The sequence below is a fragment of the Tachyglossus aculeatus genome, chromosome 10 (genome assembly GCF_015852505.1).
Source record: "Tachyglossus aculeatus isolate mTacAcu1 chromosome 10, mTacAcu1.pri, whole genome shotgun sequence".
Lineage (NCBI taxonomy): Eukaryota > Metazoa > Chordata > Mammalia > Monotremata > Tachyglossidae > Tachyglossus > Tachyglossus aculeatus.
Genome location: NC_052075.1, coordinates 37,767,616 through 38,344,331, shown reverse-complemented (window position 1 = coordinate 38,344,331; position 576,716 = coordinate 37,767,616). Strand labels below are relative to the sequence as shown.

General features: G+C 42.2%; 2 protein-coding genes and 2 non-coding genes across 4 annotated transcripts; 3 read left to right on the top strand and 1 right to left on the bottom strand.

Moving 5' to 3' along the window:
- Positions 1–32,484: 32,484 nt before the first annotated feature.
- Positions 32,485–89,502, top strand: TSPAN12 (tetraspanin 12). Its single transcript, XM_038751940.1, has 7 exons — positions 32,485–32,738; positions 43,676–43,758; positions 50,030–50,165; positions 62,195–62,269; positions 68,059–68,166; positions 72,753–72,896; positions 87,824–89,502. Exons 1-7 carry the CDS (start codon positions 32,673–32,675, stop codon positions 88,127–88,129), a joined length of 918 nt encoding a protein of 305 aa, XP_038607868.1. The 5' UTR covers positions 32,485–32,672; the 3' UTR covers positions 88,130–89,502.
- Positions 89,503–100,753: 11,251 nt separating this feature from the next.
- On the bottom strand, positions 100,754–498,147 carry KCND2 (potassium voltage-gated channel subfamily D member 2). The gene is made up of 6 exons (XM_038751939.1): positions 497,000–498,147; positions 120,109–120,271; positions 111,388–111,483; positions 110,624–110,719; positions 105,128–105,375; positions 100,754–103,743 (listed from the first exon to the last, which is right to left on the bottom strand). The coding sequence occupies exons 1-6, from the start codon at positions 498,112–498,114 to the stop codon at positions 103,566–103,568; spliced, it is 1,896 nt and encodes a 631-aa protein (XP_038607867.1). The 5' UTR covers positions 498,115–498,147; the 3' UTR covers positions 100,754–103,565.
- Positions 249,319–249,456, top strand: LOC119933777. The gene has a single exon (XR_005452649.1). It is a non-coding gene; the product is annotated as a small nucleolar RNA SNORA7 (small nucleolar RNA).
- Positions 498,148–573,148: 75,001 nt separating the features above from the next.
- LOC119933829 lies at positions 573,149–573,286 on the top strand. The gene has a single exon (XR_005452699.1). It is a non-coding gene; the product is annotated as a small nucleolar RNA SNORA7 (small nucleolar RNA).
- The last annotated feature ends 3,430 nt before the right edge of the window (positions 573,287–576,716 follow it).

The window sequence follows — 576,716 nt, the reverse complement described above, 5'->3', positions numbered from 1 at the left end:
AAAACAGAAAATGAGAGGAAATCCAATTCAATTAGACGACGAGGATTTTTCGAAGGTTATAAGGTAAAGACTACAAATAAATCTTTGCATTCCAACCGCTTCCAATAAGGCAAATTAGGAAGGTCAAAGAGCAATCAAAATAGGCAGGCCTGTTTTTTCTCTTTTTGCTGTTATTCCTGTTTGTCTGCCACCCCCTATCACTCCACTTTCAGCTGGCCACTTACCCCAAGAGACCCCACTTTGGCATCTGGAAAGACAGCAACCACGATGGGCCTGATGGATTAATCAATTACTCAATCAATGGCGTTTACTAAGCGCTTAATGTGTGCAGAGCATTATACTAAGCACTTGGGAGAGGCCATTACATCATAGCTGGTAATAATACTTAGTCTATTTGTTAAGTGCTTACTGTGTGCTGGGCACTGTTCTAAGGTACAAGATAGCCGGGTTGGACACAGTCCCTATCTCACATAGGGCTCACAGTCTTAATCCCCATTTTACAGATGGGGGAACTGAGGCCCAGAGAAGATTAGTGACTTGCCCAAGGTCACACAGCAGAGCCGGGATTAGAACCCATGACCTTCTGATTTCCCGGGGTGCTGCTCTATCCACTAGACCATCTTGCTTCTCCCCGGAGTTTACAATCCAGGGTGATGCAGGAGATGTGTGAGTAGCTGGCTGGGTTCGGGCAGCAGAAAGGAAATAAAACTATGATTTCAGTCGGTCGTTTCCCCAACCCCACATCCCGGGAATTGATTTAGAAAGAATGTGGCGATGCTGTCATGTGAGACACAAACCACAACTCCTCAGGGTATGTTGTGTCTAAGGGCACATGCTCACCTCATTTATTTCATTTGGCCAAAATGAGGCACTGGAGAAGTTTCTGCTCTGATGTCCTTTGTATCGACTTCCCTCTTCTGGAATCCCTCTGCTCTTCCATCTCTTCTCCCTCGTGTTAATGGACACTGAAGATATTCCTCAATCTTTAGGGCTCTAACGGGGTGTCACCAGCCAATGGGGATGAGGAGCAGAGACTCCCTGATCCTGATTTTAAGCTCCTTGAGGGGAGGGATCATTTCTGCCAACTCTACTGTATTGTACTGTCCCAAGCACTTAGTACAGTGCTCTTGAACCCAGGGAGTTCTCATTAAATATGGACCAATTGATCTTCACTTGACAGTGGGATTGTTGGGAATATTTGTCTACAAGACAGGGTGTCGAACACAAAGGGTCTCTGGGGCATTTGCTATAATAATAATAATAATTGTGATATATGTTAAGCGCTTGTTATAGGCCAAGCACTGTACTAAGCGCTGGGGTGGATATAAGGAAATTGGGTTTGACACAGTCCCTGTCCTATGTGGGGCTCTCAGTCTAAATCCCCATTTTACAGATGAGGTATCTGAGACAGAGAGAAATGAAGTGACTTGCCCATGGTCACACAGCAGACAAGTGGCAAAGTTAGGGTTAGAGCCCATGCCTTTCTCACTCCCAGGCCCATGCTCTATCCACTAGGGCATGCTGCAATGTCCCTAATTGAGATAATATTCACCGTGTGACAGTTAAACAATTAGTATTAATTGTTTGATTAGTAGCGATCATTGTCTGCTCCATCCCAGCGGGCGCAAAATAGTAACAGAGGCCGGAACTTCCGTATCGGCTAACACAAACACACATATTCCAACTTCCTATCTGTTCCTTCCTGTTCTTGCTCCCTATCTCTTCACACATAATTTTCTGTCTTTCCTGAAATATGATTGCCTTAAAGCAAGGAGATAAATGAAATGCATTTTTTAAAAACCCCATACAATGTCCATTAGCATTTTGAAAAACTGTGGTTTTAGAGGTAAAGAAAAGTTCATTCATTTGCCAGATTCTGAAGGAGAATCAGAATCTGATCTGAATCGCTTCCTCTAGATCTGATGTGCTGTTGGGGTTCTCATGGAAACCATCCTTTCTTTTTGAGTGGAAACATGAATTTCAAGGCAGTTTGAAGTTCATCCTTTTTCACGGATCATATTTTGTATTTTTCTTTGTTTAATTAAATACAAAATCAAATATAAATAAAGAAATGTTTCTGTAATTTCAACTGGTCACTTAGGTGTGCCATTCGGCTCCTATTGCATGCATGTTCTCAGTTTCAAACATAAACTGAGAGAAAGAATCTCGGTGTTTGGCTTTAAAAACAATTCACTTAGTAGGCTGTGAAAGAATCCCTTTGCACTAGGGATATCACATTTGTGAATTTCTGGAGAGGAAGAAAAAGAGAAACTTAGATGTTGTCTGCCCTGGGCTTTTATAGACTGAAAAACTGGCAAAGGCTAATGTGGACAGTTGTGGAAAGTGTGAAAGGGGTCAAAAATTCCAGAAATCTGATGTATGTCTGTTCTACATGGCCCGATTCCATATTATCTCCTCTTTCTGAAATGGTGCCTCATTTCTTAAGAGCAGATTTGGAAAGCAAGTGTTCCTTATTAGTTACATCTCATATTAACTCTCCCTCTCCACAGACTAGCAACCGCTTATTGAAGATGTCATATTTTATTTCATTCCAGTAAGGGTTTTCATACCTGGCTCCTTTAGTTTTGCCAATTTCTTTCTTAATTTAAAAATCATTTCTATTTTGGCTCAATCATTCATTTCAGGGCTTTTAATAAAGAAGGTCGATATTTTAAAATTAACTGAAAACGTCTCACTATTTTTGGTTCAGGAACCGGTTCGTTTCACATGGGTCACGAGCAAACTGAACAAATGCAAACAGCTGCCAAGATATTTGTCCAACTTTCTGTTGACTCTTACAAAGCAGGAATTTTCAAGACACAGACATATGGCCATTACATCCTATGTGCATGTGAACCCAGATGAATTAAATCAGAAAAAATGTGCTGATTAAATACCACATTTACAGCTTTATGCTCTGAAGAAAGCCAGGAAATTAAAAAAAAAAACCTAGGACTCCACGTATCAGTGCACAGTTTCCCATTAGACATGCATCAATTTGTGTTTATACAACATTTCTCTCTCCAAAGCAATTGTAGGTACATTCTAGATGTTTCTAGAAGCCTGCCGATGATTTGGGAAGAAAAGAGCTATTATCTCCTTTTTACCGTGAAGAGAATCTGTGACTTGTTCAATCCTCAAATAGAAACATACTCCTTTAATACAAAAGTCAGCCCCTCCCTACAGAGCACTCATTCGCTCATTCAATCGTATTTATTGAGCACTTACTGTGTGCAGAGCGCTGTACTCCACTTCTCAGTAGTATATTTTTTAAAAAGTGGTGGCATTTGTTCAGTTTTCAAGACCTGAAATACTGAGAATTTTTGAGTTATTTGAAATATATTTCTCATGCTTCATTTCCTATAAAAAGCAATCCCAAGACTCTTGATTTTGGGGTTAGAGATTGTCTGAAGGTCACAGGGCATGGTTCCTCAATGATGCTGAGCTCAAGAATCTGGAGTTGGTGGGTTCTGAGCAGTAATTCTGTGGCGGTTCAAATAAGGCAGCACTCATCATCATCATCATCATCAATCGTATTTATTGAGCGCTTACTATGTGCAGAGCACTGTACTAAGCGCTTGGGAAGTACAAATTGGCAACATATAGAGACAGTCCCTACCCAACACTGGGCTCACAGTCTAAAAGGGGGAGACAGAGAACAAAACCAAACGTACTAACAAAATAAAATAAATAGGATAGATATGTACAAGTAAAATAAATAAATCAATCAATAAATAGAGTAATAAATATGTACAAACATATATACATATATACAGGTGCTGTGGGGAAGGGATAGATTAGATTATGTGAGGATTAGAATAATATCACAATTATTGCCTAAAGTGGAATATACTAGAAACATACGGGGGAATATGTTCCCCTGAAAGCGATTTTATTTGCTGATTTCCTGCACGGAGGGACCAGTCAAGGAGTGTGAATGGTTCGGTGCAAACCGTCATCACCCCTGCCACATCTCGAGCTCAGAGATCTCTGTGCCTCGGATACCTCATCTGTAAAATGGGGGATTAAGAGTGGGAGCCCCATGGGGGACAAGGACTGGGTCCAGTTTAATCAACTTGTAAGAGCTTAGAACCGTGTTTGGCACATAGAAAGCGCTTATCAGGCACTATTATTATTATTGTCACAAGACAACAGTATGGCAGGCAAATTCCTCATGCAGAAGTTCTCCTGGCCCTCAGGCGAGCAGGGGAAGTAGTGTCTCTGAGAGGGCCTTCAGGACCTCCAGCTCCTCAATACAGCCGTGAGCCACAAAGTGTTGCACAAGGCCCTCCGCTTGGGCTAGGAGGAGGAACACATTGTCCCTCCCCAGGGCGGCCACGACGTCGGGCCTGATGGCCATGTGCCCGAAGCCTTCTGAAGGAGTGGAGTGACGCAGGAGTTCTCCCAGGCCTCGGATCTGGCCAAGGAGGTGTTCCACTTTCACCCTGTTGTTTCACTCAACAATCTTTCTTGACCTAAGGGCATGCCTTCCAGTGTCTCTCCTTTTATTGCTAGCCGTTTCACTGAGAATAGAACGGGTGGATAATAATGATTGTGACATTTCTTCTGCACTTACTACTTTGCTAAGCGCTGGAGCTGGTACGAGACAATCGGGTTGGAGGCAATCTCTGTTCCACACACGGCTCACAGTCTAACTGGGAGCAGGAACAGATATTCAATCCCTAAGGTACAGATAAAGAAACCGAGGCACAGAATAGTTAAGCGACTTGTCCAAGGTCACCAAGCAGGCAATGGGTTAGAACCCAGGTCCTCCGACTCTTGGGTCTGTGCTCTTTCCCCTGGACTACGGCTGGATCTCTAGGGTACACGGACAATGCTAGTTTGAAAATAAAAAAAGACTTCACCTGTCAAGTACCTTAAGAGCCTAAGTGCTTCCAGTATTATTTTCAGTAAGAAGAAAGGACAGTACATAATCTGTACTTTTCATATACACTGTACTTTCCTGCTACACTGCGGTAGGGGCAATTTATGAAAACCATCATGTTAACAAAAAATTGGGCTGTGTCAGCCATTGTTTTGCTAAACAAGGGATCCGGAGGAAAATGGTTCCAAAAAATTGAAGTGGCACACTGAGGAGTTAGCAATGGCTAGTTTCATGTCTCTAAAGCTTAAGTAGACTGCATTGTACTTTCACTTCAGAAACACTCCGTCAGTTCAGTGGCTTTGTGTCGAAAACTCATTTTCATCGCTTTAATTCTCTGTTTCCAGTATACTTAAGGAAGCATTATATGCTAAATCTTTCCAATTAGTTCCCTGCACAATGCTAACAAACTGCTGCAGTGTTTGTGACCCAGAAAAAAATTGCAGCGCTGCTTGAAGACACTGACGCATAGCATTATGTCCAGTTCATGGTCACATTATGGCAGTAACGTCTTCTGACCCGTTCGATCCAAATTACCCACTAAAAAGTTGCATTTAGGCAGGCTGAAATCCTTCTGTTTAAGCTCATGCAAACTGGAAATTTGGGACTGAGGAACGGTGGCTCTTGTGTGTGCCTACCGATGGGTTCATAAGTCTGCCTCAGTGACAACTGAATGCGTCTGTTTATTGTTATATTGTGCTCTCTCAACCGCTTAGTTCAGTGTTTTGCACACAGTAAGCGCTCAATAAATATGATTGAATGAACAAATGAATGAACTGCTGTCTGGGGATGATGGGAGGGAGCACTGCAGCATTCAAGTCTCCTTGGCACCAACGCTCTAGGATTGTAGGAATGGATGTGAGGCTTCCTAGAATGGTAGCAGGATCTCAGGGAGATGGAAATGGGGCTGGAAAAACCTGAATCCATAACCGAGGATCAAGGGAACACGTCGGCATCGTATCTCCAGGGTATCTCTGCCTCTCCAGAGAAGCAGCGTGACTGAGTGGAGAGAGCATGGGCCCGGGAGACAAAAGGACCCAGGTTCTAGTCCTGGCTCTGCCATTTGTCTGCTCTTTGACCCTGGGCAAGTCGCTTCGCTTCTCTCTGCTTCAGTCTCCTCATCTGTAAAATGGGGATTAAGACTATGAGCCCCATGTGGCCAACCCAATATGCATATATCCACCCCAGTGCTTAATATGGTGCTAGACACCCCGTAAGCCCTTAACAAATGCCACAAATATTAGTTTTATTATGACTATTGTCTTCAAGGGTGGGATCTGGGGCCTGGCTAAAACATGGGGTTATCCAAGTTTGCAATATGCATATATCCCCCCCAGTGCTTAATACGCTGCTAGACACCCCGTAAGCCCTTAACAAATGCCACAAATATTAGTTTTATTATGACTATTGTCTTCAAGGGTGGGATCTGGGGCATGACTAAAACATGGGGTTATCCAAGTTTGCAATATGCATATATCCCCCCCAGTGCTTAATACGCTGCTAGACACCCCGTAAGCCCTTAACAAATGCCACAAATATTAGTTTTATTATGACTATTGTCTTCAAGGGTGGGATCTGGGGCATGACTAAACCATGGGGTTATCCAAGTTTGCAATATGCATATATCCCCCCCAGTGCTTGTTACGGTGCTAGACACCCCGTAAGCCCTTAACAAATGCCACAAATATTAGTTTTATTATGACTATTGTCTTCAAGGGTGGGATCCGGGGCATGGCTAAAACATGGGGTTATCCAAGTTTGCGATATGTATATATCCCCCCCAGTGCTTAATACTGTGCTAGACACCCCGTAAGCCCTTAACAAATGCCACAAATATTAGTTTTATTATGACTATTGTCTTCAATGGTGGGATCTGGGGCATGGCTAAAACATGGGGTTATCCAAGTTTGCAATATGCATGTATCCCCCCCAGTGCTTAATACGCTGCTAGACACCCTGTAAGCCCTTAACAAATGTCACAAATATTAGTTTTATTATGACTTTTGTCTTCAAGGGTGGGATCTGGGGCATGGCTAAAACATGAGGTTATCCAAGTTTGCAATATGCATATATCCACCCCAGTGCTTAATATGCTGCTAGACACCCCATAAGCCCTTAACAAATGCCACAAATATTAGTTTTATTATGACTATTGTCTTCAAGGGTGGGATCTGGGGCATGGCTAAAACATGGGGTTATCCAAGTTTAGAGTAGTGGATAGAACATGGTCCTGAGAGTCAGAAAGACCTGGGTTCTAATCCTGGCTCTGCCATTTATCTGCTGTGTGACCTTGGGCAAGTCACTTCTCTTCTCTCTGCCTCAGTTACCTCATCCGTAAGATGGGGGTTAAGATTGTGAGCCCCATGTGGGTCAGGGACTGCGTCCAACCTGATTTGCTTGTGACCATCCCAGCGCTTAGTACAGTGTCAGGCACCTAGTAAGCCCTTAACACATACCACAGATAGTGGTATTTTTATGATTATTGTCTCCAACGGTGGGATCTAGGATATGACTAAAATATGGGGTTAACCAAGCAGTGCTCCTGTGACCATTTACCCTGTTTTATAGCAGTTTGGTATTCCGCTGTCTGTCCTCTGTCTAGTACGATTCCGCACTAGATGTCTTTTTATGTTCAGAATTTTTATTTTAAGGACCAGCCTCCTTGTGGGCAGGGAATGTGTCTGTTTATTGTTGCATTGCACTCCTCCAAGTGCTTAGCACAGTGCTCTGCACACAGTAAGCTCTCAGGAAATATAATTGCATAAATGAATCAATGGGTTACACAGCTCAGGAGTGTCTGTGTTCACATGAACCTGGGAAGGGAATGCCATTGCAATGCAATGACTCTAGAAAGATCTCTTTGGAGAAATGCAGTAGGTTTGGATGTCAATGATAATTTTGATATTTGTTAAGTGCTTGCGATGAGCCAAACACAGGACTAAATTCCGGAACACTTACCGCACAGTGAAATCGGACATAGTTGCTGTCCCACGTGGGGCTCACAACTTAAGAGGGAGGGATAACAGGTATTTAATTTCCATTTTACAGATGAAGGAACTGAGGTCCAAGGTCCCCCAGCAAGGCACTGGTGAAGCTGAGACTAGAACCCAGGACTCCTGACTCCCCGTTCCGCAGTCTTGTCTGTACTAGGCCCCGATAAGGACTGGGATGGACATTTGCAGAGTGGATTTCATGGCGTTTTCATGTTATCCATCCACTAGTGGTATTTACTGAGCGCCTACTGTTTTCAGAGCACTGTACCAAGTGCTTGGGAGAGTACAATACAACAATAAACAGTAACATTCCCTGCCCATAACAAGCTTACAGGTTAGACTGTGAGCCCACTGTTGGGTAGGGACTGTCTCTATATGTTGCCAACTTGTACTTCCCAAGCGCTTAGTACAGTGCTCTGTACACAGTAAGCGCTCAATAAATACGATTGATTGATTGATTGATTGATTAGAGGACCACACTGACTTCTCCTACCCTGGACTTAATACCTTAATGCCATACTGTCCTTTATTCTTCAATGATCTTCCATTTCATTTCTCCTTTCTGGCTTCAGAGCTCAACTCCGGCTCACATTCTTTTCAAAACCTCTTAAATCAAATGACATGAGCTGTTGTATCCCCCTTGGCCATCACACACCTGTATGAAAAATAATTAGGTTTAAGCGATACTTGCCTACCTCTTTACAATATTCTGGTATACATAATGATATTCAATAGCTTTTTCTTAAAGTACTTTTTAAGCGCTTACTATGTGCCAGTCACTGTTCTAACCTCTGGGGTAGCTACAGGGTAATCAGGTCAGACACAGTTCGTGTCCCACATGAGTCTCACAGTCTTAATCCCCATTTTACAGATAAAGTAACTGAGGCACAAAGAAATTAAATGGCTTGCCCAAGGCCACACAGAAGATAGGCTTTGATCCCAGGGCTTTCTGTCTTCCAGGCTCGTGTCTATTCCTAGGCCACTTTACTTCTTATTGCTGGATCCTGAAAGATGAGGGCAGGGACTGTATTTTCGTACATAATTTACTCTCCCAAGCATTTAGTTCAGTACTCTGCTCTCAACAGCCATTCAATAAATACTACTGATTGACCGATCGATTGATTAAAAATACAGATGTCTATTTTAGTCACAGTTCTCTTTCATAACACTTTCTGTTTTTCAATGCCATTGACTTCAGTACTGGTAAGTCTCCCATGCCAAGGTGGGCTTTTTCAGGACTGGAAAGTTTTTAATATCAATCAATCAATCAATCAATCGTATTTATTGAGCACTTACTATGTGCAGAGCACTGTACTAAGCACTTGGAAAGTACAAATTGGCATCACATAGAGACAGTCCCTACCCAACAGTGGGCTCACAGTCTAAAAGGATATCATCATCAGTGGTATTTATTGAGCGTTTGCTATGTGCAGAGCACTGTACAAAGCACTTGGGAGAGCACAATACACCCGAGTTGGCAAACACATTCCCTGCCTACAACAAGCTTACAGTCCAAGCGACCCGTGATGGATGAATTATAACTAAGAAACCCTGTGCGACCTAGTTTTACAATTACTCAAACCTGAAAATGTGATTTTTTTTAAGGTCAAATTTGATCATCTAGTTTCCTGATTTAGGGTTTTGTTTCACTGTAGGTTGTAGCTGGGAACTGTTTTTGTCCTGAAGGGACCCCAATTACATAGCCCGGGGCATAACTTCACTATGGCCTACAGTTCAAAGGAAGTGAATCGAGAAGACTAAAAACATTTTCCAGATTCAGTGGATCCTTCTCTACATTAAGGGCATGATCCATGGATCAGTGCAGATAGGAGTTCAAAGGCTCTTGCCTTTCAAGGGAACAAGTACCTTGGTTACCCATTAAATTTGTCTTTGTAAATAAAAGTATCTCTTTGATCTTATGAAGATAGAGGCCAGCATGCTAATCATAGTAGAGCAATGAAAGAAGAAGAGGCTCGTTGAATGAGGTATGACATAGTTTATATACAGCATTTAAACAACATTGAACTGAGGCAGAAGTCTTCTTAGAAAAAAAATCGAGGACTTCGTAACTTCATCTTGGGCATTTGGGGTTAAAAATGTAGTCTGTGAAGTGACTAAAAGTACAGTAGTCAAAATTAAGGGAAAAGAATAGAAAAGTGGGTTGGTAAAGTGTAAAGTGTAGTCTATGCTTATGATTAATTTATAGTTATATTATTCTCTCATTCAATCATATTTATTGAGCGCTTACTGTGAGCAAAGCACTCTACTAAGTGCTAGACAGAGTACAATGCAAGAACGGACACACTCCCTTCCCACAAGGAGCATTATAATCGTTGTTATTAAATTATAATTATAAGGATTATAAAATATTATCAATCATAAAATTGTTGTATTTGTTAAATACTATACTGAGCAGTGGGGTAGATACAAGATAATCAGGTACCACATAAGACTTACAGTCTAAGTAGGAGGGAGAATAGATATTGAATCCACATTTTCCAGATGAGGGAACTGAGAGGTTAAGTGACTTGCCCGAGGTCACACGGCCAACGAGTGGCGGAGCCGGGATCAGAACCCAGGCCTTTCCATTAGGCCGCACTGCTGCTGCTTTCACTGTTGAACATTTTTGCCGTCCTAGGTAATCCTCGCAAAACAACTCTTCCCTTGGAGGCTTTGCCGTTTAAGTTGTTGTGGTTGTGATTGTGGACACAGTTTAGGAGGGAGAACAGGTAATTTATCCCCATTTTACAGTTGAGGAAACTGAGGCGGAGAACAGGTAATTTATCCCCATTTTACAGTTGAGGAAACTGAGGCATAGGGCTGTTAAGTGACTTGGCCAAGGTCACACAGCAAGCGACTGGCAGCACTGGGATTAGAACCCAGGTCCTTTCGACCCTCAGGCCCGCACCCTCTCCACTAGGTCATGCTTTCTTCAGGAGTTGAGTTTTAGTGGATTCACGGTTGTGATCTGAAAGAGCTAAGAAGCCCCCTACCTAACACGTCTGGAGAGAATTTATCTTCGTGATTTAACTGGAGAAAGGGGATGAGGGATGAGCTCATCCCACGACGAAGATTCGCCGTTACAAGGGAAGCCTGAGAGATTAGAGAAGCAGCGTGGCTCAGTGGAAAGAGCCCGGGCTTTGGAGTCAGAGGTCATGGGTTCAAATCCCGGCTCTGCCACGTGTCAGCTGTGTGACTTCGGGCAAGTCACTTCACTTCTCTGTGCCTCAGTTACCTCATCTGTAAAATGGGGATGAAGACTGTGAGCCCCCCGTGGGACAACCTGATCACCTTGTAACCTCCCCGGTGCTTAGAACAGTGCTTTGCACATAGTAAGCGCTTAATAAATGCCATCATTATTATTATTATGGGGAAAGATGCCACCCTGGGCTGCCTCTAGACTGCAAGCTCATTGCGGGCAGGGAATGTGTCTGCTTATTGTTGTAGTGCCCTCTCCCAAGTGCTTAGTACAGTGCTCCTCACAAAGTAAGCGCTCAATAAATCCGATTGGCTGAACGATTGCTGCTGCTGTCCTAGTCCCTTGCCGACTAGATCTTGATCTGAGCTAAATTCACTCGCATCCACGCTAATACTAATAATACTAATATGTGTCAAGCACTAATAATGATAATAATAATAGCATTTTTTAAGAATTTACTATCAAGTTATAATAGTAATAATATATTAAGCGCTTACTATGTGCCAAGCACTATTCTAAGCACTGGGGAAGATATAAGATAATCAGGTCAGAGGTCAGACACTGTCCCTACCCCACAAAGGGCTCACAGTCTAACTAGGAGGGAGAAAGGGTGTTGAATCCCCATTTTACAAATGAGATAACTGGGGCACAGAGAATTTAAGCGACTTGCCCCAGGGTACCCAGCAATGAAATTTTAGCTCTTCGGTATCTCAGTTCAGTAAGATAAGGCCTCAAAAGTGGAGGTTTGGGGCACCCTTCTTTTATTCTCACTTCAAGAGATTTAAAGTTTACCCAAAGTATAAATGCATAAGCGCTGTCTACTTTCTGTTTGCTAATTCGCCTGCTTTCCTAGTTTTTCATTAATTTTTCATTTTTGCCGTTTGTGGGGAGTGAAGGGGAAAGAAAGGGAGGAGAATGGTGGAGGCCTTGAAGTGCTTAGATTGTCACACTTGAGATTGCTCCAGATGGCCAGAGGCCAAACTCAGTGACTCTCTCTCTCTTGGAGGGGGTGTGTTTCCTGTCAGTCTGTGCAGAGCACTGTATTAAAGGATTGGGAGAGTAATAATAATAATAATAATGGTATTTGTTAAGCACTTACTATGTGCAAAGCACTGTTCTAAGCGCTGGGAAGGTTACAAGGTGATCAGGTTGTCCCATGGGGGGCTCACAGTTATAATCCCCATTTTACAGATGAGGTAGCTGAGGCACAGGGAAGTTAAGTGATTCTTGCCCAAAGTCACACAGTAGACTGCTGGTGGAGCTGGGATTTGAACCCATGACCTCTGACTCCAAAGCCCGGGCTCTTTCCATGGAGCCACACTACTTCTTCATATATATAGAGTACTATATAACCAACGGTATATACTGATTTGGAGAGTACAATATGTACTGTTCTATTTATTTTGTTAACGATGTGCATAGAGCTATAATTCTGTTTGTTCTGATGATTTTGACACCTGTCTACATGTTGTCTGTCTCCCCCTTCTAGACTGTGAGCCTGTTGTTGTGTAGGGACCATCTCTATATGTTGCCGACTTGGACTTCCCAAGCACTTAGTACAGTGCTCTGCACACAGTAAGCGCTCAATAAATACGATTGAATGAATGAATGAATGAAGGGACAGAGCAAGGATTAGAAGCCAGTTCTTCCAGCGCTTAGAACAGTGCTCTTCACATAGTAAGCACTTAATAAATGCCATTATTATTATTCTAAAGCACAGATCTGGAAGTCAAAGGACCTGGGTTCTAGTCCCTGCTCCGCCACTTGTCTGCTGTATGACCTTGGGCGAGTCACTTCATTTCTCTGGGCCTCAGTTTTCTCATCTGCAAAATGAGGATTCAATACCCGTTCGCCCTCCTATTCAGGACCGCGATGCCTCGATGGGACAGGGACTGTGCCCAACCTGATTAAGTCGCATCCACTTAGAGCAGTGCTTGACACATAGTGAGCGCTTAACAAATGCCATCCCGGGCCTGTTCTCTTTCTACTCAGTCACACTGCTTTCCACCAGGCCAGGAAGGGATGAGGCCTCGTGAATTGTGATAGCTGTTTGAGATGTCTGAGGTGCTTTGCAGATGAATCTCCCTGTCAGCAGGGTCAACAGAGACTTCTGTTGATGAGGGAGGGTGTCTATCTGAGGGAAGAGACCATAACATCCACCCCCACAAACCAAAACTATCCATACGCTATTCATTTTATTTTATTAATATGTTTGGTTTTGTTCTCTGTCTCCCCCTTCTAGACTGTGAGCCCACTGTTGGGTAAGGACTGTCTCTATATGTTGCCAGCTTGTACTTCCCAAGCGCTTAGTACGGTGCTCTGCACACAGTAAGCACTCAATAAATACGATTGACTGATTGATTGATTGCTGTGTGACCTTAGATTAAAACATTGCTCTCCATCAGATTTCCTCTTCTCCTTTTCCAAAGTGGGTTTTTCCTCTTTCCTTTAGAAAGCTCCCATTAGAAAGGAAAGGGGAAAAACCCACTTTTAAATGTTTAGAGTTCTTCCAAGATGCAAGGCATTGAAAAACCAGTTAGGACCCTGCCCTAGTCAGCTAACTGTCGGATAATGAAGACAGACCAGATAGGGGTAAAGTGTAAGGGCGCACGCATGCTTCAGTAGTCAGTCTATATTTGGAAAAGGGGAAGAGGAAATCTGACGGAGAGCAATGTTTTAATCTAAGGTCACACAGCAATCAATGAATCAATCAATCAATCGTATTTATTGAGTGCTTACTGTGTGCAGAGCACCGTACTAAGTGCTTGGGAAGTACAAGCTGGCAACATATAGAGACAGTCCTTACCCAACAGTGGGCTCACAGTCTAGAAGGGGGAGACAGAGAACAAAACCAAACATATTAACAAAATAAAATAAATAAAATAGATAGGTACAAGTAAAATAAATAAATCGAGTAATAAATACGTACAAACATATATACATATATACAGGTGCTGTGGGGAAGGGAAGGGGGTAAGATGGGGGGGATGGAGAGGGGGACGAGGGGGAGAGGAAGGAGGATATAAAGCGGGAAGAGGAGAGAGGTCACAGCTGGAGAGGGAGATCTGTGAATCATCCAGGGGAGTGAGTGAGTTCTCCAAGGGCGTGGGTGTAGACGGAAAATAGAAGGTGAACCTGAACTGAACCTTGAGGGACTCCCACAGTTCGAGAAAAAACACGGCCTAGTAGATGGAGGCCAGTTCTAGGAGCCAGAAGGACCTGGGTTCTTATCCCAGCTCCGCCACTTGTCCGCTCTGTGGCTTGGACACGTCACTTCACAGCAAGCATTTGGCAGAGCACTTAATATGTGCCGAGCACTGTCCTAAGTATCGGGAGAGGCACAATATAATCAGGTTGGACACGGTCCCTGTCCCCCATTGGGCTCACAGCATAAGGAGCAGGGAGAGCAGGTACTGAATCCCTATTCAACAGGTGAGGAAGCTGAGGGCCAGAGAAGTGCAGTGACTTGCCCAAGGTCACCCAGCAGATAAGGGGCAAATAATAATAATAATAATGGCATTTATTAAGCACTTACTATGTGCAAAGCACTGTTCTAAGCGCTGGGGAGGTTACAAGGTGATCTTGTTGTCCCACAGGGGAGCTCACAGTCTTCATCCCCATTTTACAGATGAGGCAACTGGGGCCCGGAGAAGTTAAGTGTCTTGCCCAAAGTCACACAGCTGACAAGTGGCGAAGCTGGGATTTGAACTCCAGACCTCTGACTCCAAAGCCCGGGCTCTTTCCACTGAGCCAAGCTGCTTCTCAAAGCCAGTAGACCCCAGGTCTACCAGTCCTGGGCCATGTCCTGAGTGGATCCAGCATGGGCTTGGGAGTCCGAAGGTCATGGGTTCTAATCCCATCTCTGCCACTTGTCTGCTGTGTGACCCTAGGCAAGTCACTGCAATTCTCTGTGTCTCAGTTACCTCATCTGCAAAATGGGGAATAAGGCTGTGAGCCCTATGTGGGACAGGGACTGTGTCCGTATTCACCCCAAGTGCTTAGTACAGTGCCTGGCACGTAGTAAGCACTTAACAGATGCCGTAATTATCATTCTTATTATTATCATCGTCATTCTCCAAGTGAGGACTGTTCAGCAGAGACAGACACCCAGGCTGTCACGGGCCTCGTTGCTGGGATGAACGGCGTAACTAACCCGGGCTGAGGAGAGAGATGATCAAACAGCGGCGGGCCAAGGGGATTAATGAAAATTCCCAACAGGAGCAGCTGCTTCCCAGTCTGTTCTGTCTCCTGCCCCAGTTCAAGCTGGGAGAAGGGGCTCTCTTCCAACAAAGGGGCTGAGGTCTTCTCTCGGTGTGTGCGTGCAGGGGTGGGGGTAAGGGGAAACGGAGATGGCAAGGGGAACCCACTGAGAAACCTGAACAAGAAGCAGCTGCCGATTCCTCCGACTGAACCTCCTAGAGTCAATGAAATGCTTCTATTTGGTGGGTGAAAACTGTGCTAAGCGTCCTTGGGCTTAATTACTTGAATCGTTTATTTTAATCGATAGTACGTTCGACTGTTGCAGGAATACATTTTACAGCTTGACTACTCCATCTTGATTCGGGCAGGAGATAGGATGTTGTGGAGAAAATTTATCCATAGAGTTGCTATGAATCGCAAACGCCTGGATGGCATTTGATAATACCCTATCTCGTGCGGTTAAATCATTCCGAATAAATCTGAAACCTCAGTTTATAGCATGTAGCGGCTAACTTACAGTCACCGCTCAGGAATTCAAGTGCATTGTTGATTTGGAAAGGATGGCTGAAAGGTTTTCTATAAGTTATTGCCTTTTTGTTTTTCGTTATTCATTAGTTACTGTCTTAGTTATTTCTCACAGTCACCAACAAATATTGATATTCCTAGGCTCTCCTGCAATCGGAAAATACACTAAAAAAACCCACCTAATTTCGTTGTTGGTGGTGCTTCCAGAAAGTTCATTTCCTAGGGAACCAAGGATAATCAAGCTAACCAGAGAACAATAGGTGTCCCCATAAAATTCTCTAGGTAAATAAGTTTCTGTTTCTCTTATAGTCTGAACAAGGGTTTTTTTCTCCTCTGTGACTCAAAGAGATGAAAATCTCAAACATCCCCACGAGGATGGCGTTGTTAAAGTGGTCAGTTAGAAAACAAGTTCAGCCAGTTTCGAAGAAAGGCCCTGATCCTTTAATGGAAAGTCAATAGTTTCATTAGTGCCTAGTGGAAAAAGAAAGTTGCACGTGACACATCAATATTCTGAAACTCTCATTCTCACGTGAAACTTTTTAAAACTGAGAGAGGGAAAGAGATTTAAAGAAATTGGAAGAGCAATCATTTTTTTCTGTATTAGCTGTTTTTAGTTAGGTCTAATACATACATTGCTCCAGGAACATGGGTGAGAAAAAAAAATCCTAGTGTATAAAGAATCCCCAGAGTTTATAACACATAATGTCAATCCCTAAGGTCAATAAAGTCAGAGGATCAATCTTGTTGCTGCTGAATTGGGCCCTTTGGGTCACAGGATAAAACACCGATATAAAAAACAAAGACATTCATGTTGGCATGTGAAGGAACAAAAATAATTCATTCAGAGTTTACTTTTGACATTCACTGGCAAATTTTGTTTTCAAAATAAAAACTAACACGGAGGCAGTCAATGGTCTGTAACGTATCTTTTATGTATTAGTTGGCTGAATGCACCTGAATACACTTCCTTGATCGTTCATCCAGGATGCATTTGACTAATGATTAATTTTTAGGGTAATAAAAGTCTAGACCGCTTCACTGAAGACTTGAGTGCTTCACGTCAGGTGAACTGTATGATAAACCTGGAACTACTGTGGAAAGAACTGAAGAAATCACAAGGGAAAGTTTGGGAAAAAAGCTGTTCGCTGTGCCTGCCAAGTGCAATTCAAGCATGTAAATAACACTTTGCAATGTGGTGTAGCCACCGTTTAAACATTTCAGATGCTGCGGTATAAAGAAGTAGTAGAAATGCCTGGTCTGCATTTTAGGCAATCATACCACTGTGCTCCTGGATTTGCCCTTGCCTCTTCTCCGGATTCTCCTCCTCCTCCTCCTCATCCAGATACTCTTTCCAAGATTCAGTTTAGCTGCTCTACTCATTCCATTTGCAAGCTCTCAGACTCTCGTCCCTCCTTACCTTCTGGTTTCTTTCTCTTCCTCCCACTGTTCTTCCTCCTTTTCCTCTTCTTCCGTGTTTCTCCTTTGCCCCTTCCTATCTCATTCCCCGCCCCGATCTGCAACTGCCACCGCAACATGGAGCCAATTACGTGACACTGTGTAGACTAATGAGAAAGGGCCCTGACCGATATCATCATCAATCGTATTTATTGAGCGCTTACTATGTGCAGAGCGCTGTACTAAGCACTTGGGAAGTACAAATTGGCAACATAGAGAGACAGTCCCTACCCAACAGTGGGCTCGCAGTCTAAAAGGGGGAGACGGAGAACAAAACCAAACATACTAACAAAATAAAATAGAATAGATATGTACAATGTCAACCGCTTAAACGGATGGATCATTTGCGGTGAGTTTCGGTTCACAAAATAGGTTATACCCTTTTTTAATACCACAAGCACTTGTCTCGTCCATTCATATTTGAAAAAGGATGTGCGTGCTGTTTTAAACTTAAGTCCGCCTTTGACATCACTGAAAGACTCCATAGGACACAGCTTCCTGGAGGTGCGTGGGTAGTTTCTGCATATGAACAATTTTTTTTTAAATGGTGAACATTAGGCCTGTGCAGTCAAAACTCAGTAATATTAAACACGAAAAATAGCATGACCTAGGGGATAAAGCACAGGTTTCTGCTGGCATAATTGCATCCTGTATCATACTGTGAGCCCGCTGTTAGGTAGGGACCATCTCTATATGTTGCCAACTTGTACTTCCCAAGCGCTTAGTACAGTGCTCTGCACACAGTAAGCGCTCAATAAATACGACTGAATGAATGAATGCCTCAGTGACAGCGTTGGAAATCACACTGAAAGCTTGAACTAGAAATAGGCCTGGTCTCGAAAACGATTCCTCTGTGCGCGGTGAAGCGGCTATTAGTTTCAGAGAAACCTCCACTTCACCAGGAAGAGATGCCAGCCGGGAGAGTCACAGTAAGTATTTCTTAAGTAAATGAATTTTAACTTCATTTGGATCCCGCTGAGCTGGAGTTTGAGGAAACTCAGGCTGTGGTATGATAATAATAATAATGATGATAATAGTAATGATAATGATGGTATTTGTTAAGCGCTTACTAGGTGCCAAGCACTGTTCTAAGCGCTGAGATAGATACAAGGTAATTCGGTTGTCCCACGTGGGGCTCATAGTCTTAATCCCCATTTTACAGGTGAGGTTACTGAGGCACAGTGAATAATAATAATAATAATAATGTTGGTATTTGTTAAGCGCTTACTACGTGCAAAGCGCCGTTCTAAGCGCTGAGATAGATACAAGGTAATTCGGTTGTCCCACTTGGGGCTCATAGTCTTAATCCCCATTTTACAGGTGAGGTTACTGAGGCACAGTGAATAATAATAATAATAATAATGTTGGTATTTGTTAAGCGCTTACTATGTGCCAAGCACCGTTCTAAGCGCTGAGATAGATACAAGGTAATTCGGTTGTCCCACGTGGGGCTCATAGTCTTAATCCCCATTTTACAGGTGAGGTTACTGAGGCACAGAGAATAATAATAATAATAATAATGTTGGTATTTGTTAAGCGCTTACTATGTGCAAAGCTCTGTTCTAAGCACTGAGGGGGGATACAAGGTAATTCGGTTGTCCCACGTGGGGCTCATAGTCTTAATCCCCATTTTACAGGTGAGGTTACTGAGGCACAGTGAATAATAATAATAATAATAATGTTGGTATTTGTTAAGCGCTTACTACGTGCAAAGCGCTGTTCTAAGCGCTGAGATAGATACAAGGTAATTTGGTTGTCCCACTTGGGGCTCATAGTCTCAATCCCCATTTTACAGGTGAGGTTACTGAGGCACAGAGAATTATAATAATAATAATAATGTTGGTATTTGTTAAGCGCTTACTATGTGCAAAGCACTGTTCTAAGCACTGAGGGGGGATACAAGGTGAACAGGTTGTCCCACGTGGGGCTCACAGGCTTCATCCCCATTTTACAGATGTGGTAACTGAGGCACAGAGAAGTGAAGTGACCGGCCCAAGGTCACACAGCAGAGAAGTGGCGGAGCCGGGATTAGAATCCATGACCTCTGACTCCCAAGCCTGGGCTTTTTCCCCTAAGCCACGTGATGGTCATGGGTTCTAATCCCGGCTCCGCCACTTGTCAGCTGTGTGACTTTGGGCAAGTCACTTCACTTCTCTGTGCCTCAGTTCCCTCATCTGTAAAATGGGGATGAAGACTGTGAGCCCCACGTGGGACAACCTGATTACTTTGCATCTCCCCCAGCGCTTAGAACAGTGTATATATGTATATATGGTTGTACATATTTATTACTCTATTTATTTATTTATTTATTTATTTTACTTGTACATGTCTATCCTACTTATTTTATTTTGTTGGTATGTTTGGTTCTGTTCTCTGTCTCCCCCTTTTAGACTGTGAGCCCACTGTTGGGTAGGGACTGTCTCTATGTGATGCCAATTTGTACTTCCCAAGCGCTTAGTACAGTGCTCTGCACATAGTAAGCGCTCAATAAATATGATTGATTGATTGATTGATTGATTGCTTGGCACATAGTAAGCACTTAACAAATACCATCATCATCATCATCATCATGATCCATTAAGACCCGCTTTTCAAGTCTTCTAAAAATGTGCTTCACGTTAGCTCAATTTGAATTGCACTGAAGTAATTTTTACATTGCGCAGCTTTACTTTTTCACCGATGATGATATTAATTATAATGGCACCTGATAAGCCTCTTTTATGTATTTGTTACACGCTTACTATGCGCCAAGCACTGTTTTAAGCCTTTATTATGCACGAAGCACCGTCCCTCTCTCATCGGGGCCTGCTGCCTAAGTAGGAGGGAAAACAGATATTGAATCCCCATTTTACCGATGAGGAAACTGAAGGAAGGAAAAGCTCAGTGACTTGCCCAAGGTCACACAGCTGGCTAAGCGCTTAGTACGGTGCTCTACACACAGTAAGCACTCAATAAATATGATTGAATGAAGTGGCAGGGGCAGGATTAGAACCCAGGTCCTCGGCCTGGGCTCTTGCCACTAGGCTATGTCGCTTTTCTAACTTTGGGGTGTAATTTCAAGAACCTCAATTAGTACAGTCTCATTCATCCTGAAGTTAATATCCTCACATTACAGCCGGGTCCTAATTGGGCATAATGGCTGAAATATATTGAACAACTTTTTAAAAAAAGTGTGGTATTTGTTAAGCTCTTACTTCGTTCTGGTCACTGTACTAAGTGTTGGGGTAGACCCAAGAAGCAGCGTGGCTCAGTGGAAAGAGCCCGGGCTTTGGAGTCAGAGGTCATGGGTTCAAATCCCGGCTCAGCTGTGTGACTTTGGGCAAGTCACTTCACTTCTCGGGGCCTCAGTTACCTCATCTGGAAAATGGGGGTGAAGACTGTGAGCCCCCAGGGGGACAACCTGATCACTTTGTAACCTCCCCGGGGCTTAGAACAGTGCTTTGCGCGTAGTTAGCGCTTAACAAATACCATCATCATCCAAGATAATCAGGTTGGGACACAGTTCCTGTCCTACGTGAGGCTCACAGTCCCTAATTCCTTTTTAACAGATGAGGAAGCTGAGGCCCAGAGAAGTGAAGGGACTTTCCCAAGGTCACACAGCAGGCAGTGGTGGAGGTGGGATTCGAACCCAGGGCCTTTTGACCTCCAGGCCTGGGCTCTATCCACTAGGCCATGCTAATTCTCAATAAAGCAGGTATGCTTGGGCCCCTGAAAGGAGCCCTCCCTCCCAAACCCTTGAACAAGTTTCGGGTGTGCGCCACATTGGCACAAGCGCAACGTACCACACTACACACAGACCGCTAAAAAGATGAGGACGCGGCCTTGTGCTTAAACCGCGGCAGCATTATCCCTCAAAGAACACCAGGCTATCAAAAGTTTGGGTTATCATCATCAATCGTATTTATTGAGCGCTTACTATGTGCAGAGCACTGTACTAAGCGCTTGGGAAGTACAAATTCATTCATTTATTTATTTATTTATTTTATCTGCACATATCTATTCTATTTATTTGATTTTGTTAGTATGTTTGGTTTTGTTCTCTGTCTCCCCCCTTTTAGACTGTGAGCCCACTGTTGGGTAGGGACTGTCTCTAGATGTTGCCAATTTGCACTTCCCAAGCGCTTAGTCCAGCGCTCTGCACATAGTAAGCGCTCAATAAATACGATTGATGATGATGATGATGCAAATTGGCAACATATAGAGACGGTCCCTACCTAACAGTGGGCTCACATCTAAATCAATCAATCAATCAATCAATTTATTGAGCGTTTACTATGTGCAGAGCACTGTACTAAGCACTTGGGAAGTACAAGTTGGCAACATATAGAGACGGTCCCTACCCAACAGTGGGCTCACAGTCTAAATCCATCAAGCAATCAATCAATCATATTTATCGAGCGCTTACTATGTGCAGAGCCCTGTACTAAGCGCTTGGGAAGTACAGATTGGCAACATAGAGAGACGGTCCCTACCCAACAGTGGGCTCACAGTCTAAATCAATCAATCAATCAATCATATTTATCGAGCGCTTACTATGTGCAGAGCCCTGTACTAAGCGCTTGGGTAGTACAGATTGGCAACATAGAGAGACGGTCCCTACCCTACAGTGGGCTCACAGTCTAAATCAATCAATCAATCAATCAATCAATCAATCAATCATATTTATTGAGCGCTTACTATGTGCAGAGCACTGTACTAAGCGCTTGGGAACTACAAGTTGGCAACATATAGAGACGGTCCCTACCCAACAGTGGGCTCACAGTCTAAAAGGGGGAGACAGAGAACAAAACCAAACATACTAACAAAAGAAAATAAATAGAATAGATATGTACAAATAGAGTAATAAATATGTACAAACATATATATATATATATATATATATATATATATATATAATCAATCTTGCAGAATTCTAGTTGCCTCAAAACGGAAAGATTTCTGAATAGATCAAAGAGGAACTCAAAGTCCTCCCCCCTCATTACTTGCAAATTGTACCCCGGCTGTTTGCCAACACATACAAAAAGCCTTGGGTTTAATAAACTGTAGAAGCACCAGGCTGAAAAAGACCTTAACTGGTCATCTTCATCATCAATCGTATTTATTGAGCGCTTACTATGTGCAGAGCACTGTACTAAGCGCTTGGGAAGTACAAATTGGCAACATAGAGAGACGGTCCCTACCCAACAGTGGGATCACAGTCTAAAAGGGGGAGATAGAGAACAAAACCAAACTTACTAACAAAAGAAAATAAATAGAATAGATATGTACAAATAAATAAATAGAGTAATAAATATGTACAAACATATATACATATAATCAATCTTGCAGAATTCCAGTTGCCTCGAAACGGAAAGATTTCTGAAACGATCAAAGAGGAACTCAAAGGTCTCCCCCCTCATTACTTGCAAATTGTACCCCGGCTGTTTGCCAACACATACAAAAAGTCTCGTGTTTAATAAACCGTAGAAGCGCCAGGCTGAAGAAGACCTTAACTGGTCATCGTCATCATCAATCGTATTTATTGAGTGCTTACTATGTGCAGAGCACTGTACTAAGCGCTTGGGAAGCACAAATTGGCAAAATATAGAGACGGTCCCTACCCAACAGTGGGCTCACAGTCTAAAAGGGGGAGACAGAGAACAAAACCAAACATACTGACAAAAGAAAATAAATAGAATAGATATGTACAAATAAATAGAGTAATAAATATGTACAAACATATATACATATAATCAATCTTGCAGAATTCCAGTTGCCTCAAAACGGAAAGATTTCTGAAACGATCAAAGAGGAACTCAAAGGTCTCCCCCCCCATTACTTGCAAATTGTACCCCGGCTGTTTGCCAACACATACAAAAAGTCTCGTGTTTAATAAACCGTAGAAGCGCCAGGCTGAAAAAGACCTTAACCGGTCATCGTCATCATCAATCGTATTTATTGAGCGCTTACTATGTGCAGAGCACTGTACTAAGCGCTTGGGAAGCACAAATTGGCAACATATAGAGCCAGTCCCTACCCAACAGTGGGCTCACAGTCTAAAAGGGGGAGACAGAGAACAAAACCAAACATACTAACAAAAGAAAATAAATAGAATAGATATGTACAGAGTAATAAATATGTACAAACATATATACATATAATCAATCTTGCAGAATTCCAGTTGCCTCAAAACGGAAAGATTTCTGAAACGATCAAAGAGGAACTCAAAGTCCTCCCCCCTCATTACTTGCAAATTGTACCCCGGCTGTTTGCCAACACATACAAAAAGTCTCGTGTTTAATAAACCGTAGAAGCGCCAGGCTGAAAAAGACCTTAACCGGTCATCGTCATCATCAATCGTATTTATTGAGCGCTTACTATGTGCAGAGCACTGTACTAAGCGCTTGGAAAGCACAAATTGGCAAAATATAGAGACGGTCCCTACCCAACAGTGGGCTCACAGTGTAAAAGGGGGAGACAGAGAACAAAACCAAACATACTAACAAAAGAAAATAAATAGAATAGATATGTACAAATAAAATAAATAAATAAATAGAGTAATAAATATGTACAAACATATAGGGGGAGAGGAAGGAAGGGGCTCAGTCTATGCAAAGAGACAGGAATCCGGCCCCTTTCCCCAACTTTCCCGAGCCCGGTCAGTGAGGAAGCCCTCGCGATTACATCACCGGATTAATATAAACTTTAAACTTGTTTTATTTCCAAGTAAAGTCATCATGCGGGCCTTGGGAGGGGCGAAGGAGAATGTTTTCTTGAAGTCTGGAAGATTTGTCTGCTAAGGGACTTCCTTCAGTTTTATTTTATTTTTTTATGGCATTTGTTCAGCACTTGCTAAGTGCCAAGCACTGCACTAAGTAAGCACTGGGGTAGATAATAATAATAATAATAATAATAATAATAATAATAATGGCGTTTATTAAGCGCTTACTATGTGCAAAGCACTGTTCTAAGCACTGGGGAGGTTACAAGGTGATCAGGTTGTCCCCCGTGGGGCTCACAGTCTTCATCCCCATTTTACAGATCAGGTAACTGAGGCCCAGAGAAGTGAAGTGACTTGCCCAAAGTCACCCAGCTGACAAGTGGCGGAGCCGGGATTTGAACCCCTGACCTCTGACTCCAAAGCCCGGGCTCTTTCCACTGAGCCACGCTGATATTCATTCATTCACTCAATCAGTCGTATTTATTGAGCGCTTACTGTGTGCAGAGCGCTGTACTAAGCGCTTGGAAAGTACAATTCATTCAATCGTACTTATTGAGCGCTTACCGTGTGCAGAGCGCTGTACTACGCGCTTGGAAAGTACAATTCATTCAATCGTACTTATTGAGCGCTTACTGTGTGCAGAGCGCTGTACTACGCGCTTGGAAAGTACAATTCATTCAATCGTACTTATTGAGCGCTTACCGTGTGCAGAGCGCTGTACTAAGCGCTTGGAAAGTACAATTCATTCAATCGTACTTATTGAGCGCTTACCGTGTGCAGAGCGCTGTACTACGCGCTTGGAAAGTACAATTCATTCAATCGTACTTATTGAGCGCTTACCGTGTGGCAGAGTGCTGTACTAAGCGCTTGGAAAGTACAATTCATTCAATCGTACTTATTGAGCGCTTACCGTGTGCAGAGCGCTGTACTACGCGCTTGGAAAGTACAATTCATTCAATCGTACTTATTGAGCGCTTACCGTGTGCAGAGCGCTGTACTAAGCGCTTGGAAAGTACAATTCACTCAATCTCCTACCTCCGCTCCCTTCTGTCCTTCTCCAGCCCACCCCGCACCCTCCGCTTCTCTGCCGCCAACCTCCTCACCGGGCCTCCTTCTCAGCTGTCCCACCGTCGACCCCTGGCCCACGTCCTCCCCCATGATGGCATTTGTTAAGCGCTTACTATGTGCAAAGCACTGTTTTAAGCGCTGGGGGGGGGGGGGGATGCAAGGTGATCAGATTGTCCCGCATGGGCCTCACAGTTATCACCCCCATTTTACAGCTGAGGTAACTGAGGCTCCGAGAAGTTAAGTGACTTACCCAAGACACGTGGTGGAGCCGGGGTTCGAAACCATGACCTCTGGCTCCGAAGCCCGTGCTCTTTCCACTGAACCACACTGTTTCTCCGCACATGCGCCCAGCTAGCTCTCTTCCTCCCTTCAAGGCCCTACTGAGAGCCCACCTCCTCCAGGAGGCCTTCCCAGACCGAGCCCCCCTTTTCCTCTTGGGCCTCACAGTTATCATCCCCATTTTACAGCTGAGGTAACTGAGGCTCCGAGAAGTTAAGCGACTTACCCAAGGTCACGCGACAGACACGTGGTGGAGCCGGGGTTCGAAACCATGACCTCTGGCTCCGAAGCCCGTGCTCTTTCCACTGAACCACACTGTTTCTCCGCACATGCACCCAGCTAGCTCTCTTCCTCCCTTCAAGGCCCTGCTGAGAGCTCACCTCCTCCAGGAGGCCTTCCCAGACTGAGCCCCCTCCTTCCTCTCCCCCTCGTCCCCCTCTCCATCCCCTCATCTTACCTCCTTCCCTTCCCCACAGCACCTGCATATATGTATATATGGTTGTACATATTTATTACTCTATTTATTTATTTATTTTACTTGTACATTTCTATCCTATTTATTTTATTTTGTTGGTATGTTTGGTTCTGTTCTCTGCCTCCCCCTTTTAGACTGTGAGCCCACTGTTGGGTAGGGACTGTCTCTATGTGATGCCAATTTGTACTTCCCAAGCGCTTAGTGCAGTGCTCTGCACATAGTAAGCGCTCAATAAATACGATTGATTGATTGATTGATCCAGGAGGCCTTCCCAGACCGAGCCCGCTTTTTCCTCTCCCCCTCCCCTCCACCCTACCTCCTTCCCCTCCCCACAGCACCTGTATATATGTATATATGTGTGTACATATTTATTACTCTATTTATACATATTTATTCTATTTATTTTATTTTGTTAATATGTTTGGTTTTGTTGCCTGTCTCCCCCTTCTAGACTGCGAGCCCGCTGTTGGGTAGGGACCGTCTCTAGATGTTGCCAACCTGTCCTTCCCAAGCGCTCAGTACAGTGCTCTGCACGCAGTAAGCGCTCAATAAATACCATTGAATGAAAGTAACATCGGAGGGGCGGGGCCTCCATAGGCCACGCCCACTCAGCCGCCGGTCGGGGAGCGGCTCGCTATTGGAGGGGAGGAGTCTCCGTAGGCCACGCCCACTCATCCGCGGTCCGAGGGGCGGCTCCCTATTGGAGGAGAGGCGTCTAGGCCACGCCCACCCAGCCGCCGGTCGGGGCGCGGCTCCCTATTGGAGGGGAGGAGTTTAGGCCACGCCCACCCAGCCGCCGGTCGGGGCGAGGCTCCCTATTGGAGGGGAGGACTCCGTCTAGGCCACGCCCACTCAGCCGCAGGCCGGATTGCGGCTCCCTATTGGAGGAGAGGAGCCTGTGTAGGCCACGCCCACTAAACCGCCAGTCGGGGCGCGGCTCCCTATTGGAGGGGAGGGGGCTCGGTAGGCCACGCCCACTCAGCCGCAGGCCGGATTGCGGCTCGCTATTGGAGGGGAGGGGGCCTGTCTAGGCCACGCCCACTCACCCGCGGGGCGGGTCGCGGCTCCCTATTGGAGGGAGGAGTCTCCGTAGGCCACGCCCACCCAATCGCCGGTTGGGGTGCGGCTTGCTATTGGAGGGGAGGAGTCTGCCTAGGCCACGCCCACTCAGCCGCAGGCCGGATTGCGGCTCCCTATTGGAGGAGAGGAGCCGGTGTAGGCCACGCCCACCCAGCCGCCGGCCGGATTGCGGCTCGCTATTGGAGGGGAGGAGCCTGCCTAGGCCACGCCCACCTCGGACTGGGGCGCGGCTCGCTATTGGAAGGGAGGAGTCTCCGTAGGCCACGCCCACCCATCCGTCGGTCGGGCGGTGGCTTCCTATTGGAGGGGAGGGGTCTCCGTTGGCCACGCCCACCCAATCGCCGGTCGGGGCGCGGCTTCGTATTGGAGGGGAGGAGTCTGTCCAGGCCACGCCCACTCACCCGCGGGCCGGGGCGCGGCTCCCTATCGGAGGGGAGGAGCCTGTGCAGGCCACGCCCATTCACCCGCGGGCCGGGGCGCGGCTCCCTATCGGAGGGGCGGAGTCTGAGTAGGCCACGCCCATTCCCCCGCGGGCCGGGGCGCGGCTCCCTATTGGAGGGAGGAGTCTCCGTAGGCCACGCCCACCCATCCGCCGGTTGGGGCGCGGCTCCCTATTGGAGGGGAGGACTCTGCCTAGGCCACGCCCACTCACCCGCGGGCCCAGGCTTGGCTCCCTATCTGAGGGGCGGAGTCTGAGTAGGCCACGCCCATTCACCCGCGGGCCGGGCGCGCGGCTCCCTATTGGAGGGAGGAGTCTCCGTAGACCACGCCCACCCATCCGCCGGTCGGGGCGCAGCTCCCTATTGGAGGGGAGGAGTCTAGGCCACGCCCACTCAGCCGCAGGCCGGCTTGCGGTTCGCTATTGGAGGGGAGGAGTCAGTCCAGGCCACGCCCACTCACCCGCCGCCGGGTCGCGGCTCCCTATTGGAGGGGAGGAGCCTGTGCAGGCCACGCCCACTCAGCCGCGGGCCGGGCCGCGGCTCCCTATTGGAGGGGAGGAGTCTCCGTAGGCCACGCCCACTCAGCCGCAGGCCGGATTGCGGCTCGCTATTGGAGGGGAGGGGGGTCTGCCTAGGCCACGCCCACCGCGGGCCGGGGCGCGGCTCGCTATTGGAGGGGAGGAGTCTCCGTAGGCCACGCCCCCATCCGCCGGTCGGGGCGCGGCTTCCTATTGGAGGGGCGGAGTCCGCGCCGGCCCCGCCCAGCCAATCACCGGGGCGAGCGGCGGTGGGCGGGGCCGTCGGGGGGGGGGGGGTCCCCCGGCGGAGCATGCGCCGTGCGGTCGGCGTTGGGCTGTCGCTGTCCGGAGCGGAGCGGTTGGGACCCGCACCTGCAGCCCCCAGACCTGCGGTAACCGGGGCCCGCACACTAAGGGACCGGGGGGGGGGAGGGGAGGGGGGGGCGTTGCCCCGGCAACGGCTGCAGCAGCTGCATCCGGGCCGGGGAGAATCATCATCACAATAATAATAATAATAATGGCATCTATTAAGCGCTTACTCCGTGCAAAGCACCGTTCTAAGCGCTGCGATGATGATGACGGCATCTGTTAAGCGCCTACTACGTGCCGAGCACTGTGCTAAGCGCCCACTGTGAGCCCACTCTTGGGTAGGGACTGTCTCTATGTGTTGCCAATTTGTACTTCCCAGGCGCTTAGTACAGTGCTCTGCACGTAGTAAGCGCTCAATCAATACGATTGATTGATTGATTGATTGATTCCAGGGTGATCAGGTGGTCCCCCGGGGGGCTCCCACCCTGCAGTTGTAATCATCATCAGCAATCGTGTTTATGAGCGCTTACTAAGTGCAGAGCACTGTACTAAGCGCTTGGGAAGTACAAATCGGCAACATATGGAGACTCCGAGGAGTTCATTCATTCAGCCGTACTTACGGAGCGCCTACTGTGTGCAGAGCGCCGTAGTAAGCGCCTGGGATGCGCAAGTTGGCCTGTTTGTTTTATTTGGTTTTGTCCCCTTTTAGACTGTGAGCCCACTGTCGGGTAGGGACTGTTTTATATGTTGCCAAATTGTACTTCCCCAGCGCTTAGTACAGTGCTCTGCACACAGGAAGCGCTCAATAAATGCGGTTGATGATGATTGATGATGATGGTTGGTATGTTTGGTTTTGTTCTCCGTCCCCCCCTTTTAGACTGTGAGCCCACTGTTGGGTAGGGACTGTATATGTTGCCGACTTGGACTTCCCAAGCGCTTAGTACAGTGCTCTGCACACAGTAAGCGCTCAGTAAATACGATTGATTGATTGATTGATTGATTGCAGAGCACTGTAGTAAGCGCTTGGGAAGTACAAGTTGGCATATTTGTTTTATTTTGTTAGTATGTTTGATTTTGTTCTCTGTCTCCCCCTTTTAGACTGTGAGCCTGCTGTTGGGTAGGGACTGTCTCTATATGTTGCCAATATTTGTACTTCCCAAGCGCTTAGTACAGTGCTCTGCACACAGTAAGCCCTCAATAAATATGATTGATTGATTGCAGAGCACTGTAGTAAGCGCTTGGGAAGTACAAGTTGGCATATTTGTTTTATTTTGTTAGTATGTTTGATTTTGTTCTCTCTCTCCCCCTTTTAGACTGTGAGCCCGCTGTTGGGTAGGGACTGTCTCTAGATGTTGCCGACTTGTACTTCCCAAGCGCTTAGTACAGTGCTCTGCACACAGTAAGCGCTCAGTAAATACGATTGATTGATTGATTGATTGATTTTAGACTGTGAGCCCACTGTTGAGTAGGGACTGTCTCTATATGTTGCCGACTTGTACTCCCCAAGCGCTTAGTACAGTGCTCTGCACACAGTAAGCGCTCAATAAATAAGATTGATTGATTGATTGATTGATTTTAGACTGTGAGCCCACTGTTGAGTAGGGACTGTCTCTATATGTTGCCGACTTGTACTCCCCAAGTGCTTAATACAGTGCTCTGCACACAGTAAGCGCTCAATAAATACGATTGATTGATTGATTGATTGATTGCAGAGCACTGTAGTAAGCGCTTGGGAAGTGCCAGTTGGCATATTTGTTTTATTTGGTTAGTATGTTTGGTTTTGTTCTCCGGCCCCCCCTTTTAGACTGTGAGCCCGCTGTTGGGTAGGGACTGTCTCTCTATGTTGCCAATTTGTACTTCCCAAGCACTTAGTACAGTGCTCTGCACACAGTAAGCGCTCAATAAATAAGATTGATTGATTGATTGATTTTAGACTGTGAGCCCACTGTTGAGTAGGGACTGTCTCTATATGTTGCCAATTTGTACTTCCCAAGCGCTTAGTACAGTGCTCTGCACACAGTAAGCACTCAGTAAATACAATTGATTGATTGATGATTGCAGAGCACTGTAGTAAGCGCTTGGGAAGTGCAAGTTGGCATATTTGTTTTATTTGGTTAGTATGTTTGGTTTTGTTCTCCGGCCCCCCCTTTTAGACTGTGAGCCCGCTGTTGGGTAGGGACTGTCTCTAGATGTTGCCGACTTGGACTTCCCAAGCGCTTAGTCCAGTGCTCTGCACACAGTAAGCGCTCAATAAATACGATTGATTGATTGCAGAGCACTGTAGTAAGCACTTGGGAAGTATAAGTTGGCAAGATGGCATATTTGTTTTCTTTTGTTAGTATGTTCGGTTTTGTTCTCTGTCTCCCCCTTTTAGACTGTGAGCCCACTGTTGAGTAGGGACTGTATATGTTGCCAACTTGTACTTCCCAAGCGCTTAGTCCAGTGCTCTGCACACAGTAAGCGCTCAGTAAATACGATTGATTGATTGCAGAGCACTGTAGAAAGCGCTTGGGAAGTACAAGTTGGCGTATTTGTTTTATTTGGTTAGTATGTCTGGTTTTGTTCTCTGTCTCCCCCTTTTAGACTGGGAGCCCACTGTAGGGTAGGGACCGTCTCTAGATGTTGCCAACTTGGACTCCCCAAGCGCTTAGTACAGTGCTCTGCACACAGTAAGCGCTCGATAAATACGATTGATTGATTGATTGATTGATTTTAGACTGTGAGCCCACTGTTGAGTACGGACTGTCTCTATATGTTGCCGACTTGTACTCCCCAAGCGCTTAGTACAGTGCTCTGCACACAGCGCTCAATAAATATGATTGATTGATTGATTGATTGCAGAGCACTGTAGTAAGCGCTTGGGAAGTACAAGTTGGTAAGTTGGCCTATTTGTTTTATTTTGTTAGTATGTCTGGTTTTGTTCTCTGTCTCCCCCTTTTAGACGGTGAGCCCACTGTCGGGTAGGGACCGTCTCTCTATGTTGCCGACTTGGACTTCCCAAGCGCTTAGTACAGTGCTCTGCACACAGTAAGCGTTCAATAAATACGATTGATTGATTGATTGAAGTGACTTGCCCAAGGTCACACAGCAGACATGTGGCCGATCCTTCCTCTCCCCCTCCTCCATCCCCCCCGTCTTACCTCCTTCCCTTCCCACAGCACCTGTATATATGTATATATTTGTACGTATTTAATACTCTGTTTATCTTACTTGTACATATCCTATTTGTTTCATTTTGTTAATATGTTTTGTAAGAGAAGCAGCGTGGCCCAGTGGAAAGAGCCCAGGCTTTGGAGTCAGAGGTCATGGGTTCGAATCCCGACTCCGCCACATGTCTGCTGTGTGATCTTGGGCAAGTCACTTCACTTCTCTGGGCCTCCGTTCCCTCATCTGTAAAATGGGGATTAAGGCTGTGAGCCCCACGTGGGCCAACCTGATCACTCTGCATCCTCCCCAGCGCTTAGAACAGTGCTTTGCACATAGTAAGCGCTTAACAAATGCCAATTATTATTATTATTATTATTATTTTGTTCTCCGTCTCCCCCTTCTAAGATGTGAGCCCACTGTTGGGTAGAGAGCGGCTCTATATGTTGCCAACTTGTACTTCCCAAGCGCTTAGTACAGTGCTCTGCGCACAGTAAGCGCTCAATAAATACGATTGAATGAATGAATATATGTTGCCAACTTGTACTTTCCAGGCGCTTAGTACAGTGCTCTGCGCACAGTAAGCGCTCGATAAATACGATTGAATGAATGAATATATGTTGCCAACTTGTACTTCCCAAGCGCTTAGTACAGTGCTGTGCGCACAGTAAGCGCTCGATAAATACGATTGAATGAATGGATATATGTTGCCAACTTGTACTTCCCAAGCGCTTAGTACAGTGCTGTGCGCACAGTAAGCGCTCGATAAATACGATTGAATGAATGAATATATGTTGCCAACTTGTACTTCCCAAGCGCTTAGTACAGTGCTGTGCGCACAGTAAGCGCTCGATAAATACGATTGAATGAATGAATTTATGTTGCCAACTTGTACTTCTCAGGCGCTTAGTACAGTGCTCTGCGCACAGTAAGCGCTCGATAAATACGATTGAATGAATGAATATATGTTGCCAACTTGTACTTCCCAAGCGCTTAGTACAGTGCTGTGCGCACAGTAAGCGCTCGATAAATACGATTGAATGAATGGATATATGTTGCCAACTTGTACTTCCCAAGCGCTTAGTACAGTGCTCTGCACCTAGTAAGCGCTCGATAAATACGATTGATGATGATGATGATGATGAATGAATGAAAGTCAAGCCACAGTGTGGCTTTAATTTCTTTTCACCCAAGGGTATCTTCTTTCTTTAACCGGCAGCAGGTGACTTCTGGCTATCTCCGGACACCGCCAGCTCCGTGTCCTCCGGCCCGCACTCGGGGCCGAAGTTCCCTCCGGGCGGTCGGCGGCTTGGGAAGGATAATTGGGCTTTTCCCGTCCCCTCCGTCGGCCCGGAGCGGTTAGGATGTGGTGAGAGGATGGAGGTTTTCCAGCGCGAGAGGCAAAATGGCCAGGGAGGATTCCGTCAAGTGCCTGCGCTGCCTGCTGTACGCCCTCAACATGCTCTTTTGGGTGAGTCTCCCTTCGCCGAACGGGAGGCCGGGCCTCCTCCGGGGAGGCCTCAGCCACAAACTGGCTTCCAGCCCCTGTTGCTTTGCCAAATCCATCGCATTTATTGAGCGCTTACTGTGCGCAGAGCACTGGACTAAGCGCTTGGGAAGTACGGGTCGGCGGCACGTAGAGCCGGTCCCTCCCCAACAGCGGGCTCACGGTCTAGAAGGGGGAGGCAAAGAACAGAATCAAACATACTAACCAAATAAAACAAATATGCCGACTTGTACTTCCCAAGCGCTTACTACAGTGCTCTGCAATCAATCAATCGTATTTATGGAGCGCTTACTGTGCGCAGAGCACTGTAGTAAGCGCTTGGGGAGTACAAGGCGGCAACATATAGAGACAGTCCCTACTCAACAGTGGGCTCACAGTCTAAAATCAATCAATCAATCATATTTATTGAGCGCTTACTGTGCGCAGAGCACTGTATTAAGCGCTTGGGGAGTACAAGGCGGCAACATATAGAGACAGTCCCTACTCAACAGTGGGCTCAGTCTAAAATCAATCAATCAATCGATCGTATTTATTGAGCACTTACTGTGCGCAGAGCACTGTATTAAGCGCTTGGGGAGTACAAGTCGGCAACATATAGAGACAGTCCCTACTCAACAGTGGGCTCACAGTCTAAAATCAATCAATCAATCAATCAATCGTATTGAGCGCTTACTGTGTGCAGAGCACTGTATTAAGCGCTTGGGGAGTACAAGTCGGCAACTTATAGAGACAGTCCCTACTCAACAGTGGGCTCACAGTCTAAAATCAATCAATCAATCAGTCGTATTTATTGAGCGCTTACTGTGTGCAGAGCACTGTATTAAGCGCTTGGGGAGTACAAGTTGGCAACATATAGAGACAGTCCCTGCTCAACAGTGGGCTCACAGTCTAAAATCAATCAATCAATCAATCAATCGTATTGAGCGCTTACTGTGTGCAGAGCACTGTATTAAGCGCTTGGGGAGTACAAGTCGGCAACATATAGAGACAGTCCCTACTCAACAGTGGGCTCACAGTCTAAAATCAATCAATCAATCAATCAATTGTATTTATTGAGCGCTTACTGTGCGCAGAGCACTGGACTAAGCGCTTGGGAAGTACAAGTCGGCAACATATAGAGACAGTCCCTACCCAACAGCGGGCTTACAGTCTAAAAGGGGGAGACAAACCACAAAACCAAACATACTAACAAAATCAAATAAATAGATATGTACAAGTAAGATAAATAAATAGAGTAATAAATATGTACAAACATATATACAGGTGCTGTGGGGAAGGGAAGGAGGTAAGATGGGGGGGATGGAGAGGGGGATGAGGGGGAGAGGAAGGAAGGGGCTCAGTCCGGGAAGGCCTCTGAATGATGATGATGATGATGATGATGATGATGATGATTATTCCCTCATCTCTCCCTCAGGGCTCAGAATAGTGCTTGGCACCTAGTCAGGGCTGAACCGCTGCCATCTTTAAGACAGCCAGGGCCCTTTGCTTCATGCCCAGTTCTACTCCATGTGCTGACCAGCCTTTGGCTGGCCAAAGAGAAATGAAAAGAGGAGTGCCGAAGAATTGGTTTCAGTGTAATTAGTCTTGTGGGGCTATAATAATAATAACGACGGTATCTGTTAGGCACTTACCGCGTGTCAAGCGCCATCCGAAGCGCTGGCATAATTATGGTATTTGTTAAGCGCTGTTCTAAGCACGGGGTGGATACCAAGATAGGTTGTCCCACGTGGGGCTCACACTTTTAATCATCATCATCATCAATCGTATTTATTGAGCGCTTACTATGTGCAGAGCACTGTGCTAAGCGCTTGGGAAGTACAAATTGGCAGCTTATAGAGACAGTCCCTACCCAACAGTGGGCTCACAGTCTAAAAGGGGGAGACAGAGAACAAAACCAAACATACTTACAAAATAAAATAAATAGAATAGATGTGTACAAGTAAAATCAATCAATAAATAGAGTAATAAATATGTACAAACATATATACATATGTACAGGTGCTGTGGGGAAGGGAAGGAGGTAAGATGGGGGGGATGGAGAGGGGGACGAGGGGGAGAGGAAGGAAGGGGCTCAGCCTGGGAAGGCCTCCTGGAGGAGGGGAGCTCTCAGTAGGGCCTTGATTTTGCAGATGAGGTAACTGAGGCATAGAGAAGTTAAGAAGTCCTTCCTCTCCCCCTCGCCCCCCTCTCCATCCCCCCGTCTTACCTCCTTCCCTTCCCCACAGCACCTGTATCTATGTATATATGTTTGTACATATTTATCACTCTATTTTACTTGTACATATCTATTCTATTTATTTTATTTTGGTAGTATGTTTGGTTTTGTTCCCTGTCTCCCCCTTTTAGACTGTGAGCCCGCTGTTGGGTAGGGACTGGCTCTATATGTTGCCAACTTGTCCTTCCCAAGCGCTTAGTACAGTGCTCTGCATACAGTAAGCGCTCAATAAATACGATTGATTGATTGATTGTCTCTATATGTTGCCAACTTGTACTTCCCAAGCGCTTAGTACAGTGCTCTGCACACAGTAAGCGCTCAATAAATACGATTGATTGATTGACTGTCTCTATATGTTGCCAACTTGTACTTCCCAAGTGCTTAGTACAGTGCTCTGCACACAGTAAGCACTCAATAAATACGATTGATTGATTGATTGATTGATTAAGCGACTTGCCCAGGTTCAAACAGCAGACAAGTGGCGGAGCCGGGATAGAACCCACGTCCTCCGACTCCCAAGGCCCGGCTCTTCATCAATCGTATTTATTGAGCGCTTACTATGTGCAGAGCACTGTACTAAGCGCTTGGGAAGTCCAAGTTGGCAACATATAGAGACAGTCCAGGCTCTTTCCACTAAGCCACGCTGCTTCATAAATAAAGGCAGAAAAGTTGGCGGGTAGATAAGGGAATTGTTCAGTGGCAAGGGGAACTACTGTTTGTTTCCTGGGATTTCAGAAACACACTCCCTAGAACTGTGATTAGGTCATCCTAAACATGCAAAATCTGGTTGTTGCAAACCGTCCTACCGTTTATTGTAGTTCTTCTTGGCAAGGATAGTTGGCTTCACTTACCAAAAGATTAGTTGGATATATTTGTGGGGAGCTTTTTAGCGGGAGCTTTCTCACATTCCCTTTGCAAAGTCAGAGAGAGACGATGTAAGGCATTTTCTCTTGGCCAGCTGAAGGCTCGTTTCAAATGCCATGAATCGTTTAAGAAAATAAAATAGCACCAATTTCATCAGCCGATGGAAGGCTATTTTCCCTCGAGCCAGCAGCTTCTCTGAACTCAGGGCTTCAATAGGGACACGGATGTGGCTTTCAACGAGATCCTATAGGTTATCCGGGATTGACTTTAGAATTTTATATTAAAAAAAATCCAGGATCAGTAATTTAATCTGGGCAATAAAAGTTATCTGAGTTAATGGATCAAAAATTCTAACACCCTCCTAAAAACTTTTGCGCTGAAGGAATTAAACGAGAAAGCAGTTAAATTCGTTAAACAGTACTTAGAGGGAAAACACGGAAGAAAAGAAGTCTCTCCATAATAACTCGGGGACCAATTTGAAAACACTCCTAATTTTCTTTTTTGTCTTAAGGTTCTAATGGGTCTGAGAATTTATGAAATATGAAGGTTTAACTCTAATGGTGAATTTATTTTGCACTGATTGCTTATTTGTGTCAACCCTAAAGTAATTTCAGGTATCTCTGGGGCATATTAAGACGGGCGTTTTATAAAGTTTAGTCAGGAAAAGGGATTTGGGTCGTAAGAGCCACTGACTGCCCGATGAAAGTTCCGTGTTCCTTACATAAGGCCTTAAAAAATTTTGAAAGGAAACGATTTATAAGAGATACAAGGTCACCAACATACTTCTTACCATTCAACTTCTTACCATTCAGCTCTTTTCAGTCACACTTGCATGGATAAAATCTTCTTGTCGGTAGAGTCACCTTCAAAAATGAAAGACAACTAGATATAGTAAAAAGCTGAATAGAGTAAAACAGGGTGTGTACATGTGTGCGTATATAAACACATTTATTCTATTCAGTTATTTACTTTTCTCTCTGTTCATTGTGTTTTCCCGTGGCCCCCAGGAAAATGTTCCCGGCATGTGCGACCTGCAGTTGGCAAACAAAAAATTGGTCTCGGGATCCAAGTCTGCGTTATAGGCTGGGGGTCATGAGGGGTCATGAGGAGTAAAGAGAAAAACGTTCGGGTCTAACCCTGTCCTTACATCCTCTCAATTCTTCTCGTTTCTTGAAAATGCCGGAGATTTAGCCTGATTTTCCTCGTATTTTGTGTATCTTGTTTTTTTAAGCCAAAAGTGTAGTAATTTTTCTGCAGTATCTAAAGCGGGCATCTCTTACCTGACCCAGAAAGGGCCGTGATTTCCCATTTTTTAAGGAAGCAGCAGTAGTAGCAAGGAAGGCAAACTGTCCTCATTGATTAAACATCACAGCTTAAGTTACGGCAAATGCCTGGAAAATACACCGGGAATCCAATACTCTCTGTCTCTGGGAGAGAAGCGCAGATTTGTAAAAGACTCAGAATCTCTACACCCTCTGGCCCTCTACACCCTATTTCGGTTCTCTGACGGGAGCGCACTCTAGAAAGTCAATTCTCGGTTTTCTTAATGACCGTCAAAATCCCCGCGTACCGTGTATTTATTCCAAGAGAAACTGCACTTCATCAACTTGAAGTGTATAATCGAGATCAGTTCGTATAAACGGGTGAAGGGCTGTCGTTATTTGACCCCGGAATTTAAATCGCCAGGGAAGAGCCCTTGAACAAATGTTTGGCCACTGATATTGTAAAATTAACCGGGGCATTATGGATTTGTGTTGTCCTCTTTGTTGCCGCTATCGAGAGCCCAACTGCCACAGATGATTTCCCCCTCGTTTTCCGTGACTTAAGCCATCTCCCTGATTTAGCATTCCCAGGAACTGGGGCGGAAGGGAAAGAGGGGTCTGCTGAGCCCCGGGTAGTTTTTTAGGGTAGTGATTGCAATGGGAAGCTTTTTATGAAAAGATTGGAATCTCTTTAATACGTTCACTTTCCTAAAAAATGAGACGTCGGTAACACTTTCAGCCTTACGGGAGGATAATTGTGATGCAGGAAGGAGGTGGATGAAAAATTCTCCATTAAGCACTCGTTTGGGAATTTGCATCTGGGGATATGTGATCATTTATGGAGCACCCTCAAAATAAACAGCACTGTGCTAGATATTTGTTCCTGTCATTTTGTTAGTGGATTTGAGGAATACTCATTAGTGTCTGTTACAGGATAGGTGAACATTGATTCAAGGGTTATTTTATCTCAGAACATGCCAGTTCATCACCACAGAATCACAGCTTCACTAGCGTTGCGCTGTTCCAGAATGATATTTATTAAACGCTTCCTGTGTGACAGGCACTAGACTAAGTGCTGGGTGGATACAAGCTAATCAGCTTGGATACTGGCCACGTCCCACATGGGGCTCACAGTTTTACAGGTGAGGTAACTGAGGCACAGAAAAGTTAAGTGACGTGCCCAAGGTCACCCAGCAGATAAGTGGAAGAGCTGGGATTAGGACCCAGGTCCTCCAGGCCTCTGCTCTTTCCCTCAGGCTACACTGCTTCTCTTCTTTTCCCTTATTCTATAAAATGCCAAGTTAGACCGCTCTCAACTGTGGGTGATTCATTCATTCATTCAGTCGTATTTATTGAGCGCTTACTGTGTGCAGAGCACTGTACTAAGCACTCGAATAATAATAATAATAATAACGGTATTTGTTAAGTGCTTACTTTGTGCAAAGCATTGTTCTAAGTGTTGGGGAGGATACAAGGTGATCAGGTTGTCCCACGTGGGGCTCACAGTCTTCATCCCCATTTGACAGATGAGGGAACTGAGGCACAGAGAAGTTGCCCAAAGTCACACAGCTGGCAATTGGCGGAGCGGGGATTTGAACCCATGACCTCTGACTCCCAAGCCCGTGCTCTTTCCATTGAACCATGTTACTTCTCTCAAAACTAATAATAATGGCATTTATTAAGCACTTACTACATGCAAATCACTGTTCTAAGCACTGGGGATGTTACAAGGTGAGCAGGTTGTCCCATGGGGGGCTCCCAGTCTTAATCCCCATTTTACAGATGAGGGAACTGAGGCACAGAGAAGTTAAGTGACTTGCCCGAAGTCACACAGCTGACAATTGGCGGAGCTGGAATTCGAACCCATGACCTCCGACGCCAAAGCCCGGGCTCTTTCCACTGAGCCACGCTGCCTTCCTGAGAGGGGCAAAAGATTTCATTTTTGCAGCAATGGGGGAGTCGAGAGAATTACCTGCCAGGTATAGAAAATCGCCACAGAGACCCTAATTTCCTTAGACACAGTTACGATTGAACAGTTATCTTCAAATATGAGGTTGGAAAGCGTGATTGAAGTTATTCCCGTGTAATAATGCTGGACAATTCCATTTCGGGTACGTTTCTATCTTGCACTCTCCCTTTGGCCTGTGGTCCTGGGCCCAGGTAAACTGCAGTCTTGTTCCCTTTCCTAATAAAAAAAAGGAGTAAACTGCCCCGAGGGATTAACCCACTCCTATCGGGAGGCCAGTGATCCCTTTCGGGTCATTAAATGCTGCCTTGGAGCCCTGTAATCGCTTGTGGACTTCGGGGTGAGTAGTTTGAGAGTTGTTCATTCACCAGAGGATCAAATACAGCGTTTAAAATATTTATAGAGTGTCCAGAATGCACTGCACAGAACAGAGGATTAGACAAAAATCTGCCCGGTGGGCATAGAGCCTTTAATCATTCGTGGACATTTTAATGCTTACATTTCTCCAGGAATGTGTTAGAAAGTTACGTGATGGCCCATTCTATTTGGCATCAGAATTCAAATCGTGTTCTCCTGGGGTAGGTCGTGTTGTGAAAATTTGCACTTCAAGAGATGGAAAAGAAATAGGGTCTGAGGAATCGTCTAGGAAGAGAAAGCCAAGTTAAAAATGACCACCATTCTGAGTTTCAGAGTGGAGCGTGACGATGCGAGGGAAAGTCTAGTGTGAAGGAGGAGGTGGGACTGATCATCTGGTACATTTTTCTGATAACCCTTGGCCTTTGCTGAGTGTGGGGAGATGTCTGTGAATGGCTGAGGTGAGAGGAAGCCTGAAGCAGTGAAGCCTAGGGCCTGGGCTTACTACCGGCTATATTCTAGTCCCACAAGCAGCAAGTCAGAGCTGACCCGTGACTCGATTCCCTTGGAGAAACAACCTCAGTGCTTACTTTGTGCTAAGGGAGGATGAATGTCAGCAGTTTGCTTATTGGCGTTTGCTGTCTGATGGCTTTCTTTAATGCTCATTTCGCTGCGTCGCAAGAAGTGTTTTAATTCTGATGGGTTTCTTTAATGCTAAAGTTTGCTATGTTCCGGGAAATTTTGTTTCAGCTCTCCTTCCTGGGAGTCTCCGACACACCACCGTCTGAATGGTTCTCTAAAGGTTTAAAACACAGGTTGAGAAAATCTTTTCTTAGATGCAGAATTCATTCTGCAGTGGCATCCGCATTTTAAGTCACCGAGGCGTAAACCTACAAAGTGGCCTGAATGTCTTGGATTTTCCCATCCCCAAATTCTTTTTTGCCCAAGTGCCTGGAGAGTTGAGGCCCAATTATTTTTGGACATGAATTATCTACTTAATTTGCATGTCAAGGGACTATCATCATCAATCGTATTTATTGAGCGCTTACTATGTGCAGAGCACTGTACTAAGCGCTTGGGAAGTACAAATTGGCAACATATAGAGACAGTCCCTACCCAACAGTGGGCTCACAGTCTAAAAGAGTCTAAAGTCTAAAGAGTCACATAGTCTAAAGGGACTATGTGATTCAAAAGTTCAGTCCTAGCTCTCTCTACAAGATTACTGATTCATTCAACATCTCTGGGGTTTGGCATTCCCATCTTAGAAATGGGCAAAGCAATACTTGTATCATTCATCTCCAAGGGACTGATATTTGTAAATGAAAATCGCTGGATAAACAAAGTATTATTAGAACCAGTAACTAGCATCTTTGGGAGTAAAGATGTATGGAGGGGGTTGTGGGGGGACAGAAGCGTAGTGGTGCTCTGTCACTTTTCTCTAGTACTTAACAAATTTTTGCACTTGGATTGTTTTAAGATGTATATAGATATTCTGGATGTCAGAAGGAGTGATATAAAATGCTGGTAATTGAAGATTGATTTAATTATAAGCCTGGTGGTCAAGCCAGCAAGTGATTGTGAAGCCTTTTGCAAGTAATGTTCTCTATAAATGTTAATGTGGTAATATCATCTTCAGGTCCTGGAAAGATGGCCACTCGAACCTTAAGAGACAGGAATCCTAGGGACTGTCTCTATATGTTGCCAATTTGTACTTCCCAAGCGCTTAGTACAGTGCTCTGCACATAGTAAGCGCTCAATAAATACGATTGATGATTAAAATAAAGTAAAAATGGCACCACAGGGGAATCAAAAGCAGACTTTTGTTCAGTTCTCCAAGTCGTGGGAAATAGTTTTAGAAATTAAATTATATACTGTGTTGTTGGTTCCAGATGTGATTTAAACTCTTTGTTCCCATCGCCTTCTTAGGTGCCCCTCCAGACTATAAGCCCCTCTAGACTGTAAGCTCATCATGGGCAGGGAACATGTCTACCAATTCCGTCTTATTGTACATTCCCACGCGCTTAGTTCAGAACTTTGCATACTGTAAGCACTCAATAAATATGGTCGGCGGCACTACTCCTGCTGTTAGTCCAGTGAAAAAGCGTGGCTCTGGAAATCAGGAGAATGAGGTTCTTCTCCAGGCTTTTGCAAGGCAAGGGGATTATGCCGTCACTGCTGGGGGTTTCTGACTGAAGGTTCACCTAGAGCATCTGGAAAAAAATAGCTAGTTAATCTAGGCAGCGAAGACCACAGTGGCTACCAAAGTAACCGTCAGATTATGGTTCTTTGGCTCAGCACCAACGCTGTGTTGTAGTCATTTTGGCCTCACTGTCCTGCGCATAATATCAGAAATACGATTGATTGATTGAAAAGGCAGTGACAAGGAATTGTTGCAGTTCACACCTTGCCGCATCCCCGTCACCTACTTGCTTTTTGCTCTCTGTGTCCTGGGAGCCAACTTGAACCAGGACAAGACAGCGTGAGAGGTACGGCACAAACCACTAGCATTGTAAATCAATTCCTTTGGTAGGTTCCCTGTCCTGAGATCTCAAGTTCAAGACTCGTCTCTTCTTAACCAGACCGTGCGAGAAGCCGAATGGCCTAGTGGATAGAGCGCGGGCGTGGAAGTCAGAAGGATCTGGGTTCTAATCCCGGATTCGCCACTTGTCTGCTGTGTGAACCTGGGCTAGTCACTTAATTTCTCTGTGCCTCAGTTACCTCATTGTAAAATGAGGATTTAGACTTTGAGTCCCATGTGGGACATGGACTGTGTCCAACTGGGGTAACTTGTATGTACCCCAGTGCTCAGTACGGTGCTTGGCACGTAGTAAGTTCTTAACAAAAACCATAAAAAATAAGAAAAAATCCAGAGGGCATTAAACAAAGCAGCAGTAGGGCTCGGCGAGGTTGTGCGGGTGGTGAATCTGAATTTGCTCCATATTTCTTCCTTCCTTTCCATATATTTCTCTTCAAGGAAAGCAGCTGTGATCTTAAAGATATTTTATACCCCAGTGACAAGAATCGTTGAAGGTGTATTTCATCTGTTTGCTCAGGCGTCTCACTAAATCTGTGGGAATCAAGAAATACATTCTAACGCGCTTCTATCTGATGCTTCTATTATTAGTTCCTTCTGTTACCTGCTCAGTCGACGATATTTATTGAGTGCCTACTAAGTGCAAAGTACCAAGGATCTGGGGAGAATACAACAGAAGCAAGACACACATTCCTGCCCTCAGAGGAGTTTATAATGTAACGGGAGCGATAGAAGTTATTTACAAATAGTAGGGGCGGGAAGAAGAGAATGGTTATAACAGACAGTAGTGCACGTGTCAGTATGGAATAAGAAAAGCAGGATGGCCTCGTGGAAAGAGCAGGCTAGGGAGTCAGAGAACCTGGGTTCTAATCCTGGCCTTGCCACTCGTCTGCTGTGTGTGACTTTGGACAAATCACTTAACTTCTCGGTCCCTCAGTTTCCTCCTCTGTAAAATGGAGCTTCAATATCTGTTCTTCCTCCACCTTAGGCTGTAAATCCCACGTGGGACAGGGATTGTGTCGGATCTGGCTATTTTATATCTTCCCCAGCAGCAAGCACAGTGATTGGTACTTAGTAATAATAATAATAATGATGGCGTTTGTTAAGCGCTTACTGTATGCCAAGCACTGTTCTAAGCGCTGGGGTAATTACAAGGTTATCGGGGTGTCCCACGTGGGGCACACAGTCTTAATTCCCATTTTACAGATGAGGGAACTGAGGCACGGAGATGTTAAGTGACTGGTCCAAGGGCTTAAATAAGGCTTAACAAATACTACAATTATTAGTATTGTGAAATTACAATAAATAATGGACTATACAATAACCGACTGTTGTGACCTTGGGCAAGTTACTTAACTTCTCTGAGCCCCTCAGTTACCTCATCTGTAAAGTGGGGATTAAGACTGTGAGCCCCACATGGGACAACCTGATCACTTTGTATCCCCCCCCCCAGCGCTTAGAACAGTGCTTTGCACATAGTAAGCGCTTAACAAAGGCCATCATTATTATTATTATTATTAAGAGGCAGGAGTGATAAACTTGAATGGATGAAAGGGGTCGAATGAAACGGCAGTTTTGACCTATAATCAGAACATGAGCCAAACGAGACACAGGTCCACCGGGTCATTTTGGACTCTCTATCGTGACTCAATGTTGTCAGATTCAATCCTCGGTGACAGATGGTTTTTATTTTCCTCTCCCCACCAGGTGATGTCCATCAGCGTTTTGGCAGTGTCCGCTTGGATGAGAGATTACCTGAATAATGTTCTGACCTTAACTGCTGAAACGAGGTGGGATTGCTAGTGAATCAGGCCATTTACTGGAACCCCGATACCAGACTGTAAGCTCCTGGTGGGCAGGGTTCGCGTCTGTCATTTGTGTTGTACTCTCCCAAGCGCCTGGTACAGTGCTCTGCATATAGTAAGTGCTCCTATAAATGCAGTTGATTGTTACCGCAGGCTCGTTTTCAAATCAGCTGGGTTTCTGTTATATTCCCCCCCATTTCCCACCAAGTTGACACAGCATCAAACCCGTGTAGGATCTTTTGCCATTTGCTGCCACTCGATTCAACTTGAGTATTTAAGTAGAGTTTCTTGGTTATCTTTACCAGAAATTTTCACCATTTTTTACATGGTATTTGTTAAGCTCTCACTCCGTGCCAGGCACTGCACTAAGCGCTGGGGTAGATACAAGATAATCATCATCCTCAATCGTATTTATTGAGCGCTTACTATGTGCAGAGCACTGTACTAAGCGCTTGGGAAGTACAAATTGGATAGTCTTGAGGGAAGCAGCATGGCCTAGTGGATAGACCATGGGCGTGGGAGTCAGTTGGACCTGGGTTCTAATCTTGGCTCTGCCAGTTACCTGCTCTGTGACTTTGGGCAAGACACTTAACTTCTCTGTGCCTCAGGTATGTCATCTTGTTTTTGTTTTATGATACTTATTAAGTGTTTACTTACAGCGCTTAGAACAGTGCTTTGCACATAGTAAGCGCTTAATAAATGCCATCATTATTATTATTATTATTTACTGTAAGGCAAACACGGTTCTACACGCTGAGGTAGGTAGAATTTAATTAGGTCTGATATAGTCTCTGTCCTGCTTGGACCTCACAATCTAAATAGGAGGGAGGACGAGTATTTAATCTGTAGTTTACATAGCTGAGTTGAGTTTGTATCTACCCCAGTGCTTACTGCAGTGCCTGGCACATAGTAAGCACTTAACAAATACTATATAAAAAAAAAAAAGATAATTGAGTTGGACACAGTCTCTGTCCCACATAGGGTTTACAGTCTTCATCCCCATTTTACAGATGAGGGAATGGAGTCCCGGAGAAGTGAAGTGACTTACCCAGGGTCATGCAGCAGACAAGTGGCGGAACTTGGATTAGAACCCAGGTCTTTGTGAGTTCCAGACCCATGGGCTATGTTGTTTCTCATTATTTTTCAGCACTTTTGATGCATATGTTTTGTCCTCCCTGCATGCCTCCTCAGCTGGTACCTCTAGGACCAGGCCCGTCCGCTACATCCCCGTAGCTCCTAGCACTCGAAGTATTTACTCTTACCCTGGTAGCTCCTCCTCATCCTTACCTCCCAGCTTCTCTTGCTTTCCCTCCATCCAGAAGGTGTCTTGTGGCACCACAGGGGAGCTATAGTAGTAATAGTAATTATTAAATGTTTACTATGTGCAGAACACTGTGCTAAGCTCTGGGAAAGAATACTCGGGTGGGAATTAGACAAAGTGGGAAGAGAAACAGTATGGGTAGAGAATAGACTTCAGAGTCAGAGGACCTGGCTTCTAAGCCCGGCTCTGCCAACTGTTTGCCAGGTGACCTTGGGCAAGTCAGTTTACTTCTTTGTGCCTCAGTTTCCTCAACTGTAAAATGGGGGTTCCATGCCTATTCCCCTTCCTTCTTAGATTGTGAGCCCCATGCGGGGCAGGGATTGTGTCCATGCTGACCAACTTGTATCTACCCCAGCGCCTAGAACAGGGCCTGACATATAGGGAATGTGTCTGTTTATTGTTATATTGTAGTCTCCCAAGTGCTTAGTCTAGTGCTTTGCGCACACAGGAAGCACTCAATAAATAGATATATGTGGCTGACTGACGTAGCGCTTAAAAATATAGTAGTAATAATAATGTTAATAAGAAGACAAAGTCCCTGTAGCAGAACCTATTGGGGAAGCAGTGAGTTTCCCAGGGTTTCCAGAGCATGCTTGAGCATGTGCGGGTAGTTCCAACGTGCTTGTTTCTAAGCCGCTCAAAGGAATGAGGGCAGACCCACCCATTCCCCTGACAGGCCCTGGGAATTCAGGTGGGGAGAGCTATTCAGACCGTCCCTCATGTTTTTTGGAATGAAAAAAGATGTTGTTAGCCTGCAGTGTAACAAATAAGATATACAGGAGTTGCTTGGTGCAAACAGTAAAATAAAGTCCGGTGGAGTTTGTTTTTTTATGGTATTTCTTAAGCATTTACTCTGTACCAGGCGCAGTACTAAGTGCTGGGGTGGATACTAGCTAATCAGGTTGGACACAGTCCATATCCCACATGGGGCTCACAATCTTAATCCCCATTTTACAAATGAAGTAACTGAGGCCCAGAGAAGTGAAGTGACTTACCGAGATCAACCGCAGCAGGCAAGTGACAGAGCTGAGGTCCTACTGACTCCCAGCCCCTGCTCTACGCATTCGGCCATGCTGCTTCTCAACAGTAAAAGTTGAGTGTGTCACGCTAGCACTCACTAGACTATACTATAAGCCTCTTTGGCTGCCAACTCCTTTCCCATATTCTCTCTCTGCCCTGGACCTTCTCCCCTCTTTCATAGCCAATTGACCACCACTCTTCCCATCTTCAAAGCCTTATTCAAATCCTGTCTTCTCCAAGCAGCCTTCCCTTACTAACCTCTCATTTTCCCCACTGTATTCACCCTCCACTGTGGGTCGCCTATGCGAGCCTATATACCCCTTAAGCACCGTGATACTCATCTCCCCCGAGCACTATATCCTGATATTCTGATGCTTCCCCTATCTGTATCTCCCCCCTCTAGACTGTAAGCTCATTGTGGTAAGGAATGTGGATATTATATTGTTCTATTGTGCTCTCGCAAACATTTAGTATAATGCTGTGCACACAGTAAGCGTTCAATAAATACGATTGACTGACTGTAATTTATTTTAATGTCTGTCTCCCCCCCAGACTGTAAGCTTCTTGTGGGCAGGGATCGTATCTAGCAACTCTGTTGCATTGTACCCTCCCAAGTCGTAATATAGTACTCTGCCCAAAGTAAGTGCTCAATTGATTCATTTGAAATCACTATTTTGTGTAATCCTCTCCCCATTTGGCTTCAGATAAGGTGGTTTTCAAGATCTGTGGCCAAGAGCCGCTCTTTCAGATTCATCATTAGCAACACCTGTAATAATTGAGCACATCTGTGAGCAGAGCAGTGAATTAAACCGTCATCATCAATGGTATTTACTGAGTGCTTACTATGTGCAGAGCACGGTACCAAGTCCTCGGGAGAATACAATTCAACAGAGTTGGCAGACATGTTCCCTGCCCATAGTGGGCTTCCAGTCTAGAGGAAGGAGACAGACATTAGTATAAATAAATAATTTAAAATGCATAATTTAAAGATATGTACATAAGTGCTACGGGGTTGAGGGTGGGGCGAATATCAAATGCATGGATGGAGAGGAAGGTGGATTTTTAGCAATGTTGTGAAGACAAAACTGACAGGTTGAATGTGTGGGTTGAGTTAGATGAGTTGAGAACATTGCCTAGGTTTTGGGCTTGTGAGGTAGGAGGGACAGTGATATTGTCTACAGTGATGGGAAAGAACAGGATTTGGGTGGGGAGATAGGGAGTTCCCCTTTGGACATGTTAAATTGGAGGTGTGGGTGGAAAATTCAGATAAAGGATGTCCCGAAGGTGGGCATGCAGAGAAATGTAATGCAGTACATAGAGGGGCTTGCAGTCTAATGGGGAGAGACAGGAAAAGTACAAATCCACATGTCTACAAATGGATATAAAATATTAAGAAAATTGGGCACAATTTCCCCTAATTTCTTTGCTATACGTAGTGCTGTGGGGAGCTGGAGTGATCGATTGAAGAGGCCAGTTGGAATTAATCTGGGAAGACTTCCCAAAGGAGGTGGTTTCGGGTAGCATTTTTCAGGAAGGGAAGGGGCGTGTTTGGGAGGGTGAGGAGAGGTGAGGGACCGACATGCTCAGAGGTGGGGGAATCTCGAGGAATCTGGTAAGCAGTTTTGCTTCTCTTGAGCTTTAATGTTGCCAACTTGAAGCGGGAATTGAAAGCGTGAGCCTCTCACACTGACTGCAGTTTTCCCTCCCTTCTGTAACAGGATGCAGTCAACAATAGTTTCAAGGCCCTCACTTACTGGGTCCAAGATGAAAAACTGATAATCCAGGGGAAAGGAAGAGGAGGATTCTTCAAGAAAATTGGAGTCCTGAAATCTAATCGTACTGTTAGACTTGCTGGTTTAAAGAAAGAGCTTTTGTTTGAAAGGAAAAGCAAAACACAGTCTTACACTCAAAGCTGGAGTAGAGAAGTGCTGCCTCTTGCGAGGGGAAATAAATCAGCTCTTTCTTTCATTCTCAGTACATTCTCTTTTATCCTTTATGGTGGGATCTCAGAATACTAGGTTCCTTTGTCTAAATTGTTTAATTTGAAAAGAAATCTCGGACTTCAACTATTATAACCTGACCTACGGGGAACATCCCTTAAACCATGCGGGCCCATTTTTGTGGTCAGCCGTGCCCTCTGGGGCTAGCTCTGACCCATCATGACTTCTCTCATTTCCTCTTCCTCTCTCTGGGCTTGACAATGCTCAGTGTGTCTTTCTGTCTTTGGTGTGAATGAATCCGGGGATCGGTTTGAGCACTTCCGACAACCCCATGGCCTCATTGTAAGTCAATTAATCAATCAGTTTAGGGGCAGGCAATGTATCTAACAACTCCTCTGCACTGTACACTCTCAAGTGCTTCCAAATAGTGCTGTGCACACGGTAAGCGCTTGGTTATATATCATCGATTGATCAGTAGGTATTTGATGAGCATTTACCTTGAGCAGATACTTTCTTGAGTGCTTGGGAGAGTACAATAATCAGTCAACCAGTGGTATTTATTGAGCACTTACTATTAGAAGAGTACTGTACTAAGTGCTTGGGAGAGTATGGTACAATAATATTGGTAGATACGATCCCTGCTCTGCCCTTTAGACTGAAAGTTCGTCCTCTAGACTGTAAGCTTCTGGGCAGGGAGCGTGCCTACCAATTCTGTTATGTTGTGCTCTCCCAAGCACTTAGGAGAGTGCTCTGCACACAGTAAGTACTCAATAAATGTGATCGATCGATTGATTGAAAGGAGCTTCGAGTCTAGTAGAATGGACTGAGGCTTTATGCCCGTACCCATTTATCTGCAGCGAAGTAGTGTGGCCTGGTGGATCCGTCTCTATACGTTGTCAACTTGTACTTCCCAAGCGCTTAGTACAGTGCTCTGCACACAGTAAGCGCTCAATAAATACGATTGATTGAATGAATGAATGAATGAACATTGTTTAGGGACAGCTGTGTGTACGGCCCAAGGTCCGGGTGATGCTTGAGGAGGTCTGGGCCTGGGGTTGCTGAAGGAGAAGCAGCATGGCCTTGTGTAAAGAGCATGGGATTCAATGAACCTGGGTTCTAATCCTTGTCTGCTGTGTGATCTTGGGCAAGTCACTTCACCTTTCTGGACCTCAGTTTTCTCAACTGTGAAGTAGGGATTAAATACCTGTGCTCCCTTCTGCTTAGGTTGTGAGCCCCATGTGGGACAGGGACTGTGTCCAACCTGTTTAACTTGTATCTACCCCGGTGCATAGAACATTGCTTTTGACACATAGTAAGTGATTTGTTATTATTATCGCTATTGTTACTCTCATCATCATTATCATTATTATTATTGGTCTGGGAGTTAGGAGAACCAGGCTTTAGTTTCATTTCCACTGCGTATCTGCTGGGTGATGAAGGGATAGTAACCTAACCTTTCTGTGCCCCATTGTAAAAAGGGATGGCATAACATCATCTGTCTTTCTCTGCCCCACAGGGATGTTGTGAGGATGAACAACATTTGCAGACGCTTTGGAAAACTCAAAACACTCTACTAATCTGAAAAGATTACTATTTAAAATCTCGCTTTCCAGGATCTTGCCCATTATAATTTGAATGATTTTTATCCTTCATCGCATATCCAATCTCACTGTGTCAATTTTGTATTTAGGATTACCCGTGTGGTACATAACTCCCTTTCAGTGTTGAATCATTCTCCATGTAATGCTTTCGTAATGTTTTTCTATTTATGAAAAAACATTAAGACACAAAACATCTGTCTTACGGGAAAAAAATAGCCACTTTGAAAACAACTTCTTAATTTACTCACGAGCCAAGATGATTTAAAGAAGTTTTAAAGAGAAAGAATGGTGTCCTGAGCTACAATAGATATATTTTCTGAGAATCTGGATGCTTTTATTTTCTTTGTTATTGATGATTATTTATTTCTTTCCAGGGTGGAAGAAGCTGTCATTGTGACTTACTTTCCTGTGATCCATCCAGTCATGATTGCTGTCTGCTGTCTCCTGATCATTGTGGGGATGTTAGGATATTGCGGAGCGGTGAAAAGAAATTTGTTGCTTCTCGCATGGGTACGTTTCTTATATCTTACGGACATTTTTTTCCTTAAAAAGTCCATACGGTAATACTCGTTTTTGTTTTTTTCTTTCCCATCTGTGTCACAAGATAAATGCTTACTGATCTGTGATAGCAGAAGAGTGGCCTGTGATGATTGTAAAGTGTGCTGTGGCAGAGAACTTGTCGTTCGGTTCTAGGAGATGTGATTGAAATGTGAATAACTTGTGGGCTGGGAACGTGTCATCCAGCTCTGTTGTCTTGTGCCGTCCCAGTACTTAGCACAGTGTGCCGCACATAGTAAGCTCCCAATATATTCCATTGATTGATTGATTTAGCCTGAGACATCTCCCAAACTGCCGGGTGTTGGGCTGTGGATTATATTCCTTGTGACGATCGTTTTCTGCTTTGCTGCCTGGGAAATGGAAAATGCCGTTTTTATGGTGGTATTTGTTCATTCATTGTCACATTTATTGAATGCTTACTGTGTGCAAAGCACTGTACTAAGCACTTGGAAGAGTGCAGCGTAACAACAAACAGACACATTCGCTGCCCACAACAAGCTAGGTACTGTAAGTGCTGGAGTAGATTACAAGCTAATCAGGTTGGACACAATCCATATCCCACAGGGACCTCACAGTCTTAATCCCCATTTAACAGATGAAGTCACTGAGATAGAAGTCAAGCAATTTACCCAGGGTCACACAGCAGACAAATGTTGGAACTGGAATTAGAACCCAGGTCCTTCTGACTGCCCAGGCCCATGCTCTATCCATTAGGCCATGCTGCCTCTCTTCCTTGAATCTTGGGGCTTTGTGTCAGAGTTTTGACTGCCGGTCTGCTTGCTTTGGGCACATAATAATAGTAATAATAATAGTAATAATAATTAATACTACTACAGGTGTAGATAATGATGGCATTTATTAAGCGCTTACTATGTCCTGGAGGCAGCCAGAAAAGTGTAATGCAGCATACCTGCCCTAAAGTCGTATTTTTAAACTACTGTGCAATTTTGGCTGAACTGTACCCATTATAAAAACAGTAGTCTAAATGCTATCAATTTTAAGTATAAACTGGTCTTAATACTTGTCAACATTTTTTAATATGACAGATCTGCGACTTCAAAAGCTTAATCTCTTAATTCCCCTGACTTTTCCAGTGATTTCTTTACCTTGGTTTTACCGGAACAGTTTTTTCCAAGATACAGTCATCAGGTGGCTTAGTGGAAAGAGCCCGGGCTTGGGAGTCAGAGGTCATGGGTTCTAATCCCAGCTCCGCCACTTGTCAGCTGTGTGACTTTGGGCAAGTCACTTCGCTTCTCTGTGCCTCAGTTACCTCATCTGGAAAATGGGGATTAAGACTGTGAGCCCCACGTGGGGCAACCTGATTACCTTATATCTACCCCAGTGCTTAGAACAATGCTTAGCCCATAGCTCTTAACGGATGCCATTATTATTATTATTATATCGTGGAATCCCAGATTTTGTGAAAGACCTGTACCTGGGAAACCCAGGCGATTTCCTAAATTGATGATGATAGTATTTGTAAAGTGCTTACTATGTGCCAGGCACTGTACTAAGCGCTGGGCTGGATACAAGCAAATTGGGTTGGACACAGTCCCTGTCCCACGTGGGGCTCCAGTGTCAATCCCCATTTTACAGATGAGGTAACTGAGGCCTAGAGAAGTGAAGTGACCTGCCCAAAGTCACACAGTAGGCATGTGGCAGAGCCGCGATTAGAGCCCGTGAGTATCGAGGACACTCTGTTTCTGCTCAAGTGCCTAGTATGTGCAGAATATAGTGCAGCATGTGGTAGGTGCTCAGTATAGTACTCTGCACAGTAGGTACTCAGTAGAAGTGCTCTGCATAGTAGTTGCTTAGTATAGTGCTTTGCATAGTATATATATGTATATACCTGTATATATGTATATTTATTTGTACATATTTATTACTCTATTTATTTATTTATTTATTTTACTTGTACATATCTATCCTATTTATTTTATTTTGTTAGTATGTTTGGTTTTGTTCTCTGTCTCCCCCTTTTAGACTGTGAGCCCACTGTTGGGTAGGGACTGTCTCTATATGTTGCCAATTTGTACTTCCCAAGCGCTTAGTACAGTGCTCTGCACATAGTAAGCGCTCAATAAATGCGATTGATGATGATGATGATAGTAGAAGCTCAGTATGTGGTCAGTTTATATTCTGCACAGTAAGTGCTCATCTCAGCAGGTGATCAGCATAGTGTCCCGTACATAGTAGGTGCTCTGTGTATGTTCTCTACACATAGTAGATGCTCAGTATAAATGCTGTGCACAAAGAAGGTGCTCAGTATAAGTGCTCTGCAGAATAAGTGCTCAGTCGAGATTATAGGCAGTGTTACCTATCCTCTTAAATAATAATAATAATGATGATGGTATTTGTTAAGCACTTACTATGTGCAAAGCACTGTACTAAGCGCTGGGGACGTTACAAGGTGATCAGGTTGTCCCATGGGGGGGGCTGACAGTTTTAATCCCCATTTTCCAGATGAGGTAACTGAGGCACAGAGAAGTTAAGTGACTTGCCCAAAGTCACACAGCTGACAGTTGCTAAGCGCTTAGTACAGTGCTCTGCACATAGTAAGCGCTCAATAAATACGATTGATTGATTGATTGACAGTTGGTGGATCCAAGATTTGAATCCCTGACCTCTGACTCCAAAGCCCGGGCTCTTCCCACTGAGCCACGCTGCTCCTCCACTGTACTGCTTCACTCTGAAGCCCAGCAACTGAACGTGCCAGCGGAACTAATGAAAACAAAGCTTCAGAAAGTCATTAACCTCCAATTTCGGCCGCATTCCTTGACTAATTGCTAAAGTAGACGTTGAGACAGCTACGGCAGCTGAGCTGCTGAGGTAGTTAAGTGGATGTCAATATGTCATTCATCAAACTAGCGCAAAAAAAGTGACAGGGCAACGGAACAGACGTTTGCAAAGCCAGATGATTTCCTAGATAAATTACAAACCTGTTGTTCAATAACTGACAAGCTTCAGCCGTGGATTTAGGCTTTCTCTGGAGACAAGGGCCCAAGTAGCTCAAACACCTTAATCGCACTTCTGTTGAACTATTTTGGACGTCCAACTACAGAAGCTTTAGAAGTGATAGTATGCGTGTTACTTTTTAATGTGCCTATCTAGGAAAGACTTAGGCAAAGATACCTCCATTCCAATTTCCATACCAGTCAATCAGTCAATCAATCAATCGTATTTATTGAGCGCTTACTGTGTGCAGAGCCCTGTACTAAGCGCTTGGGAAGTACGAGTTGGCAACATATAGAGACGGTCCCTACCCAACAGTCTAAAAGGGGGAGACAGAGAACAAAACCAAACATACTAACAAAATAAAATAAATAGAATAGATATGTACAAGTAAAATAGAGTAATAAATATGTACAAACATATATACAGGTGCTGTGGGGAAGGGAAGGAGGTAAGAAGGGGGGGATGGTTTAAGCCTTCTTGGAAAAATAACTAGGAAGCAGCGTGGCTTAGTGGATAGAGCATGGGCCCGAGAGTCAGAAGGACCTGGGTTCAAATCCCGGCTCCTCCACTTGTCTGCTGTGACCTTGGGCAAGTCACTTCTCTCGGCCTCAGTTTCTTCATCTAGAGAATGAGGGTCAAGACGGTGAGCCCCATGTGGGACAGAGACTCTGTCCAACTTGATTAGCTTTTATCTAGTACAGTGCCTGGTACATAGTAAGCTCTTAACACATGCTATAAAAAAAAAAGCATCATCCCTTGTGGAGGAATCTGGCTTGAAGAATGTTTTCTTCACACTGCCGCGTGGTTCATTGTTCATCAAAAATGTTCAGTCCATTTCTTCCCCCCTCCTCAAGAATCTCCAATGGTTGCCTTCCACCTCTGTATCAAATAGAAACTCCTTACCAGCAGCTTTAAAGGACTCAAGTAGCTCGCTCCATCCTGGGGCACTGGACTCCCAGTTGTTCGGGCCCATTTTACCCCAGGCCCAAAGGGTAATATAATGAGAGCGCTTACACAGCGAGCGCTCAATAAATACAACTGAATGAACGAACCTCCATACACATTTCCCTGGCAGATTACGCACTTTTGTTGAGTGAGGGGGTGTCAACCCGTTTGTTTTAATGCAGAAAGGACACTCACAGTTCAACCTCCATATACATTTCCCTGGCAGCTTTTGCATGTTTGTTGTGTGAGGGTAGGTACCTTGAACTCTGGGAGAGAAGCCAAATGTAGAGTTTTTACTTCACAGTTGGCCCTGTTCCAGGAGTGCACAGAGCCATCCCCGCGCAAACACACCATTACCGTGCTACTGTTATTCCGTTTCAATTATCACTCGATTTTCTGCGGCACTCAGCACAAGCCACGTCCTGAATATCGTCGAGAGTTAATGGGAAGAAGTCAAAAAGCCAGAGCGGAAGCGAAAGGGAATTAAGTAGTTCAGGCCCCAAGGAAAGCGGCTTTTCGGATACATTTGAAGAGAAATGGAGCTTAGTAATATTTGCATTTTCTGGGGATTTAGAAGTAGATGGTGAAACTGTTAGTTCCGAATTAAGTTGCTTAATTCCCTGCACCCCAAGTGGCGAACATCCTTTAGCCATCTTTTTTAGCATTTAGGTACTTATGTGAATCCATACTCAGCACTTCTGCGTATATATGTATCTACATTTATTTAATTACCACTTATTCTAGTGCTCAGTTTCTTGAGGGCAGGGAACGTGTCACTTCTTGGCTGTCTACTGCCTGAGTGCTTAATACAGTGCACTGCACTCAGTGGGATTAGTCGTAATAATATTTATTTAAATGCCTACTGTTTGCAGGGTACCATACTAAATTCTGGGAAAATGTTCACGGGTGAGAATTCGACATGGTCTCTGGCCCTTAGGGGCTCACCACTGAAGAATAACGGGGAAAGAGAAGATGGGTGGTGAACATATAAGGAGCAATGAAACGGAAAAAAAAAACACCCCACAAAACAATCTTAAAAACAGGGACAATAATAAATCAATCCACGTGATTTTTCCAGGATTATTTCAGAGGTAAAGCTCTGCACAAAATAAATGCTCAATAAGCACAATTGATTGATAAGACTTTCTTTCCTCACTTCATCTTACTGACCTGGTGAGTGAGGCTATTTAATAATAATAATGGTAATAATTACAGTACTTTCTAAGTGCTTACTATGTGCCAACCACCGTTCTAAACTCTGGGGTAGGTACAAGTTAATCAAGTTGGACACAGCCCCTGACCCACATGGGGCTTACATTCTTAATCTCCAGGATTATTTCAGAGGTAAAGCTCTGCACAAAATAAATGCTCAATAAGCACAATTGATTGATAAGACTCTCTTTCCTCACTTCTGTGTCCATCTTACTGACCTGGTGAGTGAGACTATGTAATAATAATAATGATAATAATTGCAATACTTGCTAAGTGCTTACCATGTGCCAACCACTGTTCTAAGCTCTGGGGTAGATACCAGTTAATCAAGTTGGACACAGCCCCTGACCCACATGGGGCTTACATTCTTAATCTGACCCACATTATTCGCCTCTACCACCCCCTCCAGATTCTTGTAGCCGTCATCTACCGCCCTCCGGCCCCCACTTCCAACTTCTTTAACGACTTTGACCCCTTCCTCACATTCCTTCTCTCCTTCTCCATGCCCACTCTGATCCTCGGAGACTTCAATATCCACATGGATATCCCTAACGACTCCTCTGCCGCCCGCCTTCTATCTCTCCTTGACGCTGCCAACCTCTTCCTCCACCCCACCTCACCCACTCACCAACTTGGTCATACCCTCGACCTCATCATCTCCTACCGCTGCACTGTGTCCACCCTCACCAACTCTGTGATCCCTCTCTCTGATCATAATCTTCTCACCTGCCTCCTCACTCACACTCCTTTCCCCTGTAAATCCGTATTACTCCCTCACAGAGATCTCCGCTCTCTGGACCCCACCCATCTTTCGGAGCGCCTCACACCCCACCTCGCCGTCCACTCCTCTCTACCCAGTCTTGATGATCAGATTACTGCTCTCAACTCTACCCTTTCTACTCAGCTAGACTCGCTCGCTCCCCTTTCCCTTCGCCGCTCTCGCACCACTAACCCACAGCCCTGGATCACTGCCACTGTCCGCCTCCTTCGCTCTTATGCTCGCGCTGCTGAACGCTGCTGGCGAAAGTCTAAACACCATGCCAACCTCGTTCACTTCAAGTTTATCCTTTCCTGCCTTAACTCAGCCCTCTCTTCTGCCAGACAAAACTATTTCTCCTCCCTTATTGACACCCATGCCCATCACCCCCGCCAGCTCTTCCGTACATTCAACTCCCTTCTCAGGCCCCCGGTTCCTCCCCCTCCTCCTTCCCTCACCCCCAACGATCTGGCCTCCTACTTCATTAACAAAATTAAATCCATCAGGTCCGACCTCCCCAAAGTCTCTTCCCCCCTTTCTCCAACCCCCCGGCTCTCAACACTCTCTGCTACTCTCCCATCCTTCCCAGCGGTATCCTCAGAGGAACTCTCCTCCCTCCTCTCAAGTGCTACTCCGGCCACCTGTGCTTCTGACCCCATTCCCTCTCATCTTATGAAATCTCTCGCTCCATCCCTTCTCCCCTCCTTAACTTCCATCTTCAACCGCTCACTCTCCACTGGTTCCTTCCCCTCTGCCTTCAAACATGCCCGTGTCTCTCCCATCCTAAAAAAACCCTCTCTTGACCCCACCTCACCTTCTAGTTATCGTCCCATTTCCCTCCTACCATTCCTTTCCAAACTCCTTGAACGAGTTGTCTACACGCGCTGCCTAGAATTCCTCAACAACGACTCTCTCCTCGACCCCCTCCAGTCTGGCTTCCGTCCCCTTCATTCCACGGAAACTGCGCTCTCAAAGGTCACCAATGACCTCCTGCTTGCCAAATCCAACGGCTCATACTCTGTCCTAATCCTCCTCGACCTCTCAGCTGCCTTCGACACTGTGGACCACCCCCTTCTCCTCAACACGTTATCTGACCTTGGCTTCACAGACTCCGTCCTCTCCTGGTTCTCCTCTTATCTCTCCGGTCGTTCTTTCTCAGTCTCTTTTGCAGGCTCCTCCTCCCCCTCCCATCCTCTTACTGTGGGGGTTCCCCAAGGTTCAGTGCTTGGTCCCCTTCTGTTCTCAATCTACACTCACTCCCTTGGTGACCTCATTCGCTCCCACGGCTTCAACTATCATCTCTACGCTGATGACACCCAGATCTCCATCTCTGCCCCTGCTCTCTCCCCCTCCCTCCAGGCTCGCATCTCCTCCTGCCTTCAGGACATCTCCATCTGGATGTCCGCCCGCCACCTAAAGCTCAACATGTCGAAGACTGAGCTCCTTGTCTTCCCTCCCAAACCTTGTCCTCTCCCTGACTTTCCCATCTCTGTTGACGGCACTACCATCCTTCCCGTCTCACAAGCCCGCAACCTTGGTGTCATCCTCGACTCCGCTCTCTCATTCACCCCTCACATCCAAGCCGTCACCAAAACCTGCCGGTCTCAGCTCCGCAACATTGCCAAGATCCGCCCTTTCCTCTCCATCCAAACCGCTACCCTGCTAATTCAAGCTCTCATCCTATCCCGTCTGGACTACTGCACTAGCCTTCTCTCTGATCTCCCATCCTCGTGTCTCTCTCCACTTCAATCCATACTTCATGCTGCTGCCCGGATTATCTTTGTCCAGAAACGCTCTGGACATATTACTCCCCTCCTCAAAAACCTCCAATGGCTACCGATCAATCTGCGCATCAAGCAGAAACTCCTCACCCTGGGCTTCAAGGCTGTCCATCACCTCGCCCCCTCCTACCTCACCTCCCTTCTCTCCTTCTACTGCCCAGCCCGCACCCTCCGCTCCTCCACCACTAATCTCCTCACTGTACCTCGCTCTCGCCTGTCCCGCCATCGACCCCCGGCCCACGTCATCCCCCGGGCCTGGAATGCCCTCCCTCTGCCCATCCGCCAAGCTAGCTCTCTTCCTCCCTTCAAGGCCCTGCTGAGAGCTCACCTCCTCCAGGAGGCCTTCCCAGACTGAGCCCCTTCTTTCCTCTCCCCCTCGTCCCCCTCTCCATCCCCCCGTCTTACCTCCTTCCCTTCCCCACAGCACCTGTGTATATGTATATATGGTTGTACATATTTATTACTCTATTTATTTATTTATTTATTTATTTTACTTGTACATTTCTATCCTACTTATTTTATTTTGTTGGTATGTTTGGTTCTGTTCTCTGTCTCCCCCTTTTAGACTGTGAGCCCACTGTTGGGTAGGGACTGTCTCTATGTGATGCCAATTTGTACTTCCCAAGCGCTTAGTACAGTGCTCTGCACATAGTAAGCGCTCAATAAATACGATTGATTGATTGATTGATTGATTAATCTCCATTTTACAGGTGAGGTAACTGAGGCACAGAGAAGTTAAGTGACTTGCCCAAGGTCACATAGCAGACAGGGGAAGCAGCATGGCTTAGTGAAAAGACCTTGGGCCTGGGAGTCGGAGGACATGGGTTCAAATCCTGGCTCCGCCACTTGTCTGCTATGGGGCCTTGGGCAAGCTACATCTCTGTGCCTCAGTTACCTCATCTGTGAAATGGGGATTAAGACTGTGAGCCCCGCGTGGGACAACCTGATTGCCTTGTATCTACCCCAGCAGTTAGAACAGTGCTTGGCACATAGTAAGCATGTAACAAATGCTATCATCATCATTATTATTATTTGGCAGAGCTGGATTAGAACCCAGGTCCTTCTAAGTCCCAGGCCCATGCTCTATCCACTATGCCATGCTGCATCTCTGCATGGGGCTACAGTGCATCGTAAAGGAGCATTTATATATGTATATATATTTGTACATATTTATTACTCTATTTATTCTACTTGTACATATCTATTCTATTTATTTTATTTTGTTAGTATGTTTGGTTTTGTTCTCTGTCTCCCCCTTTTAGACTGTGAGCCCACTGTTGGGTAGGGACTGTCTCTATATGTTGCCAACTTGTACTTCCCAAGCGCTTAGTACAGTGCTCTGCACATAGTAAGCGCTCAATAAATACGATTGATGATGATGATGATGATTTACCCTATAGAAGGAGTGAGGGGAGGCAGTGAATGAGGTCCTCTGTGTCTCTTCCAAAAGATTGAGATCGGATCAATGCAGATTAGCACGCTCCTTTCGGGGCAAGATAAATCATGGGTAGAGTACGGTGTTAATTTAGGAAACCGTTGGGACTAAAATGCTAACAAAATGACAGCCGTTCCATTATCTTGTACAAATATTTGGCACTAGAATTTTCTTATTTACTAACTGTGAGGTTCGCAGTATTTTTAAATACCCAGTCTCTGGTTGAAGGAAAAATAAACAACGCGACATGAAGATACTCAGCGCTAGGTCTGCTGAGTTTAGCAATAGACAGGGTAGAGACTGGGGTTGATCATTTATCATTTCCAGACTCTGAGCCTTTAATCAGCTTTTAGTTTATTAGAAGTGCCAGTCTGTGGTTTGAGGCCGGGGAAGCAAAGAACACGCAGTTTATTTAGTGTCAGAAGCACCCTAAGTAATGTTTTTGAGTTTGGGAACTTTCCTTTGGTGGTGATGGTTGTTGGATTTCAGTCCGACCGGGGCAGTGGCCATCACATTTTTTTCTTAATGGCATTTGCTATGTGCTTACTATATGCCAGGCGCTGTACTAAGCGCTGGGGTAGAAAGAAGTTAATCGGGTTGGATACAGTCCATATCCCACATGGGGTTCACAGTCTTAATCCCCGTTTTACAGATGAGGAAACTGAGGCCCAGAGAAGTGAAGTTCCTTGCCCAAAGCCTTCCCAGACCGAGCCCCTTCCTTCCTCTCCCCCTCACCCCCCTCTCCATCCCCCCCATCTTACCTCCTTCCCTTCCCCACAGCACCTGTATATATGTATATATGTTTGTACATATTTATTACTCTATCTTGTACATATCTATTCTATTTATTTTATTTTGTCAGTATGTTTGGTTTTGTTCTCTGTCTCCCCCTTCTAGACTGTGAGCCCGCTGTTGGGTAGGGACTGTCTCTATGTGTTGCCGACTTGTACTTCCCAAGCGCTCAGTACAGTGCTCTGCACACAGTAAGTGCTCAATAAATATGATTTATTGATTGATTGATTGGCAGAGAAGCAGCAGAATCGGAATTAGGACCCAGGTCCTCTGACTCCTGGATCGGAGCTCTTTCCATCGTCTTAGGGATGGGCCTGGGTTCCTCCATTGGGGAATCCTCACCTGCCCTGTTATTTCCCCCCTGCCCGCCCTGGCTGGAGAGTGACCCTGATTTGCAGGTATGGGGGAAAGTTGCTTCACTTCCCTGTGCCTCAGTTACCTCATCTGGAAAATGGGGGTTGAGACTGTGAGCCTCACGTGGGACAGAGACTGTATCCACCCCAGCATTTAGTGACCCTGATTTGCAGGTATGGGGGTGGGCAGAAGCTGGCTTGGACCCCCTTCCTAACCACCGGGAGAACATGGCATAGTGGATAGAGCAGGAACCTGGGAATCAGATGGTCATGGGTTCTAATTCCGGCTCCCTCACTCGTCTGCTGTGTGACCTGGGGAAAGTTGCTTCACTTCCCTGTGCCTCAGTTACCTCATCTGGAAAATGGGGGTTGAGACTGTGAGCCTCACGTGGGACAGAGACTGTGTCCAACCCGATTAGGCTGTATCCACCCCAGCATTTAGTACAGTTCTTGGCACAGAGTAAGTGCGTAGCAAATGCCACAATTATTATTATTATTAATAACGATCAGGTGGCTGTGAATATGGGCCGTGGCACAGTTCCGTTGGGCCGTGAGAAGCCAGAGAACCCATGGCGTAGTGGAAAGAGCACGGGCTTGGGAGTCAAAGGACACGGGTTCTAATCCTGGCTCTGCCACTTGTCTGCGGTGTGACCTTGGGCAAGCCACTTAACTTCTCTGTGCCTCAGTTAACCTCATCTATAAAATGGGAATTAAGATTGTGAACCCCACTTGGGACGACCTGATTACCCTGTGTCCACCCCAATGTTTAGAACAGTGCCTAGCACGTATTAAGTGCTTAACAAATACCTTAATTATTATTAATCAGCGTGGCTCAGTCTAAAGAGCGCGGGCTTGGGAGTCAGAAGTCATGGGTTTGAATCCCGGCCCCGCCACTTGTCAGCTGTGTGACCTTGGGCAAGCCACTTTACTTCTCTGGGCATCAGTTCCCTCATCTGTAAAATGGGGATCAAGACTGTGAGCCCCACGTGGGACAACCTGATCACCTTGTATCCCCCCGAGCGCTTTGAACAGGGCTTCGTACATAGTAAGCACTTAACAAATACCACCATTATTATTATTATTAACCTGTTGCCACCTTCATTTTTCTGATTATTGTTGTTGTTGTTGTTAATGGACAGGCTTCGTTTATCTTTTTATAGCATTTCCTGACCAGTCTGTCAGCCGTGCCTTTCTCCAGCCCCACCTCCCCCTTGATATTGTGAGCCCATTAGTGGCTAGACACCAGGTCTGAATTAAAAATAGTACAAGAGTGACCCTGTATTTTCATTCCATCCTCGATTTCCTGGAATTCTGGAGTTCTGAATCAGAAACATGCTCCCCCTTTTTAGGATTAAAAATGTTTGTGAAAGAGTCATAACAAAACTCAGTTAATTGACCTACAGTCCCGTCACTTGGTTTTCTTAAGCCTTGGAGTCAATTTGGATAAAGACAATAAAGCACATGGTAATGCATTATGGTGCTGCAGGGGTAACTAGAGTATCGGAAATTAAACTTCACAAGTCGTTCTGTTAACTCTCCATGATATTTGCTCCAAGAGATGATTAATGAAACGTAGCCCAATGAAAATGTGTGAGGAACTCACCGATCTAATTCTGGGAGGAGCGCTGATGAGGATTTCCATCTGTTTTCTTTTTCTTTCAATGAACAAACAGTATTTAGCCTCGTTTCGATGCCAAGACTTTAGTGTAATTGCACTCCAGTAATACCGTTTATTTTATACTCCCCTCCAGTACTTTGGAAGTCTGCTCGTGATTTTCTGTGTTGAACTTGCCTGTGGAGTTTGGACCTATGAGCAGGAAATCATGGTGAGTAAGAAGAAAGTTACAAAATAATGTTTGGAAAGCTAGTTTGTGTCTACTGGGTGAAGAAATAATGCCCTCGTGGGCCGCTGCCAGACCATCGTGATTCTAACACGTTTTGCCTGACCCAAACTATTATAAAGCTCTCAGTCAGTGGTATTTACTGAGAGCTTACTGTATGAAGAGCACTGTACTAAGCACATGGGAGAGTACAGTACAACAGAGTTGGTAGATAGTTGGTAGAGCTTACAGTCTTGTGGGTGATAGTGGTCTTGTCCTTTTCCTCCTGTTCTCTTACCATTCCTTTTCCTTTCCACTCTACTTTCATGCTCTCCCTGGCTATTTTTTTGGTCTCCTCTCGCCTCTTTTCCACTCCCCTTATCTAGTGAGGTTTTTCTCTTCTCCTCTTCCCTCTCTCTGTTTACCTAACCCCAACCCAATCTTTAAATGTATCTAATATAAATAATACTTCGCATTTGTGTCCCGTTTTGATTTATCCAAAGCACTTTTACTTAAGTGATGGTGGGGAGAAGCAGCCACGGCCTGCTGCTGTTTCCACAAAACCTCGGGGAGGTTGTGGTGGCGGCTGCTGAAGCATTTGCTGTGGCTGCAGTGGTGACTGAGCTGTGAGGGGCCTGAAATTCTTCTCCGTGGCCTGCTACCGATCTCACATTGTCTTAGTGTTTTGTTGCATCTCCTTATTTATCTGTTGCCAGTTCCCCCTCTCTATTTTTATTTTAGGATTGTGAGCCCCCCTGAGGGACAGGGACTGTGTCTAATTCCTGACTGTGTATTCTTTAATAATGGTATTTGGTAAGCTCCTACTAGGTTCCAGGCACTGTACTGAGCGCTGATTGATGCAAGCAGATGGGGTTGGACTTTGTCCCTGTCCCATATGAGACTCTCAGTCTCACAGTCATAATCTCCATTTGACAGATGACGTAACTGAGGCACAGAGAAATGCAGTGACTTGTCCAAGGTCACAGAGTAGGCAAGTGGTGGAATGGGGATTAGAGCCCAGGTCCTTTTGACTCTCAGGCTTGTGCTCTATCCACTAGGCCATGCTGCTTCTCTGCATCAGTGCTCAGTATACAGTAAGTGCCTAATAAATACCATTACTCCTCCTCCTCCTACTACTATTTAAATTCTACTGCTACTTTTCTCATTTAGTCCCCACAACATACCCATTTGGTAGGGGAGAGAGAAATCCCTCCTCAATTCATCCTCAATTTTGAGATGAGGTATCTGAGACTAAGTGACTTAGCCAGGGTCACACAGCAGGCCAGTGGCCAAACTGAGACTAGAACCAGTATGGAGTACTTTGTCTTGCCTTATTCCTGCTAGCCTTTTCCTCCTTCTGGGTCCTTCATCTCGTCCAACCTCATAATAACAATGCCAAAACCACATAACCTAGCAAACTTTAAACCATGCCCTTTGCCATCCCTTTACATATGGGCCCCTGACAAATAATGTTTTGACTATTTGTTCACGTTAAGCTGGTGTAGTGTCCCGTTGGAAGATGTTGGGTTATTCAACCCTTTGAATATTGCCTTAGGCTTAAACAGTGCACATTAATTTTCAAATTTTCCTAATTATGGCAAATCACAAAGCACTGAACAGCAAACACGTCCCGACCAACTGCCTTGCGTTTTCCGTAGAAGAGACTCATATGTCTTCCTCTGGAGCAGCTGAAAAGGGTCTCACCAACTGGTCTTTTCAGCACGAGGCAACATGTAGCAATTTTGTTGCAGCAAGAGAAGAGGGCATTCCTTTGGCATTTTCAGGTCCAAGGCGACGGAATTAATGACAGTGTGTACTCTGAAATAGAAAAAAACAAAAGCGTTGTATTTTTCATATTCTATGACTCCGCACATTCCAGGATGAACCTGCTACTTTAAGGAGGTTTGTAAAGCCTCGGTTTGAAGACTGAATCCAACTGATACTTGGGACGGCCACTCTTAAATGTGAAGTTGATTTTGGCGCCTGCCCAAATCTGAAACCTCTGAGCCCTCCCCAACAAAGTTTTGCTCCCAGTTTGACAACTTCCAAGCCTGAAGCGAGACTGGGTGGTTAATTCCGTCCGAGAGTAGGACCAAAAAGCCAGCCATGCTTCTCCACTTGCTTAATGTGAAGTTACGACCTGGTTTTTCTACCCAAAATTCACTGGAATTCTATTTGCGGTGCAGATAAGAGAGGAAAATGGTGGATTTTCATCGTTGGCCTCAGAGTCAGGCTTTCCCCCTTCTACCCTGAAGTAGCTCCAGAAACAAGGCCAGATAACTGATTCCAGGAACAGATGGAGGTGCTACTGTTTATGTAATTGGCAAAGTCTATTCCCTCCTGCCTTCTCTTCCTCCCGCTTAAAATAAATCTGTCACCCTGACTTTCCAGAGATCAGGAGCATAAATCTCGATAGGACTTTCATTCCATTATCCCGGCCGTTGCTTATGAATGGATCTTTTTTACGGGGACTTGTTTTTAAAGTCTGTCTCTCCTTTGGAAAGTCATTTGTCTCTCTGTCTGTTGTTTAAAAACAAGTCTGACCCCTGCAATATATGTGTATTCACGCATCAGGTTCACTTAGTACTGGGAGAAATCTAGCAGGCGCAATACAAAGTTGAAAAATCAAAAACATTCCCAAAGCCAGTGTGTTAGGAAACACATGTGGACCACAGAAGGGAATGTTAAAATGCCCAGTTCCCTACCCTGGAAAGAGTCCAGGATCCATTGCTCATCATATTTTCCAATAGTAATAGTGGTATTTGCTAATTATTCTTAGAGGTGCTGAACTCATGAACTCATATGGGTGTGGAGATATTCATTTTGTTGTATAAATTTCTCCCATTTACTGACCAGAAAAATGAACTATCCACTCATTTATTCAGTCATTTATTGAGCACTTATTGTGTGCAAAGCACTGTACTAAGCACTCGAGAGAGTACAGTATAGCAATAAACAGATGCATTCCCTGCCCAGCATTAGCTGGGGAAAACACCTCTCTTCTCATGATAACTAACCTGTCTTTATTTTTAAGGTTTGCATTTTAAAAAATGCATTCTGTCCTCTTTAAACTGGGGGCAAAACCTTTGAGGGAAAGCGACCCAAATCCAGTCATCCTCAAGGCCAAATTGTTGATGTTTCGGAAAAAATGCGACACAGCCTGTTGACAACACGAATTGTCAACACATGTCCTTTGGTGAAAGGTTAGGGTTTAGTCTTACTGCTAGAGCTAGGGTAAGGGTTAAGTTAGTGTGAAAGGTGGCGTTGATTGGCTTGTAGAAGAATGGCCTGTCACCAGCTGAATATTTGGTGATTGAGTGGACTGCAGTTGACCTTCTAATGGATAGTTTAGGGTGATTTGTTATCCAACCATTTAAATGGATGAGGTCCTGAAAGCATTTTCCATGCCAAACTTGCTAGATAAGTGCTCTGTTCAGAGTGAGATTAATACAGACTTGTCCACGTTGTGGACAAGTCCCATTATTTGGGACAGGATCTTCAATGCTGTACCACCCTTTTTCTTTGCCGTAAATGGTCTGTCGTAGATGGTGGCAGGACAGACTATATTCAAGCAATCAATGGTATTTATTGGGCACTTCCTATATGCAGATTTCATCTTTTTTTTTTAACCACCTCAGCCTTACCATCCTTGTGTTTTATTCTAAGATTGTGGGCCAGGGATCATGTCTAACTCTCACTTGTGTATTTTTCCCCCAGTGCTTAGTTCAGAGCTCTACACACAGTAGTTGTTTAATAAATACTATTGCTATTTACTACTACTATTAATCCTCCTACTACTGTGTTGCCGACTTGTACTTCCCAAGCACTTTGTACAGCGCTCTGCATGCAGTAAGTGCTCAATAAATATGATTGAATGAATGAATGAATGAATGCAGAGCACTGTAATGATGATAGCATTTATTAAGCGCTTACTATGTGTAAAGCACTGTCCTAAGTACTGTACCTGGGCGAGAACAATACAACAGAATCAATCAATCAATCAATCGTATTTATTGAGTGCTTACTGTGTGCAGAGCACTGTACTAAACGCTTGGGAAGTACAAGTTGGCAACATATAGAGACAGTCCCTACCCAACAGTGGGCTCACAGTCTAAAAGCAGCAGACACAGAAGTAGCAGACACATTCCCTGCCCATAAGGTGCTTACTGTCTGCACTTTGCTGCAGTGATAATAATAATAATAATATATGGCATTTGTTAAGTGCTTACTATGTGCCAGACACTGTTCTAAATGCTGGGGTAGATACAAGGTAATCCAGTTGGACACAGTCCCTGGCCCTCGCAGGGCTCACAGTCCTCATTTTACAGATAAGGTAACTGAGACTCAGGGAAGTGAAGAGACTTGTTCAAGGTCACTCAGCTGACCGGTGGCAGAGACGGGATTAGAACCCAGGTCCTTCTGACTCCCAAGCCTGTGTTCTATCCACTAGGCCACGCTACTTCCCAATGCAGAATTCCAGCCACCGACACCTGTTTTAGGAAGAGCTGGAAGTCCTGGAGGAGGAGGAGAGCGGGCTCCCTCAAACCAGCTTTGGTGCCTCCCCTTTTCTGCAAGTTATCATCATCATCATCATCATCAATCGTATTTATTGAGTGCTTAGTGTTTGCAGAGCACTGTACTGAGCGCTTGGGAAGTACAAGTTGGCAACATATAGAGACAGTCCCTACCCAACAGTGGGCTCACAGTCTAAAAGGGGGAGACAGAGAACAAAACCAAACATACTAACAAAATAAAATAAATAGAATAGATATGTACAAGTAAAATAGAGTAATATGTACAAACATATATACATATATACAGGTGCAGTGGGGAAGGGAAGGAGGTAAAATGGGGGGGATGGAGAGGGGGACGAGGGGGAGAGGAAGGAAGGGGCTCAGTCTGGGAAGGCCTCCTGGAGTAGGTGAGCTCTCAGTAGGGCCAAGGCGGCACACCCTGGGGGGCTGTCCATCCAAATCACAACTATTTCTGTCTAAAGCTTAAAGCAGCCATAGTGCCGGGCATTGCCAAAGGGCCATGTGTGCCAGGAGAACTGCAGGGATTTTCCTCATGGATTCTTAAACAGAACCACTTGGAATTAAGAGCAAGATGGGACTGGCTTACAAGATCTTCATGGGAAATAAATTTCCAGGAAGGAGGGTGAACAGGGGAGGGAGTGGGAGACGAGACCTTTGAGGGTCAGCTGATCAATCAATCAGTCGTATTTATTGAGCGCTTACTGTGTGCAGAGCACTGTACTAAGCGCTTGGGAAGTACAAGTGACCCACATTAAGCTACAAGGACAGGAGGAGTCCACCGGGGTATGTCCAGCCTCTTAGTGGGTCAGTCCACCCCAGCCCAAGAGAGCCACCCTTAGCAGAGCTGTCAGTGAAAATGGGAGCCCAAAGATGTGATCATGTGATGGAATTGACCCCCTTCCTCTGTTCTTAAAGCTTCAACGCTCCCGCTGTGGGACAGGAATGTCCAATGTGACTGTTTTGTATCTGCTCCAACACTTTGTACTGTGCTTGGGCCCATAGTAAGCACTTAACAAATACCAGAATTCTTCTTCTTATTATTATTACTTTTATTCACCAGAGTGCCTGCTTCTGGGCCTGCCCAACAGTGGCCACCCAGTGACTACTATGAATGAACTAATAGTCTCTGCTAACATTTTACGGCTAATTCCGGCCCAAAAAGGCTTCCTAGATTTTTAAAGTAAATATTTGGTCAAGTTTATATTAAAGCCTTGTGTGTTCAGAATTTGGAAGCCTAACGTTTTTTTTTTTTCTTCTCAGGCCCCCGTCCAGTGGTCAGATATGGTCTCCTTAAAAGCCAGGATGACAAACTACGGTTTGCCTAGATACCGGTGGTTGACTCATGCTTGGAATTTCTTTCAGAGAGAGGTAAGTACTCTGTGTATCAGGCAGGGAGGGCTGAGGAAAGGGTTTGGCTGTTCTTTTTTTCATTTGACAAAAAATAAACAGGTAGGTATTAGTGGGAGCTTTGGATGGAAAATTGAATCGGTCACTCACCCCTGGAGAAACTGGAGGTGGGGGTGGCTTTAAGGCAATCAGTTTTCTTCCCCCCAACTTATCTTCACTCCCTCTACACTCCAACTCATACATTTTGCTCCTCCCAAACCAACCTTCTCACTGGGCTCTCGCTGCTGCCCTTTTGCTCTCATCCTCCTTTCTGCCTGGAATTCACTTCCCCTTCACATCTGGCAGATCACTGCTCGCCCCATCTTCGAAGTCCTTCTGAAATCACATCTCCTCCGGGAGGCCTTCCCTGATTCCCGGGTCCTCTGACTCTCAGGCCCACACTTTTTCCACTAGGCCACACTGCTTCACAATTATTACCACAGTCATTATTTATAGGAAACACCCAGTTTAATTTTTGATCAACTTGAAAGCAAAGCTGGTGAATAACATTTGAGAAATGAGTTCCCTTCGGTTAGGGAACCCTCAGTCTTCAGATGTATCTGGGTTAACTGTGCCCCGTTCTATGCCATCTTCCTCTGGGTAAGATCGCCTTCCTCCGAAATGGACAAAAGGTAGAAAATGCCAGCGTGCACTGCTGTTGGCAGGAAGTTCTACTGTTAAGAAGCTGGAAATTGTGGCCATTGAAAATAACAGCTTAGCATCCAGAACAAAGCTATTACTGGGTCAGGCCAATAATCAGTCAATCAAACATCTTTATTGAGTGCTTACTGTGTGCAGACTACTGTACTAATCACTTGGGAGAGTAAAAGAGAATTAGTAGACACACCTTTGTCCCCTCAAGGAGCTGGTAATTTAGCAGGGGTGATAAAATACTAAAATCAATTATAGATAGGGGAAGGGAGAGAATATAAATATAGGTATATGAGTGCTATGAGGACAGTCGTGGCTCAGTGAAAAGAGCACGGGCTTTGGAGTCAGAGGTCATGGGTTTAAATCCCGGCTCCATCAATTGTCAGCTGTGTGACTTTGGGCAAGTCACTTAACTTCTCTGTACCTCAGTTACCTCATCTGTAAAATGGGGATTAAGACTGTGAGCCCCCCTTGGGACAACCTGATCACCTTGTAATCTCCTCAGCACTTAGAACAGTGCTTTGTACATAGTAAGCGCTTAATAAATGCCATTATTATTATGATGAGTGAGGGACCAAGTGCCTAGATGGTGAAGAAGAACTGACATGATGTTGTAGGGGGATAAAAAGTGGGGAGATAAGAAAGTAATCAGGGAAGAACTCCTGGAGGAGATGTGATTTCAGATGTGAGTCGGATGCAAAGAGGGAGGGATTTCCAGGCAGGTGAGCAAGACATCAGTGCCTGAAGAGACAAGAGCAGGACACAGTGAGTAGGTTTGCCACAGAATAATCCATCCAAATTTATCTTCTGTCCCTGACAGTGGCAACAAGACACTTGGAGGAACAGTGAAAGGATGGTATTTAATTTATGACATCATTAAGACACACAGCTTATTTGTAATTTACACCCTGTTTCAGTTTTACACCACTTTGGTTTCTAACTTTCCAACTGTAGCATCTTGTTCTCTTTTTCTGGGGTGGCTGGAGGTTGTGGCACATGGGAACTGTGGGAAAACGGGAAAGCAATTTCAAAAGTTGTGGTGCAGTGGCAAAAGGAAGAAAAATTTAGAGGCTGGGGAGGTGGAGCAAAGGAGTCTTGGGGGTGGGGGGAAAGACAGTTGAGGGCTGAACTGATCACTGGGTGGAATCACTTAGGGAGTCAACACATTTATTTCTAATAAAGGAAAAGTTGACTATCCTATTGTGAAAGCTCACTGATTCAATATAAAAACTTGTGTAGCTATAGCATTCTCCTATAATTGACTGAGCACACAACCCTGGCTTATTTAGGTAACAGGATATCCGACTTAGCTCAGGTATGACTCCCCATCAATCAGTCATATATATTGGGCACTTACTGTGTGCAGGGCACTGTACTAAGCATGTAGGAGAGTACAGTATAACAGAGTTGGTAGGGTAGCCACATTCCCTGCCTACAACAAGATATATAAAGGATTGTTTCTTTGAGAAAATTGGTTTGACTTCAGAGGCAGTTTTCTGGAACTATTTGTGTTGTAAGGCTGATTAGAACTTCCTTGTATGTCCGGTTAGGGATAGACCATCCAAACACCCCTAAGTTACCCTCCAGTCACCCCTTATGGAAGTGTGTCCGTGAATCTGTACAAAATCACCGTGAACCCATTGGTTTTTTTTTTTCTGTCCATATAACATACGTAATGCAGGGTTCTATAGGTGTTCCTCTTTGGCCTGCAGCTGGATGCAGTGCTATTTCCTAAGAAAAAAGCATAATCATAGGACACTGTCTCACCAGAGAAATGTTCAAGGACCCAGGCAGATGCTTTTCAGTCTAAGGAAAGTCAAATAAGGAAAAAGAACCACTTGTAATGTTATTGGGCTGCATTTTTGAAACCCTGAAATTATCACTGTGGTACAGATTTCCTATTTACTTAAATGTTTCCTGGCTTTATTTGGTTAGCCTTTATTTGTTCTAAAAAGAACATGAAAGAAAATAAAGTGTTTGAGAAGCTGAAGAGTAAGCTATTTTTTCTGTGAATGTTAAGCAGCTTAGGCCTGCGTAGCCAAAATGAGGTCAAGGGGTAACCATTATCTAGTGATTTTGAGCTGAAGAGAAAGATAAACAGGTAGATCGGGGTAAAAAAATCCATTTGGATTTTTAGCTTTGAATAATTTAGATTGCCTACAAGAACGTGAACTGAAACAGCTCTTTAATAATTGGGTAGATTTTGGCAATGAAGAATCTTACTGCAAAAGTCATTCCAAATTCACCTCAGTGCTTAATATGTTATATGCATAATGATCTGCTATGCAATGCTTTGTTATAGTCACTCCTGCTGATATTATGACAAGGTGCCTGGTCTTTTGAACAAATTGGGCAGGGACTGTGAAACAAAAAATTCATAGCAGGATCTCAGAATGGTCATTTCACGTAATTAATATCCATTCTCTTTCACGTAATGCATAGTAATTCTCAATGCCTGAAAAATTAACTGAGGCCCCGGAAAACTCCAGCCACTTGCTGCTGTGAATCAAAAATTCAGGAAAATAAAAAATATGAATTCAAAGAACGTGTCTACAAGGATCTCCCTTTTCTCTCTAAACCAAAAAAAAATCATTGAATATTCCCGCTCAGTGATGGTGAATAGCAAATTTGTTTCAAAGCCAGAATTAAAAATGAATTCAGCTGTCGCAAATCACGTTTTGCTGCTGCTGCTTTTAGACAGACTTCTTCTGTAAGGCCACAGAGCAAGCAGGGACAACATAGGCATTGTTGTCCAGGCCGATCGGCCCTGCCTTGCCTTAAAATCACCCAGGGCAGTGTCCTCTAGGGAGAGTGAAAATAGCCCATGTTGTAGCTGATAGTCTCAGCCACTGAGTTAGAAAATGAGACTCCAAACAATTGTGGGAAGGTTTCGTGATGTGAACTCGAATGTACAAAAATGGTCAGCTGTGATCAACATATATTTACCGCCTAGAGCCCTGGATAGAAGTCGAATTTGAGTTATGAATTGAGAGCTTTGATCAGCCAGGGAACGCGGTTTCTCGACCACCAGTGGTGGAGAGAGGGTGGCCTAATGGGTAGACCAAGGGCCTGGATGTCAGAGCTCCTGAATTCTAATCTTTACTACTTGCCTGCTGGGTGACCTGGGGTAAGTTTTTTTTTTAACATAATTATTGTATTCGTGAAGTGCTTACTATGTGCCAGGCACTGTATTAAGTACTGGGGTGGCTATAAATTGATCAGATCGGACACGGCCCGAGTCCCACTTAGAGCTCACAGTCTAAATCCCCATTTTACAGATGAGGTAATTCTCTTAGTCACTTCTCACTGCCTCTGTTTCCTCATCAGTATGAAGGGGATTCAATGCCCATTCTCCCTACTCCCTGGACTGTGCTCCAGCGTGGGACAGGGATTGTGTCTGCCTTGATTATCTTGTATTCATTCAGTTGTATTTATTGAGCGCTTACTGTGTGCAAAGCACCGTATTAAGCACTTGGGAAAGTACAGTATAACAATAAAACAGACACATTCCCTGCCCACACCGTATCCCAGTGCTTAGGACAGTGCACGGCACATGTTAAGCACTTAACAAATACCATAATTATTCATACGTGCGTCTTGTAGTGTTTTAATACATGTATATTTGAGGCAAACATTTGTGCAGTTCAGGGCTACAGTGGAAAACCTAGCACTCACCGACGTGTGCCTGTGTGTTTGAACCGCTGTTTAGAGCAGCTCAGCTTACCGGGCAGGATCAACTCTAAACCTGCAAAAGCAGCTGAAGTCAAGAGCTGCCATCGCCTGAAGAGAGTAGAAGCAGGAATTTCCCCTGGTGAAAGTGTTTTGAAAACCTGACCGACTCTGGTTGACCACAGCAATAAACAAACACAAAATGAGGGCGGCTGCGGTCAGTAATCGTGTGGTCCTTGCCCCTGCAGTTCAAGTGCTGTGGAGTGGTGTATTTCACCGACTGGCTGGAGATGACTGAGCTGGACTGGCCCCCAGATTCCTGCTGCGTGAGGGAGTTCCCAGGATGTTCCAGGCAGGCACACGATGAAGACCTCAGCGACCTTTATCAAGAGGTAAGGACGAAAGCCAAATCTCACAGCCGCCACCCATTCCTCAGTTAGCGTTTTCTTTCCAGAGTATATGGGCCTGTTGCTGCCGCTAGAGAAGTGGGGAGGGGAAAAAGATGATAATAATAATGATACTTGTTAAGCACTTACTGTGTGCCAAGCACTGTTCTCAGTGCTGCGGTAGATGCAAGTTAATCAGGTTGGACCCAGACCCTGTCCCACGTAGGACTCACCTCCTTATCCCCATACAAATGAGGTAACCGAGACCCAGAAAAGTTAAGTTGGTTGCCCGCAGTCACGCAGCGGACATGTGGCAGACTTGGGATTAGAACCGAAGTCCTCCTGAGTCCCGGACCTGTGCTCTATCTACTAAACCACACTGCTTCGAGAAGGGAATGATAGGTAGAAAAACCTGGACCGTCACACGGAAGGATGACTTGCCAACTGGAGAGAATGGGTTGAAGGGTGGGGGACAAAGCGGAGAATTAAGGACTTGGATGTTGAGGGGGAGTGGAGGAATGAGGCGGGAAAGAGGGATGATGAAGCCGGTCGGTGGGGTGTGGATAGAAAGGAAAACCTGGAATGAATTTGTGAAATGTGGTCAAGGAAGAAAACCTGTTTCTTGGGGATCAGTTTGATGATCGCTTTGTAGCTGGGGGAATACATGCTCTGGGCTACTTTCTAGTGCCCCCTGCCAGATCGTTGTCATTGATTTGGTCGTAGCTTGTGTCAGCAGGAGAGAAAGTTTTCCCACATTCATTCAATCGTTTTTATTGAGCGCTTACTGTGTGCAGAGCACTGTACTAAGCACTTGGGAAGTACACGTTACCCCCACAGCAGGAAGGGTCTTCCCAGAGCTTGAAGAGTCTTGAGAGGCTGGAGAAGGATGGCATCATTCAATAAAGACAGCATTTGTTCTCCCCTTGGAGATTCACCATCCTTCCTTAGGAACCCTTTTCAGTATTTATCACCCTGAGAGTCAGGAAATTCTTGGCTGAAGTTTTCATGCTTTAATTTAAGTTCATTTTCTCTTGTTTAACTGTCAGTGGACATAGACAAGAAGCAGGAGGCTCTCCCTCCTCCCCCAAACGAAACTCGATCAATCCTTTCATGCCTTGATAGTTCACTGCTATGTACCTATCTCTTTAAATAATAGTGGTGTTTGTTAAGCGCTTACTATGTCCCGGGTACTGCTGAGATAGATGCAAGATAATCAAGCGCTTAGTACAGTGGTCTGCACACAGTAAGTGCTCAGTAAATGTGATTGAATGGATGAATGAATGAATCAAAGTCCCACAGGGAGAGTTGTAGTCTAAGTAGGAAGGAGAATAGGAATTGAATCCCTGTTTGGCAGGTGAGGGAACATAGGCATAGAGAAGCTAAGTGACTTGCCCAAGGTCACACAGCAGGTACAGCAGGTACATGGAGGAGCCAAGATTAGAACCCAGGTGATCTGGGTTAGAACCCAGGTGATCTGAATCCCAGACCTGGGCTCTTTCCACTGCGCCACGCTCCTTCTCTTTGTTTCGTTTTGATTTACTTATCCACTTGTGTTTATTATTTTTGTCTTCTCTCAAACTCTTTTTAATGATATCCATTAAGCGTTTATTACGTGCCAAGCATCCAAGCACTTTGTTAAGCCCTGGATAGATACAAGCTAATCAAGTCGGACAGAGTCCACGTCCCACATGGGGCTCACAGTCATAATCTCCATTTTACAGATGAGGTAAGTGAGGCAGGGAGAAAGAACTTAAGTGACTTGCCCAAAGTCCCATACTAGACAAGTGGTAGGGCCAGGACCAAGGCCTTCGGATTCCCAGGCCCATGCTCTATCCACTTGGCCACTTTGCTCTTTTATCTTGTATATCCATTAGTTTCCATCTGCTTGGTTTCCATGTTAGATTGTAAGTGCCTTAAGGATAGGCTTCATGTCTTATCCTTCTTCTGATTATCCCCTAACTAGTTATTTCACTACTCAGACAGGCAGACGGTACATAATCAGTTAAATACTCTGCAGGACAGAGGGCTCTTAGTACAGTGCCCTGTTCTAATCGGCACTCAGCCCAGTGTTCTGCGCACAGTAGGTTCCCAATCACTGTAATTAATACTGCTAACTTATTTAATCAGCTTTGAAAAGCAGCATGGTCTAGTGGACAGAGCATGAGCCTGGGAGTTAGAAGGCCTTGGGTTCTAGTCTCGGCTCCTCCACCTGTCTCTTGTGTGACCTTGGGCACTTCTCTATGCCTCGGTTACCTCATCTGGAAAATAGGGATTAAGACTGTGAGCCCCATATGGGATTGTATCCAACCTGAATTCACAGCGTTCAGAACATTGCCTGGCACATAGTAAGCATCTAACAAATACCATTGAAAATTATAATAATGTCTTTCTTAATGACTGTAAACTTCTGGTGGGAAGGGAGCATGTCTACCAACTCTGCTGTAGTGTACTCTCCCAAATGCTTAGTATAGTGCACAAAGTAAGTATTTTTCCTTTATTCATATCCTAGTCTCCTCTGAATAAAATTCCTCTTAGTTTCAAAATCTAGAACTGTGAAAATAGTCCCGTCAGCTCACACTTTAAAGAACTAACTTAATTTTTTTGAATCAGCGCAGAGTTGTCTAATTCCAGAATGTGTGAGCTGTGGTTAATAGTAATAATTTTGGTATTTGTTAAGCGTTATTTGCTATGTGCCAAGCACTGTTCTAAGCGCTGGAAGAGATACAAGGTAATCAGGTTGTCCCACATGGGGCTCACAGTCTTAATCCCCATTTTACAGATGAGGTAACTGAGGCACAGAGAAGTTAAGTAATTTGCCCAAAGTCACACAGCTGACAAGTGGCGGAGCCGGAATTAGAACCCATGACCTCTGAAACTTAATGTTAAATAATCTACTGAAAAGCATTGCATGAATACTCTGTTGTATTAGGTTGTATCTCTCCTGGATCTGTTGTTTAGAGGGATTGAACACACGATCTAGAGAGACGGACTGTCCTCAGACCTCCCGGTCTGTTGTCAGATTTTCTAACAAGAAGAAAAATGGACTGATTTGAAATTCACTGACTTTTCAGTGAATAAGGTTTCCAATAGATTTCACTTTTACCATAATTATTTTTATTGTTAGTATTCTATGACTGCTGTCGCTTTTTCTTGAGTCGGAATCTTCAAATGTGCTATTTTGCAGACAGTCGCATTTCCTGCCAGGAAGCTTTTTTAGGTTTTCAACAGATCAATCTATGATTGATGCTTTGGAGATGGTGGTGACTTATAAAATTGAGGTGTCAGGAAATTGAGTTTTTTCAATCGCAAAATGTGTTTGGGAAAGAAAAATGCTTCGGGTATTTCCTGATTCAATTAAACTGTGCATCAGGATTGCGGGAAATAGGTGAGGGCTGTAGTTTAGGTTTTTATTGTTTGAAGGTACAGTTGCTTGTACTACTGAAAATGGTCCCACATAAATGAGCCCTGTCCAATATTAAATGTTCCTTCCATTAGGAATTCTGGCAGAGTCAGGTTTATTTTGTGGCCTCTAATATTAGCAATTGTGTAGTATTATGGAGCTAGATAATGGGTGTATTAGATTTATAAAATGACATCCTAAACTTGGAATAGCTTCAGGGTGAAAGTACAAATAGTATTCCTAATTAAATTATTATGCACCAAAGAGTAACAGCTAGGAGCATTAGTGATTAAATACACAAGTATAAAACAATATAAAATCAGCAGTCAATTCTCAGTCCGGCATTAGAAGGGCAGACATCCCTACCAAAAGAAAAATCGGCAAATAAATTCCTAAGTAAATACTCCTTCCAAAGAGCCTTTATCGTTTTTGTGAATAGAAAATAGGACAATAATGGACAGAATATTGTGTATGTAACAGTACAAGTGGCTAAATGTTCTTTGAGTGATGTATGAAATCAGCTCCTTACTAATTTCCGGCAGTGACTGGTCAGGATTCAATGACTATCTAAAAAAACAACAAACAAAACCAAAAGACTATTTCAAAGTGAAAAATGAAGTGGTTCCCTCGTACCATTCATTAGCATTTGTGAAGTATTAGGCTGTGTAATGGGTGAAGAGGCATAGTTTTCTTCAGAAACTTCATAAACTTCAGCCGTGACTAATTTCTGATTATTGTAGATCCAACGATAACTCAGATTGTCTTTTAAATGGTTTTTTAGGCAATTTAGAGTTAAATGTCAGACTAGAACCAGGGAGAATATTACTCTAAATGTTACCTGTAGTTTTTTTTCCAAGACTAACCCCATGGCACCTTCCTCATCATGCATGCCATCTCACTAGCAACCTCAGTACTCATGAATCTAACTGTTCATATGTGTCTATTGATTATCCCATCACGTCTATAAATTAGGTCTATTTTCTTATAACTCGCTCTGTCAAACGAAATTATAATAAAATATATTAAAATGGGAATATCTCCCCTCTGTCATATAGGCATACTGCCAGGCAAAATGAAATGCACCTTGAATCTGAGGCATTATCTTTATAACTGTGGTTATTCACATTTGTGTCATCTATGTTTTGGTACATATTTCTGTAGCTTATGTCATAACTCCCATTCGTAAGAAGGGGAGGGAGGTGAGAGAAGATGAAGAAAAAGAGGGGAGGAGGAAGAGAAGAGCAGAGGAGGAGGAGAAGGGCAGAGGATGAACTTCTCACTTCACAACTAATTCCCTCCACACCTGGCTCAGAGAACTGTGCACAATAAACTCTCAACTCATGTCAGAGTGTGGATGAGTTCCCCAGGTTGACGCAGTCAGTACATAGGGCAGGATCTGGTTCCCCTGCCACCCCCATCCCTGCTTCTTCAGCCCCTGGGCCAGATGATCCCCCTGTGCCCCCTTGCCGAAGGCAGATGGATTATTCGGCAGGGCAGCCGGCCCCAGCTGAAGTGCCGGCTACTTGAAGTCATAATCCCTGAAAACCTCCAAAGTCATGAACCCATACCCCATGGCCAGCCCGTCTTGGGAATTTGTCTCTGGGTAATCTAAGGATCCAGTTGAAGAGGGACCTCTCTCCCTCAGCTTCCTTAGGTTGCAGTGGCAGAGTCTTTTGTTCACATCATGGATTGCTGGATGGGATGGTCATGGTTCATTGATGAGCCACTTACGGGATCTTTTCTGGATCAGTGTGGAGGAGCCAATTTCTCTCAAAGATCAGAGCCCATCTTGCCCCTTTGTTTGGCTTGCAGTGCACATGTGCCCGCCTGAAGTCTGTGGCTTGCTTCAAGCCATACTCCTTATCAGGAGGTGAGCGAAGACCAGTGGCACTTTCTTCCCCAATGTCCCTCTTCTGCCAAACTCAGTCCCTGTCAGGAAGTGAGCAAAGACCAGTGGCACTCTCTTCTGCCACCTCTTTTCTCCCCAACAGTGCTTTCTTAGCACTTCACATCAGGAGTGGGCTGCGGGTCAGGGAAATATGTTCTTGGCATCTCCCAGTCGAGTCCATGAAGGCTCTTCAGTGTGTCTGTGCTTCCCTGATGAAGGGAGAGGCATTAGGCCCCGCAGTTTCGGAGAAAGACTCTAACCCTCCCTTAGGCCTTTCCATTCATCTGAACTCTTCGATTATTCAATCTTGAAGATCAGGAGTGGCTGTTTGGGGAGGATGCCATTTTCTTTTATACTCCTACCACTGTGACTATTTGCTTAGATTCAGGCAGCAGGGCCTGCTCAATCTAAGAGACAAGTTTGGGATTCTAGTTGGAGCTCAACTTTTGTTCAGCTGAGGGGGAACTTGGAAAGTCACTTAATGACTTGAGGCCTTGGTTTCCTCAGCTATGATACAGAGCTCGTAATACTTGTTAATTTTTACTTCCCAGAAATGGGATGGAAATAGAGTGAAATCATTTTGGAAAATAAAACATATTACACAAATCCAATATGCTATTAATTATTATTATTATTATTCATAGTTATTTTTAATGGCATTTGTTAAGTGCTTACTATGTGCCAGGTACTGTACCAAGCACAAGGGTAGATACAAGCTATTCAGTTTGGACACAATCCATGACCCACATGGGACTCACAGTCTTAATCTCTTAATATTAATCTTAAACTCACCTCCTCCAGGAGGCCTTCCCAGACTGAGGCCCCTCCTTCCTCTCCTCATCCCCCACTCTATCCCCCCCATCTTACCTCCTTCCCTTCCCCACAGCACCTCTATATATGTATATATGTTTGTACATATTTATTACTCTATTTTACTTGTACATATCTATTCTATTTATTTTATTTTGTTAATATGTTTGGTTTTGTTCTCTGTCTCCCCCTTCTAGACTGTGAGCCCACTGTTGGGTAGGGACTGTCTCTATATGTTGCCAACTTGTACTTCCCAAGCGCTTAGTACAGTGCTCTGTACACAGTAAGCGCTCAATAAATACGATTGATTGATTGATTGATTAATCCCCATTTTCCAGGTGAGGTAACTGAGGTACAAATTAGTGAAGTGACTTGTCCAAGGTCACACAGGAGACAAGTGGCCGAATCAGGATTAGAACTCCTTGTCCCGTGCTCTTTCTACGGGGCCGTGCTGCTTCTCTTCATGAAAATCATTTTCGGTTGTGTGGGAATCTGTGTAGACCTGCTTTGGCAGAGTGGATAGATTACAGGCCTAGGAGTCGGAAGGACCTGGGTTCTAATCCCAGCTCCACCACTTGTCTGCTGTGTGACCTTGAGCAACTCACTTCACTTCACTGGGCCTCAGTTACCTCATCTGTAAAATGAGAATTGAGACTGTGAGCCCCACATGGGATAGGGACTGTGTCCAACCTGAGCTGCTTTTATCCACCCCAGTGCTTAGTACAGTGCCTGGCACGTAGTAAGCGCTTTACAAATGCCCTTATTATTATTATTATTTTTATTAAAGAAGCCTCACTGGGAATGTCATTCATTCAGTCGTATTTATTGAGCACTTACTGTGTGCAGAGCACTGTACTAAGCGTTTGGGAAGTACAAATCGGCAACATATTGAGATGGTCCCTACCCAGCAACGGGCTCACAGTCTAGAATGTCCTTAAAAGGACTTTTTCAATGATGTTTTTCTCCCTCCTACTTAGACTATGAAGTCCACGTGGGACAGGGACTGTTTCCAACTAAATTAGCTTGGATCTATCCCAGCACTTAAACAGTGCTTAACACACATAGTAAGTGCTTAACCAATACCATAAAAAGATGTTTTTGTTCTTCAGTGTCTGATGCCCTCATTTTCTGATTTAATGCCAAATGGGAGAACTGTAGACTATAATTTTCCATGGAATGCCATTAACTGTTATGAAGCCATTGCTTGTTAAAATTTTACAGAGAGACAGGTAGGACTGAAGACTGACTATAAAACCTGAAGCAATATCGGAGTAATCTTAATCTTGATGCGAATCAGCTGTTATATTTGAAGCTTTTTCTGTTATCCTGGTGAGAATGTTAATTTTCAGATTGCCAACCAGAACGCCCTTGAGACTTTGAATAAGCAAAATAAAAGTGAAGAATATAAAGGTGTCAAGCCTGTCAGGATCAGAGGGATATCTCTCTATTTCCAGCTTCCGAAACTTCCTTTGAATATCTAACAGAGAAGAATTTCAGGACCTTCAGTTAAGCATAAAAAGGCAACCCAACTTAGCTAACGAAATCTGTTGCCATTTCAAGGAGAATGGATTCCAAGAGATTTAGGAATTGATGCTTTTACTCTTTGAGAGGGTTCATCTTCCTTACCGGCAGCTGATGAGCAGAATTGGAAAACTGCTACCGATGAGCATTTGGGGCAAGCTAACCCATCTTTCTTTGTTCCTCCCAGTTATCCAAAAGCAATTTACGGAGCTGGTTTTATATGAATACAGAGTACTGGAAAGCGTAATTGCCTCAGAATATTTTTACCTGGAGAACAGAAAATCAATGTAATTTACTTCTGTTATCATCTGCTTTAATATCTTCTTTGTGGCTGCGTGGGCACTTCCGAGACGGTGATGTTTTTAGGGTTCTTTTCCTACTTAAGTGCTTAAGTTCTTCAGGTAAATTCTTTCACAACCTGAAAATATTGTAGGTAATCATCGTGACATGCTTGAATTCCAGAGGGTTTTAATTTCTTCCTTTGAGTGGAAGAAAATTAGGCATTAACACTGTGGATTTAGTAGCGAGAGTCCATTGATCCTTGGGTAAGCTGTTTTTCCTGCTCTTCCCCGGATCTTGTCTTTTCAGCTGCTCAATCTGACTCCCACTTCCTGCTCCACCTCACCTTGTTTCTCCCTTGTCAATTGCTTTTTCCTTTAGGGGAATTCTGGTACATGGGCGAGAGAGAGCAAGTTCACAACAAGACTCTGGGGTAAAGTCAGTCAGTCAATCATATTTACTGAGCGCATACTGTGGGTTGAGATCTAGACTGTAATCTCGTTGTGGGTAGGGAATGTGCACAACAATAAACAGACACATTCCCTACCCACAACGAGATTACAGTCTAGATCTCAACCCTGGGACCCCAGGGGAACTCTTCTTCCAGTTATCACTGTCCGCTACTTTCAGTGTCTGTGTGTTTGTGTTTGTACTGCAGTTTCATGGCTTTGTTCCTGAGTGTGGACTGGCCAGGTGTGGATCAGGCAGGGAATGGTCCAAGCCCTCTGAAGCTGCCCCTGGAGAATCCATTGCCATGTAACCTCTGCTGCTCCCCCGTTCCTGTAATGTATTTCCCTGTCTGTGTCCACGACTCTGTACCCCACACCTTTCTAGCCCTCCAGCATCTTGGAAAGACATTGCTCCTGGGGGAGTGAGTGAAATTTGAACAGCCAGGTTCCATTCCCCATCTTCAAAGCCCTACTTGAATCCCACTGCCTCCAGGAAGCCTTCCTTGATTGCTCTCCCATCTTCCCACCGCTAGACTGTAAGCTCATCTTTAGACTGTAAGCAGGGGATGTATCTGCTAAATCTACTGTATTCTCCCAAGCCCCGAGTACAGTGCTCTGCATATAGTAAGCGCTCAATAAGAACCATGGATTGATTTCCACCCTACTTTCCCCTCAACTGTATCACCCTTACACCTGAGTCCTTACGCATTAGACACTTAGAGTTTCACCCTATCTCCTACCCCTTAGCTCTTATGTACTTTATATTTCCTGTAATTTATTGTCAGGTGTGTTTTGAGTGCTTATTTGTGCAGTGCATTGTACTAAGTGCTTGGGAGAGTACAATACAACAAGGTCACAGATCCAAGTGCATAGATGACACGGAAGGGAGATGGAGTTGGGGAAGAGGGTTTAATCGGGGAAGGCCTCTTGGAGGAAATGTGATCTTAATAATGTTTTGCAGATGGGGAGAATGGTGAATATGGAGGGGAGGGAGTTTCAGGCCAGAGGGAAGACGTAGGAAAAGGGTCGGCAGTAAGATAGACGAGATTGGAGCAAAGTGAGAAAGCTGGCACTAGAGGAGCAAAGTGTGAGGGCTGGGCTATATTTAAACTATATTACATTTACTTAAATGATAATAATAGTAATAATGGCATTTATTAAGCGCTTACTATGTGCCAAGTGCCGTTCTAAGTGCCGAGGAGGTTACAAGGTTATCAGGTTGTCCCACGGGGGGCTCATAGTCTTAATCCCCATTTTCCAGATGAGGTAACTGAGGCACAGAGAAGTTAAGTGACTTGCCCAAAGTCACACAGCTGACAATTGGCGGAGCGGGGATTTGAACCCATGACCTCTGACTCCAAAGCCCGTGCTCTTTCCGCTGAGCCACGCTGCTTCTCAAACGTGTGGCTCCCCTACTAGATTCACAGAGTTCGCGTGTGAGAAATGTAGCGCTTCACTGAAAAACAACCCAAAAGCTGAAGTCAAAAATGATTTGCTCTATGCGTTGCTCTTGGGGTTCCTTAGAATTAATTCTGATGCTTGGTGACTTCCGTTCCAGGAGTAAAACTGGGCCAAATGCTCATCACTGCTTCCTTACAGGAAGGGTTGGTTACTGACTTTTTCAAAAACAGTTTTAATTCCCTTTTAACCTCAATTTTTTTTCATTTTTCTCTCTCTTTTCCTCCCCCTTGCTCTCTGCCTTTCTCTGTCTCTGCCTCTCTCCCTCTCTCTTTGCCTATTTGCCTCTCTGTCTCTCTCTGCTTCTCTTTCTAGAGGCATATCACTAACACTTGGAGTGAAAGTGTTTCCCTCTGACAGATGCCTAGGTCTAGAGAACAGGTGTCCACCACACAGAAACAGCATGACAGCTGAACACCTTGACAGATCCAGTGAATAGCCTGAGAGAGAATAGGAATCAGTCAGTATTTTATTTTGTTAATATGTTTTGTTTTGTTGTCTGTCTCCCCCTTCTAGACTGTGAGCCCGCTGTTGGGTAGGGACCATCTCTCTATGTTGCCAATTTGTACTTCCCAAGTGCTTAGTACAGTGCTCCGCATGCAGTAAGTGCTCAATAAATACGATTGAATGAATGAATGAATCAAAGGTCCAATAGGAGGTGGTGGCAAGGGGAGGGTAGAAGAGGGGGAAGTCTTGCCCAAAGTAGCTAGGGAGAGCTTGTCCAAGGAGTATGTGGGGAGGACAGTTGGGTGACTCTTTCCCCCCCTTCCCATATTTATTTTAGTTTTTCCTTACTGATTCTGCCAGTGGTCATTGATTGGGCAGAAATTCCCAACCCATTTGGAGAAGATTTTAGGAACTATTCTTTCCAGTTATACAATTTTCACCAATCTTAGCTTGGGGTAATAATAATAATGATAACAGTGCTCTGCACAGAGTAAGCGCTTAGCAAATGCCATTGTTATTATTATTATTATTCTCTGGGCCTCAGTTCCCTCATCTATAAAATGGGGATTAAGACTGTGAGCCCCCTCAGTTCCCTCATCTGTAAAATGGGGATTAAGACTGTGAGCCCCACATGGGACAACTTGATCGCCATGTATCCCCCCAGCGCTTAGAACAGTGCTCTGCACATAGTAAGCGCTTAACATATGCCATCATCATCATTATTATTATTATTCTCTAGGCCTCAGTTCCCTCATCTGTAAAATGGGGATTAAGACTGTGAGCCCCACGTGGGACAACTTGACCACCCTGTATCCCCCCAGCGCTTAGAACAGTGCTCTGCACATAGTAAGAGCTTAACAAATGCCATTATTATTATTATTATTATTATAACTGTGGTATTTGTTAAGTGCAGTGCCAAGCACTGTACTAAGTGCTGGGGTAGATACAAGATAATCAGGTCTGTCACAGTCCCTGCCCCATATGGGGTTCACAGTCTGAGGGAAAATAAGTACTGAATGCATTTCTTCATTCAGTCATATTTATTGAATGCTTACTGGGTGCAGAGCATGTACGAAGCACTTGGGAGAATACCGATAAGGAACCTCAGGTACAGAGAAATTAAACATCTTACCTAAAGTCACACAGTGGGCAAGTGCAGAGCCAGGATGAAAATCCAGGTTCTGTGTCTCCCAGGCCCTTGGTTGCTCCACTTGGCCATGTCCAGTTCTGCTAAATTCTGCTGCCCAGCTCTGCTAAATTCTGCCAGAAGACATGTTTAGACTTTGTGTTTTGGGTAGAACATAATGGAACAGTTTTCTGACAGTGCACATCTGTCTGACTGTAGTGTCACTTGGTGTGGGAATCAGTGGCAGTTTGCATGAGTGTGGTGTCAGACTCATGGTGGGTTTTTTTACAACTTGAATTTGAATTTTCCTTAATGTGGGATTTCGGCAAGAATGCAAACCCCCTGCGTTAACAGAGAACTTGATTATTCACACAATATTATTTATTCTTCTTGGCCTCTACAGTACACAGACTTGAGTAATGGATTTTCTGTGGTTGTTCCTCAGTCCACCACCTCCCGTTTCAAGTCTTCTCCTTCCTTAAACTGCGAGCCTTGGGTGGGACAGGGACCATCTGATATGATTATATTGTATCTACCCCACATAGTAAGTGCTGAACAAATACCGTAATTATTATTCCACATGTCTGTGTTGCATTTTGGGCCTGGCTGTTAAAATCCAGTCACAGTGCTCTCTGTATTCTTCTCCCTATTTCACTGCCATTTGTCATGGCCTCAGAGAGAGACCAAAGGTGGGTTGGTGAAGGGGGCATAGGATAGGATGCCTTTGGCAGAGGAAGTGGAATTGTCGGACCGTCTAGCACGTGGAGGGAGTGTGGTGCCGCTGGGGCGGCATCTTTGTGTGAGTGCATCCAGTCAGAAAAGTGAGAATGCCCAGTCCGACTAGCTGGGCGCTCTCCAATCCTATTTTTTCCATGAGCCTTTGGTTTTTAGCAACCGCAGCTTCACCGTTGGAGTGGACTTAAAACTTAACCTCTGCTTTGCTGTGGGAAAATTATAGAGTAGATTGAACATTGAGCTATTCTTCCAGGGGCGGGGAGGGTCTCACTGAACCAGTGACAAGGCTCCCTGTGGGGGTCCTTTCCTTGTGGGGAGAACGGTTCGCCTGTAGTTCAAGCTACATTGAGGTGGGTGGTGATGCCCAGCTGATGCTGGCCCTGATGTTTGCCCTATTCAAGAACCCTGAACTAGGTCCAGGGCTGAGAGTATAAAGGATAAGCACTTAGTACAGTGCTCTGCACACAATAAGCACTCAATAAATACCACCGGTTGTTTGACATGAGAAGGTCACTCAGCTTGGAAAGAATTCAGAAAGTTGAGGCCAGAGCTACATTAACTGTGAAAGGTAGCAGGACGGTTCCAGAACAAAGGAAGATTTACAACCTATCATTTTATGGTGAAAATTAAAAGAGGGGAAACATCAAACAAATTCATGACCAGCGGCTTTGGGAACTACCCAAGAAAGAATGCAACGGGAATAAAGTACTCCAATATTAAGGGGCAAGAGGGGTCACTTTAAATTTCTGGAGTGTCTGTCACTTGAATTCATCTTTCCTGGCACTCGACAGTTCCAGAGGAACTTAGCTGCAGAATGCCACTCTAGCTTCAAACCCCAGGAGAGGGAGAGAGATTCAGATTCCATTTCTGTTGAAGTTCATACTATTAATATTTCCTTTCAAGTGCCAGTTTTTACTGCCCTCTTTACTGTCACCAGTCAAAACCATTCCATTAAGATGCTGCCTCTGTGAAAGAAGGGATTAGAGCTGGGCTTGTTAGATTGGAGAGTGTATAATAATAATTGTGATATTTGTGAAATGCTTACTATGTGCCAAGCGCTGTACTAAGCACTGGGTTAGATAACTGAACACGGTGATGGGAGACTAGAGTCTAGTTCAAGAGACATTGAAAAGAATCTCCTTTTCCAGTCGGTCACTGGGGCAAATGGGCTCCATTCCATTAAGGTGCAGCCGTGAACAAAACAACTCCTTGACTCTACTTGGAGGAGCAGGAGCGCGACCTCACACCATCAATCCTGAGCACCACCTTCTGTGAGCTTCTGTGCCTTTCAAGTGTTCAGTCAGGGATGAGATCTGGAGACGTGATTTTTTAGGATAGAGATCCAAGAAGATGTCCCTGACTAAGCCCTCATTTCCCCTATCCAGCCTCCCCCTCTGCATCCTTGCTTGTGTGCCCCTAAAGCACTTTGATACTCTGGCCCCACATCACTTATGTAATTAGCAATCAATCAATCAGTCATATTTATTGAACGCTGTGTGCAGAGTACATGGGAGAGTGCACTACCAAACGGTAGACATGTCCCCTGCCAACCCTTTATTCTACCATTTCCCCTATCTGTTATTTTAATGTGCATCTGCCCCTGTAAACTGTATGCTCCTTGTGCGCAGGATGGCATCCACCAACACTATTTGTACTGTATTTTCCAAATCCCGTAGTACAGTGCTTTGCACACAGTAAGCACTCAATAAATACCACTGATCGATTGATCAAGACAGACTAAACACGGGACTAAATAGACAAAATAATCTTACTTTACAATAATTTTCTGTATAAATACATACATAAATTTCTTACTAAATTAACCTGGCCAGTATGTCATGTAGCCCAACTGTTCCATGTAATAATCTTTTAATCCATTAAATCCAGGAATTTTTCATTAATTCAGTCAACTGTTAACTATTGTGTGCAAAACATGAACTAAGTGCTTGACAGTCTATAATTCTCAAGGAGTTTACAATGTACTGGGGGGAGACATTCTGTAAAATAGTATCTGGACACGAGGAAGGACTTAACTGATGAAGGATCTGACTTAATTCCTGTCCTGACTTTGTGCCGCATGCCACAGAGAGCAGATTCAGAAATGGAGCAGTACCAGTGATGAAGTTTTAAATTTTTCTTTCAGGATATGAGGTTCGGGCCAAAGTCCCTAGGTTGCCCTATCCCTGTGCATGTCTAATATCTGATCATGTCCCCAGAAGGAGGGGAAAGGAAATGGTGGAAAAAATTCATCCATTTATCACCCCTCTTCCTTTCATACTGCTCAAGCCAGCCAAAATGTGGTTATTGAATCTGTGGTTACTGCTTGGTACTTTGAAAGCACTTAGCAAATATCATTATGATGATGATGTTGAAAGGATGTGTGGCACTGTAAACGGGGAGGAAAGGAATTTTATAAATTCAAGGTATTACCATTGTGGTTCTCTAAAACTGAACCCTGCCTCTTTATCTTGGATACGCAACTTCGAGATTTAACATTCTGAGACTGGAGAATGGACTGTTTTTCTAGGAATATTCTTCTTTGGTGGCAGCTTTTGGAGTCCGGGATGAAGCTCTGCAGCTTGGTGTTCATGAACTATTCCCAGTCCGTGTGAGAAGGAATTAACGAAGCCACGTCTGGGCATCCCAAAGGAGGGGGGATTGATTTTTCTGGCATTTTGTTGGGAAAGCTTTTTTAAGAACCATGGAGGTGCGACCGTCTTATTGGCCACAGTGGAGTTTGTCTACTTGTATTTTTAGGCGACCCCAGGAGAAAGTCCCGAAGCGGTAATGACCCCTCGTGCGTGTGTGTTTGTGTTTCAGGGCTGTGGGAAGAAGATGTACACATTCCTGAGGGGCACAAAGCAGCTGCAAGTGCTGCGATTCTTGGGAATCTCCATTGGTGTGACCCAAATCCTGGCTATGATCCTTACCATTACCCTGCTCTGGGCACTGTACTATGACAGAAGGGACCGTGGGGCCGAGCAGATGACACCCCTGAAGGAAGAAGTTTCCCAGCACCTGTCCTGTCATTCAGTAGAGCTGCTGAAACCGAACCTAACCAGGATCATTGAACACGCATCCGTGGCCCACAGCCTGAATACGCACTTTGAAATGGAGGAGCTGTAGATAACGCTAAAGAACAAAGCCGCCGAAATGGGCAGATCCGACTTCGGCTTTGGTTCATCCTGCTTTCTGTGTCATGGACTTTTATCCATCTGGGTGCGATCCATGGATGCATAGGAACGAGTCAGATTCGAGTACTCGTTTAAAGCTCTACTTTTCTTAAATGTCCAAAAAACCTTCATGTTTAACATTATCGGAGGGAGACGGTCAAATCTGCCCAACATCCATTAGGTATTTAGTTTGTCAAGCACTGATTCAATCACATTCAGTAATTGCTAGGAGAGAGTAATTGAAGCCACCCATTCTGTGATTTTTCTCGGGAGCGTGATACTAAACTTACACAAAAGATGGGTCAGTGAAAAAAATGGAACATTTACTGATGTTGGGGAAATGGGCTTCACTGTTTTTTTGCTAAACCAAGTGCCTGCAGCTAATCAGGGATCTATGTGTATATAAGCATGCGTGTCAGTCTGTATATTTTGGTAGAATTCAGGCCCAGTAAAATGTTCTGATTGACAACTGTTGTGAAAAGGGCAAAATCGTCTTTGGTACAGCACTTTCAGTTCAGCCTTTTCTTTGAAAGATCTTTAAAATGCTGTTCTTTCTATTATAGTAACTGATCACTGTTCAATTAAATGTTTATTGACAGGTGTCAAGTCCCACAGGTAATCAGTTATCATCATTAATCTGAATGGGGCGCTTTCCTTTCCAAACCTTTAATAAGGTTGTGAATGTTCCTAAGGTTGAAGCTTAAGGGGCTGATTCCTTTCCAGAATAGGAATCAATGAGAGACTGAAACACTAAAAAGCATAGCAATGCCTTGCTCAAATCAAACCAACTATAGAGGTTGATACAGCAAGCAGTTTACGGAGGTAAGTTCTATAGGTTAAGTTCACTTTGAGTAGGGAGAAAAACATTTTAGATTTAATTTCCTCAATAAATGCTCCCAGGGGGTTTATTCGAGTTATGAAGTTTCTAAAAAAGTTAAATATATTTATTTTCAATGGGAAAAGTGCATTTTACTGTATTTTGTATACTATGTTTATTTCATAGGATATTTGAAAGAAAATTAAACCGATGTGAATAACTTTTCTAGAGCAGTCATTTGTTTGCAAGCTTTTCAATCATACCAACTGCTTTGACATTTTTCCGTTTGAGGAGAGAAAATGAAGATGTGAAATAGCTTTTGTGACTTCTTGAACAGCCTTACTGATGTATACTTTATTTTTCATGAAACTCCAAGGTACCTGTCCTTTCTTTTGAAATTTGATTCCATGGGTGAAGCGTCCCTAAATGCTTTAGAGCCGAGCCTAAAAGAACGGAAACATGATTTCAAGGACTCTGGCTCAGTTTTCTCATTAAAAGCGCTTTTTGGATTTTTCTCTCATTCGTGATTTTGTTTCAAAGTAAAATCTAAGGCATGTGACCTATGAAGTCAAGTGGCCAGCCCTCTGGCTCCTCTGCGCCTCTCCAGGATCTAATTCCGATGGAGAAACATTTTAAGTGCGTCCACGTCCTAGAGGGGAAATAGTAAACACAATTCTCTGGGTTTAGCCCTAGAGGTCCAGCTGCTGTCTTCCATCTCCTCTCTGATCCAGCTCGTGAAGCAGGCCCGAGGCTGATCCGTGCCGGTCTCAAGGGCAGGATCACAGGGTGATGGGAGCATTCTGGAAGATACAATCTTCTTAGCCAAGGTTCCTCAAGGGTAGTTGCCTGACCCCCAAGTCCCCTGGGGCCTGAGGAACTTCCCACCCCTATATATCTAACAGCGTAGTTGAGATTCGGGCCGCACAGGTGACAGAATTGCCTCCCGCCACCCTGTCCCCCACATAGGCCTATGTGCCATGGGGGGTGATCTAGGGTAAGGTGGGGGTTTGGATGGTCCACCTTTCCCAGGGTCCAGTCGAGCAGGAGAGAGGAGGAAAGGCAAGACCATACCGGTCATCTCTCTTTGAGGTGTTGGTCCAAGCGGTTTTTGACTGTCCCAGTTTTTCTCTGGAGAAGTATAGCAGCCACTTTATCATTCAGTCTCCCAGGGATGAGCTCTGCTACTGAGGAAAAACAGCTGCCACCAAAGAAATCCCTGAAAGGAAAAGCCACTGGATGACAGCAGCACCTTTGCTCTTGCCCTTTCTCCTACCTGCGACTCCGTCTGGCTTCACAACTGACAGGCCACTGCTTTTCAGAACAGGTATTTACTCCCTGTTTTACAAATGAGGAAACAGGCACAGAGAAGTCAAGTTATGATAATAATGATAATAATTATGGTACTTGTTAGGTGCTTCCTATGTGCCAAACCGTTCTGAGTACTAGGGTAGATACAAGTTAATCAGTGACTTGTCCAAGGTCACACAACAGGCAAGTGGCACAGCTCGGATTGAAACCCAGGTCTCCTGACTGCCAAATCAGTCTTATTTCGACTAATCCACCTTGCTTCTCTTTAAGAAATGACTAGTGAATTTTCCGCTACTGTGATTTTTGCTAAATGCCAAGAATCCTTCGTGTCTGTAGATGTATGTTTCGTGTGGTGGGGGAGTGCAGATGTGCTCTTACAGGAAAGAGGAAGGAAGCTTGTCTTTTGATAAAGCTAAGTGGATGTCCGGGGGCATGTGCCAGACTAAGCCAGGAACCTGAAGTCTTTGACCCATTGAGTAGCACAAAACCCGGCCAGTGGCTGCTATTCTTAAAATGCCCATCCCTTAACTTTAATTTTGTCCTGGAGGAACTTCAGGATGGGGTGAAAGTCATATAGTAAGTGTTCAAAAAATTCTTTTGATTAATTGTTTATCCTGGGGCCCTATTTTTTTGTTATCCAAAGGGTTTACTGCTGTCCTAGGAGACTGTCAGATGAAGCTGGATTTCAGGTCTGTTCAATTCTTGTTTCTTCTTCAATCTCAGCAGATCTGCCCAATTCTTCCAGTCCCTATTTTGCATCAGGCCTTTCTGGATACTGCTGTTTCCTAAACTATTTGACCTTGTTATGCTTCACAGCCTTCCTTGGCTAAGTGTGTGTGCCACATATTGCAGTTCTGGGCCAGAGGTTCTGATTGCTGCTTTGAGTTTTGGCTTAAGTCAGTGGGCAGTGCAGCAACGTGATTACGGTGACTGGAAGTGACACCCAGAAAGCCAATATGGCTGCATGGAAAGCTGAGCTATTTGTGGCATTTCAGACCCTCCTGAAAGGGAAGTTATGTTTCGTGCCCTTTGATCATCTGCCTTCCCATCCCCTTTATCTCTTCCTGTTGAGCCCTTTCCAAAGTTCCCTATGTTTCCAAGTCAGTTGCCACATTCTTGGCATTCTTATTTGACATCCCAAACTACCCAAGCTTTCTTGGAAGCTGGTTTTCTCTTCTTGGCTTGCCCTTTCCCATCTTTCTGATGAACCCCCAAGCTTTGGCATGAGCTGTAAAGTAGACATTCTTTCTCTCTGCCTTTGCAGATGCTCACGGTCCTCACTGGCACTGTACAGGCATTCTTTACTTCTGCTGACCTTCTCTTTCGCCTCCTGGAGAGTAAGGCAGCGTCAGCTGGCACACATCATCATGATTGTGGTATTTGTTTGCTTATTATGTGCCAAGCACAGTACCAAGAGCTAGGGTAGTTATAAGATAATCAGGTTGGGCACAGTCCTTGTCTTATATAGACCTCACAGTCTAAGTATGAGGGAGAAGAGGTCTTGCATCCCCATTATACATATGAGGAAACTGAGGCCCAGAGAGGTTAAGTGACTTGCCCGAGGTCACAGTTAGCAAATGGCAAACCTGGATTAAAGCCCACGTCCTCTGACTCCAGGCCCGTACTCTTTCCGCTAGGCCATGCTGCTTCACACACCACACTACTTGGTATCTTTTCCTTTTCCTCTTCCTAAAGCTTCATTTTTCTTTCTTCTCCTTGTACTATCTTCACCAACCTGGTACTTCCTTGCCTTCTTTCTCTCTTTTTCACCCATTACACAACAGAACTGTGGGTAACTTGAACCCTGGTTGTCTTCAAGGGCAAATGGCTTTGGGCTCTTCCCTCTCTGATTGCTGTTCTGTCCCTTTCTCTCCTCCCTCACCCTTTCTTTTTTCATTCCTCCCTTATCTTACCTCTCCACTGTTCTGAGCTGTTTCCACTCTGATCCTTGTTTTGCCCTTCTCCCCCTCATTTTCCTTCTGCGCCCCCACCCCCCCGGTTGCCATTTCCTCCTCTTCTGACTTATCTTCTCTCTTTCTTCTTCCCCTTTGCTTCCCCTTTCCCATCCCCATTCCTCTTCCCTTCTTCTGCTTTCTTTCTTCCTTCCTCACTTTCTTCCCATACTCTCATTCTCCTCGTCCCTTCCTGCCGAAGCTCCCTCAGCCTCATGGATGAGGTCTGAAAGCTCCTTGTGGGCAGGAAATGTGTCTATTGTTATATTGTACTCTCCCAAGCACTTAGTTCAGTGCTTTGCACACAATAAGTGCTCGATAAGTATGAATGAATGAATGAGGATCCATTTCTAAGCTCTCCAGCGAGAAAGACATTACATGGCCAAGCCCGGCCTTCTCAGACCCCCATGCTAGTAATGAAGTATTTTGGGAATAGGATGAAAATGCTGTTCCCTAACCCTTTCCTCAGTTAACCCTTAGAACTAGGTGGTTGTTGTGAAAACGATTTCAGAGTCGCCGTGTTTCAACTGATCCAGGAAAAGGAACAAGAAGAATCATCAGGGCAGGTTTGGCCAACCTGGAGAAGAAAGCATTCTCTCCTTTTGGTGGTTCTTTCTTTGAGTCCATATGTCATGCAAAAGGAATTACTGACCATTTAAAAGGCACAAGGGACTTGTGGGATCAGTGCTATAAAAACCAATAGATAGTGTTTTAATGTTCATGAAGTGAATCTTCCAGTTGTGAGGTTGCTTAAGAATTGCCACCCTGCTCTCTCCCACCTTAAGTTGGCAAAAATTGTTTTCCCTCTGGACAGCTGTTGGTCTGGCAATAGTTGGGAAAATAATAACCACAGAGAATCTCCAGCACAGAATGCTATTGTTCAACACAATGCTTCACTTTAATCAGCCTGACCCTCATGTGGCTCTTTTGGGCGGCTTCATCGCCATCTCATCTTTCCTGGTTTTGTTTTGAAACAGTCTTTTTTTCTTCCACACTTGTGGAATGGCAGCTTGAGATAAGGTGTCTTCTCTGTCTCTTCAGCCAAACTGCCCAGTGTTTCCTTCAGGCTTCTGGTTGCTCTTATTTGGACATAAATCCTGGGGAAAATCATCTTCAGAAACATCCTCAATTTCTCTTTAAGTCTTGTTTGAAAAGTCATAATTTACCATCCAAAATCATCTTAGAACCAGCATTGTATAGAGCATTGATCTAAAAATCAGGGTTGGGTTCTACCACCTGCCTGCTGTGTAACCTTGGATAAGTCCCCTCACTTTTTTGTGCCTCAGTTTCCTCAACTATAAATTGAAGATGAAATACCTTTTCTCCCTCCTTCTTGGGCCACAGGACAGGGACTGTGTCTGACTAGATTATTTTATATCTACCCCAGAGCTTGGCACAGAATAACTGCTTAACAAACGCCACAAGTATTATAGTTTTGAGTTCCTCTCACTCAACATTTTTTTCATATAATGACCCAGAACAATATTGGAACCTGCATTGTTAAGACAAGGAATAACTTTGAACACAGTTATAGTGCATCATCCAACTACCTTTTGAGGGGGTATGAACATATGGGAGGAAAAGGAAACGTTATTAATAGTTCTGCATTATTTGGGAGCATAAAACAAGTAAAAGGTGAAAACTAAAGAGGAAGTTTTATGCCAAGTCGTTACAACCCAACTGACACTGATATTATAAAAGGTACATTAAAGGTACAGTCCTCTGAAAATCAAATGTTTGGACCTTTGTTGAATATTTCTATTTCATGAACAATAACATAGGTTATTTTTTAAAAACTTCCCGTGGAAAACTCTTTCAATATAGTCTTGAACTCCTCTTGATATTCTTTAGAATGAAGTAAAAATTTACTTCATCGCCTGTCTGAAATTATTTCAGGATTTTTAAGGATTGCTCCATGATTGTGCCAAGTATTCTTCTGTTTTATTGTTCTCTTAGGAAAACAAACCCTCATTTTTCTAATGAACTTTAGTCATAGAATGTGTTGTTAATTGCAGGGATAATATTCCACAAGAAGCTTTGTAATTCATTTCCACTTTCTTTTAAAATCCCACTTTCCTTAGAAAGAGAAACAGCTATATATAGAACTCAGATCCTTAAATGCATGAATTAGGTTCAAAAGTCAGTTACCTTCACTGTTAAATTGGAGAACCTGGCTTCCATCCTTCAACTTCGGCAGTCATGAAGGATGCGTTTATTTGTTAATCATTATTTATTCCTATGTGCCTATTGTCTCTCTGTTAATTACAGTGTATTCAAGTGATGTTCACTGTATCCTCCTGTTGATTTTAGGATTCCCAAGGGAAGTGAGTATGCTGTCTTTGGTATGGCAGCTCACTGTGGGTAGAGAACATGTCTATCAACTCTATTGTATTGTACTCTCCTAAGTGCTTAATAATGAGCTGCCCACAATCAGTGCTCAATAAATACCATTGATGATCATCGTGCTATGTACCTATGTTATTGATACTGATACTAATAACAATACTTTTTATAATATTTGTGCCATGCTCTATTCTAAGCTCTGTGCTCGATACAAAATAATCGAATTGTACAGTCCCTGTCCCACACAGGGCTCAAAGACTAAGTCTAAGTCAGAGGCAACAGTCTTTCATATATTTAAAAGACATCACTACACCATCAAAAAAGAAATCTACTAATAGAAAGAGAACAGCAAATGGAGGTATAACTCTCGGAAGTTATTTAATCTCTTTGTATCTTCAGTTTTATTTCAAGGAAGAATAATGACCACTCAAGAGCTGAGAAAGGGATTGGAAAAGTACATTGACAAAATTTATGTTAACTTAGGTAATACTTTGGCGAAAACGAGGAATTACACATTGAGAAATGGAAGCATGAAAAAATTCATTAGAAGCCAAAATTCCTATATGTTGATAAATTTTACAAAGATTCTTCAAATTTCCAGAAAAAGCTCATTGTGGCAATACCAAATCTGATAGGCTGATTACTAAGGAAGATTTCAATACATGGATAAGGAAAGATAATGAAACGTGGTACAGTGCTCTGCACAGTAAGCGCTCAATAAATACGATTGAACGAATGAAAAAGTCATTCCTCCCCCTGACTTTCCCATTACTGTAGACAGCACCACTATTCTCCCTGTGTCACAATCCCATTCTCTTGGCATTATCCTTGACTCGTCCCTTTTATTCAACCTACATATAATAATAATAACGATGGCATTTGTTAAGCACTTACTATGTGCTAAGCACTCCTCTAAATGCTGGGGGGGACACAAGGTAAGCCTGTTGTCCCACTTGGGGCTCACAGTCTTAGCCTCCATTTTACAGATGAGGTAACAGGCACAGAGAAGTTAAGTGACTTACCGAAAGTCACACAGCTGACAAGTGGCGGAGCTGGAATTAGAACCCATGACCTCTGACTCCCAAGCCCTCCTCTGAGCCACACTGCTCAATCTGTCACCAAATCCTGTCAGTTTTACCTTTACAAAACTGCAAAAATCTGCCCATTCCTCTCCATCCAAACAGCTGCTACACTGATCCAAGCACTTAACCTATCCCACTTTGGCTACTGCCTCAGCCTCCTTGCTTGACCTCCCTGCTTCCTGTTTCTTCTCTTTCTAGACCATACGTCACTATGCTGCCCAAATCATTTTTCTAAGGAAACATTCAGTCCATGTTTCCCAACTCCTCAAGAACCTTCAATGGTTGCTCATCTACGTTCATATCAAACAGAAACTCCTTACTGTTGACTTTAAAGCACTCAATTCCTTGCCCCTTCCTATCTACCTCCCTGATTTCCTATTACAACCCAGCCTTCATACTTTGCCCCTCTAATACCAATGTACTCACTGTAACTTAGTTTCAGCTATCCTGCTGCCAAACCCTTCACCCATGTCCTTCCTCTGGCCGGAGATTCCCTCCCCCTTCCTATCTGACAGACCATCACTTCTGCACCTTCAAAGTCTTCTTAAAATCACCTATCCTCCAAGAGGCCTCCCCTAAGTCCTCATTTCCCCTACTCCTTCTCCCTTCTGAGCTACTCTTGCATTTGGATTTGCAATCTTTATTCACCACACCCTCAGCCCCACAGCACTTTAGTACGTGCCCGTAATTTATTAATTGATATTAATGTCTGTCTACCTCTCTAGACTGTAAGCTCCTTTTGGGCAGGAACAATATCTCCCATTTCTGTTGCATTGTACTCTCCCAAGTGCTCAATACAGTGCTCTGCATACAACAGGCATTCAATAAATACGATTGATGGGATTAGAAAGTTGAAAAGCAATGGCCTACTGCTAAGCATTATCTTATAAACTGTAGCACGTTCTTCTACTTACTAAAAATTAGAATGACCAAGGGGATCTAAGCTTAACCCAAAGAATGGCACCTCGTTGACTACAAAATGGCCTACTGGAAATAGCATGGCCCTGGGGCTCAGAGAACCTGGGTTCAAATACCTGTTGTGGGATCTTGGGCAAGTCACTTAACTTTTCAGTACCTCAGTTCCCTCATCTGCACAATGAAGATTCAAAACCTGTGCTCTTTCCTACTGAGATGGTGAGTCCCATGTGGGACCTGACTATTCTATAGCTATCGATCACTGAGTACAATGCTTGACACATTATTATTATTATTATGGTATTTGTTAAGTGCTTACTATGTGCCAAGCACTGGGGTACATACAAGGTAATCATGTTGTCCCACGTGGGGCTCACAGTCTTAATCCCCATTTTACAGGAGAGGTAACTGAGGCACAGAGAAGTGATATATATATATATATATATATATATATAATTGGCATTTGTTAAGCGCTTACTATGTGCAAAGCACTGTTCTAAGCGCTGGGGAGGATACAGGGTGATCAGGTTGTCCCACGTGGGGCTCACAGTCTTAATCCCCATTTTACAGATGAGGTCACTGAGGCACAGAGAAGTGAAGTGACTTGCCCAAGGTCACACAGCTGACAAGTGGCGGAGCTGGGATTAGAACCCACAACCCCTGACTCCCAAACCTGAGCTCTTTCCACTAAGCCATGCTGCTTCTCCATCGTAAGTGCTTAATAAATATCATCATAAATATTATTATTAGACCTTTGTACCCAAAGAATTTTTCTTTTACTATGGTTAATTTAGAATTGAGGGCTGGACTAATCCTTTTAATTCAAATCAAACTTATGCTAATGATATCACCAATTTCAGTGGTGAATGGAGGTCTGTAGAAGATATTATCCATGAGGTATTTATTATAGCCAGGAACATTGATAGCCTGGGCCTCAGTTCCCTCATCTGTAAAATGGGGATGATGACTGTGAGCCCCACGTGGGACAACCTGATCACCTGGTATCCCCCCAGCGCTTAGAACAGTGCTTTGCACATAGTAAGCACTTAACAAATACCATCATTACTATTATTATTATTATTATGAGGACTGATTTGATGACTCTGACATCAAATTGCTACTTCCTCATTAAACTAGCAATTTGCCATTGACATTTTGCAGCAACTCGTGATTCTGATGGAAGAAAGAGCTTTAGACAAAACAGTATTGCCCAGTAGAAAGAGTACAGGTCTGAGAGTCAAAGGACCTGGGTTCTAATCCTGATTCTTCCCTTTGCCTTGGCTGCATGACCTTGGGCAAAGCACTTAACTTCTCTGTCCCTCAGATTCCTCTTCTATAAAATGGGGATTGATTCTCGTTCTCCCGTCTAGATTGTAAGCCCCATGTAGGGCAAAGATTGAGACTGAATTTATTATTTTGGACTTACCCCAGTATTTAATACAGTGCTTGGCACATAGTGAGCACTTGTCACAAGCTTTCGGACACCGAGGCACTATAATACTGAAGAGATGGCCATTCAACCTAGGGCTTCTAGATTGTAAGCTCATTCATTCATTCAATCGTATTTATTGAGCACTTACTGTGTGCAGAGCACTGTACTAAGTGCTTGGGAAGTACAAGTTGGCAACATATAGAAACAGTCCCTACCCAACAGCGGGCTCACAGTCTAGAAGGGAGAGACAGATAACAAAACAAAACATATACATCAAAATAAATAGAATAAATATGTACAAGTAAAATAAATAAATAAATAGAGTTAAAAAATATGTACAAACATATGTACATATATACAGGTGCTGTGGGGAGGGGAAGGAGGTAAGTCGGGGGGATGGGGAGAAGGAGTAGGGTGAGAGGATGGAGGGGGCTCAGTCTGGGATTTTCCAGCTTGTTGCCAACTTATACTTCCCAAGTGCTTAGTACAGTGCTCTGCACACAGTAAGCACTCAATCATCATCATCATCATCATCAATCGTATTTATTGAGCGCTTACTATGTGCAGAGCACTGCACTAAGCGCTTGGGAAGTACAAGTTGGCAACATATAGAGACAGTCCCTACCCAACAGTGGGCTCACAGTCTAAAAGGGGGAAACAGAGAACAAAATCAAACATACTAACAAAATAAAATAAATAGAATAGATATGTACAAATAAAATAAATAAATAAATAGAGTAAAAAATATGTACAAACATATATACATATATACAGGTGCTGTGGGGAAGGGAAGGAGGTAAGATGGGGGGATGGAGAGGGGGACGAGGGGGAGAGGAAGCTCATTGTCAGCGGAGAAATTGTCTTTTCATTGTTATATTGTACTCGCCAAAGAGCTGGAGAGTTTTCAATACTCTACCAGTCTCGGTTACAGGAGGGAGAGCCAAGCAGAGGCATACTCATTACATTCCTTGCTTGGCCAGTGGCTAGCAAGTGGAAGGCAATCTGCTACAAGGCAAAACTCACCCATGCTGGGCAGCAGAGGCATGGGAGGGAGTCGAGGGCGGTGACTCGAGCTTACTGCGTGGAAGGAAGCAATGGTAAACTATTCCATATTTTTACCAAGAAAACTCTGGATACACTACCAGAACAATTGCAGATGGAAAGAGGTGTCTGTGGTGTCGCTATGGGTCGGAAACAACTCGACAGCATAAGACAAGACTCTCCCAAGTGCTCAGTACAGTGCTCTGCACACAGTAACTGCTCAATAAATCATCATCATCATCAATCGTATTTATTGAGCGCTTACTGTGTGCAGAGCACTGTACTAAGCGCTTGGGAAGTACAAATTGGCAACATATAGAGACAGTCCCTACCCAACAGTGGGCTCACAGTCTAAAAGGGGGAGACAGAGAATAAAACCAAACATACTAACAAAATAAAATAAATAGAATAGATATGTACAAATAAAATAAATAGAGTAAAAAAATATGTACAAACATATATACATATATGACTGAATGAACCTCTGAAGAGGCTACGTGGCATCGTAGCCACTAAAAAAGAACGGCCGAGAAGTGTACCTGATTCCAGCTTCATCACAGGCAAAGAGGAACCCGGACGGATGGCCACATCACTTCATCCATCTGTTCCACATTCCATGCACCTTTAGGGATGAGTACCTGTATAAAAGCAAGATCTTGGCCAATACATGAAGCAATCTTTGATAGCATCACCATTGCAGGTTAGATGTTGAAGAACGGTTAAGGGTGCATGCGCACGCACATACAAACACGATGGCATTTATGCTAATACCTAGAAGCGGGAAGGAGACGTTCTGTTCAGATGTCGGTCCAAAACATTTTTCAATATATGGAACAATCACCTCCTTCAAGAGACAAAATCACAAGGTTTACTGTGGAATATATCAAGACATTTAATTTCTCCCCTTGGCTGGCCATATTTTAGGCCATATTCTTCTGGGCTGGCTAGCAGTTTTCGTGATACAAACTTGAAACAGTAGAATGGAAAAAAAAAAGTCAGAAACAAGAAAAATGTATACCTGAAATGCATTTGAGGGTGGGAAAGTGGATTCTTTTAAAAAAATCCAATTACCTTGATAGTTACTTCAATTCTTCATTTCACTTCATTTTGCTAATGCAGTTTTGGATAAATTATCTGTCTGATATTAAGGAAAAAAGCCATTTTCCCCAATCTGCACACTAGACAGCTACACCCATTTCTCAATCAACTCGATAAGTAAGTGCTGTGGGAGGGTAGAAACATCGATCAAGTGGTTAAAGTTCCACTGTGGGTCCAAAAATGGTATTTGAAAGTGGAGCGTAGTAGACACCTCCTTAAAGATATGAGGAGGGATTTTGGAAATTATTCTTTTGATGAATCAAATTTTAATGCTCACAGCAAGCAGTCTCATGTGATACACCTGCAGTTACTAAGATTTGGGGGGGGGTAAATTAACATTTTTAAAAGATAGCATTCTCCCTTCTGTGATAATTCCACAAATCCTTCCATTAAGGATTGGCAAACGGATCCTGTCTTTAATGGGTAAGGCTCATTAGAGAGCTGTCACATATGCAGAGTAATTGGCTTTATTGTAATTCGTCAGGGCCAGCTGAGTGTTCATGGAATAAGCAGTCACTTTTCCTGGGATCGGAAAGAGAGACATGGGCAGTAGTGAACAAGTTAGTTACTGCAAAACCAGATTGTCCTGTTCAAGCATGCAGATGTTTTATTTAAATATTCCTCCAATGTCTATTCTTTCAGGATAACGCATGGGTTATGCTATCCTCTGAAATTAGATATATGAATTTCAAACAAAATAGTCAAAAACAGCAACCTCGGTTGTTGCATGTAATACACAGAAATAATTACATTTCATTTACAATACAGGTGCACTTTACACAGTCATCAACAGTCATTCACTACCAACACAGCATTTTAAAATCACCTAAAACACCAAAAAAGCTATTTCTTTTTAAGTTTTAGAAGAAATTAATAGGTTTGCATAAGTGTGGTTTATATCTAGGGGAAAGATCGCCAACTTGAAAATCTTCCCATATTACCCCTTATGCTGTTAAATTATTGAAAACAAAACTTGTAAGCAGAAAATCAGGAATATCCCGGGATTACCATGCTGCAGTTTTGTTTCATTTTGAGTTTAGTGGAAAAATTAAGGTTTTCAATAAGTGCCATCATCTAAGTCTATTATTTAGTTGCTCCGAGAGCATCAGATTAGAGGAGGCGGCGTTATGAAATGAATGGTTAATGGTTTAGGCTATTTCAAATTAGTTATTCTTTTCACCAGGATTAGATCTAAAGTCAGGTTTTCCAAGAAAAAAAATTTGAGTTAGTCGTATCTGAAGCAACAGAAAGCAAAGACAACCTCTGGTCTCATACAGTCCATTTAAACAAGAATTTCACAATTCATTTTTGTTATACTTGGGATGGTTATTTTCCCCTTTCGTAGCACATCTTTTAAAAGGGAAGCAGTGTGACCCAGTGGAAAGATCATGGGCCTGGGGATCAGAGAACCTGGGTTCTAATCCCAGCTATCTGCTGTGTGACCTTGGGCAAATCACATCGCTGTGCCTCAGTTTTCTCAACTGTAGAATGGGGATTCAGTAGCTGTTCACCCTCCTACTTAAAATGTGAGCTCCATGTGGGAAAGGGACTGTTTCTGACCCGATTACCTTCGTATCTATCCCAGTGCTTAAACAGTGCTTCACACATAGTAAGCGCTTAACAACTACCATAATAAATAATAAATAAAGGGGGGGAGATTACTGGTAGTTTTAGTAATGCTTAAGAGCTCTACTGTAGTTGTTGTAGTGGTGTCTTAGTGTGGACAGACCTCTTCAACTGACATAAAACTGTTTACATTGGAACATGCAGACATGTCTGCTAGATACAATATTTCCTTAGAGTTGAAACACATTGCATTTAATGTACACAGATATCACCCTTGCCTCACAGACCCTTCCAGAGCATTTTGTCTTCCTTCAGTGATGAGAATTTCTGTTTGTTCACAGGAATCTTGTGGTAAGAAAATACCGTGACTGCCTTCCAGGAATGGGGAAGAGAGGGACATACTGAAACACCGGTATATAGCGCATCCTTAGATGTTTTGTACGTCTGATGCACTTCTGTTATTCTCCGAATACGCTTGAGAAAATAGGTTCTCACCAGATCTACAGCAAAACTCTAAGATAGGAAGCAGTGAGACAATTGTGGTTTGTGAGACTAATCTCAGTCAACTGTTTCACACAAAACATCTAGGGGTTTAATGATGGATGTCACGTATCCAACACCCTGGCTACTCCAAAATGCCCAAGAAGTTTCAAATGAAGCGCTAGTTAATCAAACATCTTCTTGAAAAGTTTGCCAGGGGAATTGAAAACAATATTCCACTCAGGAGATATTTTTTTTTTTGCCGGGAAATACAAAAATAGGAAAGACATTTTGTAGAAAAAAGTTTCCTCCTGCTTGGCTGATGAACTGAAAGAGGATCTGCAGTCAGAATATAAATTGAAACAATGAACTGTCACAGAAATCCAGACAAGAGAAGGGCCATTACTGAAAAAACACAACTATGGCTTGGCCATTTCGATTAAACACTTAATTAAAACCTGGCCACACCAAACAGGGCTTCTATGAATGTGGCTTTTACAGTGTATACGAAAGTCTGGAAAGTCCTACAAAAGAAAGATCCTGATTCCTGATACAACAGGTGTACAATGAATTATTGCAGTTGTAACAGTATCTAGGAAGCAAGGGGAGCGGGTAATAAATATTGAACTGGCTGACACGTCAGCTTCACTAATGTGTGTTCCAGTAAGAAATACTGCATTTCTAAAGGGAATTTATTTGTACAGCTATCTACAGTTATATTTTATCATGCCTAATCGGAAAACAACATAAGTAAACTGAGACCACAACTCCCAAGAATTTCAGCATGCAACGAGGTGGAATCTCTTTCAGTCATTACAAACATGTTATGTGAGCTGTTGTTATTTTTTTTGAACAGGTGATATTCTTCGTCATTGTCACGCTCATAGATTATTAACAGGAAAAAATGTTATCAAAATGTTTTCCATTTTGTTTTGCATCCAACTGGAACATAATGTCCCATAGGTTTTTAATATTTTTATTTTATTAAAAAAAAGTTCTTGTCATAAAGAAGCATCAATGGGAGACATTTCATTGTGCTCATTGATAAAGTCAGAGGGTCCCAGGGTATTCCGCTGTATAACAGGTCAAATCGGGAGGGTAGAAAAGTCATGATTGTTTTGTGGGGTTTTTTTTTCATTTTTTTTCCCACCTCCTTTAGTTTGGAAACCCAGTGCTTTCTTTCTCTGCCACCCCTCCATATTGCCATGATGAAATCTGGGGGTCTTCAACACATCCCATATCATGGATTCCATACCATTCTGTTTGAAAAGGATTTCTTGTTTCTTCTCTCTTCCTCTCTCGAGCCCGGCCAGAGCCCGGTCCCAGCTGGCAATGAGGTCCAGGTTTGAATTGTTTTACAAAGCCGATACTCTGACTATGTTCCCTCCTGAGTACTCTGGAGAGTCTGGCCTGTCGTCCCCTTCAGGGGTAGTGACCGGTGGTGTTGGGATGCTGATTATTGCTGTGGTCACATAAGGCTGCTCACAGTTTAGTTTGACACACTCCTCCACCTTGGCATTTAAACTGGATCGGCTGATGAGAAGAAACGCATGGGAAAAGGGGAAAAGGTTGGCATTTTGAGGTTGTTGCCGTTACCCAGACAGTAACTGAGGTGAAAACATACAAATGGACACCACTGTTGAAAAGGATCGATAGCATTTATAAGTGAATGCTGATTCTAAACAATATTGTAAAATTCCTGGAGTTACCCTAATGTCTATATGGAATAAAGTTGAAAGACGTTGCAATGGGTGGCCCCAAACCATTTGGTTAGATTATTCTGTTTTCTCCCAAGTTATCATCTCATAACCATCAATCAATTGCATTTATTGAGCGCTTACATTCATTCAATCGTATTTATTGAGCGCTTACTGTGTGCAGAGCACTGTATCAATCAATCAATCAATCGTATTTCTTGAGCGCTTACTGTGTGCAGAGCACTGTACTAAGCACTTGGGAAGTACAAGTTGGCAACATATAGAGACGGTCCCTACCCAACAGTGGGCTCACAGTCAAGAAGGGGGAGACAGAGAACAAAATCAAACATGTTAATAAAATAAATAGAATAGATATGTACAAGTAAAATAAATAAATAAATAGAGTAAGAAATATGTACAAACATATATACATATATACAGGTGCTGTGGGGAAGGGAAAGAGGTAAGGCGGGGGGGAGGGGGAAAGGAAGGAGGGGGAGAGGAAGTCTGGGAAGGCCTCCGGGAGCGCTTAGTACTGTACAGAGCACTGTATGGAGCACTTGGGAGAGTAGCATGGATGGTAGGGAAATTGTGCAGGGTGAATGCACCCTCACCACCCTCCAGGGCATTGGTTTTAAATGCTCAACCCTCCCCTCCCTGCTCCCTAGCCCCCGCAGGGCCCGAGAGTCACATTTAGTTCCAAGAAGAGGCAGATTTGGCTCCCAAGCCGTAAATCCTGTTTGAAAGTGTTCCTGAAAGATTGGGCTCTGCACATGAAAACCTTTGCTTGCACTTTGCAATGTGCTTGCCAGCCTAATCACCTGTGGCACCCTGCACCTCAGCAAGAACACAACCGGCAGAGCTGAAAGAGTACATATGGCATGCAGCAGGCCACCGAGAATAATAATAATTACGGTACTTGTTCAGCTCTTACTTAAGTGCCAAGCCCGGTTCTAAGCACTGGAGTAGATACAAGTCAATCAGGTCGGACACAGTTCCTGTCCCACATGGAGCTCAGGCTCTTAATCTCCATTTTACAGATGAGGTAACTGAGCCCAGAGAAGTGAAGTGACTTGCTCAAGGTCATGCAGCAGACAAGTGGTGGAGCTGGGATTAGAACCCAGGTCCTTCTGACTCTCAGTCCCATGCTCCATCCACTAGGCCCCACTTCCTCGTCCACCATTCCCAAAGGGATACTCTACCATTAACCTTCAAAGTACCTGTTAGAGAGAGGCGTCCTTTCCACACACCGGATCTGGATGGTGCTCAGTTCTTGAACGCTGCCGGGGTGGCTCCCCGCGACGTTCGCATTCGGGATCCGGAATGTCTTTTTGTGTCGTCGTGAGCAGCAGGAGCTGGTGATGCCTTGCTGCGAAGTGAGCGAGGGGCTGTGGTTTGAAGGATGGTGGACGGTAGAAACTTCCATGCAGCTCTCCTCAAAGACTTGTTCATCCACAAACTCGTGATTCTGCTCCGGGTAACAGGACGGGGGTGGTGAGAACCGACACGCGGAAAGAAGCATTCGTTAAAAATTGGCAAGGCTACATTGGCGGAGGTTGCCAAACCTCGGGGAAATATCACTGGAAGCTTAAACTCCACCCGTTGCGTAATTCGGGCACAGTAGGCACATTCCATTTTTATTTTTTCTCACGTTTCCGAACGGAAACAGCACACGTTTGCCGCCAATTCTCAAAGCTGTTTCAATTTGGCATTGAGATTTGTGTGGAAAACTTCAAGTTGAAGGGTTTTTTTTTTCCCTGAATCAAAATGTTGGTTCTTGTTGATTAAACAATTCTTTGGAAGCCCGCCTCTTTATGAAACTGTTTTATCATAAATCTTTTTTGCACCCAAAAACCTGAATTATAAAATTTGCAGGGGGCAATAATTAGATGCCCAAGTAGATACCAACAATTCAAAGTTTGGATCTGGCCCTGCAGATTGTTCCATAAACCAGCACAGGCGAGGAGATTACTCAGATCCCTTGATCCAGATAAGGCCGTTACATATTGACAAAAGCAAAGTTGCATATTAATCAATTGATTCAGATCAATATTTCCCATATCTGCCCTCCCCTCTGCATCAACTATGCACTTGGCTGGGTATCATGTAAGCACTCTGATGCTCAACAGAACCCCACAACATTTGTGTAAATATCTTTATTCTATACTACTTTCCCCTGTCTCTAATTTATTTTAATGTCTGTCTCCCCCTGTATACTGTAAGCTCTCTGTGGGCTGGTATGGCTTCTATATGGCTTCTACCAATTATATTACATTGTATTTTCCCATACTAAGCACTCTGTCAACATCATCATCATCAATGGTATTTATTGAGTGCTTACTGTGTGCAGAGCACTGTACTAGGTGCTTGGAAGAGTACAATACAACAGAGTTGGTAGGCGTGTTCCCTGCCCATAACGAACTTACAGTCTAGAGGGGGAGACAGACATTACTATAAATAGATAATGTACAGTATAGCACAAGTGTTGAAGGTGGAGCCAAGCATTTAAAAGTACCACAATTTATTGTGTGACTATGATTATGATTATTATTACCTCAGAGGCCAACAGATCGGTTTTCTATTCTGCAAGTTCCCTCCCTCTGCCCCGTGTATCTGCTTTGAAACAGTTTTGTTAGTTCCTGCCCTCTAAGCAACTAGCTACAAAATCTGGGTTGTGCCGAGCTGCTAAGTCCTGGAATGGGATGAAAAGTCACTAGACTGTAAGCTTCTCGTGGCCGGTATTGTGTCTACCAACAGTACTGTATCCTCCCGAGGGCTTACTACAGTGCTCTGCACACAGTAAGTGCCTGATAAATGCCACTGGTTGACTGATTGATTAAAGGAAAGGGAAAAGAGGTGAACAGTGATCTGGGTTGGAATCTCCATCACTTCTCAAAGGGTACCTTCTCCAGGATGGTTGCTTAGTAGTGTGGATGGCAGGATTCTGGCATCCAGTCTATAATCAATTACGGCTTCTGTTCCCCAGCTCTAGGAGACCCCCTCAAAGACTATTTCTGGGCTCACAGGAAGCTTCATCTTAACCGTAACTCTAACCCAAGTCCACCCCGGTTTGGGGTTGAAGGGTCCCTCGACTGACTAGAATGCACACAAACGATTCCTTTTAGGAGAACAGTTCTGTTTGTTTAGCTCTCTATTTTGCAATGTGTGTATAAAACACTCTAAAATGAATCAACAAAATGTAAAAAAACCCCACACAAACACTCTTAACAGTGCTTGACAGAGATTACAACTAGTTGTCATGACAAAGAACTATGAAGTTATTCATGATAAATGATCTGCCCTTCATAATTTTGATTTTTAGAGAGGAAATTGTGTTTCAGACTCGAATAGGAATTCTAGAGAAGAAATCTTCATATACTTCTTCTGGAGACAACCCAATCCTTTCCTATACTTCTGAGAAACTGGTGTTTGAAATAATGATCTTTTAGGCTGTGAGCCCACTGTTGGGTAGGGACTGTCTCTATATGTTGCCAACTTGTACTTCCCAAGCGCTTAGTACAGTGCTCTTCACACAGTAAGCGCTCAATGAATATGATTGATGATTATGATGATGTCTGAAGGCCACACTGAAAACTGAGTAATATAGCAAGAAACTTAAGAGGAGAACTCTGCTAGAAAATTTGAATTTTACTATTTTTCATTCTATTGTAGGGATGAAACAAGGGCCCTTAAAATTCAGTGGAAAGCCTGTTGAATGGCTAGTTCTTGAGTGTTGGGAAATTTAAAATTCATTCTCTGACCTTGCTTTTCCACCATTATGCTGAGCACTTAGAACTAGGCAAATGAGATTTACCATGCCTTAATGTTAAATTTCATAGAACAACTGAATCAGAGCAGGTGAAATTAAACTCTGGAGGTTAAATTTCAGGAAAGGCTAAAAATGATCGTCTCCAAAGATACACACAAATTAAATCAGATTTCTTTTGTACAACACACACACACACGCATACACTCATTTACAGTTCGCAGATTTTGAGTGTGTGGCTTGTTTCTAGTGGTTGAGATGGTACCTTACTGTGAGTTGAACAGCTTATTGATAAAATGGGGTGATCCACAATATAAGATTAAACCCTACATGGTAAAATGGTGATAGAAAAGAAAAAGAACAAATGCATATTAACAATGAGCTATTTGATCTCCACATGCTCTATGTAAATAAGTGTCATCCTTATTTTTCTTGGCAATGCAACATTAATTGAAGAAATCAGTCAATGTTACTTTATAGATCACACACCTATGAACAAAGAAATGGTATTTCTGCCGTAGGTGTCGGAGGTGGGAAAGAGACATACCTAGTGGCACAGGAGTTTATTCCTTAAGGTATTAGTAGCCACAGCTTGACCTCCCAGCTTTTTGGGCCAGATCTAGGAAAGCCCAGTTAGCCTGTCCCTGCATCTTGGAGCCAGAAAGAGATCGCAAAGTAGAAGCAGAGATTTTGGTTCTGCCTCATAGTAATAATTATTGGGGTATTTGTTAAGCATTTACTGTGTGCCAGGCATTGTTTTAAGCACAGGGGTAGATACAAGTTGTCTGGTTGGACACATTCCCTGTCCCACAGAGGTCTCAGAGTCTTAATCCCCATTTTCCATATGAGGGAACCGAGGCCCAGAGAAGTGAAGTCACTTGCCCAGGGTCACAGCAGACAAGTGGCAGAGCTGGGATTAGAACCCAGGTCTTTCTGACTCCCAGGCCTGGATTCTAGCCACTAGGCCATGCTGCGTGACTCATGCTGGCATAATAATAATAATGGCATTTATTAAGTGCTTACTATGTGCAAAGCACTGGTCTAAGCACTGGGGAGGTTACAAGGCGCTCAGGTTGTCCCACAGGGGGCTCACAGTCTTCATCCCCATTTTACAGATGAGGGAACTGGCACAGAGAAGTTAAGTGACTTGCCCAAAGTCACACAGCTGACAATTGGCAGAGCTGGGATTTGAACCCATGACTTCTGACTCCAAAGCCCATGCTCTTCCCACTGAGCCACGCTGCCACTACCCCTATCACCCCCCCCCCCACACACCTTTCTTTTCCTCACTGGCTTCAGGAGGTAGAGCTCTCGGTCTTTCTGCCGCCTTCACGCTGCCCCTCAGCCCCACTCCACTCAGTGGAGTAGTAAGTGCCAGGCACTGTACTAAGCTCTGGGTGGTTGCAAGCAAATCAGTTTGGACACAGTACATAGTCCATGTACGTGGGGCTCGTAGTCTCAATTTCCATTTGACAGATGAGGTAACTGAGGCACAGAGAAGCGAAGTGACTTGCCCAAGGTCACATAGCAGACAAGTGGCAGCGTGGGTGGCAGGGTGGGATTAGAAACCCATGACCTTCTGACTCTCAGGTCTGTGCTCTATCCACTATGCCATTCTGCTTCTCTGCCAGGTGAAGTCGTGGCTGTGGTCTCAGGCCTGCTGTCTTCATGTGCATTCCCTACCTCATCTCCAGTGGATTTCCCAAGTTATCTCCTTCTCCTCCTTGCCCCCTTCTCCTCTTCCCTTTCCCCCTTCCCCCTCTCTTTTTTTCTTTTTCTAATGTGCTAAGTGGGAACTCACAGTCTTATTCCCCATTTTATAGATTAGGTAAGTGGGGTATAGAGAAGTTAAGGGACTTGCCCAAAGTTACACAGCAGAAAAGTCACGGAGCTGGGACTAGACTAGCTGGGTCCATGCTCTATCCACTGATCCACACTGATTTTCTTCCTTCCCCCTTCTCCCTTCCCCTTCCCCCCCCCACCCTTTCCCCCCTCCCTCTCTTCCACCTCCTTCTCCCTCTCCTCTTTCACTTGCTCCTTCACCCTCTTCTCCTTTGCCTGCTTTTCTCCCTCTTCTCCTTCCCCCGTCTCCCTTATCTCTTCCCCTGTTCCATCCCTCTCTTCCCCATTCCTCCACTTCTCCACCCTTTTCCCTCTCCTCCTTTCCCCCATCCCTTTGATGCTCTGTCCCCCTGAAAGCGAGCCCCAAGATCACCAATGCACTTGAAACAAAAAGTTGGCACCTCTACCCTGGAGTCAATTTCTTTTTTCTCTCTTCGTCATTTGGACCTTCACTTTAATGGGGACTGTCCCAGGAGCCGAGACCATATTCAGGTACCAGGAACATTTCTGAGATATTCTTTCAGAACGGCCATAAATCGGAGCAACCAAATGTGTGGTGTAGAAGAATGTTCTATTTCAGTACGTCGGATGGCTAAGTCAACTCTACATCTACATCTACAACTGAAGGTTTCCACCCAAAGAAAGCATGGACCCCCAAAATAAGCTGAACCTGCACTACAGTGGCAGCATGGCTTAGTGGTTAGAACATGGGCTAGGGAGCCAGAAGGGCCTGCTTTCTAATCCCAGCTCCACCACGTGTCTCCTGTGTGACCTTGGGCAAGTCACTTCACTTCTCTAGTCCTCAGTTACCTCTTCTTCTCAGTGACCTCCTCTGGGATTAAGGCTGTGAGCCCTATGTGGGACAGGGACTGTGTCCAACCAAATTTCCTTGTAACTATCCTAGTGCTTAGTACAATGCCTGGCACAAAGTAAGTTTTTAACAAATGCTATTGTTATTATTATTAGTATCTAGGAAGATGACTTATTGAAAAGCTACCACAGTCTCTTAGAACAAATCGAGACCAGGGCTCTAGCCGATCAAATGCAGTCTGGATAACCAGAATTAGGAGCAACAAACTGTTCATGGGATGAGACTGCGTCCCCTTACCGTCGTTCTTTCCAGACAGTGAAGCAGGTGGTGGTGCTGGGTTTCAAAGCAAGACCCAGATTTGCTCACAAAAGCCTGCTCTTCTTCACCAGGAGGCTGCAAATACATAGACCATGGCATGGTTCACAATAATCTATGCAAACAAGGATAACTCTAGCCAAATGTTTCATCAACTCACATCTCGCCTAAACTTGGGAACCCATCTGTACAGTTAGGGCAGTGAGAAATGGAAGGATTAGCACTTAATTCTTAGTTACAAGGCTGCGTACTGGCAAGCCTTCTTTATGTGGCAACTCAAATCCTTTTGTCTTTCCTCTAACTACATTTGGTTTTCGTGTCCTCACACCATTTAGGTGGGGGTTAATCCAAGTGGGGGGATATGTTTGAATTTCACTGTGGCTTTTTCTAACTCCCAAATGAATTGTTCTAACTAAATTGCTTTGGTCATGGGAGTTTTCGTGTTGGGTTTAAGACTTCCTGACATTATCCCAGCTAAGAAATCTATACCTTTGCTTCTAACATTCCAAGGTTAAAGAAGAAAAAAAAGGGAGTAAAGGCTCAGAATGATTGGTTAAGATCAATAATAACTAGCCTTAATCCGAGTTTTCAAGACAAAGAGGCTATTTAAAGAGGGTTATTGTTTCAGTCATTATTTTCATAACTAGCCTTAAGCTCTCTATAGTCTCCAAATGAACGGAGTCTGCCTTAACACCTCGGCTTCACTGGGGCTTTTAAATAAGGGCCTGTTTTTTTCAGGATATTACCTGCAGCTGGTTGCTGAGTAGACCATTTCGTTTGCTCTGCATGTAGGCATTCGCACTTCCACTCTTTGCTGCACGGATTCTTGCAAGCCTGGCTTTCTGCAGAAGAAAGAAAAGTACCCATTACACATTTGGATCCCCTCAGCCTTATGAGGATCACAAAGAAGAAGTATAGAGAAAAATCCCTGCCCACAAAGAGAGCCACAGTATCATAGAGAATCACATAGAAGGAGCATAGGTAAAATCTCTGTCCATAGTGGTCGTTTTAGTACTGGTATTTATTGAGTGCCATTGGGTGAAATTCACTGTACTAGATGCTTGGGAAGCAGTGTAGGCTAGTGGAAAGAGTATGGACCCGGGAGACAGAGGACCAGGTTCTAATCCCAGCTCTGTCACTTGCCTGCTGTGGGACCTTGGGCAAATCACTTCTCTGTAACTCAGTTTCCTCAACTGTAAAATGAGGATGCAATACCTGCTCTTCTCCCTTCTACTTGGCCTCTGAGCCCCATGTGGGACAGGGACTGTGTCCAACCTGATTAGCTTTTATCTACCCTAGCGCTTAGAAGAGTGCTTGACACGTAGCCAGTGTTTAACAAATATAATAATAATATTAATAATAATAAGGTACAACAGAACATTCCCTGCCCACAGGGAGCTTACTGTACAATGAAAAGGAACATCAAGGATCTGGCAGAATCATTTTCCAAGGCAGACAAGTTTGAAAGATATTCAAGGGCTTAGTCTTTAGCTGGGGCTAAATGAGGGTAAATGGCTGATTGAATTTGTGAGTGATCAACTGCGGCTGGAGTTACTAAGATGCACACATACTTGCTGGTAGGAAAGAAGTTAATGCTGGAAATTTAGCTATAGAATCTGTTTGCCTGCTTTCTGTTTTCTGCAATGAGTATGCATAATTGCATTGCCTCTGTGGTGGTTCCTGGGTAGACTGCTTTGTATGTTCTCTCTTTAAGCATCTGGCAGCTGCCCTGGGAAATTCCTTCCCGTCATTACTGAGACATACACCTTAACCCAAAACACCACCCAGTCTAGGGAAATTAAATGTATTTATCACAGAGTAAAGCCGACTTGTGGGAAATGGACCACTATAGAGAATATGAGAATAAATGGGATTGAATCAATTATTTTGGAGGCAGAAAAGGGATTTTACTTGCCATGAGCAATGGTCTTTACTAACAAAAAAAACCCCCACCACCAATTCCTCTCAACCAATTTAATTCAATTTCCCATTAGGCAATTATCCTGGTACTGTTCCCATCCAGATGGCCACTGCAGACAAAACTTCCACATCCTCAGTCACTTCCTGTACTTCAGGCTTGAAGAGCTATCTTTTCTTTTTTAAATAAAATCCCCACCCTTCCTCCTGTTGGCTACCCAATGAGATGGAAGCCTAGGGGCTTGAATAAAGAACTGACTCACAAAGAGAAGTGCATTTTTTCCACAAAAACCCAAGAGAATCTAATGCTTCTGAACAGTCAGAGGTTGTTATTTTCCAAATGATGGAAGTTCTGTAAAGGTTTTGGAAAATAAAGAAGTATGCCAGTGTTGAAATGACTGAATTCTCTCAATAATTTTAATGAATAATGCACCTCAATTTACCAATATATACCATGTACAATATGTACCATGGCTCACTAAGCTTCCAAAGAAGCTTTTTTCAGTTCCTCAGATTCATCACTGCTATCATTAACACCAGTAGCATTTGGTGAACACCTATCATAATAACTGTGGTATTTGTTGGGTGCTTACTATGTGCCAAGTACTGTACTAAGTGCTGGGGTGGGTACAAGATAATCATGTCCCTCATGGGGCTCACAGTCTAAGTAGGAGGGACAACAGGTATTGAATCCCCACTTTGCAGATGAGGGGACTGAGGCACAGAGAAATTAAACGACTTGCCCAAGGTCACACAGCAGGTACATGAGAGAGCCGTGATTAGAACCCAGGTCCTCTGATTCCAAGGCCCATGCTCTTTCCACTAGGCCACACTACTTCCCTATCATGTGCAAAGCACTGAATTGCATACCTATTGTGTGTGGAGCACTCTACTAGGTACTTGGAAACATATATAATGGAAATAAAATGCTCTCAAGAACTTAGTACTATGCACTGCACACGATAAGCAGTCAATAAAATACCATTGATTGATTGACTGATTGGTCAATCAGAGATGTGGATGTTCTAATAGGAAGAGACATGTGGACCTATATTGTAAATACACATTAGGTAAAGGAGTCTGAACAGTGATTCAGATGCTAAAAACCAAAATAGGCAGGAGACGCAAGAGAGGTCTGGCAGCCCATGAGAGGCAATTATATGGGAAGACTTCAGAAATTAAGCTCCTTACTTTTCCAGTTCAATTCTCTGAAGCAGTCCTCCTCTTCAAAATTGCCATTTAGGGCTTGTCTTGTATTAGGATTTGGCCAATCAATCAATCACTGTATTTACTGAGTGCTTACTGTGCGCAGAGCACTATACTATGCCCTTGGGAGAGTACAACTAAACAGAATTAGTAGACACGTTCCCTGCCGACGAACAACTTTCAGTTTAGGGGGGAAACAGACATTAAAATGGGTTATGGATATGTGCATAATGCTGTGGGGCTGAGGGGGTGTGAATAAAGGGTACAAATCCAAGTGCAGGGATTGATGCAGAAAGGAGAGGGTGTAGGGGAAATGAGGGTTTAACCGGAGAAGATCTCTTCGAGGAGGTGTGATTTTTAATAAGGCTTTGAAGGTGGGGAGAATGGTCAGTCACTCATTCAATTGTATTTATTGAGTACTTATTGTGTGCGGAGTTCACTGCACTAGGTTTTGGAAGACTACAATATAACAGGCTTGGTAGACATGTGCACTGTCCACTACTAGCTTACAGTCTAGAGGAGAGAAGGTCAGAAGAAGAGAGCAGCCCCCTGGGTTAAAGTAATCATCCCCCCGTCTTACCTCCTTCCCTTCCCCACAGCACCTGTATATATGTATATATGGTTGTACATATTTATTACTCTATTTATTTATTTATTTATTTATTTTACTTGTACATTTCTGTCCTATTTATTTTATTTTGTTGGTATGTTTGGTTCTGTTCTCTGTCTCCCCCTTTTAGACTGTGAGCCCACTGTTGGGTAGGGACTGTCTCTATGTGTTGCCAATTTGTACTTCCCAAGCGCTTAGTACAGTGCTCTGCACATAGTAAGCGCTCAATAAATACGATTGATTGATTGATTGATAATAATTGTGTTTATTAAGCACTTACAATGTGCCAAGCATTGTACTAAGCACTGGGGTGGATATAAGCAAATTGGATTGGACAGAGTCTCTGTCCCACGGGGGCTCACAGTCTCAATCCCCATTTTACAGATGAGGTAACTGAGGCCCAGGTAAGTGAAGTGACTTGCCCGAGGTCACTCAGCAGACAAGTGGCAGAGCTGGGATTAGAACCCATGACCTTTTCACTCCCAGGCCTAAGTTCTAACCACTACGCCATGCTGCTTCATGGGTAATTACTGAGGAGCAACATGGCTTAGTGGAAAGAGCCCGGGCTTAGGAGTCGGAGGTCATGGGTTCTAATCCCACCCCTGCCACTTGTCAGCTGTGGGACTTTGGGCAAGTCACTTCACTTCTCTGTGCCTCAGTTCCCTCATCTGTAAAATGGGGATGAAGACTGGGAGCCACATGTGGGACAACCTGATTACCTTGTATCTACCCCAGTGCTTAGAACAGTGCTTGGCACATAGTAAGCGCTTAACAAAAACCATTATTTTTAATTACTGGCTCTGAGGGTGTGTGTTAAGAACTGTCTCTCAGAGAAGGGAAACCTCACTGAAAACCTTTTAAAACAGACCCCAGACCTTTCTCATTCCCCGGTTTATAAAGAACCTCAGCCCCACCAGGATGAAGCCTGTCCTCTTTGATTGAGAAATATCCGCAGGACAGGATGTCTTGAGGCTAAAAAGATTAGTCCCTGAGATCAGAGAGTGAACGGTCAGTTTCCTGATAACTCTACTGAAACAGTAGGAAGAGCTGCAACCAGCCTCTCCTTCTCGTCTTTCGGAGATTATGAGAAGTTCCCAGAATTATTTGGCTTTCACGATGCTCGACATACTCGTGTCTCGTGGGAAAATATGGGGGGAAGCTTTCGTGTGTCGAGGCCTTGATTTCGGCTATTCTAACTGTGGTACACTGTGAGTCTTTCTGAACTTTAGCAGAAAACCTCCATCCAAATAGAAAAGTTCTTTAAATAGATGACACAAACTTTTACCAGCATCTTCCCAACTGAACAGTCACAGTTCTGGATCATCCAGAACTTGTGGCCTAGTGGAAAGGTATAGGACTAGAAGTCAGGAGACCTGACTCTGCCACTCAATCAATCAATCGCATTTATTGAGCGCTTACTGTGTGCAGAGCACTGTACTAAGCGCTTGGGAAGTACAAGCTGGCAACATCTAGAGACAGTCCCTACCCAACAGTGGGCTCACAGTCTTGAAGGGGGAGACAGAGAACAAAACCAAACATACTAACAAAATAAAATAAACAGAATAGATTGCAGTGTGACCTTGGGCAAATCACTGAACTTCTTTGGGCCTCAGTTTCCTCATCTATAAAATGGGGATTAAATACCTATTCTCCCTCCCCTTTAGGCTGTGAACCCCATGTGGAACAGGGGCTGTATCTGACTCGATTCACCTTGTATCTACTGCAGAGTTGGGTACATAGTAAGTGCTTAAAACCCCCCCACTGTTTTATGATTTCCACTTGTTTCCAGATTTGCTGCTTGAGTTATTCTTTTCTTTGGTAGGGGTGAATGCTCCTCCTACCCAAGTATGATAACAATAATAATATTTATTAAGCGGTTACCATGTGCCAAGCACATAGCGAGGAAGAAGCGTGGCTCAGTGGAAAGAGCCCGGGCTTTGGAGTGAGAGGTCATGGGTTCAAATCCCGGCTCCACCACTTGTCAGCTGTGTGACTTTGGGGAAGTCATTTCACTTCTCTGGGCCTCAGTGACCTCATCTGTAAAATGGGGATGAAGACTGTGAGCCCCTTGTGACCTCCCCAGTGCTTTGCACATCGTAAGCGCTTTATAAATGCCATTATTATAATGAGGAGCAGCGTGGCTCAGTGGAGAAGAGCCCGGGCTTTGGAGTCAGAGGTCATGGGTTCGAATCCCTGCTCTGCCACATTTGTACTTCCCAAGCGCTTAGTACAGTGCTCTGCACATAGTAAGTGCTTAATAAATACGATTGATGATGATGATGATGATGATGTCTGCTGTGTGACCTTGGGCAAGTCACTTAACTTCTCTGAGCCTCAGTTCCCTCATCTGTAAAATGGGGATTAAGACTGTCAGCCCCACGTGGGACAACCTGATCTCCTTGTAACCTCCCCAGCGCTTAGAACAGTGCTTTGCACACAGTAAGCACTTAATAAATGCTATTATTATTATTATTATTATTATTATTATTATTGTTATTATTATTATTATGGGTCAGGGCAGGTACAAGATAATCAGGACGGACACAGTCCCTCTCCCATGTGGGGCTCAGTCTTGGTCTATGCCACAATTCCTGCGAAGAGAGTCCTGTTAGAAGGTCCTCATTTGGGGGGCTAAGCAAGTGGCCACTAGCAGCGGGACTTGAGGGATGAGTCCAGTGAGGCCCCTACTGCCCCAAACCATCCAGGTTCAGTATGGTCTAGAGGAAAGAGCAAGGTCCTGGGAGTCAGAAGATGCGGGCTCTAATCCCAGCTCTGCCTTGGGCAAGTCACTTAAATTCTCTGTGCATCAGTTACCTCATCTGTAAGATGGGGTTCAAGACTGTGAACCCCATGTGGGATAGGGACTGTGTCCAATCTGATTACCTTGTATCTACCCCAGTGCTCAGAACAGTGTTTGGCACACAGCAAGTGCTTAACAAATACCACAATTATTATTATTATTTTCTGCAGTGACAGCCGGCTCTTGCAGGCCCCGGGGCTCGCTCGGAAGGTGCCACCGAACCAACCTCAGATCTCATCACTTTCCCTTCTTGTCCAATTGGCTCGTGCTTGCCGGGCAGCAGCATGGGGTGGGGGAAGCTCTGCACTCATGGACAGACCGTGCAGCTGGCCTCGACGAGTCAAGGTTGAGCAGTCCCAATTGAATAACCAGATGCTCCTCCTCCGTCTAGAGGAAATCACTTCCTCTCTAAATGACTGAAGCTTGGTGCTCTGCTTTTGCAATTCACCTGGCCCCAGTCCACCTCTGTTCCTGGGACTGTCACAGGCCTCCTAGTGTTCCTCCTTTTATTCTGAACTCGCCCCCTGGCTCCCTGATACCCAAATCCCTCCTCTATTTTAGATCTATTCTTTCAGCTTTTCATTGTTTTCTATAACTCTAACACTGCTGGGTCTCATCTGGGACCTCCCTGCTGCTGCTGCTGCTTCTGTCACTTGGAGGCCAGCATGCTGAGATTCACACTCCTGGCCCTGCTTAGCCAGTGATCAGATTGGGGCTGTTCATGTTTCCTAGGACTTTCTTTAGTTTAGGGTGGCTGGGAGGAAAAGATGTAGAGCACAGGCCTTGGGGGCAGAAGGACCTGGGCTCAAACCCGGCTCTGCCACTCATCTGCTCTGTAACCTGGGGCAAGTCACTTAATTTTTCTGTGTCTCAGTTCCCTCATCTATAAAATGGGGATTAAGACTGTGAGCACTCTGTGGGACAGGGACTATGTCCAACCCGAATACTTTGCATCTATCCCAGATCTTAGAACAGAGCCTGGCATATAGTAAGTGCTTAACAAATATCACAATTATTAATCATTTGGTATCTGTCCACCCCAAAAACATGCTCTTCAATTGTTTTTGCAGTAGTGGGGATGATTAGCACAGAGCCATCCACACTCACCTGTTCTCCCCATGTCCCACAGCACATACTGTGACCACTGGTGGGGAAAAAGGGCAGCATGGGATCACAGGGCAGAATATCTCTGAGAATTCAACAACAGCAGACACCATTGCGCCTTCACCCATTTCCAAGGCCAACTCTGATTATTATACCCAGAGTGGCATAGTAGGGGTCTGGAGTCTTTTCTACTTTATCATAAAAAACAGGGGAAATTTGAAAACAAATGTGAAAAATAAAACAAAGGACAATAAAACCACACGCTACGTAAACTGGAGCTGGAAAACTGCAGTGGTATCAGGGCAGGGCGTAGGCAAAGTGCCATTGGAGTGGGGTAGCCATGTTGCCTGTCTTCCTACCTGAAGCCTCACTCCCAAACAATCCAAAAAATACAATATCTGATTTCTCTCCTACTTAGACTGTGAGTTCCTTGTGGCATATGGACTGTATCTGACCTATCTTGTATCTCCCCAGCCAAAATACCACAATTATAATTACTTATAATCAATAATAAAATTACAGTAATTATTGTAAAACATGTTAATATTATTATATTATAATGTAACAACAATAATTATAATAATATTGCCCCCCCCCTTCCCACCAGGAGTGATGTGGGGTCTATCCCTCAACCTGCAATTGATACGGGGAATAGGGGAAGAAATGCTTTCAAGTGGTCTTATCAAGGGGATTATTCCATTAGGTTTATTTGTCTTGGCTTAAATGATTACATTTAGGTTTCATTTATAAGATTTTACCCAAAATCATAATATGCCAAATTCACTACCTTAATGATCTTGTTTGGAGAGACACAGAATTCAGGAGGCAATTTAAATGTCCCAATCTATTCTTCTAGAAGGAGAGAGCAAATATTTTCTACACTGAACCTAAGTCTGTACTATTGCATTTTTTTTCCATTTTTCATATTTTGCATTTTTAAATAGACATCTAAAGTCGCCTTGTGTACTGGAGAATGAAGGAGGTATTGATTTCCATTTTATTTTAGAGAACAAAGTGGGAGAAGTGGAGATTATTCCAAGGAGAGACTCAATGGACAAACTGATCTGTAACTTAATAGGAATCAGAAAGATTCTTGGTATTTTCTTTCTGAATGAATTTAAGTAGGAACTTAATCTTTTGGGAAGGAAATATCGCTAAACTTTTCTCCAGCTACACCCCAGTTCAGAACCTTCAATCTGTCTGGGTTAAAAGCAAGGCGTAACTGCAAACCTATATGATTTCACACTCCCCAATCAACCCATTCGACTGGAAACCCCTTTATCAAAGGCAGGGAGCATTTGCTTTGTTTCTGTTGTTCTCTCTCGAGCTCTTTAGGACCTTGTTGTTGGCGATCTTTTTTTATAGTATATGTTGGGCACTTACTATGTACTAGGTACTCTTCTAAGAGTTGGGATGGGCTAGAAACAAGCTAAGCAGGTTGGACACAGTACCTGTCCCACACAGAGCTCCTAATCTGCTCTTTTGTCACTCATTGCCATCTGAAGGAGGTAGGATGGCAAGGAATCAATCAATGAATGGTATTTATTGAGCACTTATCATGGTCAGAGCATTGTACTAAGTGCTTCAGAGAGTACAATACAATAAAATTGGTAGACACAATCCCTGCCCTCAAGGAGCTTGCAGTCTAAGTTGCATTGTCCTTCATTGGAAAACCCAGTCTTGCCTTCTCAGGGACAGGGAGGGGGCATGGAGGGAAGAATCAACCTTCCCAAATCCAGGCTGGGCTCCAGATCGATTAGCACAAAGTGGAAAAAGCCAGGCGAAGAGGCAGAGATGCCAAGTCAGAAGAGGAAAGAGACCAAATCATACCTTTTGTGCTCTGCGCTTGTCTGCACGTTGGTTCTGGTGGTAGATCCGGCTGAAGTTTGAAACAATCACCGGGACGGGCAGAGCGATGACCAAGACACCACTTAGAGAACAGATGGACCCAAAAATCTTCCCGGCTATGGTCTTGGGTACCATGTCTCCATACCTGACAGAGAGAGGAGAAATGCACTTAGAAGGAAATCCGGGCTAGAAGGTGACACTGGTTAGAATGTGCTTTTTGTAATCGGCCAACCATTTTCTTCTTTCTTGTTCACTGCTGCTTTCCTCTCACTTTATTTTACCTATTACCGTGGAACTGAGCTTCCCCAAACAGGAGCATTTTTTCTAGCAAAAAACCAATTCTACAGCTACAGATCTTTTTAGTAAGGGAAAAAAAATGCATCCAAGGCAGAATGCAGGCAGACCTTTCCAATTAGTACCTTATCTAGATGCCTTTGCGCTTGCCTTTCAGGCTGATACTGGATACTGTCTTTCTATACAGGCTGATTCAGTTCAGATAAAACTAAAAAATTCTCTTTGTCATTCTTTTCTGTTGGAAATGTTATGAAATTGAAATTGAGTTGATGCACAAAAGGAAATAATAGTGATCCTCTTATCTTGAGAGCTCAATGGAAGACTTTTCAAATCTATCATATTACAAGACATTTTCAAATAGTGAAATGAAGGACCAACTTATTTCAAAAGATACACTGTACGGAGGACATTTTTTCCCTTTGCTTAGCACTGCCAGGAGATCCAATGCTGGCCAAGCCTGAAATGCTCCCTTCATATTTACTGAGCACCCACTGTGTGCAGAGCACTGTACTAAGTACTTGGGAGAGCACGGTAGAGATAGAAGATATGTTCTCTGCTCTCAAGGAACTTACCATCTAGAAGTGAAGAGAGATGAGCAAGCAATCAATGGTATTTACTGAGTGCTTACTATGTGCAGAGCACTGTACTAAGCATTTGGGAGAGCATGATAGAATTAGCAGACATGTTCCCTGCCCAAAACGAGCTTTCATGCTAGAGGGAGAGAGTAAGTGCCTAAAGTGTAGATTATGTAAATTGATCTGTACAGGAGTGTGTGTATGTGTGTGTGTGTATGTGTGTGTGTGCGTGTGCGTACTGCAATAGATATAGGGTATAGACACACACACACACATACACACACATGTGTGAAGGTGGAGAACAAGGCCTGAAGTGTCAGGAAGAAATGTCCCGGGGAGAAGAAAAAAGAAATAGAGGGAGTCTGCTGGAGGAGGTGGAATTCTAGAAGCACTTTGAAGATGGAAAGAGCTGGGTTCTGATGAATTCAAGTAAGATGAAATTCCAGGCAGGAGAAAGGGTCGTTAGCAAGGAATAGGAGGTGAGAGAGAAGGAGGCCCTCCTTATTACTTAGAAAAGATGTTGGTATTTTTTTAAGTACTTATCATGTGCCAAAGCAACGTGGTAAGTGCTGGGATAATCAAGCAATAGTACCTCTATTAGTTTCCAGACATATGAGCAAAATTGTTCTTTGCTGGAACAGATCTAATAGTATCTATTCTCTTTAGGATCTAGTGGCTTCAGGACAACCAAAACTAAGGTGGGCTCTTCCCATTAATCAGTAAACTCTTTAATTTTATTAATTCCTAATTAGACTGTAAGCCCCAGGTGGGACAGGGACTGTGTCCAACCTGATTATCTTGTACCTATCCCACAGCTTAGTACAGGGCTTGGCACAGAGTGAACACTTAAACATTACTATTATTATTATTGTTTTCATGATCTGATCCCATTTTAAATCAGTAGTTTTGCCCTGTGTCTCCTCTACCTGCAGCAAGAGATACTGGAGGATATTGGTCATCTTATAATCATTGATCTCTATTGAGCAATTACTGTGTACAGAGCACTGTACTAAATGCTAGGGAGAGTACATGTTCCCTGCCCACAAGGAGCTTACAGACTAGAGGATTAATAGCATGTAATATAGTATTTATTTACTTTACCTATAACTATTATCTATTAACTTTACCTTTACTCAGGTGAAGCAGTGTGGCCTAGTGGATAGAGCACTGGAAGTCAGAAGGACCTGGATTCTAATCCCAGCTCTGCTTCTTGTCAGCTGTGTGGTCTTGGGTCAGTCACTTAGCTTCTCTGTGCCTCAGTTTCCTCATCAGCAAAATGGGAATAAAATCGCTGTTCTCCCTCCCTCTTAGGCTGTAAACCCCGTGTTGGACAGGGACTGTCTCATCTGAGTATCTTGTCTCTACCCTACTGCTTAACATAGTGCTTGGCATGTTGTAAGTGCTTAATGAATACCATTATTACCATAGGAAATTATAGCGAGAGCAATCTATTGCAATAGATATAGGGACTATTCTAGACTGTAAACTCCTTGTGGGCAGGGAATGAGTCTATCAACTCTGTTACACTGTACTCTCCCTAGCACTAAGTACAGTGCTCTGCACATGATAAGTACTCAATAAATATCATTGATTGATGGTTGCCTGGAACCTCTATTTCTTCTAATATAATACCTGGGACAATATAATGGATACAATGTTGTAATTGCTACAATACCAGATGCTATATAATAAATTCCAAGATACTAGATACAATATCTGTCACTATAGCTTCCTTTTCTAATTGCTTCTCTATCATAATCCACTCATCATATATGTATTACACGAAGGGATTGGGCTTACTCTGTACAAATTAATTTCCTCAGGTAAGGGATCTCGGGGGAGATCAATGAATGTGTTTCTTTAAAAAGGGGCTCAGATATTCAAAAAACAGCCAGTACCTAATGACCCACAGGTACAGCCACAAAATAATCTGCACTCGATTTCAACTGTGATAATGGACTCTAAACACCAGCTAACAGGGTGGCTGGTAAGACTCATTGAGTTCCAAACTAAAAGTGTCTGTTTTAAAGTTAGATGAAGGATGCTGGAATTTGTATTCCATCGCAGGGAAAGTCATTAACTGGTTGTGCTTTATCCTATATCGTTTCTGCATTTGAATGTCCTCCTGCCCCTGGTCACTAGACATTGTCTTTTTCCCCCGAGATGAGGGAAACCTGAAAAAAAAAATATTCTGCTTGATAAACTGGACTGTTTCAACAGATGGTAATTCCATTGCAACAATGAGCAATCAATAAATCCAGAGTATTGATTAGTCACCTGCTGTTTGTAGAACATTGGGCTAAGCGCTTGGGAGAATACAATAGATTCCAGAGACTTGATCCCTGCCCTCAAAGGTTTTACGAGATCTATCAGGATTATAATTGTGGGAGTAATGGGAGATGTGTCCACAAAGAACTTTTTGCCCACTTCGTTGATGTTCTAGGAGAGACATCCAATCTCATAAGTAAATATGGCCTCTTGTAAAGAAAATGCACTGACCCCTGAATTTAAAGTGGTGAGATTAAATTAAAGGGTGAAATTAAAGTTGTGAGAGTTTATTCTGGGGAAGGGGGAGGTAAAACAGGGTGATTTTAAAAGTGGAACTATTGCAAGGGCAGTTAGTTCTGTTCTTCAAAACGCCAACTCTGTCACTTGGACTATTAATTATTTGTCCCTCTGTCGATAATTTTTTCCTACCTCAGGGACACAGGGAAGGAAGCAGCATGGCCTAGTGGTAAGAGCCTGGACCCGGGAATTGGAGGACCTGGGTTCTAATCTCTGCTCCACCACTTGTCTACTGTGTGACTTTGGGCTAGTCACTTAACTTCTCTGTGCCTCAGTTACCTCATCTGGAAAATGGGGATTAAGACTGTGAGCCCCACGTGGGACAACCTGATTACTTTGTATCCACCCCACTGCTTAGAACAGTGCTTGGCACAAAGTAAGTGCTTAATACCATTATTATTACTATTATTTTAGACTGTGAGCCCACTGTTGGGTAGGGACTGTCTCTATATGTTGCCAACTTGTACTTCCCAAGCGCTTAGTACAGTGCTCTGCACACAGTAAGCGCTCAATAAATACAATTGATTGATTGATTGATTATTATTATTATCCTCTCCTCACTGTCCAAATCCCTGGAGCTACCATCAGACTTTCTGGGCATTAGAGCATGCTGGGAAATGATAAAGATCAGCCTTACTTCATACCCTATATTGCTTTCATTTTACAAAAAATCTCTATCATGGGCAGAGTCCAGCAGTAAAAATATACAGTATCGCTGTTGTAATGACTGAGTCAGTTTCTGCCTGTGTCCGAGAGCTACCAACACCCTTTGAATGAGGGATAAGCAAGTGCATACAGAAGCAGATTTTTGCCTCAGTTCAGGGGAGCAGATTATAAACTATACATTCTAGTTATATTTAACAGGTAAGTGCAAATTAAGGCAAAACAGAGAAAGGCAGCTATTAGGAATATCAATATTCAGAATATCAATATTCAATAGTCAGAAAGAGAAACAAGGGCCAAAATCCACTAGGGGGCATAAAAGCCTAAAGCACCATTTGGAAACAGCAAACTGAATTTCGTTAAATTGCTTTTACAGATTCCTTATCTTCACCAGAAACTATACACAATTTAAGGGCTTTCGGGTAGATGGTGTCTTTTTTTGAAAGAAATATTTAAAAACTACTTAGGAATGGAGGTAGAGCAAAGCAATCTGCAGAACTTGTGAAAGCGACAGCAATTTTAAGCGATAGGAGGGGTACTCATCCCTTGTAATAGGAATACACCAGGAGGAGAAAAGAGAGGTAAGAGAAGGGGGGAAGAGAGAAGGAGGAAAAGAATGTGAGAGAGAATGTGTGTGAATCAATGTCATCTATTGGGTGGTTATTGTGTGCAAAACATTAAGTGCTTGGAAGAGTACAATGCAATAAGAGACTACCTATGCCCACAAGGAGTTACAGAATAGAGGGGGAGACAGGAATTAAAATAAATTAAAGCCAGTTATGTACATAAATGTTGTGGGAGAGGGGTGAAAAACGAAGTACTTAACGGTCACAGACCTAAATGCATAGGCAATTGAGAAGGGAGGGCAAATAGGGGAAGGGATAGCTTAGTCAGAGAAGGCCTCCTGGAGGATTTAGTATGAGAGTTAGGGCAAAACAGGCTTTAAAATAAGATGCCTTTTACTATTCAAATAAACTTTACAGAACTAGGTTTCAAAATTGAGTTTCTGCCCTGGTTTCACACTTCCTTTCTTGCCAAGCTTTTTTCCTCTGTTACAGTCTTTTCTCATGCTATTGACCATAATATAAGCCTGAGGCCTGCGAGTGGAAACAGAAGATCCTCTCAAAGGTCATACCTGTCATATCGGCTTCCCCCTGGAGCCAAAACAGTCTGCGTAAGTATTCATCCAATGGCATAATCACTGAGAGCTTTCATTCTGTTCTTTCCTACCATATTTTTTTTTTTTTCAAAGACTGTATCTGGGCTAGGAATTCTTTCAGGTGTTTTTTTTTTTCAAGTAGGATTCAGAAACTAATACCTCACATTTAGTTCTTTGGAGTGATGAGTCCTTTATTTGGCTGTAGAACTAATTGTCCACCTGGAAATTACCTAGGCATCTAGCCACTGGTCTCTACCCGATCCACTTTTTTTCTTCTCCTTATTCCTTTTCTTTCCCATCCTCTCCACTTTTTCTCTCTTCTCCATATTCCTCTTCTTCCCCTACCCTCTCCACTTTCTCTCTCTTTTCCTTATTCCTCTTCTTCCCCTATCAAGCACCTTTCCTCCTCACCCTCTCCCTTTCTCCCTTTCTCCTTCTTCTCTCTTTCTCCTCAAACTCTTCATTCTCTTGACCCTACTCCTCATCCTCCTCTTGATCCTCCTTCTCCTTCCTTCTCAGGCCCACGCTCCCTAATTGCCACCAGTGGCATGACTCACTGTTCAGCTAGGATAAAGCTGAATGACTGCAATTTTTCTTGTGTAGAGTTTTGCTTTCAGATTTCTTTTTTCCTTACTCGTCAGGAAAATTTCCAGATTCTTAAATCCCTAGAGCACAAGGTTATGGGGACCTCCATTTTTAAAGTGTGGAAATCAAAGACCCTCTGACAGGTGCAAAAGGCAGTCTATTTTCAATAGAAAATGTGGATTCCCAAATTCTACTTCTGGGAAGGGATCACTGGCAAAGCATGCACTAACCCAGACAGATTTCCATGGCATTAAAAAAAATCCTCTTTTGATAAGAGATCAAAGACTCCATTTGCTTTAAGGATCTATCCAGAACCCAGCCCCCTTCTGTGAAAGAATCAAGATCAAAGCTGCCCAACACCCACGTTAGCAAAATTTATTATATTCTCCATCTCTGCTTTCCTACCTTCATCTTGTCGTTTTAGGAGGGAATGGCATTAATGGCAGGAATAGGGTGTTTGTTAATGGCATTTGTTAAGTGCTTACTATGTGCCAGGCAGTAGACTAAGTGCTAGGGTAGATACAAGCTAATCAGTTTGGACACAGTTCCTGTCCCACATAAAGCTTGCTTCCAGTTTTAATCCACATTTTACAGATAAGGGGACTGAGGCATCTGAGAAGTGACATGGCCAAGGTCACACAAAAGACAGGTGCTGGAGCCAAGTTTAGAACCCAGGCCCTCTGACTCCTCAGGCCCATGCTCTTTCCACTAAGCCATGCTGTTTCATCATTATTATTATTATTATTACCCCTTGGGTGGGGTAATCATGAATGTTGGATTCTATATTTTGGATAATAGAGATAGTAGTGAGCAGTGCTGTCTAGAGGATAGCGCAGAATATTTGAAAGGAGGAGACCTGAGTTCTATACCGGCTCCATCCTCTGCCAGTTATGAAACTTTGGGCAAGTCATTTGGTTTCTCTATGCCTCAGTTTCCTAATCTGTAAAATGAAGATTAAATACCCATTCTCACTCTCTCTTAGATCACGAGCTAAGTTGTACAGACCCTGTGTCTCAACTGATTGTTCTTTATCTGACCCAGTGCTTAGTAGAGTGCCTGGCACAAAGGATGTGCTTAAAAATACCTCAATTACAAACCACTAGCAGGCAGCAGCAGTATCTGTTGAATATACACCCAAGGACACCGCTACTCTATATAGGTGGGCATTTAATACATACTTTAAGACAGTGATGACATTAATAACTTCTCCCCCGACTTCCTTCATTATATAAATCAAATTCCAACCCCGCACCCACTCCCAAATTCTACATTCTTCTCTATTGCTAATAAAGATCTATTTGGAGTGCCAGGAAATATTTTGTCCAGTGTCCCTCAGCTTGTAAAACGTTGCTTTTTGTATTGGTTCCTCAATTACAATTCAGACCGAGCTGGCTCCCGCACAGATTTTAGATGGAAACAGAAGCAGAGCTGACCCTGTAGCTGTTTGGTTATGCCTACTTCCCCGCAAGCCACAAAGCTCTTCTCTAAAAACAAATTAAAAACATGAACGGTTATGCTGACAGGCCTGGCTGAAGCAGCAGCATCACACCATTCCTGCTCAGTTAAACGTATCTGAGAGCTGTCTAATTAGTTTAGGAAATGAGGAAACTTTCAAAGTCCTCGCAAGTGGCAGCCAAGACAACTTCAGAGGAGGATTTCCATCTTGATACCACCCTCTTTGATCATAAGCTAAGGACAGACAGGGTAAGAAAAAACACCAAACATGAAACAATGTTATAAAGATGTTAAATAACACCTGACAATTGCAAAATGTTTTACTTGCATGCACCAGGTACGGTAAGTTGTTATAAAAGCTGTTCCCTAGAGCTTCCTAGCTGGAGATGACTAAATGCTGGCAAGTGGACACTAATCAGAGTAATTTATCTCTGGGTTGCCACATTCAGGAGATAATCTAAACTAGCACTGGTAGTATGCTAAAGAAACAGTGTAGAGGTGAGAAGTCTCATGGGTCCCTCTTTTGGAATGAACGATGGGCATGAGGAATTGGGTGTTCTGTCCATTGGAACAATTGGTGCTCCAAAAGGCAAAATTTTAAAAAAAATTGCAGATGCATATTTCCAGGCTTAGCTGCGTCATACTGCTTCAAATGAAAACAATTATTAAGGCATCCTAGGTGGCCACGGATAAAGATATTGGCAAGAAAATGGAAATACGATACAACCAGTGCATCTGGTTACTCCATACTTTCATCTGAAAAAAGAATACCAAAAGTTACGTCGCGTTTTCATTAAGAGGAGCAGGGTTGGACTTGCTTGTCAATTTAAAACTCTATATGTAATAGCACGGTATACTCAAGCAGGGAATGGTGTTTGAAATTGCTTATTTTTCTCAGCTGAAACACCATAAAAGTTCCCCACGACATCTATTGCCTCTAATCCTGATTAGAAAAGGCCCTATGGGGGCTTGCTGGTTTACAAGAACAAACAAATTAAAAGAACAACAAAAAAATTCCACTAAAATGTCTATAATTGAGATTGGGTGGAGATAGGGTAGGGAAGGGGCCGGTCACTTAACCAGAGCTCTGACTTTTAAAGGTATTGAATTATAAGAGGTGGCTGAGGCATGGGGAAGCATTGAAAACATGCTTCTGGAAAGCCAGTGATCTCCAAGGAATGGGCAGATATGGTTGGAGACTCTGGACCATTTCCACTGATAGTTCCCAGGACTTTGAAATGCGCTTTGGAAGAAGTTCAAGGCTCATTTTCACATAGAACATTAACAAGGAAAACTAGCCAAGTTAAAGAAATTATTTGCTTAGTGGGAGAATGTTTTTCCAGCCCATCCTTTCATAGAAATTCTGCTAGTTTACCACAGCCCTCTCTGCCTTTGCCTCTGTGGGTACAGTGGGCCTCCTGAGAACCTCATTATGTGTAGAGAAACCATGGATTTGTCATCTCAATCTCTGGACCCCACCCTGATTTATGGGAGCAGGGAGATGGGTTTGCTTGGGTTGGAGCTGAATTCTTCATGCTGCCATGGGGGAGGGTCTTTTGGTCAGTGCTCTGGCCCAGTCAAAGGGGCATTTGGGTCTGAGTGTCTTGGGGGGAAATGGCCATTTTAAGGGTGCTCCCTTAGGGTCAGGATCTAGTCTCCTAATCCCAACAATCAAGTTTGATTCCAAGTCCTTTGGAATCACAGAACAACTCCAGAGCTTCCCCCGAGGGTCAGGAAGAACAAAATTGGGCCAGACATCTTGATTTCAAAATTGTAGCGCATGGTGGAGAGATCAATAACGTCTATATCTGTTTTGGCAATTTGCATTGAAGGTGATGTCAGTCAATAATGGCTGAATCCAAGGGTTGTATATATTGTTGGGTGGTTGTAACCTGGGGTAAGTCTATAGCTTGATGTCCCTTGAGTTGTAAGATGACACTACTGGAAGCAGTGTAGCCTAGTGGAAAGGGCAAAAGTCTGGGAGTCAGAGGGACCTGGGTTCTAATCCCAGCTCCACCACTTACCTGCTGTGTGACTTTGGGCAAATCACTTAAGTTCTCTGTGCCTCAGTTACCTCATCTGTAAAATGAGGACTGAGACTGTGAGCCCTATGTGGAGCATATACTGTGCCCGACTGATTAGCTTGTAACTACCCCAGCACTTAGTACAGTGTCTGGCACATAGTAAGCGGCTAACGTATAACAAAAAAAACCCTACTGAAGGTGAAATGTTATCAATAAGCATGGGTGTGGCTGAATGATTTGATACATGAATGATGCATGCAGAAGTGGCTCATTGCTGTCACATTAGATCCCTTTAATATCTCCCTCTTGATGTTGCAATTTTCTCCAAAGTCCCTGTTCAAAGATGGTCTAATTGGTGGCAAGAAGGAGCATGGCCGAAGGGGAAAAGAATGGGTCTGGGAATCAGAAAAATCCATGTTCTAATCCTGGCTCTAACACTCACCTAAGGGTGATCTTGTGGAAGTCACTTTACTTCTCTGTGCTTCAATTTTCTCATCTGTAAAATGCAGGAGACTACATCTGTCCTCCCTGTCTCGGAGACTGTCAACACCTGTGGGATAGGGTCTACATCTGAACTGATTATCTCCTTCCTGTCCCAGGATTTAGTACAATGCTTGGCTCTTAGTAAGCCCTAATATCGCCATTGTTATTGTTATTAGATGGCCTAGGCTGATATGCTTACTGCTACCCCACTACGCACCAGTGTACGCCATTATTTAAGGTTTTATATACTTGGGTCTTGATAATATTTCTTCTGACCTGGCAGGGAATGTGACTACTAACTCTGTTATATTGCACCCACCCAAGCTGTTAGTACAATGTTCTGCATACAGTCAACGCTCAATAAATATCACTGAATGACTGATTGATTCATTGTCCTCCTTATTCCAGATACTAGTTTACCTTGGGGAAGTAGTTTGGACATCCTGCTGCCCTAAATTCTCTTCCCAATGAAGGTATGATACAATGTTATAATGCAGATCCATTACCTAACAAAAACTTCAGAATACCTCTTACAGAAATGTTCTAAGAGAAGCAACATGGTTTATGTACATTTCTGCTTGCTGTTTCTCAGGGTTCATTATAAATGGAATGGGTTTCGTTTTGGCTCCTGATCTCCTGAAAATGAAAGTCTTGTTTCTCTTCTTCATTATGAGATTTCATAACTATGTGCTATCCTCCTAAAGTGCTTAATAAACTCTTGTTCATCTTCTCCTTCTCAGGACAATGTCCCACTCTTGTCCTGATAATTCTCCTCTACTTAGTAACTTAATTTGCCTTACAAGAGGTTAACTAAGCCAGAGGTTAGAGGTCATATTTCGTACATACAAAATGGAAATAATTCAACTTAAGTTTGTAAGCTACATGAACTTCTAACACAACGAATTACTATAGAGGAAGTTATAGTTTAAACCGGCCTGAGAAGATCTAATGACCAATTGTGGATCAAGATTTGTCATTTCTTAGCTTCCCCAGACAGAAAGCAAAGTAATAGTTTCCTGGGAACTCGGTAACATTCCTTGTTTTGCATTCTCTAAAAGAGGGGTTATGAATGTAGTGTGTGTTTGTGTGTGTGTGTGTGCGTGCGTGCGTGTGTGTGTGTGTGTGTGTGTGTGTGTGTGTGAGATAGATCACAGGTCTGGGTCTGACAAAGGACCTGTATTCTAATCCTGGCTTTGTGACTTGTCCTTTGTGTGACCTTGGGAAAGTCACTTAACTTCTCTGTCCCTAGTTACCTCAAGTGTAAAATGGAGATTGAGACTGAGTCCCATGTGGGACATGGACTGTGTCCAACCGGATTAGCTTGTATCCACCCTCGTGCTTAGTACAGTGCCTGGCACATAGTAAGTGCTTAACAAGTACCATAAAAAAGAGAGATGTTTAGAGCGCACTAGCCTTCCTTTTTGAAGATATTGTTGTTTCACTGTAAGATCCTATGCATATAGGAAAACTTTGCCAATCAATGCATGATTGCATCCAATCAATCAATTCATACAATTGAATGAATGACCAAAATACCCTAACACATTGTTTCCACTTAAGTATAGATCTTTGCAGAATGAATTGGTTTATCCAAACAGTACCTGCCTTTATATTTGGGTAGTGAGGCATGGCAAGCTGATCCTCTCACTATAAACTGAAGCTTAGTCTCAAAATAAATAGATCCTTAGAATTACTACTTGATGACTTCAAACTCCTAGAAACGTGGTAGACATTACTCATGCTTATAAAATATACTCTAATTTACCTATTTGATTAGCGCATTTACTCCATACTTGCCTTCAAGTCTGTGTGCACATGCACACATGCATGTACACACATGCGCACACACACACACTTATTATGAGAACTTATTATGTGGAGAGCACTGTAATAAGCTCTTAGGAGAGTACAACATACAGAGTTGGTAGACGCATTCCTTGCCCACAATGAGATTATGTGCAAGATAAAGGCACATGCTCACAAACTGCCCCTCTCCCCATCCTAAAATCAAGTCCACAGAAATCAGGATAACTGAGGCTTCTTCACCATGTTCTCATCTTGCACTCAGTCTTTCTCAATATATACTCTACAGAAAGAAGAGATAGGAGAGGTATAAGATTGGTTTTGCCTTTTGGCATTCAAGCAGTTTTTCCAATTAGGTGCAGATTAGTACATAAGGTCAAGAAAATGAAGTGGAGATTCTCATATTCTCCAGATTGTTGAAGCCAAAATTACCTGAACATTTCAAGTTGACAGTAACTGTGGTAAACCCCCACTTCATTTTGCTAGTGTCAAGCTTTTGCAGACTCTGTTAATCTCTTCACTGTCCGCCCCTCAGTCACCTGGACTCTCTGCTGCACTTATCTGTTTATTTGTAACTGGTTTATTAACCCACTTATTATTTCTATCTCCTCTGACTCTCTTTAAACTACTGTATAGTCAGGACTGTATGTCTTCTGCTTCCCCTATTAATTTGTAAGTTCCTTGAGGACAGAGATCCTATCTTCAACTTCTTCTGCATTGCTCTCATATCTGCTACTTCTTCTGTATATCCCTCAAGGACTTAGAACACAATTCTGCACACAGTAGGTGCCTAGTGAATACCATTAATAATGAGGGTGACAGTGAGTTATGGAGTCGTAATGTACGTTGGTTATTCTCCAAATGAATTAGATGAAAGTCAAGGACAAAGTGATGAAGCATCCTCTATCTCTCTATCAATACCTCAAGGAGTCTAATCTCCTGTTTCAGGGGAGTTCAAGCTCACTTAATTTTTACTGATTTTTTCATTTAAATTTTACTTAGTTATACTGGCCTCCTTGTTTTCTCATCTCCTTATTCATAAAGGATCACATCTGTATTCTCCCTCAATTACTTCTTGTATTCTCTCCTGCTTTTCTAGTAAATCATGATAATGATAATTATTATAATAATTGTCAAATTTGTTAAGTGCTTCCTAAGTGCCAAGCACTGTCCTAAACACTGGGGCAGATACAAGATAATCAAGTTAGACACAATCCCCAACCCACAAGGGGTTTTTGACCAGTTTTTCCACTACACTGACATTCTACTAGGAATTTTTTACAAAACCACTTTTCCTAAAATGAGAAACCTTGAAGCGGCTCTGAACTCTCTATTTACTTTTCCAATTATTCAGCCCATGGGCATACCAGCAAAGCCTCCCGTATCCACCTTCAAGTGCTTAGAACAGTGCTGTGCACATAGTAAGCACTCAATAAATACCATTGATTGATTGATTGGCCACAGCAGGATAGCCAAACCACCACTGAAATTGGACAACTGTGGGCAGAAAGAACATTTCAAAAACACAATCAAGAAGAGCAGCATCTCTTGGTGCTACTGTGTGTAGAGCACTGTGCTAAGCACTTGGGAGAGTACAATTTAACAGCATTGTTAGATACATTCCCTGCTTACAACAGCCATACAGTCTAGAGGGAGCTTACAGTTTTGAGGGCTGGTTGACATTTTGTTCTGGTTTTCAAATCATTCCAGTTACAAAACATTATTGTTAGTATGTTTGTTTATCGGTTGTGATTAAAGCAGGCTGGGAGGAAGGCAGGAGTGACTGTGCATTGAAATGGCCATATATTTGCAAAGATCCATATCTAGTCCGTGAGCTGTATTTTGGCAACATTTGTACAAGGTTCTCCTTGGAGGTCCCCTCAGAGTGCAGTCAGGTTAGTGACAGGTGGGAATTGGGGTGGGAAGTGACGGTGATAAGGTTTTGGGTGTGGGAGAAGGGAATGTATAGGAATGGAGATAATAATAATGACAATAACTACGGTATTTGTTAAGCTCTTACTGTGTGCCAGGCACTTTCTAAGTGCTGAGGTAGTTACAAGCTAATCAGGTTGGACACAGTCCATGTCTCATATAGGGCTGACAGTCTTAATCTCCTTTTTAAAGATGAGGTAACTGAGGCACAGAGAAGTTAAGTGACTTGCTCAATGTCACACAGCAGACAGCTGGCAGAGCCAGGATTAGAACCCAGGTCCTTGTGACTCCTAGGACTGTGCTCTATCCACCAGGCCCGATCCTTGGTATTTATTGAGTGCTTGCTGTATATAGAGTACTGCAATAAGAGCTTGAGAGAATACAAGAGCATTTCTAGGCACGATACCTGCTCTCAAGGAGCTTACAGTCTAATGGAAGAGCTTACATTGGGTTGGGAGTAGAGTGAAAGTGAGGGCGGGATGGAAGTGAGGACAGTTGGGACTGGGTTTTTTTTTAATGGTACTTGTTAAGTGCTTACTGTACGCCATGCACTGCACTAAGCGCTGGGGTAGACCCAAGTTACTCAGGTTGGACATAGTCCATGTCTCACATGGGGCTCACAGTCTTCATCCCCAATTTAAAGATGAGGTGACTGAGGCACAGAGAAGTTGTAGGTCAATCAATCGTATTTATTGAGTGCTTACTGTGTGCAGTCACTGTACTAAGCACTTGGGAGAGTACAATATAACAATATAACAGACACATTACCCACCCACAATGACCTTACACTGACCCAAGGTCACACAACAGATAAGTGGCAGAACCGGGATTAGAACCCAGGTCCTTCTGACTCTCAGGCCTGTGCGCTACACATCAGACTTGGCTGCTTCTGAGCCTTGCTCTCGGCAGTTCAGATTAGAGAAACCAGGAATTGTGGAACCCAGTTTGCTTGTATTGCTCCCCAGTGCTTAGTACAGTGCCTGGCACATAGGAAGCACTAACACATACCATTACTATTAGTATTATGAATTATTATTATTGTGGAAGGCCAGGTTGGGCCGCTGGAGTTATTGTTCATATTTTCTCCTGGCACAAAAAAATAGGCTTACAGTGAGTAGTCTGCTTAAGAAACAAGACTTTAGTAAGAACAGAAGACCATAAACAGTGGTACACTGGGTCAAACCAATATTCTTTCCCTTTCTCCCAGTGGCCCCACTGGTTGGAGGACCTCTTTATGTCCACCTTCATGGTTAGGAATGGACCTCTATTATCTCTAAATGCTCTCTTCATCACTAAAATGTCCTCTTTAAGAAAGTTGAAAACTAGACTCTTAAGTCCCGGTGATAAGAAACATGTGGATTCTGCAGTTTTTGACGGACACTTGGTTTTCTCTGAATAGACACTGCCTATGGGTGAGCAAGACCAGTTTTCTGTTTATCATTTCTTTTTTATCAAGTTCAGCCTCAGACCAAATATTCAATGGGAAAGATGATGTTACTGACCCAATTCTACTTGCCACCTTCTTGGGATTTCATTCAATCGTATATATTGAGCAATTACTGTGGGCAGAGCACTATACTAATGTGGATTTGACTGTAGTAGGAACCAAACAGTTACCCTTGTGTAGAAATAAAATTATTCTCCGCTTCTTACTCTTTCAGGGGTGCTTCAGAAATTTGAAAAAAGTGTATTATTTGCTTGTCACTCTTTAATGCCTTTAATGTATGCATGCATTGGGTCTCTATTGTCATCCATGTTTTTTTTTTTTCCTTTCATGAGCATCTTTCCCCAACTTGACTTTTTATTTGACAGTACTTTCCTGAACTCCCCTGCATACTATGTACAAGTTGCTACTTAAATATTTTTGTTCCCATGAACAGTATCAATTTCCATGAGAGACCCCAAAAACACACACAAAAAACACAATTCTTCCCTTTTCTCATATTTGCCTTGTTATTGTTATTTTAGCTGCTGCATGCCTCCCCTGGAACCAAATATCCCATCAGTGAAAGAAAGGCCATTCAGAACTTCGCTGTTTTTAATTTGCTTTTACTCTCCATTGATTTTCCACAACTGTGAAGAAACTTGAAAATGAAATGTTTTTTCTTCCTCTCACATTGTCGATGTTCTCATTCTCTGTTAGCTGAACATTGATTTTATGTTTCCTTCTGGCTCTCTCCCCTTGGGATCTTTCTGCACCGCTGCCCCCAACTTTATGCTAGTTGTCATGGTAGTCAAAAAGTGTGGAATTCTGAGGTGGGGCTAGCAAATCGATTAACCAATCAATCATATTTATTGAGTGCTTACTATGTGCAGAACACTGTACTAAGCTCTTGGGATAGTATAATATGACAGAATTAACAGACATGTTCCCTGCCCATAATGAGTTTATTATAGTCTAGAGCAAAGAGAGATAACTGAAATGTAGGATACAGCAAAACTTTGAAAATTACTGTGTAAATGTCATGAAAACAGAAGGATTTTTCCTTATTTTCTAGTGGCAAAATGGACTCACTATACAATGCAGCAGACTTCTTCCCATAAAGGCAAATTCTTGATAAACAAACCTTGGGAGATTAGGCACATATTTTAAGAAAGCGCTCTATGGTACATTTGTTTTATAAAAAAATAAAACAGTTCAATGGTAAGCCTTCTGTTTCCCTCAGGGATCTCTGGTATTCCCTGCCTTAAAATCTAAGACTTTTACATGCAACCTCTCACATCTTGACTTTTCCTCTCTTTTTCACTAAAAAAAGTCCAGAGAATCCAATGGCTTTTATACACTCTTTTTCAATTAATCAATCATATTTATTGAGTGCTTACTGGGTACAGAACACTGAACTAAACACTTGGGAGAGTACAATAAAACAGAGATGGCAGACATGTACTCTGTTCAACCAATAATCCGAGTATCATCCTAGCCAAAATAGCCTTGGATGACAGGAAATTAAAGACCACTTCATGCTACTAGATTCTACTCCCATGCCAAGGTTCTTCTTATGCACTTGTCTTGCTGGTCGGGATGATATAAGAACTCATGTTTTCAAATTTTAAAGGGAAATCAAAATAGGGAGGGATTGCATTAAGGGCAGCCATTCATTCTGAGGCGCCACTGGGGCATTTTTTCTGAATATGGAGCTTTAAAATTAACAGCATTTGGGCATTTTGAAAGCCCTTATCTGGGCATCATTGACCTGAATGCAGAAGATCAGTGTGGACTACTGGAAAGAGCACAGGTCCGGGAATCAGAGGACCTGACACTCTAATCCCAGCTCTGACACTTGTCTGCTGTGTGATCTTGGGTAAGTCACTTAACCTCTCTGTGCCTCAGTTACCACATCTGTAAAATGGGGAATAAAACTGTGAGCCCCATGAGGGACGTGGACTTGGTTTAATCTGATTAGTTTTTGTCTACCCCAGTGTTCAGTACTAAGTCTAGCACACAGTAAGTGTTTAAAAAATTCCATTAAAATAAATAAAAAGAAGTGTCCCAATCATAATGGTGCGAATTGGTATTAGACAACCCTAAATTAACCCAGATTCCCTCTGTCTCTCTTTTGGACCCCTGTAGAAATTTCCTGGTGTTTCTAAAATGTGTTTCAAGTAATGAATGTGGTTGAGTGAAACAAGTCCCCTCTCTAGTGGAAGCCATATTTGCACACCTTCACCTTGATGATGATGTTGAGGATGATCATAATGATAATTATAATAATGATAATAATCATAATGGTATTTGTTAATGATGATGATAATGATGATGGAGTCTCCCATCAGAAAGCTTTGATTTTGAGACATCAGAACCGAGTACCCGGATAGTGGAATTGATGGTAGTGATGGAGGGTGATGCAAGGAGTGTCTTTACTTTAAAAACAGGTAATTAGACAGACATCTGGAGGCCACGGGTAACCATCGTGTAAAAAGTTAGTTGCTGTCTCATTCGCTATGATTAAAGATCCTCTCACCTTCTATTTCATTCGTAACTACTTAAAGCATTCAAAGGTATGAGACCCTAATTGAGAAGTGGCTAATAATTTGGAAAGAAGTATGACTTCTTTAAATTATACATGATAAGCTGATTAAAGCAAGAGCTACAGTCTTGATTTCTTATGGTTGCTTTGCTTCCACTTATAAAATGGTCACATTCGTGTGAAAAATATCTCAGAGGGTCAATATCTTTTGATTTGCCTTTAGAGAGAAATTGTGGAACATAAACACTGAATGGATTGTCGCTATGATTTTTCTCACTGCACTGTAGATGACTCACTAAATACAAGAAGTTCTGAAAAGTAACTGAGAAACAATATAGATACTCACAACAGTATGACTGTCAAAGTGATTGATGCATTTTAACTTGTAGTTCAAGGATTTAGAGGATTTCCTTAATCCCCTGGGGGAAAAGAAGTTTACCTAACCACATTATGAATCTCCTGAAAATAAATCTCAATTTAATGTTAAATATCTGACATCAAAAATGCTTCCTTCTACAGATTACTTTTAGAATGTTTGTATTTATTCAACTTCTAGTCACCTAAGCATGTAAAGGTCAGGGAAGGTCAGGCCAGGAATCTAGACGCTTCCAAATTATTGAAATTTTAGGAAGACCAGTAAGCAGAGGGTTAAAATCGGTTCAAAGACAAAACCCATGGAGAAGATTAAAGAAATATCAGTCGAGTTAGAGTAGAATCACTGCACCCCAAATCCCACAGCATCAGGACAAGGACCCATTGAAACTGGATGGTGGCAGATCTAAGGCAAACAAAAGTTAGTGATCAAGGGAACATTGTGATATTAGATAATGGAGTATCTGTTTGACTCACAGCTGATGCCCAAGAGTTCCATACCTTCTGATAACTGACGCCTGGGCAGGCCAGAGTCTCTGAACTGGTCCCCTCCCCACACCAACAGCCTTCTGGACACTACAGGGCTGGGCATGACTGGTGTAAGTTCACTGTGGGCCGGGATTGTGTCTGTTTATTGTTGTATTGTTCTCTCCCAAGCGCTTAGTACAGTGCTCCATACACAGTAAGTGCTCAATAAATACAACTGAATGAATGAATGAACGAGTGAGGCTGGACATGAGTTTTCCAGTCACCAAATGAGTAAAGAGGTAGGACGGAGGTGGAAAAATCTCAAGCGGAGACTCAGCATGGAGTCGTGGAATGAGTATGAGACTGGGAGTCAGGAGACATGGTCTTGAGTCACAGCCCCACCACTGGCCTATCAACATATCAATTAATCAATCATATTTATTGATCATTTACTGTACAAATTGCATGGGAGAGTACAACAGATTTGGTGGACATCTTCCTGCTTGGGAGAGTACAATATAACAGAGTTGGTAGACATATTCCCTGTCCAGAAAGGGCTTGCACTCTAGAGGGGCCTAACTGTGTGACCTTGGATGAGTCACTTAACCTCTTTGGGCTTCAGCCCAGCTCCACCACTGACCTACTGTGTGACCTTAGACAAGTCACTTAACCTCTTGGGCTTCAGTTTCCTCATCTGCAAAATGGGGATAAGATTCATTCATTCATTCAATTGTATTTATTGAGCACTTAGTGTGCAGAGCACCGTACTAAGCGCTTGGGAAGTACAAGTTGGCAACATATAGAGACGGTCCCTACCCAACAACAGGCTCCCAGTCTAGAAGGTGGATTGTGATCCCAGTATGGGACAGGAACTGTGCTCCAGCTCATAACCCTGCCTCACCTGAGCACTTGGGTACTTATCCCCTTTCTCCCTCCAACCCCCATAGTTCTTCTGTATATATCTTTAAACTCTGTTGCTTCTCCCTACTGGTGGTGTATTTTATTATCTGTCTCCTACTCTAGATTGTAAACTTCTTGAGGGCAGGGATTGTGTCTATTAACCTTATTTTACTGTCCTAAGTGCTTAGTATGATGTTCTGCACAGAACTTTCACTCATTGAATATTATCGATTCATTGACAACTTATAGCTATCCGAAATTTTACATGATTTGTAATCATTTCAAACATCATAATTTTTAGGTAGGGGATAAGTACAGCATATCCATCATTTATTAACAAGCCCTGTAACTGTATGGTGATTTCTAATTCCACAATATTTCCCCGTAATAGTAATTTCTGTTTTTATCATTACTTCAGTAGGAGTAACTTAAAATTCACTTTTAATATCTTTTGCTGTGAGTCTATTAGGATACACTTGCTTTCCCCTGGGTCACAATTGTCATGCTCAAACATTTTTATGGTGCCACTCTGAAGGATAATCTACACATCAACTGAGACACGACTTCGATATGGGAAGTAGAGGTGCCAAAAATTTATGCTGCACAGAAACTTTTGAGACCCATTCAATATAGTCAACTAGGTGCCTCCGATTATCAAGTTCCTTAGTGCTCATTTTGAAGATTCCCAACCTCCACTTATTTCTAAAACAAATAGAATAGAACCTCACATATTGCAGATGTTTGAGGGAGGAAATTGCTTACTGAGGCAGAAAAATATCAACTTTCAAAAAGTTGGTACTAAAGAAATCAACACCAGAGAGACATATTTAGTGATGTGCCTATAGGTTGAAGGGAGAGCTTTATCCTATGATATCGCTCTACCTCTGACTAATCACTTTAGAAAGCAGAAAACACATAAAACATATTTGTAATTAGAATGCTGGTTGACTCATTTATCAGTGTTCAGTGAAGATTGATTCTCTCATCATACATTCTTCCTAGGTGAAAAATGGTGAATCTTTTCCCAATTCAGCATTTATAAAGCAGTGAAAATTTACAACGAAGTTCTTGACTTTTTTGAACTTCAAGCACTCATTCTTTGAAAATAAACTCCACCCCTAGGTTTTACTATTACGGCGATGGAATTTCATATGCCTGTCTCCTTGATGTACAATTATTGCCCCCAAATTGCAAACCCATTTGGGTTAAATTCAACCTTAATGTTGTACAATGCAGCCTGCAGATCTCTCTATGATCAATCTGCCTTCTGAATCAGGGAATACTCAAATTGAAGAAAAGGGACCATACATTCTGCCTTAGCTGGGACAGCCCTGGATTGCTTTGGGCTATTTTGAGCAGTTGTAGAAAGAGAGACAAATTTTCCAGATTGTGACTCTCCTAGCGAGACAAACTCACCGACCTTCCACTGACACCTAGTTTCTCCTACTCTATTAAAATGTCTGGGAGCATCCAGTTTGGAATACGCTTAGTATACGCAAGGTTTTGGTTCTACAACATTCTGAGATTGTAAACTATGTGTCTCCTCATTCATTCTTTCATTCATTCAATTGCATTTATTGTGCACTTACTGTGTGCAGAGCACTGTACTATGCCCTTGGGAAGTACAAATAGGCAAACATCTTTTTTCCCTCACTATCAAGGTCATTGAGAGGAAAGGTAAAGAGCTCCAGTTTGGAGTGGTAATTCGATATCCAGTTTTCAACAAAAATAATCTGGTCAGATTTTAACAAGAGGACCTTATTTTGGGACTGCTATTTATAGCATGTTCTCCTGCATTAGCATGAGATAATTTGGTAAGCACAATTGCTGGAATCAATTCATTCACTCATTTAATCATATTTATTGAGCGCTTACTGTGTGCAGAGCACTGTACTAAGCACTTGGGAAGTACAAGTTGGCAAGTTGCCTAAAAGGGTCAATCAATCAGTGGTATTTATTGAGCTCTTACTGTAGGTAGGGCACTGTACAAATTGCTTGGGAGTCTAAAATGCAACAGAGTTGGTAGACTCTTCCCTGTTACAAGGAGGCTTAAAGTCTAGAGGGGGAGACGCACAATACAATAAATTACAGATCGGTTCATAAATGCCGGGGAGGGGCTGAAGGTTGGGTGACTATCAAGTGCTTAAATGGTATAGATCCAAATGCATAGGCAATGCAGCAGGGAGAAGTAGTCGGGGAAAAGGAGGCTTAATTGAGGAAGACCTCTTGGAGAAGATGGGGAGAGCGGTGGCATATTTGAAGGTGGAGGGAGTTCCAGGCCAGAGGGAGGATGTAGACAAAGCTTTGGCAGTAAGACATATAAAATTGAGATACAGTGAATAGGTTGGTGTTAGAGCTGAAAAGTGTGAGGGCTGGATTGTATTAGAAAAACAGAGAGCTAAGCTAGGAGGGGGAGAGCTGGTTAAGTGGGACAATGACTGTGTCCAACCTGATAAACTCCTAACTACCCCTGCACCTAGTACAGTGCCTGGCACATAGTAAGAGCTTAACAAATACCATAGTTATTACTATTAAGTGCTTTAAAGCCTATGGTAAGGAGTTTCTACTGGATGCAGAGGTGGATGGGCAACCATTGGAGGTTTTTGAGGAGATGGGAGATGTGGACTGAACATTATTTTAGAAAAATGATTTGGGCAGCGGAGTGTATGATCGCTATTGTTATCACTATTATTATTATTGTTGTTATTATGTTTATTATGTTTGTAATTTATGTACATTAATGTCTGTCTCCCCCTCTAGACTGTGAGCTCATTGTGGGCAGGGACTGTGTCTATATGTTATTTTATTGTGCTCTCCCAAGCACTTAGTACAGTGCTTTTGCACACAGTAAGCGCTCGATAAATTCATACAACCATATTTCACTCAATCGCATTTATCGTAAAAATCTCCATTTTACACTGGGGCAAGCGATGTAAGTTGCCCCAGATCACGCAGTGGGTAACTGACTGAACTAGAATTAGAACTCAGGCCCTCTGGCTTCCAGGCCATACTCTTTCTACTGCTGCTCTTCACTTCACATCTGTTTCCACTGCCTGTCTCTCCCCACTCTAGTAGGGAATCCAGAGGCAGTGAGGTCAGTGAGAAGGCTGATGCAGTAGCTAAGGTGGGATCTGATAAATGCTTGGAATGACCAGGATTCTGGCCTAGTCCTGGGACTAAACAGGACACCACTTTGGACTTTGTACTTTCCCAAACACTTAGTACAGTACTGCGTAGAGTTAAGTGTTCAATATGTTCCATTGATTAATTGATAGAACTCTACATAGAGACTATGGCTCGCTTTTATGACCACTTTCTCATCAGCCAAGAAATGGCCACAGTGTAGACCCCCTCCAATCCATGGAGCAAGCCTTTGCCATCCTTATAAACATTAGTTCCCAAGAAGCAGTGTGACCTAGTGGCTAGAGCACAGGCCTGGGAATCAGGAGGACCTATGTTTCAATTCTAGCTCTGTCACTTATGTGCTGTGTGATCTTGGGCAATCACTTCACTTCTCTGCGCCTCGAGTGCCTCTTCTGTAAAGTGGGGATTCAAACTGTGAGCCCCACTGGGGGCATGGACTACGTCCAACCTGATTGCCTTGTATCTACTATAGTGCTTAGAACGGTGCCTGGCACATAGTAAGCACTTATCAGATACCATTTTTATTAATAATAATAATAAATTATGGTATTTGTTAAGCGCTTAACTATGTGCCAGGCACTGTTTAAATGAACATGAATGCTAAGTCTTTTCCATGTGGCTGTGCTGGCGAGTTAGTCCTTAGCAGGTCTTCCCTCAGCCTCTGAGGAGTTATTTTATGTTGGGAAGCAGTAAACTATAAGCTGTACTGTAAACTGCAGTATTCATTGATGGCGGACGTTTCTGGATTGTGACCTTGTTTGCTTCCCTGTTCCCAGCAGCTTTTGCAATGAGATTCTGAAATAAGCAGGATGATGTGACCTGCCATTCAAATCTGAAGTGTCTCTTGATAAAAGGATGAGTTGACTCATTGATTTACTCTCTTATTTGATTGTAAACTTCCCCTTTGAAGTACCACAGGCCCCGGTAGGCTCATCTATTTCCTCTATATAACCGCAGTCCTCAAACATTTGAGGTGTTCCACACAAGTATGCCGATGACTCATTTTCCTAGCATTTTCCCTTACAAGAGCTTTTAGAAAGTTCACTTAGAAAATACACACAACAACATCTGGATTATGAGGAATGGAAAAACATAGGGGAAAATGCCTGGGAAAATGGAACTCATCTCCCTCATCAAATATATTTACTAAGGTGACCTCCCTTTGCCCGACAAACCGGGGGGAAATCTTGTCTCCTGCAGAAGAGGAGGAGAGATAGAAAATTATTCCCTTATGGCCCCCAGAACCAACAAAAGGCCAGAAACTCTGGGGTCCATGAAGACTTCTTGTTGGTTTGTGTAATCTCTCTCCTCCTGTCAGGCACCCTTGGAAGTGAAGCCTATGGAAAGATTTAGAATGATGGATGGGTTGAGAAAGTTTGGAACTCAGGACTTTGACCCAAGGACTTAACAGTTATATATTTAGCCCTTTGTGTTCAAAGAAGAGGACACTGCTGGTGAAATTCACCTTTGGGTGTGTTTTTGGCTGAAAAAGTCCAAGAAGGAATGGCGGTCCTGGAATTCCTTCCAAATACTATTTAGCTACGTATTTTAATGCTTCTACTTTGTGTTGTTTGACCTTTAAATTGATTGTTGATTTCAAATTGATTGCTTGTAGTTAATTTGGTCTATTCTATGTGTCTGTCTTTCCACATGTAGATTGTGAGGCCCTTGAGGAGCTGAGACTATGTTTGGATTGGTTCCCTTGGACCTATCTCAGTGCTTACTAGAGAACTTGGCATCTATAAAAGCATAAGAATAATAACAATTATAGTAATAATTAATAATACATCCCCTACTTTTCTGCCTCCAAGGGCTTGTGAATGGCTAATGGTGCACTTATTTAACTTCCATTTGACTGTCTGAAACAAAATGAGCTGGTACCATATTGCAGAAATCGAGATCAAACATAAAGAAGCAAAACAACAACAGAAAAAACTGAGTTTAACTTCCCCAAAACTGGAATCCTTGAAAATTCCAGGAAATGAAATCACCTTAACCAAAACTGCAGTTGATACTGGAAAGTCAGAGAGAAAGTGGTGGATACTTTTTTGGGTTTTTTTTTGTAGTTTGCTTTAAGGAATCTTGGATGATTATATGATAAGATTCATTAGATCATTCAATTTTAATTGCTTCATTGTGATGGTTTGTCATGGGACTTATAACAATGACTGAAAGCTTAGACCATTTTGCCTTGAAAAACAGCCTGTTCAGACAGTGCTGCAGTGCTACTTTGCAAAATCTGCCATAAATTTCAGGTTTGGAACTCCATAAGGTACAAATCTGCCTGTTTCCTAGATAGGGATTTTACTATGATATGGTCACTGGTGCGGTTAACTGCTTTGCTCCAAGAGACTAAAAGAAAGAGCAAGTAAAGAGCTAGGAGGTGGAGAAATCTCTGCGTGGGGTGGGGTAATAATAATTATTATTATGGTATTTTTTAAGTGCCTACTATGTGCCACGCACTGTACGAAGCACTGGGATAGATATAAGCAAATCAGGTTGGACACAGTCCCTGTCCCACATGGGGCTCACCGTCTAAATCCCCATTTTACAAATGAGGCAACTGAGGCCCAGAGAAGTGAAGTGACTTGCCCAAGGCCACACAACAGACAAGTGGCAGAGCTGGGATTAGAACCCATGACCTTCTGACTCCCAGGCCTCTGCTCTATCCACTATTCCATGGTAAATTGTGGCAGGGGGGAAAGGGATTGCAACTGAAAATGAGCAGAGCACAGAGATAGGAAGCTGAAATGGCAAAAACATCACTGAAAAGGAATCAGACCATTTCTGGTTATTCTGACTCATTTTGGATTCCCTCTTTTTACTGAGCCTATGGAAACATCTTTGGGTTTTTTTTTTCCACTCACATTACTGACATTGATTAAGCACTTAGAGTGTTCAAGGTACAATTCGAATCACTTAAACATAAATAGATCATATTTAGACTCAGTCCCTAGTTCACAAGAGACCCACAAACTGAGTGAGAAAAGACAACATACAGAACTTGAAAGGGTCAGAAACACAACTAAAGCAAGTTAATATAACACAAGAAAAATACTGATGGTATGAGAAGCAGCCTGGCCTAGTGGAAAGGGCACAGGACTGTCAATCAGGAAAACTAGCTTCTGACATTTGTCTGTCACTTAACTTCTTTGTGGCTCAGTTTCCCCAATTGTAAAACAGGGAAAAGAAATATGGTCTTCCTCTACCTTAGACTGGGAGCTCTGAGGGGCAAGGAATGTGTCTGATCAATCAATGGTATTTATTATTATTATTAGTAGTAGTAGTAGTAGTAATAGTAGTAATAATAATTGTGAGTAATTTATTTATTTTATAAGCCTCCTTGCTGACCTCCCTGCCTCCTGTCTCTACCCACTCCAGTCCTTACTTCACTCTTCTGACCAGGTCATTTTTCTACAAAAATGTTCAGTCCATATTTCCCCACTCCTCAAAAAATACCAGTGGTTGCCTATCTGCCTCCACATCAAACAGAAACTTCTCACCAAGGGCTTTAAAGCAGCAAGGAGGTTGAAGGGGGCAAGGTGACTGAGTGCTTTAAAGCCATTCAATCACCTTGCCCCCTCCTACCTCACCATGCTGCTTTCCTATTAAAACCCAGCCTGCAAACTTTGTTCCTCTAACGCCAGCCTACTCACTATATCTTCATCTCGTCTATCTCTCCTACGACCTGCCTCTGGCCTGGAATGTCCTCCCTCTTCATATGTGACAGACAATTACTCTCCCCACCTTCAAAGCTTTATTGAAGGCACATCTCCTCCAAGAGGACTTCCCTGTCTATATACTCATTTCCTCTTTTCCCACTCATCCTGATTTGCTCCCTTTCTTCACCCCTCCCTCAGCCCCACAGAACTTACATATATGTCCATAATTTATTGATTGATATTAATGTCTGTCTCTTCCTCTAGACTGTGGGCTTACTGTGTGCAGGGAATGTGTCTACCAACTCTGTGTGCTGTACTCTCCCAGGTGCTTAGTACAGTGCTCTGCACACAGTAAGTGCTCAATAAATATGATTGATTGATTGATTGATTACTTACTGTTTACAGAACATTGTATTAAGCACTTGGGAGAGTACAACAGAGCTGGTAGATATGTTCCTTGCTCACAATGAGCTTACAGTCTAGAGGGAGAGATAGACATAAATATCAATGAATAAATTTAATGGGCACTTTATATGTGCAGAGCACTGTTCCAAGCACTTAGGAGAGTACAATACAGCAGTGTTGGTAGACACGTTCCCTGACCCCAAGGACCTTACAGTCTGATATGCTTTATATTCTATTTTCCCCATTGCTTAGCACTGATAGTATTTATTTTACTTGTACATATCTATTCTATTTATTTTATTTTGTTAGTATGTTTGGTTTTGTTCTGTCTCCCCCTTTTAGACTGTGAGCCCACTGTTGGGTAGGGACTGTCTCTATATGTTGCCAACTTGTACTTCCCAAGCGCTTAGTACAGTGCTCTGCATACAGTAAGCACTCAATAAATACGATTGATTGATTGATTGATTGATTGATAGCATGTGCTTAATAAATCCCACAGTTAGTATGATGTCATTATGGTAATCAATATATAAATTAAATAGATCCTTAAAATACCATAATCTTGATAACAAGGAATTTTCCTGCTACCTAGGTAGAGTCCCTCTGGCTATTTTCAGAATTACCATGACCTAAATTAAAGCATGCTACTTTTCCACCTGATAATTGAGCTGAGGCCAGATCACCTGAGCACTAAAATCCACGTTATGTGGATTTGCTCCTTTGTCTCCATTTGATTAGATCCAGTCCACAGAGACAATCTAAATGAACAGAACAATAAAAAAATGCAACACCAAGGAAATATTCAATATGCTTGGATATTTCCTCAATCCCAAGGAGACCAGGGTGGAGTAGTGTTGGTGGTATTTGTTAAGTGCTTATTATGTGCCAAACACTGTTCTAAGGACTGGGGTGAATACAACACCATCAGATCGGACACAGTCCCTGTCCCACAGGTGTCCCTCAGCTCACAAAAGCTAAGAGGGAGGGAGGACAGGTATTAAATCCCTATTTAACAGATGAGAAAACTGAGGCACAGAGTTCAGTGACTTGCCCGAGGTCTCACGGCAAACAAGTGGCAGAGGCAGGATTAGAACTCAGGTCCTTCTGACTTGAGAAGCAGCGTGGCTCAGTGGAAAGAGCACGGGCTTTGGAGTCAGAGGTCATGGGTTCAAATCCCGGCTCCACCACGTCTGCTGTGTGACCTTGGGCAAGTCACTTAACTTCTCAGAGCCTCAGTTACCTCATCTGTAAAATGGGGATGATTACTGTGAGCCCCACGCAGGACAACCTGATCACCTTGTATTCCCCAGAGCTTAGAACAGTGGTTTGCACATAGTAAGTGCTTAACAAATGCCATTATTATTATTATTATTATTCCAGGCCTGGGCTGTTTCCACGGGACTATGCTGTACCCCGAGCCAGAATCGCTTCCATGAAGGTCTGCCATCCTTTATCACTGTTGATGCTTTGGAGTGAATCAGACTTGGAAAAAAAAAACCACATTTTTTTCCAATTCTTGGTTTCATTTATTTTCTAAGTCCCAGCTGAGATCACCCATCCAGATCCCGAAAAACTTTTGCAGTGAAATTTGCTTAGACCTGTCTCAAGCTGACAAGCATCATTAATGATTCTGGGAGACATAATGCATCTCAAATCTAAGGAAGATGAGACAATAAAGAATTTTTGCTTCCAATCCTTCCCAGCCCTCTGACTTATTTAGAACCCAAGAGCTGTATCTGTATGAACAATATTTGGGTTTTTTTTTCCTACTTTTTCCTATTCTCCTTTTAGTAGCCTGCTTGTCGGTCCATCAAAAGAGGTTTCTGATAAGTTCCGATTCTTGATTGGCAAAGCCTGTGCTACAGCCTGTACTCTGTACACAGTAAGCACTCAATAAATACAATTCAATGAAAGAAAGCACAAAACTGGGAGTTGGTAGATTTGGGTTCTAATCCTGATTCCACAAGTTGCCTGCTGTGTGATCTTGGGTAAATCACTAACTTCTCTATGCCCCAGTTTCCTCATCTGTAACATGGAGATTAAATATCAGTCCTCCCTCCCCACATAGATGGTCAACTCCATGTATTAAGAAAATTGTCCTATCTGATTATCCCGTATCCCACCCAGTGTTTAACCTAGTGCTTGGCAGATAGTAAATAATAAATACCACAGTTATGACTATGATTATCATTATTATGAGAGAGATACTTTCAGAAACTCCTGTCACTCAGGGGTTGTTTTCAGCTGTTTAACCCACTTAAACAAGGTGAAGATTTTGTCACTTGGGGGAATTAGTTCAAGAAGTCCTCTCTCCAACTCTTTGAGACAAGCATCAAAGCTGATGGACAAAATAAGGCCTTCCCCCCAAACATCCCACTCTCCAATGGATATTTTGTTCCCTCTTCCATTTATGCACTATTAAATGCCATTAATTGATTGTCTGATTGATTTATGGATTTCACATGCCTGTACAAGGGCTCATTGACATACCAAGGAGGGGACGAGGCCATAGAAGTTCTGGTTAACAGCTATAGCATTCTGAGGTCAGTAGTAATAATAATAATATGGTATTTGTTAAGGGCTTACTGTGTGCCAAGCACTGTTCTAAGTGCTGGGGTAGATACAAGGTAATGAGGTTGTACCACGTGGGGCTCACAGTCTTCAACCCCATTTTACAGGTGAGGGAACTGAGGCACAGAGAAGTGAAGTGTCTTGCCCAAAATCACACAGCTGACAAATGGCAGACTAGGATTGGAACCCACAACCTCTGACGCCCAAGCCTGTGCTCTTTCCACTGAGCCACGGTGAATACCCCATTGATTTTACATTGAGTGGGAGTACTTCTCTCAAGAACAGAAGTGTGTACTGCTAAGGAAGAAGGCCAAGGAAACTCTTCCAACCCCTCCAAGACTCAGACTAAACCAGCTACCATAGCTTTAGCTACTTTCCCTTCCTGAATTGTTCCTCAAGACTTTGAGCTCCTTGTGGGCAGAGACTATGTCTGTTTAATGTTGTATTGTACTCTCCCAAGCACTCAGTACAGTGCTACTGCACACAGTAAGTGCTCAATAGGCATGATTGAATGAATGGGGTCAAGATGATCCTCAGATAATCTGGTGGAAGAGTATTAATGGATCAGTGCCATAAGGTATCACTACTGGACAATTAAGAATATGAGTTTGGGATGTTGAGTTTAACTCTTTTCATCATTCAATCTCTCTCGGGATTTTCAGCAAGGTGAAATTTACCTGACTCTGCTATTCCTTTTCTCTAAGCCAAGGATCCCCACCAATCAATAACAGTGCTTTTCTGAATGTTGAGCAATCCATATACAATCTCGTTGTTCATGCATAGAATCTGCCAATCTGATTATGCAAAATCTGATTCTATGTATTTTCTGAAATATCAATTACATATTCATTGTATTTGAAGCAGCATGGCTCAATGGAACGACCACGGGCTTGGGAGCCAGAGGTCATGGGTTCTAATCCCGGCTCTGCCACTTGTCAACTGTGTGACTTTGGGCAAGTCACTTAACTCCTCTGTGCCTCAGATACCTCACCTGTAAAATGGGGATTAAGACTGTGAGCCCCATGTGGGACAACCTGATTGCCTTGTATCCCCCCAGCACTTAGAACAGTTCTTGGCACATAGTAAGTGCTTAACAAGTACTATTATTACTATTTTAAATTGAATTATCAATAAGGATTATGGATTCATCACAGCCATAATTGTTTCACTGTGCATGAAAGCAAGACTCAAAGATTTGCAAGGCTGCTTAGGATCTGTTCACGCCTGGACAGACGACAACATTTAAGGTTCTTACTTACACATCTTGTTCCCAATGAGCAAAATTCCTTTTGTGGTAATGCTTCAGTTGGAAGTGATGCCTCTCAGTATAGCCTCTCAAGAAGTTTCTGTTTCTTCATATCGTATATTTATGTGCTCCTCTAGCTTAACTGAGCTACAGGAGTTGGCAATTCAATAATACTTCTGAGTAACTCCTTCCCCATTACATGTAATTGCCTTACAAGAGGAAGAACAGCAACTAATAAGATGCTTAGTCAATCAGTCAATTAATCAATCAATCAATCATACTTGTTGGGCATTACTCTGAACTGTTCTGTAGGACACTGAACTAAGGGCTTGGAAGGCTACAATAGCATTAATAGATATGATCTCTTCCTCTCTCCTCCCTGTTCTCATTGTTCTCCCACTTCAACTCACTATGCTTTTCACTATACACTCTACAATATGCACTATGCTCCTTAGCAACAGCCTACTTCCTGTGCCTTTGTCTTCTCTCTCTTCGCTCCATCTCTTTCTCTGTGAGCCCTTGCTATTGCTTTCCTTCCTGCCTAGAACTCCTCCCTTCCGCCCTTCTTATCCATCATTCTCCCCTTTTTCAAAGCCCTATAAATATCATATTTCCTCCAAAAAGCCTTTCCTGTCTTATCCTTCATCTCCCTTTCCTATTCTTCCTCCCTTCTGTGTCACCTACATATTTGGATTCATACCCTCTAAGCACTTTGATGCTATTAAATGAATTAACTCCATCCTCACAGTACATATATACATATATATGTAGATATATCTATATCTATATATATCTTTATACTTTAGTGTTTCCCCTATCTGTAATTTGTTTTAATGCCTACCTCCCCCACTAGATTGTAAACTCTTTGAGAGAGAGATCTTGCTTACCAACTCTAATGTACTCTCCCAGGCATTTATTACAGTGCTCTGCTTATAAATTCAATTGATTGATTGATTCAAAGGATGCACAATTTAGCTTGGGAGGCAGATAATAAAAGAAATTACAGATAGAGGGAAGGCATGTAGTTTGAAGTTATGTACTTAAGTGTAATGGGGCTGAGGGGGAAGTACCTAGGTTTGTAGGTGATGTGCAAGTGCTGAAGCGGCAGTAATAGGGAAAATAGGGTGGGGAGATGAGAGATTAATCAGGGAAGGCCTGCTGGAGGAGGTGTTATTTCAGGAGGACTTTGAGGATGGGGAGAGCAGTGATCGGCCCGATGTGGAGTGAGCAACAAGTTGATGATGAGAGAGACAAGATCCAGGCACAGTGCTTAGGTTAGGTTGACAGGAGTGAAACATATGAGCTGGGTTGTAGTGGAAATGGAGTGAGGGAAGCTAAGGGCCTTGAAGTCTAAGGTCAGAAGTTAAATTTCACTCAGCCAAGTTCTTCATTTGTGTGTGTGTGTGTGTGGGGGGGGGGTGTCAAAAGGCCTTAAAAACTTTCTCAATTGAATTAGTCAAAGTCAGTTGCATTTCAATAATGAAAATAATAATAATAATAATAATGGTATTTGTTAAGCACTCACTAAGTTCCAAGCACTGTCCTAAGCACTGGGGTTGTTACACATTAATCAGGTTGGACACAGTCCCTTTTGCACAAGAGGCTCACAGTCTTAATCCCCATTTTGCAAATGAGGTAACTGAGGCCCAGAGAAATTAAGTAACTTGTCCAAAGTCACACAGCAGACATATGGAAGAGCTGGGATTTGAACCCAGGTCCTCTGACTCCCAGGGTCATACTCTATCCAGTAAGCCATGTTGCTTCTCAATAGCACCTCCTGTGTGCAAAGCATTGTACTAAGCGCTTGGGAGAGTACAATGTAACAACACAGCAGACGCATTCCCTGACCACAACGAATTTACAGTGCCCATACTCTATCCAGTAAGCCATGTTGCTTCTCAATAACACCTCCTGTGTGGAGAGCACTGTACTAAGCGCTTGGGAGAGTACAATGTAACAACATAGAAGATGCATTCCCTGCCCACAATGAACTTACCGTCTAGAGGGGGAGGCAGACATTACTACAAATAAATAAATAACAAATAATGTAACTACGTGCTGTGGGCCTGCAGCTGGGGTGGGAGGTTGAACAAAGGAAGCAAGTTAGGGGTTTGCAGAAGGGAGTGGAGGAAAGGAAAGGCGTGCTTAGTCAGGGAATGCCTCTTAGGGGAACTTCATTCATTCATTCAATCATATATATTGAGTGCTTAATGTGTGCAGAGCACTGTACTAAGTGCTTGGGAAGTACAAGTCATCAACATATAGAGACAGTCCCTACCCAACAATGGGCTCACAGTCTAGAAGGGGGAGACAGGCAACAAAATATATAGACAAGTGTCAAAATCATCAGAACAAATAGAATTAAAGCTATATGCACATCATTAACAAAATAAATAGAATAGTAAATATGTACAAGGAAATATGTAAATAAGTAAAAAGAAATGTATCTTCAATAAGGCTTTGAAGAGTCAGGAGAATAATAGAGTTCAAAGTCCTGCTATAATACCAAACAAAAAGAGCAGTGTTGATCCCTAGCATCTTTGGATATAGATGGGCATTTCCTTCTAACATATAGAAAGAAAACTTGGCTGAATGTTCACCAACTGAGGAAGATTGACCTTTGATGGGTAAGGCCATGAGCAAAACCACCATTCTCCTGGGTTAGTCACTAGCCCATTTAGCCCAGGTTTCTGAATTCAACTGCGACACAGGAATGCCTGGACAATGAATGCCCTTGTTAAGGATTCACCAAACAGCATCCCTAACTTTCCACCATCCAGAATTGATCCAAACTCTTCTCAAAGCTCTTGCACAACCTCCGTATTCCAATTTCACTTTCTTAATACCACTGAGTGAAAAGCCTTTCTTCTTTAGGTAGCCTGTTCCCGGTGCTAACTGAGAGTGAGAAGAATGCAGCTCACAAGTCTAGTATGGAATTTGGTAGCTCGTAAAAAATGCTTTATGTCATATTTTTCCTCTGTTACGCAACCATAGGCAGTTAGGACTTTCTTTCAAATGAAGCACGAGAAGTGAACCACAACGCATGTGGGCTGTAACATCCCTTCAAAGTTGACCACCATTTCTTTGTCTCCTTCATCCAGGTTGTCAGAAAATTCCCATAACTTTCTAGATGCTTTTGGCCGCTCAGTGAATTATACAAACTGCTCTGATATTCACCTAATCTCCAGTCTTAAAACTATGCCATAACTACACAATTCAGCAATAAGACGCTCCTGAGGCTTGAGTTATGGGAGACTTGTTTTTAGTAAACTGCCAGAATACATCATACACCATTCTAGACTTGCCAATAGGTTCATTGCTATGCTTCTACTTTAAATATTATTTTTTTATTTTTTGCATTTCTTAGGGAATGATTTGAAGATAGTCTCACTTGTGTCCCTATATCCTGAATAAGAAAATTAGGAAGGATACAGTATTGAGGAAATTGGCTGTCTCAGTTTACAGTAGCTTATTTTTAATGACATTAGATATTGTTCTTCAAATTGAGACATTAAGCCTCTATTAAGACTAATTTAGATTTATTACAAAGATGTGGTTGTCTCATTTGTTTTTAACATAATCTTTTTATTGTTCTGCTATTTAAATTATAACTGTCTCCTTTTGGGAATTTCATTTAATTTCCCCCATAACAGAATTGGTCATTTGCCCAAACCAGTGGTTTTTCGACAAACAAGTGTTTCAGGCAGATCATCAGGTTCAATTTCATTTAACACGTGGTCTAGACTCTCAGGAGACTATCAGAAGAGGCCTAGTCTAAGACTGACTACTCTGCGGAATGAGATCTTTCTTGAAAGAAAAGTCAACTTTTTTGTTTAAAAAACAAAAACCAAAAAAACCTTTCAATGACCAAGATAGCTTTTCAGAGAGATCTTAGACAAGGGCAACTTTTGATGAATTTACTTTTAATGCCCATATTCTTGATAAGTTCATATGCCTTTGTCTGGGCTGGTTTCAGGCATATGGTCAGTCAAGGCAGGAGAAATTAAATTTCCCTGTCCATATCCTATGATGTTATCATGTCACCCTGTGTGCGAATGCAGCATTCTGTATGACATCACTGCATGCATGCATGGTGCTATACAAGCCATCTGGAACCCCAAAACTAGAGCATTTCTCTGACAGGCCCTGATCCTTCTGACACCTGCTAGAGCCATTGAACTCTCATCCCAAGTCCTCTCTACAAACACTGGACACACTTTTATTGTTATTATTATTATTAATGATAATGATGGCATTTGTTAAGCGCTTACTATGTGCCAAGCACTGTTCTAACTGCAAGGTAATGAGGTTGTCCCACATGGGGCTCCCAGTCTTAATCCCCATTATCCAGATGATGGAACTGAGGCACAGAGAAGTTAATTGACTTCCCCGAAGTCACACAGCAGACAAGTGGCGGAGTCGGGATTAGAACCCATGACCTCTGATTCCCAGGCCCGTGCTCTTTCCTCTGAGCTACGTTGCTTAGCACTTACTATGTGCCTGGCACTGTACGAAGCACTGGAGTGGTTGCAAACAAATCGGGTTGGACATAATCACTGTCCCAAGTGGGGCTCACAGCCTCAAACTCTATTTATAGATGAGGTAACTGAGGCACAGAGAAGTGAAGTCACTTGCGCAAGGTCCCACAACAGGTGGATGGAATTGCTTGAGCGTTTACTGAATGCAGAGCATTGTATTAAGGGCATGGGGAAGTATAATATAATACAGTCGGTAGACACAATCCCTGCTCAAAATGTTTTTAACCTCCTCTGTACTGCGAATGCGCTGGAACTGTCCCAAAAGACCCTGCGTACTTCCTGACAGGTCACCCTAAGGTGATCCCTTGCTATGAGTACTGAGTAAATTCCTGGCTTTTGCCACTTAGAATAAGATTGTACTGAGAGTAGGGAACTATCCAGCTTTAATCGAGATCACAGATCCTGCCAGGCATTAGCCTTTCCACATTGCCTCCCTTGCAGGGAAATGGGTGTCCACTTTTAAAACAACTGTCAAGGCCTGACTTTGGTAAGGGATATTAGCAAACGAGGATGACAGCTTTGGGAAGAAAACCATCGAAAATATAATTGAAACCTGAAAGACCATTTTATCTGCTACCATAAAAAATCATTTTGATGGTGAGAATAATACCTAATAAAGGGCATTTTTATGAATCTCTTTTGAAAAAGACTAAAAGTTTCAAAAGGCACAAAGGATGATAAAACAGATCTTCCAGGTGAGTTGACAGTAGCAAGAAAAGAAGGAAGTTGTTAAATTTCAGTATATACGTAAGCCTGAAGACTGCACCGATCATGCCTTCCTATATGTTTTATTCAGTTCTTAGCAAATGACTGGGACTTAAATACTAAATTAGAAATGAACAGTAGCAATAGTGACAGAGGTAATCCTGGAAGACGTCAAAATTCTAATCTTGGGTAGGCTTCAAATCTTTTCAGGTTGGGCATGTCAAATGAATGAAACAATCTGGTCTTTCCTCTCTACCGTCTGGTGTTGTGGAGAAAAAAAAAGTATATTTACAGGTTTAAAATTCATAAATGGTAAAAAATGTATAAGGGTGAAAACCCCTGACGTGTTTATCTTCCCAAATATGATGGCTACAACTCCGGGAAATACACAGACTGAGCACTGCATTTCTTTCAGTGCTGGTGTAAATGTCAGTCCTGTTCTGGTTAGAGTCACAGATCCCCGGAACAGTCTTGCAGTTAATAAGCAGGAATGGTAATGATGTTTAAATATAGCCGGTTCTGACGGAGAGCATGTGTGCTCTTCCGATAACGCTCTCTTTCCATAAATGGAGGCGAGGATTCATCTCAGCCTCAATTCACTAAAACCATCTATTGCCCTGACAGGCTTACAGAAATGGCTTACAAATGACCGATTATGCCCTCGGTACAGGATAGAGATGGAATACTGATTAAACCATATGGACTGATGATTAGTTTCATGTATTCTAAAATGATAGTCCCTATAAATATCCTTCTGGGCTGAGAAAAGCTGAACGGATCCACGTTTAACATACAAGACCACTTGGTGATGCAGGAGTTTCAGTTTCTTCTCTAGAAGGTCTATGTCAGCCAATCAATCATATTTATTGAACATTTACTGTGTGCAGTGCACTGGGCTAAGCGCTTGGGAGAGAAGCAGCATGGTAGAGTGGATAGAGCATGGGCCTGGAAATCAGAAGATTATGGGCTCCAATCCCAGCTCCACTGCTTGTCGGCTGTGTGACCTTGGCTATGTCACGTAACTTCTCTGGGCCTCAGTTACCTCATCTATAAAATGGGGATTGACATGGACAGGGACTGTGTTCAACCCGATTTGCTTGTATCCACCCCAGTGCTTAGTACAGTGCCTGGCACATAGGAATTGCTTAACAAGTGCTTAACAAATACCACAATTATTATTAATTGCATTGGAAGACAGGTTCCCTACCCACGAGGAGCTTACAATCTATATTTGTTCTCTCTAATATATAATAGTAGTAGTAGTAATTAGCATTTATTAAGCACTTAATAGGTGCAGAGCCCTGTACTAAGCAAGGAAAAGGATACATGTTGGGAATTAGACACAGTACCTGTCCCTTAGGGGGCTCACAGTCTGGCAATATAAAAGGGAAAGAGGGGATGGGAGGCACATTGGGAATGATAAGGCAATAATCCATTAAAACATAAAAGACAAGGACAGATACAAAAATCAAAACAAAAATCAACAGGGGTCTTTGGCTAGAGGAGCAGAATTTCAGGCTCCAGAATTTCAGGCTCCTTATGGCTCACAGTCAGAAACACAACCACAACCACAGAGACTGCTCAGCAGCCACGAACCTTCTTGAGGCTTTGTTGAGACCTTGTCTCATGAAGGCTGGTGGCTAGTGGTCATGATAGCCATTCCATTTATTTTTAAAAAATGGCATTAGCATTTTCTATATGCCAGGCACTGCCTGACCTAAGCATTCATTCATTCAATCATATTTATTGAGCGCTTACTGCATGCAGAGCACTGTTCTAAGCACTTGGGAAGTACAAGTTGGCAACATATAAGCACTGGGGTAGATATTAGGTAAGCAGGGTGGACACAGATCTTGTCTCACATTGGGCCCACAGTCTTAATCCCCATTTTACAGATGAGGTAACTGAGGCATAGGGAATTTAAGTGAGCTGCTCAAGGTCACACAGCAGACAGGTGGCAAAGCCGGGATTAGGACCCAGGTCCTTCAGACTCCCAGGGCTGCACTCTGTCGATTAGGCCACTTTGTATTTGTGGCACACTTAATCTTAGGTTGGTCATGCAGCTCAGTTTGGCCTGAGCATTCCCAGATTTATTTAGGCTGACCCAGGGGAATCTATGAAAAACTTATAAACATCCGGGAATCCAAATCATTATGGTTAACTAGTCAACTTTATTTGGCTAGCTCCCATCAAACCACTGAGGTAAGGAGACGTGTGGGTGATTTCCAGGTACCCTTCTCAGATGAGACGTATAGCAGGGTGCTCTCCACCTTCCTAAAAACTAGACAGACACTCGGGAAAGGATCTGAGAATCATAGTAAGTGCCCAATAAATAAGAATGATTGATTGATCATGACTTTAGGCAAGGGGAGAAACAGTTCACCTCTCTCTCTCCACCCCCATCCTGGAATTGCACTTGATAGGGACAAGAAGGTCAATTTTTCTGACCCCCCCAATTTCCCTCATAGTATTGACCCTTTGGTCATACCTGTCTCTCTTCCCTGCTTAGCTTCACTAAACTCAATTCCTCCCTGCCTTCACAGCTCTCCCAACCGTTACATCCTTCAGAAGCATTTTCTTATTAATACCTATTTCCTCCTCTCATGTGATGCAGCTCAGCACTTCAGCCCCCCGAGTTTTCTGGTTTTATATTTATAATTGGTTTATACGTTCTTAACTATCACATATTCATCAATTGTTGTATATCATCTAGCCCATTAGTTTGCACGGCCTTTGAAAGCAAGAGCCTCAATGTTAACTTTTTGTGTATATCCTCCAAGTACCTAAGTGTCTTGCAACTCAAAGGCAAGGGTAATGTCTATTTTATTGTATTTTCCCAAGTACTTAGTACAGTGCTCTACCCAGATTGAGTGATCAATGAATACCGTTGATTGATGGATTAATTAAATAGGGGATCAAAAAACATTATGGATACTGAAATTCTCTGCGAGACTGCTTGAGTGGAAGAAATCATGTCTCCTAATTCTTTTATATTTTCCTAAGTGCTTTGTACCCAGTGGGTGCTCAACAACTGCTTGTCTTGCCATCTTTTGCTGTTGCGTGGTCTCCAAGCCATAGCAACTACTGAGCCACATCTCTCCCAGAATGCCTCATCTACATCTGCCATCGTTCTGGTAGTGTATCCATGGAGTTTTCTTGGTAAGAATACAGAATTGCTTTAGCATCGCCTTCTTCCAAGCAGTAAACTTGAGTCTCCACCCTCAACTCTCTCCTGTGCCACTGCTGCCCAACACAGGTGAGTGTTGACTTGTAGCGGATGCCTTGCCCTTACTAGCCACTACCCCAACTAGGAATGGAACGGGTAGGCCTCTGCTTGACTCTCCCTCCCATATCTGAGACTGGTAGAGTAGTGGAAACTCTTCAGGTGCCATTCAAGTGCTACCACTTGATTAATTAAGTTAGAGATAAGGACAGAAAGAAGGAAAAGTGCATATACCTAAGAATAATGCTCTTCCATTCCAGTTTTCAAATACTGTCAGCCCTAACAACATTGGATCGGGTTACATGCATCTAATGGACTCTTATGATTTCCCTTTGAGGCAAGGGTGGCATTAACAGCATCCATGTTTAGAATGAGAACTCTGGGAAAGCCACTTAACTTATCTATGCTTAAGTTACCTCATATGTAAAATGGGGATTAAGACTGTGAGCCCCATGTGGGACAACCTGATCACCTTGTATCCTCCCCAGCGCTTAGAACAGTGCTTTGCACGTAGTAAGCACTTAACAAATGCCATCATTAGTATTATTATTATTAATTACATTCTATGCTTATGCCAACCTGACTACCCTATATCCAAGGGACAGGAGACATAAACAGGTTACAGGTTCCTGGATCTATCCTTTCATTGTCAACAGCCAAGCCATGGAATGATGATTAGTGAGAGAATAACATCAATAGTCATGGTTTTCTCCCAAGGGTAGGTTTCTGTCCCTTTAACTTTCTCAATTAATTGACTCAAGATAAACTGTTTTTCAAGAGATCTCTCTATTCTCAGACAGGGCTGGATCCCTAAATATTTCAACATTTTGCTTTTTCCCCTTCCCCTTGTACTACATTCTCTCCCCATTTCCCAATTTTATCAGCATCAGTGCATTTTCAAAGTCTCTGAGTTCCTTGAAGAACTCAGAATGTTGGGAGAGTGAACATTGTTGAATGATAATTAAATGCAGGCCTAGTTGCCATGGTAAACACATTCTGGCACTCCCAGCAGAAACAGAAGCCCTTGATTGGGAATTCTGCTGCGTTTTTTACTCCCAAACTCATTTTTGACATTTTGGAGTACATCTGTCTTCAAATAACGTAGAAGTCTTATACATAAACACTGAAGGGATTGGTATGGAAAATCTGTGTTTACAGCTGAAGCCATTTCTAGGAGGAGCTGATAGAAACCTTAGCAGCAGACCCAGAGGAAATTCAGGCCCCTCACCATGCGGGAAAGGATACACATCCTTCCAGTTCAGAGAAATCTTCCAAGTACAATCACTTCAGTTTAAACTTGGTGACGTAGAGCAGAGCACGATGGGGCTAACTGAAGAAGGAAAACAACTGCAATTAGGCTCAGTGGTATAGTTTGAAGCCCTTCAAACAATGATAAAAAAGAACCTAGCCAGTTGTGAAACACGGAAAAGGGAAGGGGGGACGTGCTAAACCAGGGCTAAACAGTGTCTCAAAATGTGTGAGACTGAAACCCAGACCAACGACAAAAGGCATGAATAATAACGATGGTATTTGTTAAGCGCTTACTATGTGTGAAGCACTGTTCTAAGTGCTGCGGAGGGGCATACAAGGTGATCAGGTTTTCCCACGTGGAGCTCACAGTCTTAATCCCCATTTTCCAGATGAGGGAACTGAGGCACAGAAAAGTTAAGTGACTTGCCCAAAGTCACACATCTGACAAGTGGCGGAGCCAGGATTAGGACCCATGACCTCTCCAAGTGGTCCAGGGGGATTTGGGCTCAAGTGAATAGGTGATGCAGTAGGGATGGAAATAGGATGAGAGGATGAAAGATTAGTCATGGAAGGCTTCCTGAAGGAGCTGTGATTTTAGTTAGGGTTTGAAAGTCGGTAAAGAAGTGGTCTGTAGAACCATCGTAGTAATAATAATAATAATAATTCCCCCTTCGGTCTCATCCCTGAATACCCTGATATTAGCATAGCCACCTGACAGAGGGTCCTGCAGGATCCAACAGCAGTGTGGCCTAGTAGAAAGAGCCCATACCCAGGAGCCAGAAGACCTGGATTCTAATTCTGACTGCCACTTGTCTGCTGTATGACTTTGGTCAAGTCACTTAACGTCTCAATGTTTCAGTTACTTCATCTGTAAAAATGGGGATTAATTCTTCCTCCCTCTGACATAGACTGTGAGCCCTATGTAGGCAGAGGCTATGTTAAATCTGATTATCTTGAATCTACCCCAATACCTAGAGCAGTACTTGACACATAGTAAGTGCTAAACAAATGCCATGAATTAAAGAAAATCTGTCTCTCCATCACCTGCATGAGAACTCTGGCTCTCTGAGAGACATCAGAGCAGTTCTGGAGACCTGGCAGAAGGGCTGAAGGGTGCTCTGCACAAAGTAAGTGCTCAATAAATATGATTGAAAGAATGAAATGGCATAAAAGAGCCACTAGAACACTGGGCAGCAGCTGCTCATTGGATGGATTCCTAGGCCAAACAGGATGCATAAGGTCACAATCCCACTATAGAAAAAAGGCCAAAACCTTACTGCCCCAACTCAATCTGGTGACCAGTTCAGTAGTGAACTGAGGTTGTACGGAGTGTTAAAAAGGGACTAGAGAAAGAAGTTGGCAAATTTTAAAAACAAAGCAAACCAAAACAAAAACATACTTCATATGCCCCAAAGAGAGAACCAGCACACAACTGGAGATGCATTAGACTGTAAACTCCCTGAAGTCAGGGATCATGTCTACCAAATCTACTGTATGAGACTCTCCCAAACAGTAAAGTGTCCTGCACATAGTAAATTATCAATAAATACAAATGATTGGCTGATGAATTAATATAGAGGCTCTTGTAGAAGTTTTGTGATGAACTCCACTGAGTTGTGAAGCAGAAAGCCAAATGGAAGTTGTAAATAACGGGAATAATGATCCTCATTTCAATATTCTTGCATTACTTTATACTTTAACCACAGAGGAGAAATTAATTAAAACTAATAGTCATCATGGAAAGAGATTTATTAAAATTAAGTCTGTCAGAATAAAAACTCATTATCTTGGTTTGGATATAATTATCCGAATTGTCAGATTAGAGGGAAAACAGATGGGAAATGCTCAGACTTTTGTTTTATGTCTGATAAGAGTTCTGGGACCGGTGACATCTTGCTCTGAAAAATGTTTATTGAGCTGTGCAAGATGAATACATGTGCAGCATATGGAACCAAATGTCAAAAGGCACTGGACCTTGACAAAGACCAAGCGTGTCTTGTTTCAACTTCCTTTATTGACACGAGTGAACTTTTTAATCAGTGGACCTGGAAGGAGGTGTGGGAATGCAGCACGGGAAATGCTGTATGGGAATACTATGAGAAGCAGCATAGTCTAATGGAGAGAGCACAGGTCCAGGAATCATAGAATCTGGGTTCTAATTCCGGCTCCACCACTTGAATGCTGTGTGACCTCGGACAAGTCACAAATTCTCTGTGCCTCAGTTCCCTCATCTTCAAAATGGGGATTCAATATTTGTTCTCCCTCCTACTTAGATTGTGAGTCCCACGTGGGACACGATCATCTCGTATCTACCCGAGTGCTTAGTTCAGTACTTGGTGCATGGTAAGCCCTTAACAAATACCACAATTATTATTATTAATGTTAATTTTTTGTGAGTCCTGCCAACATCCAGTAGCTGGAGATCTTATAGAGCCTCCTTTAGAGCCAACAATTGGTAAAGAGCAAAACTAATTTCTTTTCTTCCTTGAAACCAGCTCACGTTTTCCAGATTTCCTTTTAATCCTAGTGATCTTGCTCGAGGAAGATGGTCTGAGAGTTTCCTGTGCTTTTGTGCATGTAAGATGTCCTTACATCTTGCTTTAGAAGGACCAAATCCTGCAGAATTCCTTTTGGAAATAAAACTATATATCATCATGGGCTGCCTAACCTGGAGAAGAGTATAAAGTCTCACAGCTATCCTTAAAAGCTCCTGATATGTCTTTATTCCTCTAGGAGAGAGTCACATTTCTTACTGAAACCCGGAGGTCCTCCTGGAAAATTCTTTCTCCATTTTATGAATTTTGTCTTCGAGAAATGTTCCTGATTGATTGCTATGGAGAATGGATGACTCCCAGGGAGCTATGTGGAGTTTAAAATTTTATGGGGTTTCCTCAGCTTTTTAGCTCCATCTCACACTTTACAATTCATTGATTGCGGTATTCACATTTTTGAAAGATGGTCTCAAGTACAATCCCTTTCCCTTAAGCATCTCCCAACCCTGTACCCCCCTAATAGAGAGAATCATGATTGGGAAGTCATTAAGCAGATTTTTTTCCACCTAATTTTTAGTGAAACCCAATTGAAGAAACCCTCTTGTAATGCAGTCAAATTGTCATCAGTTTATAATTAGACTCTTCTTCAAAGTTATCTCTTCCTCTCGTGTCCAGAAGACATCTCATAAGAGATAACTACACATTTCCACTCTATTAGGGATTTTTTTCATTCTAATTCTGGCCTTTTGTCAAATTTTCACTGAAAAAAATAGCTTAGCAGAATGAAACAGAACTCAGATCCCTTCTTTAGAAGTGGGATCCATTTAAAGATTTTAACCCACGCTTTTTGTGCATGTGTTAGGATTCAGACTGTTTCATCAAACAAAATGAAAGGGACTGAAGACAAAAAGAGCTATTGGGCTGTCTCCAGGCATGCTGTGAATGTGCCACCAAAAAAGAAACATTCTAAATTCTAGTGTCTTCTCTTTTTTCTCTAATTGTGAATTACTTAAACAGCAAAAATAACCCAGATGCTTTCATGTTTGCAAACAACTGGCACTGGGAGAGATGTTCCCTGCACCACACAGGTCCTGCAGGTGAAATGTTAACCCAGACTGGATCATCCAAGTTAAAACACTTGTCTCTGTACTGATGAGTCAATCAATCAATGGAATATATTGAGCACTTTCTCTGTGAGAGCATCGCATTAAGTGCTTGGGAAAGTATCTTCAGTGGTTGCCCATCAACCTTCGCAGGAAGCAAAAAATCCTCACTATTGGCTTTAAAGCTCTCCACCATCCCTGCCTCACCTCCTTTCTTTCCTTCTCCACCCCAGCCCGCACACTCCGCTCCTCTGCCACTAACCTCCTCACTGTGCCTCGTTCTCGCCTGTCCGGCAGTCGACCCCTGGCCCGGAATGCCCTCCCTCCTCACATCCACCAAACTAGCTCTCTTCCCCTCTTCAAAGCCCTACTGAGAGCTCACCTCCTCCAGGAGGCCTTCCCAGACTGAGCCCCCCATTTTCCTCTGCTCCCCCCCTACCATTGTGTATATTTTTTCATATTTATTACTCCATTTACTTTATTAATGATGTGTATATATCTATAATTCTATTTATCTATTTTGATGGTATTGATGCCTGCCTACTTGTTTTGTTGTCTGTCTACCCCTTCTAGACTGTGAGCCCATTGCTGGGTAGGAATTGCCTCTGTCAGTTGCCAAATTGTACTTTCCAAGTGCTTAATACAGTGCTCTGCACACAGTAAGCACTCAATAAATACGATTGAATGAATGAATGAATGAACTTAGCAGACCTGATCCCTCTCCTTGAGGAGTTTGCAATCTACCTGGGGAGGCAGGCACTAAAATAAATTACAGAGAGTGGAAAGCAAAAGAGTTTAAAGAGATGTACATACATGCTATGAGCTGATTATGGAGTGAATGCTTGAGCTTAGGGGATGAAGACTCATGGATTCCATAGTAGGGAGATATAAGACAAAAGTAAAGGAAGGCCTCCTGAGGGAGATGTGATTTTAGATGAACTTGGAAGAAAAAGAGTTAGCTTGCCATATATGAAATGAGAGGGAGTTCCAGGCAGGAAGGAGAGTGTTAGTAAAAGGTGGATGGTGAGAGAGTTGCAAGTGTGGCAGAGACAGTAAGTTGTTACTAGAAGAGTGAAGTGTGCAACCTGGGTTGTGGTGCAAGAGGAGTGAGGGTAAGTAGTGGGGAGAAAGCTAATTGAGTGCCTTAAAGATGATGTTTTTTAGTTGCATTTGGTTCCGCCTCTTGGTTAGGTGATTTATTCCAGGATAGATGTTCTTTGGAATGAACTGTCAGTTGGTAGGAAATGGTGACTGAGAACTGAGGGAATGGAATCACCTTTTTGTGTCTTATTGCTACGGGCCAGAAGCTCAGCTCATGGGTTCGAGACCTTCTCAGCTCAAGTCCTCTGAGGGCAGACAAGGGTTCAATCAATCAATGAGTCGTATTTATTGAGCGCTTACTGTGTGCAGAGCACTGTACTAAGCACTTGGGAAGTACAAGTTGGAAACATATAGAGACAGTCCCTACCCAACAGTGGGCTCACAGTCTAGAAGGGGGAGACAGAGAACAAAACCAAACATATTAACAAAATAAAACAAATAGAATAGACATGTACAAGCAAAATAAATAGAGTAATAAATATGTACAAGCATATATACATATGTACAGGTGCTGTGGGGGAAGGGAAGGAGGTAAGACTGGGGGCGGGATGGAGAGGGGGACGAGGGGGAGAGGATTATCTGCAGAGGTGGAGCATGAGGGATGAAAATTTGCACCTGAAATAGTGTTTACTGGGAGAAATTTAGAAGTGTATTTTCACTCCCTTAAAAATGCTAAAATCTAGAACTACATCCTCTGGTTTTACTTGTATCAAAGCGTGAGAAGACTGCCTTACTTTGTTCCCTGGAAGGAAGTTGACTGAATTTGGTTATTCAGTTCTTGTGACCTAATTATCATTAATTGGCCTCTTGTTGAAGCTTTCAATGTTTCTTGCTGATTACGCAATCCCCATAAGGATAGGGTCTGCTGATCCATCTGGACCTTCTATTACAAAGAGTGGCCTATTAAAGCCGAAGGTCTTTCCAAGGAACAGCTGTTTTGAAATGCAGTACACTGGAAAGAATCAATCTAGCTTTGTTACTAAACTTGAGAAGCAAAGAGTCATTCTGCTGTGGAAGATAAAAATAAGATGATCTGGTACCGAGATCACCATAAATATCGAAAGGTGCCATAACTTCAATGGTGCTGGAATTAGCACTAGAATTTTATTGATTTTCTGTACCTACTCAGCTTCTAATGGGTTGCAGAAAATATCTTTCACAAAGTACATTATCTGTCTTACTAGCTTTTGATGGAGTCTCCTGCTCTCAAATTCTGTGGCATACCTGCCATTCAAGAATGAAGTCATGCAGTTAAATCTATTTATTTTAAAATCTTTGCAGGACAAATCAATGAAATACAATAACTTCCTTGATTTATTGCTCTTTAATTCATATCCCCCGAAAGCAAGCAATAATTCATTCAATTCACTCACTAGTGTATATTGAGCACTGACTATGTGTAGGGCACTGTACTAAAAGCAATAATTATTTTTAAAATTCCAAATGACCCACAGATGGTCAAGCAGTGTAAACGTTTTACTATTGTGCTTTGCAAGGATGGATTTTATTTGGGACGCCAGACTTTCCAACAACTTTCACTCACCCCAAAGAGCTCCTTTGAGCATAAAACCTATGAGAAATATGTTTTAAATTTGTTTAATTTGCTGCTGCTTAAGATAGAAGAATTTCATCATTATATCATGAGACAAAGGCATGATATGCTCTGCACATACTAAGCACTCAAATACAATTGAATGAATATGGGGGACAATTATGGAAAGCGTTGCTGCCATTGATGTGTGAAATCTTTTAAATTAGAAAATGCATGCTTTTAGGTATTTCAGGCAACTCCAATTAAATGGATAACCTTAGCGAGGGCACCAATATTTATTCAAAACATGTTGATTTCTCTAGCAAGCCATCATTTCAGAGTGCCTTCTAGAGTTATAATGTATTTTTTGGTTTACCACACAAAGATGTGTTTTAATGAACACATTTCTCATAAGGGTCGATCTATTATCGTAATTAACTTCTGCTCTTCTGGAGTCTTTAACCAACATGCCATTCTTCTGCCTTTGGGTGGGGTTGTTATTGTTGAAAGAGTATATTTTGACAATAATATGAGGTCATGATATGTGTGCATGGTTGCATATGTATGTATTATGCTTGCATGTGTTTTAGAGAATGGAAGGAGAGATCTAGAAGGATTATAATAATCACCATACTATTTATTAAGTACCTATATCCTAAGCATTGGGTAGATGCAAGATAATCAAGTCATACAAAGACCCTAACCCTCATGGGGCTCAGCAATCTAGAAAGTTTCTCAACCCCATTTTACAGATTTAATAAAAGGTTAGATAACTTGCCCAAGGCCAATAGGATAAGTTGAGAAAAGAAACTGGGTGTCCTGACTTTTGGTCCCTTGTCCTTCCAACAGAACATCCTGCATTAGTACATCAGTACACTGGCTCAGTACCTATAATGTTCAGCTCCATTAGGAGCTGAAATGAGACAGGGGCTGGGGTGTATTGATTTGATGGACTATCCCAGTGGGGATGGGGAAAGAACCAAGCTCTCCATCCTCATTTTCAGAAAATGGCTCACTAGTTACAATTTTGCAAACTCTGTCCAAAAGATGGTATCCTACAGCTAAGAGTCACTGATTTTATGACTGGCCCAGCAATTTTCATCCTCACACAGAGAAGCTTGGAAGAAAATCCATTGAAATGCTTTGAAACTTCAGTTCCTAGTGTCTTTTCAGTGCTGAGATACCCTCCTCCTTCACCATGGTCATTTTCTGAATGATTCTAGTGATCAGGGCTGAGTGGGGAATAATTGAGGGCCTTGAAAGGTCAACTCCAGTGGTGCAACAGCACCTGGACTTTTACGTTTGACTGGGGATGTGGGTGAAGTGGATGCACGAGTGTGATGAATTTTTTAAAAATCTCTTTTATAATTGAATGTGGATAAAACAATCTAGCCAACTGACCAATCATGCCTTGGACTGGATATTGAGACATGCTTGAAGGAAAGAAGATGAATGGTGTAGTAACACTAGTTACTGAAGATCAAAAGAATGGAAAGGAAATTGATATTATTGTTTTAGTAGGAACAGCTCAGGGGAACTTTCACTTTCCATTTTTTCTTCCATAGCTAATTTTCTGTCAGCTTTATTGCCAACAATTTCACAAGTGCAGGCAACACCTTTTCTTCCTCCCCTAAAGGAATGAAAACTGTTAAAAACATTAGGAAGAAACAAATGACTTAAATCTGTTGTTGTGCTAAACTGGTAAAACACTGAGTAAAATAAAACTAGTTAATGAGCAATTAACTCAGATTTAAGATTAAGAAAACTCCACTGACATATCAAGGAAAGCAGATTGTGTGAAACAATTTGAGCCAGGAGATTGGCCTGGGATACGCCACAAGTGCCTGGGGATTTGTGGAGGTTTTCAACCACACAGATACAGAAAAAAGCCAAGGGCTCTTCTCTTACTCACATTTACATTGGCCAACTCAATCAGTTTACAGGGGAACTTGTCAATGCATATGGATTGCTCCACCTTCACAACAGAGACATTTTCCCAAATTGTTGTTGCTTTGCATTTCTTAACAGCCTCTCTAGGCGAAAGAAGTAAAATTTAGTAAGTGGAAGGTCTCTGATTATAATAATAATAATAATAATAATAATAATTATGGTTCTTGTAAAGCATTTACTACGTGCCAGGCACTGGGGTAGATACAAATTAATCAGGTTGAACCCAGTCTCTATCCCACATGAGGCTCACACTCTAAATTCCCATTTTACAGATGAGGTCACTGAGGCCCATAGAAGTTAAGTGACTTGCCCAAGGTCACAAAGGAGACATATGGCAGAGGGGGGATTAGAACCTAGGTCCTCTATCCTCTAAGCCACACTGTTTCTCTGCCCTATACTGGTCTCCAAGATGACCTTGTTCAGTAGCAACACTCTCTATAGTATTGACTGAGCAACAATCATATGCAGAACTAGGGAAAAGGAAAGCCGTCAAGAAACACAGAAGGAGTAAAGACATAATCTCTTCCCTCAAGAAGTTTCCAGCAAAATGGAAACAAGAAGACTTAAACTGAAGATGGTACAATGGTTAAGAGTAATTAGTTGGTTTATGGAATTCATTAAGTACCTTACTATGTGCAGGGACTGGGCTAAGAGCTAAGTTGGATATAAGATAATCAGATCATACTGAATTAGAATTCCTGCTGTCACAGTGCTCACAGTTTAAGAGATAAAGGGGAAAGGGTCTCTTATCACTGTTTTGCAGATAAGAAACTTAAGGCTTAGTGGGATTAAATGACTTGCACAGGTTCACACAGCAGAAATAAGATTAAAAACTGAGAATCTTTCCCCTGGAACAAACTACCTGGTGGAAGAAGAGAATAAATATCAACAATAGGCAAAAATGGATAAATAAAGGGCAAATAAACAGATACAAATGAGCTGTCTGTCATGGTGATTAGTTTGGGTTTAATACCTTATTTCTGAATCAACTGGCCTCAGCAGTTCCATTATGAAATTTTTTTTGCTTCTGTCTGCTGTGCAAGGGGATGAAACACTGGTCAATGTTACACTGAAATGTTCTGCATTTCTAGGTTCAGAGGCCTTGATAAATTCTGTTTTGAAGCAATATTTGAAGTCTTTGTTAGAACACATCATGAATGGAACTTTCCTTATACAGTGTGTGTGTGTGTGTGTATAAATGCAGTCAGTACTCCAATAATCAATCCGTGGTATTTATTAAGGTTTACTGTAAACGGAGTAAAAAAGTGTACTAAGAGCTTGGGAGGGCACAACATAAACAGAGTTGGCAGACATGTTCCCTGCCAATAAAGAGCCGTGATATAAGGTCCCATGAAGAACTCTGTGGAGCAGTGAGCTGAAAACTGAGACACAAACTCCAGCAGCGTGGGGGTGGGAAGGTCTCGTAGGTTCAGAGGTCTCATAGCAGAGTGACAAGGTGACATTTCAATCCCAGGCCTAGTACAAAGTTCCCGCTAGCTCTGTGTAGAATTGATCCAACCCACAGCGGGGTGGTCTCAGAAGTTTCTTTCCACCTAGATGTGCTTCTCCATTGACTGGAGCAGGAAGTGGTTGGAGAGAGTTGGTGGATACAAACCCGTGGCAAGCTCAGTTTTAGAGGAGAAAATGCCACATAATCAATTAGCAGCATTTATTAAGCACCTACTGTGGACAGAGCACTTTACTAAGCATTTGGGAGATCCTTGAGGGCAGGGACCATGTCTATCAACTCTATAGTATTGTACTCTATAATAATAATTTTGCTATTTGTTAAGCACTTACTCTGTGCCAAGCACTGTTCTAAGTGCTGGGGGAGATACAGGGTAATCAGGTTGTCCCTCATGGGGCTCACAGTCTTAATCCCCATTTTACAGATGAGGTGACTGAGGCCCAGAGAAGTTAAGCTACTTGCCCAAAGTCACACAGCTAACACGAGGCGGAGCCGGAATTAGAACCCATGACCTCTGACTCCCAAGCCTGCGCTCTTTCCCCTGAGCAAAGCTGCTTCTCTAGGGTTTAATACAGGGCTCTGCACACAAGCACTTAATACCATTGATTGACTGCTTGAGGGATTGATTGATAGAAGACCCTGTCCCTGCCCTCATTTGAAGAGATTATAGTCTAATGGAAAGAAATGGAAGAGAAATGATTTAAAAATGACTCCAACTGTTGAATCCTAAATCACTAACCTTTCTCACCCCAATAATGATATGAAATCTGTTGATCTCACACAGGCTCCTTTCTGAATAAGACTCAATTACACTGGATCAATCAATCTACCTTCCATTGATGGTTTTCCTTCAGAGAGAGTCATTCCCTCCCTGTGGATCCATGCAGGAGAAAGAATAAATACCCAAGACAGGCAATTGCTCTGAGTACAGGTGGAATGGCAGAAGTAGAATTACCTGGGGCACAATTCTGTCCTGAATAAATTAACTGGATAAATAAAATAAATTATTTTTGTGGTTTTGGAGAGACAAAGCAATGAGTGATGATATACAGTACATTCCTTGATTGAGAAAAATGTTCCTGTCTGTAATGAAATTAGTGTGAAAATGAATCTTCATATAAGAATGGATTATTTCATTATAAATACAATGTGGTCTTCTAATCCTTTGCAGTAACTTAGATGTAGATTGAAATAACTTTTGAGTTAAGGTTGTTTAGTCTTATTTTTTGTAGTTAATTTGCTATGGAAACCCAAACAGAGTCATTACTATTGATTATGTTAGATCTGCCAACTAGGCCATGAAAAACTATTTCATATGAACATAGAAATATGGAAAACTATAAATGTGAAGGGAATTTCAGCAGCACCCCAAAGCAATAATGGGATCAATGGAGGATAATTAAATCTTGGCTAAAAAGAATGCACTTGGGTTGTTTAAAGTTCTCAGAGTACATAGTGTATAATGGGGGCATGACCAGGGGCTTCTATGGGCCTGTTCTAACTGCTCCTCAGACAACATGTTACATGATTCCCATTCTTGCTCCTTGATAGATGGCTAGTTTGCAAAACTAACATATTTGTGAAAATAAATATGACTACTGTGTCTACGGCTGCCAGGACTAACTACTTCTGTTTTATTTTGAGTAGAACATTTTGAGATGTATCCAACTATCTTGATATCCAGACATCTATTTTTTTCTACATAAGGAGGCGAACAAGGCCAAATTAAAATGAAAAAGGCTGCCCTCTTCGATATTAACTGTGGGGAGGGTGAGAATAATAATTGTAGCATTTCTAAAGCACTTAATATGTGACAAGCACTGTACTAAACCCAGTATTAAGTAGTGGGGAAGATAGAAGGTCATCAGACCTAACATTGGGTTCACATTGTCAGTAGGAGGGGGAATAGGTATTGATTCCCCTTTTTCTATGGACGAGGAGGCTGAAACCCAGAGAAGATAAATGACTTGTCCAGGGTCACACAGGAGGCAAGTCACACCTATCTGCAATATCACCATATACAGGGATCTTTTCCTGGCCCCTGGGCCTTCCACTTCCCTAGAGTCCCTCTAGACTGTAAGCTTGTTGTGGCAGGGACCACGTCCACCAACTCTTGTTTTGTACTCTCCCAAATGCTTAGTACAGTGTTCTGCACACAGTAAGCACTGAATAAATACCACTGATGACGGTGATGGTATGATAATGATATTGATTATGATGATGACACTCCCGTTGGCACACAGTACCCCCTGGGGGAGGGGTCAAGGGCCAGGAAGCTAGTATGCTAATAGTGCTTGTATAGCCCACACTGGCTAAACCTTGAAGACTATGGCTTCCAAACTCCCCAGGACTTCGGGGTCCAGCTGAGTTAGGGTCATTCCAGTCGGTGCCCCCTTAGGAACATTGGTGGTGGCATTTGATATACCATGCACTGTATTTGGCGCTGGTGTAGATCAAGATAATCATGTGGGTTCCTTGTCCCACATGAGGCTCACAGACTAAAGGAGAGGGGAATAAGTATTTAATCCCCATTTTACAGATGAGGAAACTACGGCACAAAGAAGTTCAGTGTCATGCCTGAGATTGCACAGCAGGTAAGTGGAATAGCCAGGGATAGAACCCAAGTCCTCCCACATTCAGGTCTCTTGCTCTGTCCCCTAGATAATACTGCTTTGCTATAAGAGAACACCCTCAGCCCTCACCCTCACCCCTACAGCACTTATGTTCATTTCCTATTTATTTTAATTTTCATTTTCCAGTCTCCTCCTCTAGGCTGCAAACTCCTTGTGGGCAAGGAACAGGTCTACTATCGCCGTTGTATTGTACTCTCCCAAGATCTTAATACAGTGCTCTACACACAGTAAAACTCAATAAATACAATCAACTGACTGAAGAATGCTATCCCTTTCCTTGAGGGGCTGGATGGTTTGTGGCTTGGCATATTGGGGACAGTCACCAGGACCCAATTGGTGCTGCTGACTTCTTCTGGGAAAATTTCCTTCCCAGGATAAGGCTACATTAAAAGAACCTGTGTATGAGCTCAGATCAGCTGGGATACTAGGTACAAGGAGGGCATTTCCCGTTCCACAGATTTGCAAGTCCATATGTCCCATGCACAGCCTGACTTTCACTACGCCCTTCCCATACCACTTATCATTTCAATACGCAGAATGCTTCAAACAGCATAACCTAGGGTAAAGAGTACAGGTTGGAGAGTCAGAGGACCTGGATTCTAATCCCCGGTCTGGGGGTCAGAGGATCTGGATTTTAATCCTGATTCTGCCAACGCTTGCTGTGTGACCTTAGGCAAGTCATTTCACTTCTAGGTGCCTCAGTTTTGTTCTCTCTCTTACTTAGGCTATTAGCCCCATGTGGAACAGGGACTACAGCAAACTTAATCACTTGTATCTATCCCAGCGGTATCTGACACATAGTAAGTGCTTAACAACTACTGTAACAGAAAAAAACCCCACCAAACTGGCTACCAATCCACCATCTTTCGTATTTTCTGAATTTCACTTTGGCCGACTGCATAACTGCACTGTACTAAGTGCTTGGAAAGTACAATTTGGCAACAGTCCCTACCCAACAACGGGCTCACAGTCTGGCTGTTTCAAAAAGAGTACCACAGAGAAGCAGCGTGGCTCAGTGGAAAGAGCCTGGGCTTGGGAGTCAGAGGTCATGGGTTCGAATCCTGGCTCTGCCACATGTCTGCTGTGTGATTTTGGGCAAGTCGCTTCACTTCTCTGAGCCTCAGTTACCTCATCTGCAAAATGGGGATTAAGACTGTGAGCCCCATGTGGGACAACCTGATCACCTATATCCCCCTCAGTGTTTAGAACAGTGCTTTGCACATAGTAAGCACTGAATAAATGCCATTATTATTATTATAACAAGTTTCCTTTGGATGTGAACTCTCTACTCTGGCTTGTGGAGCACAGTTATTCCATCCCAGCTCGGCTGGCGAGGCCCCAATGGCAGGAAATAGCTAACCCCAAGTTTTCTGCTGAAGCTCAGAAGGCTGTTCCTCTTAATAAGCCTTGTGTTCCTTTTGCCTTGGGGGTTCCCTGGGGTGAGTAAAAGAGATTAATGGGGTGTTGATTAATGGGGTTAATTCAGCCCGAGGTGGAAAATAAAATGAAAGTGAAGGATCTTCCTGGGCATCTCACCACTAGGTAAATCCTGTTACTTAGTCTGATTAACAGTGCTCTGCACATAGTAAGCGCTTAACAAATGCCATCATCATCATCATTAAGATTCTTCTCTTTAATTTGCTGAGGGAATCCAGAGCCACCAGAGATGTCCTCCTACATAAGTAACTCTTGAGTGCTGTTGCTCATCGCTTATCATATTATATAAAATCTATCAGTTCTTATTTCAGAACATTTCCGAGATCCATCTCTTCCTCTCCACACTGGTTCAGGCACTGGTCTGCGACTGATCTATACTTTCTTGACTACAGCATTGCAACTCTTCAATGATCTCCCCAATATTAAGTTTCAATGATTTATTAACCCACTTCAAGGCCAACTGTGAGCATTACAAACTCACTTTTGCTGCTCCTTAAGAAAATGTGCCTCCCTGTAACTCATTTTTATCTTCCAAAAGTTTCAAAATGTATACAATTTTAGCAACTTAACAACATTGTATTTCTTTTAAAAAGGCCTGTGTCAGCATTGCTTCTACCATATGATGAAAGGGGTAATCACTTCAGCATAATAATTATCTTTTCTGAAGGAGTAATTAAGACTGCAACCCTGAAAAAGTAATGGGGTGTAAATTACTACTATCCCAAGGATCCAGTAGTTTACCCATCCTCCTTCAAAAAATTTTTTTTCTTTGATTATTATGCCTCATTTCAGCTATCAGATATGAGAATCATCCCTTTTTAAAGCTGACTCTGCCTCTTTTGGAATAAAATAATTGGAATTCAGTTACATGAAGGAAAAACCAGAATTTAATGATTTTTAAAAACATTCTGCTTCTTAAAAGAAGAAACAATTTTGACATTCTGCACATAAATATGAAAATGGTGTGTATGCTCTTTGCAGTAGTGAACTTTAGGAATATGTAGAAAAGAAATCAATGTCTTCAGAGCCATTAAGAAAGGATTAATTAATCAATCAGTCACTGGTATTTATTGAGTGCCCACTGTGCGCACAGTACTATTTCAAATGCCTGGAAGAGTATCAGAAATATACATGGAGAATACAATATAATGGGGATCACAAACAAAATGATTTTGAATAATGGGAAGCAGGAGGAAAAACAAGAATGAAATAGGTAGCATCAATATGTTAAGGATAAAATAAACAGTTTGATATACAATTGAAGATACATATGACTGGAGGGTTGTTGTTGGATTGATGAGACTGAATGTGTTTGGTATAACCAATCAGGCAAGTGTTAGAGAGGTGTTTGCTGTGAATTAAGGGAACTAGATTTTATTTTATACTATAAATTGTAATCGCTTTGAGTGCAGGAAGTGTATCTTCTATCTCTATTGTGCTCTCCTAAGTGCTTAAAGTAGTGTTTTGCATCTAGGAAGCACTCAATAAACACCACTGATTGGTTTTGCAGTCACAAGAAAACTGCTTCATTAGTGGCATTATGGTCTAGTGGAAAGAGCACGTGGCTCGGACTGAAAATCAGGAGATCTGCTGGGGGGTTTTCCCAGTTCTGATATTGGCATGCTGTGGGAGCTTGGGCGAGTCACCTAACTTCTCTGAGCCCCCATTGCCTCATCTGTAAAAGGAGATGATAGACTGAGAGCACCAGTGTGGGACAGAGAATTGTCTGATATGATAACCTTGTAAATACCCCAGCAATTAGCACATAGTAATTAAGTAATAGTAAGTAATGTAATAATAATAATATTCATTAAAGACATGTGCCAAGCATTGTATTATGCACTGTGGTAAATACAAGATGATCAAGTTAGAAATTTCTTCATTTAGGGTTAAGAAAACAACTGATAATAAAATAGGTAAAATATATATTAGTAGCTTAATTAAGACTATAAATTAAGGAGTTTCTGTCCTGGTCCTGGGACAAATGAGGGAGAATAAGTTTTTAATCTCTATTCTATTACACTCTTCACATCAGTATGGAGCATCACATGCTGTATGGAGGAGCTGATTCTTTCCACCATTATTCTCTATATTTGGTGCCATGTATTGGGGGTTGCTTCTAAACAAACCAAAGTACTAGACATGAATTTAGATATTGAGAACTCAGTCCAAGAAACTGAGATATCTTTAAGATGCCCACTTGCCACCTCTGCTTTGCTTTGGGTAGGAAATAAAATTCAAAGAGGGAAAACATCATGATTGTTTCACAACCATTATCATAACCAATAATATGATTGAAGACCAATAATATGCTTAGCAATATCATAAGCCTAAGAATTGCCAATGGTTCCTGCTTTCTGAATGTACAATTTAAAATAAGATAGATAGTGGGAGAAGATTTCATCAGATGGGTAGTGGGAGATGTTCATAGTGAAAGAAAGTTAAGTATCGACAGACGAGAAGGTATTCAGCACAGTGTTAAAGTTAGAAACTTCAGAAACTCTGATTTTCCTTAGAGGCTAATGAGTTCCCTTCAGGACAGCATCCAAATGAAGTCTCATAATTTTATGTGGTGATGATGATGATGGCATTTGTTAAGCGCTTACTATGTGCAAAGCACTGTTCTAAGTGCTGGTGTGGGATACAAGGTGATCACATTGCCCTATGTGGTGTAATGGAAAGGGTGGCTTCATGTATAGTATTATAAAAAGATAGAAAGTTTAACATAAACATGGGCAAACTTGAACTTCAAGTTAGTTTTAAGACACCCTACATTTATAACAATTCCTTTAGTTCCAAAGACAAGACAGGCAGGGGCTGCACCATTAGAAGATACTTTGATAGGATTATCTAAAATATTGAAAGATGCGATTTAAGGCAAAGAGCTGAGAATTTCCTTTAATCTTGTTTGAAATGTGAGCTCCAAATAGAAAACTTACTCAGGGACTTGTTCAGATCTGCATTTTTTTCCTAACTGATTTTTATGAACTCATAAAATGAGACTTTCTTCACATCAGTCAAATATTGATGAATCGTTGCCTTTATTCTTGAATGAAAGATTCTCACCCTTGGAGGCAAAAAGATGTTTTATTTCTTCTCTATTCTCTTTCACATGACAAGTACTTCATTTAAAACAGGCAGAGGATTATCCCTAGAACATTATTGAATTACTTATCTTTAGGAGATTTTTCTCAGTGCAATGAATTCCTATTTTGAGTACTTCCATATTCCCTTTAACTTCATTGAATAAAAAATGACATTAGCACTAATGTACAAGTAATGATGCCCTCCTAGTATAAAAACATAAAGTAAGATGAAAACAGACATCAGGCGACATATCTTCATCATAACTAAGAAAGGAACTTTGTTTATGTTTACCTCTCTGTCAAACTCAAAAGGGTTTGACCCAAAATGCCAATCTTAGGTGGCATTAATGCGATGAGATGTGGTCTTAATTTTACTAACCTCTTAGTGCAGTTCATGATAAAATATATTCTGCAATGATTCCATAATATCTTAAAATATTAGAGGAGATAGCAGTCATATTAGGAAGGAGTTGGGGGTTCAGGGAATGCAGTTGAGGTAGAATAAATTTTTTAAATTAGGATTTCTATTACTGCAGATTTATATTGACTTTTGTGGTCAAGGGTAAATTTAATCAATATGAGTCAATATGTGTCTGCATTTCATTGGGCAAGGAATCTGTCTCTTTCCCAAGTCAAAATAAAGCAGATGTTACTATTAACTACAGCCTCTGTTCACAGTGTGGTTGATAGTATTATCACTCTCTTCCTTGCTAGATTTCCTATTCCTCCAATTTTAGAATAATGCTCTCCCAAATCCCTGCTACCTTTCCATGTCTTCCTTTCCTCTCTTTTCCTTTGCTCTGTCTCTCTTTTTAAACTTCCTTTCTCAACATCTCCAGCTTCCCATGATGATCTTTTCTCTATTCCTTTTCCATCTTATTTTCCCTTGGTTATTTACTCTCTTCTCCTTTCTACTGTCTCCCTTCTCTGCCATTCTTCTCTTCTCCCTAATTCAGTTTCCTTACTTACCCTTCTTCTCAATCCTAAGTGACACCATCCTGATGTCTATCTCCCTCTCTAGACTGTAAGCTCCTTGTGGGCAGGAAATTGTCTATAAACTCTATTTCATTGTACTTTCCCAAGTGCTTAGTACAATGCTCTGCACACAGTAGACACTCAATAAATACCACTGATGAACTGATTGATTGATTGAGCCTGATACACTGTGACCAGAGCTTATATCAGGGTGGAAGCATTTTGGTTGGAGAGGAAAGGGTAGATTCAGAAGATGTTTGTAGGATTTGGGAGGAAAGGTCTGGCACTTAATTGAATATGAGAATTGAAGTAAAGATGAGTTATTCCAAAAAGTTAGGGAGAGGAGGGAGTTTAAGGGAATAGTGAGTCATTCTGTTTTAGACATTGAGTTTGGGATTCCAGCGGGCCATCTTAATAGAAATGTCCAAGAGACGAGGAGATAAAGGAAGGCAGGTTAGATGAGAGTTTAGGGTTAGAGAGGTAGGAATGGGAGTCATCTACGTAGTGGTGGTAGCTGAAACCATCTGACTGGAGAAGTTCCCTTAACAAACACGTGTCAAATGAGAAAAGCGGAACAGAGCTTTGTGAAATGCCCATGGTAAGAGGATGAGAGGCAGAGGAGAAGTCAAAGAGCAAAACTGTGAAGTAGTTTCCAGAGAGGAAGGAGGAGAACCAGGTTAGTAGTGTGTGACTCAGTTGAATACCTTGGTTACCAAACATCCTGTTCTCTTCTTAATGCTACCTATGGAAGCTGCCAAGGATCTGTCTTCCCTCCCAGTCCTAGTGCTTTTTACTGCTACCTTGCCCCTCCAATAGCAATAGGGAACTGTGGCTAGAGGAGCAGAATTTCAGGCTCCTCGTGTTTCAGAGTCTACAGTCACAACAGCTCCCTCCCTCAGCAGCTCCTTCCCACAGGTCTCCCCTTTTGCACCTTCCCCCTGCCCCACCCAGCACCCTCCTTTTATAAATCTCCCCCATTACAGCTCTCTCCCATATCTTCTTCACAGCATACCCTCCCAGATCTTTACTCTACATCACCACACCTCTCCCCTCCTCCCTGCCCGTCAACCACATTCATAGCCATTCCCTCATAACCAGGACATTCTCACTCAATATCCTGTTCTTGGTTGTTTTTTGGGGGGTATTCATTAAGCGCTTTCTCTTTGCTAGGCTCTGTACTAAATGCTGGGATAATTGGGTTGGACATGGTCCCTGTCCCAAGTGATGCAAACAGTCTTAATCCCCATTCTACAGATGAGGTAACAAGCACAGAGAAGTTAAGGTCTCCCAGCAGACAAGTGGCAGAGCCGGGATTAGAACCCAGGTCCTCTGACATCCAGGCTTGGGCTTTTTCCACTAGGTCACACTGTTTCTCTGTAATGTGTTCAACCAGCTGACTGGACCAGAGAAGTTCAGTTAGCAGGAATATAATTTTCAGGCTAATTCTTTTTTCTCTTGAAGATAGACATGACCCTTATTTGGTATTCATGCACCTTGTTCTGCTCATTATGAATAATCAAAAATGATAATCAGTGATTTCAGTCAATTTTTCAGGAATCCTTTATAATGGCAATCTAGAATGGCGCCTGTATACCATCTCCACTAATTTTTACAGTTTATATTTTGGAATGAAATACAATACTGAAAAGAGTTGAGGGCACTGACATAAAACCAGGCACTGATATAAAACCAGCCTTTACCTCAAGATATGGCTTTGGTTAGAGATGCAAAAAATGTTATTCACTATTTCTGCTTCCTCTCTGAAAACAGGCAACACTGTTTCTACACTAGCTAAGGTTTAAAACATTTTTCATTCTTCTGGAAGAAGGTTTTGTGCCACTCATCCATCTGCTGTGATGCCATGTGGGGAGAAGGAATATTGAAAACAATTTTTTGAAAGAAAAAAAAGTGTCAATCCCTAATTTTCCCATTGTCCAAAAACGATTACACTTTAAAGACTTTGGCTTTCCTATACGTTCAAATGCTTTCCCGAAAGACTGAAATAGTAGTGGGTTTATTTATTTTCCTAAAATCCACCAGAGCAATTTAAAATGAAGCATTATGTATTCTGAAAGTTAGAGAATTCGTTACTTGAACTAAATCACACCCACCTAATGCAAATGGCCTAGCTTGTGGAACTTGGTACTCCTCATTTCAATGAGGTTGAATGACAAGGGACTATTTTAAAACTGCAGTAAAGGTAAGTTTATGGGTTTGCTGGCTTTCATGGCTATTTCCATGCCATGCCTAAATTCAGAGTTCTATATAGTTTTGTGATTGAAAACTGGAAGTCTATAACTCTTTCAGTCCTGGCACCCAGTTGTCCAAAAAAGTGGGGATAGGGCCAATCCCATCCTAAGGAAACCTTATGTTGTAGTAGTAGTAGCATCAGACATCAGTTGCAAACAGGTGAACTCTAAATTGTACTGGAAACATTTATTGAATGCCCCAAAATTCCTATCTGCATCTGGGAAGTACAGAATAACCGCGAGACACATTGGCTGCCCACGAGGAGCTTACATTCTCAGGCAGTATAATAGGTTAGTGTGAATTGTGCAGTCAAAGTAACATTCCCTAACTTCCATCGTTCTAGCCGAAACCCAGAGTAAATTATGGCAGAGCTGAATGTATGAATCATTTGAGGACAAGTTAGGAATTTGGAATTTATTTTTGCCTTGACTATTGTTACAGGATTGTTCACCTGTGTATAGGAGAGATGGAGTACCCTTAGAGCCAAAACAGGTCTAATGATAATCGCTTGAATTTCTCAAGCACCTTTTTCTCCAAAGTCTTCCTGGCCCACTGAAATATTATTATCTCATAATACCAAATCACCTCTCAGACTGCACATTTCAAGGAGACAAGTTTGGTGAATGCTTGAGAGTGCCACTCCGAGCTGCAGAGCCCCAGGGTCGGTCCAAGGGTCAGGGAAGAAGATGAAGAGAATTGGCCCTGGCTGTTAACTCCAGTCAGTCAATCATATTTACTGAGCACTTACTGTGTGCCGAGCACTTTACTAAGCAATTGGGAGAGTACCGTATAATAAAATAACAGACATATTCCCTGCCCTTAACAAACTCAAAACTGCAGCATCATGATCAGGCATTCCCTCCTCCTCCTCCTTTCCCTGGAAGTCAGGTCCCAACTCTGTAACATTTTTCACGTGCATTTTGGCTTAACTGCAAATGAAGAGTCTTACAAGGAAGCTATTTTCCATGAGAAGCAGTTTGGCTTAGTGGAGAGACCATGGGCGTGGGAGTCAGAAGGACCTGGGTTCTGATCCTGGCTCCACCATATGTTTACTGTGTGACCTTGGGCAAGTCACTTTACTGGGCCTCAGTTACCTCATTTGTAAAATGGGGATTAAGATTGTGAGCCCCATGTGGGACAGGGACTGTGTCCAACCTGATTAACTTGTATCTACTCCAGTGCTTAAGACAGTGCTTGGCACATAAGAAGTGCTTAACAGGTACCATAATTATTATTATTATTATGTCTTCCTAGCTTTGGATTGCAGCAGGAATAGGTTGCTGGTGAGCATGCAGTTATGTTTTAAACCAGTGGTTGGAAAATGGACCAGACTAAATGTTTTCCAATTTCCTGGCATATTGGAATGATCCATCTGGGTGGTGGAGATATCTCTTCCTCAGCCGCCCATTTCCTTCTGAGAGCTCAATTTGTATATTGGGAATATGGAAATTGGTTGAGAATTAACTGCGGAGCCATGAACAGAAAGAACTACTATTCATAACTTGTAGTGCTACACATCAGATTTCACTCAATTCTTCTGCATGGTGTTTATAGTTAGTCCTTTTAAATGAAATTTAGGAAGAACTTACAGCCTACAGTGAGCTAGTATTTTAGTTTATTGCTGGAAGAAATGCACATGCTTGTACAAATATAGATCATTTGGTCGATATAGAACTACATATTGTTGACATATGGGATTTATGATGTTTCTCATGTTGAGTTGGCTTTTTTGATACATACAGTCATTTAATGAAAGTGTTCAATGAACTCTATTGATATTTACTTTCTTTTCCCATATATTTATTAAGCTGAATATCTCATTCAACATTAAGTCAAACACACATAAAATATGAACCTGAAAGGCATGAAGACATATTTTCGTCCTTGCACGGTGTTAGCATCATTAAGATATTTATATGCGTCACCTAAAAAGGACAATAAATTTCAGGGAAGGCTCAATAGATTATAAGACATTTCATCAACCATCTCCACGGGCTAGGCTGAAACCACCAAAAGGGGAGGGAGAAATACTGTGAGCATTCAATCACTGAAAGCATTTGGGGTTATTAAAAAACGACATTGAAAATATCCATGTCTGAAAAATGATTTTATGAGAAGTGATAGGATGCTTACGTGGAGCCCTATGAATGTATTTCTACACATTATTTCCCTTTCATTTTTCATTAGGAAGATAATCTGATCCCGGAACATGACAATCAAAGAGATATTAGTACTGGTAATGTTAAGGTTGGATTACAGATACCCGCAGACCACCAAAATAAATGAACAAATCCCTCAGGGTGAAGAATGGCTTGTTTCCTGCAACTGCACTTGTTAAATAAATCCTTACACAGCCTTAGGTCAAAGCAAGCCAAGACAGGCAAATGTATTGGGGTTGAAATGGGTAAATTGAATTAGGTACATTCGGTATAAACTCACATCAGCAGTAACAGATTGGGCCAAAGCCAAATGGATTTTCTAGTTTATATCAGAGAATTTGAACAGCTTTTCCTGTGCCTTGATCCTTTTGGGCCACAGACACTTCTCATCATATCCTATTCTGGTCAAATCTCAGACAATCCAGAAATTGGTTGTTTCTTTTGAGATCCCAAGACCTGATGGTTTCCAATGTATTCAATGGATTCTTGTATCAGAAAAATGGTCAAAGATTACTGAGGACACTTTGAGGGGCTCACATTGGATAGCAACAGAGCTAATTTAAGGGTTTCAAGGGGCCGGCAGGCAGCTAAATTAGAAAAGGTCAACAATTTAAAAATGAGGGGTGAGAAGATTTGTTCATTCATTCATTCAATCGTATTTATTGAGTCCTTACTGTGTGCAGAGCACTGTACTAAGCGCTTGGGAAGTACAAGTTGGCAACATATAGAGACAGTCCCTACCCAACAGCAGGCTCACAGTCTAGAAGGGGGAGACAGACAACAAAATAAAACATATTAACAAAATAAAATAAATAGAATAAATATGTACAAATAAAATAGAGTAATAAATACGTACAAACATATATACATATATACAGGTGCCGTGGGGAGGGGAAGGAGGTAAGGCGGGGGATGGGGATGGGGAGGAGGAGGAGAGGAAGGAGGGGGCTCAGTTTGGGAAGGCCTCCTGGAGGAAGTGAGCTCTCAGTAGGCTTTGAAGGGAGGAAGAGAGCTAGCTTGGCGGATGTGCGGAGGAAGGGCATTCCAGGCCAGGGGGATGATGTGGGCCGGGGGTCGACAGCGGGACAGGCGAGAACGAGGCATGGTGAGGAGATTAGCGGCAGAGGAGCTGAGGGTGCGGGCTGGGCTGGAGAAGGAGAGAAGGGAGGTGAGGTAGGAGGGGGTGAGGTGATGGACAGCCTTGAAGCTGAGAGTGAGGAGTTTTTGCCTGATGCATAGGTTGATTGGTAGCCACTGGAGATTTTTGAGGAGAGGAGTAACATGACCAGCGTTTCTGCACAAAGACGATCCGGGCAGCGGCATGAAGTATGGATTGAAGTGGGGAGAGACAGGAGGATGGGAGATCAGAGAGGAGGCTGATGCAGTAATTTTATTATTAATAATGATAATAAAATACAATGGTCTGCATATTTAAAGCTTTCAAAAGATAGTATTGATTTATTTTTTGCCAAACACTGTAAGACTCTTTCTAATATTATGTTTTTGGGTCTATCCTTATTAAGTACCTTACATTTGATCAGGTGCGTGTGTGTGTGTTTGTGCATTCCCTTTTTCATGCCAAACACCTAGCACTTCCCAATACAGTACCGACAAAACGTTCTTCATGTTTATAATACCCAAATTGCTCTGTTGTTTTCTATTTTAAACTCTCCATTACAATTCTGCAATAATTCTTCTCTTAGAACCTGGGAACTTTCTGCTCTCCATTGATGTAGAATGGAACATTGACCCATTAAAATTACCTTAAGAAATCGGAGGAATCATTGCCCAAATCTGATTCAGCAAACCCTTTTCTAGAAATGGTCTTCAACTCTGTGCTGATGAAATCAGGTTCACCTACTTGTTCCCTTCCAAAGATCGTCCTTGGCAGTGAAGAAAAAGAAAACCTGGGAAAGAATGACAGCTAAATTCCTTTTGGGTCTTTTGGTGGTTAGTGAAGAAATTATTGAATTTGAATTGCTTTTCACCCCTTCAAGGAATGAAGGTCTTGAAAGTTTTGGTATCATTCAAGGCTCTACTAGGGAAATAGATACTAATAAGATTTATTTCCTTTCCCATTTCCTTCAAGTCTTATGAAAGATGATCGAATCTCTGAGCCAAGTTCCAGATGGAGATCCGGTAGGAACCCTCTCTGCCCTCCCCCACTGAATTCCAAGCTACTTGAGGGCAGGGAACATGTGTCTTGCTACTGGTTGTACTCCCCAAAGCACTCAGTATAGTGCCTAATAATGGATAAACATTAATACAAAGCATTGGGTGATTATCTGATCAATTATCTGATTGTCTAACTAGATAACTCCTCCAAAGGTATGTCTCAAGTACAATTTTCTCAACAGTATGCTTGGAATAAAAAAAAAAGACCAGCTTCTATTGTACTGGTTCATCTAATTCTATTTATTTATATTGATGCTATTGATGTCTGCTTACTTGTTTTGATGTTTGTCTCCCCCCTTCTAGACTGTTGGCAGGGATTGTCTCTGTTGCTGAATTGTACTTTCCAAGAACTTAGTACAGTGCTCTGCACACAGTAAGTGCTCAATAAATATGATTGAATGAATGAATAAATGCCTCTTCAGATCCAGGCAAACATGGTCCATGTATCAAGTGGTCTCATATTGCCACTAGTTTCCTTGACAATTCTTAATAACAGAATTTGGGATTCGACTTTATGACTGATAGTAATATTCAAAATGTCCCTGTTTCTTCCTATGATGCTATTTGTAGACAGGGAAGACTACTAACTCTCTGTAGTTGTGATTGCTCTAAGTCAATCCATCAAACAATTGTTCAATCAAATTTATTGAGCACCTCCTGCTTGCAGAACACTGATGTAAGGGCTTTGGCGAATCCGTTACAAGAAAATATTCCTGCTCACATGTAGTTTATAATCTAGCAAATGGGAGGGGTCTAAAATAATTTATAACCAGGAGGAACAAGTGTTCAAATAAAGAAACAGCATGGCCTAGTAGAAAGAGCACTGACTTAGGTGTCTACTCCTGGCTCCACCACTTGTCTGCTGTGTGACCTTAGGCAAGTCACTAAACTTCTCTGTGCTTCAGTTAGCTCATCTGTAAAACGGGGATTAGGAATGTGAGCCCCATGTGGGACATGGACTGTGTCCAATCTGATTATCTTGTATTTACACCTGTGTTTAGTACAGTACCTGGCACATAGTTAACACTTAAATACAATTAAGCAATAGAGCTTAAAAACGTATATGCAAAGGCGTAGTGAGAAGTAGTGGGTACAAAAGTGCTAGGGTGGTAATAGGGTGGAGTTAACCTGGAGAGAAGAAAGATGAACTGGGGAAAGCCCTCTGAAGAGATGGCTTTTTCAGAAGGACTATGAAAAATGGGGAGAGCAGTGGTGTGGTGAAAGGGGAGGGAGTTCCACACAGAAGGAAGGAAGTGCGACAGGGACTGGAGGCTGGAGAGTCATGAATGGTGCACTGTGAGAGAGTACACTTGAGAGGGAAGCAGTGTGGTTTAGTGTAAAGAGTCCAGGCCTGAGATTCAGAGGTCCTGGGTTCTAATCCCAGCTCCTCCATTTGCCTGCTTTGTGACCTCGGGGAAGTCACAACTTATCTGCGTCTTAGTTTTTGTTCATTTGTAAAATGGGGATTGAATACCCTTTCTCCCATCTACCTAGATTGGGAGTCCCATGTGGGAAAGGGACTGTGTCTGGCCTGATTAACTCGTACCTGCCTCAGGATTTAATGCAGTATCTAGGACAGAATAAGTAACTAAAAACCACCACAGTTGTTATTATTAGGAGGAGAGAATGAAAGGTAAGGAGAGCATCATGATCAACAAGCATATTTACCGAGGAATTGGTTAATTCAATCAATCAATCATTGCTATTTCCTGAGTCCTTACTGTATGCAGAGCTCTGGATAAGCAGTTAGGAGACTACAGCACAACAGAGTAGGTGGACACGTTCTCTGACACAACAAGCTTATAATAATAATGATGATGGCATTTATTAAGCGCTTACTATGTGCAAAGCACTGTTCTAAGCACTGGGGAGGTTACAAGGTGCTCAGGTTGTCCCATAGGGGGCTCACAGTCTCAATCTCCATTTTCCAGATGCAGTAACTGAGGCACAGAGAAGTTAAGTGACTTGCCCAAAGTCACACAGCAGAAAATTGGTGGAGCCGGGATTTGAACCCATGACCTCTGACTCCAATGCCTGTGCTCTTTCCACTGAGCCATGAGGAACCTGAAATTACAAAAGGAGACCAAGCTATGGCCTTGATTCTATGCAGAATGTAGAATGAATACTAGAAATTACACTGAATGATTGTGGCCTTCATTTGCCACAGTGTCTCCCGTCTGTACCCCTACACTATGTGGAGGATTGGGTATATATGGATAGCCATCTCCTTCTCCTCCAGCCAACTTAATAATAATAATGATGATAATAATGGTATTTGTTAAGTGCTTACCATGTGCCAGGCACTGTACTAAGCACCGGGTGGATCCATGCAAATTAGGTTGGACACAGTCCCTGTCCCACATGGGGCTCACATTCTCAATGTACTTGAGAATTGAGAAGGTACTTCATTTTACAAATGAAGTAACAGAAGCCCAGAGGAGTGAAGTGACTTGCCCAGGGTCACACAGCAGACAAGTGATGGAGCTGGGATTGGAACCCAGGTACTTACTGTGGACCACCCCCTTCTCCTCAACATGCTATCCAACCTTGGCTTCACAGACTCCATCCTCTCCTGGTTCTCCTCTTATCTCTCCAGCCATTAATTCTCAGTCTCCTTTGCGGGCTCCTCCTCCCACTCCCAGTCCCTTACTGTAGGCGTTCCTCAAGGGTCAGTTCTTGGTCCCCTTCTGTTCTCTATCTACACTCACTCCCTTGGTGAACTCATTCGCTCCCATGGCTTCAACTATCATCTCTATGCTGATGATACCCAAATCTACATCTCTGCCCCTGCTCTCTCTCCCTCGCTCCAGGCTCGTCTCTCCTCCTGCCTTCAGGACATGTCCATCTGGACATCTGCCCGCCATTTAAAACTCAATATGTCCAAGACTGAACTCCTTATCTTCCCTCCCAAAACCTGCCCTCTCCCTGACTTTTCCATCACTGTAGACGGCACTACCATCCTTCCCATCTCACAAGCCCACAACCTTGGTGTCATCCTCGACTCCACTCTCTCATTCACCCCTCACATCCAATCGGTCACCAAAACCTGCCGGTCTCACCTCTGCAGCATCGCCAAGATCTGCCCTTTCTTCTCCATCCAAACCGCTACCCTGCTGGTTCAATCTCTCATCTTACCCCGATTGGATTACTGCATCAGCCTCCTCTCTGATCTCCCATCCTCCTGTCTCTCCCTACTTCAGTCTATACTTCACACTGCTGCCCGGATCATCTCTGTACAGAAACGCTCTGGGCATGTTACTCCCCTCCTCAAAACTCTCCAGTGGCTACCAGTCAACCTACACATCAGGCAAAAACTCCTCACTTTCGGCTTCATGCTTCTCCATCACCTCGCCCCCTCCGGTCACCAAAACCTGCCGGTCTCACCTCTGCAGCATCGCCAAGATCTGCCCTTTCTTCTCCATCCAAATTGCTACCCTGCTGGTTCAATCTCTCATCTTACCCCGATTGGATTACTGCATCAGCCTCCTCTCTGATCTCCCATCCTCCTGTCTCTCCCTACTTCAGTCTATACTTCACACTGCTGCCCGGATCATCTCTGTACAGAAACGCTCTGGGCATGTTACTCCCCTCCTCAAAAATCTCCAGTGGTTACCAGTCAACCTACACATCAGGCAAAAACTCCTCACTTTCGGCTACAAGTTTCTCCACCACCTCGCCCCCTCCTACTTCACCTCCCTTCTTTCCTTCTACAGCCCAACCTGCACCCTCCACTCCTCTGCTGCTAACCTCCTCACTGTGCCTCATTCTCGCCTGTCCCGCCGTCGACCCCCGGCCCATGTCCTCCCCCTGGCCTGGAATGCCCTCCCTCTGCACATCCACCAAGCTAGCTCTCTTTCTCCCTTCAAAGCCCTACTGAGAGCTCACCTCCTCCAGGAGGCCTTCCCAGACTGAGCCCCCTATTTCCTCTCCCCCTCCCCATCCCCCCCACCCTACCTCCTTCCCCTCCCCATAGCACCTGTATATATGTTTGTACAAATTTATTACTCTATTTTACCTGTACATGTTTACTATTCTATTTATTTTGTTAATGATGTGCATCTAGCTTTACTTCTATTTATTCTGATGACTTGACACCTGTCCACATGTTTTGCTTTGTTGGGTGAGCCCGTTGTTGGGTAGGGACCGTCTCTATATGTTGCCAACTAGTACTTCCCAAGAGCTTAGTACGGTGCTCTGCACACAGTAAGCACTCAATAAATACAATTGAATGAATGAATGAATTCCCAGGCCCATGCTCTATCCACTACATCAGGCTGCTTCCCTAACTTGTCTAGCTATAGAATACCATGGCTTAGGAATATCATGTTCCTTCCACAATCATTCTGAACAATGTTCTATACACACACATGCACACTCAAACAAGGGAGGTCAGCAGCTTCAGTTGTTATAGGTGGATCTCTCAAAATAAGGCAGGCCCTGAGCCCTTATTGATGTTAGCTGAGTGGAGTGAAGCTCTGCACAGTTATTTGGTGAGTTTGTAGGCAGTCTAACTAGATATTTCATTCCCCATAAATGACTTCTCCCCGAGGCTTAGTTTTTTCGTCTGAACTCTGTAGGCTAATGTTAAATTCTTCACACCACCTGAAAATACTGCATTGCCTCTGTAGATAGCTGCTGTGTACACCACCTGGTTAATTCTTCATTTGCTCTAAAGTAAAAGAGAAATCCTTATTGCTGCCTCTGCCTCCTGATTTTCAGGTGCCCCATCTCTTCCAAGCAATTTTGAAGAACTTGTTTTAAGGAGAAAGTCAAACAATTCTATTTTTAATCCATTTTTAATGATAAGAAAAGAAGCATCATGACCTAGAGACTCAGTGTGGGCTAATGGATGGAGCACAGGCCTGGGGGTCAGAAGGACTTGAGTTTTAATCCTAGCTCTGCCATTTGTCTGCTATGTGACCTTGGGCAAGTCACTTCACTTCTCTGGGCTTCGGTCCCCATATTTGTAAAATGATCTTAAGGGTTTCTTTACCCTTTTTTCCAAGCCCAGTGCAGTGGTGGATACCTAGCACTTAGTACAGTACCTGGCACATAGTAAGTGCTTGACAAATACCATAATTATCATTATTATTATGCCCAACATGGGTCCATTTTAGGTTCAGAACTCTCCAAATTGTGTGCTTACTGTGTGCAGAGCAGTCAGTTATCAGGCAGTCGTATTTGTTGATCACGTACTGTGTGCAGGGTACTACACTAAATGCTTGGGAGAGTATAACAATAAACAGACACTTTCTCTGCCCATAATGAGCACTGTACTAAACACGTGGGAGACTACCACATAGCAGAGTTGGTAGACATTCCCTGCTCACAATGAGCTCACATTCTAGAGGGGGAGACAAACATTGTAACGGACAGATTGGCTACTCGGTGTAGGGATAGCCAGGGAAGAGCAGTTCTATATTGTAATTACAATTGTGCTTCTGGCTGTGCCTCCCAACACTTGCGATTTCCTCATAAATATATTATTATTATTATTATATTTTTAAGCACTTAGTATATGTCCAGCATTATCATAAGCACTGGGAAGATACAAGTTCTAATCAGGTCTGATACAGTACCTGTTCCACATAAAGCTCACAACCTAAGAATGAGGGAGAACAGGTATCAAGTCCCTAGTTTACATATGGGGTAACTGAAATGCCTGAGAAGTGAAGTGACTTGTCCCAAGTCACACAGCAGATAAGCCACGGAGCCAGGATTAGAACCCAGGTTCTCTGATTCCCCAGCTCCTTTCCACTAGGCCATGGTATTTCCCCACCAATCAATTAATCGTATTTATTGAGTGCTTACTGTGTGCAGAGCACTGTACTAAGCACTTGGGAAGTACAAGTTGGCCCACCAATGACTCTTTTCTTACAATAGCAGCAAAACCCAGACTTGGTATACGATTCTAAAGTTCAAAGCAATTTTAAGGTGTATATAAAAGCATAGAGTAATCATGTTTTTTGCAATTATGAGCTCCCATTTCTTTTCCACCCTCAGGACGTATATAGTCCTTAATCAGCATTGTAATGCTACCACATAGCAAACTGTGGAATTGTGAGATGTCCTGTACTGTCTTTGTGCAGAGAAGAAAACTATCTATTTTCATAGCAGGACTGCAGTATGCCTACCATTCGCTTGAACTGCTGCTTCCTAATCGTGTCAAAACCATGCTCTGTCCTTGGGAAGATTATAAACATTTGCAGAAACCCATTTACCTTCTGAGGAAATTGAGGTCAGAGTTAAAGAGGCAACTTAACCTAAAATTGAATAGGAATCTCTGACTCCCCATTAGAGCATTGAGCCCAGGCTTTAATGATTCCATTTTGCAGATCACAGTACCCAGAATAAATGAATAAAATGAGGAGACGAGACTTCAAAGGGAAGTCAGAATTTGGCATGCGGTCTGTTATTTCATAGGCAAAAGCCTTCCAGGATAAAGTTTGCACCTCTAGGAGATCAAAATTCTATTATTTGCACTTACAGACTAAATTCAGAGTGGGGAGAAATTTGCTTTTGATGCCAGGTTGTAGAAACTGTTAAGCAGAATTTATGCAGAGAAAAATATTCTTCATTTTCTTTTGATCAGTTTAGGTACTGAACAATTCAGTAGACATATGTGTCATTCAGTGATCTTCTAGGATTCATAATACTATAAAGTGGTCTAATTTCATGTTTTCAACAGCATCACATTTGATAGAAAATGCTCCTGATTCCATGCACGGAGTAAATTCAGATGTCATTTTCACTACACAGCTTCTTCAAAAGTGGAGTACTTATATAAGGGTGTGCTCATTTTCAATAAACTCTTACATGCCAATATTATTTCAGTCCCTAAAAGACCATTTCCAATCTCTCCTCTGATATTTTCCATGGAAAAACTCACTCCATTTCAAACTGAACGGTGATCTATCAGAACATTGTCTTGCAATAGATTCAGAAACAGAAGTTGCCTACCTTTGCTGGAGAAAAAAAATTGCTGGTATCAGCTAATATCATTGCCCAGCATATAGATAAAGATCATAAAACTATTATTTAAACATTCATAGCTAGTATTTTATGATGCCTTATATTTTATTTTCTACCATCTAAATGAAAAAGTATCCAATAATATTTTGCTCACATTTTGAGACATTTCTCAAGATAATAGTTACTCATTTCCTTTCTGTCAACAGCTTTGGAAACAGTTGTTAGCAATACATCTAATCTCCTTTAAACTGCAGCTCCTTAAGGCTGATGTGATCACTACACCACAGATTTTCCAATTTACAGATTTAGTTAGCAGATGTAGTTAGCACCATTCCCATAACACTAACAGTCATATACACCTAATTTCGATTTATGCCATCTGAAATCGTACGCGCTCTGCTTCTGGCAAAAATAATTTGCATATTAACATACTAACAAAATTTGACTTTGATATCTTCCAAAGTTTTTGGATTTATCCTCATAAGTTTTATTCAATGTATGAAATATGAAGTGGTTGGGTGTACACCCAATTCTTCTGTAGGGTGGGATTGCATTCTTGCGGAATCCCATGGAAAGGGAAACAACCTTCTACAGCATGGTGTAGTGGATAGAGCATGGGCCTGGGGTCAGAAGGTCATGGATTCTAATCCGTCTCCACCACTTGTCTGCTGTGTGACCTCGGGCAAGTCACTTCACTTTGTGCCTCAGTTACCTCATCTGTAAAATGGGGATTGAGTGTGAACTGCACTTGGGACAGGGACTGTGTCCATCCTGATTTGCTTGTATCCACCCCAGTGCTCAGTAGAGTGCCTGGCACATAGTAAGCACCTAGCAAATACTATTCGGTGCTTAGAACAGTGCTTGGCACATAGTAAGCACTTAACAAATACCATCATCATTATTATTACTCACTCCATGTACAACATCTGTTACATGCACAATTCTTCCAGCGCAGTATACAACTGTATCCAGACAGTTCACAATGTCAGGTTAGTGTTCACTCTCTTACCATGCTGTTCAATCCAAAACACACTGAAAACATATGTCTGACAGAACTGAGTTGGAAGCAGCACTATCATTATTCTTCTTCTTATTATTACTATTATCATTAATCCTTCTTTCAAGCTCATCCCAAAATACCCTGATAATAGCATAGACACCTGATTGAGAGAGGTCACCGCAGAGTCCGACAACACCATGGCCTACTGGAAAGCACCCAAGTACTGGAGTCAGGTGACCTGGGTTCTTATCCCAGCTCTGTCAGTTGTCAGCTGTGTGACCTTGGGCAGGTCACTTAGCTTCTCTGTGCTTGAGTTTCCTCATCTGTAAGATGGTAATAAGATCCTTGTTCTCCTTCTTACTTACACTGTAAATCTTGGGTGGGTCAGGGACTATGTCGGAACTAATTTAAAAAAATTATGGGATTTGTTTAGCACTTTGTAGTAGGCACTGTTCAAAGTGCTGGGGTAGATGAAAGATAATTGGGTGGGACACAGTGCACAGCCTTATTCCCCATATTACAGAAGAGGTAACTGAGGTACAGAGAAGTGACTTGCTTGTATTTACCCCAGTGTGTAGAGAAGTACTTTACACATAATTAACACTTTAAAAATAGCATAAAAAACAACCAACAAACAATATAAGTGTACTTATGATGGAACTTCCTATTGTGAATAACAGAAGGGCCTCAGTCCTGCAATTTCAGTGTACACACAAAGAGTGTACACTGGAGGAACAGAGAAGCAGTGTTGCCTAATGGATAGGGCACGGGCCTGGGAATCAGAAGGATCTGGGTTCTAATCCCAGTTCTGCCACTTGTCTGCCATGTGACTTTGGCAAGTCAGTTAACTTCTCTGCACCTGAGTTGCCTCATCTGTAGAATGGGGATTAAGACTGTGAGCCCCATGAGGGACAGGGGCTGTGACCAACCTGACATGCTTGTATCCACCCCAGTACTTAGTACAATGCTTGGCACATAGAAAGCACTTAGCAAATGCCAGAAAAAAGAGCACTGTACTGAGTACTTAATATGGATAGAATACTACATGCTCAGGGGACATACAGAAGTAAACACAACCTTTAAAGAGCTTAAAATCTGATGGGGGAATATACAGTGGTTAAATCAATGTGAAAGAAAATATAATGATACACCTGAGTAGGTACACGAATTAGTAACAAATATGTATGCAAGTGTCTTTGTAGATTTACTTTCTCTCTGAGGAATAGGAGAGATTTTGGCCAACCGTTAGCCCATAGTTTCCTCTGGGTCTTCTGCCTCTGCCTTGGTATTACAATGGTTTATATTGAAGAAGACATCTTAGGAAATGCCTCTACCAGGATGAGAGGGTGAAAATGTGTCTGAGTGAAAAACAGATCACTAAAAAAAGAAAAGGCACTCCAGCCCAGCAAATCCTTCTGGCTTCAAATTGTGTGCTCTTTCTTCTTCTCTCTTTCTCTCTCATCCCTCTGTCTCTCTCTCTCATTGTCTTGGTCCCTCCTCCAGCCAGAACCCCCGAGGTTCTGTCCCAGTTGGAATATGAATGTATGGGACAGACGTGTGGGAATGTTTATAGCTGTAACCCAGAGAAAGAGGTCTTATCCTGTTACGCCACCCCAAAGTAAATAGAAGACAAGAAAACAGGAGGAAGAGAGGAAGGTCTGTTGTGGAAGAGGAGAGCTAAAGAGGGGGACAAACTGAAAAATCCTGTGAGTTGGTTTTAGCTAGCAGCTAATTTCAATAAATTCACTGTGGGTATCAATGAGGGCTTGAGAAAAGGGTTATGAAAGAGTTCTGCTCTTTGGAGGGACAGTCAAATGAAGTAATGAAGCTGCTGCTTAAAGCTTTGAAAGCATCTTTCTCATTTAACGTTACCAGTTGTTTCAATACATTTCCCTAAAACACGTATAGAGCAGTTTTGAGACTGTCTTAAATCTCCAAGGCCTTACTTAATAGGCTCTATTGACTTTATCCCACACCTCAGGAAACTGTTTTCCTGGGATGGGTTTGGTAATGAGCTGAGACCTTTCATATCCTCTACTCAGTTCTCTTTTGAGGTAAAACCTGCTTACCTAGAAATCCCTCTCCAAGTCCAGAGCTAGAAGGCCACACATGGCTTAAGAGAGATTTGTGTGTGCAGATTTCGGGTTGGACTTTATCAATCAGTGGCATTCAATCAAACTGTCACATTTATTGAGCACTTATTGTGTGAAATGCACTGTACTGAGCACTTGGGAGAGTACGAACAACAATAAAACAGACACATTCCCTGCTCATGATAAGCTTACAGTCTGGAGGATGAACTTGAGTATTTACTGTATGTAGAGCACTGTACTGAATGCTTGGGAGAATACATAACAATAGAGTTGTTAAACACGAATCCTGCCCACTAAGAGCTTAAAATTTAGTTGGGGAGAGATATTAAAATATATTACAGATGGACTATAAACTCATCCTTTAGATTGTAAATGTGTTGTCGGCAGGGAATGTGTCTTGTTCTTTCCCAAGTGCTTAGTATAGTGCTCTGCACAAAGTAAGAGTGCTCAATAAATATGATTGACTGGCTGGGAAGCAACAGAGTATACGGGTATGCTCTGGGGGCTTAGGGCTGAGGTAAATATCAAATGGCTATCAGGTGCATTGGCGACTCACAATGAAGACTTGGGATGAGGCTAGTCAGGGAAAGATTACTGGAGGAGATCATCATCAATCATATTTATTGAGTGCTTACTGTGTGCAGAGCACTATACTAAGCACTTGGGAAGTACAAGTTGGCAACATATAGAGACAGTCCCTACCCAGCAGTGGGCGAGAGATACTGATTTTGTAGGGTTTACAATGGCAAAACAGGTGGTCTGTCAGATATGAAGGGGCAATTCCCTTGAACCTGTAGAGATCTTTTATTTTTCCAAAGCATTTTCACATTACAGTACTTATGTTGTCCTCAGACCATTTCTATAAGGCCAAGAAAGGAAGAGACAATTACCCCCGGTTTTACACAACAGGGCTGTGGATGAGCAGTAATTCCTAATCCCTAGACCTGAGCTTTCTACTAGACTATCCTGTCTATGCTGAGGGCTCAAAAGATTAGTGCTGTCTTATGACAAGAGTTGCAAGCTCATTATGGGCAGGGAATGTGACTGCTAATTCTGTAGTACAGTGTTCTGCACATCGTAGGCTCTTAATAAATACAATTGATTGACTGATTGATAAACAGCATGAGAAGCAGCATGGCCTAGTGGAAGGAGCATGGGTCTCAGAGTCAGAGGACCTGAGTTCTAATTCCACTCCTCTACTGATTCCGGCTCCTCCTCTTATCTGCTGTGTAACCTTGGGCAAGTTATTTAACTTCTTTGTGCCTCAGTTACCTCATCTGTAAAACAGGGATTAAGAGTGGGAGCCCCATGTGGGACAGGGACTCAGTCCACTCTGATTTTCATATATCTATCCCAGCACTTAATACAGTGCATGGCACATAGTAAGTGCTTAATAAATACCATTTTAAAAAAAGGCAGAAAGAGAGCCTTGTTGTTCTGTGTCTGGCTTTTCATCTACTTTTCATTTTAGAACATTGGTATCTTGGGATTCCTTCATTGCCACCTTCAAGTTGTGTTTTAGTTCCTAGAGCCTCTTAAAGCTTGAGTGCATTTGTATTCAAGCAATGGTGTCCTCCCCTCCCAGCATGTCCTGGGAACAATTGCACACATTCTTCAGTTCCTTTAGTTCCTGGGGGTGCTTTCCTGGCTTGCAAAAGCTCTTCTCAGGACTTTCCAACATCAGTCTTTGTTAATCAATTGGAGTCTAGTTCCATTGATTCTCCTGGGCTTCTTGAGCAGAGGCCAAGACCCTTTAGAGTAAAAAGGTTCATCAGTTGGTAAAAATACTTAACATGTTCATGGTCAGATTGTGATTATCAATTTATGGATGACTCTAATCTTAGTACAGTGTTCTGCACACAGTAAGCGCTCAATAAATATGATTGAATGAATAAATCCCTTAGTGCTTTTGAGCATTTTGAAATCCTTAAAGATTTCAGCAGCGGCTTTGGTGCATAGTCAAATTCCCTCAGGGAACTGAGCAGCACAAAGAATTATGGCTCACCAAATTGACAGAATGGACTGACTTTCACTGGACTGTAATGACTTCCCAAACAAGGTGAATTAATCTAAGTGACTCCAATTTAGAAAATGAGGTGCAATGAGCACAGCTGGCCATTTTCTGTAGTTTAACCTAGTTTTGTATCCAGCAATTATGGATGAGATGGACCAATGGATCGTAAATCTATTGTTAAACAAATGGGGCATTAAAAATGTATTCCCAGGTTGGATGATCTGAATTCCTGAAAAATATAATATTGAATTGTTGAGAAGGATTAAATAGACACATTATCAAGAGATCCATGATGAGTTCTTAGAGGGAAAAATTAGGAATATTAAATGAACCATGCATAATCATTTGTACAGCAAAGAGGACAACCATCTCACTTTTTATTTAATCAATCAATCATTGGTATTTATTGAGCACTTACTATGTGCAGAGCACTATACTAAATGCTTGGGAAAGTACAATATGACAGAATTAGCAGATACGTTCCCTGCCCATAATGAGCTTACAGTCTAGAGGGGGACTTAGGTAGCCTCTTACCACTATTGGAGAGAGAGGATACTGTGAAAGGAGTACCATTTTCTTTTTTTGCCTTGCTTTAAAACTACCCCACCCCCAGGGCAGAAACACCAGCCTGAGCCCTTCATTTTGGAAAACTTCACAAGTCCTTGTGTGTTTGAGGAACATTTCTGCAGCAAGTTTTCAGAATAACAATGTTTTTCAGCCAATTCTTAATGCATTTCCATGTTACTTCATACATCATTATTTTGTTCATTACCACTGACAGCTACCTAGGTGAGCATTTATGTCACCAGGACAGATGGTCAATATTTGAGTTCCTGGGCATATTTTCCCCAGACCGGTCATAACTTGTATTTATGGAGTTCACTTTACTATTATTTTGTAGTGAGATACTCTGAAAAGATCAACCTCAAATCTTTCTTCGGCTGCCCTATTTGCCATCCCCAGCCAAATGGAAATGTCCATTCATCACAGTTTCCTCAGGTTGGCTGCATCTTGCAAAGAAAAATTCACCACTTTGGCTCAAGCACATTTTTTCCTTCTGCACTATCAAGGGGAGATTGGTTATTTTGTTTCTCCTAGTTCACTCTCTCCAGAGAATAAACTAGCTTCTCTGTTCTGCAGGCCTGGAAATAAATGGTGTGATCCAAGAAGTTGAATGGCTCAACAAGAGGACAAAGAGTTTAGTCCTATGCTGGACAACTGTAAAGAGTCTTGTTGCTCTGAGACCTGGGAATTGGTCTTTTTCTAAAGAAACTGCTTTATTATTTATCAGCAGTTCAATTCCCACTTCACTAAACTTCCTTTTGTGAGAACAACACTAATGTGGGGAAATAAGACAATGACTGCTTTCTTAATTAGGAACCAGAATTCCCCAGTGAGCTCAGTCTCTTTCATACCATTACTATTGGACTATCTCCACTGTGGATTTGACACTCTGGAATTATTACGATATATAATTAGGAAGTTTCATGGATACGGAGATGCTGTGTGTTGCTCTTCATTTATGGAGTCAGTTTGCTTCTGAAACACAATGGGTGCTTCATTCATTCAATCGTATTTATTGAGTGTTACTGTGTGCAAAGCACTATACTAAGTGCTTCAGGCAGGCAGAGTGAGAGTTTTGGGACATGTTAGTACAGTGCTCTGCACACAGTAAGCGCTCAATAAATACGATTGATGATGATGACATGTTCACCTAGAGAGGGATACATGAACATAGAGGCAGAGATCTCCAGATAAACCAAATGTGGTATATAATTGCCAAGTGATCCTGCCAGGATCACACCGATGTTGCTATTCCATGATCACAATTTTCTTTACTCCAGGAGTTTGCACTTTAGAAGGCACAGTCCCTGCCCTCTAGCAGCTTTCAGCTTACTGGAGTTCTCAAAACACTCATTCATTAATTCACTCATTCAATTGTATTTACTGAGTGCTTCCTGTGTGCACAGCACTGTATTAAGTGCTTGGGAAGTACAAGTTGGCAACATATAGAGACGGTCCCTACCCAACAGCGGGCTCACAGTCTAGAAGGGGGAGACAGACAACAAAACAAAACATGTGGACAGGTGTCAAGTCGTCAGAACAAATAGAATTAAAGCTAGATGCACATCATTAACAAAATAAATAAAATAGTAAATATGTACAAGTAAAATAAATAGGGTAATAAATCTGTACAAACATATATACAGGTGCTGTGGGGAGAGGAAGGAGGTAGGGCAGGGGGATAGGGAGGAGGAGAGGAAAAAGGGGGCTCAGTCTGGGAAGACCTCTTGGAGGAGGTGAGTTCTCAGTAGGGCTTTGAAGGAAGGAAAAGAGCTAGCTTGGCGGATGTGTGGAGGGAGGGCATTTCAGGCCAGGGGTAGGATGTGGGCCTGGGGTCGACAGTGGGACAGGCGAGAACGAGGTACAGTGAGGAGGTTAGCGACAGAGGAGCAGAGGGTGCGGGCTGGGCTGTAGAAGGAGAGAAGGGAGGTGAGGTAGGAGGGGGTGAGGTGACGGAGAGCCTTGAAGCCTCCTGAGGGACCCTCTGTGTCTTTATAAGACTCTGGGATGACCTCTCCTAGTTCCCTAAATGAAGTTACCCCCACCACCTCCAAACTGGCATGCCCCTGTGAAATGCTTTTATGGCAAAATATTCATCTCTCCAAGGGTAAACTGAAGCACAAAGAAGCTCACTGGATGAAGGGAGAATCCGGCATTCTGAGAGTTGAGCTGGAAGAACGCTAAAGGATTTCAAACCCCAGAACTGGTGATCTGTCAAGCACTACATACAGGCCCTCTTGTTTGTGTACTCACAAGACCTCACTTGTAAATGCTATTCTGGAATTTCATCCAGGAAAACCCTGTGTAATATATTCCAGGTACAGTTCCCGCTGTCCAGAGAACAGAAATGACCACCCCCTCTCCTTCATTCTGCATGCATGAAGAGCAGCAGTTCTGAACGTCTGTGTTTTAGAGCGACAAACAAACATTTCCCATTGGTAACACCCATTATTTTCAAGTCCGGAAAAGACATAGATGAGACATTTTGTGATTGGCTGCATTTTCATGCATAGTCAGATGTGAGGACAATATTTCCAAACTCTCTACTGAAAGGACGGGTTGTTGTGATTTTCAATTTTGAGGTTGTTTCTCCCAAGCAATGGTAAAAGTGTGGATGGAAAAGTTAGAAATTCTGCCCATTTTTCCTTCTTGGTGTCTCTTTTCCAGCATAAAGTAACAGTGGTCCTAACTGAAAATCAGTGAATACTAGAATTGGCTGGAAGTATTGAGTTTCAACAAATAAATGAATAAAATAATAATAATAATTATGATGATGGCATTTATTAAGCACTTACTATGTGCAAAGCACTGTTCCAAGGGCTGGGGTGGTTATAAGGTGATCAGGTTGTCCCTCGGGGGGCTCACAGTCTTAATCCCCATTTTATAGATGAGGTAACTGAGGCACAGGGAAGTTAAGTGACTTGCCCAAAGTCACACAGCTGACAATTGGCAGAGCTGGGATTTGAACCCATGACCTCTGACTCCAAAGCTTGTGCTCTTTCCACTTAGCCACACTGCTTCTCTAAAAGGCTAATTGGAGAAAAAAAAACTATTAAAAAGTAATGAAACAAATTAGGTTATTTTCTAAAAGAGGTTCATATGGTTTGAGAAAATATGACTGTCTAAAAGAAAGCCATTTTAGCTCTTTGTATGGCTTCAGTGATCCTAAGGAAGTGGAAGGATATTTGCAATGAGGGAAGACAGAGTAAATTTTCTAATTCAGTTTGGCATTCTGAAAGGAAGTGGCAGATTTGAATGGATTATCATTCAGGAAGATTACAGGAGAGTATAAATTAATAGAAGGCTAGACACCCTAGATGATGTTCTGTTCTTTGATGGAGGGTCTGGGGGTTTTGTGAGCATAATATGATTATTTCTTAACCGAGTCACATGGATGTGGCAAAAGTAAGACTCAGATACAAATATGATGCAATAGGGATTGACTGAATTTGAACATATCTTTTTTCCTAGAATCCTCTGTCTCATTATGAGAGGTTTTATTCATTTATCAATCATACTTATTGAGCGCTTACTGTGTGCAGAACACTATACATAGAGTAGAGGCAAGACATTTTTATAGTAGTAGTAGTAATGGTATTTCTCAAACTCCTACTTGATAAAACATTTACAAAAACATTCACAAATACTAGAATCAGAATGAATAAATGCACGTTAAATTGAGTATAAACGTTTATATTCCCAAGTGCTGAGGATGGGTAAAAATGAATTCCTAACTGCCAGAAGTAGCTGTATGTTTCATTACAGACTATATAAAAAAAGCTTAGTCATATACATCTATGGCTTTAAACATGTGTGAGTGTGTGTACAGGCACAGAGGCAGCATGGCTTAGTGGAAAGAGCATGGGCTTGAAAGTCAGAGATTGTGGGTTATAATCTCTGCTCTGCCACGTCAGCTGTGTGACTATGGGCAAATTGCTTAACTTCTCTGTGCCTCAGTGACCTCATCTGTAAAATGGGGATTAAGATTGTGAGCCCCACTTGGGACAAACTGATAACCTTGTATCTATCCCAGCACTTAGAACAGTGCTTGGCACATAGTAAGCACTTGACACATATTATTATTATTATTATTACATATATGCACGCATGTATATGCTCACATATTCGCATGTACATGCTCATACCAGCTTCTAGAAATGAAAAAAATCCTACTTCTGAAGGTTATGCACACTGTACCCGGAATCTCATGGAATAATGAGACATGGGGACTAGTGTGGGTAAGACCGAGATGCATCCTTGACCGCTGGGTAAACACTTTTCCAACTACCAGTCGACACGCATTCTGAACTTCTGAAAAATGAGGCACTCCACCTGCACAATAAATGCGGGTGTCCCTCCAAAGCTGCAACTTGGGTGGTGCCTGACCAGAATTCTGATGAGACAAATAACTTACCAGGTAAAATTAATTCAGCTAAGGTCAATTTCTCCACACCTGGGGCAAGTAAGTAGAATTAAACTGCAGGTAATAGCTGCTGAAGAATAGGAAAGGAGCACACCAAAGCAAACTGATCCCCCAGACTGGGGGAGTTGCAGCAAAACAGAAAAAATAGTATGGATTCAGAGCACTTTAGCCTCTAATACTGAATCATGTGCTATGCCTATGACCTGGTCCACTTAGACCTTCCGTTTCAGCACTATCAACGGCTAACACGCCATGGACAGTCTTCTGTTAATTGCATTTTTAGCTTTAAAAGAGACAAAGTGGCAAGAATCAAGTAGTTAAGAAGAAACAGGTTGAGTCCATAGAATTTAATACACACGTAATTGCCCCATCTCATCGAGGGAGAGAGTATTAGAGTCGCACTGGTTTGACAACTAGTTTTTTACTTGGAAATCAAGAAACTCCTGGCCATTGGCTTTAAGAAACCCTAATTGCCCTATACCTTCAACGTTTCCACTTTTCTCCAACTACACCTCAGCTCACCCTCCTAGATTCTCTCAAACTAACCTATTTACCTTTGTCTATTCTGGTCACTCCCTCCTCCAATTTCTTGCATAAACCATTTTCCAGGCCTGGGACTCCCTCTATCTTGAAATCTACTAAACCATGACTCTCTTCATCTTCAAAGCCCTACTGAAATTTCATCTCCTCCAAGAGGCCTTCCATGATTATTGTGTCTTTTCCCTTGTTTATATCTTCCTTACTGTCACCTCAGTACTTCCACGATCTGGAATTTTTGTGCCTATATTATTAAATACCCCACTACGTAATAAATCATTCAACTAAATATCTATATTTCCTTCTTCTTCGTATCTGTAAATTCTATTTTTGGCTGTCACCCCTGCTAGACTGTAAATTCTTTGAGTATAGAGATTGGAAAGAGCCCGGGCTTGGGAGTCAAAGGTTGTGGGTTTTAATCCCACTCTGCCACTAATCAGCTGTCTAACTTTGGGCAAGTCACTTAACTTCCCTGTGCCTTAGTTACCTCATCTGTAAAATGGGAATTAAGACTGTGAGCCCCACAGGGACAACCTGATTACCTTGTATCTACCCCAGAGCTTAGAACACTGCTTGGCACATAGCACTTAGCAAATACCATCATTATTATCATTATTATTATTATTACTATTATTATTACTAACTTTCCCGTGCATTTCACACAATATGCTACACTCAGTGGGGGCTCATGAATTACTTTTGATAGATTGAATTATTGATGGTTTGAAGTGGTTCAACTAAAGGATACTATCTAAAGTAATGGTGAGATAGGAAAACATTTTTTCTCAATGTGGAGAATAAACATTTGAAATTTGAGCCATGGGGGATGTGTGGGTCATAATTATCAGGAGATTCAAGGGAGCTCAAGAAATATTAATGGGCATGAGGCTTCTAGTAGTTTTTAGAAGGGAAATGAGTGATCTGGAAGGCAAAATTGGGAATGCTAGATGGTTCACTGGCAAATATTAAGGAAGGATATCCAGAAAAGTGACCATTAGATGGTATCAGAGTAGTGTTGCCAGTACTGAGTATGGAATGCTGGACTAGACTTGCCAATGGTCCAAATCTGAATGGCATTTCTTAAATACTTATGGAAGGATGCTTGAATTACCAAAGTCTTTCAAATCACTGTTTAGCACCTCAGACAAGGCAGATTGTTCATTGTTCCTTGTGGCGTGCCACATTCACTTTGCTAAATTCACCAAAAGACCAAAATAAATCTCAGCCTTTGAGATTATGCAAAGTTGAGAACTGAATTCTGACAAAAACAAATCCAAACTCAACCTGAGGACTACCGAGTAAAGCCAATTACATTGATTTGATTTTCTAGATAGCCTCAACTCCACTCTGACTGCATAGGCATCCTGGATGAATAAAAATCTTCCACCATTTCCAGGAAATCCCATATCTCATCTCACGACTGTTTTTAAATGTCCTGGGAACTATAGCAGTTGCTTTAGAAGGCTGTGTGAAAGTCTCTCGCTCATTTGGCATTTCCTTGGCTGGTGAAAGCTCTGTGGCATGTTAATGAACTGGGGCACCCTGCCAATCAGGGAAGCACCAAAAGCTAATTCTGGTTTACCCCATTATGAATGACCGTAAGAGGGAAATTAATGGAGAAAAGTAGACTCTCCAAAACATACCCCAACCCATTTCTTCAGCTGGTCCATTTAGCAAATTACCTGGCCAGTGTGCTAAATGGTGCCCTAGTGACTTGAAATTAACCAAGTGATACTTTCATTTTTGTAGATGTGGTGGATGAATAAAATGAAGGCAGATTGAAACAGTCACATAATGAGATAATATGGAGAAAGAGGTTTCCTACACACTTACATCAAGTCTAACCATCACCCAAACTCTAGCAAAGAGCTCACTCAGACTATCAGTCATTGATTAAAAATTGAAAAAAGAGAGGTTCATTCAAACTAATATCCTCAGTATGTGACTGACAGAAGAATGATTTTCTCTAACCCCTGATGAGTTCTGCTACCAAACTGGTCAGGCTGGAATTGATGGATAAGCCATCTCGTGGAAATCTTTAGGGACACTTCTTTAGTCCACCATGAGCTTTATCAAGGGTTCATGTAAAGCTCCATTCCCTAACCAACCCTCAAATCATGTGGGTCTTTGACGTACTCAGTTATTGAACCCCAAGCACTTGGGATTTGGGTGAAGCCCAATTCCATTGCTAATCCCCAAGTTACTCAAATATGTGTACAAACTTCATTGTTTCCACTTGGGGCCCACCCAAAGACTGGCATTAACTGCAGTACCTACTAAAACACCCTCTTTTTATAACCAGTAAATGATATTTTTGTCGGCTAACTCTGTGTTAATCCTAAGGGCAGGGAGTGGAATGGGTACTACGTGGGTAGAGACTTAAATGCATAAGCAATGTAAAAGCATGGAAGGATAGAGTGGGGGCCATGGGAGGTTAATCAAGGAAGGTTTCCAGGAGGAGATGCCATCTTAATGGGTATTTGAAGATAGAGTATTGGTCTGTCAGGTATTTAAGTGGAGGAAGTTCCAGGCAGGGGGGAGGACATGAACTTGGTATCACTGGTGGAAATATGAGTTGGAGTCACAGTAAATTGGATGGTCTTAGAGGAGTGAAGTACCTGGGCTGGGTTGTGGTGAGAGAGGTAGGTAGGTAGGAAGGGCAGAGCTTATTAAGTGTTTTAAAGGTACTCAGTACAGGCATTTGGACTTCATCTCTCTTATTTCCAAACCTAGCTGATCTTACACAACATTTGAGTGGGAAGAGCACAGACTTGGGAGTCAGAGGTCATGGGTTCTAATCCCAACTCTGCCACTTGTATGCTATGTGACTTTCGGCAATTTACTTAACTTCTCTGTGACTCATTTCCCTTAACTGTAAAATGGAGATCAAGACTGTGAGCCCCACAGGGGACAACCTAATTACCTTGTATCTACCCCAGAGCTTAGAACAGTGCTTGTCACATAGTAAGTGCTTACAAAAACACCATCATTATTATTATTATTACTATTATTCTCCCAAATTCCCTCATCTTCACCATCCTTCTGGGACCCCCACCCAATTACAACTGAGGTACAGAATTCATATCTACTACATATGTGAAGTGCATTCCACAACACCAAGTGTAGATATTGTGGCTCCATTATATCCCCTTATCACTTCCTCACTCTCTAATCTTTCCTTCTGTATCAGCAAGATCAACACAAGAAGCAGTATGGAGTAGTGTATAGGGCATGGACCTTGGAGTTAGAAGGACATGACTTCTAATCCTGGATCCACCACTTGTCTGCTGTGTGACCTTGGGAAGTCACTTCACTTCTCTGTGCCTCAATTACCTCATCTGTAAAATGTGGATTGAAACTGCGAGCCCCACGTGGAACAGGAACTGTGCCCAACCTGATTTGCTGTATCCACACCTGTGCTCAGTACAGTGTCTGGCACATAGTAAGTGCTTAACAAATACCACAATTATTATTATCAACTGCAAAAACTGTTCTGTTCCTGAGCAGCAATGTCATCTTGGACTTCTTCCTCCATTACATGCTCAATTTTCAAAACTACTAAATGATGAACCTGAGTTTGAATTCTCCTTTGTTTGTGTAAAGGGTTTGTGAAGTCTTGTTGTTTCCTATGGGAAGAATTAAAATTATTTTTCACAGTATCCAAATCCTGGCATCTCAATCTAGTTTCTTAAAATATGAATCATCATCATCAATCGTATTTATTGAGCGCTTACTGTGTGCAAAGCTCTGTACTAAGCACTTGGGAAGTACAAGTTGGCAACAATATGAATCAGATCAATCCATCAGTGGTATTTATTGAGTGCTCACTATGTGCAGAGCACTATACTAAGCATTTGAGGGAGTACAATACAACAGAATTAGCAGATACATTCCCCACCCATAATGAGCTTGCAGTCTATAGGATGACCAACTGTCATTCCAGCATAAATATTACATTATTTCTTTAGGTGTAGTAGTTGCAGTAGTAGCAGTAGAAGTAGTAGTAATATTTATTAAATGTTTACTCTGTGCGGACCACTGTAATAAATGCTGGAAAAAACTAAACGTGGGAAAAAGACACAGAAACTAGATCTCAAGGGATTCAGCAACCTCAGAATATATGAGGGGAGAGGGGCTGTTGGCAGCCACACAAGAAGAGTTGAAAGAATAAAACATTAAAGTAACACGAAATACCAGGACAAATGTACCAAATAAAAAAGTAAAAGCAAATTGGTTTGGGGAACGGCACAATGCTCTACATTCTGAGAAACTTAAATGAGTAATTATCAGGGTCAAAGATCACCTGGCTTTTTAAGAACTCCACTCCATCCAAGAAGAGGAAGCACACTGCTTAGGGTTATGCTTTGCCATTAAATTTTGGAGGATGTTTTTTGTGTGTGTGCTTGTGCAGAAAATTGGATTTGTTGAATCATGTAAAAAGTGCAAAACAATTGAATGGAAGTACTGTGGAGGGATTAAAGAAAATACACATGTATCTTGGAGAGTTGTGTTAAAGAGAAATGAATATTTTCTTTTCCATCATATTATCCTTTAATTTATTTAGTAATTTAGTGACCTACCTTAAAGGATATTTCTTTTTCTGAAGCTGCTTAATTGCTTTATTTAATGGTAAGTACTGCTTTACATTATTTGAACTATTTTGAAGAGACCTTGCGAAGAAACCCAAGAGTCTGTGGTTTTCAAGTGGGAAAAAGTATGAGAGAAAGAACTGAGAGGATTGAAAGGCTGCAAAATGGGTTATGGTGAATTTGTGGTATTTGTTAATTGCTTACTATGTGGCACTCACTGTATTAAGTGCTGGAGTATATATAAGATAATCAGGATAATAATAATAATAATGGCATTTATTAAGCGCTTACTATGTGCAAGGCACTGTTCTAAGCACTGGGGAGGTTACAAGGTGATCAAGTGGTCCCAAGGGGGCTCACAGTCTTAATCCCCATTTTACAGATGAGGGAACTGAGGCCCAGAGAAGTGAAGTGACTTGCCCAAAGTCACACAGCTGACAAGTGGCGGGGTCAGGGTTTGAACCCATGACCTCTGACTCCAAAGTCCTTGCTCTTTCCATTGAGCCACGCTGCTTCCTTGTACACAGGGTGGACACTGACCCTGTCTCATGTGGGATTCACAACCTAATGGGGCAGGAGAACAGTTTCCTCAACCCCAATATACAGAGGAGGAAACTGAGGCACAGATAAATTAAGTGACTTGCCGAAGAACACACAGTAGGCAAGTAGCAGAGCTGGGGTTAAAACCCAGGTCCTCTGATTAATGGGTATGAGTTTTTTCCAGAGTTTTTTTCCAGAGTTTTTCAGACCTAGTTGCTGGTCCCATTAACTGGATCCCTTTTCTTCTCTACCATGCATTCCAATGACTAGTCACAGTAATCTACTGTGCCCCCTGGGATAGTCTCTGTTTATCTGAATGATTTCAACATTTTTCCATCCTTTTTCATTCTCCTGGTCCGGGTTTCTGGTCCACTCCACCTAACTCACGCAACACCAACCTCTGGACAGGCTGCTTTTCATCATCACCAGTCATTGCACCATTTCTACCCTCACAAACTCTGAATCAGCCTTCTCTGACCAGAATGCCCTCACCTGTAATTATATTCACATGCTGCCACCGTGCAAAACTGTTCTCTTGCAACCCAGAGCCCTCTTATTTCTTCCCCATTTGTCCGGGCCACCAGATCCCACTTGGACTCCTTTGTACACTTCCCCTCTCTGATGCATAAATCCACGGCCTCAACCTTGATCTCTCAACCAATTCCATTTCCTCCCCCTCCAATCCCTGAGTCAGTCTTAAACTACCAACACCCATCCCTAATTCATTCATTCAGTCATATTTATTGAGCACCTTTTATGTATAGAGCTCTGCACTAAAAGCTTGGGAGAGTACAATATAACAATAAACAGACACATTCCCTGCCCACAATGAGCTTACAGCCTAGAGGGGGGAAAGACATTAATAGAAAAAAAATTACAGATATGTGCATAAATCCAGGGTTTGAAACAGCTCTGTATTGTTTCTAAGAATGCAGGAAATACCAGGTGCTTCCTAGAGCACTCTGAGTCCAAGTGGGATGCAGAGAATAGGTAGAAGGGTAAATGAACAATCACAAAAGGTTGAGAATTAAGATGAAAGAGGAAATGCTTGAGGAATTTGGAATAGTTTGGGACTGGGACTAGAAAGAAGATTGTGGGCAGGCTTTCCTACAGAAGGAAAGGCACTCATCAAGAGGTGGTGATCTGCCATTTCCAGATCAATCTGGGGCAGGAAAAAAACGGGGCATTTTAAGTTACATTAAAGGGACAAGTACCTGTCACTGTCTTACTAATTGTTATATTGATTCAGTGGCTAATCTTCTGAGGTGAAATTCTCCTTAATCTGAGAGGGTTTATTTGAGTAAATGGGAAGATAATTGGTTGCTTCTCAAAATCCTTTCCAACCCAGTGATTTTACGATTCTGGGGTTTCAGTGATGAGCATCCTCTAACTCTCAAACTGTAACAACGTAGACTATCTGTGTTTGAGTCTTAGATCATTTTTTCATTGGGAGAGATGATGTCTAGTAATTTGAACCATTTTTAATGGTGTCATTTTAATGGTGTCTTTATCCCCATTTTACAGATGAGGTAATTGAGGCATAGAGAAGTGAAGTGACTTGCTCAAGGTCAAACATCAGACAAGTGGCCAAACCGGGATTAGAACCGATGCTCTATCCACTAGGCAACACTGCTTTTGAGGGGTAAAATCATATTGACTCTGGGTTAGCCCATCTCTCCAAGAACAATCCTATCACCTTAAATCTCACCTTCAGTTCCTGTAGGACTGCAGCCCTTACTAATTCCAGGGCACAGAATCCATTCTTCAAGGTCAGGACAGACCAGTTTCCACAGCTGGGTTGTTGAAGCTATGGAGTCCCTCATCTTGACTCCACTTTCTGATAAGTGAAGTGCCCTTTTCTAGGAGGAAACAAAGAAACCACCCAGGGCAATCTGAGCACTCTGTGTGTTTGATGTGTATTCTCACCAGGAGTTCTTTGAGGTTTAGCTTTGCCTCATGGGTTCAGAATGGTTGCTTTTCCCTAATAAGAGGTTGTGTGAACTTTTCCTTGAAATGTGCTAGCCAGATGGTTTGGGACTCAGATGGCGATGGGACAATTCAAAATGAGAAGAGGAATTTCATGAGGTAAGCTCATTATAGGTAGGGAATTTATATGGTAATTCTGTTATACTGCTGAAAAGCATTCATTCAATCTTATTTATTATGCACTTACTTTGTGCAGGGCACTGTATTAAGCAGCATGGCATAGTAGATACAGCATGGGCTTGGGAGTTCTAATTGGGTTCTTGGGAGGTCATTGGTTCTAATTCTGGCTCTCTCACTTGTCTGCTGTGTGACCTTGGACAAGTCACTTCACTTCTCTGTGACTCAGTTACCTCCTCTGTAAAATGGGGAATGAGGCTATGAGCCCCTGTGTGGGACAGGGACTATGTGCAACCTGACTAGCTTGTATCCACCCCAGTGCTTAGAACAGTACTTTTCACATAGTAAGTACTTAACCAATGCCATCATCACTATTATATTGTAGTCTACCAAGAGCTAATACAGTGCTCTGCACATGGTAAGCACTCAATAAATACCATTGATTGATTGATTGATGAGGTGATGCCATTGTGAGTAGCATGCGTGTGTGCGCGTGCACGCACACACACACACACACACACAGTCAAACATTTGCCCTGGGCTTTGGCCAACTAATGAATCAGCACTGAGCAACTTGCCTCTTTCTCAGGAAAGCACAAATGTCTTACCCACCAAGTATTTGGGACCAGCTTTCTCTCTTCACGTAATACCCGGCACGTATAGGTGTTCACTGATGATGTGAGACCACTCCTAATGGAAACCTAACTTCTGGTATTTGGGTGAGATGATCGTTTCACCAACACTACCTAAACACTTTACACTCCTATTATTTTTTACCAGTTCTCTGCTGGTTGCCTTGTGAAGCATGATGCGGATAGAGGGGCACGAGGAAGGAGAATGTGGATAGTTCAGCACAAACCATCACCGCTATTGCAAAACCAATTAAAATGCATGACCACTTTCACTATAGCATGCCTTTCCTCGTTTAACCATTTATGTCTGAGCAGAGTTCATACTGAGTGGCTATATTTTCTTGTAGTGCATAAGACACTTTAACTATGGTTATTGGAACAAATCTCCACGTGGCCAGTGAAAAGTGAAACCATTTCTAGAAGTGCTAGGGGATTGAGAGGAATTGAAAAGAGAGGCACCCAGCTACAAATATGTCAAATTTGGTCCTAAGACAACAATAAATGATGGCAATTTCACAACTATGTCTTATGAGAGGTAATGTTGTTCAGCTGAAAATTAGTCTAATCATTTTATTTCCCCCCTTTCATATTTTGAAAAATCAATATACAATTTACCTTCACGGTCTGTTGGTTTTCTTGGGAAAGAACATTCATGAGATTATCTGAAATTAAAAGCTAATGAAGTTTGAAGACCAAGTGGAAATTGCTGACAGTTATAGATCCAGCAATTCCAACATGAAGTCCCTACCTGACTCCAATTATTGGATTAAAATACAATCCATTATAAAAAGCAATGATCAAATAGCTTATAAAAATAGGACCTCAAAAGGAAGCATGCCTATATTCAATACTTAAAAGCACAAGAGGTTGATAAAGGCAAAATAAAAGCCACTATTGATAGTCACTGCTTAGAAAAGTCCTCTTTTGCCCTATCACCTGTTCAGTTAAATAGCCACAATTAGCATGGCCTAATGAAAAGTGCACAATTCTGGGAATCAGATGAAGTGGATTCTAATCCCTGCTCCACCACCTGTCTGCAATGTGACCTTGCACAAGTCATTTAACTTTCTCTGTGCCTCAATTACCTCATCTGCAAATGGGGATTAATATTGTGAGCCCCATATGGAACATGGGCTGTGTGCAACCTGATTATCTTGGGTCTAACTCCAGTGTTTATTACAGTGCTTAGCACATAGTAAGAGCTCAACAAATGCTATTTTTTTAAAAAAAAGAGTTGAAAGGGTTTCTTTCCTACAATTAGTTGTTGTTATACCTTACTGAAGAAGAAAGCATTTGGCAATAAAAACTGTGTTAAGTATGTGTAGCACTGCATCAAGAGTTGGAGTTATACCTAGAACCATCCTCCTTTCCACTACCCCTGGTCCCTGTTGCATAACACAGATACTCAGAAAAAACCATGAGATCCAGGAAGATGATCGAGTGTTGAATATTTGGAAAGTGTGCCCTCGTGGAAAGAGCACAGGTTGGGAGCGAGGAGACCTGAATTCTAGTCTTGGTTCTTCTGCTTACTTGCTGGGAGACCTTAAGCCTCAGTGCCTTAATTTGTCAAATGAGGGTAAACATATCTGACTCTTCCTATGTCCCAGGAATGCTGTGAGGATATAACATGATATTTTATGTGAAAGCACTTTGGGAGAAAGGCACCCTACAGAGTAAAAATATTATTCTTTGTATTGTTACTAATATAATAATAATGATATTCTAATAATATCATGGATTAGATGCATGATAATCAGGTTGGACAGAGTCTCTGTCCCACATGGAGCTCACAGACTAAAGGAGAGCTAGAGGGAACAAGTGTTTCCTCCCAATTTTACAGATGAGGAATTATTACTATGAACAGATTCTAAGGCCGAGCGCTGAGGGCCTCTGGTCTATCTTTTCTGTTTGGGAAATGACAACAGGAGCCACAAAATCCTCCAAGAAAATTCAGCTGCTTTTTGCTCTAAAGGTTTCCTCAGGATCATTTTTTGACCTTCCTGGTAATTTCCTCTTCCATTTTTAATTAGTCTGGAAAGCTCTTAAGCCTCTGTAAACTGTCTTAAAAATAAAAAAAATAACAAACAGATTTAGAGGAGAGCAATCCATCTCAGCCTGCATTTCGATCTATTCCAGAGCAGGGAGAACCTGCAAGGTTAATACCTATTATTTTTTTAAATTCATTCTTTAAAATTCATGAGATGCTTTCATCCAGCTGCAGGACAGAGTTAAGGGATTTATGAATTTAGCAAGGATTGATGCTACAAGGGGGTTTCACTGACTTTCTAGAAAATTTGGCTGTATATTTTTGCTTATTTCATCCTTTATTAGAACGAGAGTGGATTCATGGAACATTAACTTTCACTCACTTCCTTATTCAAATGGAACAATAATTAAGGGATTAAAATCAGAAGTTTCTTTATTCAGATTGGCTTATTTGGATCCGAGTCATGTGGATTGGTGGCCTACCTATGGAGTGAAATCCTTAGTAATATCATCTTAGCAGCCTCATCCCTGAAGATACAGAATCATACTCAGTACTGCACAACTGCCGTTTTAGAAATATGAGCCTTGTGAAACATTTTTTTTCCCCCAACAACCCAAAGAAATAATCTCCCATTAAAACCCAGATCTTCCAAGGCCCAGAAACTCATTACATTTTTCTCGAAGCGTGTACCATAAGTTGCTATCCCATGAAGGATTTTTAACTTCAGGATATATTTTTAGCTTAATGGAATGGACTTTCACCCGGAAACTCCTATTACCATTAATGGCAATTGCAAGGCAAAGGAATTGCATATTGAATAGAGACTATGCCCATTCAATTTAAATTGTTTAATTTTATTGCGCTATGTCTGAGAACAACTAAATTGAGATTTTGTTTCAATTTTGTATTATACTCTTGATTTAAATGAATCTTTTCATTGTAAAAGGCTTATATGGGAATAATTGCCTTTGGTAAATATTGCATACTACATATAATAAACTATATTAAACTAGATGAAGATATCGCTTAAGTATTTATATATATATGGTGCCTGTGTCTGAGCCCCCCATTTTCCTCACAACAGGTGGAATCTATTTTTGTAGTCACTATTATGCAAATTGAAGATGAGAGGACTTCAAAGTCATGTCAAATTACTATAGAAGTTAGGCATAGAGGGCATGAAATTTATTTCAGTAGAACTATATTTTCTATATACTATATATTTTCTATATACAATATATTTCATATATTTGCCTTTTTAAAAAAATAGCACATATGTAAAAACTCCAAAATGTTCATATCCAAAATAAACTCTTTCTTTGCCTTACTTTGCTGGGTCCAGATACATGTAGAAATCTAAATTTACTTGCAAAAATTAAAAAGGCTTATATATCTGGGAAGAAGCTCACAAGTCATGTTGTTATTGTCTTGTCTTATGCCGTGGAGTCATCTTCCACCCATAGAGACGCGTGGACACATCTCTCCCAGAACGCCCCACCTCCATCTGCAATCGTTCTGGTAATGTATCCATTGAGTTTTAGATGGAACACTTCTCAACTCACCACACCACAGACAGCCATGGACATCCCAAAGATTTCTCAGGATAGTAATCCCACACTATTTATGCGTCTCTAATTTTTAGTCAGAAAATTCCTCTTTATAGTAAAATTTAATTTCTACTGCTGCTAGGTTTCATTAAAATGGATGTGGAAATTCTCAATTCCTTATCTGATAGTTCAGATTTGGTGTGTTTAGATTTTATTAATTTTTAATATAATTCATTATGTGTATTTTTATCTTTAGGTTTTATTCGTTACTTATAGCACCCACATACACACACGCATATGCCAAATTTCTATTAACCCTGTCTGATTAAAGTCTCATCAGAAGAAATATGATGTCCTTTCAGTTACAAGGATGCTGAACTATGGCTGGCAAAGGGAGTAGCTTGGGGTTTTATTTATACATACAATATGGCCCAGAGTTTAGCAAGAAAGTCTGCATATTCTAATTACCCTACTGGGGTGTGATTTGAAAGTACAGATATCGCTGTTTTCCATATTTGACTTCTGGCCTGTAGAATAATGCACCACAGCTAACTTCTGAGAAGACATTAATACACTAGTTTATGACCAGTAGTCTTCTAGACTGTGAACCCATCTTATAAACTGTGAGCCTGTTGTTGGGTAGGGACCGTCTCTATATGTTGCTGATTTGTTGCTTCCCAAGTGCTTAGTACAGTGCTTTGTACATAGTAAGTGCTCAATAAATATGAATGAATGAATGTTCAGAGAAGAATCATTCTAGGTTATGACTAACCATAACATCAGAAGAGTCATTCTGTTGTTTTTTATGGCATTGGTTAAGAACTTACTCTGTGCCAGGCACTGTACTAAGTGCTGGGGTAGATACAAGGTAAGCAGGTTGTCCCATATGGGGTTCACCATCTTAATCCTCATTTTACAGGTCAGTTAACTGAGGCCCAGAGAAGTTAAGTGACTTGTTCAAGGTCACATAGCAGACAAGTGGCAGAGTTGGGATTAGAACACAGGTCCCACCGACTCCCAGGCTTATGCTCTATCCACTAGGCAATGCAGTCTGTACCCTAAGATCAAAACGGTAAAGATAGAAGCCATGTTCCTGGGTTTCTTCGCTAGAAATACCACTAAGCTTTCTTACAAGTTATCCTGGATCCCCCAAAATAAAAGCAAGCAGATTAAACAGGTCTGAAAGAAATCAATGATGTTGATGGTTGACACAAAATCAGGAAAGTTCATTCTCTCCTCCCAGGTCTCTTGAATTTTCTCCTCCCTATATTTTATTTTAAGACTCATCAAAAGGCTTAACAACTCCAGGCACAATGTTGGCTTCACCTCACCTGGATAATTGCTTTGAAGAGCAAGAAGTGAAGGTGGACACAGGCTTTAGGTGGCACTTAGTTGAAAAGCACTGCAACTGCGGCGGTAGGAACAGGGAAGATTTCATTGCAGCCCTTAATCATTGGAGTATTTGCTAAGTGCTTATTGTGTGCCAAGCACTATTCTAGTGTTTCTAGTGTTGTGCTAGAAACAAATTAATCCAATCAGATGCAGTCCCCGACCTAGAAGGGGTTCACAGTCTAAGTAGGAGGAGGAACAGGTCCACAATCCCCATTTTGCATATTAGAAAACTGAGGCACAGAGAAATGAAGTGGCTTGCTCTAGGATACACGGCAGGTAAGTGGTGAAGCCAGTATTAGAACCCAGGTCCTCTGACTCCCAGGACTAGGCTCTTTCTACTAGGCCAACCTGCTTCTCATCATCATCATCATCAATCGTATTTATTGAGCGCTTACTATGTGCAGAGCACTGTACTAAGCGCTTGGGAAGTACAAATTGGCAACATATAGAGACAGTCCCTACCCAACAGTGGGCTCACAGTCTAAAAGGGGGAGACAGAGAACAAAACCAAACATACTAACAAAATAAAATAGAATAGATCTGTACAAGTAAAATAAATAAATAAATACATATATAGAGTAATAAATATGTACAAACCTATATACATATATACAGGTTCTCAGCCCTTCCGGAAGATAGTTCTGCTGTGGCCTATTTTGGGGGACCTCAGAGTCAGGAAGCCCCCCTTGTCTTCCCAACCCACAACCAATCTCAAGACCTTACTCAGATTAAGACAGCATCAGCAAGCCTCAGGGTGTCAATTAGTTCAAAGCTACTTGCAATGCCACTATATTTTTCCACCTTGCCAACCAGAAGTTGATGATCACTTTGACTGCATAAAGACGACAGTCTCCTATTCTATACTGATTCTCTATACATACAATATGGCCCAGAGTTTAGCAAGAAAGTCTGCATATTCTAATTACCCTACTGGGGTGTGATTTGAAAGTACAGGCACTTTGGAGTGATTGATTATTTCTCCCAAACCCGCAAGACTGCAAGAATCTTCAACAGCTGTTAAAACATGCTATGACTACAGTGAAATTTCTGAAGGGCTCATATAGGATTGGGGTTGTCCAAGAAGAGAAATGGTATCTCCTCCACCAGGTTATTAAGGCACAGTGTAATGGAGAAAACAGAAATAAAGATGAAAGTTACCCGACAACAATACCTATTACACAGCTCATAGCTTAAAGCAGTGTCCTTGCTTTATGGGAACTGGTAATTGTTAAGACAGAAGCTCTTTCCAAACTTGAAAGTGCTCATTTCTCATCATTTAATATCTGAGCATAGGGTGACTGGTTTCAACTGAAAAGCTGAAAGAAAAAGGTCATCTCATCTGCGATTTGCTTGGCTTTTTTCTTTCAGCTCAAAAGGTACCATCTATTAAGAAATCTATTCACCTGAAAAAAAATCTGTAAGTCATTACCAGATGGAATCTCTCGTTGCTTATAACTGTATGAATAAACCATTCTCATTGCTCTTCAAATAGATCAAGAAGAATACTATAGAGCTATATTAAAGCTTAAATTTGAAGAATTATAATATGAGTCAAGAAATCAGCAGTCTTGTATTCCATTTTGTTAGATTATTGCTGGCAAGAAAATTTCAAGGTTTTGGATTTCCCAGAGTTTCAGAGCTGGTAGTCTGCAGGACGCTGGAAAAGGGACAGAGTTGTAGGTCCTGGGCTGACACAGATTATGTTTGCCCAGGACCACCTAAAAATAATTTCATATAGATTAACGGAAAGTGCATGCCATTTTAAGATTCTAATAATACGTGGAGGATCTGAGAGCATAATGTATTTCCACGATCCAACAGGACTCAAGAAATCAGCTGGATTGATGCCCTGCGACTGTGTTTCGAGGAGGGCTTTCTGGTTGGTCTAGAGGTCTGCTAGATGGACAGCTAAGGTCTGATGATACTCAGGACTTCATATTCCCCTCCAGCCTTATGCCATTATCAGACTACCAGGACTGCAGGTCAAAGAGTAGGCAAGAGGATAAGTCTGATTCTTTGACATGTTTAAGAATCAATCTCCTCCATGCAAACAAGACCAATAGTAGATGGGGACTTGTAACTCTAAAAACAAAGCCTGCTTCCCCAAAGCATTACTGGGGCCATATATCCCCATCAATTTCACATCCACCAGGAAACAGGTCTCTGTGGATGCCAGATAGGTGAATGAATTCAGTGTAATTCTGTTGAAAATCAAATATTTTGGGGAATCATAGTGGTATAGATTGCAATTTCCCAAACCCCTTTGAAAACATGATTTCCTGTGAACCTGCTTTCCATATATGATTATGTTTGAAAATTTCATGAAGGTCAATGTATTTATACGGTAAAACCCTCATCTGAAAATGAAATTGCTTTCTTTATTAATCAAGACATTGTTCTACCTTCACTTAAATAAAATAATAATAATTATGGCATTTATTAAGCATTTACTATGTGCAAATCTGTGGATCACTCAGACAAGGAAGTGGCTGTTCACACTTCACTTTCAAAACATAGTATTATCTCACCATGCTAAAGATTTAACACAAAAGGCATCTTGAACAGAGTTGAAACGTCACAGTTCTTTGAGCCTAAATGGATGTATAAGTCCATTCAGAGATACTATTGAATGTGTCTTGGACAAAGATTTATAAGGGCTACTTAAAATTCATCTAGAGTAGGGAATGAAAAGAAGAAATCCTTTCCAAGTTAGAAAACCTTTGAGAAAACTGATTCCAGTGTTAGGACTAAGTGGTGGAAATGTTAACGATGAAACATTGCAAGACACTGATAACATTTCTTTGGAGATTTGACAGTTTGTCTACAAATGCACTCCAGTCGTATGAATGATACTGAGCCGGAAAAGGAAAATTAATCGTTTGAAAAATGACAGGAGGTTCTTTCTTTGAGTCAGACAAACCCTGAAACAGGTTCAATTTATGGTAATTTGGCTAATGACAGCCTATCTTACAACTTTGATTATGATAGAAGGGATTGGACTGTTCTGTGTCAATGGAGATCTGTTCTTGTCCACCAGAAAGAACAAAGTGAAAACAATGAGTGATAATAAGAATTGCAGAGTTCAAATGGAGAGGATGAGAAATGGAAAAATAAAACCCTCATAAGAAAGAGGAATCAAAAAATACCCTTCAGGACACCCTGACTGGTTTACTTCATTAAAATGCTCATCATTAATATTCTATAGCTAGGGGGGAATTTAAGACCTACATATTTTGCAAGTCATCATATGAGATTTCACAATATGCAAGACTCTTATGGTCATAAGGGGCAGGTTATATCCAGTAATCCTTAGGTAGCAGTAATTAATCACCAAAATCACAGAGGGCAGGTTGAAGCATTTTTCCTGGAAAGGAGTTCAATGAGGGAGGCTTAGGAAATATAACCAACCAATCAATCAGTAGGATTTATTGAGTGCTTACTATGTGCAGAGCACTGTACTAAACTCTTGGGAGAGTATAATATAACAATAAACAAACATTCCCTGTCTACAACAAGCTTACAGACTAGAAAGGGAGACAGGCATTAATAGACAGTGCTTTGCATAGTAAGCGCTCAATAAATATGATTGATGGAATGAATGAATACATAAATAAATTACACATATGTACATTAAGTGCTGTGGGGCTGGGAGAGTGGATGAATAAAGGGAGCAAGTCAGGGTGTACTTCCCAAGTGCTTAGTACAGTGCTCTGCACACAGTAAGAGCTCAATAAATATGATTGAATGAATGAATGAAGGGTGACAGAAGGGAGTGGGAGAAGAGGAAAGGAGTTCTTAGTTCTCTGACATTCAAAGTCAGGGAACTTTGGCACTTTAAACGCTGCTGCTGCTGCTACTACTACCACCACTACTGCCATTACACACAGCAAAAGTAGATCAGACAATTTGATCCCGATACAGGTTCCAATGGGTGGTAGTAGTGCTAGTAGTTAGGCACTCATGTGTAAAACACTGTATTAAGAGCCAATGGAAAAAAAGTGCACCAATATGTATTAGATATTGTCCCTGTTCCCTGAACCCCAAGGGATTCACAATCTTAGGATGGTGGAGGGAGGAAGGCCTGGCCACAGACACACAAGGAAAGAAGAAGAAAGGATAAATACAATTTAAGGGGTGGCGGGGGGGTGGGGGAGATACTAACTAAAAGTTTGTGAGATCAGGCCACAGGAGTTTCTTCTACTGGGCTGAGAGCTGTAATATTGGGTCTATTTAAGAATAGCTGGTCCTGCGATGAATGAGTGGAAGAGTAGGAATGGTGCTGTCAGGATATCTGGGGTAAGTGTTAGCTAGGATATGTGTTGTATCCCATCCTGATGTTACCTAGCTCCTTACTATTTCTCCATCTCACTCCTGGCTCCATCCCTCTCAATCAATCAATCATACTTATTGCAGGACCCTGGAAAAGGGACAGAGTTGTAGGTCCTAGGCTGACACAGACTATGTTTGCCCAGGACCACCTAAAAACAATTTCATATAAATGGAAAGTGCATGCCATTTTAAGATTCTAATAATAAGTGGAGGATCTGAGAGCATAATGTATTTCCACGATCCAACAGGACTCAAGAAATCAGCTGGACTGATGCCCTGCGACTGTGTTTCAAGGAGGGCCTGCTATGTGCAGGTCACTGTACTAAGAGCTAGGGAGAGTACTGTGCAGCAGAATTAGCAGACATGTTTCCTGCCCATAACGAGCTTACAGTCTAGAGGGGGATACAGACTTTAATATGAGTAAATAAGTAATATATCATATATAATTTAAAAATATGTACATAGGTGCTATGAGGTTGAGGGTGGGGTGAATATCAAATGTTCAAAGGTCATGGATTCAAGTGCACAGATGACACAGAAGTGAGCGGGGGAAAAAGGACTTAATCTGGGAAGGCCTCTTGGAGGAAATGTGACCTTAAATGTGAGGTACTCCTTCCAATCTCAATCCCAGCCAGTACCATTCTGACCAGAGGGGAGAGTGGACAGCGCAGACTGGTAGGCTGATCATTTACCTTGATGCAGTAGACAATTCCAGTTCACCCAGCCCACCTTGTAGGCATCCACAGATAATAATAATAATAATAATGGCATTTATTAAATGCTTACTATGTGCAAAGCACTGTTCTAAGCGCTGGGGAGGTTACAAGGTGATCAGGTTGTCCCATGGGGGGCGCACACTCTTAATCCCCATTTTACAGATGAAGTAACTGAGGCACAGAGAAGTTAAGTGACTTGCCAAAGTCACACAGCTGACAACTGACGGAGCCGGGGTTTGAACCTCTGACTCCAAAGCCCGTGCTCTTTCCACTGAGCCACGCTGCTTCTCTTAATAGATATAGATAATGTATCTTAATTAGATATCAGCAGCAGAATTGTCGGCCTTGCTAACTGAGCTTTAATTGTGGGTTTAGGGACAAGTACAGCTGAGTCAGGCAGATCTAAGCTGCTTTGCATTACTGAGAGAGCGTGGATGTGCAAGGTGAGACAAGCAGACAGCAGCCGCTGGCTGCTGCAAGTATTAATCAAACACCCACAGGATGAGTCTCTACAAGGATATGGGACTTATATGGGAGCAGTAATGGTCTCCACGTGCATTTTCCTGGACCTCACACTTCCATAATATCCTCCCAGGCACCACTTTTACACAGCACATCCATCTCAGCTGAGTGAAGTCTTTTCCTCTCTGTGTGCTAAGAGAGTGAGCTGGGAAATTGCAACATGACTTCCTTAGGAAACAGCAGTGGGGATATCAGCCGTGAAACTTTAAGAACATCTTAAATGCTGTCACCGGAAATGCTCAATAAAGGCCATGATCTAACACAGTCAATAAATGTACAAATGCACAAGACATTTGCGGGAAACACATCTGCCCAGATTACTGAACTTTGGAAGCGTCAGTATATTTTATGAGATCTTTTCAATTTTATCTCAGTACCCCTTCCCCCAAAGCAGAGACACAGTTTATTCGTACCATTAAAACTTCCTCTCCGTATGTCTCTGTCAATCGTAAATTCCAGATCTTTCCCCCAGTTTGAGTTTAGTTTCTCCTGCGAACAAAAATTGAATTCATCAGTGCCCTTAGATTTCTACTAAGTTTGGGGGAGGGGAAGATGATGCCATGTTGGACTGTAGTTCAATCCCTTTACCTTGGGATTGATAGGAAGCCAATCAACCGCTTCTCAAGCAAATTGAACCACCATCACAGCACTTCCTAATGAAGGTTTTAATTGCTTCCTCATGCTTTCATTCATTCATTCATTCAATCATTCAATCATTCATTCATTCAATCATATTTATTGAGCGCTTACTGTGTGCAGAGCACTGCACTAAGTGCTTGGGAATAACAAATTGGCAACATATAGAGACAGCCCCTACCCAACAACACAGTCACAGTCTAGAACGGGGAGACAGACAGCAAAACAAGTAGGTGCAGAGCACTGTACTAAGTGCTTGGAAAGTTCAATTTGGGAACAGAGACAATCCCTACCCAACAACGGGCTCAAGCGCTCAGTAAATACAACTGATGGATTACTGAAACAACTATTTGAGTCACAGAGTATTTCTTATTCTTCACCCAGCAGGAGATAACTATTTGGGACTCTTCATCTCAAGGATTTGTGCAGATTCTAGAAGGATTTGGAAGAATTCACGGATGGAAAGTCAAAAATGAATTTCTTGATGGAAAGGAAAGGGAAAGGAAGAGTGAAAGACAGGGGTGTTAGGTGGCTAGTCCTAATCATGAGGATACCTGTCCAGAGAGCTCCTTTTATCTTGCTCATCCACATGTCCCATTACCATTGTCAGAAATGCAGTCATAGGCTGGATGGACCATGGTCTGATCCAGTATGGCCTTACTTATGGTCGCAAACTCTTGAAATTAAAGGGAAAAATGGTTTAAGATTTTCTCCAGCCAGGATATCCAGTATGTCAATATTGTTTCCCCTACTTTTATGTCCCTATTCTTTGTGAAATCTCAGTGTCTCCTTTTCCACAGTTTGAATAATAACAATAATAATGGTGATATTTGTGAAGCACTAGAGTAGATACAATATAAGTAGGTCGTACACAATCAATCAATGGTATTTATTCAGTGCTTACTATGTGCAGGCCACTGTATTGAGCACTTGGGAGAATACAGTATAGCAAAATTAGCAGAAATGTTCCCTGCCCATAATGAGCCTAAAACCGAAAGGGGGAGACAGACATTAATATGAATGAATAAGTAATTTATAGTATAGTTTAAATATATAATAATAATAATAACTGCGATATTTGTTAAGAACTTACTATGTGCCAAGCACTGTACTACGCCCTGGGGTGGACACAAGAAAATCAGGTTGGACACAGTCCCTGTCCCATGTAGCGCTCATAGACTCAATCCCCATTTTATAGATGATATAACTGAGGCATAGAGAAGTAAAGTGACTTGCCCAAGATCACACAGCAGACCAGTGGTGGAGCCATTATTAGAGCCCATTTCCTTCTGACTCCCATGCCCATGCTCTATCCACTATGCCATGGTGTTGGGGTGAATAGCAAATGTCTAAAGGTCACAGATCCAAGAGCATGGATGACAACAAAGGAAAAGCGAGCTGGGAAAAAGAGGCCTTAATCTAGAAAGGCCTCTTGGAAGAGATGTGACCTTAATAATGCTTTGAAGGTGAGCTTCAAGGCTCACAGCCCAAAAGGGAAGGAGGATGGATATTTTATCCCCATTTTACTGCTGAGGAAACTTGTTCAAGTTCACCCAGCAGACAAGTGGAAGAGCCAGAATTAGAACCCAGGTCCTTTCTCTCCCGGGCACCTGCTCTTTCCACTGCTGCTTCAATCATCCATCATTTCTCACTCTTAATTCTAAGTGATTGCTGTTACATACATTAATAGAACGTTCATACCTTAAAACATCCATCTCAATTACCGAGCTGGGCAGTAAAAGGAAATGAAGCATGTATATCTTGCTGTCCTTCACATTTCAAGATAATCCTACAGATAGTGAGATTTCATCTGGTAGCATGTGTCACCGAAGGGAAGTTTCTGGACCTCCATCTCCATGAAAGCAGAGCAGGGCACATTTCCTAGGTTCTTAATCTGCTTGGGTAGGATCACTGCATACTTAGGGCTGTTAAGATATGAAATGGTTGCTAAGTGGCCCTGTTGCCCACTTTGGCCAAGATATCAATATGTGACTGATCAGGTCAGCCACTTGTGTTGCTATTCAAGTAGTAGTGATGGGTTGCACTGAATCATCCACACTCTCTCATTACACCTAAATGGATATCTGCCTACAGGGCATTGGCTGGAGTCTGTGGTCATGGGACAGAATGAGCCTGTAAGACTTCAATAGCATCCGGTATTGATCTCCCCCGATCTGTCTATGAGTCACTATTGAACGTGGCCCTCACCTAGTCCATACTAAGCTTTGGGATCCTTAAGCAGTGTGGCTTAGTGGAAAGAGCAAGGGTTTGGGAGGCAGAGGTCATGGATTCTAAGCCCACTCCGCCACTTGTCTGCTGTGTGACCTTGGGCAAGCCACTTAACTTTTCTGGGCCTCAGTTACCTCATCTGTAAAATGGGGATTAAGACAGTGAGCCCCATGTGGGACAACCAGGTTACACTGTACCTATCCCAGCACTTAGAACAGTGCTTGGCACATAGTAAATGCTTAACAAATACTATTATTATTATTATTATCATTATTATTATTTACTTGTAGCTAAAATTCTTGGAACTTTGGAATTTCAGCCAGAATCAAACCCCCTGAAATCCCCAAATTGAAGTGCACCCAAAGGGGAACAACATTCTGATCTAAATATAATTTTTTGTTGAAGATACATTTCCCCAGGGAAGGTATATCTAGGAAAAGTTTCAAATTAGTGGACGACGAAGAGCAGATTTTGGAATAGGAGCTAAAACAGCTCAGGATTTTGTAATTGCTACCATTTGTCTCCCAGCTTTTGGGTCCTTGCCAATCAATCAACTGATTTGTTGAACACTGGAGGAAGTAATACTTCAAAGAGTACAGACTGCAAATTCATTGTGGGCAGGGAACATGTCTGCTAATTCTGTTATACTCTTCCAAGTGCTTAAAACAGCTCTCTGCACATAGCAAGTGCTCATAAATACAATTGATCTATTGATTGATCAGAACTCCGAGATGCAGGACCCTTTCCCTCAAGGAGCTGAAACATAATACGGTAGACAAACAAAAATTATTCACAAATATTGAGAACATGAGGAGGAACACAAATATGACAATAGTACCAATATGACAGGATAAAATAACTGAATATATAATTGAACATACAAATACATACATATGTGTATGTATGCACCTACATAAGAATAAAACCTGGAAGCAAAAGAGAGGCTGTTAGTTTGCTTTGATCAGAGTCTTGGGAATAAATTTGGGAAGGCTTTCTGGAGGACAGAAATTCATGGTCTATATTCTCCTTCCTGTCTCACTCTTATGGGATCGGGACTCACAGTTTGAGTAGAGACAACATCTTTTAGGAACAAATTCACCAGTGCTTAAGTGCTCAAGTTTTTAATCTCCCCATCTGTTTTGCCTAATTCCCTCTTTGTGATGATGCTTGGGGATTTGTAATGTAATTGAGTCCTCTTAAGCAAATATGCCACCATTTTTTTCACCCGCTAAGGAACAAGAGTCTGGGTTCTTTCAGAAAGGCATGGACCATATCTCTAAAGCGGCAGAATACCTCCTGTAGGACTTAGGGAGCGGTAACAGTAAGAAAAGACACTGTTCCTAAGGTCAACTTCTGGTTTTTCAGATGAGAATGTCATGAAATGCCATCTTTCTTCACAGTCTGTGGTTACACTTCATGCTTTGTAAAGTACTCAGAGGGAGCTGAAAACTTCCTAAAAACACCTGGAGACTATTCTATCTAGATTCTGACCTCTCATAAAGGTTTTTTGATAGGACTTTGTTACTTTCCCCCTCAACTGGTAAGATGACAAATTTTGAGCGAGCAAAAGCTAAAAAGGCTAGGGATGGTGAATAATAAAAGTTGACTGTAAAAGAGGCCTTGAAATTGAGTCTGGGTAACATCATTCACTGACAAGGGCTAAAGGCAAATTTTTTAGTGCCCTGAAAGTTCGACCTCTGAAGTCCAGAGGTCATGGACCAAGTCCAGGGTTGTGGGATGAATTAAGAAACATAAGGAAGAGCCACAGGATAGAGCTAGGGGACTCAGGGAGATCAACAGTGTCTGTAGTTGGAAAGATTAGTGATTGTCACATAACTGTTCACAGTTTGGCTTCATTCTTGGGTCCAAAAAAATTAGAAGATTTTCAGGAAATAGTAAGAAACAGAAAGGAAAGAATACTAACTGAACCCATCAGTCCAAATATACCAGGAGGTTAATGAGTCTTGTAGCTCCTCTACAGATTTCTCTGAACTCATATTTAGTTGGGATGACCCCCAAAATCTGTCATTTGCCTTCTGGCATGAAAAGGGGAACTGAACAGGTGTTCTTATGAAGTATCACTCAGTGTGTAAATCAGCCTTGGCCATCATCTCTGACTAGGAAAATCACAGGAGGGTTGCAGTGGAACTGGTTGACTTGCATGGTTGTAGTTCTTAAATATTAGATTCCTCTCCCACACATCCTTTCATGTGGTTTCTCTATCAATCATATTCATTGAGTGCTTACTGTGATTGGAAGACTGTATTAAGCACTTGGGAGAGTACAATATAACAGAGGTGGTCGATAGATCTCAGCCCACAGTGAGCTTACAATCTACAGGGGGAGACAGACATTAAAATAATTTACAGATATGTATAAAGTGATGTGGGTTTGAGGGAGGCATAAACCCCACTTTTTTGATCAGTGAGATCCCTAATTTTAAAGCAGGCATATTGCTAGAATTTTATTCAGGCTAATTACGTCATTAACCAATTTCACCCTGTTCCTGGATATGACATGTAAAAATGAGGGACAACTTGCTTTGGTCTGGAATGATTACTAATTACAGAGTATATCCACACAGAACTGCTGGTGTGTGTTTTTACACTTATGCTTCATTATTGAAAGGGGAAGTGGTGTTTGGGTAGCCTTCATCCAGTTTGAGGGCTGGACTCTGCTTGGCCAACATTCAGAAGAGAGGCGTGAAGAAAATTTGTTTTCGAAAGGGCAGGAGGAAGACAGTCCCAGAATGGGCTTTGGCTGCATTTACAACTTTTGAAAATGCCATATTTACTCCCGAAATTGCCCCACATGTTTGCATAATTTTTGCAGTCCAAAAATAGAGTAGGAGGTATCATACGGGGAATTTAAAGTCAAGCAATAAAGGAAGCATGAGATAAAAGAGAAGGAAGAAAGGAGAGGAAATGGAGGCAAAGAGGATGAGAAAGGTAAAAGGACACTTCTATTGCACTTTCCCATGTGCTGCATACAATAGGCACTCAATGAATTTGGGCAACCCCTCCTCCACCTTCTTACTCCCGTATGAGCATCCACATTTTGAAAAAGTATCCCGTATTCTCTGTGCCCCTGCCTCTTCCTTTCTTCCTAGCCTGGGGCATGCCACTATTATTACTTTAAAAAAATCTATACTCTATTTCCTCCTCAAAAGTAGGGAGAATTATGTTTCGGAGGAAATGATGCACGTAATTATCCCCTCCAGACTGTAAGCTTCTTCTAGGCAGAGAACATAACTACCAACTCTGTCATATTCTACTTTCCCAAGCCCTTAGTACAGTCATCTGCACATAGTAAGTGCTAAGTCCATACAGTTGATTAATTAATTGACCAAATATGATTATAAACACATCCTTCCCCTCGGTGGGTGTGTTGAATTTTAACGGGGACATTCACAGCCATTTCTTTTTCTCAGTATGAAACCAAGAGGGCATTCTCTGAGGAAGAAGCAGCTCATAAACTTGAGAGAGAGAATTTGAGGTCCCCTTTCAGATTTCACCTCTGAAGTCATATTGGAATTGGAATACAATTCATTATTCATTAGGCACATTGAATTCATTATTCATTCATTCATTGCATTCATTAGGAATACGGCCTAATGGAATGATCAGGGGCCCAAGAGTCAGAGAACGTGAGTCCTAATCCAACCTCTGCCATTTTTCTGCTGTGTGACCTTGACCAAGTCACTTAATTTCTTTGTGCCTCAGTTTCCTCATCTGTAAAATGGGGATTAAATCCTACTCCCTCCTATTTAGACTGTGAGCCCCATGGTGGATAGAGACTGTGTCCAACCCAATTAGCTTGTATCTACCCAATACTTAGAACAGATACATAGTAAGTGCTTAACAAATAACATCATCATTATTATTATATCCCCTATACTAACTCCCTGTTGTTGTTTTTGAGCCCTAATTTAAATTTCAAGAGAATGCTCTTTTTCTAACTTTGAGTATTCAAAATCATACCTATATCTTGAGAACGAGCATCCTTTTATAATTTGTTTTGTCCAGGCTTAGACATTTACTGCAGGCTAAAAATGAATGAGAGTGTAATATTCAATACAAAACGGCAACTGTAGAAATGTGTTTATTTAATGCTGAGTTCTTGAAAATGCTTATGCTACTCAACAGATACCATTTTTATTACAGTCATCAGTGAACCACCTGTACAGAAGGAAGAATGGATAGATTCAGATTTTCATCACTTGTGGTACAGGGCAGAACTTGTAAAATGATTTCCTATATGCCATTTCCCATGCCAGGGTTTTGCAAAGCAGCACTTTATGGACAGGAAATATGATCCAGGGGCATTAACTCACAAATTCATTTTTACATTTCATATCCATGCAAATGAGTCAATGGCAGTTTGGCTCCTGTCACTAAGCCTAGATGGAAAAGAAGAATGTATTCAGTTATTCCTCTAAATTGGATGATATTATTGGCCAGAGGAATATTGGACCTTGCAAGGACACTGGCTGAGTATACCTAGAGTCTTCTTGAAAAAAATATTATATTGAAATAGGAGAGTTCGATTGGAATTATTTGAGCCAGTCATAAACGGAAGTTCCTGGTTTTCATTCTCTCTACTGTGTGGTAATTGGGCTGCCTTTTGAATTGATCAATCAATCAGTTTAATTTATTGAGCACTTACTGTGTGGGTTCAGAGCACTGCACTAAGTGCTTGGGAGACTACGATATGATGGAGTTGGTAGACATGATCACTGTCCACAAGGAGCTTATAGTTTAGCATTTTGTATGAGAAAATGTTTACTGATGGGTGAAACTTTAACCATGCACTGTACTCTCCCAAGCGCTTAGCACAGTGCTTTGTACACACTAAGTGCTCAATAAATACTATTGAATGAATGAATGTATGCAGGTGTGGCCGAAATGTGTCATAATCATCATTATTATTATTATTATTATGGCATTTGTTAAGCACTTACTATGTGCAAAGCACTGTTCTAAGCGCTGGGGGGATACAAGGTGGTCAGGTTGTCCCACATGGGGCTCACAGTCTTAATCCCCATCATCATCATCAATGGTATTTTTTGAGCACTTACAATATGTGGAGCACTGTACTAAGTGCTTGGGAGAGTACCATACAACAGTGCCATCTCCACTCCGTTCCACCCTAGGTGCATAGTAACACAATAATAATGATATTTTTAAAGATGCCTACAATGTGCCAAGCACTGTGCCAACACAATGCGATGGGGTAGATGTGAGATAATTAGACCGGACACTGTTCGTGTCCCACATGGAGCTCACTGTTTAAGCACAGGAAGAGTATCCCTTGCTGCAGTGATATGTTTGTCATTTTCACTGTTTGCTACCATTTTCAAATCTCGTTCTTGGTCCCCTGATGCTCTTGAAGCCTCCATTTGAGGAGGGCAACCCTCCTCACAAATTCTGTCCTCCACACTGCGCAACCTGTTCTTGTTGCCAGAAGCTCACGTCTATGTCACGTTGTTGGAGATTGCGGTTCACTAAGTCTTTTAATAATAATAATGATAATAATAATGGTATTTGTTAAGTGCTTACTACCTGCCAAGCACTGTTCTAAGTGCTGGGGTAGATACAAGGTAATCAGGTTGTCCCATGTGGGGTTCACAGTCTTAATCCCCATTTTACAGATGAGGTAACTGAGGCACAGAGAAGTTAAGTGACTTGCCCAAAGTCACACAGTATTTTTCCAGTCCTACCAGCTTTCATGAGTTCATCATAAGGAAGCAACGTGGTCTAGTGGATAGAGCATGGGCCTGGGACCTGGGTTCTGATCCTGACTCCGCCACTTGTCTGCTGTGTGAGCTTAGGCAAGTGACTTAATTTATCAGTGTTTCAGGTACCTCACCTGTAAAATGGGGATTAAGAATGAAGGGCACATATGGGACATGGAGTTTGTGCAACATGATTAGTTTGTATTTACACCTGCACTTATTACAGCTGAACTTTTCTGAAACGAGGGATATCAACCTTTTGTCAACCCCTCTCTCCCTTTGACTTTAGGATTCGGTGTAGCATTTAGGGTCTTCAAATCATACAGCTTCTCTACCAACTCTGTTATACTGTACTCCCCCAAGTGCTTAGTACAGTGCTTTGCACAAGTGCTCAATAAATACCATTGACTGACTGATTAAAAGCATTAAAATTACCATGCATGGCAGTTAATAACCTTTTGGGCATTTTAAAGAAAACCAGATTAAAAAAAAAAAAAAGGCCCAGAAGGATATAATGAATGCTTAGTGAAAAAGTTTATTCCCTGGCTGGTTTCCTGGGGACCCAGGGAGAGATGAGGGTATATATTGTAACGAATTTTAAATTCTCAAAAATAAAGATCACATCTGGTTTCTTAGTTGTTTTTCTCCAGCATCCCCTCCCTTGCTATGGCATTTTCCTTCCACACAACCTCCTGTGATCAAAAAAAGGGGGATTAATTTGAATTTCTTGCTTATTTTTCGCATCAAAGCTGCTGTTTTTGCAGCACCTTATAGCTTCTTACCTCCTAGTTTATAGCCTTACTTTCTTAGTGAAGATAGATTGTTTCAATGCATCCTTCTGTAATATAATGCTTTAATATGGCAAACATTAAGCATTTTGCTTATAAACTATACTTTGAATTGAATAATTTTATTTGTGATTAAGAAGATGCTATTCTCTGTTGAAGTTGTGTAAATTAAATCTAATACACATTCAACAGCTTCCATTAATTTGGCTTCTCTTACACTCTGAATCTTGGCGTCCTTCCTCTAAATATATGAAGTAACATCCAATATCCTGCTGCTAAGGAAATGAAGTCTTAAACCTGCCCATTGTACATGTACATGAACTGCATTTGTTATAAATTTGGACAGGAATTTTAACCAGAGGTCTTTGAAGCACCTAATCCAGTAGGGCAGATAGTAATATTTTAACTCTAAAGGTGAACTGCCAATGTCTTTAATGAGACAACTGTAAAGTTACAAGCTGAAGGCTCCATATAACAAAAGGGAGAGGATTTGAAACTACTGTTGCTTCAACTTCAAAAAGCACGGAGGCAGACGGTCCTAAATGTTCTCAACTGGAAATTCTACACAAAATCCATGTTAGCTCATTAAAAACAGAAAGCAGAAGCATTCACCTTTGTATTTCCCCATGTTGGGGAATAGAGAGTAATTGAAATCAGCCACCACCCCTCTGAAGCTTCTCCTAGAAAACTCCCCAAGGGGTGAAAGGGTCTAGTTCCAGATTGATTCCACATAGCACTGATGTGGGAGGGAGATTTCATAGCAGGGCCTGCAGATTCATTCATTCAATCGTATTTATTGAGCGCTTACTGTGTGCAGAGCACTGTACTAAGCGCTTGGGAAGTACAAGTCGGCAACATATAGAGACGGTCCCTACCCAACAGTGGGCTCACAGTCTAGAAAGGGGAGACAGACAACAAAACAAAACATATTAACAAAATAAAATAAATAGAATAGTAAACTGGGGGTCAGGGTCACATGAGTCTCGTGGTTCATGTCGGCTCTTTGTAGCAGGATGCTGAAGGGATGACTTACATAACTAAGCCCGCACATGCCCTGAGAAGCAGCATGGTTTAGTGGAAAGAGCCCGGGCTTGGGAGTCAGAAGTCGTGGGTTCTAATCCCGGCTTTGCTACTTGTCTGCTGTGTGACCTTGGGCAAGCCACTTAACTTCTCTGTGCCCCAGTTACCTCATCGGTAAAATGGGGAATAAAGCTGTGAGCCCCATGTGGGACAACCTGATTACCCTGTATCTACCCCAGGGCTTACAACACTTCTTGGCACATAGTAAGTGCTTAACAAATACCATAATAATAATATGTAATTATTATTACTAGTAATAATAGTAATTATTATTATTATTGTTATGCCCTATTCACCCTCCCTTCTGTACCATCTATGTACTTGGGTCTGCAACTCTTAAGCACTTTATCTCCCCAACAACACGACACTTATGTATATAACCATCTGTAACTTATTTTAATATTTTAATTGACTGAGAGCCCTGTGTGGGAGACTCTGACCTAATTAACTTGTACCTACCCCAGTTCTTAGAACAGTGTTAAACACATAGTAAGAACTTAACAAATATCATTTATAAATAATAAAGTTTAAAAAGTAATAAATAATAAATTTTTTAAAAAAATCTGTCTCCCCTCTAGTCTGTTAGCTCCTGTAGGCAGGGATTGTATCTACCTACTCTATTGTACTGTACTCACCCAAGTGCTTAATACAGTGCTTAGCACATAGTAAACATCCAATAAATACCACTGATTAATTGATAGGGAGGGTGATAGGGAGGGTGGTGAGGGTTTATGTTGAACGTTGGGTTTCTTATGTAGGTAAAGGGCTCCTGCTCATTAAATCTCAATTACATGGCAGCTGTTGTGCAGTTAAACTCAGAGAGGCTCCTTCTGGAACCTGATAGGGCTATCAATCAATCAGTCAATCAATGGCATTCATTCATTCAATCATATTTATTGAGCACTTACTGTATGCGGAGTACTGGACTAAGCGCTTGGGAAGTACAATTTCATTAAGCACATACTGTGTAAGAACACTGTACTAAGCACTTGGGAGAGTACACTACAACAGAGTTGATAGACACATTTCCTGCCCACAAGCAGCTTACAGTCTAGAGGGGAAGACAGACATTAATATAAATAAATAATTTACAGATATGTACGTAAATGCTGTGGGGCGGGGGGGGGGCAGTGAATACCAAATGCCCAAAGAATATAGAATAAAGCACAGAGATGATGCAGAAGAGAGAGGGAGCTGGGGAGGGCCATGAAGGATAGAAGACACAAGACTAAAGTGGCCACTTTATTACGTTACCATTTTATTTTATTGTGGTGCTAATTCTCAATCCAGTTTTTCCAAGGTAGAATGAAGTTACTTCTACAATGGCACGAGTACAGGAAAAATTATAACACCTTAGGCAGGGAAGCAGACTAGTGGAAAGAACATAAGCCTGGGAGTCAGAAGTACTGGGTTCTAATCCTGGCTCTGCCACTTGTCTCCTTTGGGACCTTGGGTAAGTCACTGAATTTATCTGCCCCTCAATTTCCTCGTCCGTAAAATGGGGATTAAATCCTACTCCCTTCTACTTAGATTGTGTGCCTCCATGTGAGACAGAGACTGTGTCCAACTTGATTATCTTGTATCTACCCCAGTATTTAGCAGAGTGCTTAGCATATAGTAAATGCTTAACTTGAACCGGAATAAGAAGATAAAAAGCTTAGTACCCAACATATTTTGTTTTTTGAATGGCGTTCGTCATGTGGTTACTATGCTGCCAGGCACTGTACTAAGTGCTGGAGTGGATACAAGAGAATCAGGTTAGACACATTCCGTGTTCCTCATGGGGCTCACTGTCTTAATCCCCATTTTACAGAGGAGGCAACTGAGGCACAGAGAAATTAAGTGACTTGCCCAAAGTAACACAACAGACAAATGGTAGTGCTGGGATTAGAAACCTCCGACTCCCAAGCCTGTGCTCTTTCCACTAGGCCATGCTTCTTCTCATCCGAGCATTTTCAACAGCATCACCTGTGGGTTGTACTTAAAAGCAAATGGCAAAAGAGGATCACAATCAATCAATCGTATTTATTGAGCACTTACTGTGTGCAGAGCACTGTACTAAGCACTTGGGAAGTACAAGTTGGCAACATATAGAGACGGTCCCTACCCAACAGTGGGCTCACAGTCTAGAAAAACAACCAAATCCTAGAATAAAGTCAGTTTACTAAGAAGTAGTGTGACTTGGTGGAAAGATTAAGGAACTGGGAATCAGGAACTGTCGTATACCTGTAGTGTGGACTTGGGCAAATCACTTAACTGCTTCATTCCTCAGTTTCCTCATCTGACAATAGGAATTGCATACCTATTTTCCCTCCTACTTAGACTATGAGCCCAGTGTGGGACAGGGACTATGTCTGATCTGATAACCTTGTAACTAGCATAGTGTTTGGTACATAATAAGTGCTTAAAACATACCACAGTTATTTTTATTTCCTAGCACTGAGACAATGCTCATCTCAGCAGAGCTCTGCTGAATGGATTGTATGAGGAGAATGGATGATAGCAAAACACCACAACAGCTGCTGCTGGATGAGCTGAAATTGTACAACTGAAAGCAAAGGAAAAGAGGATACGATCTGAGGATACAGTAAATTAAAAAAGGCCTCAAACTAGAATTAGTCTTGGTTGAAAATTGGGAGAGTACTGCTGCAGACAGCATGGCCATCTGAAATCAAAAAAGGAGGGGCTCCTTTTGGGTAGAAATTTCAAGAGAATTGTGAGAGAAAGAGGCAAAAGAGAAAACTCAAAATTCCTCTTCTCCCTCCCAGACCTTCACCATACCTAGATCTCGTCTATCATGCTGCCAACCCCTCCAAGTCCAAGTCCTGCCTCTGGCCTGGAACACGCTCCCGTTTCATATCCAAAAGACCATCCCTCTCCCTATCTTCAAAGCCTCATTAAAAACACATCTCCAAAAGGCCTCCCCCAACTCAGCCTTCAATTCCTCTTCTCCCACTCATTCAAACGCTTAGTACAGTGCCAAGCACTTAGTACAGTGCCAAGCGCTTAGTACAGTGCTCTGCACACAGTAAACACTCAATAAATACGATTGAATGAATGAATGAATGAAATTCAATCGTATTAAGTGCTTAGTGTGTGCAGAGCACTGTACTAAGCACTGATAATTATGGTTTTGTTAAGCAGTTACCATGTGCCATTCATTCATTCATTCAATCGTATTTATTGAGCGCTTACTGTGTGCAGAGCACTGTACTAAGCGCTTGGGAAGTACAAGTTGGCAACAGTGCCAGGCATTGTGCCTAGTGCTGGGGTGGATTCAAGCATATCAGGTTGGCCACAGTCCCCGTCCCACTGGGCTCACAGTCTCAATCCTCATTTTACAGATGAGGAAACTGAGGCCCAGAGACGTGAAATGATTTGCCAAAAGTCACACAATGGACAAGTGGCAGAGACAGGATTAGAACCCATGACCTTTGACTCCCAGGCCTGTGTTCTATCCACTATGCCAGGCTGCTTCTCAATAATTATGGCACTTGTAAGTGCTTATTATGTGCCAAGCACTGTTCTAAGCGCTGGGGTAGATACAAATTAATCAGGTACGACATAGTCCCTGTCCCACAAGGGGCTCACACTCTTAATCCCCATTTTACAGGCACAGAAAGGGAAGTGACTTGCTCAAGGTGACACAGCAGACAAGGGACTGAGTCGGGATTAGAACCCAGGTCCTCCTGACTCCCAGGCATGTGCTCTAACCACTAAGCCACGCCCTTGCACTTGGTTTTGTAGCCTTGTACCCCATTCTCAGCCCTACAGTACATATGTTAATACAGTATTAAAAGTTAATGCTTGTCTCCCTCTCTAGACTGCAAGCTCCTTCTGAGCAGGGAACTTGTTTACCAACTCTGTTATATTGTACTCTCCCAAGCACTCAGCTTGGTGCTCTGCACAAGTGCTCAATAATAATAGTAATAATAATAAAAATGATGTCATTTATTAAGCACTTACTATGTGCAAAGCACTGTTCTAAGCGCTGGGGAGGTTACAAGGTGATCAGGTTGTCCCACAGGGGGGCTCACAGTCATCCACAGTCTTCATCCCCGGGCTTTGGAGTCAGAGGTCATGGGTTCAAATCCTGGCTCCACCACTTGTCAGCTGTGTGACTCTGGGCAAGTCACTTCACTTCTCTGGGCCTCAGTTACCTCTTCTGTAAAATGAGGATTAAGACTGTGAGCCCCAAGTGGGACAACCTGATCACCTTGTAACCTTCCCAGCGCTTAGAACAGTGCTTTGCACATAGCCAGCATTTAATAAATGCCATCATCATTATTATTTTACAGATGAGGTAACTTAGGCACAGGGAAGTGAAGTGACTTGCCCAAAGTCACACAGCTAACAAGTGGCGGAGTCTGGATTCAAACCCGTGACCTCTGACTCCAAAGCCCATGCTCTTTCCACTGAGCCACGCTGCTTCTCTAATAAATATGATTGATGGATCAACAGATTCTGGTATAACTCAGGGTATCATGGCATATACCCTCTACAATCAATCAATCAATTGTATTTATTGAGCGCTTACTGTGTGCAGAGCACTGTACTAAGCGCTTGGAAAGTATAAGTTGGCAACATATAGAGACAGTCCCTACCCAACAGTCTAGAAGGGGGAGACAGTCTAGAAGGGGGAGACACCAAATGGGGTCAGAAAGAAGTTCAATAGGACACACAACTCTAAAATATAAGGATGGTCTTTGTATGTGCACAATGTGTTTGAGACCATGGGTCCTACAGTGTCCTCTTCAGCCACTCACTTGACCCTAGGTGAATCCTCCATCACCAGTACTTCCTCCATCTATTCTGGAGAACAAAAGAGAAGTGTTATGGTCTAGTGGAAAGAGCACAAGCCTGGGAGTCAGCAGGCCCTGGAAACTGTAGGTCCAATATTTGCCTGCTGTGGGACTTTGGGCAAGTCACTTAACGTCTGTAAAATGGGGATAATAATAATAATAATAATGATAGCATTTATTAAGTGCTTACTATGTGCAAAGTACTGTTCTAAGCTCTGGGGGAGATACCAGGTGATCAGGTTGTCCCACGGGGGGCTCACAGTCTTCATCCCCATTTTGCAGATGTGGGAACTGAGGCACAGAGAAGTGAAGTGACTTGCCCCAAATCACACAGCTGACAAGTGGCAGAGGCGGGATTTGAACCCATGACCTCTGACACCATAGCCCAGGCTCTTTCTGCTGAGCCACGCTGCTTCTCTGTTAAGTGGGGATTAAGACAGTGAGCCCCATGTGGGAAAAGCTGATTACCTTGTATTTACCCCAGCACTTAGAACAGTGCTTGGCACAGAGTAAGCACTTAATACCACTATTATTATTATCGTTATTAACATCTCTGTGCCTCAGTTTCCTCATCTGTAAAATGTGCGTTTAATACATTTTCTCCTTCCTATCTGAAAAGACCCGTGTGGGACCGGGACGGTGTCTGAGCTGATTGTTGCATCTACCTTACTGCTTAGCATAGTATTTAACATAAAATAAGCACTTAACAAATATACCAATTATTATTATTACACCTATCTATTCCAGAATCCTTGCCAAAGAGACTCTTGGATCTGCCAGCATGAAAACAGGAATTGCTCATCCCTCCCCAGCACATAGACTCTGCGATTTCAGAGCCATTTCTATCCAAACCACTCATATCCATCAGACAAATGCTTGACAGAGCAGATGGGGCTTACACTTTGCTCTAACAGGGAACAGCTTGGGTTTTTATTGCCATGGAAGGGACGCAAATTCCAATGGTGTTTCCTCCTGGGAGCCCCCGGGCTCCATGTTCCACTTCGGCTTCACTCCGCCACGGAGGAACTGTGAAAATATGTGCTCCTTGTTTAGGCAGCTGACACCAGCCTAACAAAATCTGTCGGATGGTTACACATGACACCTTCGAACAACAGCAGACAGTAGATTTCAGTCAAGAAATCTAGTGGATCCTTGTTGTCTTCTTTCTACCACGTCCCTAGCCTTGTCACCCTAAGGTGGGAATTGTGGAGGAGTTTGAGATACATCTGACTTAGAAAGTAAAGGATAGGTTTCCGAGGTAGAAAATAAGGCCTGTCTCTTCCTTCATCGTTTTGGTAAGAATGATGGGTCACCGCACCTATTTGAGTGAGTGAGAGATAAGAGAAGCCGATTATGGGACATGCTTAGTTCAGCCAGAGTTCAGGTTTGAAAGGAAAAGTAGACTTTACTATTACCCAGCTGAAACCAACAAAGAATGTGCACCAAACTCGAAATGCTGATTTTCAGCTAGTACAATCCGCACCTCATTCTGTTTTCTATTTCCACGTTCTATTTCCACAATCAAGCAATGGTATTTCATTCATTCAATCATATTCATTGAGTGCTTACTGTGTGTAGGGCATTGTACTAAGTGCTTGGGAGAGTACACTATAACAATAAACAGACATATTACCTTCCCTGAATAAGCTTATGGTCTACAGGGGATTTAGCACTGTACTAAGCATCACCATCATCCGTGCTATTTATTTAGCTCTGACTCTGTGCAGAGTACTGTAGTAAGTGCAGGGAGAGTACAATACAACAAAATTGATATTCTCGTTCCCTGCCCATATCGAGCTTACAGTTTGGAACGTGCAGGGTAATTGAGTTATCTTAAGAGATAAAAGAGAAAATAGACACGATCCCTATCCTTAAGGAGCTTACCATCTTGCTGACTCTCCTGGACCTTAAGAATTCCTCTCCTTCACCTCTCCAGTCCCCAGAGCAGTTCTCTGCTAGAGTCCCAGGCCTCCAAATCCCCCAGCTGTCTCCTACTCTCACGTGCTTTTCAGCCAAGCTGGCCCTTTCTCTGTGCACTTTCTTTCTGAGCTCTGGCTTCAGTCCAGACATGCTCAATTAAGGTTCTTTCCCTCCCCTCTCCCCTGCCGCTCCTCCGGACTGCAAGTGGAGGGCCACCATCAGTGGTATTTATTGACCGCTTACCCTGTGCACAGCACTGGTCTAAAGGCTTAGGAGAGTACAATACAACAGAGTTGGTAGACATGTTCCCTGCCTGCAAGGAGCTTACAGTCTAGAGGAGCCAGACAGTGGATTTCACATTAAGTATGGAACTTGAAACTGACTTGGCTCTGGGGTTTGCCCAGTCGTTAAGAAAGGAAGACTATTTTTTCTTAATTTTATATGACAAATTTCAATTATTTGCAGCCACTCTCGGACCTCAGGGGATTCGAGACAATCAAGTCAGACATGGTTCCTATCTCACAGAGGGCTCGCAATTTAAGTAGCAGGGAGAAAAGATACTGAACCCCCATTTTACAGATGAGGTAACTGAGGTATAGAAGTTAAGTGACTTGCTTACAATCAGACAGCAGACATGTGATGGAGCCGGGATTAGAAGGTGGGTCCTCTGATTCCCAGGCCCGTGGTCTTTCCACCAGAACACACTGCTCTTGAAAGTACAGTATAACATGACTAAAGGAAAAATCATCTCATTGGCATTTTCAAGAGAAGACTAGGGGAAAGGTGAAAAAAAGCTGGAACATTGCTTAGTAAATCTGAATGTATATATGGTGGTAATTTATTGTGGGAATGAATTTTATATATATATATATATATATATATATATATATATATATATACCCAAATATCTTTTGATGGTATTGACACCTGTCTATTTGTTTTGTTGTCTGTCTCCCCCTCCTAGACTGTGAGCCCGTTGTTGGGTAAGGATTGTCTCTATCTGTTGCTGAGTTGTGCTTTACAAGCACTTAGTACAGTGCTCTGCACACAGTAAGCGCTCAATAAATACGATTGAATGAATGAAAAGTCACTCCAGAACTCCTTGTAAGAGTCAAGATAGGAAAAGATATGAGGAAGATGGAATCTCATACATGAATAAGGACCTCCAAAACAATTCAGCCTTCACACATGCTGGTGTTCTGACAGATGTTCAGAAACTGTCTCAACTAAATTACTTGAAAGGAAATGAAGTAGAAGGAGTAGTAAAAATCAATTAAAACAACAAGTGTTTATCACCAACTGGGAGAGATAGGCACTTTTCTTGACATCCTTGATTTTATCTCCTAGCAGAGACAGGGATTTTGGTTTTACTGTTAACTATTTTCTTCTAACATTAGCATTAGTCAGATAAAGATCAATTCCTGTCTGAAAGGTTCCTTGACTCCATTACATCTCAATCCACTTGACAATTCTGTTGGTTATGTGTTGTCTCTCATCCCACACAATACTAACCTCTTCTGGCCTCTGTTGTAGCATCTGGGTAGGGACTGTCTCTATATGTTGCTGACTTGTACTTCCCAAGTGCTTAGTACAGTGCTCTGCACGCAGTAGGTGCTCAATAAATACGATTGATGGAATGAATGAATAATAAAATGAGAGTCCAAAAATCATCTTTGACAGGAATAATAACACTTTACTGTAGAAACCCCTTTTAGTTGGGCTTAAATAAACATGAGCACATTTTCTTGTCAAAAGACAACAAACAAAATTTGTACTTCCTCTACTGGATAGAGATATTTCTTTGTGGCAGTTTAATATCTAGACTGTAAGCTTGTTGTGGGCAGGGAATGTATCTGTTTACGGTTATACTGTACTCTCCCCAGTGCTTAGTACAGTGCTCTGCATACAGTAAATGCTCAAAAATATGATTGAATTCAATCTATTACCTTCTAGGGAGGTGGTGTGGTCCAGATGGAAAAGCCTGGAGACGGGGGGACTGGTCAAGAGATCTGGGTTCTAATCCCATCTCTGGCGCTGACTTTCAGGGTGCTGACAAATGGTTACATAAGGTCAAGTTGGTTCCCTGACAGGAGGGACCCCTCGAACCAGGGATCTCTTCACTGGGCAGGGTGAGGGTAAAGAGGTAGTATAAGGCCTTCTGAACTTGTAAACTGTTGGTGTTGGGGTGACCAGCATTCCAGATGTTGAACAGCCCTGCCTGGGCTGGGAAGGATAGGAAATTATTCCCCTAGCTACAGTGTTCAATAGCTCCTTTGGTATTTCTTCTTGACAGTGTCTTTTTGCGTCATTTGTCTTTTGTTTGTTATTTCACCTCTGTATGTCTAATAATAATGACGGCATTTGTTAAGCACTTACTAAGTGCTGAGCACTGTTCTAAGCACTGGTGGGGGGGTTACAAGGTGATCAGGTTGTCCCACATGGGTTTACAGTCTTAATCCCCATTTTACAGATGAGGTAAGTGAGGCACAGAGAGGTTAAGTGACTTTCCCAAAGTCACACAGCTGATAAGTTGCAGAACCGGCATTGGAACCCATGACCTCTGACTCCCAAGCCCAGGCTCTTTCCACTGAGCAACACTGCTTCTCTATCACCAACCTGCTCATTTTTAGACTCTTAGATTGTGAACCCCAGGGACCGTGCCTGCTTTTCATCTGCAAATTATTTCCTAGTGCTTTACTATGGGTACTACTACTACTATTACGAATTAAGCTCACTGTGTTCCCATTTCCTTTATGTTAAATGGGGGAAATTAGTCTTGCCTTTCCTTGCAGGGATTTTGGGAGGATTAAATGAGACAACTGATGACAAGAAAGTGCTTCGGAAAACAAAAGTTCCACAGAAATTCCAAGTATTATTTCCTTTAAGACAATTTTAGGTGAGGAAATTAAGTGGGGAAGCAGCATGGCCTAATGGATAGAGCACAGGTTTGGGAGTCAGAAAGACGTATGTTCTAACCCCAGCTCTGCCACTTGTCAGCTGTGTGACCTTGAGCAAGTCACTTCTCTGTGATGCAGTTGCCTCATCCATAAAATAGGATTTAAGACTGTGAGCCCCACGTGGGACCTGGACTGTGTCCAATCTTATTAGCTTGTATTTACCCCACTGCTTAGTACAGTGCCTGACATAAAGTAAATGCTTAACAAATACCATTTAAAAAACAAACTTCTTTATATGCTTTTAAGTGGAAAGCTGAGACATTTTTAAATATCCAAGAGTTTATTTGTGTTTTGACTCGAGTAACTAACAATGGCTGAGTCTGTGTAGGACAAAACAAATGCCCTCTTGGAGAAACACAATCTTATATCAGCCCCATTTTTAACAGTGAAAATGTTTTCATGCTTATTTTCAAGGCAAAGAGAATTTCCTGTGTAGTGGTTTGGCTGTAGTGAATATAAATTGGCTGATAGACATCTTATTGAAAACCTGCAGATGGTTTTTTTTGTGAGTTTGGGTCCTCCTTCATGCATCCCGAATGGCCCCAGTCAAGAACAGCTGCCAAAGGTAAAGGTACCTGCTTGCTGACTCACTCTCCCATGGCCAGTCAGCCTGGATTTGGCAAGAGGATGAGGGGAAAGAACACTGATGGAAAATATGATTTCCTACTAAAACTCAGCCTGCATACTTGGCTCCTGTAATGGCAACCTACTCGCTGTACCTCAGTCTCCTCTATCTTGCCACCAACTCCATGCCCACGTTCTCCCTCGGGCCTGGAATTTCCTCCCTTTTCGCATCTACTCCAGAACTTAGTACACACAGTAAACACAGATATAATAATAATAATAATAATTTGGCAGCAAGTGGCAGAAAGCATGGACCTGAAATCTCCATCTCTCTCTTGCCACAGCTTCCCTTGGCAGACTTGCTTCCTGGCTTGTTCAGAAATGGTCTTCTAACTAAATTAGCTACTGTAAAGGAAATGAAGTTGGAGGAGTGGTAAAACCATTTAAAATAACAGGAAAGGAAGAAGAGGAAGCCAAAGGATCTGGATCATGCAACTTTGAATCTGTTAGGGTTGGCGACAGTGCCAGAATTCAAATTACATAAGTCAGTCAATCAATAAATAGTATTTACTGAATGCCCACTGTGAGCATTCATTCCATCAGTCATTCATTTGTATTTATTGAGTGCTTACTGTTTGGAAAGCACTTTACTAAGCTCTTCAGAGTGTGCAATAGATGTAGAAGATACCATCCTCGCCCTTGAGGAGCTTAAATTCCTTTGTTTCTATATTAGGTGTTGGGTTGTGGAAACAGTGTTCATGTGTAGGTGCCATAGTATGTGTGCCATAGTATGTATGCCATAGTATTGATTGAATCTACACAGGATTTCAGGGTGGCCTAGTGGAAAGACCATGGGACTGGGAATCAGAGGACCCGGGTTCTCATCCCAGCTGTGCCACATGTCTGCTCTGTGACCTTGTCAAATCACTTAACTTCCCTGTGCCTCAGTTACCTCATCTGTAAAATAGGAATTATTCGTTCATTCAATTGTATTTATTGAGCACTTGCTATGTGCAGAGCACTGTACTAAGCACTTGGAAAGAACGATTCAGCAGTAGAGACAATCCCTGTCCACACTGGGCTTACAGTCTAGAATGGGGAAGACGGGCATCAAAACAAGTAAACAGGCATCAATATAAATAAACTGAATTACAGATATATACATATCAAAATAAGCAAACAGGTATCAATATAAATAGAATTATAGATATTTACATATACACACAAGTGTTCTGGGGCAAGAGAGAAGTGGGTAGAGCAAAGGGAACAAGTTGGGGTGATGCGGAGGGGACGGGGAGCTGAGGAAAAGAGGGTCTTAGTCTGGGGTTAATTCTCACTCTCTCCTATTTAACCTGTGAGCCTCACATAGAACAAGAATTGTGTCCAACCTCATTAACTCTTATCTATCCCAGTGCTTGTAACAGTGCTTGACACATAGTAAATGCTTAATGAGTAACAATAGTTAAAATTTATGTTTTTCAGTGACTATGTTGACCAAGCTCCTGGTGGCTCCAATATCTTTATTCTCCCATTTCATCCTGAGAACATTTTAATGAGAAATCTATTTTCTGTGTTCAGCTAGCTCCTCTGAGTATTGGTATAAAATAATTACTTGATACCCTAGAAAGCTTTCGAATGATTGAATATGTTCTTGAGTAGTGTGCAGCTGTGGATTGAAGGGTATTTAAGAAAATGATCCAGGCAGCAGAGTGAAGTGGGGAGAGACAGGAGTCAGGGAGGTCAGTGAGAAGACTAATGCAGTAACCAAGGAGGGATAAGGTAAGTGCTTTGATCAACATATTGGCAGTCTGGATTAGCCTCCTTGTCGACCTACCTGCCTCCTGTATCTCTTCTCTCCAGTCTAAATTTCACTCTGATGCCAGTACATATTTCCACAGTCCGCAAAAACCTCCAACAGTTACCCATATATCTCCACAAAACAAAAACTACTCACCATCAGTTATAAAAGCACTCAATCAAATCTTGCCCTCCAACATTACCCCACTAACTTCCTATTACAACCCAGCCCACACATTTCATTCCTCTACTGCCAACCAACTCATTGTACCTCAGTCTTGTCTGTCTCACCACCAATACCTTGCCTACATCCTCCCTCTGGCCTGGAATTCCCCTCCACTTCATATTCAAAAGATCACCACGCTCCCCATCTTCAAAACCCAACTAAAATCCTATTTTCTTAAGCACTATTTGTTAAGCACTTTCTGTGTGCCAGGCACTGCATGAAGTGTTGGTAAAAAGATGCAAGATAATAAGGTTGGACACAGTCCATGTCCTACAAGGGGCTCACAGTCTTAATCTCCATTTTACAGATGAGGTAACTGAGGCACGGAGAATTTAATTGATTTGCCCAAGATCACACAACAGACAAGTTTTGGAGCTGGGATTAGAACACAGGTCCTCTGATTTCCAGGCCTCTGTGCTTTCCACTAGGCCACACTGTTTCTCATGTCCTCCAAGAGGCCTTCCCTAGCCCCTCATTTCCCCACCCTATTTACCATCTACTCTGACTCACCTATTCACTTGAGTCTGTTCTCTTTAAACACTTCGATACTCACCACCAATTCCAATCCCACGGTACTTATGTGAATAGCCCTACACTCTGGCAGACCCTGTAAATTATTGTAACATGTGTCTCCCCTTTAGACTGTAAGCTCCTGGTGGGCAGAGATGAAGTCTACCTGCTCTTTTTCATTTTACTCTCCTAAGCACTTAGAACAGTGCTCTGCACACAGTAAGCACTCAATAAAATTGATTTATTATTTTCCCCTTGGAAAAATGCATGGATTGGGCCCAAATGAGTCTGCCTTGAGTTGTCATTACTATTAAACAGAGGGAGATGGGATGATAAATAGAAGTTTCACATCATTTTCATTGAGAATGCATACTTTGGGGATAGTATTTACTATTTCACATGGGCCTGTGTACTCTGTTATGGCACTGGTACCTAGAGGGCATGGGATTTTATTAGAGGCTCCCTAATAGATTCATATAGCAAGAGCGACAATCATTTCGCTCATACAGAAGAAAATAAACGGGTTAGAATAAATGATCTTCCAGTGTATAGATCACATTGTGAGGCCAGATAAGTACAGCAGATACAGAAATTCTGCTTAAAAGATAAATTTTCCCAGACAATTGATAATTCTGATCATGGATGTTTTGATGAATGATAGTGTTCTGCTTCTTTAAATGCAGGACAAACTCTCACACAAATATACTATCCTTTTGAGGTTTCTGGTCAATACCATCATTAACAGTGAAGAATCATAAGCCACAGGAAAACTTGGTCAAAAGCCAAAAGCCACATAAAATAGGAAAAATATCACTTTGGACTTATGCTTTTTCAGTCGCTTTGGCATAAAGGCAGGAGAGAAATCAAAGAGGAACTTCAAATCTTTTTGACTCAGTGCAGATCCATATTTCCACATTCTTCCAACAATTCAGGTTAAAAATAGATATTCACAACAATAATCTGGATACTTTCAATTGAAAAAAAATGATGTTGAAGCTACAAATGAATATAGGTTTTGTCCTTGGGAGACCTAGCCTGTGTGTGTTTGGTTGGAACCCTTCCTATATAGAAGTTGCAAAAATTCAGATAAGCTCTGGAAATGAGGCCAGAACTCTACAGTGAAGAGGACCCTGCTTTCTGCTCTTGTAAGCAAGTTCTGCTGGGTATGGAAGCAGAAGACACAGTCAGTGTTTCGTAAGAGGCAAGAAGTCTGGTGTAAATATTCCCCTACCTCTCCTACTCCTGCCAACTCCTGCAAACCTGTGGCCTCCAAACACAAAGGGAGAAACATTTGAGAGTGAGAGGCAATCAGGGTGGACAGTCTTCTCTGGGAAATCATCTTGGGTGACATTCCTCTCCAGGATTATGAAAACCAGTTCTCTAGTCTGAGATAGGGAGAACTGTTAAATGCCTTAGACTATGTTCCTATGGCAAGTACTTTCGACCACAGTGGAAAAGAAGGATCCTGCTTTTGTCCCATTTTGTTGGACTCCTGGCTAGTGGAAGCTTCTACCCTCAGAGTTTTGGGATAGAGTTTTCCAACTAAGCCCTCATTTCCCCTATTCCCCCTGCCTCTGCATCGACTATGCATTTGGCTGTGTACCCCTCAAGCACTTTGATATTCACCCCAGCTCCATGGCATTTTACTATTTCCCCTAATTTATTTTAATATACGTCTCCCCCATAGACTGTAAGCTCCTCATGGGCCAGGATCATGTCGACCAACTCTCTTATATTGTACTTTCCCACAAGCTTAGTCCAGTGCTTTGCACGTGGTAAGAGCTCAACAAATATCATTGATTCACTGATTGATTGAGTGAGTGCCTAATAGGTTAATCCACCTGCTAGAATTCTCAGGAGCAAATGCTCAATATGGACCTTGACTCTGGTTAAGGAAGGGTCGCTAGTAATCCGGGTCTGATTTGATGGCACTTATTACAGTGCTCTGAACACAGTAAATGCTCAATAAATACATTCGATCAATTAGGCACTTGGAGAGTGGAGAATGGCAGTCTTGCTGTCCTTATCTTTTCAGAGGGATGGAAGAAGTGGCAGTGTAGACAAGGAACTGATATGAGCAATTACCTCATCTCAAGAGACGTGACTTCATTTTTTCTTACTTCATGTTTCCAACTCACCTGGAATGTTTCAGGAAAAAAAATCACTGTCATTCCCCTACTTTAAAATTCCTAGATTTTGCTTAATGTATAAAAGGAAAAAAGGGATGTCAGTGTTTCCTTTCATTATCAATCTCTGGCATTCTTGGAAAGTTGAGAGTCATTCCTGAATTTCATCTTGCTCCTCTAAAGTATGAGAAAAGAAAATCACCTCCATATCCACTGTTAATGACACAGTCATTCATTGTGTCCCATAAAAATACAAATTCTGCTACATTTACTCTGCTTGCGTTAAAAATAGGTTTTTATTTAATTAAAAAGGATTCTTCGCCACAGAGTCGAGTAAATTTTCCCCTTTGGGCTAACACTGAGAAAGAAATGTTGAAACCAGAAATGATGACATGCCAGCCCATATGAGTCAAGTGTCTTTCCTCAGGTGCTGTTTTAGGGGAAAGAAGAGCAGGGGCTACCAGGTTCCAATTCTAAACCTCACCTGGTTTTTCAACAGTCCATAGGGTTGAGACCACCATCCATTCTGGTCTCTACTGACATTGGTGCACTGAGCAGCTGCTCTTGGTTCTATAGTCCAGGGACCATTTTCAGGGCCACTGGATCTGGAAATATTATTTACACTTCTTGGACTACAGATCTGACTAGCTATGAGCCAGGGCATTACTGGGAGCCTGGTGCAGAGAGGTAAGGAGGGGAGGAACTAGAGATTCCTCAAGCCCCTTCTCCTGCAGCCCCAAAGTCTGCCCTAAGTTAATCAAGCTCTATGGCCTAGTGGAAAGAGCACTCTCTCCTTTTCTCCCCCCGACCCCATCCCGGTTTCAACTTGAAAAAAATTTGAGTACTTTATGCCCGAGGTGAGCACACTTCCTGAGACGTTATTTTCCTAATGGAAAAAGCTGTTTTTGGTAAGAATTTGCCCAAGGCAACCCTAACTCCAGGCAAGGACAGTACCAAGCAAAGCTGATGCTTTTGGAGAAATGACCTCTTACCTCACCCAACCACTCTTACCCCAGGAGTTCTGACGTCAGCCCTCCTGTCTAGTGGAAAGACTGCCTGTCGTGCTTTTCCCCTTGTACCCTCCTAGCCCTGTGAGACTTTGAGAAAACAACAAAGATGTCAAACAGGTCATGCCAGTGTGTAGGATTACAGAGAGAGCTATTTGTGTATAATATGCTCTGGAGTTCTAGTGGACTGCTTAGTAAAACAGTGGGAGGTTGCTCTTTGTGAATCAATCAGTTGTATTTATTGAGCGCTTACTGTGTGCAGAACACTGTACTAACTGCTTGGGAAGTACAAGTTGGCAACATATAGAGACGGTAGTAGAAGGGAGAAGAAGCTGATTGACTGACCCCTGGTATAGCCAGTAAGACTGTGAGCCCTTTGTTAGGTAGGGATCGTCTCTATTTGTTGCTGAATTGTACTTTCCAAGTGCTGAGTACAGTGCTCTGCACACAGTAAACGCTCAATAAATACAATTGAATGAATGAATAAGTGAATGAATGGCCCTCATGAACACCCAGGCACATGTGATTATAACATGTTACATCAGGCAGGGAGGTTAATGGATGGCAAACGTCTGCTAATCCTGTTGTATTACACTCTCCCAAGTGCTTAGTACAGTGCTCTGCACATAATAAGGTCTCAGTAAATATGATTGATTGATTTTGCAAAAGTCTGTCCAAATCAAAAGCATTTATCCAGAGGGACTCTGGAATCCCCATCTGGATTAGGAAGCAATGCATCCCCGCAACAAGGTCCTGTAAATGAAGGCACTGCTTCTGGGCCATGGAACTTGGTGGAAAGAGCCGAGGTGGAGGGAAACCTTCCACTCCAGCCTGTAAGCTCGTTGTGGGCAGGGAACATGTCTATAAACTCTGTTATATTGTACTCTCCCAAGCACTTAATACAGTGCTGTGCATACAATAAGCACTCAGTAAATACCACTGATGATTTACTTGTTAATAATAATGATAACTGTTGTATTAGTTAAGCGTTTACTACGTGCCAGAAACTGAACAAGCAAACTGAATTGGACCACAGTCTCTGTTCCTTGTAGGGCTCACAGTCTCAATCCCATTTTACAGATGCGCTGTAACTGAGGCACAGAGAAGCAAAGTGACTTGCCCAAGGTCACACAGCAAATGGCAGAGCTGAGATTAGAATCCAGTTCCTTTGACCTCCAGGCCTGTGCCCTATAAACTGTTCTATAAAATTAGGCCAATGCCAGACTTCAGGGCATCTGGTAGTGCAGCTGTATCACACTGAGGACAGAGAAGCTGAAAACTGGACTGTCCAGTTCTGGTCAAATGGCCACCCTACTGGCAAAGGCAGATTGACAGTTGTGCAATTGTGTTACCTACTAGGCCAGAGATCACAACTTACAGCAGGCCTAATGCTGAATTCTTTCACCATGGCCACATCTTATGTGAGTAGTGGGGCAGGGGGGAGAGAAGCTTAGCCAGAGCTTCTAGAAGATAGTCTTGATTGGCCAATCAGCATTTTTTCCATGCCCATATTTTCCCCCATTGCTTCTTGAAGTCATGGATTTGTAGACCTCTAAATCAATCAATCAATCAATCGTATTTATTGAGCGCTTACTGTGTGCAGAGCACTGTACTAAGCACTTGGGAAGTACAAGTTGGCAACATACAGAGACAGTCCCTACCCAACAGTGGGCTCACAGTCTAGAAATAAATAAATAAATAAAGCCGCTGGCCCATGGCAAAGATAAAGAGCTCTTTCTTCCCTAGTTATTCCTAGCACAAAAGGATGAACAAGTAAGGGGCAATTAGCCTGACATTTCTGGAACAAAAATCGAGGACTCAGGCAGTAATGCCCTTCCAGGCAAAAATTCCCAGAGAGCAAGTGTCACACCCAGGGGTTTAGTTTTGTAGAAACCAAAGCTTCTTTTTATCAGTCAATCAATCAATCAGTGGTATTTATTGAGTGCTTTCTGAGTGCACAGCACTATATTAAGCAGTCGGGAGAATACAATATACCAAAGTTGGTAGACACATTCTCTGTCCACAAGGAGCTTGCCTTGGTTCATACTCCTGGGAAAGAAGCTGATCTATGCAAATTATGGAAAATTCTCTTTTAGTTTGGCCAAAACCAACCCTTTGAGATTTATGCCTCTAGGGAATAGCATAATGCATTTTTTGTTCTTTTGAATCCCAGGAGAAAACCACCAAAGACTTCAAGGAAGTTGAAGCACTTTGAAAGAGATATTCATTTCCACTAGAGTATCATTAATAGTTCATGAGTTCACATCCTTTTTGGGGGGTCCATTTGATTTGTACTTTTTAATAATGGACTCACAGGGAAGTGGTTTATCGCCAGCACAGACATTGCATCTATCAGTGCTGTTTCCACCTGAAATTTTCCGTGGTCCACTCTGCTGCCATACTAATTCTGCCAAGGCGAGCCCAAGGGACAAGGAGTAGCTCCAAGGCATGAGCGTTGGGCCAGCCAGATGTTGATTTTTATTAGAGAGAGCTGATCATATTAAGCCCCTCTCAGGGTCGCACCTGGAGAGTTTCCAGTACCCTACCAGTCTCGACTAGGAGAGGGAGAGTCAAGCAGAGGCATTCCCATTCCATTCCTAGCTTGGGAAGTGGCTAAAGAGTGGAAGTCAATCTGCCACAAGTCAAAACTCCCCTGTGCTGGGAGAGAGAGGTGGGGTGTCCTGGGAGAGATGTGTCCAAGGTGTTGCTATGGGTCGGAGACGACTCGACAGCATAAGGCAAGACAAGATTTTATTAAGGTCCTTTTGGGCAGAATTGCATTTATCAACCCTGTGGTATTGCACTTTCCCAAGCACTTAGTACTGTGTTTTGCACACCATAAGCACTTAATAAATACCACTGATTGATTGGCTGATAAAAGCAGCCTGGCAGGGTCAAGATTGGAACCTAATTCAATCAATCAATGAATCATTGGCATTTCTATGTGCAGAGCACTCTACTAAGCACTTGGGAGAGTACAACAGAGTTAGATACGTTCCCTGCCCACAGTGAGCTTACAGTGAAGAGGGAGAGAATTTGCCATCAAGGAATTTAACCACATGTTTGTGGACTGTCTCCCCCTTCTAGATGGTGAGCCCACTGTTGGGTAGGCACTGTCTCTATATGTTGCCAGCTTGTACTTCCCAAGCGCTTAGTACATTGCTCTGCACACAGTAAGTGCTCAATAAATACGATTGATTGATTGATTCATTGAAAGAGTGTGAGGCTGAAGCCTCTCTGAATTCTGAGTCATCTGAATGACAGTGACCAGAATACTGCTGCTTCTCTCAAAGAATAGATTTATTCATCTTGCTTTATGGACTCCATTTTTCTGGATAGTCAGAGCCTCAGGTCAAAAAAAAAGAAACCATTCTGATTCTGTGCTAGTTATAGAATAATAATATTTTCAGGAAATCTCAAGCCACAGACCCCCTACCCTTAGTGATAATCCACTGTATTCCTGCTGGCTAGAGGGGCAAGTTGGAGCACTGAGCAGAGAGAATCAAACCCAGGATGTGGAAATTTGAACTCTGGGTGGCTGATTTTTAAAAAGTTGGAAGTCTAATGAGAAGTATTTGCAAAGGATCAACATTAGGATGAAAGAGAAAGATTGATTAGTTACCAAGCTAACTGTGTTTCAGGAGTTGTTAATGCAGTACAAATCTGTGAGAATGATTTATATTTCAGAGCCATTGGTAAGTCTATTTTATTAATAGTGTCGGTCTAGGTAGATTGCCTGCACATATTTCCGCATGTACTGCTGTTTTTCGCTGCATGCATGCAATAAATTTCTCCACGTCAAAATCTCTGCTCTCTTAGCAATGGGTCTTGTCCAACCTCCCTGGGAAGCATAGAAAATTACGCAACTATTCATAATAATGATGGTATTTGTTAAGCACTTACTATGTGTCAAGCACTGTTGTAAGCCCTGGGTAGATGCAAGCTAATTAGGTTGGACACAGTCCCTGTCCCGCATAGGGCTCACACTCTTAATCCCCCTTGTACAGATGAGGTAACTGAGGCACAGAGAAGTGAAATGATTCGCCCCAGGTCACACAGCAGACAAGTGGCGGGGCCGGTATTAGAAACCAGAATCTTCAGACTCTCTGCTCTCAAAGACCTCACGCCTGACTGATGAGAGAGCAAAAGATCTAAGATCAATCAATCAATCGATCGTATTTATTGAGCGCTTACTGTGTGCAGAGCACTGTACTAAGTGCTTGGGAAGTACAAGTTGGCAACACATAGAGACAGTCCCTACCCACCGAGGATCATTTAGGCCCGCATTCTAAGGCTCCTGTCATTTCTCCGGGAGAGGAAAGTTGACCAATCCAATCTTTATCATTTTCTCCTAATGGTGAGGACAGTTCACTGTTTTCAAAAAGAAAGCAATTTCCAATGTCCTGAGTTCTCCTCGTTTTGTAAAACATGATAATCGACGTTAGACTTGGGAAGACCCCATATCCACTAGAGGACAGCAGAGACCGGAGTTGGGATTCTGTGGGCACCAGCAGCAGAAAAGAACATCTGAAGACTGCAGGATGATGCGGACTAAGTCCTGGGGCATGCTCCCTAAATGTAATTCTGGCCAGGAAGGAAGGCAGGGTCCTCTAGGGAAAAAACACTATCTAGGGGAACAACGTCAGTCAGTGGTTCACAAGGAGGAAACTCACGCAAGGTCACCGAGACCTCACTGCACTTTGAGGTCTGGATGGAGTATCACAATTGGGGTAGGGAGCAGGGGTAATGTTGGAGGCCTGGATAGAGCAAAAAGCAAACTACCTAAGTTTCTTCTTCTAATAACTGTGGTATTTTTGAGTGCTTAGTACCGTGCCCAGTGCTTAGTAGAGTGCCTGGTAGCCCGTTGTTGGGTAGGGACTGTCTCTATATGTTGCCAACTTGTACTTCCCAAGCACTTAGTACAGTGCTCTGCACACAGTAAGCGCTCAATAAATACGATTGAATGAATGAATAGTAAGTGCTTAACAAATACCATCATTAAGTGCTCACCGTTTTCCAAGAACCACACTAAGCGTTGAGGTAGATAGACAATATCGGACACGGACTCTGTCTCACTTGGGACTCACTGACTAAGAGGGAGGGAGAACGGGTATTGAATTGGTATAGGAGAAGCAGCATGGCTCAGTGGAAAGAGCCTGGGCTTTGGAGTCTGAGGTCATGGGTTCAAATCCCAGCTCTGCCATTTGTCAGCTATGTGACTTTGGGCAAGTCACTTAACTTCTCTGGGCCTCAGTTACCTCATCTGTAAAAGTGGGGATTAAGACTGTGAGCCCACTGTGGGACAACCTGATCACCTTGTAACCTCCCCAGAACTTAGAACAGTGCTTTGCACATAGTAAGAACTTAATAAATGCCATCATTATTATTATTTTGTTGTTGACTTGTACTTCCCAGGCGCTTAGTACAGCGCTCTGCACACAGTAAGCGCTCAATAAATATGAATGAATGAATGAATGAATGAATCAATGAATTTTCTAGATGAGGAAACTGAGGTGACCCAGCAGGCAAGTCACTTGCTGGAGAAGCAGTGTGGCCTAGTGGATAGAGCATAGCTCTGGGAGTCAGAAGGACCTGGATTCTAATCCCAGCATCACCACTTGTCTACTGTGAGACCTTGGGCAAATCACTTCATTTGTCCATGCCTTAGTTCCCTCTTCTGTAAAATGGGGATTAAGACCATGAGCCCACTGTGGGTCTGGGACTATGACTAACCCAATTGCCTTGTGTGTTTAACAAATTCCACAGCTGCTGCTGCTGCTGCTGCTGCTGCTGCTACTACTACTATTATTATTATTATTTAGCAGAGGTAGGATTGGAACCTAGGCCCTCTGACTCCCTTAGCAGTACTTTTTCCATTAAACCACACTCTGTCATTCCCTGCTCCCACTCCTCCACCTCAATTCCTACTGTTTCCACAGGGAGCACTGTCCCAGGGACTGGACTAGTCATCCTTTAAAAAAAAGGAGATATGAAGTGTTCAGGATCCCAACTCATACCATGGTCAGAGTACTAACTGCCATCTGGGGTATTTGGATGACCCACCCCTCTGGCTGTCCTGCTAGTCAACCCTTGTTGCCCAAGTTAACCTTTCCTGAGATTGACCAGTGGTATTGACTGAAAGCTTACTCTGTGTCGAGCACTGCATTAGGCATTTGGAAGAGTACAATAGGGTAAGGGGACCTGGATCTCTCTCCTCGAAGAACTTAGCAAGTGATAGATCAAATCAATTAATGGTATTTATTGAGTGCTTACTATGCGCAGAGCACTGTACTAAGTGCTTGGGAGAGTGCAATACAACAGAATTAGCAGACACAGTCCCTAACCATAACGAGTTTACAAAGCAGGTTTATCAAGTGCTGGGCATTTTGGAGCAATTCCAAATGCTTAGCAATTTCTACATGGACAAAGAATTTAACTGATTCCTTTCCCAGGGTCACAGGCTGAGTGATCAGTCCAAGCCCACTGCCCCTCCTCACCACTTCGAGACAAACATCATCTTCTCTACTTCAGAAATTTCTCCAGGGGAGGACATAGCCCCTCGACCCTATTTCCAGTTTTTAACAACCATCTTCAAATTTCTTATATACCACCCAAACTCCTGCCTTGACAATTCATTTCAAATTTCAATCTACTTAAGTCAGAAGAGTCCCCTCTTTTGAAGGACATAAGTATTTGAAGGCAGTTATTAAGTCACTCTTCTTTTCTCCAACCTAAATTATTCCAGTTCCCTTATGATACTTTTGAATAACCCTCCAGTCCTTTGCTCCCTTTTGTTCATCCTGGTTCTTCTCCTTCCTGTTCACAGCCGAGAGAATAAATCAATCAATGCATGCTATTTAGAGTGCTTATTGGGTACGGAATACTGTACTAAGTGTTAGGAAGACTACAGTACGATGGAGTTGATAGACACTTTCCCTGCCCACAATTAATTCATTCATTCAGTTGTATTTATTGAGTGCTTAGTGTGTGCAGAGCACTATACTAAGTGCTTGGAAAGTACAAATCAGCAACATATAGAGACAGTCCCTACCCAACAACAGGCTCACAGTCTAGACAATGAATTTACGAGTCTAAAGAAGGCACGAGGAGGTGAGGACTGTGGTCAAGATCTTTTAGATCTGGCTCGTGTTGGGTTAATTTTTCTATATCCCTTGACCACAAGATGATGATGATGGTATTTGTTAAGCGTTTACTATGTGCCAAGCACCAGAGATGAGATCTAGGCAGTGGAGTAAATTGGTGTTGGAGGAGTGAAATGTGTGGGCTGGGGTGTGGTGGGAGAGGAGTGAGAAAGTACTCAATAACACTATTGATATCAACTGATTGTCCAAATAGAATATCCAAAGGCATGTATCAATGTGGGTACATCTGTGTGTGTCCAAGGGAATGTGTTCTAAATGAGCTTGGCTGGTTGGGGCGGTCAGGTCTCCAGGAATCCAGTAAAATGTGCACTTGGCCACTAAGCTAGTCAAACTCCGGAGACATGGGTACCATTTTAATCCTCTGTGGTTTACCATGTTTTTCCTCCAATCACATGTTCTAGGTTTGCCTAATGAAACTTATTCCTAGCCATCACTGTCCAAGGTTGGCTGTTATTGGACTCTGACATTTGGTAATAGAAACCCTTCTTAGAACCACTGATGTATCGTTGCTCATATTTTCCATTGTGAGAGCTGAGATTAAGGATGGAATTTTTGCCGAAAACATTTGTTTCACAAAACACATTCCTCGTAGCCTATATTTCCACCAATGCAGTGAGGATTCATTCCCTGTTAATGCCAATGAGAGCTAATCGGAGGGAAAATAAACACCTTCAACCACATCCCATTTAAATCTCAGCAGGAGTTGAGAAGCATTCCTTTTACTCTGTTAGCAAGATGTGCTTTTCAAGAAGAGGGAAAGCAGGCTGTCAAATTCACAAGTCCTGTAGGTAGGAAGAAATGAAATTGTTTTCAATGTGATTTGGAACTGCAGTGGACGATGGTAGCCAGCTGTATGATGCTACACATCCCTCCAACAGATCAAGAAACAAGATCACCCAGAACGAGGTATGGGCTAATCAATGTACCATCACTTTGGGCTGAAGCATGAATCAGGGGAATTGTGTTATTACACTTATTGAAAATGGTTCTCACCCATCCCTCTGCTCTCTGGCCCTCTCCCTTGTTTCCTCCAGATTGTATTCCACCAGCCCACACCTTTTCACATCTGAAGGAAATGACTGTCACTCAAGGGACTGCTCTTTAGGAACCAGAATGCAAGTTGTTATATTTACTATGGGCAGGGCAACTCTTTTCATATGACAGTTTTGGCTACTTGTATTCGTTTGGTTTAAGACTAATTTCTAGGCATGTGATCAACTCAGACTCAAGTTGAGGCTGACCCTAGTCCCTGAGATCAATGCCCCTTAAACTATAACGGCTCCCTAGTAAGGCAGATTTCTTTTTAATTGGATTTTTCAGAAGCAGCAGGTGCTGGATTAAGAAAGAGAACTTTATGTCCAAAGTTTCTACATGTTTTTTAAAGTACTTTAATAATAATAATAATTGTGGTACTAAGCATTTACTATATGCTAGACACTGTACTAAGCACTAGGCTGGATACAGTCCCCGTCCCACATGAAGCTCATAATCTCAATCCCCATTTTAGAGATGAGGTAACTGAGGCGCAGGAAAGTGAAGTGACTTGCCCAAGGTCACACCGCAGACAAGTGGCAAAGCCAGAATTAGAACCCAGGTCCTTCTGAGTCCCAGGCCCATGCTCTAAACACTAGGCCACGCTGCTTCTCTGCTTCTCACTGCTTTTCTTGGTACTTCTTTGAAGTACTAAGTGCTGAACCTTCTTTTCCTCAAGTCCAGCCTGCTAAACCTTGAGACTCATTTCCTAGGAAGACCAAGTATATTAGATTATGAAGTATTATCCACAGAGAAAACAGAAGCCAGTGTCCATAGTGGGCCCAAAATTCCTAAAACATTTCAGCTCTTTATCAGGGGACAAGAACTTAGAAATACATTTCTGTGACTGTGTCAAAATTCACTACTCCAAAGTTGAAAACATTTCTGTAAATCATGGTTTCCTGAGAACTTGTCCAGCTCTTTCCTCTCCCCTTGATTTTTAATACTGTTTGGTAGTCTATGATATGTGATGAATGAGTCTTTGCAAAAATCAGAGAACAGCACCATAGTCCAAAGACTGAATTAGCCTCTTCCCCACAAAGATCAGTCCTAAAATCACCAGCTTTCGAAAGAGCGCCAAATATATATCACTTTAACTAAATGGTCAATGGTCATAGATTCCCACATTTCTCCTGGCTTTTCACCCTTCTCTCCTGAACCTGATTTGATTCCAATAAGGGAAACCCACTGAAAGCATTTATCTTTTTTGTTGGTCCTAATATCTCTGTTGGAGTGTCTCGCTACTACTGTGAAAGGAGTCAAAGAAATGCCGAGATAGATAGGTAGAAAATAGAAGCATTTCTGCGCACAATGATAGCATGAGGAGAGTTATTTTTGAAAGAAATTTTTTCTTTATAGGACATTTTTTTCCTTTAGTGGCTCAGAAAAAAAGAATACACCTAGGATAAACCACAACTGGAACTGGGGAAAAAAAATGTTGAGAGGAGAGAATTAGAAAAAAAATCACAAATGTAATTAAAAGAACTCGAGAGAGTGCTCTGGGAATTGGTCAGTCAAGGAAGGGGACTATTGTTGACTGTGATTGTTGAATAGTACGAAGGTGGCTAAAATGCCCATCGATAGCTTCTAATCCTGCTGGTTCTCCTAGAATATGTGCTTTCACTGTTAGTTTTGGATAGGTCCCAACAGCAGAAAGAGGAACCATTTCTGAAAATGTTTGTCTTTCTGGTTCCAATGCCATGTAGTTTTGGAAGAAATAGCTTTAAGCATGTGTGTGGCATCAAGAAGGAAAACCCCATCTTCTAAGATAAATGATTGATTAATATTTAGGTCAGCAACAAGTGCTGGAGAGCCTTCAGAATAGATGGCTGTTGGAGCAAGAAACAGCTTGGCCTTATGGAATGAGCACAGAAATCAGAGGACCTGAGTTCTTTCCAGTTCTACCAGTTGTTTCCTTTATTAACTTGGACAAGTCACTTAAATTCTCTGTGCGTCAGTTTTCTCACTTGCAAAATGGGCATTTGATAACCAATCATATTTATTGAGCGCTTACTGTGTGCAGAGCACTGTACTAAGCGCTTAATAACTGTTCTCTCTCCCACGGACAGGGATTGGGTCTTTCTGATTAACTTGTATCTGCCCTCCTCCCCCTTCTCCAACCCCCCGGCTCTCAACCCTCTCCGCTACTCTCCCATCCTTCCCAGCAGTATCCTCAGATGAGATCTTTTCCCTCCTCTCAAGTGCTACCCCGGCCACCTGTGCTTCTGACCCCATTCCCTCTCATCTTATGAAATCTCTCGCCCCGTCCCTTCTCCCCTCCTTAACTTCCATCTTCAACCGCTCACTCTCCACTGGTTCCTTCCCCTCTGCCTTCAAACATGCCCACGTCTCCCCCATCCTAAAATAACCCTCTCTTGACCCCACCACCCCTTCTAGTTATCACCCTATCTCCCTCCTACCATTCCTTTCCAAACTCCTTGAACGAGTCATCTACACATGCTGCCTCGAATTCCTCAACGCCAACTCTCTCCTCAACTCCCTCCAATCTGGCTTCCGTCCCCTACATTCCACCAAAACTGCCCTCTCAAAGGTCACCAATGACTTCCTGCTTGCCAAATCCAATGGGTCCTCCTCTATCCTAATCCTCCTCGACCTCTCAGCTGCCTTCGACACTGTGGACCACCCCCTTCTCCTCAACATGCTATCCAACCTTGGCTTCACAGACTCCGTCCTCTCCTGGTTCTCCTCTTATCTCTCCAGCTGTTCATTCTCAGTCTCTTTTGCAGGCTCCTCCTCCCCCTCCCATCCCCTTACAGTAGGGGTTCCTCAAGGTTCAGTTCTTGGTCCCCTTCTGTTCTCGATCTACACTCACTCCCTTGGTGAACTCATTCGCTCCCATGGCTTCAACTATCATCTCTACGCTGATGACACCCAAATCTACATCTCTGCCTCTGCTCTCTCTCCCTCCCTTCAGGCTCGTGTCTTCTCCTGCCTTCAAGACATCTCCATCTGGATGTCTGCCCGTCACCTAAAACTCAACATGTCCAAGACTGAACTCCTTATCTTCCCTCCCAAACCCTGCCCTCTCCCCGACTTTCCCATCACTGTTGATGGCACTACCATCCTTCCCGTCTCACAAGCCTGCAACCTTGGTGTCATCCTCGACTCCGCTCTCTCGTTCACCCCTCACATCCAATCGGTCACCAAAAACTGCCGGTCTCACCTCCGCAACATCGCCAAGATCCTCCCTTTCCTCTCCATCCAAACCGCTACCCTGCTGGTTCAATCTCTCATCCTATCCCAACTGGATTACTGCATCAGCCTCCTCTCTGCTCTCCCATCCTCCTATCTCTCCCCACTTCAATCTCTACTGCACGCTGCTGCCCGGATTATCTTTGTGCAGAAATGCTCTGGGCATGTTACTCCCCTTCTCAAAAATCTCCAGTGGCTACCAATCAACCTACGCATCAGGCAAAAACTCCTCACTCTCAGCTTCAAGGCTCTCCATCACCTTGCCCCCTCCTACCTCACCTCCCTTCTTTCCTTCTACAGCCCAGCCCACACCCTCTGCTCCTCTGCCGCTAACCTCCTGTGCCTCATTCTCACCTGTCCCACCATCGACCCCCAGCCCACGTCCTCCCCCTGGCCTGGAATGCCCTCCCTCTGCACTTCCACCAAATTAGCTCTCTTCCTCCCTTCAAAGCCCTACTGAGAGCTCACCTCCTCCAGGAGGCCTTCCCAGACTGAGCCCCCTCCTTCCTCTCCCCCACCCCATCCCCCCTGCCCTACCTCCTTCCCCTCCCCACAGCACCTGTATATATGTTTGTACAGATTTATTACTCTATTTTACTTGTACATATTTACTATTCCATTTATTTTATTTTGTTAATATGTTTTGTTTTGTTGTCTGTCTCCCCCTTCTAGACTGTGAGCCCGCTGTTGGGTAGGGACTGTCTCTATATGTTGCCAACTTGTACTTCCCAAGTGCTTAGTACAGTGCTCTGCACACAGTAAGCGCTCAATAAATATGATTAATGAAAGAATGAATGCCCCAGCTTTTGAATAGTGCTTAAAACAGAGTAAGGGCTTAACAGGCATAGTAGTAGTAGTAGTAATAATAATAAGCAAAGTTATAGGCACAGCTGGAAGGGACCTCACTCCCAACCACTGTGACCAGCTGTGTCCTGCCCCAAAAGCAAATGGGACAGTCTAAGAGGAGATTATCATCCCTGCTAACAGTGGAAAAGCTCAAGGGGTCTGGTGAGTTCTCAAGGCAGATGCTGAGAGAGTTCAGTATCTTGGGGTTTGGAGTATCTTGGGGTTTGGCTTAATGTATATCTGGTATAAATATGAAGCTAAGGTGAGATACTTTGTAGATTTTCTCTGACTAAATGGGTCTGAGAGTCAAGGGACATGGGTTCTATTACCAGTTCTATCACTTGCCAGCTGTATGACCTTGGGTAAGTCCCTTAACTTCTCTGTGGCTCAGTTTTCTCACCTGTAAAATAGGGATTCAATAGCCATTCTCCCTTTCTCATAGTCTGTGAGTACTGTGTGGGACAGGAACTGTGTCTGACCTGATTATCTTGTATCTACCCCCATACTTCATACGGTGTTTGGCATATAGTAAGTGCTTAACAAATTCCACAATCATTTCTTTCTCTCTCTCTCTCCTTCTCTCCATAGAAGTTCTGCCCACTTCTGATAAATATCAAGCTTCTGTGGCTCCATGCCAGCAAATATTTGATTTTCAGCCCAAGTGAACTAGAAGACATGAACCTTTGAGGAGAGATCATTTGTATTCCTTAAAATGATCAAGTACAGCCGTGGATGACTTAATGCTTAGCAATGCCCAGGGAGCGAATGAACCTTTGGGATAGATTCCCTCCGTAGATGCTTACAGCTAAGCATACCCCCAGAAGTTTCCACCACTGACATAACTCATCAGGAAAGGCTGAAGAGTCTATCTGAAGCATGGGGCCTTGAGCAGGCCCCAGAGTCCAGAGTTCACCCCCGGGGAGAGTTCCTGGGTAAGCAGAAGATCAAAAGAGGATGCAGCCACACAGGTCTTTGTCTCTATCAAAGAAGAGAAGAAACTGGTCTCCATCACATTAAAAAAACGATACAAAATATTTGAGTTTGGAGAAGATTAGCCTAGGAGGATGCAGTAGAATCTAACCAAGAATTTGTCAACAACTTTGACCCAGTTTGCCCTGGACAAGGAGATGAGCAAGATCCTGAGGAACATTGTCTTTGTAGGTGAAATCACCTTCGATGTGGTATAATCATAATATAATAATAATAATTGTGGTATTTTTAATCACTTACGCAATAATAATAACCATGGTACTGGTTAAGTGCTTACTATGTGCCAAACACTGTTCTAAGCTCTGGGATAAATTAATCAGGTTGGACACAGTCCCTGTCCCATATGGGGCTCTCAATCTTAATCCACATTTTACAAATGAGGTAACTGAGGTCCAGAAAAGTTAAGTGACTTGCCCAAGGTCAAGAACACAATCCTAAGGGCTTTAGGTCCTAGCTTTCATTCCCAGTTCTATGAATTCTTTTAAGTCAAGCCCTTGACTGGCCTGCTGCTGACTGACATTTATTGTGCAACTGCGGTATACTTCTTCTTTCACCCTTTATCTGGAGTATTAGGCAGTACACATAGTATTCCTGTGTGACCCTGTGGATAGAAAGGGAGCAGAATTATTATTAAGGGGAGCAGAATCCTTGTCCCTGAAAGCATTCTGGAATCTCGAGATACAAAGTGTCGGATCAACATCAAAATATAACAATAAAATGACTCACCCTGCAAGGTAAGGCATATACATTAGAATGATGAATGAAAAAACTTTACAGTGGGTTGCAATAATGTATGATTTATTCATAATGCAAAGTCACCGCGCAGGTGGCTGAAGGTGCCATTTAAGATTAAATATGTTCAAGTGAATTGTGTAGTATGGGGCTTTCTAAATACAGTTCACACAGGAAGAGTGGTCCAATACTCTAGACAAAAGGTGGCCTAGTGGAACGAGTACTTGACATGGAGTCAGAAGGATATGGGTTCTAATCCCTGCTCTGCCACTTGTCTTCTGTGTAACCTTGAGCAAGTCACTTCACTTCTCTGTGTCTCTGTTACCTCATCTGTAAAATGGGGATTAAGATTGCGAGCCTCATGTGGGATAGGACTGTGTCCAACCTGATCATCATGTATCCACCCCAGTGCTTAGGACAGTGCATTGCACAAAGTAAGCTCTTTATTATTAAGAAAAACAGGGTGAAATAAAAAATTTACCGCAGATCTCAATAAATGTCAAGTCAAAGGCAGGAAGGCCAAGCAGGAAACATTCCAACCATGCTTCCCTAACTCTTCAAGAACCTCCAGTGGTTGCCCATCCAATGCCACATCAAACAGAAACTCCTTACCATCGACTTTAAAGCATTCAATCACCTTGCCCCCTCCTACCATTACTTGCTTCTCTCTTACTACAACCCACACTGCACACTCTGCTCCTTTAATGTAAACCTATTCACTGTACTTTGATCTTCTCTATTTCACTGCTGACCTCTTGCCCACATCCTGCCTCTGGCCTGGAATACCCTCCCTCTTCAAATCTGACTATTACCCTCCCCCACTTAAAAGCTTTATTGAAGGATATCTCTCCAAGTGGCCATTTCTGACTAAGCCCTCTTTTCTTCTTCCATTCTTTTCGTCACCACCCTGATTTCCTCCCTGAAGAAAACCAGAGGACAGGCAGGTAGTGCAGACACATTGGAAAATGGTTTGTTGAAGCAGAAACGATTGGAGAAGGAGTGGGGAGCAAGAAGTATACGGCGGGGAAAACCATGAGGCCTATTTGGAGTCAGGTGGACTGAGAAAATTGTTCGATTACCTTAAAGCTGTGGAATCTAGACTAGGACAAAGTCCAAGGAAGGAGAGATCATATTCTGTAGCAAAGTTGCCTGTGTTTAGTCACTAAAATGTACATGGTTTGGAATTATAGTGCCAAATGTTCAGTGTTTATTTTTTCTTCTAGCAAATGTTCATGCCTACCTGTATGTAGCAAACTACTGTACCACCTAAAACGAAACATCTGCATGTCTTCTGCTCTGGGGAATCTACATTCTCATTTGTAAATATGGCGAGCAAGAGTGACTCCATTTTATATTACTTGATCCCTGGAGCAACAAGTCCAAAGGACGATTTAGAGGAGAAACTATTATTTTTCTGAGGAGTTTTGAGGACCTGAATTGTTGGAGAGGACTGAATTGTTCTGCAGAGGGTTTAAGGAGGGGCTAAATTGTTCTGTTGAGCAGGAAAAAGACCGCTGGATGGGGCTATGCCCACTGGGAATAAGCCTGGGAGGAAGGGTCACTATCCTCTCTGGTTTACCCGATAAACAGCGGAAGACAGCAAGCAAATCCTGAGCAGCCCCCCTGCTGCAAAATTCCCTAAAACAATAAACAAAAGAGGGAAAGAACTGGCCCTCTTTGCCCAGCATGAAACCACCTAAGCCATACACTAAGACACCTACAAGTGCCATGGTCAAGCACCTAAGACTTCAACCAGGATGATGATGATCTGCAGGCAGTCTGACTCCTTGAAACACCTCCAACATGAGATCATCTTGGATGATCTCATTATGGGAAGCTGCGTGGCTCAGTGGAAAGAGCATGGGCTTGGGATTCAGAGGTAATGGGTTCTAAACCGGTTCTGCTCCTTGTCATATTTGTGACTTTCGGCAAGTCACTTAACTTCTCGGTGCCTCAGTTACCTCATCTGTAAAATGGGGATTAAGACTGTGAGCCCCACGTGGGACAACCTGATCACCTTGTATCCTCCCCAGTGCTTAGAACAGTGCCGTGAACATAGTAAGTGCTTAACAAATGCCATCATTATTATTATTATCATCCTCACAAAGACTTGGGGAAAACCGCTTGTATTGGTAACTGTAGGTACTCTGTGTGTGTGTGTGTGTGTGTGTGTGTGTGTGTGTGTGTGTGTGTGCATGCACCTAACCCGTTTTAGAATAAAATAAAGATTTCTGCTCTAACAGTGGTGTCTGGTCTTACTTTTTGTAACATCATTTGAGCACCCAAATTAAAACGGGAGTCAAGTCCCTGGTTAAGGGGCTCATAGGTCGACTGCCTGGTACTGCGGGGGAGCGATCCCCGGACAGGGCTCATAACACACATCTCCCCTTCCTATTCTCTCTCTCTGCAGCCTCGTCTATGCAAGTGTGTCCACAAACCCTAAAGACTCAGTTTCTCACTCCAATTCCACCCCTACAGCCCTTATGTACATAAGCAGCTGTTTCGCTTACCCTTAATTTATTTTAATGTCCATCTTCCTTCTAGAATGTAAGCTTCTTGAGGGCAGGGCTTATGTTTACCAATGTGGTGTATTTTTCTCTCCCAGGTGCTTAGAGATGAGGACATAGACTTTGTCACTTGTCTCAGGTCCCACAGTAGGGCAGTGGCAGAACTGAAGTTATACCCCAGGTTTCCCTATTCCCAAACCCACAGCTTTTTTCATTGAACTTTGCTGCTCTTGTCCAAGTAAAGGCTTATTTCAAGGTTGATCTATTATGCAGGCTTGGACAGGTTAGGGGAGGGGGTTAAGGAGAGAGTAAGTAGGGAATGAAAATCATTCGGGAATGAACTAGTCACATTACATTTTGCAGCAAGATGCCAACATGTGGCAGAGCGTGTCGTGACAAACTGTAATGACTTCTTTGCCTTGAGTACCTGCAAAGACACAGTCACTGCTTCTAAAATCATGCTAGGAAAATACAAAGATCAATCAAATGCTGCAATTTGACTGCATATCCTGAGCAAAGGAATTTGCATCACCTCTATTTTGAAGAAATTAATCTATTCTTTTTCATTGAATTTAATTTCACTGTGCATAGGCAGCAGGTCACAACAAGGAACAAGAATTATTTGTGGGCTCATTTCCTAGAGAGAATGGTCTTAGAGGTGTGGGATAGAAAGGCGCTGAGCAAATCTAAAGAATTATTTTCTTCACCGCTACTCTTGTTGATACTGCTACTGATCTGGGAAAAATGGAAGTACAAAGTTGAATAGGAAATAATGTGACTGGAGGACCTGCAAGAGAAGATTCTCTCATTAAATTCATTCTTCCCCAGGTCTGAAAAGCAAATAACAGCACTTGCCTTGAGCTTAATCAGGTCAGGCACAGTCCCTGTCTTACGCAAGTCTCACAGTCTAAGTAGGAAGGCGAATAGGTATTGAATCCCCATGTTGCAGATGAGGAAACTGAGGCACAGGGACATTAAGTGACTCTTCCGAGGCCACACAGCAGACAGGCGGCAGAGTTTGCATTAGTGCATCTTTTTTTGCAAACCTAAGATTCATCCTGCTTTGGTTTGCAACTTTGCCTCTCATCCATTCCCAGCCCTTTTTCTGATCCCTACAACTTTAGCAAATGACAATTTGTCACAAACAACTACAACCTCTAGGACTGTAGCCCCATCTTTTTGTCCAATACCCCTGAAGGGACAACTGATAACAGGGATAGTGCGGTTTGTGGGAGGGAAGTGAAACAGGGAGGGAAAGACAGAAAAACCAATGGAGAAGCAGCTATGGTGTGGTGGGGGATGAAGACACAATCTACCCCTCCAGCAAGGCATCTTTGTCCAGAAAGATGGAGTCCATTCATGGAATTTGTCAGTGGGACACTGCAGATAAATACAGTAATCCTTCAGTGAATTAAGTGGTACCTTTAGGCCTGGAAGAATTGAAGGATTTCCCAAATGTCCGGGGATCTTACATAAGTTACATGAACAGAGAATCTGGCTAAAATTGGCCAGGAATACTTATGCAAATGAATCATTTTGGAGGGTCACCCAAAGGACTGGAGACTACAGTGAAAAGGAAAAAAAAAAGGAATTCTCTCCTCAACATGTTTTAAGAAGACATTAAAAACCAGGTATGACAACAAGATATGACAAAAAAGTGATTATATTTGGATCCCATCTTCCCAAGCTGAGCAAATTTGCATAGCTCTGATGGTACCTGTGAGTTAGGCTGATAAAAGATGCATATCTAGTTTGCAGATCTCCTCAGAGCAAATATTTCCTTATCAAAATAGTTTTGAGTTGGGTAGGGAGCTTCAAAGGGATTCTGTCAGTCTGGAATTATGGATGAATGTTTCTCCTCTGCATGCTCCTAGGATAGAGCTGGGAGCCTGCCCTGGAAAAGTTAAACTTCTTTAAGATCCATAGGAGATGGTGGCACGGAAGATAAATTAAACTCCTTCTCCCTCCAGTCTTACCCAGTGTGTGTGCTATAGACGTCTTAGCCAGGGAATGCTATTTTTTTTTTTCATTTTAAAGCAAACGGCACAGAAAGGAGGATGTCTTGTTTCAACTGTGATATGTAGAAGCTGTCCCATTTGTGGGAAGTCCACTTGGGTAGAGGAAAATGCAGAAGGAGGGGAAGGAAAAGGAGGTGTTTACTAGGGTTACTGTGTGGGAAAAGACATTTAAGCTCTTCCTTTAGACTGTAAACTCCTCCTCTGGATTGTCAGCTCCTTGTGGGTAGAAAACGTGCCTACCAATTCTGTTATACTGAGCACTTAGTACAGTGTTCTGCACACAGTAAGTACTCAGTAAATTCAATTGATTGATTAAGAGAGGGATCTCTGGGCCCCCAGAGAGTTTACTGAGAGCACGGAGAGCACGAATGGTTTAAGCAGAGGTAGTAGCAATGGGCTGTATCCCACCCTCCACAACTGTAAGCCTCGATGTAGGCAGGGAACATGTCTACCAACTCTTATATTGTACTTTCCAAATTGCTTAGTACCGTGCTCTGCACACAATGCTTGGCATGTAGTAAGCACTTAAATATCATCAGAATAGTAAGTGCTAAACAAATACCATCCATTGATTAAAATGGGGTAACATACCTTTTCTTCCCCTTTAGACTGGGAGCCCCATTTAGGACAGGGACTGTGTCTGGTGTGGTTACCTTGTATCTATCCCAGTGGTTAGCACATTGTAAGCACCTAACAAATACCACAGTTATTATCATTACTCTCCCTCCATCAACTCTTCTCTCCATCTGTCCCCAATCATCTCTTGCCCTAGATTCCCCTTTCCTTTGCAACACCCTTCCTAATCTTTCCCTGTCCTACTTTCACTTTGGTCCTGCTTCTCCCTGGGTTGCCCTCCACATTCAAAGACGACACCACTGATGGTGAAATTGTCCTGTGAGTATATGTGGGTGACTGAAAAGGCCAATTTAGGACCCGCAGCCTGGCTCCACTGGGCACATCAAAAAAGTCATCCCCTTTTTTATGTTGTCATGCTTAATGTTTGAAGTGCCTCCTTGCCTCTCATTCCTTCTGAAGTTTTTGTTTGAAGAGAGCCTCTCCTTTCTTGATTCTTCTGCAGAATGATCCAATAAACCACAATGTTGGCACTAGATATTTGGGAGTCTGAACCAGATCCACTTCTGCTGGGAAAACGCTCTGGGCATGTCACTCCCCTCCTCAAAAATCTCCAGTGGTTGCCTTTCAATCTATGAATCAAGCAAAAACTCCTCACTCTCAGCTTCAAGGCTGTCCGTCACCTCGCCCCCTCCTACCTCCCCTCCCTTCTCTTCTTCTCCAGCCCAGCCCGCACCCTCTGCTCCTCTGCCGCTAACCTCCTCACTTTGCCTCGTTCTCGCCTGCCCCTCTGTCGACCCATGGCCCACATCCTTCCATTGGCCTGGAATGCCCTCCCTCCACATATCTGCCAAACTAGCTCTCTTCCTCCCTTCAAAGCCCTACTGAGAGCTCACCTCCTCCAGGAGGCCTTCCAAGACTGAGCCCCCTTTTTCCTCTCCTCCTTCCCTCCCCATCACCTCCCCCACCTTACCTTCTTCCCCTCCCCACAGCACTTGTATATTTTGTACATATTTATTACTCTATTTTACTTGTACATATTTACCACTCTATTTTATTAATGATGTGCATATAGCTATAATTCCATTTATTCTGATGGTTTTGACACCTGTCTACATGTTTTGTTTTGTTGTCTGTCTCCCCCTTCTAGACTGTGAGCCTGTTGTTGTGTAGGGACCATCTATATGTTGCCGACTTGTACTTCCCAAGCGCTTAGTACAGTGCTCTGCACACAGTAAGTGCTCAATAAATACAATTGAATGAATGAATGCTTCAGGTTTGAAACCCTTCTTTAAACAGCTCCTTCTGCATAAATCACCATCAATGGCGTTTATTGAGTGCTTGCTATGTGCAGAGCACTGTATTAAATGGTTGGGAGAGTACAACAGCGTTGGTAGACACATTCCCTGCTCACAATGAGCTTACAGTCTAGAAGGGGAGAAAGACATTAATATAAATGTAAATACCTCCAATTAACAAGCTGTCATCTTCAAAGCCCTCACATAATCCCGCCTCCTCTAGGAGCCTTTCCCAATCAATTTTCTTCTAAGAAGAAGAAAGAAGAAGTCTTCTAAGAAGACTGTGATTGTCATGTAGGATCAGGGTCAGTGTCCAACCTGATTGTCTTGTGTTGTGGGCAGGGAACATGTCTACCAACTGTGTTCTATTGTATTCTCCCAAATGCTTAGTACAGTGCTCAGCACACAGTAAGCGCTCAATAGATACGATTTTTTTTTAACTGATTTCATCTACACTAACCCTAAGTGCAGTAGTTGGCACATATTAAGTACTTAAGTACCTTAATTATTCCGAGTCAGTTCCTGCCAACAACCACTTCAAGAGCCCTGCACTTTCAAGCGTTATTGTAGGGACTGTCTCTATTTGTTGCCAAATTGTACTTTCCAAGCACTTAGTACAGTGCTCTGCACACAGTAAGCACTCAATAGATATGATTGAATGAATGAATGCGTATCAATTTGGGTACCCTAGTGTTTAACCCCTTACATGTTCACCAAGCTATCTTGACATTCTGTTTTGCACCTCTCTCTAAATTTTGTCTACTTTCAACATTAGATCACAAGCTCCTCAAGGGTGGAAATAAAGCCTACTGACTGGTTGAGTCAAGAAGCTTGTACTTCCAGGGGTGTTGCACTGGATTTTTCTCCAACCAGCCATCCTGAGCCACTGCCCACTTCATAATGATAATAAGAATCATGGTATTTGTTAAGCACTTACTTTGTGCCAGGCACTGTATTAAGCATTCACAAATTGGGTTGGGCCCAGTCCTTGTCCCATATGAGGCTCAGAGTCTCAATTCCCATCTTACAGATGAGGTAACTGAAGCACAGAGAAGTAAAGTGACTTGCCCAAGGTCACACAGCAGATAAGTGGTGGAGCTGAAATTAGAACCCATAACCTTTTGATTTCCAGGCCTGTGCTCTATCCACTACAGTATGCTGCTTCTCTACCTCTGTGCCGGCTCTGCCACTTGTCAGCTGGGTGACTTTGGGCAAGTCACTTCACTTTGTCGCAGTTACCTTATCTGTAAAATGGGGATTAAGACTGGGAGCCCCACGTGATGACCTTGTATCTCCCTCAGCGCTTAGTGCTTGGCACATACTAAGTGCTTAACAGATACTATCATTATTATTATTATTACTAAGAGAAGCAGCGTGGCTCAGTGGAAAGAGCCCGGGCTTTGGAGTCAGAGGTCATGGGTTCAAATCCCGGCTCTGCCACCTGTCAGCTGTGCGACTTTGGACAAGTCACTTCACTTCTCTGGGCCTCAGTTCCCTCATCTGGAAAATGGGTGTTAAGACTGTGAGTCCCCTGTGGGACAACCCTATTACCTTGTGACCTCCCCAGTGCTTAGAACAGTGCTTTACACATAGTAAGCACTTAATAAATGCTATCATTATTATTATTATTATTACCTCCTGCTGCTTCTTCCCCTAAAACTGACTCTTAAATCCCTCCCATATTTTCATAGCCATTGAAAGTTCTTTTCTCTCACAGCATACACACATTTTTTTCTCCACTGCCCAGTGTGATTCTCTTTATGGAATTCCAGCCCTCACTGAGAGCTGTATTCATTATTGCTGTGCTCTAAGCTGTTGATGTATTTAAATTGTTAATATTTTTTTTTGCACTGGTGGATAGACTAAAGCAGTGAGCTACAAAGTGCAGTGACATGAATGGCTGGGCCTGCATAATGATGGAATGGAAAAGAACTAGGCTTCTCTGGCTTCTCTTGTTCTACTCTAGCTCTGTGAGCTATCTCTCTAGGAAAGGGTTTGGCTCTTAATGGGGCTTTCTTTCCCACTTTGGGATTTAACTGACATAGTTGAAATGGAGCCAAAGTCAAGAGCATTTCAAGTTCAGCAGGAAGGGAAGGAGTTGGGTCAGCTGCCACATTAAGCAGCTTTCTGGAAAAGACTCATAAAAGGACACTTCATAGCTCTGAAACAGAGGAAGCCACTATCACTCTTGCTTTCTTTAAGACTAAATGGCATCATTTCTCATTATAGATTCCAGATCACCTTGTAGTCCACAGCGCTTTTTAAACAGCATATTAAATCCTGTGTCTCATCACTGAATCGAGAGGGTGAGGCACTAGAGCATTTTGTACCACTACCTCTGGACCATCAACTGGCAGTCCAGAGAAGCAGGGTGGCCTAAAGGAAAGAGCAATAATAATAATCATGATATTCATTAAGCACTTGCTTTATGCCAGGCCCTGTACTAGCACTGGGATGGATACAAGAAAACTGGGTTGGACGCAGTCCCTGTCCCACATGGGAATCCCACTCTCAGTCCCCGTTTTACAGATGAGGTAACAGGCACAGAGAAGAGAGGTCACTTGCCCAAGGTCACACAGCAGGCAAGGGGCAGAGCTGGGATTAGAACTCATGACCTTCTGACCCTCAGGTCCATGTTCTATCCACTACACCATGCTGGGACTCAGAGGACTTCAGTTCTAATCCTTGCTTTGCCATTGCCTGCTGCTGTGTAACCTCTGGCAAGTCACCTTTTCGGTGCCTAGGTTTCCTCATCTGCAAAATGGGGATTTAATATCTGTTCTCCCTCTTACTTGGACTGCGAGCCCCACGTTGACTAAACCTCACTGGTTAGCACATAGCAAACACTTAACAAATACAACAATTATCATTATTGCGACCACTGCCCTCCATGTTATCACTTTGGTATTTGCACTACTACCTTTATGGTAAATGTTGGATTTAAGTGCTGAAGATGTGCTAGATTCAGCACAGTCAGATCAGACACAGATTCTGTTCCATATGAGGCTCTCCCCTGCCACTCAACCAATCCATCAATCATATTTATTGAGAGTTTACTGTGCACAGAGCACTGTACTGAGCACTTGGGAGAGTACAATATAACAGAGTTGGCAGACACATTCCCTGAGCACTGTACTGAGCACTTGGGAGAGTACAATATACCAGAGTTGGCAGACACATTCCCTGCCCACTATAAACTTACAACCAAACAGTGTTATTTATTGAGTGCTGGGACTGTGCAGAGTTTATTGTGTGCAGAAGAGTACTTATTAGGTGGGAAGGAGTGTGGTCTAATGGATAGATCACAGGCCTGGGCGTCAGATGGACATAGGTGCTAATTGTGACTTTGCCACTTGTCTTCTGTGTGACCTGGGACAAGTTGCTTAACTTTTCTGTACCTCAGTTGCCTCATCTGTAAATTAGGGATTAAGTTTGTAAACCCTATGAGGGGGGCAGGGGCAGATTATGAGCCCCATGTGGGTCAGGGACTGTGCCCAAACTGATTAACTGATACTTAGCCCAGCACTTAATACAGTGCCTGGCACACAGTAAGTGCTTAACAAATGCCATTAAAAAAACAAAAAACAAAAACAAAACCACTGTACTCAGTACTTGGGAGAGTACAATACAACTGAGTTGGTAGATATATTTTTGACCACTATTCTGGACTTTCCCCACTGTGCCCTTTTCCCCTGCTGCTGGTGAGGTTGAATACCAAGGGTCAGATTAGGTGTCAGCCTCACCACTGTACCCTCTCCTTGCCTACTCTTGGTCAGGAACTCGAAGGGAAAAAAACACCACTTGCCGATATATGCATCAGAAAGATTAAAAATGAGAAAAAAATTCAGTCCAACACAGAGTTTACCTAGGAACATGTATTCACAATTAGTAGTGCTATCATTAGTATTGGGCTTATTATTAATGTTTGAGAAGCAGTGTGGCCTAGAGGAAAGAGCATGGACCTTGATGTCGGAGGACCCGTGTTCTAATCCCAGCTCCACTACTTACTTGTCTGCTGTGACCTCGGGCAAGTCACTTAACTTCTCTGTGCCCCAGCTTCCTCATCTGCAAAATGGGTATTTAATACCTGTTCTTCCTTCTAATTTGACTGTGAGCTTAATGTGGGACAAATGCCACAATTACTATTATTAATACTACATTAACATTGTGATTATGATTGCTATTCATGGGCTTATTTCCTTTTGGTTCTAGGAGAGATAGTACTTAGCAGCATGGCCTAATGGATAGAGCAAGGGCCTCCAAGTCAGAAGGAACTGGGTTCTAATCACAGCTCTGCCACTTGTCTGCTGTGTGACCTTGGGAAAGTCTGTTTACTTCTTTATGCCTCAGTTACTTCAATTGTAAAATGGGGATTAAGACTGTGACCCCATATGGGACAGAGAGTGAGTCCCACCTGATTTGCTTGTCTCCACACTAGCGCTTAGTACAGTGCCTGAGACATTGCAAATGCTTAATACCACAGTTATTATTATCATTAATATTCCTCCTTGGGAGAGTCGGTCCCATTGGATCAGTCAGTGCACTTCCTTCCATTCCCGTACTCCTCGCCAATTTGAACACTTCCCATGCCAGCCCTTTCCCTTTTAGAATGGAGCCCGAGTGTATGGAGAAAAAAATTTTGGAGGGAAAATGAGGAATGAGTATTCTAAAAATCCAACATTACCTAAGGGCTGTTAGGTATTTTTTTTGTCCAAAAAATTCTAAATAGTTTTCCTTTGTGAGGAGGAAGGCAGTTTTAGTTTTGGATTTGCCTCAGGACCCTATTTTTTTCCTCCCTGATTGGAGTTTCCATATCACTGGTTAATATTAAGAGGATCAAGTTGTAGCTTGAGCATGGTCATAAATTTTTTTGGCCATCCTAAGCATTATCTTGAATATGCATTAGCTTCTGGCGGTTTTATGCCTTCTGAGCTTTTCCCACTGGACTAGATAATTAGATTTATAATGATTAAGCTGAAACTTTATTACTCCAAATCATGACCAAATATCTGGGGCCCATCCCAAATACGCACTTCAAAACTTCAATCTAATCTCAGTTGTCCCTCAATGTTTGATGTTAAGCAAACCTCCCTGCTCCTTGCTTTTAACTCTCCCACCTCTGACCCCATTGACCATGTCTTTCCTCCTGTTTGGAATTCCCTTCCTCCTCAGCTTTGCCAAACCATGACCCTCCCCTCCTTCAATGTTTTCCTTAAAAAGCCTCTTTTAAGAGACAGTCCATAACCATTCCTCCATTTTTCCAGTCATGACAATCCTTTAGCCATTTCAGCCCTCTTGTCTAATTGTTTGTCCCCGATTTACCTATTGACTATTGTTTTCCTAAAATCACATCTGTTTATCTTTTCCAGTAAACCCTCAAGAGCAGAGATTGCACCTTTCACCTGTTCATTAGTAATAATAATAAGTATGGTATTAGTCAAGTGCATACTACGTGCCAAACACTGTACTGCACTTATAAACCAGTTGGACACAGACCCATATAGGGTTCATAGTCCAAAGGGGAGGGAGAACAGGTATTGAATCTCCATTTTACAGATGAGGAAACTGAGGTACAAAGTAGTTAGTGGTGACTTGTCCAAGGTCATACAGCAGGAAAGTGTCAGAGCCAGGACTAGGACCCAAGTCACTTTGCTTCCAGACCTGTGCTCTATCCACTGCATCATGCTGCTTCATTACCCCCCACAAACAGCTAGGACAGTGCCCTGCATACCATAGAGGCTCAGGACATTTTGTTGAAGAGATTAGCCCTTCTTTAGTCCATGGGTAAAAACGCAGGACTGGGAATCAGAAGATCTGGGCTCTAGCCCTGCTTCCACTGGCTAGGATGGCATCATCAGAGGTGAAAATTTCGGACTGAAGAAGCACCTGAGGTGTACTGCAAGGAAGACAGAGCCAGCAAGAATCATTCAAAACAGCTAGCTAAGGGGGCCGACAAAGTCTTCAGTGGCTACCAGGGCAACCACCTGTGAGGTCAAGATATTACACCACAGCATCAGCATGCTATGCTGTGATCACTTCACTCCTAAATGGGTCCTGCAAAAATGGGCTGCTGTGGGTACTTCCCAATATGTTGCACCTCATGGTACAATTCATTTGCTGACCCTCTTACTTCCTAATGAAGTAGATCATTCACCAGTGGAGTCAATAAGGATCCAGGCACTTAAGCACTTACTATGTGCCAAGAACTGTTCTAAGCTCTGGGGTAGATACAAGTTAAGCAGGTTGGACATGGTCCCTGCCCCACCTGTGGCTCACAGTCTAGTAGGAGGGAGTAGCATTTAATCCCCAGTTTCCAGAAGAGGCAACTGAGGCATAGAGAAATGAAGTGACCTGCTTAAAGTCATGCGGCAGAGTTGGGATTAGAACCCAGGTCCTCTGACTTCCAAGCCTGTGATTTACTCACTAGGTCACACTGCTTCTCAGTAAAATAACTCTTACCTACGGGATACACCACAGGTCATTACCACATCTAGGCTTTTGTCAGTGGCACTTTGGGACAAGAAGCTTCTTCCTGACTGGGGAAGAGATGTACTGATCCCTTTCCTCATGCTTGGGGAAGCTACCAAGTTTTCATTTTGCATTTTGGCATTGACTCAATTGCTTTTGAGTCTAGGGACTTTAATGGAGACCGTTCCGATCCCGTTTTAACTGGGGCATTTCATAAGCTCCTGAGAAAATTGCTCTCTCTTCCCTCAGGGCCTGAAAAGTGTTGGAACAGTGATTGCGGGAGATAGAAACAAAAAAGAAATAAAATCACAGAGAAAAACGAAGTGCATCCGTGTTATTTTAATACTCTATTCTGTAGCACGATATCAAAAGGCAACAGCAAAGAATACCCAGATTCCTTTGCAGTCTGCACAGAAAGATGAGGTAATGTAGCAATGCTATTCTGTGCAGTTTACATTTTTAAGACCCCATACATTTCTTTATTGCCAGCTACCATGGAGGTCACAGTATTTGTTGGTGTGCAAGGCGTGCCCATAAATATTCCTAACTACTTTCCTGGGTATTCATGGGTCCACCGTGACCTTTATCAGGGTCTTAGCTTCTTCATTGAGCCTAATGGGAATTAATATTTGACACCTACTTTACTAGTGTGTTGGAAAGATTAATGAAGAATTGTGCATCTGATTCTCTGGGTTCCCTGGGGAAAAAGCAGTAGATAAATATAAAGAATAATGTGCATATGTATGAGCTCACTTGGGGGGTCAGGGCCAAGTACACTGTGAAAGTTTAATAAATGTTTATTGTTATTATTATTAATAACAAGTTGGAGTCAGCCAGCACCCTAATATTTTGTTATTGGACATGATTCCATATAAACTCCCAGACAGGCAAGGATAAGTTGTTTTCTGCTAATAAATGGATTCTGGTGGGCAGCTCAGGAATATTGCGGATGGGTGGAGATGAGGGATGGAGCTATCCAGAGAATGAAAGGGTAGACAAGGGGAAAGTAAGTGGGGAAAAAAACCCCTCTAAGGGCAAACGCTATGACCTGAATTTGAAAAGGATGAAGGGGTCATGGATTCAGAGCATGAACCATTTCCAGGATGCTGTTGCTAGTACCCGTTGTTGCTACAGACTATCCTCTTGGGGAGATAACACAAACGATCATGGAGTCAGGAGAGATTTCCCAACTCCTCCTACCTTCAGGAAAGACTGAGTTGAACTCAGCCTGGGCAGGGGAGTCCACCTTCTCTTTCAGGACAGGGCATCTGTAATCTCAATCAATCAACTGTATTCATTGAGCGCTTCAGAGAGTACTATATATTGAAGTTGGTGCTTGCTTGCTCTATGACCTTGGGCAGGTCATTTGACTTCTCTGTGCCTATGTTTCCTCATCTGTAAAAAGGAGATTAGATACCTGGTCTCTCTCCTACTTATCCCATGGGACAGAGACTGTGTGGGACAGAGATTATTCTGATTTGTTTATCTTGTCTCTAGCCCTGTGCTTGATATATACTTTTTTTTTTTCTTATGGTGTTTGTTAAGCACTTTCCATGTGCCAGGCACTGTACAAAGCACTGGGGTAAATACAAGCCAAGCAAATTGGACATAGCCGGTACCCCACATTGGGCTCACAGTCTTAATCCCTGTTTCACAGATGAGGTAACCGAGGCATAGAGAAGTTACATGACTTGCCCAAGGTCACAGAGCAGACAAACGGTGATTAAAACCTTTAGACTGCCAGGCCCTTGCTCTACCCATTAAAGCCACACCACCTCTCTACTTATCACATGCTATTATCATTATTATTATCAAACTATGATAGCCACAAGCTAAAAAATAAATCCCTCTTCATACCCCTTCCCCTAAATATCCTGGCTTTTTAATTCAGCATTTGGGAAATTTTTGCATGCTACCGTTTGTAGGAGAATTAGAAACAGGTTAAAATCTGCTTTGTCCTCTCCCCTCTGAGATTAATCCAGGCAGAGAGAGGGTTAGACAGCTTTTTGAAGAAGCCAACAGAGCGCCTCCTGCATTATTGGCATCTGACTGCAAGAAGCTTCCTGAGAGGGCTTTTATACCAGGTTGGCTGACATTCAAATCCCATCACAACTATTTTTCCTCACCAAATGGGGCCACTTTCCCCTCCCGCTCTGCAAAGCAAAGGCAGATAAACTACTTAAGCCCTCCTGGTCTCTACATAATTCCTCTCCTCCTGAATATCCAACGTAATAATTGTTGCTGCCACCATCATCATCATCATCATCATCATCTAGTCCCTCTCCCATACACTGTGCTGTCCTTGGGCCTTTCAAGAAAGTTAAACACACTTAGTCCCTGAGGTGTGGGTTGGGTTTGGCATACTGGTAACCCCTGACAGTTTAGATTTGGGGATCCTGATCTAAAGAGGGTCTGGGGGTGGGGGAAAGGGCAGAAAGACTGAAGAGGAAAAAAAAAAAAAAAGACTTTGGGTCTGTAAGTCTCCCACTTCCTCCTCATCTTGACCCAGGGCCAGAACTGGGAGATGTGGCTGGGAATCCCAAATATTGCTCCATAGGGACAGAGAGGAGATAGAGAGGAAGCTCTGCTAACTTAGCATGCAGAACAGTGCTTGGCAAATAGTAAGCACTGAACTAATGCCATTATTATCATTATTATTATTATTATTATTATTATTATCATTAACTGAGAGGGATAGGGCTTGGCAAAGGTGGCCCTAAATATTGGCAGGCAGGAAGAGCAGGTGGATGGATGAGGGATGGCAAGGCTGTCAGGGAGTGTATCTGTTTATTGTTGTATTCTACTCTTCCAAATGTATAGTGTTCTGTACACAGTAAGTGCTCAATAAATACCACTGAATGAATGAAGTACTCCCCGTCAGGAACAGTGAGAGTGGAGAAGTAAATTGTAAGCTCCTTAAGGGCAGGGGTTGTGTTCTATTATACTCTACCAGGCACTTAGTAAAGTTCCCTGCACATAGTAGGTGTCTAGTAAGCATAATTAAAGTATAAATATGTATTTATATCAATAAAACAAATGTAAATCTAATAAATACTGTGGGAAGAGTGCAGAGAACATGGAGGGTGGAAAGGAAGAAGGGGGTGGTGGGGAATGAGGAGAGGAAGTTAAAAATCCTCCTGAAGTTTCAGAAAACTGCTGCCACGCCATTGTATCCCTCCATCCAACTCCTCCTCCTCTTCCCATTCTGGTTCTGGGCCCAGACAGGAGACTGATTCCCTTGTTCCTAGATCAGCCGCTCTGCTCTCTGGAACAGGCTGCATCTCGGCAGCTCACATGGCTACAGCTGAGAGCAAAATGGACAAGAAAGAGCCCGAGACTGGGAGTCAGAAGTCATGGGTTCTAATCCCGATCTGCCATTTGTCAGCTGAGTGACTTTGGGCAAGTCAATTAACTTCCCTGTGCCTCAGTTACCTCATCTATAAAATGGGGATTAAGACCGTGAGACCTACGTGGGGCAACCTGATAACACTGTATTTATTCCAGCACTTTAGAACAGTGCTTGGCACATAGTAAGCACTTAAATACCATTATTATTATTATTATTATTATTATTATTATTATTATTATTGTTATTATGAAGGAGGTATAATGTAATGGAGCTGATTTTCCCACATGGAGCTTGAAGTCTACAGTGGGAGACAGGCAACAAACCAAGGCTTGATAGTCAGGGGAACTGGGTTCTAATCACAGCTCTGCCACTTGTATGCTGTGTAGCCTTGGGCAAATCATTTCACTTCTCTGGGTCTCAGTTTCCTCATCTGTAAAATAGGGGGTTCAATACCTGCTCTTTGTCCTACTTAGCCTGTGAGCCCTGTGTGCAACCAAACAAACTTGTATCTACTTCAGTGCTTAGAACAGTGCTTGGCACATAGTGAGTTCTTAATGGATATAATAATGATAATAATATCAATGATAATAATAAAAATACTATGGATTGATCAATTGAATGATTGTAGTAGTGGACTTCAAAATTTTTGAGACAGTGGTATTCATTTGCTTATTGGCCTGACGAAGGGAGAGGGTGAAATGGAAATGCTGAGTAGAGGTTTTTAAATGGGAAGTTGTTCAGTGTTTCTGGGTTTGTCCAACCTCTAAGACTGAACATCTTGTGGGCTGGGGTTATCAATCACTCAATCAATGATATTTATTGAGCTACACGTGAAAAGCATTGTATTAAGCACTTGAAAGAGTACAGCAAAACAGAATTAGCAGACACATTCGTCTCCCATAAAGAGCTATCCCCAAGCACCTAGTATAGTATTCCACACATTGTAGATTCTCAATAAAGGTTTTGGACAGTGCTTAGTTGAATATACACAATCAGAAAACCACGTAGCAACAAAAAGACATTTCTCACCAGAGGTCCTGACAATTCAAGAGACTCTAACCCTTCCCTCATGCAAATTCAGGAATCACCATCAGAAGCTAAAGTTCGCGTGATTCCAGTCACTGCTTGAATCCATTGACTGAATATCCTAAAACCGAAGCATTTTTGCTAATCTAGTTAAGATGATGTGTCTGTTATTTACTGCAATTCCTTGATGAGTTAAAGAAACATAAGAAATAATCACTCCAAGTAGTCAAACACATAGTGATGAAAATCCAGCAGGAAGCTATGCCCAACTTAATGCATTGTAAACCATAAATAATTTTGAAAAGGAAAATCACCTCCCTATTTACTTTGAAAGACAATAATTTGGGAAGCCATGCATTTCCTAATCCCTTAATCAGATAATTCCAAAAAGCAAACCAGAAATCCAAGCAAAAACAAACAAAAACTAAGCCCCAAACCTAGCTGTCTAGCCACAGCAGAGATTTAAAAACAGAAAACTCTCTGCCTTTATCAAGGCTTCTTAACTTAAACAAAATGCATAACAGGACATCCACTAATAGACTACTTAAGTATTATTAAAATAATTAAAGTGAAACTAAACTTGTCAAAATAAATTAACAAAGTACATCTTATGATGAATTATCCTTGACTTCCATAATATTTGTTTGCATATTTAGTGATTTGCAGAATTCAATGCAATTGTCTCCCTGTCATTAGTATGAATTAAGGCTATATTGTAACAGTGGTAACTGTAGTAATTATGGAAAACACAATTGCATTTCTCAACCATTGAAGGTCATATTCACATTTAGTACTCTAGAAGGACTTAAAGATACAAAGAGGAAAAAAAGTATTAAAATGCATATATTTTTAAAAGCCATCAACACTTTCTAAAGCAAAAAAAAGATTTCTTCGGGATGAATATTTAACATCCACATTTCTGCTTACTGTTCTCTCTCTTCCTCCTCCTTTCCTTGTCCTTGACTTATTACCTCTGTTCTGGTTGGCATCTCCGCCACTGTTCATGATTGACCAGCTGATTCTTTTAATATGATGCCTCAAAACACAAACCATTAATGTATTTATTATCTTTCCCTTCAGACTTCAAATTCCATCACTTTGGACACCACCCTTAATTTCTGGTTACCTGAGTCACAAATTTGATGTCATCTTTCGCTGCTTCCTCCTCATCCCTCTAAAACTGTAAGTTCACTGTGGGCAGGGAACATCTCTGCTAACTCTGTGGTATTATACTCAGCATATAGTAAGTGCTCAATAAATACCATTGTTTGACTGATTGACACTGATCAGCATCCTTTAAAGAAACTTTATTCTCTGCCTCTCCACTGTCATGACTCATTCCTCTAGCTCAGATTTTGCTCTCTCTATGATTGTTAACAAAGGCACCTTCTTTTCTCTCCATCCTGATGGGAAGACTTGATATCTTATCTTTCTCCTTGGACTTTTATTTGGTAATAATATGATAACCTTCCCACGGTTAGCTAGCTCATTCCCTTCTGACTGGGTATTTGTCTTCATGGCCTTCCTGATTAATTCCTTCCATGATCCCAGGTACCACCCCTTTGTTCTTATTTCTTTGTTAATGATTTGTTCATTCACTTGAATTCACTACTTATATCAGTTCTCTCATCCTTTTAACAATCATAAATTCAACTGTTTAGGTCCATTTGTCTTCTCCCCTGAGAGTAAGTTCTTAGAGTGTAGAGATCTCCTTTTCCTGTGAGTTTCCCATGTGCTTAGTACAGTACTTGACACTCAGTAGGGGCTCAGTAAATACTAGTGTTTTAGAAGGGAGTTGAATTCAGTGACAACAGAGAGATAACCATTGACAGAGAAACTGCTGTTCTCCAAGCCTTGTATGATAGATAATGATAGTGGACACTAACCGTTTTGCCTCCCATAGTAATGGATCCCATTAGGGCAGAATCTGTTTGGTGCAAACATAACATCAATTTTCTAAAAGTGGTCAGACTATACCTGGGCTGGCAGTAGAGTTCCTGGAAAGAGTTCTGTGATGGGGCAGCTGACCCCAGAAACCACACTCCAGTTTAGACCAGCAGCCGTTTGTTATATTATTCATTCATTCAATTGTATTTATTGAGTGCTTACTGTGTGCAGAGCACTATACTAAGCACTTTGGAAGTACAAGTCGGCAACATATAGAGACGGTCCCTACCCAACGGGCTCACAGTCTAGAAAGGGGAGACAGACAACAAAACAAAACATGTAGACAGGTGTCAAAATCGTCAGAACAAATAGAACAAATAGAATTATAAGCACATCATTAACAAAATAGAATAGTAAATACGTGCCAGTAAAATACCACTTGTCAGCTCTGTAATTTTGGGCAAGTCACTTCACTTCTCTGGGCCTCAGTTACCTCATCTGTAAAATGGGCATTTAGACTGTGAGCCTCACATGGGACGACCTGATCACCTTGTATCTACCCCAGTGCTTAGAACAGTGCTTTGCACATAGTAAGCGCTTCATGGGTTCCAATCCCAGCTCCACCAATTATCAGCTGTGTGACTTTGAGCAAGTCACTTAGCTTCTCTGTGCCTCAGTTACCTCATCTGTAAAATGGGGATTAAGACTGTGAGCCCCCTGTGGGACAACCTGATCAGCTTGTAACCTCCCCAGCACCTAGAACAGTGCTTTGCACATAGTAAGTGCTTAATAAATGCCATCATTATTATTATTATTAAAATAGAGTAATAAATCTGTATAAATATATACAAGTGCTGTGGGGAGGGGAAGGAGGTAGGGCAGAGGGGGATGGGGAAGAGGAGAGGAAAAGGGGGGCTCAGTCTGGGAAGTCCTCCTGGAGGAGGTGAGCTCTCAGTAGGGCTTTGAAGGGAGGAAGAGAATTAGCTGGTGGATGTGTGGAGGGAGGGCATTGTTACCTTGACCCTAATCATTCAGTTTGGCCCATGTAGATATGGTTAAAATAGAAATTGCTCTAAAGTCTCTTTGTGGAAGTCCTGTTGAAAGAATATGATTGAGGGAAGAGGTGATGTGGGTCAACTGGCAACAACAATGATAACGCTGGATGTTCAAGAGGAGGGGAATTGCTATGTAGAGGCCGGGAGGGCTTAAGTAATTTATCTGCCTTTACTTTGCAGAGTGAAAGGGGAAGGTGACCCCTTTTAGTAAGGAAAGAGAGTTGTGATAGGATTTGAATGTCGGCCAACTTTGTCCGAAAGCCCCCTTAGGAAGCTTCCTGCTATCAGATGCCAACAATGCAGGAAGAGCTCTATTGGCTGTTTCAAAAGTTCTCTCCCATCTCTCTGCCTGGATTAATCTCAGATGGGAGAAGACAAAGCAGGTTTTAACCTGTTTCTAATTCTCCTCCAAACAGTAGCATGCAAGAATTTCTCCAAATGCTGAATTTTGAAGCAAGGACATTTGTCCGAGATTCCTCCCTTTCTCTCAACTCCCATATTCAGTCTATCACCAAATTTACCCACATGATTTTCAATCCAGCCCTTCCTGTTCATCTAATTGGCTTGCAAACTGATCTCCCTCAATTGTCATGTACCAGACTTCCTACTGGCAAACTCTCCGCCTTCAGTCTCTCCCCTCTCCAGGAAAATGCCTGGCTCATTTTTCTAAAATGTTCAGCACAAGTCTCCCCACTCCTCCAAAACCTCCAATGATTTGGGAACCTTCCATATGTCAACTGGAAACTCCTGACCATTGACTTTAGGGCACTCAATCTCCATTTTCCCTCCTCCCAACTCATCCCCTTCTTCCATCTCAATTAGCTTATACATTTTGCTCCCTCTCAAAGCTAATCTACTTACTTTGACATTCTCATCTTTCACGATGCCAACCGCTTGCTCATGCCCTTCCCCATTCCCGGAATTCCCTCTCACTTGACATCCAACAGACCATTGCTCTCCCATTTTCAAATCCCTTCTGAAATCTCATCTCCTTCAGAAGACTTCATCTGATTAAATTTTAATCTCCCAAATTATGTCCCCTCAACTGCCACATCAGTTAGTACCTCTTCACCACTTAAGCACTTAGGTCCTTAAACTTTAATTTATGTACATATCTTTATACTCTATTATTTCTTCATCACTACAATTCATTTTAGAGTCTGTCTCTCCGGTTAGAGCGTAAGTTCCTTGAAGGCAGGGATCATGCACACTAACTCAATTGTACCCTCCCAAGTGCTTAGTACAGTGTTCAATAAAAATGACAGACCATCTAGGGAAAAGTAAACAATCTAGAGTGGAAAAATGCCATCAATTTCTCATTCATATTGACAGGATTGAAGAGTCAGTCACAAATACACTTAAAGCATTCTGAGAAATGATCGATTTATGGCTATTTATGCAGTCCAAGAAAAACAACTTCTCTATTCAGAATCAAGAGTAGATGAGCAACCAGAGGGGCTGATGAAAAGAAATGGTGTGGCCCAGAAAAGAAAGCAGATGGCAAGAGGTTGCCTTTCAACTTCAAAGACAGCTTCTGAATGTAACTTCTGTGCATTAAGCACCAGCTGGAGCATCCAACGTGTGATTGATATTCCATTCTCCACTGGCTGTCTAGGTAATCCTTCCCCAGAGAAGGACAAATGTCCCTGTTTACGGGGGCCTTACTTGTCCTTGGTTTCATCTCTTCATAGACATCACTCAGTACTCAGAGCACAGTACTAAATGCCTGGGAGAGTACAATACAACAGCTTTGGGGATGAACATAGCATTAGTAAAGTTGCGGTGAGTTGGTAATTGGGAAGATTTTCATTTTTTGTTTTTTTTTTTGTCTCTTATGGTATTCGTTAAGTGCTTACTATGTGCCAGACACTGTACTAAGTGCCAGGGTAGATGCAAGCTAACCAGGTTGGATGCAGTCCCTGCCCTACATGGAGCTCACAGTCTTCATCCCCATTTTACAGATGAGGTAATTGAGGCAAAGAGAAGTTAAATGTCTTGCACAAGGTCACACAGCAGATAAGTGGTGGAGCTGGGATTAGAACCCAGCTCCTTCTGACTCCCAGGCTTGTGCTCTATCCATTAGGCCACAGTTATAGATTTTGAGAAGCTGAAAGATTCCACTTGTTCATGTCGGGGAAAGGAGACCGGTGAGAGGTGAAATTTCAGACCACATTTCTTGTGACTGAGCCTTTCACCCTAAGTAAAGCTTTATTTACCCCCTCCCATACCCACCCTATGGCTCCCCTGGGAAGAGGGGCAGGTCTCCTGACATCCTTGCCCAAACTTCATTATTGGTAACATAATTCAGACTGCATTAAGTAGCCACAGGGAGCTTGGCATTGTCCAGAACTTTGGAAAATGAGCAGTCTGCCTGACAAGCATAATGAACAACTCCAGAGAGGTTCCGTCAGAAAGCAAGCCCAGCAGTGGCTAGGAAAGGAGTACTTTGCATTTCTCCTGCCTCTTTCTTCCACGTATAATCTCACTAATCAATCACTCTGCCTAGTAGGGAGGGAGTAAATGCTGGGCAGAGGGGAGAGTCTGCTATTTGACCAGAGTCATGTCATGATCAAAAGAAGTCAGAAAAAAAAAAGTACTGTTGCTGTCTTCTTCTGGGGTGGGCTTCCTAGTGGAGTGAAGAATAGAAGTGAATTAGCAAAAATTTCTGATGGAATTCACAGGGTGCTTGCACAAATCTTTTTCTAAAAAAAAAAAAGCAAGTTAGAAAGATAAAATGGTGGCCAAAAGCTAAGAACAAAACTCTACTTGAAATGATGATGTGATCTGGACAATGAAGGAGGCTGAAGAAGAGAGCGGTATGAGGAAGGGCCAAGACTGATTGTCAACCACAGAGTTGCAGATGAACACTCTATCATCATCATTATTTTTCACCGAGCACCTACTGTGTTCCAAGCACTGTACCTGTTTCTTGGAGATGTGCAATGGAAACGTGTTGGGTCACTGAGGGTAGTTTTAGCATTGATGAAGTTAGAAGTGACATGATGACAAGTGGTGATGAGATCCAACATGTGTCCTGGTTGGTGGAGTGGTTGAGGGGTGTTTGGAGCAGGAGGTCAGCAGGGTTGAAGCATGCTTGAGGAAGCAATCATTTGGAGGCCCATCAGGAATCACTACATGGATGTTTTAGTCCCTGAAGATCAGTGTAGTGGAGGAAAAGAGAAAAAGAAGGTGAGAAAGGTAACAGAGTCCTTCAGAAAACTACAGGTGGGGCAGTAAATAACACTAATAATTGAAGCAAGTGACAGAGGCAGATGATGTAGGTTACTAAGGAAGTGAATTTGACAGGTGGTAAGAAGGGGAATGTGTTAAAGTGGCAATGAGGGACAAGGAGCAGGCTGATACTTCCCCTTGTCTATGAGTGGGGGAAAGTGGGAGAAGGTGAGACTCCCTTGGGAGAGAGTGATGGAGGAGACCAGAATGAGCTAGGTTTTGTTGATGATGTGGACAAACAGCCAGGAAGAGTTAAAGATAAAGGAGATTTTGCCCACAGCCAAGAGAGAGTTCTTTTCCAAATTCTTAGTATAGAAGACATTTGATAAATACCATTACTACTACTACTACTACTACTACTACTAATACTACAACTATGACAATGAAGTAGAAAAGCCTTCCTTAATTTCAATAAAGAGGTTGGAAAGCAGCAAGGGGAACTCATGGTGAGTCGCTGATATTGAAAGAGATGGATTTAAACACATTCATTCAAGCCAAAAATTCATTCTACAAATAATTTCAAAAATGTGCCTGTCCCAGAGAGAGTCCCCGTCGCTAATGTCAATAGGACATCATTTCACAAAAGGGAATTACAAAAGCCACCACAAGTTTCTCCTGAAATGTTGATTAAAGGAAAACATTTGAAATTTAGACTCAGCCAAACTTAGTAAAAGCCTGTCAAGTCTCTTGCTGGTGTTTAGGTGAAAGTGAAAAAGAACTCGACTGTTTTCAGGTTGAATATATTAGGGGTTTTAGAACAAGGCTAATTTTCTCTGCTGTATTTTTCTGTTAAAGCAGTAAACACCTCATGTAAAACTTTTCACACATGAGGTTACTGTTGCTCTTGAGTCAGGATGTGGAAAAGTAGATTGACAGAAACCAAATGCTTATAGTGCAGTTAAAGGAACATTTTTTCTACAAGTTAATTCATGGATGCATTAACATCACTTCTAATTATTTAAAAAGCCAATGAAATGCACATTATGAGTGGTTTGATGTAGAGGAAGTCTATAATGTATTACTACCCAATATTCTCCAGTGGTTAATGAGCAGGGCTATTACTTTGGCAAAGAAATATTTTTCTCCATGCAAATATTATGATCTTGGACAATTATGATAATTTGTCATTTATAGTCATAGTTCAACTGATACAATCATTACCTGATTTAACATCAGTTTTGATTGCTTAAATATTGTATCAGTTTTGATCACACCATTGTGGAAGAATTGTTATTTTAAAAATAAACTTCGCAGGTATTGCAAGGTAACACTGAATTTAATGAGATGAGGGTTTTTTTGGGTTTTTTGCTTTGAGTGTAAGTCAGCCTTTTGCCTATTTTGGAAAACTTCTGTGAATCACTGTGATACCTAGAAAGCAGTGGGACACTAAATTTCTCATTTTGTCAATGCCTCGAGGGCTCCTAGTCCTTTGCTGACAAAATTAGGACAGAATTTCCAGGTTTCTATGCTGAGATAAAAGAAAAAAAAAAAGGACCAGGGAATGTTTCAGCTCTAATTCAGGAAAAACTACAGGACTGGGATATAAAAAAAAACTTGAGTTCTAACCTCAGCTGCACCACTCACGAACTGCGTGACCTTGAAACAGAACCCAGGTCCAGCGCTTAGAACAGTGCCTGACACATAGTAAGCGCTTAACAAATACCATCATCATCCTTTGATTTCCCAGTCCTAGCCTTTTTCCACTAGATAAATCAGGCAAAATCCTTCAAGATCCCTCTAGACTGTAAAGTCATTGTGGGCAGGGAAAGTGTGTACCAACTCTGTTGTTTTGTACTCTTCCAAGTGCTTAGTACAATGCTGTGTACACAGTAAGTGCTCAATAAATGCCACTGATTGAAACTCACCTGTGCTGGGCAGCAGTGGTATGGGAGAGAGTCAAGGGCAGAGACTCGAGTTTACTGTGTGGAAGGAGGCAACAGTACATCACTTCCAAATTTTTACCAAGAAAACTCTATGGATACACTACCAGAACGATTGCAGATGGAGGTGGGGCATTCTGGGAGAGGTCACTCGTACTGTTCTCCCTCCTTCCCTCCAGGCTCGTATCTCTTCCTGCCTTCAGGACATTTCCACCTGGATGTCCACCCGCCATCTGAAGCTCAACATGTCCAAGACTGAGCTCCTTATTTTTCCTCCCAAACCCTGTCCTCTCCCTGACTTTCCCGTCACTGTGGACAGCACTACCATCACTAGCCTGCAACCTTGGTGTCATCCTTGACTCCACTCTCTCATTCACTGCTCACATCCAATCTGTTACCAAAACGGGCCGGTCTCACTTTTGCAACATTGCCAAGATCCACCCTTTCCTCTCCATCCAAACTGCTACCTTGTTGGTTCAATCTCTCATCCTATCTCGACTGGATTACTGCATCAGCCTCCTTTCTGGTCTCCCATCCTCCTGTCCCTCCCCACTTCTGTCTATTCTTCACTCTGCTGCCTGGACCGTACAGAAACGGTCTGGGCATGTCACTTCCCTCCTCAAAAATCTCCAGTGGTTGCCTATCAACCTTCACATGTAGCAAAAACTCCTCACTATCGGTCTCAAAGCTCTCCATCACCTTGGCCCCTCTTACCTCACCTCCCTTCTCTCCTTCTCCAGTCCAGCCTGCACACTCTGCTCCTCTGCTGCTAATCTCCTCACTGTGCCTTGTTCTCACCTGTCCCACCATCAACCACTGGCCCACATCCTAACCCTGGCCTGGAATGCCCTCCCTCCACACATCCACCAAACTAGCTCTCTTATTCCCTTCAAAGTTCACCTCCTTCAGGAGGTCTTCCCAGGCTGAGCCCCCTCTTTTCCTCTGCTCCTCCTCCCCTCCCCATTGCCCCCACTCTCTCCTTCTACCCTACCCTCTTCCCCTCCCCACAGCACTTGTGTATATTTGTACATATTTGTTACTTTATTTTATTAATGTGTATATAGATATAATTCTGTTTATTCTGATGGTATTGACACCTGGCTACTTGTTTTGTTGTCTGTCTCCTCCTTCTAGACTGTGAGCCCATTGTTGGGTAGGGACTGTCTCTGTATGTTGCTGATTTGTAAGCTCAATAAACATTTTTGAATGAATGAATGAATGAAGATCCCAAAAGGAGTGACCTATAGAGCCTCCCAATAGGACATCTGAATAATTTAAATTGCAAAGCTGCCCAACCTTCAAACCAGGGGGTGGTGGTGGGGTAGAGGGAGGCAGGATTTTCCTCCAGTGCAGACTCCTGTAGCAGAGACCAGGGGGCGGGGGCAGAATCTGTCTGTGGGGGCAGAGAGAAGATGGGAGAGCATTAGTCCTGCTCTGAGACCTTCTCCCTGGAACTGACCCCCGCGTCAGGAGCAGGAAGGACCCTGGTCTGGGCTCCTAACAGTCTGTGGAGAGCTTCGGGTGCTGCTACTGCCGTGCCTATGTCACAACCCCCCATCTTGGCTTCCACAGCCACTCCAAACACAGAGGAGATGGAGGGAAAATGGCAGCGGTTCCTTTCATTCAATGATATTTATTGAGTACTTACTGTGTGCAGAGCACTGTACCAAGCACTTGGGAGAATACAATATAACAAGAAACAGATATATTCCTGTCCACAACGAGCTCACAGTCTAGGCTTCTTGGAAGGAGGGGCCTCTGAGGGAGGGTTGGGAGGCAGGAGTCTCCTGTCAGGGCATGGATAAGAAAACAGTCTGAATTCATCCATCGCCACAGCTCCTCCTCTACACTGTAAGCTCATTGTGGGATGGGAATGTGTCTTGTGGGAAGGGAATGTGTATTACATTGTTATATTTTACTCTTCCAAGTACTTGGTACAGTGCTCTGCACACAGTAAGCACTCAATAAATACCATTGGTTGACTGATTATACAAATCAAAGACTGACACCACAGTAACAATTCTAATTCATTATTGTGGGAAGGGATGGATATCCTCATCTAGTCTCCTTACTGCTCCATTTCCAAATGGTTACATTCCCAATGGCTTGTAAGACTTACTGCCTCTCTCCTCACCAAAAAGTCTTACTGAATTTATATTTTCTCCAAAGGCCTTTCCCCAACTAAGCCTTCATTTCCCCTAACCTCTTTCCCTTCAGCAGCAGCTATGCACTTTGATCTGTATCCTCTAAGCACTTGATAGTCACCCCACCCTCAACCCCACAGCACTTAAGTACATATCCATAATTTATTTTTAATGTCTGTCAGTCCCTCTAAACTGTTATCTCCTTGTGATCAGGGAATGTGTTTACCAACTCAGATTGTATTGTACTCTCCCAAGAACTTTAGTACTGTGCCCAGTACACAATAAGCCCTCAGTAAAGACCACTGACTGATTGAAATGAAAGCAGGGGTTGGGTTGCTGGTACTTAGTACCCTCTGTTCTCAAATAACACAGGATAAATTCTGACTTCAGGGGGGATTCATTGGCCTTCTAACTAAAAGGAAACTGTGGTTGAGGTTGATACTGAAGTGTTTAGACCTCAGTAAATTGCATCCCAGAGTATACTGGTCCTTCATGTGAACTGACCTCCAAGGAAGATCCATGGGGGGCATCCAAGGGCATAGTTTGGTCCATTACTGTTAATGAATTCACATTAAAATGTTCATTAGTGGGTCTAAATTGTCAGGGATAACACATTAAATGTTAGCCTACCTACTTGTGCTAGAACTAGGGCACGGTTTAAATCAAATTGGGTTTTCAAAAATCTACTTGAAATGCCCTGCCGTTTTAACTTTGAGAACGACTGGGGTGGTTTAAAAAATGATGGTGTTGGTTTGTTGCTAAAATGGTGCATGACACTGAAGATACAATAGGAAAGTTCATTTGATAGGCTAGTACTATCCCAATGCATCTGCCATTGAATTTTATGCAAAGTAGAAGTAACTCTGAAAGAAAGGTTAGCAATTTTAAAAAAAAGAGTATTAGGAATAAACTCATTACAGTGAGACCTCTTCAAGGTATCTTATTTATCGGTTCAAACTCAAGCGACTGCTGGAATAATCAGTGGGAGAAATTAGACCCAAACTCTGCTATTGAAGATGGTTGCTTTAGAAAGGGCAGATTGTTGAAGTTAATCAACTTCAATAGATAATTGCTCAATTCTTTTCTTCATTTTGCCACTGTAGACAATGAAACTCTCAAGGTAACAACTCCTTATATATGACAATGAAACCTGACTCTGGCTTTCTTCCACAGGAAAAATAACTGATTGGAAAGTTTAGAACTGATTGTGACAGATTCGTGTTATCTCTAAATAATCTCATCTGCATTCTGAATGGATTGCATAAATGAGCCATTTTATATATCTCACCTCATAATGAGCCACTTCCAAACTAATGGCTTATTTAGTGCCATGAACAACAAATGATGAATGAGTTCATTCTTAAGTGAACTTTCAAGAGTTTAGTTGCTCCCTTATCCTCGCTTCTGAAGGTTACAGAGAGTTAAGGCTTTGCTAATTTGTTACTATTGATGTAATTAACTACCTTTATTATTAAATAAAGGAAATTTGTGATCAAGGAGTGGACAATGTCATTCTATGCACCTGTGAATTCTTTTGCCAATATTTTATCTAATTCTTTTTCTTTCTATCTGGGGCAAATTTGGAGGAACTTGGAAAGAAGTTTAAATTTAGGGGATAAAATGCCTGAAGATTAAAATCTATTTTTCTTTATCCCAGTTCCATAAAAACCACCTTTATTATTGGTCTCTTAGGCCAGGTAATAAAGTGTGCAATAAGAGAAGGAAAATATATTTCTCCTCCCCCATAGTCCCTCATTTGAAAACTCCCATGAACCCTCTTCCTCATGGAACACATAAATTTCCCTGGCATCTCTTCAAAAGAATCTCTGAAGATTATAAAGTCTTAGCTTGTCTTCCCACTTATTTAGAAAGGTAAGCACTGGGACACTGCCAAAGCGACCAACCAAATATATTTCCTGGACCAAAATGGTGGCCAAAGCAATCTTGAAAGGGTTATTTGGTCCAAGAAACTGTTAGCTCAGTAAAAGGACTAGTTCTCCAAATAGCCTCCTAAATTTAGTTGCTACTCACTGGAGAATCTGGCCCACCCAATAGTGATGATACAGAATAACCTCAACATATGTCAATTCGATCACAACCCAGGACATCTGTCTCACGCCCACCCAACTCCTACTGAAGTCAACTAGTGCTACACATGTCCTCGGGGAGGAAGATCAAGTGACAAAAATGGAAACGAATGGCTTGAAATATTGTTCGCCAATCCAATCTGACAGGCAAATGCAAGCTCTTTTAACCAGGAAAATTAAAATGGATATAATTTTTATTAGTTTCCAGAATATTGTCGTTTTATATCTGGAAACAATCTTTCCCTCTAGTTGACATGCAATACTCAAATTTAAATCTAGATTTTAATAGTTTAATGATGTGTTCTTTCACAGAGCAACACACTTCATAATTATTTGTGATAACCCTAGCCCATTAAACAGGACTGAATGATCTTAGGTGAGGTTGAGGTTGTTGAATTTAGAGGAAAAGTGCCAAGGGGCAAAGGGGTAAGTAGTAGGGTAAGTAGGACACTGTGGAGGCAATATGGAAAGGGAAAGAATCAAGGCTGTTAGTCATCAAAGAGATGGAATATTAGGGCATAGTTTTGGCAAAGGCCTGTTCTGCTGTAAAAGGTGCATGTTTTCATCTTCTGTATGACATACCTTCAGTGGCGTCCACTTTCCAGGTGAGGGTATGATGGAAAGGCCTTTTCCACACCCTGGCCCTAGTGAGTTGAGTTTTCAGTTTATAGAACGCCAAACTGCTTATGTTCCCTGGACACATGGTCTGCCTGGCATTTCTTCCAACTGACCCACCCCCAAGTCTGATTGCAGGCTGCTGGTTGTTCTGCTGCCATTTTTAGCTAGTGTAGACTAAACAATGAATTATTCATTAGTTTTTACTGAGGGCATACTCAGTTCCAAGCACATACTAAGCCTTTCAGAAAGTACAGTTAGTAGACATGACCCCTGCCCATAAGGGGTTTACAATTTAGCAGCGGAGATAGATGCTAAAAGAAATTATAAATGGATTATTTTTTCATTCAATCGTATTTATTGAGTGCTTAGTGTGTGCAGAACAAGTGCTTGGAAAATATAATTCAGCAACAGAGACAATCCCTACCCAACAACAGGCTCACAGTCTAGAAGAGGGGAGACAGACAACAAAAGAAGTAGACAGGCATCAAAAGCATCAATATAAATAGAATTATAGATATATACACATCATTAATAAAATAAATAGAATAATAAATATGTACATACATATACAAGTGATGTGGGGCAGAGAGGGGCGTAGAACAGAGGGAGGGAGTCAGGGCGATGGGGAGGGGAGGAAGAGCAAAGGAAAAGGGGGGCTCTGTCCGGGAAAGTCTCCTGGAGAAGGTGAGGTTTCTGGAGGGCTTTGAAGGTTGGGGATGTGTGCTCATTTGGCGGATGTGAGGAGGGAGGGCATTCCATCCAGAGCCAGCTATTTTGCTACCCAAACTATACTGCTTAACACTTTAACTCATCACTGTTAACCAAATCCAGCTCTTAATGAGTCACACTAACATGGGAATTTTTGTCAGTTTGAAACTTCACTTATAAATTCAATTAAATCTTTGCATTAAATAACTCTTTCCTGCTCATGAACTTTGAAATTTCAGACTTGTTAATGAGACTAGAGAGAAAGCGGACTGGATGAATAAAAATAATAACTATAATGTTGATAACACCAGTGGTATTTGTTAAATACGTAATTATGTGCCAGGCACCATACTAGGCCCTGGGGTTCATATGAGATGATCAGGTCAGACATAGTCCCTGTCCCATGTGGAGCTCCAGAAAGTAGGAGGGAGAACAGGTAATGAGCCCCCATTTTCCAGATGAGGAAACTGAAGTACAGAAATGTCCATGGTCACACAGGAGGTAAGTGATAGAGCTGCGATTAGAACTCAGGTCCTCTGACACCCAGGCACATGCTCCTTCCAATAGGCCATGCAGCTTCTCACCAGAAACCCACTTTGATGGGTTTGACAATATAACAAAAAAAAGAGACTAGGTGTCAGTAGTCCTGAACAACCACACTCTTTCACCGGCCCCTAAAATCACCTCTGGTCACTACTTCCACAGATTGCCCTCAATGATTCTGGAGTCAAAGCCATCCTGTTTCGTCCGGCAGCAAAGAGAAAATCACACCACCGAGCACATGAAGAGGGAATGTTCAGTAAAGAGGGAGTGAAATAGGGAGAAGAGAAGGGAACTGAAGGAAAAGTTATCGCTGAGCTGTCTATCAGAAACACAAAATCCCAACCTCTTCAGAAAATGGCTGCATTCCACATCAACCTTTTTCCCTCATGCAGCAAGGGACTCTGGCAATGGAAAAGAAAACCAGGACCTGCTCTCCATTGTCAGGGGGTATATTTTAAGAGTAATTAATGAGGATGTGCTCTGAGCTATAAAAAAAATTCAGAATAAATTTAAAGGGGAAAAAATACTCTCTTATGGCCCGCTGCTTCTTATTTCTTCCTAATCAAACTAATTACAATCTTATGAACACACCTTGGTTTGCAAGCCAGTTAATAAGCAATCAAAACACTCCGGGTCATTAAAGTGATCAAAGTTGCAATATGCCCTCATCAGAGAACAAGCATATTTAAAAATACCTTGAACATAGCTCATCATTTAACTGACAAGTGACTACAATGACCACAATGTGAGCATCTTTTTAAAAATTGACATTCCAAACTGGAACAAACACTGGACTTAAGCCCCAAAACGCCACAAACTAGGAAGAACAAGTTATACAGATTGAAGCAGTGTGACCTAGTGGAAAGAGGCTTAGGAGTCAGAGGACCTGGGTTCTAATACTGGCTCTGCCACATGTCTACTGTGTGACCTTGGGCAAGTCACTTAACTTCTCTGTGCCTAAATTCCCTCATCTGTAAAATGGAGATTTATACTGTGAGCCCCATGTGGCACATGGACTGTGTCCAACCTGATTAGCCTATATCTACCCAGTGCTTAGTACAATAGTAAATGCTTAACAAATACCATTTTAAAAAAATGAATACTTCCAGGTAGTGCAAAGGTAGTTTTCCTAGTACGTTACTTTGAGACAACTCAGTTGGGATGATGCCTATGAAAATCACATGCGAAGAGAATGCTTAGGATTCACAGTAGTTTCTGGTAAATATTCGTGGGAACAATTTCAGCAGAATAATTTAGCTAATGCAGTGCCTATTAATATTAAAAGGTCACACAATTAATACTTATATTTAACATCCTAATGAGAGAGTAAAACACTGGTTATTTTTTCTACTCCATTTTCTTCCCAAGCCTTTAGACAGCTTTTGCACAAGGTATCCTTGTGCAAGAAGCCATTTTCAATTCACATACAAACAAGTGTGATGAATAGAATATGTTGTCTTTTCACTTGGTTAAAAAAAAAATCTATATGGTATTTTCCAAATTTGGAAAGGTACATTTAAAATTCCTCATATTCTGGATTTATCAGTTTTTACAGATCTATGCCCTCTTCTTGTGGCCTGACCCCAAGTAAAGAGTGTTTACAAGTGCCTCACATGTTTTTTTGCGATCATCATTTCAGAGTTTTTAATGGTTATCTGTTTTATTACCTGGAACATCATGTTTATAGTATCTGTTAAATGGGACAAGATTGGAAAAAATTTACTGTTTAAAGCAGGTTTTGTGAAAAGCAGCTTCAAAATAAGCAGGACCATTACCTTACATTTGAGTGCCTGAGCGCTGATTAGATGTGAATTTTGCAAGAATCAAGCTAGAAGAGGAAAAAAGATTAGGAAGAAGAAATAAAGAGATTGTTCAGTAACTCTGCGCTACATTCAGGCAGATGGAGTTCAAGAAAGCAATTCAGTTTCTCAAATCCTAGATCAAAGTCGACATTTAAAATTAGCCCTTTAAAAGTCAGTTGTCCAGGAAGATTGGTTTAACCCAAAACATAAATTAGCTCAATATCATCCAGCCCTCTGCATTTATCTAAACAGTTCAAAAATTTGATCATGTCAAACATTTCAAGACCTCTTCTCGATTGATAGAGAAACCCTGGGGTGAGGTGAAGTGACTCAATCTTCATTTTTTTTTCTCCCAAGGTGCACTGTACTGAGTGCACAGTCCTGCTCTCAGAAACCAGAAACAATGAATCCTGCTGTGTAAACTCAAAGAAGCCACCTATCCTGTCTGCACTGTTGATCAAATAGGTATGAATGAAACAGAAGATTCATGATGTCTAGTCTGAGGCTTGAATTTCTAGGTCATGTTCCATTCTGACACACCTAATAAAATGAAGTGGCTAATGAAAAGGCAAAAAGTCCCACTGCACTAGAACTCTGTTTTAATGATGCTGCTGTGTGGCTTTAGGCCATTCACTCACCTTCTCTGTGCCTACAAAATGGGAATTCGATACCTCTTCTCCCTCCTATTTAGACCATAAATCCCAGGAGGGAACTGATTAACTTGTATCTACCCCAGCACTTAGTTCAAGGCTTGGTGCTTAACAAAAACTGCATTATTATTTACCATGTGCACTCCACTAGATTTAGCATTTGGGAGAGTACAATAGAATTAGGATACATAGTCCTGTTATCTAGCAGTTTATAATTTAATGGGAAAATTAAAAAATAAAAATAAATTATAACTTGGAGGGAATAATAGAATATAAAAAGTATGTACATACATTTAATGGGAGATTGTATGTAAGTGCTTAGATGGCCCAGAAGTGCTGAGGTAGCAGTTGTGGGGCTATAAACTGGGGAATTTTAAAATTCATCGGGAAAGGCCTCGGGGATGAGATGTGACTTTACAAAGCCTTTGAAAATGGGGAAGACTGCTATCCATAGGATGTGAAGAGGGAGAAAGTTGAAAGCAGGAAGGAGGGCTAGAGAAATAGGTCAGTGGCGAGAGAGACAAGAATTAGGCATAATAAGTAGGTAAGTTTGAGAGAAATGAAGAGTGTGAACTGGGATGTAGTGGGAGAAGGGAGTGTATAAGTAGGAGGGAGAGGTCTAATTGAGTGCCCTGTAACTGATGATCAGAAATTGTTCCTTGATGTGGAGGGGAATGGGCAACTGTTGGAGGTTATTGAAGAATGGAGAGATGTGCTCAGAAAAACATTTTAGAAAAATGATCTGGACAGTAAAATGAAATATGGACCGGATAAAGGAGTGATTGGAGGCTAGGAAATCAGTGAGGAAGCTGATCCTGTAGTCAAACCAGGATATGACAAGAGTCTGGAATAGCATGTTGGACATTTGGAGAGAGAGGGAAGGACAGGTTTAAATAATAAATTATCATTATTATCATCATTACTATTACCCCATGAATTTGAGTTCCTGTATTATGAGTAAATTGCTACTTAAATCTTGTGTCATTATGTAGGACAAAGATTTCAGAAATAGCTACAATTCATTGCTTTGTTATGGGTTATGGTATTTTCCCCCCTCCCAAATCAATAGAACTGGATTTGACCATCAGCGAATGGGACCAGTTAATTAAGTGAATATTTCATTGGGCTGCTTCTGGCAGGATTCTCTCTGGCACTTTTTTTGGGTGGGCATAGAAAGAAAGGTCCAGAGGATTCACTGTCTTTCAACCGGAGAACACTATGCCATGCTTTCGATGCACTGTGAAGCTCATTTAAACCTCAGCAGTGCGATAATTCTAAGCCCAAATGATGAAATCGCACCCAATAGAAACTTTCCATTTGCTAGAAATTTCTTGGTAGAAATGCTTCAAGGGCAATTTGGAGCAGTGGAAAGGTCAGCAGCAGGTATATCCCCCGAGTTCTCAGAAATCACAGATGGACAGCTACATTTAAGCAAAAGCATCATGAGACTGAAGCCTGGGACAGAGCCTAAAGGCTGTGACCACCATCCTGGAGCCAAGGCAAAATAAGTTTGTGCAAACACCGTGGAAAGCCAGCATGGAGAGCATCAGTGGTTTTTTATTCTTTTTTTCTTTAATAGCACTGCTGACACCACTGTGGATACCACTATCTTCATTTGAGAATGAGAAAGAGGCAAATATCACAGACTGGGACTAGAAAATCCTAACATATCATCAGCTTGGCAAGTTTTAATGGTTGAGATTTCATTCATCATGATATGGGAGCAGAAGATGGGGGCTCTAGCCAGTGAGAGCAAGAGGAAGAGAGACTAGCACTTAAAGGAACTCCATAATAAGTGCTTAAGAATAAGACATAATTATTCTTATCATTATTATTATTATTATTATTATTATTATACTGCTACTACTAATTCCAATCTCCATTCTGAAACAAAGAGTGTGACAACATTTCAGCATGACCTAGTGGATTGAGCCCTGGCCTGTGAGTCAGGAGGACCTGGGTTCTAATCCCAGCTCTGCTACTTGTCTTCTGTGTGACCTTGGACAAGTTACTTAACTTCTCTGGGCCTTAGTTAACTCATCTGTAAAATCAGGATTAAAATTGTAAGCCTCATGTGGGACAGTGGACTGTATCCAACCTGAATAACTTGTATCTCTCCCAGTGCTTAGCACAGCACTGGGCATATAGCATTTAAACACCACACACACACACACAAAAGAATGCATTTCATAAATGTACACTATACCCCTGAGGAATTGGCAAGAATAAAATGTAACTATTTCCATTTTGCAGGTAGAGAAACCTGAGATTAGACACAAAAGAACAAAGGATTTTGGCACCTGAGTTGCATCTACACAACCTGAACAGGGAACCAGATAACTGAATCACTTAGAGAACCATTATGGTGGCATAAGCCAAATTTCTGCTTAGCAATTGGCTCTTTATGTCAATCAATGAATGACATTCATGGACCACTTACTGTGTGTACAGCACTGTCTTAAGAGCTTGGGAGAGTCCTATAGAACAGAGCTGGGGGGCATGTTCCCTGCCCACAACAAGCTTACTGTCTTTTCAATTGTGGATAATTGTGGCCCTTCTCCAAGTCTCTACTTGTCTAGACAGAAATTCTGCTTCTGCCCTGGAAGCCAGGAGAATTGAAACAATTACATGGTCAAATTAGCCCAAGTACCATTGAGGAAACTCAAGGTTATAGGGCTGCAAAGTTCCAGGTCCTCTCTCTGTTCCACCTTCTCTAAATAATCTCTCCACTCTCTACTTCCCTTTTCCACACTCCCTCAGGGAGGAGCCCCAGATACCAGTTACAACATGTTTTCCCCCTTTTGCCAACTGGTAAGGCCATTTCATTAAATTTAATCCCTCCTGATTCATTTCTACGTAGATGGAAACTTTTTTTTTAAAAGAGGTATATCCAATGATTCATTTTAATATATTTAGTGCCGGGGCTGCTGGATTTCTATCAAGAGCTCGTTTAATACTGTAAACCCCACGCATTTGAACATTTGGGCATTTGGATGAGGATTACCTTTGCCCTTAAAGATATCAACAAGGGTTTAGGCCTTTGTTTGCAAAGAAAATAGATTGTGGTATATCAGGACATAATGTCCTACTGGCTGCTTCAACGGCACTAGCTAGAGGTATTCATCCTCCTCCTCACCTGCTAAAAAAGAACATATTAATATTCATGAGCTACTGGCTTTTTCTACCAGCACGAAGCTTGAATAAAGGCTCACCTCAGTTAACATACTTTAGAACTATCTCAAAGGTGTTCAAAAAACTAGATCAATGGAGACATCTAACAATTAGTAAACACAACATCAAAAAAGTACTATACGCCATGTATTGCAATATGATGTACCATTTACGCCCCCTCTCCATCCAAATCCTTAACTCAAACATGTACACTAATATTTTTCTAATTTCAATGACAATTAGATCACATGGTCTTACTATGGCATTCTGCCTGGAAACTGTTTCACTAAATTACACACCAAGATGATCTACTCTTTGGATTGTCTCCAGGACAAAGGCTATGATGTATAATTAAAACCAACGAACAATTAACTCCCATCAACTATAACATGAAGGACAGGCATTGTAAATTTAGTTATTTACAATAAGTAGATCTCAAAAGCTTTTTTCAATGAATGATTAAACTACACTCTAGAAAAAATATGCCAAAATGTAGCCTTTTATGGTTCCTGTGAAATAGCTGTTTTGCAAAAATTCTGTACCTCACTATCTTAAGGCAATAGGACAGATGGCAAGATTAGAGAAAGGCATTAATTACTCTTTAGTTAACATTTCAAAAATTAGCCTATTGTTTGGTTTGATATTATATGAAGGCTTTAAGAAACATAGTAATTTTTTAATTATAGATTCTCTAAGAATTAGTGTCCGTCGAACCAAAGTTATGTGTGTTCCATTTTATAATCTATTTTTGCCTATGGATATAGCTTGCTTCATCACCATGACATGGCTTTGGTATTCTACACCCACCCAAAGATCCCTGAAATCTGTATTAACTTCTTTCTTTCATTACTTATTCTTTTATTTCCACAGGAAAAGACGTGGGGAGACAACTATCTCATTAAAACAGCTTAAAGCCCAAAAAGAAATGAGTGGAAAAATACCTCAATAGAGTTTCAAGACATTTACCATAATTATGCAAATACAAGGGCCCATCATATAAGACGCCTACATTGTTTTTCAATCCCTCCTCCTGGAGGGGGTGGAGAAAATTGCATTTCAAACCTATGAAGTGACAAGGAGCTATTCCCTCTCCCACCACTCTGTCCCTTTGCCTGCAGTTCTAGTCTTGCTGGAGAGGAGACACACTTCCTTCCTCTCCATTGAAATACTGCTTATTTCCAGTAATAATGATAATAACTGTGGTATTTGTTAAACTCTTACTGTGTGCCAGGCACTGTATTAAGCTCTGGATGGACACAAGGAAACCAGATTGGACACCATCCCTGTCCCACATGGAATTCACAGTTTTAATCCCCATTTTACAGATGATGGAACTGAGGCACAGAAAAGTGAAGTGACTTGCCCAAGGCCATGCAGCAGACAAGTGGCTGAGCCGGGAATTAGAACCCATGACCTGATTCTCGGCTCTATCCACCATGCCATTGCTGCTCTGTTCTTTTCCTTCAGACAGATGGTGCCACAGACTTGCCCCCTCAGGGACTCATCTCCCCACCTGATTTCAATGAGTTAAGTGACTTCCCAAATCTACCCCTGTATTCCTAACCCCTCCCTCTTTCTCAAATACCATTTTTTATCCTTAACTACGGTAGTGATAATTGTTAAACACTTACTATGTGCGAAGCATAGTAGATACAAGATAATCAGGTTGGACACAGTCCCTGTTTGACATGGAGTCACAGTCTAAGAGGGAAAACAGATATTTAATCGCCATTTTACAGATAAGGAAAACTGAGGCACAGGGAAGTTAAATTACTTGCCCAACGTCACACAGTAATCAAGTAGCAGAGTTGCGATTAGAACCCAGGTTCTCCAACACCCAGACCCGGGCTCTGTCCTCTAGATCACACTCCTTCTCATGAGTAGGATCTCCACATAGCTACCCATTTCCTCTTCCTCACCCAAATCCTGAACAATTAATGGGGTTTCCTTCACCTCTACTCCAAGTCTCTTGGAGTCTTGATGTTGCAGTTCTTCTCCACTTTGCTCCCATATACTGGATAACATGAAAATAAAGGGCCATAGTTATCGAAAGGGTGCCTATCAATAGGAATTAAAATTGTGCATCGTTCCACTTGGAAGATCTTTCGTTTATTAACATAAGAAATGATATTACTGAGTCAGACCAATGATCCATCCACCCTAGTATTCATCTGCAACAGGGGCATGATGGTGCCACAGACTTTAAATTCTTTGTGGGTAGGGAAAAGCTCCAGTCCCAAGTGCTTACTACAGAGCTCTGCATAGTAAATGCTTAATAAATACCACTGACCGATTGATGGAGACTGTAAGTTCATTATGGGGCAGGGAATCTGTCTGCTAATTCTGTTGTACTGTCCCAGTCCCTTAGTACAGTGCTCTGTACACATTGAGAAACAGCATGGAATAGTGGATAGAGCTTGGGCCTGGGAGTAGGAAGGTCAGGAGTTCTAATCCCAGCTCTGCCACTTGGGACCTTGGGCAAGACACTTCACTTCTCTGTGCTTCACCTATCTCATCTGTAAAATGGGGATTGAGACCGTGAGTCTCACATGGGACAGGGACTGTGTCTAATCCAATTTGCTTATATCTTCCCCAGGGCTTAATACAGTGCCTGGCACATAGTAAACACTTGAATAGCATAGTTATTATTATTAATGATGGTATTTATTAAGTGCTTACTATGTGCAAAGCACTGTTCTAAGCGCTGGGGAGGTTACAAGGTGATCAGGTTGTCCCACAGAGGGGCTCACAGTCTTCATCCCTATTTTACAGATGAGGTCACTGAGGCCCAGAGAAGTGAAGTGACTTGCCCAAAGTCACACAGCTGACATTTGGCGGAATCTGGATTTGAACCCATGACCTCTGACTCCAAAGCCTGGGCTCTTTCCACGGAGCCACACTGCTTCTCTAGTAGTATTAGTAGTAAGCACTCAATAAAAACCATTGATGATGATAAAGATAATGCTGCTGCTTTAGATTGTCAGTCCCACATGGGACAGGAACTGTGTCCAACCTGATCATCTTGTATCTTCTTGTATCTTCTCCAGTGCTTAGTACTGTGCTTGCCACTTAGAAAATGCTTACCATGTATTATCATTATTATAATTTTTATCGTTGTTACTGTTATTAATATTATTGGACTTCGTTGTTGGGAGGGAATGTGTCTGCCAGCTCCATTGTATTCATTCATTCAATCACATTTATTGAGAACTTACTGTGTTCAGAGCACTGTACTAAGCATTTGGGAAGTACAAATTGGCAACATATAGTGATGGTCTCTACCCAACAACGGGCTCACAGTCTGGAAGGGGGATGTTAGACAACAAACAAGTAGACAGGTGTCAATACCATCAGAATAAATAGAATTATAGCTACATACATATCATTAATAAAATAGAGTAATAAATATGTACAAATAAAATAGAGTAATAAATATGTACAAATATATACAAGTGCTATGGGAAGGGGAGGAGGAGGAGGAGAGGAAAAAGGGGGGCTCAGTCTGGGAAGGCCTTCTGGAGGAGGTGAGCTCTCAGTAGGGCTTTGAAGGGAGGAAGAGAGCTAGTTTGGAGGGTGTGTGGAGGGAGGGAATTCCAGGCCAGAGGTAAGACGTAGGCCAGGGGTCGACGGCAGGACAGGCAAGAATTCTCCCAAGTGCTTAGTATAGTGTTTTGTACATAGTAAGTGCTCAATAGAGAAGCAGTGTGGCTTAGTGGAAAGAGCATGGGCTTGGGAGTCATAGGTCATGGGTTCTATTGCCGCCTCCGCCACTTGTCAGCTGGGTGACTTTGGAAAAGTAATTTATCTTCTCTGTGCCTCAGTTACCTCATCTGTAAAATAGGGATTAAGACTGTCAGCCCCACATGGGACAACCTGATCACCTTGTATCCCCCCAGCACTTAGAACAGTGCTTTGCACATAGTAAGCACCCAACAAATACCATCATTATTATTATTAATAAACACGATTGATTAGGATGATGATAATGACTCCCATTCTTATGTTCGGGGATGGAACATCCCTCCTTTAACCCAGTATGAACACCACATCAATTAATGTATTCATATATTTCTTGAACCTGCTGATATTTTTGTCTGTAGAATCAATCATCTATCAGTTATATTTACTGATTACAAAGCAACTGGGAAAGGGCAACAAAAGCAGAAAATGATTCCTTGCCCCTAAGGCTCTCACAATCTGATGGGTGGACATAAAATATTATTTTCAGAGGGCAGAGAGAAGAGCAAGGGTAAAACAGGTAATAGAGCAAATATTCCAGGATCAACTATCAGAATACATAAATGAATGCATAACTGAATATACATACATGCATGATGCTGAGTATGGTTATAAATACTTATGTGATAATAATAATCATAATAATGATGGTATTTATTAAGTGCTTACTATATACCAGGCACTAAGTGCTGGGGTAGTTACAAGGTAATCAGGTTGTCCCACGTGAGGCTCACAGTCTTAATCCCCATTTTACAGATGAGGTAATTGAGGCACAGAGAAGTTAAGTGACTTACCCAAGGTCACGCATCAGGCAGAGCCAGGATTGGAACCCACCTCCTCTGACTCCCAAGCCTGTGCCATTTCCACTTCAAGATGGTTGTTTGGTTCATATGATTGCTCTTAGGTAACAAATTCCAAATGTTCACCAACCACAACCCAGCACTTAGAACAGTGCTTGGCACATAGCAAACACTTAATAAATGCCATTATCATCATCATCATCATGTGTTAAGTGTTACTTTCCATTCATTTTGAACCAAACCCATTCAAACTACAGTGGATCTTGCCTTGACATCATAGGGGTTTTAGAAAATCTTTATTAAGGCTTCTGGTGTGAAGCTGTCTGAACCCAGAGATCTATAGTATGGGGCAGTGTTTGTAGTAAGAACTGGACTTGCTGTAAAAATAATCCTTCGCTTAGAAATGTCCTTTTCCATTTGGTCTCCAATATATTTTTACTTTTCAAACAGTCAGTACAAGACCAGGGGAAGACTGTTTGGAACAAATAAGTAATGCCTTTTGTAAGTAAAGTAAATAAGTGAAGTCTTTTGCCCCTTGACTTGGCCCAGTGTAATTACCATTCACTCAGTCTTGGAAGAGAGCCATTTAGAATAAGTATTATAGTCAAGCAGTAGTATTTATTGAGCACCTATTGTGTGCAGAGCATTCATATTAAGTGTCTGGGAGAGTACAATAGAGTTAGGAGACTTGTTTCTGGCCCTCAAAGAATTTACATTCTAACAGGGAGACAGACACTAATTCAATTAGAGATGGGAGGAGGCTGAAAATAAGTGGGTTATGCAGATTGTACTGCTTTAGGAACGCCAATGGCTGATTTCTGGTTTTCCAGGTCTTAAAAACTTGGACAATAATTTCAACACTAATCAGCTGAAATACACATTTCAGGAAAAATTAAATTTAAGCATCTGCAGAATTTATAATTTTATAGTACTCCAAAGGCTGGAAATCACCAAATTCCAAATGACTGCCCCAGTGAAGCAGCAGCAGCAATAAAATAGAAGTGGTAACAGTAGTAATAGTATTTATTAAGGGCTTACCATGTGCAAAGGACTGTGCTAAGCACTGAAAAAGAAAATACCCACGTGGTAATTAGACATGGTCCCTGTGCTTTAGGCAGCTCACAACCTAAAAATAAAATGGGGGAGAGGGGACTGGTGACAGACTCATATGGAGAGATGAAACAAGGCACTGAGACAACATAAGAAGAAAAACAGGTATCAGTAGGATATTGCAGCTATAGGAGCAATCCCAAGGACCTCCAAAGCAGCAGCCACCAAGAGCAAAAACTGAGTTTTCCCTGAGGCATCCACAGCCACCTGCCAGGAGGATAGTGCAATTCAGTCCTTTCCAATTCTGTATTATAGCTCCTTCCCCACCACACCCAAATCAATTAAGAGGTGTTTATTGAGTGGTGCCTACTGTTGTGGAACATTTACGTTTTCCCCCACAGCACAGGCTTAGAGCAGCCTAGCCAGTAAGGTTTTTGTTGTTTTGCTTTGTTTTTAAATTGTATTTGTTAAGAGCTCACTATGTGTCAAACACTACTCTAAGAACTGGGATAGATACAAGTCAATCATGTTGGACACTGTCCCTGTCTTGCAAGGGGCTCACAGTTCAAGTTGGAAGGAGAACAGAGGAACTGAGGCACAGAGAAGTTATGCGTCATGCCCAAGATCACATAGCAATTAGCAAGGCTGGAATTAGAACCCAGGTCCTCAGACTCCCAAATCTGTGCTCTTTCCACTCTCAAGAAGCAGTGTGACTTAGTGGAAAGAGCACGGGTTTGAAAGTCAGAGGATGTAGGTTCTAATCCCGGCTCCATCACTTGTCTGCTGTGTGACCTTGGACAAGCCGCTTAACTTCTCTGAGCCTCAGTTACCTCATCTGTAAAATGGGGATTAAGACCATGAGCCCCACATGGGGCAACCTGATTACCTTGTAATCAGTGCTTTGAAAAGGGCTTGGCACATAGTAAGTGCTTAACAAATATTGTTATTATTATTATTCTCTAAGTCCTTAGTGAGCTCCTCCGATCCCATCTAGGCAAAAGATTTCTTTGTGATTATGATTATTTGAAACATGGACCCATTGGCTTAGTTCTAACCCTAAAACATTCAAGTTCAATTCAAAATTTGAAAACCAAATAATTAAAGTTTTAATTTAAACCAATGACACTTCCAATTCTTAACAGGAAAATGCAATTTCCACTAAATGCAAGATCACCAAACATATTTTGGGGTAAAGGAAGTGGAGTACCCAGGAAACAAGGAGTTAGCACCTGTTCGCCCAGTGAAAACTTCTATTACCCTGGATGAAGAAGAAAAAGGGCCATTAAATATATCACGAATGAACTGGAAATCACTGGTGTGGTGCTCATAGTATTGCTTTCCTTTTTGGTATACAGTTAATCCCTTCTGCATTTCTACCACCACCTTAAAGTTCTTGCCATAGAGATATTGCTAATGATCAGTCGATATCTCCAGTTTTGTGATCCATCATTGCTGAGCAAGTTCTGTTTTCCAGAGTAATCACATAAATCATTCTACAAGAGATGATAATTCTTCTAGACACACCTCTTGATAATTGGCAAGGTCATTACTGTTCTGGAAGTCTCTATTGCACGACAACAAACATCCAAATACAAGGCAGACGAAAGAAACCATAAAAGGACAGAGGATTTAAAAAAAAATCTCAGAGTAAGCAATCTTAGTTTTTTTAAACGAATAACAAATCAAAAAAATTTTTTTCTTTTAGGGTAAAGTTTGATGAATGCTCCTGGGACCTAGTGGAGCTAACACTTTTTTTTCCATTAACAAAGAAATAGATTCTAACCAGGAGCAAATCCACAAGATTGATCCATTGTTTGGTATATAGTGCAGTCAAAACTAGTCATAGTCTATTTTCCTGGCTACCTTGAACACAATGGAGAACTGGACACTAAATCATAAGTTTGGATAAATCAAGTGAATCCCACTGCTTTTTCTTCAATTATCTGGATGCAGTGGAAATAGCACTGGCCTGGGAACCACGATTCCTGGCTTCTTGTTCTGGTTCTGCCTCTACCTAGCAAACATGGGCCATCACTGGAAATAATAATAATGATAATTGTGATATTTGTTAAGCACTCTCTATGCACCAGGCACTGTACTAAGCTCTGGGGTAGATACAATCTAATCAGGTTGGAGGAGTCTCTGACCCACACGGGGCTCACAGTCATAATCCCCATTTGCAGATTGGGTAACTGAGGCCCAGAGAAGTGAAGTGATTTGCCCAAGGTCACACAGAAGACAAGTGGCAGAGATGGGATTAGAACCCAGGTCCTTCTGACCCCCAGGTTTATGCTCTATCCACCAGACCATGCTGCCTTTAGCACTGTGATTTGCCCTTACAACTACTGGCTCTTACTAATGATACTCACAAAAGCTTTGTGACAACTGCTCTCCTTGACATCCCAGTTTCATGGTTAAGGAACTTGCCTTCTATCAGCATCAACACGTACTTCAGAATGTAATCGGCACCTACTGTGTGTTAAGCACGGTACTGAGCACTTATTATGTGTGCCAAGCCCTGTATTACAGTAGAGATAAATGACAGTTTCTGTCTTAGAAAAGGTTACATCCTAATGAAGGGTACACATCAAGCCAGGTGCCTGGGAGGGGAGCTGCCCAGCCTTCATGCCATCCCTGCTTCCCAGAAGCTTCTTTCTGCTACCCAGGATTGAAGAGAAATCAACAGCATGAGGCCGTCCTGTCCATTTATCATTAAGCAGCATGGTCTAGAGGATAGAGCAGTGGTCTGAGTCAGAAAGATCTGGGTTAAAAACCTGGCTCTGCCACTTGTCTGCTGTGTGACCTTGGATACATCACTTAACTTCCCTGTGCCTCAGTTCCCTCATCTGTAAAATGGGGATCAAGACTGGGAGCCCTATGTGGAACAGGCACCATGTCCAGTCTGATTAACTCGTATAATAATGATAATAATTGTAGTATTTGTTAAGCATAGTGCCAGGCACTGTAGTAAGCGCTGGGGTAGATACAAATTTGTCAGGTTGGAACTAATCCCTGCCCACATGGGGCTCAAAATTTTAATCCCCATTTTACAGATGAGGGAACTGAGGCCCAGAGAGGTTAAATGACCTGCCCAATGTCACACAGTAGACAAGTGTCAGAACCATGATTACAACCCATGTCCTTTCAAGGCCCGTATTCTATCCACTAGGCCACAATGCTTTTCGTGTCTATCCCAGTGCATAGTGCAGTGGTTGACACATAGTAAGCACTTAACAAATACCACAATTATTATTATTATTGTTAGGATCATTAGGCCTGCTACCCAGGAGACGAGTTGCACAGGCCCAAGGCATTGGGCTTTCCAACAGCCCCTTCTGCCCTCCCGGATGGAGAGAACTGCAAAATGCCTTCTGGACTTTCAGAACATGGGGAAGGCTCTACCTATGCCTGACACTTTGTGATTATTGGACTGAGCTAATGATGAGCCTGGAGCCATCCTCTTCAAGCCAAAATACCCTATCACTTTTATCGTAATTATCATCCTTCACTATTTCGTTGCTTTTGAGTTTTTGTCGTTTCACCTCTCCTGACGGGTCTTCTGCCAGCCCTTTCCCCCTTTCGTCTTATTTTGTGAGCCCCTTGTGGACCAGAAGTCTTACTCATCAACTTTTCCCCCTGCACAATACAATGCATTGCATAGAATTCATGATCTATAATACTATAGAATGTATGAATGAAGAAGGAAGACAAGCAGATGTAAATTGCCAAGCACCTAATAGATAAAAGAGAGCAAAGATTCAAAAATAAGCCATAAAGAGAATGCTTAATAAACAGAAACAGTCATTTCTGCTCTAGGACGATAATTGTGTCCTTGAACACCACATTCTCATACTATGGAGAAGTACCACATTACTCATAGTAATGGATATTAATTTACTAGAGATTAGATGTCTTGAGGATGCCACAGAGACTGACATTTTGGGATAATTACCAGCAAGGGTGTAAAACGTTTCAAAAAAATGTTGTAACTGTAAAAAACCAAAAAGAAAAAAAAAATCCTCTATGGGACACTGCAAGAAGGCCTGATCCAGAGGCTGTGAGCTGTAACACATCATGCTGTGGTCGATATTAAGAGTTGTGGTGAATAACCAGTTCTTCTACACCAAATCTACTTGCACAAACCTAAGAATCACATTATATGTAAAACTCCTTTGTGGGAAGAATGCTCCCTAATAAATTCCATCATGTATATGCAAATCATGTAAACACATGGGAGTGTGAGCCCCATTTGGGACATGGATTATACCCATCCTGAAAATATACTTCAGTGCTTAGTATAGAGCTTGGCACATAGTAAGTGCTTAACAAATACCATAAAAAAGACTATATGCACATACAAGATTAGGCTGGTAGTTTTTTTATTAAAAATTGCCTCCTGTGGAGGTGGCTTTATAAGAAGGCTTTGAAGGATGAAAGAAGAGGATGCACTTTGGTGGATTTTGGGCCTGGAGGGAGTTGGAAATAAGGGGAGGCTATGAAAAAACGATTAGAGATGGGTGAATATAAGTGAGATATAATTGTTAGCTCAGAGAATTCCTATAAAGAAATATACATTTGTTTTTCACATTTACTTGTGTTATAACTGAGTTTCAAGGGAAATTATAGAAGTCACCAAGGTCACCTAAAGGCTTAAGAGTCACTTGGTTGCAGTGTCAGTCCTGAGAATAACATATTTACTGTTTGTAGGACAGGTGCACAGATTCCCCTTGTAGACTAGCACCCGCTTCCTCCTCCTGTTGGGGGCTGCACATTTCATCATCATCAATCGTATTTATTGAGCGCTTACTGTGTGCAGAGCACTGTACTAAGCGCTTGGGAAGTACAAGTTGGCAACATATAGAGACAGTCCCTACCCAACAGCGGGCTCACATTTCTCACCTCACCAACTTAAGTTGATTGAAAAGTACGGTGATCTGGGCCAATCACCCTTGCTTTCACTGGCATTGACTGGTCCTTGTTCCTAATCACCCTGAATAGCACTTGGGAAGGCCTGGATAGTCACTGGAATCCACTCTCCAAGATTCCAACATGGGAAATTTCTGATCTCATTTGGTCTTTCCTGGTAGCCAATCTCATATTAACTATTTAGCCCAGGCAGGGCTAGAAAAAGCTACTTTCATTCATTCATTCAATCGTATTTTTTGAACACTTACTTTGTGCAAAGCACTGTACTAAGCTATTGGGAGAGTACAGTGTAACAATACACAGATACATTCCCTGCCCAAAATGAACATGTCTAGAGGGATGTCTATTTATGAGACATCCTTACATTTAGGCTTTTGGAAAATGAAAAAAGATAGCATTTCAAGGTTAACATAGTTTGGGAGTTAAAATAAACAGGATGACTAACACATTCAAAGATGTGATTGTATTTCCAGAGCAACTACTTATTTCAGCAGCTTTATTATTACTAACACACATGATTTCAGAGGTGCCCAGGGAGACTGAATTTAAATAACGATGCAGGGGTACCACAGCACCAATTATACACTCCATAGCTATTTATGTCCTATGGTGACCAACCGACAGTAGGAAGTAAAACTGACAACATACTGGTGCCATCACAATTATGGGTCAGATTTCAACAAGGCTGTTTAAACAGTTCCATTATGACCTACTTGAAACACCAATTTACATATATTTTGACCAACTCTAGGCACAAGGGCTATCCAAGTAAGAAACCCAGTTTAATAGGCAGTGATAGAATCTAATTTTTCACAAGAACAGGTTATTCCAAGAGAGAGATGCAGAAAGTCACTTCAAATGCTTATCTAAGCAGGATTCCACACTGCATTTTCCTAGCTGCATATTAACTCACTATTTTGGTTCTTTAGTCTCTGTTAAACATTAGCATAATATGAGTGTGAGGTTTCCTGAGCTATGAAGTATGCCTTGACATTAATTATTAACAACAATAATAGTTTGGAGGAGGAGGAGGAGGTTGAGAAAGAAGGAGAAGGAAGGAGGAGGAGGAGAAAGAAGAAAGGTTGTTTCTGGTTCTGTAAAACTTTTAGCCTTTGTTTCTGTCACCTTGGATCATGAGTCCCTGGTCAAAGTTATCCATAAATTTCTTCTCAGAAGTTAGTGCAAAGCTTTGCATATTTAAGTAGGATCACCTAGGTGTTCATTTTAGCTATCTCCATTGTGCCAGGCAAGCCACTTCAAAGGCCCCAATCCAACTTGCTGTGGGCACTAACAGATCCTGTCCTGGCAGAGAAGGATCGGTGAGGATGGAGCCAGGAGGGAGCAAGACCTGTCCGAGGCCAGTACAGGGAGGGGTGAGAGACTGTTGATGCAGCCTCTCCCTCCAGCTAGATGATAAAGCAGGAGCTTGGGAGTCAGAAGGTTCTAATCCCAGCTCTGCCACTTGTCTGATATGTGACCTTGGACAAATCACTTCACTTCTCTGTGCCTCAGTGACCTCATTTATAAAATAGGGATTGAGACTTTGAGCCCCAAGTGGGACAGTAGTTAGTATGTTTGTTAGTATGTTTGGTCTTGTTCTCTGTCTCCCCCTTTTAGACTGTGAGCCCACTGTTGGGTAGGGACTGTTTCTATATGTTGCCAATTTGTACTTCCCAAGCGCTTAGTACAGTGCTTTGCACATAGTAAGTGCTCAATAAATACGATTGATGATGATGATGATGATGATGATGACAGGGATTGGGTCCAACCTGATTACCTTGTATCTACCCCAGGGCTTAGAACAGTGCTTGGCACCAAGTAAGCACTTAACAAGTACCATAATAATATTATTATTATTATTATTATTAAGTGCTCAAGAAATGGAATTGGGTGGGTATTTATGGGCTTTGTTAAGAGCTAAGTATGTCAGACACTGTACTAGGCCCTGGGGTAGATACAAGCTAATCAGGTTGGACACAGCCCATGCCCTACAGGGGGCTCACAGTATTAATGCCCATTTTACAGATGGGGGGTAATCGAGGCACAGAGAAGTTGAGTGACTTGCCCAAGGTCACACAGCAGGCAAGTAGCAGAGTCAGAATTAGAACCCACATCCTTCAGATGTTATACTCAATTTTTCAAACACTTCAAAGTGCTATGGACAACACATGGGTGAATATTTGCAATCAGGAGCCTTTAGTTAGCATCGAAGGATTCTAGAAATTCAACCTGACCAATAAAAGACTTTATCACAAACCAATCACAATAGGCAGGAGGAGAGCATTTCATTTTATTGCCAGGCAAAAATAAAAGATGTCAATTAAAAAGCCAGCATAGTTTGTTCCTTCCTAGTGTTTGTTGCCTGGTGTTCATATCATGACAAACACGCATTTTACTTCATTGTTTTTCAAATCATTAAAAGACAACAGGAGTCCTAACAAAATGTGAAAATCCTGACCAGTGGAAGATAAAAAGAAGAGAAATGTCTTGGTGCCAAGCCTGTAATATGAAAAACAGAAGATGAAATCTGGAGAAAATACATTTTCTGGCAAAAGAATTGACTAGGGGGCCGGGGGGAGGGATGTCTAGGAATACTGAAATTTTTCCACCGAGTTTGGTTCAGTATTTTAATAAAATCTGATGTATTGTAATTGCATGATTACACCTATTAAATTAATTACATAATTACACTAATCCCATAAATACAGAGTAACAGATTAAAACATTTCTTAAATAAGCAGCTAATTACCTAAATAAGGTCTCGGAGAAATGGTTTCCCAGAAAACTACTAGTCTAACCTTCTAAAGGGAAGAAGGGGAGGCAGATGTCAAAGTGTTATAAACTTTCTCCCAAGGCCCAGAAGATTTGGAAGCCTGATTCTTATCGTCTCCTGACACATGCCTATATGCCTTAGGCTCTCAGAAGTGGCAAAGAGCTTCTCGGAAGAGATAAGCAGAAGTAGAGGGAGGAGGATTAGAATCTAGGCCAGATTTCCCCCCAGAGTGTGAACTTGCAAATGGAGAAAGAGCAAATCTGTAAACCAGCATCAGAAATACTGGTCAGACAGTATCACTTTCGCTGTGTTTCAATCTCTATGGGTTGCCATAAGCCACTGGGGAAAGAGGAAATATGTTGAAGACTGAATGATCTGCCTCTCTCCCTGGAAATACCTTAAATCTAACAGATTTAAAAAAAAGTCAGTTTTCTGCATTGGATCCAAGTTCCAACAGAAGGCGGGGCCCCATCCAAACCATTTTTTTGAAAAACGGTATTTGGTAAGTGCTTATTACGTGACACATGCTGTAGTAAGCACTGGATTTGCCACAAAACAGTCAAGTCCTTGTCCCACATGTGACAAATTCTAAGTAGGAGGAAGAACAAATATTTGAATTCCTATTTTGCTCATGAGGAAATGGGACCAGAAAAGTTAAGTGAGTTTCCCAAGTTCATACAGCAGGCAAGTGGCTGCTGTAAAGATAAGTTCATCCTCTACACAGTAAACTTGTTGTGGCCAGGGAACATATCTGCCAACTGTTGTAGCATGTTCTCCCAAGTGCTTAGTATGGTGCTCAGCACAAAGTAAACACTCAATAAATACCATTGCTGATGATGAGAGGTCTCCTAAAGCTTCCCTGCTACATCCTGTTGTTTGAAACTGCAATAATCTCTGAAATTAATATGGTCCCAAAAGTTTGAACATATTGTTCTAGTGGAAAAAAAAAATACAGGCCAAAGGGTCAAGTGTTCTGGGTTCTTGTCCTCTTCCTTGTTCTGCTAACCTGTGGTGCCACCTTGGATAAGCCATTTAACCTCAATAGGTCTTGGTTTTTCTACCTGAAAAATGAACAAAGTATTCTTCACTAACAGATATGAAAGTGCTCTGCTAAATCAAAGTGTTATATAAGGTCCATGTTTTATTATTGGCTTAATTCTTACATGTGAATATGTAAGTTCATATATATATATATAGGACCTTTGGAACAGAAACACAATCAATAATATATATACACAAACATACACACACTATGTGCCAGACACGGTTCTAAGCACTGGGGCAGATACAAAAACACTGGCTTGGTTACAGTCCCTGACTCATACTGGGCTCACAGTCTTAATCTTCATTATACAAATGAGGGAACTGAGGCACAGATATGTTACGTGATTTGCCCAAGATCACACAGCAAACAGGTGGCAGAGCCAAGATTAGGACCCATGTCCTCCTGACTCTCAGGCCAGTGCTCTAACCACTAAGCCACACTGCTTTTCAATAGTTTACATATAACTAACTACATGTAACTATAAATATAATTGATCAATTACAATATATTGGTAATATATTTTGAACTTGTAAGGCAATTTTATTTTTCCAAAGCGCATTTACATTCATCTCATTTTAACCTCACATATCCCATTTTAAGGATGAGAAAATGAAGCCCAGAGAGGTTAAGTAACTTGACCAAGGTCACACAGCAGGCTAGTTGCAAACTAAGTACCTGAATGCAAGGTCTTTGATTCCCAGAGTCAAGCTCTTTCTATTAGGCTGTGCTCCCTCCCTGATACAGTAAAATGTGGGTACCATATAATCTCAAAACAATTTGTTTTCCAAAATATGGAGATGCTCAACTTAATAACAAAAATGTGCAGTCATTATAAAACTTCCCTTTCTTGTTAATAGAGAAAACAGTATTGCTGCTGAGTTTACATTTTAAATCAAGCAGGACCACATAGAGAAGCAGTGTTGCTTTGTGGATAGAGTACTGGCCCAGGAGTCAAAAGGACATGGGTTCTAATTCCAGCTCTGCCACACATCTATTGTGTAAACTTGGGCAAGTCACTTAACTTCTCTGGGCCTCAGTTACCTCATCTATGAAATGGGGATTAAGAGCATGAGCCCCTAGTGAAACAGGGACTGTGTTCAAACCGATTAACTTGTACCTACCCTAGAGCTTAGAACAGTGCTTGGCATTTAGTACATTTTTAACAAGTACCATTATTATTAGTAGTAGTAATATAATTCTAGGGCATCTCACTGCCTGTTTTTGACTTTTTGCAACACCCATAAAACGTCTTCATTGAAACATCTCCCCTGGGCCACCTTCAGATTTTCTTTGGCACAAAATGCCTTGCCATTTTCTAGAGCTCGCTGTCTAGATTTCCCTATAGCTGATCTTCCAGGATAAAATGCCAAGCACAGGCTTAATGTTCTTTTAACTCAGGGACGGTTGAATGAATAATGCAATTTCACATGGACAAGTTTGCATAAATATTTAGAATTTCTGTGAATGAGGAGCATAGAAGGGGAAGAAAACAAGAATAACTACTGTCAGACGGTACATCTGTCTGTAAATTGGAAGATTAGCCAGTAACAGAGTCGAGACCACTGTAAATGGACATGGAATTTCTATTGAGAAGGTTTTGAAGGATATTTATTTACACTGCGTAATGCTACCCTGCTGTAATGCATTTGAGAGCTTGTTCACTGGATTGCAAAAATAATTTATTTATGGGTAAACCTGTATCCCAGAAGTTAAAATTAAAATCAGAGGAAGAAGAGTAAAGCAAGAAATAGAAACCATTCTCTTTAGAGTTATTGTTTCAGTAATTCAAAGGGTTTGGAGAACCTTTTTGCAATTTAAACCACTATAGATGTGGAGGGTGAATTAGGTTTTTTTTCATGCTCAATTTTTTAGATGTGATCTACTAGGATATAGTAATATAAACCATTTATTACAGGTCCCTATTTTATTTTTCCTTGAATTTTCTATGAGCAATATTAATAAACATGTAAAAAAGACAGAATTTCTTTCAGAGAGAGGTGCAGTTTTAAACAGGGAACATGCTCACATTTAAGTCTAATCGACAATTCATCAAAATGATTTAACATTTTTACGCTTTGAAAATGTTCTTAAAAATACCAACACACAACTGGGGAAAAATGGAAAAAAAGATGTATTTAAATGAGAAATTTGAAAAGAATAATATTTTGTTCAATGATATATTCAATTTTCACCATTCCCCTAAAATATGGGAAAGAAAGCAATATAAACAGGGTAATTCCTTAGTGATCCAAATCTTTCTAATCCCTGAATTGCCAAGATGAATTTGTGCCTGGTCTAAGCTTCAGCAGCTCTGGAATTGGCTGTTCATAGCCCTGGCACCTCAGATTTGGCAAAGCATAGCCGGATACCACTGGTTTTGCTCTTTTATCCATATTCATGTCAGTCTCCCCTCTAGACTGTTAGCTCATTAAAGGCAGGGAACATGTCTGCTAATTCTGTTGTATTGTACTCTCCCAAGTGCTTAGTGCACTGCTCTACACACAGCAGGCTCTCTATAAATATGACTGGTTGATTGATTTCAGCTATGAAAATAAAAACAAGAAATCCCCATCACAGCTCAATCCATCCTGTGAAGTAATTAATCCACCAAAGAGATATAAACAGGAATGCAACAATCAATAAACACTTGGGAGAGTACAGTGAAACAGAGTCGGTAGACATGTTCACTGCCCACAACATGCTTACAGTCTAGAGGGGGATACAAACGTTAATATAGATCAGACTAATCAATTATGGATATGTATATAAGTGACAGGGGACAACAATGGGCCTCCACTTACAGGTCACTAAGCTTCCAGATGTGATGTTTCCCCTAGATGAGGCTCTGCATCACAGTTCGTAATGTATTATGCACAGTCTGATGAGACTGAAGGGTAACCCCAGCCTGAAATAGTCCTAGACTTAGGTCTAACGCATTCAGAATTGACCATTCATAGCCCTGGCACCTCTTTCAGTTCAACATTAATAATTGCAAAGAAGTCACTATTTCCTTTAATACAATTAAGGGTGAAGCCAGACTATGGGAATATGAAGATTATATTTCTCTCCTTTTCCAAATTCTCTGCTGTCTTTTCCTCTTGGCCCCCGGAGCACAGCAGTCTTAAAGATGGCTTATGGATAACCCTCATCTACTGTAGTTATAGGTCACTGCTGTCATTTGTGTGCAATATAAAAGCACAAAATCATCAACAACGTCTTACTTGATCACACCCATGGTCCATTAAATTGCTGTCTGTCTCTCCCTTCTAGACTGTGAGCCCGTTGTTGGCTAGGGATTGTCTCTATTGCCGAACTGTACTTCCAAGCACTTGGTACAGTGCTCTGCACACAGTAAGCGCTCACATACAATTGAATGAATGATCGAAAAAGTCAATATTTTTTTCTAATGATGGCAACAGGATGCTTGGTGGAATCCTGTGATGGATAACATCCATCATCATAGGATGGACCATCCAATACCCATACCTTTCAATTAGTCAACCAATCAGTGGTATTTATTGAGCACCTACTGAATGTCAAGCATTGTGCTAAGCATTTGGGAGAGTACAGGTCATGATAATCCCTCTCCTTAAGGATATTACAATCTAATTTCCTCTCTACTTTCTACAGGCTGGAAAGTTCTTGTGGGCAGGAATCACATCCACTGACACTGTTGTACTTTCCAACTGTTTATCAGAGTGTTCTGCACACAGTAAGTGCTCAATAAATACTAGCAATTGATTGATTTCTCTTTTACCTCAACTGATTCCCTTTTACCCACTATATTCCTAACATTCCCTCTAGTGACCCAATATGGATCACTCACCTGCACAAATTATTCACTACCTTCCTTTCATTTGTCTTAAACCTATTATCTTTGAGAATCAACAATTTGATATTTACTGAGCCTACTCTTTGCACAGAAATGTACTAAAAACAACAGAAATAAAGGACAGTCTCTACCCCCCAGGATCTTATATTTTAATATGTGAATGTCTCCTACCCTTATGGTGTGGCAATTAGGGAATAAAAATTGTATGTTTTCCTGCTCACACCCTTCTCAATTTGATGAACTCTAATGGAAACCCCTATCAGCCTGCATCTTTTCAGATTCCAGCCAAGGTACTAGTATATGAAGGGAGGGCAGGGAAAGGTGAGCAAGAATTTCAGAAAAGTTTTCAGTTATCAATACATTAGTGCCTTGGGCAAATAGATAAAGGTAACTGATTTAAGTAATATATTCTCTTTCTGGAGTTTTCTTACAAGACGCTGCATGTAAACGGGGCAGGAGGCTCAAGACATTGAATTTTAATTTATAAAGTGGAAGATGCCAGACTTTGGTGTGAGCCAAGTTGAACCATTATAGATCACTTGTCCTGTTCCTTTTTCATTGGCCGCCAGAAGCTAACCATATTGATTTTTACAGTTTATGGCTTTCAAAACCATTTGCAGTTTTGATTTCTCATCGTTCCAATTTGCTAATGTCAGTCGTGAACATTAAAATCCTTCAGCGACAGCATGTTTCCTTTGTGTCTAATATTTTCAGAGTTCAACTCATTTAAATCTGAGTTTAAAATGGAGCATTGATTTGGCTCTTTAGAATCTAGTACACCTCAATTTTAAGTTCCACATAATATTTTGGGCTGATTGTAGAAATGCTTCAATATGTCAGCAGGAGATTTGCTTTACAAATTACCCCCTCAGTCTAATTGCCTTGGTAACAGGCGCAGATCAATGTGTGGGAATTAAGGTGTTGTAAAGTCACAAAAAACTAAAACAAAAAGGTAAGAATAGTTCAAAATAAAAAGCATTCTGGTAAGAACATAGAATAAATTAGCTAGGTTTCCTAGCTTAACCTCATCCTCTAGACTAAGCTGTGGGCAGAGAATGTGCCTATTAATTCTGTTATATTTTACTCTCCCGAGCACTTAGTACAGTGCTCTCCACAAAGTGCTCAATAAATGATGGATTGATTGATTAACATTCATCAGTGTAAATTAGGTTTGTGTGTATACTTATTAGCCTTGTAAATCTAATAATGCCCTCCCCTGCCTGTTGTGAATATTGAATAATTTTCAATTCCCCAAATGAACTAAGTGCTATACAGACCATGTGCCATAAGGATAACTGCTGTCATTCTGCAGCCTTGTCTTACGATGCTGAATCATTTCCGACCCATAGTGGACACATGGACACATCTCTCTCAGAATGCCCTACCTCCACCTGCAATCATAGAGTTTTCACGGTAAAAATATGGAAGTTATTTACCATTGTCTCCTTCCACACAGTAAGCTTGATTCTCTGACCTCTGCTCTTTCCGATGCTGCTGCTGCCCAGCACAGGTGAGTTTTGACTTGTAGCAGCTTGGCTAGTGAGTGGAAGACACTGCCCTAGCTAGGAAGGGAATGGATATGCCTCTGCTTGACTTTCCCTCCGATAGTCGAGACTGGTAGAGTACTGGAAACTCTACCGGTGCGATCCTGAGAAGGGCAATCTGCAGTCAGGGCATATATATTGGAGAGGGCATGATCTGAACTTGCGTAGCCTGTGGTGAGTTAGAGTGGCCTGTCTCAGATAGGATAAAACCTGCAGCTAAGATAAGAGAGCTGGTATGTGGTCTAGGGTAAGAACTTGGGGTGTGGAATCAGTACAGCCCAATCACTGTTTTCAAACCTCCAGTCTACCAGTGACCTTGGACAAATTACAATGTTGGTATGCTTCAATTTCTTCACCTGTAAAATGGGAATAAAAGAACTACTCTTATTAACTCTTAGCTTATGTCTGCTCTGATTTTCTTATACCTACCCCAGCACTTGGATCAATCATGTTTATTGACTGCTTACTGTTTGCAGGCCACGTTGTACTCTTGGGAGAGTACAACATGACAGTAGAACAGACACATTCCCTGCCCAAATGGAAGTTACAGTTTAGAAGGGGAGATAAAACTGATATATAAATAGATTATGGATATGTACACATGTGCTGATGTACATATCCATAAGTACTTGGAATGCAGTAAGCACTTAATAAATGTTATTATTAATAATAATAACTTTAATGTAGCATGACATAGACAAACAGCTAAGGTCATGCTGCATTTAAAATAGCTTAATGCATGTAATTGTGGTTAAAGTGGCCTGACTACTGACTCCTTCAATCTTTCAGCTGCTCTGAATTCCTGCTTTTCAAAGTCCTCCTCCTGTCTGGGATAGCTGGGAGGAAAAGGGGATTTTTCCACACAGACTCTGTACATTGAATCCCTTTTTCCTCTAGACTATAAAGCAGCCTATGAAGCAGCGTGGCTCAATGGAAAGAGCATAGGCTTTGGAGTCAGAGGTCATGGGTTCATATCCTGGCTCCGCCAATTGTCAGCTGTGTGACTCTGGGCAAGTCACTTAACTTCTCTGTGCCTCAGTTACCTCATCTGTAAAATGGGGATTAAGACTGTGAGCCCCCCATGGGACAACCTGATCACCTTGTAACCTCCCCAGTGCTTAGAACAGTGCTTTGTACATAGTAAGTGCTTAATAAATGCCATTATTGTTATTATTATGAACTCACTGTGGGCTAGGAACGTGTCTACCAACTCTTCTGTATTGCACTCTCCCAAATGCTTAGTACAGTACTCTGCACACAGTAAGCATTCAATAAATACCATTGATTGATTTAGATTGCGAGTCCCTAGAGAGCCAGGGCCTGAATTCAACTCTAGTGGAAAAGCAGCATGGCCTAGAGGGATGGAGCACGGGCCTGGGAGCCAGAAGGACTTGGGTTCTAATCCCTGCTCACCACTTCCCTGCTGTGTGACCTTGGACAAGTCACTTCACTTCTCTGTGCCTCAATTTCCTTATCTGTAAAATGGGGATTAAGTCTGTGAGCCCCACATGGGAATCCTGTGTCCAATCCAGTTATCTTGTATCTATCCCAGCACTTAGTTCAGTGCCTGGCACATAGTATTCATTCATTCAATCGTATTTATTGAGCGCTTACTGTGTGCAGGGCACTGTACTATGCATTTGGGAAGTACAACATATAGAGATGGTCCCTACCCAAAAACAGGCTCACAGTCTAGAAGGGAGAGACAGATAACAAAACAAAACATGTAGACACACATGTAGATACCACAATTATTAGTAGTATTAGAAGTGTATTTCCCCCCAGCATTTAGTATAGTGTACTATGCTTAATAAATACTATTACTATTAGTAGAGAAAGAGGACTGTAATGGAATGGGAATGTCAATCCCTTCCTTGACCACATCCTTCCTATGAGAAAATCTTCAGGGAACCATCTTGTGCTCATATTTTTAACTGATTTGGGATGCCCTTCTTAGTAAAATTTTTTAAAAAATCAGACTTCTGTTTATCTTGGACTAAATTAATTTCTAAAAACTCAATTAACTTCAATAAAATGTTCATTTCTGATGGCACTGGATAGGGTTGCCCCCGTGAGTTTCTGGGTAATATTTGAGTAACGATTTTCTAAGATGCAGAATGAACAGTCAAAGTGCAAACTCATTAAATTCCTCCAGCCTTTCATTAACATATCCTGAGGAATACAGCTTGTGCTGTACGGTGATGAACACTGCCAACATTTCCTGGAAGCCATCGGCTTCACAATTGAGAGGAAGGAAATCACTGAACTCTCAGGGGGTAACAGACACTGAGTAAAGGGTATTGTTATGAATAATACAATGCAGGAATTCTTGGAAATATGGGGTTTCTTTGTTATTTCTCTGCCTGTCCCCTTACCCTATAAAAATAAAAAAGAACTGGTTGAATGGGACCTAAATTGGTTAGGATTTTATAATATCTTTGAACTGGTTCCTCTTGCTACTAGAGAAGAAAAGGAGGGAAATTCTCTAATGACTGAAAAGTGTGTCACTATTGGAAACTATGAAAATTCTGGACACAGAAATTTAAAAATATTAGGAGCAGAAGTAGCAGCCACAAAAACGAATGAGCTTTTAATTGTATTTTTAAGAGTACTTGTTAAGTGCTTAGTATGTGCCAATCACTGTTCTAAGTGCTGGGGTAATTGTGGGCCAAGCGTTGAGCACTTGGGAACATTCAACAGAAATAGAAGGAGTAGTCCCAGACCTGAAGGAGCTTTCATAAAATTCATACGTATTTCTATTTCAATGAAGTAAAGGCCATCACACCCCCCACATTCAGACACTGCCTCTGTCTTCTACCAGCTACTAAAGAAGCCAACTCCGCTGAGTGAGGGGGATGATTAGATGTAATTCAAGGCTCTCTGATATAACTCTATCTTAATTCCTGCTCACAGTGATGAATGCCCAGTGGAACGGCTTTTTGATCAGGTTGGCCGGAGGCTACCGTAGGAAAGGACCTGGGTTCTAATCCCTGCTCTTAAACAAACATGGAGAAATGGAAAATATAAAACAAGTTCTTGAAGAGGAAAAAGGCTGTTCATGAGCCCTCAAGGAGATCTCCAAGAATCCATTTTCACACAATCGGCAATGTATAATTTTAATAACAATAATAAGAGTAATTGTGATATGTTACATACTTACTATCTGCCAATAACTGTACTAAACAGAGAGGTATAAACAAGATAACCAGGTCAGACACAGTCCCTCACAAGGGCTCACAATCTGAGGGGAAGGGAGAACAGTTATTTAATCTCCATTGACAGATGAAGAAATTGAGGCAGATACAAGTTAGGCTGTATACTCCTTTCGGGAAAGTATTGCACCTACCAACACTTGCGTATTGTACTTTCCAAAGTCTTAGTTCAGTGCTCTGCATACAGTCAGCCCTCAATGAATACCACTGACTAAGTGACTTTCCAAAGGTCACACAGCAGATATGTGGCAGAGCCAAGATTAGAAAGCAGATTCTCTCATTCCCAGGCCTGTACTCTTTCCACTATGCCTCATTGCATCCCCAAATCACTGAAATGAGTGACTACTGCCATTGCCCAGAGTGCTTCATTCCTAGCCGTCCTATATTTCTGACATGATGCTACTGATGATGAAATCCTATTTCTAAAAGATAAAAATGGAAATGCCATGCATTTATGAAGGTAGATGGATTTAGCATTTGATAAACCCATGTTATTTGGAAGAGTACCTTCATTCATCAACCCTTTAAAGGATGAGCAATTGGTAATTTACTAAAGCCCGCTGTAGTGGCAAGAAAGACCACAGGTCTGGGAGTCGGAAGAGCTGAGTTCTAAACCCAGCTCTGCCACCGGCCTGCTATGTCACCTTGGGCAAATCATGTAAGTTCTCCGGGCCTGTTTCCTCATCTATAAAAATGTGAGTAATAATATCTATTTCTCCTTACCTCATAGGGATGTTGTGAGGACAAACAGTGCGATAAGTACTGTGAGGCCACTTTGGGAATAATCAAGCAATTAAAGAAAAATCCCAATGAGCCTTTTGCTTGCAGAATGTAATTTGCTCACTCTGAACTCCTGAAAAATGAATTATTCTGAACTCGATGGCCAAGGTTCAGGAATAAAGAGGTTGGCTAATTAGAGTTAATTATATCAGCGACATGGCTGATTGGTGTAATTAATCTACCCTTGTGATTACCTCCAGGAGAAAGAAAGGTATTTATAGATAAACTTGGTGAAATATGGTGGAGTCTCTGATTAGAAGCGAACAAACAACAACACATCTAGTCATTGTAGTCGGGGTGACTTTGAGAGGAGCATGGATTACAAAATGTGGAGTTCTGGTGATCAAGGTGGCTTCAGATTAAGAGAGGCAGCTGCCTCAGTGCTCACAATTGGAAGGGGTCAGTTGGGGTATAGTGCTGTGGTGGCTACATGTCTCTATAGATTTTCTCTCAAGAAATTTGGAAGCATGGCCATTTTGAGATCCACTAATCGCAAGATCAAAATTATTACAAGACCTTTATTGCATTTATCATTCACATGCCCAGATAAAGTCTCCTCATCAGTACCATGGAACCACAAAAAATTTACCACAGGGGCCACAGAGTTTGAACAGTTTACCCACTACCTGGGTATTTTGCATTTGGAAGCATTTCTGCTCAAATCAATCAGTGGTATTTATCTACTGAACTGCAACAAGAGACCTGGATACAGGGGTTAGAATGTGCTCTCTCACTTCTGGGAAACTCTTCCAAAGCAATAAACTTCAAACAACATCCAAAATCCTGGAAACAAGTCATTCAAAAATTTTGCTGGGTATCCAAGAGGCATACATCCAAAAAAACTTGTAAACCACTTGTTCAAATGCTAGAGGCTGATGCAACAGAATACGTAATACTGTACTAAGAGCTCGGCAGAGTAACAGAGAAGCAAAAGACAAGTTCCCTGCCCAGATAAAACAGTATCAGGGGACAGCCAGCCAAGACTGTCTGGAACGAAGCTGGTTGACTGGTTGCCCTTGCTCACATCTTCAGTGTGCAGTTCTGTAAGATTTCTCCTTCAAACTGCAGTCCAGGTAGTTTCTCTCTGTCACACCTCTGGAGGAGATGCCCTTGCTCTACCAAATGGAAGGGGGATGTCTATGTGAGTGCAAATAAAAAAAGAACCCAGATTTACACTGGAAAAAAACCCCAACAAATGCTGTTTTCTAAGGACTGAAGTGCTCTAGATAATTAAAAAACCTGTGGGTTATTTTGGGCTTTTTTTTTATTTTGGAAACATTGACTTTACTTAAACCCACTCTCTTTAGAAGAAATGCCATGTATTAAACTCTTATTACGTACTAAGCACTGGGTTAAATGCCAGGGTAGATGCAACATTATCTGATCTGACAAGGGTCCTCTTCCACATGGGAGTCACATTCTAAGTGTCCCATCTTTTCTCAGAATGGAACTCCAGTTTCAAGTGAAGACCTGAATTCTAGTTTTCTAGTGCACGTCATATTTATAACAGCTTTGTAATTAATTTGGAAGTTCCTGCCTGGTTTCATAAATGTTTTAATGGACCCTGGAAAATATTCCCAAATGGAGGAAATATTTCAAAAGTATATGAAATAAGGGCTTAGTACAGTGCTTTGCACATAGTAAGTAGTCAATGAATACAATTGAATGACACGAAACTACAACTAAGTAGTTCGGTCTCTGCCCCACATAGGGCTCTCAGTTTAAGGGGAGGGAGAACATTTTTGAAAGTGCTATTAAGAAAAGCAAAAGCAAAACAATGGAAGTCCCTTAGTAAGGGCTCACATCCACATACAGGAACATCCTTTTACCATCCTGAATGACATTGAATTTTTTTACAGCTTGAAATTTTTTTTCTTGTGGTACAAATAATCTTATAATAAAGTCAATTCCTTTCTATTTGTCTGTGACCCCATCTAGTGTGACCGCATTTCATTTCGTTTTCACTTGAAAGCTCTACAACTACGAGCTTTGTATTTCAAGGTCAGGTTGGGGAACTGTAGCATTTTCTTGTCCTCAAGTTTAAAGGCTGGCCAATAGCTTGGCCATTTGATGATCTCTCTTTTCAGTGGAAAACCATTTTATTAGAATCCACAGAAACAGACATTGCACAAATCTACAAATTAAACTCATTTCAAATTGAGAATAAATAGGTCAACATGATCACCCTCACTACTGATTAAATATATTATATTAATTGATGAGATATGATCTAAGGTCATACAATGTTATAAAAAGATAGTCACGTCCTCTTTTTCACTTGTGAGGATACTTGACTTTTGTAAATGAATATATCCAGAATCCGAGACAAACATTTTTTTAAGGACTTTTTTGGGTATATTAAAATAAGGCACCTAAAAGTGTTTATGAAATAATGTTGAAGATAGAGTGTCTAATAAAAAAGGTTTATGAAAACATGTTACAAGTCAATGAGATTATCTGCAAGAAGCTTTACAATACATCTGCAACATTACAACCTTGAATTGTTAGTTGATATTGCCTGTAGTGTAATGTGAGTCATGAATTCAAAATATTTGTTTCAACCTTTCCCTGCAGCAGGGTTTCAGAAAATACTCATTTCCCTCATTAGTAACAAATCTGAGCCCCTTTTATCACTTAAGCCAAGGAGATGACTCTAAGGTGCCATTTTACTAGAGAAAAAATAATGACAAAAAATATTAATGGTTCAATACATTATTCAATTAAATATCATCAAGATTTCTTTCTCTCTTACTTCAAGATTATAATTATCAAATCACCAGTTGTATTATCATCCCAATTTATTTGAAAGAAAGATAAAATAGAATGTCTCGAGTCTTATAGAAAATGTTCTAACCAAGGCCCATTGTGGGGAAATTTTAGAGAATTGAAGGGGTGGAGGTACTATTCCTTTAAACCTTTAGTTTCTTTTCCAAACGGATTACAAGTCTTGTGGTTGGCAGTTTAAGAAATAGTCTCTATCAAATCACAAGAAACCTAGAACTGAGACTTCAATGGGTCATCTGAGCAAGGCTTTTGTTTCAGGCTGGTCAATGCCTCACTTTCAGAAGAGATATTTTGGTCAATGGCAAACTGTGTAACCATAAGCCCTACTTAGTGATAAACTACCCTATATAATCAATCAATCAATCATTAAGGAACTTTGATGACGTGCATGTGGGTTTATATTTCATTCAATACCGAACTGTATAGCCATAGGCTCTACTTAGTGACCAGCCACCATCTATAATCAATCAATGGATCAATTAAAATAAGGAACTTTAAGAGATGAACTGTGGTGTGTGTGTGTGTGTATTCATTCATTCAATTGTATTTATTGAGCGCTTACTGTGTGCAGAGCACCGTACTAAGCGCTTGGGAAGTACAAGTTGGCAACATATAGAGACTGTCCCTACCCAACAGCGGGCTCACAGTCTAGAAGGGGAAGACAGACAACAAAACATATTAACAAAATAAAATAAATAGAACAGTAAACATGTACAAGTAAAATAGAGTAATAAATCTGTACAAACATATATACAGGTGCTGTGGGGAGGGGAAGGAGGTAGGGCGGGGGGGATGGGAAGGGGGAAGAGGGGGAAAAAGAAGGAGGGGGGCACAGTCTGGGGATCTAGTTGTCCTCTAATTTTGAAGATGATGTTACTGATAGTGAAATCCTATCCCTGCACATGGGCATAGCTGAAAAGATAGATATGTTACTGACACTCACTCAAGCTTTCTTAACACATAAAGATAAAGATGAATCCCGCTTCTGATTGCTGCACTTCACACTGGTTTGTCTGCTGCAGTGCTTATCCCCAAATTCACTGTTGAAGTAATAATAATAATTATATTATTTGTTAAGCGCTTACTATTTGCCAGGCACTGTACCAAGTGCTGGGGTGGATACAACCAAATTGGGTTGGACAAAGTCCCTGTCCCACTTGGAGCTCACAGTTTCAATCCCCATTTTCCAGATGAGGTAATAGGCACAGAGAAGTAAAGTGATTTGCCCAAGGTCACACAGCAGACAAGTGGTGGAGCCAGAATTAGAGCTCGTACTTTTACTCCCAGGCCCTCGCTCTGTCCACCACTCCGTGAACACTGGGCTTGGAACTCTCTTAAAAAGAGGTTCGGAATTCAGCAACAACGGCCTCCTTCCACTTGTTTATGCATTTTTCCCTCAAAACAGGTTTGGTTTTGATTGAAAAGGAGAATCCCATCTTAAAACTAGAAGGGTATATTGCTTATTACTTTTGTCCATAAAATGAGAGCCCTCACCCAAGATTTTTTGGGGGTTGGAAGGGCAGCTGGCTGGCCACCCAGCATTAATGCAGGATGGGAGAAATTGAAGTGACAGAACCGCAAAGAAACGCTACCATGGCAGCGATTCTCCATCTATCTTCCTGTCAGTCCAAATTTTAGAGCCTCTATGTGGTTGGACGGTTGCCTTTTCTTCTCCTACAGCTGATGCTTCATGGGGCATCATCCTGCAGCAGTAAGTTATCACTGGACTATTCTGAGGTGCCCAAGTTGGGCTTCTGTCTGCGTGGAAAAATCAACAAGATCCACAAGTCCTCAGTCTCCTAGCCCCCAAACGATGCAATACAGTAGCCTGAGTATTCACCACCTCTGTTTCTGTTCCTCTTGCTATATATGAGATTGTTGAATTATATCCATCACCCCCATACTTTGGGAGAGTGTTGCAGGGGAGACCCAAACAGGTAAAACCTATATCAGATTGTAATAATAATAATAATAATAATAATAATAATAATAATAATAATAGTAACTGCTTTGGTACACACTTACTATGTGTCAAGAAGTGAACTAACTGCTGGGTTAGATAAAAGATAATCAGGTCGGACACAATCCCCGTCCCACATGGGGCTCATGTTCTAAGTGTGTGAAGAGGGAGGTGGTTTTGAGTCCCCATTTTACAGATGAGGAAACTGAGGTCCAGAGAAATGAAATGACTTGCCCAAGGTCCTTCAGCAGGAATGTGGCAGAGCTTGGATTAGAACCCAGGACTATGACTAGCAATACTGGAAATAGGAATGAAATACCTGAATTCTCCAGTAAAGTACCTTAACTTTTGGGTTGAAAATACACCTCAAAATACAACAAAAAACCCACTTCAACCTCAAGACTCAGCATCCAAAAATTCACTAATTTTATGCTTTTGAGGACAACACTATGCATTTATATTTTCTTTTTGAAAGAAATTTAATAAAACATCTTCAAGTAATCCTCTGAAACAAATTACAATTTGTATTCCAGTCAAGAAAACAATAAAGCCACCTATTTGTACATCCGCCAAGATGAAATACCTTTGTCTTGTTGTGGATTAGAATCTGAGAGGAAACTAATGATGTCTTCAGAGTCAGGACAGGTGGCTGGCAAACGATAATAAATTCAAGGTGTATATAGATCCTTAAGCAGTACTAATTAGAAAAAGAAGATTTAGTTCTTACTGAGAAGTCAGAACAGAGCAAAACACTTTTGAAGATTTCCATATGCAGCATTAAAATTATGGAAAGAACTTTACCCTTTACTCTCCATTTGCATTCGCTATCGCTTTGGGGTTGACATGACATTTTTTTCCCTAAGTACAGGTTTCCAGCTTGGGCTATCCATCTGATTTGCACTAAGCCACTTGAATTCCATTATCAACACGTTCCACCATTTCAGGCCTAAGGAGTGAACAGCACTTGTTTGGGAGGTGGAAAATTTCTATTTTTAGCCCCTTCTAAAAAGTCACTTGGCCCTGTAGGTGTATAGTGAAGATTCTTTCATTCAATTATATTTATTGAACACTTACTACTCATTCATTCAATCGTATTTGAGTGCTAACTGTGTGCAGAGCACTGTGCTAAGCACTTGGGAAGTACAAGTCGGCAACATATAGAAACAGTCCCTACCCAACAACGGGCTCACAGTTTGTACTAAGCACCTGGGAGAGTACAATATAACCATAAGCAGACACATTTCTTTCCCACAATGAAATTACAGTCTAGAGGGGGAGACAGACATTAATATAAATTAATAAATTACAGATATGTACAGAAATGCTGTGAGATTGGGAGGGGGCTGAATGAAGGGAGCAAGTCAGGGCAGCACAGAAGGGAGAGGGAGAAGAGGAAAGGAGGGCTTAGTCAGTGAAGTTCTCTTGGAGGAGATGGGCCTTCAATAAGGCTTTGAAGGTGGGGAGCATAATTGTCTGTCAGATTTGAGGAAGGAAGGCACTCCAGGCCAGAGGCAGGATGTGGGCGAGGGGTTGGCAGTGAGATAGAAAAAAATCGAGGTACAGTGAGAAGGTTAGCATTACAGGAGCAAAGTGTGCAGGCTGGGTTGAGTAGGAGAGTGGTGGGGTAGGAGGGAGTAAGGTGACAGTGTTTTGAAGCCCATGGTGAGGAGTTTTTGTTTGATGTGGAGGTGGATGGGCAGCCACTAGAGTTTCTTATTAGTTGTTACCTATCACCCTATAATGGTAAGGATGATGATATTTGTTAAGCATCTACTATGTGCCAAGCACTGTCCCAAGCACTGGGATAAATACAAGATAATTAGGTTGAACATAGCCCCTGTCTCACCTGGGCCTCATAAGCTAAGTAGCAGCGATAGCAGGAACTTCCAAGTGATACTGATAATAGTGGTATTTGTTAAGTGCTTATTATGTGCCAAGCACTGAACTAAGATCTGAGATAGATACAAGATAATCAGGTCCCACAGGGGGAACATAGTCTAAATAGGAGGGAGAATAGGTAGTTGAGGGAACTGAGGCACAGAGAGTTAAGTGACTTTGCCCAAGGTCACACAGCATGTAAGTGGCAGAGCTAGAACTCAGGTCCTTTGACTCCCAGGCTCATTCTCTTTTCACTAGGACATGCAATACCCTAAAATGCTGGCACTATTATGTACACTGTCCTTAGAGTTTGAAAGAGATGCTACTGACGGTAAGATTTTATCCATGTTACATGCAAACACTGATATGTGACTGATACCCCCTTTCATAATGGGTTTGTAAAGATTTTTCCTTCCTCTGCTGTTTCATTTTCTGAACTGCCAAGGGTTTGTTTTTTCTATCTGGTCCTTGGTTTGTCAAATTCTTACAGCCTTTGTTCTAAGAAAAACCTCATGATTCCTAATTGTAGATCACTAGACTTCTCTTTAAGTGACAAGCAGCATGTCCTAGTAGATAGAACACAGTCCTGGGAGTCAGAAGGACCTGGGTTCTAATCCCAGTTCTACCACCTGTCTGCCTTGTGACCTCTGACAAGTCACTTAACTTCTCTGTGCCTCACATTCCTTATCTGTAAAACGGGGATTAAGACTGTGAGCCCCATGTGGGACATGGACTGTGTTCAACCTGATTAGCTTGTATCTGGTATTTGGTAAATGCTTAATATCTGCAAGGCACTATATTAAGTGCTGGGGTGAATCCAAGCAAGTGGGGTTGGTCACAGTCCCTGTCCCACGTGGGGCTCACAATCTTAATCCCAATTTTCCAGATGAGGGAACTGAGGCCTAGAGAAGTGAAGTGTCTTGCCCAAGATCACAGCAGCTAAGTGGCAGAGTCAGGATTAGAACCCAGGTCCTTTTGACTCCCAGGCCTGCTATCCACTAGGTCATGATGCTTCCTGGCGCATAGTAAGTGCTTAACAAATACCATAAAATAAAATCTAAGCTGATCTGTCAATTGCTGCCATGTCCTAGCTGTGCTACAGCATCTGAGGTCTGACTTCATAGTGTCATTAAACTATTTATTCTGTCTTCCCAAATTTGGTACCTCATATTCAGCAGCTGTTTGAGTATTCTGCTGGTCTTGGGATGAGCGAGGGCTCAATGCTAGGGAACTGAATTAAGCTCGCTGAGAGAAGCGTTCATGTCTTCTAATGTTATGGTACTTTCACAAGCACTAAAGTGTTCTGCACATAAGAGGCACATAATACAAACTATCAATTAATAGACTGACTGAACAGACCATAATCCAGAACCTCACGCGGGTGATCTCATCTTGTCATTTGAGATTGGTGTGGAGGTACTGTTGATGAAACTGATGAAGCTGGATGTGGTATTCAAATCTAGCGCTCTAGAAGATTTGGGAATGACAAGAGCTCTGTACACTTTGGCCCCACAATTTTTCAGGCTCTCAAAACATATCCTGGTCTTGTTGATTGGTTTTATTCTTTTTTGTTCATTCCTAGGTCTCTGTCTAATGGGCTATCTAGGTAGCAGAATTTGGCCTTAGTTGTTGATAGATCTTTCTTGGTGCATACTTGGATCTTCTGGCTAATTGGCAGTTCAAAGAGCTTTGGAAAATTCTGGAAAATGGTCCAGAATGGAACATTCTGGAGATTCTGGAAAATGAGTAACAATTATATGCATGTCTGATGTGCACAGTCACTAACATGAAAGAGGCCCAGTAGAGGTGATTCAAGGATTATCAGCAGTGATAGAAATAAGACAGGGAATCGATGGGAAAATTCCAGGACCCTCCCCCTCTCTGGAATGCAAGTCATTCATTCATTCACTCATTCAATCATTCAATCGTATTTATTGAGCACTTACTGTGTGCAGAGCACTGTACTAAGCACTTGGGAAGTACAAGTTAGCAACATATAGAGACGGTCCCTACCCAACAGCGGGCTCACAGTCTAGAAGGGGGAGACAGACAACAAAACAAAACATATTAACAAAATAAAAAAATAGAATAAATAGGTACAAGTAAACTAAATATATAGAGTAATAAATACGTACAAACATATATACATATATACAGGTGCTGTGGGGAGGGGAGATGGGCGGGGGGATGGGGAGGGGGAGGAGGGGGAGAAGCAGGAGGGGGCTCAGTCTGGGAAGGCTTCCTGGAGGAGGTGAGCTCTCAGTAAGGCCTTGAAGGGAGGAAGAGAGCTAGCTTGGCGGATGTGCGGAGGGAGGGCATTCCAGGCCAGGGGGAGGACGTGGGCCGGGGGTCGACAGTGGGACAGGTGAGAATTCTGCAGAGTGAGGAGGTTAGTGGCAGAGGAGCGGAGGGTGCGAGGTGATGGAGAGCCTTGAAACCTTGAAGTCATTTCCCCACTGTGCAGTCAGGGTGCCTAGAATAAATGATTTCCATTTTCCATCATATTAGAACAGTTGCTTACGTTTCAGAGGTGGATGAAGAGATTTTGTATATTGCTTGTTTGTTGGGTCAAGGGTTTTGAAGTGAAAAGCACTGTATATATGCATTGCTAAGTAAACTCATCTAAGAGATATTAGTATGAAGGACAAATACTCTCTGATACTGAACACTTCCAGGAACCTGTTAATACCTGAAAGGGAATTCAAAATGAGAAAAATGTGTTCTTTCTTGCTTGGAAATAATAGAGGAAATGTAAATCTGGAGCCAGACAGCTTGAGAAAATGATAAAACAATGAGCTTTTGGTACAAAAAAACCAAACAAGTTTGTCTCCCCTCTCTCCTTACAATGGTTCCAATTTAATTTTTACAGGACATTTTGAAGATGCAGCAAGAGGCAAATACATCAGTGAGGCAAAAGATAATTTTTACATGTGTATGGTTTGGAAAGGAGAGTTCACCAGGCATGGACAATTAAAGCAGAGCCTACATAATAGACGTAATCAATCTATAGTATTTATGGAGTATTTACCATGTGCAAGGCACTGTACAATATGACAGAATTAGCAGACATGCTCTCCACTCATAATGAGTTTAATAGTAGAAAAGTTGTGCTTGCACAAAAAGTATCATAAACCTATTGCTGCGATAACTGTGGTGTGTGTTAAGCATTTTCTGTGTGCCAAGCACTGGGGTAGAAACAGTACAGTCAGATCGGACACAGTCATTCATTCATTCAATAGTATCTATTGAGCGCTTACTGTGTGCAGAGCACTGTACTAAGCACTTGGGAAGTACAAGTCGGCAACATATAGAGACGGTCCCTACACAACAACAGGCTAACAGTCTTGAAGGGGGAGACAGACAACAAAACATGTAGACAGAGGTAACTGGCAGAACCAGAACTTTAACCAGGTTCCCTGACTCCCATTCCTGTGTTCTTTCCATTAAGCCACGCTACTGTGAACATAATTTAAGTATGTTTCTTATGGTTTAATGCCTCATTACCACGACAGTTTTGGTTAATCCTTATGAGTTTAAAATTCACCCCCCTCCAATACCATAATTACTTATAATCCACTCTAATATTTTGTGAGCCGCTAGTTCTTGGGAAATTTGACTATTAACAAGAAATATAAATTTGTTTTGAATGAATCTTCTGCATGGTTTCCAAGACAAGGCACCAGGGAGGGTGGCGAAAGCTCTGAGACCAGTTCTTCCGTTAGGAGAAAATTTCTCCTCAATTTTTCCAAAATCTGGCCCAGGTACCTATGATTGAGCTGGATACTGAAATAATTCTGTCTCCCCAATACAGAAAGAGGATTGCTCTTTCAGCTCTAGTGAATGCTAATCCACGTGGCTCAAGGAAAAGAACACTGGCTTGGGAGTCAGGGGTCATGGGTTCTATTTTAATTTTTATTCAGTTGAACAAAGACTCAATCCTGATTCTTGATGGTGAACTTGTCTATTTTTTCAGAGTTCTTTTGCAGTGTACAGTTCACAACTACAATTCTGGTTTTTTTCTATCCAGTGCTTAGAACAGTGCTTTGCACATAGTAAGCGCTTAACAAATATCATTATTATTATTATTCTAATCCTGGCTCCACCACTTGCAGCTGTGTGTCTTTCGGCAAGTTATTGAACTTCTCTGTGCCTCAGTTACCTCATCTGGAAAATGGGGATAAAGACTGTGAGCCCCACCTGGGATAACCTGATAACTTTGTAACTCCCCCGGGCACTTAGGACAGTGCTTGACACATAGTAAGCAGTTGGCAAATACCATTATTATTATTATCATTATTATTATTACTGTGTGGTGCCTTCAATTTCCATGAAGGATGATTTAGCCTGAAGCTGGTCTATCCAGGGGGTTGTTTCATTATGGCAATGTTCAAGAAATCAATGTATCTTTCATACACACCCCTCCCCACTCCACTGCTGCAGCAATCTTAATGTTCAAAAAGGAGAAGGAGCAAAAACAATTCAATTCCAAAAATTAGTAATAGCAATAACAATCATAAGTTTGAGTGTGATAATAACTTGAACCATAATAATGCCGATAATAATACTCCTTGTACACACTTGAAATGTTATGGTCAAGTCTGATTCAGTTGCTAGTAACATTCTTGAGATGTTGAAGACACCTGTTCTCAGGAAGAATATTTAAATCCACAGAAGCTACTCAAGAATAGTGATAAATTGTACTCTCCCAAGTGCTTAGTACAGTGCTTTGCAAACAGCGTGCAGTAAAAATGATTGAATAAATGAATGGTGGGTGTCACAGAGAATTGTCTTGCAGGAATGTCATATACTACTCCTCCCTTACAAAGGTTCCTCCAGGCCCATGCTCTCAATCAGTTTTTTATGGTATTTTTTGAGGGTTTGCTATGTGCAAAGCGCCGTATTAAGTGCTTGAGTGAGTACAACAGTTGGTAGACGCATTCCTTGCCCACAGCAAGCTTACAGTCTAGTGACTCTCTGGCCACTTTTCTCCTCACCCCTTCTATCACCCAACCCTAGCCTGTACAACTCAAACAGTCAATCACTGATATTTTTTGAGCATCTACAGTACTTGCAGCACTATAATAATCTCTAGGTAGCATACAGGAAAAGCAGAACAAATGGTTTCAGCTGGGCTATACACCTAGGCAAACATGATATTTTATGTATTATAATAGGCACACAGTGCAGCAAAATGTTGTCATTCAGAACACGTGTGGGAGTTTTCCTGTTTCTAGAGCATTTTTCCAGATCTTATCTTACTTTGCTGATCATCTATTACAACCCAGCCTGCACCCTTCACTCCTCTAAAGCCAATTTACCAACTGTACCTCGATTTTGTCTTTCCACCAACTCCTTGCCCATGTTCTCCCTCTGGCCTGGAAGTCCCATCCCTTTCTTAGCCCACAGAACTAAACTCTCTCCACTTCCTAAACCCTCCTAAAATCACATCTTCTCCAGGAGGCCTTTCCTAAGCCCTCCTTTTCCCTACCCACCGTCCTGTCTGTGTTGCCTATGCATTTGGCCATGTATCCTTTAAGCACTTTGATCCTCACTTTGGCCCCACAACACTTACGAACAATCCTTATACTCTACTGTTTCCCCCATCTGCAATAATATCTTTCTCCCCTTGTAGACTATATGCTCCCTGTGGGCAGAGATAGGTTTTACCAACTCTATTATACTGTACTTTTCCACGTGCTTAGTACAGTGCTCTCACAGCCAACTTCTCACCCACAATCTGTCTCTAGGCTGATATGCCCTACAGAATTTTTTTTTACAAATAGCTGGGGCAGGAGGAAGACAAGGGTATGATTGATAGTAACACGAGTATGCAAAGTTAATCTAAATGAATAAATAGGTGAATAAATTCATATCATATATACATTTATCTATAACAGCAGTTCATATACTGAGATATGCTTAAGGGCTGAGGGTTGTTATAAGTGAATAAGTGTTAGGGAAAACTGTTAAATTGATGTGATTTGGGACGGTGACAATTAACTGTCATTGGATGGTTCCTTAATCAATGGGATTTATTGAGCACTCACTGTGTGCAGTGCACTGTACTAAGAGCTTGGGAGATGACAAAACATATAGAGCTAGTAGACATGATCCCTGCCCTCAAAGAGAATCATTTCTGGTTTTTAAAGGTTTTTAAATGGAACCACTCTAGTACTCTTGATGGCATTTATTAGGTGCTTGATATGTGTCAAGTGCTGGGGTTGTACAAGATAATCAGATCAGATATAGTCACTGTCCTATGCAGGGCTCACAATCAAAGACTTCTAACAATTCTAGATTACAATTCTATTACAACCCAGCCTGCACCCTTCCCTCCTCTAAAGCCAATTTACCAACTGTATCTAGATTTTGTCTTTCCACCAACTCCTTGCCCATGTTCTCCCTCTGGCCTGGAACTCCCACCCCTTTCTTAGCCCACAGAACACAACTCTCTCCACCTCCTAAACCCTCCTATAATTACATCTCCTCCATCTTTCCTGACTAAGCCCTCCTTTTCCCTACCCACCCTCCTGTCTATGTTGCCTATGCATTTGGCCGTGTATCCTTTAAGCACTTTGATACTCACTTCGGTCCCACGACACTTATGAACAATCCTTATACTCTACCGTTTCCCCTGTCTGAAGGTGTGAGTTTCTTCCCTAGCACCAATCTAGAACTTTTTCCTGCCTATTACTAGCACGGCAGCATACTTTCTCCTCTAGTTCAACCTGTCCTTGCTTTGCATAGCAGCACAACACTTACCTAAGATACCTCTGGTTTTTATTTTTTTCTTTCTGCTTTTGTCATTTATCAACCCTAATGGTAACTGTGAACTTCGGGTAAGTAGCCATTAAGTAATTCTCAAAAAGGCCTGATTTTTATTACAGAAACTACAAGGATCCATATGGGTTTTATATTCCAGATGGCAACGCCATATGGGAACTAACATTCATCGTCTAACGATTACTTGCCTTATCTATGGGCTGATCAGGCATCAGCATCAGCCTCTGATTCTGATCATTTATCCTACACCTTGCTGTTGGGCAACATGCAGTGTGGAGTGACTATGGATTTAATCTCCAGGGTGTAATGAAGCAGTGTGGCTCAGTGGAAAGAGCATGGGCTTTGGAGTCAGAGGTCATGGGTTCAAATCCCAGCTCTGCCAATTGTCAGCTGTGTGACTTTGGGCAAGTCACAACTTCACTGTGCCTGTTACCTCATCTGTAAAATGGGGATTGAGACTGTGAGTCCCCCGTGGGACAACCTGAGCACCTTGTAACCTCCCCAGCGCTTAGAACAGTGCTTTGCACGTAGTAAGTGCTTAATAAATGCCATTATTATTATTATTATTAATGAAGGAATGGAGAGTGGAGGATCCACATGATCATCATTCATTCATACATAATCATCATTATTGAGCACTTACTGTGTGCAAAACAATGTACTAAGCACTTGGGAGAGTACAATATAACAATCAATAGACATTGCCTGACCACGAAGATCTTACAGCCTAGATTGGGAGACGGATCCTATCATTAGACAGAAAAAGGAATCTTTGTGGATGGTTTCCAGATCAAAGATCCCTTTCACTGATTAGTCAGGGACTTGACCTCCCTCATGCTGCAGAAAAAGGGGGCATCAAACCAACGAACCTGCCAGCTTGGTCCCTTATGAATGTGCACTCTGTGGCTGAACTGAATGCGTTTCTTAGTGAATAACAATATTTGTGGTATTTTCTCAGTGCTTACTGTGCTAAGCAGTGTACTAAGCGCTGTGGTAGATACAAGGTAATTGGGTTGGACACAGTCCTGCCCCACATAAGACTCATAGTCTTAACCCCCATTTTTACAGATGAGGTAACTGAGGTACAGAGAAGTGAAGTGATTTGCCCAAGGTCACACAGCAGACACGTGGCAGAGCCGATATTAGAACCCAGGTCCTTCTGACTCCCAAGCCTGTGCTCTATTCACTAGGCCATGCTGCTTCTCTTGCTTTGGAACACATACTGAACCCCTTACCATCCTGAGAAAGGGCATCTGATAGGTAGAAAATGCATGGGCAATAGCATCAATCAGTGGCCCTTGAGTGCTGACTGTGTACAGAACACTGTGCAAAGCACTTGAGAGAATAAAATATGACAGTCGCTAGACATGTTCTCTGATCACAGAGATCTTACAGTCAGTTTTTATAGGGCATTAAGGAAGAGAGGGTCATGAGATGCCAGTCCAAGGAAATTTGCTTTCTGGAAGCTGGGCTGTTCCTGTGGGTACCAGGGAGGGCAGGTTGACACTGGAGTAGGTTTTAAGGGGAAAGCCGGAGGTAGCGAGAGTCCATAAGTGCTCAATAAATGTGACTGAATGAATTGGCCAGATACCGAAAGATCCAATCTGATTCCTACTTCCCATTCATAAAATCCCAGAATATTTCCACACTAGATTGTCAATTCCTCTGAGCCAGGTATCATTTCTATTTTATTGTACACTCCCAAATGCTTAGTACAGTGCTCTGCACACAGTAAGTGCTCAATCAATAGGACTGATGGACAGCTTGATTGATGAGGGAGACTAGGTGCTTCTGGGGCCAAGATGAAACATTTGCATCTACTTTTGGGGTTAAGAGCTTTAATTTGCAACCCTGCCTTCTACCCTAAACCTGGCAGAGAAAGGTCTTAACCTCTGCACCTGCCTTGAACATCCTTTAACTGGAAATAACACAGATAAGGCAAACACACTACTGCTGATCACAGATTTCCACCACCTCAGGTGGATGAGATACTCACTGAAAGGTGGTCGATTAAAATTAGCCAAAGGAAACACTTCTTCAAAAGATCATCATCATCAAACATCAATCGTATTTATTGAGTGCTTACTCTGTGCAGAGAACTAATCACTTGGAAGAGTACACCCCAACAATATAACAGTGTTGGTAGACACGTTTCCTGCTCACAAAGAGCTTACAATCTACCGTACGTGAACATATGGACTCTGATCAGGCAAGAAGGAGAGCAGGAAGAAAACATCAGCAGGTTGAAGAGAGGTCTGAAGAGGGTCATAGTGAGTTACTGGAAGGAAAGGTGGGTATGGTTGATGCTATCATTTGTGTTGTAAACTGGAAGATCACGAACCATCCAAGCTTGTTCATTCTCCTCTCCATGATCTTGAAATTTAGAGGTGGGAGAAGGGAAAGGATGGGAAGTGGAGAGGGTGATCAGGACACCTATTCAAGTTCCAGAATTAATCAATCAATTGTATCGTGTGCTCATGGGGTGCAGGGTATTCTATTAAGTGCTTGGAAGAGTATAATCCAATAAAGCAGACATGAAGCCTGCTCTCGAGGAGTTTAGCATATACTGTGTTGTGGTACCTAATGTGGTTATGGACTGAGTATACTCCAGTCTGGGTACGGAAGCCTCAATATTGTACACATCCGTCAATTGTTTTGTCTCTCTCCCCTTCTAAACTGCAAGCTCCTTGTGGGAGGTAAGGTATCTATCACCTCTTCCGTTTTATATCCTCCCTAGCACTTAGTACAATCCTCTGCACACAGTAAGCACTCAATAAATATCAGGTTGATTGATTTAAATAATACAATAATGATGGCATTTATTAAGTGCTTACTATGTGCAAAGCACTGTTCTAAGTGCTGGGGAGGTTACAAGGTGATCAGGTTGTCCCACGGGGGGCTCACAGTCTTCATCCCCATTTTACAGATGAGGTAACTGAGGCCCAGAGAAGTGAAGTGACTTGCCCTAAAAGTTAGAACAGTGGAAGCAGTTTTGCCTAATGGTTAGAGCATGGGATTTTTTTTTTTTTTTTTTTTTTTTTTTTGGGTGTAGAATGACCTCAGCATGGCTCAATGGAAACAGCCTGGGCTTTGGAGTCAGAGGTCATGAGTTCAAATCCTGGCTCCGCCAATTGTCAGCTGTGAGACTTTGGTCAAGTCACTTAATTTCTCTGTGCCTCAGTTACCTCATCTGTACAATGGGGCTTAAGACTGAGCCCCACTAGGGACAACCTGATCACCTTGTTACCTCCTCAGTGCTTAGAACAGTGCTTTGCACATAGTAAAGGCTTAATAAATGTCATTATTATTATTAATCCTGGCTCCACCACTTATCGGCTGTGTGGCCTTGGGCAAGTCATTTCTCCGTGCACCAGCTACCTCATCTGCAAAATGCGGGTTCAGACTGAGAGCCCTGTGAGGGGCAGGGACTATGTCCAGCCTGATGGACACCTACCCCAGTGCTTAGAACAGTACCTGACACATGATGAGCACTTAAATACCACAAAAAACAAATGACAAACCAGCTGGGAGTACGCTCACTGTGGGCAGGAAATTTGTTTATTGTTAAATTGTACTCTCCCAAGTGCTTAGTACAGTGCTCTGCACAAAGTAAGCACTCAATAAGTGCAATTGAATGAATTAAAAGAATGAAAGTTTGGTCAACCAGTTTAATTTGGACATCCCAATTTTGGGACATCTTAGTGGTTCATTTGAAGAACAACTAATTGATCAGAATGGGGAGTATTTTTAAATACTGAATCGTAGAATGAAAAATAAGACAGCTGATGTGGATAAAAAATGTTTTATAATATGTTCGCATTTATTAAGCGCTTACTATGTGCAAAGCACTGTTCTAAGCGCTGGGGGGGATACAATGTGATCAGGTTGTCCCACGGGGGGCTCACAGTCAACCCCCATTTTTACAGATGAGGTAACTGAGGCCCAGAGAAGTTAAGTGACTTGCCGAAGGTCACACAGCTGACAACTGGCAGAGCCAGGATTTGAACCCACGACTACTGACTCCAAAGCCCGGGTTCATTCCACCAAGCCACGCTGTTTTATGTACCTTTATTCATAGCTGAAACCAACTGTTAGATCAAGGAATCTATTTAGGACATTTTCCCCCCTCTCTTTGCTTTCCACTTTTCTCAGTCTTCAAAGTTCCAAGGTTGATCCAGAGGTGGAAAAAAAATAAGTTCTAAATATTTTGAGTTTGATCTGAAATTTTATGACATTATTCTTCTCTGCAATTTGCATATCGCAACCTAGAAAGTAGGAAATCTCAGAAAACATTTAGACAAGTGTCTCTTAAGCAGGCAAGTGACAGAGCAGAATTAGAACCCAGACCTCTGATTCCCAGAACTGCGCTCATTCCACTAGGCCATGCTGCTTCTGTATGTTCTGTTAGTTATTTCTGTTAACTGACTATATATGTCTGTGAATTACTCGTTGTAGATTTTAACCTTTTCTTACTATAAACCTGCCTGGTCCTCAACTGTCTCCCCATCTGGGGTATCCGTTGCTTATCACTGCCGCTCTATCTACAGGATCCATTTTTCTGGGCTAACTCCTTTAATCAGTCGGGCCTGTTTATGCCATCTACCCATCCAGAGCCTATGCTGCCTCTGCCATTTTGTATAATAATTATGGCATTTGTTAAGCGCTTAGTATGTGCCAGGTCATCGGCTATTGTGTTTGACCAGGTCCCTCCAGGAGTGAGAGCAACTGTTGTTCTAGTGATTAGTACAAGTGGATATGGAATGATCGGAAACTAGTGTGTCTCCTCCATTTGCCTATTCTTAACATCAAAAGGCAGAACATATAAAGTGGTATCACAGACCCCATTAAGAATCCTACATTTTAAAACCCACAAAGAAGGATCTACAGATTTCACTGCCTTCATCTAATCCATATTTATACCTCTAGCGACTAAATATCTACACCCATTGTGTCCAAAGATCATCTTTGCATTTGTGAGTGATGGTTTTTGTTAAGAGCTTACTATGTATCAAGCACTGCTTTAAGTGCTGGGGAAGATACAAGTTAATCAGTTCAGACATAGTCCCTGTCCCACATGGGGCTCACAGTCGAAATAAGAGGAAGGACAGGTATTGAATCCCCATTTTACAGATAAGGAAATAGTAAGCGCTCAATAAATACGACTGAATGAATGAATGAAATTACAGAACAGTTAAGTCACTTGCCCAAGGTAATTGGCAGAGTTGGGATTAAGACCCAGGTCTGACTCCCAGGTGTGTGCCCTTTCCATTAGACCACACAGCTTATCTTGAACATTATTGGGTGTTTTACTTTCAGATACACACTATTCTATTCCCTGAAAGGAATGATGGGTAAGTAGAAATTAAAGCGTTTGTAATGCAGGAATTTTAAGACTAGTGAACCTTGGGGGAAGAGGAGTAAACACAAAACCTAAAATGAATGTAAAAACTAAGCAATACATCTAGAATGGTGTGATAAGGGTAACAGGAGTCTAGTCAGACATGATGCTAGTGACTTGTTGCTTTCCACATGTCTGAGTGTTGGCTTAAAAGACTGATTCATTGTATCTATTGAACACTTTCTGTATGCAAAGCACTATACTGAGAACTTGAGAAAGTCCAACAGAGTTGGTAGACATGATCCCTGCCCACAAGAAGTATACAGTCTGCAAGGATCTTTCCTTCTTATAGCCCCACATCTGCCGCTTCAACATTGTTGTATCATTCATTCAATCATATTCATTGAGTGCTTACTGTGTGCACAGCACTGTACTAAGCACTTGGGAAGTACATCTGTGCTCTTCAGTGCTCACAACCTGCAGTAGTTTTTTTGGTTTCCATACCCTATCACATAAACACAAACTCATATCCATATCACCTTTCACTCACTTCCATATCACCTACTAGTTATTTACTCTAGTGTCTGTCTTGCCAAAATACTTAGCATCGACCACTGTACTCAGTAGATTCTCAGTAAATACAATTGATTGATTGTTTGGACTGGATTTAAAATAATTTGCTTCTAGGGTGACCAGCACACCAGTAAATTAGGTAGATGCACTATAAATAATCAATAATAATGGTATTAATTAAGCACTCAGCTATGCCAAGAGCAAGGGTAGATACAAGATAATCAGATTGGACACAATCCCAGTCCCCTCTGCAGCTCCCAGTTTAAGACAAAGGGAGAGTATTTTATCCCCATTTTCCAGACAAGAAAACTTAGGCACAGAAAAGTTTGCGATGGGCTCAATGTCATTCAGAAGGCAAGTGGCAGAACTGGGAGATGAACAAGGATCTTAGACTCCCAGACTGTTGCTCTTTCCAACAGGCCATGCTGGTTCAAATAAGGCCTCACTATTCTGAATAATAATAATATTTGTTAAGCACTTACTGTGTGCCAAGCATTGTTCTCAGCGCTGGGGAAGTTAGAAGGTAGTCAGGTTGTCCCACATGGGGCTCACAAGTTTTAATATCCATTTTATAGATGAGGTAATTGAGGCACAGAGAAGTTAAGTGACTTGCCCAAAGTCACACAGCAAAGTGGCGGAGTCGGGATTAGAATCCATGACCTCTAACTCCCAAGCTTGCGCTCTTTCCACTAAGCCACACATGCTGCTTTCTCTGCCCCATCATGCCCATACCCTAGTGTTTCTTGCCTCTTCCTCCCATCCCCCAAATCCATTCTGCGACTGCTGCCTCTTCTATTACTCCTTTGGCATGGTTTTCATGTGCAAATAACATTTCTGGGCAGAATCTATCATCATCTGGATGAAACTGCTTCCTACTAAATAAATAGCACCATTATGAAATTGGAAATATGAAATTATCTGTGAAGGTGTGGAATTTGAAGAGGACCCAACTGTGAAAGCTAATCCTGAGTTTGAGTGGTAAATTAATAAAACAAACTTTAAAGAAGGTTGTAGCCAGCAAAACAGTTTGGAAACCATATTTTCCTCAAAGTAGCTAATGATGTTTCTTTCTGAAATGGCTCATTAAAGGGAAAAGTAACTCCAATGCCTCTTTCAGTAGTGAAAGCTTCTATGGAGGAAGTGATGTGTCAGTTGGAGAAATAGATTAGCAGACACAACTCAATAATCCTGGACCTTGCTCTTCATTTGTTCCCTTCTCTGTGTGGGGAAGAGTATTATTCTGGTAGGAAATGCTGCTCTGAACCGAGAAAACTGTGTGGCAACTTTGCTATTAAAAAAAAGAAATGTAAGTCACATGCTCCTATAGAATATGCAATTGGGAATTCTCTTGGCATGCTTTTCCCTGACCTTTTTGAGAATCAGAAGAGAGGTGTAAAGAGATTGGGGGACAAAGAGTGCTAATACATGTGGAAAGCGAGAGAGTAAAATTTGAGGTATATAGAAAATACGAAAATAAATCCTGAGGGAGGAGGGAAGGAGGACAAAAGGGACAAAGAAGCAAGCTGGGAGAGCCTACCAAAGCCAGAGGAAACCTGGGAAGGGGGAAAAGATGGGTGTTTAGCTGCATTTGTTCCTAATTTCCCACAATGTATTGTTTCATTAAAACCCACAAAAATCCATTCCTTTTCAACGATTTGGCTGTTGTTTGGAATGTGTTTCCCTTCCCACCAGGGCCGCAACTTCCAATGGCTGTTTCTCAGCTTTTCCAACATCATGCTGCCTGCACAAGGAAGGGTTTGTTTCTGGCTTTCATTATTTTCATTAAATACAGGAGTAAGTAACAGAGTGTATGATGGTCACGGTCAACACCGGAATAGACTCGCCGCAGCATCGTAAATAGAGCCTTTTTCCATAATGAAATGTTTTCAAAAGCCAATTGAAAACTGGCACACATTTTGCCATTTAAGGGGCCAATATTGGTAATCATAGGCAGAAACACACACTTTATGTGTACGCTTCTCTCCAGAGAGGATCACAAATTCACTGTTTTCAATACCTAAAATTGGCTAGTGCCTTATTCTTAACAAGAACAGAGAGGGTACATTTCAGGTTTGCTTTCTATCTTATTTTGTTCATGGTATTTGTTAAGCACTTACTATATGTCAAATATTGTTCGAAGTCCTGGTTAGGAAAAAGTTAATTTGGGCAGATACAGTCCCTGTCTCACTTGGGACTCACAGTCTTAGTAGGAGAGAGAATAGGTATCAAATCCCCATTTTGCAGTTGAGGAATATGAGGCACAAAAGATGTGACCCTCCCAATGCCACACAGTAGGCAAGATGTGGAGCCAGGATTAGAATCCAGGTCCTCTGGCTCTGAGGCCCTTGCTTAATTCACTAGGCCACATCACTTTCTTATCTGACTGTAAAATGGACAGTACTTTGCTCAGAGCCTAGTATAGTGCTTTTCATGCAGGAAGCACTCAATAAATACTATCAAGTGAGAAACTGAATATTTAGCGTCACACTTATCTGAGGTTTCGTATAATGAGAATGTATGCTCTGCTCTTAGGTATGGCTAGTTGGGTCCCTGTGAAGAAACTGCATGGAGCTTGGAGTCCATCAACAATTCTTTGAGGAACTCCACATGAGTTATCAGATTCTGAAACAGAAATTGATAGTATTGCTCTGTCAGACAGCTGGATACAAATTTAGCATTCCTTTTTTTTATGGCTGCAGAGGTTTGGGGCCTGGCTGGACACTGAGCAAATGAGGGTAATCAAATTAATAGTAGGGGAATGCTCAGCATGGCCTGATTCTAACATTTTTAGGGCTACAGGGATGGAAACACTACTAAACATTCATTTCAAGACCATTACTACTCAATCCAGTATATACAGTAAAACAAAAGAAAACCAACAAAACTTACGTTGTACTTTGCCCAGCACTTAGTACAGTGTTCTGCATACAGTAAGCATTCAATAAATATGATTTATTGATTCACTGATTCATGGATTCAATTCTTTGAAAGGCTAGTAATTAGTAGGCTAATAATAATGATAGTATTGTTAAGTGCTTACTATGTGCCAAGCACTGTTCTAAGCACTGGGATAGAGACAAGTTTATCAGCTTGTCCCATGTGGGGCTCACAGTCTTAATCCCCATTTTATAGATGAGGTAACAGATACGGGGACGTTAAGTGACTTGCCCCAAGTCACACAGCTGACAAGTGGCGGAGTCGGGATTAGAACTCACGACCTCTGACTCCCAAGCCCGTGCTCTTTCCACTAAGCCACACTGTTTCTCTAATTTGGTGGTTGGGTGGCATCTTTAGTCTTAAACTTCAGTGTTGGTCAAACAGTGATGGAATCATTATCTGGATAACAAATGAAATGAATATTTGTTTCATTTCAAACTGTCCTACCCATGCACAAAACATTTTTATATGGACCCTGGAAAGTGGACCATTTAGTAGTAAAAGCAATAGTGCACCAGTGATTTGTTTACAAAAAGAACATTCATAAGTTGCAGAGCTAAGATTTTATCTGTAAATCTGCACTATATTTAGAGACCTGGTCTTGAAAAATGCATCAGGCAAATTCTGGAAAGCAGTGACAGTAAATCGATGTTGCTGTCAATCATATGCCAAAAGGAAACTTAGATATTTAGCAGCATCATCAAAAAGCTAACAAGATGAATGGTAAGGAAAAGTGAAGAATGGGTCAGAAGTTAAAACAACTGCAGTTGAAAAGGAGACAATTGCAGAATTCAGAATATTTTAAAACTAGAACCTGGGTGAGATGGCTATGGGGCATATACACTGCTCATGGATCCTTCCAAGGAAGGAGAAATGTCCTTAAAAAGGAAGAAGCATGATTTAACTTGTACTATGAGCAAGCAAGAGTTCAAAACAGTCAATTCTTCAGGAATCATGTCATGGAGAGGGAAAGGGACCAAACCAGAAGCTGTTAGTAGATGTAGTGGTAATAGAGTGAATCTTTTTACTGTTATTTTGTACTCTCCCAAGCATTTAGTACAATGCTCTACACACATTAAGTGCTCAATAAATTTGATTGACTGACTAGTAATAGTACTGATGTCATTTATTTTGTGCTTCTTGAGTTCACTGCACTGTTTGGGAAGGACAAATGAAACACAAAACATTTGTTCCCTGTCCATAGAGAGTTTCCACTCTAATGGAAGAGAAGTAGCGCGACTCAGTGGAAAGAGCCTGGGATTTGGAGTCAGAGGTCAGGGGTTTAAATCCCGACTCCGCCAATTGTCAGCTGTGTGACTTTGGGCAAGTCACTTCACTTCTCTGTGCCTCAGTTACCTCATCTGCAAAATGGGGATTAAGACTGTGAGCCTCCCGTGGGACAACATGATCACCTTGTAACCTCCACAGCACTTAGAACAGTGCTTTGCACATAGTAAGTGCTTAATAAATGCCATTATTATTATAAACATAGAAATATCCACAAAGAGTAGAATCAAAATAATACATTTTATATTTAATTATATATATATAGGCTTAAATGTTCTGAGGATAAGCATAAATAAATGAAGTTCAAGTGGTAACAGAAGGATTGATAAGCACCTTGGCCTAAGTGGAAAGAGGACAGTTCTGGAACTCAGAGGACTCCGCTCTCTCGTTCACCCCTCGTTTCACCAAAACCTGCCGGTCTCAGCTCCGCAACGTTGCCAAGATCCGCCCTTTCCTCTCCATCCAAACCGCCACCCTGCTCGTTCAAGCTCACATCCTATCCTGTCTGGACTACTGTATCAGCCTCCTCTCCGATCTCCCATCCTCTTGTCTCTCCCCACTTCAATCCATACTTCACGCCGCTGCCCGGATTGTTTTTGTCCAGAAACACCTTGGGGTTGTTACTCCCCTCCTCAAAAATCTCCAGTGGCTACCAGTCAACTTATGCATCAGGCAGAAACTCGTCACCCTCGGCTATAAGGCTGTCCATCACCTTGCCCCCTCCTACCTCACCTCCCTTCTCTCCTCCTACAGCCCAGCCCGCACCCTCCTGCCGCTAATCTCCTCATCATGCCTCGTTCTTGCCTGTCCTGCCGTCGACCCCTGGCCCATGTCATCCCCCTGGCCTGGAATGCCCTCCCTCCCCACATCTGCCAAGCTAGCTCTCTTCCTTCCTTCAAGGCCCTACTGAGAGCTCATCTCCTCCAGGAGACCTTCCCAGACTGAGCCCCCTCCTTCCTCTCCCCCTCTTCCTCGTCTCCATCCCCCTGCCTTACCTCCTTCCCTACCCCACAGCACTTGTATATATGTATATATGTTCGTACATATTTATTACTCTATTTATTTTACTTGTATATATCTATTCTATTTATTTTATTTTGTTAATATGTTTTGTTTAGTTCTCTGTCTCCCCTTCTAGACTGTGAGCCCACTGGTGGGTAGGGACTGTCTTTATATGTTGCCAACTTGTACTTCCCAAGCGCTTAGTACAGTGCTCTGCACACAGTAAGCACTCAATAAATATGATTGATTGATTGATTGATAATGAATGCCCCTCTCAGGATCAAACCTGGAGAGTTTCCAGTACTCTCCCTCCCATAGCTGAGACTGGTAGAGTCAAACAGAGGCATACCCTTTCCATTCCTAGTTTGGGCAGTGGCTAGCGAACGGGAGACAATCTACTACAAGTCAAAACTCACCTGTGCTGGGCAGCAGCAGCATGAGAGAGACTTGAATGTAGAGACTCAATTTTACTGTGTGGAAGAAGGCACTGGTAAACCACATCTGTGTTTTTACCAAGAAAACTTTATGGATACATTACTAGAATGATTGCGGATGGAGGCGGGCTGTTCTGGGAGAGATGCGGCCACGGAGTCACTCTGCGTTGGAGATGACTCTTCAGAATAAGACAAGATAATGAACATACACAGGTGTGTGATCAGCAAGGTACAAGGATATGATCATCATGGTATCCTTGGCATGGGAACTGGAAGATGTTCTGGCAGTTTGTTTACATCATAGTTTAATATTTAACCTGTCTCCATGATATTTTTCACCTTGATCCTGCTGTTATGAGGATAGAGCTCGCATTCAGAAGTTGCAAGAGACTGCACTGGGCTGGGCTGGTTGAACTGGGCCAGGCGCTGTTCCAAGATCCCAAAGATCCAGTCAGGTGCATCCACGGTACACTGACATCCTGTCAATCAGCTAACACTGAAAATGTCATCAAACCATCAAAAATGTGTCCAGAAACCAATTTTCACTTATTCTCAAGTTTTGGAATATTTCCCATTTTAATCAGGTCTCGTTTTAGAGAGGCTCAATTTGTGTTTGTTAAACTGAAAATTTGTCACACAGCCATGGGTTCTAATTTGTTAAGGGCAGTTGAGTTAAGCTCTTCGGTAAAATTTGAAAAGAAAATCTCCTCTGAGGATTTCAGCAGCATATTGTATAAAAGTTAAATCATTTGGATGGCTTGGTCTTGGGGAAAGAACAGGGGTCTGTGAATTAGAACACCTGAGTTACACTCTCAGCTCTATCCCTGACCTGCTTTGTGGTCTTGGGCTAATCATTTAACCTCTTTAGGCCTCAGTTTTGTCATCTGTAAAATTGGGATAATACTACTTGCTTCTTACTACACTACAGGGATCTTGTTATTGTTGTTATCTTTGGTTTGCTTTTTAGGTATTAAAGTGCTTACTATATGTCAGACACTGTACTAAGCCCTGGGGTAGACACAAGATAATTAGTTGGACACAGTTCCTGTTCCACATAGGGCTTAAAGTCTTAATCCCCATTTTACAGATGAAGTAACAGGTGCAGAGAAGGTAAGTGACTTGCAGCAGACACAGAGCAGACAAGTGGAGAAGCTGCGATTAGAACCCAGGTCCTCTGACTCGCAGGCCTGTGCTCTCTTCACTTAGCCATTCTGCTTCTCTGTTGTGAGGATAAAATGAAATGATTGATGTAAAAGTACCACCTCAAAATGCCAACCCTGAATATGTCACTTTCTAGATCATCCCCTTCCAAAGGTGCCAATAAATCATGTTTGAATCATATTAAACTTTTGGAAAAATGTTCCTGTTATCATAAACTCTCATTTAAAATAACCTGCACACAGTAGGCCCTCAGTAAATATGATTTATTGATTAAACTGAAAAGAATCCCCTCAAGTCAGAGATTCCTTTTGGATACAAATGGGTAATCAGGCTCCTCATCTGGCATAACCACTTGGCTCCAGCTGGGAAGCCCATCATAATTGGAACAGCTTTTACTTGTTATGTAGATTTTGATTATTAATAGGAAATGAAGCCCTCCTAACATTCAGGCCTAAGGAATACATGGGCACAGAAATATTTCCCAATAAAACCCCTGAAAATCCTAGTCAGAAGCTTAAAATTTAGAATTCCTAATGCTTTGATTTTTTTTTTCCCAAGTTCTTGATTTCAGGATCCTATCCTAAATCCTACTAGAGGCACAGGGTCACATTTAACATTCACAGAAGACTGAAGCCCTGCCCATGGGTTGATGTATGTTGATTCAACTTAAAATTGGCAAAGCAAGCTGTTGTATTATGTACTGCGATACCATATAAAGTTAGGCATAGCAGGTGAATTACAGAAGGAGCGAAATTCTTTAATCTGAGCTTTGCGGCCCTCCTTCCTTTGCAGTTCTCCCCAAGGACAGTCTTATCTCAGAGCTAGAGAATTTGTGCACCACACATCTATTAATGTTAATGAATGCTAAGGGTTCACATCTCAGCTTATCAGGAAGAAGAAACATCCTTTGGCATTCATTCAGGCTGTTTACTTAATATTGAAATGCACAGTGGTTAGTAAAACTGCTCCATGTTAAATGGAATAAAGTGTACTATGCTCTGTGCCACCTGGAGAAGGAGTTTTAATTATGGAATCAGTTCCTCGGGGAGCCAGGGGAAAGATGTTGGGGCCAGCACAAGAACTGTGGGGGCATTCAGAAGGCTGAGGAACTCTGGGAAGAAAGAAGACGGGGATGTATTTCTCTAACGGGAACTCAGAGAGCTGTGGGGGCCACAACTTAGTCTGCTTATGGTAAAAACCAAGCTACACCTTGTACCCAGACATTTCTTCACAGGGCAAAGATTCCCAGGCCTGGGAATCCCCAATTCCCCAAAGGAGAATTGGCGACACATTAATTTTATTTTACGGTAATGTGTCAAAATTGACTGAAAACCTTTCCCTTGAACCTGCAGATAATAGAGAAGAAGCATGGCCAAGTGTATAAAGCGTGGGCTTAGGGGGGTCAGAAGGACCTGGGTTCTAATCCCAGCTCTGCCACTTGTCTGCTATAAGACCTTGGACAAGTCACTTAACTTCTCTGGGCCTCAGATACTTTATCTGTAAAATGGGGATTAAGACTATGAGCCCTACGTAGGAAAGGGCTGTGTCCAACCTGATGACATTGCATCTACCCTAGTGCATAGAACAGTGTGACACACAGTAAGCACTTAAATACCACCATCATTATCAGATGAATTGTGTGCTTGTGCAGCCACTTCTGTTTGATCCAAATGACTACTTGATCGATGGTTGCTACCAGGGATTCCTGGAGCCTCTGAACTATTCACTTAATTTGCTGCCAGTGTGTTGAGCTGTGAGGTTTCCTCAGGACTGGCAGCAGAGTTGTAAGCACAGCACTTAAGGTGGAAAACCCCATAATGCTTGCATCCTCGCCTAGATGTGTTAGTAATGCTTTGCATCCTCACCTGGATGTGTTGATCTTTGTGTACACCAGGTGGGCTCTCAGGTGGGATCAGTGGTACATGCCTCTCCTATCTTCCTGACATTCTCCTTGCAAGTAATGTTTTGGTATCAAGGCTAGATTTGCACTGGAAGCATGTTGGTCATAAATTGGAATTTATTTATTTATTTATGTATTTATTTATTTATTTTTACAAAGAAGTTCTTTCCAAAATTTCCCCTTGGACAACTTAAACATGGGCAATGGACCATCAGCTGTAACTATGGAGACTGAAATATGGGAATGAAGGAAAGTAGGAAGTTGGGGAGAGGATATCATATTGCACCGAATAGACCTTCAATAACTTACGCAATGAAAGGGAAGTCTGCAAAGGCGTGGCGTTTACTTTATCAGTCAGTCAGTTGTATATATTGAGCACTCATTGTTGCAGATCACTGTACTAAGCACTTGGTAAAAGTACAATAATAATAATAATAATGACATTTGTTAAGCACTTACTATGAGCAAAGCACTGTTCTAAGCGCTGGGGGGATTCAAGGTGATCAGGTTGAACCACGTGGGGCTCACAGTCTTAACCCCCACTTTACAGATGAGGTAACTGAGGCACAGAGAAGTTAAGTGGATTGCCCAAGGTCACACAGCTAAGTGGTGGACATTCCCTGCCATGAAGCTTGTTTTCCTGTATCTTGATAAATTAATATGAGCACACACCTTGTGGTCTAGTGGAAAGAGCACGGGGCTGGAGTCAGAGGTTCTGGGTTCTAATCCCAGCTCCTCCACTGGTCTGATGTCTGACCTTGGGCAAGTCACTTAATTACTCTGTGCCTTAATTTCTGCATCTTTAAAATGGGGATTCAATATGTCTCCCTCTGTAGCTCCTTATGGGCAGGGAACATGTCTACCAATGCTATTGTACTGTACTCTTCAAAATGTCTAGTAGAGTGTTCTGCCCACAGTAAGTGCTCAGTAAATACCAGAGATTGATTAATTGATTGACTGCTCTCCCTCTTACTAGACTATGAGCCCCATTTAAGACAAGGATTGTGTCTGACTCATATCTATTCCAGGGCTTAGGACAGTGCTTGGCACATAGGAAGTGCTTAACGAATACCACAACCATTATATTATTATCATCGTCATCATCATTACTGGCAATTCGTGTGATGAAGACAGACAACATCCCCCCGCCTTATACTCTCTAGTAGAATGTGTCACCTAGTTATTATTAATCGTATTTATTGAGCACTTACTGTGTGCAAGGCACTGTACAAAGTGCTTAGGAGAGAAGCAGCTTGACACATTGTAAGCACTTAACAAATATCATCATCATTATTATTATTACAACATAACATGAGACACATTCCCTGCCCACAGTGTGGAAGGAGCATGGGGCCAGGATTCAGAAGACCCAAATTCTAAATCCTGTTTTTGCCACTTTGCCTACCGTGTGACTTTGAGGAAGTCATTTAACTTCCCTGTAACTCAGTTTTCTCATCTGTAAAATGGGGGTTCAATACCTGTTCTCCCTCCTACTTAGACTGCAAGCCCTGTGAGGGACAGGGACTATGGCTTATATTATCTTATAATATAATAAGGATCTGATTATCATATCTTATAGCTATATACTACTTATATCTACTCCAATTCTTAGCACATAGTAAACACTGAGATACCACTCTTTGTTATTAGGGGATTAAAATGAAATCCTATGAAGAACTAATTTAAATGACGCAATTCTTAATCATCAGGAATGAGGATCTAGGCTCAGAAAGTATTATAGTGTCCATTCCAAGCACCCTGAATTTAACTAATAGCATTTTGAAATGAAGGATTTACTCTTCAGTGGAAAATCTGCATATCATCATTAATATGGTACTCATCCTTCCTTCATTATTCTCTACAAAATCAGGTTCTCTTCACATTCTGAACATTTAGGATATAATAAACTCCCAGATTCTATTAAATTGTTTTCAGGGCTGAGAGCCCAGAGGCATATAGGCAAAAGGACTGAAGAAGCAGAAAAAAATATTATTTCCCCATCCAGTGTTCTAAATGTGCTATAATCAAAACTCTCAGGGGTGACATAATTCACTTCCAATGTCATAAAATAGAAGCTGCAAGGATAGGAGGTATTCAGAGAAAAAGAGTAGTTTTGGTGTGAGTGACTGATGTATGAAAAATTGATCTGTCATCAAAGAACGGATGAGTCAGTCACAAGTTTAAGCAAAGAAACAATACCATACAGTGCTATTTGAGGTCTTCCTTGCCACAAAAGCACTTCTTATAGAGACAATAGAAATACCACTGAAGAGATAAATATTTATGCAGCTCATTTAAAAAGCCATAGAGACCCAAATTCTTGCAGGTATTATTGGCGTCATGAAAAAAGTTTTGATGCTAATAAGTTTAATTTACCTATACTGACTGTCATCCTGGAGGTATAAACATTACTGATACCTATTTATCAATACTAATAATTTTTATAGCACTTTGGAAATAAGTTATGTTAGTGGTAAAGTCAAATGCTGATGAATATATGTACACACAATTGAGGATGCTCTCAGACTTACTGTGATTCAAGCACTGTTCTAAGCACTGGGGTAAATATAAGAGTTTGAATGGGATCTTTGTGTGGTTTGCATATAATAAGAGTAAATCCCTTGGAAGTGGATAGAGCAGAATGCCATGTACAATTCTAAGGTGAAAGTCACACAAAGCAAAATCTGAAAGCATTTAGCATTGCCATGAAAAGTTAAGAGGAAGCAGGCAGATTGGCCTGATGGACTGGAATTACAATGGGGTGACTCTCAATCAGTAGTATATACTGAGTGCTAATTCTGGCAAGAGCACTGTACTAAATGCTTGGCAGCAAACAAAAGCATTAATAGACCCAATCCCTTTCCTCAAGGAGTTCACAATCTAGCAGGGAAGACGGATTCTAAAATTAACTACAAGTACGGGAAACAACAGAGAAAAAAGATGTTAAATCAGTGCTATGGAGGGGTGGGGTGAGTGTTTAGGTGACATGGAAGTGCTTTCAGTCAGTTTCAGTCTGTCAATCCTATTTGAGTGCTTACTATTACGAAAAGCACTGTACTAATCGCTTGGGAGACTACAATAGAACCATAAACACATCAACACCAGCACTTAGTACAGTGTCTGGAAAATAGTAAGTGTTTAACAAATACCATAAACAAACAATAGACAGATACATTCCCTGCCCATGAGGGGCAGGGGAGATAGACATTAATATAAATTAATAAATTACAGAAATATACCTAAGTGGTGTGGGCTGGGATGGGGCTGAATAAAGGGAGCAAGTCAGGGTGATGCAGAAAGGCATGGGAAAGGAGAAAAGGAAGGCCTTCTCAGGGAAGACCTCCTAGAGGAGATGTGCCTTCAACAGGGCTTTGGAGAGGGGGAGAGTAATTGTCTGTTGGATATGAGGAGGGAGGGAGTTCCAGGCCAGAGACAGGACATGGGAGAAAATGACTGCAGTGATGAGGAATCACTGCAGGGAGATGAGAGATCATTCAGAAAGGGCCTTGTTTAGGGACGCTGATGACATGAAGAAGGTGAAACCAAAATGGGGCAAACACTGCAGAGAAGAACAGTGTGGCTTATTGGCAGAGCACCGGTTTAGGAGTCAGAGGACGTGCGTTCTAATCCCGGCTCCACCACTTGTCTGCTGAGTGCCCTTGGGCAAGCCACTTAGCCTCTCTGTACTTCAGTTACCGCATCTGTAAAATGGGCATTAAGACTGTGAGCCCCATGTGGGACAACCTGATTACCTTTTCTCTACCCCAGTGCTTAGAACAGTGCTTGGCACATAGTAAGCGCTTAACAAATATCGTTATTATTATTATTAGCAGTGTAACCTTGTGGATGAAAAATGGGCTTGAGAGTCAGAAGGATTTGTGTTCAAATCCCACAGCTCTGCCATTTAGCTGCTCTGTGACCTTGGGGAAGGCACTCAACTTCTCTGTGCCTCACTTACCTCATCTATAAAATGGGGGTTGAGACTGTGAGCCCCATGGGGGACATGGACTGTGTCCAGGCTGATTAGCTAGTATCTATCCCAGTACTTAGTATGGTGCCTGGCAAACAAATAACACTTAAATACCATATAAATTTCAAGAAAGGATGATCTTTATATTCACGCCATGTGGAAGGAATTATCAGTCATAAATAGGTCTTATTAGCTGCACTCACACATACTGATAAAAATATTCCCATAAAAAGTACCATCTTGGAACTAGAATGACAGCTATTTGATCTTCATGAACTGACACAAATGTCCAATGATCACACGTGTCTGATGAAAGCAAAAATATTGCAAGTCTATTTGCTCAGGGATTGCAGCTATACCAGCATTGAGAAAGAACAAATGGATTTTTTATGTTTATTTGTATCTTACCTAACTTGAATGTCAGGAGGCAAAGTGCCATGGTTATGAAATCCAAACATTTTCAAACTCCATTTGGAAAAGCCACCGGGGCCTAATTTCTATTTACTTTATTCTCTAATGGTTGTAGTTCACAGACAGAGAAGCACAATTGGTTTAGACTTCAATAACCATTTCTCTTATTGTTTACCAAAACTGGACCAAAAAATGTTGATAATAAATGGGTTTATCTTTGGCAGGGGGTAATTTCTTTCTTAACTATTTTTCTTCAGAAGTGATTATATTCTTTGTGTTGTTGGAATTTCTACATTTACTTAGGTGATGGTGAATAATGCCAAATGAATTCTCATGTAAATACTGTGTGTGGGGGAAAAAAAAAAACATTTTCCACATCAATGCTTTAATCAGTCGATTTCCTTGCAAAGTAAGCAGAAAATTAAATTGCTTCAAATGAGATGTCAAAAGTCACACACGGAGGAAATGCAACATATGCAATACAAAAGTGGTCATGGTTAGATAAGGAGGCATGTATGGATTTGTCCACATGGCTCTCATTGGTGTTAATGGAAATTGAGAGTCTGGGTTGTTTTATACTTCTCCTAACCCTCGTCCCTGACAACTGCCCATTCTGAGCCATCAACTTTTCCGTAGTGGCTGATTTCCAGGTGTGAATATTCAGAGTAGATCTGATTGAATAAAGAACACATGGGAGAATACGCTAAAGATAACATGTTTACCCATATAAATGCCTCACATCAGTCCATCAGTGGCATTAAGCACTAAGTTCAAAACACTATACTGTCAGGGACAGTACACGTAGAACAGAGTTGGTAGACATGGTCCCTGTTCATAATGAGCTCAGTGTCTAGAGGAAGAGGCAAACAGATTAAATTACTGATATGTTTATAAATTCTGTGGGGCTGAGGGTGGGCTGCTTAAAGGACTTATAAAATTTCTGTAACCTACAAAAGGATTCATATAAGAATTATATCTAGTAGTAAGGGAAGATGGAGGAAAAAAATGGAGAAGAAAAATGGTGGAAAGGAAGGGATGAAAGAAGAGAAAGACAGAGGGGGCTTTTTAAAACAATGGTATTTGTTAAGTGCTTCCTATGTGTCAAGTGCTGTTCTAAGCGCTGGGATAGATACATGTTAATCAGGTTGGACACAGTCCCTATCCCACAAAGGGCTCAGTCTAAATAGGAGGCAAAACAAGTATTGAATCCCCATTTTGCAGTTGAGGAAACTGATGCACAGAGAACCTAAATGACCTTCCCAATGGCAGAGCTGGGTTTAGAACCCAGGTCCTCTGGCTCCTAGGCCTGTGCTCTAACCACTAGGCAATACTGCTGGTGGTCACTTCGCTTGCATTTTACCTACAAGTGCTGCATTCAATAGGCTCTCAATGAATTAAAGCTTCCACCCTCTTTCCTTTTCTTCCTTTAACCCTGGAGTTCAGGTGAATCAGTAAGCAAACTCTTTTTCTTAATGTGTTCTGACCATTCTCTTCTTTCTATAGCCCAGAATATACCCCATTGTCACTGCTCACAAAACTGTCCTTTATAACCTCTCTAAAAATTGTAGGGAGGAAAAAGAATTATGCAAGTTGATAATCCCTCATCTATCCTGAATAATGTAGTGATTTGCCCATTTTGAATCTGAGGAATGGGTCCATATGTATTTTAAGATGTCTTCCTGGCCAGCTCTGAATATTTGCCAGTTAAGGCAAATCTGTTGAGAAGTTTATTTAAAAGAGTTTTGAACTCTACAAAGAAACCGTAGGCTTTGGTTTAGTAAAGCGAGCATGTTTGTGAAGTCAATTCACATCCTTGGAAGTTTATGGCAGTATGGAGAGGGCAGTACAGAGGCATTTGGGAGAGCAGTAGAGATTTGGCTACTTGGAAAATGGAACTCATGTTTGGAGGGGCAGGATTGGTGATTAGTTTATGCCTTTATAACTAGGCAGACAGAGAAGAACTTCAGGCTCTCATTGGCCTCAGTGGAGTAACTGAATAGTGGGCTAGTCTTGACTACTGATATGAGCCAGAAAGCACCAATAATAAAAAGGTCCAAATGGCAACTTGCTCATAAATTAAATCCCTTTAGGAGCCCTGAAGGTGCAGGTACGTGCCAAAATTACACTGTAACCCATTGTTTTGGTTACTTTGGAAAGACCTGGCCTCTTTTACATCTGTGGCTTTATCAAGAAACTGAGAGGGATTCCTGTTTTTTTTGTTAGAAATTTTTGCAGATATGATTGATCATTCTACATATGCCAGAGTTAAGCTGATTTCAAATGAGGGATAAAAAATGAACTCTATATTAGGAAAAAAAGATAGGCAAATAGTCTTCTTGGTACATTTGCTTACTACATCGGCAGCATGAAAGTTACAATTTGCAAAAATGCATAAAAATAGTGTCTTGTGCCATGAAATAGTATGATTGTCTTTGCAAAGTAGAATTGTGCTTGAATACATGGCATTATATTCCCCCACATTTTCATAGACTGCCTGTGATTAAACTAATTTATATAGAGTCTGTTCTTTTTCCCCTCTTCCTCCAAATACCTACTCTGACTGTAAATGGATTCTAATTATTCACCCATCTCTTGATGGGGTTCTGTAGGAAAAGTTGTGTGTTTAGGAAAAAATAGAATTTTAGATAGTCCATTCTTTTTCAGGGTGCTGAGAGTCTTGGGGTTATGAAAAAAGTATTATTTTAGCTTGTAATCAACAGATGCTACTAACACCTCTATAAAAGGGAACTCTGGATTCAGTATATAGACTTATCTCTCCTCTTCTTTCATTTCTGATCAATCTTCAGAAGACTGATTTTCAAAACTCCCTTGGATTTTCCTCTGAAACTTTTAGATGCTTTCTAATTAAAAAAGGCACCTGAACTGCTTAATTTATTTGAATCTTGAAGTGTAACTAAAAAAAGGTGAAAAGTTAAGCTTTTGCCTGAATTCAATTGGGACAGAAGGATTATACCTCTTACCTTAGCTGAATGTTGAGTGTGAAAAAATTAAAGGTCTTAATTACCATTTTAGAGTAATTAGGCAAACCCTATGATTCTACATTGACTAGACAGGGATTCATAACATGCATAATACTTTCTTTTTGTATATCTCATTGTCATAAACTTGGGTAATCAAAAAAAACTACATCTATAGCTTGACCATCCTTACAAAGATACAGAAAAATATTTCTGCTAAATAGATTTGGTCCCCAGTGCCTCTCTGAAACTATCAGGATTAGGGACCCAATTAAATAAGTGTAGGACCCACAATCCTATGAAAGTTAGGAACACAGATTGATTTCTTTATTGTAGGAATTGGAAAAGATGTTTCCTTACAAACCTTTCTTATTCTAAGAATCCAATGTCTGCTTTGTGTTTAAGAAGGATTATTTTCCTCATTATAAGAGCTAATTAATGTTCCAGTGTGAGTTACAGATTGTTGGCATTTTCAAGGGATTTGATTTTCCCTCTGTGAGTCATATAGGGTCTGAAGACTTTGCCATGATAGGATGAAGGACAGTTCAGTACTTGCATTTCATTCTCTTCCCAAGGATGGTGTTTATCAAAAAGACTTGGAACCTGATTTAGGAATTTATGCAGGATGGTGATAATGCTTAGCAGTTAGAAAGGCCTGTGTTTATGGACAGGAAAGTTCAGTCCTTTTCAGAGAAGCATCCAGTAGGAAGTTTAGGAGTTTGTTTCCACTAGCTGTATATGAGCTTCAAAATTGCATCAAGTACTGATGACTTCACGTTTATGAGTAAAGGTAAAAATAACACTGGAGTGAAAGGAAAAAGAAGTATCAAACCAGAGGGGAAAGTCTTTCAATGATGAACAGACCAACTATAATCTAGATACGAGACACCCATCCATATTTATTCATTTATAGTAATGTCTGTCCCCCCCACTTGAATGTAAGGTCATCGTGAACAGGGAACATGTCTACCAACTGTTACATTGTACTCCCAAGTGCTTAGTACAGTGCTCTGCGAAGAATAAGTGCTCAGTGAATGATTGATTGATTGTCTGAGGGACCACCAAGGGTGGCTATGAGCCTGATGGTTATGAATATCAGTGAGGAAAGAAAGCTCACAGATTAATTTAACCCTGACCGCACTAAAATGCAGGTATTGGCTGGGGGCAAAGCTCTTGGAACTCTAGTGCCATCTCTAGTGCTAGAACAATAAAGGGGAAGAATGCCTGCTAATCGGATTAGCAGATGCCTCATTGTTTATCTACCCAGCTGCTGCCTAATAACAATCATAATAATCATAATAAAAATGGTATTTGTTAAGTGGTTACTATGTGCCAGGCACTGTACTAACTGCTGGGGTGGATACAAGCAAATCAAGTTGAACAGAGTCCCTGTCCCAAATGGGACTCACAATCTCAATCCCCATTTTACAGATGAGGTAACTGAGGCACAGAGAAGCGAAGCTATTTACCCAGGGTTACACAGCAGACAAGTGGTAGAGCTGGGATTAGAACCCATGACCTTCTGATTTCCAGGCCCGTGCTCTATCCACTATGCCAAGCTGCTTCCCAAAATAGCCCTCCTAAGACTTCCACTAGAGTTCATGAAGAAGGCTATACGGAAAACATTATCTAACCCTGGCTTCATTGCCTCTGTTCTCTCCTGGTTCTCCTCCTATCTCTCTGGATGCTCATCCACATTCTTTTTCATGGATTCCTCATTTGCCTCCTACCCTCTAACTATGGGAGACCCCGAAGGCTCAGTTCTGGGTCCTTTTCTATCCTCCATCTTCACCCACTCCCTCGGAGAAATCACTCATATCTTTGACTTCAATTACCATCTCTATCTAGTCTATCTACTTTGTTATAGTGTATTCCCCCAAGTGCTTAGTATAGTGCTTTGCACACACTAAAAGCTCAATAAATATGATTGAGTGTTCTCTCTCTTTTTCATGAATTATTTTTTACCCAGATGAACAACTGTACATACAATTCAGGGAAGACCTAAAACATGGCTTTGAGGAGACAGCTCTTCCTCCATAATAACCATGGCAGGAAAGGATAATAGTCTTGTGGTTTATAGCAACACCACCACCAAAAAAATGAGTTAATGACATAAAATGAAAAGCAAATTTTCTCATATTTTCCCCCTTTCAAAAATCTACCCCCAGGCAATTTCTTGGTCCAGTCTTTCTAGCAGCAAGATATTCAAACTCAAAATCAAATGACCACATTACTTAAATTATATTCACACCCAAATTTAGTCATCACTGCTCAAAACCTGTGAAAAATATACTTTTCCCAAGTAAAGTCTGTAATTTGATTAGGGGGGGCAGATAAAATTTAGATGTGAATGTATTAGTATGCAGATGAGCATCTTATTAAAGGACTTCATTACTCCTGGACTTCCCACTGTGCTCTCTGATTGGAGCTTTTTTTTTTTTTAACAGCCTCCTTTGGGAAGCACTGATTTGTGGTGGGAGTTGAAGACAAGACCACATAAGAAGGATTTGAAAAGAGACGTGACAATAACATTAACAGGTAAGAGGAGACCAGTACCAGTGGATGATATTTCTTCTGGTGGTAGTGCCTGATCTATCAGATCTATGCCCAGGAAGCATGACTCCTTTCTGTACTCTGCTGATTTGGGCAGCAGTGAACCCAGAGAAGGGGAGGATGAGAAGGCTTGGCATTCCATTGTTTAATCACCATTTAAAGGTAATTTTTGGAGATTTTCTTCTCATGAATTTTCCTGAGATGGAGGATCCTCATGGAAAATTTCCTATAAAATTTTTTAAAAAAGTGCTATACCCTCCCCTTCCCTGATTTCAAATAAATGTGTTCAAAGTTCCTTGTGGCAGAGACCAGATTTCCACTATCCAAAACAGCAACTCATATTATTACATTTTAACCACAGTTCCCTCTGCTGCCTACAATACTGTGAAACCAGTCAATAAAAATAATAATAATTTTCCCATGGGAGGCTCACAGTCTTAATCCCCATTTTACAGATGAGGTTACTGAGGCCCAGAGAAGTTAAGTGACTTGCCCAAAGTCACACAGCTGATAAACTGGCAGAGCTGGGATTTGAACCCATAACCTCTGACTCCAAAGCCTGGGCCCTTTCCACTGAGCCATGCTGCTTCTCTATTCAGTCACAGCTGGTACTTGACCTGAGAGTAGCCCTAAACCATTAATTTGCATTTTCTTCCAAGTCATTCTAGTAAACTAAACTAATCCTGGACATTCTAGAATAAGAATCTTGCAACCCACCCCTAAAATTCCAGGATGTAGTTTATTTTGGTATCCCATTGTTCTTATTTCAAAGCCTGTCTTTGCAAACTATGCTATTCTTTCCCCTTTTGACTGTCTATATTTGGCTCTATGCTATCCATCATGCTAAATTAAATATTGCTAGCCACTCCTGTTCAATCCCATTATCTAAGAAATCATCTATTTTCCAATGATTTTAAATTATTAACATATTCCTTTTTGGAAAAAAAAAGGAATTTCCTTTCATTTGACCTATATCCTTTGAATCCAGTTCATAAAAGATGCAGAAGTCATGGAAAGTTGTACAGCAGCCAAAGTGAATCTGAAGCCCTAATAGGTGCATGAGGATAAACTGTATCTTCTCCAAACTCTATCAGAGATCTTTTACATTAGAAGAAGCTGTAATCCACAGTTAAAAATAATGTCTATGCCATATACCTATCCATTATATGAATTATCAAAACATATATGCACATATTGACAATAACAATAATTGGGAAGAGAACAGGTACTGGTACTATTCTCAAATTCAATTTCTATACACTGAGGTTGGGATCCACATTTTAGCATTTGAAGAGATCACATAAAACAGTCATGCAAACAATAATTTAAACAGTTCTCATCAGTTCTAACACAATTAATCTTTTGGGAAGCTTCTCAAATAATTAATTCCACATTTTTTTTTTGGAAACAGTCTTTCTCTAGGGGATAAGGGTTAAAATAAAACCCTCTAATCTGAAGTCTGTAAGCTCACTGTGGGCAGAGAACTCTGCCATACTCTCCCAACAACTTAGAACAGAGCTCTATACACATTAAGCACTTAATAATGATGGATTGATTAATCAGGATATTGCTCCCCAAAGACCAGGTTGGGGGTAATGACCTCCATTCCAGGCATCTAGGACTCTGCCTTTTCCCACACGAGAGATAAAACCACTTGATCTGGGAGAAATCAACTATCGTTGCACCCTTAGAATCAATGTTTCATGGCCTCTGTCTGCATGGGTGGAAGAGGGTAAAGAGGTAGTTTATCAATCAATCAACAGTATTTAATAATAAGTGGTGTTTTTTAAGTGCTTACTATATACCAAGCACTATACTAAGCATTTGAATAGAAACTAAAGTCTCTGTCCCATGAGGGGGCTCATAGTATAAGTAGGAGGGAGAAGAGGTATTGAATCTCCATTTAACAGAAGAGGAAAATGAGGCACAGAGAAGTGAAGTGACTTGCTTAGGTAACAGTGCATGCAAGTGGCAGAGTTGGGATTATAATCCAGATCCTCTGGCTCCCAGGCCTGCATTATTTTCACTGGGCCAAGATGTTTCCTTGCCTACGGGATACAAAGTTCTGTACCTAGCAATTGGAAAGATACAATAGAGTAAATAGACTTGAGCCCTTACCTCGAGGAGTTTACAATCTAGCTGGGGAGACAGACACTAAAATAATTTAGAGATGGGAATTAATTTTAGTGCTCCATCTCCCCCACTAGATTGTAAACTCCTCGAGGTACGGGACTGCATCTATGTTTAGTACAGTGGTCTGCCTAAAGTGAGCACTGAACTACCATTGATTAACTGACTGAATAAAGGGCTTATAAGCATGAGTTAATGCTTAAGTAATGACATATATAAGAAAAGTGACATGTGCAGTTGTGAGAGCACTAGGCTTAGGTGGAGAAGCAGCATGGTTGATTGGAAATTTCACAGAACTGGAAATCAAGAGACCCATGTTCTAGTCCTGGCTCTGACAGTTGCCTGTTCTGTGACTTTGGGAAAATTACAACTTTTGTGCCTCTATTTACTCATCTCTTAAATGGGGATAAAATATCTGTTCTCTCTTCCCCTTCGACTGTGAGCCCCACATGGGAATTTGTCCCTTCTACCTACCCAACACTCAGTACAGTGCTTGGCACATAGTAAGTGCTAAGCACTGCCAACCTACTCTCCCTATCTCTTGCCTCACCATTTGTTGACCTCTTGTTCACACCCCCTATTCTTCCTGGAACTCTCTGCCCCTACATATCTGACAGACTAACATTCTCCCCATCTTCAAAACCCTACAGAAAATATATTTCTTTCAGGAAGCGTTACAGAAGTTCTCATCCCCCAAACCTATGTTCCTTTCCTATTGCATCTCCCAAGCACTTAGTCCCACTGCCTAGGTACCTGGTACTCCCACCCATCCCCAACCTCTCACGATACTTATTTACACATCCTTATACTCAGTTGCTTTCCTTACCAGTAATTTACTTTAATGTCTGCCTCTCACATTAGACTGTAAGGTCCTGGATTGGGTCTCCCAACTGAATTCTACTCTCTAGCGCTTAGTACAATGCCCTGCACAAAATAAACACTTGAAAAATACTACTGATTGATTGTGGGTTTAACAAATACCATTATTAGGTGGCATGAAGGCTGAAGCAAAAATTTAGAGTGGAAGATTTGCACCAATAATTCTACTTGTACCCCCTATTCCTTCCTTCCCATCCTCACCCAACCAAGTTCAGAAGCAAACACAACTCCCAATTTTTGCCACCCAGATTCTATCCTGCCTTTATAAAACATTCAATTTATTCTTTAAGTTCAATTATTGAAGCTGCATGACCTCTTTCTACCCTATCACAGTGCAACACTCAACTGACAGGCAGACATCTTTGCTTATATCCATATCAATCTGTGCTGATTACCTGTCATCAAGATGATGGAGTTCTGTTGTTCCTGTGTGTTAATGGGATTTGGAAAGAAAGGGGAGAGATTAATATCTTAGCTCAGGTAGAAAGTAGAATTGACCTTTACTAGAAAATGAAGGACCCTCAAAAAGCACAACCACCCATTACCGTTAATGACCTAAACATTCTTCCAGGAGTCAACCTACATCTTTTCTTGGTTGAACATTTAGTAAGCGAATATGATATAGAAGATTTCAGGAACGTGAATGCCTGAAAATGTCACAGATCTTCTAGGAAGATTCCAGAGAAATCAGAAATATGAATGCTAATTTGCCAGAGCAACCGGAATAATTTCCAGTCTTCTGGGAAACAATATCTCACTTATGTTTAATCAATTGATACTATTTGTCAAGGACTTACTCCAGTCTGAGCCCTGTTCAAAGCATTTGTGAATTAACAACAGTAGTAAACACAATCCCTGCCCTTGAGAAGCATACAATCTTGCAGATTATATGTCACAGCAAGTGCATATTTTACTCATCCAATGCAGTGAGGATACTTTACTTTTTCCTAGGTCATTGACTGCACTTTAACAGTCTGAATTTTATGGTTATTATGGCAGGTTTTTGTAGTGATACATTCTTAGCTGTGCTTAGGTGAGAAAGTTGAATGTTTCTGAAAATGAGGGTTTTCTTGGCTCAGGACTCACATACACCCCTTTTGGAAGCCTATGGCACTTCAAAGTTGTTACAGTTTCCTACAATTTTAGATTTGGTTTTAGTCCTTTATTTGTTCTCAACAGATTTTTCACAACCACAATACCGTGGGCTGCTTCAGAAAACTGCTAAGTTTTAAAAATAGACCAGTCAACCAAATTAACAGGATGACGGAGGGAGAACTTTATTAGGAAATGAACCGCCCTAAGGTCTCAATAAAGCTTCTGTGCCTTCTAAAAAAATAACATAATCAGTTCAGATTTATTCTAGCAACCCAGGAAAAGCAAATGTGTGATTTTTGCATAATTCTCTTGCAACGTCATCGTGGTTGACAAATTTTTGCTTGCTTTAGGTACCCAATCATTCGCCAGTTCAAGTGTATGTTTCAGGGACTTGTTGAGTGGGAATCCGGAGATTTCAGCATTGAACTTGGAAATGTATTGGTACCTACTGTAAAGTGCCTATCTACTTGTCTTTTTACTTCTTTCCACCCACTGGAACTGAAGAACCACCTTATAACATTCAACTGGACAAGTTACAATTGGACAACAGCTGGCAGAGATGGGGAGATTTGGGCTATCATGGGTAGGGACAACTAGCCAGAACGTCCCTCTGTTTTATAATGGCTGATTCATGTGCTCTTATGCAGTTTGTGGTTTGTTTACTATGACCACAGCTCTTTTTCATTTGTGCTCTCCCCAAGGCTCAGATTCCCCATTTTCCCTACTCTGATTTTTTCCCCTTTAACTGGGCCCACTGAACTCATTCTGCTTTTGTTTTTTAAACAATTTCAAGCTCATTTTGAATTCTACTCCTACCTACAAGGTACTATCTACCTCCCTAAGCTTAGAAACTAATAATTATGCCCTCTAACATGTCATCCAAGTTATTAATGAAAACGTTAAGCAGTACTGATCCAGAGCTTTTTCTTGCAAAACACCACTTATTACATTGCCTGCAGCTTGACACGGAACCCTGTCTGAGTTCTTAGGCACCTACTTAAAAACTATGTCCTGGATCCCTAATTCAGGGATAAATGCTAACTCTCCATCTTAGCCAACACTTTTCAACTGGACCTAAAATCTATTTTTAAATATGAACCAAATACATACTTATGGCCCATCTGCCAAGCCTGCCCCTTTCCACCATCAAAGCTGCTCTAAAATTTCCTATTTTCCAGGAGGCATTTCTTGACAAATCCCCCATTTACTGATAATGTTATCCCATCAACCACCTTAACAATCATGTGAATGTCTCTATTTGTTATAAGGTTACCTAATGAGTTGTTTATTTCTGCTTTGTATCATTTGTATCCATGGTCTTACTCTTTAACCTACTGTTCATTTGGCAATTTGCTTCTGTTTATCTTCTCCCCTGGAATGTAAAATCCTAATGGCAGGGATCCTGTCTTTATCTTCAAGCAGATCTCCCAAGTGCCTAGAATTAGTGTGGCCAGCACTAGTATTTATAATATTTATTGAGTGCTTACTCTGGGCTAAGCATTGTATTTCTGTGCATTGTATTAAGCATTTGGAAGAGTGTGATACAGTTAGTAGATATGAACCCTGCCCTCAAGGAGCTGGGCATCTAGCAAAGGAGCTTAAAACCTATACTCAGGAAGAGTGATTGAGGCAGTCATCTAGGCTGTTGCTAATGTCAGAGAGACAAATCAAGATTAGTTTAACACAAACGACTGAGATTTTTTAAAAATATAGATTCTTAGCAAAATGGGAAATGAATCACCAATCCCTTGGAGGTCCTCTTGGGCATAACCAGAGACCTATAAAACCTGAGACATACAAATCATTTTGCTACAAAACCATTCAGACCACTCCTCAAGAACTTTCAGTGATTGTCCACCCACCTCTGCAAACAAACTCCTTACCATAGGCTTTAAAGCACTCAGTCAACCTTGCACCCTCTACCTTAGCACCATGTTTTCTTACTATAACCCAGTACTCACAATTCGCTCTCCTAATGCCAATCTACTCACTGTACTTCAATATCATCTATCTCACTTCTGAGCTCTTGTCTATAAGCTGCAAGGCTCTCCCTCTTCATATACGACAATCACTCTGCCCACTTTCAATGACTTTTTAAAAGCACATCTCCTTCAAGAGGTCTTCTTGCCCTAAGCCCAAATTTCCTGGAAAGCCCTCCCTCTTCATATTTGACAAATTATTTGCCCCTCATTCAAAGTCCGACTAAGCCCTTATTGGATTTGCACGCTTTATTCACCCCTCCCTTGGCCACACAGCACTTATGCACATATCTGTAGTTTATATTAATGTCTGTCTCACCCTCTAGACTGCAAGTTCACTGTGGGTAGAGTACTTGTCTACCAACCCTGTTATATTGTACTCTCCCAAGCATTTAGTAGTGCTCTGCACACAGTAGGAGCTCAGTATGTATGGAGAGAGAGAGGGAGAGAGAGAGAGAGAGAAAGAGAGAAAGACAAACTAAAAACTCAACAAGACCAAATCTGAAATTACAAAGTTGGTGATAAAAAGATGTGTGGAATACCAACAAATTAGACTTTTATTTATCACTAATGAAGCTAGATGGTCCAATAGGTTGCACCATGGAACCACTGAAGATTGTAGGTAGAACCAGCTTCATTCCATGACAAAAGAGAATTCTACACTGGTGTCAAAAACACTACATTGAAGACTTGAACCTACCATCCACCTCCCACATTCGGTGGTATGCTTGCAGACATCTGCAAGGAAAGAGGGAGCTTAATCCTTAGATATGTCTAAGAGCTTTTACTCAACATGGAAAAATTACTGGAGATGCCACAAGACTTCAAAGATGATACCATTTTCACCATTTCTGAAGAAAGGGAGAGTGCTTTTGGGGAAACTACATGGAAATTCCCCTGCTCTCCATTAATAATGGTGGGATTTCATTCTTTCATTTTATTGTATTTATTGAGTGCCGAGCACTGTAATAATAACAATAATAATAATAATAGCATTTATTAAGCTCTTACTATGTGCAAAGCACTGTTCTAAGCGCTGGGGAGGTTACAATGTGATGAGGTTGTCCCACAGGGGGCTCACAGATCCCGATTTTACAGAAGAGGTAACTGGGGCCCAGAGAAGTTAAATGACTTGCCCAAAGTCACACAGCTGACAATTGGCAGAGCCGGGATTTGAATGCATCACCTCTGACTCCAAAGCCCGGGCTCTTTCAACTGAGCCACGTAAGCACTTGGAATAGTACAACATAACAACAGACATTCCCTGCCCAGAACGAGCTTAAAATCTAGAGGGGGGACAGACATTAATATAAATAAATTCAGATACGTACATTTCTTAAGTGCTATGTGCCAATTACTGTATGGATAATCAGGTCAGACATTCCCTGATCTAGTTCACAATGTAAGTAGGAGGGAGACTAGGCATTGAACCCCGATTTTACAGATGAAGAAAATGAAGGCAGAGAGACAGACCCAGTTATATCCAGAATTCCTCTAGGCAAGCAAAAAATGCAATCTACTGTGGGCCACCAGAATCATAATGTGGCTACAGATCAAAACACAGCACAGCAAATATGATTTTTCCAGCATGACAGATGCTGGACAAATGCAGAGCACAACACCAACACCTCTACACTGTGCTTAATGACCTTTCAAAGACCAAGTCCTGGAAGTTAATAAGTAAATTCAGCTGCCATTAGAAATTTACCCAGATCCTCAGGATACTGCATGGTGGAACAACTGGAAAAGTCTGAGCTGAAAATAACCAACTGACCCTTCTCTGTTACCACTGAAGTATAGCAGGGCTGTGAGGTAGTCGGAGTCCTGTTCTACCTATGCCGCCATGTTTACGATAGCAATGACTTTTAGGAAATCTAGAATTCCATATCTATCTATCTATATCTATCTATATATATATAGATATGGAATTCTGTACCTCATTTCCCTCAACTGTAAAATGGAGATTAAATACCTATTCCTCTTCCTACTTAGACTGTTCATTCCATGCAGGGCAGGGACTATGCCTGAGCTAATTAACTTCTGCTTACTTCAGTACTTAAAACAGTGTTTGACATACAGTAAGCGCTTAAATACCATATAAAAGTTTATAATACGATCTGATCAGACACAGTCCCTGCCCCACAAAAGGCTCTTAATCTACAGTGGAGAGAGAACAGGTACTTAATCCCCATTTTTCAGATGAGGAAACAGAGGCACAGAGAAGTCAGGTGACTTGCCCAGGATCACACAGCCGGACAGTGGAGATTGCCAGGATTAGAACTCTTGTCTACTGACTCTAAGTCCAGTTCTCTTTCTAGACCATGCTACTTTTGGGTCACTAGAAACTAGAAACCTAGCTTAATAGGTTGAAATTATCACCATGATTATAATAATAACAATAATAATAATAATGGCATTTATTAAGCACTTACTATGTGCAAAGCACTGTTCTAAGTGCTGGCGTAGATACAAGGTAATCAAGTTGTCCCACGTGGGGCTCACAGTCTTAATCCCCATTTTACAGATGACCTGAGGCACAGAGAAGTTAAGTGACTTGCCCAAAGTCACACAGCTGACAAGTGGTGGATCTGGAATTTGAACCCATGACCTCTGACTCCAAAGCCCGGGCTCTTTCCATCATGAGTTTTTAAGACAGAGATTCAGGCACTGCTTTATTCAGGACATTGCTTGACCAATCAATGGTCTTTATTGAGCACCTACTCTGGGGAAAAAGATGATGATAATGGCATTTAGTAAGCACTTACTATGTGCAAAGCACTGTTCTAAGCACTGGGGAGGTTACAAGGTGATCAGGTTGTCCCCTGTGAGGCTCACAGTCTTAATCCCCATTTTACAGATGAGGTAACAGCCCCAGAGAAGTTAAGTGATTTGTCCAAGGTCGCACAGCCGACAATTGGTGGAGCTGGGATTTGAACCCATGACCTTTGACTCCAAAGCCCAGGCTCTTTCCACTGAGCCACACCGCTTCTCTAGTTGTGGGCTGGTAATTGTTCGTATTAATCTGAAAGGCTGAAATATACTGTTACGGAAGAGGTAAAAAAAGAAAAGCCTTTCCCTTGGTAGATTTTCCTGTTTTTTCTGCACTCAGGAATTTATTTTCCTTGTATGACTCTGATTAGAAACCTGGACCCATCTTCACCTTTGCATCTGCCGTCAGCTCTCATCAAGCAGCAAATAATAATACTAATAATGAAGGTGAAGAGGTTTTTCCATAAATAGAGGTTCTTATTGTATGCACTTATTTTCTCTCCAAGTAGAAGGGAATTATAAACTCATCATCAAGTTGAGCACTGAAGAAATAAACAGATTTTAGTCTAATGGATTAACTTACTAAATATGTTCAGAAAAAAAGGAAGCTGCCTACTGAATTATTTGGAATATAATAAATCAACCGGTAGAATAAAGGAGAAGCATTAATTGCTATGCCAAAAATCATTTTGGAAACACTGGTGCATTTCTAATACTCAATTCTAAAGCTTGGATCATTTTTCTACAAAACTATTCAAACCGTATTTTCTCATGCCTCAAGAAACTCCACTGGTTTCCTATCTACTGTCTCAGACAGAAACTGCTTACCATAGGCTTTAAAGCACTCAATCACCTTGACCCCTCCTACCTTAATAATAATAATGGCATTTATTAAGCACTTACTATGTGCAAAGCACTGTTCTAAGCACTGGGGAGGTTACAAGGTGATCAGGTTGTCCCACAGGGGCTCACAGTCTTAACCCCCATTTTACAGATGAGGTCACTGAGGCACAGAGAAGTTAGGTGGATTACCCAGAGTCACATAGCTGGCATTTGGCAGAGCCGGCATTTGAACCCATGATCTCTGACTCCAAAGCCCGGGCTCTTTTCACTGGGCCACACTGCTTCTCATGTCCCGTTTCTCTCTACCTTACCTCATGTCCTAGTACAACCAGCCTGCACACTTTGTTCCTCTAATGCCGCCCTACTCACTGTACCTCGATTTTGTCTATCTTGCTGCCAGCCCCTCTCCCACATCCTTCCTCTATCCCCGAAAGCCCTCCCTCTTCATTTCTGACAAATCATTTGCCCCACATTCAAAATCCGACTAAGCCCTCATTGTTTCTTCTCTCACTTCCTCCTGTGTCACCCTTGCACTTGGATTTGTACCCTTTATTCACCCCAACCTCAGCCCCACAGCACTTATGTTCATATTTGTAATTTTTTAAAAATATTGTCTGTCTCCACCTCTAGATGACGGCCCACGTCATCCCCCTGGCCTGGAATGCCCTCCCTCTGCCCATCCGCCAAGCTAGCTCTCTTCCTCCCTTCAAGGCCCTACTGAGAGCTCACCTCCTCCAGGAGGCCTTCCCACACTGAGCCCCCTCCTTCCTCTCTCCCTCGTCCCCCCTCCATCCCCCCGTCTTACCTACTTCCCTTCCCCACAGCACCTGTATATATGTATATATGTTTGTACGTATTTTTTTTACTCTATTTATTTATTTATTTTATTTGTACATATCTATTCTATTTATTTTATTTTGTTAGTATGTTTGGTTTTGTTCTCTGTCTCCCCCTTTTAGATTGTGAGCCCACTGTTGGGTAGGGACTGTCTCTATATGTTGCCAATTTGTACTTCCCAAGCGCTTAGTACAGTGCTCCGCACATAGTAAGCGCTAAATAAATACGATTGATGATGATGATGATGATGACTCTAATCCCAGCTCCACCAATTTGCTGTGTGACCTTGGACAAGTCATTTTGCTTCTTTGTGTCTCAGTTACCACATCTGTAAAATGAGGCTTAAGACTGTGAGCCCTATGTGGGACAGGGAGTGTGTCCAATCTGATTGCCTTGTATCTACCCCAGTACTTAGTACAGCGCCTGTCACACAATAAGCACTTTACAAATACCACAGTTATTAATTATTATTAACCACTGAAATGGGAGAGTCTGAATTGCCAGAACAGTCATTCAATCATATTTATTGAGTGCTCACTGTGCGCAGAGAACTGTTAAGTACTTGGCAGAGTACAATGCAAGCGCACAGCCACATAGGGCAGAGAAGCAGCATGGCTCAGTGGAAAGAGCACGGGCTTTGGAGTCAAAGGTTGTGGGTTCAAATCCCAGCTCTGCCAATTGTCAGCTGTGTGACTTTGCGCAAGTCACTTAACTTTTCTGGGCCCCAGTTAATGGGGATTAAGACTGTGAGCCCCATGGGGGACAACCTGATCACCTTGTAACCTCCCCAGGGCTTAGAACAGTGCTTTGCACATAGTAAGTGCTTACTAAATGCCATCATCATCATTTTCCCCAGAGTAAGTGCTCAATAAAGACCATTGATTGGTCAGGCAATATCCTGAATAAAGCAGTGGCTGAATCTCTGTCTTAAAAACTTATGGTGGAAAGAGCCCGGGCTTTGGAGTCAGAGGTCATGGGTTCAAATCCCAGATCCACCACTTGTCAGCTGTGTGACTTTGGGCAAGTCATTTAACTTCTCTGTGCCTCAGTTACCTCATCTGTAAAATTGGGATTAAGACTGTGAGCCCCCTATGGGACAACCTGATCACCTTGTAACCTCCCCAGCGCTTAGAACAGTGCTTTGCACATAGTATACGCTTAATAAATGCTATCATTATTATTTTTATAGGGAACACAACCTCTACCTCACCAGGCAGGGCTCCCATGGACCTCAGTGTCCCCAGACAGAACTCTAAAAGAGCTGCTCCAGAGGAAACTCCCATAAACTGGAATTTTTTTTTTCCAATGATTATTTGTTGTGTTGATTTCCATTTGGTATTTGCTCTAGGCTGTAAGCTCTTCCAACTCTGTTGTACTCTATCAAGCATTTAGTACAATGTCCTGCACATAGTAAGAGCTCAATACAACTTATTTTATACATGATTTAGGAAGTGTTGACCATTTGATTTATTGTAAATCCACTTTCAATATTTTGAACTGTAGGCGATTTAAAGCCCAAGAGGGAGAGTGATTTATCTAGAAATATTGCTAGTTTCAATGTAAGTGCAGCCTGTAGCTCTACTGATGCACTTATTATTCTATATTTATTCATTTTTAATAGGGGTATGCTATTATTCACAATTCAGAAAGCATGTATTATCTTTTATTGTTTGTTGAGAGGCCATACCACTTAGAGGAAAAAGCACAGGCCTGGAAATCAGAGGACCTGGTTTCTAATCCCAGTTGTTCCACTTGCCTGCTGTGTCATTTTGGGAGTAGCAGCATGGCTTAGTGGAAAGAGCATGGGCTTGGGAGTCAGACGATATGGGTTCTATTCCTCTGCCACTTGTCTGCTGTGTGATCTTGGGCAAGTCACTTAACTCCTCTGGGCCTCAGTTACCTCATCTGTAAAATGGGGATTAAGATTGTGAGCCCCACATGGGACAACCTTGTATCTACCCCAGTGCTTAGAACAGTGCCTGGCACATAGAAAGCGCTTAACAAATACCATAATTATTATTATTTTAATAGTTAAATTCTCTGCAACTCAGTTTCCTCATCTGTAATATGGTGATTGAATCCCCTTAGATTATGTGTGGCAGATATTGCGTTCAACCTGATTATCTTGTACTTTGGATGACAAGAACCCTTTGCAGCAGTCACTCCCGCTTGTGAATTTAGCAGTCTTCGTTTATTCATCAAAGATGCTGTTTTGGTAATATAATTATCTTTGGACTACACTCCTTCCTTGATCACTGTTTTATTTTGAACCCTGAAAAAGAAGAGTCGGGCTGAGCCCGTGGGCTCTTTAAGCATATTTTTCACTGAATGACTAAAACAGGAGAGTCAGCTTTTGTGAGTGCTGTCTGAGACAGTAGGGGAGAGCCACTAAATCAACAATCACACGTAGAGAAGCAGCGTGGCTCAGTGGAAAGAGCACGGGCTTTGGAGTCGGAGCTCATGGGTTCAAATCCTGGCTCTGCGACTTGTCAGCTGTGTGACTTTGGGCAAGTCACTTAACTTCTCTGGGCCTCAGTTCCCTCATCTGTAAAATGGGGATGAAGACTGTGAGCCCCACGTGGGTCAACCTGATTACCTTGTAACCTCCCCAGTGCTTAGAACAGTGCTTGGCACATAGTAAGCGCTTAATAAATGCTATTAAAAAAATCACATTAAGGATCAATCCTACGAAAAGGAGACAGAAGAGGTAGAGTTCGTCAAAGCTGGATGGATGGAGGGTGAGACATCTGCTGAGAAAGGAAAGGAGAGAGGTTCAGAGATCCACTTTGTTTTTGCAAGGATGGTGACCTCATCTGGCAAAGAAGAAAACTCCTGGAAACCCAGCATATCTCCTCAGTGGAATCCAAGCAAATCTCCTCAGTGGAATTCAATGACCAATCCCGTTGGTTAACTTTTCTGATTCCTCCTATCTTCCCACTCTCACCCCAAAATGGAACTACATCTTAAAATAGGATTCTTTTCTGTTTTCCTGATTGAATTCTAAGGAAGTTCTTTTTTATCTCTTTCACAAGACAAATGTAGCTACGAGTAAACATACAACCGGAAAATGAAAGGCTCAAATAAACGAGTTTTCCTTCCTTTTCATCACTAGCCAATACCTACCATACCGTGACAGAAACCAATAAAGGCTCAATGCAATTTATATTCTCCATAGCAGATGGTATTTCCCCAGGAGTTAGTTTTCTGAAATCTGAAATGTTACCATGAAAATGTATTGAATACACCAGTACCATTTTACATTTAATATCTGTCAGGTTCTGCCTTTAAAAAGATGAATTACTCATTCAATGACAAGTTGTTTAGTAGCTCCGTGATGGAAATCAGAAGATTTTTAAGCTGTTCTCTGCATCAGCACTGCAGTTTCTCTCTCCTCCAATTTTTAAGTGATGTTTATTGTTATAAATTATGATGGACCTAACTTTCTAGCTATAAAGATGTATCATTTTACTGTTTGGGGGATATATTTGAATTTCTGAAGTGCTACATTTTTTATAATTTTGGGTTGAATCTAAATACTTAACTCAAGTTTATGAGCTGTTTCTAAGAGCAAACAAATTTCGTTAGTTCATGAATAAAAATGACTATATTCATTAAGGCCTTGAATGGAGTAATGACTTCTGTGGGACATTCAAACTTTCCAGTCATTTCTCCCACACCTCTTCTCTCCTGTGATGGTTAGCGGCAGCCTCATCCTTTGCCAGCATTTTGTACCATGGGGTTTACCAAACCATCAATTCACCCTTGCAGAAATGTCAAGAGGAGCTATTAGGAACCCAACTGGGATCTATCAACATAGATACCATCAAGGAACAGGCTTTGTAAAATTGGCTTCCAGTAAGCAGACACTAAACGATAACTGGAAAAATCTAAAATGATACGTGCTGTTCCAGACTTGTCATAATGAGGGTTCTCCATGACTGGCCTTGTTCTTTGCAAATACAAAATATTTAGAAGTGGCAAGCCCTCTTATTTGGATCTTGGGTCGTGAAAAGAACAAGAACCTTTGTTCAATTCAAAGAAAGATTAGAAGGGCACTGTTCAACCAGTACCGCCAGTCTTGGAGGCGCAGATTAAGGCATTTGAACCCTTAATCTATCCAATTTGGCTTCCCCGTTAATCTGTTAATGAAAAGCTATTGCAGAACACAAATTTTTCCAGATGATGTTTCCAGCAAAATCCTGTAATGTGAATCAGGAGTGTGTTGACCTTAACCAAAAAATCCACATAAAATAACACAAGTGTAAGGGCTATTTGAAAAAACGGCCTTACTGAAAACACTCTGGTTAAAAACAGGGATGTAATCCACCAAAGCAGTAACCCTACACCCACCAAAACCTGGTCTCTCCTATCTTGATGTACTTGGAAACAATCTTGTTATGCAGAAGACATATTAAAACACCATTTTCTTGTGCTTTAGTTTATCATCTGCAGGATGGTGAAAATCTTTCTAACAAGGTTTATAAAGATTTAAATCAAAAGACTGTGAGCTTCTCTTGTAGTCCTAGAGTAGTAACACATATGCTAGATTCCACTTGAAATGCTGTAGAGGTAAAGAAAATGGTATATCCCATTAAGACCTGTGGTACCAATGAGAGATTCTGGGGTGAGGTAGCATCTTCAAATTCTCCCAAGGGCGCATTATTGTGCCATGTTGATCACGTTACTGTTAGTACATTTGGGAATGACTCACTTCTTTTTGACAAGTAAGGGGAGAGATTGCCAGAGCTGCCACCAGAGTTCTGTCAGAAAAACTGTCAGAAAGCAAACAAAGGACATTCTTATCAACCAGGCAAAAAAAGTCCAGCATTTCCATTTTCCCCACTGGTGCCTTGCTCAAACTCAGATAAGGCATCATTTGGGCTTCTCATCTGAAATTAGAATATTCAACGAGTAGCGAACGGACTTCCACTGGCAAGCTCTGACGTTGTAATGTCTCACTGGTAATTTCATGCTGTGGTTACGACGACTTGTCACCGGCTCTGTGAATAGTCTAGTGGAGTTTCCATCAAATAAAGAATTGATTATTTATATTTTCAAAAAGCAATAGAATTGTGCATTTTCCTTATATGTTCCATGTATGTTACTCTGAAGAAGGGAGAATACTCCATTATCTAGAGGTTACCCTGTCATCGGAGAGTTATTTCTGATTCAAGAGAATTTACTTATGAATATCTCTGAAAAATCAGCTTTAATATGGTGAAACAAGATATGCTATTGTATTATTTACTGAACTGACTAAGCTGTTTCTATTCAAGCAAAGTGTATGATCTGTTAAGCCTTTGGGAAGGAAGGTATTGTTGAAAGCCTGCTGAATTGTTTGGAAAGACTGAGAATGGGAAGCCCCCATTTTACAAATCTCTCCACTCAAGGAGGGCCATTTGTCCAGTTTTATAGCTGACAGGCCAGTTTTTAGGTGTTCTGTCACTGTCCATCATGAATACGCCACCAAGTGCCCTTTTGTGCAGTATTTTTATTTTAAAACGCTTGTCTCCCTCAATTCAGTTCCTGATGTTAGGAGAAGCAACGTAGCCTAGTGGAAAGAATCCAAGACTAGTAATCTAATCCTGGTTTGACCAATTGCCTGCTCTGTAGCCTTGGGAAGGTCACTTTGCTTCTCTGTGACTCAGTGTCTTCATCTGTAAAATGGGGATTCAATACCTGATCTCCCTCCACTCTTAGACTGCGAGCCCTGTGTGGCACAGGGACTGTGTCTAATCTGATTATTTTGTATAATAACAATGATGGCGTTTGTTAAGCTCTTACTATGTGCAAAGGACCGTTCTAAGTGCTGAATAATGACAGTATCTGTTAAGAGCTTACTATGTGCCAAGTACTGTTCTAAGCACTGGGGTAGATGCAAGGTAATCGGGTTGTCCCACGTGGGGCTCACAGTCTTCATCCCCATTTTACAGATTAGGTAACTGAGGCAGAGAAGTTAACTGACTTGCCCAAAGTCACATATCTGATGAGTGGCAGAGGCAGGATTAGAACCCATGACCTCTGACTCCCAAGCCCGTGCTCTTTCCACTAAGCCACACTGCTTCTTTACTCTTGCACTCCGCACAGTGCTTGGCCCATATCAACTGCTTAACAAATACCACAATTATTAATATTAGGATTTTTTATGATATCTATCAAGCACTGACCATGTGCCAGACACTGTAGTAAGTGCTGGGGTAGATACAAGATAATCAGGTTGGACATAGTCCCTGTCCCATATAGGGCTCACAGGGTTAATCCCCATTTTACAAATGAGGTAACTGAGGCACAGAGAAGTTAAGTAACTTGCCCAAGGTCACATAGCAGACAAGTGGTAAAGGTGGGATTAGAACATGTCTTTCTGACTCCCATTCCCTAACCATTGAGCCGCCCTGCTTCTCAATTGATTGACTCATTCATTCAGTTATATTTACTGAGCGCCTACTATGTGCAAAGGAGATTGTAAGCCTTCTGAGGGATAGGGCCCATGTCCAATTTTCACCTTCCAATGTGTTTTCTTTTCCCACACTTAGTATGGTGCTCAGCCCCCTGAAAGCACTTAATAAATACTATTTATATCCTACTAGAGAAGGCTGTAGAATCCAACGTACAGAGGATGAAGAAGGGAATTTGAGGAGAGGAAGTGGAGAAGGTAGGTTTAAAAAATCTGATGAGGAGTTGGGCATGAATAGGTAGCATTTTTTATGGCATTTGTTATGAGCTTATTATACATCAGGCGCTGCACTAAGTGCTGAGATAGATACAAGCTAGTCAAGTTGGATACAGTCCACGTCCCATGTAGGGCTTATGGTTTTAATCCCCATGTTATATATGAGGTAACTGAGGCACAGAGAAATTGAGTGATTTGCCCAAGGTGACACAGGAGATGTGGCAGAGATGGGATTAGAATCCAGGTCTTTTTGACTCCCAAGCCTGCACTCTATTCACTCGGCTATGCTGCTTCACCTTAGCACTTTGGTACTCACCCCCCTCCACCATACCACTTAGGTAACATATCTTTAAACTCTGTTGCTTCCTCCTTGCTGAAGTTTATTTTAATGTCTATCTCCCCCACCAGATTGTCAACTCCTTGAGGGCAGAAATCACATCTACTAATTCTGTTGTAATCTTTAAGTGTCTAGTACAGTACTCTACATAAGTGCTCGATGAATATGACTGATTAATTGCTTGGATTGATATGGATGATAGGTGGACAGATGCAGTGAGATTCAGAGGGTTTTTTGGGGAGGGAAATTGTAAGCATTTTTTAAGATAAAGGGTAAAGAGTCATTAGAGAGAGCAGTTGAATATGGCAGTCAGGAAGAGAAAATGTGTAGGCACAAATGTTTATAGAAGCTGAGAAGGCTTGGGGCTGGAGACAGGGGTAGAATGTACACGTTTTGAAAATAGGCAGGCAGATCTCCTCTGGAAAGAAAGATGGGGTTTCCTCTCCCTAATCCAATTTACCAAGATGTCTTCAAGAGCAGTTGTACTAGTTTTTTTTTTTTTTACAAAGTTTTACATGCAATGGAAGCTTTTACAGTAATAACCATTAAAAGACTTATTGCCTATATATATTGCTTTGTGCCGCAGTAATAAAATATAGATTTTAAGTACTTTCAGCTGAAGCTGTGATCTTAAGCAATATGGTCTTTACATCCAGGGCATTGTTAAGAAAAACAAAAGATGGTAAATATATTTTAAAATCATGTGCATATCACCTTCACTTTGCTTTCCACACATCTCCCATAACTATGAGAGTGTGCAGCTTGCTTATTTATAAAAAAAATTCAAAATGAATCATCTGTGTTGTCATGAAAAATAATCACTTAAGCTTTGAGTGCAGGTGGTTAATTGCCTCAAAACAGAATCTTATTTCATAGTTACTGAAGAAAAAGTGAATGTTTAACCCCCCCCCCCCGAAAAGAAATGTGTAGTAGTTTCTTTAATATCTTTCTGATATTGAGTGATTTAATCTGGTTTTTATAGAGAAAAAATGTTCTGGGTAAATATCTACTTCTCCCCTTTCTTGCAAACGTATTGAATCAAAAGACCACATTCGACCTTGTCGAGGTTGATAGAATTAGGGTAGGGTGGTATTTAGGGGGTATTATTTATCCTCTGACTTTCAGGATTCACTCTAGTGTTCCATTTGGAGGACCAGGGAATTGGTACATTAAGGTAATTCCTTTCATCTTAGTATTTTAAATACTAAGGGCATATTGTCTTAATTGAGCTAATTGAGATCTCAAGCTCCAATGTAGCCCAGTGCAGAGAAAACTCAAATCACATATTAGCACGGCATCACCTTTTCCCAAACACTTCCATTCCTTTAAACTTGGTGACTCCCCCCTTTCCCTTTCCAGGTTTTCCACCTCCTCACCCCATCTGGAGTCCTTAGTGGGGTGTAAACTCCTTTTGGACAAGGAATGCATCATTTCTTTGCTTTACATTTTCTAAGTGCTTAGGACAGTGCACTGTGCTCTGGGGGAATTCAATCAATGCTATTAAGGCCAGTTAATAAATGGCCTGCTCTTGTGTTTTGTTCAGCTGCATAGGGGCCCTCCAACATCAGCTGATACATATTTAGGCTAGTTGGAGCCTTGCCTCAGTATATGTGATAAAAGAAAAAAACTGGGGATACACTTCAAAATACTCTGGGTTTTCAACTGAGAAGGGGAATTTGAGCTAGAAAACTGAAGGAAAATGGTATTTTCATCATTAAGGGAATCAGAAAAAGTGCTAATCTCAGGGAAAAAGGAAAGATCAGAGGGCCTCGGGGTACTATTGAAACAAACCAAGGGAACTGAAGATGAAGGAGTATCAGGGGAAGAGAAAAAAAAACCCATGGTAGAGCACAGAATGATGAAATCATTGAAACAGAAGAGCCATGGAGAGGAACTAGATCACACCATTGGTACATAATAGGAAGGAAGAGTAAAATAGAAACCAAAAAAGGTGAAGAGGAAAAACAATAAAAGAGCCATTCAAGAAAAGAATATTGTGCTGGGTATAAAAATCCTATATACCTGCTTTTGGTCAATTTTCATTTCCCCTATTTGTAATTTATGTTAATGTCTGTTTCCCCCTCTAGACTAAGTTCCTTGCAGGCGGGGACCATATCTATTAACTCTACCTATATTGTACTTGGTAAAGTGTTCTTGCATGCAATAAGCACTTAATACCATCGATGGAGTGATTGTGCAATTCCCTCAGGTTTCTCTAAATGCAGAATGTTATTGCATTAATGTTCTTCATTCGACAATATAGTAAATCTAAGCTACCGACTCCCAAATTCACCTTCTAACTGTGTCTCATTTTGCTCCTGCATCTGATCCATTGTTCACAACCTCCCCTTTACCTGGAACTCCCTCCTGCTTCAAGTCCACCAGACCACAATGCTCTCTAACTCCCAAACCCTCCTGAAATTCCACCTTTTCCAGGACATCATCCCAACAGCTGTTTATGTACCTTAATCCATTTTTAGCATCTAGGTAGATATTGAGCTATATGTGCTCCGCTCATTAATTCACTTATTTATTCCCCAATCCATATTTCCTTGCCCGAGCTATTCCAATATCTTATCCTTTCTCCTGTTCCCCCTAATTGCAAATAATTTATGCCTGCATGTCTTCATTACTAGAGTGCATGTTTGAGCGCTTAGTACAGTGCTCTGCACACAGTAAGCACTCAATAAATACGATTGAATGAATGAATGAGTCCAGGGATTGGGTTCTTTACCCCTCTGGTACTCATCCAGTCACTAAATTCAATGCTCAGCATTCAGTACACATTCAATAAATACTATTGATAAATTGGTTGATTGATCAGCTGACAGCAATCGTTCTTTTGTCTTGACACAGCTGTAAAAACTCTCTATGACCACCAACCTGTTCTACACTTATCACATATAGACTGTTCTCGGATTTTTTTTTTTTAATTGTGCGTTAAGTGCGTACAATGTGCCAGGCACTGCACTAAGCAATGGGGTAGATATAAGCTAATCAGTTTGGACACAGTCTATATCCACATGGGGCTCACAGTCTTAATCCCTATTTTACAGATGAAGCGGCTGAGGCACAGAGAAGTGAAGTGACTTGTTCAAGGCAACACAGCAAGGCAAGTGGAAGAACCAAGATTAGAATTCCAGTTTTCTGACTTCCAGGACTGTGTGATTTCCACTCGGCCACACTGGCCTGTGCTTGTAGCTGCTATTTGCTGATATACCTACAGTCACTCCACTTATTAAGCGTTACTATATGCAAAGCACTGTACTAAGTGCTTGGGAGAGTACAATATAGCAGAATTAGCAGATCTATTCCCTGCCCATAACAAGCTTACAGTCTAGAGGGGGAGACAGACATTAATATAGTTATAATACATAATTTGAATACATGTACATAAGTGCTCTGAGGTTGGGGGTGGGGCGAATATCAGATGTCCAAAGGTCAATTGTTCACACAGTAGTTGATTCTACTCCCAGAGTAGTAGCATTAGGTGTTGCAGAGCTAAAGTCACAATAGACGTTAGTTCAAGGCTTTTAAATCAGCTACATTTTGGGACCCATTTTTGCTAAATCTGCTTTACCATGAACTCACAAAGGACTGTGGGTATTCGTCATGGAATTTTTTGAGAATTTGGTTCTTCCACCCAGAGCAAGTCTAAGAATCACAAGCACATTTCACCAATGGCATTTGAAGATATCAGATTCTGGAAGTGCCTCAGTTACCTCATCCATATAATGGGGATTAAAAGTGTGAGCCCCACATGGGTCATCCTGATTACCCTGTATCTACCCCAATGTCTAGAACAGTGCTGGGCACATAGTAAGTGCTTAACAAATACCATAATTATTATTATATCAACTATGACCTGGTGTTCTCCAAACAGTCACTAACCATGCAAATGATGTGTCATAAGGAAGACTACCAGATAATTTTTATTGAATACCTAAACTTTGGGACTGTCAATTATAGTCATCTACTTCCTGGGGCTTGACTTCCACACTGACTCACCCCAAGTTTCTGATGAGTCTTGAGAGTTTCCAGTCAGGATTGAAAAAAGGCCCCAAATGGTGGCTCTCTGGCTCCTTGATGTTTGTCCCTTCCCCAAAGCTTGTCCCTATTTAAATCCCTGCCACCATTTTGCCCCCAAGTTCAAGATGAAAAGTTGGTTCCTATGCTGCCAATTGCTTGATTACTGACTGGACTTAGCATATACTCTTGTTCATTTAAATATTGAAATAAAAATAACTCAAGCAATAACCAATTCCAAAACAAAAAGATCATGTTAATGCATTTACTCACCTTAGATAGGTTACTGACAAAGTAATATAGCTGTGTCCTTCAGCTTGAAACATAATGCTGCTGAGAGATTATAACTGGCTGTGAAATGAGTGAATGACAATCCCAATCAAATTATAGGTAGCCAAAGATTGTCCTTTGTTGCACTTCTGCATTTATTACCTAGTTATTGGTTTCTCTTTTACTTCCCTCTCCATGTATCACAAACACATTCATTCTGTAATTCAAACATATTCACTGAGAGCTTACTGTATGCAAAGCACCTTCTAAACACTTGGGAGAGTACAATACAACAATAAACCGACACATTCACTGCCCTCAGTGAGACGACAGTCTAGAGGGGAGACAGATATAAGTATAAATAAATGACATGAAATAACAAATTTATGATTTTCTAAATTACAAATATTTTCATACTGGCTTGCACAAGTTCATCTCCTTTTTCACCTCATGGTGTAACTATAAAGATGAACAGAGAGTGAGTATGCACCACCTCACGTATACCCCTATGTCTCATATAACATCACTAAGGTGTCATCTGTCGCAGCCCTCCAGGACCCTCAACCCCCGGTCCAGCAGTCACCCCCAAAACAAGCCTGGCCTTCCCCAAGGCCATCTGGTCCCACAGTCGTCCCCAAATCCCTCCCCACCTGCACATGCCCTCCACCCCCAACCTGAACAAGCAAAGGCAGCTCTCAGCCTCTAGCCCTCCTCCTTCAGACCCTCCCCCCAATACCAGATCAGCAGCAATAGCAGAAACATAATCAGAGACACCAACATAATCATCACCACCCCAACTCCTCCCCACTTTCCCTAGTGCTCCCCAACCAGGCAATGTACAATAAGTAAACACATTATTATCAAAATCCCAATCCATCAATCAAGCACCCCATCACCTCTCCCTTGCCCCCCAACCTTTGTCCTCCCACCCATCCCAACACCCACAATTAAACAATATGTACATCTAAGTTGTTACTGAAACCTTAGAATCAACACCTGCTCTAACCCAATTTCCAACCAACCAGCCAAAACCTAATAACACTGCTTCCCCCCGACCACCATCATCATCACCAATTTGATTGGCATCAACAACCCCAGTAACCCCAGTCCCAGACCCACCCTAAAAACGTTGGAGAGGGTTAGCTGAAGCAGCTAAAGCCCTCTACTCACCAAAAACCTGGACAGAATCCCACTCTCCTTCCCACTTGCAAACCAGGGCTGGGCTAGTCAGGAGCTTTATATAGGGCAAGGGAGGGTCCAGCAACCTCTAGGGCCTTAAAGGGGCAGTGCTTCCTGACCTCAGTTAGAGATATCTGGCAGGCTCTTCTTCAGGAGAGTCACTCTGTTTCTGATTGCTGCCCACCACCTTGGCCTGGCTTAACTTTCCACAGATTGGTTACATGTCTTGAGGTTTTACTTCACTGTACCCTTAAAATATTTTGTTTTTGTCACTATCATCCATTTCACCTCTCCATACATCAGTTTCTAGAACAGCCTGCTCAGTGGAAAGAGCCTGGGATTGGGAGTCAGAGGTCATGGGTTCGAATCCCGGCTCCACCACTTGTCAGTTGTGTGACTTTGGGCAAGTCTCTTAACTTCTCTGTGCCTCAGTTCCCTCATCTGTAAAATGGGGATGAAGACTGTGAGCCCCATGTGGGACAACCTTGACAGCGTATGAACAGCGCTTGGCACTTAGTAAGCGCTTAACAAATGCCAACATTATTATTTTTATTATTATCCCTATTTTCATGTTCTTCCCAGCAGAGTGTTTAAGTGATGAGCTTTGCTTGTTTCAGTGCTGATGGACTGAGTGTATTCCAGGACTTCACAGCTGCAGTCCTGTCCTATAACTTAAGGTAGCAACAGAAGCCTCAGGAAGATTGTGGCTCAAAGAGGAATAAACAAAGATACACACACAGTAATGATAATGGTATTTGTTAAGGGTTTCCTACACACCAAACACTATACTAGGCACAGGAGTAGATACAAGATAATCAGTTGAGATAGTCACTGTTGTTCATGGGCTCACAGCTGAAAGCGGAATTAATTAACCCTATTTTACGGATGAAGAAAAGGCACAGAAATTAAGTGACTTACTCAAGGTCAGTAGGCAGAGCTCGGATAAGAATTGACATCCTCCCACTCCTAGGCCCATGCTCTTTCCACTAGGCCAAGTGAAAGGTATTGTTAGTCTTCCATTTTAGCCACAGTTGTCTTAGCCACACAGTGATAAAATTCTCACGAGCGGTAATGCCACTTCTGAACCCAAAAGACAGATGATGCCTGGCTACTTGTTTTGTTTTGTTTTGTTGTCTGTCTCCCCGTTCTAGACTGTGAGCCCATTTTTGGGTAGGGACTGTCTCTTTCTGTTGCTGAATTGTACTTTCCAAGCACTTAGTACAGTGTGGCTCAGTGGAAAGAGCCTGGTCTTTGGAATCAGAGGTCGTGGGTTTAAATCCCACCTCTGCCAACTGTCAGCTGTGTGACTCTGGGCAAGTCACTTAACTTCTCTGTGCCTCAGTTCCTTCATCTGTAAAATGGGGATTAAAACTATGAGCCCCCTGGGGGACAACCTGATCACCTTGTAACCTCCCCAGCGCTTGGAACAGTGCTTTGCACATAGTAAGCACTTAAATACCATCGTTATTATTATTATTATTATTACAGTGCTCTGCACAAAGTAAGCACTCAGAAAATACAATTTAATGAATGAATTTATTTTGATGCTATTGATGCCTATCTACTTGTTTTGTTTTGTGGTCTGTCTCCCCTCTTCTAGACTATGAGCCTGTTGTTGGGTAGGGATTGTCTCTATCTGTTGCTGAATTGTACTTTCCAAGTGCTTAGAACAGTGCTCTGCACACAGTAAGTGCTCAATAAATAGGATTGAATGAATGAATTAATTATTTAGTCGGGTTGATAGAAGTAGATGCTAGAAAGATAGATATGGGTGATAGGTGGATAGATAGTAATGCTTGATTATTGTTTTCTATAATGTACACACACACACACATATATATGTATATATATGCATATATATATTTGGATATATTATATATACACCCCCTCTAGACTGCAAGCTCATTGTGGACAGGGAATGCTACTATTTATGTTGAATTATACTTTCCTAAGCACTTATTACAGTGTTATGCACACAGTAAGTGCTTAATAAATACAATGACTGAATGACTGAATGAATACCAACAAAAGACAGCAAATACATGTATGTTATATATCTGTAATTTATTTTACTTATTTATTTATTTATCTATATTAATGTCTATCTCCCCCTCTAGTTTCAACATGTCCAAGACTGAACTTCTTGTCTTCCCTCCCAAACCCTGCCCTCTCCCTGACTTTCCCAACTCTGTTGACGGCACTACCATCCTTCCCGTCTCACAAGCCCGCAAACTTGGTGTCATCCTCGACTCCGCTCTCTCATTCACCCCTCACATCCAAGCCATCACCAAAACCTGCCGGTCTCAGCTCCGCAACATTGCCAAGATCCGCCCTTTCCTCTCCATCCAAACTGCTACCCTGCTCGTTCAAGCTCTCATCCTATCCCGTCTGGACTACTGCATCAGCCTTCTCTCTGATCTCCCATCCTCGTGTCTCTCCCCACTTCAATCCATACTTCATGCTGCTGCCCGGATTGTCTTTGTCCAGAAATGCTCTGGGTATGTTACTCCCCTCCTCAAAAATCTCCAGTGGCTACCAATCAATCTGCGCATCAGGCAGAAACTCCTCACCCTCGGCTTCAAGGCTGTCCATCACCTCGCCCCCTCCTACCTCACCTCCCTTCTTTCCTTCTACAGCCCAGTCCACACCCTCCGCTCCTCCACCGCTGATCTCCTCACCGTACCTCGCTCTCGCCTGTCCCGCCATCGACCCCCGGCCCACGTCATCCCCCGGTCCTGGAATGCCCTCCCTATGCCCAACCGCCAAGCTAGCTCTCTTCCTCCCTTCAAGGCCCTACTGAGAGCTCACCTCCTCCAGGAGGCCTTCCCAGACTGAGCCCCTTCCTTCCTCTCCCCCTCATCCCCCCTCCACCCCCCCATCTTACCTCCTTCCCTTCCCCACAGTGCCTGTATATATGTATATATGTTTGTATGGGTTTATTACTCTATTTATTGATTTATTTATTTTACGTGCACATATCTATTCTATTTATTTTATTTTGTTAGTATGTTTGGTTTTGTTCTCTGTCTCCCCCTTTTAGACTGTGAGCCCACTGTTGGGTAGGGACTGTCTCTATCTGTTGCCAACTTGTACTTCCCAAGTGCTTAGTACAGTGCTCTGCACACAGTAAGCGCTCAATAAATACGATAGATTGATTGATAGTCTGTGAGCTCCTTATGGGCGGAGAATGTGTCTGTTGTTGTACTGTACTCTCCCAAGTGTTTAGTACAGTGCTTTGCACACAGTAAGTGCTCAATAAAAAGACTGAATGAATTAATGTATATTTTACAAAGTAGAACAAAATGAATTGTCTCACATTTGAATGCCTAACTTTTATTGAAGTGATTGGAGATGCAAACACATTTCTGAAGCTAGATTAAGTTTACATGGTAACAGTTATTTGACTGATGTATCTCTTCCTTTTTTAAAAAAGAGACACTTTCCTTTTTACTTGATTTATCTAAAGAAACAAAATGTCGAATGTTGCTGTGCAATCATATAGTGTGAAACACATTACCCATTACTTTTGTTTGTTCTGGTGTATCACAAAGGACAGATAATAAATTTTTAGAAGCAAATTGAAGAATTTTTTTGCCTTCTCATTTGCATTTTCCCTTTTTTATATACACACTCAAGTTCTCTTTTATGAAGTCCCTTTAATTTCAGAATTTTATAGTTAAAACATTATTTCAACAGTCTTAGTTACAATTATGATAATGAGGCAAAAGATATGATATGACCCTTTAATCATATTTGTAGAGGCTCTTTTTATCACTAATGCTGCAGTGGAGTGATTAAATAATTAATGTTAAATTGTTGACTGACAAAATAATTATGAATCCATTTTGTGATTTAAAATGGTTGTTATGGTGATATTACACTGTTCTTTATGAGACTAAATTAGATCAATACGCTAATCTGCATTAACATTTTAATAGGGTTGGTTTGCTGTCTTGCTTGACTGCTTATCCACTGCTAGCGGATGGCTTTGGACCAAAATCCAATACCCAACTTCATTACTTCAAATTTTCTTAAAAAAAGCTTCCCCAAATTCACCTGGGAAGTTTTAAGGTGCATAAAGGGAAAAGGGAAAATAAAGTATAATAGGAAAAGAGAAATAGTTTTAGTGCCAAAAATATTAAATATAATTGCAAAATGAAGCTATATTTAAGTAAGAGAACAGAAGCACCTGGTTGGATATTTAGATGAAAATAAAAAGTCTTAGAGAGGCATTCTTTTGCAATGGTCCCTAACATCTTAAATGCCACTTTTACCATTTGGGGGGAGAACGAGTCCTTGCAAACCCAAATCCCCAAACCCTAAACCAAAAAGAAAGATAGAACACCTATCTCATTCTCCTAAAGGGAAAATATTACTATTACCTCAAGATTTGAAAAGCATTCTACATGGAATTAAATTGGGAAATTTAGGGTTACAAAACACTGAGGGAAAAAAATCAAAGGATAAAATTTAGAGGTATGTCAGAAAAATGGGGACTTTAATTTCTGTGCCTATGAAGTTGCAATGTGTGAGAAGAAAATATACATGGATTCATCCATTCAGTAGTATTTATTGAGTGCTTACTGTGCGCAGAGCACTGTACTAAGCACTTGAAAGTACAATTCAGCAACAAAGAGAGACAATCCCTGCCCACAACAGGCTCCCAATCTAGAATGGATAAAACTTTGGGGGTAGGGGTGGGGGCTCTGAACAATAAGCACAAGCAGCACCTGTTCCGCTGAAAGCCCAGCGTGCCTGGGGAGATGTATAAAGACTGCCCTAGAGAAGAGATGGATGGACGCAACTCCCTCACAGGAACCAGTGGAATACCCACCATCCTCATGGACTGTAGCCGCTCCCTCTGCCATTTGTCCATTGTTTGACTTTGGACAAATCACTTAACTTCTCAGTGCCTCAGTTTCTTCATCTGAAAAATAGGGATTAAATTCCTATTCTTTGTCCTTTTTAGACCCCGAGCCCCACAAAGGACAGGGACTGTTCCATCTGTTTATCTTGTATCTACCCAAACACTTAGAACAGCGCTTGCAATGAAGTAAACAATTAATAAATGCCATAATATTACTGTTGTTATTATCATTACGATTATAATCCCTGATTTCACAACACCCAGTAGTGTTTGTGGTGTTAAGCACTTACTGCATGCCAGACACTCTACTAAGTATTGGGGCGGACACAAGCAAATTGAGTTAAACCCAGCCCTTGTCCCTCAGAGGAACTCATACACTTAGTCCCGTTTTTACAGATAAGGTAACTGAGGCACAGAGAAGTTAAGTGACTTTGGCAAGGTCACACAGCAGGCTAGTGGTAAATCTGAGATAGATTCCAGGTCCTTCTGACTCCCAAGTCCAGGCTCTACCAACTAGGCCATACTGCCTCTCTAGGCCTCATTTAAATACTGTTGGAGACAGGACTGTTAAGCATTCAAAACCAAGGTAAACTTACCAGAACAACCAGAATTGAAAAACTGCTATTGCTTTGGTGGTAACTGCAGTTCTTAAAGCCTGTTCTTTCTGACTAAAAAAAAAAAAAATCATTTTTACTTCCACCCCTAATGAGCCAAAGTTTCTGGAGTCCGGTCCTACTTTGGTCATTGCCCTGCTGTGTAACCTTAAGCAAATGAGTTGGGAGCTCTGTAGTCAGTTACTTCATCTGTAAAATGGGTATAATGACCCTACCTATCCCTACATCACAGGGATGTTGTGAGACCAAAATGAGATGGTTGTTGTGAAAACACTTGGGAAAAATATACAAATGCAAGTTATTCTTATGTATCCAACTCTCTGGTTCATACTGTTTAGACCTAACTCAACACTGTTAACAGAACATTATCGGCTACTCTGAAATCTCCTTTTCCAGAGATAGTTAAAATGAGGATAGATCACCCTAGATTTTTCCAAGCTAAACAGAAGGTGTTCTTAGAACATTGGATCCTGGGCTAGTGGCTGTTTTTAAGACTCATCCAGTAGTCTGATTAAGGTGATATCCCAAAATAGGTATCACGCTCTGGTCCCTAATCTCTAGGAAACTAAATTCCCAGTAACAAAGAAATAAAGAAGCAGCAAATGGGTGAACCCAGTTCTCCTAAAATGCAGGTGTTAGGTCTTGCAAAACCCAGAATTAAAGAAAACTCAGATCGCTGTAGTAGTGTTCGCTGTGTCCGACACCATATGTGTACGCAGAGGCACACACATCCATATCCACAAACCATTTTTCCTTTTACTGCACCATATCCAAATAGGCTTATGTTATTTGATAAAAGTTCCCTAATTCCTTAACAGCATTCCAGGCGAAAAATGTAGTCAAAACATGTTCTATGGTAGAAGTGGGTGTATAGGCACTTATTTTCATTACCAAGAATAAAAGGGGAAAATTAACAAGCAATTTAAAATTAAATTTGATTTTTTTTTCCCAGTGCACTCAGCCAAACTCATTATTTTTACTTTTTGCTCGTATTCCAGAGCTGAGAGAAGGGGGATTCTGGTGATGTAGGACAGGTGCAGGAGGATAGCGTAGAGTAAGGGAGCTTTTTGTAAGAGCATTCTGGCTAAAATCCACCCTTTCTTCTACATCCAAATTGACACTATGTGATCCAAGCAGCCGTCCTATCCTGCCTTGACAACTGTATTAGCCTCCTTGCAGATCTCCCTGCCTCATCTCTCCCCACTCCAGTCCATATTTCACTCTGCTGCCCAGACAATTTTTCTAAAAAAAAGTTTAGTCTACATTTACCCACTCTTCAAAAATCACCACCTCCGTATCAAGCAAAAACTCCTTACCACTGGCTTTAAATTGTGGCTTAGTGGCAAGAGCGTGAGCTTGGGAGTCAAAGGGCGTAGGTTCTAATCCCGGTTCCACCATTCATTCATTCATTCAAGCATATTTATTGAACACTTACTGTGTGCAGAGCACTGTACTAAGCACTTGGGAAGTACAAGTTGGCAACATATAGAGACAGTCCCTACCCAACAAGGGCTCACAGTCTAGAAGGGGGAGACAGACAGCAAAACAAAACAAGTAGACAGGTAAAAAAAATTCTAATTTATTTCTTTAGTTTAGGGGTAGATATAATCAAATCAGTGGTATTTATGGAGTGCTAATACTGTTCAGAGCACTGTACTAAACACTCAGGAGAATATGATATAATAGAGTTGGTATACATGATCCCTGCCTTCAAGGAGAAGCAAGCTGCATGGGCCTAGGTGTCAGGAGGTCATGGGTTCTAATCCTAAATCCATCACTTGTCCGCTGTGTGACCTTGGGCAAGCCACTTCACTTCTCTGTGCCTCAGTTACCTCATCTTTAAAATGGGGATTAAGTCTTTGAGTCATTGTTGGGTTGTACTTTCCCAAGCACTTAGTACAGTGCTCTGCACACAGTAAGCACTCAATAAATACATCTGAATGAATGAATCAATCAATTCTGACATCGTTGTGGAGAGGGAATGTCATTGTTTTTTGTTGGGTTGTACTTTCCCAAGTGGTTAGAACAATGCTCTGCACACAGGTAAGTGCTTAGCAACTGTTCATAATAATAGCATGATAATAATAATAATGATGATAAATTTTTACTCTGAGGATAACATGCAATGTTCAGTAAAGGACTAAGCCTTAGAATGGATTTAAACATTTTCATACCAGTTTACACTGATTTGGTGTAGCTACATATGGACACATAATTTTCCTTCCACACAGAAATTTCTCATTTTGCTTCATGAAACCATGCTATTTTTGGGAACGCAATCAAATATGTTTTCTTTTATGGATTCCTGGTTTAAAGAGGCAGACTAAAGTTATGCCCTGCATGCTCAATGTACAGAAAAACCCCTGGCAATCCTCACAGAAGTAATTTCTACATTTAAAACTAGACGACACAAATGGAAATTCTGCAGAGAACAAGTAAATACTACTTATTCATTTACTGATCAATTGATTGAAGAAATGACAAAACTATTCTCTCTTTTTATCAGCCTTATATGATAATCACAGCACCTTGGTTAAATTTAAAGAAGAAAAAATGGGGAAAGCAGAAAATAAATATATGAACCAATAAATGTATGTATGTACGTATAAATAAATGTATGAACCAATCAACCAATCAGTGGTATTTACTGAGTGCTTTTTGTTCAGAACATTCTACTAAGCACTTGGAAAAGTACAATACAGTTGTCTGACATGTCCTCAAGGAACTTACAGTCTATCAGGGGTAACAGATTTTAAAGTAAATTACAGGTAAGGGAAGCAGCCAAGTATAAAGATACAAGAATAAGTGCTGTGGGAGAATAAAAGTTATGAGATTCCCCTGTGCAATATATGTTTCCATTTCAAATCCAATTCTGCTCACCTCAATGAAGCAAAGTTATCAGCATCAGTGCTAGTAGTAGCAGTAGTAATAGTATTTATTGAGTGCCTACTAGGTGTTACGATGTTTGTTATAGAGCAGTTGGGAGCCACAGCAAACCCTCCCAGAGATATTCTGCTCTCAGGCACGGACTGCATCTATACTCTAATCAACTGTCTTGCAATACATGCTGTTGGCTACAGAGAATGGGCAAGAGATTTTGGATAAAAGCATAACCTGTTCCCACTTGTGAAAAACAACTCAAACACATATTCTACCGATGGTGGGATACTTCATACTGTAAGCATGGTTGAGGCTGAGGATCCATCCCCCTTGGGCCTTTTCAGCTATATATGTACCCAAGGCTGAATTTTACCATCAGAGGTGACTTTTCCTCTAGACTGTAAGCTCACTATAGGCAGGGAACATATCTGTCATCTTTGGTGTACTCTTCCAAATGCTTAGTACAGTGTTCAGCACAGAGTAAGCCCTTAAAAACAACACTGATTGATTTTCTTTGAACACGAACACATACATTAGGAATATGAGGTTAGCATGGCATTTTCTAAAGTTTTTGAGACGGTCATTTGTGCTACCAGAATTGGGTCTCAGAAGCACACTTGTTAAACAAAACAGAATTGTTTAGTTCTTGAAGTTCTTGCTGAAATCAATTCTCCGCTTCTGATCTGACTTTGCCTAAAGCATGAACCCAACAGCATCAAGAGTGCTGAGTATTGAAGTTCTGAGGAACCAAGACCAATTGAAGTAGCAGAGAGATCACTCCAAACTAGAAACAAGGACAGAAACAGCTAGGGCTTTTGAAGTCAAAATGATCATTTTGCCTAGAGATTGGCTTACCCTACTGCTTTTGCTGTAGATGGGAAGATCAGGACCCCATCCTAAGCTGGTACAACCGCGTCTTTCTTGGTAAGGATAAAAGTGGGGAGATAGAAAAGTTTGGGGTTAATTCCCTGGGGCAACTGACCACAGGGACCTGACAGAAGGGAGAGAATCCTTTTCAAACCCAGTACACCAGGACTCCCATCAGCTCCTTTTCTCCAGCTGGAGGGATGATGAGGCAATGATAAGAACATACGAGACTTTCTCAACTTTCAAGATGTAAGGAAGACTGTGCCTGTCATTCATTCATTCATTCAATCATATTTATTGAGCGCTTACTGGGTGCAGAGCACTGATTGAGGTCAAGGCTGTGATTGGTCGACTCTGAGCCATAAGGAGCCCAAAACTCTTCTCCTCTTGCCAAATTCTTCTACTGTTTTTGTTCTTTTATTGTTTCATCCTTCCTTATTTATCTGTCACCCAGCCCCTCTTCTCTCCCTTATTCTCAGACTGTGAGCCCCTGGAAGCTCAGTCACTTGTTTATTTTTTTCCCAGTGTTTCGTACCATGCTCTGCCCCTCAAAAGTGCTTAATAAATACCATTACTACTACAAGTTCCAGAATGTTCTGGAGCCAAAATGACCATGTACTGGGAATGCTTTAAGTTGTAAGAGAAAGTCTAAGCATTTTAAGTGGGCAAGAACACCAGGGGACTGTGGAAGGTTGGATTGCCTGCTTAGCTGGAACAGTTCTAATTCCCAACTATTTGTCTTTTCCCTTAATTACCCATAATGATCTATCAAAATTTGGGACTGTCCTGCTTTGCTGGACCCCAGCTAGCACCCCAAGAGGGTCTTAGGATCAGGATCCAGTCAGTTAGCTACTAATGGGCCAAGGAAGCTATCACAATCAAACTATGACAGACTATTACTAAAAAGAGCAAAGCAGTGCCACAATATGGAGATATTTATGGGGAAAGAAAAAGGGCTCTCATTAAAACCTTGATTCCCATGACTTTGTGAATATTCAAATTGATGTTGCTTTGAGGATCAGTTTTTTATGGTATCTGTTGAGCACTTACTATGTGTCAAACACTTTTCTAAATAAGAGGGTAGGCACAATTTAATTAGGTCAGACACAGTCACTGTCCCACATGGGGCTCCCAGTCTAAGTAGGAGGGAGAATAGGTAGTTGAGGAAACTGAGGTACAGAGAAATGAAGGGACTTGCCCAGGGTCAAAAAGCAAGCCATTGGCAGAGCCGGGATTAGAAGCTAGGTCCTTCTGATTCCCAGGCCCAGGCTCTCTCCACTAAGCCATGCTGCTTCTCAGTTGCAGGGCACACTAGATGGATCTGGATTCTGTTCAGGGTCTATTGGAAACTTCAGGAGCTTGGGAATGACCTCAACCGTATGGTTAGGGCAGTAACTGGAGGACTATCTCTGAATAAAGATAATGTGTTCTGCGTGAACTCTTCTGGGAGCCTGTGTCAACCAGATGATTCCCCCCACCATATCCTATCTGGCAAAGTTAGCATCAGAACTTTTCCAAGTGAGCACAGATCTCTCAAGTCACAGCCTGTTATCTGAGATACTTATACATGAAACAATTCCAAATTATTTAATCAGAATGCTTCGACTCTGGGAGGTCAATTGACAGGCAACTTTAAGTCGTCTGTGAAAAAAAGTCACTCCTCCCACCTAATTAGTGCATTGGGGATGCTCACCATTTGTTGTGGAGAACAGAGCAAACCAACTGAATGATCCCATCCTACCACCCCCATCCCCTCGCCCCCTACTTCCATATGCATTCACCACTCCCACTGATTGCTAAGGAAGCTGTGCTCACACAGCTGAGAGGAGAACCTGGCAGTTTGCTCTGAGATTGCATAAGGCTTCCGGGACGTTCAGTCCTCTGATGAATCTCAAAGCCCTTTCCTGCAGAATTCGGCAGGAAATTGTCAGTGCTCCACTGAGGAACTTGGGAAAAGTGATCTTTGCAGTCAGTCTATGAAACCCAGATCTGGCTGCCCACTGAGTTATTAATAGCATCCAGACTCAAAACACACAGGGACATGCCTACTAGAGCTCAGGCCCAGGTAGAAAGAATTGGGGTAATTATCCGGATCAGATTTTTGAATCATAATCAATGCTGTAATTCAGTCACTAAGAATGCTGGAAGGGGATAAAAATTAGAATCCATCCTTGTGGTAAGCTTTATGAGGCAGGGAGAAAGACAATAATCTCCTTTTTGATGGGTGCCAGTTGTCATCCCCAGGATCACCTTTTTGCAGGTGAAAGGTGGTAGAAACCTGTATGAGAATGTCTATGAATCCTCCAGTATTGACAATATAATTGTAGGTCACCTTTCCATGGGCATGAACACCTACAATCCTTAGATTGCTCTAAAACAGAGCCCTCACTGCAAACTATTCTAAGCCCATAATCTTCCATTTCAAAGATCAGACTGATTTTGTTTTGCCTACCAATTCATTCTGGGCATTAACGGCATTTCAAAAACGGCCTTAAAACAACAACAAGCCACCCTAAAGAAGTAAGAGTCTCTGAATAGTTCACAGAAAGTTGGTCTTTGTGAGGCTATCAGTGGATAAAATTAAAGTTGTTTTTAATTTATTAGGCTTACCTATTTCAGAAAGGATGACAAGCATTTCATTAGCGGTTTCTAGGATTTTGAAGACATGATAATTAGAGAGGAAAGGTGCTTTTCCTCTTTAAAAAAATCCTCCCAGAAAAAGTACTGACAACGAACAATGCAATGATATTCTTAATATATTTCTTGAACTGCCAGTGTGGATCTATCTTGCTCTGTATTCTGAGTTGCTCAGCTGAGCACTTAGCTTCTAAATAAAGACTTCAAGGATTTTCAGGAGCTTTGATAATCTTTGTTGGGTGGGAGGGGAAGAAAGAGGAAAGGGAGGAGAATAAGGGGAAAATTAGAGTGGGAAAACTGAATCAGTGGGAGAAATGAACCCCCATGATTTTAGCCTGCCATACTATACCTTAAAAACAAAAATATTTTTTGTTGCCAGGAGGAAGACTTGTCCATATGGTTATGAAGTATCAATCAACCAATTAATGGTATTTACTGAGTGCTTACTGTCTGTAGAACACTGAACCAAATCCTAGGGAAAGTTCATTACAACAGAGTTGGTAGGCTCAGTCCCTGCCCACAAGAAGTTTACAGCCTATGGTAGTGACAGACATTGAAATAAATATGGGTAGGGGAAATTGTAGAGAACACTAATAATATTAATGGTATTTGTTAAGCACTTACTATGTGCCAGGCATGTAGCACTGGGAGGGATACAGTGTGGTGGGTTGGACACCATTCCTGTCCTAAATGGGGCTCACAGTCTTAATCCCCATTTTACAGATGAGGGAACTGAGGCCCACAGAAATGAAGTGACTTGCCCAAGGCCACATAGCAGATAAGTAGCAGAGCTGGGATTAGAATCCATGACACCCAGGCCTGAACTCTATCCACTATGCCATGATGCTTCCCCTAAGAGAAGCTTACACCCACCCAGAGAAATAATTAGAAACAGAACTAGAATGAGACAAAGGGCCAGAAAGTCTGGGAGAGAGAAGAAGACAGAGGCAGGGACAACAGGAACAAGCTTGGTGTTCCAGAAACATTCACCGAGAAGATGTCCTGGACATGGTGCCGATGGCAGTGAAGAAGTTGAAAAATAGTAGCCAAGGGGCAACAGTCATGGAAGTAGCACTATTTACATAAATACTGTGGATCTGGGCTGCACGAACAAGACACAAACAGAACAAGGGGCACCACTACGATAAAATCATATATAGTTGTTTATTTATGTTATATATATATACAATATTTCTATTCTATTTTTATTATGACTATAACATGTTCCCATTCCCTTTGTAACAGTGTTCGAGAACTGCAATGTTGACTCCTTTGGAGAAAGATCTCTTCTTTCTGCTTTGTCATTTACCCACAAAACCAATTCTGAAAGACGGGAAGCTCTAACAAGCTTCAGCTAGACTTAGGAGATGGGGGGATCTCACAGGACTCACCAACCAGTGATCCCCAAAGCTTGGGTGCTGCAAACTACAGTCGACGTGGTTAACATTAGGGTTATCTACTTTAAACTAGAAAAACCTGTTCTCCCACCTACTTAGACTGCGAGCTCCATGTGGGACAGGGACTTTGTCCTGCCTGATTAACTTCTACCTATCCCAGTGCTTAGAACAGTGCTTGATACATGGTAAATGCTTAACAAATGCCATAATAATAATAATGAAAATAATAATAAATGATATTTATTAATTACTGTGTGAAAACACTGTGCCAAGTTTTCAGTGTCGATAATAATAATAATAATAATAATAATAATAATAACGGATTATGGGAACATATAGGAAGCTGACGGGTCTAGCAGAAATTCTGTCATGAGAAACACCCTCCCCACACTTCAAGGTGGCTCATCCTACACAAATATTCCCTCTTTCTTTCTCTCTCTCTCTCTCTCTCGCTCTCTCTCTCTCTCTCTCTCTCTCTCTCTCTCTCTCTCTCTCTCTCTCTCTCTCATTTCATTCTCAATCTGCCCAATGTCCTATTCAGGGTCCTCAGCTAGTGTGTCCAGGGCCCTAAGGGAGGTTCCCTGCTGATTAAATGGCTTCTGAACATCCCGACACTTAGTTCCTTTATTGTTCCTCAACATCAGATGGTTCCTAACATTTGTCCTTCAGGGGTTGGGGGTAGAGGTAACCATTAGGTTTAATGACTCTTTCTCAGCCAGGCATTCACTCCAGGACTCAGTCCTGACAGAGACACTCTCAGTAACAGTTCAGCAACATTTCCAGGAGATGGATGGACTTTCAGTTTCCTGCTGACCCATCTCCAACCCTTCATGCGGCTTCTCATAGTGAGGCCTCAGGATTCACCCCAACCAATGAACTTTCCACTAGGCCATAATGTTTCTTCCTCCCACTTAGTAAACTATATGTGAGACAGGTGCTTTATGCAATCTTTCTCTTGCACAGTGTTTGGCATGTCATAAGCCCTTAATAAATACCATTATTATGTTTATGCACCTCACAAAAAAACTCTCCAAAATGCATGGGGCAGAGATCTTAAAGTGAGAAGGAACTATTGAACCCTATCAGAAGCACAACTGGCATATCCCTGTCACTCTTGGTGCTCAGTTCTGGTGGATTTTATTTTGCAGCTCAGAGCCCAGAGTGTTCCTGTGTCCAAGTGGTGAAAGAGAAAAAAGAGAATGATGCAGAAAGTTGAAAGTTGCAGAAAGTTGCAGAAAGGGGGGAGGGGGGAGTGAAATACACTTCTGCTCCATAAAGAATCTGATCCTGGCCCTTAACAGGTTGTCTGCATCCCGTTCTCTTGAAGCCTGTTGGAGAGAGGGCAGAGGTAGAAGTTGGAATGAGTTCTCTATGCTTAACAGGATTCAGACTACAGATGGAAAAACCCTTATGTTTGGACATGAAATTTGATCATAAAAATAAGGATTGAATAAACCTATTTTCTAAGGCTTATATCATTTCTGGCATAGAGAAGGGTTTGTATCCAAATAACCACTAAGATATTAAATGTAACATTTCTATCATACTGATGTTAAGCATTATCAGTTCATCTAGGTCAATGAAGTATTTTAATAATTTGAAGATGGATGAGGCATTTTAATATCCATATCCTAGCACAATAATGATTCTAGGTAATTTCATTTTTGGTTTTTTTCCAGGGTAGGGAGATCTTTGCTAGATACAATATTTATTCATCTCACTGCTTTTTCAGCTAGATGTAAACATTCCTCCACTTAAGAGTTTGTGTCTCTCTTGCATCTTGAATAGGCCATGTGGGAGGTAAGGAGGTAAGAAACAAATTCCTTAAAGCTCAATTTAATGATGGAGGAGAATTTGGGCTGAATAGTTATGCTTCACAATTTACCCTTTTAGCAAAGTTATAGTCCAACATATTTTGCAAACTCATCCAATAAAAGAAGCCTGGGTGCAGTTCCAAAAAGCTTTTTGGGTTTTAGATAAAAAATATAGCTATTAAATCTAGGCAAAGACGTTGTATAGCCCCACTGACTGTGCTAAGTCTTCTCCCTCTGAACAGAAGCAAACAGGCTTTTATTCGCCTTCAAGCGTAATCAAATTCTCAGTGAGCTTTTTGTTTTTCACTGGTGGACTATAAAGCACACTTAAATACAAGATGTGTCCCTTTCTATCTGAAAACAGTCTCTATTTGGAGTGAAGGAAATGGAACTGCTTAGGGAAATGCAGCATTTCAAGATGAGTGCTCCTCAAAATTATAAAATTCTTCATGGATGATCAATTCTAGTTGAAACAGGAAACCGAAGAAGCCTTTGTGAGATTTCACAGTTTGGGTGCCTTTACTTCCTTTTTCACATCTTCTTTTGCTCCTTCTGGACCTTCATACAATCTCATTGCTGAAGAAAAAAATATCTGGAGCAACTGACATCTGTACTGGCTTTCTTCTTTATTTCTACCTCATAATAATGATAATTGGGGTATTCCTTAAGTTCCTACCACATTGTAAGCACTATGTTAAGCCCTGGGGTAGATGCAATACAATCAGATCAGTCACAGTCCCTGTCCCTCCAGGGAGGGAAAAGATATATTTAAGGTCCATTTTTACAAGTGAAGGAATGGAGAGACAGAGAAGTTGTGACTTGACGAAGGTCACACAACAGGCAAGTGATGTAGCCAGTATCAGAACCCAGGTCTCTTGAATCCCACTTGTGCTTTTTCAACTAAACCATGCATTAACTCCCTACTTGTTTTTCTTTTTTTTGAGAAGAATTATACTCTGAAAATAATTTCCTCCCTGTTGGTCCCACAAAATATTTTCTCAGACCCAAATAAGCCAGCCAAGGCAAACATCTTTCCCTAATGTCTGTTTTACCTTAGTTCATAGCTAAACAATTCCCTCCAGCTACGAAGAACAGGTATAAATTCAGAAGGTATAATCGATCAAACAAAAATATCAACTGTTAAATGTGTTCTGCTTTTCCTATATGGGCCACCTTTATATTATCTGTTTATTATAATGTATTGGCTGTTTTTCCTCAGTATCACTTTGTTTCCCTTGCTACATTGGCTAATTACACATAGGATTGTCTCTTCTTCCACCTTGATTCTTCATTTGTCACTGTGAGAGGACAAATGTATTTGTTAAACCTTGCATATATCCTTCCCCAGATTGTTCTAGCAGAAAAGCTTTTTCAGGGCCCTGAGAAGAATACTGCAGTGATGGAATAAGTGGAAGTGACAGGGGAGGGGTAAGATGAATTATAATGACTTTCACCTGTCGTTGGATCTGGGCTCACTGTAAAGGGAGAAAAAGTCTAAAAACAGAGGAATAAAAACTCAGTTAGCCAACAACATGGGGCTCAGTTTCTACTGGCAATGGAAATTATTTGATCACAGGGTGCCTACTGAACTTTCTAAATATTGATTTGATGTTCCTATACTTTGAATAGTTTAATTCTGTAGGATTTCAAGAATCTAAAGTGGATCACCACTTGGTTCCTCTTCTTAGCAATAGCTTTGGTCTACAGCTGTGGTGGTGGCACTAGTAATAGCTGTAATAGTAGCAATAATAGAAGGTGTTACAGTAGAAGTAGTAATTGTAGTTTTTATTGAGCATCTATTTGATGTCGTGCACCATACTAGGCAAGTACAGAATAAAGTGACAGATTCCCTTCCCACAAGGACCTTGCACTCTAATGGAGGGAGACAAACACATAGAAGTAGCCAAAACAAATAATCCTATTTCTAAATTCACATATCCCTTTAAAAAAATGGATAGTCAAAAATCACTGTGCCTTCAGTACAGTGCACACCTTACATTCTTTCTTCCTCTTTAAAGACTTGGGGAACATGTAATGACAATTAATCATCTGGAGACATTAGCATTTAGTTTCCCCAGAATGGCAAACCCCTAGTCTTCTGAAAAGATTCCAGATAACTGGCCCTTATGTATCTTAGCATCACTCTAATTTCGATGTTTATGTTGAAATGCATTAGATTTTGTTAATATGCCTGTAAGAGCAATATGATTGGAAAGGGAGTCATAAGCTTGTGATTGTCATCAGGGTTCAACTATGGACATCTGGAGAAGTTAGAGAAGCATTGTGTCAGTGGAAGGAACACGGGCTTGGGAGTAAGATGTCATGGGTTCTAATCCTGGCTCTGCCACTTGTTTGCTGTGTGACCTTAGGCAAGTCACTTCACTTCTCTGGGCCTCAGTTCCCTCATCTGTAAAATGGGGATTAAGACTCTGAACCTCAAGTGGGACAACCTGTTTACCTTGTATCTATCCCAGAGCTTAGAACAGTGCTTGGCACATACTAACTGCTTAACAAATACCATCATCATCATTATTATTATTATTATTATTATGACTGCTCTAAAATACCCAAGCAGGCATTCATATTAGCACAGCAATTCAAAGTAAGGTATCCGGATTCCCATAAAATTCCTTTGATTCTAGTAAGAAAATAGTTTCCAGGCAGAATGCCATAGGTCAAAATAAACAAGAAAATCAAAATTTTGCCTTAAACTTTATTATGAAATTGGGTTTTCAAACTTTCCTCCTTAAGAGTCCCAGAATCAAGGCCATCAAATAGTTCTGAAACAAAAAGGCTGGCATACAAAAGAAGGTTGCCTGCTCTTAAATGATTATCACAATTTTCTGGCCATTTATTTCAGCTTTATTGTATTTTCAGATACAAACGAGCGATTCTCTTAAAGAGGCACATAAATTTCCTTTGCAGATTAAAGTGGAAGACGTGAACCATTTACTACAAAGAAAAGTAATATTAGAACTAAGATTTTATCACCCTTTTAGTCACTAGAATGCATTTAATTGATCAAATTTATTAAAACTTCAGGTGCTGATCAAATTTGAGTTAACTCTTCAAAGACCAAATTTTGGCACTTGAATATTATTTTAATCTTAAGATTTTTCAGTTCATCAATTGGACTTTTTAAGTACCTACTATATGCACGGCACTGTACTAGGTGCTTGGAGAGTACACTAAACCTAAGAAAAATGTCCCTGACCTCAGGAAGTTGTCACTCTAATGGGGAAATTTATTCTCCTAACTAGTTGAAGCTTCAGGTATTTTTATTAAGCACAAAATAAATTTTATTATCTGTTATTTACCAGGGTACATATATTAGTATATAAACACAGATCTGAAAAACTTGTTGGACAGCTATAGGATTGGATTTTCTGAAAATCACATTACTAATTTGGGTTTGAAACTCCAAAGATGCTTCAATTTTTAGCAAGCCAGTGTTATGATGGGGAAAGCTACAAATTCTGTCAGAAAAACCCATGTACCTTCCACTTAGTCTATCACTACTCTGTGTGCATAGCTCCTACCTAAGTGGGAGTTAAACTCATAAAATTGATGTTACACAAGGCATACAAACCTCATTAATCCTTCAGTATTGAGGTAGGGGGGCAGATGGGGTGAATTTTATTTTTCCACAAGTTAGAGGCAAAGGCTGGCATACTGAAAGGAGATTAAATTATGAAAATATATCTGATATTTTAAATCTGAGTGATTTAAATTAAATAAAACCACTTCGTTTTATTTCACTAAATTGTAAACTCCTTGAGGCAAAGAATTGGGTCCAATTATCATACTGTATTCTCACAAGGGGCTTAGTATAGTGCTCTGCAGACAGTAAGAGCTCAGTGAATATCACTGATTGATTGATTGATTAAAATCTATCTCTCAAGAACTTAGTAGTAGTGTTCTTCACACAGTAAGAACTCAGTAGTACTATTAATTGATTGATTGATTGATTGATGGATTGAAAAAATAAGATATCCAAGTTTATCTCTGGGCACTCAGCATCTCCCTTCCCTTCCTTTCCCCTTCTTTTACAATTTTCCTAATGGCTGCCACCCTACCCTTCCCCAATCCTACAGCAGTCTACGGGAACCCAGAACAGTAACAGTAGTGGGTGGAGGACAAAATAGTGAGTGCAACGGTGCCTGATTCAATCAATGAATCAATCGATATTACTTATTAAACACTTAATGTGTGCAGAGCACTGCACTAAGCACTTGGGAGAGTACAGTACAATGCAATTGCCACTAGAGAAGCAGCATGGCTTAGTAGATAGACCACGGGCCTGGGAGTTAGAAGGTTATGGGTGCTAATCCTGGTTCTGCCACTTGTCTGCTGTGTGACTTTGGGCAAGTCACTTCATTTCTCTTTGCCTCAGTTACCTCATCTGTAAAATGAGGATTGAGACTGTGAGCCCCACATGGGACAGGGACTGTGTCCAAGTTGATCCACTTGTATCCACCCCAGTGCTTAGTACAATGCCTGGCACATAGTAAGCACTTAACAAATACCATCATTATTATTAATTGGCAGATATGATTCCAGACCGATTGAATCCAGGCCAGTGATCCCAAACCACATGGTAGAATACCAACTCTGGAACTCCTGGCTTCCTTAGCACTCTGAACTAAGGATATTTAAATTTTGAAGAAATGATCATTTTGCATGAAGTCTCCCATTACTAAAATAACCTAAAAGAGAAGGTATCTCATTTCTTTCAGCTATTTTAATGGCTGTATTTTTGGACAGCTAAAGTGATTTGAGATATCACTTTGTACTGAGGAAAGCGTGTCAATTTTGATTGAGAAAGATACAGCAAACTGCATCAACAATTTATCCAATTGGCAAGATTGAGAAAGAAGCTACAAGGCATGAACGGGGCTAGAGTTGTATTGCTTATGCTCCCAAACAAAGCAGGAGAATAGAATTTATTTCAATAAAGCAAGCCACCAGGTGGAAGAAAGGGGGAGGTAAAATATGATTTTCCAGTTTACTCCAAGTCGTGGAGAGCAATGGAGCTTAGACTGAGGGTTGGTAATTTACTGGGGATTCTCAGGGAAAAAACATAAATTCAGTTTCATTTGAAAAGTAGCAGTAGGAGGACATCAAATCTCTGTAACTGCATCTCTTAGAAATTTTTCAATATTTACTCTTGGAAAAAGGAAAAGAAAACCTGGTATGTATTTCTTGAAAGGCGTTAAATCCTTGCTTAAGCTGCCAATTGGGTAATTATGTTCTTGGCATGCTTAATGAATACCAAATTATTATCATTAATATTGCCTCCCTGACTAGATCTCTAATAAATTTCAGTGGGTCTTCACCAATATTTGTATATGAATATTTACTTGTGAAGTTATGTGCCTGTACTGGCAAAGATCGCACCAGAATACTGTTGGCTATGAAGGGAGGGGGAAGTTCCAGGCCAGAGGAAGAGGACATGGGCAAGAGGTCAGTGGCGAGAAAGATAAAATCAAAGTACAGTGTTAGAGGTTGGTATTAGAGAAGAAAAGTGTGTAGATTGGGTTGTAGTAGGGGAAAAGCGAGGTAAGGTAGTATGGGGAGAGCTGATTAATGCCTTATAATCAATGGTATGGAGTTTCCGTTTTGGCTTTTGAGGAGAGGGGAGATATGGACTGAGTGTTTCTCTATGAAAATAATCTGAAAAGACGAGTGAATTATGGACAGGAGGAAGGGAGAGACAGTAGGCAGGGAGGTCAGTGAGGAGGCTGATGCAGGAGTCAGGATGGGAAATGGTTGGATGGGTGTGCTCTCAGTTTGGTATGAAAGGAGCGGATTTTAGAAATGTTGTGAAGGTAGAACTGACAGGATTTGGTGACAGCCTCAATATGTGGGTTGAACGGCAAAATGAGAAGCTAATGAGACAGGGAGGTAGTGGTATTGTCTAAAGTTGTGGGAAAGTCTGGAGGAATATAGGGTTTGGGTGAAACCATAAAGAATTCTGTTTTAGACATGCTAAATTTATGGCATAGAGAAGGAGAGAGGTCAGGGTTGGAGAGAAGGATTTGGGAAGCATTCAATCCAACAATCATATTTATCATTCACATAGGGATATTTGTTGAAGCTGGGGGTGGAGGGAGTGTTCCCCCCAAGGGAGTGGGTGTAGATGGAGAATGGAAGGGGACCCAGCACTGAGCCTTGAGGGGTTTCCACATTTAGAAAGTGTCAGGCAGAGAAGAAGCTGGTGAAATATTCTTAGGAGTGACCAGTCAGTTATTCAGCACTTAACGTACATTTCTGTAATTTATTTATTTATATCAATGTCTGTCTCCCTCATAGACTGTAAACTCATTGTGAACAGGGAATGTGTCTGTTTATTGTTATATTGTGCTCTCCCAAGTGCTTAGTACATTACTCTGAACACAGTAAATGCTCAATAAACACGTCACACATTGGTGAACATCACTACATTGAATACAAAGGAATGGGACTGTTATATTGTACTCTCCCTAGCACTTAGTACAGTGCTCTGCACACTGTAAGCACTCAATAAATACGACTGACTGACTGACTGACAATGTAGCTATATAGAGGCCCCCATAAACTTTGGAAAATCAGAATGGTTGCTACAACTCATGAATCATTCAATCAAAAATTTCTTGAGGGCAGTGATCTCACATTTTATTTGTATTTTTCACTTGCAAGCATTTAATAGCATTCTCTTCACAAAATAGGCAGTCATTGAATACCACTGAGCAGGCAGCCTGACCTAGTGTAAAGATTATGAGACCTGACGTCTGTGCAACCAGATTCTTGTTCTAACTCTGCCTCTGGTCCGCTGTATGACTTGGACAAATTGCTTAAAATAATAATAATAATAGTACTTGTAAAGCACTTACTATGAGTCAATCACCATTCTCAGCACTGGGGCAGATACATGTTAACCAGGTTGGACATGGTCCATGCCCCATGTGGAACTAACGGTCTAATAGGGAGGGAAAAAAGGGGTTGAATCCCTATTTGACAGTTGAAGAAACTGAGGCACAGAGAAATTGAGTGACTTGTCCAAGGTCACGCAGCAGGAAAGTAACAGAGCTGGGATTAGAATCCAGGTCCTCTTACTCCCAGGCCATGCTCTTTTCACCTGGAGAAGCTCCTTTCCTCACTTTTGCCTCTATTTTCTCATCTGTAAAGTGAGGACTAAAACTCCTGCTTTCCCTACCTTGTGTATTGCGAGTCCCGGGTGGGACAAAGACTGTACGATTTGGTTACCTTGTATCTTCCCCAGTACTTAGTGCAGTGGTTTGACACACAGTAAGCATTCAATATATATACTATTGATAATTCTTTTTGCTTCTCATCGAATTACAAAAAAAATCACTTTCAATTTATTTTATGTCCTATATCCTTAGGAATGAGGTTGGTTAAGGGGACCTTTTTACATGTTTTACTACGATCAGGATTATTTTCTTTGATAATCAGGGACTGTAATTGTTCTGAAAAAAGTTTTCCTCACCAAGAAGAACAAATGATTTTGAATAATTTACACTTTTCACTTACCCTTTTTCTCTTTCAAGACTTTAATTGTACTTACCCACCAAGGTCGTTAGAGAGGAATTTAAACAGAGAGAACATTAAAGCCATATTTTGAGGACATGTTCTTCTAAGAAGGATCACTACACCCATAAAATGGGTATTCAATTTCAAAATATCTGTTTCTCATTAGTAAATATTTAAAAGTTAAAGAAAATTTCAGAGTACTATTCAAATGTAGATGAGAAAAATTTGCCATGGCAACCACTATATCCTACATAAGCACTTAATTTTTTTCTTCCAGACCCACACATCAATTTTCAATTAAAAAATATGATCTGTTCTTTTTGTAGGTCACAGAGCCTTTAATTAAGGATGGGATGAGGATTATTCTGAAACGTTGAAAAATAATTTCAGGATACTTAAAGCACCCACACAAACAGATTTAGTTCATTTATCAACTCGAGCAGCTTCATGAAAATGCTTTGTTAACTGGCTTTTCAAATGTCAGAAAATGGTTCATTAGCTTTAACTGTAATATTGTGATGACTATTCATAAAAGAGAATAGGGGGCCATTTCTTTTTTTCTACATAAATGCACTCTGATGAATTTTGGAATCATCTAAAGTTCTTTTTGTCATGGAGTTTGATATACATTTGCTCAGTACAGTGAAAAGACATTCTTCCATTGTTGTGGTACATTTAAATGGACAAGGAAAAGGTCTGATCAAGGGATGCTTTGATCTTTAAAGATTTCACACGGTTCATAATCATATTATGTGGTCTTCCACTTCTACATGGTAATTGGAAAGTAATCTGAATTTCAAACTATAGCCTGGCCTGAAGAGATGTAGACAGATATCCTAGGATGACAGAAGACTACGAAATGAAGACCTTTCTTTAATGATCGACTTTGTGTGAAAAATGAATGCTAGAAGCAGGCTATTAATCTAGGAGAAATTTTTCATAGCTTATATTCATTTAACTAGAATTGAAAACTACACATTAAACAGGTGGAGGAAGTATACACTATATACATAGAGTATACATAGGGTTTATTTTTTAGAATTCAAAGAGAACCTGGGGGACAAAAGACATATGAGACTTCCTGTTCCCAGGATTGCCTGCAAGATACATGAACGAAGTTCCAGCCTATGCATCATACTAACAAGTGACATGATGATTTTCCATCATCTCCAAAAACTACACAGAAATTACCCAAGACAAAATCGACTGCTAGAAAATGTACTCACCCACAACCAATGCCTTACTGACTTCCCCTCTCATAGAAATCAGGAGTAGGAGTTAATTGGCTTACCGCTAAACGTATTTTTCTTAACACAAACTTGAATACAAAGCAGAAAAATGCATAACATGCTCCCTTCATCAGGCTCACTGTATTGTAAAGCACACTGGGTACAGTTTCACCTCCAAATAAACATCCCACCTCATACTTAACATCCTAATATTTGACCAATCTAAATATTTTGTATGGTATCAGACTTGATAGACTGAGAGGAGAACAATGGGAATGGTAATATATCTTGTCTTTAGAGAGGCAGCATGGCCTGGTGGATAAAGCACTGGCCTGGGTTCTAATTCAGGCTCCACCAACTGTCAGTTCTGTGATCTTGGGCAAGTCTCTTTACTTTTCTGTGCCTCAGTTACCTCATTTATAAAATTCATTCATTCATTCATATTTATTGAGCGCTTACTATGTGCAGAACACTGTACTAAGCACTTGGGAAGTACAAATCGGGAACATACATTGACGGTCCCTACCCAATGGGGATTAAGACTGTGAGCCCCATGTGGTACAGGGACTATGTCCAACCTGATTAGCTTGTATCTACATCAGTGCTTGGAAGAGTGCCTGACACATAGTAAGTGCTTAACAACTACCATCATTTTATTATTATCATTATTATCTAGAATGGTAGTTGGCTCATTCCACAGGACCTCCCAAACGTCAGGATGAGACTTGTACTCAGTTGATTTTTATTAGTGGGTCAATGTCAGCTTGAAGGGCCTTAGCCATTGGTGCTCATCAGACACTCAGTCTGGCTCTGGACTGTAGCTGTTTTCAACTTTGGCTTAGATGAGGGAGTTGCAATTATGCTCCTTAGGTTTGCCGTGATGGCAACGTTGGGGCTGGCTTAACTCTACAGAGGCCAGGATCGGAATTCAAAATGACCTTTAGAAGTTGGAGAAACAGCAGAATTACGTTTCAACAGAGGGATGTATTTAGTGATCCACTTAGCAAACTGCACAACCACAAATGGGCCAGAAACTAGTTCAGCCCAAGAAGAACAGAGAGTCATTGGCTATGTAGTACTGTTCCTCATGAAAAACTTTTGATCATAAGGGTTAGGAGTTCCTTAGACCAGACTGCCAAAGGAGCATATGAAATCTCCTTCACTGGAGAGATATTTAAGAATTGCAAAGAGTCAATCCAACTTTATCTGGTGGGAGAGGGATGGTGGGTTAGAAAACCTTTTGAGATTGTTTCTTACTCCATGTTACAATGAAATTATGTTAATTATGTAACTGACTTTTACAAATATCAGCCAGCTGAAAGGATAAATTGTTTCTATTTCTGTTAAGCACAAGATGGCCAGCAAACACAATGTTACCACCTATGTTTAATGTAGAGTAATTTTTAAGCATCTGAAAAGTTCACAGGAGAGATGGGACAACCTCTGATCATTCAGAAAGCCTCAGTTCTCTAGAACTGCACAAGTTTTCTTTGTTCTTTCCTACTTCTGGTTGGGTGTGATCTGGCTTGGAAATGAAAGTACCAATGGGAAAATTCCAGTGGCTAGAGGGCTACAATGAAAAGTTAACTAAATCATTTTAAACACTCAGGAATAGGTTGGTTTGTGGCAGATTGACTTTTACTTTTTAGTTGGTTCCAATTTCCTTGATTTTCTCTGGTCCTTTATTGCACATTCGGTCTAGATGTGAAATGCAGTGTCCCACAAGATTCCTTCAATTCATCCTTTCATTAGAAGGGACAACTTTGAAAACACTAAATGAATTTGACACAATATATTAAAGTGATTTTTCTGTGGTTCCTTTTCTCTCACAACCTTAGTTAAGGATCTCATATTTTATATAAATGAGAACATGCAAATTCAAAAGGAACAATGAATTTTAAATTTGATGACTTTAATGCAATTGTAAATGAAATGGAATGGAATAAAAATATGTTCTCTTCCCTTTTGGGAGGTTAGATATTCAAAAATGATTTATTGGATAATAAGCTGCTGTTTTGACTAGAAATAACTATGCTAGGAAGCTGCATGACCTAGTGGATAAAATACATGCCTGGGATCCAGAGGACGTGGGTTCTAACCCCAGATCTGCCACTTACCTGCTGTGTGACCTTGGGTAATTCACTTTACCTCTTTCTACCTCATTTTCCTCAAATGCAAAGTGGGGAGTCAATCCCTGTTCTCTCTCCTACTTAGACTGTGAGCCCCATGTGGGACAGGGACTGCGTTTGACCTGATTAACTTCTATCTACTCCAGGGCTTAGCACAGTGCTTGATTCACAGTAAGCACTTAACAAATGCCACAAAAACCCATAGTGATTATATTTGAATATTTTCTATTTAACCCAATAAAGTGTGACTAAGTAACTGAAACATTTTTTTAAATTTGCTGAAAGAAATGAATGAGTGTTCTGAAGAATTTTCAATTGTCATAATGAGAGTAGATTTAGGTTCAAAGTTTTCTGTTACACTCTGAACAACTTCCATTCATTCAATCGTATTTATTGAGCACTTACTGTGTGCAGAGCACTGTACTAACAGGTCACTGACTTACAACGTACATGCAAAAATGCCTGGTATAAGGTTCTGAACTTAGTAATTGATGATGATGATGATGATAATGGTGGTAATGATGGTGGTGATGTAAGCTTTGGGTGAGGAAGAGCATCATATTCTGCATTTCCCTGGAATTCCCTCTGAAGGGCTTCCCATTTCTTCTCCACTGATGGGTAGGAATGTGTATTATTGTCAGTTTCCCTAGGAAGATACATGATAATGATCTTAAAATTTAGAAAAGGACTGTGAAAAGCCTCATCCTCTACATTCCAAGTTCACCACTGTCCCTTGAATTTCAAGAGGACTAACTATGGCTCTCTGGGGGACAATTTCTCAAGGATACAAGTCAGCCCCTTTTGAAATCTCTTAAGTAATCCTCCAAATCTCCAACCTGTGTGAGAGATAATACTAGGCAGATTGAAAGATCCTTGAGGGAGGGTGTAAATTACATCTACCTACTTTTTGTATTTGTGTCTACCTATTTTTTTGTACTCGCCCAAGCGTTTGGTAGAGTACTCTGCACTCATTATGTGTTCAATACATATCATTGATTAATTGACTGACTGATTGCTTGGAAGGCTTTTTTCAAAGACCCTATGAGTTGAGGAGGTCACATGGGATCATGAGTGAGAGAGTGTGCTGATGGAACCGGAGATTCATTTGATGGTAGCCAGTGAAAGAACAAAGTAGAAAGTGATGGGAGGAGCTTTGATTTTTTAGGACCATGGAAGGCAGAAGGCAACATGAAGGGTGGTGGCAGTCTAGATGGGTTTTGCCCAATATCTGGAGCAGCAAAGTCAATCTAGGGAGAGACTGCCAGAGACAGAAAGGAAACATCCTGGACTCGGCAGGGTGAAGGGGTGGAATGGACTCAGGCATTTTAGTAATTGATTATTTTCCATTCTTTATTATTTCCTATGTTTCCAAACACTAGGCTAGTTACAACCCCTCCAATTGCCTTATAGGAGGAAACTGAGGGCCCAAAGCCAGCTGACCTCTGGCCAGAGCTGTGCCTTCACTTCTGTCCCCTGCTGAGCAGTGTCACCATGAAATGTAATCATGACAAGGAGGGGGAGGAGTCTTCCCCACAAGATCACTGTCCAGACAATCCAGTGGAGTTATTAATTCTCCCTCACACTTACCATTGGAACTATATTTGCTACTGTCATAAGACAGTATGCTCCTTGAATGACAGAGGTTGCATCTTTTTCTTCTGTTGTTCTCACTCTCAAACACTTAATACCATTGGGTGGTTGATGGACTGATTGACTTCTTGAAAGGAATAATTTAGAGTAAGGGTCTGGGAGACAGAAGGTCATGGGTTCTAATCCTGGCTCAGCCACGTGTCTGCTATGTGACCATGGGCAAGTCACTTAAATTCTCAGGGCCTTATTTCCCTCATCTGTAAAATGGGGATTCAGAGTGTGAGCCCGTTTAGGACAGGGACTTTGTCCAGTCTGAATAACTTGTATCTACCCCAGTGCTCAGAACAGTGCTTGGCACATAGTAAGTGCTTAACATGTACTATAATTATTATCATATGGGTACAGAGAAGGCTGTTCACTGTCCTCTCCCCTGGTAAAGGGAAGGAACCTCCTTCTGTAAAATTAAGAAAACAAGGGATGGGGAAGAGAGAGAGAGGTAGAGACCAGAGATTTGCCAAAAAGGAAAAAAAAATAAACTTCAAACAAGTAATTGAAATAGCATCTGGGAGGTAAATAATGGATGAGACATGGAAGGTGAAAAAATTCTAAGTGCTCAGAGGAATCCTGGAAACGTTCACGACAATTTCAATCGGAGTCTCTCCACTGTCATTGGAGATACCATATGTCACCCCAATTTAGTGAATTTAAAGCATCCCTGAGGGAAAGGCATGTGTATGGAAGGGGCAAGGGCTCCTTCCTTGTGAACTCAAACTTTATACTGAAGAACTGAATCTGGAAATTTTGAAACTCAGACAACAAGTGTCCGCATCTTTAAAGGAAGCACATGAGTTAAAAGACATGTGTCAGGCACTGTTATTCCCTCAGTTTAGTGGGGAGTTTTGATCTGGTCGACTTTGACAGGGCTAAGTATAGAAATCATGTTTGTTACTGCGAGGGAAATAGAGGAGGAAATGAAAAAACCTGTCAGAGAAACAGTCAAGTTTTCCATGAGATTCTAATTCCTGGTGTTAAATCCCTACTCATAACTACTCATTGCTCCAGCTCCTTTGAATCAAAATTTTCAGGAAAAGTCACTGAGGACAGTCTTAGAGAGACTGAGTTTGAAGAGGTGAGCTGAACATTGAAATCAGGTGAAAAACTGTCTCAACATTTGTGTTCTCTGTTAAATGAGGAAAGAAATAGGGGAAGGAATTTCCTGGAGAAACTTTTACAATGATCTCAAACCTGCTAAAGTGAATTCCTGTTAAGAAAGGAAGATGTGGTAAAATCAGTTCAGTAAATTCCCAACTTTCCAAGCCCCAATTCCAGCAAACAATGTTAATTATTGAATGAACATCTTCTGAACACAGAATACTATACTTAGCATTTGGGAGAGTGTAACTGAGGAGACACAGTCCCTGCCTTGAAGAAGTTTACTATCTAATAGGGTAGTTTATAACCCAGTAGTAAAAAAAGGACAAATGAAAGAGATGAATAAATAACTGAATAAAGATGCAGGAGGCATACATGATAAACCCCATCAATCTATATATCGATATGTTCATAAATGCTGAAGATGGTTATTGGGTTGAGTGAACCTACAGCTAACTGAACCGATTCCACCAGGGGAACTTCAGGTCTCAATAATATAGGTTCATTTGTTATGATGTCCATCTTATACCACTCTCAAAGCACTCGCCTTGACTGCCGTGATCTGGGCAGAAGGGATACCAGAGTTAATGATTTCATTTGCCTCATTTGCTCCCAAGCTTCCTGAATCATTTCACCTGACAGAACTAATTAACACTAGCTGAAATGATATGTTGCATATCATTAGTTCTTGGTTGTGGAGTGACTTTCCAAAGCCCTCACAGGATGGTAAAACAATCTTGTCATCTATGTCTAGACTGGCCCAAATAAAATGTTTACACTTTTAGGCAGCTGGAGCTAAATAGTAAGAGAATGTCTCCTTCAAGGGAAAATCTATGAATGAGTTAGTCTCCGATCTCACTGAGATTATTTACACTTGGTCCTGGCCCTAGTTAGGTTGGACAATGCATCCAGAAAGACTTATTTTGAAGAGATGGGGAATTGAAGGCTACAGAGTCTAATCATACATTCTGATTTAGATGGCATGATCTGGATTGGACCCTGGAAAATTTTACAAAATTAAATAAAATTATTCAAATGAACCATAACCAGAACTGCCCTGAGTAAACTGGCCAATCTTCCTTGCCCTGATCCTCAGATGCTCTTGTTTCTTTTTATTGCTCAGATTTCCACACCTAGGCCTGAACAAGCACAGAGCATGCTTAGTGAGGAACTTGCCCTTGTAGAAATTGTAGTCCGGACTCCCAGAATGCTGGGAGACTTCAACCCCAATTTCTCCCCCTTCAACGCTTATGGTTACAGAGAGGAAAGGAGAAGGTGAGTAACATGATTGGGAAGCAGCATGGCTTACAGGGAAGAGCATGGACTTGGGAGTTGGAGGACCTGGGTTCTAATCCCAGTTCCTCCACTTGTCTGCTGTGTGACCTTAGACAAGTCCCTTAACTTCTCTGTCCCTCAGTCTCAGATTAAGACTGTAAGGCTCATGTGGGACATACAGTGCGTGCCTGTTCTGAAGAAAAATCCCTCATACTGGCTATCATCAGGAAATATGTTGAATAAACAAATCAAAAGACACAGTTTTGTTGATATATAAATTCATGGTATAACCCATCCCTGAAATGCTGCAAGGGGTTTTAGTCTCCACTTTTTAGGAGCTGGAGCAGGTGCAGGAAAGGATAACATTTTGGTTCAGCAATATGGAGTAGTTAGATGTGAAGATGTACTGAAAAAATTTTGGCTCCGGTCTGGAGATGAGACATTATTGAGATGAGACATTACAAAATTATAAAGAGTAACCGGCCAATCATAGAATTGTTGTCCATTAAATCCTACCTTACTAGAATGAGAAATATTCATTGAAGTGCGATGGCTCGAAACAAAAGGAAACATTGGTAGGCATAGAATGTGTTACCACAGGAAACTGCAGGCAGAGAATACTAGAGAAACAGTGTAGTGAAGTAGAAAAGGTCCTGAGCTCAGAGTCAGAGAATCTGGGTTCTAATTCCAGCTCTGCCACTTTTCTGCTGTGAAACCTTGGGTAAATCACTTAACTTCTCTCTGCCTCAATTACCCAACCTGTAAAATGGAAAATAACTCCTTCTCCCTCCTATTTAGACTGTGAGCCTCATATGGGACAATAATTTATGTTGGATCTACCCCAGCATTTAGTACAGTGCCTGGCACACAGTAAGTACTTAAGTACAATAAATAAATAAAATAAAAAAAGGTTCAAGAGGGATTTGGGAATATCAAGAAGTCCATAATGAGTCGCTAGAGAAAAAAATTAGGGTCATTATTTGGTCCATTCCTTAACCATAAGAATGGATCTCAAAAAGGACCATGTGCCAGATTCATTTAGTTAGGACAAATTTCTTTTTGCTGCTGCTGGCTTCAGAATTCTGGGTTGCATGAATATGAATTTTCCCCAGTAATGGCGATGCTGACGGCATTTTATTCTTACATCATCCTAGCACCAGATAGTCCTTAAGAATCCCTTTGACCCTCAAGTCTGCATGGCATCTCTAGTAATACCTTTCAAATTTTTAGCATAATTTAATTTCTGGGTTTCAGTCTCTTTTTATTACAAGGCATTTATGTGATTTCCAATGGTAGCGTCTTATAAATAGTAAATGTTTTTCTTTTCTTTATGCATTTTTGTGTATAATCTAGAAAATATCAACTATCTTGACACTTCCTAGGGTAAATAGTGTCTGAATGCCTGAGAACCATGCGCTACTTAAAAGCCTGTTTTTCAGGTTCATCCATTAGTAGCTTATTACATTTACTTAATTAATTTATTAAATTCCCACAAAGTCTTTTGTATTGGCCACTCAAGGCAAGAGGTGGCCCCTTTTCCTTTCTTGTATTCCTCTCTTCTGATTTAAATATGACTGGCAGACTCATTCATTCAATTGTATTTATTGAGTGCTTACTGTGTGCAGAGCACTGTACTAAGAGCTTGGGAAGTACAAGTTGGCAACATATAGAGACAGTCCCTACCCAACAGCGGGCTCACAGTCTAGAAGGGGGAGACAGACAACAAAACAAAACATATTAACAAAATAAAATAAATAGAATAGTAAATATGTACAAGTAAAATAGAGTAATAAATATGTACAAACATATATACAGGTGTTGTGGGGAGGGGGAGGATGTAAGGCATGGGGATGGGTAGGGGGAGGAAGGGGAGAGGAAGGAGGGGGCTCAGTCTGGGAAGGCCTCCTAGAGGAGGTGAGCTCTCAGTAGGGCTTTGAAGGGAGGCAGAGAGCTAGCTTGGTGGATGTGCAGAGGGTCGGCATTCCAGGCCAGGGGGAGGACGTGGACCAGGGGTCGATGGCGGGACAGGCAAGAATGGGGCACAGTGAGGAGGTTAGCAGCAGAGGAGTGGAGGGTGCATGCTGGATTGTAGAAAGAAAGAAGGCAGGTGAGGTAGGAGTGGGCGAGGTGATGGAGAGCCTTGAAGTCGAGGGTGAGGAGTTTTTGCCTGATGCATAGGTTGATTGGTAGCCACTAGAGATTTTTGAGGAGGAGAGTAACATGACCAGAGCGCTTCTGCACAAAGATGATCTGGGCAGCAGCGTGAAGTATAGATTGTAGTGGGGAGAGACAGGAGGATGGGAGATCAGAGAGGAGGCTCGTGCAGTAATCCAGTCGGAATAGCATGAGAGATTGAACCAGCAGGGTAGTAGTTTGGATGGAGAGGAAAGGGCGGATCTTGGCAATGTTGCAGAGGTGAGACCGGCAGGTTTTGGTGACCGATTGGATGTGAGGGGTGAACGAGAGAGTGGAGTCGAGGATGACACCAAGGTCGCGGGCTTGTAAGACGGAAAGGATGGTAGTGCCGTCAACAGTGATGGGAAAGTCAGGGAGAGGGCAGGGTTTGGGAGGGAAGATAAGGAGTTCAGTCTTGGAAATATTGAGTTTTAGATGGCAGGCAGACATCCAGATGGAGATGTCTTGTAGGCAGGAGGAGACACGAGCCTGAAGGGAGGGAGAGGGAGCAGGGGCAGAGATGTAGATTTGGGTGTCATAAGCATAGAGATAATAGTTGAAGCCATGGGAGAGAACGAATTCACAAGGGAGTGAGTGTAGATAGAGAACAGAAGGGGACCAAGAACTGACCCTTGAGGAACCCCTACAGTAAGGGGATGGGAGGGGGAGGAGGACCCCGCAAAAGAGACTGAGAATGAACGGCTGGAGAGATAAGAGGAGAACCAGGAGAGGACAGAGTCTGTGAAGCCAAGGTTGGATAGTGTGTTGAGGAGAAGGGGGTGGTCCACAGTGTTGAAGGCAGCTGAGAGGTCGAGGAGGATTAGGATAGAGTATGAGCTGTTGGATTTGGCAAGCAGGAGGTCATTGGTGACCTTTGAGAGGGCAGTTTCCGTGGAATGTAGGGGACGGAAGCCAGATTGCAGGGGGTTGAGGAGAGAGTTGGCATTGAGGAATTCGAGGCAGTGCATGTAGATGACTCATTCAAGGAGTTTGGAAAGGAATGGTAGGAGGGAGATAGGGCAATAACTAGAAGGTGAGGTGGGGTGAAGAGAGGGGTTTTTTTAGCATGGGAGAGATGTGCGCATGTTTGAAGGCAGAGCAGAAGGAACCAGTGGAGAGTGAGCAGTTGAAGGTGGAATTTAAGGAGGGGAGGAGGGATGGAGCAAGAGATTTCATAAGATGAGAGAGAATGGAGTCAGAAGCACTGGTGGCCGGAGTAGCATTTGAGAGGAGGGAGGAGATCATGATTCCATCAGGTGAACTCACTTCACTTAGAATAAATTACGATGAATCTGAATAGATCCTTTCTGCTACTTACAGACATGATAACTCCAGCCATGTTTTCAGCAAAGTAAAAAAGCATTTGACAAGGAATTGTTTAGAGACTTTCGACTGTATTCCATTTGATAATGGCGGGAGGAAAATCTTCCCTTCCTGTCTGGACTCTAGGGAACATTCAGAGGTCAGCCAAGGTAGGGATGGAGAATAAAGATGAGGAAGGAAGGAACTGGGAGGGATAGAAATGGGACTTGTAAAAATGTCAAGAGTCTTTCTATTAGATTTTAAGCTGCTTGAGGACAGGGACTGGATATTTATTTAAATTATGCTATTCCAAATACTTTACCCACTGTTGATACTCAGTTGATATCACTGATTAATTGATGTCTACTGCCAATCAAGGCATCATACTTATGCCAATTTTTCTTGGAGGGGATTGGGAGCAGGGAAAGTGGTGGGTCCTTCTCTGACAATATGGTAGATACACCACCAAACTGGGTGTTGTTTCTAAGCAACCCACTTGACCTGCAAAAAATCATGGGTGGAATGGGAAAGTCTAATGGGGAAATAAAACCAATTCCTGGTACTAACACAATCATAGTGTGGTGTAGTAGATGAGCCCTGATCTGGAAGCAGGTTTGAGTCTGAGCTCTGACACCGGTCTGCTGTGTGACTGTAGACAAATCACTTAAACTCTCCATATCTCAGTTTCCTCACCTGCAGAATTGGGACAATGATATGTATCTTTTATATCTACCTCACAGGGTTGTTGTGAGAGTGAAAATGAGATAAAGTAATGTGAGCGTGCTTTGGGGATGAAAGTGCTATGCAAAAGCCAGGGTATTATTATACTCCTACATATTTTTCATTCTTCAGTTTGAAGGTTCTTTGACTCTCTTCACACACCTATGCTTGCTTGTTCTTACTTACATTTTGGGAGATTGTACTCACAAAGCTTTCAAATACAATTTTACACCTTTGTGAATTTAGTTGTCTTGACATACTATTAAATTTCCTTTTGATAAACAAATCGCGCACTTGGGATTTGACTATTCCATTAGAGAAAGTTAATTTCTAGCCCACTGAAGAGTTATTAAAAATAGGAATTGTAAAGGTAAAGAGACAAAAGAGAATGAAATACAGATAGATGATGAGTCATTCGTTAGCCAGGTGGATTCTATGGCTGAACTGAAGAAGGTCAATTATTACATATTAAAATGTAGGAAAAAAACATACACCATCTGAGCCCTTAACACTGTTTAGTTCTGTACTTAAATATTTAATTCCATTTCTCTCCTGAAGATAACTGACTAATAATTGCAATAACTGAAGCATATACTTAAGACATTGACCACCCCAACTGCTGTTTTTTTGAAGGGCAGAAAAATTAAATTAATTTCTAATACAGCCAGGCTCTTAATGTGACAATTTGAGCACCTCACAGTGCCTTAAAGTTAGTTACGGCAAAAATTGAAAGATAACTAATCAGGCACTTGTTTTGTAATTATCTGTACTATAGTCTTCAGTAAAATAGATTGATGGACATTTCAATGCTTAAAGTGACTGCTACAGAAATATTCATTGTTATACACAAAACTCTTCCTCATTTTATCTATGCCTATAAAAAGTTACCGCCTTTGATAAAGCGTCTCTCTTTTTGTTGTTGTTGTTGTTGTTTGCTTATTGGGTTTTTAATGGTATTTGCTAAGCACTTAGTCTGTGGCAAGCACTGTACTGAGCACTGGAGTAGATAGAGGCTGGTTGCTTTTATATTTTCAAATGCTGATTCTGTTTCCAAGAATAAGTTTCTTCCTCTTTCTCAGTTTCTCTGGGTAATTATCTGGGCACGTACACTAGGCTCCCTGTCCGTTATCTCTTTGGACCCTAATTTTCCAGTCCCTTTGCTGGTTTTATAAAAAACAAAAGGGGAAACCATTTGTAAAAAGCCCTTTAAAAATTCAAATTCAGATATATAGAGGACTTTATGGTTCGATATGATGAATTAGTATCCACTAAAATATCCCAGGTACATAATTTTTTTGCAGATACACACTATTAATAATAATAATTCAATTTTATAGCCTGATTTCCACTTAGGGCAACCACTGAGAAAATACATTTCAAGCAAGCAGATAATATCTATCTCAGACTCTATCTCTAGTCTGTAAACTCAATATGGGGAGGGACTATGACTGCTAATTATTTTGTAGTGCACTCTCCCAAGCGCTTAGTACAGTACTCTGCACAGAGTAAACACTCTACAAATACCACTGATTGATTGATCCCGAGGCAAACCTTTTCAAAGAAAGGCATCTCCCAATCATAGGGGATGTTTTATTCATTACTGTCTTAAAATATTTGCTCCTCAAAAAAATTCTACAATGCCAGTATATTTCCAAATGGCAAGATGAGCACAATCATCATTGCAGCATCTGTTTCGGGGGGGGGGGGGGAGGGGGGTCATTGATAGGAGAGCCAAGTATTTGCAAAATATTCCACTCTTGAGAGTCCATTCTGATAGCAATATATGAAAATATTTTGGCCCATTTTGGATGATATTTAATGATGATGATACTTTTTGTGTAGCACTTTTATTTCTCCCAAGTACTTTCACTCTTCAAAATTTATCTTCACAATGTACCTGAGAGGTAGAAACAGGCATTATTTCTTCCATTTTACAGATGAGGAAACTGAGGCGATGAGAAACTAAAGGACTTTTTCGAAGTCACGTATCAGGCCTAAAACCCAGCATTCTTAATTCTCAGTTCTGTGCTCTTTCTCCTAGACCATCTCTTTTTAAGAAGATGAACATTATGTAAGGGTTATGTTCTTGACAAATCCTGATTTAAGGAACACTTCTATTATCATATTCATGCCTAATCCAAGGCCATGACCATCTGCCAAACTGTTTCTTCTGATGCCACAGTATTTTCTATCCATGCAGGCCTGCATTATTTGGTGGATGTTGTTTTGTCAAAAAACAATGTAATGAAGTCATGTGTTATAGTATAAACTAAAAAAGGAGGCAAAAAGCATCTGGCTTCTTCTCATCCTAGAAACAGTACTCTAACAGGAAAAGATTTGAGGAAGGAATAAAAAAAATACTGGAACAGAATGATTACATGTTCAGAACACTTCAGTATCCTCCCCCTGGTCAATGTTGGGTACCAACAGGATTCTCAAGGTAAAAATTGACATTCCTTGGAGTAAATGAGCTCTGACACAGCTCACAACTTGAGAGTAGTTACTAGGCAGTGATGATAAGACAGAGACAACCATTTAGGTGGAATTCTCTACATTACCAGAGCCCATCGGAATGAGTCTATGAAGCTGCTATTTGCCAAATTGGATTATTGACTTGAGTAACGATGTTAACAGAACAACTGAATGAGATTTGACTCCACAAGAGTTGAAACATTCTGAGAGGAATTCTGAGGGGCACAGTTACCTTCAGAAACCTGATAACAGGCAGCATATTTTAAAGTCTGAGGCTTCCTAGAACACATCACTAATCTTGACCACAACCTCCAATTATTTCCCATTCCTCTCCAAGTTAAACAAAAACTTCTGACCTTTGGTTCTGTTTCTCTCTTCCAGCTGACCCATTTTTTCTATTTCATCCCAGCTGACACTCTTCACTCTTCCCAAGGTAGCCTTCTAACGTGGACCTCACTCTATTCTTCCAACTGTGATTCATTACACAGATTCACCTCGTGTATGGAACTTTCTCTTGCTTTATATCTCCCAAGTCATGCCCCTTTCCACTTTCAAAGCTTTCTATAAATCACAAAAAAAATTCTCATTACCAATTCCACCTTCTTGGTCATGTTATGTCATCAGCTCATGTGGTATTGATTTATTTAATTGCCTTCTTTTGTGTTTATCATTTTTAAGCATGCTCTCATTCTTTTAGCTTATGTATGCTTGATCATTTGAACATTCCCTCATAAAGTTCCAGATTGGAGTGTATACTGCTTGTGGGTAAGAGCCCCACTGCTTACTTCCATTGTATGTTCCCAAGTGTCTAATATGGTGCTGCACATGCCAATAGTACTGCTAGTCTATACATGGCTGAAAAGGTTTTTGAAAGTCATTAATTTCTTCTGAGATTTTTTAAGACCAAAAGCAGATATCACATGATGTTCTGCAGAATCAGAACTAGTTGATCAATCCTTGGCATTTATTGAGCACTTACTGTGGGCAGAATGCTGTACTAAGCACTTAAAGAGTAGAATAGAATAAATAGACATATCTTTGACCTCAAGGAGCATATTGACAAGTTTGTCCCCAAGGGAGACCAGGATCTTCAAAAGCATCATTTGTTGGATGCATGAGGAACTGGTGGAAAAATCAAGAGTCTGAAGGTGGGAGCCTCTTAACATGAGAGCTTAGAGAATGACATCATCAGTCACATGATTCATGAGTGAATGCCTATCCCAAGCTACATAAGAACTTAAACCCATAAACAATGCCACAATGGCGTCAAACCCATCGGAAATCCAGCCCAGTTTTCCATCTCCAACCATGGCAACAGGAATCTTGGAGAAACGCGGTGATGAATGCCCTTCCTCACTTCAGTCCTTACATTTAAGGATGTACCACCTTAACATCCCTCATATTTTTCCCCCTACTGGTGCACATAGATGAATTCAACCAAATCCCGGCATCTCTTTGAGTTCTAGAGGTACCCGGTGTAAAAGGAGGTGTAAAAAATGTCCAAATCATAAATAAATCTTCCTGACAAATAGCTACATAATCAAAACTAACATGATTAAATAAATACCTGATCTACACGTGTTAAATACTAATATATGAATTTATTCATTCAATCAATCTATAGTATTTATTGAGAACCCTGTGCTGACCACTGTACTGAACACTTGTGACACGCAATAAAGTAAAAATACCTGACCCCTGCCCTGTAAGAGCTTACAATCTAGGTGGAAAGACAGATACTAAAATTGATTACAGGTAGGGTCTTCTTAATTTCAGCTACTTTTGAGATTTAATGTAGTAACTCTAATTTTCTGATCAACTGATAATGCGAACTATGAAAGCAAGGTAAAATTTCATTTCTGGGAATCTGGGATTTCAACTGTGACCTGAAAGGATCCATTAGGAACTCTATACCAGTTTTCAGCTTCCAACCACAAATGAGTTTCAGATATGGTTATGGTTAGCCCATCCTACACAGACTTGTGGAGTGGAAGTGAATGATTTGGAATCTTCCAGCCAGATCGTCAGCCCATGAAATCCTTGCCTCTCTCATAATTTTATACCCCACCTGGGATCCTTTAATGTAGTGCATTCCAAGCAATTTAGAGTTATGTAGCAAATGTGCCACTTCTCAAGAACATGTGTTTGAATCATTCAAATTTAATTTCAACTATTGGGAACTACATAATTTGTATGAGAAATGGAATGTGAAAAAGCTTTAGTATGATTCTGGGATAGCCAGAAACCAAGGTTTCAAACCAATCCATTTTAACTGGGTAATCAACAGTAATAGTACATCTGAAAATATAACTTTTTTTATTTTATTCTGTGTCATTTTCCAAAAGACAATGAATTTTATTCTTGAACTGGTTTTGATATGAAGACAGATGTTATACAGTCTATGCCATTTCAAACTAATTTCCTGCCATAACCATAGTTCATATTGTGAAACATTTATAATGGAGCAGAGGCTTTTTTTACCTGGGGATCTAATTTATTTTGTCAGTTTATAATTATTAGTAGTTTTAATCCCATTTCCTTTGTACTTGAAGACTTTAAAAAATGATTGAAAAGCATGGTAAGAGGCTTATTCTAGTTTTGCTTTATTTGCTTTAAGGAAGCCAAATAGCTCATGGGGTTGCTATGGCACAACGCTTTGCCATCCTGTTTTGAAAACTGAATTGCCTCTTTTGTCCTCCTGCCTGACAGGGGATCTCCTTAAGGGCCTGGATCAAAAATTGGATTAAAAGGAGACTCACGGGGCAAATGATTCACATGAAGGGTCTGGCATTAGGAAAAGAGAAAGCTTTCTTTGGAGGACGGTTGGCTTATAAGAGTTGAATTATGGTTTAATGAGGACTTGAAAAATCATTTTTCATCTGGTTTATGGGGATGATGCTGGGATATAGTGTGATTCAAGATATGTAGTAAATGGCCATGTCTGTATGGGGTGACTGTATACCTTCCATTGGACCTCAAGCTCAAGATAGCTGGGATCATCTCGTGCTATGGGGCCTAATGTTCTGAGAACAAGGAACCACTAATCCTGTCCCCAAATCCAGGAACTGCAATCATCGGCATATCTGTCTGAGCAGCAGAAAACATCTAAGACTTTTCCAGTCACCAGCCCTGCCTCACTACTCTGAAGCCATATAAGTTGGGCACCACTACATCTTGGAGTTTGGTATGAAATTTGATGTGGACATTTATATACTCTATTGTAGTTAAACTGAACTTTTTGCTGAGGTTTCCTACTCTTTTGTCAATCTGTGCATCATTCAGTAATTTTCTGCCAAGGCATGAGAGGTTCCTAGTGGCATTCACGGGGGAGTGGTCATCCTCTCTAATGACATACAATATAGAAAGTCAGTAAATGACATTCTAGGTCAGACTAATATGCAGCCAAAACAGTATTTTGTCTCAACACCAAAGGCTACTCTGAGAAACTGTGTTCTGGTTGCCCTCCAAGACACTGAATTATTGAATCTCCTTCTTCCTTGGCCTTTGGGGAAGGCATTATCCATCCTCTCCACCCATATCCATCCATCTCTCCCTTTGCCCAACAATAAAAGGAGCCCTTCACTTAACCCATCCTAATTTACTGCAATTATATCATTAGTCCCTCAAGCCATTTCAATAGGCAGAAAAAATAATTCTTGACCGTAGTCCACAAGGCTAAAGTTGATGTGCTTTAGGTATTCAGGTACAAATGAATTATGTAAAATAATTCACATTAATGAGGAGGTAATACAATTATTAATTACAGCTTGCCAGAATCTCAGGGAGTTTGGTAAGATATAATGATTGTAAAGCGCTTTTCCTAGTCACATCTGACCAAAATAGCAAGTGACAATAAGATGGATAGAAACTATAGGAAAGATTGCCACTGGTGCAAGAAAGAATTATAATTCCATATGAGACAAATTCCTAATTTTTAGAACTGAAAAAGGAAGGGACAATATTGTTGCTCTTTGAGGTCAGCTAAGTTTGTCATGGAAAATTTCTTCAAAATGTCGTTTTAAACACTGACCCCTGCTTACTTTTTGGTTGTGTTTGTATACGGTATGATTGCTGTTGACTTTCTACCATGCTGGGCTTTTTTTTTTTTCACTTGCCATATAAGGTGTTAAAATCATCATTCTCGAATGGCTTGCTGTTTTCTTTAATCTATTCAGGAATAAATTCAGGAACATACTGGTCCAGCCAAGTGTCACTCATCAACTTCATCAGCCTCCTGGCAGACCTCCCTGCCTCCAGCCTCTTCCCTCTGCAATCTTCAGTCCATACTTCACTCTGATGCCCAGAACATTTTCTAATATATCATTCTGTGCCCATCCCCCAACTCCTCCAACGGTTGCCCATACATCTCTGCATCAAGCCGAAATCCCTCACCATCTGCTTTAAGGAACTCGATCAACTCTCTCCCCTCCACTCAACTTCACGCCTCTCCTACTCCAACCCAGTACTCATACATTGCTCATCCAATGCCAATATACTCACTGGATGGCATTTTTGGATTGCTTTTTCAGGTTTTGTTTTCTAATGTGGATCATCTTTCTGCAACATGACATAGTGGATACAGCTCGAGCCAGGGGTTCAGAAGGCAAGTCCTTCTGGACAAGTCCCTTCTCTAGACTGTAAGTTCGCTGTGGGCAGGGAATGTGTCTGTTTATTGTTATAATGTACTCTCCCAAGTGCTTAGTTCTGCACACTGTAAATGCTCAATAACTATGATTGAATGAATTCTCTGCACACTGTAAATGCTCAATAAATATGATTGAATGAATTCTCTGTGTCTCAGTTGCCTCAACTGTAAAATGAGGATTGAGAATGTGAGCCCCACATAGGGCAGGGACTGTGTCCGACATGATTTGCTTGTATCCACCTCAGTGCTCAGTACAATGCCTGGCACAAAGTAAGCCGTTTAAAAATACCTCAATTATTATTTCTGTGAGTTCTGTGCCTACTTAACTTTAGGATATATGGGTCAGTACCTAATTCACTTAATTCAGGAAGAAGAGGATTACGTGGAAAGAAGCTTGGCCTGGGCATACTTTCTCTAGCCACAACTAGCCAGGAGGACCAGAGTTTAAAGATAGCTACTGAAGAGCTACATCTGGAATCTTCATAGATAATCCTGGACCCCAAGTATTCTATCCCTGCAGTCACCTGGGCTTTCACACTTTTCTCCCCATCTAGACTGTAAGCTCTTGGTGGGCAGGGAGTGTGTCTGTTACATTGTTATGCTGTACTCTCCCAAGCTCTTAGAACAGTCCTCTGCATGCAGTAAGCACTCAATGAATAGGATTGCTTCATTAATCAATTCTCTCCTGTGGTAAGGATGGTAACTAAAGTGGAGAACTGAGGATATCCATTCATTCCAGGTATTAAACATTTCTCTTAATTCCCCGGGTAGATGGGCAAAACCAGATTAGTTTGAGTCTCTGGTATTATTGCCTCAATGATCCATTTTACTTTGCACGGGGAAACCTATCTCAGGTCTGATTATTCCTTTGGGCATGGGTTAAACAACTATTTACCCATCTCCAAGTGGTTATTCGTATTTTAACTACTTGGGTCATTTGCTCAGAGAAGCAAACAACAATGAAAATATTTTTGTCATGATAGGCCACAGATGAGATTACTGTGAAAGTAACAGAACATAAGCCGTCAGGGAGTTTTTGAGGATCACACAGAGTAATAATGAAAGAGTAACACAATTTTAAAGACATATCATTTGTACTGCTAAATGTCTAAAGGATTTCATAGCATACTCCCATAAGTAATGTTCTTTATATTTAATGGATAAATTACTTCATATTATGCTGAGATTGTGGACTGCAAAACAGCTTGACATTTTTGATTCTCCCATGTGGAAGACTTAACAAAGGCTCAAATTGACTTTTTTATTTTTTGGTCTTGCAGCTAAATATAAACCTTTAAAGCTTCAGAAGCACACTCTGTCATGGAATCACTTCTCTATGGGAGCTGGCTCCCACAGCTGCTTTAGAAGGTGGAAAAAGTTTGTTTTCTATTCAGAAAACGGAGCCCTTTGCTATCTCTGTGAATTAATTGCGCTAGTGGTTCACTCCTTTCCAAAACTATGGTTAAGGGAGGACTTCAAATGTTTTGTTTGAATGAGGTACCATTGATGGAGGATCCCCTGTTTTTTGAGTCTGGCTTCGTACACATTTAGCTCTTTAGCTATTTTAAGAAAGTTGCTTCACAGTTGTCAGAACTGTGGTGAACTAAGGTAGGGAAACTATAATTAAGGAGGACAGAAGAAACACTTCAAAGATAAAACAAAGCAAAACTGCAGGTGCTCTGGCATAGTCATGGATAATCGGAATACTGCTGTCAAAGGCAGACTAGTCTGGCCAGCAGGAATTAGGATTAGGACAACCCTTGATGGCCCCAGATAAAAGGCTGCTGATAGATAAATCTCAGATGTCATAAGAATTTTCCAGAACAATTGTTGGAAAGACAGAATTAAAAGTCAAGAGGTACTTCACAGAATTTCCAAGTAGACAGAGCTTTTGCTTCACCAGATTTGGATTCAAGATCCGTTCATATTTAGGCATCCTTTAGGTGGATCAGTGATTCTCCCAACCATGAGATTTTATACCATGTGTAGGTGTGACTGATAACAGAGGTTTATGTTGGATGATTCCTTCTGCATTGTGATTGTGGAAAGATTTCTCTTTGCTACACTGTTGCCACCACTGACAAAGAGAAGGAAGAGTCCTTTCTTATCTCCAGGGCCTCTGCCACTACCATCCACATCTTGGAACTACAAGGAGGCATTTCTGGCATGGACGAATGTTTCATTTCCAGTCGCACCAGAAACTCCTATTTGTGCTCTGGAAGGTTATTTTGATATGACCGGATAACAATGATTGCCTCAACCTCCCTGGATATCCTGCCACTTCCTATTACTTTTCTTAGGTTTACCTTTGGCTATCCCCCCTGTTTCGTTCAAGCTAAACTACTAGTTCAAGGTAGTATTAGTAATAATAATAATAATAATAATAGTACTTGTTAAGCGCTTACTGTGTGCTAAGCATGGTATTAACTGCTGGAGTAGAAACAAGATAATCTGATCCCATGTCGGGTTGACAGTCTAAGTAGGAAGAAAAATGCAAAATCTCCTCACTGTTGACTTCAAAGCTCTCCATCACCTTGCCCCCTCCTACCTCACCTCCCTTCTCTCCTTCTCCAGCCCAGCCCGCACACTCCGCTCCTCTGGTGCTGCTAACCTCTTCACTGTGCCTCGTTCTCGCCTGTCCCGCCGTCGACCTCTGGCCCATGTCCTACCTCTGGCCTGGAATGCCCTCCCTTCTCACACCCACCAAACCAGCTCTCTTCCCCCCTTCAAAGCCCTACTGAGAGCTCACCTCCTTCAGGAGGCCTTCCCAGACTGAGCTCCCCTTTTCCTCTGCTCCTCCTCCCCTCCCCATCGCCCCTACTCCCTCCCTCTGCTCTACCCCCTTGCCCGTCTCACAACACTTGCGTATATTTGTACATATATATTATTCCATTTACTTTATTAATTATGTGTATACATTTATAATTCTATTTATCTATGTTAATGCTATTGATGCCTGTCTACATGTTTTGTTTTGTTGGCTGTCTCCCCCTTCTAGACTGTGAGCCCGTTGTTGGGTAGGGATTGTTTCTATCTGTTGCCGAACTGCATTTTCCAAGCACTTAGTAAAGTGCTCTGCACACAGTAAGCACTCAATAAATACGATTGAATGAATGAATGAATCCTCATTTTGCAGGTGGGGGAACTGAGGCACAGAGAAGTAAAATGATTTGCTCCAGGTCCCACAGCAGATAAGTGACAGAGCTGGGATTAGAACCCAGGTCCTCTGACTCCGGGCCCGTGCTCTTTCCACTAGGCCATGCTGCTTCTCCAGTAGCAGGAAATAGTAAGTACCAGCAGCAGTTATAACAGCCTCACCCTTGCTAAAGTACTGAAGTTCGGGGGGGAAAAATACAGCAGCGAGTAATGAAGGAGGAGGCAACTTTCACTCCTATTTTTGTCCTTCTTTTTATGGTTTTTGTTAAGTGCTCACTAGGTGCCTGGCCCTGTACTAAGCACTGGGGTCGGTACAAGACTGTGTTCAGCCTGATTTGCTTGTATTCACCCCAGAGCTTAGTACAGTGCCTTGCACATAGTAAGCGCTTAACAAATAACAAAACTATCTACAAGATAATCTCTCCTGTTCTCTCTTTCCCCACACCTCTATCTCTCTCCCCACACCTCTATCTCGCTCCTTTACTTCCCCCTCTCTTTTCTGCTCTTCCCTTTTCTCTCCCCATAACTTTCTCTTCCTTTTCCCCATACCCCCACCACCTTTCCTTTCTCCTCTCTCTGGCCCCACCCTTTTCCAAATATTACCCCTCATGAAAATCCCTTCCACTTGGAGCCTCAACAAATCTTGTCAGCCTACACTGCCACCCCAAACAGGCTTCTTTAGGACATTCCTCCCACATCCCCAACCTAGAGACACAGAATCTGACCAGCCCCTGAGGGAGTCCTCTTCCAACCCCGAGAGTAACTCCTCCAAACTGAACAAATATCCGCATAGAAATCAGTCCCTGATACCGCCTAGGCCAGGGGAATTATGCATTAGCATGTACTTATTTTCCAAGGTGGAACAACCTGAAATATACAGCAAATTCATTTGTTAGGCAAAGGAACATGACATTGTGTCACCGGCTGTCAGTTCAGAAATTCCTCTGCAAACAAACAAAAACCAGTGTCAGGAAATGTCAGTTTCAGAAGAATTACCACCGCAGGAGATAAGCAGGCAGAGTTGTGAAACAGTGAGCAACTGATCCTGCATTATGCTGGCCCAGTTCTGGTTCACTTATTGTATCACAGAAGAGCTAGAAGGCCAAGTCAATGGCAGAATAAAATTCTAGCTGCTCCCTTATGATAGCAATCACCCTGTTAGACCAAAGGCAGAGGAGTCACTGGCTTGCCAGCCTGTTGACTGTCTGGTTTAACCTGGTTTAATCATGACTTGAGGAAGAATTTGATTTCAATGTGTTCAGGGAGGGTTGCAAAACATTTTCTTATGCAAATGCTGTATTACAAATGATGCAGTTTCTGGTCTGGGATCCCGCAGCTGCACTGCAGGAATGAACTGTACTGTAATACTACAAAATTTAATCGAGTGGGGCCAGTTCTCCTACTAAAATACCTCCTTAATGCATACTTTCCCTTTTTTATATAATAGTATTTATTAAGCATGTACTATGTGCCAAATACTGTATTAAGCATTTTGGTAAATGCAATCTAATCCAGTTGGACATAGTCCATCTCCTACGTGGGGCTCACAGTCTTAATCCCCATTTTACACATGAGGTAACTGAGGCTCAGAGAATTTAAGTGACTTACTACCCAGGACCATACAGCTGACAAGTGGCAGAGCGGGAATTAGAACACAGGTCCTTTTGACTCCCTCCCTGACTCCCTGTCCTATCCACTGGGCCATGCTGCTTCCCCAATGACAGTGACAAAAAATATGATTTCCAGGAGATAAACACAAAAATATATGGCTAATTCAGATGAAAATCAGAATACTGTTCTTTGAATGCTTGTATTAAACATTAGCTTGCTTCATGGGAAACTGGGCTCTCTTGTTTCATGTCGTAGACTTTGAGCCCGTTATTGAGTTGGGACCGTCTCTATATGTTGCCGACTTCTACTTCCCAAGTGCTTAGTACAGTGCTCTGCACACAGTAAGTGCTCAATAAATACGATTGAATGATTGAATGAATGTCTTCCCCATGCTTGGGGCATGGGAGTGCCAACCATCCGTAAAAGCATGTCCAAAAAGACCATAAAAAGATTGCAATAATCATGCATCCCACAGCTATAGGGGATTTCATTGTGCCACTGCATCAAAGGCAGCTGGGTCAGGAACAGGTGTGGATTTACAGATGGCGGGTAACCCTCAGACCTCCCTCCCCTTGAGCTCCACAGTGACCTACCCATTCTCAAAGCCCTCCTAAAACGCCATCTCCTCCAAGAGGTCTGCCCTGACTGATCCTCACATTACTGGCCATTTCACCTTACAGGCCACCTTACAGGCATCTATATGGATTTACAGTACTTTCGTATTACTTACTTGTATTTTTATTAGTGTATCCTTGTTGTACTCTTTTATCTATTGTATGTTGGACTTTTGGCCATGCTTCAATCCCCCACTGGACTTTAATTCAATCAATTAAACAATCAGTGGCATTTATTGAGCACTTACTGTGTGCAGGGTACTGTACTAAATGCTTAGGAAAGTACAGTAAATACAACAGAGTAGGTAGATGCAATCCCTGCCAACAAGGAGCTTACAGTTTTCAGGAGGAGACACCCATTGAAATAGGGTTAGGGGAAATAGTAGAATATAAGAATATTTACTCGGTATTGTGGTGTTGGGGCATGGACTGTGTCCTTCACTTTTGTTTATGATCCCAAACACTCAGGACTTTTATTTTTGTATTCATATATTTATCCCTGACCTCCCTTACAATGTTGTTTTTATTTTCTTATTCTTTTACTTTTATCCTATGTGCCAGTCACCTGTCCCCTTTCCTCCTTTATTCTTAGATTATGAGCCCCTTTACTGTCTTTGTTAGGGCATCTGGAAGACAGAGTGTGGATGGGTCATCACAAACCAGCATCAGTACCGGAAGCCCCGTGTGGGAAAAGGACTTTGTCCAACCTTATTACCTTGTATCTAGCTTAGTGCTTAGAACACTTCTCGGCACATAGTAAGCTCTAAACAAGTACCATAATTATTACTATTATAATAATATATAATAATAATAAAATCAACTAAAACTCATGTCCTGTGTCCTTTTCCCCTACCCTGTACAAAACTCCAATTGCAGGAAGGTGGCCAGAAGAGTGGTTATTCAATTACTGATGAGGCCTCAATGTTATTCATTCATTCACTCAATCGTATTTATTGAGCTCTTACTGTGTGCAGAGCACTGTACTAAGCGCTTGAAAGTACAACTAAGCACTTGGGAAGTACTGAAGTATCATTCCAGCTACCTGAACATCCCTATTTTGGAGAGCACTGTTCTCTCTGAATGTGGAAGGGGGCACTGCAGACTGCAGGCACCCCTTCGGTGAAAATAATTTCAATTCAGTTTTTCCCCAGACACAAGTACTCTGGTAATCCAGGCCATATTTTACCAGGGCCATTCAAGAAAAAGCAGGGCCTGGAGCCTGAAATAGTCAAATTGGCTGTTGACACTGCCAGAATTCACCAAATAATTGCCAAATCTGCAATTGATGTATTGTAAGCATCAATCTATCAGACAATCAATGGTACTGACTGAGAGCTTACTGTGTGCAGAGCAGTGTATCCAACATTTGGGAGAGTAGAGTATAACAGAGTTGGTAGGCGCCATCCTGCCCAAGCACTAACTTTTAGCTAACTGTAGCATGGCTTAGTCATTCATTCATTCAGTCAGTCATATTAATTGAGCGCTTAGCATGTGCAAAGCACTGTACTAAGCACTTGGGAGAGTACAGTGGATAAGAGCACAGGCATGGGAGTTAGAAGGACTTGGGTTCTAATTCAAGCTCCACCACGTCTGCTGTGTGACTTTAAGTAAATCTCGTCACTTCTCCGGGCCTCCGTAACGTCACCTGTAAAATGGGGATAAAAATGTGAGCCCCAAGTGGGACAGGGACTGTTTCTGACCTGATTAACTTGTACCTACCCCAGTGCTTAGAACAGTATGTGGCACATAGTAAGCGCTTAGCGAGTGCCACGGTTATTATTATTTTGTGGCTCATCGTGGTAGTTACGAGAATTCATGCCTTCCTTCACCCTCTAATGTCTTTCTTCTCCCTCTGTTACCTTCTTTCCCTGAGAAGAAAAGAACTCAGAAATTTGGCATTTTAAGAAAGTTTTATTCACTTTAATAGCTTTTAATTATTTAGGAACTGTATGCTGAATTCGAGCCAATATTATCCTCAAACACCCAATAAAAGGAATGTTATAGGGAGGAGATTAAAGCAGCCACATAGCACTGAGCTTTCCTAGTTTTGTTGTTTTTTGTAAGACTCCCTGTGAGACAGACTAGAGTAGTGTTTCAGCCTCGGCTTTTATGAAGTGCTCTTAAAAAAAAGTCAAAAGCTGAAATACCAAGGTATTAAACACTCAGTGGAGCATTTAAGTAAAAAGCAAGGGATATAAAGACTTCCGTAACCATTCATTTACAATGAAAACACTACTTGATTCAATCAAGGGCTAACTCTATCTGGGCTGCTTGCATTATAAAGAGAAACTTCCAAGAATTGCAGCCAACCCACACAGATTCTTTATTTGTCTGAATTTGTACTTTGGCGTCCATTGAGACAAATGCTTCCATTAATTTTACTTGAGGGAATTAAAAAAAATAGATTTTGGACTGACAGCGATGATGCTGAAATAGCAATGACGTGTTGACGGTTGAGGGAACAAAAAGCTTGAAAGATGCTTAAATCACTTTTTTTTTCTTATACTGGGGGTACAATAAGCATTTTCCCACATCCTTTCATCATTTTAGAAAAGCATATTCTCTCTCAAAAGGCAACAGAATAGCATATATTTGGCTTAGTGGAAAGAACACAGGCTTGGGAGTAGGAGGCTGTGTGTTCTCATTCTGGCTCTGCCACTTATCAGCTGTGTGACTGTAGGCAAGTCACTTAACTTCTCTGTGCCTCAGTCACCTCATCTGTAAAATGGGGATTAAGACTGTGAGCCCCACGTGGGTCAGCCTGATTACCTTGTATCTACTCCAGCGCCTGCAACAGTGCTTGGCACATAGTAAGCGCTTAACAAATAGCATCATCATCATCATTATTAATATTATTATTACACTACACCCAACTTACTCCGTAACATTTCAAACACATTTTGGGAATTGAAGGAATTTACTATTTTCAAACAGTCCAATTTGGACTTATAAATCAATCAATCAATCACTGGTATTTATTGAATGCTCACTATGTGCAGAGCACTTTACTAAGTGCTTGAATAAAGTCAAAATACGTGATTTATTTTAAAACATTTCCTTAAAAATAGATTATGTACTTAAAAACGATTATTAACTTTCTGAGTTTTCTTTTCTTAGATTCCATTAGCCAAATTCTCTAAACTTGTTAGGCCCTATTCTCTAACATTTTTCTGACTCTTCTTTGAACTTTCCACCATTTCTCTACCTCCCACTTAGAAAATATAGCCCCTGTAATAAATGCATGGTTTCCCTGTTTTGGCTTAGTCTTTAGGTGAATTACTAATCTATGGCCAATTTGATTACCACGCTGATTCTCCCACTTGGCAATTAAGTAGTGTTAAAAACTGTCATTTCCATTCCATAGCACCAAAAAGGTGAACAATATGTCCTAGGAAATCTTCTATACCTGAGGCTCACCCCAGATACCTAACCGTGGTATTCTCAAACTACAACTTAGTTTGCCCACTTGACTCCCCTAAATCCAACCTATTCGCCACATTTAATAATAATAATAATAATGATGGGATTTGTTAAGCACTTACTATGTGCCAAGCACTGTTCTAGACACTGGGATAGAAGCAGCGGGGCTCAGTGGAAAGAGCATGGGCTTGGGAGTCAGAGGTCATGGGTTCTAATACCGGCTCTGCCACATGTCTGCTGTGTGACCTTGGGCAAGTCACTTAACTTCTCTGAGCCTCAGCTGCCTCATCCGTAAAATGGAGATTAAGACTGTGAGCCCCACATGGGGCAACATGATCACCTTGTATCCCCCCAGCACTTAGAACAGTGCTTTGCACACAGTAAGCACTTAACAAATGCCATCATTATTATCACCATTATGATTACACAAGGTAATCAGGTTGTCCAACTTGGGGCTCACAGATTTAATCCCCATTTTGCAGATGAGGGAACTGAGGCCCAGAGAAGTGAAGTGACTTGCCCAAAGTCACACAGCTGACAAGTTGCGGAGCTGGGATTAGAACCCACGACATCTGACTCCCAAGCCCGCACGCTTGCCACTAAGCCATGCTGTTTCTCATCTTATTTCCATCTTATTTATCTATCTCGGTACTGATCCGTTGCCCACACCCTGCCTCTGGCCTGGATCTCCTTCCCCCTTCATATTTGACAGACCACCACTCTTTCCACCTTCAAAGCTGTACAAAAATCACATTTCCTCCAAGAGACCATCCCTGATTGACCCCCTCATTGCCCCACTCAAATCACTCTTTTCTCTGTATCACCTATGTTTTTGGGTGCATTGTATTGTTTAACAGTAGTATTTGTTAAGCACTTACCATGTGTGAAGCACTGTACTGAGCACTGTTCTCACTGCTAAGTTCTGGGAAAATGCCCATATGGAATAATATTGGAAGGCAGGCAGGAGCTTTCAGGAAAGTGATTAGAAAAATAGGAGGAAAACTAGAGGAGAGCAAAGTTATGTCACCTCAGGTTGAAGGAGCACCCAAATAGAGTGTTATCTCAGGTAGTAAAGTCCTGGAGGGATGAGGAAGAGAGTCTGTGTTGCAGAATCCCTTGATGCTTTCCAAGCAGAGATCAACTGAAGCCTTGATAAGAAGCTATTTTGATGGGTGGCAAAAACCCAATGAAAGTGCAAGTGGGGATCGTGATATTGGGTACATCGGGAAAATGACAGGGACAAGAGAGAGACCTGGCATTATTGCCAGAGGATAGAATGATTGCCTCAAATGCTTCTGAAAGTGAATGGTAAAACCTGAGTATTATAAAGGTTAGGAATGTAATTTTGGCAAAATGCAGAGGTTGATAAAGTAAGAAAGGGAGGCTTGGGGAGAACTGGAAAAAAAAGAGATTGGGAGATGGCAATGGCAGAGTAAACTGAAAAAAGGATAAAGAAAGCGAAGACAGAGAAAACGAGACCTCATCTGCTCTCGCCAAAAATTGGAATTATTACCCATAAAAGTCCGGCAATTGTATCTGGAACGGCTATGGAAATTGTATTTTAACCAAGTTTTTAAAGAGAACTTATAAATTCATATGATAATTACTACTCCAGTCAAATGAGAACTTTCAATTATATGCATGACTGGAGACTAGTGACTTTGGAAGAGGTGCATTTTTTCCCACAACATTGTTATTATTTTTACTTGTTTGTTAAATACCAGCAGTGAGTTTGATGATATTCAGAGCCAAGAAGACAGACCTGGCCCAAAATTTGGTAATCCAATTAGAACAGAATAAAATTCAAAACACAAAATCAGTTTAAAAAGAAAATCTTTCCCCTGTATGTTTATACCTCTTTCCCCCCTTTGATTTGATCTTAATTTTCAGTTTTGCTTGGGTCAAAACATGAATTTTCCATAATTAACAGCAGTGATGACTCATGATCATGGATGAAATAGCTAATCTGGAAATTCATCCTGAAGACCGGAATTCATATGTTAATTAGAAACATAATTGTACAAAAAAATGCATGAAACAAATATCCTGTGATTGTTCCCTAAACTGAAATTACCTCAAAGGTTCTTCTCCTCTTCCTTTTTTTGCCTTCTCTGCCAACTTTATTATACTCACCTTCTCCCCCTTCTCCTTCTATTCTGACACTTTCCCTTTCTTCACATTTTTCTTCATTTGCCATAGATGAGTGAGTTTTCCAAGACATTCTATGCCTTAAAATAAATTGCTTTATTTTACAAGAAAAATATTTTTGAAAGCTCTCAAATGTATATGAAAACAGTCACTCTCTGCATGGACAGGAAAATAAAAGGGGGCATATACCAGAATAAATAAATTGGAAATAAATCCAGAAGATCATCTTCTCCAAACCCCAAGAGGGACTGAATAGAAACCTAAAGCTTCTCTGGAGAAGGAAATCACATAATCCCTGAGATGATGTTCACTGTAATATCACTGTATTGCCAAGATAATTTAGTTTGCCACTGCCAAAGTACAAAGGAAACAAATTTCTAAGCCAAATTCCCAGTGCAAATTAGCACCATAATCTGTGTCGTCTCAAAGGTGTGCTAAAGTATGCCACTCTCCCTTACCTTCACATATAAGGAGTCAATACTCTAAATTTGGCCCACCTGCTCCTTCTCACTAAATGGACAGTTCTGTAGTGGTAGTAGTGGAATCATTATCATTATTACGGCATATGCTATTTGCACCAACATAAAATATGAGATCTAGTCAGAAATAACAGTCAACAGATAGTTAACTACACGCTGTGTGAAGGTCTTTGCGCTGGCCACAGTATAGATGTGAAAAATATCAGGTTTCAGCCCAATATAATATCATGATCGAAAATTATGTCATCAAAATGCAGCAACACTACAGGAACCCACAAATGCCCCATGTGGAGGTAGGATAGAAGCAAATCAAATAAAGTACAGTGATAATAACAGTAAGAGGGTTCAGTGAGTGTCTACTCTGCAGAGCATTCATTCATTCATTCAATTGTATTTATTGAGTGCTTACTGTGTGCAGAGCACTGTACTAAGCACTTGGGAAGAACAAGAGCACTTGGGAAGTACAAGCACTGACTAGACTCTTGAAAAACACATAGAAACAGTAGAATACTTGAACCCTTTCCTCAAGGAGTTATAATCTAATGGAGATGAGAAACTGGATACAAACAACATTGTTGTACTGATTGTTATATTATTATTTTTATTATCATTTTTTACAAGTAAAATGCACCCTTGAAAATGTACATCAATATAAAATGAATAAATATTTGAGTGCTGGGAATGGAATCAGATATTTTCTAATTTTCTATGGTAAAAAGGATGTGAACATCTCTTGTAGCCTCTGCACTCACAACTGTAGGATTAGTGCAAAAAGCTTTGAACTTTGAGTTTGATAACACAAGATAAGACTTGAAATTCATTGCACTAGTTTTAAATAACATGGCTGAGAAGAAATGAAACTATTATAGATGGAAAGGAACACTTCTTTTGGATTTGAGGCTTTGTTCTCATTAACCTAAGTCTGTTTCTGGTTAATGAGACAATAAAGGATATTCTAGAGGAAAACATTTTCTAGAAAAAAATTAGTAAGCTTTAGTAAATGATTTTATAATCTACTTTTCCCCCAAAATAGAATTTTCCATGAGAAAAAAATGGCTCAGAAAACTAGGATGAGTCTAATGTTTGCTGAAATACTTTTGGGGCTAACAGTAAATCTTTAATGCTCTTTCTGCAATGATGCACTTTACTCTTCTGATTGATACTCTAAATTCAGGCATTGATTGTTTATTTCACAAGCTCTATGTTCCTGAAGCAGAATAATCACAGGGTTACAGGCTGAACACCATTGAGCAATCTTGGAGTTCCATGTACAGGCCTCTTAACAGATTTACTCTAGTCAAATCTCCAGCTACAAATTTGCTCTGCACACAGTAAGCGCTCAATAAATACGATTGAATGAATAAAATGCAAATGGAAAGCTTCACACATTATGTCAGTATTCAACCGGCAAGGGAAATCAATTAGTCAATGGTATTTATTAAGTGTTTACTGTATGCAGAGTACTGTACTAACTGTTTGGGAGAGTACAGTTCAACAGAGTTGTTAGAGGCCTTCCCTGCCTACAAAGAACTTAAAGTCTAGAAGGGTAGAAAGACATCAATATAAGTAAATAAATTACAGATATGTACAAAAGTGCTGCGGGGCTGAGGGTGGAGTGAGTATTAATTGCTTAAATGGTACAGTTCCAAGTGCATAGATGCTGCAGACGGGAGAATAAGTTGGGGAAAAAGAGGCTTAATTGAAGAAGTGCTCTTTGAGGAAATGTGATTTTAATAAAGGCTTTGAAAGTGCCTACTCCAAAAGAATCTCCAGTGAAAGCCATCCACTGCCACATCAAACAAAAACACCTTACCATTGGCTTTAAAGCACTCAATCACCTTGCCCTCTCCTACTTCACCTCACTGCTCTCCTACTCCAGTCCAGTGCACACACTTCTATCCTTTAATGCTACCCTACCCTCTGTACTTCAGTCTCATCTATCTCGCCACCAACCTCTCACACACGTCAGGCTCTGGCCTGGAAAGCCCTCCCCTCTTCGTATCCAACAGACAATTACTGTCCTCCAAGAGGCCTTCCATGGCTAAGCTCTCTTTGCCTTTTCTTCCACTCCCTTCTGCATCACCCTGACTTATCCCGTTATTCATCCCCCATCCCGGCCCCACAGCACTTTTGTACAGTCTGTAATTTATTTATTTATTTTTATGTCTGTCTCAACCTCTAGACTGTAAGCTTATTGTGGACAGGGAACGTGCCTCGTATATTGTTATACTGTTCTCTTCCAAACATATAGTCCAGTGCTCTGTACGCAGTAAGCACTCAATAAATATGACTGATCGATTGATTGATTGACCAGAAGCACTGCACTTTGATATTTCCTTGGGCAACCAGCAGAAGGAGCAATATGTTATAAGCGCATTATTCATTCAAACGTATTTATTGGGTGCTTACTATGTGTACAGCACTGTACTAAACGCTTAGAAAGTACAATTCAGCAATAAAGAGAGACAATCCCTGTTCATATCTGGCTTACAGTCTATAAGGGGGGAGGCAGACATCAAAACAAGTAAACAGGCAACAATATAAATAAATAGAATTATACATATGTACATGTCAAAACAAGTAAACAGGCATTAATATAAATAGAATTATAGATATCTGTGGGGTGGGAGAAGGGCAAAGAGAGTGAGTTGAGAGGACGTGGAAGGGAAAGGGAACTGAGGAAAATGTGGGCTTAAACTGGGAAAGCCTCTTGGAGGAGGTGAGCCTTCAGTAGGACTTTGAAGTGGGGAAGAGTGATTGTTTGTCAGATTTGAGGAGGGAGGGCATTTCAGGCTAGAGGTAGGATGTGGACCAGGGGTCAACGGCAGGCAAGGTGAGAATGGGGCACAGTGAGAAGGTTAGCACCAGGGGAGTGGAGTGTGAGGGCTGGGATGTAGAAGAAGAGAAGAGAGGTGAGGTTAGAAAGGGCAAGGTGATGGAGACCTTTGAAGCCAATAGTGAGGAGTTTTTGTTTGATACGGAGGTTGATAGGCAACCATTGGAGATTTTTGAGGAGGGGGATGATGTACCCAGAACGTCATGCCATGTTGAAGTACCTTGACATCAACTTGGGGGGTAGGAGGTAGGCATGAGCACTCAAGACTACTGGAAATATTTTAAGAAACTTATTTTTCCTAAATTTTGGTGTGCCTAGCGATCCTAGGGGCCTGGGAACCAGAAGGACCTGGATTCTAGTTCCAGCTCTGTCACTTGCCTTTCTATGAGACCTTGGGAAAGTCACTTGACTTTGCTGCACCTCAGTCACCTCATCTGTAAAATGGGGATTAAGACTGTGAGCCCCCTATGGGACATGGTCTGTGTTCAACCTGATTACGTTGCTATCTACCCCTAGAACAGTGCCCAACACATAGTGAGCGCTTAGCAAATACCATAAAAAAGAATCTGTTTTAGGTAAGTGCAACCTTGAATGAGATATTTTACTATTGTATTCATTAGCCAGCGTCTATTGAGACACTGGTATGATGTACTGCCTATGCGGTGCACTTGACAAAGACAGACAAAGATGCCTGGGGTGATGCATGGTGGTGATGGGAAGGGGCAGAGCTAGGCAAGATCGGAGTCAGGTGGGAAGAGTAGCAGTTTGCTCCAAAATCATTGGTCTTGCAGTGGTGGCAGGATAGAAAGGTGGATGGGCATGTCATATGCAATGCTTTATGTTCATTATTACTGTTAACGTATTGAAAAATAATAACAATGAATACAAGTTGACCTAGAAAGATGAAGGCAGTGCTCACATGTGGATACAAATGCCCACAGACCAGATGGTTAATTGCGTAGACATAAACAGAGCTATAACCATTGAGTCACCATGTAAATCCAGAAGAGTGATTTTAGAAAGTGTCCTTTATTTAGGATTTATTTTTAAACTGTAGAGTGCCTTCACCTTGAAAAGGAGCTTGAAACTGCTCCTCTTTGAAGAAGTCTCCAAATGGTCTTTAAGAGCTGATTTGAATACTTATGTATTTGTATGCGTATATTTCCACAGTACAAATTTGCCATTAGAAAAGACTTTTCCAAACCTGCATACTGCTGAATATTGTATGTAATTGCTCTCACTGTTTGGATTTTTGGAATGAAGTCAGAAATTTCCACTTTGTTTTGTTTGACCAGATGTCAGAGAGAAATGAAAAAAAATAAAGAACGTTTTCCTGTTCTGTTCTCTGACATAATGCAATGAAACATTAATTAATGATACTACTGTTTAAAAAGGCTACATTCAATTTAGGAGAGTGCTTTCTTTAGGCAGCACCAAAGAGTAACTGACATCCAGAAGCAGGTGTTACCTTGTATCAGCAATCTCCCACTGTCTGACCCTAGTTCTCGCCTGCCTTCAGCTACACCCATGTTGATTTAAAAAATGTAGGCAATCTAAGGGTGAGCTGGAAAAGTTTAAACTATGGCATTTTATATCATAGCGGGTTGTCTTTAAACTCATAGAATTCAACACCTACATGAATAGGACCTTCAAAAGCACAATATTAATAATAATAATAATTTTGGTATTTGTTAAGTGGTATGTGCAAAACACTGTTCTAAGCGCTGGGGAGGATACAAGGTGATCAAGTTGTCCCATGCGGGGCTCACAGTCTTAATCCCCATTTTACAGATGAGGAAACTGAGGCACAGAGAAGTTAAGTGACTTGCCCAAAGTCACACAGCTGACAAGTGGTGGAGCTGGGATTTGAACCCATGACCTCTGACTCCCAAGCCTGGGCTCTTTCCACTGTGCCACGCTGCCTTTAATCAGTCAATCAATCATATTTATTGAGCGCTTACTGTGTGCAGAGCACTGTACTAAGCGCTTGGGAAGTACAAGTTGGCCACATATAGAGACAGTCCTTACCCAACAGTGCGCTCACAGTCTAAATGACAAAGTCTAAAAGCCTTTACTAGTGCTTACAGACCTATTCCTATATCTCTTTCCTGAAAGACGGAATTTCTTCTGCCAAAGGGAGGATTTTACTCGGCCAGAGGCAAACATCTTTGGATAGCAATACCACTGAATTACGAATCTTTGTTACCCCTCACCCCCCCACAAACACACACACACGCACAGTTGTCCTTTGGCGTTGAAAGATGTTGCCATCGACATAAACTTTTGATAATGTTGGCATTGATGGATGGGTAACTGACAGTCCTTTCCACATCATGTGCCTGTGAAGCTCCACAGCATGTCCCTTTGCTGCATTGTTGCATTTGTTAATCATCATCAATCGTATTTATTGAGCGCTTACTATGTGCAGAGCACTGTACTAAGCGCTTGGGAAGTACAAATTGGCAACAATCATAGTGCCTGATGCTGCATTCATTTCTACCCCATGGTGTGGCAATCTTCTTAGAGTCTCTGCCTAACAGTCACCCCGATTTCAAGCTTCCCTGCCTGCTGTTGCCCTCTACGACCTCCAGTTATGCCACATTGGTTTGTCTTGAGTAGGCGGGTAAAGCATGGCAGAGCACAGGCTTGGAAGTCGGAAGGTCCTGAGTTCTAATTCCGGCTCCGGCACTTTGCCTTGTAATAATGTTGGTAAATTACTTCACTTCTCTGGGCCTCAGTTCCCTCATTTGTAAAATGGGGATTAAGATCGTGAGCCCCACGTGGGACAGGGACTGTGTTTAGCTTGAATCTATTCTAGCGCTTAATACAGTGCCTGGCCCATATTTAGAGCTTAACAAATACCATTAAATAAAAAGCATCCCCTCAATCCTCCTTGTTGTTAATTTTCCTATTACAACTCACCACACAGCCACCATTTTAGGAATCCTCCTCATATCCTGTTTTATGAGTTCCCCAAGAAAGGTATATGGTGTAGAGAGCTGCTTCGATATTAGCAGATTAAGGATTATATCCCCCTCCTCCTTCCTACTTAGATATGAGTCCCGTGTGAGACAGGGAATGTGTCCAACCTGATTAACTTACAATAGTGTTTAGAACAATGTTTAGTGTTTAGAATTCTGCTCAGAACAGTGCTTGACACATAGTAATGCTTAATAAATATGATTATTGTTCCTTTGAGGGAAAACATTATTTAAAAATCACTAGTTATCTTTTTTCCAAGGGTCTTATAACGTTTTAAAGAATCATCATTCATTCATTCATTTTCATTGAGTGCTTACTGTGTGCAAAGGACTGTACTAAGCACTTGGGAGGGTACAATATAACAACAGACACACTATGGTAAACAATCTAGTTTCTGAGTAACTGTGATATGGTACGGGTCATAGCAACAAAAGTCTATATTTCTTAAATAATTTCTCAGTAGTCTCTGGAATTGTTGATTGAGAACTGGCTCAATACCAACCTGATACAAATTTCCAAAGACAATCATTCCAACCACAATATGATCAGTTCTACTATTATGAAAATAAATTGCCTATTGCTTTAAAAAAAATCTAAACCATCAGGTCATTTCAGTAACTCTAAATGGATTGGGGATACAGATCAACATTAATAAAACAAGCCTCCAGCTGACAAGAGACACATGCCATCTTCAATGTTCACAGCTGATGCAAAGTCCAGAGAGCAAATATTTGCATATTGTCTAAATATTTGATAACTGCAATAGCAAAAAGAGTAATTAAAGCCAACTGTTTCCCACAACTCTAACTTGGAGCTCGGATTGTAATATTAGTGGTGAGGGATTTTAAAAAAAGCACCTTTTCATTCTTTGCAACAGACTGCAGAAAATGGTCTTAGCAAACATCATGAAGAAGTATAGTCGGACAAATTGAATTCCCTGAAAATAGATTCATTGTATCCGTGAAATAATTAAATTTTAAATTTTAAGTAATTAAACTGAAATAATTAGGTGAGTTCTAATCTGAATCCTCTGAGAACATTTCCTTTAATAATTTTTCATTAAAAAACAGCTCTGAAAAATTCAATCTTGTAACTAAACAAGGCAGTTCATACTTGAGCATATTCCAGTCAACCCAAGTGCTTTGCAATGTATTTTGTTACAGCCCACTCAGAACTCAGATGTTGGGGCGCTCGGAAAAAGCGCTTCTATGGGCATCACATAAAATCACATCTCTCAGAGGCCTTCCCTGAGTAAGCCCACATTTCCCTTACTCCCTTTTCCTTCTGAGTCGCCTAGTCCCCTTGTAACTGTACTCTATGAACACTTGATACTGTCCCAGTGCTCAGCCCCACAGCACTTACGTACATACTCGTAATTTATTTTAATGTCTGTCTTCCCCTCTAGACTTTAAGGTCCTTGTGGGCAGGGGTCGTGTTTATTGATACTATTGTACTGTACTCTCCCAAGGGCTTAATAAAGTGCTCTGCACACAGTAAACACTCAAAAATGCCACCGACTGAATCAGGAGACATGAGTATGCGAGAAGCAGCATGGCGTAATGGATAGAGCATGGGCCCGGGACTCAAAAGGACCTGTGTTCTAATCCTGGCTTTGCCATTTGTCCACTCTGTGACCTTGGGCAAGTCACTTCACTTCTCTGAGCCTCAGTTACCTCATCTGTCAAACTGGAATTAAGACTGTGAGCCCCATGTGGGACAGGGACTGTGTCCAACCCGATTTGCTTATATCGATTCCTGCGCTTAGTAGAGTTCTTGGCACAAAGTAAGTGCTTAACAAATACCACAATTATTATTATCATTTATTATTATTATTCTACCTGTTGGGACTCTGCCATTACTGGTAAAGTTTTCTGACCTGAAGAATCACCTAGGGCATTCTGTGAAACGGACAGGCCCTGAGGGAATCTTGGAAACAGGGGTTCCCCCCAGAAACCACTAGCTCACTACTCCATTCTTCTGTGCCTGGTCGCAGTTCTGCAGCCTCAGTACCATGGCTTGTTTGTCATTCAGCAGCATCAGAAGCAGAAGCAATGTCAGAAGCAGGGTGGCTTAGTGGAAGGAGTGTGGGCTAGGGAATCAGAGGACATAGGTTCTAATCCCAGCTCCACCACTTGGCTGCTGTGTGACCTTGGGCAGCCACTAACTTCTCTGTACCTCAGTTATCACATCTGTAAAATGGGAATTAAGACTGTGAGCCCCACGTGGAACAACCTGATTACCTTGTATCTACCCCAATGCTTAGAACAGTGCTTGGCAGATAGCAAGCGCTTAACAAATACCATTATAATTATTATTCAGACAGGAGTTACCATCATTACCTCTCTTTTAGTTTCCAACTAAATTTCAAAGCTTCTTTCATTTCTATTAGTTTCAAAATTCTCGTGCTGCACTTCACAATATGCTGCCTCCCTGTCTGTATACACAGTTCCCCAGGTGGGGACATGCACCTGACAAAGCACTTATGTACATATTTATTTATATTAATGTCTGTCTCCCACTCTAGACTGCAAGCTCATTGTAGGCAGGCAATGTGTTTGTAATATTCTTATACTGTATTCTCCCAAGTGCTTGGTACGGTGCTCTGCACACAGTAGGTGCTCAATAAATTCTACTGACTGGCTGACAAGAGAAAGTGAGTGGAGCTGCACGATAATCAGGTCTACTACACTGGTTCTAGGACCCCTAGTCTTTGCAACTGGACCAGTGATTGTCTAGCACTTGAGGGACACCATCATCATCAAAGTTTCACCCCCTTATCCCAAATGCCATTACTTCACCTGCACAAATGTTCTAGTACCCAGCCGTTGTCTTGAATTAGCCCCAAAAGGCCTACCAATCATCTTATTTTGGCCTTAGAATACCTGTAGCTTCCCTTTCCCTCTAGCCTCCCTTCAGATCTTGTCCCTCTGTCAGAAGGTGGCTATATTTCATTTTTCAGACTAAAGTACACTGATTTTAGTCTGACATTCCTGCCTTCCACTCCTGCAGAGAGGTGGGACATGTATATGGCCCGTCCCAGCAGGCATTTCTGGGTCAGTGGGCCAAGAAAGTGAAATAAAAGACAATCACATCAAGACAGGAAGTTTGGTTTTCCTTCCTATCTGACTACAACCTAATATCTTCTGGTACTGAAGCCCTTCATCTAGTTGAACACAAAGGTAGGCTTGGCTGTGAATCTCATAAGGACCCTGACAGTAAATGGGACGTCTTTCTTGATGAAGTGATTGGGAAAGAAAAGAAGTTCATCAACTTTCTGAAGAATCTGGAACAGAATTCAGAGAGCCAAGAAGGAGATAGTCCAATTTTCTCTAAATATACAAATGAACTCAAGGATGGATTCTATTAGATGGGGTTAACTAGTGGTGAATCTTAGTTTAAATCTTTAGTAGTGCAGAAGTAAAAAAACAGCTAAAAATCTATAAAAAAACCTTATGATTCAAATGAACTGTATAAGAAAAAAAATTGTATAAATAATACAGAATGGCAAATAAAGCATTCTCCAAAAAGCCGTCATGTAGCTTTTAAACTTGTAAGAAGCAGGGTGGCTCCGTGGAAAGAGCCTGGGCTTGGAAGTCAAAGGACATGGGTTCAGATCCTGCCTCCACCACTTGTCAGCTGTGTGACTTTGGGCAAGTCACAACTTCTCTGTGCCTCAGTTCCCTCATTTGTAAAATGGGGATTAAGTCTGTGAGCCCAACGTGGGGTAACCTGATCACCTTATATCCTCCCCAGCACTTAGAACAGTGCTTTGCACATAGCAAGTTCTTAACAAATGCTGCCATTATTATTAGTAGTAGTAATAATAATAATAATCAAATGCACATCAACCTGCTAGTTAATTTTTAAATGGTATTTGTTAAGCATTTTCTATGTGGAATGAGGTTGCTAAGCATTTTCTCATATGGAATGAGGTTGTTAAGCATTTTCTCATATGGAATGAGGTGGGAACCAGTCCATAAATGCTCAGAACAATGCTCTGCAAACAGTAAGTGCTCAGTAAATACCACTGGTTGATTGGTTTACGTCCCATGTGGGGCTCAGATTCTTAATACCTGCTTTACAAATGAGGCAACTAAGGCACAGAGAAGTGCCCCAGGTCATACAGCAGACAAGCGGCAGACCCAGGATTAGAACCCAGATCCTCTGACTCCCAGGCATATGCTCTTTCCACTAGGTCAGGCTGCTTCTCACACCAGGTAGCTACTGCAGTACAGACTCTTTCCATAGAGAAGCCAGTTATGCAGCTTTGCTGGTTAATAGAAATACTTTCACAGTGGTGATGCTACTTAGAGGATGTAGAAATGCAGAAGAAAGCCTCAATGAGGAATTTTAGACTTTAGTAAATTTAGAATTAATAAACTCTGATCACTCACTACTAGTGCAGATGTTGGCTGTGTGACCTTGGGCAAGAATCTTCACTTTTCTGTGCCTCAGTTACCTCATCTGTAAAATGGGAGTTGAGACAGTAAGCCCCATGAGGGACATGGAACTGTGTCCAACCTCATTAGCTTGTATTTACCCCAGCGCTTAGTACAGTGTCTGGTATATAGAAAGCGTTTAACAAATACCATTAAAAAAAAAATCTCCAAACTGGATGTTGGTCCAATGGTAAGAGCATGGACTGGGAATTAGGAGACCTGGGTTCTAGCTATGGCTCTGCCTTCTGGGATTAAGCCATCAGTGGAGAAGGCTTCAGACCAAAGAACCACCTACTTTATTACAGGAAGGGGATCGGTCCAGACAGACCCTTTAAAAGTAGCTGGCTAACACCGGCAGTGAAGACCAAGGTAATCATCTGCTGGACTATGGCTCTGGTACAGTCACTAGGACCTCAAAGGGATCCTGCAGGTCAAAAAGTCTCAGCCCGTTCTTCACTTGCACAACTGGAAGAGTCAAGGTGGTGCCAGGAGCATCTTCCAAACCATTAGCACAGTAATCAATTCTTTCAGGTGGATTGTTCATCTTGAAGTCTCGGGAAGTCTGTCATTTCTCTAGGAGACTCCTCCGACAAACCAGCTTTCTTTCTGCATTATAAAGATGGAATTTGAAAGCCAGTGAACACAGTGCTAGTATTTTAATCTACATTTTCCCTATTTAGTTCCTTCGAGTTTAATTTCTCTGCATTTACTTGATAGTTAAACACTCCTTTGGGGTAGAGAGAGTAGTGTGTCTGTACACAGAATCCATAAATACTGTATTTATGAAAAATGATAAGTATATTTGCAGTGAAAAACTGTGTAACCTTCATGTCAGAATTCTCGTTGCTTCGGATTGAATATCACTGAATCCGTACCTCCCAAGTTCTATATTTTTCTGTTTTCCACATGCATGACTTGGTGATTGAATCATTCCTCAAACTCTTTTATTCATACATAAGAAAGGGGTTTTTTTTTGCATCTGTGTAAATCCTAAGGAGTAATGTACCTGCCAGAAGTAATGAAAATTGAAAACGACTTTGGTTCTTTGTATAAATTAGTTTTGGATGAAAATTGCATTTTTGATTTAGCACCTTCTCTTACATTCTTAGTTGGTTTAGTTTCGACTACTGTGTGTCTACAGTTCAAGATATTTCATGCTCAAATAATTCATTATATGTAAAACTTTAGCTTGAACAGCTTATAACAATGCAGATTTAACACACAGAATGAAAATCCTCACCCCCTTGAAAGATTTAACTGAATCGGTGTTCAGCCCCACAAAACCCACGGAATGATAAATAGAACAGGTCATAAATAGAACAGGTCCGTCATATATTACAGATTAGGATTATTCATGAATCCCTGAGACGAAACACTGTTGGCTCCAAGACATTTCACTTTTTCCATGTTTTTGTTTGAAATATTTCAAGTTTTATTCTCTATATTTGGATTCAAAGTTCTTTTGTGCATTTCACATTTGTCATCTTGGGAGCCTTTATATTGATCTTCTCGGCTGTGCTCAGATATAAGGATAATATTGCAGCTTTAAAGGCAGCCTCTCTGAAACAGAAGCAGAGTTGTATGAATTCATACACTGCAGTAATTAGGGTTCCACTCCCATCCTTACCTGAACACAGCCCTTGGTGAGGGTGGCACACCTCCTAGCCAACCTGGCTGGTTCTCCCGGTGAGCAGGGAACATGTCTACCGCTCTACTGTCTTGCACTTTTCCATGCACCTAATACAGTGCTCAGCAGAGTAAGCACTCAACAAATACCAGTGATTGATCGATTTTGAATGCATGCCGAGGGGAGTGGTATACATTTTGGCGGCACATTCCAACAAGTGGGCCCAGCAACATGAGTCAAGCTTCAGTAACATAGCTCTATCTGCAGGCTCTATCCTCACTTAACCCGGGTCCCTCTCTTAATCCTCAAACCAAGGATAGTCTAAACGGGGGACCAAAGAAATGGATACAAATCGTACCTCACTGTACCTCGTTCTCGCCTGTCCCGCCATCGACCCCCGGTCCACGTCATCCCCCGGGCCTGGAATGCCCTCCCTCTGCCCATCCGCCAAGCTAGCTCTCTTCCTCCCTTCAAGACCCTACTGAGAGCTCACCTCCTCCAGGATGCCTTCCCAGACTGAGCCCCCTCCTTCCTCTCCCCCTCCTCCCCCTCTCCATCCCCCCATCTTACCTCCTTCCCTTCCCCATAGCACCTGTATATATGTATATATGTTTGTACATATTTATCATTCTATTTATTTATTTATTTATTTTACCGGTACATATCTATTCTATTTATTTTATTTTGTTAATATGTTTGGTTTTGTTCTCTGTCTCCCCCTTCTAGACTGTGAGCCCACTGTTGGGTAGGGACTGTCTCTATATGTTGCCAACTTGTACTTCCCAAGCGCTTAGTACAGTGCTCTGCACACAGTAAGCGCTCAATAAATACGATTGATGATGATGATGATGATGATGATACAAATTCCACTGGGCATTTTGATAAGTATTCACTGTATTTAACTGCTTGCATTTTCTCTTGAATGAAGCACACTGAAACCAGTCTCTCTGATTAGAGCCTGAGAGTCAGAGGACCTGAGTTTTAATCCCGGCTCTGTCTCTTGTCTGCTGTTTGGTCTTGGGCAGTTTACTTAGCTTCTCTGTGCCTCCATTTCTTCAGCTGTAAAATGGGACTTCAATACGTGTTCTCCCTCCTACTTAGAGTGTGAGCCTCTCAAGTGAACCCTCATGGGTATAACAGGAAATAGTATAAATATGACAAGATGAAGGGCATAATAGGTAATTGAATATAGAAATGAAAATCAGACGTAGTTACAACCACATGTTCACTAAAGAATGTGAATTCAAAAGTGAAAGCTTGAGGACTAAATTTTTCAAACTCAAACTGCTTTTGTCTGAGCTAAAGTATGTATTTATCCAGTCAATCAGTCAATTAGGTATATCAGGTTCTAAATTTATTCATTCATTCCATCGTATTTATTGAGCGCTTACTGTGTGCAGAGCACTGTACTAAGCGCTTGGAAAGTACAAGTTGGCAACATATAGAGACAGTCCCTACCCAACAACGGGTTCACAGTCTAGAAGGGGGAGACAGACAACAAAACAAAACATGTAGACAGGTGTCAAAATCTGTAGACAGGTGTCAAAATCTGTCAGGAATGCCTAATCTTTTGACACTTCTATAAACAGAGTGCGGCAACATGACAGTAATTAAGCCAGAATCTGGATGTGCACACCATGTGTGCAGAGCTCTGTACTAAGCACTGGGGAAAAGACAATAGACAAAGGATTTTACAATCTGGCCAGGACTACGGATGTGAAGTAATTTGCAAATGGGAAGAAGAAGAGCTGAAGTAGTAGAGTATGTAAATGATATGTACAAAAGTGCAACTGGAAATAGTAAGTACAAAAATTCTAAAGTGGTATAAAAATTCTTGAGATGATAGGGGAATGTGGCCTTGGGAGAAGAAAAATGAATGAGGGAAAGCCTTCTAGAAGAGGGGAGATTTCAGAAGGGTTTTGAAGATGTGGAGAGCTGTGGTCTTGTGGACCATAAGGGAGTATTTCTGACAGGAATAAGGGCGAACCGCAGAATGGAGGCAGGAGGGTCAAAAACAGGGCATAAGGCTAAGGTGAGTTTGGGAGGAATGGAAAAGGTGAGCTCAGGTGTAATAGGAAAAGAGAATGGATATTTAAAAGGAAGAGAACTCATGGAGTACCTTAAAGCCGAGAAGTTTCTGTTTGATGCCATGTTGAAGGGGAAACAAAAGGGAAGTCAGCATGATATTTCTCAGCAGTGGGGAGATATATGCAGAACTGTCTGTTTTTCAGAACTCTATTTTCACTTCCAAGAGCTATGGCAGTACAAGTGGGGCCCCTCCTCCATTTAAATGAAAGAGACATTCAATTCCAGTGAGTTTAGGGGAGGTGTTTTTTGTTGTTACTTCAAATTTGCTTTGGAGGTAGGCTCATGTAAGTTTTAAAAAGAGACAGCAATTGAAAATGGTCAGTGAAAGGTAGCCATTTACATTCCTAGAGTTTGCTTTTCTACAGACTTAATAATAATAATAATTGTGTTATTTGTTAAGTGCTTACTATGTGACAGGCATTGTACTAAGTGCTGGGATGGAAACAAGCAAACTGGGTTGGACACAGTCTCAATCCCCATTTTACAGATGAGATAACAGAGGCATAGAGAAGTGAAGTGACTTGCCCCAAGTCACACAGTGGACAAGTGGCAGAGTTGGGATTAGAACCCATGACCTTCTGAATTCCAGGCCCATGCTCTAGCCACTATACTAAAGACATTGATCTGGAAAACATTTTCTTACCAGAATTCTTCCCCCCATTTTTCCTTTGAAGTCTCAGTGAGTCATGAAGCCAGACCATCATTTCTCAATCATGGGTGGGTCAGAGGGCAGAAGTAGACATTCCTTCCTGCCTGCAGGCCTAAAGGGTTCAGGGAAAAGGTGGTGATGCTCTGCCTTTCCATCTTTATCTTTCCCTTACATAATCCCAGATCATTCTCTTGTCTCCACCAGAGCAGTGGCCCTGTGGGGCTGTGGGCAGACTTGACCGACGGCTGACAAAGTTTGGGACAGAAAACACTCCCCCAAACTCTAGGGAGGCTGGAGATACCAGAAAAACCACCTGGAAGGGTTGGTGGAGCCTACAACAGTCTCAGAGGATAAACTGAGATAGGGGAAGAGGGGCAGACCCCACAACAGCCTTAGAGCAAGAACAAAGACAGAGTGAGGCTAGGCATGGCCTGTAGCAGCCTCAGAGCAAAAACAGAGGCAGATGGAAGCTTGACATTTAAAATCAAAATGTCGGAGGTGAAGACATTTGGTGCTGTCAGTGCCAGACAGGAGACAGACTGACTGGCTGCATAAAGCCACATGGATGACCACCCTAGTTTCAGTCTGTAATAATAATAATGACTGTATTTGTTAAACGCTTACTGTGTGCCAGGCCCTGTACTAAGTACTGGCACGGATACAAGCAAATCAAGTTGGACACTGTCCCTGTCCCGTGTGGGGCTCACAGTCTCATTCCTCATTTTACAGTGGCAGAGAAGTGAAGTGACTTGCCATGGGTCACATATCAGACAAGTGGTAGAGCCGGCATTAGAACCCATGACCTTCCGACTCCTAGGCTGGTGCTCTATCTACTTCACCATGCTGTTTGTCTCTGTAGGCTTGAAGGTTGCTGAGTAGGTATCCTATGCAATCATGATAGTCTTAAGGGAGTCTGCTCCAGCTTATAAGGCTCTTGGGGGGTCTTTAGAAAGTCTGCTTCAGGCTGTGGGTCTCAGAAGATTGGGGTCTTCAGGATCAGAAGTTCTCTGGGGGGGGTTTAGAAGGGACAATCCAAGCCAGTCATCAGTCTTGACCCCTGCTTGGTACAATGCATTTCAGCTTTCCATAGTCTCCAAATGGAATCAGTTTGGTTGCCTTGGCACTGCCGACAACGACTCCGTGACTAAATCAGATTCAATTATCTGGATCATTCAGGCCCCCAGCACCACCACCAAAATCCTCACCTAGCTGAGTGATATGGATAATTTAAATGTTTATGTGGTATTTCATAAAGAATTTACTAAATTCTAAATTACTAAATCACCACCAGTGATCGGTGTAAATGCAAATCTTATATGTGGGCAAATTTTACTTTTTAGATATGACATTTAGTTTGGCCGCAGCAAACATAAACTATGAGGGACCTCTTGAAAGTATAACTGAAATGCTGATGTATTGAAGACCGGAACATTTTCTAGAAATAGCATAAAGTTTGGGTTATCATGAAGCAGCGTGGCTCAGTAGGAAAGAGCCCAGGCTTTGGAGTCAGAAGTCATGGGTTCAAATCCCAGCTCCACCAATTGTCAGCTGTGTGACTTTGGGTAAGTCACTTTAACTTCTCTGTGCCTCAGTTACCTCATCTGTAAAATGGGGATTAAGACTGTCAGCCCCCCGTGGGACAACCTGATCACCTTGTAACCTCCCCAGCGCTTAGAACAGTGCTTTGCACATAGCAAGCGCTTAATAAATGCCATTAAAAAAAATCCAAGTTGGGGTTGCCATATAATTCTCATAGCCCCAACTTTCACAGAGCTTCTTATATTGATAAGGTTTGTATCATTTTGCTGTTGCAAGTAATTTTGTGCATCTTAAAGTTTCTTTTAAAAAATGAATAGTTCTAGAACCCTGACGATTTGAAATGATTGCCTTTATATTCCCACCATAAAACTGCAGGCTTTTACAGCTTTACAGACAATAATCAGTGCATTTAATTACACATGCACAGTAGCAATAATCTCTAAAGACAATTTAATTTCTAAAACCATGTACTGTAATCTCAGCCAAATCAGAGTTTAACACAAATCAAATTAGGATGAAATTTAAGAATCAAAAGCAATTTGTTTCAGTTTGCCTACTTCTACTTTATCTTTAAATCATTGTGTACCTTGTAACTGGAGGCTATATTAGAACAAAATTGTGTAAATGGCTATTTTTAATTATAGGGGGATGTACCTAAAAAAAAGAGAGAACTACATTACCTTCTCTACAAATGAAGGCAAAAGTCTGATGTGCTTTCTCCTGAGAGGATTTTAATTACATTTGAGAATACTATATATGCTACAGAGACATAATCCTTCATGTGTTATCTAAGCATTTAGTACAGTGCTCTGCACACAATAAGTACTCTATAATAAATATGATTGAATGAATCTGTGACATAGTAAGGGTTAATAAAGCTCAAAAATACACTCAGCCATGTGATTTACAAGTAATAGATGTGATAATGCAGTTGTTTTCATGCCCTTCTCCAGAACATCTGCTATTAGTCATTAAAATCATGTAGAATTCATACAAGTATTTCTGAAATCTAGTTACATTATACAAAGCGTGTGTTGTGGAACATTTCAGTTCCATAACATTGAATCAACTTAGCATACCTAATCTATAATTAAAGCACCCCAAAACTCTTATTATCTTACTCATGGTACATAAATGCAATAATCAAATGTCTTTATCTTTGATCTATTTCTTTGTTTACCAGAAGAAGCAGTGAAGAAACATGGTCCAGAGGAACTAGTGGTTTGGTCTTCTTATTTGCTGCTGAAAGGACTTCTCAAACAGAGAATCTTAAAATATTTCCTACCCAGAAAGAAACCCTAGTTGGGGAAATGAGATCTGTCTTGGGGAAAAGTCTATTGGGAGTTTCTCTATTTGATTTTATAATGATAGGTTTGTTAGATCCTGAACTCTTTAAAATGTGTGCAACCATAACCACATGGCATTTTGTGAAAGCCATGTGACAATAATAGGGAAGCCAGCGGAAAGAGAAGGTGGTTCCATTCATTCTCAAATTGCCATAGTAGTCTTAGATCCAGAAATTTAAGTTTTAGGCAAAGGGAGAGGACAAGGAGAATGATAGACTGAATCTAAATGGTTACAGCTAACTTAATTATACAAACTTATGTAAATTAATATACTTCTGTAAGGACATAAACTGTCACAAACACTCTTGGTTTTATAAACACACAATCTTTCTTGGGTATGAGCAGATGCGTTCATGGTTCACCACAAGGAGGAAAGTGATATGCATCAGATGCTGCATGGGTAGAGATGGAGCAGAAGCCCTTCCTGAGGACTGGCATGGCCTAATAGAAAGAGCGCAGTCCTTGGAGTCAGAGGAACTGGTTTCTAATCTGGGCTCCACCACTTATCTGCTTTGTGGCCTTGGGCAAGTCACTTAACTTCTCTGTGTCTCAGGTTCCTCATCTGTAAAATGGGTATTCGATCCCTGTTCTCCCTCTTATTTAACATATGAATGCTATGTGGAGCAGAAACTGTGTCTTAAGTGATTACCTAGTATCTACCCCAGTGCTTGGTACATAGTAAGTGCTTAACAAATACCACAATTATTATTACTATTGTTATTCTTCTTCTTCTTCTCTGTCTGGCATCTTACATCTCCCAGAAGCAGCATGGCCTAATGGCTATAGCCCAGGCTTGGGAGTCAAAAGGACCTGGGTTCTAATCCCAGCTCTACCATTTGTCTTCTGTGTGACCTTGGATAAGTCATTTCAATTCTCTGGGCCTCAGTTGCCTCATCTGTAAAATGGGGATTAAGACTGTGAGCCCCCTGTGGGACATAGAATGTGCTCAACTTGATTAACTTGTACCTACCCCAGTGCTCAGTACAGTTCCCGGCACTTAGCACTTAACAAACACTATACTAAAAATGTAATTCCTAGGAAAGAAAAGACCGCAAGAAGTAGTTTTGTTTTAGCTTCTTTTGATTACAGTTACATCTCCAAATAAGTATCTGGATAGTTCTACAACCAGGATCTACCATCGAGGTTAAAAAACATGTCTACGATGGTAAATTCATTCATTCAATCGTATTTATTGAGTGCTTACTGTGTGCAGAGCACTGTACTAAGCGCTTGGGAAGTACAATTCAGCAATAGAGATAATCCCTGCCCACAATGGGTTCACAGTCTATCTCACTTGGTGCCAGCAACCAACACCCAGCCAGTCAGCTTTAACTTGAGAAACTTAAAACTATATTCAGTGCTATGAGGACAAGTATTTCCACACTGGTAAATGCATTAGCAGGCTTGCGTTCCCCATCTTTTCATCAAAATTATCAAATGTTTCATATACCTCACACATTTCAGTGAACACTTTGTTTTTATAGTGGTATTTGTTAAACGTTACTGTGCACCAGGTATTGTACTAAGCACTGTGGTGGATACAAGCAAATCAGGTTGGACACAGTCTCCATCCCATGGGAGGCTCACATTCTTAGGCCCCATTTTATAGATGAGGTAACTGAGGTCCAGAGAAGTGAAGTGGCTTACCCAAGGTCAAACAGAGGACACATGGTGGAGCAGGATTAGAACCCAAGACCTTCTGACTTCCAGGTTGGTGCTCTATCCACTCCACTCCACTCTCAGCCTTCCACTGCCACAGGTAGAATCTCTCACAGAGTACCTTCTAATGCACTAATCAATGAATAAATGAATCATATTTATTGTGCACTTACTGTTTGCAGAGCACTATACTAGGTGCTCAGGAGAGTACAATATCTCAGAGTTGGTAAACAAATTTTCTGCCCACATGAACTTACATTCTACAGTCCAGTCCCCCACCGCGATGTCACATGAAGCAGATTGGGTGGTGTCTCAAAGAGGGTTTTGAGTTCATTTCCCTCAGATCTGAGCAGGTTCCAAAACACTTGCTTCCAGGACTGGATCCGATCTCATTTGCTTGAGGCAAAGGGTGGCTCAAGACGCGAGTAAAGACAAAGAGGCCTTTCAGTGAAGGTGCTCTTATTTAAAAAGAAATCTCAAATGAAGGATGTTTGAATATCACAAGAGAAAATAGGTGATCACACAGATCAGACTTTTGCCAATGTGGCTGATTCCAAATTTTCCAGCTGGCCATAATGTCCTTTGCAAACAATGTGCATAGCTAAGAATGAGGACAATAAGGTGAATATCAGAACATTCTCCCTAAGCTTTAAATATCCAGTAATTTAACCACCAAAAATGGGAGAATTTGCAAGTAGAGAAAATGGAAGAATAGAATGAATTAATTCAGTCATACTGCACCCGATGTTCTATTTTCAGAGGAAGAGACTGATTCTATTTATGTGGGCTTTGCATGAATCAATTTGTGAGATAATCAGCCATAATTAAAACAAATATTAGTATAAAGATATTCTCCTAAGGTAAATAAACTTTTTGAACCATGTGCATTTCATTCATTCAATCATATTTATTGAGTGTTTACTGTGTGCAGAGCACTGTACTAAGTACTTGAGAGAGTACGATACAACAGTAAACACATGAGCTTACAATCTAGACAGGGAGAGAAAGATATTAATATAAATAAATAAATTACAGATTTATACATAAGTGCTATGGGGTTGTGAGAGGGGAAGAACCAACGGAGCAAGTCAGGGTGACAAAGAAGGGAGCGGAAGAAGAGGAAAGGGGGAACTTAATCATTTGCCTCTTCTGAATTGCCAAATCTGATCTATACAACATCCCTTTCCTTAATTAAGCCACTGATTCCACCAGTATATGTTCTGAAGAAGTGCTTTTGCTAATAAGGACAAGTCCTTATGCCAGACTGACTTTTTGGACTACACCAACTGACATTACTATGGGGACATTTTCCTGGGATCTTATTCATCCCGATATGATGATAACCCTTATTTCTTCCCCCCACCGAAAGGTGTGAAAGTGACAACTTGACCTCTCTGCTTGGAAGATTCCTAGAAGTAAAATTGAATTTCATCTCCTCCAGGCCAGGCAGGCTTTGAAATTAGCTTTATTGAAGGAGGGAGAGATTGTAACGATTGGAAAGATGCAGAGGTTTCCAGCTGGGAGAAGTGGTGGAAGCAGGATCCAAGAAGAGTGGGAAATGAGGACTCAGTTTGACCATAACTTACTTACTTACTTACCATAACTTACATAACATCCCTTCAAGGCCCTACTGAGAGCTCACCTACTCCAGGAGGCCTTCCCAGACTGAGCTCCCTCCTTCCTCTACCCCTCCTCCCCCTCTCCATCCCCCGCACCTTACCTCCTTCCCTTCCCCACAGCACCTGTACATATGTATATATGTTTGTACATATTTATTACTCTATTTTTTATTTATTTTACTTGTACATAACTATTCTATTCATTTTATTTTGTTAATATGTTTTGTTTTGTTCTCTGTCTCCCCCTTCTAGACTGTGAGCCCACTGTTGGGTAGGGACCATCTGTATATGTTGCCAACTTGTACTTCCCAAGTGCTAAGTACAGTGCTCTGCACACAGTAAGTGCTCAATAAATACGATTGATTGATTGCTTACGACCTCATTTGCTCTTGCAGCCTTCTTATGACTTGGAAGGTGGGGATTGATTGTTGCAACATACAGGGTGCAAATGAAGCTGGTTATGGGCAGGGAATGACATGTCTTGTTTATATTGTACTCTCCCAAATGCTTAGTACAGTGTTCTGCATACAGTGTCCCCTATGTGGGACAGGGACTGTGCCCAGCCCGGTTTGCTTGTTTCCATCCCAGCGCTTAGTACAGTGCCTGGCACATAGTAAGTGCTAAAAAAACCCATAATTGTCATTATTATCATTATGATTATTAAAACCACTGGAAGGGGAGGAGAGGGGGGTGTCAGTCACTAACTCTGAGCATGCCAGCTCTGGGCAGCGGGTGAACCTTGTGTCGGGGAATCACAAATATCCAATATAGCCCATGAGTAGTTGACATTAGCCCTGCATTCAATCCTTGAACTGTTGTGAAACCCAAAGCAGACATCCTCTTCCCGTGATTTCCCAAACAATAATAAACTCTCACATTGCTGATCTTCTGGAAGAGTGATTTATAGGTCCCTGTAGAGCAATATAATGAAATCCTTTTGGTTTCTTCTTGCTATGAGTTAGGTATATAACACAGACTCCCATCCTGTGTGGATTTATACATAACTGTACATCTGTCAAGAAAATATCATCTAGTTTTAATCACCACCTAGCTGGATGGACACAGTCTATGGACCAAATGGTGCAATACAGTTGGAAGTTATTTGCATGGTTGATAACAATAGTGCTGCCACTGAAGATATTTTTAACACCAGAACCCTCTTGGAGACCATTCTAGAGAAAGTAAAAAAAAAAAATCAATAAAGGCATTCAGTTCAGGTCCCCTGATGTGTACATAGAGTGTCCTCAAGAACATAACCTAGACAGTTCTCATAAAAGTGATGGTTTCAGGATATGTCTTGTAATGACCAATGTCATAACCCACAGCCCAGAAAACTTTTCAGAGCAACTACGTATGCACTTCAAATGCTTTATCCTATCCATTTGGCAAGAATGAGAGGATATCAGAAGTTTAAGCATTCAATTGATTCATCCTTTTAGCTGAACAGAAAATTCTTTTAACACTCTTAAAATCATACAGTAGATTAAAAATGGTTAAATAAAACAGCTGCCTGCTTCTAGATTCTGCCATGTGTACTGCTGAAAATAACTCGAAACTATCCTGACCCACAAAAATCAAAACAGTTCTTGCAACTTCAGAAAGATCGAAGGAGATGAAATTCTGCCAGCCAAAGTAATGTTACTTTTTTTTCCCCTAGAGATAAATGGTAGTAGATTTAGTCTTCTTATTCTTTGGGGTTTTGAATTCAAACAGAAGTTTATCAAGGTATTTGGTTTTTCTCTGTGTCTCCTTGAGGGTGACTTTTACTTTTATTGTACATTCCCAAGTACCTAGTACATTACTCTGCACACGACAGGCGGTTAGTAATTACTACAGATCAATTAGATGCTATTATAAAAAAACCTTCCAAACATCAAAATGCCATTTATTGGGAATGCTTTGGCCTTATAAATTGATGAATGAAATATTGATGTTCCCTGAAACAGGACACTGATGTACTATATTGTTGGGTGGAACACTGGGAAACTGGATGGCTGTGAGCAAAAGATTGTTCTAATGAGTAATCATTACACAATTTGCTAATGACCATAAAGGGCGTAGAAGCTGATTGCATATTTGGAATGCTGGGCTTGAGTCTTTGATTCACCCAGGGGTGTAAAATAATGATCAAGTCCCCCCAAACCCTACAAAGACAATTAGAAAAGCCCTCTTGCTGATAGTCCTGAGTATGATAATGTATCATCTCTGCATGGCATTGACTTGAACTCTTTTAGGCCAAAGGAAAAAACTGAGTTAAATCAAAATAAATTGTGCCTTTGTCTCACGGACACATGGTGATTATGAAAATCTGAAGCAGAAAACCCACTGTGCATAATAATACCTTGAATTTGGCTAGAACTTTAATTTTCCCAAAGGGTTTTCAAATACATTATTTCATTTTATCCTCGTAATATCCCTTTGAGGTAAGGAGAGGAAGGTATTTCTTTCCCCATTTTATGGATGAGAAAATTGAGGCGCAGAAAGTTAGGAAACCTTTCTAAGATCACCCAGCAGGCCAATGGCGGTCCTAGGATGAGAACTCCAGCTCTTCAGCATCGTAGATCCTTGCTCCCCAACCCGGACCATGATGATTTGTGTCTTTTGGGGCCCAATTTGCATAAAGCTAATCTCCCCTTGGTAAAGAGGTGTACCATGGTTCTTACTACTTCAAAACTCTGAAAATGGAACTCAGAATAGTTATAATAATTATGATATTTGTTTAGCATTTCCTATGGGACAAGCACTGTACTAAGCACTGGGGTAGATAGAAGATAATCAGGTTAGACATGTCCCACCTAGGGCTCACAGTCTTAATCATCTGTATTTCAGATAATACATTGCTATATTGCTAATGGCCCTCATAAAACATCTCAAACATATCTGTTTACTTTACATGTCCTTGCAAGGAAGGGGTAGGGATGGGGGTACAGAGACCAGAGCCGGGAAGAGTTCCACTATAAAATCCTAAACCTGACTAGTTTGAGCTTTTCTGCCACATCTCAGTGCACTTAATATCCTTCTGTCATATTATTAATGACTTCACAAAGAGACGCGTTATTTCCTATTATATCTTCAATAAATAAGTAAAAAGAAGCAAGCTTCAGAGCTGCACTGCCTACAAAATCGTCATGGTGTTTCATCTCAGAAGCTTGTGCAGCATCTAGCTATGAAAGCCTGCCTCCCTTCTGAAGAGGAATTGCATTTTTTACCCATTGATATTTTCCAGTCTGACAGGCAAGTCGGGCTTTTTGAGTGGATTACACAAAACAGGTAGCATGTTCACAGATACCTCTAATATCTAACCAAAAAATGCTCCTTTCAGAACAATTCCTTCACCTTTTTGAGGGTTACCACTTAATCCCATCACTGGAGACTGTTTTAAGTATGCGGAGATGACAGGGTTATATGAGGGTGCCTGTTTGAAAGCTTTAGAGGGGGAATCCTGCTCTATCCTGAAACTGTGAATTTACTATGGGCAGATGGAGTCAATTGGCCTGACAGATCGTTCAGAAGGTCACATCGAGAGGGTCAGAGTCTCCTAACACTGTTATTATAAACAATGTGATAGGAAATCAGTGTTCTTTCAACCATTTTGAGCTTCTATACGTGGACTGATCCTCTTGCGATAAGGAGGAATAGATGCTTAATAATAAAAGAGTGAGAAAAGTTGGGGAATTGTGAACTTCACCTCTTTCAGGATTTCTCCAAGGACTCCAGGAAGCTGCTCAGACTGTAAGCTCACTGTGGGCAGGGCATGTGTCCGTTTATAGTTATATTGTACTCTCCCAAGTGCTTATAGTATACTGCTTTGCACTCAGTAGGCATGACTGATTGAGTGAATGAAGGAATTTCAAATTTTCTTCCTGCAAAAATACATCTGGAGTAATTCTGTGGGGAAGGAGAAGCATCTAACAAAAGATCAAAGAGAAGAAAACAGTGATATAGGAGCAAGAATCATGGCCAAGTGGAAAGAACAGGAGGGTGGGTTTCAGGAGGCCCTAGGTTACAATCCTACCTCTACCTCTGGCCTGCTGTGTGACCGTAGACAGGTCATTTAACTTCTCTGGGCCTCTGTTTCTCATCTGTAAAATGGGAGTTCAATACCTGTTCTCACTCCTCCTTAGACTGTAAGCCCCATGTGAAACAGGGTCCATGTCTTACCTGACTATCTTGTATCTATCCCAGTGCACAATTATTATTAACTGTTGCTTAATCTCTCTGGACCTCAGTTTCCTCATCTGTAAAATGGGGAAGATAATACTTGCCTCTCCTTTCCTTACAAGGTGTTGTAAGCATAAAATGAGATAAATAATGTGAAAGTGTTTTGGAAGAAGAAAAGCACTCAACAGATACCAGGTATTATTAACGGGCAGATGATTTATACCTACATATTGTTTGAGATTATATTTTGCCTCAAAGCTAGATTTGACTGAGATGCTTAGTACAGAGCTCTGCACACAGTAAGTGCTCAATAAATTTGATTGAATGAATGAATATTATTCAGTCTGAATAGTCTTAATAGCTATAATTTTTGAATCACACAGGCAATTTGTATGGCTAATACAAATTAAGTTCTGGATATACTTATTAAACGTATTTTAGGCAGTGTTAAGTACAGAAATAATTTACAAACAATAAGAACCCCTTTGAAACTTTCCTATTTGGAGAATTTTTCAATCCTAAATCTCCCATCCTTGAAACAATGCACTTAATCATCTTTACCACTCCCTTAGGCAGAGATAGAAAATATTCAGTTGGGCCACAAGGGAGGTCAAAGGGTACCCACCTCTTCTGGAAACTACAGACAAATGCTGCCTTACTAGGTACCAGGGAAATCAGTAGTAGTGGTTTCTTGTGGGCTGGGAGTACGTCTACCAGCTCTGTTGCATGGTATTGGATGGTATTTGTGCCTACTTGCTTTGTTTTGTTGTCTGTCTCCCCCTTCTAGACTGTGAGCCCATTGTTGGGTAGGGACTGCCTCTATCTGTTGCCAAATTGTACTTTCCAAGCACTTAGTACAGTGCTTTCAGTACAGTATGCACTCAATAAATATGATTGAATGAATGAATGACTATTATTAGTACCAGTAGTAGTATATTATTAGTAGCAATAGTAGCAGTGACAGTAGAAATTTTAGTAATAGTAGTAGTAGTAGTAGTAGTAGTAGTAATAGTAGCAGTAGTGGTAGTAATCGTAGTAATAGTGGAAATAGTAGTAGTAGAAATAGCAGTAATATTTATTGAGTGCCAACTTAATGCAGAGCACTGTACTAGGTGCTAATGAAGGGCAGAATAACAAAGTGGCATATTCCTATCCCAGAAGGAGTTTAATCTTTAATGGGGAAGACAAACATCAAAATATTTACAACTACAGTGGTCAAAATAAATCAATTAAGTGGATGCATATTTGTGTGTGTGTGTATGTGCATGCAAGCACTAAGGAAGCTATATCAATTTCTAAGTGCTAGAGGCCAGAGGGATGATATAACTGGGAAATGAATAGGAAAAGCTGGTTGGAGGAGGTTGGAATTTAGGAGGGATCTTTATGTAGGGAAAACTTTGGTCCCTCTGATGTGGGGAAGGGTGGTAGGGGAACAGCATGTGGGAAAAGATGCAGGTGATGGAGTTAAGAGTGCAGTGTGACTAAAATGTTGGCTTGGGAGGAGTGAAGACAGCTAGGTGAGGAATAGCAGGTGATGAAGAGCAGATAGGTAAGGTGAGGTCAGATGATGGAGAGCCTTGAAGCCAACTGTGAAGAGTTGGGGTTTTATGCAAAGAGAACCAGGAGGCTAGGCAAGGGTTCTGAGGAGAGGAGAGATGTGGACTGAGTGCTGCTTCTGGAAGAAGCTCCAGGAGGAAGAGCTGACCTACCCTGGATCAACTGGCCTAGGCTGCACATTTCCTGCTGGGATGCTTATATGAAATATACGCTTTTATGAAATATTTCTTATTCAGTGGGCAATACAATCACTTCTTACCTAGTGGCTGGTTTTCATCTAGACTTCAAATATTTCCAGGAAAACAAATTTCATCAGGTAGTTCCATGCCCCTTTTACAACTTAATAAGCTTTCTGCCCAGCAATGCCTTCTTCCTTCATAAGGCCTTCCATCATTTCATCTAACATGACAAGTTTGCCCTATCCTTTGCCCATGTCACTGTGGTTACAGCATCTGTCCCCATATTTCAGGCTGCTCAGACACCCTTGTCCATCTGGCCACCCAACTGGCCCAAGACTCATCCCAGATTTATCTAAGGTGCTACAGGAAAAGAAAAATTGGAATGGAAGATTAGGAATAGGAAGTACAATTATAAAATCCATAGTAGTGCATATCACGATGAGATCGCTGAATAAATTATTGAATGTACAATTGATACATTAACAATAAAGATGGGCATAAGTAATAATAATAATTATGGTATTTGTTAAGTGCTTACTATGTGCCAGGCACTGTACTAAGTCCTGGGGTGGATACAAGCCAATCGGGTTGGACATAGTCCCTGTCCCACATTGGGTTCAAAGTCTCAATCTCCATTTTACAGATGAGGAAACTGAGGCACAAAAAAGTTAAGTGACTTGCCCAAGGTCACACAGCAGGCAAGTAGAGGAACTGGGATTAGAACCCAGGTCCTTCTGACTCCCAAGCCCAAGCTCTGTCCCCTACACCACACTGCTTAGTAGTACATAACTACAAAGGGTGGCTTTGGGCCTGTTGCAGTCTGAAGAGTTGATAATTGGGGAAGACTTCTTGGAAGAGGTGTGATTTTTGGAAGGCTTTGAAGGCAGGGAGAGCTATAGTCTGGTGGATTAGCAGGGAGAGGGAAATTCCCTCATTCTCTGTATGAACAAGCAATCAGAGGTGGGGGAACTGAGAGCGAAGAACAATCATTTGGCAATCTTGGAAGGATCGAAGAGTGCAAGCTGAAGTGTAGTGCGTGAAGAGTGCCAATATTTCCTCTCCCCTCATCTGTACAACTTTCTACCATTCATTAATTCCATGAGGTTATGATTCACGCTGAACCTCCCAGTTAATCAGAGTCCCTTTGGCTGAAACATTTTCATAAGACACTGGACCTCCTGAGAGGAATGATCAGAAATCCACATTGTTCAACAGTGACCCTTTCAGGCAATTAAAGGGATTGTATTTCTGTTCTAACAGCATCAGTGTCTTTAGTCCTCTGTCAGAATAAGAAAAGCAGCTATGTATTATTTTGTAATATCAGGCTTTGGTATGAAGGGGTGTCGGGGAAGCAAACTGACACTGATTAAAACTCCAATTGGAGACCAATCTGAATTTGTCCTTACACATAATAATAATAATAATAATAGCATTTATTAAGCGCTTACTATGTGCCAGGCACTGTTCTAAGTGCTGGGGAGGCTACAAGGTGATCAGGTTGTCCCACGTGGAGCTCACAGTCTTAATCCCCATTTTACAGATGAGGTAACTGAGGCACAGAGAAGTGAAATGACTTGCCCAAAGTCACACAGCTGACAATTGGCGGAGTCAGGATTTGAACCCATGACCTCTGACTCCAAAGCCCGTGCTCTCTCCACTGAGCCACGATGCTTCTCTAACAAGCAACTTTCCCAACAAAGGTTAGGGAAAATATAGACTAGTGACTAAATAAGCTTCAAACTTGAGTTTTAAATTTCTGTCTTGATGCTGCATGTTATGCCTCAAGTTACTCATTAATCAATTAATCAATTAATCATATTTATTGATCTCTGACTATCTGTAGCGCACTGTCCTAAGCACCTGGGAGAGTACAATGCAGCAGAATTCGCAGATACGCTCCCTGCCCATAACCAGCTTGCAGTCTAGAGGGGGAGACAGACATTAACGTGAATAAGTAATGTATAATGTATAATTTAAAGATAGGTACATAAGTGCTGTGGGGTTGAGGGTGGGGAGAATATCAAGTGTCCAAAGGTCACAGATCAAAGTGCAAAGATGACTCGGAAGGGAGAGCGAGCCAGGGAAAAGAGGGCTTAATCAGGGATGGCCTCTTGGAGGAGATGTCACCTTTGAAGGTGTAGAGAGTAGCAGTCTGGCATATATGGAGGGGGAGGGAGTTCCAGGCTAAGGGAATAATGTGGGAAAGGCGAGATAGATGAGATGAGGACACAGTGAGTAACCTGGTGCTAAAGGAACAGAGTGTGCAGGCTGGGCTGTAGTAGGAGATTAGTGAGGTGAGGTAGGGTGGGGTGAGCTGATCAAATGCCTTAAAGTCAAAGGTAAGGAGTTTCTGTTTGATTAGGAGACGGATGGGCAGCCATTGGGGGTTCTTGAGGAGTGCGGAAACATGACCTGAATGTTTCTGTTGATAAATGCTTTGTGTGGCAGAGTGAAACATGGATTGGAGTGGGGAGAGACAGGAGGCCAGGAGGTCAGCGAGAAGTCAGATACAGAAGTCAAGGCGGGACAGGATAAGTGCTTGAATCAGCACAGTCGCAGTTTGGATGGAGAGGAATTAATGCAATTTATTAATGCAATAAAAATGTTCAGGCAAGGATGCTTCAAGTGCAGAACTCTTCTCATGCCAATCTCTGGGATGTGATGAAAACCTTAAGTATTACACTGCATGTTTGCATATTAAAGCTCTGCAATTTGGAAATGTCAGAAAATAATCGAGTTTCTACGCTGGCTTTTCTTCAAGCTTTCGCCGAGCTGAAAAAGCTAAAAAGTATGATCTCACCCATTTACTGCCTGAACCTGAAGCGTAAAGGAGCATTTTTATTAGCACTCCTTTCCTCAGATGAATTGATTATGATAAGAATAGAAAATGATTTCATTTTTAGGTGGAAAAAAGTGGTGGCTGCTATATGGATACGAGTTTTGATACGGGTTGCTAGACTCTTAAGGGGGATTCACTGTTAATTACAAGTTTCCTTTGCTCTCTTTGCTTTTACAAGAAGATTCTCATTTCCAAAGACACTGTTGTCTGCAATTAAACAATCAATCAATATATATCGAGTGCTTACTCTGTGTGGTGGATTTTCTTGCCTAAATTTGCTGCTTTAAAACCAACCTACTTTCTGTACCTTGACGTCTTCTATGCCGCTGCTGACCCAAGTCCTCCCTCTGGCCTGGAAGTCTCTCCCTCTTCCTACCAAACAGTCCACCACCCTTCCCTCCATTAAAACCCTCCTATAATCACACCTCCTCCAAGAGGCCTTCCCTGATTAAGCCCTCATTTCCCCTACCTGTCCTTATCCCTGCATCCCCTGTTCAGTTGTCTGTGTACCCCGTAAACACTTTGATACTCACCCCCAGATCCACAGCAGTTGCATGCATATCTTATACTCACTATTTCCCCTATCTGTAATTTATTTTAATATCCATCTCCCCTTGTAGATCTTTTGCTTCTGGTGGAAAGGAATTATGTTTACCAACTCTATGGCACTGTACTTTCTGAAGTGCTTAAAATAGTATTATGCACTCATTAAGGGCTCAATAGATACCATCGATTGATTGATTGGCTCTGATAGAATCTGCTCACTTTTGGCATTGGTACCTAGACCCTGGTTGCCCATTTGCTGTGGTTAAGCTGGGTCAGACGGGGCATTAGGGACTGACACAATGTTTCAGGTGGTTGGAAAACATCTTTTTTAAAAAATCAAATGTATTAAGTGTATAAAGTTCCTGTCCCACGTGGGGCTCACAGTCTTAATCCCCATTTTACAGATGAGGAAACTGAGGTGCAGAGAACTTAAGTGGCTTGCCCAAGGTGGACAAGTGGCAGAGCCAGAGCTAGAACCAAGGTCCTTCTGACTCCCAGGCTTGGGCTCTATCCACTAGTTGATGCTGCTTCTCAGCATCTCTCATATTCTCCTGCCCCAAGAGAAAGTACTGAGGGGAGGCAAATGACTTCTAGGCCACAGTTATGACCCTGGGGACAACCTTCCCCTTCAGTAAATAGTGCCTTTCCTAGACTATGCTCAAGCTCTGACCTATGGAAACCTCACAGAATGGTCTGAAAAATAACACAGGCATCCTCATAGACTTTGGTTCTTATTCATTCTTCTTCCACTGGCTTGTCTACATCATCTTCCCTTTAATGCTTCATTTCCTATTGCTCCACAGAGCTCACCCTCGGCCTTGATATTGCCAGGGCATCCAGTTATGTGCCTCTACACCAGGGCATTCCTCATAATAATAATAATAATGGTATTTGTTAAGTGCTTACTATGTGCTGAGCACTGTTCAAAGCACTGTGATAGATAGAAGGTTATCAGGTTGTCCCACATGGGGCTTATATCCTTAATCCCCATTTTGCAGGTGAGGTAACTGAGGCACAGAAGTTAAGTAACTTGCCCAAAGTCATACAGCTATTTATTTTATTTTGTTAATATGTTTTGTTATCCGTCTCCCCTGTCTAGACTGTGAGCCCGCTGTTGGGTAGGGACCATCTCTATATGTTGCCAACTTGTACTTCCCAAGCGCTTAGTACAGTGCTCTGCACACAGTAAATGCTCAATAAATAAATATGATTGAATACAGCTGACATGTGGTGGAGCCAAGATTAGAACCCATGACCTCTGACTCCCAAGCCCATGCTCTTTCCACTAAGCCATGCCGACTCTTGGCTACCTAACCTCCTTCCACACTAACTCCTTGGCCCTTCCCCCTCTAGACTGTAAGCTCATTGTGCACAGGAAAAGTGTCTGTTAAATTGTTATAGTGTACTCTACCAAGCATTTAGTACAGTGTTTTGCATACAGTAAGCAAGTCAATAAATATGATTGATTGATTGACTGATTAAATATCAATTAAAGATCTAGGTCCTCCATGAGGCCCCTGTAAAAATATTTTACTCCACTGCAAAAGTTCAATTTCAGACATTACTTATAGACTTATAATCATGTAACTGTGAAAATATCTTGCATTCATGTTGGGTACTTTTCCAGAAATTCATTTCATTTTTCCTCAAACTACCCTTAGACGCTAATATTGGAAAACATTTTTATCTCCATTACACAGATGAACTCAAGCTCAGAACGCTAGATGAACTGCTCAAAGATACCCATTTTTTGTTCATCAATCAACTGTATTTACTGAGCACGTACTGTGTGCGAAGTTCTGTACTGAGTGCTTGGGAGAGTGCAATATACCAGAGTTGGTATACACGTTCCCTACCCACAAGTTTATGTTCTTATTTTTATATTTTTCCTCCTGTTCTGTCTCACTCTGAAGTTCTACAGTCCTTAAGAACAATGTATCTCCATATCTGTAAACTTTTTCTGATAATATGCGCATAGAGGATGTTTGACAAATACTTGACAAATACATTTAACAGAACACTTAATCAATGTTGTCATGAACTATTTCAGGGTCAATTCTTCCTTTTGATCCTGAATGCGATTTAGATTGCTATCTCCTCTTTCTCAAAGGAGAATCGGGAAGAAATTGATATTTCAGCTTCTGACCTTCTTCCTAAAAGTGCCTGAACCCCTGGGGCTAGAGGAAAGGAGAAGGAAAAAAATCAATATTATCCCTATGGATGTCTATACTCTAGGTTAAGGTGCCAAGAAGATAAGTGCATAAATATATGAGTAGAAAGTATCATGTGCAAGTGCTTCTAATATAAAGGACTGAAAGGTTACTGGACAATAAGAAAATCACCAGAGCAAATACTAGTCTCAAATTGAGAAAGGTGCAGAAATATTCTAAATATTAAACCAGCTTGAAACTTTAAAAATGGACTTTAAATAATGAACTGTGGGAGCAAAAAGATGACAAAGCATCAGATAACAAATACTGATGGGCAACAAATCAGCTACTATTTCACCACATCTGAGAGAGTTATCAGATGTAACCTAAAAAGTACTGATGCACATACATTCAGCAGGGATTTTTTACTCAGGTCATGGGGCAGCCTAGATCCTGCCCACAGAGATGGCCCTTTAGTGTGCCAGTTGGCAAACACCAACCTTTCTGGAAGGGCTAGGCTTTTTAAAAGCTTTTTTTGAGAAGCAGCATGGCTCAGTGGAAAGAGCCCGGGCTTGGGAGTCAGAGGTCATGGGTTCTAATCCCAACACCGCCACTTGTCTGCTGTGTGACTTTGGGCAAGTCATTTAACTTCTCTGGGCCTCAGTTACCTCATCTGTAAAATGGGGATGAAGATTGTGATCCCCATGTGGGACAACCTCATTACCTTGTATCCCCCCCAGTGCTTAGAACAGTGCTTGGCACATAGTAAGCGCTTAACAAATGCTATTATAATTATTATTATTATTATTATTAAAAGATGCAGAACTGAGGGGGAAATCACCCCGATGAAACTAGGGTTTTGCCACTGTTGTTGCTGAGGCTGCTGCTGCTGATAATAATAATAATAATAATATGAGTAACTCATGTGCTTTCTATGAGCCAAACACTGTACTAAGTGCTGGGGTAAATTCAAGATAAGCAGGTCCCACATGGGACTCGCAGTAAGTACATACTGAACCCTTATTTTGCAGGTGAGGGAAATGAGGCAGAGAAGTTAAGTCTCACACAGGATCACAAGGTCACACAGCAGGGATATGGCAGGACTGGGATTAGAACTCAGATCCTCTGATTTCCAGGCTCTTGTTTTTTCCTCTAGGCCAAGCTGCTTCCTTAATTTTGATGAATTTGTTCCATTTGCCACTGAAACACAACTATCTAATTTTTTTTCTTCTCTTTGTCCTATGTTAAAAGTCCAATCCCATGGCAGATTATGCTGTTTGGGGACCATTTCATCCTTTGAGGACTTTTCCTTTAATGCTGGAAAACACCACACTTGCTTATTTGTCTGCTTTTTGAGTAGCAAAGAAATGGATATAATGAATGTATCCCCAGTGCTCAGCACTCGTCTTTTCACTTTTCTTCACAAGTAGAAATGTTTCCCCAGGGCTAATTTCAAAGGACTTGTGAATGTGTTTCAACAGACACGATAAATAGATCAAAATGAATATGTTGGTCACTGATTTCTAGGCTCTAGCTGAATTTACCATGCTGCTTTGATGTTGATTTCAATTCATCTGACTGGCATCAAACTACACAGAGATAGATGTACTTGTATTTTCTCCTACTCTCCTGTGTCTAGATGGCTGTTAAAGTGAGATGCTAATAAGAATCTTTAATTGAAAATGAATGATTACAAGTGACTCCAGAGAGCCGTCAGATAGTAGTCAAATCTTGTGTCGAGTTGGGACAGCGATATTAGACTGGATCATAACGGGCAGGAGAAATAAGGAAGGGCTGAACTCTCTGATTGGGTGGGAAAATCTGGTGACTTGACACTAAAACTAGGGCAAGGTCAAGCTTTCTGAATCATCATCATCATAATAATAATTATGTTATTTGTTGAGCACTTACTATCTGCCAAACACTATATGAAGTGCTGGGGTGGATACAAGCAAATCAGGTTGGTCCCACATGGGGTTCAGTGTCTCAATCCCCATTTTCCAGGTGAGGTAACTGAGGCCCAGAGAAGTGAAATGATTTACCCAAGGTCACACAGCAGACAAGTGGCAGAGCTGAGATTAGAGCCCATGACCTGTGCTCCCAGGCCTGTGCTCTACCCACTATGCCATGCTGCTCCTCGTCAACGGCAATAACAGTGGATTGTGCAATCAATCAACGGATTGTATTTCTTGAGCACTTTACGTGTGCACTGTGCACACCCTGAATATGGAGGCCTGCCTTTTGGGGGACCAACAAAAATATAAAACATGATCCTCTCCCTCAAGGAACTCATATTTTAAAGAAGATCAAAGTGTTAAGAAAATTGTTCTGAAAATAAATTCTAAAGTCTCAACCAGTGTAAGCATGTTTCAAATGATTAACGATCTTACATCGATACAGTGATTGAAGGATGTGGCCTGAACCTGTATTTCCTTGGCACTTTCTTAAGAATGCAGGAGGGTAAAATTTGTAAGTATAAGAATGATGCAACACCCTAAGCTAAGAAGGTAAGTAGTTTACTGAAATACAGAAAATCCCTTATAAAATATGCATGACACCCTTTACGTCGCTCGCTCATCCAAAACACCATCAGGAGACATCATAAATCATTCTATTGGCACCCTGGAATCTATCTGAAACTTGCCAAGATGGATATTTTCCTAGGCAGATGTTTACAAGCACCGGAAAGAAATATTCTTCAAAACACGTCCCTGAAAATTGTATGTTGGAATGAACAACCGCTGGTTCCAGCAATCTGAGGAACCTGCCTTAGACTGTCATCATTATGCAGCATTTGGGAGCTGTCCAACCCAGAGGGCAGAAATGTTCTAGTATAGGGAGCTCCCCTAAAACACAGTAATTACAAATAACAACATAGCCAGTGTCACTGCCAGATCCAAATGGCACAAGAAGAAATACCACAAGTTAGCAAATACCTATTTTATGTGCTTTTTTGTTCCTCTTACATAGCACTCCCTGAAAATAATGGCCAGAGTAACATGGCCATCATAAGCTGGTACTAAGTTGCCATTTTCATCTTCCGCTTGGAATGGAGACGCTTATGTGCTGTAATTTGAAGTTTAGACTGCACCTTTTCTGTTACGGCATTCTTTCACGTGAACTGTAATTTGACTTAGGTTGTGCTAGAATTTCGATGACTGCATTCTTAGTATCTGTTTAAAACAAGGGCTTTCTTAGGGAAGTGTTGTGTGATCTTAGCATAGTGATGTTACAATGCATCAAAATACATGTCTGTGTGAATCTACAGTATTCTGTTTGAAGACTAACCATGTGCTTCACAGATATCTGGCATATAAACAATGCACATCAGGAGAGAGAAGTTCATTCATTCATTCAATTGTATTTATTGAGCACTTGCTGTGTGCCGAGCACTGTACTAAGCTCTTGGGAAGTACAAGTTAGCAACATATAAAGACAGTCCCTACCCAACAGCAGGCTCACAGTCTAGAAAGGGGAGACAGACAACAAAACATATTAACAAAATTAAATAAATAGAATATGTACAAATAAATAGAGTAATAAATACGTACAAACATATATACATATACTCAGGTGCTGTGGGGAGGGGAAGGAGGTACGGTGGGGGGATGGGGGGGAGGAGGCAGAGAGGAAAGAAGGAGCTCAGTCTGGGAAGGCCTCCTGGAGGAGGTGAGCTCTCAGTAGGGCTTTGAAGGGAGGAAGAGGGCTAGCTTGGCGGATGTGTGGAGGGAGGGCATTCCAGGCCAGGGGGATGATGTGGGCTGGGGGTCGACGGCGGGACAGGTGAGAATGAGGAACAGTGAGGAGATTAGCGGCAGAGGAGCTGAGGGTGTGGGCTGGGCTGTTGAAGGAGAGAAGGGAGGTGAAGTAGGAGAGGGTGAGGTGATGGAGAGCCTTGAAGCCGAGGGTGAGTAGTTTTTGCCTGATAAGTTCAGAGCAAACAAAATGCTGTCAGTTATTTTCCGATCTTAGCCAGCAAATATAATTTTAAAATCCATCCTTCGGGAATGCCGTGCAGATTTATGATCCATTCTAAGCATCTTCATAATATACGTATTCATCACAGAGCCCTTCTGTAACTAATAATGTTCTTTCTTAAATTAAGATCCCATCCCCATTCCAGACGTGAGGAAGCAGCATGGTCTAGTGGATAAAACATGGGCCTGGGAACCAGAAGGACATGGGTTCTAATCCTAGCTCTGCCACTTGTCTTCTGTGGGACCTCGGACAAGTCACTTCACTTCTCTGTGCCTCATTTACCTTTTCTGGAAAATGGGGATTAAGACTGTGAGTCTTTTGTGGGACAAGGATTGTGTCCAAACTGACTGCCTTGAATCTACCCCAGCACTTAGTACAGTATCAGCACATAGTAAGCGTTTAACAAATACCACAATTTTGATTATTATTATAATTAGTTATAGTTTACAGTTCACTTCCTCTTGGCAAAATGGCTGTAGTACAGCAAGGAAGGGGAGGGAAGACTGTGGATGGGGTGTTGTTGAACTCTTCCTGTGGGCTCTGTGTTCAAATATTAGAAAAATTCCGATGTATATTTACTCTTTTCTGAATTGTAAGCACCTCAGCATGCCCTTGAAACTTGCATGCTCAATTTTTTTCTATATACTTTCATTGATCGTTGGGTCTGCCACAATTTCCCCACTGCAACCCACTGCAGCAGCATTCATTTATCAAATTCTTTGGGTACCTGGTTCTGAACTAAGATATGTTTTAGACATCAATCAATCAGTCATCAATCATTTACTGTGTGCTTAGTTTGTGCAGAACACTGTATTTTACAGGATTACAATGAAACTGACATTCCCTGCCCACAGTGAGCTTACAGTCTAGAGGGAGCTTACCGTCTAGAGTCTAGATACGGTCCTTACTTACCAAGAACTTCAGATTTAGAGGGAAAAAGAAGGGACCAACACAAATAGCATTATTTTTGTAGTATTTAAGTGCTTACTATGTGCAAGGCACTGTACCAGGCACTGGGGTAGAGACAAACTAAATAGGTTGGACACAGTCCTTGTCCCACAAGTGTCTCACAATCTTAACCTCCATTTTACAGATGAGGTAACTGAGGCACAGAGAAGTTAAGTGACTTGTCCAAGGTCACACAGCAGACAAGTGATGGAGCCAGGATTAGAACCCAGGTTCTCTGACTCCCAGACTCATGATCTGTCCACTAATAATAATAATAATAGTAATAATAATAATAATGATAATGGCATTTATTAAGCGCTTACTATGTGCAAAGCACTGTTCTAAGCGCTGGAGAGGTTACAAGGTGATTGGGTTGTACCACGGGGGGCTCATAGTCTTAACCCCCATTTTACAGATGAGGTAACTGAGGCACAGAGAAGTTAAGTGACTTGCCCAAAGTCACACAGCTGACAATTGGCGGAGCAGGAATTTGAACCCATGACCTCTGACTCCAAAGCCCATGCTCTTTTTCCACTGAGCCAGGTTGCTTCTCTGAGCCAGGTTGCTTCTAGTTAATACACTAGGCCATGTATATTCCCATTATACATTATAGCAAATTTATAATGCATTATGACTACAAAGCTAGATTATAGTATGTATATGGGTTGCATAGCATGAATAAGCATTCAATATTATCACATATACCTTAGATTATGAGCCCCGTATGAGACTGAGTATTTTGGATTTGACTGAATTTACCTACACTAGCGCTTAGTACAGTGCTTGACACACAGTAAGTGCTTATCAAATTCCATAATTAGTTAATTAAAATGTACCTACAAGTGAGGGTAAGTTGGATGATGAAGATTGTGCATTTGCCTGTAACGGTGACTTTGGCATTGTATTTCTGGTTACTGAAAATAACTTATAAAAATCTCATTCTTCAGGTGGGTGGCCCATAATCTTGTCTTAATTAGGTATCTAACACTTCTATGTCTGTCTTAGTTCCTTAACATATCCAGTATATTTTATGTATTGTTTTATTTTTTTACATATTCATTTGTTGGCATTAATAACATTGTAAAATGGAAATTCTAGAATTAGCTTCACCAACATCTCTGAAAGAACTAAAGATCTGTAACTATTAAATAATCGCTTAGTTGTTTTTCAAGATTAAAATTACAACATTCTCAAAGGTTAAAAACAAGCTCTCTGTTGCTAACATCTCATCTATAAACATGTTAGATAACAGATTGTATCCAGTGTGCTGTTTTTCAATATAAACCCAGTTTCTGCTTTTGTAATATGATCAATTCCCCGTTCTCTGTTAATGTTCAGCTATCTATTTATCAGCTCAGAAATATTTGGACAATAGCCTAAAACAAGCCTGGGAGATTTCTCTGCAAAGTAATATGATAAAATTCATCTTCCAGTGTTGTGAATGCTTTACTAAAATAAATCTGAACACATAGATATACTGATTGACAAAAATCACTAAAGTTGAGCTGAAATAGATACTTTATAGGCAATGTAAAAGTGTGAAGGTTAATCCTTAACAAAACAAGCATGGCCAATTATTAGTCTTGAGAGTCAGGATTAGGGCTATGGTTTGGCAGTGGCTAAGAATAGGTCAAGGACTAGGGTTAGAGTTCCATAATCAGTTTGGGTGACACTTGTTTAAAGCAGAAGGAGAGCACATAGCAAGATCTGTGATCCTAGGCTGGCTCAAGGTTTCTCCAATTTCCAAAACCCAAATTAAAGAGAAATTATGGACTCTATATCCATGAAGACAAAGACTGAACACTATCAAAACAATTTACTAAATGAAAACTTCTTCAAACAAATCAGTGCCAAAAATCATATTTAATAATGGCAAGAATGATTTTGTATTCTTCTCCCGAAATTAGTTGCTTCATTTCATTACAATCAACAGGTCTAAATATAAAAAGTCAAGTATATACCTCTAGCTTAATCAATCAATCAATCAATCAATCGTATTGAGCGCTTACTATGTGCAGAGCACTGTACTAAGCGCTTGGGAAGTACAAATTGGCAACACATAGAGGCAGTCCCTACCCAACAGTGGGCTCACAGTCTAAAAGTCTAAAAGCTTAAGGCTTTGGTGGATTCAAATTAGGCTCTGAGGAAGTAAATTAAATATACTGACAGTTCATGTAGACACAATCCACTCTCAGGTTTCCTTTGAGTGGTATAGACCTACTGCTGCAGCCTACTGGACTGGATGGCATTTAGGTTGGCAACATCATGGCTCCCATGACGTAGGTGCTGCCAACTTTTACTACCTGGAATTCACGGGTAGGTTGCCCAGGAAAGGGAAAAAATTAAAGCTGGTGATCCCCTATTCTGGACAGAATTTTCTTTGATTTCACTGGACCTGCACAGACCAACTAAAAATTCCCTGCAGATAATGAGCTTACAGTCTAGAGTGGAAGAAGTTACTTTCCTTTGCATTAATTTCTATCGTTGTTGTTTTTTTGCCCCTCTGCTTTAGTCCAATTTCTCCCCTTTAAATTGGCTAAACTCCAGATGAGGTCATCAGGTATGAAGCTATTCTGGAAGATTGACACATTATGCTGACTTTTCTCAAGTAAGGGGCAGGCATAGAGGACTGTAATGCTAACAGATCTATACCAGGAATAGGGTTTTCATCATGGCAGATAAGACTGCAGTTCAACCACGTAGTTTACTAGTTCTGGTGCCCTTCGTGTTCTGGGAAGAACCCCATATCCTGTAAACAGCTAAAGTAATTTGAAAGAAAAATGCAGTGGACTACTCAAAGTCTGCTTCACCCTGATTTGCTACGTTGAAGTGATTTAATGATTGTCTCTCAGAGATGAAAAGACAGAATTCTCAAATAAGTTCCATCAGAAAGATGACCCCAATTAAATGTTTTTCACTTATGAGTAAGCCTCTATGCTGTGTGAAAAACAGGCATAGCAGTTTGAAAAAAAAATACCTACTACCTAGCAGTCTTGTGGTTAGCGTATTTTGATCACCACTCATCATCATCATCATCATCAATCATATTTATTGAGCACTTACTGTGTGCAGAGCACTGTACTAAGCGCTTGGGAAGTACAAGTTGGCAACATATAGAGACAGTCCCTACCCAACAGTGGGCTCACAGTCTAAGTTTAGGTTGTCTGGATATGAGCAGTATGAGTTGGTGGAAAACAAAGCAGCAGGCCATTTCTTTTGCTTTGTTTCATTTTGCGTTAGTGTGGCATTTAAGTGGTTATTGTGTGGCAGGCACTGTACAAAGCACCAGAGTAGATAGATACAAAATAATCGGGTTGGGTACAGTCCCTGTCCCACAAAGGGCTCACAGTCTTAATCCCCATTTTACAGATAAGGTAGCAGACACAGAGAAGTTAAGTGACTTGTCCATGCTGACACAGCAGACAAGTGGCAGAGCCAGGTCCTCCTGACTCCCAAGCCCGTTGCCTATCCATTAAGCCACGCTGCTTCTCCAGGATACCTGTTGAGCAGGTATCCTGATTGGCTCAAGAGCGTATATGATTGACAGTTAACTTACAGTGGTGCTTGTAGTGCTGTTTTTCCCCAAACCCAACACTGCATCCCCAATTTAGGAATCTGAAGAATCTGTCACTCAGGTGGGCAGTGAGACTGGAGGACAGGGTTGGGAAAGTAAAAAATCCACAGTGCTGTTTCTTAGTCCCGGTGACTTCAGGGGTCACTGGGGACTACGGAAGACTTGAAACTGTAACTACTATTATGGGCCTCCCTGATGGACAGTTACATTTGACTGGGCCCAACATCGTAAGAGTTCATTAGATTCACTCCATACATTGCTGTACCTTAAGCAGTATTTCCTGCTGAAACATAAATTGGGAAAGATGTCATTTCCTGATGGAGATCTGACCTGTGTGTCTATGTCAAAAGATGCCCTGATGTAGAGAGTTCATTTCATTTTGTTAAGTAAGCAAGGTTAGGACATGACTGCTTAATTTCTATTCATGAGAGGCAGAGATAGTTAGGTGCTGGAATTTTAAGAATAATTGGAGCTAATTTAAAAGAGTGTACTTTGATTTGGCTTGTTTCCAGATCAGGCAGAATTGCTTCATCCTTTCTGGTCTCTGGTCTAGACCTCAAATCACAAGGATTCTTATTTTTAACCCAGTTGATTAGAAATTTTGAATGTAAAGAATAGCACGCATTAGTCAGCTTTCATTATTCAAATTATTGAAATAAATTTGATAAATAATACCTACTAGGCATGTTTGGTTTTTGACCCTTCTCTTCTCTTTCTGTCTCCCCTTCCTGCCTCTCCTCCCATACTGAATTCTTGTACATACAGTGCTTACTATTCATCCTTTCAGTCTATCCTTCTCACCCTTAGAAAAAGAAAAAGACTAGAAGGAACAAGAAAAAGAACCATTTAGCTAGACACCTTATACACTTACATGTGCATTCTGACCCTCTTCGAAAGGGTAGGAATTTTGCTTCCTGTTGGATATGTACATGGGGAGGAGTAGTTGATAAATGTCTAGCAAATCAGCCTTCAAATGTGTTCCTCGAGACTTAGCTTTCTTCCTGCTCCCTGACCACAGTCAGCTAATAGTTGTCAATGATGAGCTCCTTTTAGGCTGTAGGACAATGTGACTGACAGCCATGTCATTGTCGAAGCCATGCCACTTTCAGAGTGACTGTGAACATGAGATCCTGATTGTTTTCCATTGGGACACTACTAAGCCCAGCAACTGTGAACTTTTGAACCCATGTGTGAATGACCCGTGAAAGACACTGTGCAGCACAAATTAGGCTCAGGTCCTTGAGGCAAAATCTGACAGTCAGCATTTAAGAGTATATAAATGGACAAATTAACATTCAGTACTCACACTCTTCTAGAGCTGCAGAGTGAGGTTTAGGAAATAATCACTTCCCAATGTGTTCAGGAAGACATACTTAAAAGAGCTTTTATATAGCGGAAGAGGAGTGCTTGGTACACTGAAATAAAAATAATATTTTTCTAGTGAGAGACGTGCATGGTTTAAAGGTGTAACCTCCATCTTTGCAATATCCTTCTCATGTGTCTTGTCTCATGCTAATTCAATAATTTGAATAAATGAGGAATCACTAATATGTGATTTATACCACAGAATTCAGAAGTCACCACATTCTCCACCCTCCCAAATCATCCCAATCTTCAATCTCTCATCCTATCCCGACTGGATTACTGCATCAGCCTCCTCTCTGATCTCCCATTCTCCTGTCTCTCCCCACTTCAATCTATACTTCACGCTGCTGCCCAGATCATCTTTGTGCAGAAGCGCTCTGGGCATGTTACTCTCCTCCTCAAAAATCTCCAGTGGCTACCAATCAACCTACACATCAGGCAAAAACTGCTCACTCTCGGCTTCAAGGCTCTCCATCACCTCGCCCCCTCCTACCTCACCTGCCTTCTTTCTTTCTACAGCCCAGCCCGCACCCTCCACTCCTCTGCCGCTAACCTCCTCACTGTGCCCCGTTCTCACCTGTCCCACCATCGACCCCCAGCCTACATCCTCCCCCTGGCCTGGAATGTCCTCCCTCCCACATCCGCCAAGCTAGCTCTCTTCCTCCCTTCAAAGCCCTACTGAGAGCTCACCTCCTCCAGGAGGCCTTCCCAGACTGAGCCCCCTCCTTCCTCTCTCTCCTATCCCCCCCGCCCTACCTCCTTCCCCTCCCCACAGCACCTGTATATATGTTTGTACAGATTTAGTACTCTATTTCACTTCTACATATTTACTATTCTATTTATTTTATTTTGTTAATATGTTTTGTTTTGTTGTCTGTCTCCCCCTTCTAGACTGTGAGCCCGCTTTTGGGTAGGGACCGTCTCTATATGTTGGCAACTTGTACTTCCCAAGCACTTAGTACAGTGCTCTGCACACAGTAAGCACTCAATAAATACAATTGATTGAATGAATGAATGAATCCCAAGTAATTTCCTCCATCAATAAATATTAAACTGTGTGTTTCTGTCAATGAAAACACTACTTTCAATCTGGCAGACCAAAAAAGAAAAGAAATGAAACAGAGTATACTCATATTCAGACTAGTATTTTTCAGATCATTAAATGAAGTTTTAATAAATGAAGCAATTTGCCACTGTCAACATTCCAGCCAGGTTGTTTTTTTTAAAGACAAATTCCTGTAATAAGGATAGAAGTGATTTTAATGGAGCTCCTGATTTCTTCAGTACTCTCAAACTGTGGGCTTGATTTATCTTAAGCTGCTCACAGTGATCGCTGAATCACTCTTGGGTACCGTGTTCCATTTTTAATGCTCAACTCACCTTTCCCCCAAATCCCAGGCCATTGTGTGGTTGGGTTCATTGGCATTCAGATTCCCAGAAGCCGTCGGGCTCAGATAGCTCAACACTGCAACTACAGTTGGATTATTCGGCCAATCTAATTTCCCGGTTCATCTCTCCCCCAACATCCCTTTGTGTTCAAAGTGACGACACTCTGGATAAGGAAATCCATGATTAGAAGCATTTTTTTAAATGCCATTTTAGCCTCTACTTAAGTGCTGTCATAAATAGCACAGGTGAAGTGTCCTTCCATGTTTCAGAACCAGAAATTCTCAGTCGGTCAGTCAGTCGTACTTATTGAGTGTTTACTGTGGGCAAAGCCCTGCTAAGCGCTTGGGAGAGTACAGTAAAGCAGAATTAGAAGACAGGTTCCCTACCCATGATGAGCTTACAGTCTAGAAGGGCGGACAGACATTAATATAAATGAATAAATAAAGTATTCTATTTCTTGTGCAAATAAAACTCTAGGAAGCATGGTAGGCTTTGCACCAGGCTTTGGACCAATCAGGGTTCTTCTCTGGGAAGTAACTTTACTTTTTTCTCAAAATATTTAGAATTCTATTAATGGCCATCTTATAAGACTTTACTTCTTAATCTCCTTCAGACTTTTGGCAGGCCCTTGAGAGATTTGGAGGGTGTCTACAAATGTGTTGCCATATTACAAGTTTAGGAAAACAAGTTCGTACAAAAACATTCCTCTCTATTAATGCCTCATCAGCTCTGCCTGTGCCACTGCCCCATCTTTAAAAGTCTATAATTGACTTGCCTTGTTCTTCTGTTTTGCTTCTGTTGTACTTTCCCAAGTGCATAATCCAGTGTTTCGCATTCAGTAGGTGCTTCCCTCAAGCACAAACCGATTCTGGAACTCAGCTAGAACTGGCTGACCAATGCAACCTAAATCAGAAACCGTTCCCGGCTTACTAGGAAGCTTAAAGAGATATGTCCATGATCCAGACACTTTCAATACAAATCCAGAAAAATTTGGAATGAATTTAGTGGTCAAGAATAAATTCAAATTAAGTTAATCCGTGTGTTATTGATGTATCCCCACGATCATATAATACCTATTGCTTAACATAGACATGCTCTGCATTTCCCACAAATAGAGTAGTAGAATAATATGCAGGGAGGCTTAAAGTCAAGAGTCAGGGGCAGGATTTGAAGATGAAGAAGGCAGAACAAAAAAGGGAGGGGAGGGGGCGCTTCTGAAATGGGATTTCTATTTTCAATCAGCAACTTAGCAATATGGATGTGCTTGACATTGCTTGTCAGCATTCACTAATCTTCTTGAAAGAGCTTATTACATTTTTGAATTAGAAAAACCTCCCATTGATGATCTGATAATATCATTTAGGCCATTGGGAACATTTTCTTTAAGAATTTTTTCTTGGAAATTATGACTTTTCTTTGTGAGAGCAGAGTGCATTTTACCACTCGATGTTTTAAGAAAGTGTTTCCTAAATGCAACCTATCTATAGCTATGGCTACATGTGCAGCCATGACAATATTTTGGAATGTCTCCCCATTTTGACATGTCTCCCCAGAGCTCTCAGATTGGTTGGGGGTGGGGAAGGAGTTTGCAGGGAGAAGAGGGAAAAGACAAAAAAGGAAGATAGGCTTGGGACAAAGGGTAAGGGATAATAACAATAATAATGGCATGTGCTCAGTGCTTACTATATGCCAGAAACTGTTCTAAGCACTGGGGTAGGTGCAAGGTAATCAGGTTGGATCTAATCCCTGTGCCACATGGGGTTTCCAATCTTAATCCCCATTTTACAGATGAGGTAACTGAGGCCCAGAGAAGTTAGTTGCTCAAGGTTACACAGTAGACAAATGGCTGAGCCAGATTTAGAACTCAGGTCCTTCTGACTTCTAGCCCTGTGCTCTATCCACTAAACCACACTGCTTATCGATGCTCATCGAGATGGCAGGAGTTCCCTAAAATCAGATACTTGCATTTGGGGCTTAGTTGAAAACACTCAATTTGGATTTCTAGGCCAGTTTTGACCCCTAGCTTTCCCTCTCTCCCCTCTTACTACCGATTCTCACCTAGTCCAACACCAGTTCTCCCCCACGACTGGGACCTCCAGACTGGCTAGGGAGATGGTAACAGGTGGCCTCTGGGCCATGGTGGTGGGACCCCAATTGACCTGCTCCCAATTTATTTATTGATATTAATATCTGTCTCTTCCTCTAGACTGCAAACTCATTATAGGTAAGGAATGTGTCTGTTATATTGTTATATTGTACTTTCCCAAGCACGTAGTACAGTGCTATGCACACAGTAAGCACTCAATAAATACGACTGACTGACTGGTCAGAAGGAGCATGACAACTTTTCTACACCTCAGTTATCTGATCTGTAAAATGGGTATTAAAGCTGTAAGCCCTTGTGGGACATAGATGATGTCCAACTTGATTATTTTGTATATTACCCCAATGTTTAGCACAGTGCCTGGCACAGAGTAACAAATACTATATTTTTTTTTAAAAAAACTAAGATACCCTGTAGTCTGGTGGACAGATCGTGGATTGGAGGACTGCATTCCCCTTCTTCCCATCCCCACTGAGCTCTAGGTTTCATCCTGAAAACCACAGTCAAGCAAGTTTCTGCTCTCCTGTTCATCTGAAGGTTTCTGTCTTCCCTGACTTCACTGGAGAACACCGGCAACCTGGTTGGTCAGGTGGACTGTCCCCATCGAACGCTCTACTTGACATCCCCCCTGACGTGGCCTGGCCCCCAATAGCCCAGATTTTTGACACGATAATCCAGAGTCCCCTAAGTGTGTATCTCTCTCTCCACCTTAATTTAGCCATTTGGACCAGTAGAATAGAGAATAGAAAGGCCTGCCAAGTTATGGCCAGAGGAGCAGCTCTCACCCTAGAAACAGTTGTGCAATCTACTGCTCTATCTTCCACCTTCCCTGTCTCATCACTGCTTATGTTAGTACAGAAAAATGGGGAAGGAGTGGTTTATAAGATACCACCAAAAGTGTTTCAGAGCCCAAAAGGCTGCAACCAAGAATTTGTAGAGCACTTCATGTTGCCTAGTGCTTTCACATCACTCAAGATATCCCTAAGAAATAGGGATAGCAGGTATTATCATCCCATTTTGAAGTTTGTCAATCATTTATTAAGTGCTTACTGCATGGAGAGCACTGGACTGAGCACTTGGGAAAGTACAGTATAACAACAAACAGACACATTCCCTGCCCACAACGAGCTGACAGTCTAGAGAGGGAGACAGGCATTAATACATGCACAGTTAGACCCAGAGAAATCAAGTGACTTCCCTGACATCACACAGCAGGCCAGTTGCAAAGCTGGTATTACAACCCAGGTCTCCTGACTCCTCCAGTCAATGGTCAGTCCACTAGACAACAGGGTATCTTAGTTTAAAAAAAAGAAAAAAAATATATATATATATAGTATTTGTTACTCTGTGCCAGGCACTGTGCTAAGCACTGGGATAATATGCAAAATAATCAAGTTGGACACAGTCTATGTCCCACAAGGGCTTACAGCTTTAATACCCATTTTACAGATCAGGTAATTGAGGCACAGAAAAGTTAAATGACTTGCCCAACATCGCACTGCAGTTAAGTGGCAGAGCTGGGACTAGAACCCAGGTCCTCTGATTTCCATTAGGCCGTGCTGTTCTCCTATACTGCAGGATTTGTGTTCCTGAAGGGCCCTGTTCTTTGGAAAAATCATAATATAGGAACTACTGATTCAATGGGAATTAATGGAGTAGGGGAAAAAGGATTTTAAGATAGCGCCTTAGCTGACATTTTAGATCAAAATTCCTAGACTACTGTTATGTCCACCGCTAGCAGAATGTTTTATAACTTGGCTATTCATTACTATTTTACTGTATTAAGGTACAGTACAGTATGACTAAGGCTGAGTCTGGGAAGCTCCATTATCACCTTGACAAACACCAAGGGCACGCACACAATTGTATCTTCTCACACTTACTTGCTCCAGCTTGTACCATATTACATCCTGAACATCCTTGTGTTATGGGAGGAAAATCCCCTAACATTTCTATCATCATATATCTAAATTGTCCAGTGAAAAGCACATGGAAGAGTTGAACTGGATGTACCTTAATAATTTAGAATCTCTTTTCTGTCCTACTGGAAATCCATTTAAAACAATTTTATTCCTAATTTTTTCACCTTCCTTTGCCTTGGAAAAAAGAGTCCATTATTAGGGGTAGGTTTTCAACTTTTGCCAGTAAAACTGTTTAACTGTTAAAGCTTCTTCTCTCCTTAGTCTCAGGATTAGAGCACATTATTATTGCCTAGCCCAAAGTGGCAAAAATAGGAGATTAAAACCAGCATGGGGTCATGGAAATCCCATTCATAGTCCCAGAACTCTTCTAAGAAGCATAATAGGTTTGGTAGATAGTAAAAAGAAATACTTTTAGAGAGATTTAACAGAATTAAAGATAGAGTTGTTTCATCCTGGTAAATTTGAAGATTAAGGTATAATTTTCTTAGGGGCTCCACAAAAGAATTCAGAACTCACTAAATAAATTTAGAACATGCCAACAATGGGCCAAAACCATATTCCACTGAAAACTGAAAAGTACTTAAATTGATCCTTCGAACCTCCTAATGCAAAATGTCAGTAACATTCCCAGCCTCCTAGTGCTTTGGTTCCAGTTGATCTTGGTTGACTTGGAAGCTGATGGGCTGGATTGGTGAAGGAAAGGTAACTGGCTATGACATAGCTTCTTTTTGAGGCTTATGTGTTTGCTGATTGGTCCAGCAGTAGGCATGATTAACTGCGAACACCCCATAATTCTGATATCACTATGATCCCTTTCCCCTCCCTACCAACCCCCACCACTGATAGTTATCTTGGATTCTGGAGACTCCCCCAAGATCACCCAGCCTAGCAGTGGTCAGAGACAGAGTGGGAGTGGCAACCTGAGAAATGCTCTCTGCCAGACAAGGTTGCCAAGATGATGTCAGAATTCTTGGGGCAGGTTCAGAAAGAGAATGGTACAATCGCCCCCGGGGACGGGACCCCCCACCCACCCACCCCCGGCAGGGAGCTGAGGTTGGGAGGGGGCAGCACTAGAAGGGTGGCAGGGAGGGTATTTCTCATTTTTAATATGTAGTAGATTAAATGTTTTGTTGTCTGTCTCCCCCTTCTAGACTGTGAGCCTGTTGTTGGGTAAGGACCGTCTCTAGATGTTGCCAACTTGTACTTCCCAAGCACTTAGTACAGTGCTCTGCGCACAGTAAGTGCTCAATACATACAATTGAATGAATGAATGAACTTGCTGAGGGGAAGACTGTTTGCTCTGCTCTATGGGAAACTATGGCTTCCTACTGCAAAATTCACTTTAGAAAAGTCCTAGTCTGGCTTAGACCTTATATTAGTACCTGGTAGGCTGAGAAGAAATTCACACTCCACTAATAATAATAACAATAACTGTGGTGTTTGTTAAGCGCTTACTATGTGCCAGGAACTATACTAAACACTGGAGTGGATAGAAGCAAATCATGTTGGACACAGTCCCTGTCCCATGTGGGGCTCACAGTCTTAATCTCCATTTTCCAGGTGGGGTAATTGAGGCACAGAGAAGTGAAGTGACTTGCCCAAGGTCACACAGCAGACAAGTGGTGGAGCTGGGATAAGAACCCACGACCTTCTGACTCTCAGGCCCATGCTCTATCATCTCTACCTACACTATTGTACTCTCCCAATCAATCAATCAATCAATCAGTGGAATGTTTTGAGCACTGATTTTGTGCTGAGCATTCTACTAAATGCTTGGGCAAGTATAATCCAGTTGGTAGTCACGATCCCTGCCCTCGAGGAGCTTACAGTACCAAGGAGCTTGCATCGCAAATGCTTAGTACAGTGCACTGTACAGAGTAAGTAGTCAATAAATACCAGCGATCAATGAATCATATTTATTGAGCGCTACCTGTGTGCAGGACACTATACTACTACTACTACTACTAATAATAATAATAATAATAATGGCATTTATTAAGTGCTTACTATGTGCAAAGCACTGTTCCAAGTGCTGGGGAGGTTACAAGGTGATCAGGTTGTCCCACGGGGGGCTCACAGTCTTAATCCCCATTTTACAGATGAGGTAACTGAGGCCCAGAGAAGTTAAGTGACTTGCCCAAAGTCACACAGCTGACAGTTGGCGGAGCCTGGATTTGAACCCCTGACCTCTGACTCCAAAGCCCGGGCTCTTTCCACTGAGCCATGCTGCTTCTCATTACTAAACTTACTAAAGTTACTTAACACTTTGGAGAGTACAACACAACAATATGACTGATGGATTGATTAATAAGCCCAATGAGAGAATGTCCTCAGAACTTGTTTCATCAGGACATTACCTAATTATCATTTAGCAAAGCCAAGAGCAATATTTTCAATTTTGGTGTGAAATATCAGCAGTCAGCTCACTTCCCCTTTCTTCACAGTCACTCTTTCAGAGAGCAGAAAGTCAAAAAAAGATCTGGCACTTACTGTTCAAAGCCTCTTATTAGACTCAACGTAAAATGACAGCACTGTGGAATGACCTCCAATATTGTAATTTAAGTATTAGACTGAGTGAAAAACCCAGAAACCTAGATAATTGCCTAGAATCAGACTCTCATCCTCCTCTACAGCCTCCTTCATGTATATCTGCAGAGTGCAGAGATCTTCCGAAGTCACTGGGAATTTTCGTATTTGGCAGAGATAAATGAAGGAGGTGAGGGAGATAAGAAATTGACCCCTAACATTAATTACATGGGACTACATAATGATTTCTTACCTTCACAACATACTTAAAATGAAGAAATAAGAACAGATATATTTGAAAACACCGAATTCATTTTCATCCAGTGAAGAGAACATTCATGGATCTAGTCATGGAGAATTTTGTGCTGTTCTGAAGAGAACTTTTTTTTTCCAATAGCCTGAAATATTCAGAAGCTGCAGAGCTGTCCCAAACTGCTAAATCTTTCTTCCCCCTTAAATAGAACTAAAATCCTAAATGCTAAAACCATATGATTTTTCTCATGAGATAACATTAACCAGACTCCTCTACATCAGCAGGTCTATCTACAAAATTAATTCTGCTCTGCCATCTCCCAAATGGATCCACATGTAGTGAGCATCACTTATTCCACTTCTAGTGTGGAATTCATTTTCCACTTGAACTTACTTCATTTAAATGCATTTCACAAGGTAGGAGACCAACTTAATCATGCAGTGTGGTAAAAGTACTCCTTATGTATTTTGGAAGATCCTGTGAATTATTCAAAATACATTTCCCCGAAATGTATGCTAAAACAACCCCCTCAGATAGGATACAGGACTCTGGTCTTGTTTGTGAGCAAGACAAGATTCTCAAGGGGATTATTTTCATTACTTCAGAGGAATTCAACTGCATTTGGAATGAACAGTTCATTCCACTGTCTCTGGGCTCAGAAATTTGGAAACCTTTCATCCTCCTCCTGATCAGTGAAGGAAAACGGTTTTATAGACTAGGTCTTAAATAAGAGTCAGTGTCCTCATTCACAATCCACTGAATGATAACGCAAGAAATATGCAGAATTCTTTCCCACCCTCTGTCAATTTTGCTGTCAGGATCCTGATGAAAGGTGATGAGCCTCAATCCAAACTCCATCTTTGTGACATACTGTATCTACCTTCTCTTTCGGGTGTAGCAAAATCTCCATGTATTTATAAGGTTTGACTTCAGTTTTTATACCTATTCTGAAAAATAATTGCCAAGAGATTTGTTCAAGATGTTTTTAAAACTTTTTGATGGGGATTTGGTGCAGGAAAATGTTTTTTGTCAATCAGATTTTAAATTTCATATACAGACCCTAAAACCTGTGGGTAGCTTCAGTTTATAAGTTATATATTGTGGACATGTTTGAAAACTGCATTAACTTGGTCAAGGCACTGGAATGCTATGTGTGAATTATAGATTCTGTCTTTGGTCAAATGCCATTCCCTTCGCCCAAGGATATACCCAGAAACATTCATTCATTCATTCAATTGTATTTATTGAGCGCTTACTGTGTGCAGAGCACTGTACTAAGCGCTTGGGATGTACAAGGTGGCAACATATAGAGATGGTCCCTCCCCAACACCCAATCACAGTTCTGGTACCTTACTCATTTCCATGACAAAACCTCTTTAGCAAGTCCCAAAGTTACAGGGACCCTAGGAGAGGCCAGATGCGGGAGTGGATGGAGGGAGGGATTTTGTCTTTTTCCCACAGGGAAGACAAACACATCTTTCCCTAAGTTCTCAGACCTCTTCTTCCTAATGTCATTCACATTCTTTCCTGTCACCTCCCCACTTCCTTTGCCCTTTTGTTTTCTCTCCTTCACTTCCTTTACATCTTTCTGCCTTACCCTTGCTTCCACCCTCCTTTCCCAGTTCTTCTCATCTCCTTCCCATCTTCCTCACACTCCCCCGCCAGAAGTTCATTCTCCAAAAATCCACTTCAATAAAGAATATGGTGTGCCCAGTCACTGTCTGACTGCATGCCTTACAATCCATTTGAGAAGGGGGATTGTCCCACCAGATCAGATGGACTCCATAATGACCTCGGGTTTGGTGGCCCCTTGTGTTTTGAGGACCACCCCAAAGATCAGTCCCAATTATCTGAAAGTACAGACATGGTTGGTGATGGGTGAGGGGCTTTGAAGACCTGTTTGGGTTTAAAAAGGAATTTTCAAATTTTATCAAATATGGGATATCTTTCTTCCAAACATTACATTTCCAGACTTGGATTCTGGACTCTACAGCTGATGTGAGTCATGGAAGAATAATGAAGAAAGTCCTGAGAGCCATGAAAGGGTGTAGCTTCTATTGGAAAAGATAAAGAGAACTGGAATTATTTAGGTGCTAGACCAAAAGGCCCAAAGGAGACTTAGTCATCACTTTCAGAGGTACAAAAGGATTCCAAGAAGAGCATACTAAGAATTAGAACAGTGTGCAGAATTGTAGTCTCTGGAGATTCCAAAGTATAGGCAACCAACATTTGGGGGAGAATTAGAGTCTTCTAAATTGTAAACTTGTTGAGGGCAGGGAATATGTCTACTATGTTAAATTGTACTCTCCCAAGTGCTTTGTTACAGAATACTGCACAAAGTAAATGTTCAAAAAATATCACTGATGATGATAATGATGATGATGATGATATGATGGCTGAAGGGAAAGATTGATTGGAATAAAAGGGGAGGGTTAATCCATCATGGGAGTAGCCACTGAAATTTAGAAATTCAGGGAATTTTTTTGAAAGAAGCAACTAAATCAGCCAACTGGAGTGAGTGGGAGAGTTTCCTGGCCCCATTCCCAAAGCAGATCTGGTTCCAGATGAGCCCACAGATTTTTAGTAGTGCTGAAAGAAGGGGAGAGAACTGACTTGGGGAAGAGGAAGAAGAAAGGCATGTGAGCTGGAAAGAGTGTATGCAATTATTCTGGGGTAAAACTGTTGGACTGGAAGGTATCCTTGGGTCAAGGAGGGAATACAGTCTAGGTGCAGTAGGAGAAGAGGGAAAGATGAGATCAGCAGGCCCATGACACACTCCATTAACAAGGACCACAAAGGATAATAATAATAATAATTAAGGTACTTATTATGCACTTACTATGTGTCAAGCACTGTTCTAAGCATGGGGATAGATATTTTGTATCTCTCCAAGTTAATCAGGTTGGAAATAGTCCCTGTCCCACTTGAGGCTCACACTCTAAATCCCCATTTTACAAATGAGGTAACTGAGGCCCAGAGAAGTAAAATGACTTGTCCAAAGTCACACAGCAGACATATGGAGAAGCTGGGATTATACCCTGGTTCCCGCTAACTCCCAGGCCCGTGCTCTATATGTTAAGCTGTGCTGCTTCTCAATATCGGACAAGATGGGGCTATTGTTTTGTTGGGGGTCCTGTGAGCAGTTGGACTGTGCTGCCAAGACACCTGAGAAACCCAAAGTCAACCTGCCTTTTATGAGACATAACTACTGCTGCTTCCTCCTCAGTATACTGCTGTCACATTGTGATTTGCAGGGACTGGAAGATGTTGAAATAATTCTCACGCCATGCCAGGTAGTCCAAATAGCAGAAGGTTGGAGGGATGGGAGTATGGAGAGGGTAATCAATCAATCAATCAATCAATCGTATTTATTGAGTGCTTACTGTGTGCAGAGCACTGTACTAAGCACTTGGGAAGTACAAGTTGGCAACATATAGAGACGGTCCCTACCCAACAGTGGGCTCACAGTCTAGAAGTTGAATCTTGAACAAGTGAAACAACCTAGGCTTTACCTCTCATTGTGGGTAGGGAAGGTGTCTGTTTATTGTTGTAGTGTACTCTCCCAAGTGCTTAGTATAGTGCTCTGCACACAGTAAGCACTCAATAAATACAACTGGCTGACTGACCTTAACATCTTGGTACCCCTGTCCCAAAGCAGAGCACTTCTCCAGGGCAATGCCAGAAGTTATTTAATGCTCCCACTGTTTCCTACAAGGGACCTCCTGCAGGACATCAAGACCCCAGTTCATTCTGACCCTGTGTAAATGGGGTGGGTCGCTAACCCCACTTTTTTCAATTGATTTATGCTTTTCATGCCATTTTGGCAGAACGAAATTGAGAATGTTGAGGCCTGATGGTATCTGAAAAAAAAAAGTCCGAGGGTTTCTCTTAAGCTACCTCATGGTTTAAATAGCAGCAGGGCTAAAGCTAGACAGGAGATTATGGAGCAGGGTTTGAGTCAGCAAACGCAGCACCAAAACCTTGACTGAGTCACATATCTAGTTGAAAGCAGATCTAGCTGTGGTGCCACAGAAGGGACACTGTACTTCCTCAGTTGAGTCTAGCCATATAGAATCTGACAGAGCCAAATCTGTTCTCAAAATTCATCCAATATATTCACCAGGGCTCACCCTAGTTAAAAAAAAAATAAAAGGAAGCACAAAGTCAGGGAAGCAGCAAGGCCTAGGGGAAAGAGCACGGGCCTGAGAGTCAGAGGACGTGGGTTCTAATCCCAGCTCTGTCACTTGACTGTTGTGTGACCTTGGGCAAGTCAGTTCCCTCTTCCAGGCCTCAGGTTCCTCATGTATAAAATGGGAATGAAATACCTTGTTCTTCCTCCTAATTAGACTGTGAGTCCCATGTGGGACAAGGAGCGTGTCTGACCTTATTGTCTTGAATCGACTCCAGAGTTTAGCACAGTGCTTATCATAGTAAATTGCTTAACAAACATTATTATTATGAATAACAATCAATTCCTTTGGGCCGTTTCTCAGGTCTGGTGTTTCAGGGCTGAGGCTTGTCAGTCAACCAGAGCAGGAGACTCCCTCCATAATAATAATAATAACGATGATGTTTTTTGTTAAGCACTTACTATGTGCCAAGCAGTGTTCTGAGCGCTGGGGTAGATACAAGGTAATCAGGTTGTCCCACGTGGAGCTCACAGTCTTAATCGCCATTTTACAGATAAGGGAACTGAGACACAGAGAAGTTAAATGACTTGCCCAAGATCACACAGCAGACGAGTGGTGGAGTCACATTAGAACTCACGACCTCTATCATCCCCATCATCTCCCATAAGCAGAGCACTGAATTAGGGATGATGATGATGATGGCATTTGTTAAGCGCTTACTATGTGCAAAGCACTGTTCTATGCGCTGGAGGGATACAAGGTGATCAGGTTGTCCCACGTGGGGCTCACAGTCTTAATCCCCGTTTTACAGATGAGGTAACTGAGGACCAGAGAAGTGAAGTGACTTGCCCTGTCACTTGTCACACAGCTGACAAGTGGCGGAGCCGGGATTAAAACCCACGACCTCTGGATCCCAAGCCCGGACTCTTTCCACTGAGCCATGCTGTTTCTCGAATGAAGACCCAGTAGCTACACTCCAGGTGGTTACAATCTATTTAAGGAGACAAAGGAGCAAAAAGCTCAAGCTATTATACAGAGGGAAAAAGAAAATAGGTAGGCCAGAGGGTTTGAGTTGCTTTTATGAACAACATTGCACTAGAGGTTTGTACCAATTTGGATTTTCTTTATAGTGGGGAAAAAAACAATAAAAAGGCTTTGAATATTTGTCTGCTTAGAGTAAAATGATGGTTTTTCCTTGAATGCAATAGATATTCAGACAACACCCCATCTGTCTGAATATTCAGTGCGTACCTCAATCGATTGAGGAGAATTGGGTTACAAAAAGCAGAGGAAGCATTTTCTCAATCAATTGCATGTGACAAAAAATATGTCTTCACTAAGAGATCCTCTATAATCTCGATGCAATCAATTTCAGGAAGAGAATTAAATGCTTCCTTTTGCCCAGCTGATTAGAGAGGCCCAAGCCTCCCCTCAGACCTCAAATATCCCAGCTCTCAAAATGCCTAAGCCCTTTGGCTTATGTTATGTGAATAGCGGAAGAGTTAAAAGGATTTCTTCCAATTTGCAGCAACCTTAATGGTAACATCTAATTGAATATTTATGTCCTTTCTCTAAGAAACACCTCTAGTCCCAAAAATTGATTCCGTGGCCACCACCCATAATTATAATTGTAATATTTGTTAAACATTTATTAGGTGCCAAGCACTGTACTGAGTGCTAGGAAAGGTACAATACAATCATATTGGACACAATCCCTGCCCCACACAAAGCTTACACTCTATGAGGAAAGGAGAAAAGGTATTTCAATGCCGCAATACCAGTGAGAAAACTGAGGCACAGAGACTTGCCAAAGTGGCAGAGACATGATTAGAACCCAAGTCCTGTGACCCCCCCCCAGATCTGTGCTCTTTCCACCAGGCCATGCTCACCCTTTTGCTTTAATCCCCAGAGCCCAACAGCTTGCATTCTACCAGTTTATGGACATAACTCTCTGAGAGTTACTCGGTCTTTGTTTCAGAATGCAAATACTCAGAGAAACTGAGGATCCACTGAGACAACAATCCAGCTTTCCTGAAGGCTCCCATACCCTGGCTGAGCTCATGGACCGCAGACTCAGCAGGGCTGGATTAAGGTTTTGAAGGTCCAGGAAATAATAATAATAATAAATACTTATGGTATTTGTAAAGAACTTACTATGTGCTTGCACTGTTCTAGGTCCTGGAGTAGATACAAGTTAATCAGGTTGGACACAGTCTGTCTCTCAAATGGGGCTCACACTCTTAATCACCATTTTACAGATAAGGTAACCGAGGCACGGAGAAATTCAGTGAGTTGCCCAAGGTTACACAGCAGGTATGTGGCAGAACTGGAATTAGAACCCCCATCCTTCTGATTCCCAAGCCTGTACTCTATCCACTAAGCCATGCAGCGAAAACCCCTTGTTGCACATAGTAAGTGCTCAATAAATACCAGTGATTATTGATTGATTGAAAGGTAAAGGAGTATATGGAAGTCAGCAACAGGGAAAGAAGAAGAAAACGGAAGCTAGGAAAAGGGGGGTGTAAAAGGGCGAAAGAGAGGGCACCAAACAGGCTCCACTATAGTCACTGACCTGAACCCACAGCTGTCCCCAGCCAAGCAGCGGCTGCTATGGCACCTTTCTCAGGCTGGGCCTGCTAAACTGTGTCTGCTGCCTGCCTGGGCGGTGCTGAGAGAGCACTGTACCCCCAGCCTTAGGAGCAGGGCAGGGGCCTGGAAAGCCAGTCCAGTAAGGACTGAAGGCTAAGTGATTCCAGAATATGACACTCACATTAGTCCTTGTACATCCGACGGCCTGGGTGGGCCATAAGTGAGTAAGGGCCTTAGTTCACCCCCGCTGGGTTCCAGGGGAGAGAGGATTCTCTGGCCTGTATTCAGAACTGTTTAGAGGAGTGAAGAATTAGGCAGGTTCTGAGGATGGGTCAGGGATCTATGGCTAGCCTGCAGGGAGCTGGCATCTTGACTCCACCTTCAGCCCCCTCATCACCGCACCTTCACAGAGCCGACATTCCTGATCAGGAGCTTCTATGACTGGGGGTGTCACACCACTTGCCCCTTCTTCACCCCATTCTTAATCCCAGCCCAACCTCTGAGACAGGACTTCTGATCTGCACACAGTAAGCGCTCAATAAATACGATTGAATGAATCTGCCAGGGATCCAGCAACTCCTGGTAGGAATGCTGCTTTTTCTGGGGAGTCCATTCACTCTGAAAAACGTGACTCATTCCAGATTGGTGGGACTTCTTACTAAGAGTCCACACAGAGAAAGGTGATAGAGAATAGATGAGAGATAGATATAAAGATGGGTATATGATGGATGGATGAATAATAGTAATAATAATAATGATGATATTTGTTAAGTGCTTACTTTGTGCAAAGCACTGTTCTAAGCATTGGGAGAATACAAGGTGATCAGGTTGTCCCACGTGGGCTCGCAGTCTTAATCCCCATTTTACAGATGAGGTAACTGAGGCACAGAGAATGAATAGAAAGATGATAGATATATAAAGAGAATTAATATGATGAATGAGTGAATGATGAGTGTCCTTTGCTGAAGTCCCAGAAACTGTCCTAACTTTTTCCATGTAAATTTTCCTCCAGTTCTTCCACAATGCTGCCATCTGGAGAAAGACGGTTTCTCCTAGATATACTTTCCTACTTCACGGCTAATCTGAAAACTCTAGATAAGGAAGTAGCAGGTTGAATCGTCTTTAACCCTAAAATGCTCTCTGCTGTAAACCTTGGACTGGACCCACTTTGAAAGAAAAAGACAAGGTGTCCTGGCTGTAGAACCTGCCCCAAAGATGGCCATGCAATCTGCCTCTCCAGCGATCACTCCAGGGATGGCTAGGGTCATGACCTGAAGCAATCGGGGAAAATGACCATCTTTGTTCTCCTCTCCACCATGGCGTCCACCTCAATCCACCCTCCCACCTCCACTAGAATCCCACTAGAGCAAAAGGGAGGGTAAAACCCATGTGTGTCTCCATTGCTCAGACTTTGTGTGTCAGACAGATACGTGATAATGTAACATGCAGATGGGGAAAGGCAAGCCAGGGCTAGGGAAGATTGGTGCAGTCAGGAGATAATCTTGAACAGCCCAAAATTATGGGTGGGAGGCGGAGATGGGGGAAAGAGCTGCTACATTTTCTAGAGACACCATCAGCAGCTCCTTTGACTTTACATTTAGAATTATTCACCTTAAAAGTCTTGTATCTGTGGGACTGTCCTATTACCCCATTTAGACTGTAAGCTCGTTGTGGGTAGGGAATGTGTCTGTTTAGTATTACATTGTGATCTCCCAAGAGCTTAGTACAATACTCTACACACAGTAAGTGCTCAATAAATACGATTGAATGAATGAATGAATTACCAAAAGCTTTTATTTATCCTTTTCCTGGATCAGAATCTGCCAAAGTGAATATCATTTCCTATTCTATTTTTTAATCAAAGTTTATGATCCTGTTAACTTGTGCTGTGACGAGGTTTTCTAAATTTGCTGCAGACCATTCAGTGAGGTGCCTATGTGAAAGAGACAATGTAAGTAAGCAAATGGAATCATAAAAAAAAAAAAGATTCAATTCCAAAGCCCTTCCAATTTCATCTGCTTGGAACTAGAAGATTGAGAAACTGAATGATAGTGATGCCAAGACAGAAATCTACACATGTTGCAGGTATACTTTTCACATTTCTTCCAAAGCTTGATCCATTAACGTTCATCCATGTATCATGCATTAAAATACCTTGTGCCCTGAGAAAACAGGTTATAGGCAGAGAGTATGGCCCTTCCTCAGGAAACGGACTGTGGTTTTTCCCACCTTGTAAAGATTGCTGAGATTAACTCATTACCACTATTTATGGGTAGATAGCAACATGGGGTGGAAAAAAAACACAATCTTCCATTTTCAGTAATAGCTTGGTGAGCCCAAAATCTCTACATAAACGGTTCCACAAGATATACACTCAACATTTCCCAAAGCTGTGTAATCTAGCAGCTACAAAGTGCTATTTATTCCAGTTTTTTTCCTCTCAACCAACTATGCAGTTGCTTATGCTTATAGCAAATCCCTGTTCAAATTACACCATCCTAAATAAGGATGTTCCAGGTACACTGTCATCCCAGGTAGTTGAAACATCTTTTTTCTTTCTTTCTCTATTACTTCACCAAACCATTTTACTATGGGAACACTATAGAAATAGTTAAACTACTCTTTCCAGGAAACGAGATAGTTGGATTAGACATGTATCTGGCCAGGTAGACATGATGCTTGCATATTTTATTTTCAAAGAATACGTGAATGAATAATACCATTCTAAAATCTACTTGGGTGGCTTCTCAATATTTTTGCCAACTAAAAGTCTTAAACTGTGACTTAAAGGGGATGTGGGAGTTTTATTTTAGCTACACAATGCTACCGGAGATGAAAATGATTTTATTTTGAAGTTAGAGGGGAGAGGGTATTTAAACATTTTTGCAGATCTCTAAGTGGTCTGCATTCTTTCTGAGACTACACCACAGTTGCACTATTCCTCGGTACCCGTGACCTTTTATGCTGGTCACATGATACTGTTTTCCCTTTATTAAAATTCTTGCATCCTTCAATCCTGTTGTTCTTGCAGACATACATTAGTGTGTACAAGTCCAATATGATCAATCCGATTGATTGATCCACATCAATTCCCGACAACGTCATGGAAAGATGACATTAAGTTATTGACATTTGGGAGGCCCTTGGGGACTCTGAAAGCTGACATGGTTTGGAACAGCTACCAAAAGTGACCTACATTTTTTTTAAGTTGTGGTAATGTCTCAGTATTCATGAAGAACTGAGCATTGTTACTATTCTTTCAAGATGATGTTCCACAAATTATTAAGGTGGCTACTCAAAACCAACACTAACAGACCGTGAGAATATACAAGAAGCTGACTGATCCCCTGTGAATTAGTGAGGAGATTAAATTTATTTCGATTATTCCAGATGCAAATACACCCTGAGAACTTAGAAGCAAAAATGTGTGTCACAGTTATGATTTGCAGTCTTCTGAAGTTTAGTGAGATTTAATTTTCAGAAAATGATGCTAAATACATTAAAGACATTGATGTAACACTGTCACCCCTCTTAAAACTATGTGCCCACTTCGAGTACTGCTTGTTCACTAGAGTCATTTTGAATAACAAAGCCCTTTGAATAACAAAAGATAAGGAATAATGAAGCAGAACCTTTCTCATTATTCTGAAGGTTGGGTGATAATCAAATGGAACTAGTCCTCAGTAAAAACAAGGCTCTTAATTTTTTCAAAGGGGCATATTCATCAGGTCATAGTGTTTAAAAATTGCCAGTCTTCTATGAAGTTTTACTTGACACAAACAAAGAAGACACAGAGATCCATGTCTAAATAGCCGATATACCTGATACAGCATTAGGAAAACTCCAGGTCAGAATCAAACCTAGCATATCTAATTCCAGGTCATACCCTTATGTGGGCTAGTACGTTGCACTGAGTCTTTCAAACACTATAAACTCTCCTTTCAGCCCTCATACCACTGAAACTCCGGCAGCTACTGCAATTGGCTCACAGACTTGCCCCATATCAATCTGCCCCTCCCCTTCCCACACATACACAAGCCCAGCACACACAGAGTAGTGACAGTCTCAGCACTGTCCCCAGTACTGTGACTTCCCTCCCACACCAAAATTTTCCTGGCAGGAAAAGTAGACTCCAGGGAGAAGGATTGGGTGAGAAGAAGGAGAGGGAATGATGGGGGAACTTGGGAAAATGATGAGTTGGAGAGCAGATGACACAAAAACAATTCGGGAGATGGGAGGATTGGGAGAGGCTTCCCAAGGCAGTCCAGATGCCTGCCCCAGAGGGAGTCAGGGAGAAACGAGTGGGAGAGTGGGACTAGGCATTTGTCTAGGAGCGAAAGAGAGGGGATGCATTGGAAAGGGAGGAGGAGAGGAAGGAGATAGAGATAGGAGGGGGAGACAGGAATGGCAGAGACACAAAGAATGAGAGAAGAAAGGTGAGACGGGGACCAGGTGAGTTCAGGAAGAAAAGGAAAGAGAAGGAAAATGGAGAGTAGAAAAAACAAAAATGGAAGAAGTAAAAAGGACAAAAGAGGCTGAAGAAGGAGAACGATTTCAGAAACCTACTTTGCCCATTGATGGATTTTTTTCAAATCCACCACTTGACCAAGATGGTGCCCATTTTCCGGATGAAATTACGACCTCGACACCAACCCAGAGGCAAGGAAAACAGACAGCCTCGGGCTGGTCGTAGCATCATCAAGTAGCCTGCAGGCCCCACCTCCATCTCCCCGGTGACTCCCTGCCCCAAACTCTAAGGTCACCCTTCACCGCGCCACCGGACCCCCAGCCACGCCCTGCCACAGCACCTACCCTAGTGTCGTCATGGTGACGATGGTATACCAGAAGGCCGCGGGGATGCTGGTGAACTTGCTGGCCGAGGAGCCCTTCTCTGCGTAGAACATGACCGTGGCAAAGATGATGATGGCCATGGTGAGGGAGAAGAGCAGAAAACCCAGCTCCGAGGCACAGCTCTTGAGCGTGTAGCCCAGGATGCGCAGCCCCTGAGAATGGCGGGAAAACTTGAAGATGCGGAAGACCCGGAAAACCCGCAACGTGACGAAGGCCCCACTGACGTCCTCGTTGTCGGTCATGACCAGCCCGATGTAGTAGGGCAGGATGGCCACCACGTCGATGATGCTCATGACGCTGCGCACGAAGCGGTAGCGGCTGGGGGCCGCGGCCAGGCGCAGCAGGTACTCGACGGTGAAGATCATGACGCAGGCCGTGTCCAGACAGAAGAAAGCCACCGCGTAGCGCTCCCCGCACGGCAGCTCCTTGACCCTCCCAGGGCTGGAACCGCAAGGCACTGTCTCCACCACGTTGGCGATGACCGAGACGGCGATGAAGAAGCCAGTCACATAGTAGAAGACCAGAGCCATGGTGCTGGTGTGAGGGTTTTCGAAGGCCCGCCATACCCGCTGCCGGGCCGTCATGGAGGGCAGCGCGCTCTCCCCCGTGTTCTCGTTCTCCGCGTCATCCTGGAGGCGCTCGGCGTTCTCCCGTCGCCGGTCCTTGTACTCCTCGTAGCAACAGTCGCCGATGATCTCGGGGATCAGGCCGAAGAAGGCCAGTTCCTCGTCGTAGGCCGAGATGCACTCCTGCCGGGGGTAGTGGAGCTTCCCCGTGCGGTAGAAGTTCAGGATGTGGCGGAAGATGTCCGGGTCCCGGTCGAAGAAGTACTGCTGCGTCTCGGGATGGTAGAAGAAGTCCCGCTCCGAGCTACCCAGCAGGGTGTCGGGATAACGCTCCAGGGTGTCCTGCCACGTCTGGAACTGGGTGCCGCTCACGTTCAGGATGATTAGGGCATCTTGGGTCCGCTTTCTCTCCTGCCTTGGGGGAGCTGGCATGGGCCCCGAGGCCACGGGCATCCAACCGATGGCCGCTGCCCGGGCGAAGGGCAGCCAGGCGGCCACCCCGGCTGCCATGATTCCGGGCGGACTGGGGGCGGGGGAGGGTTAGAGTGGCTTGGAGGCAGGGAGAGGCTGGCTCAGCTCTGGGCACTCTACAGTAAACACATTAAGTGACACCCCCACCTCCTCCTCCCAAGAGGTGCAACACTGTCAACGGAGAACCTAGTCTATAGGTGCAGATGTTACTTCCAAGACAGGGCTGCTGCGAAATCACAAAAACAAGGGAGGGGGGGAGGCTAAACCTCAAAGTAGTCAAGAAATCACACACACACACACACTGCACTCCAAACACCCCACACTCCAAACACCCTGCAACTCAACCTTTCCAAGCTCACCTGCCGCTGTCCCCACTGCACACAGGTGACTCCAGATATCCGTGCAAAGGCCACACAAGGGGATCCTAGTCCTCACCCCCAACTCCCACGGCCCCCTTGACACTTTCCCTCTCCTCTCAACTGTCCAGATGGAGGAGCCCCCCTTAGAGGAGAAAGAGGAGAGCTCCCCCCACCCACCCTCGACCTTATCGTCCACCCTCCACCCCCAGCCCAAGATTCAGTCTCCAGCGACCTGTTGTTCCAGCTCCGGAGGCAAATCACAAACGACGACCCCACATCTTCTCCGTGTCTCCTTATTTCGCTCTCCTCGGGCCTCCACCGAGCCGGGACGGATGGGATTGGGGATCCGGGGGGGAAAAGAGGGGCCGCGTTGGGTGGGAAGGGGGCTCCCAAGCCCCCTACTCTATTCGGAGGGGTGGAATTTCAGCGCTGGGGGGTGGCAACTCTCGGCTCACTCTCTTCTCAAGTTGAGCTGCTGGGAGGTTTCACAGTCCCAAGCCCCCGGGAGCAGCAGCATCTTCATCCTCGGCGGCGGTGGCAGGAGCAGGAGCAGCAGCGGCAGCAGGAGGAGCAGCGATGGGAACGGAGGCGGTGGTTGCCACTGCCCCCCCGCTCAGACGTGCCTCGCCCCCCCGTCCATCCCTGCCCAAGGCTGCCCACGGGGCGGGAATGCGGGAACACTTTGCTTTATCCGGGAACACCCCCTTTCCCTCCCCCCCCCCCAGGAGAGGAGAGGCAGCAGAGATGCTCTTGCTGCAAATCCACCGGGGGCCAGAAACCTCCAGACCCCCACCTCCAAAAAAGGGAGGAGGGTGAAAAAAGCAGCAGCAGCAACAAGTTCCGAAGGTGAAAGAGGTTGCGGGGAGAGAGGGCGAGAGGGGAGAGAATTGGGGGGGCGGGATGGAGGGGAGAGGGGCGAGGTTTGGGGGATCCCGGGGGAGCTGCAGCCGCGGGGAGAGGGCTCAGGGGCCTCTCGCTGCTCCTGCCCCGGGGCCGTCCCCGGGCATCCTCGCGGTGGGGAGGGAGGGATGGAGGAATGGATGGAGGGAGGGATGGACGGAGGGAGGGAGGGATGGAGGGAGAAATGGAAGAGGGGGAGATGCGAGCGGCCCGCGCCGCAGGTGATTGATTGGAAGCGTCTCTCCGTCCTGCCTCTCCTCCCTCTCTCCCTTCCTTCTTCTTCTGCCTCTCCTCCCTCTCTCCCTTCTTCCCTCCCCTCTCTCCCTTCCTTCCTCTTCTGCCTCTCCTCCCTCTCTCCCTTCCTTGCCTCTTTCCTCTCCTCCCTCTCTCCCTTCTTCCCTCCTCTCTCTCCCTTCCTTCCTCTCTGCCTCTCCTCCCTCTCTCTCTTCCTTGCCTCTTTCCTCTCCTCCCTGTATCCCTTCTTCCCTCCTCTCTCTCCCTTCCTTCCTCTTCTGCCTCTCCTCCCTCTCCTGCCTCTCCTCCCTCTCCTGCCTCTCCTCCCTCTCTCCCTTCCTTGCCTCTTTCCTCTCCTCCCCCTCTCCCTCCCCCATATCCTTCTCTCCCTTCCTCCTTCCTCCCCCCCCCCCAAATCCCCTCCCTGCCCCCCGTGTCCCCCGTGTCCCTCTGCCCTGCCGGCTGCAAAAATGTCCAGCCGAGGGGCCTGGGAAGCGGGGGTCCAGGGGTCACCCTGTGGAAGGACCGGGAAAGAACTGGGCCAGAAAGAGAGGGGAAGGGGAGGGGGAAGCCCCTGGGAAAGTAGGATGCTGCAATCAAGGCAGCCCCTGCCCACAAAGGGCTCACAATCCACAGCGGGGGACGGGCATCAATAATAATAATAATAATAATAATAATAATGGCATTTATTAAGCGCTTACTACGTGCAAAGCACTGTTCTAAGCGCTGGGGAGGTTGCAAGCTGATCAGGTTGTCCCACAGGGGGCTCACAATAATAATCAATCAATCAATCGTATTTATGGATGGCATAGAGAAGCAGCGTGGCTCAGTGGAAAGAGCCCGGGCTTTGGAGGCAGAGGTCATGGGTTCAAATCCCGGCTCCGCCAACTGTCAGCTGTGTGACTTTGGGCAAGTCACTTTAACTTCTCTGGGCCTCAGTTCCCTCATCTGTAAAATGGGGATGAAGACTGTGAGCCCCCCCGTGGGGCAACCTGATCACCTTGTAACCCCCCCAGCGCTTAGAACAGTGCTTTGCACATAGTAAGTGCTTAATAAATGCTATCATTATTATTATTATTGAGCACTTATTGTGTACAGAGCACTTTACTAAGCGCTTGGGAAGTACAAGTTGGCAACATATAGAGACAGTCCCTACCCAACAGTGGGCTCACAGTCTAAAGGGGGGAGACAAGACAAGACAAAACATATTAACAAAATAAAATAAATAGAATAAATATGTACAAATAAAATAGAGTAATAATGATATTGGTTAAGCGCTTACTATGTGCCAAGCGCTGTTCTAAGCGCTGGGAGAGGGGATACAAGACTGTGAGCCCACTGTTGGGTAGGGACTGTCTCTATGTGTTGCCAACTTGTACTTCCCAAGCGCTTAGTACAGTGCTCTGCACACAGTAAGCGCTCAATAAATACGATTGATGATGATGATAATCAGGTTGTCCCATGTGGGGCTCACAGTCTTAATCCCCATTTGACAGATGAGGGAACTGAAGCACAGAGAAGGGCCTCGCCCAATGTCACCCAGCTGACAAGGGGCGGAGGCAGGATTGGAACCCACGATCTCTGACTCCCAAACTCAGGCTCTTTCCACTGAGCCACACTGCTTCTCAAGACAAATAAGGAGAACGCGGTAGAAATAAATAAAATGATAGATCTCTACACCGGGGCCGTGGGGCGGGGAGGAGCAAAGAAAGCGAGGAAGGGAGTGGGAAAGGAGGAAAAGTGGGACAGTCTGGGAAGGCTTCTTGGAGGAGGTGGGCCTCCAGTAAGGCTTTAACGGCGGGGAGAGTCATTGTCTGGCCCATTGGAGGAGGGGCAGGCAGAGAGCAGGGGTGGTCGGCTGTTTATTACTGGATTGTACTTTCCCAAGCGCTTAGCACAGTGCTCTGCACACCGTGAGCGCTCAATAAATACGATTGAATGAATGAACGAATGTAGGAGTTAGTTCTCTGCCGGTCGGTGGGGCGGCTGTGACCAGGGACCCCCCAAGCTTAGAAAAACCGAGAAGCCAAAGTAGAGAAGCATTCACTCCTTCAATCGTATTTATTGAGCGCTTACTGTGTGCAGAGCACTGTACTAAGCGTTTGGGAAGTCCAAGTCGGCAATATAGAGACAGTCCCTACCCAACAGTGGGCTCACAGTCTAAAAGGGGGAGACAGGGAACAAAACCAAACATACTAACAAAATAAAACAAATATGCCAACTTGCACTTCCCAAGCGCTTACTACAGTGCTCTGCAATCAATCAATCAATCAATCGTATTTATTGAGCGCTTACTGTGTGCAGAGCACTGTACTAAGCGCTTGGGAAGTACAAGTTGGCAACATACAGAGACGGTCCCTACCCAACAGCGGGCTCGCAGTCTACAAGGGGGAGACAGACAACAAAACAAAACATATTAACAAAATGAAATGAATAGAATAAATATGTACAAGTAAAATAGAGTAATAAATATGTACAAATATATATACATACATACAGGTGCTGTGGGGAGGGGAAGGAGGTAAGGCGGGGAGGATGGCCCACTGTTGGGTAGGGACTGTCTCTATATGTTGCCAACTTGTACTTCCCAAGCGCTTAGTACAGTGCTCTGCATACTAAGCGCTCAATAAATATGATTGATTGATTGATTGATTGATTGATTGATTGATGGGGAGAAGGGGGAGAGGAAGGAGGGGGCTGCGTGGCTCAGTGGAAAGAGCCCGGGCTTGGGAGCCAGAGGTCGTGGATTCTAATCCCGGCTCCGCCGCTCGTCAGCTGTGTGACCTTGGGCAAGTCACTTCACTTCTCTGGGCCTCAGTGACCTCATCTGTAAAATGGGGATGAAGACTGTGAGCCCCACGTGGGACAGCCTGATCACCTTGTATCCCCCCCAAGCGCTTAGAACAGTTCTTCGCACATTGTAAGCGCTTAACCAAATGCCATCGTTATTATTATTAATATTTATTCCAAATTCCATCGTTATTATTATTAATATGCATTTTGGGGTCAGCTGGCCCTTAGCCGCCGGAGGGAGAAAAGGCAATGGATAACGTTCTCCAAACCCGACATCCCCGCCGCCTCCCCATTTCCTCCGTCCTCTCCGACCGGCCGGGACAACTCAGCCCTTTTTCAATATCAGAGGCCACTTTGCCACTTGGCAAATTGTTGCAATGTGTGCATAGGAACACGTGCGCACATAATAATAATGATGATGGCATTTATTAAGCGCTTACTCTGTGCAAATCACTGTTCTAAGCGCTGGGGAGGTTACAAGGTGATCAGGTTGTCCCACATGGAGCTCACAGTCTTCATCCCCATTTTACAGATGAGGGAACTGAGGCCCAGAGAATAATAATAATAATAATAATAATAATAATAATAATAATAATAATAATGGCATTTGTTAAGCCCTTACTAAACGCTGGGGAGGTTACAAGGCGATCAGGTTGTCCCACATGGAGCTCAGTCTTCATCCCCATTTTACAGATGAGGGAACTGAGGCCCAGAGAATAATAATAATAATGATGATGATGGCATTTGTTAAACCCTTACTATGTGCAAAGCACTGCTCTAAGCGCTGGGGAGGTTACAAGGTGATCAGGTTGTCCCACATGGAGCTCACAGTCTTCATCCCCATTTTACAGATGAGGGAACTGAGGCCCAGAGAATAATAATAATAATAATAATGGCATTTGTTAAGCGCTTACTATGTGCAAAGCACTGCTCTAAGCGCCGGGGAGGATACAAGGTGATCAGGTTGTCCCACATGGGGCTCAGTCTTCATCCCCATTTTACAGATGAGGGATCTGAGGCCCAGAGAATAATAATAATAATAATAATAATAACAATAATAATAATAATGGCATTTGTTAAGCGCTTACTATGTGCAAAGCACTGCTCTAAGCGCCGGGGAGGATACAAGGTGATCAGGTTGTCCCACATGGAGCTCACAGCCTTCATCCCCATTTTATAGATGAGGGAACTGAGGCCCAGAGAATAATAATAATAATGATGATGATGATGGCATTTGTTAAGCGCTTACTATGTGCAAAGCACTGCTCTAAGCGCCGGGGAGGATACAAGGTGGTCAGGTTGTCCCATGTGGGGCTCACAATCTTAATTCCCATTTTCCAGATGTGGTCACCGAGGCACAGGGAAGTTAAGTGACTTGCCCAAAGTCACCCAGCTGGCAAGCGGCGGAGTAGGGATTTGAACCCATGACCCCTGACTCCCAAGCCTGGGCTCTTTCCACTGAGCCACGCTGCTTCTCTGTGTTTCTTTTAGTTGTCTGTCTCCCCCTTCTAGACCGTGAGCCCGTTGTTGGGTAGGGACCGTCTCTATCTGTTGCCGACTTGTACTTCCCAGGCGTTTAGTACAGTGCTCTGCGCGCGGTAAGCGCTCAATAAATACGATTGAATGAATGAATGCCCTCGGACAGAGGCTTGCGCTGAGCCGTGGCCGAGGGCGCTCCGTGGGCGCTAGATGGCGCTAGATAGCGGGCGCCGCGAGGACTTCAGCCGTCCGACCCCATTCGGCTCCGTTCGGCTCCGATTCGGCTCCGACTCGGCTCCAATCGGCTCCATTCGGCTCCGATTCGGCTCCAATCGGCTCCATTCGGCTCTGATTCGGCTCCATTCGGCCTGGCCCGTTTAGCCCGCTCGGATTCCGTCCCTTCTCTCCCGGGCAGAGGCAGAATCGCCCCTCCGCAGTGGTGGTCAATCAATCAATCAATCAATCAATCAATCGTATTTATTGAGTGCTTACTGTGTGCAGAGCACTGTACTAAGCGCTTGGGAAGTCCAAGTTGGCAACCTATAGAGACAGTCCCTACCCAACAGTGGGCTCACAGTCTAGAAGGGGGAGACAGAGAACAAAACATATTAACAAAATCAATCAATCAATCGTATTTACTGACCGCTTACTGTGTGCAGAACACTGTACTAAGCGCTTGGGAAGTCCAAGTTGGCAACCTATAGAGACGGTCCCTACCCAACAGTGGGCTCACGGTCTAGAAGGGGGAGACAGAGAACAAAGCATATTAACAAAATCAATCAATCAATCAATCGTATTTATTGAGCGCTTACTGTGTTCAGAGCACTGTACTAAGCGCTTGGGAAGTCCAAGTTGGCAACCTATAGAGACAGTCCCTACCCAACAGTGGGCTCACGGTCTAGAAGGGGGAGACAGAGGACAAAACAAAACATATTAACAAAATCAATCGTATTTATTGAGCGCTTACTGTGTGCAGAGCACTGTACTAAGCGCTTGGGAAGTCCAAGTTGGCAACCTATAGAGACGGTCCCTACCCAACAGTGGGCTCACAGTCTAGAAGGGGGAGAAAGAGAACAAAACATATTAACAAAATAAAATAAATAGAATAGATATGTCCAAGTAAAATAGAGTAATCAATCAATCGTATTTATTGAGCACTTACTGTGTGCAGAGCACTGTACTAAGCGCTTGGGAAGTACAAGTTCGTACAAACATATATACAGGTGCTGTGGGGAAGGGAAGGAGGTAAGGCGGGGGGGTGGAGAGGGGGAGGAGGGGAAGAGGAAGGAGGGGGCTCAGTCTGGGAAGGCCTCCTGGAGGAGGTGAGCTCTCAGTAGGGCCTTGAAGGGAGGAAGAGAGCTAGCTTGGCAGGTGGGCAGAGGGAGGGCATTCCAGGCCAGGGGGATGAGTGTGGCTTAGTAGCAGGAGCAACGGCTTGGGAGTCAGAGGACCTGGGTTCTAATCCGTCCTCCAGTCTGCTGCGTGACCTTGGGCAAACCACTTAACTTCTCTGTGCTTCACTCACCTCATCTGTAAAATGGGGATTAAGTCTGTGAGCCCCATGTGGGACAACCTGATTACCTTGTAATAATAATGGTATTTGTCAAGCGCTTACTATGTGCCAAGCACTGTTCTAAGCGCTGGAGGGAATACAAGGTAATTAGATTGTCCCAGGTTCATTCGTTCATTCAATCGTATTTATTGAGCACTTACTGTGTGCAGAGCACTATACTAAGCACTCAATCATATTTATTGAGCGCTTACTGTGTGCAGAGCACAATACTAAAGGACTTGGGAAGTACAAGCTGGCAACATATAGAGATGGTCCAAAACAGTAAACAGGCATCAAAAGCATGAGCCCACTGTTGGGTAGGGACTGTCTCTATATGTTGCCAATTTGTACTTCCCAAGCGCTTAGTACAGTGCTCTGCACATAGTAAGCGCTCAATAAATACGATTGATGATGATGATGATGATCACTCAATAAATAGAATGATAGATAATATATACACACATCAAAACAAGTAATAATAATAATAATGGCATTTATTAAGCGCTTACTATGTGTGGGGCTCACAGTCTTTGCTCCATTTGCGGATGAGGTAACTGAGGCACAGAGAAGTGAAGTGACTTGCCCAAAGTCACACAGCTGACAAGTGGCAGAGCAAAGATTAGAACGCATGACCTTTGACTCCCGAGCCCGTGCTCTTTCCACAGCCAAGTTGCTTCTCTGCTACCTACCCCGGCGCTTAGAACAGTGCTTGGCACATAGGGAGCGCGTAACAAATGCCATAATAATAATTAATAATAATAATAATTGCTTGGATCGGGGCCAGGAAGAGGTGGGGAGAGTACCTGAGTGAACCCTGGCAGGCGGTGGCTTCTTTCCTGCACCAGCCCAGTATTCAAGCATGCCCATTTGCAAGATCTGGGGCTGAAGAAGACCATTCTGGCTCTTGCTTTTGGGTCTGATGGCTGGAAGGTACATAGGCAGAAGGTCCCTATTTAGGAGTAATTAACACCTAAAAGCACCAGATCCATTGGAAATTCAGAACACACACACACACACACACACAGAGTTCAGAACATACACTAGAAATCAGTTTGCCAATGACAGTAACTTTTGAGCAAGCATTGCAAGCTAGTATACAAATGTTCTGCCTACCCAACAACAATGAGCTGGATAATTTAGGCCCTTAAAAGTCCACATTTCCCTGCCACTCGAGGGAATCCACTGAGAATGTTGTTGGGGCGGTCTACGTGATAGAAATACTTGCCATTTATTTTACAAACTTACAACACAATAATAGTTTTGGTATTTGTTAAGCACTTACTATGTGCCAATCAATCAATCAATTGTATTTATTGAGCGCTTACTGTATGCAGAGCACTGTACTAAGCGCTTGGGAAGGACAAGTTGGCAACATATAGAGACAGTTATCATCATCATAAATTGTATTTATTGAGCCCTTACTATGTGCAGAGCACTGTACTAAGCGCTTGGGAAGGACAAGTTGGCAACATATAGAGACAGTTATCATCATCATCAATCGTATTTATTGAGCACTTACTATGTGCAGAGCACTGCACTAAGCGCTTGGGAAGGACAAGTTCGCAACATATAGAGACAGTCCCTACCCAACAGTGGGCTCACAGTATAAAGCACTGTTCTAAGTGCTGGGGGATATACAAGGTAATCAGATTGTCCCACATGGGGCTCACAGTCTTAATCCCCATTTTCCAGATGAGGCCACTGAGGCACAGAGAAGTTAAGTGATTTGCCCAAAGTCACACAGCTGATCATCATCATCATCATCATCAATCGTATTTACTGAGCGCTTACTATGTGCAGAGCACTGTACTAAGCGCTCGGGAAGTACAAATTGGCAACATATAGAGACAGTCCCTACCCAACAGTGGGCTCACAGTCTAAAAGGGGGAGACAGAGAACAAAACCAAATGACAGCAAACCTTGTGACTCCCAGGCCCCTACCCTGTCCCCATGCAGCAGATAAATGGCAGCAAACCTTGTGACTCCCAGGCCGGCATCCTGACATCATCAATCGTATTTATTGAGCGCTTACTATGTGCAGAGCACTGTACTAAGCGCTTGGAAAGTACAAATTGGCAACATATAGAGACAGTCCCTACCCAACAGTGGGCTCACAGTCTAAAAGGGGGAGAAAGAGAACAAAACCAAATGGCAGCAAACCTTGTGACTCCCAGGCCCCTACCCTGTCCCCATGCAGCAGACAAACGGCAGCAATCCTTGTGACTCCCAGGCCCCTACCCTGTCATCATCAATCGTATTTATTGAGCGCTTACAATGTGCAGAGCACTGTACTAAGCACTTGGGAAGTACAAATTGGCAACATATAGAGACAGTCGCTACCCAACAGTGGGCTCACAGTCTAAAAGGGGGAGACAGAGAACAAAACCAAATGGCAGCAAACCTTGTGGACTCCCAGGCCCCTATCCAGTCCCCATGCAGCAGATAAATGGCAGCAAACCTGGTGACTCCCAGGCCCGTACCCTGACATCATCAATGGCATTTATTGAGCGCTTACTATGTGCAGAGCGCTGTACTAAGCGCTTGGGAAGTACAAATTGGCAACATATAGAGACAGTCCCTACCCAACAGTGGGCTCACAGTCTAAAAGGGGGAGAAAGAGAACAAAACCAAATGGCAGCAAACCTTGTGACTCCCAGGCCCCTACCCTGTCCCCATGCAGCAGACAAATGGCAGCAAACCTCCTAATTCCCAGGCCCCTACACTGTCATCATCAATCGTATTTATTGAGCGCTTACTATGTGCAGAGCGCTGTACTAAGCTCTTGGGAAGTACAAATTGGCAACATATAGAGACAGTCCCTACCCAACAGTGGGCTCACAGTCTAAAAGGGGGAGACAGAGAACAAAACCAAATGGCAGCAAACCTTGTAACTCCCAGGCCCCTACCCTGTCCCCATGCAGCAGACAAACGGCAGCAAACCTCGTGATTCCCAGGCCCGTAGCCTGTCATCATCAATCGTATTTATTGAGCGCTTACTATGTGCAGAGCGCTGTACTAAGCACTTGGGAAGTACAAATTGGCAACATATAGAGACAGTCCCTACCCAACAGTGGGCTCGCAGTCTAAAAGGGAGAGACAGAGAACAAAATCAAATGGCAGCAAACCTTGTGACTCCCAGGCCCCTACCCTGTCATTATCAGTCGTATTTATTGAGCGCTTACTAGGTGCAGAGCACTGTACTAAGCGCTTGGGAAGGACAAGTTCGCAACATATAGAGACAGTCCCTACCCAACAGTGGGCTCACAGTCTAAAAGGGAGAGACAGAGAACAAAACCAAATGGCAGCAAACCTTGTGACTCCCAGGCCCCTACCCTATCCCCAAGCAGCAGACAAGCGGCAGCAAACCTTGTGACTCCCAGGCCCCTACCCTGTCCCCATGCAGCATACAAATGGCAGCAAACCTTGTGACTCCCAGGCCCCTACCCTGTCATTATCAGTCGTATTTATTGAGCGCTTATTATGTGCAGAGCACTGTACTAAGCGCTTGGGAAGGACAAGTTCGCAACATATAGAGACAGTCCCTACCCAACAGTGGGCTCACAGGCTAAAGCACTGTTCTAAGTGCTGGGGGAAATACAAGGTAATCAGGTTGTCCCACAGGAGGCTCACAGTCTTAATACCCATTTTCCAGATGAGGCCACTGAGGCACAGAGAAGTTAAGTGATTTGCCCAAAGTCACACAGCTGATCATCATCATCATCATCAATCGTATTTATTGAGCGCTTACTATGTGCAGAGCACTGTACTAAGCGCTTGGGAAGTGCAAGTTGGCAACATATAGAGACAGTCCCTACCCAACAGTGGGCTCCCGGTCTAAAAGGGGGAGAAAGAGAACAAAACCAAATGGCAGCAAACCTTGTGACTCCCAGGCCCCTACCCTGTCCCCATGCAGCAGACAAACGGCAGCAATCCTTGTGACTCCCAGGCCCGTACCCTGACATCATCAATCGCATTTATTGAGCGCTTACTATGTGCAGAGCGCTGTACTAAGCGCTTGGAAAGTCCAAATTGGCAACATATAGAGACAGTCCATACCCAACAGTGGGCTCACAGTCTAAATGGGGGAGACAGAGAACAAAACCAAATGGCAGCAAACCTTGCGACTCCCAGGCCCCTACCCTGTCCCTACGCAGCAGACAAATGGCAGCAAACCTTGTGACTTCCAGTCCTTCTACCCTGTCCCCATGCAGCAGACAAACGGCAGCAAACCTTGTGACTCCCAGGCCCCTACCCTGTCATCATCAATCGTATTTATTGAGCGCTTACTATGTGCAGAGCACTGTACTAAGCGCTTGGGAAGTACAAATTGGCAACATATAGAGACAGTCCCTACCCAACAGTGGGCTCACAGTCTAAAAGGGGGAGACAGAGAACAAAACCAAATGGCAGCAAACCTTGTGGACTCCCAGGCCCCTATCCAGTCCCCATGCAGCAGATAAATGGCAGCAAACCTGGTGACTCCCAGGCCCGTACCCTGACATCATCAATGGCATTTATTGAGCGCTTACTATGTGCAGAGCACTGTACTAAGCGCTTGGGAAGTACAAATTGGCAACATATAGAGACAGTCCCTACCCAACAGTGGGCTCACAGTCTAAAAGGGGGAGACAGAGAACAAAACCAAATGGCAGCAAACCTTGTGGACTCCCAGGCCCCTATCCAGTCCCCAAGCAGATAAATGGCAGCAAACCTGGTGACTCCCAGGCCCGTACCCTGACATCATCAATGGCATTTATTGAGCGCTTACTATGTGCAGAGCACTGTACTAAGCGCTTGGAAAGTACAAATTGGCAACACATAGAGACAGTCCCTACCCAACAGTGGGCTCACAGTCTAAAAGGGGGAGACAGGGAACAAAACCAAATGGCAGCAAACCTTGTGACTCCCAGGCCCCTACCCTGTCCCCAAGCAGCAGACAAACGGCAGCAAACATTGTGACTCCCAGGCCCGTACCCTGTCATCATCAATCGTATTTATTGAGTGCTTACTATGTGCAGAGCAATGTACTAAGCACTTGGGAAGTACAAATTGGCAACAAATAGAGACAGTCCCTACCCAACAGTGGGCTCGCAGTCTAAAAGGGGGAGACAGAGAACAAAATCAGATGGCAGCAAACCTTGTGACTACCAGGCCCCTACCCTGTCCCTACGCAGCAGACAAATGGCAGCAAACCTTGTGACTCCCAGGCCCCTACCCTGTTCACATGCAGCAGACAATCAGCAGCAAGCCTTGTGATTCCCAGGCCCCTACCCTCTCATCATCAATCGTATTTATTGAGCACTTACTATGTGCAGAGCACTGTACTAAGCGCTTGGGAAGTACAATTGGCAACATATAGAGACACTCGCTACCCAACAGTGGGCTCACAGCCTAAAAGGGGGCGACAGAGAACAAAACCAAATGGCAGCAAACCTTGTGACTCCCAGGCCCCTACCTTGTCCCCATGCAGCAGACAAATGGCAGCAAACCTTGTGACTCCCAGGCCCCTACCCTGTCATCATTAATCGTATTTATTGAGCGCTTATTATGTGCAGAGCACTGTACTAAGCGCTTGGGAAGGACAAGTTCGCAACATATAGAGACAGTCCCTACCCAACAGTGGGCTCACAGTCTAAAGCACTGTTCTAAGTGCTGGGGGAGATACAAGGTAATCAGGTTGTCCCACATGGGGCTCACAGTCTTAATCTCCATTTTCCAGATGAGGCCACTGAGGCACAGAGAAGTTAAGTGATTTGTCCAAAGTCACACAGCTGATCATCATCATCATCATCAATCGTATTTATTGAGCGCTTACTATGTGCAGAGCACTGTACTAAGCGCTTGGGAAGTACAAGTTGGCAACATATAGAGACAGTCCCTACCCAACAGTGGGCTCACGGTCTAAAAGGGGGAGAAAGAGAACAAAACCAAATGGCAGCAAACCTTGTGACTCCCAGGCCCCTACCCTGTCCCCATGCAGCAGACAAACGGCAGCAATCCTTGTGACTCCCAGGCCCCTACCCTGTCATCATCAACCGTATTTATTGAGCGCTTACTATGTGCAGAGCGCTGTACTAAGCGCTTGGGAAGTACAAATTGGCAACATATAGAGACAGTCCCTACCCAACAGTGAGCTCACAGTCTAAAAGGGGGAGACAGAGAACAAAACCAAATGGCAATCAATCAATCAATCAATCGTATTTATTGAGCGCTTACTATGTGCAGAGCACTGTACTAAGCGCTTGGGAAGTACAAATTGGCAACACATAGAGACAGTCCCTACCCAACAGTGGGCTCACAGTCTAAAAGGAGGAGACAGAGAACAGAACCAAACATACCAACAAAATAAAATAAATAGGATAGAAATGTACAAGTAAAATAAATAAATAAATAAATAAATAGAGTAATAAATATGTACAACCATATATACATATATACAGGTGCTGTGGGGAAGGGAAGGAGGTAAGATGGGGGGATGGAGAGGGGGACGAGGGGGAGAGGAATGAAGGGGCTCAGTCTGGGAAGGCCTCCTGGAGGAGGTGAGCTCTCAGCAGGGCCTTGAAGGGAGGAAGAGAGCTAGCTTGGCGGAGGGGCAGAGGGAGGGCATTCCAGGCCCGGGGGATGACGTGGGCCGGGGGTCGACGGCGGGACAGGTGAGAACGAGGTACAGTGAGGAGATTAGCGGTGGAGGAGCGGAGGGTGCGGGCTGGGCAGTAGAAGGAGAGAAGGGAGGTGAGGTAGGAGGGGGCGAGGTGATGGAGAGCCTTGAAGCCCAGGGTGAGGAGTTTCTGCCTGATGCGCAGATTGATTGGTAGCCACTGGAGATTTTTGAGGAGGGGAGTAATATGCCCAGAGTGTTTCTGGACAAAGATAATCCGGGCAGCAGCATGAAGTATGGATTGAAGTGGAGAGAGACACGAGGATGGGAGATCAGAGAGAAGGCTGGTGCAGTAGTCCATACGGGATAGGATGAGAGCTTGAATGAGCAGGGTAGCGGTTTGGATGGAGAGAAAAGGGCAGATCTTGGCAATGTTGCGGAGCTGAGACCGGCAGGTTTTGGTGACGGCTTGGATGTGAGGGGTGAATGAGAGAGCGGAGTCGAGGATGACACCAAGGTTGCGGGCTTGTGAGACGGGAAGGACGGTAGTGCCGTCAACAGAGATGGGAAAGTCAGGGAGAGGACAAGGTTTGGGAGGGAAGACAAGGAGCTCAGTCTTCGACATGTTGAGCTTTAGGTGGCGGGCGGACATCCAGATGGAGATGTCCTGAAGGCAGGAGGAAATGCGAGCCTGGAGGGAGGGGGAGAGAGCAGGGGCAGAGATGTAGATCTGGGTGTCATCAGCGTAGAGATGATAGTTGAAGCCGTGGGAGCGAATGAGGTCACCAAGGGAGTGAGTGTAGATTGAGAACAGAAGGGGACCAAGCACTGAAACTTGGGGAACCCCCACAGTAAGAGGATGGGAGGGGGAGGAGGAGCCTGCAAAAGAGACTGAGAAAGAACGACCAGAGAGATAAGAGGAGAACCAGGAGAGGACGGAGTCTATGAAGCCAAGGTCAGATAGCGTGTTGAGGAGAAGGGGGTGGTCCACAGTGTCAAAGGCAGCTGAGAGGTCGAGGAGGATTAGGACAGAATATGAGCCGTTGGATTTGGCAAGCAGGAGGTCATTGGTGAACTTTGAGAGGGCAGTTTCCGTGGAATGAAGGGGACGGAAGCCAGACTGGAGGGGGTCGAGGAGAGAGTTGTTGTTGAGGAATTCTAGGCAGCGCGTGTAGACAACTCGTTCAAGGAGTTTGGAAAGGAATGGTAGGAGGGATATGGGACGATAACTAGAAGGTGAGGTGGGGTCAAGAGAGGGTTTTTTTAGGATGGGAGAGACATGGGCATGTTTGAAGGCAGAGGGGAAGGAACCAGTGGAGAGTGAGCGGTTGAAGATGGAAGTTAAGGAGGGGAGAAGTGATGGAGCGAGAGATTTCATAAGATGAGAGGGAATGGGGTCAGAAGCACAGGTGGCCGGAGTAGCACTTGAGAGGAGGGAGGAGAGTTCCTCTGAGGATACCGCTGGGAAGGATGGGAGAGTAGCAGAGAGTGTTGAGAGCCGGGGGGATGGAGAAAGGGGGGAAGAGACTTTGGGGAGGTCGGACCTGATGGATTTAATTTTGTTAATGAAGTAGGAGGCCAGATCGTTGGGGGTGAGGGAAGGAGGAGGGGGAGGAACCGGGGGCCTGAGAAGGGAGTTGAATGTACGGAAGAGCTGGCGGGGGTGATGGGCATGGGTGTCAATAAGGGAGGAGAAATAGTTTTGTCTGGCAGAAGAGAGGGCTGAGTTAAGGCAGGAAAGGATAAACTTGAAGTGAACGAGGTTGGCATGGTGTTTAGACTTTCGCCAGCAGCGTTCGGCAGCTCGAGCATAAGAGCGAAGGAGGCGGACAGTGGCAGTGATCCAGGGCTGTGGGTTAGTGGTGCGAGAGCGGCGAAGGGAAAGGGGAGCGAGTGAGTCTAGCTGAGTAGAAAGGGTAGAGTTGAGAGCAGTAATCTGATCATCAAGACTGGGTAGAGAGGACAGGGCGGCGAGGTGGGGTGTGAGGCGCTCCGAAAAATGGGTGGGGTCCAGAGAGCGGAGATCTCTGTGAGGGAGTAATACGGATTTACAGGGGAAAGGAGTGTGAGTGAGGAGGCAGGTGAGAAGATTATGATCAGAGAGAGGGATTACAGAGTTGGTGAGGGTGGACACAGTGCAGCGGTAGGAGATGATGAGGAGATGATGGCAGCAAACCTTGTGACTCCCAGGCCCCTAAACTGTCCCCATGCAGCAGACAAATGGCAGCAAACCTCGTGATTCCCAGGCCCCTACCCTGTCATCATCAATCCTATTTATTGAGCGCTTACTATGTGCAGAGCGCTGTACTAAGCGCTTGGGAAGTACAAATTGGCAACATATAGAGACAGTCCCTACCCAACAGTGGGCTCACAGTCTAAAAGGGGGAGACAGAGAACAAAACCAAATGGCAGCAAACCTTGTGGACTCCCAGGCCCCTATCCAGTCCCCATGCAGCAGATAAATGGCAGCAAACCTGGTGACTCCCAGGCCCGTACCCTGACATCATCAATGGCATTTATTCAGCGCTTACTATGTGCAGAGCACTGTACTAAGCGCTTGGAAAGTACAAATTGGCAACATATAGAGACAGTCCCTACTCAACAGTGGGCTCATAGTATAAAAGGGGGAGACAGAGAACAAAACCAAATGGCAGCAAACCTTGTGACTCCCAGGCCCCTACCTTGTCCCCATGCAGAAGACAAATGGCAGCAAACATTGTGACTCCCAGGCCCCTACCCTGTCATCATCAATCGTATTTACTGAGCGCTTACTATGTGCAGAGCACTGTACTAAGCACTTGGGAAGTACAAATTGGCAACATATAGAGACAGTCCCTACCCAACAGTGGGCTCGCAGTCTAAAAGGGGGAGACAGAGAACAAAACCAAATGGCAGCAAACCTTGTGACTCCCAGTCCTTCTACCCTGTCTCCATGCAGCAGACAAACGGCAGCAAACCTTGTGACTCCCAGGCCCCTACCCTGTCATCATCAATCGTATTTATTGAGTGCTTACTATGTGCAGAGCACTGTACTAAGCGCTTGGGAAGTACAAATTGGCAACATATAGAGACAGTCCCTACCCAACAGTGGGCTCACAGTCTAAAAGGGGCAGACAGAGAACAAAACCAAATGGCAGCAAACCTTGTGACTCCCAGGCCCCTACCCTGTCCCCATGCAGCAGACAAATGGCAGCAAACCTTGTGACTCCCAGGCCCCTACCCTATCATTATCAGTCGTATTTATTGAGCGCTTCCTATGTGCAGAGCACTGTACTAAGCGCTTGGGAAGGACAAGTTCGCAACATATAGAGACAGTCCCTACCCAACAGTGGGCTCACAGTCTAAAGCACTGTTCTAAGTGCTGGGGGAGCTACAAGGTAATCAGGTTGTCCCACATGGGGCTCACAGTCTTAATCCCCATTTTCCAGATGAGGCTACTGAGGCACAGAGAAGTTAAGTGATTTGCTCAAAGTCACACAGCTGATCATCATTATCATCAATCGTATTTATTGAGCGCTTACTGTGTGCAGAGCACTGTACTAAGCGCTTGGGAAGTACAAGTTGGCAACATATAGAGACAGTCCCAACCCAACAGTGGGCTCACAGTCTAAAAGGGGGAGAAAGAGAACAAAACCAAATGGCAGCAAACCTTGTGACTCCCAGGCCCCTACCCTGTCCCCACGCAGCAGACAAACGGCAGCAAACCTCGTGACTCCCAGGCCCCTACCCTGTCATCATCAATCGTATTTATTGAGCGCTTACTATGTGCAGAGCGCTGTACTAAGCGCTTGGGAAGTACAAATTGGCAACATATAGAGACAGTCGCTACCCAACAGTGGGCTCACAGTCTAAAAGGAGGAGACAGAGAACAAAACCAAATGGCAGCAAACCTTCTGGACTCCCAGGCCCCTATCCAGTCCCCATGCAGCAGATAAATGGCAGCAAACCTGGTGACTCCCAGGCCCGTACCCTGACATCATCAATCGCATTTATTGAGCGCTTACTATGTGCAGAGCACTGTACTAAGCGCTTGGAAAGTACAAATTGGCAACATACAGAGACAGTCCCTACTCAACAGTGGGCTCACAATCTAAAAGGCGGAGACAGAGAACAGAACCAAATGGCAGCAAACCTTGTGACTCCCAGGCCCCTACCCTGTCCCTACGCAGTAAACAAATGGCAGCAAACCTTGTGATTCCCAGGCCCCTACCCTGTCCCCAAGCAGCAGACAAACGGCAGCAAACATTGTGACTCCCAGATCCGTACCCTGTCATCATCAATCGTATTTATTGAGCGCTTACTATGTGCAGAGCACTGTACTAAGCACTTGGGAAGTACAAATTGGCAACATATAGAGACAGTCCCTACCCAAAAGTGGGCTCGCAGTCTAAAAGGCGGAGACAGAGAAGAAAATCAAATGGCAGCAAACCTTGTGACTCCCAGGCCCCTACCCTGTCCCCAAGCAGCAGACAAATGGCAGCGAACCTTGTGACTCCCAGGCCCCTACCCTGTCCCCAAGCAGCAGACAATCAGCAGCAAGCCTTGTGACTCCCAGGCCCCTACCCTCTCATCATCAATCATATTTATTGAGCGCTTACTATGTGCAGAGCACTGTACTAAGCGCTTGGGAAGTACAAATTGGCAACATATAGAGACAGTCCCTACCCAACAGTGGGCTCGCAGTCTAAAAGGGGGAGACAGAGAACAAAACCAAATGGCAGCAAACCTTGTGACTCCCAGGCCCCTACCCTGTCATTATCAGTCGTATTTATTGAGCGCTTACTATGTGCAGAGCACTGTACTAAGCTCTTGGGAAGGACAAGTTCGCAACATATAGAGACAGTCCCTACCCAACAGTGGGCTCACAGTCTAAAGCACTGTTCTAAGTGCTGGGGGAGATACAAGGTAATCAGGTTGTCCCACATGGGGCTCACAGTCTTAATCCCCATTTTCCAGATGAGGCCACTGAGGCACAGAGAAGTTAAGTGATTTGCCCAAAGTCACACAGCTGATCATCATCATCATCATCAATCGTATTTATTGAGCGCTTACTATGTGCAGAGCACTGTACTAAGCGCTTGGGAAGTACAAGTTGGCAACATATAGAGACAGTCCCTACCCAACAGTGGGCTCACAGTCTAAAAGGGGGAGAAAGAGAACAAAACCAAATGGCAGCAAACCTTGTGACTCCCAGGCCCCTACCCTGTCCCCATGCAGCAGACAAACGGCAACAATCCTTGTGATTCCCAGGCCCCTACCCTGTCATCATCAATCGTATTTATTGAGCGCTTCCTATGTGCACAGCACTGTACTAAGTGCTTGGGAAGTCCAAATTGGCAACATATAGAGACAGTCACTACCCAACAGTGGGCTCACAGTCTAAAAAGGGGAGACAGAGAACAAAACCAAATGGCAGCAAACCTTGTGACTCCCAGGCCCCTATCCAGTCCCCATGCAGCAGATAAATGGCAGCAAACCTGGTGACTCCCAGGCCGGTACCCTGACATCATCAATCGTATTTATTGAGCGCTTACTATGCAGAGCACTGTACTAAGCGCTTGGGAAGTACAAATTGGCAACATATAGAGACAGTCCCTACCCAACAGTGGACTCACAGTCTAAAAGGGGGAGACAGAGAACAAAACCAAATGGCAGCAAACCTTGTGACTCCCAGGCCCCTACCCTGTCCCCATGCAGCATACAAATGGCAGCAAACCTTGTGACTCCCAGGCCCCTACCCTGTCCACATGCAGCAGACAATCAGCAGCAAGCCTTGTGACTCCCAGGCCCCTACCCCCTCATCATCAATCGTATTTATTGAGCGCTTACTATGTGCAGAGCACTGTACTAAGCGCTCGGGAAGTAGAAATTGGCAACATATAGAGACAGTCCCTACCCAACAGTGGGCTCACAGTCTAAAAGAGGGAGACAGAGAACAAAACCAAATGGCAGCAAACCTTGTGGACTCCCAGGCCCCTATCCAGTCCCCATGCAGCAGATAAATGGCAGCAAACCTTGTGACTCCCAGGCCCGTACCCTGACATCATCAATGGCATTTATTGAGCGCTTACTATGTGCAGAGCGCTGTACTAAGCGCTTGGAAACTACAAATTGGCAACATATAGAGACAGTCCCTACTCAACAGTGGGCTCACAATCTAAAAGGCGGAGACAGAGAACAAAACCAAATGGCAGCAAACCTTGTGACTCCCAGGCCCCTTCCCTGTCCCCATGCAGCAGGCAAATGGCAGCAAACCTCGTGATTCCCAGGCCCCTACCCTGTCATCATCAATCCTATTTATTGAGCGCTTACTATGTGCAGAGCGCTGTACTAAGCACTTGGGAAGTACAAATTGGCAACATATAGAGACAGTCCCTACCCAACAGTGGGCTCACAGTCTAAAAGGGGGAGACAGAGAACAAAACCAAATGGCAGCAAACCTTGTGGACTCCCAGGCCCCTATCCAGTCCCCATGCAGCAGATAAATGGCAGCAAACCTGGTGACTCCCAGGCCCGTACCCTGACATCATCAATGGCATTTATTCAGTGCTTACTATGTGCAGAGCACTGTACTAAGCGCTTGGAAAGTACAAATTGGCAACATATAGAGACAGTCCCTACTCAACAGTGGGCTCATAGTCTAAAAGGGGGAGACAGAGAACAAAACCAAATGGCAGCAAACCTTGTGACTCCCAGGCCCCTACCTTGTCCCCATGCAGAAGACAAATGGCAGCAAACATTGTGACTCCCAGGCCCCTACCCTGTCATCATCAATCGTATTTACTGAGCGCTTACTATGTGCAGAGCACTGTACTAAGCACTTGGGAAGTACAAATTGGCAACATATAGAGACAGTCCCTACCCAACAGTGGGCTCGCAGTCTAAAAGGGGGAGACAGAGAACAAAACCAAATGGCAGCAAACCTTGTGATTCCCAGGCCCCTACCCTGTCCCCATGCAGCAAACAAATGGCAGCAAACCTTGTGACTCCCAGTCCTTCTACCCTGTCTCCATGCAGCAGACAAACGGCAGCAAACCTTGTGACTCCCAGGCCCCTACCCTGTCATCATCAATCGTATTTATTGAGTGCTTACTATGTGCAGAGCACTGTACTAAGCGCTTGGGAAGTACAAATTGGCAACATATAGAGACAGTCCCTACCCAACAGTGGGCTCACAGTCTAAAAGGGGCAGACAGAGAACAAAACCAAATGGCAGCAAACCTTGTGACTCCCAGGCCCCTACCCTGTCCCCATGCAGCAGACAAATGGCAGCAAACCTTGTGACTCCCAGGCCCCTACCCTATCATTATCAGTCGTATTTATTGAGCGCTTCCTATGTGCAGAGCACTGTACTAAGCGCTTGGGAAGGACAAGTTCGCAACATATAGAGACAGTCCCTACCCAACAGTGGGCTCACAGTCTAAAGCACTGTTCTAAGTGCTGGGGGAGATACAAGGTAATCAGGTTGTCCCACATGGGGCTCACAGTCTTAATCCCCATTTTCCAGATGAGGCTACTGAGGCACAGAGAAGTTAAGTGATTTGCTCAAAGTCACACAGCTGATCATCATCATCATCAATCGTATTTATTGAGCGCTTACTGTGTGCAGAGCACTGTACTAAGCGCTTGGGAAGGAGAAGTTGGCAACATATAGAGACAGTCCCTACCCAACAGTGGGCTCACAGTCTAAAAGGGGGAGAAAGAGAACAAAACCAAATGGCAGCAAACCTTGTGACTCCCAGGCCCCTACCCTGTCCCCACGCAGCAGACAAACGGCAGCAAACCTCGTGATTCCCAGGCCCCTACCCTGTCATCATCAATCGTATTTATTGAGCGCTTACTATGTGCAGAGCGCTGTACTAAGCGCTTGGGAAGTACAAATTGGCAACATATAGAGACAGTCGCTACCCAACAGTGGGCTCACAGTCTAAAAGGAGGAGACAGAGAACAAAACCAAATGGCAGCAAACCTTCTGGACTCCCAGGCCCCTATCCAGTCCCCATGCAGCAGATAAATGGCAGCAAACCTGGTGACTCCCAGGCCCGTACCCTGACATCATCAATCGCATTTATTGAGCGCTTACTATGTGCAGAGCACTGTACTAAGCGCTTGGAAAGTACAAATTGGCAACATACAGAGACAGTCCCTACTCAACAGTGGGCTCACAGTCTAAAAGGCGGAGACAGAGAACAGAACCAAATGGCACCAAACCTTGTGACTCCCAGGCCCCTACCCTGTCCCCATGCAGCAGACAAATGGCAGCAAACCTCGTGATTCCCAGGCCCCTACCCTGTCATCATCAATCGTATTTATTGAGCGCTTACTATGTGCAGAGCGCTGTACTAAGCGCTTGGGAAGTACAAATTGGCAACATATAGAGACAGTCCCTACCCAACAGTGGGCTCACAGTCTAAAAGGGGGAGACAGAGAACAAAACCAAATGGCAGCAAACCTTGTGACTCCTAGGCCCCTACCCTGTCCCCATGCAGCAGACAAACGGCAGCAAACATTGTGACTCCCTGGCCCGTACCCTGTCATCATCAATCGTATTTATTGAGCGCTTACTATGTGCAGAGCACTGTACTAAGCACTTGGGAAGTACAAATTGGCAACATATAGAGACAGTCCCTACCCAACAGTGGGCTCGCAGTCTAAAAGGGGGAGACAGAGAACAAAACCAAATGGCAGCAAACCTTGTGACTCCCAGGCCCCTACCCTGTCCCCATGCAGCAGACAAACGGCAGCAAACATTGTGACTCCCTGGCCCGTACCCTGTCATCATCAATCGTATTTATTGAGCGCTTACTATGTGCAGAGCACTGTACTAAGCACTTGGGACGTACAAATTGGCAACATATAGAGACAGTCTCTACCCAACAGTGGACTCACAGTCTAAAAGGGGGAGACAGAGAACAAAACCAAATGGCAGCAAACCTTGTGACTCCCAGGCCCCTACCCTGTCCCCATGCAGCATACAAATGGCAGCAAACCTTGTGACTCCCAGGCCCCTACCCTGTCCACATGCAGCAGACAATCAGCAGCAAGCCTTGTGACTCCCAGGCCCCTACCCCCTCATCATCAATCGTATTTATTGAGCGCTTACTATGTGCAGAGCACTGTACTAAGCGCTCGGGAAGTAGAAATTGGCAACATATAGAGACAGTCCCTACCCAACAGTGGGCTCACAGTCTAAAAGGGGGAGACAGAGAACAAAACCAAATGGCAGCAAACCTTGTGGACTCCCAGGCCCCTATCCAGTCCCCATGCAGCAGATAAATGGCAGCAAACCTTGTGACTCCCAGGCCGGTACCCTGACATCATGAATCGTATTTATTGAGCGCTTACTATGTGCAGAGCGCTGTACTAAGCGCTTGGGAAGTACAAATTGGCAACATATAGAGACAGTCCCTACCCAACATTGGGCTCACAGTCTAAAAGGGGGAGACAGAGAGCAAAACCAAATGGCAGCAAACCTTGTGACTCCCAGGCCCCTACCCTGTCCCTACGCAGTACACAAATGGCAGCAAACCTTGTGATTCCCAGGCCCCTACCCTGTCCCCAAGCAGCAGACAAACGGCAGCAAACATTGTGACTCCCAGATCCGTACCCTGTCATCATCAATCGTATTTATTGAGCGCTTACTATGTGCAGAGCATTGTACTAAGCATTTGGGAAGTACAAATTGGCAACATATAGAGACAGTCCCTACCCAACAGTGGGCTCGCAGTCTAAAAGGGGGAGAAAGAGAACAAAATCAAATGGCAGCAAACCTTGTGACTCCCAGGCCCCTACCCTGTCCCTACGCAGCAGACAAATGGCAGCAATCCCTGTGACTCCCAGGCCCCTACCCTGTCATCATCAATCGTATTTATTGAGTGTTTACTATGTGCAGAGCACTGTACTAAGCGCTTGGGAAGTACAAATTGGCAACATATAGAGACAGTCCCTACCCAACATTGGGCTCACAGTCTAAAAGGGGGAGACAGAGAACAAAACCAAATGGCAACAAACCTTGTGGACTCCCAGGCCCCTATCCAGTCCCCATGCAGCAGATAAATGGCAGCAAACCTGGTGACTCCCAGGCCCGTACCCTTACATCATCAATGGCATTTATTGAGCGCTTACTATGTGCAGAGCACTGTACTAAGCGCTTGGAAAGTACAAATTGGCAACATATAGAGACAGTCCCTACTCAACAGAGGGCTCACAGTCTAAAAAGGGGAGACAGAGAACAAAACCAAATGGCAGCAAACCTTGTGACTCCCAGGCCCCTACCCTGTCCCCATGCAGCAGACAAATGGCAGCAAACCTTGTGACTCCCAGGCCCCTACCCTGTCATTATCAGTCGTATTAATTGAGCACTTACTATTTGCAGAGCACTGTACTAAGCGCTTGGGAAGGACAAGTTCGCAACATATAGAGACAGTCCCTACCCAACAGTGGGCTCACTGTCTAAAGCACTGTTCTAAGTGCTGGGGGAGATACAAGGTAATCAGGTTGTCCCACATGGGGCTCACAGTCTTAATCCCCATTTTCGAGATGAGGCCACTGAGGCACAGAGATGTTAAGTGATTTGCCCAAAGTCACACAGCTGATCAGTGGCGGAGCCGGGATTAGAACTCATGACCTCTGTCTCCCAAGCCCTTGCCAATTTGGGGTTTGGGGAAGACCTTCTAGGGCCATAGAAATCCTGGGTTACCACATCTTACACTTTGCCAGCAACCATTGTCATGGGTCAAGGAGCCTCCACTGTCACTGCTGCCTCAGAGATGATCAGTGGGTAGTGGGATAGCCAGAAAAGTTGCCCCCTGGCTTAGGCTGTAGTTCCCCTGAGACACACCCCCAGGCACTGTCCTGAGCCAGGGGAGGACTATGGGCTGGGAAACCTGGAAGTCAGCTGTTCTCCCCATTCCCATCTCCTCCCCACCCGCACTGCCTCCTGTTTCCCGCTGGGTTCCACTCCGTTGCCCCAGGAAAAGCCAGCCACAAGGCAGAAGGACAGGCATGTGTTGGGTCAGAGGCGGCATATCAAAGCCAAGGGCTGTGTCCTGGAAAGGAGTTTGGAGCATTCCACCCTGCAGAAAGACCAATTCAGGCATCTTTAGCTTCTTCCCAATATTTCTCAGGAAAAACATTTGGGCAAGCACAGGACAGAAGAACAGGCCTGTGCTTGGTCACAGGTGGGGTGTCAAGGCCAGGGTCTGCGCTCTGGAAAGGAATTTGGAGTATTCCAAACTGCAGAAAGACCTTAACAGGCTTAGGCATCTCATAGCCTCTTCCCCCATCATTTCTCAGGGAAAACATTTAGGCAAATTGGGATTTTTTAATTCACTGTTTCGCCATCAAAAGAGACTTTAAAACTCACCTGCGCTTTCCTAAAATATGCTCAGCCATGAGAGGTCAGGACCTTTGACACAGGGATCCCAAAAGGGTAAATTTTGATCCCTACCAAAAACACCGACTACCTCTCTGAGTTCAACCGCAAGTGATGTGCTTTAATGGTAATGTCAGAGTCTCCTTTTAAACCCCTCTTCAAAGTATTTTCACTCCTCTAGCTTTCTCCCCACCTCCCTATCAGTCCCCTCTTATAAAACAGTTAACCCTTCTTTTCAAATATCACAGGCTTTGACTGTGCATTTGAAATTTCAGCCTCTCTTTGTTTGGTGAGTCCCATTCTCTTAAAAAAAAAAAATCTCACGGATGCCTTCCGGAGAACTTTTTTCACATCCTATTTAGAGAGCCGTTTGGAAGAAACATTGCTTGGCCTTGTAATTAGTTGGGGAGTTTTCTTCATTAAGCTGCGAGTTCAATTCGGGCCTAAGATGGGAGTGTTAGCCAATATTTCTGGAGAGCTCAGCGGGCATCTTTGAGTGGGAGTTTTCATTGTCACACTTAGTAACTGAAGTTGCGTAGGGGTGGGAGTGTGTGTGTGTGTGGGGAGGTGTCTTTGTAATTATCATAGTCATAGTTTTCCAAATATGAGGCATGTCGAAATACAATATGCTCGCCTCTGTTCGCTGGTGAAAAGATAACTTTGTCTTATCACTGCTTTTTAATGTGGCATTTGCTAAAATGCTTTCTATGTACCGAGGACTGTGCTAACTACTAGAGAAGACATATTGCAATCAGAACAGACGTGGTTCCTGTCCCACATGAGGTCCAATGAATCAACTGATCAATTGTATCTATCGATCACTTATTTGTGCAGAGCACTTTACTAAGAGTGCAATATAACAGAGTTAGTAGACATGCCCCCTGCCCACAGGGAGCTTATAATCTAAAGGGCAAATCCAATTGCAATTGCAAGGGTGACACAAAAGGGAGAGGGGGTAGGGGAAACAAAAGTTTAGTCAGGGAAGACCTCTTGGAGATGGGATTTTAATAAGGCTTTGAATATGGGGAGAATACTGGGCTGTCAGATATGAAAGGGGATGGAGTATCAGGCCAGAGGCAGGATGTGTGCATGGGGTCACTGGTGAGACAGAAGAGATCGAGGTACAGAGAATAGGTTGGTGTTAAAGGAGAAGTGAGAGTAGTTGGTTCTTGCAGGAAATCAGTGGGGTAAGATAGGAGGGAGCAAGATGATTGAGTGCTTTACAATCAAATGGTAAGGAGTTTCTGTTTGATGGGAAGAAGGATGGACAGCCCCTGGAGGTTATTGAGGAATGGGGAAACATGGACTGAATTTTTTTTAGAAAAATGATCCAGGCAGCAGAGTGTAGTATTGATGAGTGGGAAGAGACAGGAGACAGGAAGGTCAACAAGGAGGCTGATGTAGTGATCAAGATAGGCTAGGATAAGTGCTTGGATTAATGTGGTAGCATTTTGGGATGGAGACAAAATGTGAATTATAGCAATGTTGTTAAGGGAGGACTGACAGGATTTGGTGTCATTGGTTATGTAGGTTAAATGAGAGAGATGAGTCAAGGATAATACCAATGTTCCAGGCTTGTGAGATAGAAGGTGATGCTGTCTACAGTGATGGAATTCCTATCGTACAGTGCTCTGAATACCGTAAGCACTCAATAACTATCATTCATTGGTTGATGAAAAATGTGAAGCACAGAGAAGTTAAGTTACTTGCAAGTGGTGGAGCCAGGATTAGGAGCCAAGTCTCCTGACACCCAGTCTTGTGCTCTTACCACTAGGCCACACTGTTAAATTCAACCTACACTGAGGATTCTGGAAGAAGGGGAGTGGGGATACTGGAGACAGGAGGTGAGTAGTGGGTGGGGAATCTAGGAGTGACTCCCAAACTCTTAATACAGGGCTATGCACAAAGTAAGCCCTTGATAAATGCCATTGATTGATCGATTGGCTGAGAGAAATGGGCTCAGAAAGAAGGCAGAGCTGGAAGGCTGGACAGCAGAGAGAGGGAAGAAAATCAAGGGTGGACTTGGATAAGAAACTCCAAGAATTTTGCTTCTAAGAAACAAGACTTTGATATGCTATTGCAAATAAATTGAACTTTCATTTTGGGGTGAAATCAACTTGGGGTAAAAGAATGTGCATTATGAATGGAAAAATCTGGGGTGGCTAATCATTTGAACACAAAGTCAGGGAAAGAAATATTAAAGGAAATATGAATGTCATTTAATCTAAAAAATTGAATCTTTCAAAACTTTGAAAGTCATTTGGAAAATGACTTCTAACCCTTTTATAATCTCCCATCTACAGTGCATATCTTACCAATTGGACTGTAAGCTCCAGAGAGGCAGGGGGTGCATCTTTCACTTCCATAGGTAAGTCAAGTACATAGAACTGTACTTGTACATGACAGATGATCAATGTTGTTGATGAATGATGAGAGTCAAAAAAGGGAAGTTATGTAGATAGTTATCAATGTAGAATCCTCTGTAAATACAAATTTCATAATGATGAACGAATAATACGATAGAGGCAAGAGAGAATGTACCAACTACCTTCTTGAATTAACGCTATTTTTAACATCCAAATTCATTAATCTAGAACTGTGTCTTTCTTTTCTATGGCATTTTGTTAAGTATTTACTATGTATCAAACATTGTTCTAAGCCTTGGGGTGGCTACAAGTTAAGCATAGTCTTGTCCCACATGGGGCTCACTAAGTAGGAGGCAGAACACGTAACCCCATTTTACAGTTGAGGAACCCGAGGCGCAGAGAAGTTAAGTGATTTGCTGAAGGTCACAGATCAAGCAATCGGCAGAGTCGGAATTAGAATCCAGATCCTTATGACTCCTAAATCCGGGCTTTCTCCACTAGGACGCACTGCTTCCAAATGAAAAGCAAGCGGTGTGAGTTTTAAACAGACAAAATCTTCTGTTTTCATAAAAAAGAGGAAAGAGAAATTTCATATAGGACGTTGACATTGGCAAAAAAGATAAATTGCTTCTAAAAAAATTATCGGGAAATGAAAGACAGGTGTATAAGGTTCCCATGGTTTCAGCATGGTTTGGGGGAAGAGCACAGAGTTTGGAAGCCAGGAGATCTGAATTATTGTGTCAGCTCTTTCACTGATGTCGAGAGTAAAAAAGGGAATTTATGTGGGTAATTATCAATAAAGTACCCTCTGTAAGTATAAATATTAGAATGATGAACAAAGAATGCAATAGAGAGGAGAGGGCATCTTCAATTTCCTCATCTGTAAAATGGGCTGGATCATTCCTGCTTCTAGAATAGTGTGGGAGCAAAATGAGATCGTTGATGTGAAAGTGCTTTGGAAAAATAATAATGCTGTACAAATTCTAATTATTCTAACTATTAAGAAGCCATTTTCTGTGGGTACATTAGAATTCATTTACTGGTTAATATTCTTGATATGTTTTAGATGATCACTTGGCAGAACCATGATGGCTTGGTTGTTGTCCATTCACAGTGAGGGGATCTGCCTTAATAATTAATCAGAATGGAGTGCACTTTAGAAAAACAAGCAACCCAAGCTGTGAAAGTGATTTAAGTGCACATGATCAGCCTGGACCAAGCACTTCCCCACATTTTGCAAACTGGCATTAAGTAAAGTTAGTTTGTGTTCAAATTTGCTTGCGTTGGATTTTAAGTTAAACAAAAAAAATCTTTAATGGAAGGTTATTAAACAAGTATTTTCATTGCCACAACTCCAGGCCCACAGGTAAATAGTGGTTGAGGAAGTTTATTGAAGACTGCACTGTACATTGTGGCACAGGGTGCTGTCTTCTCTGATTGAACCTTTGCTTAAGCAGATCTTCCATTGTCTCCTAAGGGAACCAACCAGGGCAGAGCATTTTGATTTGGTTTGATTGCTTATCGGGGGCTAAGGGAGAATGGAAGTCGAGGTGGGGGACTCGTAGCGGCCAAGGAGACTGTGGCTACCCTGAGCACTTATTCAATCGTATTTATTGAGCGCTTACTGTGTGCAGAGCACTGGACTAAGCGCTTGGGAAGTACAAGTTGGCAACGTATAGAGACGATCCCTACCCAACAGCGGGCTCACAGTCTAGAAGGGGGAGACAGACGACAAAACCAAACATATTAACAAGATAAAATAAATAGAACATGTACAAATGAAATAAATAGAGTAACAAATAGGTTCCAACATATATCCAGGTGGTGTGGGGAGGGGGGCTCAGCGTGGGAAGGCCTCCCGGAGGAGGGGAGCTCTCAGCAGGACGGAGGGAGGGAGGGAGGGATGGAGGGGTCCCCCACAACATGTCAAAGGTGGGAACCGGTTAATGCAGAGGCACTTAGAATAGTGCCCCAGTGCTTAGGACAGTGCTTGGCACGTAGTAAGTGCTTAACAAATGCCATGATTATTATTCAAAGACCTTAGAGGAACATGTGCCCACTTCCCCAAATATTCCCCCTCTCAATCTTATCAACAGAGCTTCTGCTTAGGGCATACATAATAAGCACTTAATAAATACTGTCATTATTAATTATTAGAATGAAGATGGCACTACACTTGTACCGGAGAAGCAGCATGGCTCAGTGGAAAGAGCCCGGGCTTTGGAGTCAGAGCTCACGGGTTCAAATCCCAGCTCCACCAATTGTCAGCTGTGTGACTTTGGGTAAGTCACTTAACTTCTCTGAGCCTCAGTTACCTCATCTGTAAAATGGGGATTAAGACTGTGAGCCCCCCGTGGGACAACCTGATCACCTTGTAACCTCCCCAGCGCTTAGAACAGTGCTTTGCACGTAGTAAGCGCTTAATAAATGCCATCATTATTATTACCATTCTGCACAAAGTTAGTGCTCAAAAATACCATTGATGAATTGATGGTAATAATAATAATGATGGCATTTGTTAAGCACTTACTATGTGCAAAGCACTGTTCTAAGCGCTGGGGGAATACAAGGTGATCAGGTTGTCCCACGTGGGGCTAACAATCTTAATCCCCATTTTACAGATGAGGTAACTGAAGCCCAGAGAAGTTAAGTGATTTGCCCAAGGTCACACAGCTGACAATTGGCAGAGCCGGGATTTGAACCCATGGTCTCTGACTCCCAAGCCCGTGCACTTTCCATTAAGCCACGCTGCTTCTCTACAGACAAGTGGAGTCCTCCAACTCCCAGGCCCATGCTTTTTCCACTAGGCTACGCTGCTTCTAAATTCTTGGGAGACTATGATGCAGTTGAGTACATATTCATTCATTCATTCAATCGTATTTATTGAGCACTTACAGTTTGCAGAGCACTGTACTAAGCGCTTGGGAAGTACAAGTTGGTAACATATAGAGACGGTCCCTACCCAACAGCGGGCTCATAGTCTAGAAGGGGGAGACAGACAACAAAACATATTAACAAAATAAAATAAATAGAATAGTAAATAAGTACAAGTAAAATAGAGTAATAAATCTGTACAAACATATATACAGGTGCTGTGGGGAGGGGAAGGAGGTAAGGCGGGGGGGTGGAGAGGGGGAGGAGGGGGACAGGAAGGAGGGGGCTCAGTCTGGGAAGGCCTCCTGGAGGAGGTGAGCTCTCAGTAGGGCTTTGAAGGGAGGAAGAGAGCTAGCTTGGTGGATGTGCAGAGGGAGGGCATTCCAGGCCAGGGGGAGGATGTGGACTGGGGGTCGATGGCGGGACAGGTGAGAACAGGCACAGTGAGGAGATTAGTGGCAGAGGAGCAGAGGGTGCGGGCTGGGCTGGAGAAGGAAAGAAGGGAGGTGAGGTAGGAGGGGGCGAGGTGTTGGAGAGCCTTGAAGCCGAGAGTGAGGAGTTTTTGCCTGATATGTAGGTTGATTGGTAGCCACTGGAGATTTTTGAGGAGATATTCATTCATTCATTCATTCAATCGTATTTATTGAGCGCTTACTGTGTGCAGAGCACTGTACTAAGTGCATGGGAAGTACAAGTTGGCAACATATAGAGACAGTCCCTACCCAACAGCAGGCTCACAGCCTAGAAAGGGGAGACAGACAACAAAACAAAACATATTAACAAAATAAAATTAATCCTACCTTATGGCTAGCAATCCTGGTGTTTGGTGAATTTCCCTACAACAGTTGTTTCAGAGGCAGCTTGATAAAGCTATTATTCCCTATTTCAACTCCACTAAGGCTCGATTTTGACCCCTAACAAAGAGGTGGAAGGGCAAGGGGAGGAGGCAGAGTGGGACTCCAAGTTTTCCTGGAGCTGGGAGCCTGGGAAGATGTTTGGTTCCCCCATATTCTTCCCACTTCCTACTGCCCTGCACCCAGAAAGGAAGAAAGCAGCAACTCCAGCAGCAGCCAGCATGGCCTAGTGGCTGCCATGGGCCTGAGAGTCAGAAGGACCTGGGTTCTAATCCTGGTTCCACCACTTGTCTACTGTGTGACCTTGGGTAAATCACTTCACTTCTCTGAGGCTCAGTTGAACTCATCTGTAAAATGTTTTAGCGAATAAAAGCCCAAATCCTTTTAGGCCATAAGAAATACTGGATCAGAAACTCATTAGAATGGAGTGGACAGAGTGGTGGGTTTCCCTCATCAATTAATTATTACTATTCAAGTGCTTACTTATGTGCAAAATATTGTACTAAGTGCTTGGGAGAGTTTTGTTTTGTTGTCTGTTTCTCCCTTCTAGACTGTGAGCCTGTTGTTGGGTAGGGACCGTCTCTATATGTTGCCGACTTGTACTTCCCAAGCGCTTAGTACAGTGCTTTGCACACAGTAAGTGCTCAATAAATACAATTGAATGAATGATAAGACACCATCATTGCGCTCAAAGAGCTTGCAAGCTACTTGGATTCTAAAACATATTACAGGCAGGGTGGGCTCTGGGCAATGGGGAATTTGGATACCATCGAACCCTCTAGGGGCATGATGTGGGGTCGTTTCTAGGACGATGGTCTCTAAAATGGTGCAGGTCATAATTAAGAGCCTTGGAGGAAGCTTCTCAGGGCATATACAATTTCAGGTGAGTTTCTTTCCAGGCTGTGGAGAGGAAGAGAGGGAGAGAGAGAAAGGAGAAGGGGGAGAGATGAGGGGGAAAAGCAGAGAGCAGTGGTATGCTTGTGCAGAACCAAGCAGAGAGTACAAAACTGAGCAACAGCAGTCCCCAAACCTTAAAAAGGCCTAGTGATTGTCATTTCATCTCATCAGGGGGCTGGCTCTAAATAAATAGCTGCTAGCCAGGATGCAGCTGTTCTGTCTTCGCCAAGAAGCAGATCAGTCCCTGGTTATATTATGGTACACAAATAACTTGTTTATTTACAGGATTTCACTTTTTACAAGATAATCTGTCCCATGACCTTCTCAGTTTCTTTCACAGGCTCCTCCTCGGTCTCCCACTTCCTAACTGTGAGAGTCCCCAAAGACTCAGTTCTGGATCCCCTTCTATTCTCCACCTACACCCACTCTTTTGCTGTCATTGCTTCAACTATCATCTCTCAGCGGATGATTCCCAAAACTTCCTCTCCAATCATATTTATTCAGTGCTTACTGTGTGCAAAGCACTTGTACTAAATTCTCCAGCCTTGACCTCGCTCATTCTCTGAACTCTCATATTTCCTCCTGACTTCAGGATATTTCTACTTGGACATCTCAAACTTAATAAGCCAAAATAGAACTCAACTTCCCACTCCAACCCCATTCTCCTTCAGATTTTCTCATAATCAATCAACAGTATCTACTGAGTGCTTACACTGTGCAAAACACTATCCTGGGCAGTTACTATAGACAACATCACTCTCCTCCCTGTCTCACAAGCTTGTAGCTTTGACAACATCCTTGTCTCATCTCTCTCACTCAATCCACACATTCAGTCTGTTACCAAATCCTGTTGGTTCTATACCTCAAGAATCCACGCCTTTCTCTCCACCCAAATTGCTACCTCAGTCCCAGCTCTTATGTCTTCTTGACTACTGCATCTGCTTCCTCACTGACCTCCCTTCCTTCTGTCTCTCTCTTCTCCAGTTCATGCTTCACTCTGCTGCTTGGATCATTTTTCTAAAAAAAAATCCATTTAGTTCATATCTCCCCAGTCCTCAAAACTCTAGTGATTTCCTCTTCATTTCCACATCAGTTAGTCAATCATATTAATTGAGCACTTACTATATGCAGAGCACTGTACTATTTGCTTGGGAGAGTACAATACAATATATGTCACATTCCCTGCTCACAATGAGCTTATAGTGTAGAAGGGGAGATAGACACTGATAATAAATTTACAAATATGTACATGTTACATCAACGAGAAATCCCCCACCATGAAGTTTAAGGCCCTCAATCATCCTTATTTTATCTCACTGATCTCTTACTACAATCCAGGGAGGGATTAGCACCCAGGCCTCTTGACTTCTAGTCCTATGCTCTATCTACTAGGCAACACTACCGAGGACAATAAGGTGGGCAGCTTTCCTCTATGATCCTGCTTCCCCAGGTGAAATAGTAAATGAGTTAGTCCATAGTAGGAGAGAGTGTTCTAAAATTATGTCCTCACATATTAGAACCAGGAAGAATTGGACTAAATATACCAATTTAGCCAAAGATGGGAAGGAAAGGGGAGAGTCTTTTTTATCTTCAGTGCTGTTTGTCCTATTGAGCGAAACAAATCATTTGTTGGATTTCAAATGGGAATTCAGTGACATGTTTAAACTCTGAAAACCTTAGATAATCAAATTCTGCTGATCGACAGGTCTTTTGGTTTGCTTTTTAATGAGAGCCCCATTGCAACTCACTTCAATATAACAACTGGTCGTTTAGAACTTCACTCCTGTTCCTCGGTTTTCATGTAAATTATGTTAAACTGAATTACCTTCGATTTGTAGAGCATTTTCAAAGAGACTGAAAAAAAAAACTTTCTCTCTTCAACAGGACTATCCTGCTGCTTTGTATTTCGGGACATATTTAACAGAGCAAGGATCAGACTCTAGGCTGATAATATATTCTCTCAGCAAAACAAGAGAAGAGAATGAAACCTTTAAAGACTTCCCTCTACACAACAATGCTGTTCATCTTCATTCTGTGGTGGATTGATTTGGCCAAAAATCTTGAAGAGAGCCTTGGAACTAAATCAAGAAAAACAATTGTTTTTTTAATTTGAGAAAGTTCTCAAAGTATGGGACTTCAAAGAAGGGCGTCACTAATTCTGAACTTCTCCAGAGTTCCCAATAAGCCATACGGATCATTAATTTCAAAAAAGCATAATGCTTTTCCGTATCCATTAGGTGTCACATTGAGTAATCCTAACTAAATACCCAAGTGTACCATGGCACTTTAAAAATGGATTCTACTTTTAGCCCGTGTGGTGTATGTTTGATTGGTTTCCAAATATATAACCCACATTTTCAAAGGAACATACCTCAGTAAGCAAGCTATGCATTTTCAGTGCTAAAAAAAACAATTGATTTCAAATTTTAAATGTTTAAACTTGCAATTTTGAGAGGATGCTAGGGTGTCCCAAGCACAAATGGAACAGAATAGAATTGTCATCAATTTCATTACTCAATATGCAGGGAGGGCAAAGTGTATTTTTTCAGAATAGTCTTTCTAGGGTCATTTTGGAAGGATTCCACTTCTTTCTGTAGAGAAGCAAAAGTATATTAGATTGGCAGAATATAATAGTAATATCATCCTCAGTGGCTTTTGGCCCAAGAACTTTCATCTTGCTGCTCTTTATGTGCCCAAGACTTCTCAGTTAGTGCTCCTTTTCTGCCAACCAGATTGGAAAAGAATCCCTTGTCCCAGTACCCATAGTGAGTTGTAATCCCTCTTCCTCAGTTCTGGGTTGGTTTAAAACTTTACGTATTAGGAGGAGACACCATGCCATATGACTAGGTCCCCTAAGTGGAAATAAAATCTCTGATTGGCTATTACTGGTGATGCCTGAAGAAAAAAAGAAAGGAATTCCTACTTTTATTGGGAAGCCGAGATGAGACAGTTGTCTTCTGTACTTTTGGAAGGCATATCAGGAATCTTATTTTGAGAATGATAGCAGTGATATTTAAATTGAAAGTAAAAAAAAAAAATAGAACCTAAAAAAAATCTCCAAATTGGCACTTCTGTCTCCTTAGGCATTACAAAGTGTAATCCTTCCTGTCTATTTTGTTGGCTATTACACTATTCCTCTTGAAGTTTCAGTGCCCTTGTCATCACTCTCACTAACCCCTGACAACTTTGCCATCTAATTTGTCGGTGAATTAAAAACCATTAGCTATGAATTTCGCACAATCCTTCCCTCACCTTCTCATTTCTCCACCACCTTCTCTTGCTCTTTCTCTTCCTTCTGGGCTGTCTCTCAAGAAGACATCTCACACCTGTTCTCTAATTCTTAGTCCTTTACTTGGGCTTTCAAGACAATCAATCAGTCAGTCTATTTATTGAGTACTTTCACTGTGTACAGGGTGCTGTACTAAGCGCTTGAAAGGTACAAAAGAATTTGTATATTTTTACTGTGTGCAGGGCACTGTACTAAACACTTGGGACAGTAAAAGATGATTGGTAGACAAGATCCTTGCCCTCAAGAAGCTTACAATTCAACAACTCAATTCCCTTCCATTTCTTAAGATCTCTTGTTCTTCCCTTCTTTCTCTTACTGCTATCTTCCTCTAGACTCTGAGCTCGTTGTGGGCAGGGAATGTGTATGCCAACTCTGTTGTATTGTATAATCCCAAGTGCTTAGTACAGTACTCTGCACACAGTAAGTTCTCAATAAATATGACGGATTGATTGATTCAACCTCTCTTTCAAGGATGACTCCTTTCTCCCTTCAAACATGATCAAGTCTTCCCTAAACCAAAAAAAAAAAAAGTTTTCTGTGCATCAGTCAATCAATCAGTGGTATTTATGGAACACTTACTGTGTGCAGAACTGAACTAAGTGTTTATCCCATATTCTCCTCCTCTATTTCCTCATCTCCATCCTCTCCCTTCCTGTCCAGACTCCTTGAAATTGTAATATGCACTTGATGCCTTCACTTGTCTCCAACACTCTGTATCCATTACTATTGGGCTTTCACCCTCTTTGCTCCACCAAGACCACACTCTCCAAAGTCATCAATGACCTTCTCATAGCTACAGGGATTTTTCCCTGCACCAATCCTCTTCAACCTCTCAACATCCCTCAACAATGTGAAACACTTTCTTCTCAAAAAAATCAATCAATTAATTGTATTTATTGAGTGCTTGCTGTGTGCAGAGCACTGTACTAAGTGCTTGGGACAGTACAATACAACAGAGTGGGTAGACACATTCCTGCCCACACTGAGCTCATGGTCTAAGGGAGAGACAGACATTAATAAAAATAAATTGCTGATAAGTGCTGTGGGGCTGAGGGGGAGGTGAATAAAGGGAGAAAATCAGGGTGATGTTGAAGGGAGTGGGAAAAGAGGCAATGAGGGCTTAGGGAAGGGCTCTTGGAGGAGGTGTGTCTTCAATAAGGGGTTTGAAGGGCATGGGAGTGTAATTGTCTGTGAGATATGAAGAGGATGTGGGCAAGAGATCAGTGGCAACATAGAGAAGACTGAGGTACGGTGAGTAGGTTGATATTAGAGTAGCAAAGTGTATGAGCCGGGTTGTAGTAGGAGAGCAATGAGGTGAGTTAGGAGTGGGTAAGGTGGTTGAGTTCTCCATAGAACACTATCTGATCTTGGTTTTGCTGACTTGGTATTCTTCTAGTTCTTCTCCTACCTGCCCAACCATTCCTCTATTTCTTTTGCTGGCTCCTCTTCCTCTCATCAGCCCCTAATTGTGGGTATCATATAAGGCTCCGTTCTGGATCACTTACTCTTCTCCTTCAACACCCACTGTCTTGAGAAACTCATCCACTAACATGGCTTCAGCTATTATCCCTTAATCTTACCTCTCCCCGTCTATCTACTCCTGCATCTCCTCTTGTCTACGAAACATCTGCTCATGAAAGACCCACCAAACACCTCAAACAGAACACGGCCTAAACTGAACTTCTCATCTTTTCTCCTAACCCCTCCCTTCTTCTCGACTTCCTCATCCCTACTGACTGCAGCACCATCCTACCTTTGACTGAAAAAGACCTCAACTTTGGTGTCATCCTTATCTCCTCATGGACCTTTCATGCTCCTATCCAATCTACTGCTAAAACTTGCCAATTTTTCCTCAAAAATATTTTGAGGATTCAACTCCATCCTCTCCACCCTTACAACCATTATGGTGGTTCAAACACGTGTCATATCCTCATCTGGGTTTTCTCATCTGAAAAATGGGGACTGCATACCTAATTCTCCTTCTTGGACTGTGAGCCAAGTGTGGGCCAGGGCCTGTGTCTACTGTGTCATGTATCTATCCCAACACTTAGTCCAGTGCTTGGCACCTAGTAAAGGTTTAAATACCATAAAAAAAAAAAACAAAAATAAAAAACAGTGTTAGCTTGGTCCTAAGGAAGCAGTCTTTTTGGATCAGTTTTAAACACACTTTACTTTTACGGTCAGTCAATCAATGGAATCTTTTGAGTGCTTACTGTGTAAAGAGCAATGTACTAAGTTCTGCATTCACAACATTGCTAAAATCCACCCCTTCCTTCCTCTCCAAATTGCTACCATTCTGATCCAAGCACTTATCCTATCTCATTTTGAATCTTCCATCTGCCTCCTCACTGATCTCCTGCACAGAGTAAGCACTCAATAAATAACATTAACTGATTATTTGATTGCAGACATTATTTTGGGGGTGGGAATACAACCACATGACTGCCTTCTGATTGCCTCAGACATTAAACCAATCATCTGCTCCTGCTCAGTGGGTTCAGTTTGCCCAAAACTGCTCCCTTGATTCTGTGACAGCATGTCCCAGTGAAGGGACTGCCTTAAGCATCTCCAAACACTTAAGTGCTTAGTACAGTGTTCTGCACAGAGTAAGTGCTCAATAAATATGATTGAATGAATGAATCTCCAGAGTGGCATCTGGTGGGTGGACAAGAAAGATATATTAATGTATTGGGAAGACACAGAGGCAGAACCGCCCACGTCCTACCTCTGTCCTGGAATGGCCTCATTCATTCATTTAATTGCATTTATTGAGCGCTTACTGTGTGCAAAGCACTGTATTGGTTGCTTGTGAGAATACAATACAACAATCTACATTCACATTCCCTGCCCATACCCCTCCTCATATCCTGACAGACAATTACTTTCCCCACCTTCAAAGCCTTATTAAAGGCCCATCTTTTCCAAGAGGCCTTCCTGACTAAGCTCTCTTTTCCTCTTCTCCCTCTCCCTTCTGCACTGCCCCAACTTGTTCCCTTCATTCATCCCCCCCCTCCCAGCCCCACAGATCTTATGTACATAACTGTAATATATTTATATTAATATCTGTCTCCCTCCTCTAGACTGTAAGCTTATTGTGGGCAGGGAATCTGTCTATTATATTGTTATATTGTACTCTCCCAAGTGCTTAGTTCAGTGCTCTGCCCACAGTAAGTGCTCAGCAAATATGATTGACTGACAGTGATATTACCATAAACATTAATCTTGTCTATAAGAGGTAGACCTGATAACAATTTTTGCAAATTTGTCTCAAAAACATAATTTTCTAGTAGCAAATCCCTTTCAACTCATTCAAGACTGTCTAAATGTTATACACTTTAGATGAATTTAGTTAAGCTGTTGAGCTTGCCTATGTGTACTGTCAGTAGGGGTGTATTCAGCTCTATGGGATTTTATACTTCTCTGAAATAAATCAGATATCTGAATCTAATAGAGGGCCCCAGTGGCAATAATGTGGATTTATGGCATGGAATGGAAGATCTGAAGACCAGAAACCAATGAATATTACATCAATTCTTAAATGCAGATTTTTTTCCCCTTCCATCTAGGACAGGTGGAGTATTGATGAGCCTCATTGTATCAAAGCATTTCAGAATTCCATGCATTTCCAGGGAGCACAATAGACCCAGAATGATTTATATGTAATCGAAGACAGGGAAGTAACATTTGATGGTTCGTTGCAACCGCTCAGCAAAGAGAAAGCCAAGAGCCGTACTGATTTTTCATCTGTGGCCTTCTGTTGAAGCTGTCAAGTGCTGGATCCTGCCAGCCTAGATCCTGCCTTCTAAGTCACTGGGAGACAGACTGAAAAACAGTGCAGTGACACACAAAAAAAATAAAGAAAAGGGACATGATTGCTACACCATGGAAAACAAAAGAAAATATATCTTTTCAGCTAGAAAGAGGTAAAATTTGATATTGACCATCTAAGATGAAAAAACTCCTCATAAATCCCTTTCATAAATGTGTTTTCACATTTTAAGCTGGATTGACTACAATCAAAGGTCAGCTACTCTATTGAGGTCATATATATGTTCCTAAAATCATTGATGTGCTTGATTGAAACTGGTACAGTTCTGCAGAAATAAAAGAGCAAAACATCTTTTCCTTTGTAAACAGGAGCATCCAATTTAGTAGTGAAGTACACTTGATAAAGCAGTTTGCCAATCCTCAGACAAGAGGCTGAACAGGAAATCTGAACATCAAATTGGCTGAGGAATACGTATTCCTTTTTCCCATTGGCAGTGTCTACTTTCCGATAAAGCTTTGGGGAAATGATCGGGTTGGGTAATTCAGGCTCTACAGTCCTGCCCTTTGGATCACCCAGAAAGCACTAGGATGGTTCTTGATGAAATGAACAGCTGCCCATCTGAGAGGAACAGTCACTGTTGCAGAAGAATTTGGAATCGACATCTCAATCTTCAGCGAACCAAAACACTTTTAATGAAAGACATCTCAGGGGAAGAAGTGTTGAAAGCATTTTCTTCCAGAAAAATCTTCCCTATTCCAAACAAAAACTGTCGAGCATTGAATTCCACATCAGAAGGTAGCTTAATATAGGTCTCTCAAACTCCATCAATCAATCATATTTATTGAGTGCTTACTGTGTGCAGAGCACTGTACTAAGCACTTGGGAGTGTACAATATAACAGACACATTCTCTGTCCATAACAAGCTTACAGTCTAGATGGGGAAACACATTAACATAAATAAATAAATTGCAGGTATGTACATAAGTTCTATGGGGCTGGGAAGGGGGATGAATAAAGGAAGTAAGTCAGGGTGATGCAGAGGGAGTTGAACAACAGGAAAGAAGGGTTTAGTCAGGTAAGTCCAGTTGGAGGAGATGTGCCTTCAATAAGGCTCTGAAAGTGGGAAGAGTGAGTGTCTGTCAGATATGAGGAGGGAGAGGTTATTAATTCATTCACTCATTCATTCAATCGTATTTATTGAGCACTTACTTTGTGCGGAGTACTGTACTAAACACTTGGGAAGTACAAGTTGGCAACATATAGAGACGGTCCGTACCCAACAACAGGCTCACAATCAACTACTTCTTTCAAGACTGAAGTGTGTGTGTACAAACCCACACATGACCCCACCTTTTCTGATCTGCACATTGAAATGGTGTCACCAGCTGGCACACTGATTTGTCTGGAAGATTCAATTGAAAATGAAATGTGAAAAAAAGCAATCCTTCAATGACAGGAGTGTGGAATGTTCAATAGCCTTGGCCCACTCCATGGGTTAGAATCCTTACATGATGGAAGGTCCAAAGGATTTCTTTTTTGCTGCATATCAGATTCTAGAGAAGTGCAACAAACAGTAAGATCTCACAGTGGTGTTCCAGGACTATAAGGAGTATCTGACTCCTTTAGTAGACTTGGGCTCTGACGAACTCTAGATAATTTTCCTTCTCTGAGAAGTTTATCATGGTGAAAGTGTTTATGGATAAAAGGAGACAAGTAGAGTCAACCTAATATCTTCTCGCTCTTCTGCTTGTCCGTCCTTAAGCTTCCCTTGGTTGGCTCTCTCTCCAGCTGAGAAAACCAATGCATGATCAGAACTGGGTGCCAGAAGATCTGGATTTTAATTCTGGTTCCTTCACCTGCCTTGGGCAAGATGCTTAACTTCTCTGTGCCGCAGTTTCTTCATCTCAAAAATGGGGATAAAATGACCGTTCCCTGCTCTCCCTTAGAATGCAAGCCCCATTTGGGATGGGACTGTGTCTGGTCTGAATATATTGTATTCATCCCAACATTTAACACAATGCTAGGCACATACTAAGCACTTAAACGTTATCGTTATTATTACCATCATTATTATTACCAACAGCAACTTTCAGATCAGATTAAATGAAGACTTGAAATTAAATGACTCATGAGCAAATGGTGATAACTTACTAAATATCACTCGACCAAAATGCTACATTTTAGCATTTGCATCTCAGGAATTGGCGCTACATTTCTGCAATTCTCTAACCAATGCAAAACACCCTTGAGGAATTTCTCCTTTCCAGTCCAGAGATTTTAATGTGTTAAATGCCATGAGTAGATATCCTGTTCTAAGCATTCCTGTTCACTCTGTTATGTAGCACATAACTCCAAAGCCCAACAGTCTGATGCATTGCCATTCCGCAGCCACACCTGGCTCATTAATACGGCATGCGGGTCAGCATATTGGTGCTTTTTCCATTGGTTACCTCGGTTTGAGCAGGCAGAAAATCATTCATGAGAAGCAAAGCCTCAAGGATTCACAAAGCCCCTTCATTCTCTGATGGGGGGCACTTAGAAAACTTTTTTGGCCCTCCAGACCCATCTGACTTTGATGGTAACATGGACCCCTTAATAACATTCCAGCTGTTCAATGGCTAGAGCCAGTGGCATCTATCAGGAGGACTGAGTTTATGAATTATGCAAACGAGCCAGTGGGTTATTCTGAAGACACAACAGACAGTTGTGTTTGATGGCTGAGCTGAAATCAGACACATTCTGAACCCCTCAGTTTTGCTACTCCAGAGTTTTCTAGTCTCAACAGCAATTTGCTTGCAATTACCATAAATATTTTACACCACATCTTCTTTATAATCCTTTGTTGCTGAAATTGCCCTGACCTTAATGTATCTTCAGTTGTAAGGTTTGACAATCGCTTTGTCCCTCATGCAGCTGGACTGAAAGCAAAGCATGCTCTGAAGATGAGATCTAAACAACAAATTGCCAGATTTAGACCTTTAATTGGCATCCTATTATCATTTCTATAGGGTGGGCGTTTTACTGGATTCAATTTGCAAGGCAGCCTGAATGGTGTTTATTTTCTTAAGCAAAAGACTTCCAGCAAAAGGATATCCACCTGTAAGCAAGTCCATTTTTAAAAAAGACCAGTTACCTGAAAGATAACTAATTAAGGTCTAGGATTTGGATGAACCACACAGCTAAATTGTAGGGTGACTTTGCCAGTGCAGTTATTACTATACTATTTTCCCTTTTCATGCAGTCTGGGGAAAATCTACCACAAAATGGTGTTCTTTGGGAACTGGATCCCACCCCATACAACCTCTTTGTTTCTACTTTTCAACTTCATATGTGTATACCAATTCTGTTATATTGTACTCTCCCAAGCACTTAGTACAGTGCTCAGCCCATTGTTAACATCGCCAAGATCTGCCCTTTCTTCTCCATCCAAACCGCTACCTTGCTGGTTCAATCTCTCATCCTATCCCGACTGGATTACTGCATCAGCCTCCTCTCTGATCTCCCATCTTCCTGTCTCTCCCCACTTCAGTCTATACTTCACTCTGCTGCCCGGATTATCTTTGTGCAGAAATGCTCTTGGCATGCTACTCCCCTCCTCAAAAATCTCCAGTGGCTGCCTGTCAACCTACGAATCAAGCAAAAACACCTCACTCTCAGCTTCAAGGCTCTCCATCACCTCATCCCCTCCTACCTCACCTCCCTTCTCTCCTTCTACAGCCCAGCCCACACCCTCCGCTCCTCTGCCGCCAACCTCCTCACTGCATCTCATTCTCGCCTGTCCCGCCATCGACCCCAGGCCTACGGCCTCTCCCTGGCCTGGAATGCCCTCCCTCCACACATCCACCAAGCTAGCTCTCTTCCTCCCTTCAAAGCCCTACTGAGAGCTCACCTCCTCCAGGAGGCCTTCTCAGACTGAGCCCTTTTCCCTCTCCTCCTCCCCATCCCCCCTACAATGCCTTGTCCCTGGAATACATCCCCCCTACAATGCCTTCTCAAGCACTTTTTTCAGAGCCGGGGTAGGTACAAGAGAAGCAGCATGGCTCAGTGGAAAGAGCATGGGCTTTGGAGTCAGACGTCATGGGTTCAAAACCCAGCTCTGCCAATTGTCACTGTGTGACTTTGGGCAAGTCATTTAACTTATCTGTGCCTCAGTTACCTCATCTGTAAAATGGGAATTAGGACTGTGAGCCCCCTGTGGGACAACCTGATCACCATGTAACCTCCCATCACTTAGAACAGTGCTTTACACATAGTAAGCGCTTAATAAATGCCAACAGTATTATTATTATTATTATTACAAGATAATCAGGTTGGACTCACAGTCTTAATCCCTATTTTACTGATGAAGTTACTGATGTACAAAGAAGTGAAGTGACTTGCCTGAGGTCACACAGCAGACAAGTGGAGGAGTCAGGATTAGAACCCAGGTCCTTCTGACTCTCAGGCCTGTGCTCTATCCACTAGGTAATGCTACTTCCCAAGAGGCTTTACAATCTAAGAAAGAGGGAGAACACGTATCAAATCCCCTTTTTGCAGGTGAGGGAACTGAGGCACAGAGAAGTTAAGTGACTTGCCCAAGTTCACACTGCAGGTATGTGGCAGAGCTGAATTAGAACCCAGATCTCAGACTCCTAGGCCCATGGACTTCCCACTAGGCCATGTTGCTTTTCTACATGGGAAGCCTTTACCACCTCTCCTTGGCCCAAACCTCTGTGTCTCAGGGATCAGTAGATCATGTTTTAAACATGAACTAGAGTGTACACTTGATGGAAGATAAACCAAATATTGTGGAACACAGATAACAGTCAGAACATTAGAGTGCGTAGCTCAGCAGGCTTTGTTTTAGAAGAGCTTGGACAAGCCAGTGTAGCACACTGTCATGGTTTTCCCTGAGGCTGTGACAGCTAACACCACTGAAAGTTCAAAGATCTGTAAGAATTTGCTCTCTAGCTAGGTCATTCATGTTGGACTTTGTAGTAAACAACTTTAGTCATCAAGTTCCATAGCTTCCCTAATGTTTGAGGTAGTCTTTGTAACGCTACCTACATTTTGAATATGGCAAGTTTATTTTTTTTTATTTAAACATATAAAGTACAGTAGTGAACATAACTTGCTTGACTGCAGGGAAGAGAATGGACTCAATCACATCCACCCCACCCATAGCACTTTTGTACATATCTTCAAATTATTTTACATCTTCCCCTTCCTATAACTTATTTTAGTGGTCATCTGCTAGGATGGCATCTTATCTGCAGGATGCTCATTTTCCCATGATCAGGGAGAGCTGTTGTGTGTCTTCACAGGGAAATCAACCAGTTGGATTTTATTAAATAACATATAACTGATGTATTTACTCTCTCCTATGAATCAGTGTCTTATTATGGCAGGAGAATTCATGTACACTGATGGAGCTTATATACAACTACCCATAAAGGAAAGGTCTAAACCAAAGGGTCAGACAAAGCCAATTCACTTATGCTGGGAAGCAATGGCATGGGAAAGAGTCAAAAGCAGATGATCAAGTGATCAAAACATTGATCAAAGTCAACAGCAGAGACTCAAGTTTTTACCGTTCAGAAGGAGGCAATGGTAAACCACTTCTGTCGTACCTTTACCAAGAAAACTCTAAGAATATACATACCAGAATGACTTTTTGGCAGAAAATGGGAAGTTCTGAAGAGGATGTGTCCATGGAGCCGCTAGGGCCGGAAATGACTCGATGACATTTGAAGAAGTATTTACTAAAAGCAACTGCTGGCAAATAAAGGTGTGATTAGTTCTATTATTATATGCCGGGCACTAAAGTAAGCACTGGGACAGATTGAAGTTAATCAGATCGGCCTCAGATCTTGTCTAGCATGGGTCTCATAGTCTAAGAGGGAGGGAGAAGAGGTATTTAATCCCCATTTTATAGTTGGGAAAAACTGAAGCCCAGATAAGTTAAACTAATGTCACAGAGCAGGCAAGTGATGGAGGTGGGATTAGAACCCAAATCCTCAGCTTCCCATTCATTCAATCATTCATATTTAGCACTTACTGTGTGCAGAGCACCGTACTAAGCACTTGGAAAGTAAAATTTGGCAGCAGATAGAGACAATCCCTACCCAACAATGGGTTCACAGTCTAGAACGGGAGAGACAGGCAACAAAACAAAACAAGTAGACAGGCATCAATAGGCTCAATATAAATAAATAGAATTATAGATATTTACATCATTAATAAAATAAATAGAATAATAAATATGTGCATATATACATAAGTGCTGTGGGGCAGGGATGGGGGTAGAGCAGAAAGAGGGAGTAAGGGTGATGGGGAGGGGAGGAGGAGCAGAGGAAAAGGGGGCTCAGTCTGGGAAGGCCACCTGGAGGAGGTGCGCTTTCAGTAGGGCTTTGAAGGGGAGAAATGTGATTGTTTGGTGGATGTGAGGAGGGAGGGCATTCCAAACCAGAGGTAGGACGTGGGCCAGGGTTTGATGGTGGGACAGGCGAGAATGAGGTACAGTGAGGTGGTTAGCGGCAGAGATGCGGAGTGTAAAGCTCAGTTGTAGAAGGAGAGAAGGGAGGTGAGGTATGACGGGGCAAAGTGATGGAGAGCTTTGAAGTCAATAGTGAGGAGTTTCTGCTTGATATGGAAGTTGATAGGCAACCACTGGAGATTTTTGAGAAGGGAGGTGACATACCCAGAGAGTTTTTGTAGAAAGATAATCCAGGCAGCAGGGTAAAGAATAGACTGAAGCAGGGAGAGACAGGAGGTTGGGAGATCAGAAAGGATGCAGATGCAATAATCCAGTCGGGATATGATGAGTGATTGTGCTAACAAGGTAGCGGTTTGGATGGAGAGGAATGGGAGGGATCTTGGCAATGTTAGATATCCTTTTCACAAGGCCACACTGCCCTGTCTTCTGCTGCTACAATTTGTCTTCCCATATGGGGAATTATCTCACTTCAAGGAATATAATAATAATAATAATGATATTAGTTAAGCGCTTACTATGTGTAAAGCACTGTACTAAGCACTGAGGCACTGTATTTCCACAGAGGGGAATGGAGAAATGATTGCTTCTCTATTTTCAAGAGCCCCTCTTTATAACTCGACCAGGAGTTTCAAGCACACTTTAGAATCCAGACAGAATTTTGTTTAAGGTTATTTAAGGCTGTAAATCTGAGACAGAAGCCTCCAAATATCGAGAGTTTATAGATAACTTGAATCACATCAAAATAAGGCTTCAGAGAATGTGTGACAATGCATATAAAACAGAAATGCTATTAAGTGATGCCAACATTTAAATTAGTATTTACTTTGTACAAATGTTGATGAATTGCTGGGATATGTGAAAATCTATGTAAATTTAGGAAAGTAGCATATGAAGGAATACCATATGAAGGAATGTCAAAATCCATTAAAGTGGTTGGAATCCCTATAGTATTTGACATTTATTAAAATGAATTAATTTTGTCTGAGGAATCTGGGAGTGCAGTGAAACTTTTAGGAGATTTGACACCTAGGACGTATTTTCAACTCATTAATAATATGAGAAGTTAGATTTATATGTTTCTCTATTTCAAAGAACCCTCTTGTGAGCCTCTCACTTAAACTAATAAGAGTTTCATGTGAGTATAGGCTGAAAGAATTGTAGACACAAGACTGGCATTGCATCACAATCAAGGACAAAGTTCAAAACCTTATTTAATGGCATGTATTCAGTCAATCAATCAATTGCATTTATAAATACCTCTAGGCTGTAAGCTCATTTTGGGCAGGGAATGTATCCTGTTATATTAAATTCCCCCAAGCACTTAGTATAGTGCTCTGCACATAGTAAGCGCTCAATAAATACAATGGATGGATGGATTTAGTGAGTGCTTACTGTGTGCAGAACACTATCTTAAATGCCTCGGAGAGTATAATAAATAGAGTTGGTAGACATGGTCCCTGCCGCCAAGGAGCCTACAATCTAGAGGGGGAGACAGACATTAAAATAAATTATAGGTATGTAAAGGAGTACTATGGGGCTGAGTGTGGGGTGGTTAGCAAGTGCTTAAAGGGTATAGATCCAAGTGCATAGGTGATGCAGAAGGGAAAGGGATAAGGGAAAATGTGGGCTTAGTCAGGGAAGGCCTCTTGGAGGAGATGTCATTTTAATAAGGCTTAATGCTTATTAATGCTGAAAATATTTGAAAGCCCTACTTAACAAAACTAAGAGACAACTTATGGATCTGGATACTGAGAATTGCCTAGGGTTTTCCTAATATTTTTTGAGCAAAGTCTATGAATTACATTGCATTTTGGCAAGTACCTTTAAATCATAACACAATTTGAATAGTGCATTTTGTTTTTTCAAAATCTTATCTTGCCTCATGCCGTCAAGTCATCCCTGATCCATAGCGACTATATGGACACATCTCTCCCAGAACGCCCCACCTCTACCTATCGTTCTGGTAGTGTATTCATAGAGTTTTCTTGGTAAAAATACAGAAGTGGTTTACTATTGCCTTCTTCCATGCTGTTAACTTGAGTCCCCACCCTCGATTCTCTCCCATGCAGCTGCTGCCCAGCACAGGTGAGTTTTGACTTGGGGCAGATTGCTTTCCACTTGCTAGCCACTGCCCAAGCTAGGAATGGAATGGATAAACAACTGCTTGACTCTCCCTTCTATAGCAGAGACTGGTAGAGGACTGGAAACTCCCCAGATATGATCCTGAGAGGGGTTTTCAAAATACCTATCTCACAAATCTCTATAAGGTAGACAGCCCCTGTGTGCTCACTAACTCTTGTTTTATTTTGGAATGTTTTGATTTTCCCACTCTCCCTTTAAGTGCTTCTTCCTCAATTCCTGTAAATTGTTGTTTCTGTTTCCCATGTCAGATTGTAAACTTCTTGTAGACACTGGATGATATAATCTCTATATACTAAACTCCCTCCAACTCTGAACACAGTAGACACTCAATAAATACTATTAGTTGATTTAAGAACAAGTGTAATTATCCCCATTTTACAGATGAGAAAATTGAGTCCCAGAGATGTTAAATGACTTACCCACGGTCAGACAGCAGGCCAATGGAAAAGCTGTTATTGTTTAGTCAGTGCTTTATGATGTCTAAAGATCACTTACTATGTGTAAAGCACTTTGCTAAGATGTGGGTCAGTACAAGTTAAAATAGTCCCGACCTAGTCACTGTCTCACCAAGGGATCCCAATCTAGGGAGAAAATGAATGCTCAAGTGGAAAGAGGAGTCAGAGATCCTAGATTCTGCCAAATATCTGATTTGTAACCTTGAGCAAGTCACTTCACTTTTCTGTGTCTCAGTTTCCTAATCTGTAAAATGAGGATTCAGTACCTCCTCCCCCTCCTACTTAGGCTGTGAGCCCCATGTGGGACAGGGACTGCATCAGACCTGATTATTTTGTGGCTACCCCAGTGTACAGTGCCTACATAGTAAGCACTTAACAAATACCCTAATCATTATTATTATTCAGGGAAGGGAGATTTGAAACTGGTTCTCTAACTGCTCGTTTGTTCTTAGTGTCTGAAGATTTAGTGGATGTAAAAGACTCCCTGCAGACAAAGCCGCTTCTTTAGGAAAGAGATCAAATTTCAGGCTGGAAATATTTGAGAAGAAAGTGATTTAAGTTGCTATTTAAATCAAATGATCTCATTACAGAAAACCTCTTCCCTCACAAAAATGGGAAATCGAGCTTACAGCCATTTTGGAGAGGCTGATGCTCACATTTAAATGAAAATACAACATGGGATTTGGTAAAGGAAAATGTTTAAAATAAATCCATGCATGAAGTGTTAAGGGCTTCATTTGTGCAAATCATTGAACTAAGCACTAGAGACTTACTTGCTCCTTGACTTAGAGGGGACTTACATTCTAAAGAATGGGAATAGGGGAGGCAGAAGAGCATGGACTTGGGGGTCGGAAGGACCTGGGTTCTAATGCTGACTCCTCTACTTGTCTGCTGTGTAACCTTGAGCAAAGCACTTATCTTCTCTGTGCCTTGGTTACCTCATCTGTAAAATAGGGATTAGGACTGTGAGCCTGAGATAGGACGTGGACTGTGTCCAACCTGATTAACTTGTGAATACCCCAGCACTTAGTACAGTATCTGGCACACAGTATGGCTTAACAAATACCATGAAGATACAGAGAGAGAAATAAGGCAAATTCCATTTAAAAAACCCAACAAAAGTAGCAACAAGATTAGCAGCACTACACTTAATGGGAAGAACAAATTCAGTCACTGCTCTAGTCAGAGGTAACCTTCTTCTAAACATTCCCCACTTCTTCAGGTTCAAATACAGCTGCTCCTGATGGACAGTCCTTTAGAGTGTAAGCCTCCAGAGGGCAGGGAACATTTCTACTGCAGTAATTACTCAATAAATATAACTGATTGATTGACAAACCTTGTCCTCAGTGCAGCCAGACAGAACTGAGGTGGACAAAATGATAGCTATTGTGTGTTGACCCATAGAAGGGCATGGAGCTGAGAGCCAGGAGTCCTGGGTTCTAGTCCCAGCTCTGCCACTAGCCTACCGATTGACTTTACCTTTCTGTGCCTCAGTTTCCTCATCTGTAAAATGGGAAGAAAAGTGCTTGCTTCGCTCTACTTCTTGGGTATTGTAAAACTAAAATCATGCTTAGAACAGTGCTTTGCACATAGTAAGTGCTTAATAAATGCCATCATCATTATTATTATGAGGATGGATGACCAGGAGAGTGATAATGACATGGTTCCTTCAAGTCTCTGGTGCCACTGTTGGAGACAGAATACCTTGGTGGAGTCAGTAATGGTGACCCTTTGGCTCTATATTCTTAGGCTACGCAGTTTGTCATTTCTATTCCAGATATTGAATGCTGGATCCAGGAGAAAGCATGCTAGTCAGCTAGTGTGCGGGGATTGGATTTAACAATGCACAATTGGTCTGGAAATCCTTCTAAGAAAGGATGCTCTAAGAACAAGGTTAAGTAGTTCAAACAATAGCAGAAGTCATTCAGTTTTCTGTAAGAGTCATTTCATTCTATCAAGAGCACCAAAGAAATGAGGGGGAAAAAGGAAAGTAATTGAAAAACCCATAAAAGTAATGGAGGAAATAGCTAGAGGCAGCCACTAAATCTGAATCAGATGAATGAACAGGTGATGATGATGCGTACTCCTGGAAAAGTAAAGGATGCCTGCATAGCTCTTGAAGCAGTGACTAAGTAGGTAAGATGTCAGATAGTCCACCATGAAAGGGGATCCTGGTAGGATAGAAATCTCATTTTTAACCCCATTTGTGCTATTTCCAGTGCATTGAGTCAGGACTGATATAGTATCCTCAATGCTCACGAAATTTTTCCTCAAATATTGGTGTGTCTGTCTCTTTTTTCCTCTCCCATCCTCCCTCTATATCTGTTCATAAAGTACAAAGATGACCCTACTCATGCAAAATTTGTATGTCTTGTCTTAGATTTATTGATTAAGACAAGGCAGCATGGACTAGTGGAAAGAGAATGGGCCTAGGAGTCAGAAGGCCAGAGTCCTCTCCTCAGCTCCTCCACTTCCCTGTTGGGTGACTGAGGAAAGGCCAGTTCACTTCTTTTTGCCTCAGTTTCCTTATCAGTAAGTTGGGGCTAAAATATCTGTTCTTCTCCTTTTGGGAAAGTGACTCCCATGTGGGACAGGAATTGTGTCTGAGCTGATTATTTTGCTTCTACCTCAGTGCTTAATAATACCATGTTATTAATGGTATTTACTGAGTGCTTACTATGTGCAGAGCACTATAGGAGGTACGTGAAAGAGCACAATGGATGCAAAAGATTCTGCCTCTGCCCTCAAAGACCTTTCCATCTAATGAGAAACGCAGATGTAATCTTTTTAAAATAGTGGGAGTCAGAAGATGAACAGGTATATCACAGGTTTCATGATTTCGCATGTCAAAATGGAAAGGTGAATGAAGAATTAAATATTCAATTGTACTAATCTATCTATATATATAGATAGACAGATTTACACACGTAGGTGCTGATGAGGCATATAAATAGCTATGTTCTAAAGGTGGTTATTAAGCTGTTGCAATGTTATATTTGTAAATCATAGTGCCTGCCACCATATTCACTTCTTCGTTTTCATGTTGCTATTGCCCCATGTTTAATAGCTATATGCCAGATTGGTAGGTCTTCTGTGTCTCCCAGATACTCATTGTCACATCATACAATTTTAAGCTTTGCTTATGTCTTTAAGGTGTTTCATCATCATAATAACAATTGTGGCATTTCATTCATTCATTCAATCGTATTTATTGAGCACTTACTGTGTGCAGAGCACTGTATTAAGCGCTTAGGAAGTACAAGTTGGCAACATATAGAGACGGTCCCTACCCAACAGCGGGCTCACAGTCTAGAAGGGGGAGACAGACAACAAAACATATTAACAAAATAAATAGAATAAATATGTACAAGTAAAATAGAGTAATACGTACAAACATATATACATATATACAGGTGCTGTCGGGAGGGGAAGGAGGTAAGGCGGGGGATGGGGAGGGGGGAGGAGGGGGAGAGGAAGGAGGGGGCTCAGTCTGGGAAGGCCTCCTGGAGGAGGTGAGCTCTCAGTAGGCATTTGTTAAGTGCTTACTATATGCCAGGCACTGTATTAAGCATGGGGGTGGAGCCAAGCAAATAAGGTTGGACACAGTCCCTTTTCTACATGAGGCTCACAGTCTCAATCCTTATTTTACAGATGAGGTAACTGAGGCCCTGAAAAGTGTAATGACTTGCCCAAGCTCACACAACAGACAAGTGGCAGAGCTGGGATTAGAATCCATGACCTTCTGATTGCCAGGCCCATGCTTTATCCATTATGCCATGCTGCAGTGCTTAGAACAGTGCTTTGCACATAGTAAGTGCTTAATAAATGCCATTATTATTATTATTATTGTTCTCTCTCTTTGTAGTGTTTCAATTACAGCTCCCCATAGAGTAGTAGTTTGAATATCTTACTTTTGTCTCTGCTTCTCACATGTCCCACCCAGTAAAGCCTTGTATGTGATGAGCATTTCCTCCTTGCTTCATACCTGACTGCATTCCCTCCACACATCCACCAAGCTAGCTCTCTTCCTCCCTTTAAAGCCCTACTGAGAGCTCACCTCCTCCAGGAGGCCTTCCCAGACTGAGCCCCCTCCTTCCTCTCCCCCTCCTCCCCCTCCCCATCCCCCCGGCTTACCTCCTTCCCCTCCCCACAGCACCTGTATATACGTATGTTTGTATGTATTTATTACTCTATTTATTTTATTTGTACATATTTATTCTATTTATTTTATCTTGTTAATATGTTTTGTTTTGTTGTCTGCCTCCCCCTTCTAGACTGTGAGCCCGCTGTTGGGTAGGGACCATCTCTATATGTTGCCAACTTGTACTTCCCAAGTGCTTAGTACAGTGCTCTGCACACAGTAAGTGCTCAATAAATACGATTGAATGAATGAATGAATGAATTCCAGGTTTCCTTCTCTGTGATTCTGTTTTGCTACTTGATATTAAGTATTGCACATTGGTAGCATCGGTGAAACTGCTCTAGAAGTCAGATGTGCCGTCTGTGGGTCATTCAGGCCTCAGACATTTAGAGACCTGGACAATTCAATAACTTTGCAAACTATATAACCCACAAACACAAATCAACTTTTCAAAATTCTAGAACAGCAGACTTACTTGATAGAGAGAAGTACCAAGAAAGGACCATTGAAAAGATCCACCAGAAAACTATTCTGGAATGCAGTAGCCAATGACCTCTGCTATATGGGGACCACATAACAACTCAGAAGTTGAATCCTATAGTCAATTACCTTAGAAGAAATAGCAGGAATGTGGCAGAGAAGCAGTGTTGCTTAGTGGATAACGGAGGGGCCTGGAAGCCAGAAGGACCTGGGTTCTAATCCTGGCTTCACTTCACTGGGCTTCAGTTACCTCATCTGTAAAATGGGGACTAATATTATGAGCCCCATGTGGGGCATGAACTGTGTCCAACCTGACCAGCTTGCATCTTCCCCAGCACTTAGTGCAGTGCCTGGCACAAGATAGCCAAGTAGTGTTGACACCAAAATTGTTCTTCGCATATTCAAAGATATAAACATTGATGTTCAAATTGATATTGAAACAATAAGAGAGAGAAGAATAAATTACACCAGGACAGAACCCATTATTTGTGACTTTCTCTTAAAATGTTACTACTAGGAAAAGGCAGGAATAATTCATGTTAGCCAAAGGGATCCAAGAGAATAAAGAATTATACAAATACTTTAGGAGCAAAAGAAGCACTAGAAGGAATGAAGGAATATTAATAAATAAAGACTAGAAAAGATAATAATGACTCAAATGGTGGAGGTATTGCACTCATTTTTAACACCTGTCTTTAACAACAACAACAAAATCAGTTTGGATAATTAAGAAATAACGATGCATGCAGTGAAAACATGACTTGGAAAGCTTAAGCAAGGGGAAAATGAGAACTAGTTTCTTCCCAGTTTCTTTATACTGAGTACATTCTTGTTAAATCCCACATTAAGGAAGACCCACATTGTAGTACTCACCAAAATTAGTACTACATCTTCATGACCAAATCATTTCTTCCATCACCACGTCACTCTATGTCCAAACAAGCTCACCTTGTTAAATAAATATTTCCTAATTTTCTAACAGTATTCTAGTCAAAACGCCTAATAAAACACAGCATAGCAGAACAGAGTTTATTTTAAGGAAAACCAAGAGAGAAGAGAATAGAAAGATGATAGAAAAAGCCCCAAACTAATTTTGTTCCAGTTTGAAAAATTTATTTCCATTTCCACTGTATTAACTGGAGAGATCTATGTTTAGTGCAGTGGTTATGATGTCTGATATTGCACAAGGCATAACCCACACGAATTTCCATGCACAATCCCTAATTCCCTGTTAGGAATAGTAGAACTATTTCTAGCTCCCTTTCCACAAACTCACAGGAGACTAGATGGTAGGAAATGCCATTTTAACATGTTACGATCCCTGAATGTAATTTTTTTACAGTCTCTACCAACAGGGAGTTTTGGTTGTGTAAGTGCATTTTAATGGGTACTTTTCATTTTGCCTTGGCAACCAGCTCTGATTGACCATTGCTGCCTGGATTCCCTGGGGCCTTTAGAGTGACCTGTTCATCTTGTGGTTTAAATGCTGGGGTCAGCTGTGAAAGCTTCCAGGGCACGGCAAAGGGAAGGGATCCGATTTTGGATGGGAAAATTCCAAATTGTTCTCAATTTGAGGAAGAACCTGAGATCTTGGCTCTGGGGGTGGGGCCATTGATACATGGCTCCAGAGATGTTGGTGGATAGAACTTGGGCTTGGGAGTCAGAAAGACCTGGATTCTAATCAATCAATCGTATTTATTGAGCACTTACTATGTGCAGAGCACTGTACTGCTCTGTCCAAACTGCTTATCCAAACTGATGGGATTCTAATCCCAGCTCACCACTTGTCTGGTGCGTAACCTTGGGCAAATCACTTCACTTCTCTGTGCCCCAGTTACCTCATCTGTAAAATGAGGACTCTGTCCAACCTGATTAACTGGTATCTACCCCAGTGTTTAGAACAGTGTTTGGCATAGAGTAAGTGCTTATCAAGTACCATAATTATTATTATTACAATACACTTCGCTCCTCTGGTGCCCACCTGTTCCCTGTACTTCGATCTCATCTATCTCACCACCGACCTCTCGCCCACCTCCTGCCTCTTGCCTGGAATGTCCTGACTCTTCATAATTACAGATAATTACTCCCCTCATCTTCAAAGTCTTGCTAAAGGCACACCTCCTCCAAGAAGTTTGCCCTGACAAAGCCCTCATTTCCACTTCTTCCACTCTCTAATGCTTCACCCTGGCACTTGGATTTGCTCCCTTTATTCACCCGTCCTTCAGCCCTACACAGCACTTATATACATATCCGTAATTTATTTATATTAATGCCTGTCTCCCCTTCTAGACTGTAAGCTTATTGTGTGGAGGGAACGTGTCTACCAACTGTTGTAATCTACCAAGCACTTAGTACAGTGCTCTGCACACTAAGTACTCAATAAATACCATTGCTTGATTGATTGATACATGGGGCAATCTTTGCATACAGGGATTTGCGATTGAGAGATTTGTTCCAGGGTATTTCAATCAATGGTATTTATTAAGTGTGCAGAGTACTCTATTAAAAACTTGGGGGAATATATTACAATAGAGTGGATGGACAAGATCCCTACCCACAAGAAGCTTACAGTCTAGAGGCAAGAGAGACATTAAAATAAATTCAGATAGGGGGAAATGGCAGGGTATAAGGTTATGGATGTAAGCACTCTACACTGTAAACTCACTGTAGGGAGGCAATGCATTTGTTTATTGTTATATTGTACTCTCCCAAGTTCTTAGTACAGTGTTCTGCACATAATAGAGAAGCAGCGTGGCTCAGTGGAAAGAGCACGGACTTTGGAGTCAGAGGTCATGGGCTCAAATTCCGGCTCCACCACTTGTCAGCTGTGTGACTTTGGGCAAGTCACTTCACTTCTCTGGGCCTCAGTTACCTCATCTGTAAAATGGGGCTGAAGACTGTGAGCCACAACAAGCTCACAGTCTGCAGTGCTTAGAACAGTGCTTTGCACACAGTAAGCGTGTAATAAATGCCATCATTATTATTATTATTAATAAGTGCCCAATAAATGATTTAATGAATAAATGCATAATTACAATTAACTGACTGACTGTGGGGTTGACAGTGAAGTGAATATTAAATGTTTAAGAGATACAGATCCAAATGCATAGGCTATGTAGAGCAAGGAAAGAGCAGGGAAAATAAGGGCTTAGTTGGGGAAAGCCTCTTAGAGGAGATCATATCTATTAATCTGTGTGAAGAGCATTGTACTACACAATTGGGAAAGTTCAATACAACACAATTGGTAGATGTAACATGTGATTTTGAGAAGGCTTTGGAGGTGGGGAGAGTGGTGGGTTTTCTGATATGAAAAGTGAGGGACTTGCAGGCCAAAGGGAGGGTGCGGGAAAGGGATTGGTACCGGGAGAGAGAAGACTGTGGTACAGAGAGTAGACTGGCATTTGAGGAGCTGACTGTGCAGACTGGGATGTAGCAGGGGATCAGCAAGGGAAGGTCGGAGGGGTAGAGCTGACAGTGCCTTGAATCCAATGGAAAGGACTTCCTTTTTGATATGGAGGTGGATGAGAACATATCACAGAATAAATTTCTTCCACTGGAAAAAATTCCTTTGAAGCAAAGAACAGATCAAAGCCAACAAGGTGCAAATCTGATAGATGATGATGTTGCGAGTAACTGTCCATTAAATCTCAGTTCAATTTCTAGACGATAAAGTAACAGATACCTAGATGTTGACCACATCAAATAAAGCAATAGCCATTGTAGGTTTCTAGAAAGCAATTAATACCAAATTAATCTGCTAACATTTAACAACAGACTTGCAAATTTAACGGATGAAAGCAGTGGAGTGGAGACAATAAATAATAATAGGGCTTTAGTACCCAATTTATGGCATGTCTATCAAAAAATTAACATAGACAATTAATTTGATGTTGTTTGAAATGAGTACACCCACACACATCAAAACCTTGCTGAAGAATCATAAACAAAGGATAACAGTAAAGCCAAACTGGCATCAAGCCACTTTCTGATGGAGCTATTCAGGAACTGATACCACTGATCAATAAAGAGTGAAAGAGGAAAATCTCCAAATTATGCTCTATTGGGAAGATTTAAGTGACATCAAAATGAGTGAAATGCACATCTGATACATCAGGGAAAATACAAAAATGATATAAAGAAATGTAGAAAGGTTTGATATTCTGGACAAAAAATAAGGAAATGGAAATTCTCACAGAAAATGTGTGATAATGTCCTGTGGGGAATGAACAGAGCGGTCCAGTGGGAAATTTAAAGTTATTTTTAATACACCAATTAATTATAACAATAATGATAATAGTATACATTAAGCCTTTACTATGGGCTAAGTAGTGTACTGACCACTGGGGTATATATGAGATTATCAGGTTGGACAATAGTCTCTGAATTGCATGGGGCTTACATTCTAAGAGGGAGGAAGGACAGGAATTTCATCCCCATTTTTTAGAAGAGGAAACTGTGTTATGGGGAAGTTAAGTGACTTGTCAAGGGATGTAAACAGGGAAAGTGGCAAAGTTTGGATTAGAGCCCACAGGTTTGAACCCGAAGTTTTGAAATGCAAAGCTTAATGCTATTTGGGCAGGAAGTTCAGTGAAAAATCCACATCTTAGATCCTGGGTTTAATGGACAATAGGAAGGGACAAATTGCCAACAGTCCTATTTCCAGGGATGACCCTAGAGAAAGTGCCATGAAGATGCTCCATTCTTATATTAATTTGAAGAATCATTTACTGTAATGTTCTATATAGGTCTGTTTAACCTGCTTCTCTGAATTTGCCTCAAGAGGAGACAGCAGGGCTTTCATGGACATCATGTGGGGAAGGAAAGACTCTGAGAAATTTATCCCCCTTCTCTGATGAAGCATAATGTGACAGCTTCTACTCAGTCAGTCGGTCAGCTATATTTACTAACACTTACTGTGTGCGGAGCAGCGTAGTAAGTGCTTGGAAGAGTACAATATAACAGTGAAAAGGCACATTCCCTGCCTACAATGAGCTTACAGTTTAGAGAGGGAGAGGGGGACAGGCAGGTTGAGAACTATAGAGAAGCAGCGTGGCTTAGTGGAAAGAGCACGGTTTTGGGAGTCAGAGGTTGTGGGTTCTAATCCCAGCTCTGCCACTTGTCAACTGTGTGACTTTGGGCAAGTCACTTAGCTTCTCTGTGCCTCAGTCTCCTCATCTGTAAAATGGGGGTTAAGACTGTGAGCCCCACGTGGGACAACCTGATTACCTTGTATCTACCCCAGCACTTAGAATAGTGCTTGACACATAGTAAGCGCTTAACAAATACCACCATCATCAACTATCTTTCATTCATTCAGTTATATTTATTGAATGCTGTCTCTGTGTAAAGCACTGCAGTAAGCACTTGGGATAGGCTTAGTACAATGCTCTGCACACAGTAAGTGCTCAATAAATATGATTGAATGAATGAATGATAGTACAATATAACAATAAAAAGATTCATTTCCTGTCCACAACGAGCTCAAAGTCCACCTGAGTTTTCTTGTGCCCCCTAATAACATTGTTGCCCTTGTTCCAGAAGTGTCTTTGCCTTTGCCCATGTCCAGAAAGTGACTGGAACATTCCAGAAGTGTCAGGTGCTCAGGGATACTTCAGGGGTCTCTCTCTCTCTTGACTGTGCTCACCTGTACTGCTCTGGCAGGAAAGACGGGAAGGAAAACTGGGCTCCATGTTTGCAGAATCGTGGATAGAGCTAATAAAGGCCTCATTTCTCTTCCATGGCTAAGAAAATCGAGCACTGTTCATAGAAGTGCATTTCCAGAGCTAGGTAAATGGGAATGAAGAGAGAAAATTTGACTGAAATCTAACCAACAAATTGTTGAAACTGTGATCGATTGAATTAATAGCTTTTCAAGAGAAGTGGTTATAATGTCTTCATTTTGGCCATTTTAAAATTGAAAATGGAAAAGCCATTAGAAAACATATTGTTAAGAGCAAGTCCTTATTGATTGATGGGTTAGATGACTCAGCGGTGCTTCCCCAACCCTAAATTTAGTGATTTTCTCTTAGTTCTTCAAATGAAAAAATAGGATTTTCAGAATAATCATATTCCTGTTTTATTGAATAATGAGGAAAGATTTTATCTTCCTCTAGCAATTTTTATACATTATTAAAACAGATTTACTAATCATGTACTGAAGATAAACTTAATGCAAATCTATACAATTCTCATACCCTTATCACAGATATCACCCGTTCATATCGAGTGCACATAAACAGTGCTATTTCATTAGGCACAGAACTAGAGAATCTCTTCCCCTTCCCACCCAAACCCCGTTCTCCCCATCTTTCCCTTCACTGTAAGATAGCACCACCTTCCCTGTCTCACAAAGAAGCAGCATAAATAAGGCAGCAGGACCTGGGTTCCAATCTCAGCTCCATCACTTGTCTGCTGTGTGACCTTGGGCAAGTCAGTTCACTTCACTGCCCTCAGTTACCTCATCTGTAAAACGGGGATTATGACTGGAGCTCCCTATGGGACATGGACTGTGTCCAACCTGACTAGCTTCTATCTACCCCAACACTTAGTTCAGTAATGTAGTAAGTGCTTAACAAATAACATAAACAAACAAATGAGCAAGTCTGTAACCTTGGCATTATCCTTGACTCATCTCTAATTCAACCCATGTTTTCAATCTGTCATTAAATCCTGTCAATTCTACATCACAGCATTTCTAGTATCCACCCTTTCCTCTCCCTCCAAACTGTGATCATGCCAATCCAAGCATTTATCCTATCCCATCCCATCCCTCCTTTGACTACTGCATCCACCTCCTTATTGACCCTCCCTGCCTCCTGTCTCTCCCCACTCCAGTCCTAATTTCATTCTGCTGCCTGGATCATTTTTCTAAAAAAAAAAGCTTAGTCCATGTGCCCTCACTCCCCAAGAACCACCTGTTTCTGCATTAAACAGAAACACCTCACTGTTAGCTCTGAAGCACTCAATCAGCTCTCCCCATCCTACCTTCCCTAATCTTGCTGATCTCCTACTATGTCCCAGCTCCCCGAAAACTAACCTACTCACTGCACCTTATCTATCTTGCTACCAATCCCTTGCCTGTGCCACCTTCTTGTCTGAAACTCACTTCCCCTTCATAATAATAATAATGGTGGCATTTGTTAAGCGCTTACTATGTGCCAAGCACTGTTCTGAGAGCTGGGGTAGATACAAGGTAATCAGGGTGTCCCACGTGGGGCTCACAGTCTTCATCCCCATTTTACAGATGAGGATCTGTAAAAATCCTGTACAGATGAGGTTGGGAACTGAGGCCCAGAGAAGTTAAGTGACTTGCCCAAAGTCACACAGCTGACAAGTGGTGGAGCCGGGATTAGCACCCAAGACCTCTGACTTCCAAGCCCAGGCTCTTGCCACTAAACCACGCTGCTTCTCTATATTCTCTTTATAGACTATAGACCACCACTCTGCTCACCTTCAAAGTCTTAGAGAAGCAGCATGGCTCAATGGAAAGAGCACGGGCTTTGGAGTCAGAGGTCATGGGTTCAAATCCCGGCTCTGCCAACTGTCAGCTGTGTGACTTTGGGCAAGTCACTTAACATCTCTGTGCCTCAGTTACCTCGTCTGTAAAATGGGGATTAAAAACTGTGAGCCCTCCATGGGACAACCTGATCACCTTGTAACCTCCCCAGCGCTTAGAACAGTGCTTTGCACATAGTAAGTGCTTAAATAATACCATCATTATTATTATTATTAAAATCCCATCAGCTCCAAGATGCTTTCCCCAACTCCCTCTCCCTTCTGAATCACCTATGCATTTGGATCTGCAGCGTGGCTCAGTGGAAAGAGCACAGGCTTGGGAGTCAGAGGTCAAGGGTTCAAATCCCAGCTCCACCAATTGTCAGCTGTATAACTTTGGGCAAGTCACTTAACTTCTCTGTGCCTCAGTTACCTCATCTGTAAATGGGGATTAAGACTGTGAGCCCCATGTGGGACAACCTGATCACCTTGTATCCTCTCCAGGCCTTAGAACAGTGCTTTGCATAGTAAGCGCTAAGCAAATGCCATTATTATTATTATCTGTACCCTTTAAGCACTTGATATTCACCCCACTTACAGTACCACTGCACTTAGGTATATATCTGTAATTTATTTTAATATGTCTGTTCCCTTTGTAAGCTCCTTGTGGTCAGAGAACGTGTCTACTAGCTGTTGCATTGTACTTTTCTAAATGCTGAGAACATTGTTTTGCATGGTAAGTTGCTCAATAAATACCACTGATGATTGACTGATTGGAGAATAAAGGCTTTTCTCTAGGTCCACCTAACTGAAGGAATAATTTTATGGAAATTAACAATGATGTAGGACACTCCCCAACAGATTTTTCAGACAAAACTAGGTAAATTGGAATGAAGGAGGAAATTTGACTGAAATCTAAAAACAAGCTGTTGAAACTGTGTTCGATTGAATTAATAGCTTTTCAAGAGAAGTGGTTATAATGTCTTCATTTTGACAAGTAGGAATCAAAGGTCATAAGCTACATGTTGTTTTTTACTCTAAGTATTAATCAATTGTATTTGCTGAGCACTTACTGTATGCAGAGGACCGTACTAAGTGCTTGGGAAAATACCATATAACAGTAAAACAGACCCATTCCCAGCAAATAATGGCTTGCAGTCTACAGCATCCGATTTTAGCAACACAATTCATTTATGTGATGAGTCCAACTCTTTGGATTTTATTAATTGCTTTATTTAAACTGCATTTCTTTTTTTAAAATGGCACTTGTTAATAATAATAACAAAAATAATAGCATTTATTAAGCACTTATTATGAGCAAAGCACTGTTCTAAGCGCTGGGGCGGTTACAAGGTGATCAGCTTATCCCACGGTGTGGGGGTGGGGAGGCTCAGAGTCATCCCCATTTTACAGATGAGGTAACTGAGGCACAGAGAAGTAAAGTGACTTGCCCGAAGTCACACAGCTGACAAGTTGCGGAGCACTTACTACGTTCCAGGCACTACACCAAGCACTGGGTTAATTATAAGATAATCAGGTTGGACACAGTCCATGTTCCATATAGTGTTCACAGTCTTAATCCCCATTTTGCAGATGAATTAACTGAGGTACAGAGAATTTGGGACTTGCCTGAAGTTAAACAGCAGTCACCTATCACCCTGTCCTCTGACTCCTAGCCCATAATCATTTCCACAGGACCACATAGTTTCTCTATTGAAGTATTGTGAGCAGAGCACTGTACTAAGTGCTCTAGTGTTTACAGTACACAGATCACTGCCCTTGAGAGACTAGCAATCCAGTTAAGAAAACACTAAAATAATTTACAAATAGGATAAAGGAAAGCAGATATTTAAGTGAATGAGACTCAGTAGAACATCCTCTGTATAAGAACACAGAAGGAATTGAGGTCATATTGTTATAATATACTCTCCCAAGTCCTAAGTACAGTGCTTTGCACACAGTAGGTGCTCAATAAATACGACAATGAATGAAGCCAGTATTAAGGTATTTTTCTAAGTCTTACAACATTGTCATTGTTCAAACACCATGATTTGACTATGAAATTCGAGCTTTATGTTGCACTTTATATATTCAAGAGCTTTACTCATTTTTATTAGATGGTCTTGAGTCATCATTACTTTGTATGAGAACCAAAATAAAGGTATTAAAGCCAAAGGGCACTTAAAATCGGGTCATTTACTCCTATGGAATATGATTATTTAAATAAATGACTAATTCATTTGAATTTTATCATCCCTGACATTGTACATTTTGAAATATTACATATAGATGTTTACGTGTGTGCGTATGGGTATGTCACTATCCATATTGCTGTATTTGGATTTTAGTGACAGGGTCCTTTAATCCATGGATGCCAGTTTGGCTAATAAAACCAATCCCTTGTATCAGGTATATTAATCAATCATATCTATTGAGCACTTACTTTGTGCAGAACACTGTACTAAGCACTTGTGATAGTACAACACAACAGAGTTGGAAGGCACAGTCCCTGCCCATAAAAAGCTTACAGTCTAGAGGAGGATACAAACATTAATATAAATAATGTACATATACATAAGTGCTGTGGGGCTGAGGGAAGGGTTAATAAAGGGTGCAAATCCAAGTGCAAGGGCAACACAGAAGGGAGTGGGTGAAGAGGAAATGAGGGTTTAGTTGGGGAAGGCCTCTTGGAGGAGATGTGCTTTCAATAAGGCTTTGAAATGCATGGGGAGTGATCATCTTTCACATATGAAGAGGAAAGGCATTCTAGGATAGAGGCAGGGCATGGACAAGAGGTAAGTAACCAGATAGATGAGCTTGAGGTACAGTGAATAAGAGTGAGGTACAGGGAGTATGTACCAATTACCCCTTTGTCAAATTTGCCCATTAGAATGCAAATTCTCTGAGGGCAAAGAAAATGACTTTTGCTTTTCATCATAAGCTCTCAAACACTTCTTACAATGCTCTGTGCACAGTAGAGTCTCAGTCAATTCTAATGATGATGACGACTCATGCTATGCAGAGCCTATCTGACTCAGCCTCTTAATATTGTGATTTTCTTAAAAACCAACTCGGAGAGCCACTTCATTTAAAATTGCCTTAAAGCAGGCTGGTCATTCTACCATACCCACTTCTTTTTCCATTATGCCATGTCATTTGAGGTCTTGCTCTTTTATGCCTTTAAAATGTTTCTTCAGACTTCAGTGAGTTTCTTTCAACTCACCACGGAGTAGTTGTTTGGGTTCCCTGCTGTTGCCCATTCTCCCGCTGTAACCTACCCAGAAAAAGGTATTCCTAGCATGTGGAATATCTTGGCCTGTGGTGAACTAAAAATACTTCCAGCCCAAAGGGAGTACAGGGAACTGAATTCAGGTATATTTGATTCCTTAAAAGGTGTGGAGTGAGTTAGCTCAGTTGTCTGAACCAGTCAGTCAGTCATATTTCTTGAGAGCTTACTGTGCTGAGTATAGGGCATTGCACTAAGTGCACGGTACAGTACAATAACAGAGTGGGTAGGCGTGTTCCTTGCTGGCCACAGTGAGCTTGCAGTCTAGACTGAGAGAATAAGCCTAATACAGGACCAACTCTCAAGGAATTTTCTCCTTCCTGCTGTCCTATTTCACAGCCAGCTAGGGTCAAAGACCAACAGTCCAAAGATCCTGTCTAGTAAAAATTAAGAAATGATGATTATGGTGGTGAGGACTAAGTATTCTGATATTCTTTCTAAGTTCAGGTACCAATTTCTGTTGTCCTTAGTGAAATTGGAGATACAAAGGGGACATTAAGGGAATGGCATTTATTGTATTCCCATGCAATGGCCTGGATGTTACTTTTCCATATATAATTTTGGAGCATATGTTACTCCCAGAGTAATTCAGTCAACTCAGTTGTGGAGTCACTAGGGCACTAGCACAGATGGCTGGGATCCTCTATTCTCTCAGTGATGTTGTGTCTACTAATAGGAAAGTCTCAGTGAAGACTTTGGCTCTCAGACACAGCATTAGAATTTGGGCTATTTCCTTGAGATTTTGGCTCCATGAATAAACAATTTAAAATAAAATTGACTGGTTTAGAACAAAATTCGTCCTCCTCCCACATATGTTTCTCTCTGTTCCTAGGGGGACTAATCTGGTTTCTTTGAATTAGCACAAAACAAAGAGTTTTTCCATATGAATGAACTTGGTAATGAAGGAAAAATGAATAAAATTTACAAGAAAAGTGCAGTTACTTTTAGGCTTCCAAAGCAAGATGGACAGGAAAACATCTATTTTAAAAATAAAACGTAGAGATTTGGGTACCCTATCTATATCTACTTGTATACAATTAGAGACAGTCATTCATTCATTCGAGAAGCCGCGTGGCTTAGTGGAAAGAGAACGGGCTTGGGAGTCAGAGGTCGTGGGTTCTAATCCCGGCTCCGCCACTTGTCAGCTGTGTGACTTTGGGCAAATCACTTAACTTCTCTGTGCCTCAGTTATCTCAACTGTAAAATGGGGATTATGACTGTGAGCCTCACGTGGGACACCCTGATTACCTTGTGTCTACCCCAACACTTAGAACAGTGCTTGACACATAGTAAGTGCTTAACAAATACCAACATTATTATTGTTATTATTATTATTATTATTATTCATTCAGTAGTATTTATTGCATCCTTGAATTATGCAGAGCACTGTATTAGGCATGTAGGAGAGATCAAATGAAAGATATTCTCTGCTCTCAAGAAGCTTCCAGTCTAATCCAAAAATGATATTGCAATGCTGTTATTCTATTCATCCAGGAGGGTGTCACTGACACTTATCCATTACCAACCTTCCATTCTACACCGCAAGCTTGTAATGACTGTATGTCCATTTCTATTTTGATGTCTGCCACCACCTGCATTTGTTGATGATTTTAAGTTGGTCTTTTGGTTTTCCAATACCCCTGAAGCTTTCATTCAAGAAAAGCAACCCCTCAGCTGCTTGCCACGTAATAATAATGGTATTTGTTAAGCGTTTACTTTGTGCCAAGCACTGTTCTACCAGACTGCTCTGTTTTTATTGCCTCCTCTCAGTCCTCTACTATAATGACAATAATAATAACAATAATAATAGTGATTGTGGTTTTTGTAAAGTGCTTACTGTAGAAGCAGCATGGGCCAGTGGCAAGAGCTCAGTCTTGGGAGTCAGAGGACATGAGTTTTAATCCCTGCTCTGCCACTTGTCTGCTGTGTGGTCTTGGGCAAGACACTTAGCTTCTCTGTGACTGTTACCTCATCTGTAAATTGGGGATTAAGACTGGGAGCCCCACATAGGACAACCTGATTACTTTGTATCTACCCCAGTGCTTCGAATAGTGCATGGCATATAATAAAAATAATAATAATGATGCTATTTGTTATGTGCTTAGTATGTGCCAAGAACTGTTCTAAGCACTGGGGTAGACACAAGGTAATCAGGTTGTCCCACGTGGGGCTCACAGTCTTAATCCCCATTTTACAAATGAGATAACTGAGGCACAGAGAAGTAGCTTGCCCAAAGTCACACAGCTGACAAGTGGCAGAGCCAGGATTAGAACCCATGACCTCTGACTCCCAAGCCTGTGCTCTTTCCACTAAGCCACCATTATTGTACCCAGATTGGACTCAAAGTCTTAGTCCCCATTTTATAGATGAGGTAACTGAGGCATAGAGAAGAGAACTGACTTGCCCAAGGTGACAGCAGATAAGTGGCAGAGCCAGGATCAGAACCCAGGTCCTTCTGATTCCCAGGCCTGTTCTCTATCCACTAGGCCATGCTACTTCCAGTAATGGGGAAAGGTAGAATCAAACTGCACCATCCCTACGAACCTGCAGTCAATCAAGAAGAATATCTAGCCAATCCAGTCAAATATGATGATGCTGTCTCACAGCAAAAATACCCTCTCTACACCTGCTCATTGGAATGTGTTTTTGCATTTCTGGGGTAAAGTGAAAGTGAAGGAACTGGGCAAAAATCCTTCACCGATATCTGCTTAACAGTTTAGAATCTGTTATATCTTTTAGTGCTGAATTCCATGAAATATTTTCCACCTGCTCTCATGCTTGCTGCGCACAGATGTAGACAGTCAATTATTCAATAGGATTCTTTATAGAGACTATAGCCTTCATCTTGATGTATGGTTAAAATATATTTCCCTGTCCTCAAGGATCTTATAATTTCATTCACCCCTCCTTTTCCTTTAAACTTGGGGATGAGAAAATGCCTACTTGGTGTTTGTACACTGGTGATGTACAATAGAGAGTTGAGAAAATATCTGGACAATATGATCAGTGGACATTTAGATTGAATTAGGCCCAAAAGGGAAACCTATTCACTGAATTATTTAGGTAATATAAGTTTCTCGGTTCACTTTGCTTGTATGACCCAGCCACTGATACAGAGACAGTATTCCAATTTGAAGATGGGATTAAGACTTTCTGACCGATAGTACTATACCCATTTTGGGATAATTTATATCTGCCAGGGTTACATCTACATAACACACTTTATATTCATTATGAAATGACACGGACAACATAGTATGATAAAAATCCACACACTAAGCATGCCTTGTTTAATTTGTTAAAAATTCTTGAACCATTGAGTGGATCTAATGAAGTTCAGTGCCTTTACAAGTACAGCTTTTATCTATTCCAAACTGCTGACAATTCCGTGTTATTTCATAGCACTGAGCTCTTGAAAAAAAAATGTGTTATGACAAGTTAGGAAACACAAAGAGAGGAGCTAGCTATTCCTTTGGGGTTGTCTGCTGGGACCGAGGTTGATTGCTTTTTGCGTGCACTGGAAAAAGGCACTGATGGGGTCTGAGGGTGTGAAAGGGGAGTGTCACCCTCATGTGGAAATAATTACTCTCAAGAGACTCTTGGGCCTAGGGCTCAATAAATCCTATGGTATTTCCCCAGGATGAACCCACTGGTGATCCCTTCCTAATTTTTCTTGGATGGAAGAAATAATAATAATAATGATGATGGCATTTATTAAGCGCTTACTATGTGCAAAGCACTGTTCTAAGCACTGAGGAGGTTACAAGGTGATCAGGTTGTCCCACAGGGGGCTCACAGTCTTAATCCTCATTTTACAGATGAGGTAACTGAGGCCCAGAGAAGTTAAGTGACTTGCCCAAAGTCACACACAGCTGACAAGTAGGGAAGGGCCAGCTAACCCTCATCCTATGGGATTATATCGATTAATCATGCAATTTATTGAGCACTCAATGTATGCAGAGTATTGTATCAAGCACTAGGATGCTTCAGTACACTGTAGTTGGTAGTTACGATCCCTGCCCACAAAGTGTTTACAATCTAGAGGGGGAGACAGACATTGAAATAAATGGCAGATAGCTGAAATGGCAGGGTATAAGTACATAAATATTGTGGGGCTGAGGGTGGGGTGAATATCAAGTCTTTATGGGGTACAGATCTAAGGCAGAGGCTATGTAGAAAGGAGAGGGAGTAGGGAAAATGAGGGCTAATTTGGGGTAGGTCTCGGAGGAGATACGATTAAAGGAGGGTTTGGATGGTGGGAAGAGTGATGGTCTGTCAGATATTAAGATGGAGGGAGTTCCAGGACAGAAGAAGGGCTTAGTAAGGGGTTGGCAGTGAGACAGATGAGATTAAGGTGCAGTGAGTAGGTTGGATCTAGGGAAGTGGAGTGTGTGGGTGGGTTTGTATTTCAGATTGCCTCCCTCTGCCTGTCCAGAATACACCCCAGCAACCTCCCACACCCTGAGGAGGGGAGGACAGGTTAGTAGTGATTGGCAGCGTGAAGGGGCAACTGCGGACAACCAAAATTCATACCCTAACATAGGGCACAGGCCTGGCAGTCAGGCTCAGTGGAAAGAGCACTGACTTTGGAGTCAGGGGTCATGGGTTCAAATCCCAGCTCTGCCAACTGTCAGCTGTGTGACTTTGGGCAAGTCACTTAACTTCTCTGTGCCTCAGTGACCTCATCTGTAAAATGGGGATTAAAACTGTGAGCCCCCCGTGGGACAACCTGATCACCTTGTAACCTCCCCAGCACTTAGAACAGTGCTTTGCACATAGTAAGCACTTAACAAATACCATCATTATTAAGGTCATGGGTTCTAATCCCAGCTTCATCACTTGCCTCCTGTGTGACCTTGGGCAAGTCACTTAAATTCTCTGTGCCTCAGTTACCACATCTGTAAAATGGGGATCCAGACTGTGAGCCCCATGTGGGATAGGGACTGTGTCCAACCCTATTAGCTTGTATCCACACCACCACTTAATACAGTGCCTGGCACACAGTAAGTGCTTAACAAATACTGTAATAATAATTATTATTATTATATTACTACCCCAGCCACCACACCTCCTCAGCATGGCCCTGGAAGGCGGCACTGCTAGGGCAACTCACCAAGTAGAGAGATAAAGCAGTGTCCTCTCTAAAAAGAAGAAAGCAACAGCCTATATCTTCAAAGAAGCAAGGAGCTCAGATTCTAAAACTGAGTTTTCTTTGGGCAAATCACCCTCAGAAGTCACTCACCTTCAATAAGTATCCCAGAAGCCAGCCCAGGGGTAGAATACCATTGCAAATTCCTCTGTTTTCTGTCCCATGAACACTACACACAACATCAGCCTTTGTAATTGGAAATAACCTCAAGAATTCAGTTTGTCTCAGCAGATAACGATCAACTGTTTCAAAATCACGTAATAATTATGGGTCTTTTGAAAGGGTTTTGCTCTTTCTACATGTCTCTCCTTCTCTGTTTTGTTCTTACCTCCTCGGCTACAGCTGAATTTCTCTCTCCAAACAACAGCAGCACACAATCAAGGCTATATTATCATATTATATCCCTGATGGCTTAACTTAAAAATGGTACTTACTGCTTGAAAGAACAGAGTTGCCTGGAGCTCTTTAGCAAGCTAGTGGACAAAGATAATGGTGAACCCTGAGTTTAATAATCCACAAAATTGAGAAGGAAAAACGTTCATGTCCTTGTAGTGTAGACATATTTCTCTAAGAAAACAGATTAAAGAAAAGGTTGATTTCCAATTCCTTGCCTGGATATTGGAAGAAAATCCATTCCATTAATGATGTTTGGGTACCTATAGGAGGGTCGAATCAAGGTACTTGGTTTTCAAAAGACCAGGACTGTACTATATTTTGAAGACGTCTGACCTGTCCTTGAAGTTAGTCAATCATATTTACTGAGTGCTTATTGTGTGCAAAACACTGTATTAAGTGCTTGGGAGAGTACATTATGAGTATGATATTAACAGACACATTCCCTGAACACAATCAGCTTACAGTCTAGAGGGAGAGACAGGCATTAATATAAATAAATAAAATTATAGATACCTACACAGTGCTGTGGGGCTGGGCGGGGAGATGAATAAAAGGTGCAAGTCAGGGAGTAGAAGAAAAGGAAAAGAGGGCTTAGTCAGGGAAGACCTCTTGGAGGAGGCTTTGAAGGAGGGGAGAGTTGGACAAAAAGGGGGAGAGAATTCAGGCCAGAGGCAGGAGCTGGGTGAGAGGTTGGCGGTGAGATAGATGAGATGGAAGTACAGTGAGACAGCATTAGAGGAGCAGATTGTGTGGGCTGGGTCATAGTAGGAAACATCATCTTCATTCATGAAGCTGTAGGCATTGTTCCTTTTAAGTTGCTTCCAACATTCATCCCTTTTCTCAGAAATTCCAATGCACTGTGGTGTATTTTCAGCTACTTAAAATGACTGATGCAACACGCAGGGATCTTCTTAAACTACTTACCCACTCATTTATAATTTTGAATTTTGACTTTGTTCCTTTGTGTGGTGCCTGGTCACAAAAGCACCTAGCAGGCAGTAGAAGACAGACCAATCTGACATCACTCAGTTCTGGGGCGACTGCCTTAAGCAGAAGTTTTGGGAAGCCAGTTATAAAGGGATAAGTGAAACCATTACAATAGAATAATATATAGCAGGTACTGTATACAACAGGGAAGAAGCAGCATGGCCTAGTATAAAGATCATTGGCCTGGGAGTTAGAAGACATTTCTAACGTGTCTGCGCCATTGCATTCATTCAATCATATTTACTGAGTGGTTACTGTTTGCAGAGTACTGTACTAAGTTCTTGGAAAGTACAATTCAGCAACAGAGACGATCCCTGTCTGCTGTATGACCTCGGGCAAGTCACTTAACTTCTCTGTGCTTCACTTCCCACATCTGTAAAATAGGGATGAAGTGACTGTTCTCCCTCACATTTAGCCTCATGTGGAACAATTAATTGGTTGATCATATTTAACGAGAACTAGATAGGAACACTATGCTAAACTCTTGGGAGAGCACTCTATAACAGAGTTGGTACACATGTTCCCTGCCCACAGTGAGCTTACAGTCTAGAGGGGGAGACATTACTACAAATGAATACATTATGGATCTACAGATAAGTGTACATAACAAATACCATAATTATTAAGTGCTGTGGAGCTGAAGGAGGGGCGAATAAAGGGTGCAAATCCAAGTGCTCAGGAACAGAAACAGAGAGTGCCTGACCAGATTGCCTTGTATCTACCCGGAGTTTAGGAAAGATCTCGGTACATAAGAAAGCACTTAAATGTCACAAATATTATTAAGAAAGGGGCAATCTTGGCAAACATGCCATGCAGAAGAGAGCATCAGTCAGTCAGGGAAGACTTCCTGGAAGAGATGTAATTTCCATTGGGTTTTCAAGATGGGGGGAATGCTGGTTTGTCAGACCAGGGAGAGGAAGTTCCATGGAGGAAGCTGGGCAGTGTTCCACCTGATAAGTGACTCCTTGACAAACTTTGGAAACTCCCAATGTTGAGGCTTTGAATTCTCAGTGTGTGTTGGGTGGGTTTTGCTCTTTCCTAAAACTGCTTCAGTTGACATTTTATTCAAGTTTCCCTAGACAACATCAGGGCATCTCTCCGCTCAGTACTGCTGCCTGATATGACCGCCAGAGCCTGCCAACCATGCACTCAGCTTCCCTGAACAGAGGACTCACCAAACAGGTCAGCGGAAACCCAGACAGGTATCAAAATGTATGTATTTCAAGTGAAATGGCTATTGCAGTCGAGAAATCCCCAAAGACTCCACCTAACCCCCCTTTGTTGATTCCTGCTTAAATGGTTCTGGTGAGGATAAGGAAGGTGGGAAAATGAAAGGAGGTGATCATGAAAACCTTTTCAGAGATTTAGTGCACAACGCTGTTTGCATTTTCAAGTGAGATTAGCTATTGATTGGTAGACAGAAATATCTGTTGCTCTCCTATGTTTTTGTTGTAATAGTGAGGAACTGCAAGAAAAGTATTCATTGATTGGTCAGATGTAGGCCCGTGTGTCTCTTTCTTAGGTAGACCCTTTGCTTTTCTAGAATTGTTAGTTTTTGGCCTGAGACTGAGGCTTTCAGCATGTGAAATGTCTGTGCCTGCAGCAGATATAAAATTGAAAGAGCAAATGAGTTATGATTTATAAAGGGAAGGAAAACTTGTGCCTAGGAAATCAAATATAATTACTGCACATTTGTCCCCATATTATATTCAAGTCTGTAAGGAGGCTGAAATAAACCTGGCCTAAAGATTGTAGTGTTAGTTGACTGCTTCTACACAAAGGGTGGCAGAGAAGAAATGGAAAATTTGGTGTCTAGACATCAAGAAGGGAAAAAATTAAAATGGCCATTCAATCCCTGTTCTCCTTCCTACTTATACTGTGAGCTTCTTATGAGTCAGGTACTCTATCCAACATGATCACCTCATATTTACCGCAGAGTTTAGAACAGTACTTGACACAAAGTAAGTGCTTAGCAAATACCTCAGTTACCACAGTTACTCTCCTGTTCCCATTTCTCTGCCTCTGTCTGGGTATTGAGGACCTCCCCCCTCATTCCTGGAAGGGCTGAAACTAGGACAAGTGCCCAGGTTATTGAAATAAGACCTGGGAAGGTTACAAGGTGATCAGGTTGTCCCACGGGGGGCTCACAGTCTTAATCCCCATTTTCCAGATGAGGTAACTGAGGCACAGAGAAGTTAAGTGACTCACCCAAAGTCACACAGCTGATAACTGGTGGAGCCAGGATTAGAACCCATGACCTCTGACTCCCAAACCCATGCTCTTTCCACTATGCCACACTGCCCCTCCAAGTGCTTATCATATGCCAGACACTGTACCAAGTACTACAATAAGTACAAGGTAATCAGATGGGATACAGTCCCTATTCCACATGAGGCTCACAGTTTAATTGGAGGATTCCATCCCTATTTTAAAGATGAGGTAACAGAGGCACGGGGAAGTGAAGTGACTTGTCCGATGTCACACAGCAGACAAGTGGCTGAACAGCGAAAGACAAAAATGAGGGTGTTGATTTGTGTTCTAAGAGAAAGTAGTTTGGGTATGTAGACCAAATGGAGCTTGATGATTAGAAAATTGGAGGGGGAGGTCAAGAGATCGGAGGTCTCTGGTAGGGAACAGGACAGATTTGTAGGGAGTAAGTGTGTGAGAGAGAAGCCAGGTAAGGAGGTTGAGAGAGAACAAATGATCAAAATTGCATATTAAACATCTGTTATTCTCTTAATCATGAAAATTATACACACAAATGTTGCAGTATAAAATACTCTTGTGAACAGTTGTTGTAAACAGCTGTCCAAATACCTAAAGTGGATTACTTTCATTAACAAGGTTTAGAAAGACTGTGCTTTCAAGAACATTAAGTGGTCTTAATCTGTATCATCCCTACAAAAATTTAATCTATTTTAGAAAATGAAATTCTAGATACAGCCTTGCCTTGATAAACCAGAACATTTTCAAGATGATGGACAGGACGACATCCATCCACAGGATAAAATGATAGTCCTAAATTACTGCACCTGGCACTGATTCTGAGGTCATGATGACTGTTCCTTATGCTAAACAGAAGAAATGCCAGAATAAAATCATAGCCTGGCTTCTGTTACGAATCTTAAATTAAGTGAGGTATAAAAATCTTTTGAAGTGACATGCACTATAATTTTAATTTGTAACTCCTTATTCTTATCCAAAGCACAGGAGATCTTATTTTACATCATGAACATTACTTGTTAGCTGGACTGTCTTTTAAATGAGGCTCTCCCATCCTTGGGGAATTAGCATCATTCCTCATCAATCTCATTTGTCAACAATTGCATGGAACTACTTAAGTTTTTGCCTCAATTTTATTACTAAACGACACTCCTCAGATGACACATGATTAATGTCAATATGAAATGACTAATGTTATAGCCTGTCTTTCTGAAAAGGTTTTTAAAGTAATGCTTTATTGTTGAAATTATATCGACAAGTTTTTTAGGCCATAATTAAATATCTTCAGGATTCTGTGCAAGTACGCTTAAAATGTAAAGAGTTTCAGTGATGTACTTCTGCTGACAAATAAAATTGCCAAATATAGTTTCAGGTAGAATACTGAAAAATTGATACCTCATTAATTAGGCCACACATTAGATACAAGCAACATATCGTGGTAATGGAAATCTGAAGTCCAGGCACCCAAATCAAAATGCGTTTTTGGTTTCCACAGGCCCTTGATAATCCCATTTGGGGGAGTCTCAGCATTTGGTCTTGGGGTACGGATTTCTTAAGGAGTCTGTGTGACCAGTTCAAATCTCACGGAGAATGCGGAAGCTGATCTTGGTAATTTTGTGAACTTCACCATCAGGGATAACCAATCAAGCCAACTTATTGAGGGCTTAATGAATGCGGAACACTGAACTAAGCCCTAGGGTATATATGAGATAAAAAGGTTGGACACAGTCTAGGTCTCACATGGGGCTAACAGCTTTAATCCCCATTTTACAGATTAGGTAACTGAGGCACAGAGAAGTTAAGTGACTTGCCCAAGGTCACACAGCAGACAAGTAGCGGAGCTGGGATTAGACTCCAGGTCCTTACTCCAGACCCATGCTCTTTCTACTAGGCCATGATGCTTCTCTAAGTGATTGTCATGTTCCTGGACACCATCCCCGTAGTTGCAGGTGAACCATCCAACTGTCCCTCTAGACATTGGGACATCCCTCCTAGATATTTAGTATGGATGGCTCATTCCCGCATATCCCAAACCCTCTTACAAGAGCAAAAGTCAGCAAATACTACGGGATCTATGAATAGCAATATGACATGCAAAACCCAGAAATGCTACCCACAGTATTATTGATGATCTAGACAGTCTAGAGGGGCCTGATTCTCCCTCCATGGCAAGTTCCTTGAAGGCTGGTACCACATTTCAGCCATATTGTACTTTCTCAAATGCTTAGTACAGTACTCTGCAAGGAGTGAGCATCCAATACATACCATTGATTAATTGACTAATATTCGAAAGATCATCCTGGTGGGATGACAAGTATGAAGTGAGAAAAACAAATCCTTTCCCAATTTTTCCACAGGTGCCCAGGAGAAGAGCCTCTATTTATGGTGGCTTCACCCACTATACTGGAGCTCCTTGCAGTTTCTGAAATACCCAAAAGCCACACAGAAGTGGAAAGCTTAGGGCTTTCAGATTTTTTTGTATTTATGCCCCCTCTAGGCCCGAGTGCCCCTCTCAGGATTGTAGCTGGAGAGTTTCAAGTACTCTACCAGTCTCTGCTATGGGAGGGAGAGTCAAGCAAAGGCCTACCAATTCCATTCCTAGCTTGGACAGTGGCTTGCAAGTGGAAGGCTATCTGCTACAAGTCAAAATTCACCTGTGCTGGGCAGTAGCATCATGGGAAAGTCACGTTTACTGGGCAGAAGAAGGAAATGATAAACCACTTCCTTATTTTTACCAAGAAAACTCCAGGTACACTACCAGAATGACTGCAGAAGGAGGTGGGGTGTTCTGGAACAGTTGTGCCCGCAGAGTCACTATGGTTCAGAGATGACTTGATGGTATAAGACAAGACAAGGACAGAGTGGCACACTCCCTAACACTTCTGGTATCACTATCTATCAATCAATGGTATTTATAGGTTGGCATAAGGCTGAGTGGGCAGTCAAATACAGAGGCTTGACCATTTGATAATGGTTTTAAGTAGCACTATTAAAGATACTTACATTGTACTCACTTAATAAAGGAATATAGGCTTAAATGATTGATTCGGTGTATCAACTAATCCAGAGAAGAGATGGCTGATAATGGCCTTAATATCCATCTCTAAGTTCTCTGAGGAGTTTCACAGGTCCAGTTACTGGGGAGTTGAGAGGGTCTGGAAAATTTTAGCCCATTTCTATGGACTGTATTTAAGGCTCACAGGTAGTCTTCTGTGGGCTGATTCTTGAAGAAACTCTTCTGAGGGGGGCAGAAAGGCAACACTAACTTGGCAGATCTAGCCCCTCAGTAGGAGGAGTAACGTTCACTTGCTAGTAGCTAGTGGTACATTCCCGGCTCACGAGAAGCTTACACTCTACCTTGAAAGACGAACATCAAAATATTTACAACTATGGTGTTTAAAAAAAAAATAAGTGCAAGTGTGTGTGTATACATATATGTTGATTATGGATGAAGGTAGGCTCGTAATGCTAAAGTTGACTACTAGAATTTTTAAACTCAAGGTGCATGGAGACTAGTTGGAGAAGAATTGTTGTAGGAGGTAGACTTTGGTTACTATGTATAACTATGGTCTGATATGGGAGAGGGAGTTCCAAGCCAGAGGAACAGCATAAACAAAGGGGACAAAGGTGGGAGAGTCTACCAAGTTGTCCAGCTAGAAGGTTGACTGAGGAGGAGTGAAGAGAGCAGGAATAATGGATGAAGAGAATAGATAGGCAAGGTTGGATCAAACAGCAGTGAGACGAAGCCAGGTGTGAGGAATTTAGTTTGATGTGGGCCACAAGAAGCCAATGGAGAGATGTGGGCAGAAGAAAAACTTCAGGAAGATAATCCATGCAGCTGCATTTCTTCTTATGAGGGCATATAGAATTCAATACTAGGCAGGGTGGTCAGGTTCAGTTGTGTCAAGGGCTTCCATGGAAAGATAGCTTTTTAGCCAATCCATTTAGAAGAGAATAGATTTTTTTTAGGGGATGTAAAGTGAGAGTTGTATTTTGTTACTACAATCATTATATATATTTTTACTCCACTTTAAGATAACCATCTGGATATTTTTCATTCCATTTTCATAAAAAAGCTAAAATTCTACTTGAATGATCCATTTGTCTTACAAAGTCTATGTTCCATGTCTGAGCTTCCTTTGACAGTTATGCTTCCTATTAAAAATTGTTTTGTCTGGAAAAAAAAAAACCAAGCTAAGCAGAGGCATATTGAAAGCTGAAAAATCTGCAAGCTTCTAAGTTCATTTAAATAATTTCACATTTCCAAATACCATTCCACATAGCTTGCATATTTTATACTAATAGTCTTTATTTAGTCTCCAATTGAATCCAGGCCACTTAAGGGGATGGTCTTCTTTAGTGATGTAACATGAAATTTTAAATGGAGCCTAGCAACATTAAAGAGCCTTGATGTTTATCAAGCCTCATCTAGTAAGTATGCAAATACAACCATTTACCTTGAAATTCTGCTTTAGAATAGTCATATAAATTAATTTCTTTGCAATTATTCTTTATAGGAAAGAAAATGTTGTCATGAAAGGATGTGAGCCATCAGGAAAGGAACATCGGAAATGAAATCAGATAGATGACTGTTGATAATATTACAACAGAATTTGATCTCTCCAGTATATTCAAAAGGTACTAAGCAGTCTGGGTAAAAAGTCATTATTTTATTTCACATCTCACTTATTGTCCATTTTGTTTGAAAACACAAGTTGGCATCACTAAACATTTATTCCCCCAAACCAAATAAAACCAAGAACAATTTGAAGGAACACGTACTCATTTTGCTCCATTATTATTCTCCAAATGGATTTTTTTTCCTCTTGGAACTATAAGGAACATCTGTTTTTAAATAACTAGCACTCAACTCTCAAGTGAAATAACAGAGAAAATTTAGGGAATTCAGGAACTAATCTTTTACCCCTGCTAAAGTGCAATGTGCACAATCAGAAAACATGCAGAGTGCCTTTGGACCAAATTCAACTTAGTAGTATTTGATTTTTTCTTAAGAACCCCCTGAAATAGATACACATATTGAGATTTAGCAATGCCCCCACTAAGACTGAAGAAGGAAAGGGAGTCCCTCGATGTCTTCCAGGGCCAGACGGGCTCCAAAACCCTTACCATGAAATTCCAGGAAGAAAGCGTAGGATCTGAAGAATGGGAGTTTAGAGAAAACATCTATTTCTGCTCTATACACTGTTCTAACTTACTTTGGTCTATCTTTCCAGCCTTAACTCCCATCCATATACTGGACTCAGAGTGCTCACAGCTACCAATTCTGAAACATCCTGTGCCTTAGTGGAAAGAGCATGGGGTTAGGAGTCCCAGATGAGCTGTGTTTGAATTCCAGCTCTATGACCTTTGGCAAATTCCAACTTCAGGGCCTCAGATTTTTCATCTGAAAAATGATAATTCAACACCTCTTCTCCCTCCCCTTTAAATCATAAGCCCCAAATGGGACAGGGATTGTATCCAACTTGTTTATGTTTCTACCCCAGTGCTTGGCAGAAAATTAGTGCTTGAGAAATATCACCTTTTACCAGATCTGTAGAGAAGGAAAAGGGACAACATTAGCACTCTCTTGCTTTGGCCAAATAGCCTCTTTTTCTAAAAAGAATCCTTCTTTTGCATTGAGTTTTGAAATTTTAATCTGCCTTATCCTCAGGATTTTTGTTCATATTTTCAGCTCTAGCCACCTCCTAGTGTGAGATTGTGCATATTGGAGCTGAGAGATGACCATCAAAATTATCCGAATGAGATGCAAGGAGATGCCAAGTTCTCATTCAAGCACAAGGGGCGTAGCCAATCTTCTAGTTCCCAGAGAAAATCATTTCCAAAAGACTAAACACTCTCCTCATCTTCAAAGCCCTACTAAAATCATAACTCCTCAAAGAGACCTTCACATCCCCTATTAGCCTCCATTCTGCATAGCTCATGTACTTGGATTTGTACCCCTTAACGACCCCCACCCCTACAGCAGTTCTGTACATATCCCTATAACCTACCATTTCCCCTATCTGTAATTTTAATGTGTCTCCCCCTCTAGACTGTAAGCTCATTCAAATGTA

Excerpts from the sequence above, each read along its gene's own strand:
- KCND2 (XM_038751939.1), bottom strand. The coding sequence starts at position 498,114 with ATGGCAGCCGGGGTGGCCGCCTGGCTGCCCTTCGCCCGGGCAGCGGCC. Across the intron at positions 110,720-111,387 it reads TACTCAGCAACCAGCTGCAG|CCTCCTGGTGAAGAAGAGCA; the intron begins GTAATATCCTGA and ends ATGTATTTGCAG. Across the intron at positions 103,744-105,127 it reads AGGACGCCTCTCTCTAACAG|CCGATCCAGTTTAAATGCCA; the intron begins GTACTTTGAAGG and ends TCTTCTCATCAG.
- TSPAN12 (XM_038751940.1), top strand. The coding sequence starts at position 32,673 with ATGGCCAGGGAGGATTCCGTCAAGTGCCTGCGCTGCCTGCTGTACGCC. Across the intron at positions 32,739-43,675 it reads CCCTCAACATGCTCTTTTGG|GTGATGTCCATCAGCGTTTT; the intron begins GTGAGTCTCCCT and ends TCTCCCCACCAG. Across the intron at positions 62,270-68,058 it reads CCTATGAGCAGGAAATCATG|GCCCCCGTCCAGTGGTCAGA; the intron begins GTGAGTAAGAAG and ends TTTTCTTCTCAG.